Source organism: Pipra filicauda, unplaced genomic scaffold, assembly GCF_003945595.2.
Source record: "Pipra filicauda isolate LSUMZ 115617 unplaced genomic scaffold, ASM394559v2 scaffold201_size1378038_pilon, whole genome shotgun sequence".
In the NCBI taxonomy this organism is placed as follows: Eukaryota; Metazoa; Chordata; class Aves; order Passeriformes; family Pipridae; genus Pipra; species Pipra filicauda.
Window position 1 is genome coordinate 287,512 of NW_024104312.1, and position 576,716 is coordinate 864,227.

The 576,716-nt window shown below is 40.5% G+C and overlaps 4 protein-coding genes across 12 annotated transcripts in view; 2 read left to right on the forward strand and 2 right to left on the reverse strand.

Moving 5' to 3' along the window:
* Nucleotides 1–33,065: 33,065 nt before the first annotated feature.
* On the reverse strand, nucleotides 33,066–36,815 carry LOC120323163 (translation initiation factor IF-2-like). 3 transcript variants are annotated; one of them, XM_039380799.1, is made up of 2 exons: nucleotides 34,722–36,815; nucleotides 33,066–34,308 (listed from the first exon to the last, which is right to left on the reverse strand). In XM_039380799.1, the coding sequence occupies exon 1, from the start codon at nucleotides 35,973–35,975 to the stop codon at nucleotides 34,854–34,856; it is 1,122 nt and encodes a 373-aa protein (XP_039236733.1). In that variant the 5' UTR covers nucleotides 35,976–36,815; the 3' UTR covers nucleotides 33,066–34,308; nucleotides 34,722–34,853. The 3 variants fall into 3 exon arrangements, with proteins under 3 accessions (XP_039236733.1, XP_039236732.1, XP_039236731.1); XM_039380798.1 differs by having other exon boundaries at nucleotides 34,717–36,815; XM_039380797.1 differs by having other exon boundaries at nucleotides 34,458–36,815.
* Nucleotides 35,601–312,014, forward strand: LARGE1 (LARGE xylosyl- and glucuronyltransferase 1). Of its 6 annotated transcripts, XM_027715069.2 has the most exons (20): nucleotides 36,141–36,227; nucleotides 38,173–38,257; nucleotides 49,338–49,580; nucleotides 52,685–52,733; nucleotides 54,467–54,636; nucleotides 78,405–78,495; nucleotides 119,109–119,295; nucleotides 171,374–171,675; nucleotides 177,893–177,975; nucleotides 188,539–188,662; nucleotides 207,261–207,432; nucleotides 247,632–247,736; nucleotides 263,829–263,941; nucleotides 265,562–265,687; nucleotides 275,494–275,649; nucleotides 287,150–287,313; nucleotides 291,750–292,028; nucleotides 299,008–299,154; nucleotides 304,276–304,471; nucleotides 308,885–309,228. In XM_027715069.2, the coding sequence occupies exons 6-20, from the start codon at nucleotides 78,487–78,489 to the stop codon at nucleotides 309,080–309,082; spliced, it is 2,361 nt and encodes a 786-aa protein (XP_027570870.1). In that variant the 5' UTR covers nucleotides 36,141–36,227; nucleotides 38,173–38,257; nucleotides 49,338–49,580; nucleotides 52,685–52,733; nucleotides 54,467–54,636; nucleotides 78,405–78,486; the 3' UTR covers nucleotides 309,083–309,228. The 6 variants fall into 6 exon arrangements, with proteins under 6 accessions (XP_027570869.1, XP_027570870.1, XP_027570866.1 ...); XM_027715065.2 differs by lacking the exon at nucleotides 78,405–78,495; XM_027715067.2 differs by lacking the exons at nucleotides 38,173–38,257; nucleotides 78,405–78,495 and having other exon boundaries at nucleotides 36,142–36,227.
* A 64,688-nt stretch (nucleotides 312,015–376,702) lies between these two features.
* Nucleotides 376,703–576,716, forward strand: part of SYN3 (synapsin III) — a 206,236-nt gene continuing 6,222 nt past the window's right edge. Inside the window, exons 1-14 of one of the 2 annotated variants that reach the window (XM_027715078.2) lie at nucleotides 376,703–376,830; nucleotides 382,520–382,659; nucleotides 403,326–403,825; nucleotides 416,873–416,930; nucleotides 427,235–427,326; nucleotides 441,008–441,164; nucleotides 447,680–447,769; nucleotides 544,344–544,406; nucleotides 553,842–553,984; nucleotides 559,299–559,373; nucleotides 562,707–562,809; nucleotides 568,812–568,946; nucleotides 573,874–573,958; nucleotides 575,433–575,727. In XM_027715078.2, coding sequence (XP_027570879.1) covers nucleotides 403,509–403,825; nucleotides 416,873–416,930; nucleotides 427,235–427,326; nucleotides 441,008–441,164; nucleotides 447,680–447,769; nucleotides 544,344–544,406; nucleotides 553,842–553,984; nucleotides 559,299–559,373; nucleotides 562,707–562,809; nucleotides 568,812–568,946; nucleotides 573,874–573,958; nucleotides 575,433–575,727 — 1,613 coding nt within the window. In that variant the 5' untranslated portion in view covers nucleotides 376,703–376,830; nucleotides 382,520–382,659; nucleotides 403,326–403,508. Of the gene's footprint in view, nucleotides 376,831–382,114; nucleotides 382,186–382,519; nucleotides 382,660–403,325; nucleotides 403,826–416,872; nucleotides 416,931–427,234; nucleotides 427,327–441,007; nucleotides 441,165–447,679; nucleotides 447,770–544,343; nucleotides 544,407–553,841; nucleotides 553,985–559,298; nucleotides 559,374–562,706; nucleotides 562,810–568,811; nucleotides 568,947–573,873; nucleotides 573,959–575,432; nucleotides 575,728–576,716 lie in introns of those variants that run through there. The other variant, XM_027715080.2, reaches the window with a different exon arrangement.
* Nucleotides 450,704–488,961, reverse strand: TIMP3 (TIMP metallopeptidase inhibitor 3). Its single transcript, XM_027715091.2, has 5 exons — nucleotides 488,759–488,961; nucleotides 463,022–463,104; nucleotides 456,691–456,802; nucleotides 455,888–456,009; nucleotides 450,704–455,270 (listed from the first exon to the last, which is right to left on the reverse strand). The coding sequence occupies exons 1-5, from the start codon at nucleotides 488,880–488,882 to the stop codon at nucleotides 455,073–455,075; spliced, it is 639 nt and encodes a 212-aa protein (XP_027570892.1). The 5' UTR covers nucleotides 488,883–488,961; the 3' UTR covers nucleotides 450,704–455,072.

The following is a 576,716-nucleotide window of genomic DNA, read 5'->3' on the forward strand; positions in this document are numbered from 1 at the left end:
TGCATTCAGTGTGCTTGACCAGTCTTCATTAGCAATCCCTGCCCTGACTTTGCTGCTCCCCAAGTGGCACCAGCCTGTCTCTTCTCTTTGCCTGCGAGCAGCTCCCTCCATCACAGGAACCTTTTCCAACCAAGTTCTCTAGACTGTTGGTATTTCTGTATCCCAGTTTTTCCACTAAGACCCACAGGTATCATGATACTAGCATCAATCAGAACAGTCTCGGTTTACATATTATCTACTCTTTTCCAAATTGAAGGAAGTGAGTAAAGAATTGGAAATGCCTCATGTAAATTAGCCATCACAAAAGTTGCCGTGGGATCTGATCACCTGATCTTCTCCTTTCCCATCCTCCTGCTTTTTTGCACCTTCACTGCAAAATGAACCCATATGGGGCCAGATCCATAAATCTTTTCACAGAGAATTTTAGATGTCTCCACAAAAAAAGGTCTCCACTGACTTCAGTGAATCTACATGTGTAATAACATGTATGAGAGAATGTCAAATACCAGACCCAGGTAAAGAAGACATGGTTATTCTCCACATTTACAAAGAAATTACATAGGAAAGAAAGAAATGAAAACACCATTTCTTATTACTCTGTGTCATCTGCTCACAGCAACGCAGTGAAGAATTATTGACAACAAAGGGCTGCTATTTCTCTCTCCGTGCAAGCAAGTATAGATGGAAGTATAGATGGACGCTGTGTGGCAGGAAGCAATAAAATCTCTAAGCTTTCTGAGCCTCATGCAGAAGACACTATTGTGAGACAATGCCTGCTTCTGGTTACTTCCTTGCTACAAGCATCAACCAGGCTGTCACTTTCTGGGGTTGTATCTGTACAGCAAGACGAAGGAGGAGCCAAGAATGAACTGATCCCTTTGCACCATTTGCTTTCTGCCTATGATAATAGATTTTAGCTAAGGTTTCATAGGAGCTCAAAGGACCAACTCCGTATTCATGGATCTGGATCATACCTCATGCACATAAATCTGCTGCAGAAGAGCCTGGGCACACAGCAAGGGCTGAGCACACCTGAGGCTTCTCCTCTGCAAACTGTGGTGTCAGCCTCTTTGTGCAGGTCTGTAGGCGTGGATGATCAGCAGTGCTGGCCTGGAAAAAGGGCAGTGGTGACAGATTAGCCGACAGCATATACGTACCCTGGGATGTTGCCAAGCTCTCAGTTTGCACCTGCATACATCGCTCCTGAGTTGGCGTTTATGCCAAAGCTGTGACTGTGATGTAGTTCAGTCTAGGACACTTCAGAAGAAGGAAGATAATAATTTGAGAAGTAAAAGCAGACACAATAAAGGTATAGATAATTATAAATGACAAAAGGCAGGCCAGGAAAGCACTACTAGTCAGCCTTTTTGGTAATAAAAAATAAATCGGTGGCCATTGAATGAAATTACAAAGCAACGCATTGTGAGTGGATGGAAGGTGATGTTATTTATAAAATGTGTAATTAAACCATGATATTCACTGGTCTAGATATTGAGAGGGATTGCTCCCCATGTTCCAGTGAATCAGCATTTATATAAATAAAAAGAACATCTGCAAGGACACAAGCTAAATACAATTACAGGGACTATCAATCCTCATGCTTCAGGGTATGGTTACCTGCTGAGGTCAGGAAGAAATTTCTTCATGGTATAGCAGTAAAAAATAAAACGCATTATTGGTCATTGATGAGTATTGGATATCTTATTAGATGGTCCTTTAATCTGTTCCACTATGCAATTCTTTTGTTCCTCCATATCACAAATCAATGAAGCATTTAGGTGTGTGCTTAAATTCCATTTTGAAATCAATAGGACTTAAGTATGCATAAGTGTAAGTGCCCGATTAAGTACTTTCCAGAATAGATATATTAAGAAATTACTTAAATTTTTAGAAGTCTTGAAGCAGTTTTTGGGTTCTGGATTGAGGTTTTGGTGTCCCAATCACCAATGTAAAACCAGTAGAACTTATTGTATCTCATGTATTAGCAATTGACTTTGCAGATACTCCATACAAAATGTACTGTCAGTTCCAAAAAAATTCAACCTTTCATCTCAAAAACTCATGAATTTGTGACTTTAGCTCTACAATTCATTTGTACAGGTAATCCAATATGTGTACAAACATAATCACACTGGTCTAAAATAGTTTGTGTCTTCATCTTTGGATTTTCTTGGCTGGGAATGAAATGAACTTTGTCATCTGCTATAGTCTCCTCCCTCCTGTTTGTGTCCTACTGGTTTGTCTTGCGGTTCTAGGTAAGATATTAGCCAGGTATGGAAGATCTCATTGAAGATTTAAATTTCCCTTTGAACTTTGAAGCCCATCCATTTTTACCCTTGTTTCTTCTTAGAGGAGATATCATTCGATCCTGACAGTCTTTCAGAATCAGTGGCAAGGCCCTTAATAGAGAGGAAGCACAGTGCTGATTGGATTCTTCTACAAAGTCAGGATGTAGTAGGTACTCCCAGCGTCAAAAGGGGTTTAATCTGGAGAAGGTCATATGGAAGTATGAACAGAAGCTTGAGTGTTATTTGCAGTCCTTCTCAAATGTTGCTGACAGGTGGCTAAAGGGTTTGACAGATAAAGGAGACTGGAGAAACTGATGTGGTTGAAAGGCAGATGTTACCAAATACCCAGGTTCTTGGACCCTGTAGGTTTACTCAGTGAAAAGGCTGCTTAAATTATGGCCATAACTGTGGCAGAGGTTCCTAGCCTGTGGGTCTGTCTCCACTGTTTTCCTCAATGGACTAATTGCTCCTTTCGGAGAGGCTGCAGCAACTCACGAGGAGTGGCCGAGGGAGCATCAGCAATGTGCAGCAGGCAGTAATTCTTCCTTCCAGCAGCTGAATGTTCAGCCTGAACAGCACTCATAGGGACCTACACGCTGAGATCAAGGGAACATTTCCAATGACTTATGGAGGAGCTGGAACTAGGCCTTTATGGAATACTAAATAATTAAATCAGACCTCATGTAGAGGCAAAATAGACCTCTTACACTTAAAAATCAGCACTTAATAGCACACAGAAAGGCATAATTTTCAGATCTGTGCTAATAAGGAAAACCGTAAATTGAGGGATTTTTCTTAAACAGCTCTTTTCTTACCCTGATTGTTAAACATAAAAGTAAAGATGTTGTCTGCTGTAGTGAGGCATACATCTTCAATTGCTATTTGCTTCCAGCTTCATTTAAGATAAAATTTAAACTACTTAATTTAAATTCACAATCTTGGATGACTATAAAAGACTGACTTGCAGGAAGTATTAAGCAGATGCTTTCTGCAAATCTTAGGTCCTACTTAGGTCATTTCTGGTTCAGTGTTCAGAAGGTTTCCAACTCAGTGCCTGACCAACCTGATGAACTTCTATGATGAAATAATTGTCTTGGTAGATGCAGGGAGAGCAGTGGGTATTGTCTACCTGGACCTCATTAAGGCTTCCAAGGCTGATTCCGATCCTCACAGACAAGTTGTTGAAGTAGAAGCTGTATGAGCAGACAGTGAGGTGGATTGAAAAATGTCTGAACAGCTGAACCCAAAGGGTGGTGATCACTGGCACAAAGTCTACCATGAGGTCAGCAACCAGCAATGTACCCCAGGGGTCAATACTGGGTCTGATTCTGATTAACATCTTCATTAATGATCTGGATGACAAGGCCGAGTGTACCCTCAGTAAGTCTGCCAGAGACACAAAACTGGGAGTTTGTGTCACAGCCAGAGGGTTGTGCTCCTAACCAGAGGGACCTTGACAGGCTGGAGAAATGGGCTGACAGAAACTTCATAAAATTCTACAAAGGAACCCAGGCACCAGTAATGCTGACGATGACCTTGCTGGAAAGCAGCATGACAGAAAAGGACCTGGCACTCCCGGTAAACATCAAGTTTAACACAAGACAGCAGCGTGCCCTTGCAGCAAAGAAGGCTGCATTAGGAGCAATGTTGCCAGTAGGTCCAGGCGATTGATCCTTCCCCTCTCCAGCACTGGGGAAACAACATTTGGAGTTCTGAGTCCAATTACGGGCTCCTCTATACAAGAGAGGCATGGACACATCGGAGAGAGTCCAGTGAAGTCCACTAAGATGATGAAGGGACTGGAGCACCTCACATATGAAGAAAGGCTGAGAGAGCTGGGACAGTTCAGTGCAGAGAAGAAAAGGTATGGATGGGAACCTTAACAATGTATATAAATACCTGAAGGGAGGGTAAAAAGATGATGCAGCCAGGCACTTTTCAGTGGTGTCCGGTGACAGAGCAAGGGACATTGGGCACAAACTGCATCACAGCAAGTTCCCTCTAAACATCATAAAACACTTTTTTGCTGTGAGGGTGACCGAGCACTGGAACAGCTTGCCCAAGAAGATTGCAGAGTCTCTGTCATTGGAGATATTCAAAAGTCATCTGGGTACGGTCCTGAGGAACCTGCCATAGGTGGCCCTGCTTGAACCGGGGCATTGGACAAGATGACCTCCAGAGGCCACTTCTAATCTCACAAATTCTGTGATTCTGTGCTAACCAAAAGTCACAGGACCAATTGCATGTCAGCCTAGACTCTTCTGTTTAAGCTGACAAAGAGGGGGTTAAAAGCCTTCTAAAGAAATTTCCATGTACTAGCAGATTTCCTTTATACTTTGGAAAGCTCTAGTAATAGCATGTTGGGAACTCCTTTACACATGTAATGTTCCTGTAATCCTAGTAATGTGTCCTGGCACAGCATTTCCTGATACTCTAAACCATTAGCATTTCCCGTAGAATAGTATGTGCACTTATGATTTCCTTTTAACAAGGAATTTACAAGGACATTATCAAAATGTGTACTAAGCACTTTCTATGGAGTTCATGTTTCTGCATCTCCACTCTGCTGCCATCAGACAGAGCTCTACACCCCTTCCCTCTTTAGCTCTCATTTTGTGAGAGGGCTGCAGAAGTTCATCACTCTCTGGGCTAACACTCAACACAAGTGAAAATCTTTATCTCACAATGTGTGGGACAAATTGGATTTGAAACAACCACAGAGGGTCATCAATTCTTCAAATGGACATAGTGTGAGTATCCCATAAGCAAAAACACAGCCAGTGCTGCACAGATTCATATGGAGACGTTATTATTAGGGAACTGGAGGTGCTTTCAAATATATGGGTGTAATTTATCGTGACTAGTCTTGTTAGTAAGGAATTTAGACAGTTCTGATACTGCACCCAAATAAGTCATTTTATCAGCACATTTATTTCCTTAGCTGCTGATACTTCAACAACCTTTATCCCTTCTTAATATCACATAGCACGTAAACAACTGACAAATAAAGAGAAATCATTGGTTGTGAACTCACTGAAGTTGCATATATGATCTGGGAAACTTGGATAATGCAGTTCAGTAATAAAGTAGAGTTTGTTGAAGGTATACAGGTCTTTTGCTCTCTCTGTGTCTCATGTAGGAGGAAGAATCTGTAACTATGGGAATATGTCATTAAATCCTACCCAGCTGCCTAGCCATAGGGGAAACTAGCAGCTGTGTTTCTGGATACAGTACAGGCAAGGGTCCTAAGAAGAAGCCCAGGGTAAATGACAGCAGAGCTGGGCCTCCCTGCTTCACTTCCTCCCCAGATGTTGGAAGACTCACACAGATACCTATCTTACCCTAGTTAGACCTCTGGACCTCTGCATAACCAAGGGTCACAAAGAGGTGCTTGCTCCCCTTAGAAAAATCATTTCCAAATAGGTCTTGCAGGATCAATTTCTCCTGTTTTAGCTGATCTCTGCTATTGCTGAATAATTAAACACTTATTTGGCAAGTACTTTGCATGTTTTCCTGACCCTGTATCCCAAACCACACACACAAGAAGAAGGGCAATTGAAAGTTCATTTACCTCAGAGATTGCCACATCCTGTGAGACTCGACATATTTTGCTTCTATTAGAGTAGTAGAGAAGCAATTTCCAAGGTTTAAGACCATCAAGAAAAAGTAACATGCAGTCAGAACAACCAGATCTCCAATTTTGAGATTACATGGAGAAAAGCCCCAGCTTTTTTTCAATTTCTCTAATGAAAAAAACCAGTCTTAAGAAAGGAAACCACAGGCCACAGCTGGAAGGGCTTTCTAAATCAGAAATTTCTCAGAGTGTTTCTAATACCTATGACAAAACTGCACAAGCACAGAAGGGATTTTCCATTTCCTCTGACAACCACAACAGAGTTAGCAGGCAGCCACCATCAGTGGCACAGGATCTAGTTGGGGACCTGTCACTAGTGGTGCCCCCCAAGGTTCAGTATTGTTTAATTTACACATCAATGACTTGGATGAAGGAGTAGATGCCTCCTCAGCAAATTTGCTGATGACACAAAGATGGGAGGAGTGGCAATACCCCAGAGTGCTGTGCAGCCCTTCAGAAGGACCTCAACAGGTTGGAGAGATGGGCAGAGAAGAACTGTCTGAAATTCAACAAAGGCAAATGCTGGATCCTGCACCTGGAGAGGAATAACCCCAGGCACCTGTACAGACTGGGGCCTGACCTGCTGGAAAAGAGCTCTGTGGAAAAGGACCTGGGGGTCCTGGTGGACAACAATCTGTCCATGACTCAGCAGCGTGTCCTTGTGGCCAGAATAGCCAATGGTACCCAGGGATGCCTGAGGAGGAGCATTGCCAGCAGATCGAGGGAGGTGACCCTGCTCCTGTACTCAGCCCTGGCGAGGCCACATCTGGAGTCCTGTGTCCAGTTCTGGTCTCCTCAGTACAAGAGAGACGTGGAGCTCCTGGAGTGGGTCCAGTGGAGGGCAACAAAGATTATTAAGGGACTGGCACATCTCTCTGACAAGGAAAGGCTGAGGAAGCTGGGCCTGTTCCACCTTGAGAAGAGACGACTGAGAGGGAAGCTCATCAATGTCTATCAGTATCTGAAGGGAGGGTGCCAGGAGGATGGAGCCAGGCTCTTCTCGGTGGTGCCAAGCAACAGGACAAGAGGCAATGGGCAGAAACTGATGCACGGAAAGTTCCACCTGAATGTGAGGAAGAACTTCTTTACTGTGCAGGTGACCATGCCCTAGAACAGCCTGCCTAGAGAGGTTGTGGAGTCTCTCTCCCTGGAGATATTAGAGAATCATCTGGACACAATCCTGTGCAATGTGCTCTAGGACAACTCTGTTTGAACAGGGAGCTGAGACCAGATAACCCAGTGTGGTCCCTCCCAAACTTACCCATTCTGTGATTCTGTGATTCTGTGACTTCAGTAACTCTGAAGTTACTGCTGGTTTTACACCAGCAAAAGTGGAGTTGGAGGCAGTGTAAAAGAAATCAGCAATGAGAAGTGTCTTTTCAATCTGCCATTCTGTGGGCTTCTACCCACCGATGACAGTTGAGTGCAATGGAATGCTCTAATGTAGTTAACAAAACCATTTACTACTAATCATATAGTAATAGTTATGCTGTAATATTTAACTATTCATAAATGAGCAATTATTTCTTGCTGTATTTTGCAAAAAGCTTCTTGCTTTTCCTTCCAGGTTGAAAGTTTCTGGTCAGTTCTGGAAAGCTGACTGGTCAGAAATCCTTGTTTCTCATAATTAAGCTCTATCTGATAACCTTGGTGTCATTTCAGTTTTAAGCAAAGCACCTGTGCTGAGCTACACTGCTGGAGCGACAGCATAGTCAGAGAGAAGAGCAGAAAACAAGTGGAATGTGTAGGTTACATCCACCTGCCAATGTAAAAACTAACCCTGAGCCAACCCTATTTGTCTTTTCAAACCACTTCATGTCAGAGAGCAGGAGTTGTGTCAGAGCACAGGACCCCTGCAATGCACAAACAGGGGAATTAATGTTCTCTGTGAGGCAGGGATGGGAACGGGTGATGTGGCATTTGTGACAGCTTCCCTCATCCCTGGGAATTCACAGCACAGTTTTAAATCAGTTCAAAGTGAAAACTAAGAACAGTAGGAGAGGCAGAGCTAGAAGGAAGCCTTGGCTTTGGGTGCCCATATCTGAAGCCAGGATATTGTCGTTGTAGAATATTTACCATGTACATAATTAAACCCTTAAGTGCCAGCTGAACTGGGAATCATGCTGTGTGGTGCCTCTCCTACCATCTGAATGACTGTTAGACAGTTGGCTCTGTTTTGACACAAAAATGCAGTCCATCATAGGCCCATTCATCTGTCATCTGTTGCCTGCTTGTCTCTTTTCCCATTTAGTTGTGTGCAAGATGAAATGTTTTCCTCCTGCTGCTTGTCTGGTTTTTTTACACTTCATTTTCTTTGCAGTTTTTTTTACGTACCCTCAATGAAATAGCCACATGGAGTCACATTGCCAGCCACAATCATGGATTGAAGTCACATTGGCTTAAGAAATAAGCAGCCATCTTCATACTTTTCCTTTCTCTTTCTCATTACAAAGCTGAAATGAACAAATTATTAATTAGACATCAGTCTCTGCCACCCCTCCCTTCACTTTAAATAACTTGTAGACAAGCAGGGGAAAAGTTACCAGGCATTGTTATACACTCATTGGTGTAACATATTAAGCAGAGAGCCAAAATAATGATAGAGTAATGCAGCCAAAGAAAATTACCTGCATTATATTGTCATAGGCGATTGAGACACAGTCAGTTACATGTACACAAACAACAGGAATTGTTTAAAGAGAAAGTAGTTATGAGGCCAGGGGTCAAGGAGTTTAAGATAAATACTCTCATGAATTATTTACTGTAAGACTGTGAAAGATTTTTTTTCCAGAAAATAATTGCAGAAAGTAGAAACAAATCATGCTATTTGCTGAGCTGGTCTAAAGTATGTATATGATTCTGTGCTGAACTGTGTCAGAGCTGTCTGACCCATTCTGCCAATGGCAGAAGCTCTTATTTTGTCTATTTTTCCTCCACAGTGATGAAGAAAATAAAATAAATGTTTTTCCAGAGATTTAACCTCTATGTGACCCTCTTGATTTGCAAGGACAAAAATCTCCCAAACCTTGGAATATTGCCTCCTGCCCTCCTGGTGTGTTTTTACGTACCACATGGCAACTCCTGAAGCCCACTTGTTCCTACAAAGCTTTCTCCTTTTCAGTCAGTTAAAAAAGATGAAGAAACTTTTGAGATCTAGTGTACTCATGATTCATCATGAGTCATGGTGCCTCAATTTTGGAATACCCTAAACATAAAAGTTAAATTCATCTTTCATTTCTTTAGTGAAATAGCTGTGAATGGATTTGCAAATATTTTTGGCCATCAGAAGATTCAAGAAAATGCCTGAGAGCATCTTGATGGGCACCTTCTGCTCCCAGTGTTCACAGGTGGACATCATTTTGTGCCATGCTTATCATGACACGTACTCTCTTCCCTCCAGTCTCTCTGTGCCAGTGAAATCATACTTCTGCAAAATAATCAGAGTATCCTCTGGAAAAAATTAAATAACTCAGTAAAAAGGGAAATAATTTGGACTGGGCACAAGCAACTCCTGCATGCTCATTGTACTATGGGCACTGATTTTCTGAAGGAAATCTGTGTATAAAGGTGAAGATGCTATCTCTTAGACATACTCTGACACAAGGTTCATCAAAGCTTGAAAAGCCACTATATTGCTAGCAAAATTTATCAGACTGCATGCCAGACTCCCACTGGCTCTCACCCAGATTCCAAGCTACCCAAGGAATTATTAGCTTAAAAGCTTCCTTAGATCTTGTCAGCTGCATCTAGCTCACCGTGGATGTAGATAAGATTCACAGTTTCTGACAAAGGAGATGGGATCTGACTCCAGGGCTCCCTGTCCTATTTTAAGAATGCAAAATCTTAATGGCTGTAATGAGGGGCGGGGGGTGTTACTATTAAATATATTGAACTGATCATTTTCTGATTTTTTTTCTTTTTGTAACAAAAGGTACAAGTTAAAAAGCAATTTAAGAAGTTTTCAGTGAAGGGTCACAATACCAGGGCTACATAAGAGATAGGCAGTCAAAATCAAATAAAAATATTTTAAAATTATTAAAGTGAAATATTTTGCCTAGGTTACGAATAAATCTGAAATTTAAAAAAAAACATTGTGGGACTTGAAGTATCTCCCACTCAACATCATTAAAGACAAAAAAGTAGAACTGATTTACTCATTTTGAGCAATATAAACTTCAGATACCTCTTCCTGCCCTGAACAGGCTAGCAACACAGTGATTCTATCTATTCTATTTATTATCACACAGTTAAATTTACCCAAACTGGTATTTAACACTCTACATGGGCTCTTGCTAATGGTCTTGATTAACTGTCCTTTGAGAGTTCCTTACATTCACATTGGAACTACCAGTGATTTCAAGCAGTCAAAATATGCCTTTATGAAACAGTAAGAAGACAAATCTGTGACTGTGTGAAAGAACAACAAGCTTTTAACTTTCACAGATTATGAAAACGGGAAAAAAATAAAAAGCTCTCTAGGGTTTGCCTAACAAGCCTAATTCAACAACTAAAACAAGTGCTTTGCAAAGGGAGCTGTGTTCATCACTGTGTTAGTTCATTAGAGGTGAGGTGGCAATGCTTCTGCCACACAGAGCTGAATCACGCCCCACAGCCTCCACAGATATCAGGCAATTACTCACTCGTCTGTCTCTCCACTGCTGAAGCAAACATGCCGGCATTTCACAGAATCACAGAACAGCCTGAGCTGGAAGGGACCCACAAGGATCATCAAGCCCAACTCACAAGTGAACGGCCTATACGAGATCAAATCCATGACCTTGGCATTATTAGCACCATGGTCTACTGGAGACTGAGCATCTATTAACCCAAAGCAGGGCAGCTCTGCTCCACTCTGCAATGCTGCACCTCCCTGCAGATTGTCTCCTGTTGCCATCCCACTTCTCCCCTGCACAGCCCACGTGGCCATGTTGGGTTATCCAGCTCCCATGTTTCTATCCTAACTCAAACCCAATCCCCCCACTGTCCACATCCTCCTGGGCCCATCCATGGTACCTTACAAGGACTGACTGTACAATTGCACAGTTGTTGTTCTGGAACAACCCGGTGTTGTGCCGCTTCTCGTGCTCCTGACTGCTAACCTGTCACAGAGGATCTGAGCTGCTTAAGCACTATAATCCATTACAGAAGCTGGAAGCACGGGCTCACATTCCTGTTTCTTTCCCAGGTACTGATATTTTGCAAGCAGCTACAGAAATATCACTTACCAGGGTTCCCTGATGCTTCCCTTTATAAGTCTTTATTTTCAACTTTTACTCACTTCAACTGCACAGATGTGTCCCACATGGGATTTTAAACTCAGAATAAGCATATGCATTTTTAAAGTTTTAACAAAAATGCTTGAAAAGGTCCCTGGAATGAGACTAAGAGGAGAGACAGCATTATTTTGCCATGACAGCAAGTAGGTAAAACTTTATTTTACAAACTGTAGTGGCCCCATTCTTTGGAGGATGGACGCAGTGCCTAGTAGAGATGGCATTTCCACCTTTAACTGTCGCTGTGGAAAACTTCTTTTACTTGATGAGGTTGAGTATTTGAAACATTTAATTTGGGCTCATTACAGCCTTGTTATTGCTTGGATGCTAATTGCTTGAGACGGTTATGTGGCCATCTCTGTTCTGCAAGCATTGCCCTTGAGGAGGACCTGGGTGCACTTCCTCCAGGGCAGGAATGGTTGAGCAGCTCTCAAGGCAGATGAACAGGAAAGCAGAGGGATGGAAACCTTGTTTTCCTGCCTTTCCCAGCATGGAAGTTCCTCCAGCAAGGAGAAGGAGAGAGCAGTACGGCACAGTTTGCTGGTGGGAGAGGAGTTTATAGGGCTCTTAGGCAAATAAATGCACAGACAGAGCAGTCTGAAAGCCAAAAAGAGAGGAGAAAAAAGTGGAGAAAAAGAAAAGGAAAGGAGAAACCTCTCTGGCCCTGTTCTAGCTGCTGAGAATGCTGCTGTCTCTTCAAATTCACTTTTCTTTAGGTCGTGGAGGAAAAGTTCCAAAATAGCATAAGGTAAGGTCAAACACTTGCTCCAGAATAACAGTAATATCAAAAAACAGATGCTGTGTTGTGTTATCCAACCAATTAGCAATTGCTTCCACTGTTACAAATGGTCTTTCAATCACCATACGTCCAGGGTAAGGAACACACAGAGCAATTGTGAGTTGTGTACCTCTGAAGTGTTTATTTAAATGCTTATTGTTAATAATAACAACAACAATAAGGACAATAGAAAATTCCCTGGTTTGTATGGTTGTGGTTGCCCAGAACAGCTGTTTTAATGAGACATCTGCCAGTGAAACAATTTAGCCTGAGGATAATGAATAACTGTTACTTAACTGAGGCAGTATTAACATAAACTCTGCTTAATGGGGACACATTTGGCCAGTGAAGAGTGATTTCTTGGTACTTATCTAGGTGTTTAATAGTGAAAATTACAAGCTTGTGGCAAAAATAAATTAATTAATGAATAGTCATATAGAATATACTGTGATTTTTCTGGTTGCTTTAGTTTGAAATACCTTAAAGGGATCTTGTCAGAGAGTGAATTATTCAAAACTTACAGAACCTTTGTAATGGGTGCTTGGAAATGGTGGAACACTGATGATGACTGGAAATCTTAGTCTTCATCATCTTCTACTACAGAAATTATTAAATTATGAAGACATGATCATTTACATCCCTATTTTATGACATTATTTTCCCTCATCTAAATATTTCCATATATCCATTATACATATATCTATGTGCTTATGCATGTTTCACCCATCCGACTCTGGATTGTTTCAAAGTTGGGTAAACCAAATATCCCAAATGGCATTTCAGGGAAGGAATTCTGTTCTGGTAGTCCCTGCTGGACAGAATCCACAAATTTTTCTAGTTCCTATATAGATGTGCTTCAGAGTGCTGAGATAACGACATAAAAAGTTGATGGGCAAGAACAAGAGTGTGTTGAGATCAATGTCATAGACCTGATTTTTGTAGACTACTGATTGTCCATTTAAGAAGTAAAAACCTGCTTGTAAGTGATAATGTTATTTTCTTTCAAGGTAGATGGACTCTGCATGTGTGTGTTGGCTCTTAACCTCTGGGTTTAAAAAATGCTAGCAAAGACTGTGTTCTTTAGGAAATAAGCTAGAATAATGAGGTAGAATGAGAGACCAGTGTGGTGTGATTTGATTTATTTGGCCAGATCTATGAATGACAAGAATATGAACCATGGGACCTTAGAACATTGTGAAAAGCTATCTGTTATTTCTTTTGAGGAAACTAAACAAATCCTTTCTCTCATAAGAAACAGAGGCTGTTACCATATTAGTGAAAGAATTAGCCAGATTTAGAAGAATGCCAGATAGTCCTTCCTCTCATATTTATAGCTGTCTTTTCCTGGAAATAAAAAATGCATCTCCTGCCACAGTGAATCTGAAGGAAGAAGAGAGCCCTTAGGATCTGAAAGATGGAGAAGACTTTGTTGACCTGTAAGTGACTGATGTTTGGAGCTCTCCAGACAAATGCTCACCATTTGGTGGGTTAACCTAAGATCTACTTTCATTCTGGAACCCAGAAATCATGAAATTTCCATTTGGGTAATGTTCAGAAAAAAATTACAATTATTTTAAATGCATTGAAATATCTAATTTCATTAGATTGATTACTTGATATATTGATATAGCAACATATATGTACTATTCCTGTCATGGGTCAAGTGTTAGAACTGCCTGTGAGAAGGATTTGTAATAGAGACATATGTTTGAGCAAAGCAAGTAGACTCTCTTTTAAGCAGGAATTTTAGGCTCTGATTCATTTGACCTATTTTAGACACCTACACTGAGACAAGATGAATCTGGAGAAGTGAATCATACCCATCGTGTCTATGCTGCTCTGGACTCTCATTGAAACTGAAGCAGAGTTTCTGGAAACAGCTCTAATTTCTCAAATTAGAGCACCTTCAGGAAGGTTCTCCAACAAGTAATAAGAATCATAGCCACCTTTGGAGTTTCTAGGGTAGCTATGTAACTTAGAAATGAGAGTCTTGCTGCTGATGACTGTTCTGACAACGGTCCTAAACTCAGTTATAAAGGTGATTTGGTGGGACAGTGATACTGATTTTGGAAAGTAAGACAAGCCCTACAGTCAAAAGACTTCTCTCACAAGGACAACCTTTTCTTGTATACACTTAGTCCATCATGAGCAGGGATCTACTACTCCTTTCAGCACCTGAAGTGGGACTGAGGAAGCTTTGAAATCTACAGGATGGAGATGCTTTTGTCTGGCTGAATGTGGGTGACTGCTGTTTGCTGAAGAGCTGAGATCAGCACTGCAGAGGATAGTAGCCTCACTTCATAGCACCCCATCTCTCACCAAAAATTTGTGTGAGTAAGCTGGGATAACACCTGTTGGTGACCTGGTCACCTGTACCTAAACTCTAATGAATCAAGGTAGTCTGCTTTTAATTGCACTTTGCATCACGCTCATTGTCATGCCTGGCTTGGGAGAAACCACTGAACAGTTTAGATTGGAAAGAATCCCAGCAGGTCATCTGGTCCAACTCTCTTTCTCTTAACTAACTTCAAATTTCCATCAGGTTCCTTAAAGCTTTGTCTAGTCAAGTTTACAGTATATCTGTGGATGGAGAAGCTACAGTTCTATTCACTAGAGAGACTGCAAACTTTGCTTACCACTGTACAGCCACAAGCTGATTTTTGAATAAAGGTCTGCATCGTGGCCTGGTGTAAAATCACAGTTGAAATATGTCAACATAGATTTATCACATTACAAAGCACTAGCAAAATGATATCCAGCTAAAAGGTCCAAGGTCAAATGGAGAGAAGGTATTGCCCTGTACAGAGAAAGCACTAGGGGAACTTGAACAATATAGCAATTTGGGAAACTGGCACTGATTTGAATTCTTCCTCACTCCATCTTCACAGGCTTACTCTTGGCCAGATCCCTAAACCATTTGGCTCAATAACATTCCAGAAACAGTGACATTTTCAAAGTGAGGCAACAGGGAAATAAATTACCCTTACTATGTGACAAGCGATCGGTGTGCAATCTCTGAGAAAAAGGAATTTTGGGAGCAAGAGGCTGAATTTGTCTTGGAAAACTCAGATTCCAATAAATACATGTGATTGTGCATGACTAATTATACACACAGGCTTGCACACAAAGTTATATCCAGACCACATGAGCATTTTATTATGGCTTGAGGACTTCTTGAACAGCTTTGAATGTCTTGCTAGAATTTAAAAACTAGTTCTGTGGCTGTCTATCTCAAAGGGCAACAAGTCAAATTTAAGTTGTCAGTGTTGGTATGAAAAATTTCAGCCTCAGTTATTTTAAGAACTAACTAAAAACTTCATTTTATTGTTTCTTCTTTTGCCCAAAATGCCCCCCCCCCCCCCCACCCTGCTGGTCTTCTGCACCCTTCAGAAACACTGAAGAGAACTAATTTCATCCAGGATGTGTTTGTTCCTTTGTCATATCCCAAAGTACTTGAATCAGCTTTCACAATCCTTGCTCTTGGAAGAACATCAAACTTTTGTGTACAGTTGTGTACAGGAAGACTCTGCAAGGGAGGCTGTGTTCTCAGAACCAAGCTCCCACCCATAAAACTTTTGCTCCATTCACAGAAAGATCACACAGCCGGCAAAATTGCTTTAGCCCTCCCAACCTCTGGCTGACCATGAACACTACTGAAATCCATTAATGACCTGCTTTATTACATTTTTCCCATCCACAGAAGTAATTACCAGAGGCCTGTGCTTTCTCTGTGACTCTTCCCTCTTGAGCTCTGCCCAGAGGCAGAAGGACAGTGCATATTCATATTGAGGAATTAAGATAAATTCTTCATCCTCACATAGCATTTTCATAAGCATTTTTAGAAATAACAGGGAGGGGCCTTCTTCATAAATTTAAGAACCCCACCAAAAAACAACAACAAAAAAACCTAAACACACAAAAAAATCAAACCCACAAACAAAAAAAAAAAAAAAAAAAAAAAACAAAACCAAATCAACTAACCAACCAAAAAAACCCCACAAGGAAAAAACAACCAACCCCCCTCCCTGAAACAAACCCTTAGATGAGGTGTTTCTAGTTTCTTATGCTGTGTCCAATAAAGAGATATGCTTATTTAGTGATCCTCTTTGTAAATTCGAAACAGTTCTTTTTGGCTCAATAATTGCTCTATGTACTGTCCTGTATGCTCTCCTACTAGGGGGCAGTGTGGGATTATTTGTACAATTGCTAACAAAATGGGGTTCTGATTAAGGAGTGGGGTTCTCAAGTGTGCTCATGTTAATGCAAAAAAAAACCAAAAAGAAAAGCCATCTAGAAGGATTGCTGGAGGTGCCTTAAAGGACCTCTCTTCTGACACCTCTGTTTATGAGTAGAAAAGCTTCCTTTTTTAGATGTACACATACAATTTGGGGAGCATTTCCTCTCGTTTTTTGGTTTGTTTTTTTCCCTCTGATTGAAGTAACCTTTCCACCATGTGTGTATAAGTCAACAATCATTCCTCTAATACAGGAGCTCAATTCATTGCTTAAGGAAAGAATAAAAAAGAAATACATTCTGGGTCAAAAAGAACCGCAGGACTGAGCAAGACTTGCCCTTGGCATTTCCTCTTGGCCTGCTCCCACAGGCAAGCAAGGCTATAGGGGCCCTCTGTCAGTCTTATGGAAATGCATTTCATCTGAAATAAATGTTACCCTAGTCCACAGACGCCATAAAGAAAAATGTTGATCTAAAGTTTAAAGGAGTGATCTCAATTGTGGAAAGGGCAGTGGTAAATTTGGGGAGGCTTTGCTTTGACCTCTCTTGATCTGGACTTTGCTGATAAATGCGCACAAAGTGGCCCAACAAAGAATCCAATTATAAAGTGATTAAGAATGCTGAACCCAACAATCCCCATGACTGGCCAAATGTGTGTGCCCTGACTGTGTGAAACAGAAGGGCTGCTGCTCACGCTGTGTTGCGGGTGAATGTAAAACAAGATTTTGGGGACTTCAGTTTCTCTTTTGACAAACAAAAGGATTCTGTGGTCATCATAAAGCTAGTTTATCACTCAAAGGAATCCATTTCAGGGATGAGTTTTAAAAATGTCAACAAATTATAGCACCGACATGAATTTTTTTAACGTTGCTCATTAGTTTTTCCCATGCTATACATTGGAACTACAGAGTGTTTTGTGATAATAGCAAACCAGAATTGAGTGCACAGAGCTCTTTCTCCAGCAAGTCAGACTCCAACTCTCTGAGCTAACGGAAATCCTGTGTAAACTACCTGTGAGAGAAAACTTTAAAATACACATGATCTGCCCACTATCCAGGAAACTTATTGAAAGTTACCTGGTTTAACCCATTCAGTCTTTATGTGCAAAAGCAAATTGCTCACAATAAGTCCTCACGTTTAAGTTTACAATTTTGAAAGTATTTTTAATCCAAAACACTTTTTTTTGGCTTTTTTTTCCCATCAAAGTCATGTGTTCTGGCAGACAAGCATAATAAAATTCTCTCCTGAATCTTCTTGAGTACCTTAATCTGGGCATTATTGACACAGAATTCCTCAGGCCTGGGGTGCTGACACCTTGCAGATCTTTTGAAAGGACAAGAGACACATGGAGAATACGGAGAGCTCTCTTGGATATCTTTCCACTACTGAAACAGTGAAAATAAAAACTTCACAGCAAATATCTGTTGTCTTTCTTCCACTCTCCCTCCCACCAATCATCATCATATGGGAAGGCCCTCCTATTCCATAAGCAAATATCCCCAGAAGGGAAAATACTGCAGAAATTTCAAATTTTAATGGACAAGACTTCAGATTACCATGTCTTAGTCAGCAACAGCTCTGAAAATGCATAAAAGGTCACAAGGTAACTCCAAAGCTCTATGTTAGAGCAGCCAGGACACCAGTTATGTACCAAGTATCCCAACTTCTCTGTGTGGGCTAACCCTGCCCGTGCCCTGGTGCATGCGAGCTGACGGAACACTTGCCATGGATGCTCGGGGGGGCATGACTGTTGCATTCAGTTAATGAAAGAAACAGGCTTAAACTGATCCTGGGAAAGTATGTTCTGTTGATGTCCAAATCCTCAGTTATGAAACAAAAGATGCAATAAGCAAGAGATTCACCCCCGGGCTTCCATTGCACAGGAAGAGAAGAGGTAGCTCTGCTTGCCAGAGAGGCTTACAGAGCAAAAGAGGCTTGCAGGCTTCCAAGGAGACACTTAATGTAGTATCATCATCAATATCCTGGGGCAGGAGCACATCAGGAACTGCCAGCAAGATCTCTCCATAGGTAGAGGGATCATTGCATAAAAACAAATGATATTTCTCAAGAATGTCAGATTTCATTTGAAAAGCAATTTTATTTTTTTTCCAAAGTATTATTACTATTGCAGATAAAGGAAAGAATACTCTGAATTGATAGCATCCCATATATTAATTGATTGAGAGGAGTATCTGCCAGTGCAGAGAGAAACATCAGGCTTTTAGAGTAAAAACAAAATTACCTGCCCCTGCTACACTTTCCATGAGTAGATCTCAAAACACTTCACAAGTGGAAGCCAACTTATGCAGTTAATATTGCACTCTCTTTTGATGCCTCCATACACTAGGAAAGGATTTCATAACGGAACAAATCTTTTGTAATGGGTAAATCACTAGTATTTAATTAAGTTAACAATGGGTGATGCTCATCAGCAGTTTTAAAACATCCCTGACTCCACACCTTTGGGAATATCACTTTTACAGTCAAATAAGAAAATACACAAAACATAAGATTTGCATGGGAGGTTTATTATCTCTTTTATTTCCATAATTACCACTAAAGTCATTCCTCCTGGACAAGGAAGAATAAATATCTTCAATGCAGAAAGTTCAGTGAAGTGGCAGAATTATCTAATGGCTAATTTAGGGATGCACATAACCAGAGCAAAGAGGTGATAGTTCTTTATACCAGCTGAACTTGCATTTCCTGAATTCCTTTTCAGAAGCATGATGTGTGTCTTTGATCACAACACTTCTCTGAATCTCTGACTCTGTCGGGGCAATGATCTGTTAAATGTCTGACATTTTCAAGAACAGAAGAAAAGCGCCTTTTTGCTAGTATTCCAATCATTAGCAGCATTTGAGAACATAGGCTCAGTATTTTAGGTGTGCTTGATACTGTAAGGTATGCATGTGCACTCAGAGAATTTACTGATTCTGAAGTGCAATTTCTTGTTTTTCAGAGAGTACATTTACAAGGAGTATCTGGTATCTTGAATAGGTATCACTATTCCTGTAGGATGGCAGCAGCCTTCTCTTTCAGTTCATGCTGTTCAACATTAAAAACCAGCTAAACAAACCACACTGAAACCCCAAACAAATATCTACAGAAATCACCCCTGCTTTATTGTGAAATGCTCTCCTTTGATATTGCTAACATGTAAATCTTGTAATTAAGAAATCTCCTGACATATACTTTTACATAAACTGTAGGTAAAAGCATACTGAAGGTGATCCCACAAGTAGTCACAATGTAATTCACTGTTTTGCTGAGCAGGCTTCCCAGCATAGGATCTTGTGTTTTTTCCCTAATTCCCAGGATTAATTCAATATAACAAGGAAAAAATGGAAAAGTTTCCCACCTTAGTTCATAGCGTTATTAAATAAAGCATTTTAAACAATTAAAATTAAGTTTTCTCCTCTTTTGAATGCACTATTTCATCCACTTAGCACGATTTTAGCATGATTTAGCATGAGAGCATGATTTTTTCCACTGGATCGGTAGGATTTAATATAAACGTACCCATTCTAGCTTTGGACTCTACCTCTCTAATATCAGTGGCAATACAGAACTCAGCCCAGAATAAATATGTGAGCATGTGTTATCTCAGACGAGTTTCACTTTCTGCTCTAAACTTTGTGCTACTGTTGCTGTGCTGATACAAATTTCAATGGCTATATATGAGCTGTACTTAGAGTTATGACAATGGTTTTGAAAGGGTCATTTTTTTCCCCTCAAAACTCATTTTCATCCAGATATTTATTGATCAGGTTTTTAATATTTTTTTTCCTGAAATTTGGAGGCAGGAACAGAGCACAACTGCACTACAAACCCATATGATGCACTTTCTAGAAGACTGTGTTCTGTAATTGCTGGTGCTATCAGATCTTGCTGATTTCCTACCTGGGTAACTTAGTCATCGTTGACGCTGGGGAAGAAGGTTCAGAAGAGAGTAGTAGAGTAGTAATCAGGGAGAACAGAGCAAGTGGGGCTGTTTGGGCAGTGGGGTAACTTATCCCTCTACCATATCTGCTAAGTTAATGCCAGGAAACTAATTCCTTTGTCATAGACAGTAACCTCCCAAATCCCAAAAGAGCACACAGAAGCTGTTCTACAACACCCTGTGCCTGCCAGCCCAGAGAAATGTGTGATGGGATACAGGATCATGAGTCCAGGGTGAGAAATTGCAAAGATGTCTCATTCATTTAACACCACCCACAGCCTGCCTGCAGATGTGGGACCTGAGAACAGTGCTCATGTGGAGAATGTCAGGGTGCAGAAGCGTGGTAGGCTGTCTGTGTTGGCAAGCTCAAGATTACCTAACCCATGGTTAGCATGCAGTGTAGGCAGGTTCTATTAGCAAAGTTCAGACCATGATGTGCTAATTAAAGAAGAGGTTGTCCTAGTTACTAAGGAAATGAATGCTTTTTGTATTGCTGCTTCTACCTCAACAGAGCATGTCCCTTTGGTTGTGTTTGTTCGGTTAGAGGGGTCAGGAGTTAATATTGTTGCTTCTGTGATTACAGTGCTCCTGAGAGCTGACTTACAGGTCAAGAGTGATAGGTGAAAAGGATGCCAGGGAAAGGTGGTTTAAAACGCTCCTTTACCAGGCACCTATCTAGGGACAAGTTCCTCATAAAACTATGGGTTTAGGTTACATTGTTTTGTTGTTTAAGCACAGCTCTGCTTCTTTCGGGAAAGATGCAGACAAGAAGGGGAGATTTGTATGCTTTAAAATTGGTCTTACTGTCAGCTCTTCTGTAAGGCAGTGGCTGACTGAGTGTTGGAGCCAGTCCTAGAGTGATGGAGATGTAATGGTTTGAATTTTTTATTAGTAAAGATGCTGGCTACCGTCAGACAGGCATCTTGCTTAACTTAGTCTCACGAGAAAGCATTCTCTGATTCATTATTCTTCTACCATAATACATACTGTGCATAGGCAGCTGCTAGAAACATCAACAGGACTGAAAACTGCATATTGTGAAGTTAAGGTGTAAGTGAAAAACTGTCTTCATGGGGTGGTCCATTGCTGGCTGCCAGTCCCACTGCAACTCTGTCATCCTTCTTTCTCTGTGTGAGATTTACATCAGTTTCAGCTTAAAGTTTACATGATTGTGTACAACATCTTCAAAGCATTTTTTTTTCTTTCCTCTCTGCATCCTCCATGGAAACCCTGTCACCAGCACTACAAATATTTCTCCTCTGTCACTATCTGGGAAAATGGTTGTTTGGCTGTAACTTTGTGAGATCCCAGAGCCATTATCCTTCTGCATCATGGAGATGGGCAATGACAATAAAATTCTCATTAGGAGAATTTTGCCTGTCTTTGGGAGACAATAGAGATCTATATTCATCTCTAGTTTCCAGTATGCTGGATCACACTATTTTTTTTCTTATGTTTTTAATTCCCGAAGTAATATTCCTCTAGCTGCCTATTAGACTGGAGCACATTCTTTTCAACCTCATCTGCTCCCCTCCTACCTCAATGCAGACGTTGCAGCATCTGGCATCACCCCTTCCTACCAGCTGGTTCATTGCTGCATCCTCCAAGGAATAAGCTGCCATTTTCAAAAGTCCCTTGAAGCCATAGAATTCCACTTCCATCTTTCTGAGGACTCTAGCCCCAATGTGCCATTTACTTATCTTTCTCTTAAAAATGCTCCCTCTGCAATTTTATCTGGTCTAATTTTACATTGCAAACTCTGCAGTGTCCTTTTGCTAATTCAAATGTTTCATCTGCACTGCGTTCTTCAAAAAGGGGTTGTGAAACCCTCATAACACAAAAATCGTAGTTGAACCTCAAATCGTGCTTGACAAAAGAGAAGGAACCTCTTGCTGCCCCAGACTCGCAGCATAACTGGATCTGCCAGAATCTCCTGCTGCCTACTGGAGGCAGACATGGACTGTTAGACTTTGAATGTTTGGGAGAAAGTTCTGAGAGAAGGAGTTCTAGCCAGCAACAGCTGCTGAGAGGAGTTCTAGCCAGCAACAGCTGAGGCCTAAGTTCTTACCCTGAGTTACTTTGTTTTGGCAGTTGATGTGGTTAGGGGTTTTTTTCAAACAATTTTTCTGTTAAAGCTGGAAGCAGAAAGGATGAGACCTTGGTGCTATGATTAAAGCAACATTTTCATTTGCATTTTGGTGGGGGATTCATCAGTTTACAAAGAGAGACAAAAGCAGCTGTGAATATTCTCACAGCCTGCTGTGAGGAGAACTGTGAGTGCCCACATAGGAGAAATATTTGCCATAATTAGGTATTATTAGTCTCAGTGGTCAATGTTCATCAGAAGTTCACCCTGCCTCACACAGTTTTGGGTCTGTGATGAAGCCTAGTGTATCAGTCCTTGCCAAATTAACAGGAAACCAAGATAAACAGACATCACTAAAGATTTTTGCTGCAGATAAAATGTGCCAACCATTATAACATCTCTTGGAACAATCTACTTGAATAAGATGTTAATGCATTTATTGGATTTGGTGACATTTAACAGAGGATTTTACTTTAAACATGATCCATATTGGATACTAAAAGGGACATGAGTCCTTGAAAGATGCAAAGAACTCTTAAAAAATCAGAGATTGTCCTCTATAATGTGTTTATAAATCAAATATATCAGTCCTTGCTTACATTCTGAGTTTGTTTTTACTCAGATTGGATATTCATAAAATGTCCTCTTCTTTTTATAAGAGATCAGGTCAGGCTGCCATTTCTTCTTCCTGCCATACTCCTCTCTCCACTCTCTCCTTTTTTTTCCCCCTGCATGTGTTTTTCATGCTTATTTTCATTTACTCAGTTTTGGAGATTCATATTCGAAGACCATCTTCTTGCTCAGACATTCTCAGCCTCCTCTGGAGACCAGGTATCTGTTACCATTCCTTAATCCTCCAACAACCAGTCTCTGCTTATGGCTGGAGCACTGGCTTCTTGGCATAGCTGTAGAGGAGAGAGCAATAGTGACTTACTATTGGCAGCCATCCTTCTTTCCCTCTCATGTATTCCTTCTCATTTAGCAATTGCCATCAGTTCTGGACAACCCATGAAAAAGTCACCAGGTCGGTAATTTTACGTTTTCCAGCATGCCATTATTACCAGTGTGTTAGGAACTGAGTTTCTGAGTTAGATACCAAAGATACCAAATGTGTATCAAGATTATGTAATGTTCTCATCAGGTTGCGTCTTTTTGCTAAAGGAAAAGATCCTCTTATGGGCAATCCCTATGCTTTTTATAGAATAGCAGTGTTAAAAAAAGGGTTGCTAAATTTTAGTGCCTACAGCCGTGTGAGCATTTAAATGTGTCTATTCCCAGATGAGAACCAGCATTAACAATGAGCTAGCTTTTAGACTGTAAATTCCACCAACGCAAGCCATAAAAGAAAGAAAGAAAAGAAATCAAGAAATAAGCAGCAAAGTTCTTCAGTGCCTTGTCTGTGCTCCACACAATTGTTCTTTATTCTGGCTACCTTTTACTCCCTCCCACTGCCCAGATGTTTGCACTTGCAGCCATGAGTAACTGCTTTAAAAAAATCAAGGGAATCTGGAAATATGTAAAGTGAATGGATCAGAAATTTACAAAAGGGGTTCTTATAACCACAGAACTACAGAAGTCATGTTGATTTTTTCCCCTCTGAAGAAAACGTGTCAAACTGGAAAATTACCTCTGCATCATATACAGGTTACTACTTAAGAACTAATTTCCCAAATGTAGATTCCACCTAACCAGTTCTTCTTTACTACTGCACCTTTTTATTCTCTCTGAAACAATTTCTTATGTGATAATTGTTTCAGATTGTTTAATTATTTTCATCCTGACTGTTCTCTCAGTGGTGATAGCTGCAAGCACAGCAGCCAACCTGGTTTTTCACGGCTCTGACATAGACAAAGCAGCCTGCTGGACCACAGCTTACTTGATCCACACATGGTGCTGCTCTGCTGCAAATGTTTACATAATCCTGTAAGTCTCTTCTTGATTTCTCAGTGAAAACTGACAAAGTGCAGTGTTCAGTATGTCTGTATAGTTTTTCCTCAGTTGTGGTCTCAGCAGCCATAGCCTTTGGTGACTCTTTGAGTCACCGAAGAGATGGGATTTTCAGTTATGTCCCAAAGAACCTTAGACCTCCACTGAGACATGGCATTTGCAACAACTCTGGAAAACTTCTGAGCTCCTGTAGCTTGATATCACAAAATCATGTAAATATAAATAACCTATTTGAGATAATTTGCAGTGACTGCTAAAATTCACTTGTAAGTTCCTCTCCGAGTCCTGTTCATTTGGACTTTTGTTACACAGTGTGTTCAGAATCCTATTCCATTTGTTTGGGGCATAGTTTTTTACCATGCCTGCCAATTAAAAGCTATGCAATTTTTCTCATTAACAGCCTTAACCAGTCAAAAAGACCTTTGTGCCAACATTTCCACCAACTGGTGTACTGTTGTGTTCATTTTACCCTAACTTTTTAAGTGCATGATGCAGCTCTTTGATTTCTTCCTCATTGCTCATCACCCATTCCAAGTCCACATTACAGTGTTATTCCTGGTATCTAGTTTGCTTGGAAACTGTCATGCCACAGTCTTAAAAAGCCAATGTACTACTGATGTGGCTCATTAGGAACTAATGTCTAGGTCTCAGAAAAGCAATAGGTTTGAGCAGCAGTACTGGAGGCAGAGCTGGTAACAGTCATAGTAGCTATAGGAAGAGGCTAAGGAATGAATTGGACATTCTACCCATCTGCAAAATGGCTTGCCCTACTACCCAGCTTAGCCTTGTCAGGCTGTCGATATTGTGCAAGGACCCCAGGCAATTGTTGTGGTTGTTTGCCCTCAAGTACTGCTGAGAGTCATCTGGCATTTTGACACTGAAGTTGGCAGTCTGGTGTTGAAGAATGGATCCTTCAGAAACATGGTAAGGTTTCATCACTGTCAATTGACATCTGCCAGCTGAAGATCTGTTGCTCAGTACTCAGGAGACAGATGAAGTTTCAAAAGCTGAAGATGGAAATTTTCTCTTTTCTCTTACCTACTTAGAGGAGTAGGTGAGAATTTAAAGTCGTGGGGACAGGATATTTTTAGTATTGTATTTTAGTAATTTCTATTGACTACTTGTCCTCCTGCATTTGCTCTTCCCACTTCACCCATATCTTTCTGTCCCTGGTGCAATGACACACACCTGATGGAAGCATGCATCCTGCTTTCACACTCCCAGAGCCAGCAGCCTGCTAAGGAATTGACACAACGTTTTTTGAGACAAGCATCTTCAGTCTCCAGAGGAAGTTTGATGACCCAGGGCCTGCAAACATTCTCTTCTGAGTTTTGAACTTTTGTTTACAAAAGTAAGCAAAGAAGGAGAACATATCAAAAATAGAAAACTATCTACATGTTTGCACCAAAATTACCTGGCAAGAACAGAGTTGTGGGGCTACTGACTTTGTTGTGCAATCCTGTCATTCCAGGAATGTTAATCATTCTGAAATATGTTAAGATTCTAGGATAGAAAGTGTCACTTTCTCAGTAGACTTGGGGTGGAACTGCACAACTACCCTGTGGACAGGCTGGAGATTGGGTCTACTGAAATTTTCTTCAAAGGATGCCTCTGAAGTAGCATGTTAAGCACCAGTTATATCAGAGATGTACATTACGTTGAAACTCCATTGCAGTGCATATCTGAGGCATATTTGTGAAGTCTCAAGCTCTCTGGCCAACCTAAACACTTTGTGACAAATGACTTCAAGCATGTACTTTTTCTAGGGCTATTCTTTGCAGAAGAGGAAACTCAAAATTAGTATTTTCCCAAAGGCTAGGTCCTTTCCTAGCAAAAGGAAAAAAGTCTAGAAAATCAACTGGAACATAATATTAATTTAGCTGGCATAATTCCTCTTTCAAATCAACCTTCTGATGTCTTAAGACAGTGAGCTCTGCTTGTATGTTAGCTGGATTTCATATTTTGTCACCTGAAGTTAGTTATATAGAGGTTTTTCCAAACTAAATGATTCTGTGGTTGTGTGATATTGACATTCTGATACTAGTTACTGCAGGTAAAGTAGTCCACAACTTTCTTTGGTCTAAGGCTAAATCTGCTCAAGAGTAGTGAGAGAGATTATCGAATTAATCATTGTATGTACCTGATTACTAGTATATAACACAATTGATCTACTAAGGTAATGGGGCAGATGAATGATATCAAGCAATGACAGCTGTATCTTCTAGCATCCAATCTTTCATGTAGGTGTCATTTGCATCTAAGCCTTTACCATGTGAATACTGGTGCATAGGATTTTTGTCCTGTTCATGCCCTGTTACATCGATGCTGTCAAAATATTCTTTAAAAAATGTCATTTATTAGTGCCCTGGTTTCTTAAAAAGTGCTTAGAAGGGAGAATACCTGTTGTAAGTATTACTTCAGAGAACAAACCTCAAATCTGATGGCAGAATTCCATTCTAACTAGAACAAATACAATCAGTTTGGGCTATCATAACATTCTGAGACCTTCAATGACCTTCAATGACATCTAAGCATCTGACTCTTATTTGTGCCTATTTGTAGTTTGGGTTTTCTTTTTCTAAGAATATCATCACTAGAACGAAACTATGAAAAAAAGCTTCCTGTTCATACAGGCACTTGTGAGTAATGCAGGCAGTGCAAACTTGAAGCAACAAAACCCTATTAAGACTCTATCTTCTCTGTTCTTTTTGTGTAATATCCAGCCTTACACACCAAAACTACATTAAAAGGACATCACTGGGGTTGAATCCTCAAGTATACAAAATTAGGAAATGAAAACTACTCATATGCAAACAGAATTTGATACCTCTTTTTTCAGATTATAATACAATTATTAATCACATGATCACAGAGTGATTTCTACCAGACCCTTACTTTATTTGATGTGCAAAAAGGTCAGTGCAGACTTCACTGCACTCTTTAGTATCCTCATCTATGATCCTGGTTTTCATCTTGTATCCCAACACCCCAGCAAATCTCTTTTGTCTCTTTTTTTTCTCCTATTGAAGCAATAAACTCACCATTGTTAATTCCAGTATCCATTTGTACCTGGGCTTGATTAGATAAGAATAACCAGTTTAGAAAAACTCAGTTTTGTTCCTGCAGTAGTGAAGAGGAAAATAGTTTTTTTTTAAAAAATCATTTGCTGTCAGGGATGAGCAGATGCAAAGTCTGGTAATGATTCCAAGGAGAGTGAGCTTTCTTAGTTGCTTGTTAGTCAAGGAAGAGGCAGAGGTCTGAGCTTCCTTTATGGATATATATTCTTTAAGGATGCAGCTGTTCCTTTTTATCTAACCCTACTAAGCACATACGGATTTTTGAAGGCTCACTTAAGAAAAATCCTTTTTTTTTATGCTCCCACATAAAATGTCCCACTCTGTCAATGTTCCGTAGCAGAATTCTGAAAAGATTTATAAACCGTCACTAAATTTGAGGCCCCAGTTGCTGATCACCCAGTAGTAAGTGTCCCATCACCTCTCAAACTTATCACAGATTATACTGCAGAAAGAGAACTTGCAACTAGTCCTTCCTTCCAATGAGCTAATTGATAAAAACATGGTAAGACTCCTATATTTAAGCCAAGTGATTGTCATAACAAAGCTCCCAGTGTATTTGGCATAAAGCCCACTCTCAAGGAGCGGTACCTTTTTCACCTTGATCTGGGAGAAGGTAAGAAAATACAGAACCTCCTGCTGCTGATCATTTGTCTTGGCTGCATCTATTTTGCATTTGGTTATGCTGAGTGGAAGATGGTGGGAAAAAGTTTCAAAAAGCCATTGCCATCAAGTCTGATAATGGAAAAATCTCTTGAGTTATACCCCCTCACTGGAACTGTTGTAATATCATGGTGATATAGAAACAATGAAGTAAAACACTTGGAAATGTTTTCAAAATGGGCAAAGGGCCAGTATAATTTCTTATTCCAGCACTGAGATCTTGTGTGTTGGTTAGAGAAGTGTTTAAAATTATTTTCCCTCTCTGTAGATGAAACTCTTGCTTTAATCGACTTAAACACAAGCTGATTTCATTATAATTGGGTCATTTCTTTTGGGTGATGCAGGAACTGTGAATTCTTACACCATCCATGGTAGCAAAAGCTTATTCCTTTCCTCAGTACACAATCTGATATAGACTGTAATTTTAGAGAAAGTAGCAATGCTAGCACCTGTGTGGCTGCCAAGGTCTGAAATACAAGTACACACACAGCGTGTAAAATATCTATTGAATTTGTTGGGCATTTTTTGTGTCTGATGCTGGATTCCTTCAATGTCACCTTCAGACTTTGAAGGTCTGTCCTTTTCCTGGCTTTGTCTGCTTGGCCTCGAGTGTGTCTGACAGCTTTAGTTTCACCTAAATAAATGGAAAACCCCCCACCATGTCAGGATACAGTCTGAATCACAGAATAGTGAAGTGTTAAAATACTACTCTGAAGAAGAGGTGTTTAATGTTGACAGGTTCATTGGCACTAGTATTGGTCTTGCCTTGTTGCTTGACCTTAGCATCAACTTCCCTGTAACTGCTGTTGAGACTGAGGAGGATTATCCTTTTGTTACTGACAGTTTCACTGCTGAGATGGGGTGACCTTTCCTATTCTTTTGCCAGTGCAGCAAGTCCAGATCATAGCTCACAACTTCTGATATGTCAGCAAGAACACAGAAACTTTCTTTAGCATTGACAGTCTTGGACAGAGAGCTGGATGCTGCTCACGGTCACATCTCATCCCAGTAAAAGAACATTTTAGTTTATTCACAGTACACTTTAAGATATACAGCCACTTACGGCCACTAAATGAGTTCATGTTTATATGCTTAGCTGTTTAGACTCTGCTCCCTGTTTATATTCAGAAGCATGTACATATATTTCCATTGAGCTTTTGTCTGACATGGACATGTCAATTTTGTTCAACTGTCAGAAAAGATTCATAATGGGCATTCTTACTGTTGCAATGGCCTAAAGCAAATAAGCTTGAGTCATTAGACAGGATCTGGGGTTTATTTTACCCTCCCTTCATTTGACAGTAGCAGCTATAATGCATTTCTGCTTTCTAGAGAAACCCTCCTAGAAAATATTTTAAAAATAGCCCTCATTGGAAAAAATACAGAAGTTCTAGGATTTGAACGATAATTATTGTCTTTTATTTCTGGCCAAAAATTTTCCTCTTTGACTCATTAGGTAGTGATTCTCATAAATAAGTTTGGGGTAATTTCCTTTGCCATGGTACCTATTTTTAATCCAGGAACTTTTTTATACAGATTCTAAAGGCCTGACCATTGATATGAAACTTCAAGTGTTGATATCATGCATTAACTTGTAATAGCATCTATCCATTTTATTTTTGTTTACATTTTATATTTACACTTACTCTTTAGTCCTGTATTGGTTGTTTTTTTTTTTTTTATTCAGACTTACAAGACCTTTAATATAAAATCAGCATAAATGTGACAAAGGCCAGATGTGTTACTACTGACAATCTGGGTACCTAAGGAAGCAATCCAAGCATTCATATGGCACCCTCCAAACATGCCTAACCCACCGAGTCAGGGACATTAGAGCTGACAAACAATACTGGTCATAAAGGACATTGCTTGTACTGCATGGAACTTGCTGGACATCTTAACATTGTTTATGGAATCATTATTAGGCTTACTGTTGTTGATTGTCTGAAGAGGCTGTTTCAGTGTGGGAATAATTCATTTGCCACAGGTATTTTCTGAGTTCATATAACTGGCAGTCATTCCCACTTTCTGGCACAAACACTCTGTCAGTGATTGAATAATCCTTCCTGCTCTCTTAAAAAAAGACACCATTCTTCAAACTACTGTAAGGCCAGTTTTCTTTCTAATTAGCATCCTGGCTCTGGGGAGTGCTGTATTGGTAATACTTTCAGGAGTTAATGAAGCTGTTCTGGAAACAATTAAACCTTCCATGTATAAAACAGGTGCTTCTAATGGAAAAAAAAGGTCTTGTTTTGAACAGGTAGAGTATCCACTTTTTCACCAGATAGTGAAAGGTGTCCTTGGATGAATTAAAATCTAAATGTGTAAGGCTAAGACTGGAGCAGTAATACATTCTGTGCTTTAATACTTCCTGAAAGGCTGGCAGATATTAATTATACAGGTCTACAATTCATTTAAGATTTTTCGTAGTCTCAGCATTCATACTGGAGGGCAATAAATGGAGAAGTGTAACAAAAGAAACATTGTAACAAGAGAGAGACACTAAATCCACTGTTTGCTTGGGAGAGAGGCAGAGCAGTCAAACAGGAACAATTATTAAGAAAGAAGATCATAAAAGTCTGGGTATATAAATGTGCATATTTGTTTTCCCAGAACACTGACTGGGACATAAAGGATAGTTCAGCTTGGATACCACTGAAATCAGTGCAGCTGCTCCACTGACTTCGACTTGCCTTGATTTAGGCTTAGGAGCACCTGCGTCACTTTCACCTTCCTTGCCAGTGAAGTTTAAAATTGTTTTAAAGTTTGTCCAATGCTGTATTTCTTTCCCAGAAGATTTTGTAAAGGGAATGGTTCATGTTAACACAGAATAGTTATGCCACTGTTAATTATCCAGAATTTCACTGCAAACACCACAGGTGTGAAGATTCCTTTGTTCAAAAAACAAACAAACAAACAAACAAACCAAAACAGCATTCACCACTTTTTTTTTTAGGATGCAGGTATGCATTGTGAAGAGCTCTGGAAACACTGGCATTGATATTATCAAGTATGAAATTAGGTCTTTTCTAAGTTATATATGTCACGCTAGCAAAATAGAAATTAATTTTGTCTATAAGTAGAAATACAATATTGACTTGACCATGGTAGGCCCAAACTTAAAAAAGTACTATCAACCTGAAATCAGATTAACTTCATAAAATAAAGTTGCATCATATTTATTCTGCATATCTTCACTAGTTTTTATTGTCCAAATAAACAAACAACCCCCCCCAACTATTCTCTAAATGACTGAATCACAACAAATGGAAAGTAGTAAATAACAGCAATGAAAAAAAATCCACAGAGTTCTGTCAGAGATACAAAGTAAACAAACAGGAAAATACCCCTTTCGTTAACATTTTCCTTGTTATAGGGCATAATACTACCTAAGACTTTAGTATGGATGTTTACCTTTTTACAGCTAGAAGTAAACTGAACTCTGGGAGAAACCAATATGAAAATGAAAAAAGTCAACATAGGAAATCAGTCTATTGCCTGAAATCTATTTTGGTATAGAAGAGAAATAATTTCTGTAATAAAAACTATATTTCCTTTGCATTTGTAAAGTTTTAGGTTTTCATGATGTTTTCTACTTATTTAAAGGCACTCAGTTTACCAGTTTATTTTGTTTCCAGTTCCTATAACCCCACGGAATCTGAATCTTGCTCTGACTTTCTTGGGTTTTGTTGATTTTTCTTTTTTCTGATACATGCACAGGAAAATCTCCATTAAATTTTAATTTACTGCCCATTGTGGACAGCATATGTAACAGAGCTTCCACTCTGTGCTCAAGAACTGGGAATTTATTTTTCCAGAGTAGACTAAATTTTACTTATTTCTTGTTTGAAAGCCTTTTTCTACTGTCAGGCAGCCTGTTCTGCAGTAGTCCTGTATTTATTGTAAAGGCAGATGATAACAAGAATCTCAAGGGTTAGGGCTTGCTTCAGACTTTTAGTCTTGCTTTTTATGCTCTGATACTATTAACAGTTGAGCAATTTAGCATCTAGAAGAGCAGCAATTCATAAACAGTCACAACCTTCTGTGGATCAGTTAACACAATCCAGCCAGTCTGCTAAATCAGATTTGAATTTCTGTTCGCCGTGAGAACACCCTGAATGGTTGATTTTATGAAAAGTAGCTATTTCATCAACTCCACATGAAAGAAGGCAATGGAGAACTTAGCTTTGTCCATGTGTATCCCATGTGTATCTTGAGTGTGACACGGCAGCATCTACCTCACAAGGTATTTAAAATGCTGATTAACCACAGGACTGTGTGTGCAGGAACGGGGAGAGACCACTTCCCTGTTTTTCAGGAATGTTCTAGCTTCTATTTCAGCTGGCACATAACACACTATTAGAGTAGTAATGCACTTTTTGGTCACCTCCTGAACAAAGCACTGTCCTTTTTTCTTGAAAGACCTCATGGTGGTTGAATTCAGCTAGAAAAACGAAACAACTGTAAGAACATAAAAAGGACGTCACTGGTGTTTAACGTCAGATTAACTTCATGCAGTAGGTTTGAATCCTTGTGGGCCTTACACCTCCCTTTCATATCAAATGGTTGTATTAGAAGTAATTTTGTTCTTTTCAACAAAACCCACATAAATCTGCAAGTGTTTGGGATCTTGTAAACAGACTTAATACTATTTTACTTACTGATGTTCTGGGGTAGTGAAAATACCATAACCTGTTTGAAGTTGTGTACTGTTATGCCTTTATCTCTTGTTCCAGTAAGGAAAAAACGAGACCAAATATTTATGTGATAATTTTACATCAGTATAACTCTATCATGTAACAATATCTCAATATTGACATGTTTCTATTAAAAAATGAAGGGTCTGGTTTACAAAATTTTTAAATAGGACTGTTAAAACTTTAAGTTTTTTGACCTTATGAAATGATCTTTTTTTCAAAAAGAACCCTCTATATGCTTCACATTTCTATAGGCTTTGCTTTTTTGTTTTCTTTAAAATGCAAATAGACACCTCCCTCCAGAACCTGTGTAGTTTCTAGAGAAACCTTCCTCCTAGCTGAATGAAATCTGAAGTGCAAATATTTGCATCTAATTTCTTCTACCTGTCCTTGGCATAAGTATCCTTCTGCATTGCTTGTTTATGTCCAAAGCAATCGCCACTTCAGGATTTTCAAGGAGAAAGACTGATAGAGCAATTTTTATTATGGATATGAAAAAGATTACTTGCTTATAAACACAATTTCTGAGAAACTCTATCTTCAGAGGTAGTCACTCTTCCTGTCCTTGTTAGGTTTTATAATCTCGTGGTAACCATTCTCAGCTAGAGCCTCTGACAAACATTCTCTGGGTTTGGACAACTGTTGTCCATTTCTGAGCAGGTCCCCAACCTGAAGGATGCAGAGCAATTTTAAGCAAGACATTTTATTTCCACGTGAAGTTCCATCATTTGTCATGCACGGTGGCACATTAGGTAATCCTAATAATCCATGCTGCTCTTAAAACCTAAGACTTTTTGTGGGTGCTGAGAGTTCCCTGCTCGAACAGAAGATAAGAACATTAAGAACCTGAAGAAATTGTTCAATATTTTGTAGGATCAGACTTTGACAACTTATTAGTTTTCAAGATATAGCATGAAACTAAAGAATGTGGAACTGCAGAGAATTCCAATAACAGGCAGTAGATAATCGAGTTTTATTAATAATGAAGCTATATACACACAATCCTATTTCCTCCTCCATACTTCCCCAGCAATTTCTTCATTGTGACTGTCACCAAAGCAGTTGCAATCCTTCAACAGTGCAAGAAAACATTATTACTTGAAGGCTGATCCTATAGCTTCACTTAGGAGAAAGGAGAAAATTAGTTAGTTTAGTATAGCTCATTTCTGACTTTGATTTGCTCATGAAAAAAACAAGCACAATAGAGACCAATCTGTATGTTACTGCAGCTTCTCCAGAAAATTCTTCATATCAGAACTAAATTATTTTTACAGATAAGCAGAGTTATTTTTTTTCTGCAAAATGCTCTCCTAGTTGTCACAATATGTCAAAATTTGCAGTTAGTAACACTTACATTACATCACTGGCATGTTCAACTTTGTGATTTACTTCAGTTCATCCGATACCACTCTTGATTAAAGCATCAGGAAGTGGATGCTGCTGGCAGCAGAATACTAAGCTTGATGGTCCAACACTTTAATCAAGTCTAGCAAATACTACCATGCTTTGAACAACCTGTTCAACAGTTCACAACATTTTCATACAGTATATTGAAAAGCATAATTTCTGCCCACAAAAAAGCAACTTCTGCATGACTTATAGCATTTAAGCAGTTGATGTAATGGGAGAAATTAGCATCTGTGGTATCTTCTAAAGAACAACACTTTTCTCTTAAGCTATTCCCTTAGTCCCCTAGAAGAAGAAAACAGTAAATACTGATTACTAACCCTATTATTCATACTTCTGATTATTTACATTGTTACTCAAAGCACGTGTATACTTTGCTTCCTCTTCCATTCTAAGAACGGATCAGTGCATTTCTAGAGTCAGATTGTACGCACATTTGCTCATTTCTGTTCTCCTTGCACACTCCTCTCGGAATTTCATGCATCCTCTCCAAACATACGCACAGGTTATCATACGGTCCTCTTAGTATGCTAACATATTGCAACAATCCATTTTTACACCGCTAATGAAGTGAAAGAAAAATGATTAATAACAATAACGGGGAAAAAAAGCGCGCGTTGATGGTTGCTCAACATAAAAACAAAATAAAAAAAAATATAAAAAAGAAAAGCAAAAATAAGGTGCGCTTATCACTTCACTCTCAGCAGCTGCCAGCACGCAGGGACACATCGCAGGGACACGCTCCACCACACTTAAGCCAAAAGCCGTGATATTTATTCATTCCTGACGCGGTTTCGCCGGTCGGAGTCGGGTCTTCCCCCTCCGGGCGCTCACGCTGAAGGCCAGGCGCCGCCTCGCCCCCCCGACGGGCACCAGCGCCCGAGGCGGGGGCCGGGCCGGGCCGCCCCGCACTTCCCCGCGCCAGGCCGGTGCTCGGGACCGCTGGGCGGGCGGGGAGCGCCGGGTGCGGGGCGCGGCCCCCGTGCGGGGCCGGCTGTGCCCCCGCAGCCCCCCCGGCGGGACGGCTGTGAGAGCGCCGGGGTGCGGGCAGCCCGTCGCGGTCCCCTCCGCCCTACCCAGGTGTAGCGGCCCGGGGCGCCCCGCGGTGCGGGCGGGCGGTGCGCGCCGGCGGCCGCCGCTGGTTGGGCGCTCTGCGCCTGTCGCTGGGCGGCGTGTGAGCGGGATGGCCCCGCCTCGGCCCCGCGCCTCCGCCCGCCCAGGCACAGACATGACACAGACACACAGTCGCTGCAGCCGCCGCTGAGCCAGCCCGGGGCAGCGCGGCGGCAGCGGGCACACGGCTCCCGGCACTCGCGGACCGGCAGCGGCGGCCGCCCCCGCGCCCGGCTCCTCCTCGGCCCCGCCGGGCGTGTAGCCGCGGCCCCGGGACCCGCAGGGGGCAGCCTGGCACCGGGCGCCGGAGGGAGCCGGCGGGGGAAGGCTGGCAGCGGGGAAGGGGCGGGAGGCAAGGAAGGAAGGAAGGGGAAGGGGGCAGCCTGGCACTCAGAGTCGGAGGCGGCCGCCAGGCACGGGCACGGAGCGAGCCCGGGCGGAGCGCGGCACCCAGCGGTCGCTGATGTCGGGCCGGCAGCAGTAGCAACGACCGCGGCGGTGCCGGAGGGAGCCTCCGTGCTCGGCTCCACGGTGCCGGTGACCTTCCCGGAGCTGCTCGCCAGGCCGGGGCAGGGCCTCCTTTCCCCGCGGAGAGTGTGCACCAGGCCCCGGGGAGAGGACAGGAGGCTGGGCCGGAATCCCCCGTCGCCCACGGGTCCTCCTGGCCGCCGGCGGGGCCTGTGCGCCGCGCGGTTCGCCGCCGGCGAAAGGGGCGGGGGAAGGCGAGCGGGACGGACAGGCGGACGGGGCCGGGCTGCACCTCGGGACAGCGCGGAGCGGGCAGGCCCCGGAGAGAGCTGAGCTGGGCGGCGGAGGAGGCGGCCACCTCGGCGGCGCATCCCGGGAAGAGTCGGGACCTCCCCACCGCCCTCCTCCTCCTCCCACCGTCAGCAGCTCCTCGTCCCGCGGAGAGTGGAGCCGCCAGTGCCGGCCCGGCTGTGGTCCGCTGGCTGACACCTCCGGAGCGCGGGGTTGCGGGCACGGAGCTGGAGCTGCCCGCCTGGAGCGGAGGAGGGGGAAGGACCGCTTGCCTGCGCGGAGCAGCGGGCGCTGAGCGCCCGTCCCGGCGGCCCGGGAGCCACCCGGGGAAGGTAAGAGCCTTCTCGTTGAGCTTGTGCTGCTTTTAGAGGCGAGGGGCGGGGGAGGGCAAGGAACAATCGATGAGTGTCTCCCTTCCAGCAGCCCGTGAAGGGGAGAGGGCACCCAAGTCCAGAGGGCCAGGCTGGCAGCTTTATCTCCTGGATTTTAATCCTCATCAGATCTGGAGTTGAAGAGATGCTCGGGCGGAGGCGCGCGTGTCGCTTCCCGGCACAAAGGGGCACGTCCCCCTGCCGAGGGAGGTTACCCCGCCCGGCTCGGACCCCGCTCCCGTCGCCAGTCCGCTCGCTGGCCCCGCGCCGCACGCCGCTCTCCTCGGCCGGGATGTGCTCCCGCTCCGTGGGGGCTCCAGCCGTGGGGCAGCGGGGCCGGGCAAGGACGGCGGGCTGCGCTCCGGTGTCCGGGAGAGCCCGGGGCTGGTGTCCGCTGCCGGGCGGGTGGAAGGGAGTCGCGACGTGGGGTGTGAGCGCTCTGCCCGCGGCGAGCCTGCTCCGGGAGCCGGCCCGGCGGAACGGGACCCGCGGGGCAGAGCTGGAGTTTGGCTGGGACGCCGAGGCGAGCAGGGTGGCTTCCCCATCCCCCGCCAGCCTCCCCAGAAAGCCTTCTGCCCAGGAAGCTCCCCTTTGGGAAGGCTTCTGCTATCACCTCCTGTACAAGAACTGTGTCATTTAGATCATTAATCCCTGCGCACCGGGGGATGGGGGGAAAATAGCAACTTGCGGCCCTGTGGAGGTGACGTGAAGTTTGACAATGCCTTATGTAACACTTTTTGGAGAGATTCCTAGCTTTTCTGCTGTGCCCAGTTTTAGTTTTAGAAAGTAAGCGAATTTTGTTCTTTGCAGAGCATCAGATAAGCGATATTTATTTGCGTTTTCACCTAAGTACAGTGTCTTCTGCTTTGTTCAACTTAGAACTGGGGTACTGCTAAACAGCAAATTAAGCCTACTTTTTTTCCAACGTGCGTTTTTTTAAAACTGAAAATTAGCCAATGGAGGCATCTGAACAGTTGTTATAAGGTCTTACATTTTTCTGTATGTATTATACGTGTTTTTTATAGGACTCTTAACATGACTACAGGAAACATTTTCACAGCACTGACTGTTGTTTATGACTTCTGGAAGGTATGGATGCCAGGATGAAAATGACAACAAATCAAATGTCTTTTAAACATTATTAGGGGTTTTTTACACAATATCAGTGCTGAAAGGAACAGAAGGGCAGCAGGCTAAACAAAGTACTATGTTAACACCAGACCTGGCAATTGCCAACAGGTCAGCACATTTTATTTAATGATATCTTCTGGATATAGATTAATTTTCTTTGTACAAAATAATTTTTTAAGCTTGTTCAGAAATAGAAACAGCAGGAAATTTGATAAATGGATTGAAAGGTTGCCTAGTTTCCCTGCAGTTTCCTTAAAGGGTTATGCCTTCTGCTGTGGAATAAAAACCCCAAAATGTAGCCTCACACAGAAAGACAGGGTAGTGATTTGCTACTTACTCTTCAGACTGCCAACTGCGAAAGCACACTAGGGGCACTAGTGTGGGTGGGATTTTCCCCCTCATTCAGTGGTGAAAATGCACAGACTGTTCTAATAAGACCGATGAGATTAATTTTTTTTCTAACCTTCTAGATCTCCATCATTATACTATAAGCTTAGAGGAGAAATTGTATGTGTAAATTCAGGTGATGAGTTAAGGGCAGGGGGGATCTTTAACAAAGTCATTCTGCTTCCTGCTGCAAATGGAGATAGGTTATCAAGGTTAGTTTACTTATAAGAACAGGACAATTTAACAAAAAACCCTTACCCCAAATGTCTTCACTGTGTGTCAGTTTTTTAAAATGGAGAAATGTGGAATAAGTATCCCTAGTCTTCTTGAAAACTGCAAATTGCTGATAAGTATTCCAAGTTTGAAATGTGAAATTCTTACTGCTTAGGTGTCCTGTGACGGCCCTTGATCAGAAAGGCTGCAAGTCATGTAAAAGCCGCAGTAACTGCAGTCTCTGATGGATAATTGGATTGGTAGGTTGGTTTTGATTTTTTTTTTTTTTTTTTGCTTTTAATTGCCTGCTGTGGTAGCTGGTTCTTTTCCTCTGTCCTGTTGATGTTTAGTTCTCACAATTTTTATGTAGTGTGCAGCATCTTTCCTGTTCAAAGTACATCCCCCCTTGTCAGTTGCTGGTGAGGAAAGCACAACTTGGAGGTATTTGAATGGCAGTATGTAGCAAGATACTTTTTTTTTTTTTTAATATCCAAAATATGCATGACAACTTTTTTTCTTCTTTGTTTAGATGACATAAAAAGATTGTAAGTTTTCTCAGGTCTGGAAAAATATGTACTGGTTTTCTTTGAAGGAGCACTGAAAATAGTGTTACTTATATGTTGAATTCTCTGTGCCAGCTATTCAGTCTACAGGAATTCCAAAGTACAGTCCTCAGAAAGCCAAAGTGCAGAGCCGTGATGAATGACTGCATGTCTGTTGGCAACATTTAGATCTGTCAGACGTTTGATCTGAAATTTCAGTGTGTAGGACTCCAATATTAGTAAAAGTAGTATTCCTTCTGAATGAATTATTTTAGAAAACTAGTAAAACTAGGCATCTCCCATGTGCACTTAACTTGTGGAACTGAAGTAGTGTTAAAAATAATGATTTTGAAAGAACAATTCTCTGAACTCTTGGGAGACAGTTTCTTGCTCAAGTATGTGGTTTTTGTTTTTACCTGGGATAAACAATCAGTTGTCAATAGATCCTTACTGGGATACCGTTCTTTTATCTTCTGTCTCATTTCTTTTTTTTTTTTTTTTTTTTTTTTTAAATAGATGCTCTTATAAGAGCAAACTAAAAAAACCCAAACACATGTAAACACAAAACCAACAAAACTCAAGTGTTTTTTTTTTCCTGGTGTTTATAAGGGCAAATAATAGGTAAAATTCATAATTTGACTACAAAGTCTTTGCACTATATGCTAAACTCGATCTACATGCAAGCTCTTGACTATCTCAATGGGAGTGCTTGTCTAGATCCAGAAATGCAATTTTTTTTTTTAACATGTGTCTTTATTTCCTGTCTTGTATGAAAGCCCATGTTAATGAGCTCTTGTCACCTTTGAAGACCTTTCATCATCTGCATTACAATAAATTAACAAAATATCCATTTTAAGGATATGAGATTTCTGGTGTGTCTCTTTCTCCTATAACCTGTCTGTGCTGATAACATTATGATTTGTGTGAGAAGAGAACATAGTGGCCAATGCAAGCTTGTCTTCATTCTCTTCAGAGTTGGCTCTATTGGTTATTTGCCTAATGCTGTGGCTAAAGAACTTTCTGAAAAGTGATTTTGTGTAAGGAAACGTACACACATGTCCATGTGCACTATTTTTGGTCTGTTTTCTGGGTTTGGCTCATCTTCCTCTTTGTAGTGAATGCTAGCTTTAAAAAGCAACCATTGTTCATTAATGCTGGCTTTAAAAAACAGTCATTGTACATTATCCCACACTTGGCATAATTTAAGAGCTGGAGAGTCAGAAGTACCTCAAGGAAGGTGTTTTTACTTTTCCTTTTTGTTTCTCTTTTTCATTGGATCACTAATTTTTCTTTTCCTTGTGATACACCCACCTGAAGATAAGGGTTAAGAAATGAGCTTTGTACCTAGTAGGGATTCATGACTCTTTTGGTGTCACTTGGCTCAGTATTTGAAGGTCTGTCTTGTGTCCTGTCAAAGCTTGTTCAATGCATGGCTGTAGAAGGGGAACAGCAGATAACAAATTCTATTTTATACAGAAGTTGGTTGCTCAAAAATCAAGGAGAAAATTGCTAGAAAGGATTATCCTGGCCTTGGCACTGACTTTGAAGAAATCTGCCAAGGCTGGAATCCTTGTTTAAGTGCCATCTGTGTCAGAATTAGAAGCAAACTGTGTAAAATAGTTCCATTACCTGTTTTAATTTGCAGATCAGACCAGGTCTGATAATGTTTACTGTAGTAATCCACATCACTTTCTTTCTTGGATATAGCTACTATTTCCACAACAATGGAGTTAACCAGGCAGAAGCTACACTTAAATATCAAGAAGAACCCCAGCACTATCTGTCCGATGCTGTTGCAAAAAGCCATATGAGTCATGTAACCCTTATAGTGGAGGAAGCTGGAAGTCTCCAACCATGTAGGCAGAATGCAGCCTTCCTCACTAACCTCTACATAAGATAGCTATGCTTGAAAATAATAAAAATAGGTTGTTTTTCAAGGCTGCAGTTCCCTGTCCTTACGCCTCTGACCTCTTCACTAGTGAGTTCTATGAGGAGATGGGTGTCATCACCACTCTACTCTTCTCCCATGCATTTTTGAGTATTGATGAGTCATTTCTGTTACTCCATGTCTATACCAATTTTTTATCCTCAGGGAATAGTTGCACATGATGACCCAGACTATCCATGCTGCCTGAGGGGCAGCTTGTCAAGGGTAACATCTAACAGTGTCTTGCTTTACCATTTTTGCAGGAATCTATGAAAATTATAGAAATCATAAAAATTTCCGATCTGCTATTGTTTGGCAAAACCGCAATATCAGCGGTAACACCAGAACCACAGCTTTCTAAAATCAGAAGGATGATGCCCATATCAGCTTAAACCTGTTTTCACATTCTGGCATTGAATTTTACAAGAAAACTTATGTTCAACCAAAAAAAAAAATAATCTTTTTAAGCAGCTTCCTGATTCCTTCACAAGAAAGTTTCTGCTGCTTAGAACTTCCAGAGAAGTTGACTTGTCACTTTCATTTGCTCCTCTCAATATTTCCTCTTAAGTTTATCGCAGAATGTAATATTTACATACAGAGGGCCAACATTTTGGTTGTACTATTAGCTTTTAGATTTCTATCTCCTGGTAGGCATTTGACAGCTAAGATTTAGGACTAGAAGAAAACTGGACATTATTGTTACTGAGAAATCTTCATTTAAATTCAGAGAAGAGTGAAGGATTTTGTTTTAGGAGGAAACAAAGAGGAAGAGGAGGGAAAGGGCTGAGAAATGAAGGGAAGGAATTGTGGTATTTTATTTATTTATTTATTTAAAATATGAAATGCTTTGCTCATGATTTCTAGATGGACTTGGAAATGAATTTGTCTCTTTGTAGAAAGGAATGTTTCTCATTGTGGAATATAAAGTGTTACTGAGTGGTGAAATGGGATGAGCAAGAAGAATTGTGAATTGTTCAAATAAGATTAAGTTTTCAGCTGATATTGAGGCTTCTCAACCCAGCTGCTTCTGGCTAGGATTCACTTTCCTTCTCTCTGTGACTCCCCTGCTGTGACCCTGTACCTCAATACTAAATTCCCCTGGTGATTGTTTTCCCTTCTGTCTTCAATTAATGCTGCTGCTAATCAATACTTCAAATGGAACTTTATGTTTAAAAATTACTGGACTTCAATGTATGAATCTGCTTAATTCAATATTTTTCAGGCTGAAGGTACTAGAAGGGTGTATGCCACTGCATAGAAATAAGAAATGAAAACCAATCATTCTAGCATTATTAAATACCCAAATATATGTTCTTTAGATCATGTTGTTCTTAAGAATATTAGCTTTCATTGTTTAACAGGGGAGTATAAGCTTCCCAGTATTTTTATATAAGATGAACTGACATTAACCCTGAGGCTTTTGAAGCAGAAGTTAAGTTCTGTGTTTCTGTAGTCTCACCCTTTATTCAATTCTAAGACTGGTTCTAGAGTGTGACTCAGATTTAAGCATGGAGGCTCTCACTGATGTCAGACAAATCTTCCAAGATAAAATATTGGCTGGCATGCTTGGGAATTCTTAAATAAGGTAAAGGTGGTTCCTACCCCTTTAAAAGGGTGCAATTGTCTGTCTTTTTGGATTCTTCAGTCTTAAGTATACTGTACAATTAGATGCTGTTTTACTGAAGTAGAGAATTGGAACATTGAAGAATGAGGTCCCTGTAAGGGTGGATATTTTCTATTACTGGAATACGTTATAACTTATTATAACTTATATCCTTGATCTTGATCTTGCAGAACTCTTTAATGACTACATTTATGAGAAATCTGTTCCTCTTCGGTGACTCTTCCAAGTAGTGGAAAATCAGTTGAAATCAGTAGGTGATGATGTTGTAAACAATATTTAGTACTAGGAGAGTTGCATGTTGACACTTACTTCCACAAAGCAAAAATGATCAGTTTAAAGGAATGATAGAAGCATTTAGTTCAGGATGTCTTCTTCCTCACTGAGATTTATGTTGTCAAAATGGAGGATGCTACAAATGGAGACAGAAGGGGAAAAAATCATTACTGATATCGAGTCTATTGGAATAGAGGATCTGCTAGTGGCTAAGCCAAACCATCTGGTGATGGGCAGGTAAGAGGGAAACTTTTGTACTTGATGTTGTTAAATTTCAGACCGCTTTCCAAAATGCAACCAAAGCAATAATTTGGTCTGTACTATTACGTGAGAAAGCAACCATAAAATGTACAAGCTGAGAAGTTTGAGATGCAGCTGTTTTCAGCGCATTGTCCAGCAATCACCTTGCAGTTTTGATTACTTTGAGAAAGAAGCAATGTGTATGAGAATAAATTCACATCCTTCCATGGTTGCTCTCAGCTCTCAGGTGTGAAGAAGAGAGTATAGGCACAGTGGCCCAAGTTACTGCATTTGCTTCCAAACGTTGCAATCTGCCTCCCTTTTCTCTTGTTCTCCCTACAATGCTAGTACAGCCTAAGGTCTGCTAGATTAAAGTAGCTGCTTCTAACAAACGTCTGGGGTCCTTCAGATTCGCAGTGTTCTTGTTAGTGATGCAGGTCCTTCGTCATTGGAACACCTCCTTTCCATATGAAGTCATTCCTCCATGGTCAAAATCAGGTGCTTTCAAACTGGTTTGGACAGTGGAGAACCTTGCATGTACTGCCTTGCAATCTGGTTATCAATTTTGCAAGTCACATCTCTACTGTTGCTATCCAGACTCTTACCCCTTGCTTTTGTGTGCTCTGCTGGGGAAGTTGGATGTAAAATTTCAACCTGTTCGTGCTACCAGTTGTCACTACTCTGACACCAGTGCTCACGCCTGGTACCTGAGGAATACAGAAGTGCATGGTATAGTGGAAACATTTTAGTAAGCTAAGATATTGATTTATGTTACCGTTGCAATGTGAGTAACTGTGCACAGTTGGTGAACGAGTTGAGAAAAAAGATGTCCTAAACATTTTTTCTTCATTAAGATGAGCAAAAATAGTAATACTGTTCCATTAGTATGTTAGGAACTGAAACTGATGACAGTATTTTTCATATGTAGAATAACTTTGCTAATTTTCTGTTCTTAGACATGTTGTGGAAATAAATCCATAGCAAAGTTGCCCAAGTGGTTAGTCAAAAAGCAAGGAGCAGAACCCTGGTTTCCTGAAAGAGTCACTGTCCCGTGCCTTAAACAAATGGAAACACCACTGTCTTTAGCAAGAACTGTTGCTTAATATAGTTGTAGCTTAGATGATAAATCCAAGTCCCTGACGATACTCAGCATATAACAATTATCTTTATGTAAATATACAGAATATATGTGCATCTAAAACCAACTAAACAAAAGTTAATTGACAAATGGATAATTGACAAAATAAACTAATCATAGTGGAATTTACAGATACTCTGTTGATTTAGAGGTAGTGCTGCGATCAAGGGAAGAAAGGAGTGTGTTTTACTTCTCGAAAAATAGAAAATAGTACAATATTTCAAGAAGGCAGTAGGAAAATACTTGAAGGAGCAGATTAATATATCTTGATATTTAAAGGTTGTAGGTTATTGTTCTTTAAATACATGGAGTTTGTCTATGGTCAGGTAGTGCTAACAACCTGGAGAGGGTAACTGGCACAGGCCACTGCCATTTAGAAATCACCATAAATGAACAGTAAGGAAACCAGAGTTTCCACTCAATTATTGACATGTGCTCACTGGGTTAAAAATGCATTTATTGATTGCATCATTTTATATCAGTTTTGACTCATGATAAGCAGGGGCAGACACAGCATTTTTCTGAATAGAAGGCTACTGCCATGTTACTGGGCAAATTTGTTAAGAGGATTTTGAAGAGGTGGAGAGAATGAGAGAAACAGCACTAAGGTAAATCCATATTCAACAGGTATCTGAAGGTGATACAGTGTGATACAGAACAAATTTTTCAGATGTCCTTCTTTTTGTCCTAAAGCTCTTAAAATTTTTCATAGGCGAGTTTCTTCCCTTTCTGTTCTCAGTCTAAAAAATATTGTACTACACATCAACAATAAAGATTTCTGGACCTGAAGTTAGTATCAAGAATTCTTTGAAATAATTTAATTTTGCAGCATATTTTATTTTACATGTTCGGGTTTTGTTCCTCAGTTTCACCTGTCATGCAGCTGGACGCTGGTATATTAAGAAATGCCCGAGTTTGATTTTTTCAAGTTGCCTAGGGCTACATCCAGATGGCTTTTGAATATCTCCAAGGATAAAGACTCCACAACCTCTCTAGGCGATGTGTGTCAGGGCTCAGTCACCCTTACAGTAAAAAAGTGTTTCCTGATGTTCAGAGGGAACTTCCTATGTTTGTTTGTGCCCATTGCCCCTTTTCCTGTCACTGAACACCACTGAAAAGGATCTGGCTCCACCATCTTTATTACCCTCCCTTCAGATACTTATTCTTGATTTCTTTCACAAGTTTTAGCTCGAGGTGGGCTCTAACTTTCCTGACTGCATTTTTGCATGCTCAGACACTGTCTCTGTACTCCTTCCGGTCTACCCGTTCCTACTTCCTCTTGTATACAGTCCTTTTGTATACTTTCTGTGTTTGAGTTTTGCCAGAATCTCCTTTTTCATCTTTACTGGCCTCCTGGCATTTTTGCATGACTCCCTGCTCTTTGGAATGGACGGTTCTTGAGCTTGGAGGAGGTGATCCTTGAGCATCAACCAGCTTTCTTTGCATGAGACTGTTTTCAAGCAGGTCCCCAGAAAGACCCAGGTCTTCTATCCTGAATGGCAGGACTGTGATCTTGTTTTTCGCCCTTCTTCCTCCTCTTGTGATCCTGAATGCCACCCTGGTCACTGCAGCTTAAGGCTACCTTTGACATTCAAATCCCCGAGGAGTCCTTCCTTGTTCGTAAGTATAAGGTCCAGCACAGAACATCTCATTGTTGGCTCCTCTATCATTTGGATCAGGAATTTGTTATCAGTGATTTAAGCTCTGGATGCTTAGCCATGGGTCTCTTGTCCTTCCTGCAGATAACCAGAGTGGTTTAAGTCTCCCATGAGGACCAGGGCCTGTGAATGTGAGGTTGCTGCTACCTGTCTGTAGAGGGCCTCATACACTTGTTTTTCCTGGCCAGGTGACCTACAGCAGATGCTCACTACAGTGTCACCCAAACTGGTCTCTCTTCAGTCCTTACCCATAAGCTTTCACTTAGCTCATCATCCATTCCCAGGCAAGGCTCTGTGCATTCCAATGTCTCTCCCATAAAGGGTGTCTCCACCTTCTTCTTTCCAACATGTCCTTCCCGAAGAGCCTGTATCCCTTCGTTGCAGCACTCTAGTCATGCAAGCCATCGCACTGTCTCTCTGTTCATCCCAACAAGATTATAACCACAAAACTTCACAGATCTCTAGTTTCTTGTGTTTATAATATTTATGTTTATTCATGCAAAAATAAATTCCACAAATGATGGAAGCAATTCAGATAAAAGCACTGGTTTTGCTAATACAACTGTGGCTACTGTGGCAGCTTCTGCTAGCCAAGTTACATCAATCGGTAGTCATTCTTCATACTGTCAACCAACGTAGCTGGGGTGTCAGAAATTCCCAATGCAAGAAACCATTACTGCCCAAAAAAGCTTACAATATGCAGAAGTGTGTGCTTAAGTTTTGAAAACTGATACTTTGTACTTTCCCCCTTTTAAAATTTCTTCTCAGACTGTACTTTTAATCACAATAATTTTTCATTTGAGTAATACATGCTTACTTATTGGTGGCTTTGTTAAAATATCTTTTGGAAAAAAATAAAATCTGTATTCCTGTGTTGTGATCTACTGGGAGGAGCAACATGGGACAGTTCTGAAAAAAAATCACTGGGACACAACTGGTTTTCTCTGTTAGGTTGCATTTTTTTTTAATTAGTGTGCTGTTTTAAGTATATTTTTATATTCAATTTGTAAGTGCTAAAATAAAATCTTACAACAGTATTTAGCACCATTTTTTTGTACTATCTAAACAAAAACCTTTAGCAGGATTGAGACAGATCCCACTGCACCTGCCACGTGATGGTAATTTATAAAGATGAAATGCATCTAACATGGCAGAAACTGAGTCATTTATCGCAGGTAGCAAGAAAGATAAGTTTCCTGGGGTTTTTGTGTCTTTTTCTTTACCTATATTCACCATGCATCTCTGAGTTTGTGATAAAACTTTTTTGATCACCAAGAACTTGTTCTGTGTGGTCTGTTTTGAGTCAGGTACAGATATAATTTTTAAGACTTAGTATCTTTGATTAATCAGAACAGACTGGAATTTCTGGTGAAGTTTTAGTGGATTGAGCCCTGGTTTTCAGCAGGTCAGAGATAACACTATTAAGAGTGAGAAGCGCTTTCGGGACCTGTTTGTAGTGTTGACTTCAGTGTTTTTAGTGACAAATAGCTCTAATTGTTCAGATTGTCTCAGCTCCATTTTTGAATCCTCATTGCTTTTAACCGAGGAGATTATTATATGATACCCTTGGATGTTTTCAGTTAGATATTCCTGTCAAATGTTGACTAGTTCCATGCTTTTTCTGCTGGAAATTTTATCTGAGTTGACTGAGGTAACCCTGTGCAAATTTCCACTAGTAATCAAGTTTGTTAAACTAGGCTTAACAGCGGGAGGAGATGAGACCTGTGCCCTTTGCTCTTAACTAGCTTCTGTTTCTTTCTCAATATCAAGTTCAAGCCCCTAATTTTTCAAAGCCCTACTCGAAACTCAAGTGGGAATGTTTCTGCCAGGTTCACAGGGCTTCAAGCTGGGCCCTTAATGAGCTGAACATTAAATACCAAAGTGAAAAACTTTGCCGTTCTTGCTTTACTTTTCTTATGAACTGTCTTACTGAAATCAGTGCTGCTAATAGTGGAGTGAGGTGCTAACCAATATAGATGAGAATATGTCAGTCCTGTGCTTTGAGATAAGCTCACCACCCATCAGCTATCAGTGTTTTCTGTGAGGGAATACTGGCATGCATATAGCGATGTTTCTGGATAGCATGGAGTTCTCAGAAGACACCCAACATTGATCTATGTTAATATGAATATGAATGTAGCAAATAATGCTTTAGGAGGAATCTTTTTGCATAAGTCTTTCTTGTTAGCTGTGGCTAAAGAGCCGCAAAGCACCCTAAAAAAAGACAATGGAATTCAGAGAGCATGCAATGGGCAAACTTAAACAAATTACACCTCTGTATCTAGCATCTTGACTCTGCTGAGCATATGAGCCTTTGTAAAGGCAGTAATGGGAGCTGCAAAGGAAAAACACTTTATTCTCAATAAGAATATAAAAACTTTTCTTATGGTGGTATAGAATAATAAAAAAAAAGATGTTGCAGTTTTAATTTAAGAAAAGCAACAGGAATTTCAGTTGGAAAAGTGTTAGTGTTGAAAGTAAAACGGGTCTACCAGGATGTCTCAATACACAGTAATGTAGTATTGCTGTTCTAGTACTGCAGAACCTGTTTTGATGCGCCACTAAGATGAAAAATGAAACCACAGTGTACAAACTGAAATATCAACCAGCCACCTGTCCATTTTACTACCAAATTCTACTTCCTCTCCTCTCGTTTTCTTTCACTGAAACAATGGTTCTTTTATATCTTGGCGTGTTAATATTTGCAAAGTGTTTTTGAAAGCTGAAATGCATGAGAAAGGTGCTAAGTATTCTTGCTTTCATTTAGAACTAATTTTCATTCAAAATGTTCTTGTCATGGCTTATACTTGGTGTGAAAACTGGAGAGGATACAGTGATTTTAAGAATTTTGAGCTTACAGATATAGATATGAGAGCTTTTGCTCTAATTCTATGGCTCAGAAGTATCTTTTTGATGCAGGCAAAGATCTGTATTCTAGAAGGTGCTTTGCTAAGGGCTGGCATAGAAGTGTATCTGAGATTGTTATATCAGAATGCGGATTGGGATGGGCTCAGTGCATTTAATTAATCTCTCTAAGCACCACTGAATGTCCAAGGTGCTGTCATACTTAGTAGGGCTTTTTTTTTTCTCTCGCTGCATGTCTGTAGCTAACAGGTAGACTGAAGTCTTGGATCCATAGATACTTGTTTCTTTAAAAACACAAAATATTCAAATAAAGGAGAGCTTTTCTAACCAGACTTGGCACAGTTAATGCAAAATTTGTTGCCGTTGTGAATCTACAGATGGGAGAAAAAGTTCTGCAAGAACCGAATTAGAACACTGACATGTCTAACTGTCTGTCTCATGTTTATATATATATATTAAACTGAAGATTAGTGAATGCTCTGGATCTATTAGAAATATCTTCATTTGAGGTGAAAATCAGTATGGAATGTTACATAGTCAAAATTCTCATCTTTGAGGTCATTTACTCCTATGAAATTATTTAGAATGAATGATGTTCTGTAGACAGTTTTCAAGATTCTTCTTGATTGACTAGGACATGCAGACTTATACATGTTATTTTTATCTGCATGTGCATCTGTACAACATTCAGGGGTTCACAGACAGAAACCACTGATTTTAAATAAAGTATAAACTGATACAGGTCTACTTTCTGTAAATACAGCTTAGGAAATTGTATTAGGCATATTGCAAAGCCATCGAGGCTTGCTCCGACTATGGAGGAATGCCATGGCATGGTGGCTGTTGATTTGATTTTTGGAATAGGACTTGAATATATGATCCCAAAAAGTTCCAAGAATTGTTTTCTGTGGCTCTGAGTGGTATTCATTATCTCTTAAGTTTTGCCTTCAGTAGTTCTCTTTATTCAAGTGGTGTCATGGTTTAGGAATGGTATTCCTCAATTTAGTCTTCCCACTGAAAGACTCCAAACCTCGTACCACTCACTCACTTTCCCCTTTCCCTCCCCCCTGCAGCAGGATGGAGAGAAGAACTGGAGGTAGAAAAGGCGAAGAACATGGGTTGAGATAAGAACAATTTACTGGAAACAGCAGTGAAATAAGAAAACTGAACAATAACAGCAACAATGGTAATGACAGAGTGTACAAGAGAGAGGCGAACGATTCACCCGTGATTGTGCACTATGCAGAAAACCCCCGACAATACCCGACCGCTCCACGCCCTGGAAGGGACCCTTTCCCCCATCCCTGCAAAATGAGGTGAGGTGATACAGAATAACCCCTGGGTCCTACCCATGCCCTCACATGGCTACTGCAAAAATGAACCCTGTCCTGGCCGGAACCAGGAAAAAGTGCATATTTTCTTACCATAGGAAGTGATGGTTTACTTCATAGGACAAATGAAAGGCTCAGATGGTATTATATCTCCATGTCTTTTATGGGAAATGTCATGTCGTAAGAAGCACATTTCCCCCTGTACAAATGTGAAATTGTGTTGTAAATGAGATCTCTTAATTACTGCTCAGCTTTACTAAGCTTTTTACTATAGTCAGCAACTGCCTTGCTGAAAAGTACCATAATTTTGAAGCAGAAATTTAGGACTGAAGATTTCAAACCAATTTCTTTCTTTCTCATCATTAAGAGAACAGTGGCTTGGCAGTGAGGAAGAAGAGCATTCTGGTCTATAAACAGTATTCAAGTTTTTTTATATTAGTAGACTAGAACAGCATGTTCGTATTTCTCCTCCACCCCCTCACTGGCTCTCTCATGGTTTTGCTTCTAGTTTTTGGACCCCACCTTTCACTTTAGTGCTTCATGTTTATACTAGTCAAGTTTTGGTCCACATTTTGGATCAAACGTGTGTATTTGTCTCTAGGAAAGAGGGGTTGCCTTGATACCAAAAGTTTGCAGTTTCTTACTGGAAAAAAAGAAAGGTTGATTGTAAGATAGGGTTTTGGGGATGTTTTTATTTATATATTCTGGAAAGAGTACTTCGAAATTGAGAAGTGTGTGTGTCTGTAGTGAGGTATGTGATTTCAATGGGAGTGAGGTGGCATGATGACCTGTATAAGATTTGTGAACTACTTGGTGAAATCTTTTAATTGTCTGCTTAGAGTTGCACAGAGCAATGATTTCTCATTGTATCTGGAGTCCAGGGTAAAATCTGAATTTGTATGCTGTATAATTTGAGCAATTTTCCTTAACTCTAGTCTTCCTTTTGACATAGACTGTGAGAAGTTTACACACTGTAGCCTGTAATGAATATTCTGAATATTGTCAGTGAAAGTGTGGTCTTATTTGAGAGCAATCACTCCCTTGTTGCATCCCCAAATGTATAGTGACTGCTGATTGCGGTATTTGCCCTGTTTACTCTTCAGCTATATTTCCCTGTTTTAGCCACTTGTTTTCCTTAATCGTACCTTTGGATTGTGTGAGCACCTTTAACAAGCATAATTTCTTCATTAAATATTTGCACCATGCTTAGCACAACAAGAAACATGGGTCTTTGATGGAGCCTGGCAACCAAGTCCATAATGCTGAGCATAGTGCTCCGTAATTAAAGCATTGCACAGTTGGACAAGACTGGCAGGACTCATTAAAACCACATTTTTAGATTAAGGTTACTGAATGTACCTTTAAAGCTTACCCTAGATTCTCTATTAATGAGTGAGAGGGTTTTTTTGTTTGCCATTCATAACTATGGGGGACTCTAGTCTTCAGATAGCGCTGGTAATAATAGCCACAATATCAAAACAAAGAAGGAGATACTAAAAGCAAAGAGGAAAGATGCAAAAACCATTCTGTAATCCTCTGGGATAATGGTCTTAAGCCAGGTATTCTTGTGTTTTATGCACTTGCTTTTATTTGTCCTATTGGACAGAAAGCTTTGTCACTGAAGAGATTTGATAATAGCCTGCTCAGTATGATTGTAGTCTTTTGTATTCATGTAATAAACCAAATAATTTTGGACCATTAATGGGTTTAGTCATCCTTGCCATATGCATTTCACCTCTGATTTCACCTTCAACAGCTTAGATGGAGGTAGATAAGGACTTTCTGCTCACTTAGTTCTGTCCCATGGTGATACTACAGAAATGTCTTCCATTTTTGTGCTTTGATATATTGGAACTCTAGTAAGATACACATGTACTGTACCTGCAGTGTGCATATCTGTAGTTGGCTTATGTGAATATTGGTTGATAAAACTTTGTGTACTTTGGACAAACGCTGCAACCAGTAAAGGCCTATATTGTAATCTAAATCAGTGGAAAAAACTGAAAAAATTTCTTTAACTTTCTGACTTTACTGCAGCCTCAGTTTTACAGTAGTAAATGTTGCAGTAATAGAATCTATAAAGGATGGAAGTGAGTTTCAGATCTTAGACAACTAGCTTATTCCAAGAGATGTGCACTTGAGTAGCTGAAGAGAGGGTATGTGGAAGACAGGTAGTGTGTTGGAGCAGGAAACTAAGAGATTAAGCTGTTGCTGATCTGTTTTTCTACTTTTGAGGTGGAAAACCTTATCTAAGAGAAGTTTTTCTGGACAGGAATTTATTCTAGATAGAAATACAAATAGTGCTTTTAACTTGCTTCTTCTGTGACTGTGCATCTTCTCACCACATTAAAACATTGCCTTTGTTTTTTATCCTTAACCTTGTAATGAAAAAGGTTGTCCTAGTGTTAGTCTTTTATGTCCTCTAAACTGAGTTGGCTTCCCTGCTGTGACTTCAATAACGCATCATTTCATAAGTTCGGAGGATTTGATGTGTTTAGGGTGAATTTGTGACTTGCTGTTAGATGGTTAAAAGGAAAATAGCTATAATGGATTGGATGCAAAGCTGCTTCCCCAGCTTCTTTCCCATCCCGCCCACTAACATGCAGAAGCATCTGTCTCTCATCTCCTCTTTGCCTCGTGATATGTGTGAGTGCATTTTGACAAACATTTTATGAACAGAGATCTTTGAAAAACCTAGGAGACAAAATAACAGTGGTGAGAAATGCAAGTAGTTCTGTCTTACTAGATAGATACTTGTGCAATAGAGAGTGATGCTAGGGCAAATAAAAATATTTCTGTAGTAAATGTTACTACAGCAAAGGAACTTGTCTTCTTTAGCTCTACTGAAATACAGCATCTCTTAATTTATAACTGTTACTTATAACTTAAAAAACAATGCAGGGTATTTTGGCCTATATTCTTCATAGAAGTTAGAAGATAGTTTTCTTTTTATGAAGTTTCATGAATATATGTTCTGTCTTTTGAGTTATCTGAATGCCTTGTAAAGGAGGATGTTTTCCAGTTGAAGGTTATGACTGTGTTGTGCAAATGGCTTTGTTTTTAAAATGTCATACTTTTTATATTTGCAGGTAGAAATGATGACTGAAATATTTTCCATATCTGGAGGAAAGATCGATGGTAGGCAGAAATTCATAGTAACTTAAGAGTAGTTTTCTAAGTGTGCAGGATACATGTATTGCTTTACTATTTGGAATACATGTGTATGTGGTGCTTTCAACTTGGGAGGATAAGAGGTGTGTAAACCACTACTTTTTATTTTTTTATGTGAACTTGCTGCAATGATTTTACTTGTTATTACTCTGCTGGTGTAAGGAGGTTTTTTAGGTAATACGTGGAAAAAATGAAATAGCATGTTCTGAAAACACCCCAAGTCTTTTGCAACTAATGCTACAATTTATAGCATAGATGAGAAAAACAGTAAGAGAATGGCAGCTGTTTAAAACTAAACACTTTTTTTTTGTTCTTCAGTGAGTGTCCCTTTGCATCAATATGCCAGAAGTATGTTACTACTCAGTATTTTGAATCAACTCTTCGCTCACTTGCACTGTTGCACCTTGAGGTTGAAAAGAGGTGGTCTGTAAATTCACACTTAAAACCAACTAGACAAAAGTAGTTGATGGCAATAAAACTCATCCTTTGTCAGCTGCCTGACAGATCTCTTTATTGTGAGTACTTTGTTAACTTCTTGAGGAAGTTCTCTCTGCACCAGAACACCCCTTTCGGTGTGTTTCAATCACTACAGGCAGTAGAGCTTCCAGCCACATAGCTCCAAAAAAAGTGCTCCAAATAGACAGCTTATCTACTCAAAGCCCAAGAATTCCTGTGACTGGCTAGGAGATGTCACTTTCAAATTTAAAGGACTTGATTTACAAATCTGCCCAAACCCCCTGTAACTTAATAAAATACCTCTCCCTTGCTTCACTGACAGGCTTACGAGGTTCTTTAGGGCACAGGTGATTACTGATAAGAAGAAACATTGTCATCCTACTGAAACCTGAGGAGAACATTTTTTGGACTTCTCTAAAATACTGTAGTAGTGGTTTGGTTTAATTGACTTCATACTTCTGTGTTAAAAAAAAAAGTTGTCTGAAGGTTTGAACACATTAATGTGATTGATTATTTGAGTGGAAGAAATAGGTAGGCTTCCTCATTAATTTAGGATTTTTATTCTTTGCAAATGCACTTTACTATTGTGTTCCTGTAAGATGTTTTTATTCATTTATTTTGATACAGTTTTTGCATTCAGTGTTATTTCAAACTGGTCCATTTCTGTTTTTCTGCTTCTACAGTTTTAATACTGAAACTGACTGTTGTCCAGGATCTATTTCCCTTTGTATTGTCCATCCTTCAAAAAGACAGCCTGACAGTAAATTGTGTAGTGTTTTGTTTTCCCCCTAGGGGTAGTTGCAGAGATTAGCAGGACAATGAATAGTAGGGGAAAGCATCTGGAAGGAAAGACTTTCCAGATGGATATCCTGTTGAGATATAATAGGGGACATGCCTGATATTTTTGTTTTGTTTTGTTTTTCAGGAGCATGGGGTGTAAAAATTTTGCTCTGCATTTTTTAGTCTTTTCATTTTTCCTTTTTTTTTTTCATAATGAGATGTTTGCTAATGCCAGAGGAATCAATCTGATTATCTAGTGTCATGATTCAGACTGTAGAATTCCAACAGCTATTCCTTACTACAGGAACTAAGAGTCCATAAATAATGGTTAAGCTATATCTAATGCTGAGATTTTAATCTTTATTTTTAAGATTTTGAGTCAAAAAAAGTGAGTGCATTTCATGGTTTGACCCACTGATAGTTTTATCTTGTATTATCAGTTGTGTTTCTTGATTTTTTCCCAGGGTATTCCTGTAGGAAGCCAATTGATCAGTATGGACTAAAAGCACAGATCATTCAGAAAATCCAGTGCACAACTGCCCAACTGACCTTGAGAAAATATTTAAAGAGCACGAATCAAATGAAAAACTAAGGAAACTCAAAAGAATGGATGGATAGCTATACTTATACTGAGGTTAGTAGTAGCAAATATTGAATGGCACAAATGATACAGTTTTTCAAAGAAGCTTAAGAATATAGTAGCACATTTTATTAGTAGCTCTTTGAATAAAGTAGGTCAGTTGGAATAAGAAAAGACTTCACATTTCTCAACAAAACAAAAGGTAACTATATCCAACAGATGTTCAGAGAATGGGAGCCAGCTAAAAGTTTCAAATTAACTTCTATAGCAAGATTAAACTCTATATGCTACTTGGAATTCGTCTTCCCCCCTGTACTTCTAAAATTCCTTTGCTTTTTGGCTGTCCCAAGACTTGCTGTCCCACCTGATGAATTACAATTGAAGGAAGAGCACAGGTGATGTTTCAATAAGAGTTCTTAAAATGTCTTTATTGAGATTTAAACCAACGTGTCCTTTCTCTGGAAATAAGCAAATTCTTTTTCCCTGTAAGGTTAAGCCCTTTCTTTTCTAACTGAGCAAATAGCCTGATATTTTTCTGAACAAAGTAAAAATCAATAACTGAACTTGGACATTCTGCTCCCTTGATAACTACAAAGTCTACTGTTACTTTCCTGCAATAGGCAACATTCAGTTGCAACACAGGTCCTTTTCTGGTTATAATAGAAGATCCTTCATAATTTCACATGAGTTTTCAGGGAGATTTTATGATAATTGGTCATTTCATCTATATGGTTGCCTGAGTAATCTTTATAGGGGCATGAGATAAATGGGGAGAGGAGGAGAAAGAAGGAAAACTACAAGACTGGCTAAATCCCAAAGCATCTCAGACTTAAATGTTCTGGTTTTGGGGTAGGCATCTGACTAGAGCCGCCCCCAGCTGACATCTGGGGAGTGTGTGATCAGCTTTCAGCTATCCCTAACATTCACCACTGAAGCACGGATCACAGTCAGCATCAGTTTCAGAAGATCAGTACTAGTAATCCTTCACTCTCAAGAGATTTATTAGTAGGTAAAACTGCACTAAGGCACATTTGTGTGAAATTCTCTTTAGATCCACCGATGCCATTAACTACTTCTTAGCACTGTTAAAAACTTTAAAATGAGGTGGATTAAAAACTACACAAGTTCCTTCTTGAGTTTTTCATGGGATGGTTTATTATGCAAGTCCATCTTCCTGTCCATCTTCCAAGTACTCACACGACTTTTACTATTATTTGGAATTGGTTTTTTTTCTAGGAATGGCAGTGGGTGATACCCTCTAATGGAGATTTTTTTTTTTCCAAAACTGATCTCCTTATGATCTAAATAATTGCACTGTTCATGTTATAAAAATTTGTATTTACTTTCATCTGCACGTGAATGAAAAGCATTGAGCTGGTTTATGTTTTGTGTTTAAAACTTCAGAGGGCCAATGAAGGAATAAGTTTATTTCATAAAGGGAATAACTCCCGAACAAAGCCAAAATTAATATTCATATGTATTTTGTCTTCATACGTTGTCTGCTAGAGCCATTCCACGTATCACTTGTTATGAGAGATGGTTCACTAACTTACAGAATGAGGAATGGAGGGGGGTAGGTTAGTTGCTTCATCCTAATAGCCTAATTTTAAAAGAAGTTTAGATCCTCAGTGGCTGTAAATACTGTATTTTTTCCTTTTTTCCCCTTCTTTTCACCTGATACAAGCTTACCAAATAATTACTTAGTCCAGACTTATGAATTCGAGAACAGACTGCTACATTAGCATGTTTGGCCATGTTTTGCTTTCTCTTGCCAAGAATTGTTTTCTGTCTATTAATTGGAGCTGTCGCTGTCCATGCTGAAGTAATAGTGATTTTTACATGCAGAACCAGAATCCCAATCAGTAATTAGCCACAAGTTCAAAGTTCTACTCCCTAGTGTATTGGTAAAAGTTCATGACTAATGTACTGCCTTCATCTCATGGATTCTATTTCAAGTTGATATTAGAAGTGGAGGATAATTCATGACTGTAGATTCCCTTGCAAGTGGATATTAGACCCAAGTTAATAAGCACCATAGCTTAAAGGAAGGCGGTCTGCTAGGGTGGCAGCTGGTCTGAATATTGAGTGTGTAAATATTCCTTGTGTTCATGAGTGGGAACTTCTAAAGGATTCTTATAAAATACAAAAGAAAGGATACATTTAGTTAACTGTGAATTTTTCAACTACTGATAATATAAATTTCATAAAGTTGATACCTGGTGCTGTCAAATTGTAGGCTGAGTAAATTTTATGATCCTGCTTAGATAAGTGAAGTTTTGTCATCTTGGATAAACTATCCATACTCATTTACTCAAAATACCAGGATGGCTGCAGGGGAGAAGCAACAGTCGGCACATGTATTTATGCCCAGTGGAAACTGGAGGGCAGAGTGAAGTGGTTACTGCCATCTTATACTTAAAATTATATTATTTTAAAATCACGGCCAGATTGCCTTTATTATGATTTCAGGATTGTTAAAACCTGAGATGCCTTTGTCAAGATTGGTATCAGTGCATGTCAAGAAAGTGATAGCTAACAGCATCCTTAAACATGCTTGACCACTGACAGTGTAGAAATGTAGATTTGTAAAAGAAATACCAAGATTTTATGGATGTGGTGTGAGTGGTAATGCTCGTGTATGTTAAGCACCAGAAGAAACAGCGGGACAAAGCAAAGCAGTTAAAAGTATGGCCTGTATCAATAAGAAAAAACCACCATTCCCAGTGGTAAAATTGAGAGATGTGGTTTGCAGGACCAAAATACCTGTGCTTTGATAAAGCCACGGCACAGATGGCTTGTCAGCAGAAGACCCCCAACCTAGATAAAGGAAGGTGCAAAAAGGTTTTGTATGCCATTCCTCTTTTTGTTAAGTCATAAGGAAAACAACATATATTCCAAGTGAGAAAAAAAAAACAGAGTGGGTAGCAAGTGGCCCAAGATTTTTGGAAATTGAATTTAGCAAGACTTGGAGACTGAGAACAACCTCTTAACAGTTGATGATGCCTAAGTGGTGTAAAAGAGGCTGTCTGAAAGCTGGCTTGTAAGTGAAGGGGAACTCCAGAGGCATGGTATGGACTTGACAGCTACAATCTCTTGTCCTCTTTGTGCAGACTACTTGGGCACAATATCTTGGTACTTGTGAAAATGCAGGCTTGAGCATGTGAGTGGAATCTATGAGAGAATGAGTGTTAGTGGGTAAACCAAATTTATTTAGACACTTTGTATATAAATACCACCTTCCCTTTCCAGGATTTCTTGTATTTTACAGTAATTTTTCTATATAGAATATATGACTTACCATTTCTCAAAATTTCCATCACTATAGTGGTTGTTTCTTACTAGTTTATTAGCTAAAAGATGTTCTGATATTTTCCCAGAAGGCAGCCTGTGCCAATAACAGAAAAAAAATCTTAGAAACTTAATATTTGGAAAATGAGTGCTACATTTGATAAGACTGGCTTGTTATTTTTCAGACATAGAAACAATCTACTTCTATGGGTGCTATTATTTTCTTGGAATTTGCTTTGGAAGCTGTTGCTGATTTCATTAGAAAAATAAAAAAAACTTAATTACTTTCCTTTTAGAGAAATTTACATTTTTCTTTGTTTCCTTGTTCTTGATCTTTGTAATCAGTCCAACTGTTTGTGAACTCTTGACCATCCATAATAAGCAAACCAGAAAATCTGGCAGACAAGGCCTTGCTCCATTGAATAGCTCCCTTTTGTAAATTTTCACAGAATCACAGAATATGCTGAGTTGGAAGGGACCCACAAGGATCATTGAATCCAAGCCTTAGCCCTGCACAGGACCATCCTCAAGAGTCACACCATGTGCCCGAGAGTATCATCCAAACACTTGAACTCTCTCAGGTTTGGTGCTGTGACCATTTCCATGGGGAGCCTGTTCCAGCACCCAAACACCCTCTGGGTGAAGAACCTCTTTCTAGTATCCAAACTAAATCTCCCCTGACACAACTTCAGACCAGTCCCTTGGGTCCTGTCACTGGTCCCCACAGAGAAGAGATCAGTGTCTACCCCCCCTCTTCCTCTCACAAGGAAGTTTAGACTCAATCTTCTCTCCCCTCAGTCTTCCCTTCTTCAGACTGAACAGATCAAGTGCCTTCAACCACTCCTCATACGGCTTCCCCTCAAGGCCCTTCACCATCTTCATTGCCCTCCTTTGGACACTCTCTAACAGCTTTAGATCCTTCTTATATTGTGGTGCCCAAAACTGCACAAAATATTCAAGGTGAGGCCACACCAGTGCAGAGCAGAGCAGGACAATCCCCTCCCTCGACCGGCTGGCGATGCTTTGCCTGATGCCCCCCAGGACAGGGTTGGCCCTCCTGGCTGCCAGGGCTCTACTGACTCATGTTCAACTTGCCATCAACCAGGACCCCCAGGTCCCTTTCCATGGCACTGCTTTCCAGCATCTCATTCTCCAGTCTGTCCGAATGTCCAGGGTTGCCCCATCCCAGGTGCGGAATCCAGCACTTCCCCTGTTGAACTTCATATAGTTGGTGATTGCCCAGCCCTCTCATTTGTCAAGGTCTCTCTGCAGGGCCTCCCTGCCTTTGAGGGAGTCAACAGCTCCTCTGAGTTTTGTGTCATCTGCAAACTTGCTTAGAATCCCTTCCAGTCCTATGTCCAAGTCATTTATAAGATGTTGAAGAGCACAGAGCCCAAGATGGAGCCCTGTGGAACCCCACTAGTGACAGGTCACTGGTCTGATGTTACCCTATTCACTGTCACCCTCTGTGCTCGACTCGTGAGCCAAGTGCTCACTCACCACACGATGTGTTTATCCAGCTGTGTGCTGGACACTTTGTCCAGAAGGATCCTGGGAGAGACAGTATCAAAAGATTTACTGAAAAAAAATTACATAAACTGGCTTCCCTTGATCAACGAGGTGAGTTCCCATGTCATAAAAGGAAATCATGTTTGATAAGCAGGACTTTCCTCTCAAGAAGCCAGAGGCTGTGACCAATGACTGCATTGTCTTTCATGTGTTTTTCAGTACCTCCCAGAATAATCTTCTCCATAACTTTCCCAGGCACTGAAGTGAGACTGACCAGCCTGTAGTTTCTGGGGTCCTCCTTCTTGCCCTTCTTGCAAATCAGGACAACATTCACCAGCTTCCAGTCAGCTGGAAGCTCTCTGGATTCCCAAGATTGCTCAAAAATCATCAAGAGAGGTTTTGCAATGACATCAGCACCTCTTTGAGGAGTCTAGAATGAATCCTATCAGGCCCCATAAATTTGTAGGGATCCAGCTGGAGCAGCAGATCCCACAGAATTTCACGATTGACTGGGAGTTGATCATTCTCGCACTCATGGTCCTCTAGCTAAGGGTACTGAGACTCCCTTGGTCCATCATCCACGCTGAAGACAGAGGCAAGAAAGTGTTAAACACCTCTGACTTGTCTCTGTCCCTGTTTGTGAAGTGACTAACCTCATGCTGTAAGGGGCCAATGATATTTCTATATTGCCTATTGCCATTCATATATTTGAAAAATCTCTTTTTATTGTCCCCCCCATTTCTGACCAACTTCAACTCCAGCTAAGCTTTGGCTACGCACATTTTCTCCCTACAGTGGCAAGCAGCATCTCTGAATTCTTCTCATGTCACTTGACCTTGCTTCCACTGGGCATCCTTTTTTGCCTTATTTCCAAGAGAAGACCCCTGCTCAGCCAAGCTGGCCTTCTTCCTCGCCTACTTGACTTCCAACATTTGGGAATTGCCTGCTCCTGTGCCCTTGGGAGGTGATGTCTGAAAAGTGACCAGCACCAAGGGACCCCAGCACCTGCAAAAACATTTTCCCAGGGGACCTTACTAGTTCCCTTAGCAGCCTGAAGTCTGCTCTCCTCATGTCTAGAGTTGAGGTTTTGCTGGCACTTTTCCTTCTGTCAACAGAGATTTTAAACTCGATCACCTCATGGTTGATGTGGCCAAGAGGCCACCAATCTCCACTTTGCTCATGAGATCCACTCTGTTGACAGCAGATCAAGGAGGGCTGTCTTCCTGATTTGGCTCCCTTAGGACTTGTTCCATACAATTTTCATCCAGGTTTTTTAGGAATCTTCTGGCCTGGGTTATACCAGCTGTGTGATGCTCTCAGTTTCTGGCAAGTTAAAGTCCTCCATAAGGACAGGGACAGTTGGCTTAGAAGTGTCCCTTAATTCAGTTCCTCAAAGAATAATTCAACAGTGTCATTGTCCTGGCTGGGAGGTCTGTAGTAGACTTCTGCAATGACATCCTCATTATTTGTTTGTCCCTTGATTCTCACTCAGAGGCTCTCAGCTGAGCCATTGCCAACTTTATGTCACTCAACATTTTTATCTAATCTTTGGGCTTTTTGTACTGCCAGTCACTGTCATATGTAAACATTCTTGAGGGTGACACATCTGTGTAATAAGTCCTTGAGAATCTTTCTGGAATTTTGTGCCTTGATCCTTCCTTGTTTGGGTTTTTGTTGGGAGTTTTTTGGCTCTTGGGTGTGTGATTGTACATGTACAGTCCTTTTTTTTGGGCATCTTGGGAAGTGTTCTAAATGTTGTGGCTCCTAAAGATGTGGAATACAGGCAAAATCAGTGCAATCTCCTTTGGATGTCAAGTACAGAGCTAATTACCATTAACATATGTTTTATTCCTGACTGTTCTTATCTACAGTGGATTTTTTGAAATTTCCAGTGGCTGGGGGAAATTCTTTTCTTTTTTTTTTTTTTGGGTAGACCCTGACAACCTCAAGGACGGTGAAACAGTCACTGGTGGAACTGTGTTTGCCCAACTGACAGTCCTGCTGGGACCTGATGGCAGCAACAGAGATGGGTTTGGGGGACTCTGTGAGACACTCCCTTGCATCTGGGCTGTGAAGGGATAGTAGGCAAGTCTTTTGCAGGCAGGAAGGCTGCTGTGTTCTGCCAAACTGGAATAGAGATTTTGAGGAAATTGCTTCAATTCACTGACCTAATTGCAGTTAATTACAATAATTTTGCCTGGAAGTGACTGATGCAGGGATCAATGTGATGTGGTCATATTCTCACCTGGGAGAAAAAGCTGTTTCCTAGTAGGTTGGAGGATGTCTAAAAGGTTTCTGACTGCATGTGTGTTTGGCTGCTGTGTTCTCTAGAAATTCTTACCCTTTCAGAACATGATACCCTCTGCTCTAGATAATAAGGTTTTTTTTGCTAAATCTCTTTACACTTTACAGTAGTTCCAGCATGTATTTTCTCAGAGTTTTCTCAGTTTATTTCTTCAGAAATGTAGACAGAAATGGTGGAGAAATACACATATAGCAATTGTTATTTACTCTAGGCATTGCAAGAAAGGGCTCTGGTTGAGCCATGGGGCTAAATGCAGCTCCAGAATCTCTATTCCCTCACATTTCATGTTATGTGACAATTACCCACCCCCAAGTTGCAGGAGAAAATGTATGCTTCTCAGATTTGTATAGCAACTTGGATTCTCTCCACATTTCCACACAAAGGATACAGCTTCAGAGATAATGTGGGTCCGCGTTATGGACCTCTGAGATCCCAGGTCTCTGGCTGACAGTCTGAGGCAGAATTGTACTCTCCTGGTAAAAATTGCTGTTGAAAAAACAAAGCAGTGTCAATCTAAGGGAGAGGAAAAATCATTTAAGTGAAAGAGGGTAATCAGTGTTGAAATTTCTTGGATATTTTTCTCTGCTTTGTGGTTTTTTTTTCTTAATATATACTGAAATTTATACAAAACAGAGAGTAAAACTGGAAATCTCCTTTGCCCTGGAGTGTTTATGTTGAGTTTAGCATGGAGAAGTTCTCATCTTCTTTTTGGAATACTTTGATGCCACTAAAAGAAAATTAATGAATCAACAACTATACTTATTAAGGAATCCAGTAGCAATAGAGGTACTGCACCTTAACTGTTCAACTGTCAAGTTGCTCAAAGATGTTTCACACAGAAAACATGCAAGACAATAAAATTAAAACCAAAGCACTTTAAGAAATGTCAGAATTAAGGTTACCTATGTGGTTGCTAGTTAAACCTGTTGTGCAGGCATTTTCTGTAGGAGATAGTAAGCAGATTTACATTACAATATTGACTTGACAGCTTGGAATTTTAATGGAACATACCGTTCTAAAGAATGTTTTGACACAGAATCAATTTCTGTGGTACTTCTCGGTCTGAAACGTAATTTTCTATTTTACAGGCTGAAATGTTTCATTTGGGGTATTTGGGTGGCTGTGACCCTAATCCATGTCTTTTCTTAAAACATCCTGAGGCACCTGAAAGACTGGCATGTTGACTGACCTCATTGGTTAGACTGCATGTTATGTGATGCCAGGTGGTCATACAAACACTTGTTGCTCAGTGATTCATGACAGGAAATGTATAAATCTCAACCAGTAGTGGTGAAATTATACAAGCGATCTCCTTATGCCAGATTTAAAATTGCAAAGCATGATGTAGCAGTGTAAACAAAATTAGTCTGCAGGGAAACAGCTACCATAGAAAACCCCTCAGATTTAGGGTTTTGGCAGAGACATAAAGTAGCGGAAACAGGACCTTGTGTTAAAGGTTGTGTATTACTTTCCAACCTGAGTCACCACGTGTGCTCTCTATAATTAGGTAAGGAAGTCTTCATTGCTGTCTTTTGCAAAAAATGTTACTGTATTTATCACGCTTTCTCCTCTTTATTACTATTTTAAAAGCTGTTCGAATACAGAATTCGAGTAGTGGCTGGCCCTGACTGATCACTCCAGACCCAAGCCTTTTCATGGGTCTGGCATCTTAGGAGAGTTTCTCTTTCTGCTAATTATACTGAACTTTTTAAATAAACTGTAACAGTGTGCAGTATACATTAGTAACACTGGGAAAGAGCTAAGTACCCATCATGGTGATTCCTACATCAAAAATTTTTTCTTCTGTAAGAGATATATAACCCTTGTTCACAACTAGATTGAAATGATTTTTTCTTTGGTACTAGTGATGATAGGGTGAATGGGAAGAGAAGTAATGGAAGTGGTAAAGTAGCAAGGTAGCTGTTTCAGAAGGGCTGAAGTTTGTGATCGTCTTGATCTACAGGACTGCATTTGAGAGCTGAGCTGTTTTGCAGTATTAAATGCACTATAACATTTTGAATTGTCCTGGAGGAGACATAGTTAGGAGAGAAAAAGTTGATTCCACTTGCTCCCTGTGTTCATGCATTACAAAAGTTGGAATGTAAATGCTTTTAAGTCCCGCCTTCAAAATTCATTTTTCCATGTAAAGTATTTGCTTGACTTTCTTTTCGAGAAGTCTGGGATGATGTCTATTAATCTAGAGATATTTTTGAAGATTTTGTTTGTAGTTAGAGTCTGTAAAACTTTGGTGCACAGTTGGAAAAAATGGGCCCAGTACAGCTACAACAACTGAAGTTCGCGGCGTCTGCATACCAGGGATTTCTGTCAGCCGTGCCAGTATCTGAAATGCAGGATAGCAAAAAGTGAACTTTGCCAGCATTTGTACTTTTCCCATTCATAAGAATCAGTAGGCTTCACACCATCTTTTTTTCCTGGGCAGTCTTAACTGGAATTATTTGCAGCTCTTTACAGTGTTTCTTGTAATAAGAGAAAACACAAAATGTTTTAGCTGTACTTCCTGGAGTAGGCAGAAATGCTGCTTTCATCTCCAGCAGACTGTTAAGGAATTAGTGTCATCATTCTTGCCAGTTTGCCCATTTTCTGGTGGGTGATAACTGTGTTTCGTGAATAATGAACACTATAAGTTGTGGAGATTTTTTACTGCCCCTAGCTCTCCCAGTGGACAGCTGCCAACTTAATCTATCCTTAAAGTCAGCTAAGAGAATATGTAAGCTTTAAAATGAGCCTCTATGTAAGTGCTGTAAAAAAAGCTGTTTCCCTTAAAACAAGAAGTACAAAAGCCCATAGAATTGTAAAAAAATTGTGCTAGTGATAAACTTATTTTAGAGGATGACAAAATTGTTATTGTCTGAAACCCAAATACTGCCAACACTGACAATATGAAAGTTAATCTGACTTGACTGAGTTTCATTATCTATCCACCTTCAGAGAGGAGCAAAAAGCAAGAAACGGATTTTTGAGATATCTAAAAAAATGTCTTATCTTATTAATTGGCCCTATATTAATAAATTTGTAACAGATAAGTAAGTCAACCTCATCATTGTCAGGAGTGATGCTGATTCTTCTGTTCCTTTATGGCTTCCTGAATATAAACACAGAAATGCTGCTCTTAAAAAAGGGAGAAAGAAACTATATACCACAGTTTTGTATTGTATTTGAATATACTAACCATGATCCACATTTCTACTGTCTTTCCCAACAGCTGAGTTTCATAGTTTGAGGGGCATATGTACCTCTGTCCCCTTTCTTGTCTCAAAAATTCAGTCCAATGTCTTTACCGTAGGTGAAATTTCAAAATCCCAAGTCCTGGCTCTAGTGCCTCTGACCAACCACTGGGTTGAGCTAAGTTCTCATACTTTGATTATTGTTTTTCAGAAATACATGACCAGTGCTGTATATATTGTACTCTTATACAGTTTTAAGTGTAGAAGAACAGAACAGTAGAAGGCAAAAAGTATTTTTAGAGTAGTGAGTTGTCTGCAAGCTTATTTATTGTTCCTAAGCATCATGTCTAGATAGATACAACTTTATCTACTAAGCTGTATGTATCTTACTGTCAATCTGGTGAGACTCCTGGAAGAGCTTCCCCAAAACTATCTGGTCTTTCCTTCCTCCTGCAAAGCCATTTTAAAATCACTGTAGAAATGTTGAGTGTCTTGTACTCCCAGGTCCCTAGATGTCCAGTAGCAAATATATTACTCCCTTAATGTTCATCATGGATTAGTCAAATAACTTGGATTGGAAGAACCTCAGGAACTCATCTAGTCCCACCTCTTGCTCATGGTGCAGCTTACATTAAGCCAGTCAGAAAAACAGCTTTTTTTGCTAATTAACTGTTAAGTCAAGACTGTATTAGACTTTAGGAACATTTTTAACAGCAAAATCCCTGTAAACTTTCAAAACACATCTTAAAAATATTTCCCTCTTCCTCAGTTGTATTTTATGAGCCTCGTTCTCTTTCTTAATTTTATCTCCTTTCAAGGAGTGCTTTCTTGAGTGTTCTGCTTCTGTGATGGATTGTTCTGTTTGCAGCAATGGAAAGACATCCTTTTGCCTAATGACTTTTATTAAGTTGCAGGCAGCTGAAACCATGGCTTCCTTTCTCTGCCGATGTTGATAAACAGGGTGGCGGGGCGAGAGCCTCATTGTGGGAAATGAAACAGAGAAGGGAGACAGGAGATACTGAATTCCTGTAACATCTCTTTGCATTGCAGTGTGTTAGGTGCCTTTTCAAAATGTATTTGGGAGAATTGCACTCAATAGTGTTTGCTGGCAGAGTGCATAACGAGCCTGTAAGATTAGAGACTCAGACTTTCAGTACCATAGGTTGAAGAAGGTAACTTCAGCAGTGAGGGCAGGGGAAGTGCTGGCAGCTCTATAAGGAGGTGGATTTTTTCGTTTGTTGGGAAGTGAGAGTTATCTATAATTTTTTAAAGTGTCTGTGAGGAAGTTGGCCTGATCTCTTAGTGCACTTATTTTTTTTTCAGCTCTACTGCCTCTTTTGTAAGCACTAAAACTTGGTTGTGCTTTAGAGGAAACCAAGCAGGATGTTTTACTATTTCAGTTACTAGACAAAGCCAGTTTTCATTGACAAGAAACTGCTTCCACAGAAGCTTAAAAGTAAAAATAAGGAACTTGGCTGATCATATGTGCCACTGAAGTGATGTTTGTCAGTAAAATAGTTTTAAGATTTTCAGAATTTGATCAGCTAAGGTGAAGGGAAAAGCATTAACTGTGTATATGTAGCATTCTATGAAGCTTTATTCTATGAAACAAACAGAACAGAAATAATTGCTAGTCTTGGAGCAATATATGACACCTAAAGGGAGGATTTAAGTGGTACTGGTACTGTACGATTCATAACAGTGGCAAAAGATGGGAAACTAAGGCAGTAATTCTGGGAAGCTTCCTGATATATATGGATTCTTAAAGTAGTGTTCCATTTGTTTAAACAAAAAAAGAAAAAATGGGGGTTTTCCTCTTTTGGGGATGCTATGCAATCTCCCTTCTCTCTGGGGCCAGGAGACATGAAATATTGATACAGTGGGAGATACTTCTGTAGCATCTTTGACAGAGTACCGTGGGGTAGGTCCTTTCATTCCTTTTATGTATGATGTGGGTTCTGAAGTTTTATTCTTCAGCCAGCCAAGCTGAGTTCCCTTAGGAAGTGAAAACTTCATCAAGTACTGGTGGCCATTCAGTTGAATACTCTAATTCAGGAGATAAAAAGGGGAGCTGAAGCTCTGTGAAAATTGTAGGCCTGTATCTGATTCTGCAAAGGCAAAGCCAGGCTGCTTCAAAAAGCAAAAATCATCCCTCACACCTCTTTTTTGTTGTCTCAGGCCGCCTTTCAAGCTTCTGGGAGTGACAGTCTTACAGCAGGGCTTTGAGTATCTTTACACCCTTATGATGTATATAGATATGTATGTAAATGAAAATTTAAGATTTGCAGAAGGCAATAAATCTTGTGTCCATTTGCCTTGCAGTTTCTTATCCACAGTTGGTGAGTGGGAGAGTGTATTTGTTACTGGCAGAGCCTGTCAAATCTATAATACACAATTGTTTTAAAGAAAGTGATATTGTAATCCAACTTTCTAGAATGTTTCCCAGTACTAAAAGTTTTAAAAGAAATGCACTTAGCTTATACTGGAGATTTTGCCAAGATTGGTTTCCCTGTCTGGGAGTTGGCACAGTTATAGCTGTTATTAGATATTCATTATATTGATGGTGCAATACACTGTTCTTTCAGTCACTGAAACTATTTATCCTGATCTCTTTATGTGCAAAATTTTGATCTGCCTGTCTTAGCAGTACATAATGTAACCTTTTTATTCAGATCAAAGACAACTTTCTGCATCTTTTCTTTTTAGATATTTTTGTATATATGTATTTATTATTATTTTTCTATTCATTGTCAAATTAATTTTGGGAATGTGCAGTGATCCTTGTTTTTCAGGATGAGCTGTTATTCTTCCCTCCTACCTCACACCTCCAGTATGTATGACTTGTGAGTAAGCTTCCATTTCTGCCCTCTCTTCTTTGAAGCTGGCAACCTTATCTTTGCTTCGTCCTGTGCATATGTATGTAGCTGCAGTGTGCATGTGCTGCAGAAGCTGTTTGCCACAACTTCTTTCATGGGAAATTATTTACACAGATGGTTTTATAATACAAGGAATTGTCTCACAAAACAGAATATCCTATATTTTATACCTATCAAATATGATTGTCTGACGATGATCAGACACTCACACATATTGCAATTCTTTTTCATTAATGTGAAGATTTTGGGTTTATTCCCTGCTGCAGGAGAGCATCAGAGTATCTGCAGTTAACTCTCCCTTGTACAGACAGAAATGGTTAGGAATTATTTTAGTATGCCATTTTACTATGCCGTAGGCGTCAAAAGCAAAGGGGTATTTGATCTTCTGATCTGTGACAGCTTTGTTACATCTTGGTGAGTTTTATTATTTAGTCATATGAGTAGACATAGTAGTCAGCCTACCTTCCATACATGGAATATCTGTGTTTAAACTCAGGAGATACACTTGCTTCTCTCACTAATTGCTTAAGCACTGGATAGTGACTGCCTGAACCCTAACTGCTTTCTTCAGGGGAGATGCTGTGGCAGTAATGACAACTAAGTCACCAAGTGCAGTCAGTGATCCAGATATGACCCTCAGTGCTTAGACTAATGCTATCTGAACTAGAGTAGTGCTCAGACTAATGTTGTCCTAAGTTCTTGCTTAAACATCTTCACTGAAGATACAGGCCCTAGACAGTAGACTTATTTCCAGTGACTTTCAGTAGGAATTTAATTCCCGATTTATGTCTATGCATTTGAAAATTCCCCCTCTTCAGGTTTAAAAGTGCAGTGTTTCATGGATGAAGTTTTTTTAAACTACTAAATTTAATTGAAAAACAGGAAAAATCACTAAAATAGAAGTTCTTTAAGATAATGAAAGAGGATAATTAAGAATTACATAAACAACTGTCAATCTGGTGGTTGGAAATAAAGTACATTTGAAAGATATTCCTTGTCCTTTGTATTACCATAGAGGAAGAAAAAATCAAAGTTGTTGGAAGGCAAATTTAAATCCACTTTCTTGCCCTCTGCTCCAATACTGGGCATTGTATATGAGTCTTGAAGCCATAATTATATTTGAGAGAAATGCAGGGTTCATTTGTCATCTAGATGCCATATTGTGAAGCTTGAATTCTCTCTGGGAGAAAAAAAGATACAACTGAAGACGCCTTTAATTATGTGCATATGCTCACAAGCTTACATACATATATAAATAGATAAAACTGAACTCTGTACATGCTTTCCAGTCTTTCACATCCAAACCAACATGTGAGAACATAATTTGTATCTTCTGACTGCATATGGAAATTGCTGGGCAGAACCTTAAGAGAATCTGAAACCCATATAAGTAATTGCATGAGTGAAAATATGCAAAGCTATGGCAGATAAAAGCTACAGTTAGGAGGTGTGATCACAGCTTCCATGAATAAACAAAACCTAGATTTAGCAAGTGTAGGAACGAGCAGAGTGTAGTCTGTGGGTTTCAGCAATGATGGCACTGACTAGTCCAGGGTGCCTGATACTTGTGCACTTGGCCACTAAAACCTGAATGTGCATGTACCCAGTGCACGTCAGTCACTTTCTACAAGCATGTTGCATGTGTCCACAGGACAGTTAAGGACTGTTGCAGCTCTCATGGAGATTTTTTGGTGCTTTTTTTTTTTTCTTCTGGAGCTACAAGTCTTGCTGGTATATTCTAGCTAAGCACAGTGGCTGGATGCCACTTGTATGAGCAGGTGGCCCACCTAGTGGATGAGTGAAACGCTGTGGATTTTAACTACCTGGAGTTTGATACTGTCTCCCACAACATTCTCCTGGAGAAGCTGCCATCCCATGGCTTGGACAGGTGCACTCTTCGCTGGGTTAAAAACTAGGTGACCAGGTCTCGAGAGTGGTGGTGAATGGTACCACATCCAGTTGGTGGCTGGTCACTAGTGGGATGTGAATTTTGCTCCCATTCCAGGATTTCCAATTCCATGTCCTAAAGCAGAGAGCAATAATGGATAGGTAATCCTTGAGCCGAGGCTTCTATAAAAACTTCACGTGTGAAGTCAAGGATTACATACATGGAGACACTGGAAAACTGAGCTGTATTATTAAACGTCAATTTGAAAGAAGTTAGTTTAACTTGATTAAATCTATTCTGTGGGATACTTTCTTTGGCCCGTTGAATTGCGTCAAAACAAGCAGAGATCTCATGATTCTGAGTAAGTGTGTTCACACAGCCTCTAGTTAATATACTTGAATTCCACATGTGTAGTTAACATGGATTAATTTTTCTGAATGTCCCCAGGTAGACAAACCAGTCTCACTGACTCTCATCTGTTTACTTCTCACACTGATTCTTGAATGCCTGGCCGACATGTAGTGAGAAAAATTAGTGTTTCTTCTGTACTCTGTACCAGGGCTTGTCCACAGAAGTTAACCAAGTGAAAATGAGTTACCCTTTATCTTCTTACAGCTGTCAATTTTGTCTTTGATGTGGTGCTCAGCTGAGAATACCAAATTTGCTCCCATGCTCACTGACCTTTCCTCATCAGCTTACCAGGATAAAAATGGGAGGTGAAAGGCTAGATGGAAGATGCAAAGTAAAAATAACTCCAAAGTAAATGTACCTGTCAGGTACCTATCTTCTTAATGAACTTCGTTTAAGTGCAGGCACGTGCTTTAGACAATAAACATGAGTATGAGAGAATCTTTGAAACAGAAAGAGAAACAAGATCATGTTCATATATTTATGGAAGTACGAATTGCAGCCCACTCAATACTTGATTGCTCTGGGACTGAAGACATCCCATATGGAAAAAGAGGAGGAAAACCAGCCCAGACTATTTTTTGGAAATGCTTCATTTGTGGTTTTTTATTAAGTTACGCTTCTTTTATTCCCAGGATAGGCTTTTTCTTCTGCAGTAATTCTAAACTTCATGCTTCATTCTATACTTCGTCAAGGCATCTTTGCAGTTGTGTTCCTAATCTGGCAGTTGGTCTTATTTTTAAATAAAAAAATAGAGAATATTATTTCTCTTCATACAGTGAGGTCAAAATAGAAAGTTAGAATCAGAATTGCATGAAATTATAGAATGTGCACCCATTTATACGAAGTTTTCTAAAATAACAGTGATGAGATCTTGAAAGTCAGAACTGTACAGCAATGAATGTTGATTGTGTAGAATTGACAAGAGAACCATGAACAGTGGCAGTAACATGTAATTGAAACTGTCCTTACTGGGCTTCATCTGTAATGTCTTTTCAATAGTGTAAAATTTCCCCACTTTTTTTCAGTTCGTTTTTGTCTTTTCCCCATTCATTTGACTGTGTTTCTGTACCCTAGAGGTTTTATCAGGAATAGAACTTAATGTGGCATACAATGTGTTGATGTTTGTTTCTTCTGTTTGCACGTGATAATCACCAACTATCTCAGCAAAGATCTGGGAATAGTTTCTTAGTTGCAGCTGCAGAGGAAGTAAAAAAATAAACGTATTTGCGTGTGTCCTATGTAAACAGCCTTCTTTAAAAAATCCATTTCTCAGCATCTGTTATAACATAAGAGAATTATTTTATCTTAAAAGGAGTTTTCTCAAGTATGGAAAATTTTTCCTACTGTGACTTCTTTACAGCTATGCTTTGTGTCATTTAAAATGTGCTCTTTTAGCCAATGCTTGCTGTATTAATTGTAAAAGGGAAAACTTTATCAATGACCGCCATAACAAGCAGTGTTGTTAGATAAATGTACCTGAGCAAGTTCCCAGTGCTGCAAATTTGGAGCAGAATGACTTACAGACTTGCTGTGGTTGCAGCATTGGGCGTGCTTTAGTGTTCATCTTGGTTAGATTAGTGATGGAAATATAATTATCTTGTTTCTTTAAGAAAATACATGTTGATTATACAGTGGTTTGCTGTAGCAGATACTGTTCTTTGGGCTATTTCACGGTGTGAATTCTAAGCTAGGTTAGTAGAGGGTGCTACAGCAAGGCAACTGGATGCATTGATAAAAGTCCTATCCTCTATATACCACTAATTGAACCTGGAGTCTCTGTGGAGACTCTGTGGAGTATTGGAATTGCCTTGCTATGGAGTTTATTTCATCACAGGTAGATATTGATATCTGGCTTTATTGAAGAATTTGAAACATCCTTTGGAAGGTTAGAACTACTCTTGAAAGTGTAATAGAATACATCAACTTTTAGGTCTTTTAAGTATATAGTTGAATCAGAAACAGTAATATATATAGTAATGCATACAATATATAATATAAAACCATGATGATCTCAAGTCAGCTTGTGGAAACTGTAATAAGGAGTTTCTCTGAATGTTTTTGTTGAGGCAAGGGCTCTCTAACAAAATCCCATATAAGTAGTGCCATGCTATGTGCCGATCACCTTATTTTTAGACTCAGCTCTTCTGAAAATAGAACAGGAAGGAGGAGGTGAACAAAAAAAAAAAAGTAATAGCACAGGTTGCTTCTCAGCTCCCCGATTATAAGCAGTTTGTGGACAGGTGGTCACTGTGTTCTCTGTAACACAGGAAACTTACCAGTCAAAAGCAATTGTGACTATATGTGTTGTCACTTTTTCCTCTCAGTTCCACTTCTAAAGAGATTTAGATTACTGCAGTCACAGACTATTTTGGCTCATTAGGGCCACAGTAAATGCTGAAGTTTACTACCTGTCTTTTAACTGCAATTTTAACAAATTATAGCACATTTTGAGACCTGCTGATGATAACAGTCAGAAATCCCAGCCAAAAATCTGTACACTGTCCCTCTACAACCATGTCATAAAAACCGTTCTTGCCTGGAAGAGTTCATGACCTAATAAAAAGGAAAGTTGGACAGAGGATTAGGGGAAAGCTAGCATTATCTCATTATGTGGATGGGAAGTGGAAACAACTGTGGTATGACCAAATTGTATGACCCAGAGTTATAGATAGAGTTATAGATAGAACTTATCTCATGACTTACAGCCCATGGCTTTTTTCTAGAAAACTATTGTTGTTTTTAATCTTAATCTGTCAGTTAAGGACGTTGACAAGGAGTTTCTGTGCCACTGAAAATTGCACTGAGGTATAATTGTAAACACTATGGAAGATCAAACCAGAGGAGGAAGTGCTATTTTACAGCTCTTTTATTTGAATTCATTTCTTGATCATCATAGAAATTTCTATACTTCGGTGCCCAAAGCTGTGCTTGTTAAATCACCTGGTCAAGCAAGCATTTCCTATAATCATCATTGTCCTCTCTAAGTACCAGGTCAAACAGTAGCACTTTAAACCTTTTAATGTTATATTTGAAGAAAGACAAGATGAATTTCATGAGTAATCCCTCCTGATTGATTACACATTTCTGACTGTTTTAAAGCCATGTACTAACTTGTCTGTATAAATACTTCCCATTAGAAATGGCTTTAAAAGTTCTGAATTATGTTTGTTGCCATAGCAATACTCAGTTAAAGATTCATAGAATGTTTTTTTATTTTCTTCCCACCGTAGGGGAATTCACAAAGGAGATTCTAAATCTATCTCAAATACAGGGGATTCAACAGGGCTGTGTGCTTGGGAGATTGTGGGGAGAAAGGAAATGGAAAAAAACCAGTCCAAAGTTTAAATCAATTTCTGGAGCACTGACAGGATCTACAGTGATGGGAATGCTTATGGCTTTTGGTTGTATCCTGTATTTGCGTTTCAAGGGACCTTGTCTTAAAGCTAAAACTGATACGGAAAAGAAGTGCCTATAGAAGAAATCAGTGTTCTTTGTCTGTTCTTGTTTTCCCACCTAAACTATGATGTGCATTTGTATTTCTTCCTTTGAACTGCAAGAACTTGAAACGGTGCCATTCTTCTGTGCTTTGTGGATGTAGACTGGGGGAAAACTAGGCTCTGAAATTGTCATTCATTCCTAATATCTCATCAGCTGTCTTCAAAAATCTGTTTTGAGTAGTCCCTTGTCAATATTTAAATTTTTGTTGGAGCATCAGCAATTGCAACCTTATTAAACAACTGAAATCCCATATAATGCTAAATTTTGAATAGCTTAATAGATTAAATTTAATCTGAGTTCTCTTCCCAGTTTCAAGACTAGTAGGAGGCCTTGGAAAAGTTTGTCTTGAGTGTGTTCGCACTCTTTTGCTGACTTGACTTGGCTGGTCATAGAACACTGAACAAAATAAGTCTTGATTAACTCTGTGTGATACTTCATATTTTGTTATTTAATAATTAATTTAACAAGTGTGGTAATTTACAATGACATCTCAGTGTTTTTATTTCTTCTATGGAGGGTTCCACCTCTTGGAATCTAAAAGAGCTTGTTTGAATTTCATGTGGTCTCAAGAGCAGCTGTTGTTTCTACATGTCCAAAGAGCTGTAGGAGTGCAACAATGTGGGGACAGTATTGGATTTAGGGAGAAACAACGAAGTCAAGTTCAATATTTTGTCTGTATCAATTGATTACAGAAATGTAAAATAGTGTAATATGTATGTTTTCTTTTTTTTCTTTTTAATTGGAAGACATAAAGTTTAAACAAATACTGCTGTAAACCGTACTTGCTTTGCTCCTGTTCCAGCACTGTATCTATTTTCTTTTTTTTAACTGGAAAAAGAAACACAAGTTCCTATTGTGCTAGAAAATTCTATTTAAGGTTTTGCAATGTTTTGTTTATTTTAAGGGTTAATGGGAGTTGGGGAAATATTAAATGCTACACTTCGTGGAAGTTCCCCAGCTGCTATCAGAATCCAGTGCAAACTGAGAAATTAGATCAGTCCTTGCAAGCACACTCATGTAATTTTTAAAATCAGAAGGTTGCTAAAAAAAACATAGAATTTTTAAATAGATTCTTCTTATTTACATCTGGGTTTTTGAGCTGTTATGGTTCAATTCTTCAAGCTCTTAAAACTCTTGTGATTTGGAAGAAGAAAAACAAATACCAGGCAACTTGTAGTAACTGCAAGAGCTGCAACACTGAGATAACAAAATATTCAGAATGCAGTTCCTCTTCACTTAGACCATAGTTCTACAAATACATAAACCATGCATTCACTTTAGTAAAGCAAGCAATCTTGTAGAGAGTGGTCAACTCTTGATGATGACTAAGCATTTGAAAATGTTTTGCCAGGATCAAAGCTGTAACTATCTACCATTGGTTTCAAGGGCTTGTGGGTGTTTCTTTAAGAGACTGACAATTTAATATACTCTGAACTGATAGAAGACTTATTGTAACATAGGAAATGTGGAAAGTCTGATATTTGGGTTGTTTCCAGGAGAACTGTTAAACAATAATCTCATTAAAGAGTGTGCGAATCTAGAGCAAGAAATGTGAAGGATAAATGTTGCAAAGTGCAGAAAAATCCAGAAAATGACTGAGAAAGCAATACTTTTCCCCCAATGAGTTCTAGAAAAAGGACCAACTGTGCCCTAGGTTGCATCAGAAAAAGCATCGCCAGCCAGGTGAGGGATGTGATTTTCCCGTTCTGCTCTGCACTGGTGTGGCCTCACCTTGAATATTGTGTGCAGTTTGGGCACCGCAGTATAAGAAGGATCCAGAGCTGTTAGAGAGCATCCAAAGGAGGGCATTGAAGATGGTGAAGGGTCCAGAGGGGAAGCTGTATGAGGAGCAGCTGAGGTCACTTGATTTGCTCAGCCTAAATAAGAGGAGATTGAGGGGAGACCTCATAGTGGTTTATAGATTCCTCACAAGCGGAAGCAGAGGGGCAGGCACTGATCTCTTTTTTCTGGTGACCAGTGACAGGACCCGAGGGAACTGCATGAAACTGTGTCAGGGTAGGTTTAGGTTAGGCATTAGGAAAATGTTCTTCACCGAGAGGGTGGTTGGACACTGGAAGAGGCTCCCCAGGGAAGTGGTCACAGCACCAAGCCTTCCAGAGTTCAAGAAGCATTTGGACAACACTCTCGGGCACATGGTGTGATTCTTGGGGGTGTCCTAGGCAGGACCAGGAGTTGGACTTGGGAATCTTTGTAGATCCAGCTCAGGATATTCTATAATTCTAAATTTTTTTAGCTTGGAAGTTAGCCAGTGTAAAATACAGAAAATCACCAGGTGGGATCTCAAAGCTCAGGCTATGTTCTTCCTGGTTCATGTGTAACTGGGAATTCTTTTCAGGTTCCTAAAGTCATCAGTTGGAAACAAAGCTTCCATCCTACTATAAACTCTGAGTGGGCAATTCCACATTGCAGGAATGGAATTAAATTTACCTGTTTCTCTCTGCCTTGAGTTGAACAAGAATGCAGTTTGCTACAGAATAATTTTCCCCATCACCTAAGTCTGCAGACATAATTCTTACTGCAAGGCCCCAGTAATCTTGATGATTGTTTCTCTTTACAGTGTTACTGTCAATTCCAGAATTGCAGATCAGAATCACATCCCTGCTTTGTCTTCAGAAAACAAATATGGGGTTCGAACCTGTGGAAATAAGTACTAGGCCTTTATTATTTGCCTTCTTAATCTTTTGAGATTCTATTTTTCTGTGCTGTATTGAAACTAGAAGTTAATTCTCAATAAAAGTATAGATCTTCATTCAGCGGTTTTGTGCAGTGTCGTATGATTGCTAGAAACTGAGGGCCAGGGTTAAAAATCTCCACCACCTAGGAGACTTAGGAATAATAGAAATACTTCTCTAAGTGTAACACTGGTGATGTCAAGCAACAATGTGATCTTTGAAGTATAGGTACTTCCTTGTTTCTGTTGTAGACCATCCTTATGATACCAGGAAGGAGGCTTCTGATTCAGGGCCCATGTTTGAGCTCAAGAGAGGTTGAAGATAGGGAGGAAGGGAACAAAGACTCATCTGGATTCTTCATGTTTCTGAGCTGGTTAAAACCCTAGAAATAAGTTTTGACACTTCTCAGGAATGAGAAAGCACTGTTGCTTATTGAACACTTCTAGCAGGCTTGTGGATGTGATTTTGGAAGTACTGAGGTAGATCATAAGTAAAAAAAAAAAAGATGGGAGTAGGAAAGAAGTGGATGAAAAAGTGACTAGATTGGGCAGCAAATGAAAACAGGAAGGGAGAAGGATAGAGAGAGGCAAAGATAAGGCACTTTTAAGTTAGAAAATCACCATGCTTCTTTCTGCCATCTATAAATTATTTCTGAGAAAAATGTGTGATCTGCAGACCTCTTGTTCTTTATTCCTTTGGCACTTGGTGCAGCTCTCGTACGTTTTTCCTACCTTCAGCTAGGATAGAGGGAAAAGTGTTAGATTTTGCTAGGGTACGTGAATTTCTCATCAGCTGTTCTTTATGCAGGATCCTACATCACTAAATTGTAAGGGTGGAATTGGTAAAGAACCTGGTGAGTTGAAGACTGGCATATTCAAATTGTTTTAAGAAAATTTCTTCACTAACACAACTTGTGAGTTTCTGGTGTTGCTTTAAGGAGGTAAATACAACATGATACTGGAATGGAATAGATTTGTGAATCTTCTTGTTCTGAGCACTAAAGGGTTGTCCAGTCGTAGGTGCTCGGTAGTGTATAAATGCTGATCATAATAAAATATTACACAGAAATTAAATTGCATGAATATAAATAAAGTAACCATTTGTATCTTAAGAAATTGCTGAATTCAAACAGCATCATTCTAATAGAATGAAATGTGACATGGAATGTCATGAAATCTATTTCAAAAGTATAAGCAGAATAAGAAATATTTGTCAATTTTTAGAAAGTTTTAAAAGGCTGTTAAATATTGTCAGTAGCTACACTAACTAATTGTTATAAACTGAAGCAGAATGTTCTTTGGATTCCATATAGTACGTTCAGGTGCATGTTTGTGTGCATGTGTGTATATATATATATAATTTGTATATGTTTTTATTACAGATCAGTTGTTGCAAAATATTATTACTGAATCATGGAAAATAAAGATCGCTGTAGTATCCCCACAAAATTTATGCTTTTTCTGCTGGCATATTTAACAAATGTGAATTTTAGAGCGGTATCATTCATGGAAAGAGGTAGAAATTTATTGTTCTGTGTTTGATAGGATGATTTTGATAAAACATGAATGAGGAATGATATAAAATGGAGCTGTGTTAATTTTAGTTTTTATTACAACTACTAGGGAGAAAAATAACTTTGTCAAAAATAAAAGAATAAAAGAGGTAAGGGAAATAACCACTTCTGTTTGAGCCTTTAAACCTGATACATGAATAGTATTTCCGAAAATCTGGACTCTTCTATTCTTTAAGTTTGTCATAGTATCCTAGTAGATGATGGGTAAGTATGGAAAGGAGTTTTGACCTATTTGCCTTCATACTCAGTTGACTGAGGGTCAGCTTGCACAGTTGGTGACTGGGGCAGCAGTATGTTGGCAGTTGGTGGCAGCAACTTTGGGCACAGCTTTGTCAATCGAGTAGTGCTATTTTTCTCTGCCATGCCACTTCCTTTTGAGGTGCACTGTACAGTGAAACTCCCAGCTACAAGAGTTAATTCTCATCTTGGAGATCCAAGTGCCCTTGCAGATAGCGATAAGAGTTTCCAGTAAAAGAGGACAGGATACATGATAGACCAGTTGTCAGCCATCCTGTGTACAAAGCTGGGAGAATTATCAGCAATCCCAGAGGGAAATGCAAGCTAGCAAGTCAGTAACAATGTACTTTATTCTGCAGGACCAGAGGTGGAAAACTTTCTGTAGGGTAGGATTGAAGAGCCCAAGTGAACCTACAAAGAAGTTCAACAGGAACATAAGGAATGTTAAAGGTATCAGATTTCCCCAACATTAGTCATGACTACATGTGTCTTGTTCCTTAGATTAAAAATTCTCATTCTAGTCCCAAATTGTAGCCCTAATGTTTTTGTCTTTCTGTCTGATACACCTTGAAAGAGCAGATGCAGTAAGGGATGGTATTGAATTCAGTGATTGCTAGCACACAAGTGCCACTGACAAAACTATTAGGCCTGCTGGACCTTGCAGGCTATACCAGAGCCACTTGCTCTTACTCAAAAAAAAAAAAAATCCTTGAAAGTTTCTGTTGGCTGCAACTGTTCACTTTTGAACATAGGGAAACAATACTGAATGGCAGTGTATTAGTGTTTGTCTATTATAGGGGTCTGTGATTGAATATGCTCAAAAATTTGGGGCAGCTGGAGGTGTGGCAAGTAGTCCAGCTCATGGGGTGTCCAAGCTCTAATAACCTTTATCAGAAATGTGTTTCGTTTTCCATATTCTAACCCTGTATGATTCGTGACACTAGGAAGGAACTGATGGCAGTGTTGGATCAAGGGTTGGACTTGATGATCTCGGAGGTCTTTTCCAACTGGGTTGATTCTATGATTCTGTGACTCAGAACTTCAAAATATGCAAAAGCATTGTGAAAATATAACTTAGGGGGATTATTTAATTACCTAAAACTGTTCCTGTATTCCAACCCGAAGGAACTTCCATAGTTACGATTTTATAGTTGTGATAGAAAACAGGTGCATCACTATGTGTTGGTTCTTGCAGAACAAAACTGCCTGGAAGTTATTTCCTTACTTCACTGACATGACCTGTTCATTCCTATTTTATGCAGTGATCACATTCTCTTATTGCCTGTCATTCTCAAGGGAAAGTTTCTGGTTGACTAATTATGCCCAGGAGCGTATGGTAGCAGGGCAACTTCATGCCAGCTTCTAGTATCCTTGCCTTTGAAGAAGTTAAACAGCAACATTCGCATCTCCTCCTGAGGAGTGCATATTATTCTTCATTCAGCATGAGAATGTTTTGTGTGCTTGGGAGTGCCCTTGGTTAGTCAGGCGGCAGTCTGATTCTCCCATGGTAGCTATTTCTTATTTTTATTTTTTTTGATGGGGGGAAAAAAAGGAAGAGAATACTTCAACTTGTTCATTTTTTACACATACGAGAAAAATGTAATGTTGAGAGTGAGAGAGATGGATAACAAAATGAATATTTGTTCACCAAAGGCTTTCTGGAGAAGCTGGACAAATGAGCAAAAATCTAAGTTTTATCTTGTGCCTGGATGATTTTCCATTCGGAAAGTTATATTTCAGGATAGAGGTTGTTTCTGGGAAACTGCATGATTCTGGATAGCAAGGTGGGAAGATAATTGGATGAGCTATGTAAGGTCTTCGTTACTTAACTTGATATTTGGGTATAATACAGCTTGGCCCATTCAGTCCCTCCAGGATTCCTGGGGAAATTTGTCATTTCTCCTAATGCAGGTATCATTTGTATTTTAACCTTGGGAGAAGTAGCAATCTCTAGAAAGTCCTGCTGCAAAACTAAATAGTACAGGGCTATTGAAAGATACTGTTATGCACAACTTGAAGTGAGAAGCAGAATTATTCTGGAAAAAAATTTGTGGACAAGCAAAGGACTTGTCTCTGCTCATAAAATGGTAATCAACATAGTCAGTGAAGTGCAGTGTAAAGCACTGCGGGACATGCCTGCAGTACTTTGCTTTGCATTTGATAATTTGCAAAACAGAGCTTACTTATTTATCACCAATTCTGTCATACTGTATTTAGCAGGAGAAAGCAATTTGACATTCTCTTGTGGGTTGAGTTTCCCTGCCAGATTCTGGATCTAGGAGTCCTGCTTTCCTTTCAGGAGGATTTTCTGATATGCTCTTAATTTGTTTGAAACCATCCAACCAATTACTACTGTTGCTGTTTTTTAGATCTGCTGTTTGTGTTTTTAATGAGGATAGTCAATATAGCACATTATCCACATTTAGCATATTATCCAAATTCTTTTATAATGGGGATTGATTTTTAACCAAAAAACTAATCACAGGGATTTCTTGTTACTGCCGATTTATCTAGTACTACACTGTGATATTTAAGTTTATGTTGTACTAGTTTATAATTTGGTTTGCAAGTACTATTGAATCCATTATAGCACAATATTGCATAAGATAACAAGAGTAATTTACTCATACATTTTCAGGAAAACATGTTTTGTTTTTCATTGCTTTTATTTGGTTCTTAAAATGTTACAGTTATATGACTCTTTTAGTTAAGTGTTGGGACTGCAGAGGATGCTAGATAATCTCGTCTTTTTTGTGTGGGTAACAAAGAGATGGCAGACATAGGCATGAAGTTAGTCCTTGTGGAGGTCTGTGTATATAACCAAATTTGGAAAGATGGAGTATAATGAAAACAGATTTAAAAAGTTTTTACATGTTTGTAGGCTTTAGTTTCTGTTTTAGTAGTTTGAAGGACTTCACTTCTATGCCTCCTAGTAAGTAACATTTCATTCCCTGGACAGTTTGCATGAAAAAATGGAATGAATTTTCAAATAAAAAATAAATACATAATATTTCAGAAGTATCAATTTGAGGTTTAATGTCTTTTTTTTTTTTTTTTAATTCCATGAAGCATAACTACAGGCCATCCAAATCAAGTCAGTACCTTCCTCCAGCTCAAAATTGTCAAGGTATTGGGTTTAAGAGCCCAATTTAGCTAAGAAGTGTCTGCTCTCTGGGTTGTACACCAAGAATTTTAGAACAAAAGTAAGCTTTCCAGCAAATGTTGAACCATGAGATCTGGGGAAACAGGAAAAAAAATCCCAAAGGATGAGAAAGAAATCCCCGTAAGCGTGAACATCCTGCTCTTTAGAATAAGCAGAGTTTTGGTAGTCTAGAGCTGTTTTCCAACATCATTAGGCAGGAGAAATATGTTAAATATGCTCAGTGGTGAAATTTCCATCTCATCTATGAGTCTATTCTATATGATTTATAGCAGCTTGATCCAAGTGGCAGCTCATGGGCCAGCCTGGCCTATACCATGATTCCTTTCGTCCTCCCACCTTTTCCTCAGAGAAGATGGACAGTGACTCTTTTGGACTTGAAAGTCAAATGACTCTCTTTATATGTGGGCAGCTACTTGGAGCAAGACCTGCTACCACAGCAATACTGTATAAAAAGTGATGGGAATTAAACAGTGGCATACCTCTCATTATCCATATCTTCTGTGTTGCAGTCAGAGTTTCCCCACTGGCACAGCTGACAACTAGAGCATAGGAGTCTCATAGTTGTGATCTGGAAGTATAGCTACAGAAATGGAGTCAGGCAGATTTAAGTTATGATTCTGTAAAGCGTGACTTGTCCTCTAATCTGAAAGCAATAGTGGTATAGATAAGGGAAGGAAGACCTTTACCTGAATAAAGAATAACCATGTGGCTTTACACTGGAGACAGTTTGTGCAAGACTTTTGGCAGCTTCCTGCTTTGTCTTTGGGTGGGCAACAATTGAAGAATTACTTGTGATGTCTTCTGATTGGTTTCCACCTCATTCATATATAATTTATTTTATGCTTAACTCTACACCCATGAATAGTCCCTCTGAGGTAAAGAGAACAACTGTTGTGTGCCGAAGTACCTTGACTATTGAACTCATTTTTCCTCCATGCTCAGAGCTGCCCAAGAGTTATTAAGACATTTGACAGCAGTATGCCAGAATGCTGGCAAGCCTCTGCCTGTACCATTATTCTCCTGTCTTCTCTCTCTTCCTGCTTTACAGCCTTATTGTAGGTTCTTCTTGCTTATTATCATCTTTTCTCATGCTGACCCTTATGCTTAGAATTTCTCTCTGATTGCATCAGAAAGCTGTTCTTACTTTATATGTGTTTGCAAACAGTAACCTGTTTTTCTTGACTGAATTCCTCTTTAAAACACACATCCTGTGTGTTTTATGCACACATCACTATGTGCATAAAAGAAAAGAATAGTGTTATGTATATTAAACTAAAATGTATCATTTCACTGCCTGTTCTGTACTGAATAACTAATTCATGTTCTCTCTTTTTATTGCATATTTTAAGTTTATTTGGACAGAGGTCCCCTCTTTCAGTGGTTTGCCAAGTGCCATGTAAGTTAATTGTGCTTAGTAAATAGCAATAGGGTCATGTTAAATTTTAGCTTTTGCCTTTGATGCTATAACTGTCTCTGGGATCCAATACAGCAATATTCAACTCCAAGAGAGGCTCCAAGTGAAAGAGTTACTTGTTCTTGTCCTGTTGGACAACTTTTCTCAACTCTAATCTGTTGTGCTGTCTGGCATAACTGAGGACCCCTTTTCAGGGGAGATCTGTAACTAAAATGAAGAGTTACTGCAGATCAGGACAGAGGTGGCTTGGCAAAGCTGGATGAGATTAGCATACTGCAGGCTTTTTTCTTCAGCCAATGCTGCAGTTTCCTCATTTTGCGTCACTTGCAAATCAATTTAAGGATAAATAAATAAATAAAATCGTTAAGTCTTGGCAATTATAGCATTGTTCTTAGAATAATTTTTATGAGTATTTACTGGGAATTTTGTACTGTTTTCGGCCTGGTTTACTAAATATGTGGTATATTAGCACTGCTGTGTTCCTCGCTGACAGAACTTTTCCTTCCTAAATGAGTAATCTGAAACAAGCAAACTTAAGCCTGTAGACAGTGCATCCATTCTTGCCAGCTACCTTCTTTGAACTGCTTCAAATTAGTCCACATGTTCCTGGGGTGTCTGCCACAATTTTTTGGATGACAGTGTGAAAGACACAAGAATATTGCATAATGGTACTTTCTAGACTCTGAAAGATATTTAGGCAATGGGGAAAAAAGTTGTGTTATACTGATTTTATATAGGTTTTCTCTTGTGTTGTGGGATCCCCTGAGTAATTATCCTGATAAATAGGGCACCATTTTTTTATTTGCCAACTGTAGAGGTCTGAAGACTATACGATTAGTGTATAAAGCTATTATGTAAATCCTCTTTGCCCCAGTTTAAGTTAATGCTCTACATATGGCATGCCTGGTAGGGTGAAAATTCATGTTCCCCTTTACCCAAGCAATGCCTGGCAGTGCTGCTCTCGGTGTGTTGTTAGAATAGGAGAACTGGTCAAGGGGTTTGTAAGTAGTGAAGAAATTACTTTAGTTTTTCATGTATAGGATACAGATGACTCACTCCTTCTGTGTTTTAGCACTGACATGAGACTTCTGTAAATAGCACATGTTCAGAAATAGGACATCTCCCACCCCCATTAGCTATGATATCAAGGTAATGTAGCTATTTGATTTTAAAACAAAAAGCAGGAGCGAATTTCAGCACTAGTGGCAATCTAGAATTGCAATCTAGACAAGGGAAAAATTTACTTGCACTACCTGTCAATAGGACAGATTACTAGTTATCGTCTAGCTACTATCTATTAGATAAAGAGAAAATAAATGAGGGTGGCCAAGACGATTGATAGAAGATGGACAGAGGGTTTTCTTTTTTTCTTTCTCTCTTTCAGAACACTATTTCAAGATCTTGCAATAAAGTCTGAGAGTTTCTGAAAGGGAAAAAGTAAGATTGGTAAAAATATCAGCAGTGTGCTGATAGTTGAAGAGTTTGAAAGAAGTTTTGTTATGCTGTATGCATTTTTTTTTTTTAATATAGAACAGTCATGTTGTGACTAAGAATTCCTTGATTACAAAGTTGAGAAAGGAGAGAGTCATACCTCTCTCCTGGAAATTCTGGATTCCTACCATATTTAGCTATCTCACAACCTGGATGCAGAGAGGCAATAAGAAAGAACCCAAACCAAGAAAGAAATGAAGAAGGGAATGGAAGGTAAGTATGAAGTCCTGCACCTGGGATGGAATTAGCCCATGCAGTAACAACCGGATGGGGACAGACTGGGTAGAAAGGTCTGCAGAAAAAGGCCTGGGGACTCTGCTTGATGACAAATTGAACATCAGAAAACAGTTTGTCCTTGAAGCAAAGAAGGCCAATTACATACTGGGTTGTATTAGCAAAAGTGTAGCCAGCAGGGTGAGGTAGATGATTATTCCCTCTATTTGGTGTTTGTGAGACCAGGCGTGTAATACTGTGCTCCACAACACAAAAAAGCACAGAAAAGCCATGCTTGCATATGTGTAGTGGTAGACTACCAATAACCTTCTGGTAGGTTTAGAGGACTTAGACAGGTTAATATGAGTAGCAAGATTCTGTATGTTAGCTGCCTGTGTTGATTGTCCACACACTTGCCCTGACTCCACAACAACGTCTGTGTGGCAGCTTACTTCCTTTTCAGCTGAGAACTGAAGTAACTCTGTTTTAGCATAGGATACAAACGTGTATACTGGTTGTTTCTCAGCAGTTGGTACAAGTTAACTACTTGCCTCATGGTAACCTGTGCATACATCACACTTGAGAATTAGCCTTTTTATTTGTACCTTCCAGCAGCACAGCTGCTTTCTGAATCATTCAACTTCACATTATTGTTTTCCTTATATACTCACTGTCATGAAAGAATGACCAAAATCCCTTAAAAGCCAGTGATGTGAAGATACAGTCTTATGTATGAAAATATACAATATATTTAAAAGCTCCACAGCTGCTGCATGGACATCCTCTGTTACTTCTTTACACATATTTTTGCTAGATCTCCACAGCCCAGTTTTCAAGTTGAAGCGTGTGCCAGTTTCACAAGTTCTTAACTTCCATCTCTTTTTGGGATTAATTCAGTGATTCCCACAGGTGAACGAGATTGTTCCTATTTATAGAATAGCCTTCAACACACATTCAGCGCTGAAGTTTGTCACCAATGCAGAAAAGTAGATCTTTCTTTAAAGAAAGTCAAAACACATAGTAAACAACTCTGTAACTCTAAACGTTACAGAGGATGAGAAAGGAAACATGAAAAAACATACAGAAATGATTGGGTTGTGGATAAAGGTAATCTGCATCTGGCCTGAAAGCTAAATGAATGCTCTGCTGTTGTTTTCAGTCAAGATGATAATGTAGCGTGTGTAGGGAAGGCAGGTTAGCTCTTGGGAAGGGGTATATATAGAAATGGAAATTACCATTTCTGAGGTGAAAGCAAACTGCAAAGAATTTAATGTATTGAAACTGAACAGACCGGATAATCCCTACCTCAGAATATTGAAGTAACCAGCCCATGAAATTGTACATCTACTGGTTAGGATTTTTTTAGAATTTATAGATAGCAGGTTGTTTTATATGGCTGGAAAAGGGTAGCTGTGGTGTCTGTCTTTAAAAACAGAGCAGAGACATCTGCCTGACTACAAACTTGTTAGTTTGATCTCAGTGCATTATCTTAGAACACATTTTGAGGAAGGGAATGCTTACAGGCATGGAGGTGAACAGCAAATGAGATGAAATGTGCCCAGTTTACCAAGAGAGGTACTACTACTACACTAATCTGCTATCTAACATTATAACTAATTTTTAAAAAGGAGTTGGAGTGCTTATTTATCTGAATTTCAGCAAAATATCTGATGCATTGTTACATGGGGAAATACTAGTTAAAACAAAATGAAGTTTAGAATAAGGAGGGAAAGGGTGGGCAAGAGAATCAATGCAATTGTAATGAATCAGTAAGTAAAGCTGAAGAGTGCTAGATAGAGAAAATAATGCTGGAGTACCTCAAAGATGATATTTCAGAATATTTTAATGCTTTCTTTTTAAGGAAGTTGGCATGAAAAATAGGAAGGCTGAAAGTTGCTGGAATAGTGGTCAGAAGTGCTGGACAGAAAAAGAAGATGCATAATATGGATAGCATGCAATTGTAACAGTTCTTTTAATATCTTGGAAATGCTGTTGTTTGAAAATGACTAAAAGAGAAAGAATGGAATATGGCTGTCAGCTGCAAGGTGGTTATGAACTGTGTCTGTGAGGCAATCCTAAAGGAGAGCAAATGTGGTCATAAAAAGGTTCAGGCAGGAAAGGTGTTTTTGCCAAACTGGGAAATACTGAAACCATTATACTTCTGTAGTGCAGTTCTTACCTGCAATGCTACACATCCAGAACGCTAAATGATCTCTTTAGAATAGGTGATTGTAATTTGGAAAATAAGCAGAGGGGAGGAATTGCTTTGGCTTGTCAGGTTATTGAAGTAGCAGCAGAGGAGTGGAATGCTGCTTACTATGAATGCATTGTGGAGAGAACAGCACAGCACTGGGAAGAGCTATGTATGCTGAAAGGAAGTACAGTGCCATTCTTGGGGTCTATAACATGTTGCCCAAAATTCTTTTCTGGATTATGAGACATTTAAATATTGGATCTATTTAAAAAATGAATAAATGAATCTTTAAAAGATTCAAGATCTTATTTTTCAGGTCTGTTATGAAGACTGTTGTATTAGGGGATGCCCTGGTACATTTACCTGTTTTCCTAGAATGGATGAGCCTTGCTGCTCTTGGACAATAGGATGTTTCTACTCTTTCCCATTTGACCTGTTAGCAGGAAAAATTACAGTTACAAATGTAGGATGTTACTTGGCTAGAGATGTGCAAAGCAGATGTTTAGGGCATTATCTGGTTAGTTGGGTTATTTAATTGAGGGAATCTCTCTTAAACTCTGAACTATAAACAGTACTGAGAGAGTTCTTGAGTGCCTTCTTCCTGACATTCTAATTTGGCATTTATTCAGGATGGCGAGAAAGCTCAGATCTCCACTTTCATGATGACAACCCTGAACTAGTTGCTTTTCAGACTGCTGTCTGATACCTCTTTACAGATCTTCTGGGTTTTGATCAGTAAAGAGTTGTCATAACTCTGACTAAATTTCTCCCGCTTTTTTCGATGGTTCAGTTTTCAGTTTCTTCTAAAGTGAAAACACTATTTGTTCTGCTAACCACAGTGCTCAATAGTACACTGAGCATGGAATTTAAATGTAAAACAGTTTGCTTCATAAACAGCTGAACTAATGAGGACTGATTGTCTACTGAAATGTATCCTGTTATCCTCATCTACCTCTCTACAAAACATTCACAGATACCGCTTATATCATTTACTTAGTTGGAGAATTAACAACAGACAGAGTGGCTAGTGCAAACCCATTCACATGCTAAAGTTTTGGGTAAAGTCTGAGGTGTAATTACCTTCCTTCAGTGGGAACACTCACTTTGTTCTTCTTTCTGTGCTTCCTTAGTTGCCGATTTTCACAAAATTGGCAAGAATTTCATCTGTTGAAACTGCTGACACTCTGTCAAATTTAGATGAAATTAGCCAGAAGTCATGAATGGGAAATACCTAGAGAGACAAACATTCCTTTTCACAAGAAATGAAGTTAAAGACCTTCAGAGGAAACAAATCTGCAGTCACTTCAGATCTCAATCATACCTAATAGAAAAGGTGAAAGCCTCTGTGTGTCTTCCATCACAAATAATTTAAAAAATACAGCTCTGAAAAGTCTCATGAGGAAAGAAGGTGATGCAGAAAGCTGTGTGGTGCAGGAGAGACGAGTTCTTATTATGTCTCTCCATCTCGATCCTCTGTGCTAGATTCTTGCAGGCAGCAAAAGCATTTCTTTGGAGACATTCAAGTATCCATCTTATTTCAGACAATAGGAGTAAGTGACTGACAGACTTGTAGGTATTTCTAGACAACTGGAAAAAAACTGAGAAAAACTATGGGGATTTATAAAGGATTTGTTTTTTTTCTCAGAGTCTGAATTAAATAGCCAGGATCTGGATCTTTGCTTACTTACACTGTAGCTGTATAACACTGAATTGACTGATTCCACTGGATCTACGCTGTATTTAGTGAAAATTAAGATAAGAATCAGGTACCATTTTACCATTCTGATCAACAGACTCTCAACCAACTGATCCATCTTTCTCTAAGCTAATTGAATGATAACACTGAATGGAAGAGGACACATTTTGACATAATTGGGATCAGGAGACTTGCTTTCTCTTTTTTACCCCCTGAGTGGACAAGCTGTTGATGTTCTCTTAAAGGTGCTTATGATACATGAAATATTTAATGTCTTTTGGAATTACATTTCTTGCTCCTAAAAATACTACATGTATAGTATGTATATTTTAAAATGTCAAGCCATTTATTGACAGAAGTGTGAACACAGGAGACTTAAACAGGTTGTGTATGTTCTATTTTATTTGAATGAAAACAGAATATACAGAATATGAATAAGCAGTATATACAGAATATGAAGTGTGTATGTTTTTCTGTATCACCTCTGTGCATATTTCCATGATTCCACAGGTGGGATGGATGGCTTTGGAGGCACTGATACACAAACAAAATTTTAATTTGCCTTATGCTTCCAAATAAAGGGAGGCTGTTTAAAATGTTCATCTTTTTTGAAATTCTGGATTATTTGAAAATGAAAATATTTAAGATAAATTTTGGTTACTTGACTTTTGCAGATTGGATATATTTCCCATGTTAGTAAGAATCCAGTTATAACTGCAACTAAATCCTTCTTTTCCTACTTGTTTTGAATTTACTGAAATTACCAAGTGACTTGTACTGATTTAGAGAGTTTGGGTATTTTTTTTTCCTCAAATGTTTTTTGCAGCAAAAATCAGGAAGGCAGGAGGTGGGACAATGAGAATATGAATCCTTTCATCCTTTTGATTGGGTGGGAGCTGGATGTGAAACAGTTGAACAAGCAGGAGAATTCCTGGTAGTCTTCCTACACTTTCCTATATAGAGTTCATGTAGCTAATGTTGCTGGTATTGACCATCTTTTTGGCTATAAAGAGAATAGATGTGGTTTAGTACACTATTTGTAGGATATAATTCTTGTTCTCCTCCTAAATTCTCATTCCACCTCCTCTATAGATTTACCGATGATCCTAAGTGATCTCTCCTTGGGTTTCCCTTCTGTATGGTGGATGACATTGCTTTGAAAATGCAATGAGCAGCAGTCAGGGGAGGGTAGGCGAGGTGGATTTGGGGGTAAGCAGGGGAATTGAAGCTTAATTTTTGAAACAATGTGTATGTTGCAAGGGGAAGGAATCCATGTTCTGTAGTCTTAGGTAAGTATAGAACAGCTCTTGCAGAAAATATCTTCAAAAATTCACTTGCTCTGAAGGAGCAACTGTCAGTCTTGAATATGGGCAGCTGTAATACAGAACCATTGTGTAAAATCTAGACTTAGATTTTTCTTCTCTCGACTTTGCTGATACATAGAGAAAGGAGCAGACACAGACTGACTCAGGCCACTTTTCATTTGGAAGGCTTCATTTTCATGAAGGGCTTAAACTATATAAATATAAAGAATGTATACACACACATTGCACTGTGAATCTTACAAAATTTTTCATACTTTCCCTTTTCTCTGATTTCATAGACAGCTCTGTATGAATGATTCTAGGAAGAAGGACAGTGAAATGGTAAAGGTGCTTTTCTCTGTAGGAATGCTTAAAATAGTAATTGAACTATGATTCTACTTCATGCTTCTGATGAAAAACTTAAACTTGAAAATTAAGGTTGGAATTCAAATACCACTTAGAATAAAACTGAGAGCAAAATGCTGTTTTCAGAACAATAATTTTTAAGGGTGCTCATTATTGCTGTGTTTTCCTCTAGGCCAGTAGCAAAACTGCCATCCTTTTCAGTGAGAGGAAAACTAGGCTTGTACTGGGCATTTCTGGAGGTCGCACTTTAATATGTTGTCTAAAGAAATATTAGGGTGGAAATGGAAGATTTTCACAGAAGGGCAAAACAAACAAACCCTCTCTTCGTATGTTTGGGAAACTAGCCAAATACAATGAAGGTTACTTGGATAACCTTTACTCTGTAAGTGCAATGCTGCCAGCTTCTCACATCCCTCTTAGCTGATCCTGTGGACCTTGTTTTGGATAGCAATTCTTCAAGGAATGGGTTTACAAAGCCTCACATGAATTTTTGTAAGATTGCAGATGTCAAAAATCAGAAAAGTTGCTGTAGATTTTGTGCACTGTAAGCGAGGTTTTGTACAAAGTGTGTATTGGCCATATCCATGTTTTGTTTTCAGTGTTCTCCACTACCTCCTTTTAATTTAACCTCCACTACTGTTTAATCTGTGTACCCTGAGAAGTGCATGAAAATCACAGAGATAAAACACAAAACCTTTCCTTGTATCATCTTTTTAAAATCATAGGGTAGATGGTCCAAAAATTAGAAAAGAAATGGCCAACAGAAACCTTTCAACAGACAGTTTTGGAAGCGAGTAAGACCTCCTCTGTAGGGAGATGCATAAGATGTTCCTCCCTCTTGCTAGTTCTTGATTTCAAATGATACAAGAATGAATGAAAGATTTCAATTTGGTAGAAATTGCCCAACACATACAGAAGTTATTAGGGACAACAAAGAGTAATTGCACAAGCCTTGTTTCTTTAGGAAACTTAATTAAAAACACAGGTGAAATTCAGTTTTAACAAGGTAGTATTTTGTATTTTGCTCATGGCATTTTTTTTCTAAGAAGAATGAGAACATTGTAACAACATTGTAACAGCGCTATTCTAGTTCTCTTTTGTTTTCTGGAAGTATTTTTTGTCTGTTTGTTTATTGAACCTTACTCCACCAAAAAAAAACCCCTATTTTTTTCCTGAGGATTCCTTTAAATTCTTTACCGTTTTTGTAAATAGCTAAAATTGGCTGCGTTTGTGCTAGTTCATCTTTTACATTTCTTGTAGACTGGAATGTGTGTTGAGCTTGTAAACCCTTTGGATTACACAGAGACCTAATTGTTTATGCAATCAGACTTTTTCATCATGACACTCAGTTGGAGTGAATATTTAAAAATACACACCATATATAGTCTGATGCCAGAGGCAAGCTTATGCTCACATTGTAATGTGAGAGGTGATAAATACAAAAATTATATATGTGTAATTATGTATATAAAGGATTTTTCTCATACTTAATATTGATGCTTATTCTTTTGGGCTCTTAAACTGGTTAAAATTTTTATCTGCTGATAGACTAGAAGCATAAAGAAGAAATCCAGTGGATATGAAATTATTTTGCCTCAGAAATTGTCAGCAGAGACCTATTCTCTCATTAAACTGCGTATATCAATTTTCTTGCAAAACAGTATGATTTTTTTAGTTTTCTGATTGTTTTTCAAAATCTTGAGCACTGTTGCTGTGAAATATGAGATTTTAAGTTGGCATTGATTGTTTCACTTTGATGAGATGTAAATAGTATTATTGGATTTCCCATCAACTTCAGACTTCGTAGGCACATGTACATGATTCAGTAATGATCAGATAAATGCAAATAGCCTACTTGATTCCCTCTTTTTTTTTTTTTGAGAAAGGTAATAAGAATATAGATTGCATTCTCCCAACTCCTACAGTGGGAATTATTATACTATTGAATTTAGATGATTTTACCCCATTTATTTGTTTCTCCATTGTTTGAAATACCTGGAAAGAAGGATTAGGAGTTAAGTATGCAGCCCTTTCATTCTCCTCATAGGCCTTAATATTTGAGTCACAAGGGCAGAGGGCTTGGCTGGGAAGAGAGTAACTACACAGACTGACTTCTAAACCTTTCAGTGTCATCTTTGAAGTACAGCAGCATCTCAAAGGAATCCTGGTGCTCTTTATGCATGCATCAATTTGGCTGAACCTTACTTTATTACGGCTTTTTAAGTTAACAGTATTCAAACTACTGTGGTAGCAACTAGTAAGTGCTGTAATGAGCAATTTGTAGGAAGCATAGTAATACTGACAGGTTTGAAACCAGGTGACTGAAAGGGCAGTTGGATGATCATTTATCTGGTCTCCACATATGGTAAACAGTCTCTGTTAACTCCCAAAATAACTCTTGGGCAGCTGCTGCTCTTTCAGCTGTTCATTTAGCTGCTACAAGAGAAGTCCTGGGACTTTCAGGGAATGTTTCTCTAATCCGCAGCACCAGGTACCTCCTGCTAGGCCAAAGGCACTCTATGTTAATTCTGTCTTTGTATTTTCATGCCCCAAATCTGACTGCTGTGTAGAACGTGTGGAAATTAAAGCTCTCTGTAATTAGGAAAAGGTACAGAAGGGACAAGCATAGGAGTGAGCTGAAGATTGCTGTTTTACACCTCTTCTTCTGTTAAGAGTAGAATATCATTTGAGTCAGGAAAGTTGGGGTTTTTTCCTCCCCTGTCCTAGATGTTACCCTTTTGAAGGAGGTTGCTCCCCGCCTCCTAGTATTGTCCTGGCATTTGGATGTAAGGAATAACTGTTCTATTATGAACAAAAATACATGTATTAACTGTAAATTAAGATTAGTAAATTTCCATGTATATATTATACATATTTATTTTTAGAAAGTTTTTGTAGAAATAACTTTAATCAGGTAGATCACAGTCCTGAATGATTTTTTTTTGTCATGCAAATGATTTTATTAATATAAATCCATATTTTCTGACTGGAAAAAAGAAATCCTGAAAAGTAAACCTCAAAAAATGATCTTATTGTCGGAGTGGGCTTCCATTTTCCCACCTCTGGCAATTGTGCCTTACTAACTTCATAGTTTTGGGACCTTATGAAAACTGGTACCAAGCAAGTTGTGGTTTTCAGTCTTTCCAGACTGAATTCCCATATAAACATTTTTACAAAATAATTGACAATACCTTTTATCCTGTTTGATATGCTCTTTAGACAGGGAGATGACTGCAGCATTTAGTCATATGAATAGACTCTTGGCCAATCTTACCATAATTATGACACATAATTTCTATTCAGTAAATCAGTTTGGTCTTGGAGAGTGCATGATACTTCTTTCTACTTTCTTGAAGACTGAAACATCATCTCATGAACTCTAGGTGGATTATGTAAATGCTGATAACGTGATCAAGGCATCAGCAGTTTGCCTCTTTAGTTTCAGTGGATCAAAACTGGGATTTGAATTGTAATTTTATTCTAAAAGTTGTTTCTTAGTATCAGAACTGATAAGACACTGTAGAAAATGAAGAAAATAAAATTCTGGTACCCTCTGCAAATCCAAGATTCTGAAGGAAGGACCCAGCTCATTATCTCTACCTAACACTTAGAGATATTGGGTTGAGTGTACCTGCTCTTCTAACTGCTGTTCTAGAATTGACAACTGTGTAAGCAAGGCTGAGGTTGAGGTTTGCAATCCATAAGAAAAAAAATAAGTGCAAATTTCAAACTCTACTATAACATGGTTGTAAAAAAACATGTATAATGTCAAAGTGGTTTTGGGGTAAACCACGACATGATTTGTGTTTAGCAATGTCTTCTCCCCCAAGCTGTTCTCACACTTTCCTTCCCCACACCTCATTTTTTGCCTCCCCCTCTTTAACTTGGCTTTACTACAGGAGTGGAATTTTCTCAATGGTAAAAAAGCATTTTCTCAAGGACTGATCTCAATATGTAGTTGCACTGTTGGTAAGTACAGCTGTATAAAGCCAGATCTAGTGTATTTGCAGTCTTGTCTCGCTGATCCTTGGGAAGTTCTACTCTCCTCTTATTTCAGAAATACATAAAGGACTTCACTAAAGATAGGAAATACTGAGCCTTTTATTTAAGTAGGAGATGGAGAAAACACATACACAGTTTTATTTACAGGTTCAAGGCCAATGTGTGGACAAGGTCTGTGGGGTAGTCGCTTTTTCCCACTGAAAGGTAGAAATGACCATAGCAGACAAACTGCATCAATTTGAAAATGCAGGGTTATGGATCTCGTGCACTATTTAGTAAAATGGTGTGGTATTTCTCCAGGGCAAAGACTCCAAGTACAAATGTTACAGTGCCTACGTTCTTGCATGCTGTAATATCACCCCCGTTCAGCACACACCAGTGATGTAACAATATGCCCCACAGTATGCACTTCATGGTTCATACTCCTGGTCTCATTGTGGAATACAGAAACAGGGTTTTCCGGTTTGTTTCAAGTGCTCATCTATTCCCTTGACAAAGAAGGACAGACAGCTCCATCCATGCCTGAAGTACTTTGTTTAATATATCGTCTCTCCAAGACACATTTTGAAAGGGTGCAGCCTTAAATACGGTGCTGTCAAGGAGAGTTATGGCTACAACTTTTATTACTGCTACTTGCGAGAGCAAAGAGATAAAGCACAGGAAACATGCAATAATGATGGACGTGTTCTTCTGACACACACTACTGTAGCTGCAGCCACTGATTTTGTGTTAGCAGAAGATACTGCCCAGAATGTATAGGCATATCCTAGTCAAAATGCTCATGTGAGGAATTATGCCATTTGAAAGTTTTGTTAAAAAGAAAGGGGAAAAAAAAAGTCTTAACAGCTGTTGGAATTATGTCTTTCCAGTAGTTACTGAACTGGGCTGGAAATGAGCCAAAAAGTTGAGCTAAAAATATTTGTATGCAGTTACCAGCCTTTTTTTAATCACAGTGGTCTGACTTCAGTAGCCAAGGAAGTGGCATCAGTGCTTTGGTATTTCCACGATGGTTGTACTGTTTCAGCCATCTCACACAAAGCACCAGACAATATCTCCCTGAAGCTGCCAGTGGCAAAATGCACCATCTTCTCAGCACACAGAGCTCGTGTAGAGAAGAGGGACGTCAGGTCTTTTCTGCTCAATGCAGGAAGCTGCCTGGTGATCCCACTGCACTTGGCATAATGGGAGACGTGGTACTGCAGGTGCAAACAACTGCCTGTAGTACACATTTCTCTTCCCATCACTTAAAAATAGTTTGGAATGAATTAAAAATAACTGTCTGGAATTCTGTGATACTAGCTGGGACTGTTTTAATGTCCATGGTAAACATGATGCAGCCAACTTTCTAAAAATACAGATCTTGCAAGTTATCCCCATAATGTATAACTGCAATGGAGACTATTAGATGTGAATTTCCAAAATTTAATGTTGACTCTTGCCACCGCCATAAAACAGTTTTAAGTCTGCTCTTTGAGATTGTTACCATACAACCATCTTGCATAAATATCATACAAAGGCTGAACATCACTATGAGCACTGTGAAAGAGTATGATATTCCTTCCTTTCCTTAGGCTAGAAAGAATTGAAGTTTGAATAAGAAATGCAGGAGCTATATGTGGATGGCAGAACACAGAGAGATGTTGTTATACAATTTCTATAACATTAAAAGAGTCTTCTATGTGCCACTGTTGCCAAAGATTTCACCAGTGATATGAGGAATAGTTAATCCTTTAATTCAGTGTGTAAGAATAACAAATACACTGGTCTGTTCCAGTGTATTCTTCCACTGTGCAGTGCAACTATGTCTTATCACAGTGAAGGCAGCTAGAATGGGATCATTATGGCTCTGGTCTGTCAGTGCTTCTCCGTTCCCAGAGAGCTGAGCTGCCTTTGATAACAGTCTCTTATTTGCTGGGAGATCACAGAAGACTGACTGTTTGAAAAATCCCTCTGTCACTGCTCTATCTAGCTGCAGTGCTTATGTGTCATGTCTAGGATGTCCTTGCCCCTCAGTCTCTGTACCTAAGTGGAAGTCCTGGCAAAGGGCTTGAGTATCTATCAAGCCTCTTTCAGTATCCTACTCCTGTTCAGTTCCTTCTTCATTTTCCCTTATTGCTCTCTCACTTGTCTTTCCTTTCCTTGCACCACAGGAGTTAGGAGACTAAGAATGTTTGATTATGTTGAAAAAGGAGAAGGAAGAAAAAAAAAAGGTTGGGTATAAAGTTGTTCTCAAGCTTTTTCAGTAATTTTCTAACCTTTAAATTACCTAACTGCTTGCTAAGGTACCCAGTTTTCCTTTGAGTTTTCGTGCTGATTTCTCAGTGATGCTTTGTAAATAAACTTGAACAATGTTGTATTTTAATACTTACATGTATATGATTCTCTCCAATAAATTAAATTTTGATTCAAAAGAAAGTATGCGGAGGTCAAAGAAATACAAACTCAAAGTGATCATGGATAGGGCTTAGGCTCAACATTTCATGATGACAGTTCAGGTGTGGTGGCATAGCATGTTACAGGTGCCAGTTTTCTTCTGTCATCAGTGATGCATGAGTTTTCCTTTGCAGAAAGCTCTGATTTCTTGCACTTGTTTTTAACCTGTCAGGCATGTGAGTTTAACTAAAAAGGGGCCTGATTTTCATGGAATATTGAATTCTACTTTATGAAAGTGGGGCCTCCCACTGGGATGTCTCAAATTAGATGCTCACAAGCAATGATTCAAAAAGCTTTGTCACCTTAGGAACTGTGTATCACTCTATTATGGAATGAAGTAACGGAGAATATTGAAGGTTAAACAGAGGTATGCTAGTTGAGGTATAACACTTGAAGAAACACATACAATTCCTGCTTACAGAGAGTCTGTGCCATGCCATTCATCACTACACAGCCATTTTCACGGATGTTAAAAATCTAACCATTATTTGAGATGAAGACAAAATAAACAGGCTTAAAACCACAAGTAGCATGAATAGGTAGAAGTTTTAAAAAATGAACAGTATTTGAAATGGCTCAGTAAGTGCTATCAGGAGAACTCTGGAATAATCACAGCATAAGAAGCAAAAAGAAATTACTTGTATTCATAGGCACTGTTGCTGTGTAATTATCAAAAGGCTGAGTCAAAACTGAGCAAGTGTGTCAAAAATTCAGCATGTGTCAGGAAATATTTCCTAGCTAATAAATAACATGGCAAAAATCTTCCCCCGAAGAAATTAACAGCTCCTTTGCATATCTGGATGGTATGTAATGGGAATAAGTGAATACAGAGTCAGCAATTGTGTGAAGAAAGAAACCACATTACTCCTTTTATTTTTGGCTGTGCCTGAGGTCAGAAGTTCTTTTGTTCTTTCTTTACCTCCCATTAGAGCAAACATAGTCTGCTGCTTTTCTCTTAAGACTTTTTTTCCCTGTCCAACTTTTTTTTTGTTTAAATAAAATAAAAATGTCTGCCTGTATTGCAAACTGTGACTGTGTTGGCTCATTATTATTATTTTCAACACTTGCATGTTGATGAAATATTGCCTTATTCTACATCATAATACTTTTCAAAGGAAAAAACCCTCTTTAAAGAGGCAGAGTAGTGAGGCTGTAATTTACTGAGTTAAAACTTCAAATAGTAATGCTTAATGTGCGTGTTGTTAAAGCACTAACCGTGCATCGAGTGTTTACAGCATATAAGTCTACTTATGTAGTAACATGGTTTATTTATCAATGCTTCCACGACTTTGCATGCTAGAGCTGTGTGGAAAATTGACTCCCTTTGTTTTGCCTTTCAACTTTCAAGCTCTTTGAGACCAGTGTTATTGTTTGCTCAAAAGTTGTTACTGCTCCATGAAATGCAATGGAGAATTCATCCAGTCACTGTAGGTGCTTACAGCAGGAAAAAGTTAAATAATATCATTGAGTCCGTATGCAATGCCATGTTTGTAAGCGTGGTTCCTTCTGTGGAGTGTATGAACTGGAAGGGTGAGCAAAAATGTTTCTTGGATCACTGTTAACCAGTGTCTGAACTGTAACAAGTGAGTGGCTGCTTCATGGTTGTCACTGTCATTTACCATGACTGTATGGAATTTCACAGTGACAGCAGGGGTAGGACTTGGATCTACACGCATCACAGATCTCTGGCCTGTTGTGACTGGAGAAAGGACTCTGCCTGCTTTTGGTATTCATGTATGGGGCTCCACTAGTGGGAACTACCATATGTGAGAAAAGGGAATTGATTACTGCATTACTACCAATAATAACAATACCTTTTATTGGCCTTTGTTGACTGTACAACATTTAGTTGCTGTATCCTTTCCCAGTCATTGATTTTATAAAAGACATCAAGAAAAGGCTCACTTGACAGGGGTGTTTATACTTGAGTGACACATAGTTCATTTTCCCTGTTTATCAACAGATTTCTGTAATTAATAAAATCCCAGCATGTAAGATGCTTAGGGATAGTTATTTGATTGTGTGGCATATGTTTTCACATGAGACTGTGCAGTAAGCATGCATCTGTGAATGGGATCATAGGATTCAGCATTCCCAAGCATGTTGGCTTGTGCAGCAAGGGACAGTACTAAACTTATTGCTGTGAACTAAGCATCGTATGACTTTTTTCAGTGACTGTCCTGGGAGCACAAATGACCACAGGTTATCAACTAGTGTAACAAAATGTAATGTGGAAGGTCTGGAGAAGGGGAAGGTGATTTTACTTTAACAAAACACATTTTTCTTTCTCACATGTGCTTTTTCGCTGATTTCACTTTCTTATATCCAGAAGCACCAAGACGTGTCTTCAAGTGATGGTGCTAGGACTACTTACAGTGACAGGAAGGTAAAAGATGCCGGCAATTAAGTCCTCATCATATCTGCTGGGTTTTTTCTTGAGTGGTGATCACATGGGTTTTTTTGACTGTACCTTTTGTACTCTTTAGGAGTTGACAGTGATTGCAATCTTAGCCTTTTCTTTCCATATGATCACTGTAAGTCAACAGGCAACGTTTTACTGATTCCTCTCTCTACTTCTGCCACCTTGACTGGTTGGTTTATAAGCTCTAATCCTGTTCTTTATCTCCCTGTCACCTTCTCTTAGCTATTTAATTTTGTTCCTTATTTTACAGAACCAGACCTCTTGAGAAACCACATGCAGAAGTGCAGTTGATAACTGGTGTATTTGGGAGTGCCCATCAACATGTGATATCTCTTAACTGGTTCTTTGACTGTTTGTTTTAGTCCTTTCAAAACACATACATTTGCATTCATACTTCATTCAAACTATTCTTCATAGTCCTGTTATAGATCTCTACACATTTAGTTGATTGATAGGATGAAAAAACATCCTTTGCTGAAGTACAAGCGAGCTCTAAAATCTCTTTAATCTCTCTAGTCTTCAGAAGAAGAAATATATTGTAAAAGCTGAAGGTATATGCTCTGTTTTGTTCTATCACAGCCTAAGAAATCACTGGTCTTCCCCATCTTCCCCTTCTCCCCCATCTTTCCTCTGGTTAGAAAACGCTACATAATAGTGTGGAGCATCTAATGAACTGACAAGTCCGTGGTGCCTTATAGTAAGCACTGCACTTGAAGAAGTTCCTGTATTGTGCTTTCTGAGTTTATCTTAGAATTACAGAATGGTCTGGTTTGGAAGGGACCCTAAAGATGATCTGTTTCAAACCCCCCTGCCATGGGCAGCAATCCCTTTCACTAAACCAGGTTGCTCAAAGCCCCATCCAACCTGGCCTTGAACGCTTCCAGGGATGGGGCAGCCACAACTTCTCTGGGCAACCTTTTTCAGTGCCTCACCACCCTCACAGAAAAAAAAATGTCCTCATATTTAATCTAAACTTACTCTCTTTCAGTTTGAAGCCATTCCCCCTTGTCCTGTCACTCCATGCCTTTGTAAATAGTCTCTCTCCATCTTCCTTGTAGGCTCCCTTCAGGTACTGGAAGGCTGCAATTAGGTCACCCTGAAGCCTTCTCTTTTCCAGGCTGAATAGTTCCAGTTCTCTCAGCCTTTCCTCACTGGAGAGGTGCTCCATCCCTCTAATCAGTATGGTGGCCCTTCTCTGGACTCGCTCCAACAGGTCAATGTCCTTCCTGTGCTGGGGACCCCACAGCTGGATGCAGCACTGCAGGTGGGGTCTCACCAGAGCAGAGCAGAGGTGCAGAATCACCCTTCTTGCCCTGCTGTCCACGCTACTTTTGATGCAGCCCAGGATACAATTGGCTTTCTGGGCTTTTTCTGGCCCTTTATTAGTTGAAATCTTTGCCTGAAAAATGGGACTTCTATGCTCCTTATGAAAGTATCCTGAACTAAGAAAAAAACCAGAAGATACTGACTTCATTAGCTTACATTGTAAATAAGTGGTCTGAGAGACAGAGGAAGAGTGTGTGTATATTACATACCTAATAAGCAGAATAGATAATGTTTTATATAGGAAAAACGACTTTTTCTTGTGAAGAGGTTGGAGAATGTTTATTTTCCTAAGAGTCATTATCGGTGCTAGATATGTGAGTTGGAATACCTATTCTGCAATAACAGCTAATCTTTTATAGAGGATTTTTGTTTCTTGGTAATATATGGGAGTGATAGCAGATTTAGTTTCTGTTCTGTTTACAGAATCTTGTATATTATGATTAGCTTTTGCTTTTCCAGGGCTAAGATCACAGCTAGTGAGTGATGAAGCAACCTTTCTTTTATTTGAGCTTACATAGGGAAAAGGTCTTTCATTTCCTTTCCCAAAATCTTGGTATTTGCCAAACAATATGGAGATGATTCAAAGTGGTGTGTAAAAAAGCCACTAAAATTAAAATAAAATGGTAAAAGATATTTTTAATGCTTCTACAAGCCCTGTCTTCTTTTTACAGAGAAAAGGGGTGACTTGACCTTTCCCTTCTGGGGCCTATTTTTGCATTATAATGTAGGTCATAACTTCTTAAAACCTACATATTTGAAACTAGTTGCTAATTCTATCTGTATTAATTTTAATTCTGAATTCGAGACATTGTAAGACCTTGTTTTACAGAAGTCTTGAGTGCATATAATTTCTGTGAAGTTCTAAATCTAGAACTTGTGACCTTTAATATAAAACGGGCATTTTTATTCATAAAATCAGAGAATAGCCCAGGTTAGAGGGGGCTTAAAAGGTCATTTGGCCCAATCTTTTGTGGAAAAGGTAGCCTAGATGAGATTATCTAGTACTGTGTCCAGTTGTGTCTTGTGAAGTCTTCACAAAAGTGGGTTTATTAAAAGGTAGACATCCCAGAATGGTAACTCAGGTTTTTGAAAAGAAATATTTGATTTTGGACTTCAGACACTATTTGCCTCTAGATTGCAACCTAGAGGCAAAAAAAACCCTTTGTAAAAATAGTTTATTTTGCACCTAAACTATAATTTGTTTCTGCAAAGCCAAAGAATGACAAAAAAATGAATAGACCTTTTTTAAGGTATTGTATTTTAGGTATTTGATAAAGGATAATGAGAACACTGTCTTCAATAAATAACTAATAGTCTGTCTTACATAATTTGAATCTAGGTTTCCATCTTCTGTTTCTTTATTTTGCATTTTGATTTTCCTGCTGCCTTCCTAAAAAGCAATAGGGTATCTCTCAGCCACTGCATTGTATCTGTGGAGGATTTGGAATTGAATGATGCTCCCATAGATTCAGATGATAATTTCATGCTGCCTAAATGTGAGAATTATGAGGGTCTAAACTAATAATTGTAGTGTCAGACTTAAGTCTGTGAAAAGTATGAACTAAGTTAGAGTGTAAGGATGCCTCTCTGATTTGCAGTCGCCAGGTAACAAGGAAAGCAATGATTTTTAACAATGTGAGGGCATTACAGAAATTATTTTTTGACTTGGCAGCAGCTCATAAGGTCATTCATATCAGCTTTGTTAGTGTGCTTTTTCCTTTTGCCATCATCCTATTTGGGTATTGAAGATAGTGCTAACCTTTTTCTAGCGTTTTATTTACAAAACACCTATTCAGGCTGTAATCTCCCTTTTTCTAATTTTCTGCAGAGCAAAGTCAAATACTGTCTCAGGAAAAGCGATGTTAGCTTGAGTGTTTATGATTGTACACAGCTCCTGTATGAGACTGCTTTTTCCCTCTGTGACCACAATCAGGTGTCACAGCTCTGTTGCTGTGTCCTAAACACATGAGACTTTTAACCAAGTAAGATAATATATGTGTGTATTTTTCTAAGGCCTAGATTGTGAAAATCAGCTCCGTAACTCATAAAAAGGATCATTCTCTTCCATGTCTGTAAAGCAAAAATGTAAATCCAAATTGTTTTGTGTTAGTTCTCTAAATTCTTCATGCACATAAACATGAGACACCTGTTTGTGTTCCTATTCATTCACATAAGGTGACCATTGTTAAATGCAGCCACATTGAACTGGAAGGAAAGAACAGGATTATTATTGTAATATCAATTTTAAAATACTGCAAGAATGTGCATTGTCAGTGGAAAGGATATGAGTAGAGTAGGCAGGCAAAACCAAGGTCTGCATTGGCTTCTATGTAACACTGAGTAGGGATGGACAAGAAAAGATCAGACCTGAATGTTCCTTAGGGTAGAGGCTTTCTACCCAGTAGCCCTGAGCTGTCTGTCCCCCAGCACAGGAAGAACATATCTCTTTTGCTTTGTGAATGGCGTCATGCAGGGCTGTTTTGCAAGTGTTTTCTGTATTTTTTTTTTTTAGAATAGTTTTGGAGTTTTCTGTATGGGATGGATTTTGACCAGTTTGTTAAAAATTAAGTTTATCCCTCAATACATCTGTAAACCATTGTGAAAATTGTCATTTCTTTTGGAAATGATGTTTCATTTATTTGCCAGAGCTGTAATTCAGCACTAAATACTGGGCACGTGCCAGATTACAGGGCTGTAAAATAGACTTCTGAAAAAAGCCTTAGACCTTCCTATGTTTTAAAATGTTCGAGAGAAAAAAACTGTAGTGCCTCTTTCAGTCTGATGCTGAGAACTTCCTAAAAAAATCATCCAGACATTATCATCTCTTCAAAATAGTGACATGCAAACCCCCCCTGAAGACGTGTCTCCTCAATTGTTAATTTTTCAGTCTATGTGGTTTCCAATTTTGCTGCTAATAGTGTTGGTAGGTGAGAGAACCTGAGCCTGTAGGTTCTCTTTAAGTGTTGAGTTGGGAGGGAGCATCTGATCATGGCATGAAGGGTTCTGTGGTAATAATGCTTTTAAAGAGGAATAACTTGCAGTTAAGGTGGTGGAGTTGGTCTTCAGAATCCATTTTTAAGGTCACATTTCAGACTTAGCTAGATTATAGACAAGGCACATCAGTCTGCCTTGTTACTCTGTGCTATGGAAATACAGAGTTTTTCCTTTCTGGATACTTTGAGATCGAGGGTCCGTAGGCGCAAGAACTTCATCTGTTTGCACACCATTTATCAGATATGACCCTCCCATGCCAAGGCCCATAGGCATAGTGCACAAGAAAAAGAAGTTCCTGCGCTGTGAAGAGTTAAAAAAGTAGAAATCTGGCCATTTTGACAGCAAGTAAGTTTTTATTTGCATAGTATTACTGTTATTTGCACTACGTGCCAGCCACTCGCTTGTAGGATTCGGTGGGACATTTTTTCCACTGCCTGGCTACTGTATGTTTTTCTGCAACTGGCAAATGTTTGTCATTACATTTTATTGCCTGCCGTCGTCAGGGATTACTTCGTTTTCCCTCGCCTCCTTTTCCTTGAGGCACCAGGGACGAGCCTCCTCCCGCAGCCTTCGTGCTAAAGCGATGCGACACCTGCTGTCCCGCTGCGGCATTGCAGCGCCTCGCTGCGCGCCGCTGACAAATGCCAGCACTTTATGGAATTACACGGCTGACTTTCAAATGGAGCACCCTTTTAGTTGAAACTCATTTATTTTCTTGAAAGCGTTTAGGGCTGCAACATCAGGATGTGTAATTTCAGTCTGTCTGAGTTAAAAAATTTCTCTGAAGCGCTGAAAGTCGGAATGCATCTGATTCATCGCTACCTTTGAGGAATTAACTGCTTAGAATTTTAGATTTGAAGGAAAAAAGTGTTGATGTTAAACAAGTAATTTTTCTTTACCTCCTTTGCCTACTGTAAATGCAAACACAGGAAAATGCCCCAAATAAGCTACCCTTATCAAGTACCTAATTAGCTGAGCTGTTATGCTTCAACATAAGACAGGTTATGAATGGGATGATAAAAAAGGGAATTCTTTTATAGCCTAATTTTTAGATGAAGAAAAAACTTCCATTTGATCACAGCTGTTGATTTTCCTGACAGCACCACAGCCTTGTTCCTCATTAATACAGCTATACGAAACTGGATGGGTTTTTTTCACTTCACCTCATATTTTTTGTGGCTTCAGCTTTTTCTGCAGCTTGATGTGGTACAGCTTTGTCCATGCTAACAGATACTGAGGCCCAGCAGGAGTGAATTTGTAGAGTGAAATAGGCAGTACAGAGGACCAGATACACAGGCTGCATTCATTCAAGGTTTTTACAGTAGTGTAGTTAGAGTCTTGTCCCAGCAGCTGAGCATCCATAGCATCCTTTGGCATACACTCTGGAATGCATCTTCTGGTTTTGTTTCATCCTAAGGGTATCCAGTTTGTCCCCTCTCAGACTCCTCAATCATGTAGCTCACTGTAGAATAAGAAGGAATGCTTGGGGAGATTGTGTCAAAATTCCTCTTCTGAATTAAAATGCTGATGTAAACTCACTCAGTTGTAGCTGAAACTGCCTGTTTCCCTGCTTTTGTCTGCATTGATTCACCAAAAGGAATAGAGATTGAATTTCTGAGACATATGTCATGGTAGCTGTAGGGTTTCAATTGATAATGTTACTGCTATTAGCATGCTGATTGAACTTTTTTCCCCATAAACTTTAGAATTTTTATTTCTCCAAGTTGTTCGTATTACTCACACAGCAAAGCAATTTTAGATGTTCTTATCCAAAATCTCTTAACCTCACAGATGGCAATAAAACCTAAACAGAAAATCCAGCATGTCATTATGAAAAAAACAAACAAACAACCTGAAAGAACATACACAGAATGTGTAGATCTGATTCATTAATCTTTGTTATTGGCACTTAGACAATATTATTGAGCTACTGTGGTAAAATATTAATGAGGATTGCTTAGATGAGATTTTCATTGCAGTTAGGATTTTGGTTGCTTCTTGTAACTTTACCACTGACCTGCTGTGCAACCAAGTTTCCTTAAATTCTTAAATTTTTTAACTTAAAAAGGACTCCCAAAGACATGTAAATATTATGATATTTAATCAGTATTTGATCATATCATTGAACATAACTTTGAAGATGACAAAAAATACCTAAAGATGTATCGCACATTCAACATTATGTCTTCTGAACTGTTTTTAGATGCTAAGAAAACATGATTCAACCCTTAAAGTTTTGCTTTGGTTTATACTACTGGTTTATAATATTAATCTGAAAAAATCCTAATGTGGATTCTTACTTCCATGTGAATACTTGGTAAGGTCTTCTCAAAGGATTCTCTACTTGGATCAGTTACAAACTACTTCAGGCATCTGTTTATTAAAGTTTATAAACAGTTTGTCACCACAGGGTTTGTTTGGAAGACAGTGAGATATAGCAGAGAGTCTGCCTGAATCTCAGGCTGAAACTCAGAAATTGCAAAAGTTGCATGATAACAGCCTGAATTGTGATGAGTATCCAGTCATGGTTTGCACTCTCTTACAACAGGTACGTGCATTTCCAACAGTGCCTACAAACGTAGTGTTAACCCCTACGATTTTCTCAGAAACCATGAGAAGGTGACATTTTATGTCAAGTCCAGCTGAAGTTTTAGTATAACTTCAGCTTTCATTTTAAAAGAGGAAAAGTTCTAGGTTTTCATAGTTGCAAGTATAATTTGAGATAGAAACTTTCAAAGGCTTTCCAACCTGAAGGTGCTATTTAAGCAAATGAGAAGAGGAACCCCTTCTTACCCTCCTCTGATGGTGGGACCTCTCTTCGATTCTGAGACGCCTGAGGTTGTCAGGCTGATAACAGATGTTGCTAAAGTGGCGACTTAGGCAGAAATAAGACATATTACCATAGTTTAAGGGACATTTTACAGGAACACCGTTTTCTCTAGCAGATTTTTCACGGTACCATACTTTTTAATAGTCTTTAGCCCTGCTATCCAATTATCCAAAACTTCAATTTCTTGTTTAAAATGGTACTTTTTGTCGCTTTCAGTATAATTCACTGTCTCTCTGATTTAAAATCAGTTTGTGAAAGTCTTTACCTGTAGAGATGACATAATTTTAGGGTCAGCTGTAACAATATTAACGGATTTCTTTAACCTATTGAAGTCTGTTTAAAAGGTAAAATATTCTTCTAACTACTGTGTATGAGCTAGAAACTAATACATTTCACAAGTTTTCGAATGTGAAACATTACTTCATGTTCTTACACGATGCCAGAAGAGTACCTAAACTTTCCAAAATACAAACAGTTAACATCCATATTAGCATTTAATCAGGTTGAAATCTTTCAGGAGTAAATGTATTTTGTTTTTAAAAGGATATCTCATTTTAGAGAAATTGAATTCAGTGAAGATAATTTTGCTTGATGCCATTGAAATACAAAGTCCATGGTATGCATTTTAGAGCTAATGCATATTACTGACAGAAGTCCCTTCATATTTTTTTTCTGCTTTCAAAGGATTTTTTTAATGTTAGATAATAAAAAGCATCATGGTCAAAGAATCAGCCACTTAGGTAATAATTTACCCCATAACTACAGAATTATGTCTAAATATCAGCAAATGTAAGATCATGCTATTCTTGAGTACAACACATTTTTAGCATATTATAGAAATAGCCATACATCTCTCTATAAGTCTGTTCCTCATCTCCATCTTTGTCATTCTTAACACACTCAAAACATGCATTTGAACTGTCTTCACCTGATGTACCAGAGCACCTTCTAATAACAGAACACCTTTTAAGTTTCTTTTAATAGCACAGTATAAAAAATATTGTCACTACAAGACATTTCTGTAAAACAAGGCAGACAAAATAAGCAGACAATTTTGAAACTTTAGTGACAAATAAGGAAAAGTAATTGAAAGCTTAACTTCAGAACTTTCAAGATAAGATTCTAAGTTGCCTGTAAAATACATGTAGCATATATTTTCCCAGCAATTACTGGTGAAAAAATACTCTAATTTTCTGTTAACTTGTGTATCCCAAAGTTGACATTAGTACTGTGTTCCGCAAATGGTGACATATTATCAAAGTTCAAACCGTTTGATTTGTGCATGCTCTCTAAATTTTCAAATATTCTCAAAGGAGTTTCTTTGTTATATTGGAAATAAGGATTTAACTTTTCTTTCAGCTGTGCAATAATATATAATCACTGCATTTATTTTATATATCCATAGTTCTAATCCACATCAGCCAAAAACCCGCAAAGACACCCAAGCCCTTTTCAGTCTTTTTTAAAAAATCTTTTTTATCAATTGAAAGAGTAGTTAACATAATAAGCTTGGCAATAAACAAAAGTTGTCCTACCAAGCTGTATCCTCATAGCTCTGGGTGAATCTTGGAAAAACAATATTATGTAATTCGTTGTCAAAATCAACCTGTCTGTGTGAATCACTATAGCTAATAATAATAATAATGTGGTGCATTTTTCATAATACTATGGACTACTTTTTTGCCCTTCAAATAACTACATTGTTGTGTCCTATATTTTTATATCTCCTAGCAACAACAAAAAGTTTTAAAAAGTTTTATTTTTAGAAGTGTGCTAGAACTGTTTTTGCAGTCCTTATATTTTCATGCTGTCTCACTGACAGTTCCCCATGAGCAACTGAGAAAACTCTTCTGCATAAAGGGCAGTGATCTTTAGTGATTATTGCTATCTGTTGCAATACATATTGAGGTATATCTCATCTTGCTGGTGAAACATTGGCCTTGGGGTCAGTATCATGATCCCAGTCTCTGTACATTATAACTGAATTGACCTCATTTAGTTTATGATCATTATATCTGCTGTGTAATCTGCAGTTTACATGGCCCATGGATTCTAAATATTGTGTCCCATAGGGCTCATGATACAAGAACAGGGTAGACCATTTGTAGATAACAAAACAGACATTATAGCAATGACATTTATACTGCCAAAGGCATCGCCTCCAGAGAACACATCCTGATCTGCAGGCCAAAAGGTGGAGAATGGCTGTCATTGACAGCACTTGGCCCCTGCGGAGCAGACTGCCTGCATCTGTGTTGCATAATGTGCTCTGCTTATATCCCAAGACATTGATATTTTGCTTTCTTTGTATGAATCAACAAAACTGCCACAGTTCACCCAAGTCATAACATGATGCAGAGGGGTATATGTTGTATTTCTCGAGGCACTGCATGACGGCAGGGCCTGAAGGCAGCAAACCTGCTGAGGCAGTACTGGGAGATTGCGCAGGGAGCAATCTCATCCATGCTGTCTGTAGGGAATGGTCCCTGCAGGAAATCTTCTTCAAAACTTCTCCTGATTCTGTGTCAGAAGGACCTATCTGTCTCACCCTGAAAGAAAGCCCAGGAGCTAAGAGATGCATGGAAAACCATAGCAAATCACAGGTCTGGAACAAACAAGGGAGCAAAGTTATTGAAGTATTGGTACACATGGGGTTATTTTAACTGCAGCTCCCTTGCTTAGACTACCTTTTTAAAAAAATATGGTTAAAATGTATTATTTTGATTTTAGTATCAGTGGAAGTTACATTTATATATGTGTGTTTGTAAATTTTTTGTATAAAGACATATTTAAGGATTTTTTTGTTTTAAACTCTTAAGATCTAATATGCAGAATGTTTCAAAAATCGGTCTTCAGTATACAAAGCTCAGATGTCTTTCAGAATTTCCTTTGAAGGTATCAATATTCATAATAAAACTTTCAGTCGTTCCTGCTTGATTGTCTCACTCTGGCAAAATACTTTCATCCAGTAAACAGCCATCTCAAGAGTTGAGAGTGAGGATCTCCTTCACCTTAATTCTTCTCTGAGACCCTTACCCAGTCTTTGTCCTGCTCTCATAAGACTCGTTGTTGAAGTTATTAGAGGGTAGCTTTACTTCTACTCTGGATTTTTATTAATGATTGCCAGACACAGAAAGAGTTGAACTGTCTTAAAAGATACTAGAATATAGAAGCAGTTAAGATAAGAGCTGTTCGTCCGCTTTCTTTCTCTCCCCTCATCTCTGCCAGCCAGTGCAAAAGCATGGTCTTGTCTTATATAACATGACCATGACTGCACGGTCCTCTACATCCTTTGATGATCCTCAGCATCATCATTATCCTCTTTTCCTTTTGTTAGAAAAGATCTGGCAGCCTCCCCTCTGCCCTGAAAATTATGAATTATAATAAAATTTAAAGTGGAAGTGTTAATTATGTGCATTTGAATAAGGTCATTCTTTTCAGTATATTCATTTTCTTTACAAGAGACTTACTAAATATTTTATATTTGTTATTTCTGCACCTTCATCTAATTGTGAAATTATAGGAACTTTCGAGAACAATGATGAGATGATAATGAGATCAGTAAGAGATAACATGAGACTAAAGTTCTCATGCAGAGATACAATGAAATGCTCAGTGAAAATCACTGCAATTTGAGGAAATGGAGAGAACATAGGAACACATAGCCTCCTGCCCTTTTTCTCCAGGCAAACCACACTCCCTCAGATGATAGTTTTTAAATGAAGAGTAAAGAGCTATCCAAATTATAGGTTGGTTTGAAAGAGCAGTATTCAACCTGCATTGAGCAGAGGGTTGGACTAGATGACCTCCAGAGGTCCCTTCCAACCTGAACTAGGCTATGATTCTATTAAAATGCTAACTCCACACATGGAAAATTCAGATTCTTTAACAAGTGTTTTTTGCTAGTGTCTCCTCTTGAGGCTGGTTTCTACAGCTTTGCTGATCTTTGATAACACCTTTCGTACTGCTTTTGTAATTGCCTTAAAACTATATGCCATTCTTGTCATACCAGCACTAATCTGTGTAGTATAAGAAGCCATGAGAAATCTGTGTTTATAAATTCCAGTTTATCAAGCCCTTTTCCAGTGTTCCAGTGTTCAAGAATATGTCCTATGTGAAATAACCTAAATTGACAGCTGCCTTTCCTACTTATAAAAGTGTCTGGCACCAAATTATTCTGCAAGAGCTTTGCTTCTGTCAGGTAAAATGGAGTGTGGGGTGTAAGCACCTTTCCCATCAATTTGTATAGAACCCACTCAGCTTTGGGAAAACCTACAAAAATGAACAGTCCTTGTAGCCTGCTTCGGGGGTATAATATTTAAGAACAAGTAAATACTGAACTTTGAAACACAGGGATCTCAGCAGGACACTTACTAAAAAAAGAGTTGCTCACAGCTATTTGATGTTTGCTATTTGATGTTCTGTAGTGGCATCAAGGAACTATTGAGAATGTATAGTGTGCTTAGTAAAGTGGCACTGTAATCGTAGCGAAGGATTTGTCTTCTGCTTTTGATCATGATCACATATATAGCATTACACTTTATTTGCTGATTCCTTGATTATTCAAATCAGAAATTACTTGCAATTCTGGGAATTTTCATTGCAACATTTGTTTTATTTTTATATAAATCTGATATAAATATTTGTAGCTTTAATAATATTGAGGCAATATGTAGTAATGAGGTGAGAACTTCAGTGCTTATATAAAAAATTCAACTTCTTTTCATTAAGTATGAGAGACAGTCTGTATTTTTTGCGAATTGATGCAGGTTGAATTGATCTTGGAGAAGCTATATTGATTTATACTAGCTAAAAAGTTTAACCTGGGATTCTCTGTGTGTTTCATTATCATTCATGCATAGCGGAATAAATGTTAGTTTTGAACTTTTGAGGATTTAAATTGGATAACCGCTGTATATTTTATGACTGGGCACAAAATTGTAGAATCAGGAATCATGGAATTGCATTTGGAAGGGACCTTTGGAGATTGTCTAGTACAACACCTTGCTCAAAACAAGGTCAACTAAAGGAGGTTGCTCGAGGCCATGTCCAGTTGGGGTTTGAATGTCTCCAAGGATGAAGGCTCTGTAATCTCTCTGGCTGTGTCCTTTCACTGCGGAGCGCAGACCTGGACACAGCACTCCAGGCGTTTCTCACTACTGATAAATAGAGGGAAAAGATCCTAAGGAGACCCCCATGTATTTCTGCTGCTCTCACATACAGATTAATTCCTCTTCCTTGTCTTCTTGCCTAGTCCTTCCTAAAAAACCTGTATCCCTCCATTACCTGACTGCAGCAGACAGGTATCTCCTGTCCACATCACTCAACATTATTTGCTTGCCAGCCCATTCCAGTACTTTCTCACTTGCTTGTGTGTTTTCTTCTCCCTCCTCATTGCTCACAATTTAGTTCCTCAACAGTTTGGCCTCAGCCTATTAAAAAAGAAACTTTTGCCCCATGTGGTCAAATGGATCCTGTCTCTTGGTGACAGACCTCCATTCTCAGAGAGGGTCCCATGATTGTAAAATCAAAGTATCTCTTGCCAATACCAGCTGTGCAACTGATTTTTGACCAGCAGGATCTGTGCACTCCTCAGCTTCTTCCTTCTTACTTTTAGAGTTGAGGAGAGACCCACCTTGGCCCATTTATGTATCTTTTTAATTATTTATTTTTTATTTTTAAAGTTGTTCAATTTAATAAAAATATTTCTTAATGGACATTTTGTAAGTAAAATGCAAGCATCCGTTTCCATCTGACAAGCAAGTAGCTGCTGGAAACATGTTATAAATGCCCATGTAAAACTAATTTGTAATTTGAGATCTATGCAGTAAAATAAAAGTTGTGAGGTTTTTTTGTTGTGCTTTTTTTATTTTTTATAGTAGGACTTTGCTTCATAGAGAGATGTGGATTCTTTTGTCAGAGAGGAACATTTCATGCAATAATTGTTTTCTCCTGAGCAAAACTTTCTAATGAATCTTTAATCAATTTCCTCGTTAGAGCAGCTTTATACATAGAGGATTCTAATGAAGGTAAACACTGCTTTTGAGTAATCATCCAGGAACTTTAGCTGAGAAGCAAAGTATTAGCATCAAAATTCTGGAGAGGGGTTATATGTGTTGCAAATAGTGCCCTACTTCTGATTTAAAGACCATTTTGTTTTCTATGTGGTTGCATGTGCACAATACTTAAGAAAGGGAATAAGGCGGGGAGAGCAGTGATGCACCAACATACTGATGTTTTCTTCCAGCTGAGAACAGATAGCATGTTACTTTTTCTTTTTTCCTCCTGCCATTAGTTCAGGTGAAGAGGCCTGGACTTGGAAAGATATGGAGGTTTGTCCTTTTTATAAGTCTGAAATTCATATATGTAATAAGTCTGAATTTCATATGTGTAATATAGTGCTGTGATCTGAGCATAAACTGTGATTCTGAAGGAGAGCTGCTTTTCTATTGAAAGATTCTGTGTCACAGGTATGGGATACTGATGGTTGGCCATGGTCTCCAGTATGTTCATAATTCAGTGCTGCTGGGATCTCAAATTCTAAGGTATTCTTAGTATGTATATGTAGTGTCTTGTTAGACTTCTGCCATACACAAACCAAGTCAGGATCTGTTTCTCTATCTTCGAATCGTGCAGAGTCCTTAGATGAGTTGAGGAGTCAGGAAATACTGATGCTATATGCCCATATAGCTGAGAAAGTAGAGTGAAAGTAGAGTTTGGAGAACTAGAGAAAACAGGTCAGTAGCTGCTTTGAAAATAAGTATCATTTTTTGGTTTCAAATGAAATGTGACTAACAGGCAAGATTGATCTTTCTGTCATGATTGTGTTTTGCTGCTGCTCTCTTTTCTCAACTAATGGATTTTTTCCCCCTTCATATTAACAGTGACATTTTAGTGGAGGCTTAGGAAAAGATTCTTGTCCTATTAATCTTAAATTGTCTTATTCCTTAATAATAATTTGTGAAATTGTGGGCCTTCATTCTTTTGAATAGCCTAGGCTTGAAAGGAAAAGGGAATGCCTTTAGAAGTGTATATATAAATATATATATGTACATTCTTAAAGGAATACATGGAAGCAAAAAAGGAAAATGTGAAAGCATATAATTTATTTACTTCTCTCTGTCTGCGACTACTGTACCATCAGGATAGATTCCAATCCCGTGGTGGTGGTGGTGCTTACAGCTGGAACCTTCTAGAAAACTTTGATTAACAGGAGGATACTAATAGAATTTTCCTTGAGCCACAGCATGTACTGAGTAAAGATATAAAAGAATGTGTCAGTCCTGTGTGCCCTCAGAGCACTTAGCACAGTTCCAAGGCAGAACTCATTTGTGCTATCAACTTACTGGCTTTTTTCTCTCTTTTATATAGGACTATTTTCTTGTAACTAGTTGAGAAAGAGTAAATTTGGTAGCATTTGGAAACTCTGCTGTAACCTTTTCCTTTAAAGTGGCTTCACAGAACTTCTGAGGTAGATGCTGAGTTTGAGTTTACTCCAAATCTTTCTTTAAAGTCATGATACTATGGGATTAAGAAGTATAACTTTGTGGGGAACATCTTCCAATGACAAGAAAATTCAGAGTTTGGGAGCAAGAGGAGCATTAGATTTGTTTCTGTAGCATGTTCTTCTATGTGGGAGAAAAAAAAGAGGTTGATGAGAGAAGAGATGTAATTTTCCTTCAAAATGCTATTTTGTGAGGTGAAATATATTAACTATCCTGGTTTTCGGTGAAATAGTGTTAATTTTCTTTCTAGTATCTTGAACAGTACTGTGTTTTGGATTTAGCATGAGAATAATATTGATAACACACTGATGTTTTAGTTGTTACTAAGTTGTGCTTACTCAGAATCAAGAGCTTTTAAGTTTCATGCTCTGCCAATGAGGAGCTGCATGAGAAGCTGGGAGGGAGCATGGCCAGGACAGCTGACCCAAAGGCCAAGGAGATATTCCATACCTGATGGCATCATGCCCAGTATATAAACTAGGGCAGTTACCTGGAAAGGGCTGACTGCTACTTGGGAATGGGCTGGGCATTGGTCAGCAGGTGGTGAGCAGCTGTATTGTGCATCATTGTTTTTTCTTGGGTTTTAATCCTCTTTCTATCTCCTTTCCATGCAGTTACTGTTGTTTTAATAATGATGATGATAATAATAACATTTTATCTAATTTCAATTATCAAATTAATTATTGGTTTAATTAATTGATTACTGTTTAATTAACAATTAATTAAACTATTAAGTTATTTATTATTCTTCTCTCAACCCACGAATTTTACCTTTTTCCAGTCTCCTCCCCATCCCACTGGAAGGAGGTAGGGAGAGGGATCAAGTGGCTGTGTTGTACTTAATTGCTGGCTGGGGTTAAACCATGGAAATTAATAGAGAGATGTACCATTTAATTGTTTCATTTAATTGTTTCATATTTTATTTCACAATCTTGCGTTTATTCTACACCCTTCCTTTATGGTACCAAACTTTTCTTTAATATGACAAAAAGTGTTTTGTCACATGACAACCAACTTCCATAACGGGAAGACTGCAAAGCTGCAAGATAAAATCTGACTGTCAAGGAGTAAGCTCATTATAACCCCTCATAAGCAACATTTAAAGAAAACCAGAAAAATACTGACTAAGATACTGCTTTTTTACTTTATATTATTTATATTTTGAGTCTGGCAAAAAACTGTGAAAAATCTCTCATAAGGGACGAATGCTACATTGACACAGACCCAAGGGAAAAGCTTTACAGTAGAAATTGTTCATTAACTCTGTGACTGCAAGTGTGGAAGAGCAGAAAGAATTAGATAACATTAATTTAAGAAACAACAACAACAAAACCAAGGCACAGGATTGGTGTATAAACAGCTTTAACTGTATATATTCATTTCCAGTGGCTCTGAAAACAAATGGAAGATTACTGGGATAAGATTAACTGTAACAAATGCAAGGAAATGCATGAAGTGGTTAGAAAAGCTTTTTATAGTAGAGCAGTTAAATCTAGTTAATTGTGTTTGATTTTTGTTTTCATAATTACTTCCATTGTTTTACTGAACTCCTGCTGAATGTCTGACATAGTTTAGCTGTCGTGCCATAATTAAAAAAATAAACATATAGAAACTGAATACTAATGTGATTAGTGTTGTGTTACATGCTTTAATATATGTGCTGCTCATACTGGTTGAGAGCTGCTTCACGCTTAGCTGAGGAGATAATCCGTGATTTAAAAAAAAGAAACAGCTCTGATAAGTTAGTGTAGTTAATGGAAGCATTTGACTGTATGTGAAGGTAACAAAGGTCATTCTGTTCATATAAGGAGGTCATGAGCAAGGTCACATCATAAGAAGGTGAAGAGTAAGTCTTTACAATGAGAAATCCAAATTATTTTAATTCCCACTATGACCTGCACGTAGGTATTGTCCAAGCTAGTAGCCTTTTGTAGCACTGTGGGCAGTAGTCAGGGATGAGTTGGCTTGAGGTTGCAGCATAAATGTCTGTTGAACTGCTCCTGTGCAGTAGGTTTTATAAATCTTGAACTGGTGTATTGTAGAAGTGTAGAGCATCTGACATACTGACAGCAAGACATACATGCACGATGTACATTCAGGTAGCTTTTATGGGTACTAGTGAATCAGATTTCTAAAACAAAATTATATGATGCACTTGGAGCACAGTTGAAGGCCAAGGTAGAGCAATGTCCTGCAATGCATGCACTTTTCTGTATCTGTCGCATGGGCAGAAAATCTGATTGTATCTTGAGGAGTGTAACTGAGACCATGTTTTAAACTGCAAACACAACCCTTCCCTTTCACTCTGGGACTAATTTTGATCTCCCTTGCTTTGAGGTAAACCCAGTAAAGGTGGATAAAGTTGCAGATGCTCATTGGGGCTCAGTGAGATGTATCTGAAAATGCTAACACTGGCCAACAGATATAGAGGAAGCATGGACTATTTTTTGATCAGAGTATCACACCCAAGTCCTGTGCTTAAATGGGCCAGTTACTCTTTCATACTTTTTTTTCTTTCTGACATATTTCATGCTCTATTTCTGAGTATAAGTGCTCAGTTAGCACAGCTGTTGAGACCGAAAACTATCAGGAGGAACACTGCATGGGTTTGTGTAAATGAAGTGAACCATTTTGCAGTGTTTGCTGTAACTGAAAAAATGAATATGCCTAGCAGTGTCACACCCAAAGTAGCTTCATTTTTACCCTGTACCATGAAACTGCTTTCTAAAGCCTTTTAGGCAGGTGACAGTCTGATTCAGTAGGATTGTGGCTTGAAAAACAGTGGATACTGTAGGAGCAGTCTAAAAGGCAACGGCAACCTCTTATGTCAGAAATGTGCTACCCTGTTTTGTGCTCAGCCCTGGCTCCAGCCAGTGGTTGTCAATTACTTTCTTTTTGTGCCAGATGTCAGTCTGGCACCTGTTGAATTGAAAGGAAAACCAAGTCAAAGAACTGCAATGTCTTCTTTCAATTTATTTTACCATGGCATATTAGGTGAAATTCTTTCTGAGTAAAACCAGTAATGAATACATGATTGAGTCCAGCTCTTCCTTTAAGCTAAGAATCTTCATTACCATTCATGGACCTTTTATATAATTGCTTGTGTAGGGGCTGCGGATGATGCATCATCTAATTTGGAAAAAAGTACTCAGCAGGTGTGGTGATTTTATACACTAAAAATGAATATTTAAGACCCAAGGGAAGCTATTCAAAACTTTGGGGAGGTGGGGAGATAGTAGAAGCTTCATTTAAAATAATTTATGGCTCTTTTAAAGCACTATTAAAAGAAGTATCTCAACATTTCCTAGGGTGATTCATCACAAGCTGACTTATCTGTTTAGGATTTTCCCAAATGTCTTTCTAGTTAGATAAAAGATGCACATGAATGTGCAAAATGATTTGTCTGTTTTGTCTGAATGATGACAGTTTGTAGAAAACTGAATTTGCCACATTCCTAGCTTTCCTTCATAGCTGAATTGGGTGTTAAATGTTGTTCCTTATACCTTTTTGATTTTTTAGGGTACTTTACATTCATAGGGCAGAAAAGCTGGATTCCATCATCTGCATCAACCTTTTCAGAAACTTAACTTGCATGGATATTTAAAAGAATATATAGGAAAAATCAAATTATTTCTTAAATATGCCACCCCAGGATGAATTAATCCACTACCAGTGCTATAACCCCAGGCTTCAGAGTCTGGTTGTCATTACACCAAAAGCTTGTATCAGTGTACTCGTAGCAGCATGATTTCAGAAACATGTAGTGTTGACTCTTACTTTGTTAGCTGTGAGTTTTACAGTATCATTGATAGGAGCAGTATGCAGCCAGAGTATGTTGCATTACAAGATCTGGCTGTTGGCTAATGACCAACTTTGGTTGGTATTTTCAAAGGTTTATTTTTCCATGCAGAGACTGATGTCAGTGGTGCATACCATGTCACTAAAGGAAAAAAAAAATAAATAAAAGAATTCCTACCTAACGTAAGTGATTCTATGCACTTTATAATAGACATGCTTATAAACACAGAAGCCAGGGAAATTATCAGTGGTTTTCAAGTAGGCATGTAAAGGACTCTCTTCAGAGTAGTTGTACAAGATATGTGATATAAGGAAAAGAAATGAAATGTAATCATTATCCAAATACAGTGAATAAAGATAAGAGTTCTCCACAATTTATCTACCAAATGTGTGTCTCTGTCTAACACAGAGTAACTCTATTACCACAGTTGTTAATATTAAGTCTGTCCACATATTTTGCGCAAAATCTCTGTGGTGAGGCTTTCATTGCATTGAAAAGCTGACACAATGGAATGCTTTTTGTGCTGGCTCTGGACAAATTATAGTCCATTTTATCAGTTCCAAGGTCAGAGCACTATCATGCCTCTTTAACTGCAGAGTAGTAAAGTGGGCTCTATTGAATGTTCAAGCAACATCTGTAAGTTTGCCTGGTTACTGCGGCCAGGTATCTCTAGTATCAGAGGGTTTTGTCTGAACCTGTTTCTCTTGTCTCCAATTCTCATTTTTGCTGTAATTTAATCTCAGAATTGACTTTCACTGCAATGTATTTGGAGTTGTAGAGCTCAGACATACTTTCAAGACACACAGCAACCATTGTTAATATGTCACTGTAGAAATCCTTTCATTGCTTGTTTTGACTCTGGTGCTAGTGTAAGCGTAAGTCAAAGGCCACTGTTATTAAACACCTTGTACTGCCAGAATCTGTGGTTTTTTCCCTATAATTTTTGTCGACCAGTTCTGGTTTTAGAATTGAAAAACTTAAGCCCTTTCACACAAAACCTGAACTAGATTTTCATGGATTTAATATCTCTGTTTCCCTCTCCCACTTGTCTACTTCCTTTTCCTTCCCTTTCAAACAAAACTGCAATCAATATGAAACATTATTTTTACGCGCTGCATGCCTGCACTGATGTGGGAATGTTCATTTTCCTGTGAATAAAAATCATCATATTATTTTGTCGTTTTGGCCTCTCTGAAATGCAGAACAATTATTTCAAATTAAGATCAGAATTATTTTTTCCCTAATAAAAACAGTGTTACTCACTAGAATCCACTTCTTTTCTAATGGCATACAGTGTAAAGCTCCTGATATCCCCTTTGTGAACAATGAAGTTTCCTTGCCCATTTTGCACTTTCTCTTCTCTCCTTTAATATAGCAGTTCATCAGCCTTGTTTTTTGATGAGCAAAGTGGTTCATTTTAATAATGCCCCTCGACCCTCAAACTTTGTCTTTCCTTTTTTGGTTCACTCTCTTAAGCTCATGACCAGCTGTGCAGCCAGCTCATTGATTCAGTGGTGTGACTTTTGCTCTTTGGGAGCAGGTGAAGAAATATGGGTGCCTTTCTCTTATCTGCCCTGGAACCCCAGCACACATGGGCATCAAAGAAGCCATCATTTTCTTATAGAGTAAAATGAGGGCAAAACCACAAATAAAGGTGATGTCTCTTGGTAAGATGGAGCTTAGTGTGTATTTAGGTGAGATGATGTGTTTCATTGACTTACTGGCTTGGTCTGGCTTCTAAAACTTGCTTTATTATTAAGTAGTTGTGGATAATTTTGTGAAGGGTACTACCTTGCAATTGCAGTAACCCTATTTTTAGCCTTGTTCTTTAAACTCTTTTGGAACACTGGCATAGTCTATAACTTTCTGTAGAGAGATAAGCTGTTGAAATATTTTTCCTTTCCTTTTCAGGGAGTAATATGTGGGAGGCTGTGGACTATTTGCTTCCGACATAGGAACAACACTGGGCTTGGAATCTGCACTCCTGAGAGAATGCTGGGAATCTGCAGAGGGCGACGGAAATTCCTGGCTGCCTCTCTGACCGTCCTTTTTGTCCCAGCCATTACATGGATTTATCTGTTTGCTGGGAGTTTTGAAGGTAGGAGAGGAATAATGGCTGGGGAGGGGTGGTGGGCTGTTGAATGATTTGCATCTGGGCAGACAAATGCAGATCAGTCATCACTGATTTTATTTAAACAAATCTCGTTAGGCTTGTGTATGAAATAGTTCCCAAGGTGCAGGTCTCAACAAAGGGCCTTCCTTACCATGTTCTCACTGCTGAGGTTGAGTAAATTACTGGCCACAATTATTTCATTTTCCGCTCATCTCTGAACCTTGAAAAAGTACGACAAAACCCCTCCCACACTTTAATCATTTCTTTTCCGTATTATTTTCTAATTTTTAAAAGTTGATCTATCCTATGCCCTGTAAGTTTTTACTTTTAATTAAAGTTAACATCTCATTTCAGATGTGCCAAACACAGAAAATGAATAAATACCTATATGAAATTTCTTTATATAAAATTAGTTTTAATCTGCATCCATGTGAGTGGCAGTGGGTTTCTGTAGATGGAATATCTTTCTGTCCCTCTCTTTCTTGAGGTGGAAATCCTCCAGTTAATAGGTATATTGACTTGCAACTATATAATGAGCACTTTTTATAATGAGACTTGGAATAATCACTACTTTGCCTTTTAAATTTCCTATCTGATGAAGTTTTTTTTCTGGCCTTACTGAAGTTCAGCAGTAATATTTCAGTTAGGTGAGGATTGAAGATTCTGGCTCTCCTGGTTTTTGGTACTTTGTAGCTTTCTTTGTTTATTTGTTTTGTTTGTTGTGGAGATGGAGCATTTTATGTTTGGCAATAGTAACTGTGTTATTTTGGCAAGAGTAAAAAAAACCTGTTCAGCCCTTGTAGTTATCTTAGCACGAGGAAAGGTGTTTCAACCTTTCAGAAACTGTTCAGACGCTATTTTACAGTCAGATAATTTTAAAAAGGCATTGTTTAAAATGTCAAGCTTCTTTCATGTTACCTTGGCTGACAAATTTGTGCTTTGTTTCGAAACAAAATGGGTTTCCAAGTTAAATTACAAGTAAGAACATGTAAAGATTTTGAGTGTATATTACATACACTTCTGAATTAGTTACATGCCAGGTACAAATGTTGGTTTATGCAAATTTATTTGATTATTAAAATTCTACCTTAATGTGCAGTAACACTATGAGCTTATTCTAGAATGAAACACTTATGGAATTCATGTTAAATTGGAAATATAAGGAGTCCTGGATGCATACTTGAAAACTAATGATCTGGGAGGCAGAACAGTACTGACTTTGTTTGATTTTTAAAAGCTGAGCAAATGCAGGCCTCACCTTTTTGCTTTTAGAAGAATATTATGCTGCCTTGTGGTAATGACTATTTTAATTGTGTCCACAGTTGATAATGCCATGGTGTTTTAAATTCCTCTGTGTGCAGAATCCTTTGTTTTTACAGAGAACTCAATACAAATCTTGAAATTTGCTGCTACATGGTATTTGAAGTGACTTAAAGCTCTCAGTGTGAATTAATCTTAAATGCAAACCAGGGAGCAAAACCTATTACAAAGCCTTGCCTGGAAAAGGGCTGGAAATTATATAGTTAGTAACTCTTTCAATTACTTTTCTGTATCTGTTTTCTTTTTCTTTTTGGATGGGGCATTATTTAATCTTCATTGGTTGAGAGCTAAGGTCACTTAGATATTTATTTAACCTCCTAATAGCTAGCATTTTCCTTAACTTGTAGATATTATGGGCAACGAGTTAAACCCATTTTGTTATTTTATATAATTTCTTGTTTTGTTCTCCACAACGGTTCACACAATTTACTCGTATTTTGAGCTCTCCATGGAGGTTGTAGTGAGGTGGGGGTGGCTTTATTCTCCCAGGTGACAAGCAACAGAACAAGAGGAAATGGCTTCAAGTCACACCTGATGAAGTTTAGATTGGATATTAGGAAAAATTTCTTCGTGGAAAGGGTTGATGAGCACTGGAACACTCTGCCCAGGGAAGTGGTTGAGTCACTGTCCCTGGAGGTGTTTAAAAGAGGTGTAGATGTGGCACTTAGGGACATGGTTTAGTGGTGGACTTGGCAGTGCTAGGTGAATGGTTGGACTCGATGATCTTAGAGGTGTTTTCCAGTTGTATCATTCTGTGATTCTATATAGTTGAGAAAAAAATTGCCTCTCAACATCATTATTCCTTGATTTGAAACCAACAGAAGTGGAGAGTTCTCTCTGTCTTCTGGTATTAGTTTCTTTGGTTAATCACAGTGCTAGAATTTTTCTTTTCCATTCATCTGGTTTTAGGTTTGAATAAATGGTTCCTTTTAGACTTTTCTCCACTAAATTAAAGAAATCATCAATACCTGGTGTCTTCATAGACTCAGTTATTCAGTGTGTAAGAGGCCTCGGGAGTCCTCTCGTTAAACTGCTCAAATCAGTGTGGGTTTTGGGGTCAGGCAAGATTTCTTAGGCCTTTATTCATTTGTGTCTTCAAAATCTCCAAGGAGAAAGACTTCATGGCCTCCCTGAGCAACTTGGGCCACTGCTTGACTGCCCTCAGGTGGAAGAGTTTCTCCTCCTATATGTAGTTTGAACCTCCCTTGCTTCAATTTATGTCTGATGTCACAAATCCCCTTGCCACTTATCAATGTGAAGAGTCTGGTTCTGTCTTTTTGCAACTTGCTTGTAGGTACTAGGGGGCTGCTGATAAGACCCACAGAGCCTTCTCTTTTTCAAACTGAACAAGCCCAGGGCAAGAACTTCAGCCTTTGTACAACTTCATAGCTCTATTCTGAACTTCATCAATGTTGTTCTATTTGGGACCCCAACCTGGACACAATGTTCCAGATGTGGTCTAATGCGTATAAAGTAATGGGAAATGGTCTCTTTCCTCAGCCTACTTGCTGTGTTCCTGTTGATGATTTTTAATGTTCTCTACACCAGGACTGCAGATGTTTCCCAGGAGGACTAGTCCACAGCCTGTGCCATTATGAGAGAGTTAGTCTTTCCTAGGCACAGGGCTTTGCATTGTTCACTCTTTCAGTCTGTCTAGGTCCCCTGGGTGACACCCTTGCCTGTGAGTTTATTGACTGCAACCCCCAGACTTGATGCCATTTGCAATCTTGATATGGGTGAATTCTGCATGTCAGTGATGAAAAGACTGAAAAGGTCTAGTCGCAGAATAGACATGGAGGAACTCCACATGTAACTAACTTCCAAACAGAGCATGAACAAGTAACCATCACCCTTTGAGCCTAGCATTCCAGATAGTTTTTCACCCGTCTGGTAGACCACCCATTTAGACTGTAAAATCCCAAATTGGATACAGGGATACTGTGCTTACATTGAAGGGAGAGCGCATCAACTAGTCGTCTCCTCTTCATAGTTATTTCATCACAGAAGGCAGTCGAGTTGGTCAGGCATGATTTACCTTTGGCGAATCCATGCTAATTATTGCCCTGCCAGGCCTGGCTATGGTTCTGTTTGAAGATACATATAGTAGTCAAATCACCTCTTGGTCTAAGGAAAAAGGTTGACCTAGCTGAGTTGTCATAGCAAAAGTTTTAGTGGTTTTTTTTTCATTCCTGTGCAGGTTTTTTCTTTGTTTGTATGTTTCAGGGCTCTAGACTCAAAGGCCTCTCTTTGGTATGATATCTGCAGTGCTGTGTCTTGATGTAATTAGGAATTACATTACTCATCCATGTGTTTATGCCTAAGAACTTCAGTTATTCATTTGCCATAGCATGGTAGTGGGATCACATTTAGAAACCCTTTAAAAGCTTTGTTAGTGAATCTGTAATATAAAATATGCCTTAGTGCAGTCAATTTCCATGTTCTGCTTTTGAAATAGTTTGCAATTCCTTAAGACAGAATTTTGTTTTATTTTGTGTTTTCTTCTCTTGTCAGCAAGTACAGGTCAGCCTGCTACTTTACAGTTGTCACTCAGGCACTGCCAGTAAGACCATTCCCTTAGAATATTCATTGGAGGTGGTATTACCCAAGCTGTGACAGCAGCAGCTACTAAAAGCCTCATTAATCATGTATAAATGTCTATTAAGGTTATGAACTAGAATATTAAACATGGTATTGAATATTGTATAGCCTTTGAACATACCTGGTTACTGTTATTGTTTTTAATAATGCACAAGGACGGCATAATTTTAGTTATCAGTTACTTTGAATGGAAAAGCTAATTGTTCCAACACTCTTAGATTACATTCAAAAGACAAAGTAATAGAGTAGGAAGGGTGAAGTGCATTTAAAACAGGGAGAAGAAATAATCAAATAATACATGATGAATTTTTATTAGAAAGAAAATAGCAATTTCACTAACCAGCGGTAGCTTCATAAATAGCTTCATTTTCCAAGCTATATATGCAGCACTTTCCTATCCCCTTCATCATGAATGTCATGTAAAATGGAGATTTGGAACTGTAATTTGACTATGCTTTCTAGATTACTGATTCCTAAAAAAAAAAAAAAAAAAAGAGTCCACTGTGCCTTTGTGCCCTCAGCAGATTTCCAGTCACCTCTGTTTTGACAGGATGAAAATACACTTGAGTTACCAGTATCTGTGTGGTGGATCCACTTGAGGTTGAAAATCCTAGACTATGTGTGTGGGGCTCCTGTGGAGAACATATTTCACAGGAAAGGAAGAGCCAGTAATGTAGCTTTAAGATGAAAAATTGAAAAGTTGTGTGAGATCATGCGGGGAATCTGTGAGAGAGCAGTTGACTCTTTTTCTTTAACTGCCCAGGGTAACACTTTAAAAAATAGAGCCTGACTTCTATCCTGGGACTTGCTTTCCTTGATTGTCCTCTTTTCACTCCCGTGTTGGGTGACTGTGATTCTCTGGCAATTCATTTTAGTCAAAGTCATCTGTAGAGACACGATTGAAGCCAGAGTTGGGCAAACACCTCATCAAATACAATAAAATAAATTGAAGGAAGGCTGCAAATACTCATCTTAGTATTTAAATGGATTCACTTTGATGCTGTTCACACTCTTTTTGAGTATGTTTCCATAAATATTCTAGTGAATATGTTAATTGGGAAGACTGTCTACAGAAACAATGAATATCCAATTTTAATATTCATGGGAAGTAGATTTTGAAATCATATTTGTGAATACTTGAATCAGAAAACTGATTCTGGGAGTTCAGCTTTATCCAGTTAAGTGCCAAAAGTTTATCACATGGTCTATGTGCATGATGAAAACTGCCTGAATTTTTAATGCTTGCAATAAGTTAGTCATAGGAAGAGGCAAACAAATAATTAATTACTAAAATGTCTATCAGACACTTGCAACTGATGAACAAACATCAGAAAATAATCCTTTTACAGATAATGTAATCAGAAAGGAGCAAATACTAGAATTGCTTTTTTTTATTACGTTTCTTTCAGTGGGCCTGAATTTATCTGGTATGTGTCTCAGCAGGATTAAAGAAGAAAACTTAATCCAGTGTCTATTTAAAATAGAAGTTTCAACTTCTGTGTTGATCCTGTCTTTTTAATAAAGTTCTGAGAACAAAGCCCTGAAAAGGGTGCCTCTGTATATAGTTAGGTTGTTACTGTGATGGGTGCCTAGGCAGGTTTACAGGCGGTGTATTTTAGTTAAGACTGGCTATCTCTAGTTAAGATAGAAACCCCTTCATATCCATTCTGGAGTAAATGATAGTGGTCTACTCCTGTCTTGTTATTTTTTTTTTAAGGACATAGAAAATTGTCACTTAAGCACCTCTATGTCTACTGCAATCACTATACCTTCTTAAATACATTCGGAGATCTTACAAGAATAAAATCAATCATGATAGTAAAGACCTCAGACGTATGTGAAGTTTTGTTTGCTTTATCTTGGAAAACTTGTCCTATGAAACCGTTGTGATTTGGTTATACAGAATACTGCTGAAGTTTGGTTGAAGGATGCTGTTGACCAGAAGGTCCATGCTATGAAAGCTGAATCTTGTTCTCTGCTCATTATCTTTAACTTGCAATTCGGTGTTCCCACATTTATTTTGTTTTACAGACTTGAGAAGCCTTATCTGTCCATCATCTAACAAAATAAAATTAATAAGGGAATATGAAAAATACTTTTTCTCCCCATTATATAAATAGACAGTCTGCCTGTGAGCAGTGTCAGGAAATTTGAAGTAGTTTCTGTAGCAAAACGAGAATGGCCTTAAGCCAAGAATCTCAGCCAGAATACAACTTGTTCATGAGAAGCTTATGGAGGTCAAATTGTGGAGTTAATGAGTAGCATGGATTCTTTTTTTTTTTCTCCTCAACCACTCTTTCTATTAAACTAAATACTTACAATGCTGCAATACACTTTTGTCCTTAACTAATAAGGTCCACTATAGCTCAGCACTTAAATGCTGAAGTCAGTGCTGTTTCTTCTTCAGCTTGTCAGGAGTTTATATCCTTAAACCAAGATGCTATCATCTCAGGAAAAGCCATGAATCTTGCAATGGACACTTCTTTAGTCAGTGTGCTGTGCCAAATAAAAGCAAGTCCGCACTGGTTTTTTTGCATTCCAGTACAGGGGACACATGTTCTCTTTTGACACTCATCTTTTTAAGTACATGCTTATCCTTTCATAAAAGTAAAGGAAACTGTAGGGTTACCTGCTTGCCTCTCTATACAGTCTCTTGATTGGATGGAATATTTCTTTGTTTCTAAACACCAGTTTTCTCTTGGCTTTCTTTTTCTAGTCAGCTCTTAATTTTTCATTTCTGGCAGAAACATAAAGGTCAGAATGAAAAGGAATTCTTTGAGCAGGAATAAGGGGCCAGCTTCATTGGAACAGCAGCTTACTCTGAATATAATCTGTGGGATTTCTCGAGGTTTTGGTTTCATCTTTGTCTTCCTCAATCTTTGAACAAACTTTTTGGAAAAATGCTGTCTATAAAAGTTGCTTTACACAAAGGTGAAAAAAATTTCTACCAAGAAGAAGGGACATTGGATGCCCAAATTCTGTTAGGGCTGTGTGGAAGACTAACAGTAGGAGAGCTATTTCCTGATTATTCCTCCTTCTTTGTTACAAAGATAGGTACTTACTGACTTCATAGTCAAAACATATTTTTCTGTAGAAAAACAGAAAAGCAAGATGAGCTTAAATGTCTGTTTCTTAAAAAAAAAACCAAGAAGTACTGCTTGGCTTTTTGAAACAAAATGTGCAGTATAAGTAGACCAGAACTCCTTTGAGTGCTGAAACTAATGTAGCCTGACTTGATGTGATTGATGTCATGCAGCTGATTGATGTTGAAGTTGCTTTTCCTACAATTAGGGCATTTATAAAATGTAGCTCCCATATGGATCTCCTGGTACCTAAATAAATCTTGAGCTCATGCTGCAGTATATTTCTCAATGGTACAATGTATAGCATCTCTCATCTCTCTCTCTCTCTGTGTTCCTGGCAACTGTAGAAGCTTCATTACCACTAACTTCTTTCCCTCTAACAAAGTAATTTGAAATTAATCAATGAGCTTTGGGGGCAAACAGACAAGCTGGTCAACAAATGTATATGCATAGGATGAGAAAGTACCCAAAATAGAGATATTTTAAAAGACCAAAATGAAAATTTAGTGTTTGATTCTCAGAGCAATTGACTTAGGCTGTTTGATTTTTGTGGAGTTTTTGTTTTTTAAATGTGTGGGGTTTTTTTCAGATCAGGAAAAAGTTTAAAATCAAAATCTTTCCTGTTAGACAGCAAGTTGAATCTCTAGTGCTTTCCAGTACTTTTGAAACTTACATTTGGGACATTTATTTAAATGTGTATAATACCAGTAGGAGAAGGAGTCAAGTTAAAAATAGATTCAAAGAAGTAATTCAAATTCATCATGTATGGTCATTCTTATGTCCTGCAGATAATGCTCTGGCATGGATTAGGAAAAGCAACTGATTGGAAAGTTAATATTCTGTTATTGGATGGACATGATTTAGGTACGCTTGGCTTAAGAATACCACTATCTTCAACATATCTCTTTTATTCCCTCGTTACGCTTTTCAAACATTTTTTCAGACATGATAGCCATTAAATTGTTCAGCTGAGTAATTATTTCCTCCCCTTGTTGTTTTACCTCTCTTGTGTTGCTTTGTTATTCTTGTTTTTAGACTTGAAAGAGGGTTTTTTTTAAAGTATCTGGATATCCTTGGACAATTGAGTGAAATGCACAGCTGACTTCAAAAACGTGAGCTGACAGCAGTCATCCTCGTTCACTCAACTTTGTAAATACCAACGATAAGTGGAAAACTTGATGACCTGGAGACTGATATGTTTTTAGCCTGAGATTCTCTTTCAGTTTAACCATGTTCAAGCCATTTGAGCTATTTTGCTGTAATAATTTTTTCTTAACCTGTGGCATGACTGTCCTTCTCTATAGTTCTGTGAAACTGGCAAAGCTTAGGATGTAAACATCAAGGTTTTAAATCTCCTTTTTTTTCCCTTATAATTCTGTTTACCTTTGAAATTGCTAAATGCCAGAGTTTTCAGAGGTCAGTAAATAGGAGGGAAGAACTGAAAGTAGTGAAGTTAAAATTACAAAAAATATTACAGAATCATCACATTCTCCTAAGTTAAATTCATAGTCCAAAGGAGAATTTGCTTCTGTTTGGTATATTTACTTTAAAAAAAATTATAGACCTAGTTAAAATATTTTACTGTCTCAATAAAGTGTTTCCTAATGAGATACTTTTTCCACTAAACTTGTAATAATGGGTCTATACCTAAGTTAAAGAAGAGGTGTGTGATCTGCTCTCTGCATACTGCTTTCCAAATTCTCTAGATGCCCAGTGAAATCACCATCACCAGTGGATGCTTTCAAACACCTGGAGTAACTTACCAGCTTGGATTTATTCATCTTGAATTGAAAACCAAAAGTGTGTATCTACAAAATAAACTGAAGATGTGACTGTAGTACAGTCAGACCTGCATGTGTTGGCTGTAATTGAGCAAGGACAGGTACTATTAGGGGCAGAAGAAACGTGGGCAGTTTGTGTGCTGTTTTCTAGTCAGTGAAACCTGGACCCCTACTTCTTCAAAGTGATTATTGTTCTTCTTAAGCAGATTAAAAGCAGTGCAGTTATGGCTGTTGGTGCTACAATAGCATCTTCATTTGGCTCTCTAAACACAGGATTGAGGTTGTCATGGTGTAGTTTAATATCAAAGGATATTACATACCATTTATGTAATATATAGAGGATTATTTCTGGAGCTGAAATAAAGCCATAGCTAATAAGATAGAATTATTCTTATATGCTGGAAAGGTCTTGAAGAAATTGCTGGAATAAAAAATATGAAAGAGATATCTGTTTATTATGTGATTAAGTAGTTGAGTTTCTCTCCTCTATTTTCTTCCTTTCCAATTTTTCCTATTTTATTATTCATCTTTCATTGTTTAATGTCAGTAATTCTCTCCTAGAGTAGTTACAGCAGTCTTTTGTTTAATTTGTGTTTCAAAATGGACCTTGCAGACAAATTTGTCAATTCATCTCAAAATCACACAGAACAGTTACTGATTTTTTATCAGCTTCTGCAGATTTGTAGATTTTTACCATCAGATTGACTGTTAACAATCAATGTCTCTAACATCTTGCATAGTGCAGGCTGTGTTTTATTGTAGAGTTGATAGAATAATGCTGGCTGGTAATTCTTGCATCTGACCTATGCATTCTAGATACACCAAAGCTTTTCTTCCTGCCAGATTTCTGAACTTGATTTTAAAGCTGGTGGAGGATTCTAGCACATCTCTGAATAAATTATTCCACCTTGTTAAAAAATACATGCTTTAATCCTTGTTCAGATATTTCTAGCGTCAAGGTAGGAAGTGAAAGATGAGAAGTAGATGAGGAAAAAATAATAAAAAAGGGTCATTTTAACAGTTTCAGTTTCATGTAAAATAAGTGGCCATGATTATGAGATATTGCAGTACATAAAGTGCACTGCAAGAAATATCACCTTGAGAACCGTAGATGAGAGTGCTACAGTGCTACAGTTATGACGACATATAGCTGTTTAAAAAAAGAGATAAATTTATAGGATAATTTCTAACCTTCCCATAGCTAATAGAAGCTAGTTATCAGAATGATCAGTTGCCATCCTAGTCCAGAAAAACTAATTTCCCAAGCAAAATATTTGGTTTTGGCTCCAGGTTATTGTACCTTTTCAGTTGTGAAAAATAACCCTTCAGAAAGGATCAAATTACAGTTTCAGCTGCAGGTTAAGAATGTTTATTAAATTTAAGAAAAAAGACTTATTTGAGCACTAATTTGGCAACCAGTTATTCATGAGATCAATACTTACAGACTTATATTTTATCAATATTGTTATCTTGATTCTGCAGATGAAACATAAAATCAGTGTACAGTGTTTACAAGTTACCTTCACAGCATTAACAAATGGAAGATTTCTCATCCATTTTTTTCATAGCATTAAGACATTCAGCATTCTAGAATTGTATTGAAATCATACTGCCATGTTACGACCTGCCCCTAAAGGTGAGGGTAACTCAGGTTCTTGTTAATAGATGCCTTGGGGTGGATTTGAGTGAAACAATACTGACTGATGGGTGTTTATAGATATAAATATGTAGGGCTTATTTTAGAACAATTTGGTTGCAATGGAAAGGAAACGTAGCCATTTTTGTTATTATTATCCATAGTAATATAACAATATAAAAGTATGGAGATATCACTTAAGAAAATATATAAGGAAAAGAACAAAGATAGAAAGGATAAGAGTAGACAGTGGAGAAGAAAGATATCACCACCTATGGATCCAGCGATGAGACTTGATTGTTGCAGTTTTGGTGCAAGTGATGGTCACAGTCTTGATCCGTCAGGGGTGGGGGAAGCTCATGAAATACAAAGTCCAGTGGGTCAATATACCCTTAGGTTGAGATGGAATAAATACCCAGGCACCTCCCCTGACAGGGGCGTTTTACAGTGTGTGACGCAACACTGGATCTCTTGCAACACTGGATCATGTGCAGTCCTCTGGTGGAAGGCCCCAGAAATGAGTCTGGGTGCACTTTGGTGATCTTTCACGGTTTATGACACCTTCTGAGACATGGCAGCTGCCTCTCACATCAGTGTGGTTGAGCCAGCTATGCCCCATCAGAAGGGGCTTATGTTTGAATGTCTCGATATCTCCCCTGGGGGGGAGGGTGGAGTTTTCACACTTGAGCTGGTTGTGTAGGGGAGGACGTGAGTGTGATAAAAAGCACTATCCTGCCTCCCCTGGGTCTGCTTCTTACTGGCCCTCTCCCTTATCTCGCTCAAAACCCAGCTTGTAGCCTCTGGTGGTGGGTGTGCACCCCCTCTGTCTTATATGGATCAGAAGTTTCACCACCATACACAAAAAACTGTCCTTTTCCCCTTGTGTTGAGGGGCAGGGGGTGCAAACCTGGCCTCAGCAAAGCACCCTGCTGCTTTTGCAAATGATCCATTCTTTGAGTCATTAACCATTAACATTTCAGTCTCTCACACACTGTTTTAATATTCACAGTCAGTAAATTTTCTGCCTGCCATTGGATTTGATTTAACCTAACTCTCTGATTTTGCTTGTTAACTTTAGCAGGAATAATGTTTTCGGATGAATGGGTGCTATAAAAGTATGCTTTTCATTCTCTACTAATCAAACTATTATAATGTGTATCTCAAGGGATCTACACTGACTTTAACAGAGAATTCTTTTGGTCTGAGAATGTAATACATACAGAGTGTTTTCTAGGAGTATTAACTATAGTGGATTTAGCTATTTCACCTCTTGCTTCGTTGCATTACAACCCAAGGGTTGATGGTAAAAATCTCAACAGAGAGGTTTCATTTTGTAGAATATTCTTATAGGAACCGAGTTTAAAAATCCATCTGCACAGCTACACATAATTACTGGTTTCCAAGGAACCCCAGGTAACTCTCTTCAAAGCTTTGCCAATATACACAGAGGTAAGTAAGTCTGAAAATAACAATTATCTAACTTATTTGAGTTGGATGAAGGTATTAGTTGCTTGTTCATGTACACTTGAATGGAGATGTGATGAATTAAGTGGTTTTTCCTGTAGAATGCAAATGCCTTTAACCAAACAACTAAAACCTACTGTTTATCTCCTTTAAATTGTACAACTTTGTTTGCCCAAGAACTGCCTCATAGTAACCTGACTCCAGAGTTGCTGATGGTGACTCTCAGCTTCATTCTCAGTTTTTTGCTTTAGGAGATTTAAGAGCAAAATGTACCTCAGTTATTTTTGTCCTTTTTTTCCTCCCACAAATTTTAAACATTCACATATGCCCCCTTTCTCTTCAGCTACCATACTTGCACCTCTGTGATTTGATATTAATAGCAAAGATTAAGCAGTTTCAGCTCATCAGAGAAGAGATATTAATCATCATCAGGCCCAATGAGAAGTTTAATTTACCGCTTCTCTTTTTTCACTAAGCTCTGGTGGCTGTCAGTCGCACCGATGTCTGCGGGACATTTAATAATCTGCTTCCAAAGATGCATTTCAGTGGTTTCTCTCCTTTTATTTCCTCCGTCAGTCTCAGTGAGTTTCATCATTGCAGGCTTTAATTGAAGACCACTGTCAGGAGATGGAGAGAAGAACGTTATTTCTTGAACAAAGCTACTAAAGGGGCTCATGGTTTTTATTGTATTCAGGAGGGAGATGGGTTAAATCAAGATACTGTAAACTATGGGAATTGTTCTTTTGGTATGTGGCTCACTACCTGTTCCCATGAAAAATTCCATATCCTCCCTGTCCCCAGCTCCTGTATGTACACATTTATTTATTTTGCCTCAGAAGTGTGGTTAGATTTGCAGTGCAATATGGATGTAGAGCACACTGGAGCAGGGGAGGACAAGAAAGAATCCACACTGAAAACATCATAAATTACACCCATGCAGTTATACTGGTCATTGTCATAGATAAAATCATTGCAGCAGCACGGGAATGGCTTTTGCCAGCTCAGTTAAAACAGCTTCCAAAATGGCATATGTACCAATAAAAGCAGTCGTGAGATATTGTACTAGTTGGCATAGTAATAGCTGTTTAAAATAACATCTTAGACTGGTACAAACTTACCTTACAGAGAAGCCCTAGACTTCTTTTCTGAGATTATGCTGCTACTGTCACCTGTTAGCTACAGTCAGACAGTGAAGAACTGTCTATGTAGGTGCTAATGTGCAATCTGTATATATCACCTATTTCAGGGGGTTTATTGGCTTCTAAGTGGTTTTAAAAGCAGAAGCTCTCCATTAGGAGCAGCCGGAAGTTACAATTTTCTAAGAGAAGAACAGATCAGACTAAGACAAAGCAACACATGGAGCTCAGAAGAAAAATGGTTAGTCTTCTCTGTGTCAGATAGACTTCATGTAATAGATAGTGGATTTGTTGGTTGAACAGTGAGGTTGTTGATTAATTTGAACAGCATATGCTGTGAAAGCACTTCAGTAACATTTTAAGAGGTTCGTAATTGTGAATGCTGCCGTTCCTGCATTACTGGCCCTGAGTTACTGGGTTTCTCTCAGCATTTCTCCCATTTGAAAAACAGGCCCCTTCAAATTTGAAGAGGGTCCAGTTGAGCACCCAAGAACTTTACTCCAGAATCTCTCATTACTTTTTAAAGTCTCTGTAGAAAAGATGACTGCTCAGCCTGGTACTTCTCTGTACTGTTATTCCATCCTACCAGGAAGACTCATATATAATTGCATTTTCTTTAGCTTCCAAAAAGACCTTTATCTACATTACTCACTCGGGATGAGTCTTGGAACTGCAGCACGCCTCCAAGTTTTCTAGGTGCAGAAACTTCCTGAGCTATATTAGAAGTGGCCCTTTAAAAATAACTATTTTTTGCTATTAGTAGCCATTTTTCCACCTTGGCATCTAAAGCCACAATAGGCCAGTAAATCCAGACATTAGAAAAAGTTCAAAAGTGCAATTGCTAGTGCTCAAGAAAGGGCAGAACCTTTTGTGCCAACAAATCTACAGCAAATAGCGTTGGTTTTCTTCAGTTGGCACAATAATTTATTTTGCAGGTTGATTCAGGGGATCCAGATCTAGAATAATATTGTCAACTTGAAGCAAAGCATAGTGGCAATTTTTGTGTAAAAAAACCTGTTTACACCATACTGCAGTCTGTGAATGTATCTGATGTGCAGAGGAGGATGAGACATGTAATTTCCTGTATTTTTTTATTAGGGGTAAGGTATTGCCCATGGAAACAAATTGTTTGGAAAAACATTTGCATATTTAAATAGGCTTATATTTCTAATAACTAAATGGTTGTTTACCTTACATATCCAGCAGTACATTACAAGGATTAGGAAGATCTAAACAATATTTGAATATTGTTTATAAATATTCCACTAAGGTCCTGGCACGTCATAGTTTGACTGCACATAAATAATGGAAAAATCTGAGCCATTTCCAAAGAGGGGATGTTGTTGTACTGATTATTGTTTGATTGCACAAAAGTAACATACTTGTTATAGCAGCTATGGTGGAATTGAGACTCTGCTTAGAGGTATACAGGTAATGGAAAGCTCCAACTGACATAAGGATTACCCATGGTAATTTTATGTGGTGCTTGTTTGAAGAACCAGATTTTCAGCAATTGAGAGTAGGAATTGCAAAAAGAATTGGTGAGGGTTGGAAACTGTTTTTAGTGCATTTCACAGAAGAGATGTTCTAATGGTGTGGTGAAAACTGAGAATATGAGAGTTTAATTAGGGATGGAGAAGCTACTAAATGAGAGTGAAGAAAGAACAGTGCTCAGGTGTTATTGTCACTTGTCATAAACAATTTCTTGGTAGGAAGCTGAATGGAATACTTGTGAGTTGGCTTTTTTGTAATAATCCAGGCAGGGAGAAAAGACAAAGGAGAAGATATGCATGCATTGCAAGTAGTGGGATGTAGTAAAAAAAAGTGGATTCGTGTGGAAAAGAGAGGGTATTATCTTGAGGAGTCAGGAAGACACTGAGTTCCGTTAGTTCATTTGCAATATTACTAAAAGAAACCTCACTGTGGTGCATGCTAACCGTGTTGTATATGAGCATCAAGAATGTGTGAAAGGATTCAGCATCATGAAAATGGACATGTTATTGTCTTTTCCAAATTATCCTTTTGGATTTCAATCTTTTGAAATTATAGGGAATTCTTATGTGAAATTTATTCCAGACATGAAAGCTACCAATCAAACTTGCAAACTAATGATCGATATTGGTAGTCATGAAGTGTTTGTGGATGTAACTCAATCAGTGTTTTAAAGTTGTAGGAAAACCTACTTATTTGGTCCTCTCAAAAGTAAATATAACATAAAATGAGCAATATATTGAAGAGAAAGAGGAAAGTGACCCTGTAAGTGAGCCATTTTTGGTGATGGCTGATGGTGCAAGGATTATTTAAGGTTGTTTTTAGTCTCTCTAGACCTCCTAACACTTTTTATTGTCAGTCTAGCTGAAGAGCAGAGGCTTTACATCATCAACCCTCCATCAAGACAACTGGTGGTTATGTGGTTAAAAATAATATGAATAATAGAATAACTGAAAGGCAATGACTACAACTTGATAAGAAAGTTGTATTCTGTCTGTGTACTCTAATTAACAGTTTCAGTGTATCACAAAAACCTTAAGAAACAATCACAACATTTAAGTTTTGGTTAATTGTTTTCTATGCAAATATAAAAGGACAAGTGCACTTCTGAATACTGAAACAGAAGAAAAGGAAGAAAAGTTAAGAGGCTGAACTGAAAGAGTCAATATTGTTTCAAGATGGCTGGTTGAAAAAGAACATGAGATAATGGCTGTGAGATTCCAGAATATGGAAAAAATATATTCCTACTTAACACTTTTGATTACTTTTCTCCAAAGAAAACAGCAGAATGTTGTTACCAAGTTGATGTTGATGTCAGCTAAAGATATGTTAGATAAAAATAAACAAGAAGGTCTTTACTTCTTTAGGTAGCAAAAATAGGGTAAAACAGATCAGAACTTCACATAAGCAGTAACGCGAGATGTTTGAACTATTATTTCTGAAGATGTTTGTTGAGAAAGACGTGTATCTTAGTAGTGTCCTAAAGCATATGGAGGAAGGTCAAACCTCTTCCCTAGATGGTTCAAGAGAGAAAGGTTGATAGTGAAATTCTCAGGAAGACGAGCACTGCACATTTGTATTCAATACTTCAAGCTGACTCGACTTTTCATTGCATACAGAAGTGAATTTGATCAGAATATAACAAGTTACAGCCTGAAATTGCAGCAGTGGGAGATTTAGGTAGAGTTTGACTGGAGGAAAAGCAGCTCTAAAGAGAATAAGCATGAAGTGTCCTGATAGATTGTGAACAGGCGTTGTGGAATCTCCACCATAGATTTTTTTTAAAACTGGGCAGTACACAAGGGCAAATTAGTTCAGTGTTGTTAAGTGTAAAGTAAGGCACCTTGGGAAAGAATAATCCTAATACATTATAGTGGACTCCTAGGTGGCCATCACTGCTCTGGAACTAAATCTTGGACTTCCAATAGATGTTTTTAGGAAAGCTGAATTTGATACTGGAGGATAGTAGGTAATGTATATATGTCTATAGCTGTGGGCAAAACTTTATAGACCTTGCTAGTTATTAGAATGGAAGACTTACTTGTATTTTTCGTTTCCTTTACCAAATTGAGAGCTTTCTAAATACGCAAGACTGGACAGAGCTTTTCACATGAGCAGATACTGTTAATACCAAGACAAATGTTTTTTATCGGATCAACAATACATTTAGGATGGAAATGAGAGGAAAATATCTGTTCATCAGATCTGTATACTTCTGGCACTGTCTCTCAGTGGGATTAATGAAATGCGGAAAGCTCTCACTAGTTTTAATGCAAAACTCAAGCTGTTTAAGAAAGGGCTTATATGATATTTCAGCGTGGGGCAACTGGGCCTTAGCTCAATAACTGAAAAGGTCCCTTCTAATCCTATGTCGTATCTTTGCAAATATATTCCCTGTTTGCTTCATGGAGCTTTCTTGGGTTCCACTGAACAGTCAATAAAAAATCTCCTTTGCTAGAGAAGGTGTGTTACTTGGAGATTATGATTTAGATTCTTGGTGGTTTTAAAACACCATTTTTAAGGTTTAAAGCAGCAACAGAGCTGATTATTTAGTAGTTATTACTTGATGAGGTAATGACACTTGCCTTATTTCCCAAGTACTTTTTGATCTACTGATGAAAAACCCTCTATAGGCTAGGTAATATTATTGTTAACAATAATGGAGTGTTGGGGACTAATTAGTCACACAAGCCTTCTTTGGCAAAGGAAAAGAAGTGTTGATGGAGAAAAAGGAATGCTGTTAAGCTTTAGGAATGCTTATTTTGAGTGACAGCCTCACTGTGTAACATGAACTACTCAAAGCACTTGTGTGCTCTTGTGTGGGAAAGTGGATTTCTTTCAAAGTGGTTCAGGGTTTATTTGGGGTGTGTGGTCAGGTTTTGGTAGCAGGGGGGCTACAGGGGTGGCTTCTGTGAGAAGCTGCTAGAAACTTCCGTTATGTCCAACAGAGCCAATGCCAGCCGGCTCCAAGATGAACCTGTCGCTGGCCAAGGCCAAGTCCATCAGGGACAGTGGTAGCACCTCTGGGATAATAGAGTTAAGAAGGGGGAAAAAAATTGCAATAGAAACAGCAGCTGGAGAGATGACAGAGAATATGTGAGAGGAACAACTCTGCAGATACAGGTCAATGGAGAAGAAGGGGGTGGAGGTGCTCCAAGTGCCAGAGCAGAGATTCCTCTGCAGCCTATGGTGAGGCAGGCTGTCCCCCTGCAGCCCATGGAGGTCCTACATTCCAGAAGATCAACACTCCCACCCAACTTGGTGCTATCTGCAAATGGGCTGAGGGTGCCCTTGATCCTCTCATCCAGGGTGTCGATGAAAATATTAAACAGGACTGGCCCCAATTCTGAGCCCTGGGAAACACTACTTATAATCAGCTGCCAGGTGGATGCAACTGTTCACCACCACTCTCTGGGCTCGGCACCCAGATGATCTGCTCCATGACCTTCCCCAGCACCACAGTCAGGTTGACAGTCCTGTAGTTACCTGGATCCTCCTTCTGCCCCTTCTTGTGGATGGGTGTCACATTTACTAACCTCCAGTCCTCTGGGACCTCGGTGGGGAGCCAAGATGGCTGGTAAATGATTGAAAGTGGCTTGGCAAGCCCTTTGGCCAGCTCCCTCAGTACCCTTGTGTGAATCCCATCCATCAAGATGACAACAAAAGGTGTTAGTACAAATACATCTGCAACAAAGGAGGGCTAAGGAGTATCTCCATCCTTTGTGCATGCAGAAGGAAACATGGTGACAAAGGATGAGGAAAAGGCAGAGGTACTTAATGCCATCTATGTCTCAGTCTTTAATAGTAAGGCTAGTTGTTCTCAGAGCAAAGAAAGAAAAGAAAGAAAGAAAGAGGTGATTCATCAGTTTCCTGTTACTAGGAAAAGCAGAGTAATTTGAGCACCATAACTATTTATTATCCAGAGAAGTATTTGAATACTTCTGTTTCTTTCAAGTTTCTTTTATGTGAATGGAGAAATATTTCCTGGTTTCATATTTTTATGCAACTACAACTGTGTGATTGTGGTGGGTTGACCTTGATTGAATGCCAGGTGCGCACCAAAGTCATTCTCTCACTCTTCTCCTCAGCTAAAAAGGGGAGAGAAAATATAACAAAATGCTCATGGGTCGAGATAAGGACAAGGAGATATGACTTAGCAGTTACCATCACAGGCAAAACAGACTTGGCTTGCAAATCAGAGTAGGGTAATGATAAATATAACCGAATCTTAAGAACACCTTCCCCTGTCCCTTCCTTCTTCTGGGGTTTAGCTTTATCCTTGATTCTCTACCTGCTCCTGTCGAGCAGCACAGGGAATGGAGTAGTGGTCAGTTCATTATACGTTGTTTCTCCCTCCCATGGGAGACAGTCCTCCATGAATTTCTTTAGTGTGGGTCCCTTCCACAGGGTGCAGTCCTTCAGGAACAGACTGCTCCACCCTGAACCTCCATGAGGGACATCCTGCCTCACCATGGTCTTCACCATAGGCTGTGGTGGAATCTCTGCTCTGGCACCTGGAGCACCTTCCCCCCTCCTTCTTCACTGACCTGGATGCCTGCAAAGCTGTTTCTCTCATGTATTCTCACTCTTCAAACTGGCTGCAGTTTCTCCTGTGCAGTAACTTATTTTCCCTTCTTAACTCTGTTATCTCAGAGGTGCTACCAGCAACAGGTCCATCTTGGAGCCATCTGACATTGGCTCTCTAGGATATGGAGGAAGTGTCCAGCAGCTTCTCAGAGAAACCACCCCTGTAGATCCCTGCTACCAAATTCTTGTCATGCAAACCCAATACAGCAGAAGAACATTTCTACAAGTCTCTTACAGACAGTTGTGCCTAATGTCTGTAGTCCCTAATTTCTCTACACCTAATTCCTTACTTTTTATTGTGATACTCTACTTATGTTTGAGTTCACAGTAGACTGTGACAAGAACAGTTCATCACAGAAGGGAGAAAACATTCAAGTACTTTGTTGCACTTTTGAAGTTACTGGTTCCCCTTTGTTCCACTTTGCCGTTTTCCGAACAACACGCTGCTCAGTCATTCTGACCATCTCAGCTTTGGGGACAACATTGAAGGTAATTTCCCAATGTCTTGTTTATTGAGAATTCTTAGTGATTACTGTGGCTTTTGTGTCTTTCTTACATTGTTTGCTGGTCTGGTTTCGTGTAACACTTTCTCTTCTGATCAATGATGAAGGTAAAAGCAACAACAACAAAAAAGAAATTCACCACTGAAACTCTTTTCTCTCTGATTTTCCTACTTTTGCCATTTCTTACTGCACTACAGCCTGTCACTGCCATGCTCTATTGCTCACTTGCATGTTCATCCATACCCCTGTTTTTCCTTTCACATTTATGCTTGCTTACCCTCTACCATCTTCAGCCTCACTCATTCAAAATCCTGTAACTGTTTTCCTCTTGTACTTGCACTGGTTCACACATCCCTCTTTCCTCAGTGTTTTCACACCTTGAACCCTTTTAAACCTTTTATGTTGCACTTCTTTTTCGTGCTTCATTTCACTCTGTCTCTCTGTCACACATGTTCAATTTTCTCTGTTTTATTACTGAATTCCCAGGGACATATTTGCCATACTGCCTAGTGGGAATAAGGGCTGCTATTCTAGTATTTCTCTAATAGTGTTTATGTTCCTTGTTCAGCACCAATGATGATGTGATCAGAAAATTTCAACCACTGCTAGTTTCCCTTCACATGTACATCATTTATTTTCTTTCTTTCTCTTTAAAAACATATTCCCATTTGCTTCCTTTTTTAAAAATTGATTTTCACTAGAAAAAAAACAGGTTTATTTTGGAGATATAAGACCAAGCAACATTGTTCAGCAAAGTTATAATGTGTTCTGTGCGGAAGACCCAAGGAGCCTAGAAATGGAGCTAAAAGACAAGAGTGTTGCATCCTCCCAGTTATAACAGATAAGATTTAATATGGCTCAGATGTTCATTTCTATACAAAAATGACATTTCAGAATTGAGGTCATGCAGATCAGTTGGGCACAGTTCATCTGTCTATTGCTTTCCTATGCTTTGTATTCTGTTCTCTAAATACTTGCTTAGCTATACTTAACATAAAAAATCCCAACCAGCAGTTTATGTTACTGTGCTAGGACTCCTTTTTATATGATAATTAGTTATCCCCCTTTATGAGTAAACTTCTCCTAACCAACATAGCTTTCTGTTCTTTTTTTTTCTAACATACTCTTCAGCTGTATGGGTTTTTTGCATCTGTTTTATTTGCACAAACTTATATGCTGGTTAGGAGCATTTGTATTTAGGGCTTCCACTGAAGAAAATGTGATGAGAAGTCATACGGCCAGCCAAAATAAACTAGGAAACATTTTCAGATAGTTAAAAATTTCTCCCCAGATCCATGCACTGCTTCTCTCTACTTACTGTTGATCATTTTTTAGCATGTTTACAATGAGGCTCGTGAGATACTGGAACAGGTTGCCCAGAGAAGTTGTGTATTCTACATTATCAGAAGCATTCAAGGTCAGGTTGGACAGGGCTTTGAAGCAACCCGACCTAGTGCATGATGTCCCATTGCAGGGGCATTGGACTAGATGACCTTTAAAGGTCTTTTCTAGTCTTGGGTATCTTGAACTATTGGTGGTGTTGTGGAGGGTGTTTGTACCTAGAGTTAGCTAGTTGCTAGGTGGTTTTAGTGTTACTTCACTGCAACTAAGAATAAATAAGAGGTAGGACATTATTTTCCTTTACAAGAGGAGAAGCTCTGTCTGTTTTTTAGTCATTTATGATAAGAGGGCTGGTGGGGAAGGGGTGCTGGGAAGGAGATGTTCAGTACCTCTATATTGCATTTAAAAGTACAGTTGAAGCACTGCTGTTGCATGTCCAGTATCTCTGCTTCTGTTGGTAAGGTGGAGTGTGGATATTTTGGGATTCTGTATGCAGCCTGAGCTGATCCAGCCTTACTGGTGTCCGTGTCTGAACTAGTTAATGAAAACATCTCTGATGTGTCTGAACTTCAAAGCTGCCATGGCCCACCACCGAAAATACAGAGATAATGATGGTTAGTCTGATGGGAGTAGCAGGAAGAAGGGAACCTAAGAGTAGAGGGGCTGGAAAACCAGTGGAGATGACCAGAGACCTTTCAAAGTAATCTGAGCAGCTGATCCATCCAGTTATATCCTGTCTCTCAGCCAGCAGCTGCTTGCTTCCTGGGAAGGTTTGTGTCTGCTACCGGTAAGCACAGAGAGGGCAATTTATTCCCTACCTGCTAGTTCCCACTGTCAGAAATTTTCAAAGCCTTGGGTCAAAAGAATCAACAGAACTCCCAAGTTATTAATTAGTTATTACTGGGGTAATTACTGTTAGTAATTATGGGGCATTATTTTGATATCTGTTTGTAGTCCGAGTAAAACTTTCACTGTCTGAAAGGCAGTTTGATTTAGAAGATACTTAAAGAACTGTTATCAGTGGCAAAACTACAGGTATGTCCATTTTTCTACATTGACGACAGGACATATTTTTGAATGATGGAGGTTTAAATAGATCATTAAAGTTTGAAGTGCATTTTACTTTGGGAGCATGGGTTGAAAGGGGAAGAAATGTTATTCCCTGTCTCTAATGCTTTCCTTTGACTCTTGGGTTGTTTGAATTGCCAATAAGACCTGTGTGGCAAAAGTATATGTAGAGCAGAAGTACATGTTACCTGAAGAATAAAGTGCAATTTGGGCTTGATAAATGTCAAGCTAAACTGTGCTCATGTTTAGCCACAACTGCAAACAGGGAGATACTACGTGCAGGTAGGAAACAACCCTACCCTACCCTACCCTAAGTGTAATTGTCCTGGTTGTAGACAGAGGTGACCAATATCTGTATTTGCAACCAAGGTTTTCACAAGTCATGTCTGTCAAAATGGAGCTTTGTTTGTTGTTTATTTCCAAGTCTGTACCATCAAATGAGTGTAAAACTTACAGAAGGGAATGAGTTACCAGCTCAATGAGGGCAAGGAAGGGAGAACACTGAGATACGTCTTAGCACATAAATCAAAGTGGACCTCTCAATTTTCTTGAAATTTATCAGAAAAGAAAATTCAGTTGTTTTTTTTTTAACAGTTCCATTCATTTCTTAAATGAGTATTTGAAAATCTTTAACCTTCAAGAGTAATTATTCTCTAAGTCTTATCCATTCTTTCCATTTTGTAGATATTTTTCTTCCTTTAAAAAAAAGAAAAAACGGATTAATTATAAGAAGATGGATACTTAACTAAGCTTCAGGCTTCTTGGTGAGTCCTAGCCTGAAGCTGATAAATGTTATATCTGGCAATTTAAAGGGTTTTTTCTTTTAATTGAGTTTTTTTTAAAATGAGGATATGTTAAAAAAATTGCAAGACGACATGATATATAACTGTCAGGAATGAACTAAACTCACCCACAGGAAAGCATTGCATACTTATTTTCAATATCAGAATAATAAAAAAAAGATTGTATATGGCTATCTCTGTGGGAACAGAAATTCCTTCTCTTTTCTTAGTCTGTAAAATAAGAAAATGTCATAGTAAACTCACAGAAATAGATGGAAAGAGAAAAGAATGGATGTAATTCCTCAAACTTTAAAATATTTTAAACACTCTAAACTTCTACAGGTTTAATAGAATTTAATTTGACTGATGGTTTCTCTTTGGCTAGAAGAAACATTAGTTACAGTTTTGTCAATCCCAAATGTCCTAATATCCTGAGTTCTGGATCACAAAAATCATGACATTGAATTTTTAGGTTTTTTTCTAAAGCATCTCTGCATCTGTTCTCCTAAAAATAAAACTCCTCATTAGTTACCATTTGGGTTATGAATTATTAGATCAGAATTTATAACTAGATAACAATTTCAAGCTTTGCTTTGACATTACAAAGAACAAAAAATCTACTTGCTATAGAAAAGAAAACCAAGACTCTTTGAGTAACAGTTCACATGTACATACACATTAATTGAGACTGTAAAATTTAAGCTGTACTTGTAAGGCAGGTACATGGGATTGTCATCTGAATTAATACTGATTTTTTTTCTTTTGTCTGTCTTAAAGTTCTAAGGAAGATTTGTTGAAGAATTATGACATCCTAAGCAGTACTTGTGAAGTGCATCTTATTTTCTTGTTCTCTATCTTTACTACTTACAGCGTGAGAGTACCAAGTGCTGCATCTCTCTCTCTCTCTCAAACTTCAAAAGAGACATAGGAATCATTAGTTTTCAAATGAATGGTCCAGGAAATGGCAGCTTTTGGGAAATTCTGTGATAATCCACAGCAATTAGCACTGCAATGTGCAGCTACCAATGGTCAGGCTGACGTCTGGCAGCTCAGTAGGCTTTATGGGACTTGGCCACAGATGCTTGTGGCAATTGCTTGCATGTTTACTTAGGAAAGGGTTGTGAAATATCTGCTTCCTCTTTGATAGGATGCCTTCCAACTAAAATGTGGCAAGAGGAAAACTTGGGGATGAACAGCAGGGAATATAATAGTTTAGTCCTTGTATGCAGTGGTGGAGTGGGTAGTGTTGGGCCTGATCTTGTCAGCTGCAAAAACTTCAGTGAGGTTTGTCAGTGTGCAGTTCTCAGGACCAACTATAAACCTTGATGGAAGTCACATGTTCATTGAGTTAAAGGCCATCAGGGACATTCCAGTTGTCTGAGCTGGTGTTTGTGTCACATCATTTATGGGAGGCTTGTGCAATGACTAGTCATTTTCAATGACAAAAATGTGTACACTATTTCTCATTTGAAATTTAGCTTCCAGTTTCTGGTTCTTGCTTTATCATTCTCCAGTAGATTAAAGAGCTCCTTCATACCTGCTATTTTCTTCCTATGGGGGAACTTACACAGTTTATTCAACTCACTTCTCAGTTTTCTTTTTTCAGACTGAACAGTTTGATCTCTTTCAATTGTGGGGCATTATCTCTATTCTTAAGTTATTTTCTGGCTGTCCTCTGAACCCTGTCCAGATTTGCAACACATTTTTAAAAATGCATGTGACAGAAGTCATAATGGTATGAAATATCATTCTCATGAGTACTATATACAGAGGTACTATATATATATTTATCACCTCCTGCTCTTTACTCCCCCAGTTATACTTCCAAATAATGAGTGACTTACACTCCTAGTTCTTGAAACTCTTTTTCAATTCTTTGCTTATCTACGCTGATTTTTAAGTCCCTTCCATGATCACTGTTTTCCAAAATAAATGATTCTATTTTATAGATATGGTCTTCACTGTTTGTTCTCAAAAATATCCCTTTGCAATTGGACATAATGAACCGCATTTTGTTTGAGTGGGAAAAGATTGCTCTGTCTTTAGCATAATTTATGCTATTAACTTTGTGTTGTATGTGAAGTTGTTTTTTTTTTTATTTCCAGAGCATCATTAAATGTTAAATAGGAACCACCAGAGTATTGAGTCCTTTGAGGTCCTTGCAGATATTCCTGTTTCAGTAACTGACAGTTGTTGCTTGCAATCTGACTGGCCAGTTTTTAGTTCTTAAAATGGAATGTCCTGGTATTGTATCTTTCCAACATGAAAATTTGTTACTAAATCAGACACCTTGCAATGTCTTAATATGTTACATCTGTGCATAACCTTGCCAACTTTAAATAGGATGAAAAGATAAAATCAGATTTATCAAATTGATAGTAAAACCCCCCAAACTATTCCTATCAATTCCAATCAATTAAAAAAAATATATATTCCTATCAATTAATTTTCCATCTATCTACTGACTTCTGGATTAACTTTTTCATTACTTTAAGTGCACTTGCTGCATTTGGCATCAGTGCAACAGACCCAAGAGTCATCATTTTGCTTCCCCTTTTTGAGTACTAACACAGAATAGATGCTCAAGTCAATAAAACAGCCTGTCCTTTCTGGTGGGTATTATGTAGTGTTCTTGACAGTTCCCTGCACAAATTCCCTCCTTTGTTCTTGAGCACACTGTCTTCCCCTGTTAATTAGAATGGGCCACTGGATAGAAACTTTATGTTCCTGTTAACAAAAGTCAAGTGTTAGTATTGTCTACAATGCAACTATTTATATTACATAAAGTCACAATGCTTAGTGTGTTTAAAAATTACAGGTTCTCTAAAATTTCTAAAAAAGGAAAAAGGTCACATTCAGTTTGTCTTCAAGCACATTTATTTTGCCAAACATGCACTGCTTTCCAAGACTTCAATGTGTGATGAGTAAACGTATTTCTCATCTTTTCCCATCAGCATATTAGCTTCCTTAATTTTTTTACAGTTAAGTATCAAAAGCTTTTCTTGAGGGACTATCCCTCTAGCTTGAATCATCTGGCTCCAAGACACCTTTTGAAATTTTTTCTAAGCCTCATTTTATGGCTGTGTTAGAGCATCATGGGCTGAGTTTACACATTGCAGTACAAAGAACTGAATGGATATATCCTTGCACAATAATTCTACCTTAGTGTTACTACACTTCAACTATGCACCACAATGAGGCATCACAAGGGAAAAATTATGAACTCTTTTTAATCTGCTCTCTTTCTTTCCAGTTCTCTATTTGTCTGTTTTGTTAATGTGTACTTTCACAGTTATCATTGAGAACTCAATGGCTGATTTGTAATTTTCATAGCTCTTAAATAAACCACACAAATATAGAAAGGAAAACTGAAAAATCCTCAAGCTACCTTATACAAACTGTTCTTCCTTCTACAATATTGGTGTATAAGCACCTGACTCCTCTTTCTGAATGAAATACCTTTATAAGCAATAGCCGCTACTTACTGCAGTCATGTCACTCTTTCAACATCTCCAATAATAGGTCTTAGTTTTCCTTGGACTTTTTCCCTGGAATTTAACTTGTAAAGCCTCTTGTTCTTGTTCCCCACAGACAAACGCCATATGGACATTGTTATGTTGTAATTATGGAGAGCCTAATATTTTTGTTTGTTAGGATTATAGGATTAGTTTGGCTTTTAAATAAAGTGAAACAGACATCTTCTCATTACCATTTATATTGCTTCTTTCTTACTTTGGTTGCAGATGATAATATTTAAGTGTGAGGTTTGTGTGATTTCATAGATTTTTGGTTCCATGAGATATGGCAGCAGAGTAATGCAGTTTGGCTTTGGCTGGCTTCACAATGTAAGTGTGGTAGAACTTCATTAGTTCACATGCCCTAAATTGGAGAACTGGATTCTTACATTTCCAAATTACTCTTTGAAATTTCAGAAATGTGGTTCTCCAGGCAGGGCTAAGGTGCAGTGGAGATCATTGAGTCTGGGGTGCACACTCTTTAGCTCTGATAGTGCTCTCAGTCCTTCACCAAAATCGCTGACATAAAGGCCATTTCTAGTATACCAAGCAAAAAGACACACTTGGAGAGACAGAAAATGATTGGTGATTATTGCAGGTTGTTTCAATGCTTAGTTACTTTTTCTGCGCAAATTTGTACCTTTTTTCTATCTTTCATTTTTGAAAATTCAATTATCAATCACTTGTTCCTGTAACATTTTCTTAAAATTGGAAGTGTCTTCTTGAAATGAATTTTAGTATTTCTCACAGATACTAAAGGATAGGGGCAAATTGCTTATTAGTCATATTTTTGTTTATCTGAATAGATTTTGTGTCCTTCAGCAGTTCATTCTAAAATAGGTTTTCCAGCACTTGGGCCATTCTGTAGGTCTTCACATATTTCTTTTTATCAAGTTGCTTGTTTAATAAGGATCACCAGAACACAACAGGATTCCATATTCTTCATTTATTTTAGTTGTATAAATACACATAGCAAAATATTGAAGTGTCTTTATAAAGAATTGAGGTTGACAAAATGTTTCCATTCTACATGTCCTTTCTAAGAGGCATACAGTTTTTCAGACTGTGACTGCTCAGGATAAAATTTTGCATTTTTGATGCAGGCCCTATGCAAGATTTTTTAAATTATTTGAGAAAATTGCTTATTTTCCAGGAAAAAATAATTTACCTTGCAAATATGATTCAATCACAGTTTAACTGGAGCAGGAAATATTTTCATTCTTTGTCCCCATTTTTACCAGTTTAATAAAGTTACCCATTGAATGAGGTTTCTAGTACTTCTTTGCTTAGAAGTTTATTTCATGGTGAGGAGGGGACAGGTACAAAGGCATTGGCTTAAATGCTGTGCAGATTGACGAAGCATAGGGAATAAAACAATATGTCATCGGTCTTGTTCTTATATTTTTTTCTAAGAGTGGGTGATTTCAAAAAGACTTGGCTTGAAAACATCACATGTGCCATGAATAGGACCTTTCACAAGGGCAGGTGACCATGACATTGAAAAAAACAAAACCCAGTGCATTTGAGAAAATGTTAGGTATGAAGATCAGATGCTGTGCAGGAGCAGCAGTAAGTGACCTGCCACTGTTATTCCAGAACGTTCTGAGAAGGAGAGCTATTTCAGCAGGAGATCAGTATGAGAGTTTTGATTATATACTGTAAAAAAATTACCTAGAATCGAATTTCAAAGCGAGAAAAGGCTTTGGTGTATTGTTATGACTGTTAATTTAAATGCATGGAAGCCAGGAACTTTAGAGTTACAGCAGCTGTGGGGAACATAAGTTGGTAATGTTTTACACGCACTTCAGGGCATAAATTTCTTAGCATAAACAGCTATGCAAAACACTACATGTGTGCCAGTGGAGAGAGTAATGGATGCTGTGGGATCCATGTATGACTTTGAATTTCTGGACTTTAAATACAGAACCCCAAGACTGCACTCACTCACAGCTCTTTTCCCACTGAATATGTAAAGTACAGAATGAGTTATGTCCTTCTCTAAAATACAGGACTCTGATTCTGCATAAACTTAAGTGCTTGCATAAATTGAGCCATCTAAGTAACCACACTGCCTGCTATAACTTCTTCCTCACACAGTTAACATGCATGTAAGTTTTTCCTGGGCTTAGTTACTGGCATCCTAGAAACAAGATAAACCAAGAAATGAACACGTTGTGCAAAGTGCATTTTCTGATTCAGGGCAGCTAGATGAAGATTCTTGCTAGTTTGTCAGTTTGGCTTCAGCTTCCTGAACTCCCAGTCTTGAGGAACAGACGAGATCAAGAATTCTCTTTGACTGGATATTTTTGCTTTTAGGTAGTAGTTAATACTGGCTGAGAATCAACTTAATTCTCTTAATCTGTCTAAGAGTCTTTATGGCCTGTAAATCATCTAGTGCTGGTGTCTCTACTAGTAAGTGGTTATTGGCTGTAGTCATAGTAGTTTGTAATAAAAGGTAATAGGCTTTGTGCTTTTTACTCTCTCCCTAACCCACCATTCATCCCTTTGTTGCTCAGAGTTTGTGTATTATAAAATGTTTCCACTTGAGTGATTTATTCTCTGTTAAACATCTGGTCTACATATTCTCATGTTCATTTCTGACATGTTTAGTGTGCCAGTTTATAAATACACTGACTTCCATTTTCTTCTAATCCATCACATCAGCCTAACCAGTAAGAAATAATTTCTCTTTTTTAAAACAAGTTTGTTCTGATGACGTATCAGAATTTCATTGTGTATTTTCTGACCTCTTTTCTTCTTGATCTTAAACCTCTAAAAACACACCAGAGCAGCAAAATATAGGGAACTTTTTGTCTATATTTGCTAAACATGGTGATTTAAGAAGCAGCTGTGACTGCATGTTGCATTTTGGGGTTTTTTTAGTATCTGTTTTTGTGATTTAGCAAAGACCAAAAGGGACCATATCAGAAAACTGAAAGTTTCACCATTGGTATCAGCGGGTTAGGACTTCTTTCAGAAAATCTTGATGGGTGGTGAGGTGGAAGGTTTATTTACTCTTTCGTTTTCAAACCCTTAGGGAACTACTTTTCAGTTTTTCTCTACCATTAACAGGGCTAAATGTATTTTTGCTCTCATTTAGAACCTGAGATCCTATGTAAGTCCACTCTGGCAGTTGCAAGAGACTGGAGAGCATCACCAAGTATTTTGAAACTCATGATACGAGTTTCATGTCAGTGTTTAAAATGTCTAGATGCTTCACCATTTTTTCCTGTTACAACAGTTAATTAATATCTGGTTCTCCTGAATGATTGGCAGTGGTTGACACAAGGGCTGGGTATGTGTCTTTGCACTCTTGACTGCACTGCAAATTAAAATTTCATGGATTTGTTCTTAAAGAAGCTTTCAAGGTTCTTCTCAGCATGCTTCGAAAGATGTAATCAAAATCCTCCTTAAAAACATGACATAAGTTCACATGAGCTACCTAGCTGCCTAATTTGCAACCTCTAAGTTAGAATCTGAACAACTTAGATCATCTTCTGTCTGGGCAGCCTGACTTCAATTCCTATACAGCTTCTAGGAAGAGGAGGACACGCTACCTAAATTCAGCATACTGTCTTTGGCAGTCTGAAATAGCCCACAGCTACCAGCAGCCTTTTTAGCACATCACAAATGGTTAAGCATCAGAAGGGAGCTTGTATCTACTGGACATACCCACACGGTTTTTTCTCTACCTTCACAGTGGCCAAGAGGGATGGACAAAGCCAGGAGAGAGATGCTGCACTCTTGCCAGTATAGCCAGAATTCTGGATGAGGTCTCCTGCCTTTGACATGCTGGTGGTACTTTGGCCATGATCTAGCCTTCAGGGATTTGGGAGGAAGAAGCAATGGAGAGGAGTGATGAAGCTTGCTGTTTTATAGCAACTGTAACAGATGTATGGCAATGTGCTCTTCTTTGGCAGCAGCCAGCAGCAATGCTATTAGTTGCCAAGAAAATTGGCAGCAGATGGCTTTGTCCAATTCTGCCATGAAATTCATTTAAACTAAAAAGATAGAGTATTGTACTTGTAGCTGATTCATTACATGAAAATGAGATTCCTTGCACTGTGATTTTATGAGTAGTGAACTTCACAAGTACTGGTGAGAATCCAGGTACTATGTAGCCCCCTCCTCTGCAGCCCACCACCATGGCCATGCACAAGTGAGAAAAGGTCAATGGTATTTTTCAGTGATATCAAAGGAAGATTTTCTATATTTACTGCTATATTTATTTATAGCTGCTAAGATAACTTTTTAAGTGGATTATAGCAGAGGAAATTTTGGACCCACAATTCTTGATCTGGGTTTTTTTTTTGTATAATTACTTGTCCAAATCTTTATTTCAGCAGCTGACCCCATAATCAAAACAATACTACATTGCAGTAGTATATGCCATCTGAGATGACTTTTTAAATATATTTCTGCTGCAAAAAAACCAAGTGCTTAATGTAGTCCCTCTTCCAGCTTTTTTTCTATACCAATAACCAGTATTTTCATATCAGTTTGAACTACTGGTCTTCACAGAATTTCTTGAGAAAAAACAATAAAAGAAGGACAGTATGGAAGACATCCAATTTATACTCTTTTATGCTAATCTGAGTCTTACAGAATGTGATATCTCTACAGTGTTTATAGTTTTGTTTATTGAAATAGTTTCATTCAGGTAATAGCAATAAATTCCAGAAAGCCATGCTATTTTTCTGGCAAGAATGAACTTTGTCCCTACCAGTCATGCCACTGCCTAAAGCCAGATAGACTCTCAGTCTATACCCATTTCTTTCTTAAACACACCTTCACAAATTAATATGATTGGTGGCCAAATTCTTTTTAACATAGGTAAAAAATTGTTCTTATGCTTCCAAAAGCTTGAAAAATTTATAAAAACTCAACAAAATATTTTGAAAAATTTATAGTTGGAAGAACCAAAAACAAATCAATGATTTTAGGTATCCACTAGTTTTTGTAAGTGCTTAGGCTAAGTCTGTTAATACCAACAGTAAATTTACTATGTTTTAAAATGTTTAGAAAAGCTAGACCAGCTGCTCAATTTGGAATATCTTTTTAATTTGTGTCAAAATTTTAAGTATTTAAGTAAAAAGCAAAATCTTGGCCATGCCATTTTGAAAGTCTTGGAGACAATGTATTTTACCTAGGAATATGCTTTTCAATGGCACCTAAGTGATTCGGGAGCTAGGGAAATAGGCCTACATGACAGGCTCAAAAGTATCTGAGAGATTTAGAAAGATGAGCACAGCCTGTTTTTTCTTGTAACTAATGAATGCCATTCTAAAATCCCACTCCATCTTCCGAACTTTATTCATATGTTGAATTGCTGATGATTAAAAATGCTATTTATAGAAATCTAAAGGAAGGAAAGTGCGAATTACAGCATTGGCCTAACCAGTGTGTTTTCTCGGAGCACCTCACCAGTACACAATCATTTGTATATTTTACTGGTAAAGCATTTCTAGCATGGAGGCAACTGTACCGGTTAAAAAATACCCTCTGTATTGAAATAAAAAGCTGCTTCCCCACAATGAAATGTACTGCTGGTGAACATGAATTTTTTTCTGGTGTAATTGTATATATTCAGAGTGCTTCCACAAGGATAGCAGTTCAGTCAGGGATTAAACATTTTCGTACCCCATTTCATGGCTCAAGAAGTCTCTTCAGAGACTTAGGTGTACTGCCTGAAAGCCTGAAAAATCCTCTGAACAAGGATTTCGTTGTTAGCTTGTTACCAAAGGAAGAGGGCTTTTAATATAATAATATAAAATGATTACAGATTGTTGTTTTGTTTTGTTTTTAATTTTCCTGATCTCTGCTGGGAAAAAAGGTACTCTAAGGACCTCCTATTGTATTTGGAGCTAGCAAAGCAAACAGGGAATATTTTCACTTTAATTAATATTCTTACTTAAGAAGAAACTAATGAGCTGTTCTTCCCAAAATCACTTTGTTACTATTTCATATCCACAGTACACAACCACATAAAGATGTTTTACTAAGGCTTATTCTTCTTATTCTCTCAAATATGACTTAAATGCTGCATGGTGGTTTTGAATCAGTAGCACAAGAAATTCTGTTCTGATTCTGAAATTTCTGAGCACAAACAGCCTCAGAGTCACTGTGATGAAGGGAGCAGCCTAAAACTAGGCTACATTTGTCAAAACTCATACTTAAGAGCTGACTGAAATTCTTTGGTCTGTTACCTGCACAAAGCAAATCATCATGATGTAGGACAGGACCCTCTCTCATTTATTTAAACGGGAAAGAGTGTTCAAATTTCAATTTTGGCAGCATTTTCATTATCAATATAATAAATGTAAAGCAGAAGTTAACGTCTTCCAAGCCAAATTGTTGCAGTAGGCATCAAAAGAAAAAGCAGTTATGGTCAAACCCCTCAGTAGCAGCCACGGACATAAAGAGCATGTTTGAGATTTGTGGGTTTTCTCTCCCTTCCTTTAAACAGTCCTTGCATTTCCAGAGGCTTGTCTGTGTACAGAGCATTGGCAGGTTCCTGCCTGTCAGAATGGATTTATAATAAGTCTTGGGATAGCATCTTCAAAAGAATATTAAATCTCACTTTCAAAAGCAAACTGAGTCAGTTAGGACTTTCTTTTTAAAGCCACTTAAGCAATTTGAATAAGGATAGATGCCTAAAGGTGCACCTAACCTGCCTTGTAGACACGTGCTTTTCTTTGAAAATCTGCTCCTCTCAGGCTCCTCAGTGATTATTTCTTTTAATGGAATATGCTTCTGAACCATCTAAGTAATCTTTAAGACCTTATCTTTTTACAAAATGGTAGAAAGACATAGAAAAGAAATCTGGATAATAGAATTTCATTGTAAAGTACCAATATAGAAAATTTTAAAATTAAATAATGCTCATCTTCTCCATCACCTAAATGAAAACAAGAATTATGGGTGATTTTCTGTCTCATTATTCTTCCATCCCCCAGTCTACACTGGAATTAGGAATGAGAAACAAAAAAAAAAAAAGAAAATCAAAAAGTTTTTGATTGCTAGACTTTTCTTGACAGCTGGGGAATAAATTAATTGCAAATTAAGATAAAAATATAGGTTTGGCAGAGCAAGCTGTTCTGGAAAAGAGTTCTCAATCACTGTCTTAATAATTTTGGCCTACTAGATGCGTGGTAGGATTCCCCCTCATCTGAATTATAAAGGGAATCACCACTGCTTCTTTCACTGAAGTTAGTAATTTTCTTTTTCTTTCAAAGAGAGTGCTGATGGATGTGTCACTGCTTATGGAGAAGTGCTTTCTATAGATATATCCATTGGTTTAGATTTATTCCACATACCTGTGAGCAAGTTGACATTACTAAAACTTTGGGTACTAGGAAGTAGTTTACTAGTTCTCTAGTATTTCATTGTGCCCTGAAACTAGGATAGGTGAGTTTAGTAATATATATGCTCTTTAGATTTCCTTAAAATTGAGTAGTCTGAAGAATATGTGTGATCTCATTCTTTTGTCAACAAATTAACCAAAAGTCTACCAGATGTTTTTCCTCAATAACATTTAAATTAAGGTCAGTGTCTGCTATGCTTATCTTAAATTCAATAGGTATTTTTAACATCTTTGTCTTAACAGCTCCATTTATGGGGTTTCATTATGCTTTTTTTTTCTCGCTCATATATTCTGTAGTCTAAATTAGCTTTATGCCTCTCTCTTTTTTGCTATTTCCATTTTACAAAGCGAGATATGAAATGTGACCTCAAGTTACTGATTTTCCTGTTTCTTGGAGCAGTGCTTCACTGCTCTCTGCATACTCCATTGCACTAATAGTTTAAGCTCTTTTTCCTGAAGACATATATAAGCCCAGAATTGTACTGTGCCCTGGGTTCAAAATTTTCCAAGCACTGAAATTCAATCAGGATCATACACTCACTGTGATTTATTGGTAGCTTTAATTGATATGTTAAGAGTGGTCAAAAAGGGAACCATTTGCAGTCCGCCGTTTATGCTACCATCTGACATAGCGTGAAAGTGTTCATATACCACGTGAAAGTGCCGTTGCCTCAGCTGTCCTGACCTGCAATGGTCATGAAAATATCATGGGTTGTTACTGTATTTTCAGAAATGTTGCAACTAAACCCAGTAGCAATTCCATATGGGACTTCCCCCGCCCTCCTCCAAAGCCTTTAATAGACATGCATATATGTACATGCTCCAGTCTCATATGCACCCTAGCATCCCATATGTGAATGTAGTGGATCAATTCCCCAGAGATATATAAGTCTCCAGTAGGGAATTTTTCTCCATTTTCTCATTATCCATTTTTTTTGTGGTTCTCAGTGGCATATTTTTTAAGACTTCTGAGTGGTGGCTCTACTGTGACTGTACTCCACTAAAAACTCCTTCCTTTTTTTTCTTGAGCTGCAGAAATTTGAGGTTTTGGAATATATCTGCTTTTGGTCTCAGCATAGCCTTTGAGACCAGCCCTGCTCAGGAAAGATGTGTGCCACTGATGTTGAAAGGATGTAACTGAAGGCAGATTTCTCTGGGGCCCTGGCCCATCTGGTTTAGGCAGTTCATAGTCACTGTTTGTGTTCCTACTCTTTCTTCTAAGCAGCTACTGCATTTCCTTCCTGCATAAGTTTGAAACCTTTGCGAGAGTGTACTAAACCCAAAATTTAAGTGGTCTGCATTGAAAATAATCCTTTCCTTAGGGCGGTGGGGAAAAGAGCTTGGGATTTTCTTAACTATGTGTATCATGACACTGCAGATTGTCAGGGCATCCCCCTGCAAACTGGAACTATTGCTAGTGTTTGCATCTGACATGTTAGTATTTGCAGTAGTGCTTTGTCTTGTCCTGTACACACGTGAGGCAAACAAAGGCAGAAGTACTTCTGCTACTTCCTAAATTCTCAGTGCTTATACTTGAAAATCTTGTATTCTTTCCACACTGTACTTTTAGGTGTGGCATGGCACGGTATGGTATTGGTATGTTATGTTATGTGGGGGTGCAAGAGATGCATGCATTATTAAGATTCAATTTGTTCTCTTTCTGGCCAGAGATTTTGCACAAGCTACATCCCTGTTCTCTTAAGTGGTACGTATGTCTTTTCTTTCAGCCATCCAGCACCAATTCTGAGCATTTCAGAACATATTAGTATTTTCCTTACTGTCCTTCACCTATGCATACCTTGAGAATTTGGGTATATCTCCCTGTTAAAAAGAAAGTGAATGAACAACCTGCAGAACGCTAACAAATTATCCTGATAAGTTTTACCCATAAACATGATTCTTGTCAGTAGAAGCTATGCAGAAATGAGTGTTGATAAGCCAAAGAGATTTGTTTTCACTAGGTTTTCTTATATATTTTTCCTATAAGTAGACTGTCATTAGTAGATTAAAAAGTAATTCTTGGCTGCTTCACCTTAAAACCTGTAGCTGTAGTTCTTGGTTATACCTGTAACTCAGTGCCAACTTGTTTAGATTTACTTCACCAAAGGAAAAGCAAATAGAGAAAGAAAAAAGAAATGTGAAAGAAACTAAATGTAAACAGCACCTATGTGGTGTCTACTTTACAGGTTTTATGGTAAAAAGTATTTACTGTAATTGATTTTTGCTGTGGTGAATACAAAACAGCCATGATTAAGAAAGGAAACAAACATTCCTGAGGTGACACAACAGCCTAAAAAGCCATCCTACAACAAGTACAGGAACATTTTGAGCAATAACTATCTCAGAGTGTGTTTGGTGATGTCTAGTAATAGACTCTGCAGAACAAAAAAATTACTCCTACCTTCTACAGACCACTGTGTCACTGGGAATTGTGCCCACTTGAGCAAGTACTGAATTTTGCACAATGACTTAGAATATCTGAAAGTAAAGGTTCAAGCTGTTATGTTCTAGGCTGCATTAATAGATGAATTTTTATCTAATTTAGAGAGTCCTCACCTACATTAGGTCCTTTATATCTTGAATACTTCTGTCACTTCATCCCCTACTTAATTACTTTCATTCTTCTCTAATTGAGTTTAGGGTAATAACTTTGATAACTCAGACACCATCTGGCATGGGAATGTAGATTTCACAAGAAGAAAGCAGGAAAATTGCACTTGAAGTTCAGCAGTATTTCTTCCCTCTCTCTTTTTAACAGAAATAATCAAAAACAGGCATGAAAATATTGACATTTCACAATTTTCAAAGAAACTTGCACCATGCGAAATCCAGTGATGTATGACTGCAGAGTGTACCTTAGAATTCCTCACATATGCTCCTTGTGTTAAATACAATAAATAATAACATGGTTGTAGTTATGTGATTGAGGCTTGAAATGAGGCTTATTTTCACATCTCTTGTGTGCAGCTGATAAAAGCCAGTTGGTTAGATTAGACATACCTGGGCTGCTCGGGGCTGAGTTTGGAAGGTATGAAATCCTTACATAGGCATTTTACACTGGTTAATCCATAGAGCAGGATCAGCATCAGCCTATTATGAGGGATTACAGTCTGCACAGCCACACAGAGGATGAAGATTGAATTTGCACAAATTTCAAAATGAAGAAGAGAATTGGGAAATGCTGGGCTCTGAAATTAAAGCATTAAGGATCATCAGGACCTGATTATGAACCAGATCCAAATAGCTTGAACAAGAGAAGCAGAAAAAGATGGTGGTAGTGAATCAAAAAGGGAAAAGGCACAAGTGTGAAATTAAATACATAGTAATTGATATCTAACAGATTTGGAGGTTTATATGCTTGGCAGAGTAAAACTTCTGCTTTCTAAACACTATACTGTGACAGTAGAAATGATACCACTTTACCTTTATTTGGACATTTTTTCCTGAGATCTGGACACCTTTTGAGTGCCCAGTATGGAGAAGGAGAGAACCCTATTATGTGTACTGGGGAGATATCAGTGAAAATAATGTGTTTTTCAGTACAAAACTTTGCTTGCAGAGCTCTCTCAAGTATAATTCCAACAAAAACAAACAAAACCTCAATAATTCAAATGATTGATGAGAAATACTTGTTAATTTTGTGTATTTATTTATCTGGTGTAATTATGTTGTCTTGAAAGTTCTGCTGAAGATTAGCACAGGATATTTAGGCTCCTTTAAATGCCTGACCATTTTGGCTTGTCCTTAGGCTGAATTAGTGCCTGCACCATAGCTGTCACAAACTTGTCACAGGTGCTGGTCCTTCCATTTGCCCACCCTGGCTGACGTGTCTGCTGTTACAGAATGTACCCATCACAGTAAAGCACGAGTCATTTGAACAGTTCGAATAAAAAAATTTGTGTTGCTAGTTCAAAGTGTTCAAAAGGCATAATTTACTATATCTAAAATTATAAGCTTTTAAGGGCTTTGTCTTCTGATCTTTTCATCGCGACAGGTGATGGTTTTTTGCAGCTTTCTCCTGCAGGGATGAAAATGAGATTTTACCGCAAAGGAATTGAGAAAAAGGAATGATATTTTCTCATGTAACTCCAAGATTTGACTTTCCAGTAAATCTAAATTATTGCAAGACTTTAAATACAGTTTGAAGAACTGAAAATACTGAACACAGACAGCAATTTTTTCACTCACTCTTACATCCCATGTTCTTCTTAATGGCCCAAGATTTTAATGACTGACATGATAGATCTATGTGGTCTTTAGGCAAATCTGGAATTTTACTTTTCCTGTTGATTGGACTCAGTCAGATTATTCAGGAAAAGAAAGAAAAGCATTGTCTGTGATGGAATTCACAATAAATGTTTGTGCTCATCAAATAAGAAACTAAATCATTTCTGTAGAAGTTGCTAGTATAAGGTGCTAGTATGAAATTTAAATATGATCCTGAAGTTGCAGTTGTTCAAAAGAGGAGAGAGTGTCTCTCAAAAACATAAAAAATCACATTCAAATATCCTATCAATTGGAATTTTACCTTAGGGACATTGTTTTTTTCCATATTTTGTAGTTCTTTAGGCATAAGGTATGTTGATTTGGATTTTTTTACTATGAAACAATTTTGGCCAAGTCTCCATCTATTCTGCTTAGACGTTAAGATAACAAAAGATATTTCAAATGGTAGAAATTAATAAATCTATAATTACACTAACAAAGGAAGCTGGATAGATATTTTTAACGAAAATCTATCAATAGAAATACAGATCAATTGTAAGACTGTAATTGATCTCTACACACAACATAATACAGTAATTTTTGTAAGTGCCTCCATCTTCCTTTTACTCCAACACAAAAACTTGTCATACACATGGATTAGTTCATAGTTCACATCACTGTAGAAAGCCTACAGCCATTGGCCCTGCACCCAGTCTACCTAACAAAAACATCCTTACAAACTTCACATTGCCTGTATTTATTAAAGAGGTCTCACACAGTATGTTCTACTTTTGATAGAAATTCCTGGAGATAAGGAGAACTTAGAAAACAAGAGATCTATTTGAGGAAAGAAAAAGAGAAAGTCTTTACTTAAATACATGCAGATCCTGTGGATATTGAGCACTGCTGCTCTGAGTAAAGCAACTTTGTTTTAGAATAGTAAGTGAGGATGTCGGTGAGGCTTAGCCTCAGTTTTGTCATACACAAGAGTAGGCACATTCTTTAGAATTCATATTTAGGATCCTACACGTACATTAAGATGTTTCTGAGTGTCACATCAGAAATGTCAATTAGTCTCAAAGATACCCCTCATCTCTTACAAGACAAAACCTTAGTAAGTAGAACATCTAAATCTTGCTCCTAGTTTGTGATTTTTAACCTTAATAAACTTGGCTGCTCAAAAAGGAAAATTTTCATTTGCTTGCTTCACAGGAAGCTCAGCAGGTTTGTGATGGGGCACAGGGGACATGGCCCACATTCTGACCTAAAGCAGTGCAACACTGTGTACATTTAAGGAACAACCTAAAAATGACTAACACCACCATGCTGTTTGCATGGACATATGAAATATTAGACCTATGCTTGTTTTCATCAGTCGCTGAGTTTTGCCTTTGGCTTACTTGAAACAAGATTATATTTCTGATATGCTGTCTTTACTTTTGTAACAAATCAAGAGTATCATAAAGAAAAGTAATTTCCTCATGCTTTTTAGGAAACCTAGGTCACGAATAGAAATTAAATCTCAGTCTTCCTGATATATTTATCAAATATATCTGATATAATATCAGTTCTGTATAAACGTATTTTATCTTTGTAGAAGGAGCATCTCTAATATATTAAAGCTAAATATTTTTTAAAAAGTAAGTGTTGAGTAAGTTAATGCAAAAAAGAGATTCCATATTACATATCATTGAAGTCTAGTCACCAAAAATAGACTAACCCTGGCCACACTGAAGCTAATGCTGAAACCACTGTTGATTTCCATGGGATTTCAAGAGAATTAAGCATACATTTTCTAGTTTGTTTGTTTGTTTTAATTTTGTTACTCCCTCTTGTGTATACAATGGGGTTTGGAGATTTTAAGTAGAAAAGTATTATTTTGTCAAACACAATATGTTGGCCAGCTGTGGCTTTCTATTTGGAAAATGTGGGGAAATGAGAATTTAGAATTCCACTGAACTGTATGAGCATCTCATGTTTAATATAATTATAACTTTTGTAAATAGTCTAACTAATTGCCTTTAGCTAATTTGTGCACTGGTTTAGGGCTATTTTTTATATCATGACTTATTTTTATACGTCCTATTTTAAAATGATGTGTGTTTCATTTCTGATGTCACAGCCATGACATGTAACCTACCATCTGTATCACTGCTGAGATTTTTTTTTCCTCTGCAAAGTGTGTTAGAAATTCTGCTGTATATAGTACATGACGATCTGGTATGACACTTTTCTTCATGAGGAGGACAGGAAACTAACTTCTGAGTTATTTTATCTCTTGTCATAAGTGAAGATAAATGTCATAACACTGATCAGCCGTCATGTGTTCTGAATATGCAGTTATTTGCATTTTCCCTTCACTTTTCTTTGGGACTGAAGTGGCTGAAATGACAGGTGCAGCAAATGAAAAGCGCTGAGAATGTGTGAGGAGAAAAGAAGACTCAATACTGAAAGATATTAATAACTTTTGCGCTGCCATGTCATCAGAGAAATAACACTGATGTTATTTCATAACATTAAACTGGAAATTAAAACTTGTAATATTTCTGTCTGCATGTGTAATCTTCAGATACATTTAGAAAGAAGAAAAATAATTGATTTGAAAATTTGTTCTTTGCCACTTGCCTTTATATATGTGTGCTCATATCTGTTGTTGTTGGCTTGAGCTCCGTAAGATTTGAATGTTTTTAGAGATCTGGTTCCTGCTGAGGAAGAAATGGTGTGGTGCAGAATTTGGATTTTTTTTTTATTGACTTACTTATTTATCCTTGAACAATCCGTGATGCTCAGTCAGTATTCAGACAACCTCCTTTTCCAGCAGCCTCAGTCAAAATACCAGTGCATGGTTCTCTGATGGCATCTCTGTGCCAAGGGAGATTAAGGGATATAACAAGCTTTTGAGCAGGTTTCAGCATCAGCAACCAGCCTGAACTAATACTGCAGCATTTCTGTAGATGTGTTGAAAATCAACTTTTGAGATTCTGTGTAACAGTGCTACCAGGTGACTTCCAGCAACGCGCATAAATTTTGCCATAGCTAAATTTTAAACTCTCCTTTAAGAGCCCAAATGCTGGCTTTCATGGAGGCTGACCTAAGGCATTCCCTTAGACCTTCCTCTTTTAACCTGTCTCCCATGTTTAACTAAAGCCATACTTTTGCTTTATTTTTGCTTTACTTTTTTTATAATGATTGAATGAATAGATCTTTTGCTTTACTATTTTTTGCTGTCTGATAAAAAAAAATTCAGGTCCATTAATACTAAGCCTATGATGGACTCTTAAACCAAAGTGATATGATAGGTACAAGGAGGCAGGTAGTTGTGTTACGGATTACATAAAGATCTTCCCAATTCTTTCTCATGTTCCCTTATCCCTAAAGCGACTGTGCCTCTGAACTCCTTGGGTATTAAGCAGATCTGAGCGTGCCTTGTCTGTCATGTAATTAAGGAAACGTGGAAAACTTAATAGATAAACGTATACATTGTGTGTGTTTACCTGTGTTCTTGACCCTACAGTTAACCAAGGAGGCATGGCTATTACTGATGACCAAGAATAGCATTCAGGAAATGAAAATCTGATCTGGAGAAAGTGAGATGAGAAAAAGCTAAACCAAGAATCACATAATGATATTCAATTTTCCTCCAGATCTGGAGGTCACTAGGAACTGATGGACCAAATCTGTCCACTAGAATTTCTGCAGGTTTTTTAAGGTGACCGGGCTGCCTTGTCACGGACTAGTTGTTGCTCAGTTTTTAGGTTGTAAGGAAGCTTAGGTAAATACTTAGAGGAATATGCAAAAGTGTGTCTTATATTATTCCTATTAGAGATATTCTGGTTAAAATGAATGGTTGCATTTTTCCTCTTATGCAGGGTTAAGAATGTTTTTTGCTGTAGCTTGTAGATGTCAGTATGTGCAAGTGCATATCTTCTGAATGGTTGGTCTGATGAGGCTAAGGAAGGATATGCAAAGCAGACTCTCTTGCCCAGGTTCCCCAAATCCAAGAGCTGTACAATCAGGAAATGCATTATAGCATCCATTGTTGCTTCAGCAGGGAAAGCGTGCTTTACATATGCAAATACTGCTCAGAAGTTTAACTTAATAATTATCAGCTGGAGTCTCTATTGATGAGCAGCTGAGGCTAATCATCAGCAACAGACTCTGAATTAACTACTACTAGGCTTTGATTGAGCATGCTTGTCTCTTGCTTGTGGTTACTGTGGCAATTGTAGAAACCTGGAGGTATTTTTATAATCTTTTCTAAGCTTATAGATATTTACTTCTTGTACTTTCTGTACTTTTAAAAAATCACTGTAAAATGCTGTGTTTTAGACTTTTTACCTTCCTATCTCTTCCACATTTTATTACTGAGCGGGAGCCAGCACAGAATAGTTCTAGTCTTTTACATCCCACTGACATGAATGATAGTCACAGTACTGTGTACAGCTGCAGGGACACATTTGGGCACATGCTTTACCTTAGAGAGCTGTAATGGCTGCCTGCTGCTGATTATGTATTCTGCTATATCAGGGCCTCAGAAGTTATCCTAACACAAAACTCACATCTAAACAGAGAGAAATATCTGGGTGTAAGGTGTCCAAATGGTTAATGAAAAAAAAAAAAAAGAGGTGCTGCTTCTTCATAGGAAATGTTTAAATTAACAAATCCCATTGTTTTCCCTCCCACTCCTACTGTACACCAGGGAAATTCAGCTGGCTACAAATACTTACCCTGCAGATATCATTCATATGCCTTTTCCTAAGTGTGCTTTATTATTCACATCACACTCCTACAGGCCCTCCATAGCTTCCCTTCTAATTATTCCCTGCTTGCCCATTCCTGTGAATAACCAGTGGCATTCACCCACATTCTGCCATTTAAGGCAGTTAGTAGTCCATCCTACTATGAATTGGATTTCTTATTTTCCAGGAGGTGCCACAATTTATTTAAATTCATCCAGATTGAAACTGTGAAGATTTATAATTGAGTTGCAGGTTTCAGCTTCAGGGCACAGGCACCCACTAGACAGTGGTTTGTCTCTACCCCCTTAGTGGAGGTGGTAGAGGGGAATGTTTCAGGGCAGAGGCAATGGATGCTTTGCACTGCAGGAGATAAGAAGCATTGTGTGACCCTTTGGGTCAGCTTAAGCTGTGAGAATGGTAACCTCTAACTGAATGGTGATTATGTCTGCAGCCGATCTAAAAGGGGTCATTTATTTGTGCCCCAAGTGAATACTGCTAATTGTGATGAGGTTGTTAATGGCAAAAAGTCATTGCTAAGTGATGGCTAGTCCTCGCTTCTGTAGATAAGTGTTTTTGCCAAAAAACCTATGGGCAAAACCTCAGAGCCTGTGTAGTGTGGTCAAAGGACAGAAGGGACATTGACCCTCTTCTCCTGTTACAGGATTCTCTGCAGTGTACTTTCCAAGCATTGTAGGAGTTTTCCCTGCAATACCCACTCAGTATCTAAACATGTGAGTCTTCCAAGCTGTCACATTGGCAATCTTCACCTGCATGCAAAGCTTTTGAAAAGAAAGAGAATATCCCTCTAGCTTTGTGGAGAAGGAGCTTCCTTTTCTCCTCATTCTCCCCCGCTTCCCAACTGCTAAAGAAGTGGTTTGCCAAAAAATCAACATCTTTTACAGGAATGGGACTTGGAGAAAATAACAATTCGTCAAGAGCACAGATGGCTTATTTAGAATCTAATAGGTATTAAGACATTATTTTCCCCAAGCTTTACTCCTGATATTGATAACGTGTTATCTTTGCCAAGTTCCCCTCTTGATAACATGTTATCTTCGTCAAGCCAAGTCCCTGATAAAATCTTATTTTCCCTCAGTGCTTACTGATAAGATATTATTTTCTTACATCTCCACTCCCAGTGGAAAGGAGAGAAATGTTATTTTTAGTCCTTTTCTTGGAGAGGCATATATATTGCCAAGGCAATGCAAAACAGGGAAAGGAAGAATGAAAAAAAAGAACAACAAAAAAGTCATTGTATTCGAGACAAGGAAATGAGCAAATAATTTAAGACTTACGGGCTCTTGTTTTAAGTATGCTAATAAGCTAACATTCATAACTGGCTAATGAGATAATATTTCTTTTGGAAAAGCAAGCTATTAAGAAGAGCCACATCCAAATTCAAGAAAGATATATGTTTAGATTTTCTTTCCCTGTTTCTTCCTGCGTTCTGTTGCTACATGCTTTCTCTTTACCTAGAGTGTTTCACTGCTTACCATCCTTATTATCCCTATTAGAAGTATTGTATTCACTCAACCAACACATAAACAGCTCTCTGCAGCTATGCAGTGTGATGACCCTTTCTGAGACACAACCCCTTCCTTATTTTGTGTGAAGAGCAAATGCAGCAATTCAATGAGAGTGGTTCTTGAACCACTCCATTTACTTAATTCAAGAGACTAGAAATCATGTCATGAACAAGGCAGGGGAGTGTACAAAGAAAATGGACAACTTTGTAGTTTATAAAGTCGAATTTGCCCTGAAAAATTGTTTCTGTCTCTACTACTGAGTTCATTACATGATGTTCATAAAACAAAGCTATTGCAAGTGACTGCTAACTACTTTTCATCACATTTTCTGGGTTTCCAACTTTCAAGCTCTTGCATTACTGTTGCATATGCAGATAATGACGTCTGTCCTCTGAACAAATGTAGTGGAAGAAAAGGTGATTATTTCTTGAAAAACTGTATCAGAACCATCTCAATTGTACATCCAAAACTGGTATATTCTGTGAGTGTTAATGACTCCAAAACTTCTTTGTCTGACTGTAAAGAGGGACTGATAGTACCACCTTTCCCTTAAATAATTTCAAAAAATAAGTCAGTCATCCCTGTGCTGTATTGAAGTATTACAGCTATGAACATCATAGGCCAGTGAGGGAATAAATAAGTCTTGTTTTCATTGCAGGGTATGTATGTGTGGTCATAAGCAGAGTGATGAGCTGAAACAATCTGCTGGATAGCTGTGAGCACCATCCATCCACTGCACAGAGTGATGCCAATATTCTTTGGAAATAAAGTGGTGATCGTGCAATTAATGATCCTGTCATCAGGCATAAGGGAATGACAGCAAAGATTGAACAGGAGATCATCATTCTCACATTTCTAAACTTCTAAGTGTTAGACTTCAGTGGCCAGTTGACCCTGGCTGGACATCAAGTGCCTGCTAAAGCTGCTCTATCATTTTCCCTCCTCAGCTGCACAGGGGAGAGAAAATATAATGAAAAGCTCATGGGTCAAGACAAGAACAGAAGGAGGTCATTCACCAATTACTGTCACAGGCAAAACAGACTCAGGAAAATTAATTTAATTTATTACAAATCAAATCATAGAGTAGGCTTATGGGAAATAAAACCAAATCCAGAAAAAACACTGTATTTCCCACCCCTCACTTCTTCCCAACTGAACTTCACTCCCAATTTTCTCTCCCTTCTCCTTCATAATGGTGCAGGGGGATGGAGAATGGGGGTTCTGGTCAGTTTATCATACGTTGCCTCTGCAGCTCCTTCTTCCTCTCATTCTTCCCCTGCTCCAGCATGGTGTCCCTCCCACAGGAGACTGTCCTCCACAAGCTTCTCCATGGCTACAGTTCTTCACAGATTGCTCCAGCATGTGTCCCTCCTATGGGGTGCAGTCCTTCAGGAAGAGACTGCTCCACTGTGGGACCCCTACACAGGGATCACAAATCCTGCCAGGAAACCGACTCCAGTGTGGGCTTCCCCTCCGGGTCACAACCTCCCTTGGGCAAACACCTGCTGTGGTGTAAAGTCCTCCAGGGGCTGCAAGGGGAGCTCTACTCCACCATGGTGCCCCATGGGCTGCAGGGGCACAGCTGCCTCACCATGTTCTTCACCATAGGCTGTAGGGAAATCTCAGCTCTGCTGCCTGGAGCACCTCCTCCCCTTCCTTCTCCACTGACCTGGGTGCCTGCAAAATTGTTCCTCTCGTGTATTCTCACCCCTCTCCTCTCTGGCTACAATGGCTGCTATGTAGTAACTTCTTTCCCCTTCTTTATTCTGTTATCCCAGAAGTGTCCACCATTGCTGATGGGCTCAGCCTTGGCCAGAATCCGTCTTGGAGCCATCTGGCATTGGCTCTCTAGCCCAAGGGGAAAGCTTACAGCAGCCTCACACAGAAGACACCCCTGGAGCCCCTCCGCTGCCAAAAGCTGACCACACAAACCCGATGCATTTTGCAGTCCTGGTGTTCTGTGGTTGTAGGTTTTTTGTGTATGATTGGTTTAATTTCTGAATCCGCTGATTGTAGAGGGCTATTTTGTTCAAGGAAAGGACAGTGAGAAGGTTATCTCTGCATATGAGCAGCAGGCAATAATGTGATTCTTTAAGTAAGGCTGTCCTACAGTGGAATTGAATGGTTCAGGTTTGGGTTCAATAAAACATGTTAATGTGTTCTTAAGTACCATTAACAGCAGTGGAAGTGAAGGCAAATTTAGTACTTAAAGGGCATGCTGAAGTTCCTAAGTACAATTACTATTGCCTAAGTCCAAGGCTGGTAGTTGATTGGCATGTCCTGTGAAAACAGTCTCTCCTTACCAAATAACATGTAATTTAACACATATGTTGTACATATATGAGAAGGGTTTGTGCTTGATACTGATGAGAGCAGCTTTTCTGTCAGAGCTGAGGAAACTTGTTTGGGCTGCATGGAAAGGCTTGGCTTTTATTTTTGTGCTGTCTCTGTCTAGTGAACATCAGTCTTCAATGTTCTTTCACTGTTATAACTTTCTACCTCTGACACTTGAAAAGAATAAGCAAATAATTACCTTATGTCGTGTTAGAATGAAGAAGTTCCATGTTCACAGACCTGAAGTAAATTTCTTCGACTGTATTCCACTGTTAAGATGGTTGTTTGGGCAAGGTTTTCTACTTCTGGCTGAGATTACACTGCAGTGTTTCACAAAAAGTTGTTGGAGAAAATAATGTCTTGGTGAGTGTGAGAATAGGGACTTTGGGATGCCTTAGCACCTACTCGTGGAGCCATATATCTAAAAGTATCAAACTGTTAGCAGAAGACTTCATTCATAGCTACCAGTATAGCCACTACCTACCAGAGCATCCAGCTGAGCAGAAGTGCAAGGTGTTAGATGATTAAAGCTGAGCTAGATCTCCAAAATAAAAGGGATAATTTATCTGCTTACACCAGGCTCATGGCCTTAACGGGGGGAAATCATGAGAGTGGTTGCCTGCTACCTCACTTCTTTCTGTAAAATACTGACTTTTGGTTAAAATTGTTACACTGCTAGTCCTCAAAGAGTGCACAGATAATGTGAATTCTCAAATGTGAACAAATGTGAAATGAAGGAATGGCATTTTCTTGTATCTCTAGTCAGACAGACTGAAACAGTCTGTGGGCAGCATAACTTCCTCTTGTCTAAGAGGCAGCCTAGAGTTCATTGCCATGACTTAATTCATTATAAAGGCATTACACGCTATTAAGCAGGGGATGAATAATAGCTAAAACACAGAGAAACCTCTAGACCTTGTAAAGATGGCAAAAAAAACAAGTAGTTTGGCTTGATAGCATAAGAAATGTAAAAAATTTAAAAAAAACCCACCCAAAGTATGCTACATAAATCTACGTGCCTCAAATATTTCCTAGCACAATTGTAAGCATTTTAGTTCAGATTCATGTGAGAAACTCAGGATTCCTTCTTCTGCACTATTCTTATCCTCTGAATCAGAGCAAATTTTTCTTTCCTACGCTCTGCTTCTTTCCTCCTTATCCAGTTAACCTTTGGATAAGCTCTGTTTTCTCTATGGCTTTTTTCCCCAGCAAGCTTCCAATGCCAGTGGGTCCTTTTCAGGACTATCACCTCTCCAGTTTGATAACTAGAAAACAAGGAACTTGCTTATAATGCTTATCCTTTAGGTTTTGTATGCAAGAAAGAAAATTCCATTGCTTCAGTTCCTATCCTTTCAAATAAACTATGCTGGATTGCTTTCTGGAGGCTTTAATTCATCCAGTGTCCTAAGACACACTGCTTAAGTAGGTATTAATGCAATCTGTTGCCTGAAATGCAGGTGACTCCTTATATACAGAAGCATTCAATAATCCATATAATTCATAATTTACATATTGTCAAGTTTTCTGAATTGTTGAACCTAGTGTGATGATAAGTTACTGATTGCTGTCAACCATGAAATAATTGTTCAGGTTTGTGTTTGTGTTTTGTTCTGTGGACAGTGGAATTTTTTAGGTCTTTTTAGGTACAGTTGTATTAGCACAAAAAGTCTGAAGTAAAAGGCTTGACACAGAAAAAAAATCTGAAACTGCCAAGGTCCAAAAATAGAGCAGTAACCCTAATAGTAATAGTAGCTTTATTATTATTTATTACACCATTCAGAAGTGAACTACTTGCTTCAGAGCAGAGCAATGTTCCTTATAGTGTTCCATGGGAAATCTTTAGTCCCAAAGTTGCACAGACCTCATTATGTGTTGTGCTATTTTATTTTATTTTGATTTAGATGAGATAAAAAGTGTCTAGACATCAGCTCAGAACAGTCTGCCAGTTACTATAAACTATAAAATTCAAGTACAGTGTAATCAGTTTAACTCTTCTACCAGAGTCCATCAAATATGAGTGGTCCCTAACATTAGCCCACTTACTCCTTCTTCAAAGATGGGATGAAACACAACAATCCTTGCATTACCTTGGAAACTGGTAGGAAGAAAACCAGGGTAGCATGTGTTGCTGTTCGCCTACTAGACAATAGCTCCCAAGAGGCATTTTACCCTGTCTGTATATTCACTGAAGTAAAAATATCTTCACATGTCCAGTATGGTAAGAGAACTAAATCAAATAGTACCTTGCCCCCAGCCTTGCCAGCCTCAGATGTGCAAAAATTTTGAGTTACATGGTCTCAGAATTTATGAGGAAAAAAAAAATTGTATTTCTGAGTCTTAAGATCAAACTCTGTTTACCTTTGGTTTTATAATATTCTTTCAGATGGGTCCTGGAACTATCACATTATTATTTGCAGCACAGAATTGGGATGTATGAATATGCCAAATACATCAAGATACACGTGAGAATAGTGAACAGTGTTACTAACAAAACATTACTTGTCCAACTGTATAAAGCCTGAAGTGATCGTTCCAGAAAATATCTTGGATTTAGCACCTTCTAACATGGATAATTTCTATAACAAATCAATACATTTCAACTAGTTGTATATTTCAAATCAAGAAGTTAGCTAGTTGTTCAATTCCTGACAGGATTTCCTTACTGCCTTTTACATACTGGCAGAAATATTTACTACTGAGAAAACAGTACTGGAGTTTGCTGGCATTTAAAGCTAAGGCTGCATAAACACTGTGCTGGTCTCATTAATTGCTGCAACTTCCAGTCTGAGGTAGTGAGGTGATACTTTCTTTCAGTTCCTTTCTCAGACTATGCTGTTTCTTCTAAATATTGTGTAGAAACAGTTCAGCTTTCCTGATGAATATACCTGCAGTTGTTCAGATGTACAAAATGGTATCCTTTTTAAAAGACAGAAAACTTATAAAGTTTTAATTTTGGCAAAGTAACATTTATGACCTATTGATTTATGTCCATATAATAGCTAAAGAGACATTTAAATTTTTTCCATGCTTTGAAAACTTGATGAATGTCGTCCTGAGATTTACTGCCATACCTTGCTACCTTCTCTGGTAATTATTTGAGAAGGAAGCAGAATTCAGTGGCAAGGATAGGAAGCGATAAGGAACATCTGTGTCACTCTGGATATTCACTGAGGGGGAGTTATGATTGCCAGTGAAGTCTTTGGCTACATTTGCATTATAATAGTGTATCTGATGATAACACATTAGTTGTTGTATGGGTGAGTAGAGGTGGTGTTTTTATCTGAGAGTGTCTACACAATACGCTCTTGCTGTCCACTAATAGGAATGCAATGTAATCACACCCAAATGAGTTTCAGTCTTCCAACTTCAGTTCCATGCCTTCCAAGCTGGATGGAGAAAGATAACTCAGTATTCTATTGCATGTCTAATTCTAGCATGGCTCTGTCCTTTGTGTTGACATTTCTCTCTTGTTGCACCTATTATTTTCAGGCTTTTCAAATCTCTCATTTAATTTTTAATAATTATTTGCTGGAGCATTCAAATTTCAAAAACAGTGGTCAAACTTCAGAATCTGTCTTGAGACACTTTTCAAGCTCAGATTTATCCATAAACTTTACTAATGGTAAAAATAATAAATTAGAAAAATTTTGCAGGAGACTGTCTGCTAGAAAATGCAAGATATTCTATCCAAATTATGTATAAAAACCAGGATAGTGATTTATATACATAAGAGGAAGCATGTATACCTGTATAACTCTGCAATGTAAATTAGAATTGAGATTTTGATTTCTATAGCCGTTTTTCTTTTCATGAACTCGGTTTAGAGGACTGCTCACTGTTCATGTAAATGTGAAATAATAGAAGAGAACAAGCAACGAGTAGGTCTTTATAGCAGGGAGATAGTTTGGAGTTGGCAGGTGAGAAATGTACTTGTTAGGAGGAACTTCTAAACAATAACTGCATGATTTCCATCTTGTAAACCGCTCAAGCTGGTGTTCACTTGATAAAACCAAAGAGACTCTGCATTGGAAAAATCATTAAATAGCAAACACTCCCCTGTACTCGGCCCTGGTGAGGCCACACCTTGAATCCTGTGTTCATTTCTGGGCACTGAGGTATTGGAGCAAGTCCAGAGGGGGGCAACAGAGCTGGTGAAGGGTCTAGAGCACAAGTCCTAGGAGGAGCAGCTGAGAGAACTGGAGTTGTTTAGGATGGAGAAATGGAGGCTCAGGGGGGACCTTATTGTTCTCTATAACAACCTAAAAGGAGGTTGTAGCCAGGTGGGGGTCAGTCTTTTCTCACAAGTAACAAGTGACAGGATGAAATGAAATGGCTTAAGTTGTGCCATGGGAGATTTAGATTGGATACTTGGAAAAATGACTTAGTGGAAAAGGTGGTCAGGTGTTGGAATAGGCAGTCCAGGGAAGTGGTGAAATCACAGTCCCTGGAAGCATTCAAAAAACATGTGGATGTGGCACATGATGCTGGGTTGACAGTTGGATTCAATATTCTTAGAAAGCTTTTCCAACCTTAACAGTTCCACTATTCTATTATTTAATATGTGCAAGTAGAAAGTTGTGTCAGAGAAATACCTTATTATAAGATACTCACATATCTTCACTGAAAAGGAACATCTTGCTAATTATGACACTGTGGATAACTCTCATTGTCTTTTGTTTCAATTTTATTTCAATTGAACATTTCTGAACAGTGATTTAGCGTGAGGGTTTTCTACACGTTTTCAAACATTTGTACTCTCTGTGTAGGTAGTTATATCTTTATTAAAGTTATATGAGAACACATCAGCTGCATCCCTATTTGCTCTTTTGAAATTTGGTAGCAAAAATGTACTGAGAAGTGATGGTAGAATGTATTGCTTTATTTATGGACCCTAGTTTCAGATACCTTCTCTTTATTATACTTTAGCTCATTTTTAATGCTTATTTGAATAAAGAAAACACCAATTTCATATTTCTGGATTACAGCTTTTTAATTGAAGGTGTTGAATTGAACCATTTTACTTTTTTCAAAATTCCCTTGTGTCTTTTTCAGCCAAAATTTCTTCCAGAATTTGACCCACATGTGTATTCAACATTTTTGTCCTTCTGAACCTCTTATTTCTCAACAAGCACATAATACAATGTTGCTGAATAAAACCCATCTGCTCCTCACATGTGAATCAGCTGGGGCTGCTGTTTGGCAGAAAATGGTTGCCAAAATGCTGTCATTTGACTGTGGAGGAAATGGGGAGTAGGAAAATTATTTCATCTTGCATACATTTCTAAAATATATTTAACTGTATATTAATTGTCTTTGAATTAAATCCTCATGTTCTTGAGTGTCTTCCCAGACTAGAGATTGGCAGGCAGCCCTATGCAGAACAAATGAAACACATTCTTATCTTTTACTGTGGTTTTAAAATTAGTAGGACCTGTAGCTCATAGAACTTTAGCATTTGTCCAAGTTTACCACTCACTTAAGCATTGCCTTGAAGTGACAAGTGGCATCCCTGCCTCACGATGCCGGCATAAAAGGAAAACACAACTTCAAGTATATTCTGACAGAAGGGGTTTGTTTCCTTCTCTTGCAGATGGGAAGCCAGTGTCACTGTCTCCACTTGAATCCCAGCCCCACAGTCCTCGGTACACAGCGTCGAGCCAGCGGGAGCGCGAGAGCTTGGAAGTCCGCATGCGGGAGGTGGAGGAGGAGAACCGCGTGCTGCGCAAGCAGCTCAGCCTGGCACAGAGTCGCAGCCCCTCTCACCACCATGGCAATCACTCCAAAACCTACTCCATGGAAGAGGGGACAGGTGACAGCGAGAGCCTGCGGGCTGGCATTGTGGCAGGGAACAGCTCCGAGTGTGGGCAGCAACCAGCAGTGGAAAAGTGCGAGGTAAATAAACAGAAGGAACTTGCCAGAAACAAAGCTTGATAGATATGATCCGTTAAGGACACTCCAGATCTCCGTCTCCTTCACCCTGAAACTTTATTCTCGGAAACCAGCCTCTTAAAGATTTACTGACTGCAACGTTTTAGATAATTTTTAATTATTCTTTTTCTTTTAAACTTTAAAACATTTAATCATCGGAATATCTTCTGAGTTATTATTTCATCACAGTTTTTTGTCGTTTTCATTCTTGTGTCCCCAAACCTGGTATAAAAATCAAAGCCTTGTTCCAATCTGTAAAGCTGTGCTGATAAAGACCTGTGGCAAACTGACCCCATGTATTTTTAAGTTAAATGAAAGCTCCACGGTGCTTAGAAAAGCCTTATTCCTTTGTTTGTGTCTCTGTACTGGAACAGTTCAGGGTTTACGATTAATTAAATTGTGGCTTATGGAGCCAGCCTGTGCTTTTGACTCACTTTCAGGAGTGTATCTGGGTGTTACTGTGGGACCACCTGCTTTGCATGAGCTGTGCACAGTGTGATTGGCTGCAGGAAACAGGAGATCTCCTAAGAAGGTTTTGGAGTGGGCTTTTTTTTGGTTTGGTTTTCCCCATTTTATGCCAGTAGTTTTGTGGATGTCATCCAGATATTTAGTTGTCAGATGTCTGAATGGTGACAGGTCCAAATATGGATAGATACCAAACAGAAAGTCTTGCTTAAAGGCCTTGTGCCAATCTCAGCTGATGAAGGTATCAAAAGTAGCTTCCTCCATTTATTTCTACAAAGAAGGTAATACCTTATCACCTTTTATCTTGCTTTTTGCCACTCAAAGATAAAAGTTGAAAGACAATTAATGGGAGAGGAAAAAGAAGTCCTAATTATCTTTTGAGATAAATTCTATTCAATGGGAAAATATCAAATACAGCTTACGAATTAGTTACTGCTTCCCAGTTGGTTATCTTTGTCCTTCAGTGTGGAAAAAAGGAAGCAACATTATTGTAAGGAGAGGGAAAAAGAGAGGTTTGTTTTTCATTTTCCCTCCTCCAGATAATGAGGGTCGGATTTTCCTCACTGAGAGCATTTTGGCAGTTCTTTTAATCAGGGAAGGCTCAGGCCATCAATAAGCAAACCTCACTTCTCCCCTATTATTATGCCAAGGAGTGATGAGTTGAATCTCAGTTCAGTTGTTCAATGTACCAACCAATTTGGAACACAAAATAGCAGCTTAAAGTAGGAATAGTTTAAATGGCCTTGCAGTTCATAATGTGTTTTGCCAATAAGTTTACTTGCTCAGTGGGGTTTAGCATTGTGCTGGAGGCAATGGTTATATAAAATACAAAATCTGACATTATTTGCCATCCCCCTATCTCACTGCACACTATTTTGATAGCAAAATAGCTTTTTACTCTTTTTCCCAGGGAATTCACTCAGTAATTCAGTAACAGCAATGGAAGTTAAAATTAAACTTCCTTATTATCAGATTTGCCAAGGGTCTCATCATTTATCCTATTATTGTAGATGATATTGTTCTGTGTTTGTGTGAGGGGTTTCTTGACTCCAATCACTCTCTGTTTTCAGTGTTTCAGATGTACAAACTAAATCTTTTTTAGTTTCTGACCCTGGAATATATCACAGCAAGAGTCAGCAAGTTGGGTAGTAAAGAACCAGGGTTCTTGAGAAGACGACTGGGGCTCTGTGGGAGACTAAGAGAGCTAAGACTCATTTCATTGAGTCTGCTCTTAGAGATTTACTAAAGATAACATTTCAGAATCTAATTTGAGATGGTCTTTAATGATGATTAAAACATTTGAAAATGCAATTACAATGAATGAACATTAAATCTCTGATAAAGCATAATCTGTATGATAATAATTGTGATCTATATCAAATAGCTGTGGGTTTGTTGCATTCCAGCCACAGCTTCCTACTCTGTTGCATCACAGGAGAGCTCTTCTGATATTGTAAAACGGACTGTCATTACACTGCAAGAAAAGATCAGAGTCCCAACCAAGGGACTTCTCCCTGGAGGAAGCAGAAGTTTGTCATGCCTTCCCAGTAGTAGACAATTTAAAAACAAACCTTGAAAATAAGAGTACAAGTAACCCTTACACAGATGTCAGCACACACAACAGGCTTCAGAAGGAGAGCATAATGCCAACAGAAGCTAACACAGTTATATGCCTCTTTCTTACTATGTTATCACAGTATCTTTCCAGCTTGTGCCCCCATTATGGGGCATGTACTTGGAATTAAGTGTGCAATTATAAATATTTTAAAAAGTGATTTTATATTAGGAAATTGGTAATTAGTAGTATAGCATTTAGTGGATTAGCAAAATACTTCACATTTGAAGCATTTTTACAGGCAAATTTTTATTGTTACTGTTCTCAGCAGTGTTGTTCAATAGGGTTAAGTGTGTAGTGCTCCACAGCCACCAAAACCAGGCCCTCACCAACTTAAACAGTGTAACACAGGAAAAGCAGATGTTACCTACTTCTGAAAACTCTTTGTAGTATATTTACAAATATGCTACAAATACAAGCATTTTGTAACATACTTTTAATGTCTTTTAATCACATTCAACAATTATTTATGAAGGATTAAATATCTACTATGGAAGGCCTAGCTGTCACTACTGGAAAGTTATTGAAGTATGAAATGTTTTACCAAAGATTATTTTTAACTATAGGAACTAATTAGAGTTTGTAAAACTCATTATTTCATAATTCCAAAAGTAGCCCAAGGAGGAAAAAAATACCATCTGTTTATCTAGGCATCATATACTCCTCATCAATATGGGATCTAAGGCCCAGTTCTTCATGTGGTTTTGGGTATCTTCTTCCCATTAATGTTATCCCAGAATAGCCTTACATGAAATACTGCATTCAGAAGCAGACTTTCCTAGTCTGTAGTGGCTGAAGGATTTCTAAACTATGTTAGCATGCACCTTGGTATGACTTAAACTCCCTTTCCTAAAAAAGCTTAACTTCTTTAAGTGCCAAGTACTTTCTTAAGTACTTGGACCTGAGTGCTCCCTAAACTGTTTACAATTAAAAATAGTTCTGTTTGTGTCCCTGATCCTCAACTTGTGGGGAGAATTGTGTGAAGAACTTCCACAGTGTTTTGATTACCTACTCATATCTATATATATAAACAGAGTAAGAATTGATTGAGTCTGGAAAGCAAGATGTATCATCATTTCATCTGTTGCTGCAGTGAGTTACATTATCCAAAACCATCTCCAGTGAATGGCCTGAATCTAGACTTCTTGAAACAAGTGGTGAACATGTCTATCATTCACTTTAAAGTGGGCATTGTAGGAGGATGAACATTTCAAAGGAGCTCACTTTAGACCCACAGTGACTTCTGAATATCCCAGCTAGAATGTGACTAGAATTATCTAGAATTATCATGTAATGTCGTCATCAGTAAGGAACATGCAGAGCCTTGGTGTGAGAGGTTTGATGGGCCATGTTGAGCCAGTCAGGCAGGCTGATGCACTTTGTGGCAGTTGGAGCATTCTTTGCTTATGTGGCTTCACTCCTAGGTGTTGGCTGCAGTATTGAGTCCAGAGGTTGTGTAAATCACAGTGGCCAGTTCTGGTGGGATGGGAGATACAATCTTCTAGCCATCTGCAGATGGAAAAGAGGACTTTGAGAGAGAACTTTTTTGAAGTCTGGGAGCTGATGCTTACAGTAGTATACTCAGGAGGATGCAAATTCTTTGAAGTGCTTCCTTCTTCCAGCTACTGTTGTCCTATCTTGCTAGAATTTGGCTACAGCCAGCTGCTCGCTATCCAAATGTGCGTTTGGAACAAACGTGGAGAAAACTAGACATATTTTTTTTTCCCTTAGGATACAAGCATCTGCAGACAGTTCAGGTTGATGACTTCATTTTGGCTTATCTGTTTTCCCACTGACTTTGTTTAACAGTTAGACAATGAAGGAGAGGAAAGTGAATCAGGAAAAGGAAAGGAACAGACTGAGTCTTGCAGCATGCTGCAGGCAGAAACTTGGGAAAAAAGGTCTAGATTTCTGTTCTGTTTGAGGATTATGGCTCTTTTGTATAACTGATTGCAGGCAGGAGTAGAAGTGATATATAATATCAAACACTGCAGAGAGGCTGAGCAGAAGGTACATGGATGCCTGTGTCTCTGAACTGGAAAAGAACATTCAGAAGAGTAGCATGTACTGTGCCCTGGCTGAAACAGCATCCAAGGCAACATCAACTACTAGACGACAGTGAGGAAAGAATGCTTTCAATTCTGAAACAAACTGATTTAGTAAAAGGAGTACAGATGTGGGAAAGTCCTTGACAGAATAAACTGATTTTTAGGGGAGTTGTAAGGTGGAGAGAGAGGCTGTAAGGAGAGTGTTTTTGGCAAGTAGAGGTAGTATAAAATGATGTTGACAGTGATATGACAGTGCTGTTCTGTCAAACCCCCTAAAATGTTTGTGTTGGTCCAGTGTCTTCAGGTGAAATGTTTAAAGCAGGCATGATTCTCAATTAATTTGATTTTAACTGGCATTGAAGGGAAGGACCTTAGGTCTTCCAAAAGCCTGAGAAGGACCAGGTGGCAGAGAGGAGGCAGTGTGTGCAGTATCAGGAATGAGTACACCCATAGGAACCCATGCTCATGAGTACAGTACAAACTCCCACTGCAATAAAAGTCATTAATAAGCAGCCTCTGTTCTCCCCTCTTATCACAAGAGAGAAACACAGTTTTTGCAAAGTGTTGAGCATGCTCAACTCCCATTGACTTTAACATAAATTTAAAGTGGCAGTACCTCACAGAGCTGTTGCCAAAATATACTGCAATATCTTTTCTTTCTCACGCCTCTCTGGACAGACAGTTGTCTTATTAATGCAAGTCCTCTTAAAATCTCAGATCCTAAATGTGCCACAGCTTGTGAAACACACTCTAGGGCTGGAGGCAGCTGCAATGTTCATGTGGATGTTCCACAATGGCACAGCCACTAGGCAGTTTTATGATTCAAATTGTGCCCTATACCAGGTAATGTTATTGGATGGGGCTGTGGACTCTTTAGATTTACCCAACACATGCCACCTCTTGTGTAAATCTGCTTCTGTTATAAGCCAGGCTTTGGGAGCCTATGGCTGTGTGAAGAGACAGAATTCCTCATTTGTTCTCAGCATAGTGAGCATTCTGTGGAAAATGAGAGATGTGTGCGTGAGAAACCAGCTAACCAAGCTTCAAATGGAAGCCAAATGAGGCTTCCCTGCAGTTTCACAGCTGTGTCCCCAATGGCAGCTTTGTGCTGCCAGCGTGGTGAACTCTCCTTCATTTCTGTGATCACTAAGAAACTGAGTATTACAGAACTTGGAGTCAGAAGTTACTAGGGTTAATTTTCTTTTGTCCTTAGGGAATAAAAATGGCTGATTTTAAAACCAGAGCAGAGTAATGTAACACATTTTTCAGATTAGTACTTACTGCATAAATAATAATGATTCGTAGCCCCTTTTCAATTTTCCCTTTCCTCCTGAAGAGATGAGGAAACCTCTGCCTCATCCTAAAAGGGAGGTAAGATGGCACAGAATAAGTGATAATTTACCAGTGTCATGAGGTGGAGAGAATGTGTTTGTGGGGGTTGTATTTAACATCATATTAACACTGCCAGTGCAGCCCATACTGGTAGTCACAGTCAAGGATGTGGCTACCCGTCTTCACAGCTTGTGTCCCATCGTATCACTGGGATGCATCCAGCCCTGGCAAATTGTCCTAGTCATGCTCATCCACGAGAGCTTGCTCACCCTGTCCCTAGTGGCTGTGCATAAGGAAGAAATTGTACAAAATTTCTAAGAGCATATCTGCTTCTAATTATCGGTCATAATTTTAAACTTTAGTTGAGAAGATTAAAAATGTCTGCGTTTGCATACTCAGAATTGTGTGTGCTGCTTACTTGGGGAGGGCGTGTACATACTTACACACAGATGCTCTTAGCTAACAAATGCAATTCTGTTCAAACATATGATGTAATTTAGGGGTAGTAATGACTTTGGAATGATGATGGTGTTAAAATCGATTAAGATGTTTTTAACAAACTGCCTCAAGTGGGCTGCAAACAGCTGCAAAACACCCACTCAAATCTTTAACAATCGCTGCACTAAATAATAGCACTGTCATGTTTGTGCTCTCCTTAGTAAATGACAGAACACAGGAGCAGACTTTCATTTTTGTTCTTTTTGTTCTTTTTCTCCCACAGACTATCCACGTTGCCATTGTTTGTGCAGGGTACAATGCCAGTCGGGATGTTGTCACACTTGTCAAGTCTGTCTTATTTCACAGGTAAAGGTAGTTTTCTTTTCTTGTATATTGTGTATCTGATTACGGCTAAGTAAGCTCTTTTTATTTGGATTCCCTTCCCTGATTGCTTTTTCTTTGGAAGGAATGAAGCATGAAATTTGTGATCACCACAAATAATATTCACCTATGTGAAGATTTCTACAGTGAATTAGAGTGATCAGAGATCCACCTGCTACTCCTGTTGCATTGTGTGTTTAGAGACAGTATCTATCTTTACTGTAAAGCATCTGCACAGTCCTGAATGCTGTAACATAATAATAATAGTTATAACAGCATTGTATTCATTTAGCCTATTTCTGGCGTCGGTTTATGGCACAGGTGTAAATGATAAATTCACATTGGTTACTTGACTATCCCAGCTTCCAATTTAGACATTTGTTTTTGAAATAAGCCTGTTATTACAGTCAGTATATACTATTTCATTAAAGTCAGATTGGTTATTCTGGCTTTAGAACAGCTACTTGCAGCCGCTCAGAAGGTTTTGCAACCTGGTTTTAGCACATGGAGCACAGTTAGATCCCAAAATTGAGGGACATAAATGCACAATGAAGACAAAATAACCCTTAATAGACAACAGCCCTAGAAAAAGAGAATTCCCATTAAACTGTGTATATCCCTTGTCCAGTTTAGAAATGTCTCTCAGAGATGTTTTCCAGTAATGTTGTAGAAAGTGGATTAAAATAGGGAAGTGATCAGACTGTTTGACTCAAACAGGACAACTAGACTAATAAAATATGCTTACAGTATGAACAGGAGGTAGTTTCAATATGCTGCTTTATTTGAAAGATAATTTTATGCCAGAGGGATGACTCTTGTTCATGCCATGTGCTGATATCTTACAGCTAGTATGAGTGGGGCATTCCAGCCCCACATTTTGCTCCTTATATTTGCCTCCAGTCTTCTGCTGGAAGTCTTAGTAATCACTCCTTTACAATGGTTTTAGTACACTGTTTTATACCATTTGTGGTAAGTTTCGTAAAATAATATAAATTCTCACCTTATCCAATACGGAAGAAGACTTGGTAAATACCATTTAATCTCCAAAATATGACAGCAACTTCCACTATCAACACATAGCCTTTGCAAGTCTTTTGAGAAGTAGCATATTCATGTTAGATGAGGGCTAGAGGCAGAAAATCAGTGCTAAAATAGACATAACAAAAGCAAAACAACAGTAAAAATCTGTGTAGTTTTCTGTGGAGAATTTTTCTGAATGTTAAAATTCTGTTATATTTTAAAACTATATCTATTTCCAATTAGAGGTTTGAATTATTCAGTGTAAACTGACTTTATATTGCAGGGATGTGGGGAGGTTTTGTCTATTTTGATTGTTGTTTCTAAGCGATTTCATGGAAAATCGTATTTTTGTGGTGACACAAGTTATCCCAGTGGTTAGTTTCTGCTTGTTTTTCTCTCCTAGTACTTGCATCCATTTTGGGAAGACTTTAGTCAGTATGTTTCCAAATGTTCTGTAGATAATAGGAATCTCACAGCTCAAAGGTTTAAACTCCTTCTCTCTGTGTTACTTAAAGAAAATGTCCCTCTTTTACTTAAGCAACTCATCTGAGCAATTATCAAATTTATAAAAAATTCTGCTATATAATTAAATTTTTAAAAAATAATTAATTAAAATATGAAACCAAAAGAAAGGGAATTAGCATTGGTATTTTTAAGTCTGGATTCTGCTCTTATCAAGAGCATATTTGTTGTCTGGCTAGTACTACTACTCATCTGAAAGGATTTGACTAGCTCGGCAGAGGTGATCAAGATAAAGTCCAATGTAGCTAATGAAGCTTTAGTACAGTTAGTTACCTCTCTAAGATCTTGCTTTATGGTGAACTTGCCACTGGCTGCCACATGAGAGGAGCCCCGAAGAGAAGATACAAGGACTCCCTGAAACAACATCTCAGCCTCGGCCACATTGATCATCATAACTGGTCTACTCTGGCCTCCAACCGGGAGGCCTGGAGACACACCATCTATAACGCAGCTGTCTCCTTTGAGAACACACGCAGGATCACTCTCGAGGAGAAAAGGCAATGCAGAAAGAACCGTGTCTTGCAGAATACACCATCTAAGGAGTCTTTCTGCTGTGCCTTTTGCAATCGGGTATGTCTGTCACGTATTGGCCTCATAAGCCACCAGCGTGCCTGTAGCAAATGTGGATAGAGCCTTCCCAAATCTTCGTTCGCGAAGCCCAGCCATGACAGTTAGTTACATTCAAGATAACCTATCTCCCTTGTTTGCTCAAGACATACTTAAAGACAAACCTAAGTCCATTCCTGCCTAGAACTAGCATTTCTCACTAGGCATTAAATTGTTTGCTGGAAAAAGAATACTTTCTCAAAAAAGAGACAGAGCTTCTTACAGGCAATTCTTCTTATCTTCTAGAAAACACAGGCTTCTTAAGCATCAGTTGATGCTATGTCTACATGGCCATGCTTCAGTAGCAGTTCTTTCTTGGATCTTTATCTTTGGAGTGGCAGTTGTGAGAAAGGATGGAGAATAAACAACAAAGAAGCAACAAACTCAGCTGAACACTGATTTAGAACCAAGTTTCCTTGCGTTGGTTGCCATGTGCAAACAGTGTTATCTTGGAGACTTGTATGCACTTCTGAAATGATGATGATTGGAAAGAAGGCTTCTTGTAGTTGCTAGGATCTATTTAATTGTACATATGAAAGATGGAGACAGGTTACTGCATTAGGAGAATTGAGTTAGGAGAGTTGGAAGTGGTTGGTGCAGATAGTAAATGCTTCGTGATGTCAGCTGCAAGTTTACTGACTTAAGGTCATCAGTGAAAACAGGCATGGAGATGTCTCTTCTTCTAACCCCTAAATGTGCACCAGGGAGTGCATCCTAGCTGGCATTGTCCAATAAGCCAAGCAAAGCAGACATTTGAAAGTACTGTATGTTTCCAATGGAGAAGTTTGCTTAACAGGAAGTTTGCTATCCTAATCTCTAAAGTTAGGCTACTGGTCCTGCATTTGTAGGATCACCACATTCAATCTCAAATATAGTTTTGCAAGAACAGAACAAACATGCCTCCAAACATTGTCAAAGAGATTTTGTTTTTCCTTGAATATATCCTGAATACAATCTACTGGTTAAACAAGTGACCCCTCAGACCAGGCTTAATATCCTCACCTGTCCTCCTGCACCTCACTTGGTGTTTGTTGTAAGAGCACAGATTTCAGTGGATCTATCTGGAATTCATGTGATGTCATGTGATGTTTTTAGCATTTCCGTCTTGTTTAGTAATTAAAGCATGTTTTAGCAGTGCATTTTGATACAAAATGAGACCCTACTTCTGTACGAAATTCTTACTTTGCTATCAGGAAAGCTCTGAGAAAAGGAGGCCATGTCATTCTACTCCCAGGGTGTATGAACATATTTGTTAGACCCCCAACTTTGAGCTAGAGTGCTAGATAGAGACACAAAACAGCAGGAGTGCTGGGTCATTAAGGATAAAAGCCACAGGAGTTTCTATAGATGGAGTGTGCTGTCTCTTCTCTCTTGCATGAATGTACAGCAAATTCTGCATATTGAACATTTCAGCTTCCCACAGGTCTAAAAAAGCAAGTTTCTGATGGTAGTCATAGCATATATCACGAGAGTTAGGCAAGCTACTTGTTCAGACCATTTGAGAAACTATATCTGCCTTCAGGTTCCAGAGAGTGGGAAGAGGAGAGGAAAGGGGTAGTGTGGTTGATTCCACATAAGGACACCAGAGTTCAGAAATGCGTTTCATTCCCAGTGGTTAAGCAGCTTGATTCCAGTTTTGTCTTTAGAAAACGTATGCTCCAGCCACAAAATCCCAGCAGCTTTTAACACCCAGTTTGACATAACTGACAGTTTGTTCTCAGGAGGAGACTCAGCTGAGCTGGGATAGTGCAGGGTTTGCAGTCTGATAAATATGCATTGGCAACACTGCACAGAGGGAGGCTTGTAGAATGAGCACTCAGTCCTAGTCTGCAACTTTCCTGCTTTCCTTTCTTGCACATCTAGTTCCCAATTATGACAGATTTTATAAATCCATTGCAGGCTAAAAAAAATTATCTCTGAGCCAGCTTAACACAAGCCAAGCTCGTACCACTGCGTGCTAAGTACAACGTAATTTTAGTTTTCCCAAACCAAAAGACTAAACACTAAAAACTAAATATATTGGGTCAAATGGGCAAAATCAAATGCAAGTAGTTTTGTAAACAGTGCTTATAGTAGTATGCAAAAGGCACTTGCATTTCTTTTTAAAAACTGAAGCAGTTTCCTGTGGCTGATAACTATCCCTGAATCTTTTGCAACTATTGATCCAAGTTAATTGGTGACTTTCAGTGTTTTACTCCATTTCTGAAAATTGTAAAGCTTAGAGGGCCACAGAAACAGCCCACAATTATGTTTCATATTGCAAAGATCATTTCTTTCCCTGCTCAGGTAAATCTTAACTTGAGTAAGAGGTAAAATGGTTTTTAATGCACTCTTTTATTTTCCAAGGACATGCTAAACACTATGTTTCATTTGGGAACAAAGAAAGACCAAAATTACGCAGTTACAACATGTTGCTGGCTGTTGGGTCAACCTGACAATCTGTGAAAAATTAACTTCTCTTTTGTGCCAGCTAATACTGGCTTGGTTTTTTGTGCCCTTTTGTTTGTTTTTTCCCTACTATCTTAGTCCCTCTTCTTCAGAGAAGTCAGTGCACTTATTTCTTTAGCAGTGCCTCCATCGATGCTACAGCACTAGTGGCATAGTAATGGGGCTAGGGGGTGGTTTTGTAAGATATGTAAACAAAACCAGTCAACTAGACAAAAGCTTTTTAATATGAAGTAGCCTCTTTCCTTTAAGAAGGCTGTTTATAACCTCGAAGTTAAGCATATGTCTAAACATTTTTAAGATCAGAATGTAATACTATGTTACAAATTGCTGTATGAACAATGAACTTTTTTTTTCTTAGAACAAGTAGAATAAGGCAAACCAAGTGGAAATCTAAATTAAATAAAATGGATAACATGTAATTTCCAAGTAAGAGTCACAAGTCAACTCTGGCTGGTAATTAAAGCTTATGTCATCTAATGGCTATATTCCATGGAGACCACTTTGCCTTGATGGAATTAATTTGAGAATTTAAAACCTCTGCCATTGTTTCCAACTTTTCTAACATGTCAGTCTATTTTGTGGGAGATTCTTCTGGCAAAAACTATAAAGCATGACCTGGTTTCTCTGATCCATATTAATGCATCAATATGCACACTTCTTTTTGTGTTTTCTAGCTGTCCTAACAATAGAGGCAAAATGGAGAAAGCAATGTTTAAAAAAATCTGCCCGTGAAATCTCTTTTTACTTCCCAGAGAACTTCTTTAAACAAGAAGATCCATAAGTGATGTAGCAAGTGCATATTTAAGATCTCTCCAATAGTTTGGGGAGCATTTTAATCAATGCTGGATGTGAAGGGGTATGAAAAATCTTAATGATTTTCACATTAAAATTCTCCATGTATGAGAGAGGGATTGTCATATGGGCATTAGGAAAAAAAATTTCCCAAGCTGTCTTTTATAATTTCTGTTTGAAGTTCTTGTAACCATTTGTTACAGATATAAAAGGTATTACCTTGTTGTGCTTCCCTTAATAAAGTATAGGTTTTGGAAATAAGCCCCCTGGGCTACTGACCTTTTTATATTCTTAGAAAATAAAATTCCTCTGTTGCAGAGAGAACTGTGCAACCAAGCAGCCAAGCAGCTGCTTTTCAAATTACTAACAACTGAGCTATGGAATCAGACAGAAGGGAAGAGTGAGTCTTGGTTCCCTACTCCCTTTTTTGATTGTAGATTTTTGTATTTAACTCAGTGGCTGTGGCTATTTGAAAAGAAAGGGCCACAAATGCTTGAGCAAGCAGATCATAACTCTGATTAGGAATAAGTTTTGAAATGCAAAAATAAGATATCATGCTAAAAAAAGTAGAGAGGAATGGGTGCCTTGGAGTAGGATCCTTAATTCATGGCCTGACTTTTAAAATTACTGACATCTTTTCATTTTACTAACTTTGTAGGACCTCAGCAATTCTGAAAATGAGAGCATTCATTCAAGCTCCTATATTTAAGTCTAAGAGCCTACATTTAAGCATCCATGCTTGAAAATCTTGGCCAGAATCTCTATTCATTCACTTTTGAGGAAAGTAATTTAGGAAAATAAATGTGTGCTGTTTACACGTGGTTTACTTTGTCAGATAGTGTTCTGATCTTAAGACAAGTGGAAATAATTTAATATATGAAGATTTGCAGTTTTCTAAATAGAGTGTTTAAAACCTAGGGTTTCCACTTGATGGGAAATACCCATATTTTGAAATTACATTTTATCACATTAAGGCATTAGTGGATCATCATTTTCCATGAAGCAGAAACTGTGAAAAGTTGTAGTTGGTAAAAATTCATATATTCAAAATCTTTGAGGTAAATGAGATTAAGTATTTATGGACCTTGTGAGAAATTCTGTGGACATTTCAATACCTGTTTCTGTAGTGAGAAAAGTGGAAGACCTGGGGCTCAGAGTTCAAGGGCTGCCTGTTGTGACACCCAGAACACTAGAAACCTTGATTTCCAAACATGCTAATTCACATGAATACTGGAAATTTTCAAAAACCTATTAGTTTTGTAGGAGTTTATCACAATTACCATATATATTGACCCATATTACTCCATAGTTGCATGTATTGTCACCATTTACAGTATAGTGATTTCTAGCTGTGCAAGATATAATTAGCCTCTACCATGTGTGCTGTTTTAGCTCTCTTGATGTGTCCAGTGGAAAGTGATGTATATATGTTAAAAATAAGCAAACCAAACACGTGTGCTTTGAGTTAGTTGGAGAAGTTGAAGAAAGACCACCTTCCATTTGGAGTAAGAGAAGAGGTTTATGCTGGTCATCACTTTCTCCCAAGACTTGATTCCAGGTTCCCTTCAACCCAACAAGTGGGTTGCACTGGAGTCTTTAGGCTCAGGGTATTGGAAAGAACCTGTTGGGCCATCTCATTAACCATAGATTTGTCACTGCTTTTGCAGGAAACCACAGAATTAAAATCCTTTTCATAACTTGATCTGCCTTCCCAGCAGAAGGGAGTTGAGTTTTTCTTTAACCACAGCATCATATTTTTTCAGTCGCATGCCACTCAATTTCCAGTAGCAAACTTCTGTGTCTTCAGCTGCTCACTGAACTTCAAAGGCCGTGTCACCCTTCCTTGTTATACAGGTGAGGTACTCTCAAGCCTATCTCAGAAGACTCGAGTATCTCCCCCTGCCATACCCAATCTTTTTTAACTGTAGCTGCTAAATGCCTGTGAAGGATAGCTGTCTACATGCCTATCCTGTAACTGATCATAGGGGCAATACAGTTTCTATTCAGTTTTGTAAAGCTCATATCCCAAAATGTCTCTGTCCTGGAAGAAGACCAGTCTGAAGAAAGGGATAGCTTTCACTGATACCAAATGGTACGGCAAAATGTGCAAGTCTGATGAAGTACAGCTTTCAGTGGAATCCCTCACAATATCCTGATCATCACCCATGATTCTTAGAGCCAGTGATTCAATCATGTTGGCAAATAACTATGGCATCCCTTTCACATATCTCTTGAGAAAGATTTTTCATCTTACAGAATCTTCTGTATCTTTTACAATGTTGGTTAATCTTTAAGCTTTTAAACTTGTTTCATAAATCCTTTGAAGCAATCCATATCTTTTAGGCTTTGCATATTGCAGACACCAGAAGAGGTAAAAGATGTCATCTGTGTGTATGCTAGTACTGTTATCTTCAGAAGGTCTTCCAGCTTTGAGTCTGTGCTCTGTTGGCTTCTAGCACCATGCTAAACCTCACATTTCACAGAACTAAAAGATCATCTGGAGTAAAATTTTCTGTGGCTGATGCACATTTAGTTGTAGATGTCATCAGGTCACTATACTGTTTTGGGGATATATTTTTGTAAGTGATAATCTTCTGCCTAGCCTCTGACATACACTTTCCTTGCAGCTGAATCTTTACCACGAGGCTAACAACTTGAAAGAGATTTCTGTGTGGGAGTTCAGCTACTCCTTTTTTCTTTTTCCCAGTAGGAGACGAACTAAAGAAAATGTCACCCACTTGTTCCCATTTAAGTTTCATACACTCTGGGTCATTCAGATAAGTATAAACTGCTACTGAACATCTGAGTGTCTTTGAGTCAGATTTTTTCTTTTCAACTAGCGTGTTTCATCTTGATATTTTATATCAATTCCATTTAACTAAATGGGGGTTTGAAGGAAAACAGAGCTATCTTGGTTTGAACTGATTTTTTACTCCTCTTATTCTACTTTGCAATATATGGATAAATAACCCTGGGGAAAAAAAAAAGGAAAAGAAGTTACTGAAGAACACCAGCTGGGAAATAGTCCTACCAGAATCCAGACTCAGCCCTTGCTAAGCAGAGGGACCTATGTGGGATACGTATGTTAACATTCAACATCTATTTGTCTTGAGATACTGCTTTGCCTGTATGCAAGGCCACTGGTGTTGTACTTTGTTTCTCTTGGCCTTGTCTCTGCTAATGAGATGTATTTCCTGATCACTGCTATTTCCCGATTTTTTTTCTTGGCAAGGTGCCTGGTTACTGCGGAATCTGCATGAGCCAGGATGTCCTCTTCTGCTCTCCTGCTGGGCTAGTGAAGCAGATGTAATTGCTGTGATCCCTTTAGCTTGGTAATGGGACACTCTGCAGCTGGCAGCTTGCGCCTTTCCCTCTCCCCTCCTCCCTCCAGGGCAAGTTGGAGATTGAAAGACCTTTGCCTTTTTGGAGAGCATGTTGTGACTTATTGTTTTGGATATTGTTAAATGCAGATCAGCTGTGGGTTTATTCTTCCATCATGATTATCTCATATATAAGGCTTCTACCCACCCCTTTTCTGCTTTTCCTGTAAGCTCATAATGTGATACACAGTGTCCTTGAAGCCAATACAGCAGCTTCACTGGCAACCCTGCGTGTTGGGTTGGATCTTAGGTGCAGCATTTCTAACACTGCAAAATCCAACCATACATTACTTCTCACAACAATCTCCTGTTTCTGCTGAGAGGTCTGTTATGATTCTATGAAGCATTATATGTATTTTTACATTTTCTTGTGGACTTTGTTCACTGGGAAGCAGTATTACTTATCAAAGAAAGAAGAGAAACATTAAAAAGGAAGACACATATTGTTCATTATTGTAAGAAATGGAGAAAAAATAATCTTCATCTTTTGGGTTAAGCCCAAAAGTGTAATGGAAGTACATTGGCCTGAACTAACATAGATTTCCTCACTTCTTGTTCACACTGAAGAATATAGTAGCAGCAGTCATCTTTCACTTTAATCAACATCTGAAACATCTTTTTAGATGAAAAATATCAATTAAGAAGTACATCCATTTAGTTTTATAAATTTCATAGAAATGAGAGACCACTATTCCAACCTAGAGGTCAAAGAAAGATTGAGCCAATGCTTAAGCCTAAACAAACCATCTATCTTCTTACTGGCTTTTGCAAACTCTGTCCTTCTCTGCTAACAGGAAAAGTTGCTAAGCTAGGGATAAACACAGAAGACTACAAATTCATGACTAACTTCCACTGACAGGTTTTTGTACTCCTACCACAGAAGTTAAGATCAAATTTTACTGTTTATGGTCCCTCAAAGAGGGAGTGAGGTTAAGGGGTTTAAACAAGGTATTTGTAATGTCCAAGTTCACATTACTATAGAAAAATCCATACAGTCTGCAAATGGTGCCAGTCTTGCTGATACTGGCTTCACTCATCTTGTTTTGAAGCTTTTCAGTTAGCCCAAGTCCTGTAACTACCAAGGTGAACCCAATTCTGGTGTTTTGAAGTAAAATGTTTTCTTTCTTCCTGCCTTTAACTATCCCTCCCTCTTAGGAAAAGGATGTGGGAAGATGTGCAATCTCCATTCTATTCACTATGCTAGTGAATAGCGAGAAGGCACTCGCTTGAAACATCTAGCTTTGGGTTTCTGTAGGACAGCTGTTGATTCCCCACATTTGCTTTGTAGAAAAGAACTATGTAAACTCAATGGTCCCGGAATATCACCTAATTCAAATGATTATTTTTTAACCTTCCCTTGTACCTCCACTTCTCCACAGACTTCTTACCACAAAGATAAGTTGCCAGATTGACCTAGAAACTGAAAGCCAGCACATTCATAGCTCAAGTCCCCAAAGGGAGATTAACTTAGCCTTCTTTTAAGGAGCCAGTAGAAGGAACAAGATCCTTAGCTGTTATAAATCGTTGCATTCCACTGAAGTCAAAGGATCTCTATTTGTTTACAACCACCCAGAAACTGAATGAGTATTTCTGTTATTGTCATGCGTGTTCAATTGTGGCTCAGCATTTTGGCCACAGAGCAGGACTCCACTGAACATGCTGTACACTTTAAACTTGACATCTTAGACATAGATAAAGTTTTGTACGTTCTGATGTTGTCGTTTAACAAGAGGAATTAGGAACCCTTGAACTAATGGTTTTCTCTCCTTTCTCATACTAGGCGAAACCCACTCCACTTTCACCTCATCGCAGATGCAATTGCCAAACAGATCCTGGCAACTCTGTTCCAGACATGGATGGTCCCTGCTGTGCGCATAGACTTCTATGATGCAGATGAGCTCAAGGTAAAGACAGACATACAGAGGCATTAATCATATACTTCTGATTTCATGTCATCCCTTTTTTATTAATCTCTTTTGCCTGGTGACTTGCAGGGGAGCAGTTGGCTGAAACATTCTCCCTGACTGAGACTAATTCCAACTCACATGACTGGAACTTCAGTTACACTTAACTAAAAGATGCTAAATGGCTAAAATCAAGGCAGTTTCTCTGCTAATGGAATATGTTGTTTAGCAGCTTAGAATTTTACCTGCTGTTAAGAGGATTCTGGCTGTCCATCTAATCACATTCTGTTTTGCTAAGGAGACTTCTTGCTAGTAGCAATGGTGGAATCATAAGTATCTTATTCAATAAGCCCAAGTCTTTAGTGAAAACACTCAATTGCCTTGCGTTCCTTAAGCGTGGATGTGTAACACCATAAGTACATATCCTCGTATGTACACTCGTATACAAGGTATCAATACTTTAGTTCGAAACAGCTACCTTTTTTTATCTGGATGCCCTTTCAAAAGGAACAAATATGAAAAGAGTTCCAAGAAGGGGAAAAATTTACTTACTCAAAACATAAAGTAATTATCTTTTCATAGTTACAAAGTTTAAATTAGAACATGAAGGCACAGCACTGATTTTGAGCTGCATGTTTTTGAGCTGTGGAGGTAGAATGAAGTATTCAGATTTTAGCATTTGGAGTTGGTGGCAATAAGTATGACTTATCAGACTGTTCTGAACAGCACCCTGAAACAAGGAAAAAACAAGATTTAGCAAATTGCTGTACTAATTAAGGGGTAAGCTCCATATTGTAGAATCTTGAATACAAAAAGGTTTCAGAAGAGATGGAAAAGGGAAAAAATGATCCTTGAGAAAAATACTTTGTTTCTAACTGGTTTCATTTTTTTGTGGTTCTTCTACATGAAGCCATAAGCTGATATTAACCTAATTAGCCAGAGATCTCCCTTCTGTTCTTTATAGCTTCATAGCAAGGGGGAGGTTTGTTCTTATAAATCTTGTACATGTCTATGTTACATGTGCTTTTCTGCAAATTACAGGGCTTTTAATTAGCCTCTCAGCTGGGGAAGACAGACCTCTCAGTGTTTTCCTTCTTGTCATTTGGGTACCGTCCAATCTAGTTCAGTAAATAATAACCAAGAGAGCTTACTTCAGTTATCCCCAACTTGCTGATTTACGGGCAAAGCACTGTGCAAATAGGAGGCTAAAGAACAAACTCTTGTTTTGTCCCTCTGTCTTCACACAACCTTAATTTTTATACAATCGGTGACCTAAATTAACACTTGGCTGTTTTGCATGTAACCCATAGGATTTAGGTTGAGGACAGCTTTCACACTGGATGGAAGTACTGATGCATATATACATCTTTCCAGGTTTGCCACTCTTGTTCAGGGCTCATACTGCATACCAAGCAATTTCCCTTATTTCAGTAGCCAAAAAACACAATATGTAGTGCTCAGCATAGGTGAATGTGATAGACACTGCCAAAGGAGAGCAAAGAGCTGTAAATATAAATGGAGTTTTAAAAAGCCAGGTATGATGCTGGCTCATATCCAGATCATTCTGCAAGTTTTAGCAAAGAAGACAGAGGAGCTGTTTACAGACAGCTGTAGGAGCTCATCTCATTTGTTTCCTACATAGCCTCTAGAGAGGATTTAATGATTGGTTTGGGTTCAGGTATTTCACCTGTACTCTTGGGAGCTATATTATGCTGGCTGGTGTTAAGAAAACATAGAGCTGAGGCTAGAATGTTTACTAGGAAGTCTGTCTTTCTCTGAAGTCATCTATGAATCCACTGTTACAGTATATATTATGTTTCACTTTAAATGACCCTCCATAGTTCTTTTATAAACATGTAATCAATACCATTTCCTGACATTTAAAAGGATTTAGACTGAACAATAGCGTGAGAATTTTCTGCTTAGCTTCTGTTCACCAATGTTCAGTTGTTTTGGAACACATTTTAGTTGCTACAAAAAACATTTTATTTCATGTTTGTTTTTTTCTCATTGGATATGCATGAGCTTCCAGCCTCTTCCTTCTAATGCACCAGGAGCTGGCATGTTAGCTTAAGCCCTTAAGTCCTGGGAAAAATCCTGCTTCTACTCCTGTTTCCACTCAAACAGTGGAAGGGAGCACCTAATATTAGATCCTCCATAAATAGTATGGATGCTTTTTTGTTTTCAAGTAGCTATTTAGAATTGGGGCTACAGTTTCCACTAGTGTATTAGTTTTTTAAAAGGCAGAATTTGGAGACTAAAATGTTTGGCAACGTTTCTTAAAATATCCTGCAGTTCTTAAAAATGCATGCTGTTTAGCTTAGAGTTAGAGCAACCAGTGTCCTGAAAGGAGGTGTAGAAAATTAGGCTCAGCTGTGGCTGTTGTTTTCTCTCAAGTTATAGAGGAAAACTGGAGGCTTCACTGCAAGAAAGGGAAGACAAGGTACCTCTGATTATATCATAATTTCTAGGGCCAGCAAACCAAGATATCTACTTTACTGCTGTGAATTAAGCATGTCAGATGTTCCTTTTAAAATTTAGGAAAGACTTTTTTTTCCTTTTGCAAGGTGACACAGCTGTTCACGTTCATGTTGCACCAGGAAGAGCCTATGTTCATTCTCTCCCTAAAAGCAGGTGCTGCTGAACTAACAGCAGCCTGCTTGGAAGAGGGATGGAGCACAGAAAAGAATGGCAAAGGAAAGGTGTATCTTTGTTTGAGGCACGTGATAAGGGATGGGGTAGAAGGGGGAGAGACTTGACTTTGGAGCTGAGCCAAGATAACATTTCCAGGAAAAGGGTCAGACACAACTGAGATGGGAGCTTGCTGGATATATTTCTTTAAACCAATTAGTTTGAGGATTTTAGCAGCCAGTTCTACTAAGATGATCGTTAACCTCCCCCAACATAACTTGGCCTGTCTCCTTGCCAATAACCACAAGGGAGATAGGTTGGTGCTTAAAAGCTCTCCCTCAACTTCCAGGCTGTTCAGATTGTGAAGTCTCTCCCATTAACTAATCTTGCAACATGCAGTTAGTAGTCAGCAGTAAGCATCCTTGAAGTATGGGCAGCTAATAATGGTGCCAGTAATTGAGCTATTCCATAGCTACAGACTTCATTCTTGTTCTACTCAGTATGGCCCACTGTAGTGGGTTTGTGTAGTTAAATAACTCTTCCAAATTTATGTGGTCACATACGGCTGCGACTACAAACTAGATGGTTACTTGGCAATGTAGATTCACTTTATGGTGATCACTTTAGTCATGTTATTCAGCTTGGATCCTAATGCAGTAGATGTATCTATTACAGCAATGCGTCCCAAAAAATAACTGGAAACCGAAAATTGTCTTCTTTGAACATTAAAAGAGAAAAACATACCTGTGAAACATTTGTCTAAAAGACACATTACAGCTGTGACTTGCACATATCAGGCTGCAGGATATTGTGATTTTTTCAGTTCAGTCTTACATGAAGAAACTCTAAAACAAACTGTTGAAGATGTGCAGCACGAGAACTGGCTTCTGCACTTCATTATTTAACATGAAATCTCATGTCAGTTCACTCACAAGGAGGTATAAGCATTAAACCCATTGTGATCCGCATTGTACCAGAGCAGAAGGAACAGCTGATAAAGCAGTACTGTATGTGTGATGGGTGGAATACAGATGAGGTAGGTTTGCTTTCCCAGATGTTGCCTGACAGACTGATGACAACATGATGTGGGCTGAAGAAAGCATAAGGGAGAATGGGCAGTTGCCTGCTCTGCTGTGAGTAAATCTTGATGGCCCAGATAAACATAGTCTCTTCATCACTGATAAAGCAGAAAAGCCATCTCCTTTAAATAGTTTAGCCCACAAATGTGCTGCATTTGTTGATTTATGAACTTAAGGGGATGGTGAATGGGTTTTTGTAGTAGACAAGCATTTGACCTTAAAATGAAATGTGTGTAAAGCTCCATACTTTGCTGCATATGTGGACAATATTCCAGCTTTTGCTGTTCCTGGATACAGAAGTCCACAAATCTGACTACCAGTGCTACATTAGGTGATTTCATATCAGAAATGTTGTAGTCTGCACAGTCAGTCAAAAGCAGTGGTCTGATCCAGAGAGCAAAACCAAGCTGGGACAATGCATAGCATAACGATCACATAACTTTAGGCCTTTATTTAATTATGAGTCATTTCTTAGCCACTTCCATCTGAACTGTGAAGGCAGTTCACTAGGTCAGTTGTTGACATCATTTGGATAGATAGATGGGCAAGGGCTGTGAGATCTAAGCAGAAAAATAAAGTTTAATTCTTTATTTATAATCATAGTGTAGCTGAGTCTCAGAGCTGTGCTTGTGTGCACTCCCAATGTGCTTAAATTCCCAGAGTGGTCCAGGAACTCCCAGGCTTGTCGTCTGCATAGGTGAGATAAAGGGCTGGTTTGAGACAGCAGACCAAGTTGAAACTAGGTGATTGATTGGACTGCTGGCCATCTGCACAAGAAGTATTTGACAGCTTGTTACAAGAGCTATCCCAGTGGGAATTTCAGACAGTTCTTGAGATTTTCCAGGCAGACCCTGCTGTGCCTAGACCGATTTGTATGCTTAAGCATGTCGATTAACATCCTGGGTGAAGATTCTGGTTGTCCCAGATACTCACAGACAGTTCCTGCAGCAAAGGTAGTCAATTGTATAAGGGTAAGACAATCAATAGAAACAGTTCTTGCATGTGTAGAAATGATCATGTAGGACAATCTTTTGTACATGCTTAAGATAGGAAATGTTTTGTATATAGGTTAAGGTAATCTATATCAATGCATTGTGCATGTCTTGCAGTGGTCACGTAGGACCACATGCCAGCTGGATTACAAAACTTAGACAGAAACGTGTTTTAGGGAGTCTCACTCAATCCAACTGAGATGACCCTGCAAGGACCCTTACTACAGAGATTCTCTTTACCATCCAGACAGCAACCAAGTGTCCTTTCTAGCACATTGTCCTGCCAATACAAGAATTATTCTAAGTCAGTATCCTGTTAGCTGTTTTATAATATTCTCTATGTGTAAATGCCTTTGCAGCAAATAAAATTAAACGCATCTCAAATGCCATGAAATCATTGGCTTTTCCAATGAATGATAGCATAGATAGGGCTGTATGTATCGTACATTGCCATATACCAATTTTGGAACCATGGTCAAGCAAATACTTCCAACAGAATGGCAGATACCACCTGCTGAACATGGGAGAGAGGGACCTCACTGGCAGTTGGGAAGATGTGAGAGTGTATTTGATAAACAGATTATTAGCTTGTTGTTTTTCACACCAGCTGCATAGGGTGACAACAATAGCAGTGTTGATAAATCCTTGAACAACAAAACTGACCGGCATTCTCCTGCATTCCATCATCTTCCTGGTCAAGCAGTTGCACTGGATATTGCAGAAGTAGTCATCCATAACAATTTATTTCAGGATAATGGTGACTAACCCCTAACTATCACAGGTTTTAACAGTTAGACTCTATTTGTGTTGCACTGCATGCAGATTATATATTGCTTAAGGGCAGTGCATGTTTATTTATCTGTTAAGTAGTTCACTGTATGCCTCAGAGGCAAACATACAAAGTTATAAAGCAGAAGTACATTACTTTCCTTCCTTTCTTTTCCACTTCATATGCAAGATCTAATTGCTATTAATGCAATACAGAATGAGAAACACAGCATCTGTTAATGTTTACATTCATTTGCACGGTGGTAAGTATTCAATTAAAGTGTTTCTACAGCACTGAGGTGTTGATCAAATACTGTTACAAGTTACAGTGGGCTTGGAATGCTCCTGTATTTCATTGGTCTTCCTGTAAACTGGCCTAGTGCACATCAGTGAAATAATAGGCATACATTGCTGTTTCTTCCTGCCTTTTCCCTTTCTCTTTAATTTTTTTTTAATATGCAAATTTAAGATTTTGAAAACCAAAGTCTATAATCAAAATATTGTACAGATTTTTATAACTTGCATGGCTTAGTTTTAGATTTGAATTTCCACATTATAATTGAGACTTTGTGTATTTGCTAATGAACATACTGAATACCAGAGACATGAAGTTTCAGGTGATAAAATATGCTTGTGGTTGTGACACAATGATACCATGTTAAGAACAGGGTCTTTTATCCATAGTTTTAAATACACAACTGGACATTAACAGACCAGGTTTTGTAAGCCAAGATATTTTCCCTTAGACTGTTTGGAAGGAAATGAGTGTCTACCAAGAAACAGATAGCAATTCAAAGTCCCCAGCACAGTGGAACCTTTGTGAACTGGTCAGAATCTATCCGTGCAGAGTGAGTAGCCTAAGCCGAACTTCCTCTGCCCTCCCAGTCCCTCTTCTGCACAAAAAAGAAAAAAGCCATGCAACATTAACAGACTATTATTTAAATGTGTTTTCTGTTATTATTCAGACCTAGAATATGAAGAAAGCAATTTTACATAAAATCAAACTGGTTCTTAGAATTCTGCCTATTCTAAACAGGTAGTCATGAAAGAATGCTGTGGAAACCGGTGGGGCTGGTCAGAAATTGGTCATAGTGCCATTTCTGACTTCTAGCAGTTGTCATCTAGCTTTCATGAGCAGCATCACCTCTAACTTTGTGGAAGGAGGCAAGATACCAAATGTGGAGTAGCTTTTTGCAGATTTTTATGTCATTTCTCTTTGGATTTACAAATGTTATCAGTTAATTTGAAATTTGGAACTGTAAGAGTTTGGTATACTGGGATGAAGCCCGATGTGATGCAAGAAGGCGCAGTACTTCTGGGCCTCTTTCAAGGGTCCCAGTCTGCCTACTGTGTTGTGCAGTGCTTCTGCTATTCCAAAAGAAAGCCTCATGCCTACCTTTGTAAACCTCTTATATTTTCCTGCTGTTGCTGGTGCTTTGAAAAAACATTGAAGTTCTTGGTTAGTTTTATAACTTATTTCTAATTGTTGTAGGCTTCTCTGTAGCTCCACCTTTTTCTCGCTTCTGGGGAAAGGCAGTACAGTTGTTCTGTATTACCTCCACCAGGAAGCCAGCGTAGCTGCTCTTTGTAACATATGTGAAGTGACAAATAAGGAGCCAACTCTCTTCCACTTACATCACCCACATTTGTATCATAGTAGCTGACTGTGACATTTCAATAGCAAGGATTTCTGTTTGGCATTCAGCTTCTTAAACATTGCTCATTGCAGCAACATGTGCTGCACCTCCAGGGAAGGCAATTTTAGCAGAGAATGAGAAAAACATGAATAACTGCACATGAGATTTTGCAAAAATTATTCAGTTTGACAAAAATGAAAAAAGGTGCCTTGGAAAAAAAAGAAAAAAAGGCACAGTGTCTCGAACCAACTGCTGCAACTATTATTTGTCCTATGCATCCCCATTACATGAATATCCCTATTTTCTTAGAACGTTAGCATCCATCCATGAGAAATAAAAAAATTTTGCTGTCCTAACCTTGGACATGCAAAAATTGTTTTAGCACTTTGATCTGCATGAGGGGTGTGGGTTGTATATCCCTTGTACTTGCTGGAGAGAGTTTATGGTCATCCTGTGCTCCACCGCAATTTTTTTTCTTGGTACTAGAGATAAAAAGCTGGGAAGATATATAATGACTAGATCTTAGATGGTCTTAGATCTTAATGGCTTTTCACTTGCTCACAAGGACACCTCCCTGCCAAAGGGCATTCGATTACTGATAGAAGAATAGCAGTGACTGTTCAGGGCATTCCTAGTCAGGTTCAGTATTGACGTGAGAATCTTCCCAGAACATTTAGTGATTCTTGCTTTTAGATTTACGAAGAACTGACCTATATGTATTTCTGTGTCTGATTGAGAAGCTGAAAAAAGATAGCAGGCTAAAAGGACTCCAAGAATGTTCTTGATTCACCACCAGGGAGCTGAAAATATTAGAATTCATAATTTGTAAGGTACTTGGTGTTGTCTTGTTTCTGAGAAACAAGTGAGATTCAGGGAAGTGCTGCACGGAAGTTCAGATGTGAGCTACTTCCCATGGAGCGGTTCAGCAGGCAGTGTAGGCACAAAGTATTCTGAAGAACTAGGGCTGAAATAGTCATTCTTGTGGTGAAAAATGATGTTCATCTTATCTAGGCACACCTTCTTGTATGACCCTTTTTCTTAGCACTGGATGGAAATGACAAGCCATGCTGTGTGCCTGACATAGCACAAGAACACATTGAAGTCAGTCTTCTGATAGGTCTTCATAAACCATCTCAGTCTGGGTAAGGGTGTTCAGGCTGATTCAGGCTTTGAGTACTTGCTTCAAAGGGGAGATATATAATAACATTATTAATGAGATGCCATTGGTGGTACCTCTTCTTGAGTCAACTTGATGTGAGAACATTTAAATTTCTAAATTGGGAAATTTCCTTTCTCTCAGTGGAGATACCACTTTGCAGATCAAACTGACTTAATCCTGCAAAAGTTTCATTCTTTGCGTTTAAGTTGATGGTGTCTAGGTCTCACCCTTTCAGAAACAAAGATGAAAACTGAGTAGTGTTTTGATCACTGATAGTTTTTCCAAATACTCCTCCATTATTTCAGGTTTTACTACTTTCACAGCTGAGTGGATTCCACAGTTTTTAGCTGATACAGATGAAAGCCTATAAAATAGCTCCATCTGTATTGTTTTAAGCAGGCATTTAGGATCTGTATTCACCTGGAATTATGGTGACACTGATGGTCTTAGCCCTTACATCAGATGTTTCAAGAAGTGTAAGAGATACACGCCTGCTACATGGACACTTCCTCTAAACACTGCTCATGCAAATTAACTGTTTTCTGAAGTATTTGACAATATTTAACTAGAACCTAGGCAATAAGCTAGAGACATGTCATGATCTTAAAGTTCAGTATTTCTTGCTTTGAAGGAGCCCAGCTTTCCAAATAATGTCTTTGTTTTCTTCTGATTGTTTCTCTAGTTAGTGCTGCATTGTTTGAGAGACATCTTAGCTTTCTAATAACAAAGAAAAAGAACACTTCCCCCCACCAGTCACAATCACTGCTTCTTATACTAGGTTATTGTTAGTTTTGCTTGTTCGTAATTGTAATACATTTTATCCTTTATTATCCTTTTTATTCCAGATGTGTTCCTGGAGCTTTTTAGTCCCCAGGAGTTTTGATCTATTGTAATACTTACCATTGGAGAAAAGAACACTGCTTCGTGTAATTTTTGTTCTCTTGAAGAAATAATTGCGATATAAGAAATTCCATTCACCTGGCCTCCAACCCTGCAGGATGGAGGATGATTTATTTTCCTGCAAATTCTTTGCTTTTTCTGAAAATAAGAGAACTAATAGTTCTTTATGGGATATAGCATTTATTCCACTAGCTGGATGTGTGTTCCACCCACTAATGGCCTCTTTTTTGGTGCAGCATTTTCAGCTGTTGAAGTTTTACCATTCTTTCTTACTTTTAAGACAGAAAAAGTAAGAGCTTAGGTCTGGAGAGAGTTGATTTTACTGGTGAGGTGCTGGATTCTGGGTAGAGATTTTCTTCGGAATAGAAGAATTAATCCTTTTTCTCATATATATTTGCTGTGTTTTGACTTCTTGTTACTATGTCAGAGACCTAATGGAAGCTACGTTCCCCACATAGTTTCCACAAATCATGCTAGGACATCAGGAAAAGGTTTTTCACTGAGAGGGAAGTTAGTCACTGGAACCAACTTGGTGGCTCCCCAGGGTCACACCACCAAGATCTTGAACTCAGGTCATGAGACCAAGCCTGACAGAATTTAAGAAACATCTGGATGACCCTTTTGGTCGTATGGTTTAGTTTTAGATCGTCCTCTATGGAGCAGGGAGTTGGACTCGATGATCCTTATGGGTCATTCCAAATTGAGGTATCCTATGGTTCTTTCTTATGCAACTGTGGCTGTTGCACTGAAGTACATATGGTTTTGTATGGATACAAACAGGACAAGATGTTTCAGTCTTAAACAGGTGAGAAGTCATTCCGTCAGTATTTTTGGGGTTTCGTTGGGGATTTTTGTGCACATGATAACTGATATTTTAGACCTTCAGTTTCCTACCAGGCTTTACTCAGTTAGCAACAGGCACCATAACTATTCTGCAGCCTTCTTTCATCATCCTTAAAAAAACGACTCTTGCACAAATTTTCCAGTAGGGAAAAAAATCCCACTTCAGATAAATTTTCATCACTGAGCTGAGGCTGTTTCTGTTCAGCATAATGTGTTTATGCACGATATGGTGTTGCTTTTTATTCTGAACAGTGAGTCTTGATGACACCTGTTTAATATCCTGACATCATGCAAAATACAGATTGGATGCCTCTGGACTTTGATCCCAAGAGCTGCATGGAAATTTGCTAGAACATATAATGGCTGCAGCTAATGTGCATGTATTTGCATAGTTAATAAAGTTAAAAAGCTGACAATGATAGTATTTTCATGGATTTGTATCTTCCCTGATGGATTAGTACAAAAAGCTTGTTGATTGAGTTCACTAGCAATTAAAGTGGGCAATTGATCTTTCTTATCTTTCCAAACAGATGAAGTGAGAAGGGCAGCCACAAGTTACTTTTCACCACTGGGCAAATTCTGGCTGGATCTACCTGTCAGTCAGCTTTTAGCAGAAAGCTCTGGCTTCCTGCCATTTTATCTAGACCAGCCTGTGTGTGTGTTTTCACTCATTCACTGACAGGAAGGAAAAAAGAAAAAGCTTTATCTTATTTTCTAGGGAAGGCTTGAGCTTTTGCCTCTTCTAGAGAGGTAGGACTGGGAGGCTGGTGTCTGCCTGGTTATCACTGACCTCTCTTAGGATGGTCTGACTCTTGTAGGTCCTCCACCCTTGACCACCGCACTGGAAACAGTGTAGTTGAGGCCAAAGACCCCAAAGTAACAAGAAACAGCACTGACTGAGACTGGCCACACTCTTGTGTTCTGCAGTCTCGTCTTGCAAAAAACAAGAGGGCATTCAGCATTTTGGAGATAGCAAGAAACAGTGGAGAAAATTTAGAATTTCTCAAATCAGAGAGTAAAGAAAAAGACTCAAATGGGAACTGGCTGTTTGAGTTTGATGGGGCTAAGCAAGGTGGGAGGAAAGCCAGCCAAATACCTAAGGGAAGGGAGATCATCCTCAAAGATCCCAGTAAGTGAATTATCTTTTAGCTATTCCTTTTCCAAAAAAAAAAAGGTTTGGCTGAATGTCTTGTTACTTAAATGGCAGAAACAAAAAAAAAAAACACATCAATTTTACTTTATATAACAGTCTGCAGTTTCATCCATATAAAGCACGTTGGTTCCAAACATGGAGCATGGATGAGCTCTTGGCACCCTCAGTTAATTTTGTTATTAAGGAAGTTGTTTTGAAGAAGCATCCTTAAATCAGGTTTTTCCCACTTGTCTGCCCTTTTTGTGCATGTGTGTATTAGTGAAAGACTTGGAAAGAAAGGAAAAAAAAAGAAGAAAAACAATACTCAGCATCAGTCAGACTGTGTTATGGACTTTGCTACAGAGATGAGAATTAATTTGCAGTTATTCTCCTTTGCTGATGCTGATGCTGATTTGGGAGGTTTTGTTTGTTCTGCATTTTTAATATCTAATCTTCCTTTCCAGTTGTGGCTTGCTCCATGGTTTCTGCATTTGGTCTACATTATCAAGGAACCAGAGGTTCAGATAATCATCCATTTCTATCTCAACCTTTTTGCTCACTGGTATTTGTATCCAAACTTGTTGCATGTATGTGTGGAAGATACCATCTGTTTCTTAAAGTGAAAGATGAGGCAGAATTCTATTAAAGTCACCAGTGCTTCTGTGATGAGTAAGAACAACAGCAGCAAAGGCCAGCAGAAACAGAAAAATAATTTTAGCAAAAATGTATAAATTCCCGTCTCCTTACAGTTGTTTCTTATTGTGAGTTATTATTATTTCCTAAAATACTCAGGCACCAGAAATTCTGAATCTAGAAAACTTAACCAGCTTTGCTGGATTTCTGGTTTCCTTGACAACCATTCATATAAATAGTAAGAACTTGTTATGGGGGGGAATATCAGTATAATTGAAACCTGTGAATCACCCGGGAAAAAGCTAAATTCAAAGTTGAAGTTACAAGTTATGCAGCAAACATTAACAGAAGAGACTGTTTTCATTTAAATAAAGCACTTCTGTTAATGTTTGCTGGATACCTGCTAGGATGGAGCAAAGGCAATGATTTTCCCAAGGTGAGATGCCAGAAGATTCCTTTAGGCTCTCCTCCTGAGGAAGCTATTACAGGTGACAGTCACCTTCTTCTTCTCTTTGGTGACTTGGAATTTCTCTCGCTTCAGATTTTTCTTTTATTATTATTATCTTTAAAAAAAAAAAAAAAACCAGCTAGAGACAAGCATGAATGTTATACCCGTATTTAAAAGTTAACTTGCTATTCCCCTCCTTTTAACCTGCTATTTCCCTCTTTTCTCAATGATTCAGTTAACCCAGCCTCAGCAACAATATATTGATATTGCTCTCCTGGAAGCAAGATAGTGAGAAAGTCCCTGCCTGGAGTTTAAACACTGGGGGAGGTATAGTCAATGTGAAATGGGGAGGACTATCCTAGAACTAATCCTGATCTATGCTAGTGCTGCTAGAATTGTGACTCGGGTTTCAGGAATGTGGTGAAAGGTGTGGCAAATATTTACAGCAGATGCAGATTCACACAGATGAATCTGTGAAAAACAGTGATGAGAAAAACTGTCCATCAAGAAAACTGCCTTGTGCCAGCAAATCGATATTGTTTGTTTACCCCCTCTTTTTGGGCTTTGTGTTGCAAAAAAACCCTTAGTTATATGATAGCCATTAAAGTGGTGGCAGTATTTTCCTCCAGTTTAGAAACAAAATGAAAGACTTAAATAAAGGTCTTATGATTTAAAAAAACAATATCTTGCTACTTCTGGTGTTTGTAGTAGCAGCAAAGCACTAAGCAAGTAATGAAAAAGCTGTGAGAACAAGTTATCAGCTGTGTCTAGAAAGTTATTTATCCAATCTGAGGAAATAACAGTCTTTATTGTTATCTGATTCACACATCAGAATTTCCAGGGTTGTTTCCCACGCCTGGGACATGAATTTGGCTGGTTTTCCTTCACAGAGATCCCTCCTGCTCTATGTTCTTTCATCATGTAGATTGCACTGGTTTTCAGATCAGGGTCAGATACAATTCAGAACAATTCAGCTACAATTTGTGCAGATTTACAACATTCTTCATGATTTTGCTGTGGCCTGGAAGTTTTGGTTTGTTTGCCTTTTTTTAAGATTTTGAAGTTAGTTTATCACCTGACTAATATAATCTTCAGGAAGATAGTGCCTATGTTGAAGAAAATAGATGATGAATACTTTTGGATACTCGCATTTCCATCAAGTCATTCATTAGAAAGCCTAATTCACATTTTTGTCTATTTTAATCAGTATATTCTAGATGCCAGATACTTTTAATGGCAAAACCTGGCATGTCAGCTCTCAGGAGGCAAAATCTACAGACTGCCTTTTCAACATCCTCCAGGCTCTTCTGTTTTCTGGCTTCTATTTGCTGCTGGCTGTTACCTTCCCCAGCACAGGGAATCTGCAGTTTGGGTGGTGGTGGGTTTGGTTCTACTTGATCCCATTTATTAACCCATCTCTGAGAGGGGTGGGGGTGCATGCAAGTGGCACCTTCTGCCTTCAGGCTTGCTGTTTCCCAGCCTGGTGCTTCAACCCAGCCGTCTGACCTACAGGCTCTTGCAAGATACTGGCCTTAGTGGTGCTTTTGTAAAGTTAGCTGAGCAACAAGGCTGTCTTTTATTTGGAGTGGGGATGGGGATACTATGTCATAGCTGTGGATTATTTTGATTGATTTTTTTCCCAAGCATATCTAGGAAGATACAGTGAATGCAGTGACAAAACCAATATATTTTTGAAGGTTGCATATTTCCAGAGTAAAGTGTTTAAGGACATGCTGCCAAGCAAAACGTTTCATCGGCCAAAATTCCATCTTACCACACTGAGCAAATGTGACCCAAATTAAACTGGTAGATAGCCGGGTCCAAAGAAACAGAAGTCATAAAGAAGCTGTGACACTCTGCAGCAGGATGTTGCTGAAAACTTATAGGACTTCAAAAACCAACCTAATTCACGAATGAAAAATCCACCAAAAGTTATTAATCAAAAAAATGCCACCTATTGCTCCAAAATCTGTTGCAAATTGCTGCAGGGTGGGAGTATATATGGGGGCAGTATTGCTGTAGAATTTCCCTGGGTTTATATTCTTCAGTAGGCACCTGCCACCAGCCACTATCAGATGCCAGCTACTGAGCTCAATGGACTCTTGATCTGATAGGATACGGGCACCTTAAGTTGTTTGTCCTTCCATGTTGGTCACTGTCATTCTGCTTTCTGCTAAGTCTACAAGTCTCTATCCCTTTCAATGAGGCTCAAGTGGCCTTCCCTTGTATAGTTATTTAACTTACTATGGAGAGTCAGTACTCACCTGGGAAGCCTGGGCAAGTTTCCTCATCATTTATTTGTGGGGGAAAAAAGCATATTAAAATTTAAAAAAGAATAATCACACAATTCCCTAAAGAAGTACAGTATGACAGTTAAAGTCTGGCTGAATATATTTGTCATTACTTACTATAAGAGTTGTGCGTTGTGATCAAATGTGGAGGCAGCCAAACTCAAGTGTTTTTAAAAATAGAAATACCTAAATACGTAGTCACTATACAATTTGTTCACAAGCAGGGAAAGAGCCACCATTTTCCCTTCTCTCAATCACAGAAACAGGGAAACAATTTAAAGCTGTATGTCTATATCAGACTTCTCTCTTAAAAATGGCACTTCTGCTAACTCTATTGAAAATGTATACAGTGGTAGCAACTGTGAGAAAGCTGAGTTAGGTTGTGTACAACAAGTTTTAGTCAGTGTTTTAGTCAGCTTTTCCCAGTGATAGAGCCCAGTTAGGGAAGACAACTTGCTGGTAAAGCATCCCTGAACATCAAGGCTGTTGCTTCCATTTCTCTGGCATTTACCAGAGTGATCAGTTATGTACTGCATGCAGACTCATGGGCATGTAATTTTTATATTAAAATAATTTAGATAATTTAGTGTATTTTCAGGCTTCAATTAGAGAAAGAATAAAGATGGTTCTGATGAAAGACCTTTAGTAAGTAGATGCTATTTCACTTAACTTACTTAAAAGAATCACTGTGAGCACCAGCTAAATGCCATTCTTTACTCTTCTGTCATGAACAAAAATCCAGACCTTGAGAGCTAGAGATCCAAGGTGTGCTGTTTCTGCTGAACTGAGAATTGTGGCAAAGTATGTCACACTATTTTGTTTCTCTTTCTTCTTTTACTAACTCTATTTTTTTTCTCTTCCTGATGTATCTTCTAGGAATATTTGTTCTCTGAAGGCAACTCTGATCTAGCTTGTAAAGCAGATGATTCACAAACATGGCATATATGGGCCATTTTAACTATGCCAGAGAAAAAATATATATTAAGATTTACAGAAAGTATTTAGACAATATTGAGAAAAGTGACTAAACGTTACCAATTATGTCAGAGTGGACAGCTTAAAGGTTGCAGAATTTTCCAAGAGTTTTGCAATTATTTTTTTAAGAGTTAGGCCGCCATAATTATCTTAAACTGGCACTTCTTAACAACTGTTGTGGTTTAGGAATGGTGCTCCCCTATTTAATGCCCCCACCAAGACTCTACCAAACCACTCATCGCTTGCTCACTCCCCTCTTCCCCTCTCTCTTCCCACTCTGGCGGGATGGAGTTGAGAATTGGAGGAACTAAAAGTAAAGATCATGGTTGAGGTAAGAACAGTTTACTACAAACAGCAATGAGATAAGAAAATTAATAATAACAGTAACAATACTAATAACAAAGGTATACAAAAGAGAGTGATTCATGTGCAAAATCCCCAGACCCTGAGACAATGAACAATGGCCGACAAAGCCTCCATGTTTTTCAACTGGAAGCCACACCCTTCTTCTCAGAAGTGGGAAAAGTCCTTTTCCCCCACCCCTGGCAATGACATGAGGTGGTATAGAATACACTCCAGGTCCTGGCCTAAACTAGGACAATGACCTGTTCAAACACTGCGCTCTTGTATTTCTTCTCTACTGTATGTACAGAAGACTGTATGTAGTACCCAGAGAGAGTGAGCCTTCACAGTGCTGTTGTGGAGTGTAAGGAGTTTTCCCCAGCATGAATTGGGAACTGTTACATTATTCATGAATAGCAAAGCCATGAAGAAATTATGCTGGGGACTAATTAGGATTTCTGTTTGTGTCTTAGTCAACTCGGCATCACAGGAGAGAAAACTTTAGATAAATTGAACTAATTGACAATCCAAGGTTCAATATATGCTCAAATCAAGCACGTGCTATCCAGCTGTTTTAGACCATGTGGAATAGGGACTGCTTTCTTCATTTTTAAAAGTGATCCTTTCAGACGTCAGGCTTCAGGATGGCAGGCTTTTGGCTTCTGTGTGCCAGAACAGAAGGAACTGCCTGGCGAGGATCTCTTCCATTCAGTGATACATGGCAGTGGTATTGGGAATCCTGAGAGCAAAGAAGGGAACTGCACCTTGAAGGTGACTATCTTTTCCAGCCACCTTTTACCTTCCCTGCTTGTCTCAGGCTATTCATGCAATATCTGAACCCCTGCCTTACTAGGCTTATTTGCATAAGCATATTAAGTGTTGTTTTGGAGAAATATTGTATTTGGAGTAATAAAATGAAGGCTATGCCACCCAAAATTAATAACATAGGGATGGGTAAAAGCGAACATGAGTCTGTAAAATGACTAGCTCTTTTAACGTGTGAGGTATGACTGGTCTAGCACAAGGATGTCAAGTGGCAGATTCAAATCAATATAGTTTGTGAAAGCAAGGTAGATACTGCTTTCTGACACCTTGATGTGATGGTCCATTCCTGAAGCCCTCCTGTGGGAGAGCTAAGACCACAAATAACTAGAGTTTTGAGGGTGCAGATTTGAAAGTATCTCTCTTACACACACAGAAGACATTTCTGGGGAGCATTGAGGTTTCAAAAAACCAAACAAAACTTCACACTTCAGTTTGCACTTTCTGGTTTTGCTTTGTTTTATGGTAACCTGCTTTTTCTGCCTTCCCCCTTAAAATTTTTTCTTTCTCCTTCAAGGTTTGCTCTACTTCTTTCAGTCCTTTTAATGAACTTAGTAGTGGGGAAAAACTCTGCCCTGGTACAGGAATCCTGAGAATACAGAGGAAAGTTGCATGCCCTTATAAGGGGAATAGAGCAGGTCAGCTTACATCATCAGAGGCCTTGTGACTTTATATTCAAAAAGAAGTGTGCTCTAAGCACCTATTATTAGTCTTTCTTCAACCACGCTTCCAACTTCAAATAAATTTTAGGAACTCATTCTCTTACAGGAAGGTTTCCTTTAAGATTTTGGAAGCAATGAGTTTTTCTGTGCAAATGCTGTTTCATATAATAAACTTTACAGTGCCAGTGAATAGATATGAAATAGTTAAATAACAGAATAAATCTCCTCAGTTTTATGAATGCACTTAGTTTCTGCCTACTTTCTCCAAAATATGCTAGGACAAATTCTGAAATCTGTAACACTCAGGTCCTCTCTAGACAAAATACTAATTGAAATTAATAAGAGCATGACTCAAGGGAAAACTTAAAATCTGGGAATTATAATGCATGCCCTTTAAAACATTAAACAATAGGAGTTTCAGACAGGGAAATAGGAACTTTTCAAAAACTTCTATATCACACTTTTAGAAGTGACTTTTCGTACTTGAGAACTTGAGTCCCACAGAAAGAAAATTAAACACAGTTCATGGAACATCCTAATGCCAGCTATGGAGCTTGGTTTCCCAACTTATTTTAGAAGCTGTAGAAATGTTTTGTTTAGCCTGTACTGAAGAAATGAAAATGTTTGAGTTTGCCACTTCAATATGTAACCAACAAATAATGTGGCTAAAAGTGTTCTGTCACTTTCTCTACTTTTGAGCAAGTCTGTGTGATCTCAGTAGTTTTAAGTTACAGATGTAAGGCTTAAAGAAACATTTGAGTGTGTAAGAAACATTTTTCTTACAATTTTCTGTCCTATTATACCAAACGACTGGCCTTTTGAAATTTTGACCTCCGAATCTATAAAAAATATAAGGAAAAAAATTATGTTTGTTACTTCTACCTCAAGAGTCAGAAAATTCTGTGAATGGCAAACACAACATTTTTTATTTTGGTTGAAAATGAAAGTAAGGTACAATATACCTGCAGTTTTAGATTAAAAATATATTTCAATTTTATCAGGATACATGAATGCCTCAGAACAAGTTGTACCGGACCGGAAAAGCTCAACTAATTTAAGTTTTATTGTGTAAAGCAGTTGCCTCAGAGAACTTTTCTTTTCCCAAGGTTTCAGAAACTTTTGCGTGTTTCAGAGCTTCTGAAGTAAATTTGAAAGCAGGATTTTAGATGACTTTCCACCTCAGAGATCTTCCACTATTACAAGAGACTAGTGTCCAGGAAAAGTTTCTCTCTCTAATGAAGATTATTTTTTCTTCTTCTTTCCCACTTCCCATTTCCTATCAAGTCGGAAGTGTCTTGGATCCCCAACAAACACTACTCTGGGATTTACGGGCTGATGAAGTTGGTTCTGACTAAGACTCTACCTTCTAATCTTGAGCGAGTCATTGTCCTCGACACAGACATTACATTTGCCACTGACATTGCTGAGCTATGGGCCGTCTTTCACAAGTTCAAAGGTATTTTAATGATTTTTTTGCTGTCCTTGTTTGAAGGGGGAGGGAGAATGTTAAAGCAAACAATACAGTGGGGGTGAAAGGGCTATCTAAGATTTGTTAAATGTTTTCACTCTTTTAGTTTTTGGTGTTTCAATATAATTGTTCTCTTTGTGAGCTCTTTTCTCAATGATGTTCAGTATAGAATGATTGACAACACTGATTATCTATGTAGTTGGTTTTATTGGTCTGATTATTTGGGACAGGTGAGAGCTTGACAATACAGTAGGTGATAAAGAATTATGAGCATGCTCTAGTGATGTGCTATTCAAATACCTCTTGGTATTTGAATTTCCAAGTATTCTATACTTGGAAGAGCTTGGGGTTTATTATTTTTTTATTAATAAAAAATATTTATTGCTTTCAGTAGAACTTTTCCATATTACCTCTGAAAGTGAATGAAGTTCGGGTCATTCTTGAACCAGGGAGGAGGATGAAGGGAGCAGAGTAACACATGTGAATAAAAATGAATTCCTACCTGCTCCTCTTAATGCGTTGATAAAGGGCTCTGGATTCTAAGTATCCACCTAAAATAGTTTTCTTCACCTATCTCCATGTCCCACAGCTCCTTGGAAATGCACCTCATACTTTTACCAAGAAAGGAGACTTTCAGAGTAACTCTGTAAGGAGGTGATCACAAAAAAGTTCCCCACTACCCTGTCACAAACCAAAGCACTTTCCTAGGTGGCACACTGCTAAAACCATATAATTCTCACAGATCCCAGTGTTGCAAGCTGTTCAGAGTCAGAGAGATACCTTACTGTTTCTTCTTGCCCTCAAAATATGTACTGCATGGTACGCACAGAGGCATTCCAGCATGCTGGTTTGAAGGTTTACAACGCAGTAAAATTTTAACCTTGATGCATTTTGTCAGCTCTCTCAAAATCATCTCAAGAAAAGTCATCCTAAGCAAATGGGAGTATTCATTTACATAAGCCATTTACTGTACTTATCCCCTCCTAAAATCCACAAGGCCTCTTTACCTTTCCCAGTACCCAGCTAAGGGGCAAGACCTATTATCTTCAGCTCTACAGTCAAGGACAGGGTTCTAGTGCTTATTCCTCCATGCATTTGTTTCCTTTCCCTTCTGTGGATACACTGATGTCCTTTCAGCAGGCCAGAAGCACCTTTTTACTTAACTGAATTATTCACAAGCTTTCTTCATTAAGGAATATTAGGTTTTTCCTCCTCTTCAGGTACTGTTCAGACCTCTTCACCAAACCTTTCCGTCCACTGAACCTTGAGTCTCATGTAAACATATACCTTAACAACCATAAGTAACATCAATTTATGCTTAAGAAGTAATGCTGTGCTATTGTACTGTCTCACTGTGTGCTGCGGTCCCATTAATAGCAATATTTTACTGAATATAGTGTATGAGCATGATGCACCATGTAAAGAAATGTGTATAAACTGAACTTGGGCATAGAGGACTGCATGGTCGAAGAGAGCAAAATCTGAATTGAGACAGTGAGAGGGATCATCTTGCTTATGTTTTCTGCCATAATTTCAATTAAGATCCCTTTGCTTTTTTACTGGGTGAATGAAACCAAGCATAAAGTCCACTTATAAGGAGAGAAACGTGGAGCAGAAGCAGACATAAGATTGCAAGAAAATACAGACAGAAAATACGGAAACATGGAGAAGAATAGTTAATGGAAACAAAAAAGTAAGTGTAAGTCAGGCTCCATAGAGCTAGGCAAGAAGGGTCATCTGTTTAGTGAAAAGCTCTAATGTACACACAGAGACAGAATTCCTGTGCTACTGCCAGCTCTCATACATAGCACAACTCCCAAATGTATGATTTCGTAAATCACCAGTGTGTCCTTTTAATTCCAGCTGACTACCTGCTCCTCCACAATTTTCTAATCCTGGCAATAAATTGGTCAGTGACTACATCTGCTCATCTCCCAGACACAAAGAAAGAATTGATGGGACAATCCCATAGCACTAGGTGTTGAGCCAGGGTGGGAGAGGACTTTGGATCCTAAATGTTGAGGAGAAGAGAGAAATTAAAGTGTCCAAGCACAGGCTTGTTCTCCAGCCTGTGTCATAGGCTGCAGTTCTATTACCAAAGATGACCTTGATGACAATGACAGTGGAGTTGAGTGTTTGTAGGTAAGAATCAGAGGGAAAGCCAACAAGGCAGATATCATGGTGGGAGTCTGTTATAGACCACCCAACCAGAATGAAGAGGCAGAAGAAATATTTTATAAGCAGCTGGGAGAAGTCTCACAATCACTAGCTCTTGTTCTCATGGGGGACTTGGAACTTACCAGATGTTTGCTGGAAATTCAACAGAGGGGATAGGAAACAGTCCAGGAAGTTCCTGGAGTGTGTGGAAGATAATTTCCTGACACAGCTGGTGAAGGAGGCAGTCAGGGGAGGTGCCCTTTTGAATCAGTCAGCAGTCCTGGCTAATCAGGGAGGTCCCAGTGGACTGGAGGTTAACAAATGTGATGCCTGTCTACAGGAAAGGCCTAGAAGGAGTATCCAAGGAATTACAGGACTCTCAGCCTGACCTCAGTGCCAGGGAAGGTCATGGAGCAGCTCACCTTGAGTGCTATCATGTGGCACGTGCAGGACAACCAGGGGATTAGCCCCATCAGCATAAGTTTGTGAAAAGCAGATCCTGCTTGACCAACCTGATTTCCTTCTATGATAAGGTGACCTGCTTAGTGGATGAGGGAAAGGCTGTGATTGTTGTCTACCTAAACTTTAGTAAAGTCTTTGACACTGTCTCCCACAGTAATCTCCTGGAGAAACTGGCTTCTCATGGCTTGGACAGGTGCACTGTTCTCTGGGTAAAAAAGAGGCTGGATGGCCGGGCCCAGTGAGTGGTGGGGAGTGGAGCTAAATACATCTGGCAGCCAATGACTAGTGGTGTCTCTCAGGGCTCAGTGTTGGGGCCAATTTGGTTTAATATCTTTACAATTATCTGGATGAAAGGATCAAGTGAGCACTCAGTTTGCAGAGGACATCAAGATGAGTGGGAGTGTTGATCTGCTGGAGAGCAGGAGAGTTCTGCAGAAGGATCTGGACAGGCTGTATTGATGAGCAGAGACCAGTTGTGTGAGTTTCAACAAGGCAAAGCACCGGGTCCTTCACTTGGGTCACAGCAACCCTTTGCAGTGCTACAGGCTTGGGGCAGAGTGGTTGGAAAACTGCCAAGTGTAAAAGGACCTGGGGGTGCTGGTTGACAGCAGCAGAACATGAGCCAGCCGTGTGCCTAGGTGGCCAAGAAGGCCAATGACATCCTGACCTGTGTCAGAAATAGCATGGCTAACAAGACTAGGGAAGTGATTTTCCCACTGTATGTGGCACTGGTGAGGCTGCAACTCAAGTGCTTTGTTCAGTTTTGGACCCCTCACTACAAGAAGGACATTGAGGTGCTGGAATGTGTCCACAGAAGGGCAACAGAGCTGATGAAGGGTCTAGAGCCCAAGTCCTATGAGGAGCAGCTGAGGAAGGTGGGGTTGTTTAACCTGGAGAAAAGGAGCTCAGGGGAGTCCTTATCATTGTCTACAACTACCTGAAAGGAGGCTGTAGCCAGGTAGGGGTCAGTCTGTTCTCCCAAGTAACAAGCAATAGGATAAGAATGGTCTCAACTTTCACCAGGGGAGGTTTAGATTGAGTATTAGGAAAAATTTCTTCATGGAAAGGGTTGTCAAGCATTGGAAGAGGCTGCCCAGGAAGTGGGTGTCACATCCCTGGGGCTATTTGAAAGTTGTGTAGATATGGCACCTGGGTATAGCGGTATACTTGTGTAAGTTGGACATAAAGGTCCTTTTCAGTGTAAATGATTGTATCATTCTGTGATTCAGTGGAAATGAAAGCAAGGGACAAGTAAGTTGGAGAGATACTGATACCCTTTTACTGCTTGTAAAAGTTTGTTGTAAATTATATGGTGATTCCCAATTTTTCCTAGGTTCTCTTTATTTCTCCTTCCAGCGTTACAAAAGATGCAAAAATTGTCTCAAGTCACTAGCCCAAATTATTCCTCTGAAGGATTTTTTTTCTAAACTAATGTTTTAATCTCTTCCTTGTTTCTATCTCAGAAGTCCTAGGTAAGTTTATGAAAATTTCTTTAGGACAATCTAGTATGTTTGTTGAAACATTGCATAAACAGAAGAGTAATAAGACTCCTATGAAGGGAAAGGCTATTCTCCAAAGGAACCTGACACTGTGCCCAGCCCCAGCTTGGAGGGCAGCTTTAGACTCACTGGGTCTCCTTCTAGAAATGTTCAAAAACCCAGTTGATACCTAGAAGCTGCCATTATAAACCCGCTTACACCAGGATGCTTTTTGAGCAAACAGAAGAATTTTTCACATCAGTGCAGAAAAGGCAATAGCTTCTGTCTGTGGGTTGCTGCAGGATAACTGATGAGGCAGTCCAGCACAGCCTTTTCCAAATTGCAGCCACACATATAGAAAAGGTCCTAGAGTGTGTGATTCTTTCTGTCCCCAGGAAGACTTTTCTTCCCAACAAAAATAGTGACAAAGGGAGACCAAGAGCTCAGATTCCTTTTTTCTAGGACACTGTGCTTGGAAGAAACTCAGATTCAGGACTGTCTTGAAGTTTAACCAGGTCCAATTTGCTGTGTAGAAAACCCTACAATATGTTTTAAATAGCACCTGCAATGCCCAGAATCCTTGTTTTGCAAAGATTCTTCTTCCAGTCATCTTAAGGGTTGCTGAAAAGATCAGACCCTTACACAGCAACATAATATTTTTGGTGATAAAGGTACTACTACCTTTGCTCTGTAGATGGAAAAAAGGAAGTAGGATTTCTTTGTAAATTATTGCTCTTCTGCCATTTTCTGATACGCTCTTGCATACATCCTTACAATATATGATCTAACTGTTCTGTAGCTGAGTGAAAAAATTTGAAAATCTCTTCTTTGAAGTGGCAACCTTAGGCTTTGGGAGAAATTCACACCTCTCTTTGGTAGTCTGAAACAGTGTCTCAAACAATATAACATTTAACAATTTCTCTTAGCAGTCAACTGGGATTGTATAATTATTATTCCTTTTATATGCAAGCTTCAATCTCTATGCATAAATATGTCTTTGGGAACCAGTAACTTAAATTTCAAGAGTCATATCCAGCTTTTCAGCTGGGATTTGGACATTTCTGCTTTAGAATCATTCTCTATTGCACTATAGATAGGTAGTCTGTTTCTCTTGGACTGATATATATCTCCAAAATATTGACTTCAAAGGTTGAGTGTGCAGCCAGTCTGGTGAAGATAACCTGTCATGCATGTTTTCTCTGACTTAGCTGACACTGATTATGTTTTCTATTCATCTTTCACTGGATTTTGACAGTTCTAAACTTGAGAAACCACCTAGCCTAAGGGCAAAAGAGGGGGACTGTAGATCATAGTACATTCTTGGATGAAGTGCTGCAGAGGGTTTCAGACAGCAGGGATTAGTGTAACCAATATGCTTTTATTGCAGAAACTGGGCAAATTCTTCTGAGAAAACAATGGGTCCAAAGCTATGTTCTGTGCTATCAATCTTAAAATTCTTTTAAAGGCCACGTCTGCTAAATGTTTTATTATTCTTGCTCACCCAAACTCATAGTACTGAAATGTGTGTTCTTTTTTCTAAAAATCTGATTTTTAATCTAACTCTGTGTTAGATATGGATACTCGAGAGTATTCATCGTAGATGGTATTGTGAATTTATTTGGCACCTGACTATAACAGTGTTACAGATTGCAGTTTCAGTCAGGATCACAACCTCTTTGTGCTGGGTGCTGTACACATAAAGGGACTGTCTTGGTGCTTTATCTAGTGTCAGGTGACAATTCTTGTGTCTGCCTGGTCCCTTTAGGCCATTGCTATGTATGAGTCACAGCTGAGACTCACAAATGAGACCTGAATAATCCCAGTAGAGATTAGTGTTGAGGAGCTCTGTGTTAAATTGAATGTTACATCAAAGGGCATTATGGTATTTCTAAGTACATGTCAAAACTCACAGGCTATACTGAACAGTGATGTCTTACTACTACTACTACATTAGTTTTACAATCCAGCTATATGATATGATGAATATTTTAAGTACTTTTAAACAATAGAGACTGAATAGTACATAACTAGTGCATTTCAAATAACTCTACTTGTATGCTAAGACACCCAGAGAATATAAGCTACAATTAGTGTTCAAGTAAGTCTTGTCTAGAACAAGGTAATAAGGAAGAGTCACCTACCTCCATTAACAGAGCGTGCAAGAAGGAGAAATGGCAAGCTTGAGAGGAAGAATGATATTCACAGATTCATACTTTGCATGAATAAAAACATGCTATAGAAGCTGTTTGCTTTGTGTCAGGAGCTCAAACAATGATAAAAATCCATACTGACATCATAAATACCAGAAAAGGTCAACAGAGATTTTGGTGCAGGATCAAGTGCCCACAGCTGAAGAGGGACTGGCACGTAGTCAATCCCAAACTTAAAATTTGCAAACACTCGGTATGTGGGTGCTTTGGCATATTGCTCTGCAGAACGCCTGAGGTAACAACCTAGGTTTGTACTATTTTTTCAGCTTCTTCAGGAAAAAGAGGAAGAAAAAAAGGGGGGGGGGAAGTCACAACCATCACAAAATGAAGCATTTTGTTTAGGGGATTTAGTAATTATATTCCTACAAGAGCTATTATGCATAAGGTTGTAATGTCAAATGCATGCATTCCTTTTTATTTGCGTGTGAATTTAGTGTGCCAGAAAGTGAGATGCTGATGGCACTGGTGAGAGTCAGACAGAGTCAGCAGGTGCTGTATAAATTTCCCTGAATTTGGCTCTATCAGTGAAGCCCCGTTTTAATAAACTATACCTGTCATAGCCCTTGACTCTCCTTCTGCAAAGACTGTGCTTTTTATAGGTATCTCTCCTTGTGATGATGTAAAATATTCAGTTGTTGCCAAGATTAAAATTTAAAATTCATTGTCATCTATGGCTCAGGCCAGGATTTGATCCACAGAATTGATTCTGGGTAGGTTCTGTAGTTCAGTCTGTCAGTTTACACTGAGTAAATCATTAAAGCTGCCAGATGATTTTGAGACAGGATCTCTGCAGGCTGATACACTGCTTGTGTTAAATCCTACAGAGATCTTTCTGTTTCTTCTGGTCAGTACTATAGACTTTCTTTTCTTACTAATTAAGAGGAAGGCATTAGCAACATGCACCTTAGTGTGTATAAAAATCCATGGTATGAGTCTTTTTGTGAAGGCAACAGGATCACATTATAGCAGAGTGCATTAATGAAATTGTCAGGCAGGTATTAAAATGGCTTAAAATTATCTGAATTTTTATAAGTGTCTAAAAAGGCCGAATGGCACTTGTCTTTCCTCAGAAAAGAAACATCTGTTAGTTTCTGAAAGATTTGTGTAAGTGTTTAATGGTTAGACTACAGTACATAGCTCATCCTAGGGTTATTACACAAATGAAACACATTTTCCCTTTGAAAAGGTCCCTGTGGAGACTCTATCTGCTGAAGATTTTCTATTCCTGATTGTTATATCATGGTGTTTTCTTCTTTTCTGCTACAGAACCTTTAAAGCTTCATTGATAAAGAATCCTATTTGTTAGCTATAACTGATAGAAATGTTGGGGGGTGTCATGCTCCCTTGTCTCATGATGCTGTTGTTGTGTGTGAAACTACAGGAGAACACTGGTGTAGAGCCAAAGAAAGTCAGGGTTTAGGATATTCGGGGTAAAAAAAGACAAGTTTCTAACTGTGATTGGGGGTTAATTTTGCTGACTTTAATTAGAAGGGGATCAAACAAAGAGATGGAACCTGCTGATTCTCTGGGTCTAGGGAAAAACATTTCTGTTTCTCCATGCTTGTTGGATAAGCTGACTGGCTAGTTCTTTTTCTTTTTTTCCTAATTGCAGTTTGCTTTGCTGTGATATTCCTTTATTGAGAAGGCAGTATGTGAGAAGGTTGACCTCAGTAAATGAGCTCCAAGGGAGGGAGTTTATTATATGGATCAGCATGTGCACATTCTAGTTTATGGATTTTAATGTGACAAGGGACATAATCAGAAAATTCTGATTATGAATTGCTGCCAAAATAGAATGGCTGCAGTTTCTGAAACATCTGTAGTTCTATTTTAGCTGAATGGCCCTTTGTCTGTTTCTGCCATCAGGCAGAAATATTTAGAGGTGAAAGGCCAAGACTGCATAGAAATTGGGGATAACTCATGGTGTGGTAAATTCTAAAATAAAATAAAAGATTTGGGTTCTTTATTTTTCTGTTTTTATTTCCAAGGGATACCCTTTGGTCATGTTTTCAAGCTTTTTCCTGTTGGGGGCTAGGGGTGTTTTAGTTATAAATGAAAGCTGATATTCTTTTGTTATCTTTTGATACCACAACCAGAGTTTTTAGAATAAAAACCCACCACATACTACAAGATTTGTAATAAAATCTTGTTGGCAACACTGAAATTTTGAGGACTTTCTTCTACCCTCTCAACGTCAATCTAGTGCTTTTTCAACATTATTGTTCTCCACTCTTTGTTAAACTGCCACTCATTCTGCAGCTGTCTTTTTGGCTTAGATGCTATGATGTATCCAACACCCAAACTAAACATTGTATGACTCACACAGCGATAAAGCAAAAAAACAGTTTGTCTCTCCTCTGAGCTCTTTCTTCAGAATTTAAAGATGCTTTAATTTTGTTAATCTCCAGTACTCCAGACGTGGAGAATGGACCTAGAGCTTTTTGAATTGCCTTGCAAATATTTAGTGAGAGAAATCTGGGCAGAGCACGGCATCAAAGGACCAAAGTGCATATCCCTATCTCCCTTGACTAGCAAAAGCTGTGCCTTTTCAGAAGCTAGAAAATCCAGCTCCCATGGGGTGCAGACTAGGAGAAGAAGCATTTCTGCTTTGCATGTTTGTTATTGGCAGAGGAAAAATATATTTCTGGGAATGAGATGCCAGTAGACTGTGCTAAAGTGAAAACATATAAGAACTGGGTGGGAAGAAACCAAGGAGAAAAATAATAAGAACACCCCCCAATCCAAACAAAGTAGGGGAAATCAGTCAGGAGTTGCTGTCCACCAATATATGTTCTAGGTTTATCATTTTCTCCTATAATGTGTTTATCTTCTTGTGCAATTGTAGACATGCTTCCTCTCAGATACATTCAGTACCCTTGCCCTGTCAACTTACAACTTGTTTAATTATGTTTTTTTTAAAGGGCTGTTAAAAAAACCCCAAACCCAAATGTCTGCCAGTCTTCTTGGGTGGAGCACACAAATTAAGCCCATGTACTAATCCCTCTGGCCAGTCAACCTGCATTTCCTAGATGACAGTAAAGTAGAGCAACTGCATAAGCAGGCAGTGAATATGGAGAGAGTGGCAACCTGTTCACCAATTAATAATGTGTAATGATAAGTAACCTCTGCATGTGTGAAAAAGCCAAGCAAAAGAGACACATGGGTCGTTCACCTAATAAATGAAGTTTACTCTAAGGTTTAATAGTTATATTAGTAGGACTAAAGAAAGAATGATATTTAATAGCTAGATTTCCATTCCTAAGGCCCTCATTCTAATCACATGCAATCTATCAAGTACAAACACTTCTCACAGTTCTCTGTGACATGCATTGTAATAACTTGATATTCTGTTTTCTCCTTCTCTGAGCCAGGTTTATTCTCTGAACCTACCTTGTTCTGCATTAACAATCCATATTTTTAAGGACCTAAGGCCCCATTTCCAATTACAAAGCTCTCATTCGAGGTTTTACCTTTTTGGTTTTATGCTGCAAATTATGTCTGTAATATTGTCCTTGGCAGCACATGGATTTGCATAGGGTAAAGTGGCGTAGGGAATATCTGTCTCACAGGTTCAAGCTGCAAGGTAGAACATATGGTCCAGAGGTCAATGGTACGATTATCCCATCAGCAGGGTGAGTGCATGGTATTGCTCTCCATACAACCATGTAAGAGGGAAATGTGTTTACAAAATTAAACCAATTTATTACATAACAGCACTAACACTGTGTACAAATGCACCATGAGCAAAACCCAGGGACAGTTACATGAACTAAAAGTTAGACACTGAAGTGAAATCAGTAATCAGTCCAATTTTGTGGAAATAGTAGAACCCTCACAGGCTTCCATTTCCACTTAACCTAGAGAATCAGGGATGTTTGAACCCCTTATTTTAACCCTAACAAGCTAAAAGAAAGAACTAACTATGTCTGTAATGGGCCACTTCACTCCGCATCTCCCAAGTGATTTTTTTTTACTTTATTTGACTTAAATTTCAAGCTGACTCCACTCCATCTTCCTTGCAGTAATATCTAGATGCATTCAGCATGGGCCAAGCAGTTCAATTAAACAAAGAATTTCTCCCTCTAACTCCTCAAGGTAAATGTTTTTTGCCCTTTGAGACACTGCTAACAACAAAAAGAATATTGTCCTAGTCCTTCTAGATACATAACAGAAGGTGACTGATGAACACATGGTACAACTCAGCGATGAAATATGTCCACAACTCTTCTGTATTCTTACTTTATTTCCTGTATTTAGTCACAGTGAAATTCATAGTCCTGAAAAGAATTTGGACCTGAAGTGCGAAATCTGTAGCTGCAGTAAGTTGTGTGTGAGTTCGTGTCAGTAGAAAGATGCACATTAGACATCTTCTGGTGAAAAGCTAGGCCAATTTATGTTTCCTCTGCACTGCCTAAATACTTAGAAGGGTCTCAAGATCTAAGCTGGTGGTGTTCTTGCTTTGGTGTAACACAAACCCTGTGTCAGCTGCTTCCGGTCTGTGCGGTTCTGGGATTCATTTTGGAAGTGGGACTGAACATGTCAGCAGTACAGATTCTTGAAAGCCGTTAACTACTAGCACAACTAAGTGACATCCTGAAGAAACTTATGTCTTCATATGAGGATGTGATGTTTTTTACCTTTCTGCTTAGGGAGTGGGGGAGCTCTCAAGGAAGTGCTATTGTGACACAACAAGAGAATTTGCCTGGTTGGAACAGAAGTGGGGGTGTATAGCAAAGAAGGTGTTATAGCATTCAGTGGTGCTTTTGACAAATAGGCCAAACCATGAACCATCTGAAGACTTAGCACATGCTTATTCTGTCCTTTTGAGATAAGTAGCTTTGGGCAGGACCAAAGTGCTACAGCAAAGTGAGCCATCATACTTTTTCTTATTTAAAATTGTCCTTGGCTGACTCAATGCTACTACTCTTCTGTCATCAACACTAAATGTCTGCCAGTTTATGCTCACAGCAACTTACTGAAATGCACATCACCTCTGAAATTGGCACAGGATCTCCTGAACTTCATTAATTCATTGCATTGCCATGTCTTCCTGCACGTGTTATGCTTAATAGACAGCAATAATATTTCATTTCTGTGTGCTTCAGGATATCATTATTGCAGGTGTGAAGTGACATTCTGTAGGGCTTTGCCAAGCTGCTTCAGAGTCATATTGGCACCAATTTTTAAGGTTCCAATACTAAGAAATGATGATCTAAATGTTGTTACACTGGTTTCCTAAAATCCTGAAAGAGTACCTCTCAGCTGATATAAACTATCTTTATAAAGCATTGGAGTGAACAGGATGGTGCTGACTTACATCAGTAAAGAAGTCTGGCCCCTGTACTCCTTTATTTACATAAACATTCCTGCTTTGAACTTACATCTTCTCTTTTTGGCTAACTAAAAAAAGATGTGAATAGTTGGAGGAGCAATCTTTAAATATACTCTCCTTTCAGTTCTAGACCCCTGTTAGGGGTCGTGAGTAAAAAGAGTTGGGTGACCTCAGCCAAGTCTGAGGTGCACAAAGACTGAAATGCATAAGCAGGGCAGCAAAGGTATGCACTTGTGGAGTATGAGTTTTGAGGTACCTCAGCAGAATTAGAAGAGAATGTTTGCACACTGCCAGTTGCACTCTCATGATCATGTAATTCTTTCAAACATAATAATAGGAAGTGGATATAACTGTTAGATAAATGAAAAAGCAATCTGGAGATGAAACGTTTGAGTGAACATACAGGATACCGAGCAGGAAAGAAAGAAAAGGAAAAGGGAGAAGTGACAACACATCCCCAGTCAGTTGAGATGGTTTATCTTGAAACCTGAGATTATCTTAAAACACCATAAATCACAGTAAATTTCTGTGAAGCTATATAGAGGCAAGTGCATGTATCTAGAAAATTTTTGCGTTTTCTTGGCAGTGATATCTGACTACATGAAAAAACTTGTCAAGGAAGTAATTAAATACATGGTAGAATTAAGGAGCTAACACATCATTTAATTTAATGGAATTTTGGCCTGTCCGTCCTACAGGTTGGTAGTACAGATACCATCCCCACTAGCTGCAGTCAGCAATTAGTCCTACTGTCACTGTTATCACCTTATTTGTTTTGCTCTATGGTGCAGGAGCTCTGCTTATGGCCAAGCACTTCTAGTCATTGTTTCTAAGAGAGTGGTAAGAGGCTCTACACACCCATTGCTGTGAAGCCAGGTGGTTTTCTTTCTCTTCCTAAAGAGTTTTGATCACTGTAACACCCAATCTAGTCTTTGTGTGGGCTAGGAGGGCTAGAATTATTTATAAAATTGAGAAGAACAGTGATGAAGCTCCATTTTTGTGCTTTTTTTTTTGCTTTGGTTTTATGCTATTGCTTTTAAAGGTTTAGTTGCCATAACAACCCAAAGCAGTCCTGTATTACCATAGAAACGTGCTGTTGTGGGTGACAGTTTTTATGAGAATCCTTTTTTATTTTTTCCTCTTCTCATAGTGTCTTTAACACTGGGCTTTTTGCAGGTATATCACAATACACTACAGGGGTTCCATAAAGTGTCAGAATGACATAATAAGCAACAAAAATGAAGCATATACTTAAATCCAGGAAGAAAATCTGGTGTCATGGTTGACTGAGAACAGAAAAGAGTAAAAATAAACTCCTGTTGCTTAATGTGGAGGTCAGAAGTATTGAGCTTAAAGCAGGGCTGGCTAATCAGTCCATGTCAGCAAATACTCAAAGCCACAGCAAAACAGGAGTTAGGGCTTAGACTATATACCAGGGAGTTAGTATAAAAACAACTTGTCATGATAGTGTAGTTATCAAAAGAGGGGACTACTTTAAAGTTCTCTGCATGGGGCTGCTCCTTGAGACTGTTCCCAGGCTGAAGTGAGAATTGCGGAATGAGGCAGCCCTCTCACAAAGCTGAGAGGGCTTCATGCTGAGAGCTGGTTCCAGCTGCATATTGATAGCCTGCAAGCTTCAGGGTGTTGGTCACGACCTGGCAAACCCTAAATTGTTTGTGATCTGTCTATACTGAGGACTTTCCCTCATCCTGTGTGATATCTTTAAAAGCTGTGCTCTGCAAAGCCTTTTGGCTTCATAAAGAATGGTAATAGAGCCTTTCCTTCCACAAATCTGCATCTCCATCTACTCATTACATAACTGTCCTGGAGCAGTGGACCACTGGAGCATATCAGCTCTCCTAATGCCTGATAGATTACTGTGCATCTTCACTATCAAACTTCAAATTGAAGTTATGACCTGTCACAGACCATTTACTCTGTCCCAACAAACCATTGTAGTACAGAGTACACTGTTACAGGTCCATAATTATATGACAAGTCGCGCAACTTATTTGGAAAGAGGATAGACAAGCATAGCCAGACAGCTGTGGAGATTGTTACTGATCAGTATTTTTATGGAGAGGCACAGGTCCGTCAGTTTCCTGTAATCAGTTGCATGAATGATGAAAAAACTTTGCATTCCTGATATGCGTGCTTTAAAAAACATAAAAGCTTCCAGCTAGGATCTTGCAAGAGTTTCCCTTGCCAAGGTCAAGCAGGCAGCAAGAAATGCTTTATAGTTATGCTTTATGGTTACTGACCTCTTTGCAAGCCTAGACAAGTCTACTATTACTTGCTCTCATTTGGCCCTCAATTCTCCAGATTCCATTCTGGATTTCTCAGCCCTACCTGGGAGTCATGATTAGTAGGAAAGAGGATGTCCTTCCTGCTTTCTGAATGTCTCCCTCTAACATGTTCAGAGAAATTACATCCTAGGGTGTTCCTTATCCTTCATTATCATGGTTTTGGAAATCCCCTCCATGATCTTGAAGTTTCACCTATTTCATCTAATCTAATCAGGATTTGCTGGACATGATTTCCTCCTTGCTCTTCTTTCCAGTCAAGTTTCAAATTAGTAAGTCAAAGATTAAAGTTAAATGTTGTTAGCACTTGCTTCTCCTTTACCTCCTGATAACATTGATGTTGACTTCTACTCCATGAAAAAAATGTAGCCAAACTTCAGAGGGACTTTTATATCACCTTGAAATTAGTACCTGTTTCAATTAAGTTACTGAAGACTGACCACCATGCAATATGATTTCTACTCATTAATCTTACTAACTAGCTACATTCAGTACAAACCCATTATCTGAACAGTCTTCCATCTCAAATGCAGAACAGGCTGCCATAGCCTCTTCTTTTTGCCAATCATACTGTAAGCTCTGTGGTTCATAGTTTGGGTTCATGGCTGGATTAGAACCAAATAATAGACATACATTAAGCTTTTTAAAACTGCTTCCACCTTACCCACTGCTAATGCTAAGGCAGCTGTTACCCCTTGCTATATGAGATAAGCTCAGGTAAAGAAGCAAGATTTTAGTGCCAGGGACCATGGCAGGGGAGGATCTAGATCTGGAATATGTACCTGTGCAGAGTGAGAATTTGTGAAAATTTCCTTTTAAAGTGAAGCAAACGTAAGGAAGAGCTGCAGGTTGCAATACACTCTTTGAGAACCCTGTAACAAAACAGAAGTTACCCTGACCCACTGTATTCCCCTGGGAGTGTCAGGATGTTGGCAATACAGAACATATAATCAGCATTACCATAACCTAGACAGTGCAGACAATACCATGTTAGCATGGGCAGCAAAAATGACACTTGAATATCAGTGTGTTTCAGTGACAATTGTTCTTCATGTGCTTCAGAGCTATTTTGTCACCAAAGATGTGACACCAATGCTTGAGCTGCCTTGTTTTTCACTTTTCTCATCGTTTACAGCAAACCTTTGGTGATCTTCCCATCACCATGTGTTTTCAATGGAGCACTGAAAATATTACCAGCCTACAACTGAGGTCCATCTGCAGTTTCTTGCTGGAGCACACTTGCTCTGAAATGGCGAGGCGCTTATCACCAGATAGCCAGTCCTGTACTTAATCTTCCCCTAAAAGGCAGAAAACTGCAGACTTATTGATGAAGGCCAGTGTTTAGTGATACAGTAAATAAAAAACTACAGATAGAAATGTCATAGCCACCTAACACCAAGTGGTAATCTGGTATAAATTCACTGATTCATTTCTGTTCTAAAATATTAACAGATTAGCTATTCTGAGAAACCTCACCCTGGATCAGATACCATCTGTCTTTCCATAGTAAGCTTAAAGTCAGCACAAACTCCAAATCATGCGTTCTGGTTAATGCAATAGAAATGCCATTCTGTGCCCACATTTGACTGTGTATCAGGTTTGCTTCGCTGGGTGGTTCAGTCATGAACAGCTCCTGTGTACTAATGAACATAGAGCCATTGCTGGAGTGAGACTTGGACTAACTTGGTTGAAATATATTGCTCTAGGGTACCTTGCTATGTAACTCTGACTTTCACATTGAAGGCAGATGGGAATGCTAATTTCTTAGAATGAAGTTTGGAAAGCAGAATCTAAAGAAGAGGGAATTTGATTTCCATGATCCCAAGCTGTGATTAGTCTTAATTTATCCCTTGGTAGAAGAGGAAGACATTTAATAATTTCTCTGACAATATGTAAGTTCTCCAGGTTGTCAAAATTAAGAACTAAAGATTAGGTTAGTAATTTCTGGAAAGTGTGTTGAGACCTAGAGAGCACCTTTCATTATATTTGTCCGCTTGTGACCAGTGCTTGAAAAAGCAATGATAAACTCTGAAGGAAGTTGCAACTAGAGTTGAAAGCAGAGACAGGAGAGCTGTAATTTAAGGCTGAGGGCTTTGGGGGGGAGGAGGGGGGAAGTCATGCTTACATGTCCACCTCTGCAAAAATGCACTGAGGATATGCTTCTTAATAAATCCAAAATAGCTAGTACTTTTTGTTCTCTCCAAAGACTGCCTCTGTCTGGCCCAGCTGTCAGGCAAAACATAAGCTTGTTCCTAGGAACTTTGTAGCTCTTGTGTCTTGTTCATAGTGGGTCCTTTGTCAACAGGCAAAAAGGAGGCAAACTTTTCCGGATGAATCAAGATAAAGTGTTATCACAACTGTTTTATTAGCCTGAAAGCTTGAAGCACCTTTACCAATTCCAGTATCCATTACCTGCCTTGTAAGTGGGATTAGTATCTCTTAGCAATATATTGAAAGCAATCAAATATATCTAGTGAATGCCATGAGTGAAATTGTGAGCAATTAGTACTAATGATACTTAAGAAAGAAAACAGGTGTGGTTGAATCATGGTTTTCCCTTATAGGCTTAGAATGCAAGAATGTGCATTTTTCTCTGAAAAAAACAGTGTTACTAATGGAGATCTCAAAGGGGACATTTATGACATTAGGCCCAGATCCTTGTGTCATTTACCATAGACTGGATCCAGAGCAATTTCATTACTTTCATTTAAGCTGTCCTTTATATTGGTGAAAGTTAGATAACAATCCAGCTTTTAATTAGAAAACAGTGCATATGTGAGATGTATGTTTAGGGGTTTTTTCCTAAAATGGGAGACTTCAGTAAGCAGCAGAGGTCTTTTAGAGGTAGTCTTAGCATCCATGCTCAACTTAAAACCAGGAAAACAGTTGATCCAGATTATTTTTTCTGAAAAAATAAAAATATGTGAAACTGTTAAAATTCAAGAAAAAAATTAAGGAACCAAAATTTTGGAAACTGTGAAATGTGGATAAATTTGGTCATCATGAAAGAGAAGTTGCAATAGCTTTGACTTAGCTTGGAATAGCTCGGGATTTGTCTGCTTATGTCTGAGCTGTAGTTTAAGGGTCTCCTTGATTTATTCCATATATTATAGCCCATGTTATGATGGCACAGTCCTGTTCCTAAAATGCCATTGTAGTATCAGTGGCAGGCTGATAATTACTCACTTGCCAAACTGATGTGATTTCTTGTGAAGAATCACAAGAAGATTTAGCAATGGGGTGCAAGAGAAACAGCTAAATTTTTCTGACTGTACAGTGCTCTTAAAAGGGCATTTTAGAAAGCTGGTGCTACATAGATGCTGTGCTGTGCCTATCTACTGTCAGCAAGGACCAGCACTTTTTATTTCCACATTGCTTAAAGTTCAGACAAGACTCAGCATTAGAGGCGGGAGGATCTAACTGAAGCAGGGGCTGAGTGCCAGGGAGCCTCAAAAGTGAGACAAGAAACAAGCAGTTCCTGTCTTTCAGTTCCTCTGAAAAGCACAACAGATCATAGTTCTCTCTCTTTATTGTCTAATATACTGCTTTTCACCAATTTTCACCCCATTCACTGTTTCTCTCTGCTTGGATTTCTATTTCTCAAGCTTAGCAACTTGTATCTTTTTGATGATGATTTTTTTTTTATTTCCTCATCCTCACTGTTATCCCTCTAGATCTCTCTAACATTTCTGGTCTGGTGGTGTCTGCCATAGCTCTCAATTTAATGACACAGTGGAAATCAGAGTGACTTTTACCCTACATTCAGTACTGTTAACATTTAATTGGGTAACCTCAGCTGAAGAGAGTAGAGGCATTTTAGCAGCCTAGTGTATCACAGGTCAGGTTTTATGGACCTGACCAGTGGTCAAAATGAGGAGTGTGTATGGCATCAGCACACACTTTTTGTAGCTGTGAAATAACTACAGAATTCTCTTTTTATTTGACATGCCATTCCCTCCTTCCCTCTCTTATTATTTTTGGGTTTAATCCTCTCTTTAAAATTTTCCTAAGTAATGGTCTATTATTTTCATAGCCAGTTCATCCATTCCATTATGAGTGCTTCTCCTTTTATGCTGAGTGTCAGTGGAAAGGATGTATCTGACCCACCTCCACTGCTCACGAAGTCAGCTGCCTTTGAAGTACATGTAATAAACTTTCTCTGATGGTAAAAAGAAAAGCCATATTAGTTCTAGCCCATATTTGGAATGCACCTCTAATCCACACTTGTTCAGTTTCATTCTTTTTAGTGTTTAATTATTGATACACCTTACGTGACTCATGCAGTCTTAGACTAGTAAGATATTTTCCTGCATTTTCCCACCCCCTTTAACATTTTCACTCCCTCACTGGAGTGAGGGAATGAACCTCACTCAAAACCTGGTTCACGTTTACCCGAGGGTCTGTGAAGTGTCTGGTAAAAGTAGTGAAAGAAACTCATGTGCAGTAGGTTGTGATGGCTGAACAGGGCAGTAATTTCTCCTTTTCTCTAGTAGATTCTGCAGACAGAGAAAGGTGACAGAGCTTCAAAGAAGGGCAGCTGCTTGCGAGGAGATGTTGTGTCCACGTAACACTGGCAGGTCTCCTGAAGAGGTCATACTGCAGCAAAACCCAAATAGAGACATGATGTCCAGGAGACGGTAGTTCTGCTGCTCTCACCTGTTTTCTCTTTGGATACTCTCCTATCTAAAATGTTTAGCATGGTGTGGGACCCCTTTGTATACCAGCCTCACTTATTCTGATCTGTGTATGTGAGTAACAGGGAAGTTAAGGAAAAGTCTGGTCATCGATACTTGATACCTGTCTGTAGTCAAAATAAGGTGAACTGCAACTTGCATTTGCATGAAGCCAGAGAGCTGTTTCAAATGATGCCAGGTTTCCTTTGTGTAGCAGAGCATTTTTCATTGGTGACAGCTACACTGGTGACTGGAATTTGGGGAAATCCTTACAGCATGCGAGTACCTTTAATGGAGAAAACAAAAATGCTATTTACAGGTAGTTATCTTATATATACTCTTGCAGCACTTGATACTTCCACTTTTTATTAGACAGGAGGTAGCAGGAATTGGTTTGAGTTGTGTGGTGCTGGGTTTTTTTATGTATCAGGTTGTACTGGGCCTGGCCGGAATAATTTTCTTCCTAGCAACTCATGTGGTGCTGGGGTTCATATTTTGTGACCAAAGCAGTACTGGTAGCACACTCATGTTCTGGCTTTTGCTGAGCAGTGGTTGCACAGCATCAAGGCCTTCCCTGTTTCTCACTCTGCCCTCCAGGGAATAGATCTGTGGGTGCACAATAGGCTGGGAAGACACAAGCAGGCAGATGGCCTGCACTACCAAAAGAGTTATTCCATGCCATATAGAGTCATGCTCAGCAGTAAAAGGCAAAAGAGGGAGCTTTAGGGGACTGGCCATCTTTTGACTGGGAACCGGCTGGGCATCACTCTACCCACAGGAGTGGCCTTGACATCACTTGTTTGGTTTTGTTGTCTTCCCTTCCCTCTTCTTCTACTTCACTTATTAAACAATTGCATGGTTGTTTGGTTGGGTTTTTTTATCTGGATCCCCAAATTTTCTTGTTTTTATTCTTCCTTTCCTCTTCCTCAGTCCCACTGAGGGAGAGGGAAAGTGAGTGACGGACTGTGTGGTGCTTATCTGCCCACTGGAGTTAACACACAACACAGGTATAAGAAGTGCTGACAGTTAACAATCAGTATAGGACTAGTATCTCTTCGTCTCTGTTGTATCCTGGTTGGCTGCATGAGTGTTTGATGGCTACCAAGGTAATACCACTTCTGTCGCAAAACCCTGGCATTGAAAAATATACATACAGCTGTGTCAATGAAACTAAAGGTATCATCATAGCCTTCTGCACACAGGAGGAAAAATTCCTTTATAAGAAGGAATACATGGACCTGAATTACTGACTTTGAGAGGTTAGTTCCTGAGACCCGCCTTAAAGGGGATAGGCGACCATAGTAAAATCCTCAAAGATCAGGAGACCTACTTAAAGAGGATGATGTCAAAAAAAAAGGAAGTGTGTCATTCTTGTTTGTTATCTGGCTCATTAATGTTACATTTCCTTGCTTTTCATAGCAATCATAAAAGCAAAAAGCTTACTCTTTAAAAAGAGCAGAAAAAACCACAACTTTTTCCTGTTATTATATACTTCTAGAATATGCAATACTAATAAAAACCCCCAGGATATTTGTGGGGCTCCTGCTGCCTAGCCCCATAGAGGAAGGAAGATACTGGACTATAGAAACATAATTAATTGTCAGGAATTTAATTCTTCAAATGCTTAGGAATGTTTCCAACCCCTACCATAAAGCACAGTGTGTTCAAGAAATTTCACAGTAGGGTCAAAATTCTTTGGCATATATTACAGGGATGGTCTGAATCCTCTAAACCCATCTCCATTTAGCAGGGCACAAGTAGGAACAGTAGATGCTGCAGATTTAAAATATTAGGCAAGATTAAATGACAAAAGCAACAGTAATATTATAATACCAATCTTTCTCCAAAAAATAACAGGAATCAGTGGATTATTAACATATGAAAGTATTTTGGTCTTTTAGTTGTTAGTGATCCAGAATCCTACCCTAAACCCACATCATTGGAATAGGAACTGTGTCATTGTAGTATATGGGAATTATGTGATGCCGTATCAAATACATACCTCTGAAACAAAATGAGTTCCAAAGCAGAGTAATGGATATCTGGTGTAATCAAGCCCCTGCTACTGTGTTTTTGAAAGCTCTTGTTCTGCATTCAACACTTCTTTCCCATTTTTTAACATTGATAGAAAAACCCATCCAACAATGTCAGCAACTGATCTCTACTCATTTGAAAGAGTCTTTTTTAAAGCTAAACCAGGGAGTTTAGCATGACCACAATGAGGTGAAACTAAGGTAAAGAAGCTTGCCCCTCCTCACAAGGCAAGTTGATTAATGAAGTTGGTTGATTCAAATCCTCCACTAGGATTAAACTTAAACCACATTAGGTCCTTTTAGTTCTGGCATGTTTTCTCTTCCCAACTAATTACTAAAGTCTTTTATTGATAGTGTCCCACCTTGAAGCTAGTATACAGAGGCATGTGGCATGACTGGGGTTAAACAGCCAGATGTGCTTGGCAGGTAGCTCTTGTTGACCTGGCAGTTGCCTAGCAGGAAATGAATAAGCTGCTGACTTTCCCTGGAAAAGCCTTGGGAAGCTACTGAGAAAAACCAGAGATGTACCAATAAGAAGTGGTGCAAAGGGGGCAAATACTTTTTTACAGTATTTCCTTTAAAATTTACCTGCTATGATTTTGTACTGGTAGAATCAACATTGCTATGGTCCCCTGAGAAGAAAAATCCTCTTTCTGGTATCCTGTGAAATCCCTAAATAAAGACCCCTTGCCAGGAAGAGGGAGCCAGTTTGGCCAGTTTTTCTGAAGCACTGTTACTAAAATTTGTGTGAGTTATGGGTGTTTTGGCTCCTTTGAGAATCCAAGCTCTCTGAACAACATTCAAAATCTTTCTTCTTAGCAGGTCTCTTATTTTTATTCTTTATCATCTCACTCTTTTCCCAGCAGTGTAACCCTCATAGGTTGTGTACACCAGAGGAAGAGGAGAAAGGGCAGAAGGTTTAAGGCAACCAGCCCAGGAGCTGTTCTCCCTTTCCTAGTCTCTAGGAACGGGTAGAAAGAAGCCTTCCATTACTGACCTGCCAAATCTGTAGCTCTTGGTTCAAGACTAGATTGTGCTATGATTAATGAAACATGTTTAGTAGTCTCATTTGAGCTTTTAATGGTCTGTTATCTGCATTATGGCTTTAGCATACACTTCATCATGATTGATAGCCTGTTTGGGAGTAGGAGGCAGGGTAGAAGTAGGGCTTTGAAGTGCACGCACTGAACAGAGAGAAGTGAAAGTAGCTTGCTAGTACTAGTCTGGAAGTGCTGTGTTAATCCTTTAGGATATGTCTCTGTGAGGGCCAACCCTGATATGTCTCTGTGAGGGCACATGTACCTGAGCTAGCTAACTGCACTGGCAAAGTACTGTGTTGTGCTGATTATTCCTGCTGAGAAATGGCAAAAATATATATAGTGGCAAAATGGTGCAATAACACAGTCATAAGGGTTCCACTACTTAAACAAAGATACCTTTGCCAGACACTGCAGTATGCCAGGTTCATTCACCTTTCCTTTTCTGTGTGTCTTTTCTGAACGCGGTGACATGCTACCCTTCTTCCCTACATCAGCAGTAGGGTAAACACAGCTCCCTCCTGAATTAATCAATTTCCCATGTCTTAAGTTTAGTGGGAGGATTGCTGACATGCAGATTTGGATGTTATTTAGCCACTTGTTTTGCCAGCCATGATCCTGAAGGGATTATGTTGCAGGTGAGAGAACAACCTTCAGGAGTACCTAGCAAGCATCTACAATTTAAATTTAATGACCTTATTTAGTGAAGTACTTAATCATAGGCTGAAGTGTAAAAGCTCATGAGTAGTCTCATTGACTTCAGCAAGATTGAAAATGATGATGCACTGAGATACAGCATTGAGTTAGGGCTGATAACATCAGAGCCTGTCCTGGCTAATAGATTCAGGGCCAAGTGTTGCTCTCCACCAGCATTCTCTATTATCCCCCTCATTGAACAGTATCTGCCAAATGTGGTCTTTCCAAGTGCAGAGGATGTGTAATGTACTAACTTCCTGTTAGGCCTTGGATGATGAAATTTAAGCTGAAGTTTAAGATCATTGAGTTTAGCATTGGGAACAAGATGGAGCAGTCAGCAAAATGTCGCAGTTGACCATGATGAACTGCTGCTGCTCCCCACTGGCACGTGCTATGGCAGATGATGCATGCCTGAGGCTACAGAGCTCAATGATCCCTAGAAATAAAAGCTCTTGCCCACAACTCATAAATTCCTAATACTAAAATAGTTTTGTAACTAAACTTCAGCAGGTTAAAAGTGTTTGTGGCAAGTGAGGGAAGCTAACTGGAAGTCTCCAGCTTCTGTAGAAAATGAGTTTTAATCTGGCCTCTTTTGCTCCAGTTTCTGAGCTCTCATATGTCATACACTGTTAGTTTAATCATTTTGATGACTTTTTTATGAATGTCAGGAATATGTGATTCTGTGAATATATCACCTCTGTGTCCATCTGAACATGCACCTATCAGTTATCTTGTCACTGGCCTTGCTGTTGTGTGGCATAGAAGATGTGAGTTTTGTCATCCATTTCTTCTTCTTCCTGGGAATGTTCATGAATTATTCTGGTCATTTAATGCATCCTAGCTCTGCATTTTGTGGGTATCCATTCTTGGTAGCAGCAAATCTGTCAATTTAATTGCTTTCTCTTTAGCCTCAAACTTTTTCTCATTAAGTTGGTGTTATTGAGGATACTAGGATTGAAAAGTCGTTACTGGTTCTCTTTAAATTCTTTTATTTAATAAAATGAACTATCTAAATAAAAATCCCTCCCCACTGTTTCCTAAATGCTATTACTTCCTGTTTGGCACATGGGAGCTTCAGCCTGCTTACTTTTTAATTAAAAGTAAGTTTTCAGCTGCATCTTTCATCATCAGAATTTTCTGTCACCTTGAAATGAAGGCTCTGGCATTGTCTTTTAAATTATTGAGCACTGGCCGACTAGGGGAGTTCAGTTTAGAGTATAATTAATCTTCTTAACTACTCTCATCAACCTGACTGTCCAGTCTGCTATGGTTTCAGCACTCCTGTTTGCTGTCCCTCCTTTGTTTTTCTACCCACCAATACATTTAAACACGAATATAATCTTTCTGCATGCTTGCTAATTACTGAATTCTGTATTCTTTGTGTTCTGACACGTTACAAAACATTTCCCAAGGTTGTGTCTGACATGAATAAGTTGGTGTAGAGAGCTTTTCCTTTGTCTTTTTTTTAGCAGAACTTGGAGTTGAAAGCAGCTTTGCTGGGGGAGTGACTTTAGACCCTCTGGGAAAACGTTATGTATCTTTTTTTTTCTTTCAATTTCACTGATTTGCAAAAGATCTAAAAAATTAATCCTTTAAGCAGAGTTGAACTAATTTGAAATCCTAACAACTATTTAGACTCTTCTGTTGAAATGGGAAAAAAGGTTAGTGATTTATACAAATTAATGTTGTCACAGTGTATTGGCAAACTTTGTTGCTCATGAAATAAGTTGTTAAAAAATCCATAGCAGGATTGAGAAGGAGAAGAGCAGTTCCACCGAGTGGAACAGCAGGGATCTGAGCTCTGCTTCCTAGCTCTGCCGCAGACATACGCGAGCACTTTACTGCCTCTGCAGTCCTGGGTCCTCTTTGTGGTTTCCTTTCCCCTTCCCATTTTGTCTTGCCTAGTTATTACAGCGTTAGGGGCTGTGTGTTTGTACAGCCTCTAACGCTGGGTAAGCACCCCCTGTACAAATAAATTGTCCACATAAATAAATATTTTCTTCACTGAGCCCTTTTTACACTGGGAATTCACAGTTCCCTCTGATTTATCTCACGTTTAGTCTCAGAGGAATAATTGCGCAAGATTTACTGTGAATACCTGAAGTTGTAGCTGTCTGTTCTCATTGTGCTTTCTCAGATGCTATTGTCTGTATACCTGAATCATAGCTGTCATACACTTTAGAGGGCAAGTACCATTTTCTGTGAATTTTAGCATCTAGGGCCACACATGATTCTGGTGCTTTCTACCTTCAGAGTTTCTCCCTATGAAAACATCAGCTTAGATGTACTCTTGCAGCTATCAAGCAGCAATTTACACATCCTGCTATGCCATTCTGGTATAATTTCAAAAATAGTGTTTGGATTCCTTTTCACTTGGGAAAGTTGTTAGTTTCAATTTAGCTTGCTCTTCTAAGGAACAAAACTTCAGCTGTTATGGATTAGAATTCATGAAGCCCAGTTTCCCAAATGGCGAATCCTCTCCTACACAGCCCTGTGCTCCGTGGAGCATGCCTTGGCCAGAGGATGGCCTGCCAGCAAACCTGTTCTTGGTCTGACAGCTTTCCTCACCAACTTGCCCAGAATGGGAAAGTGGAAGGTTGGTAATCAGCAGCAAAGCCAACAGTCAGTGTTTTTATGAGTAAATGTATGAAAAACAGAAAATTTATGAAAAGCGCTTCGTTCTTCTGTAGTATAAATTTACTGAGCCAAATTCTAACCTGCTACAAGTTGGAATGGCTCCATTTGATATAAAAGAAATCATATCTGCTTGCTGTGTCTCAGTATTGACTCCTTCAAGTCAATGTGTGTAAATGGAGGGTCTTCATTCCCTGTTACATGGTCTCACATCACCAAATCCACTTTATCAGGAATCACAGCAGTTACTATTGCTGACATCTAAGACCACCATGTTATTTTATTCATCTGCTCTTCAAAGCCAGAAGTGCTGACAACTTTCAAGCACTTGATAGTGGTGGTTTTCACTGGAGCACCCTTGACAGGTATCATCCAAGGACACACATGCCCATGCAGCAGAACACATGAAATTTTAATCCAGACCCAGAGACAAATTTCATTGCTCAAGTATGGTCCACAGTACAAATTGAAGTTCATAAATGGAAATAAATCTGAGAAGAGACCAAATTCCTTGTGCAAAGGGACAGGTACCAGGGATTTTGTAGTGTCAAATCTAGACTGAACTTAATGCTCAAAGCTGCTGCAACATGGCTATAAAGTGGCATATTCTACAGAACAGTCTGCTAAAAAAAAAAATAAAAAACCCTCTTAAACTAAGTGGTGCTCTGAATTGAGTCCTAAGTTATTCATCAAATTTGTTAGTCTTCAAAAAAAAGTGATTGACATATTCTGAAAATCTCCATTACCTACAATAACCTTAAAAACTTTTTCACAAGCCTGTGTGGCTATCAACTCCCCAGCAAATTCACTATACCACACTGTCTTCCCGTAGTTGCCAATTAGCCTGATCAAAGCAGGCCAATATAAAGGAGGGTTGGATTTTTTCTCCCCTTTCCAGTCAAATATGACCCACTTACCACTGTTATGCAGGAATATGTCTCAATCTGTCACCATGGAAATCATTTGATGTCACAAATGTGAGATTGTTGAATCAGTTAATATGTCAGGCAGGTAGACCAAGACTAATTACAAAGGAGAAAAATTAAATTTAACACACACGCATTTATTGACAGTAAGTAATGATGGGAAAGAAAATTAAGCAGCAGCTTATGATTGTTAAGTGGTCCAGAAGAAATACATTGAACTTCTTATGAAAGCTGCTATAAGTGTTTAAATGACTTTTGGATTATACTGTGGAAACAGTATGTACAGTGTCATACACCTTATAGCTTACTACAGACCTGCACTCTATAATTCTTATTTAGAATTCGTTTCCATTAGCAGTTCCATATGCTTGTTTCAGATTTTTTTCCCTCACTGGTACGTTTTACAGTTACAGACATATTTATAGCATTAGTTTCTCTTTCATTCGCAGTGACTTACTGATAGAGTATATCCACAAATTATTAGAATTATTGAAAGAAACTATTTTCTTTACTGTATTGTTCAGCAGTGTTAACCTAGTTTGAGCTAGGTATGCATCTGTGCAAATGAATAGTTGTGTGAACAAAAACTCACCAAAATTACTGAATGTTATGTCTTAGTTTTTATTGCACATATATTCACATAGACTCTTCATTTAGTGTCTGTTCACACAGATCATTTGTTACTGTTTTTTGCTGGTTTTGAGGAGAAAGAATACATATCTGTTTCTCAAACACTACAGTTGGAAAGAAATTATAATAAAAATTTATAATATTTGTTTTATCTAACTTTCCTTCCTTTCCCCTTCAGAAGATTATTTACTTTACCTTCCATACAGCAGAGGGAATAATAAATTTTAACTGGAGGTAGATTTTTCATCTTAGTTGTCATTTAAAGGGATTCTGACAAGGTTTGTTAGACCTAAAAATCAATTCACAGTACTTTGTTCTTTGATGCATCTGTAATGGTTTTGTAAAAATGATTATTTCTTTCTTTTTTGTTATGGCTTACAATTAATAGAAGAAACAAAAACTCGAAAAGGATTGATTTGCTTTCTGCAATAACTAGACATCCACCATGAAACATGGCAACACCCTTATCTTCTGAAGGGAGATAGTAAGGATTTGCATTAATAAGCACCACAGTTCTTCCCCACTGGGCTTTCTTCCAGCCAAGATACTAGTCCAAATAAAAAGAAATAGCTTGAAGTCATTCCATCCTAGTTGACAGTGGCTAGAGAATTAAGTCCAAATCCTTGTATTTTATCCACCAATAGATTATTTCATTCCATTCTGCAGCCAAATGGAGTCAAACCAAGCTCAGATGTTCTTTTCTCAGAACAGTTTGCTAAATGTGACTTTAAAAAACATTTTCATGGAAGCAACAAAATTTCACTCTGCTGCAGCTCAACCACAGCTTCAGATGTTCTTCAGTGCAGTCTGTAAAAACTCTAGGTAAATGTCTCTCAGCTTTCCTTTCCTAGGTTAGCTGTGTCTCATAGTTGCTGATGTGGGCAGGGAGAGGCAGAGAATGTTTTGGACCTACTGACCTTAACTCAGCAAATCTTTGCAATGTTGGTTCTCCCTTCTGGTACTGCAGAAAATAAATCTCAGGTGGAAGAGCTGTGTCTTAAATGTGGGTTTTGCCCTTGTTCTCAGGGGTCAAAAAATCGTTTGTTCTACATACACTATCTTTTTCTTAAGTAGCCAGGTTTTCCTTGCTTCCACCGTTGTTTTTGTAAAACAAAAATGTGACAATCCCTTTTCTCTCTCTGAGTCCTCTAGCAGACTGCTAATGTTTAGTCAGAGTTCGCTGAAGTGACTGTCAGCTTTACATTAAGAAGAATCCCTGTATGTAAACCTCTCAGACCATGGAGGGACACTACCTTTCTGTCCTGGAAGCTGTCCTTTTTCTGGTAATGCATTTGCATAATATTACAGTCATCTTGGTTGGAGGAGAAAAGTATGCAAGGAGATAACTTTCAAGGTACTTCGATTTTTCCTAATGCTCTTGCCAGTGAGTCACTGCTGTTTTGATCATTTTGTTTTTTGAACTACAGACTCAAAAGATTGAGAGAAGCAAATGAGGGGAAGTGTTCTTCTCTCTTGCAGCAATTTAGAAAATGATTTTCATGTTTCATCTACACAAAGATGATTTAATTAAACACTTTAATCCTGACCACAAATAATTTATGTAGGGGTTCAGTGAGAGAAGCCCAGCATTGTCTCGTCATAGAGCATTTACTTAATCCTGTAGTACCTGCTTGATAATTACTCCCTCAGATCTGTCCTTGCATTAGCTGCAAAATTAGCTTAGAGGACTTGGAGGAAAAGAGGAGGGGAAAAGTCCTTCAAATTAGTTAATAATTTATGATTGCTCTTGAGTCAGCCCTGATTCAGTCTTTCTGAGGGGTGAACCTTCCCATCTGTTGTGAAATGAAATAACATTAGTACTTTTCAGTTTCTAGAGCTGCTCAGAATCTGATAATGATATATAGAAGGTCTTTTCTCCACCTCCAAAACAGATAATGATCTCTTTTTAATGCCTTTGTGTCTTAAGTCACAATCTCACATAAATCTTCCTTTCCTTCAGTGCAGACATACTCACACATTTCTCTTCTTGCAGGATTGATCTTATAAGCTTAAATGGTAAATTGTTTATTTTCCTTTCATGGAAAGACAGGAGCTGAGTTCCTCTTCATGTGGTGATAACAAATGGAAGGCTGTCCCAGAATTTGATCTATGCCTTGGTATTTGTTTCCTCATGCAATTAGTGTGCTGAGCCTAAGTGACAGAATAAGAGCTTTAAATTTAGTCAGAAGGTCACATCTTATTCTAGAAGGAATAAAAAAACTGGCATCTCACATGTTGTAGAGGGGGGTTTTGTGTTCTTTTACTCTTTTTTGTTGTTTTGAGTATGTAAGTACCATTGAAAATGTTCCCTACATTTCTTACACCATTTTACAATCCACAATTGACAGTCCATATTTTACAGCATTGAACACAGAGATAATCACACAAACTAGAAAGACGATAGTCTTGTGAAGAAGAAGTTCATTTCTGAAAGCCCTTAGGGCATGATAGGGAACAAGTGTAGGACCAAGCTGAAAGTAATGCTAATGAAGTGGGGAGTTAAGAAATTCCCCAAGGGGGAACGCTTATGTCACTGTAATGGAAGGAGGCTGAAACTGGATGGGTTAAAATAAGAGTTAATTAAGATACATTTGAAAAAAGATATGTGCACAGATGATTTTGCAAGAGTTATTCTGAGCCACTTACATTACCTTTTCTTAGTGAAGAGTAAATCCTAGGCAGGTCTGTCTGGGACTACACAGTTGGATTTTATGAGTACGATGTTTGTGCACCTCCAGGAAAGAATCATGGAGAAAGAAGATCAGTTTTGCCTTTTAAAAGGGCAGAGGTGGAAGCTAAAGTGAGATACTGAAAGGAGACTTTCACAAATCTGTCAGGTTATTGAATCTGTCCTCAGTGCTAACAAAGGATTTACTTTTTCTAGAGATTAGAACAGATTAACTGTAAATGTCCCATTTACTGGATGCTTTTGGAGCCATAAACCGATGTCCTGACAATTTTGCTTGGAGTGATTTAAGAAATTATTGCCATCATCTCTCCAGTACTTTTCCATGAGCTGTATTAATAGATTTTATGGGGACTCATTGTCCCTCTCACTCTCCATATAGCCATTATAGAGGGCCAGTGAAGAGGGCTGCAGCTAACCCTGATGGCTGTACATGGAGATGAACTAGGTAGGCAGTAACTCCTGCCGTGGGGTGGTAATTTCTCAAATTAGTGTGCTTGCTTCTACAGCACTTATATGACTGAGGTCTGAATTAATTCTCACAGTGTTAAATCAAATGGAATCAAAGATTTCATCACTACATTTAACTGGGTCTTACTGATCTTCTCAATACACAGCCAAATTGTTATCTACATCACCCTTTTTTTTACTTACTGCCTTTCTGATCTGCACATACATATTAATTTGTTGCTATTTTTCAGTACTTGAAAGGCAATCCATTTTTAATTTGCTAAAGTATTAAATGTGTTTCTGTTATAATTTATATTTCTTATGGTGCTTAATGGATCTGCAGCATGAGTGACAAAAAGGCAACATCAGTTTCCACCACATGGAACCAGCCAGTGAGGGGTCTGGTCTGTCATGTGATTATCTGGTGGATAAGGGATTTCTTTTTTCTTCCCCAAGGAAGACAAAGAGGGAAACCCTTTGTTTTGTAATTTTTTTTTTTTAATGCACAAGAGGCTTATGGTACAGATAGGTTGTGGATAATTATCTTACTAGTACATTTTTCCCTTTTTAAGAGCAAGCAATATGTGTCATCTAATATCTGTGGTTATGAGGGAGTAAGTTAGCCAAGTCCCTTTTACAGATTTCAATTTCTATGTTGTTTTCCATCTTGTCCTTAAACAGATGAAGAGGAAAATAAGTAAAGAGAAATTGATTCATATATGACTTCCTGTTCTTACCCTTTTGATTACAGAATTCACTGAGATGCAAAATAGATTCAAAATTCATAACAGCATTTTACTATTTCATAGAAGAAATGTTGCTTACACTCCATGCGTTAGTAGAGATTAAGGGGGGATTAGCAGACACCGTAACTTCCTGCCCTTTGCATGCTCTCCTGCAGTGGTTGCACAGCTGGTTTCCTGCTTCTTGATGTCCTCAGAATTCTTAATACTTTCATGCCTCTCTCTCATTTTATTGTGGAAATATGGTTTATCATATCTAGACATTTTCGGTATTTGAGCTGATTATTCTGATTCTTTAGTATTTTTGAATGAAAGCTTGCATGCTAAACCTTTCTATAAAAATCACTTTAAAAAAGCAGTTAAATTAGGCTCAGATTAACAAAGGGACACTGTTGTTTAAATTTAAATCTAGGTGGAGTTCATACATGCAATTAATAAAGCAGTTCACAGAAGTTTTTCCAAGCTGCTGATAGACACCTTGTTTTTAACCACAGCACACGGGCATTTTAAGTTCTGCTGCTGTGCTTGCCTACAGATGCTATTGTTTTGGTGAAGCCAGACAAACACTAGCTATTTTCAGCCTAAAGCCATTTTACATCTTTCCTCTCCTGCACATAACCTTTTAGAAGGTCCAAACAAGTTGGCCTCATTACAGGGGAAGAGGTTGTGGGGTGCTAGTGCGACATCTTACATACTAATGTAGGGGAAGGAGGACACGGCCAGAAAAAGGGAGGGCCTGTGTGAAAAGTTTGAGTGATGCTTTTTCGCAGATGCAGATGACATGTGAGGCAGTCTGCAGTCTGACCGGATATAAAGCCCTTCAGCGTCCAGGAAGAGAAACAAAAAGACTTTTCTAACATTAGGACTGGTAGACTTCTGCACTCTTTTTGCTTTTTATCTATATAATGTCAACTTTATCCAGCGAGTGAACTCCCAGTAATGAACTCTGGGTCTCTCCCCATCTGTCTCACTAAATGCCACTTGGAACAAGCACCTTTTCATTTGACAATAAAATCAATGAATGAAATATTAGAGGCTTGAACGATATGATGTGCAGAATACATTATGGGAGTTGTTGTGTTTCAGTAGACAGCAAGTCTTGCCCTTTCTTCTCGTTATCATCAACAGATCTACTTAATGAAACTGGCACCTTCTGCAAATCTCTCACCTCTTCGCTTTTGGACTTTAACTCTTTTGTTACACTTTAAAGACTCTCTGACTCAGAACTCTGTGATAAAATTCTGTACTTTCTGTGTACTATTGGGCTCATATTTTTCAGCTGTTTGTCTCAGTTAAAGCCACTAACTAATTAAACAACAGAGAGGGAGAGGGAGCTTAAGCTGATTTTCATAACACTTGTTTTTATCCCTTTACTCAGATGAGACAGCCTTCTTCCTCTTTGCTTAGAGATTCTTCAGAACAGCAGGAATCTCTCAATACTAAGCCAATAAGCAGTGGAAAAAGGGAAATGTCAGTGCTGAGGTGCACTTGTGTTAAACATTCTAAAACCTCTGGAACTATCCGCAAAGACTGATCTGCAAAAGACTAAAAAATGGGGGGGGTTATTGCTTTTTCCAAGCCTTCCTGGATTCTCCATCAGGAATACAAACTGCTTCATTGTTATGCTAGCAAAATGTGTCATACATGTAGTAAACAATCATAAACTAAGTTAATGAACTAATGCTTGCTAGCAATCCATATGACATACTGTACTATTTAATTGTGGAGCTCAAGGTACTGAGCTCAACCTCAAGGTGGCTTCATAACTTTATCTTTGTGTCAGTCTTGACTCTGTAGGTATTGGACAGGGTTATTACATGATGGCAAACCTAAGTCAATGCTATATATGGTTTCAAGTTGAGTTTAGAAGTAGACACGTATTCAGCAAGAGAACATCTCATCCACTTTACCCTATAAATCTAGATGTCTCCAGGGTACAAGTTAAAAGACAGAGAAGGACATAGAGAAAGAATGGTTGTGTTAAAATTTAGGAGCAATTCTCTCCACCTTTATTAGGTGTTTGCAGTCCTTTGACAAAACAACTTGCAACACTGTCAGGATAAAATTTTCCATTTTGTTCTCCAGGTTATTCTTTTTTTCTTATATGCACATCCGCTGTTTAACCTGACTGCAGAATTGTCCCCTATTTCAAGAGTCTCCTGCTCAACAAAGAGGTGACCCATCTGTCATTTCAGGGAAAAAGGAACAGATCCCAAGACTCTTGAGCTTGTCACTAGCTCACGAGGCTTCTGGTACAGCTACTGTTTTGTAGTATCAGGCAGAAATATCTCTTATTCTGTAAGCTCAAAATGCAAAACAGTAGGTTATTGTTTGGTATCAGAGCTCTATCATATTTCCTGATACATGTTTAATTGTGCTTAATCATTAGGTGTGAACAAATGTTTGCTGATACTGCTGATACATAAATAATTCTTAGTGGTAGTGTTTGTGAGCTCTAACCTGTCTTGAAGCCCATAATTAAGAGGATAAAGTGAGCTGTTTACACAAGCCAGTTGTCAGTATAGTAAGTGCCATTAATAGCATTGGCAAGAAGTGCTAGGTAGGTAGCAGCATCTTACTGCAATCTCTGTCTACTGAAGAGACAACTCCTGAATTTTCATCTGGAAAAATTTGCAGAGGCTGGTTAAAGCCACATAGCCAAAGGGAAATGCAGAGCTTGTTTATTTGTTTAACAGAACTGAACCCAACAAGGAGGGAAAGCAATGTCAACATAGTTGGATTTAAACACCACATACAATAACTTGGCAACCTTTTTCACATTAAGTGGGTGATACAGCCCTTTTCTACTAAATATGGCCCTATTTTTTTCTGATTTGGTTTGTTTTTGTTTTTTTAAAACTTGTCCCTAGAAAACCAATCCTTTTCATTTTGTTCTTCTCGGAGTTTTTTTCTGCCACTGTTTCTACATTCTTGGATTTCTCTTAATACTTTCTCAGGGAAGTACTTATGATACATACCTACTGATTTCTTGCTTACAAACATTCCTGGTGTGTCCATCAATTTAAAAGATTTGTTTCTTTTAAATAAAAAAGAAAGGGGGTTTAATATCTTGCTGTTTACATATGATAACTGTCCAAAAGGATGAACAGTCTTTGAAATATTAGAAAAGTTTTATTCTCTGTATCTAATTCATTGCTAGTAAACAAGTTTACAGTTCCAACAACCTCAGACAACAATCACTGGAACCTGATGAAGTGTCGTGATGCAGTGGTGTTGCCCTCCTTTTACAGAACAAAAATGAGGGATGAACAGCCAGCTTCTAAACTCTATTACCAGGTTTGAATCTGAGTTGAGAATGTTCAGTTAACAGAGGCAGCTTAAGGTTTACATTGCTACAGCTGAAATATGCAGCTGCCTGAACATCAAGAGGAAAGTGATGAGACATGCCTGGAATCCCAAGGGATGTACCCAAAGTAAATCTATGGCAGGGCAGAACATAGCATTCAGAGATGTGGCAAGGAAAAACTCAGCCATCAGTGGACCCAGTAAGCTGACAGCTGCTCGGAAGGCTAGCTGAATGGGAATTTTGAAATGATGACTGGCAGTGACAGTTCAGGCACTAGGCTATCACAAAGAACATAGTCTGTCAGTGTCTAAAATCGGTGCTTTGGGTCTCACAAGTCCTGGCACCTGTTCTTGGATCATCACTCACCTTCCTGGTGACCTTGGAAATGTTACTCCATCACCATGTGCCTCAGTTTCTCCTGCTTTAAGGATGTCTCTCCTTAACAAAGTACTACTACCGAAAGGCATAAGAGATTTATTGATTACACATTGCAGCCTGCTGCTTGGCTCCCCATTACTGAGATGTGTTTCATAGATGGGTTTGTGCCAACAAAAATGTGCATATCAGGACCTTATCCTCTTTATAAAATTGATGCACTTAGGAAAGGCAGAGTCATAGTGTATGGATAGTTATTTTCATGGTCTTCACACACTCCTCCAAGACAGTTTTATTGCATTATCTTTGGCAGCAAAAAAGAAAGCATTTTTTGTTCAGTACTCACTTATTCCTTCATAGCCCAAATTCAAGCAGTGCTTTTAATAGCTCGTATGTTCCTGAAACTCTAGGCCCTTTCTCTCGGTCCAATGCCTAAATAATAGAAGTAGTGGATTTGAATTGACTTTGTTCACAAGGATGTTTTGCTGCCTTTAAAGAAAGAAGTTTTCAATTTTATAAGAGTGTGGGGTTTTATATTGAGTAGATTAAAAATTAAAAAGGACATCACAATAAGGGAAAGGAACTGTTGTTGCATGTGATCTTTACACTGCCATTGGTGTGAATAAAAAAGTGAGGTGTGTAGTCAGAGCAGTGAGTACATCTCACTGACCTCCTGCAGCCTCTTTAGAAAGAACACTTACCAGCTAAGAAGGGTTCATGTCAAGTCTCCTACTGCTGCTAATTAGATGTCAGTTCTTCTGCTGGGACAATTTGTGCTATAAACAGTGACATAAAAACTGAGGTAAGGATGGGCTGGCTCAGCAACACGTGAAGCTGATGAAGCCTCTCTTCTAGTCTAGCTTACAGTTCCACAACCATTTCAGTGGTCAGGCTCATTCTTCCCCAGACTCCATGCTAGAGCACATTTCATGGCAATTTGTTGGGCATGTCACATAATCATAGAATGAATCAGGTTGGGAGGGACAACAGTGGGTCATCTGGTCCAACCTCTCTGCTGAAGCAGGGTTATCCTAGAGCACGTTGCACAGAATTGCATCCAGACAGTCCTTGAAATGTCTCCAGTGAGGAAGACTCCACAACCTCTCAGGGCAACCTGTTGCAGTGTGCAGGCACCCACACACTGTAGAAATTCTTCTTCATCTTATATAAAGTACTGAGGTCCCCTCTCAGTCGTCTCTTCTTGAGGCTGAAAAGGCCCAACTCTCTGAGCCTGGCCTCATAGGCTGCCAGGTAGAAAACCAACAGAAACTTCTCCGTGTGTCCAGTCTCTGAATTCTTAAGTTACTGGCAGCACAGGAATCTTGTCATCAACCCTGCACAAAGCCTTGCCATTGTCACAGAAAACCTCAAAAAGTTTTGTTTCAAAGTAAAAGTTTTTTTCTACAGTTACTCTTGTGCTCAGCTGCTAAGAGTCCATTTCCCTGAAATTCTGCAGATGAAAGTGCTGCAAATATTAATGATAGATTTACTAGCTTTGCTGTGGTTTGCTGGACTCCTCACTGTCCTCTTAATTTTTCTAACAAGCCTCCTTGGAGGACACTGGAAGATGCATGCAAACCCAATATATTTTCTTCTCTTGATTGATTTAATTCTTTCATCTTTTCTTATGAAGATGAATCAGATTTAGGTCTTTACCCCAACCTTTCTCAATCTAGTTCTGTATACTTCATCCTCATGATCACCTTTTATGTATGCCTTTTGAATCCTCCCTCCTACCACATACAAAACACTTATGTTTCTCTCTGTACAGACCCTTGATGAGTTACTCTCTTGTCTGGTCCATTGCTGTAATGTCTTTTCCCCTTGTCACATCCCCATCTCTGAGTACATCCCGAAGTCATCTGATACCATTGCTTTACATCCTTGTTTCAGCATTGCCAGAGTCTTCCTTTATTCCTTTCACTAGCTCCTTTCTCTTTCACTGAGTCAGCCTGGCTCATCTTGACTATCTCTACTTGATATACTATATTTTTCTCTGCTTTGTTTATCTACCATCCTTTCTTATCAGGTATTCGCTGCTGGTATCTTTTCTGTTTCTCCTGGCACCAATGTGCTATCCAACACGATGCTCCCGTGGAGCCATCCTCTCCTCTCCCAAGACAATCCCGCAGTACCTTCAGTGAGCTACTCTTTGGCTTCCTCATCCAAGCTGCTCCTTAATAACTGTCCATGTAGCTTCTCTCCATGAGTATTTAGTCCACTAAGAAGGAATAGTGGTTACTGGGAAACAGCAATGTACTTAATGCAAATGAGATATCAAATAAAAAAGTTTAACTTGTGTGGGAGGCATTTTTCCCTGAAACTTTACATTTCCCCATGTAAAAGAGAAGTCTTTCACAGCAGACGGCCTTTTCCTATACTTGCTTATATATATTTGCACACATGTATCTGTATATATTCATGCATGTATATATGTATGTGCATGTATATATGTGTATATATATACAAATATAATGCATATATCTGGTACACGTATGCAAACCTGTGAAATAAATGCACAATAGAGGTTAAAGTATTCAATTCTGTTGAACACAGTGTATCCTATGCTATACAGGCATGTGAGATGATGTCATAATCTGTTTCTGGGTCCTGGCACACTTGTGCTACAGTGCACACACAAGATTTCATGTATGTATTTTACATTGGATTCATGGTAAAATTTATAGAGGAAATAAACTGCTGAGGAGTTTTGTGCTTGAAACATATTTTCAGGGTATTTGTTGCATGGGAAGACAGAGTCACTTTTGGGAATGAGAGAGGACATGGCAGTAGAAGAGAGGAATAAGCTTGGGAGCAGGAAGAAACATTAATTTATATAGACAGTGCAAGAATTGCAATGGGCAACAATAGTGAGGATGGAAATCTTGAGCTTGACAGTGATCTGAAGAGGTGGAAGTAGTTAGAAGTACTACTTCTAACTTAAAGTAATTAGGTACTTAATGTAGTTAGAAGTAGCAAGACAGAGTTCTATTCTGTTCTCCTTTAATAACCTTTGCTTACCTATTATGTTTTTAAAGGGTAACAAAAATATATTCTTCTTTGGCAGAGACAGCAATGCTATTCCAGCCTAGAGAAAACAGAAATAAAATTAGAGAAGATGCAAAGCATATCTCCATAATTTTCTCCAAGGTGGCTTGGGAGACAAGTCATCACATCTGCCTAGTAGGCTTTTATGCACCAGTAAGAGTTACAACAGCCTGACAAGTTGCATAATGCTGTACCCTAGGACAGTACATGAACATGTACATATTCCCAGGCCATTGCAAAGGCAAACTAAAGCATGTTAGCTAACACATTTTTCTTTGTATTTGTGACAAGCTAAAAGGACATGTACAGGCAGTTATTCCAGCTCAGTTGATACACAGTAAGTCACATTATCTGATCCATGTATCTAAGCCCTAAAGCTTACGTGATGTTAATTTCTGCCTTCATCCATGTCCCGTATCAAACGTCAAGGAACACTGGTGAAAGCATGATTTGTTATGGTGTCTTCAAAAATAAAGGGAAAAAGGAGAAGGAAATTATACAGCTACAGTAAATACAGGCAAACATAATTTCCTGAACCTTTTCAGTTTATCTTGGCATGAGAAATAATAACTGAGAAATAAGCGTTTGGGAGGTACATTATTAGAACTGAGATTTTACACTGATAGGTGGGAAAGGAAAACCATTAACAAGTAGCAAGGTTTGTTCTTTTTTTATTATTCATCAACTTAAAGCCTGAACTCTGTGGCATGATGGGCAATTCATGGGGCTAAAATAATTAAAGCAGAGTGATGTTCCATGGTAAGGAAGTTCAGTATCTGCTTCTTGCAAATGGAATTCTAACATTTCTTTTGATGTTAGCAGTACTATCCTGAGAAGGATCTGTGGACTGCTGAGTTGTGAAATGTGCTGTTAGATTATGGGCAGGGACACTCACTTCCTACCAGCTGTGCCAATCCATTCCAGCCCAGCTGCACCTGCATTTTTTATTGTTTTTTTCTTTCTTTTCATCCTTTACTAGCCATGGCAGTTTCTTATTTTGATTTATTCTACCTCAGCTGTAAGGGAGTGGTTATAAAGAACAAGCAGACTTCCAGGATGGAGTCAACAAGTGTTGGTTTAAATTTTGTCCTTCGGCATCTTTTTGCCTAAGACTTCTTTCAACCAGTTGAGATCCCTTTCGTATTTCCTCGCAGTATAGCTTGTGGTGTCTCATGCTCTCTAGTGTGTTCCATGTGTGTCACAGGTTGAGAGATGCTATAGTTTATTTGTATGAACAAAGCATCAGTTGCTTAGGGATACATTTGCCTCTAACTTGTAATTTCCTTCATTTACTTGTGCATTGCACTCTGTTAATATTACCAGTTTTCGGTAGCACCCATGGGAAGATAAATCTTTGATGGTCTTTTATATGATCCTTTTGCTCTCCCCCAGATTTTCCACCTTCTTGAAAAATGGCTTATGGAGTATAATGTGAAAAATTAAATATATATATATATAAAATATATGATATATGATATATAATATATAATATATTATATTATATATTGTATATTATATATTATATATTATATATTATATATTATATATTATATATTATATATTATATATTATATATTATATATTATAGTAAAGAGGAGACAACATTAGAAAGTTAGAGGAGTACCGTGTTGTCATTAGGGTAGAGTAGGATGATCCTGAAGTAGTGTGGAGTGGACTTGGTAATCTCTTAAGGTTATTTTTAGATTGATTTCCATTCACTCCTTGAATGCTTTCATAGCGTTCTGGTTTATTTGTTATATGCATTGGCCAATCTCTGCTGCTCACCCTCTTTGAAACAGCATTTGATATACATGTGGAGGTTTCTGACGTTCACCTGAATTACAGATACCACAGGGGAGTATCACAATCAGTTTTCAAGCCAACTATAAAATTGAATTAATCACTTCTGTCTTTATGTCTTGCTTCTCAGCCCAGTCTTGTCGTGGGCCATACTGAAATTTTAGTAATACAGCTGTGGTCTTACATAAGCAACGTATAATGATCATTTAATGCTTTCAGTGCCCTGCTGTGACCATACACCAAATTTTATGAGCATAGCTGGGATTTTAAAATGGCCTTCAAAGAGTGCTTTCTCAAAAGGTTGCAAAATAATTTCCAGTAGCAGTCTCAGTGCCCTCACTGAGCATGTCCCTCTGTCAAAACACCATTCACTTTCCTTTCTCTGACTGGCTCCAAATGCAGTTTTCCCTCCATCCGCTGTCACCAGAGCATCATTTCAGTCACTTCTCTTATTTAAATTTTATACAGCACATTTCAGGATAGATAATTAAGTCCTTATCTATACAAACATTCACTTTTCAGTTGATTTTTAAGCAGTGCAAACCTTCTAGACACATTTGATTTAAAACACATTTTACTCTAGCTGCAACCAGCTGCTAATCAATGTAAGATAAACTGAAATAAAACTGAAATCATAATTTCTATGCAGCATTCTACACAGGCTTACCTAAATGACTTTTAAATTGCTCTCTTAAATTAAAACAGCGCAACATTCTTATGTAGGTAAACTCATGGAATCAAATATTTTTCTGAGGAAAAGGGATTTCCTTTGTGACTGAGAAAAAAATCCCTGAAACTAGTAGCAGGGAGCATGGGAAGAGAATAATTTGTTATACTGAGCCTTGTTCTTCAATTACATTATCTCCATCAGAGTATGAACAGATCTTCATATTAGATGATCATTTTACCAACACTTACTTCTCACTAGGAGGATTCTCCATCATTGTATTCCAAAATCAAGCATTCAGATTTGTCTGGGTAATATATTTCTGTCAGCATGACAAGGGTTCCCACAGTGTTTATTTACCCAGACTAGCCAGGGGAGAAGGAAGAAATGAGCTGTGCTAGGCTTGCTGTCTGTTACATAAGCAGGCTCCTTCCCAGTGTATGGAAGGAGCCAGCACCAGACCTTCCGTATTTCTCTTTTGTTTTCCATTGATTGACTGTCTTCTGTCTCCTAATCTGCTTGCAATTTGCTCATTTCCAGGGCAGCAAGTTCTTGGCTTAGTAGAGAACCAGAGTGATTGGTATTTGGGCAACCTTTGGAAGAATCATCGGCCCTGGCCAGCACTTGGGAGGGGCTACAACACAGGTAGGACCCGAGGGTTTTCTTCAAATTAGCGTTTGCATTGAACATGCAATCTGTTTCCTGGTATGAGAGTATACAGAGAGAAAGATGTGGTAATTTACTCCTCCCTCCCTAAGCTGTGGCTAAATTTGTCTTTTAAAACAGCAAAAATTATGCAGTGTCATGCATTTTGGAGTTTCCTGTCTTCTTTAAATGGTGTTAGAAAAGATTGTGTAGTGTCCTTTAGGGAAAAACAGAGCTTTTCAGCAATCTGACAGATCCTCAGCACATGTCCTTCGAGATTTCTGTCCGTGATGACACGTATGTAGGCCCAGCAAGTGGGAATGAATAGGAATTGCGGCTCGTTTTCTGTAGAGAGGTAAATGGTATCACAAAATGTCAGCCCAATAAAGATATAACTCCTGCAGGACAGCAACAGGGTCATAATTGTCCTAATAAAATGCAAGCTACTGGCAATCAATTTCTGCTGCCATGAGAAAGGAATAAAGGCGCTAGATCAGAGAATTTATTAGGTTACAAAAGACAGGTCTTCCCACTGATTTGTGTTTGGTGTGTGTGAAAACATACCAGGTGCATAAAGAACACACACATACATCTAAATCGTTTCTGTGGTAGGCTTTACATGCTGATGCAGTGAGTTAAATTCCTTCTCTATTTGTAATAAAAGGACAGAACAGATGGTAAAGCCTCCATTTGGAACAGATGAGTCCATTTAAATATCCCTGCACTATCAGAAAATTATTCACCATAGTAGTGGTTTTGCTTTACAGAAATATATTGGTTTGAATTAAACAGACTAACTAGAAAAAGAGTTGCACAAGTTGTGGTTGGGTCATCCATATTTCTATATTCCTTTGTATGTTTGCGGGAATCCCACTAATTTTGGTGAATTTTTATTTCAGTCCCTGCAAAGCACCTCTAGTCTGTGAAAAGCTTCAAAAGAATAGCCTAACAGAATATGGATATGGATACAAGATTTTGGCAGAATAGGTTTGTTTCATGGTTCTCCACTTGCCAGAATTGCAAATAGAAAGGCTGGGTCTGCTCACTGCTGTTCCCAGCCCCGCAAAAACATGAGACAGAGATAAGTTTCATGGATTTGTCCTGAAACCTGAAAGCTTACATTACACACAGCTGAACTTGTTGATGTCAATTCTGTTTGCAGTTACACCACAAAATATTATCTTTTGTTCTGCTGAGAGATGACCACCTCATATAGTTACCTTCTTTCTACTACAGTTTTGCTTTTTCCTTTCTGCCATTTTAATGCTGATAGGGAGAAATGTGGCACAACCACATAACGGTAGAATAACCCAGAAATGTATGGTGGGTAATATCTAAAATGCAATTATGTTAAAAAAAGTGCCATAAGGATTTAATTTATATCGTCTTAACTTACTGTTCCAAATGGTTTATAGGGATACCACATGCCAGTGTATCACATAAATCTTCCACTGAAAACAAAAATAACTGAATATCTGCAGTCCTTCACATAGATTGCGTGTGTTTATTCTTGTATTAATACATACCTACCAGGCCATGCATGATCCCATAATCCTGCCCATGATTTTAGTCTCCTCACAATTGCAACTCACCTGTAGTTATAAAAACTTTTTTTTTAGAAAGAAAAACAGAAGGTAAATAAAGTGTGGGAGATTGACAAGTGATCATAAGAAGTGGAATGTTGTTTTTTCAAGTATGTGGAACAAGAGGTCACTGAGTGAAACAGTGCAACCTCTGAGAAGTAGGAAATTACGTTGACAGAATCAGCACCCTTTACTATAATTTCTTGATTGAATTCATTGTTTGCCTCAGTAATCTAGGAGAGATTGGAGCTGTAAATTTCTCAAGGAAGATGAAACTGGAGCTTGTTTGATGCGTTCACTGAATTGAAATAATTGACACTGAATGCAACACTGTGGCTAAGGAGGATTCAGAAAGCTAAAAGGCAGGGGCAACAGGGGGCACAGAAAAGAGAGGCAATATCTCTAAGCAAAACACTCATGAAAGACAGTGGGCCAGAAATGGGAAGACATAGAAATTCAGGTGCCTAGAGCTGTACTTAAGAAGAGTAAAAGGGCCCCCAAACCCCTGAAACTTTAATGAGCTAAACAGAGCTGGATCAGGGAGAAGCTCTGAGACAGACTTTGCTTTTGCTCTTGGGAGAGTGTTTACTACAGACCTAGGATACCATCCTAAGAAAAGAGATTTTTATGTGAGCCTCTTCAGCCAGACCTAACCCTGGCAGATTTGATGCAGAAGCATCCCTCAAAGTCAAAATTCCTCCACTACTTCCTCCCAGTTTCTGAAGGAAATAATTGCTGTTTCACTCATATCTTTCTCTTGTCTGAGCCACTCTGGACAACATATATGTTGGGGGAGTCTCAGAAGGCAGATATATTAAAAGCAAAGGTGTGTTTATTCCTTCTCTGCTAGTTCTTTAAACCCAATAAGCATGTGTAGTCTCCTATTCCTGTGTGCCCAAGCCAAATCTCCTGACAGCCAATACAGATTTTCAAGGAAAGATTTTGTTTGTTTTTTATTCTTCTTCCTCATTTGCATAGGCAGATAATCCAAGTCATGCTTTAGTCCATGATAATGTAATTGTAGGACAACCAGACCAAACTCAAAGTCATTAAGTGACAATTTAATTAGTGTTTAAAATGTTCTTAGTTAGAACCATTCTTTATTTGTGATAACACTCTCTTCCTCAAGCCATTTTAATCACAGTTCCTTCTGTACCACAAAAGTAACCAAGTTTTTTCTGTACTTCACTGGCCAACACTCAGTAAGCTGCTTAATCAAATACTCTTTATATATCATCCACTCCATGTTGCTTGTCTGCACTGAGTTTAACTCTTACAGATTCCTTATACTTTAGTTAAAGCACACTTTTCTTGCTATACAACCTATATTATCTTTCACTGACTAAACTGTGCTTTTGAAAGTATTGCCTGAGCCACACTATGATTTTTCTCTTTAAAGGTGTTAAACTGACAAGTCCAGAATTGCACTGTGTGGTTTGATGTTCATTTCTGGAGTAACAGTCATCTTAGTCCTCAGAAAAGTACATTGTCAAAGAAATTCTGAACATAAAAGCTTTTAGTACTTTGTCTGCCTTATACTTTCCATCATAGTGAAGAACAGCTTTTAAAAGCAGTTTCTGGTGACTATTAAGACTTCAGGCCACTTCTTCAGTTGGTGTGAATCACCCCTGGCTTCTCTGGCTTTAGTGCAGCAGAGCCAACTTCCACCAGCTGAGAATGGACTCCATGCCTGTTAAATGGAGCTTTAGGATGAATATGTGACTGCAATTTGGGTGCCAGGGGAACATTTCCAAAAGCTTTGACCCCAGGGATTTCAGAATCCTAGACTACAGAAGCACATCCTAAGGATTTGAGGCTCATCTGAAATGCACTGGCTCAGTGCATCTGATACCAGATACCGTAAGGAGGTGTTTCAACAGCTTGAGCTGAGGATTCATACTCCCACACTGAGAAATGTGACGTTACCAGACTTGTGGATTGAGAACAGAAGGGAATGGCTAGCACCTAACAATTACTAGGCTACATGTATACCATGCCTTATTAGTCCCATGTTTGTAATGACTGGAACAACGCTAGAATGAACCTCTTTCCTTCATTGTTTCCCTGAAAAAAAGGACTCGTGGAAGTCGAATTGGAAGTTGGAAGTGTATGTTATATCATTTCTGCACAATATTTAACAATTTTGAATGATAAAAGACAAGCATAGAGTAGACTTTATGTGGAGTAAGTCTGGATCAAATCTTCTGCTTCTTCATGATGGTACTGTGCATCTTCAGTGCAGAAAATAAATGACTAATGAAGCAGTGCAAAATGGGATGGTGGTAGACACGGAACTGCCTGTGGTCCAGTTCCAGAAGCCTGATAAAAGCTTTCAGCTGAGCTCTACAGGCTTCTGCTCATGACATTATGATAATTGTTCTCATGTATATTGGTTGCTTGAGAGTGGAGATTTTTTTCATGTTGTCTCAGTGAATGAAGAAGTCAGAAAACTCATGGTTTATAGAACCTTTAGATATCCACCACAGGGGCCTGACCAAGCTTAGCCATGCCCTTTCTAAATGCCATTGCAATATTCCTGTCTCCCATTACATAAAACATTAGTCATATTTGGTATAGGAACTGGTATCATTAAGCTTGGTTGAAAGGACAGGAGCAAACAGATGAAAAATGCTTTTCAATGATTAAAAAAATATGTCCAACACCAATGTCAAGTCAAAAAATAGCACTTTCTTCATCTACTCAGGTTCACACTCTACCAGTTTTTTGATTAGCTTTTTCTTAGAGTTTTAGAGTTGTACTCGATGATCCTTGTGGATCCCTTCCAACTCAGAATATTCTGTAGTTGTGTGGTTTTTTCCTTTAAGACACCGTGACTTTATTCAGTAAATATTGTTATTAGTGCAAAGCATACTGATACACATATGCTTTACAAAATGCAAAGATGCATTTGAAGTACAAGTATCATGTACACTGTACAGGTAGCAGCTTAGGAAGTGCCTGCATATGGTTGCTTTTAGGCTCAACAGGAAATGTTAGTCTGTTTGTGTCAAAGGTGGGTAGCTAAACTGATAGTTCTCCTTTTGATAACTACATCCTTACCTTTGTTGACCATAATCTGTTGCTCGCACTTAAAATAAACTAGCTTAAAGCTGACTACCCTCAAAGAATAGCCTCCTTTCCAGTCTTTCTTATGCACTTTCTAAAGCATGTGACGTACTGAGGACTTGTTTACAGCACCCTTGATATTTCTAATATGAGTGTCAATATGTATCGGATTGTGAAAATGGTGCCTCTAGTTTGAGAGGCCTATCCACGTAGTAATGGCATTGCTGTGGCTGAATTAAGTTTGCTGTTCATTGCATTCTCTGAGGTACATCCTCTACTCTTTAGCAATTGAATCTATCACCCCCTGTAATAGCTGTCTTTTTTCAAAAAACACCGCCTGACTCTTTGAAACACTGAAAACATTCATCTCTTAAGAAACCTGTGATAAAAAAAAAATTCAGACAGGGTCTAGTTTCCATAGTATTGGAGTAAATAAAATGTATCTCTTTTAGCTGATTAAATTATCCCAGTTTGGGGGGTTTTACTGGTCTGACCTGAGTTCAGAATGTAAAGTTCTCCATCTAATGTACATAAATCAGGCATATAGATGTAACATTCCAATGTAATGATATAAAAAATCATTCTGCAATGTGTTATTTTTAGCTTGATCAAGACAGTTCTTTAGGTGAACATACATACCTTGATCAGTAATTATGTTGTCCAGCACTCTCAGATGCCCCCTCTTTATTGTAGTGGGACAATCATTAGCAGATTAAATTTAGATGAAAGACTTGCACATAAAAGCTTAATAGAGGCATCCAGGTGCCTAAACTGAGAACAAAACCTTCTATTATGTGACAGGAGAACCCCAGACAAATGCATAGCAATAGTAAAACCAGTACTTTTGAAGTGCAAGTTCACTTTCCACTTTCTCATTGTGCTCATAAAAGTGGTTGTGTAAAGACAGTTCCTTTTTGTAGAGACAAAGACAGAGGTTTTAGCCATAGTCCCAAAGCAAAGAAAGAGGCATCACAGTTGGACTCCATCTTTGGGCTCTTAATAAGTAGCTTGGTGCCCGTCACAGAAAGTAGCAGAGTAACTAAGATGTCTTTCCACACCCTTGTGTAACAGCTGTTCCCACTAAGTGGATGCCAACAAAACCAGTTGAATTTCAAAACACTCAGGTACTATTTTCTACAGAAATCAACTTCTTCTGGAAAGCTCCTTTCTATCCGCTTGTCCTCCAGCCTGTACTCTCCATTCAGGAATAGTCCCATTCAGGACTTTTCGTTGAACTTAAGGAGCTTTCTCTGAATAGCAGCCCATCCCCAGGATACTTGGCCACAGACTCCATTTTGTTGTCATGTGTGACACTGCTGAGGATACATTCTATCTCATTTTCAGCTCATTAATCAGAATGCTAAACACTATCAGTCCCAGTATCAACTCATGTGGGATGCCCCTTGTAACTGACCACCATCTGAATGTTTTATTGCTGAACACAACCCTTTGAGCTTGGCAGGCCAACTTTGGAGACACTTTGTAGTCCACTTATCCAAACTCTGTATCAGTTTGGTTACATGAGCACGATAAACAGCTCCTTAGGCAAACTCTGTGTTTCTGTTGTGAACCTAATCCTTCGAAAAGGATTTACTAGAAAAGAAATGGTTGTGGAGGAAAGATTGTGTCTCCTGCTTTTTTGAAAATGCTATAGTTAATTTCCAGGCTTGTTCATTCAGTGCTGCTGCTTTCGTTCCCCTAATCCATTTCTTAGAATGTTCTTTTCCTCCTGAATCTCATGCAGTAAATAAACTGCCAATTAAGGGAGGAAAGTGGGGGGGTAAGTTTTCTGGTCGTTTCTGAATACAAAACCCCAAACCTCTTTGTCATCCAAACAGAAAGAAATACCTTGGAGGCTGTTCAGCCCCTGAGCCACATTTCCTTCTTTGTTGCCAGGGCATTGAGTGAACACCAAACCCAGAAAAGCTATGACAGGTTCTTACTTATTGTGCCCACAATTAGTCTTGTGGGCTACTGTTAATGTTAGAAACTGCTTTTAAAAAACTGTTCTCCACTATGATGGAAAGTATAAGGCAGACACTGTCAATATTAGAGGCCAGTCAAAATAATTAGCACCTGTGCAGAGTGCATTTTCTTCTTCACATAGTCCAAAGTGGAAACCTTGTAAAATTTTTCAGATTTTGACCCCTATTAAATATGATGCCTTTGAAAGGATCAAAACCAAAAAAAACCCCACATAATTTAAAGCAATGGTGTCTGTTACCTTTCACTTTTTGCTGCTTTTTGAGGAAGAAAAAAAAATAGATAAGCATCATGGATAAGGTCCAGATCTGATATAAATGCCTGACGCTTGCATTAAATAGATTTAAGGTGATTTACAAGAGCTGAGGATCATGAAACAGGGGTTTTTTTTCTTTTATAGGTGGGTGGTTCTTTGGTGGAGAGTCCAAGATAGATTACTTTTGGAAGACGTCCTTGGGAGGGCAAATAATTGGCAAATTTCAGCAAACCTCCTCAGTTTTTATCCATAAAAACAAGCTTTGTGTGAACCCTTTTTCCAAACACTCCTGCACACACAGATGCAATGACTGGACCTCCTACATAGTAACCCTGTACAGGCTGTATTATTCTGTGATTCCTCTTAAGGACAGCTCATCCAAAGTCCAGTTCCTCTGGCTTTATGTAGAGTTGTGAAACTCACTCAACAGTCTGTGTTTTGAGGCACTGACATATAGAATTGCATATTCAGGAAGAATTAAGAGGTGCATGACAATCCATCCAGGATGGATAATCACATGAACATGAACTCTAGGTTTAATGTGTTTGACAAAATACTGTGTGTGATCATTGGATATGTAAACAGGGTAATTTCAAGTATGAGTACAGGAGATGCATTTCTTTGTATGGGGTGTAGACCTTTGACTCCTGTCATATCTGATGTCTGCATTGCCAGATCACTTAGCTCCCTAGTTCATTCTTTGCTCTTAGCTTCTTGATTATCCACAGGGCACAGAAGTGAGTTGGTGCCCTGTCTTTCTCAGGGACCAAACTGTCCTTTTTAAATAAATAAATAAATAAATAAATAAATTTAATGCAATTTGTTGGTAGTTCACTCCAGGAAGTATTTCTGGAAGGTAGTATGGACAAGACTATACTCTTTTTGGCACCTCTTTCTAGTCCTTAAATGCAGCATCAGAAGATTCATATTCCCACATGCCCTGATGACATTCTCCAGTGCACACAACATAGACTCTCAGTTCCTTGCTAAAAACTCTCCAATGTGGGAAACTGTGACATGGATCTCTCATAATGTAGCAGATACTGAGAAATACAAACAAAATAATTCTTATGTCTAAAAACTGAAGGAATGCAAATGAGACCCTCAGAGAAAAGTATTATGTAGTATGAGACAAGTACTACCTATCATGAATGTGGCCAGCCTGCTCAGTGAAGAGCTAGACCCTGAGCAGTGTGTGTAGAGCCACTCTGTAGTTGTGCACATACAACTGTGTGTATGGTGATCTGGGTGCTAGGGATCACTTCTTGGAGTGGATATATTTTAAAATGTAGGTTTAGCTACTTCTCCAAGTCTAATCTCCACAGGTCAAAAATGAGTACTTACGAATTTGCAAAGTTCAGGGATAATACTGGAAAATTTCCCATAAAGTTGGGGAAAAGGACTCCAGGAGCTTATCTGGGAGCAAGTCAAAGGATAGCTTGATCTTAGCTTATTAGGATCTGCAGGAGAAAATAACATTTCTTTATTAAGAAAGAGGGCTTGCCAATTTAGCAAAGGTTCAACAAGATCAAGTGACTGGAAGTTCAAAGAGATGTCCAGATTAAATAAGGGTAGTATCCTTCATCAGGGTTCCAATTATGCATTGGAATAACTTATCAAAGTTCGTGATAGATTATCCATTATTGTAAATTTTTAAATCAAGACTGAATGTTTCTCTAAAAGTTATGCACTAATAGAGCACAATTTGATTTTGCAAAATCCTATGGCCTCTTTTATGCAAGAGCTAAAAATTATCCTTTCTGACTGTATCATTTTAATAAGTGTTTAACTAGGACTTTGTTTTCCTCTCAACTGAAGCCACCTAAGCTCCCAGGCAAATGAAATCACACATAATCTGCATGTAACAACTCATTGCAATTTTAATATTGAAGAGAGGAAAAGTTCTTTGAAACTTTGTAGAAGTTTTCCAAATTCCCTCCCGTATCACTTTTCTTTCTAAATCTCTCATTTCAAAATGCTTTATAATAAGATATATACCTGACCATCTTTTTGCTAGTGTCAGTTTTTGGCACTTCCGTCTTGACTTTCAGACATATGCAGAGATGCAGACTGAGTAGCTGTTGGGTGATACTTTTGCATGGCAGTGATGTGAGATGTCTTTGAGACAGCTCTCCTCTGCTTTATTTAGATTGGTCATTGCCATTGTGCTTCTGCATGTAGAGGCTGAGACCTCCTTCCTCTCTCCCTTTGCTGATTTGAAGTTAGAATGTGTTATCTGAGATTTAAAAGTTCTCAGCAAAAACTTTCCCAGTCTTTTGAATTTCAAGAGATTTTAATGATATGCCTCTCGTAGGGTTTTTTCTCTTCTTGCAAGACATCTCTCTAATTTACCAACTGAGAAGTCCCTGGATTATTTCCTTTTTGCCTCTAAAATGTAATCTCAGTACCTTATGTGCTCACAAGGGTCATGGAGTGCAAAGGCTATAAGAAAACTGAGGAGCTTTTTAAAAACCGTATAAGGAGCTTCTTCACAGGTGTTTTTCATCTCCAACAACTCTTTGCACAGGGTTCAGGAAATGCAGAGTGTATTGAGAAAGGTGATTATCCTTACTGGTTTTCTTGATACCCAAAGCAAGTACAGCAGCTGGGAAAAACCCCAGCTTCCCTTTCTGATTTTTTTAATATTTGTCTTTTTGCCAGTCACGTTATTTTCCATTATAGGATTTAGGCAAACATTTTCAGCAATTTGGGCTGGAAAGTCTGTGATTTTATACCGCTTGGGATCTATGTAAGAAAAGACCAATTTCTTCAGGTCTAGGGATGGTTTTTCTTTGCTGACCTCTGAAAGGCCTGTGGAATTGTTGCTTCACAAGACTCTGGAATATAGAAGTGGAGAGCATTACTTAGCAGGATGGCCTTTAAGTAGCAGAGGTTTTCCTTCTTAGACTTGCTAAAAGCCTTATGGCTCATCATTCTTCCCCTGTAGACTGTATAGGCTCCGGAATCAAGGAAATTCTTCTTGTAGCAGCTTTGGGGCTTTAAGAAATTCCCCCAGAAATTAAAGTTATTAAAGAGAAAATACAAAGTTTGTGTATCTTTTTTCCAAATTACTCAGGAAGAAAAGCATGTAAACAGTAAAGAAACAGAAACTAGGAAATTCTGAGCTACAGTCAGCAGCTCTGTAATAAGAAGTTAGAATCATGCTTAAATATAACATCTTAATTTTGCCTAAGGAGAAACAGCATACTTCAGAAGAGGAGAATGAAGAAAATAAAAGTATTGCATTTCATTAAATGGTCATCAGGAATTGTAAAGAAAATGTTTATAATGCTTCAGGAGGAACCAGCCTCCCAACAGGGTGACTGCACTACATTTCAAAATGCACTCTATGACAGCTTCATTTTTAATACAAGTGCAGAGAAAACAAGGGCTATTGCATTCTCTCACCATGCCTAGAGGGACACAGACTTTCTGTTTCAAAACTGCTTCTCATCCCTGTCCAGTTTTCTTAGAGAAAAGTTCAAATGTGGAATCATGATCATTTATTCTCAATTAATTCACAATTTATTCACAATTAATACATTGTGCATCCCTGCAAGTTTTTATTAGTTTAATTTTTTTACATTGTGAATAGGTTTTTTAGAGAAAAAGGCCGGTTCATGTAAGTTCATAGTTAAATAATGTTTCAGAATACTCCAAAAATGTGCTAGAATGACAGTCCTTTGGTCATATCATGTTAAAAGCTGTAGACATAAGTTATGGTTTTATTACACTAATGATATGGCTAGTCAAATTATGAGCAACAGTCAGATAGATGGTTTATAAATCAAGTGAAATAAGTGCAGTGAATTTAATCCACACAAAGACTTAAAATGAAGATTTTAAATTGTGTGCAGTGGCTTGTTGTGGAATTATAGCTTTAATTTAATTTTTTAATCCCCAACAACCATATACTTGTGTTTTTCTATTTGCTGTTGATACTATGTGTGGAGAGCAGCAGCCACAGTCAGTGGTGTGGGGATGTGGCTCAGTGGATTCTAAATGCAGTCCTTAACAAAACTGGTCACTAGGGCCCTGATCCAACAAAGACATAGCACATTTCTAGCATTACACACTGTGACCATTTCCATTGATTTCAGATACAATAAATCAGAATTAAAAGAAGATGTGTAAGTATTTGGTAGAGTACTAAGCAGTCAACACTATCATGGAGCTTCTCCTGGGACAGCAGAGCTACAAGCCCCTTCCATAGTGCCTAAAACTGAACTCAGATTTTTGATGCCAAATCTATTTCACAAAACATGGTAGCTTACTGCCTTAGATCTCTGGGTCAGTTATTTATGGCAGCAAATCTCCATAATGTCAGCCATGCTTAACATTATTTCTTACAGCATCTAAGGCTCGGTGTTTTGGTGTATGGTCTTTGGTATGCTGCTTAGCTATTGTAAAATCCCACTCATTTTTTTAAAACTCACTATTGCTTTATGATATATTTTGAAGTGTGTCTTCCTGTCTCTTTTAGATACTGCAGTGGTATCTACTTGCTATTTGTCTAGATGGTTCGCTGTTGCAGGCTTAATTCCAGGAAGAATTTTTAAAAACCTGACAAGCACAGGCTTTGAAGTACTGCTCACATAAAATGGCATTGCCTCAACAGCTCACAAAAGCATCCTGTTCCACCCAAAAGGAACAGGCAAGATAGTGCTGGCAGAAAATGATCTCTTAGTAGTTATATTTTCTTCCCCTACAGCGCTGAGTATTTTTTCAGCCACCCTAAGAGGCCCATTGTAATAAATTGATTGAGTTTGAAAGCTTGTCCAGTTTCACTATAAATTCTGTAAGTGATTCTCTTCCATCTTAAAATATTGTTTATTACTTCTAGCTCTACTATATGTTCCTCTGAATTTCAGGAAAAGCCATAGTCTGTGTTCCTGAAGCAAGAAGTGGAGATGCTTGGTAGCATTCCAAAGGAAATTGCAGATGTTTCTGCAGACTTTCAATTTACTATTCAGGAAAATTAAATGAAATATTTTGTTTTGGAGCAGATTAAAAAAAAAAAAACCAAAAGCCAAAACCAACCAATGAAACAAACAAACAAACCCCACCAGATTATTTTCCTGTGATGACTTGAAGCATCAACTGAAACCATTGCTTAGTGAAAACATTGAAAGGACAAAAGAATTCTTTTAGATTGAATCAAAAAATGGGAAAAGAACAAAAAAGTCAGGTGACTCCCACAGTTGGTTAGACCTAGAATGAAACATTTACTTTCCTTTTCAGGCTTTGTAACAATTTTCAATAAGATTTGTAATTTGTATCAATTTTGAGGTGAAAATTATTTTAGAGTAAGTTGGGTTTTAAAATGTACCAAAAAAAATTCCAGTGTTTCTTAACTGGAATAATTTAGTCCAAATATGTTAATTCAGATTTTTGGCCAGTTTTATCCAACCTATTCACCAAATTACTTTTTTCGGTTTTTTGGAGGAAGTTTTTTTGTTTTGCTTTTTGGAGGGAGTTTTTTTGTTTTGCTTTTGGAGATGGGTTTTTTGTGTATGTCCTCAAATCACATTTTTAAGAAACTGCTTTGTTTGTTTGTTTACTTTCTTGTTTGTTTGCCTGTTTGAGCAATTCATAATCTGTCAGATTTTGGTAGTTCAAGCAAAATCTCATCAAGCTGGAGGAGAAAAATGCCATTCAAGTAAAAACTATATTAGAATGTGTTCCACAGATTTAGTAATAAAGCATTCTTTTTTCTAAGAGGTCTTTGAGATATTTGCATCTCTGGATATGTCTCAACTATTTCCTCAGGACAACAAAAATAGGGTGTTTTGTGGCTGATCATAATTTGTTTAATGCTCATGAGATGTTTGGGTTGCAGCTTTCCTCTTTTTGTTTATTTGCTGCCAAGCTTTTCCTTTGTTTTTCTCAGGTAGGTCAGGGCAGAAAGATGCTGCACTTCTCAAAAGATCAGAAGTCCCACTGCCTGGGGCCAGATGTTAATAAAATATTCCTTTGATTTCTTTTTTTTCCTCCAGTCTCTTCCTCCCCTAGCACAGCAGATGAGAGTGAGTCCCTTTTCCCCTTACATTCAGCTATATGTCATCTTGAATTTAGTCTGAGATTTCAGTCAATTTGACTCTGAGGGAAGGGGTTCCTGAGGCAAATATTTCCCTTTCTTTATTTCAAACACTTGCCTGAAAATTAATTGTGCAGATTGAAGTTAGTTCATTTCTCATGTTTGCATTGGCAACACAACAATATGGAAGTAAACCTGAAGTTCACTGCTCTGAACAAAACGTAATTTTTTCTTCTGCATGAACTATTTAAAAGTTCCCAAAACACATGCTTTTGCACTAAATAACACTAACTAGGTGATAGTATTAAATTCTCCTCTTAGTAGAAATCTCTTATTCTCATTAATACTAATGATAAATATTTAAACTCACTATAAATATTCTCCAATAGTTATTTTTATAGCACCAGTAAGTTAGAACCCTAAACGGAGACTGTACAAAGGTGTTAAACCCAAGCTTGTAGGTGAATTAAAATAAAAATCACGTTGAAATTAATTTTGATGGTGGAACATTAAAAGCTTGTGAATATTTTCAATAGCCATGATGGCATCATAATTTAGTACATCCTTTCTCACATATATTCTAGTTTTTCTACCCCATCTGCCTCTTTTATTCTCAGCTGCTACCATGATAGCCCCTCAGGACAGCATAATCTTGTTAGTTGCAATGCCATAATCTGCTGCTAATGTGAGAGTGGAAGGCAAAAAAAAAAAGAATCTGTGTATACTACGCATATTAAAACATTTCCCCTTCTCCTTCTCAGACTGGAGGCTTAGAGAAATTAAGAAAAATTGTTTTATTGTCTATAAATCATATAAACTATTCTATTACAGTTAAGTGAATCTTACCATTATTCTTCATTTTTCTTAATAAAGAACCTTCTGCATTGCATTTCACTACAGTTCTTGCCAGCTGGAAAAATCCTCTGCCCAAGAGATTTCCGACCCAGTTTATTGCTGCAGCACAAGGAACCTGCTTCACATTGATCTAGAATTTCAGACAATGCATAATGCCTTTCTTAGAAGCTAATGCATGCACACTACATGCTCCAAATAGGCTTCTGTTATGCTGGAGAGAAGACAAACACACTGGCGTAAATAAATTGTACATGTCGTGACAATAGTTCCCTTTCCAATCCAACAGCTGGAAGCAGAAAGGTTGACTGAAGATGAAAGGGGATCCCTCCAGTACAGGTTCCAGCGTTCTTGGGAAACAGATGGACTGAAATGGAAAATGGAACTAAAACAGGCCACAAAATTCACTGCCAGAAGAGATTTTCTTTTTATCCATGGCAGTGCCAGGTTTTACTAGAAAGAAGTGTGCCATGTCATAGAAACTAAAGATAGTAATGAACTGGAATCACCTTTGTTCTCTCCCAACCAGTGCAGGATTGTTCCACGTATATTTTCTAACTTTGTGTAGTCTGATTTGTAAAAACTTGTGAAGTAAAGCATTTATCTGCCATTTTTAGGTTATTTCACCCCAGCGGTTTTAGGAGAATTTTTCTTAAGCTTTCAGACTACATTTCCTTTCTTTTTCCCATTACTTTTAGTTTTATCATCTTGGACTCCCTCAGGCAGCTTTTCCCAGTGCCTGCTTTTTGTCATTTCATATTCTTCTGTGTATCTGCTATGTTTCTCTGCAGTTGCCATGATATTTTTTTGTAAGACCTCTTGTTAAATGTCATTTGCAGATGTCATTACTGTTCTGTTTACTTCCTTCTTCCACTAATGAAGATGTGAAATAACACAGAACCCATCATTGCCCTTACTAGGTGCTTTCTGTCAGCCTGAGAGGCTGCTGTTAATCGGTACTCTTCCTTTGTGGTCCTTCAGTTTGCATTCATTCCCCATGACAGTGCTCTTATCTAAGTCTTTCTGAATTAATTTTTCAAGCAGATTTTTCTGAGACACTGTAGGAAAGGTTTTGCTGATATTTCAATCCAGCTTCATTGCTTCTGCTGTTTTCCCTTGTACATTAGGGATTTTGGCCAGACAAAAAGCAAATGAGGAATAACAATGCATGCTGAGGTACCTCTTTTCCCACTTACAGTGTAACTTTCTGATCTGAGGGTCCTATTCCATGAACATTTTCTGCATTAATCACAGACCCTCTTAAAGGCTAGGTTGTAACCAGCACTGATGATTCCTCAGAAAAGTTTCAAGGATTGCAATCAGATGTGTCAGGTGATTAACTTCTTACTAGGTGGAGTAAGGCCTGCAATTTCACCTTTGCTATATATATATATATATATATATATATATGTATATATATATATGTATATATATATATGTATATATATATATGTATATATATATATACACATATATACATATATATATATATGCAGTAAGTATTAAGGGCTAGATTTCATATCACACACATTGAGTAAAATGTTTTATAGTGGTGACAAAATTCTCTTTGTCTCAGCATAATCTTGATTTCAGGTCAGATAGAAATTCATTTAAACAGTGGGATTACAGAATAAGCAGATCTCAATTCTGTGTGAAGATGGCAGAAATTGAGTCATACTAGATAAATCAGGATTGTCTCTACTTTTTCCCTAGTAAACAATGACTGGACAGATTATCCCCTTGGAGCCTGTAGCTTTTCAGAATAAGGAGTGGGAAAGGTAATTTCTGAGTGTTAAGAGGTTCCTTCTTTTTTTTTTTTGTAGGATATTGTCTAATTCTCTTCTGAATTATAATGAACTTTGGATGGAGCTAACCTCCATCATGTGAATCACCTGTGTTGGTACATTTTGTAAGGAATAATTCTAATGCTAATCATGTCATAATGAAGTCAAGCTTTATCAGTTAAGGAGACTACTAAAAATACAAGATCCTTCTTTTGATTCTCTTCTTTCTAGTTTCACTACTCTTTGGCCGCTTTAGCCTTATTGCAAACCTATATAACCTAGCAGTTGTCTGTATGCCATCTCTGCATTTCTTCTCTGCAGCCTCAGGGGCTCAGGGAAATTTTTGCTTGGTGGCATCTTGAAACCTGAAGCTTTTTTTAGTCAACCTCCTGTGTTAGCACAGGGTAAGGACTGTAGTTTCCACTGATAGATCTCAATTGTTTTAACTGCAGGATCAGCACATAGACAGGATGGGCATTGACTGGCATGTGACGTGGGTTGTCTTGTTCTCTGCCTTGTGTTTTCCTTCAGGGGTTATCTTGCTGCTTCTCGATAAGTTACGGAAGATGAAATGGGAGCAGATGTGGAGACTCACAGCAGAGCGGGAGTTAATGAGCATGTTATCCACCTCACTGGCTGACCAGGTGAGTAGGACATTGCAGGAGTGTGGTAGAACCGCTAGTCCATGGATTGAGGAAAGAAAGAAAGGGAGAGGGGATGAGATGTGGGAAAAGGCAGGGGAAAGATGTTGTGCCTGTAGTCACCGTTTGTTGAATCATTCTGGGGAAAATGTGAAAGAGAGGAATGGAGGTTTCTCTTTCTCCACTGATATTTTTACCATCTCTGCTCAGATAATTCATAAGAGAGGCAAAGTGGGGTTTTCATGCTTTAATTTTCTTTAACATAGAACTCTCCAGACACTAGAAGTCCAAATATACTGTCTTTTCCCACTGGTTATTGTCTAATCAGACTTTAGTTTGAAGAGTCTCCAGACATTTCATTACTGTTTCTGGCATATGAGTCCCAGATGTCTTTGAATGTACTTCTTGCCACAACACCCCTGTAAAGACAAAAGCGCTGATGTCTCCCTGCCACAGATGGGAAACTGAGGCCAAGAGAAGAAATAGTGTGTCTATACACAGAAATGTGTAGTTACTCAATTTGTGCTTCCTGACAGCTCTCATTTTAAACCCAGAAACCCTGTTAATGTAATACTAGACCTGAACCAATAATTGTCACTCAACAGCTTGAGCAAGTGTTAGCACAATACAGTATCTTATTTAGATGTTTCTTCTGATCTTGAACTACATCTGGTTTATGACCAGTCACCACAAAGGAAGCATGCTGCTTACTGTGCCCGTAGAGATGTGCACTTTGTACAGCATCTTTGCAGGTTGATCCAAAAGCTACTGAAGTTCATTAAAATGATTCTTGCAACTTCACTGTGTTTTCAATCAGGTCCTGAGTTGCTGCCTAATACTTGCAGAGGGCAGAATTTTGCAGAGTGGAGAAAGGTTGTCTAACCATAATAACTTAACCACAGACTGTTCTTGTAACTTACTTCTCCAACTGAATGGCTGCTTAGAGACAGAACACTTTCAGTCCCTCATAGAATCATAGAATCAAGTGGGTTGGAAAAGACCTCTGAGATCATCAAGTCCAACCCTTGATATGCTACCACTGTGGTTACTAGACCATGACACTAAGTGCCACATCCAGTCTCATCTTAAAAACCTCATGCTGTAGGCTGTTCTGCAGATCTGTCCTACATGCCTTTTCCATGAAATATCTAGAGAACTTGGTTGCAACAATAAAGTGCTAGCTAGAATCCCACCTAGTAATTCACCTTGAAACAACATATCTGCCAGAGTCACATTCATCCCCTTTATTGAAAACTGATGCAGTACTTACTAACAGCAGGTATTTTGACATTTAGTGCCTATTACTCTCTCTGGTGACTAGAGGAGGAACCACACTTCATGCCAACAGTACAAGATAAACGTTTGAACACTTTGCTGGAGTCTCTTAGCTCTATATGTCAAGAGAGCCTGTTCCTCTTGTCCAGAGGAACGTATCGTCCCTTAGAGTAATAGCACCCTCCGTGGAAACAAAATTACAAAGCAAGGTTTGCAAACTTCACCTGGCATCACCATCTGAATTTCTACCTGTGAGGGGGAGAAGGACAGTCAGCTTGGGGAGGTGTTGAGATCACCTCACTATAGAAACAACATACCCAACTGTTTCTCTGGGTTTTTTTCTGCTAGGATATCTTCAATGCAGTCATCAAACAAAATCCCTTCCTTGTCTACCAGCTCCCATGTTTCTGGAATGTGCAGCTTTCTGATCACACCCGTTCCGAGCAGTGCTACAGAGATGTGTCTGACCTGAAGGTAGGTTTCACAGGAGGTTGGGTGGGTGGTGTCATTTGGGACAGAGAATGCAAGACTCCACAGTCTGAGAAGGATGGAGTGCCTTAAGTAGGGGGGAAATGAACACATACAGTTCATAGGGACACCCAAGCAGGGGAAAGAAATGTGACTTTGACTTTGTGCATTTTGACTAATAGAAAAGTCGAAGATAGATGCTGTTTTGGGGTTTTGCAAGGTATTAAAGAAGTACTTCACCTTTTTAAATTCTGTATCTGTCACGCCACTGCACCTTACTGCTGAGTCCATATTGCTCTCCCAGTTCTTAGCTCTTCCTAGATAAAGAATACAAACATCATTTAATAGAGTGAAATTCACAGAGAGGGTTGGGTGGACCCTAGTTAGAAGTACATTAGCAGAAATGTAAAGACCTTGCACGCTTCATATTTAGCCTTTGTATACACTTAACCCAGTCACATTGACACTCATTTTCCAGGATTCGCCCTGAAAAAAAAGGCTGAGTAGAAACCTATTAATTTAATAAAATGAAGCTATAGTGTCAGTTTAATAGCACATTTTTCTCTATTAACAAGTAGAATATAAAAGCAGGATGGATTTCAACAGATATGGGTAAATGAACATCAGTTGTACTGTGGTCATTTTGAAAGACCGGACTCAAATGTAGCATGCAGAGAGTTCAGAATTGAAGCTTAATTGAGCTTTTTCCATGTGTAGAAATCTATTGCTATGCAGCAATAGATTCCATCAGAGCAGACACTAGTGGCATCAGAATGTTAGTAAACAATAGGTAGTTTTTGGTGATTCATTTTAAAATTCAATTAAAGTTTGCATACTTAATTTATGTTTTGAGAATGCTGTAGTAAATGAGGTTTAAAAAAAAAAAAAAGAGAAAGAAAGAAAACCACAAAACCATGGAAGAGGTTGCAAGGGATGTCTGGAGACCACCCAAACCCCACTGAGAGCAGGACCAACTTAATTGAGGTTGCTCAGTGCCTCAGAGAGTTGACGCTCTCCAAACACTGAGATTCCACAAGCTCCCTGGCCCCATGTTCCAGAGTTTGACCACCCTCATGGTACGATATATTTCCTAAATCCAACCAAGTTTTCCTTTGGAGCAGTTTGTAGAGTAGCAGCGGGAATGTTCAATATGAACAGCAGATACTGGATGAATGTAGAAAATCAATCACTCTCAACACACTGATTTCAAAAGCTGCGCTTCCAAGAGACAGAAGTTCTACTACATGGGTTAACTGACCATCAGAACTGGCCAGCATTGCTTGAATTTCATACATAAAATATTCACAACTGATTATTCAGGTGTGATCCATAGACAACAGCTTTTAAAGTTAAATCAGTAGACTTGTCAGTATACTAATCACTAAATGGTTTATGATCTGTGTTTAGGACAGGACCAGCAAGGCACTTAAAAGCATCATGGTTTTATGCCTTATAACAAAATGCTTAGTAGATTTTAGTTCTTTGTTCATGCTGAGAATCACATATGGCAGCAGTTGCAGGGCCTGAAACAAACAGAAAGATGTAGTGGCAGGGAAAATATTTCCTAAAAGATTAACTTCAGAAAAATATACCTTCTATATACCAGTATTTTTCTGTGAATTAGAGGCTGAGATTAATTCATATAATCGTTGAGACAGTCAGATTGTGCTCAGCGCAAGGTTAGACACATACATTTACATGAGGAAAAGATATTTAAGCTAATAACTGAGGATCTAGGGATTGGTTCTGTTGCCTGAACACAGTCTGAGTTACCGTAGATGCTCTCCGATATCCATGTAGGACTGGCAGATAAAACACAGATCTACAAGAGAGGATACCCTTTTGGCAAGGCAGCTGATGGGCAGGCAGGATAACCATAAGGTGCTTTCAGTGTTGATGTACATCTATATTTAGAGAGCCAAACTGGGATCCCCGTGAGTGGGTTTGGAGACTGGTGAAGCTCACCTCAAAATAGTCGTCAGATGACTAATCAGGCAAATCACTGTTCAGACTCCAATGACTATATTAACTAATCTGCTTCAGGTGTGGGACATCGAGCTCGTATGTAACACCTATGAGTAAGCATCTGATAGAAGTATCTTCAAAATAAATTATATCCCTTCTTCATTGTCGATTAACAAATTTGTGTTTACAACTATAATTTAGGCTTGGGCGTTTATTACTGTATATTGTGTCACACTGTCAGTTCCATTAGAGCATAAGCAGTGAAGTCTAAGATGTGTAATATTCTCCACTGATTTTCTGGTCTGAGGTATTTGACTCAACGAGGGGTGCAGACACATAAGCAATTTCTTCAACTGAACTGGACTTATTCACATTGCTAAAATTATCCCCTAAATACTTAATCGGGGCTGAAATTCTTTGCTTTGAAAGAGAGGCCAGAGCCTTATCTAGTGCACATAAGCCCCACGGTTTCAATAAAGCTCTTCCCATACGGAGCAGTTAAAGAACTTGCCCTCAGGCAGCACTGTTTAAAATTCTTCATATAATTTAAAAAATGAAAAAGCACAAACCAATTAAAGTTGTGAATTTACATTATGAAATTTATCAAAATTCTAGTTCTGTAAAGAAACTGGCTGATTTGGTATATGAGCCTCCCAAAAAAACTTCAACAAATGTCATTAGCCCAAGTTAGAAAATATACTCTTAAAATCACCAAAGTTAGTCAGTTCCATGACATTTAATATAAATGGTATGACACAACATATTTGGCACATTCCGTCTTTCATGGTAAGACTGGAATAGGAAACGAGGTAAAAGAAACCTCCAGGGTAAGAGGGAGAGAAAGACAGATTGTGAAGTTTGTACAGAAGGATCAAGAAGGATAGCATAGGAAAGAAGGAAATGCATGGAGAGATTTAAATTCCAAGGTAAAGCTGGCCCAGTCAAGTATTCCTCAGCCAAATCAGAGTCCATTCCTACTATCAAACTGAAAGGGCATTGATTTAATAACATCTGGCCTCACAGTCCATGGGAGTTGAGGATTTGTCATCTCTTACACAAAACATTGTGTCAAGTGAACTTGGACGCCCAGGACTGACTGATGCTCATAGATGGTGGGGTGGGGGGGGATGTATAAACACTTCTTTGCTGCTTTGTTCACATTCATGCAAATGTAAGATGACCAGCACACCTTTTACAGGCTTAGGGAGCAGTTGAATATTTCATATTGCCTGAAGAGGATTCTAATCACTTTTTTTTCTCTGTTTAGTCCTCATTAAGTTTCATCTCTATCATTTTTATTGATTTTTTTTTTGATACTGTCTTATGTTAGAGAAGGTCAAATGTTTGACTGCTGCTGAACTCTACTTCCTTGCTGCAGCTGAGCAGCATCTACCAATTTGAAATGACTTGTATATGGGATTCTTTCAGAAGAGGTATAAGAATAGAAATATTGATAACCAAGTTCTACATTGTTAGTGACCACTAATTTTATATCTATCTTAAATAACATCATAATAAGACTAATTTATTATTTTTATTCATCTAAATGGTTACTTACCTCCTGTGTCAGACTCCTGTCTCTAGCATACTCAGTGTGCTAGAGACCACACTGCACAACCAGCCTGAAGTCTGTGGGCTTTGTTCTGCTGTCTATGGAATATGGCACCAAAACTTAAGTTAACAGTCACATTTATAGAAATTTTCCTTTCCTCACCCCAAGGGTACCTATATTTAAGGATGCTTAGATCGGTCAAGAATGTCTTAAAATGAACAGTTCCAATAGAAAACAAAGAGTGGGCTAAGAGGAAGCAGATGCTCTTTAATTATTTTGCCAAGTGAGTCAACTGCAGTCTCTAAAGGCCAGAGATGTTTATTTCTGCATGGCATTTGTTACACCTTGGAAAAACACTCAGGAGTTGCTATTGAAGACTGGCCAAAAGATAAGGAAGTGCTAATAGTCATTCTGTGTAGACATCCAATTTCTATCTTGCTTATCTCATCTCCTCACACAGTCCCCAGTAGCCCCCACTGTCAGTAGAGAAGCATGTGTGCTGCAGACTATGCCTTGCTGGGCTTCAGAGCCTGTGGGGAATCTGCCTGGAACTGACCTTCATTTATGTTATGCTTTTGCTTGGTTAGGCCCTGTGTTTGCTTCCTTTTTGGTAAATAGTTTGTTCCTGTCTGTGAGGAAATCTCAGTTACTATGATTTGGCACAAACCAAATGGCAGAAAAAATCCTATGAAAGAAGGTAATGAATTGTGATGCCTCTGACAATGAATCATGACCTTATTGAATGGGTCAGTCAGGAAATCTGGTTGTCAAGAATACAGATGCTATTTATACACAGTGAATCTGTTAATTCACAAACACGAAAATCAGATACTGAACTCTTAAATGGGAACGTATCGAATTACTAGAATTTTCCCCCCACACGCACACTCCAACATAGAAAAATGCTTTAAAACCTATTGATGGCTTTGAACTAATTTTGGATACAGCTTATACTAAATCAGCAGATAGATAAATAATGACCCTCATAAATTCCCCATTGGGAAATTGTGTTCTGTGATTCACCGTGTCCTCCCTGGGAATGTCCTCCACACCAGGATGACTTTGCAATATTGCTTACAAAAGTTTAAACTGCTTCTTGTCCATAACTATAATACATCATTTCAGATCTGCCTCAAACGTGACCTATTGCACCACTTTCTGTTCCAGTCCCTGAGCTACCCCATGCTGTTCAAGCACCTCAGCACTGATCTGCAGCAGTTCTGGCATTCTGCAGCCTTGCACCTTTTAATGCCAGTGAAGGAAGACCTACTCTGAGAGGAGTAAAGGCTCAAGAGGGTTAAACATACCCCTCCTTTAAATGAGCATTGGAGTCAGTAAGGTGCTTCCACCCTGCCAAACAAGGAGCATCATGGTTTTATTAGTGGTGTTTTTGCAGGCAAGAGGCCTCCTTAAACATTAGTACAGGAGTTGAAGGAAGAGAAGTTGAAGAATCCTTTTGAGAACAAAGTGAGAACTTTGAAAAGTGCAAGGCAGGGACAGTCTGTCAGCTTACAACAGTGGCAGTAAGTTGGGGAGTAAAGTAATCCCTGGGACCATGGGCACCAAATCAGGCAGGGCAGGGATTTGAATCCCTCATCCAAAAAGCAATGTCTGGACTTCTGAGTTGCTGGCTACTCCAACCTGAGTCTCTTCCACTCATGTAGTTCAGAAATGTCACTCTGAAACCTCCCTGATAACTTTTTTATGAAGAATACAAACCTTTCTGAGGAAATTGGTTCTTTTATTAAACCATTCATTTCTGATAAAACACAGTTTAAAAATAAAGTTTCCAGACAAGTCTAATCGAGGCATAAGTTACACATGTGGTGCATGCTTGCAGGGTGATTTGGGGCATATTTAAACTTTTCAATAATATGTGCCTGTAAAAAAGCCTATTGAGATGGCATTAAAGTGATATATATAGGTGGCTTTACTGTGCATACTTGCTGAATATTTGACTCCTGTTGATTTCAGTGGAAAGTGTCTGGTTGCCTAAGCAAGGAATCTTAAGTTTTTAAGCAGGAAATCTCCCTGTTTACAAAATACCACTTATTTACCTAAATTGTGAAGTGCTCATGGGCTTAATTAAGCATATCTATTCAGTGCTTTGCAAAATTAAACTTCTCTAGGCTGAAATTTAGCCTTAATTTATTCTTATTTCTTACCCTTCAGTCTGGGAAGAAGGTATATAGTTATATAGGATATCCAGTGCTCTCTGATTTTGTAAGGGCCGAAGCAAAGTGAGAAATTACCAAGATGCGTCTTTGGGTAAAAAAATGTCAGAGATTGTGGTTAAGGAAACATTTGGCCACATACTTCTTTTTGAGAGAGAAAATGCTTCAGGGGAAAAAAAGATGGTTAAAGGTACTTACAGAAATAATGTTGTATTCAAGTGTATGTAATGTTGTATTCACTTATTGTTTAGCGATTTGAACATCAGGTTTGAAATATTTAATCTCTCTAGAGAGGACAGTGCAGATGGTAAAGTAAGGAGCTTTAGGATTTTTGTTTTCAGTGTATTTCCGTTCAGATAACTGACCTTAGAGCCCTCCTAGACTCCACCAGCGTGTAACATTCTCTCTTACCTTCCATGTCAGACCCCACTGCCAGTCCATGAGGCTCCAACTGTGTCAGTGTTTAAGTGCTTTGGGTCAGAACCTGGTGAATAAATGGGAACTATTGGCACAGTTAGCTTGTTTCACCAGGCCACAAACGTATGGAAGTGTTCCAGGAGGATGGCTGTGTGTAATCAGTGAGTGGTAACGGTTGCTGATTAACTAGGATGGTATTAACAGAAATGTAGATAGTGCCAAGTTGTTTAATGACAACTAACCAAGTGTTAAATAGATGTGGAATTTTAAGTTCTGATCTTTCAGTACTTAAATTGCTAAATGAAGATTAAGGAAGTGTATTTTTTTATTAGCTCTCAGGAGGCTGTGATCAAGAGTGGGAAGGATCCGTAGGTCAGCCTGAAGGCTAGCATTTTTCCTAAGGAGTCTATCCAGCTAATGGCACTGGAATTTTATATTTCTAGCTGCAGTTTTCTCTGTAAGCCTACAGAACTCTGGAATAGCTTAGAAACTAGGAGGGAAAATAGAAGAAGAAATAAATGCAGCATTATGGTGCTATTCAGCCTTGGAAAAGGGATGTTGCAATAATGAGATTTTTAGTTTCTAGATTGACTTTCTCTTTTTAATGTGGAGATAACACTGAGAGTCTGCTAATAAAGTAACTTTTTTTTTCTTTCTGATTTCCCTGTAGTCTTTTGCCAACTGATCATTTTTTTCCCCAATCAGTTTACTGTTGTGCACAATAAAGTTTCAAATGCAGTGGCCATAGCTTTACCTGTGCAGCCCATTGCCTTTTTTATGTACCTCACTCATGCCTGTGACAGGCTATACAAGAATGTCTTGGCCTGCACAATTTCTACTGTAGCTGGTGGTGCAATAGACCATATCAGACAGTCAGAACTGAAGGTGAGTTTGTGGGCTGACTGCATAAAAAGAATATGGTCTTTGGATGTAGTGTTGTATATCAGTGCTTAAGGGTCTTGTTGCTTTTTGTAACCTGCTGTTCTTTTTTATGCTTTCATATCTCACATAGTATTTCTCTAATTGTGTTACATTTGAAAAGCAGCCTGGTTTTTTGCCTGAGTTGCTTTGTGGTTTTCCTACCTCAGGTCATCCAGATGGTTGCATAGTTCCTTGGTGTTCTTTAGTACATCGTCTTTAGGATGCATTGGCATGTGCTGTCTTTCTTGATCAAAAAATCAGCTTTTTTGGATGGTCATCAGCTTCATTCAGATTTCTACAGTTCACTTCAGGTTTCCCTGACATCCGTATACATGCAGCATCCTGACATCTTCAAATCTGATCAGATCTGAACCACCAACTAAGCCTTTGACACTTAACCAGCTTCTACACACAACAGATTTTGAAGCACGGCAGCAAAGAGCCTCTGCACTGACAACTGCAGTTGTCTGGGTTTGAAATCATCTCCCACACAACTGGGTAGAGACCAACAACTGCCTGGCTGTGATGTGACACAGTGTATGTTGATGGGAAATTCCTGCAGCATGGGGGAGCCTGTCCTATAAGAGTTACTGAGGTTATCATCATTCATTAGCCATGTCTGTGCTCACTGTCCCCAGATCTCAGGGTAGTCAGGGTGCTCAGCAGTGTGAAGACATTCAGAAGGAAACTCACATGTGTAGTAGCAATACAGAGAGCACACAAAAGATTTTTCTTAACAAGTTTTGTCCCATTTGCCATCTTCTTAGCTTTCTTTGATCTACTCTTAAATAAGTACAAGTTACCAGCAGACAGTTTCCATTCTAGACCTGCTTGTAAATATGCATACTGGTACCCTGTAAAACTGCTAAGCAGCCCTTTAGGATCCTTCAGCCCTATACTTCTGTTACACGTGCCCATTTCCCTGAGGCAAGATTCAGTTGTTGAGGGTTTTTTCCGAGCATTAATGCCTTTTGCTGGAGTTAAATACAATGGATGAAAAAGGAGATTTTGAAGATCCATTTTTCAGAGGAGAAAATCTGTCATTTTAAGTTTATGCCCTTGCCTAACTAAAGCTCCTTTCATTTTTGTGGTGTTCTGTATTTTCACCATGCATTGCAGCAACATGTTACCTCACAGTTATGCTACACTTCTGAACATATGGACAAATGTAAAACCAACAAAGAATGTAGCATTACTGGGAACAAATACCTACAGAAAGTATTTTTGTCCCGATAATTTCCCAAATTTATGCAGCATGTAGATATGTCTTAATCTTGATTTAAAGTGTTCCTATAACCAGAAAAAGCAATTTGCCAATTTCTGACATTATCATTTTTCTCTACAGTTAATTTCCTTTAACTGTGTGTATATTTTCTGACATCCTAATGGCCTCAGCAGTGAAATCTCAGGAAGGAATAAAGTTTTTCTTTTCAAGAGATATTTTCACTGGTGTTGGGTATGTAGAAAAGAGTGCCATAGCTTTTATGGCAGTGTAAATATTCAGTGGAGAGACTATGTTGTTTGCTGAAGTCAGTACAGGAAAGTTCAGGCTGCATCCTGCTCTTTCCTCCTCCAGTTCACTCACTGGGCAACAAATACCATGACTTTAGAGAGTTCCCTGTTCCTGTGGAATTGTGTTGCTGACACCAGGAGCGTTCATCTTCTCTGGGCTGCTTCTGTTCTACATGCTGCACTTCAGCTCTGTGTGTTCCCTCCCACAAATGTGATGTTCAGAGCAAAGCTGGCCGGCTCGGCAGCTGGCACTGCAGCTCTGTGGCTCTGCGTGACACAGTGCCTTCACACAATTAACTTAATGCATTCAGAGAACCTCCAGAACTCCTAACTTGGAAATACTCCCAAGGGAGACTTTTTTTTAATCTCTTTAGAAGTCATAGGAATAGAAGTGAATACAAAGTATTTGGTGATTTTTTTTCTTATGTCTAAAATATAGCCCCTATAAAATGAAATCATTTCTGCAAGCCCCTTCTGACTCCCTCTTAGTTTTTCCTTAGGGCCCCATTCTTGTTCACACTGGCACCAGTGCAAAGTTGCCTCAATGTAAATGCGGACCAGGCCCTTTATGTCAGCATTACAGTTTAAATCTAGACCAGTGTGAGCATCTCCCATTAGGAAAGGATAAATACGTGCTAGAAATTGGAATTCAAAGGGTGAAGCATTGTACTGCATCCCTGTGTTGTCTTAACGCAACAGAGATCAGTCTTGTTTAAATGAAGCAATGGCAGAAAGGAAGCCAGATTAGATTCAGTCCTTTTTGAACTATTTAAACGGGCATAGGAATTAATTTCAAGCTTTTTCTTCTCAATAACTAACCAGAGAAGAGTCTGCCTGGCCTGAAATAGTGAATCAATTTCATTAGCAGAAACAGTCATGTGGAAATTTGAGATTAATGCTTAATACCTACATCCCTATGTCCCTTGTCCTTCCATCTTGTTCAGCAGAGTCCATAACCCAGCAGCTCCGTGATTAGAGTTGTGGAAGCATTTATGAGGTGTTGCTTCACAAACTAGAGCAACACCCTCACTCAAATGTGCAGGTGATACTGTGAAGGAGTTTCAAAAGCACATCACCTCTAGAGTATGCAGTTACTTGTGAAAGACATGGCAAAGCCTGCCTTGTAAAAAGACAGAAGGAAGTTTGTGTAGTTTGTGGGTTGTTTTTCTTCTGTTTTTAGGAGGGCAGCAAAATGAACACACATAAAAAAAGCATGTAAAGCAAATCTGTATTCTAACAGCAGGATGTCTTTTCTCTTTTCTCCCTCTGAGGTGATTCACTGGAACTCACCAAAGAAGCTGCGAGTGAAAAACAAACATGTGGAGTTTTTCCGCAACCTCTACCTGACATTCCTGGAATATGATGGGAATTTGCTGAGACGGGAACTCTTTGGCTGCCCCAGTGAGGCAGACATTAACAGTGAAAATGTAAGTAGGGTGTCTAGGGCTTGACTGTTTAAAGGGTGGTTCAAACAAGGCACAAGCTGTGTGAAGGCTTGGAGTTTGTGGTGTGCGTCTTGCAGGACGGAGGAACTCAGGAGAACTGAAGGCAGTGCTCATATTCCAGGAGTGACACTGTGCAAATCATTTAATCTCTCTGTGCCTCAGTTTCTCCCCTGTGAAACTGTTGTACTAATCTCATCTTTACCCTGGTTTTTGATGCTTCTTTTGGTCTACTTTGCCCTTTAAAAATCTCCAACAAAGGTAACATCACAAGCTGAAAATGAGTGTTTGGGCTCTTATTCCATTAGGCAATTCTGCAGATCTTACCCTTAGACCTCGTCCTGGTTTCAACTGTGGTAGAGTTCATTTTTTATCTTAGTAGCTGGTATGGTGATTCAGTGGGACAAACCTAAAACTTTCCAGGAGAAGGTCTTGTTTCTTGCTGTGTATTTGTTCAGTATACAGTGATGTCAGTTTTGGGTAGTAGATACTAATGCACAAATAATGAAGAAGAAATGAACATATCAAGACTGCTGGATTTAGGTCTATGAGTTCTTGCCATGCTGCAGACTACAGAATGTGTGAATATTTCAAGGTACACATAGGGTCTGAGACTGCAGGTTTTTTCTGTATTTCCCTAAACTAAACAAAGTGGTATTTATGTATATCTGCATAAAATTTGCAATCAGAACCTTTCAGACGAAGCAAATCCTTTGAAAATGGTTGAAATCAAGGATGTTTAGACACAGATGTTGTGTGTGTATGCCTTAGTACATATAATTCCAAAGTAAAAAACTGTTCACCGAAATGTTTATACACAGATGTATATGAACTCCTTGTGTATAATGTGGTCTCTGGAGATTTCTAGACCAAGTACCAATTTTGACTACATAGTCTGAAAGGGAATAAAAAGGAATCTGTAACATTTTATTCAGGAAAAAAATATTTCTAAAATATACAACATTGTCTATATATAAATCAATTAAGCAAAGCCAGTATCATGTCCACATTAGCAGTTGAGGTAATTGACAATCAATATCATCATTGGGGCTGGTAGCGTTTCCATTTAGCCTGTGAATCAAATGACCACAGGAGATGCCATTCCCATATTTTTAAATAAAGCACTCAGAGATTGGATAGATATATTTTAGCCCAAAGCACAGCTTTCCAGATACATATTTTACCACACCACTGTCTTCTGAAAGAAGTGAGGCTTAAGTGGGACAGACAAGAAGAGGGTGGAGAATGAGAGAGAGGGAAAGCAAGCACACCACAAGAGCAAAAGCACATGGAGGAAGAAAATCCTCTGCAAGAGTGAGAGGCTTTTAGACAATCAAGTGAACTGAATGAGATAAAAGACCATCAGAGCCATCAAGATACAAGAGACAGAGTAGAGGGTAGAATAAGAGGAGAAAAGGTGAGTGAGACATTAAAAAAAGACAACAGAACAACACATACCTTCATCACACTTAAGAATTCAGGTTAAAATTATACTGAATTCACAATGTGTTTTGTGAGTTCGAAGAGTATGAATGCAGTCACAGATTTCTTGCTATATTTTCCAGAGCTCTGTAAATCCTTAATAAACAGATTTATTCCAGATGACAAGTTGCTGGGGAGCAGTGCACAGCAAATGCAAGTTCTTCCTGTAAATGGCAGTCCTTAAAGTTTTAAATGTCTCATTTTACTGAACTTGTATCTGGTTGACAGACACTGGAAATGACTAACTGTTTCTTATTCAAGACAAGTAGAACGCAATATGGTATATGGTATAGCTTGTGTCTGAAAAAGAAATGTAACTCATTCCTCCATTTATAAATTATAAAAAAAAAAATTGAAAAGAATGAACTAGACATATAAAAATACATGAGTCCTAACTTGCCAAGAGACACTAAAAATTAATAGCCTTCTATCAAAACAATTGGATATAGAAAAAAATCTAACTTCAGAAAGATTAAGACTAGTCACTTAGGAGAAGGCATTGGTTTTTATTAGTTCCCCGTGATGTAAGCTCCTGTTTAAACTTGATTATGTCCTTTTTATTGTAGAATACAGACATCAAGTTTCAACATTGAAGTTATGGGACCCTAAGAATAGGATTATCATGAAAACTACTCTTTCTTTCACTCTGTCTGCCGTAGCATATACAGTGTCACAGGTGTGCTATTAAATACAGCGCATTCCCATGGTCTATTGCAAGATAATCTTCAGAAGCAGAGCAAGGTGAGCAGGGAGCCACTGTCATTCCTCCCAGTACAAGAAATAGGGGACATGAAGTGGAAATAGCAAGTAGCAGGTTCAAAACAAAGATAGACATTTCACGCACAATGTGATGAAGCTTTGAGCAGGAGGTAATGTTTCTAAAAGTATACATATGCTCAAAAATTACTCTTCATGGAAAGAAAATCAGTCAGGAGCTTCTAGCTTTGGTGCAGAAAGTCCTTGAACCACAAGTTCAGGTCTAGGGAAGTGTTTTGAGAAAGCCTTGCTGTACACTTGCCGTGCTTTTATGCTCCTCTATAGGCAGCCAGCTCACAACTGGACACAAGGTGCTTGGCTGGATGAACTGACAAGATGTAGCTATACATTTCTGTTACGATTTATAAGCATGTATGTTACATAAAACACTATAATTTCTATTAATTCAGATATATATGAGGTAGGAATTGCTGTTTGCATTATCTTTTTTTTCCCTATTATTTTTCCTTTCTTCTCTGAATTGAGACTTGAGACTGGCATCCCCAAAATACAGCTGTGCTTTATGATGTTAGGCAGTGAACATAGGTAAAACTTGCTCCTTCAGCTGCCTTTGCTTCTCTGCCAGTGCCTGTGCTTCTTCTAACCAGTGGACAAAATGTTAGAACAGTTCTGCTGGTTTTATAATTGGAGAGAATTATTTTAGCACTAAATGCACTGAGCCCTGTAGTGGAAGAAGCAGTGGCTTGGTGTGAGTCTCACTCACAGTCTGGCTGCATCAGAAGCTACCTTTAAGGTCTTGTTCCAATATACCACCCAATGCTTCTCTACAGTTTAATATTTGCAGTGATGTTTTATTTAAAATTCAACCTGTAATTAAGACATCTCATTTGTAGTGCAAATATCTGTAAAACATGAAAAGGAAGTGTGGCAGTGGGTACTACTGGGCTGATTCTGTTTCTCTGAGGCTCCTTTACACTTCTCATCAGTACTGAGATGGCCTTAAAATGAATGTAAATTATGTGTCTTCCCTTTTTAAGGACTCTTTACAGTGCTAGAGAGATGTAAAGGGGCAGTAGTTTAATTGGACCTCACTTTAATCTCTCTCTTCCTCTGTGTGCGCATGTGAATGCGTGTATCCTTAAATACATACTTTATCTATATGCATGTGGAGGTATTAGTACTTTTTTTTTCTAATAGTTGCTAAAAAAGTATAATACCACAGAGTGAATTTCAAGAGGTCTGAAGGCAGTCTTTGGGTATTGTGCTGCACAGTCCTAGTCTAGTCAGATGTTGATCTTCAGCTGCACCAAACAGGACTGTTATTAGGTTCCAAAGCATTGCAAATGGGAATGAATAGAACAAATAGGGCTCTGAAACTGAAATACTGAAGGCAAAAAAATACAGACTGAGGTAATTTCTCTGTTTATGTAAAAATGCTTATATATATGTCTATGTGTACATGCATGCTTCATCTTTTCCTTGAAATATTCAAGCTAAAAGACCCTATGGGTTGCAGGGACAGGCTGTGAGCAGGAGCCTGCCATGTGCTCCTTGCCATAGAGCAGTAGTGTAAGTCCCTGTTATTCAATATATGCTAAAATGAGATTACACGGAGCAGACTCTTCTGTGCAAGTTGGTATTACAATCATCCCTTTGTCTTTTGTGCAGATTCTGGGTGGAAAATTCAGAATATGAACCAAATCCTCCTGTAAACACGATCATTGACTCAAGAGGCCCTTGGAGCATGTCCTTAGTCACTCCATCCTACTTATTCCATGCTGTTGCCCCATTCTCACTTCTTCTTTCTTATTTTGATGCAATGCAGAAGATTTTTGGGAAATCCACAAAGACAAAGCTTACAATAATCTCAAATTTGAACATTTTCTTTGGCTTTTAGTGCTTATATCCAGCATTTTATTCTAAAGGACATACTGCAAAGCCTAAAATATTTCAACAGGATCTTCCAGCCTATCTCTATAATTACACTCTGAGATAGATATCATAAGCCTGATTTTAGCACAGAGGCACACACTCAACCTTTTAGCATTCTCATAAAACTTCTTTCCTGCAGACAGCTTCTCACCAGCTACTTCTGCCAAAGCATTAAATCTGAAGGTTGAATGGGGTGTCCCCTATTAGTGAAACCTGTGTCCTGATCCAAAGCCCAGAGCAAGCTAAGTGGGAAGTGTATCACTGATTTCACTTAGTTTAAGAAAAAGACAGTAAATTCCCATTAGAGAAGACTTTCACAAAACACATGAGAAAAAAAGCGCCTGCAGGTTTTTCTTTTCAAATTTTCAAATCAACAATACAAAGAAACAGTGTAAAAAAATGAAGTTGTCCCTGAACACGCTTGCTTACATGTGTACTTACATACTAAATATGTTTTTACTTAGTTACTTTTTTTCCTGCAAAACCAGAGATTCTTAATATTTGCAAAAGGCTGTGCGTGCCAACTTACAGTGTCCACCAGAACAGCAGGAGATTCCAGCAATGTACCACACAGTATAAACTCTACTAACAAATTTAGCAGTTTTTTCAGTGACCAAAAATAGCATGCAAAGGGAGCTTTCAAGTCAGTAACACAGCTTTGAACTTGCAGACTGATGCTTTGAATACCCTTTGCTCCTGTTGTATTTCAGAATACTGCCTCATTTGTAGAATTTAAAGTTGCTATTTTGTGATGCCATAGTCTTTCTCTAGTAAAACAGATGGGATATGGCAGTTTTGAGGTGAAATCCTGACTTCCCTAGGTGTGTTGTTTCTATTATTATAACTTGTTATTAAATGCTGAGCTGGTAGCCCATCCTGTTACTTGCCTGAAAATTGCCATTATACTGCTTTCAATTGTTTATAGTATTGCTAAATGGGGGATCACATGGACTGGGATTTTTTCTGTCATGCTGTTGCTCCTTTTTTTCCTTTTCTCACATTAAAAAACACTTTAAAAAAATGTTAAAGTGAAACACAGGGAAAAGCTTGGAGGTTTGCCCACACCACAACTTCTGATGACCTCTTCACGGTTTACACATTGCCAGTAGTGTTTTCTTTAAGGAGACTCAAACTCTGGAGACTCTTAGAAGTGTGCATGGATACATCAGACCAGATTACATATATCCCAGTGACACAGCAGGGTTGAGCATGCTGTGGGGAGGGCACCTGGACAATGACTGATGTTTTCTGTGACTGTTTCTTCTGAATGCTCCATGACAGGTTCTGACTGGACAGTAGAGCTGAGAGCAGGAACCTGCATTTGGTCTGTTCTGAGGGGCATCCATTGCCCTCAGTGATGTCCAGACAGTAGTGAGGAGAAAAAAATCCAGATTCACATATAAAAGAGATGAAACGTAGATCAAAGGAAAAAAGTAAAGAGTTGAGACAAGTTCTGGAGAGAGTATGTGGACCAGGAAGAGGAAAGGACTAATGGGTGGGTGCCTGTAGATCTCCTAGTGAGTAGACCCACCTGTCAAGACACTGTGCTGCAAGGGAGGTCTGGGAACAGCTGAGCCAAGAAGGTTTGTCAGGGACCTGGGGAAAGGAGATGCAGAGGACTGCCAAGATCTGACATCTGCAGCTAAGATCAAAGAAAGTTGTACTTCATACGTACAGAACTGTCTAAGATGTTACACATGCCTAAAAATTGGGTTCTCAGTTGTATTGAGTATTTGCAGTCAGGATAAGCCATCACTTCCATTTAGCAAGAGTATTAGCGGTTTTTACATGCTGCAGCAAAAAATTCCTCTTGCCAGGTAGGCTTGCTCAGGCACAATCCTCTTTGTCCTTAGCACAGCTTTGTTTCACAGAAGGCTCAATTTGACCCATAGCAAATGTACAAAATTTTATGGTGTGAGAGGAATAAAAGTTTAATTGACATGGGATTAGTCTGGCTTTTATTACTAATCATTGGAGAAGCCAGAAGTACTTTATGTAGGTCATCCAAAACAAGACTCAATGAATGCTTTTTCCTCTCTTCATCATCATCTGCTTTGTTTATGCCATGCTAAAGGCAACTGTTAATTCACACACTATGAAAGTGCTAAATGTTGCAATCCAAATTGCCTACTGGTGGGAACTGGGACAGCCACACAGGAGAAATGAAACTGCTGCAGTTTATAACCAGATTATAGTTACATCCTGGGCTGGTGTTAGTTTTCATTTCAGTGGCTGAGTTGATTTTATGCAATGAAACTTTACTGCGCACACCTGGGAAAAGGAAAGATGATTTGAAAGGTCAAAGTTTTCATCTAAGCTGCTCAGTTCCTGTTGTTAGTTGATATTGAGTGACTTAACCCTAGTGTCACCTCACCTCACCTTAAACACTTGAGGAGAGCGAGATGCCTAGGGGTTTTGTCCCCTTACCCAAGATCTAAATAGCCTCTAGACACATAACATTGTTTGTTGATGGGCTTTGATCTTTTTTTAGTATCTAATCCTTACAAAAATACTTCTGATCCTGGGTTTTTAATTGATCTCATCTGAGACGAAGTCCTGCAGATTTTGGTGGGAAGTAAATTGTTTTTGTGACACAGCAGTTTAGAGAAAAAATTAAGCCAATCACAAATTTGCTTACACTAGAAACAGCCTTAGGAAGGAATTTCTGTGAGCAGACTAACCAGTTTGCCAGTGAGAGGTACATGTTGTATTGGCAGGTATCATATGGGGCTACCATCTGTCGTATGGATAGAAAACACCTCATCTCATAGAAATGTGTTAGACAAGTAGACCTGGAATATCATGGCAATCTCTGGCCTGCCACACCTCTCTGGCCAGCCTAGCTTCAAAGACTACTTTTCCTGAGACGAAGCCTGATCCCCTGCAACAGCTCCTTGCCCAGAGAAGTAATTTAGCCTATATTTCTTTATGTATTTGTCTCTTTGTTTTAGCACTATGCATGTCATGGCTGCTGTTTTTATTTCTGAAACACGTAGCATCATGATGCTAATGAAAGCATGTGTTATTTCCCACTACAGTATTTCCTAAGAGAACATCTACCATACACAGTCTGAAAATAATACATTTTTCAACTTTGAGAGTGTTTCCTAGAGGTAACATTTCCCACATGCTCAGTGGCAAGTAGCCTTAGCATTGAAACTCTTGTAGAAACAGAGAATCTTATGCTAAGCAGGTACTTGCTTATGAGAATACTTGCTGTCACTCTAGGGTTGAGAAGTCTTTGCTATAGTAGGCATACCATTATAAATATAATGGAGGGGTCCATAGTGGGGATGTCATCTTTTTGTCGAATCCAGCTGATATTAAGGTCTTTATTTTGGTGGTGCACTGTGTTTAAGTAAGCATCTGTCAGTGTTGCCATTATAAACACATCTTTTCAAGAAGACATAATTTGGGAGCAAACTTTAAACAAAGCCACAAGTTCTTTGACTCTAAATAATGGATCCACTTAATATACATGCTGTAGAAAAGATTATGTCATTAAAGAAATCTTATGTGATGATGTGACAAAAAAAAATATGAGGCAACTCAGAGATAAATGTAAGGGTATATGTGTGTCTGTCTTAAAAGATTCCCTGTCTTTTGAATGTTTTGCATCTTTAACATTCTTCATTTCAAATCTGTGTGTAAAAAATGGTATATGACTGTGTGCAATATATTATTATAGGTGGCATGTGTCCCATCACAGTAGAGAGAAAGCAGCCTTTATATGTGATACTGGTGCATGGTTATCTGAATGTATATATGAATGAGTGAGAGAGGGAAAAGGGCTCTTAAACTGCATAAAACTGTGCAGCACTGAGCTGTTGGTCCTAATAATTTCTCCTTGTCATACTGTTAGCTTCAGTGAAATAACTTCTGATCTTACGGGTTTTGCTGGACCGAATCCAGAGTGCCTCGTATTTCCAGCATTGCTTCCAGTAGAAAAGGAATTTTCATATGGATAATCACATGCTATTGTATTCCACTGCTCTTGCCTCACCATTGCAGGATAGGCCCATCCATCCTTAAGGCACACTGCATATAGGCAGTGACAATGCTACAGGGCAAACCACAGCCCATCCTGTGCTGATTGTCCTGCCTGAACGGGCACACCCTACTGCATTTGCCCAGCAGGGTGTGGCTCCTGAGGCTCATGGTATGAACCAGCAAGGATTGCACAAGCATTCCTGCAAAGTGATGATGGAGCCGTGTGTCTGATCCTGCCAAGTGATGCCTGCATATTATCCAGGGCTCTCAGACAGCTTGTGCTGGAGGTTCCCCCTGGCAGCCTGCCTGCACTCAATGGAAGGGTACTGGGGGCAGAGGCTGGGGAGAGGAGAGCACATCATGGCCACAGTCCTTCTGGGAACCACTCTCTCCAAGGGTATGGACACAGTCATCTCACCTCTTCTCTTGGGGAAGATACATACAGTACATACAGTACTGAGCATGTGTCATGGGAAGTGACAGGGAAAACCTCTCAGACTATGAGCATAGCTTCAGCCTTAGAAGAGGTCTGACAGGATAGAATCACAGAATATTCAAGGTTGGAAGAGACCTTCAAGATCATCTAGTTTGAATGTCAACCCAGCACCAGCATGATCATCCCTAAACCATATCCCTGGGTGCCACATCCAGACACCTCTTGGACACTTCCAGAAATGCTGGCTCCACTGCCTCCCTGGCCAACTTATTCCAATGACTAACCACTTTTTCAGTGATAAAAACTTTTCTAATATCTAATTTGAACCTCCCCTGGCACAACTTAAGGCCATTTCCTCTCATCCTTTCACTTGAGACATGGCAGAAGAGACCAACCCCCACCTCACTACAACCTCCTTTCAAGTAGTTTTAGAGAGCAATGAGGTCCCCCCAGAACATCCTTTTCTCCAGAGTAAACAACCCCAGTTCCCTCAGCCACTAACATGTTTTCTAGACCCTTCACCAGCTTTGTTGCCCTTCTTTGGACATGAAGAGGGACAGAAACAAAACCCTGACGCTACAAAACGTAGTGGAAAGAGCAGGATTTCCTTTTCCCTGTAGCAGAAGGGATCTTCTGCTGTTTGCTGCTCTCCTTCACCTCCATCACCAACTTGGTGACTTGGTGAGCTTCGCCAACAAAATGATGGGGCCTCTAAGAAGTTGTCTCTCCTCTTCTCCCCCAACCCAGGGCTCAGTAGTGCACAAAGCCATAATTTAGCTCCAAAGGTTACTCTTGAACTCATATTCAAGTATTTATAGCCTCTTGAATTTCAACCCAAATGCAATCTGATAATTACTCAGTGACTGCCTGGTTAATAACTGCTGTGCAATTAGGATCTTGTAGCCTGGTCATTTGTACATACAACAGAATAATAAGATACCCTTAAAATGTGGGTTGCTGTTGTTTTAGCCATTTAAATTTCATTCATCTCCTTGATAATTCTGTTAAAGGTGTACTAAGGTCCCTTTTCAAGAAAGAAACAGAAAGATATATGCTTTGTAGTCATTATTGTAAATATTGAATTTATTCAAATATTGTTTGAATGTGATTTAGAAAATAAAATGCAGGCTCAGCTGAATGATGGTTTGTAAAGCAGAAAGAATGAAACTCCAAGGATATGTAAAAGAACTCCTGATTTCTATTCCACTTAAAGACGTCTTGATTTCAATAGAAATTTTGCAGGAGTAAAGATTTGGCAAGATTCGGACTCTCATCTTTCTAAAAGGTGTCCCTCTTGAGGGATGTTTTAAGATCTGTGCAGAACAATAGCACAGAAGACTGACAGTCTGATCCAAAACTCACTGAAATCAAAGTTTGTATTTCCATTATTCAGAAGAAGATTATATAGTGATGTACAGGAAAATACCAGGAATTATTCCATCAACCTTCACAGGAAAACATTCAATTGTAAACATAATGGCAACCATTATGTTTATAGTTCCAAGAACAACAGCTCTTTGTCTTAACACAGTATTAGAACAAAAAATATCTACATTTTTCATTTTTTTTCTTGAAGATGGTGAAACTATTACTTTAAATCATTCTGAGCAGGACAAAAAGATGTCTATAATTCAATAATCTTTTGCATGAAGCAGTTTTGAGGTACATTGTGATTTTTATCAAAACTTGTAAAATTCCTATATGAGTATTTTTCACGTTTCCTGATGAATATTTTGCTCATTTACTGTTCTCCTTATAGGATGCTTTTAAGAAATTAATTATAAAAATTATATCTTTATTAGTACCCTACAGTCTAGAGCAACAGAAATAGAACTCAATTTCACATGTTAAGACCATATAAAATTTTTATCTTCATTACATTTTCAGTAGGTATGACTGTTTTTTTCTTTTACGTGAATGCATTTTAAATAGCCTAGCCAGATGTTTGGCTTTAAAATCATAGAATCTTAGAATCATAGAATCTTAGAATCATAGAATAGTTTGAGTTGGAAGAGACCTTTTAATGATCATGTAGTCCAACCCCCAAATAATTAGTTCGGGAATGGAATTGGTCAGCTACATAAACTTTTGGTCTATTTTTCACTTTCACCTTTCCCCAGAGCTAAACTTTTATTCTCTTAAAGCTGTGTGTCTAAGAGACTTGGATTTAGATTGCTTTGAGATGCCCATTTTGGCTTTGAAGGGACTTGGTTTTCAAGGGAGCCTAAAAGTTACCTGTTCTCTGCCAATCCACCATCCACCAGATTTCTCAGACTAGGTATCCAGAAGCATAAATCCCATTAAAGGTATAGGCTTAATTCTGGCACTTCTGCAGTTGAAAGAATATTTTCGTTGCAAAATTGAACTACTGCAGAAACATAAATCTCAAGAGATGGAGTAATTATCAGTTAAAGATGTTACTTTTCCAACTGTCTGTCCATGCTGCTTGCATCAGTTACCGTTCTCCAGCAGAGGCATCAGAATGGGAATTGCTCAGTGCAGCACGTGCAGTATTAATCTGCTGTGGAGTGTTGTCTAGTGGAGTATGTCTATGAGTAGTTTGAAACACTGCTTCTAGTAAGGATGAAATTATGCATCACATTGGAACATTAACTCTGAAACTTTGCAATTATTCAACCTGTTCACTGTTTCATTGCTAGTCTGGATATTGAAAGTATGTAATAGAGGTGATATATACAATATATAGACCATAATACAATGGTCTGTCTGTATTATGAATTTACTTGCGAGTCGTTTTTTCTAATCTCTTGTCCACTGACTTGCAAGGCTTGGGAAAACCCTTCTACTTTGTGTGTTCTGCTTCCATTCCCCATTGCATCAGGCTGCAAGTTCCCAACCTTGTTGTTCTCTCTGATTTGCTGAAATAATTACAAAGAACTTATCTTTATGTCCACTCTTTCTTTACAGCTCCAGAAACAGCTATCTGAGCTGGACGAGGATGACTTGTGCTATGAGTTTCGTCGAGAACGTTTCACCGTCCATCGCACTCATTTGTATTTTCTACATTACGAATACGAGCCTGCTTCAGACAACACCGATGTAACACTGGTGGCACAACTTTCAATGGACAGGTAGGGAAAATCTCTTGTTCATCAGGAAATGTGAGACAATTAATGTTTTCTTACAGAGCAGTCTAACTATGTAATGCTTTGGTGCGAGAAAAAACACGCTTTCGTAGAAACTTGGATGTTGTATTGTAAAGACCTTTCTTGAATTAGGAGTAGCGCAGGTAGATATGTATTCAGACATGTATCCAGACATGTGTCCAGACTTCAGCTCTGCAGTGCACACATGAGTGTGAGTAGAGTTCATGAGTCTGAGTACTGGAACTGCAGGGGTTGTTACTTGTCAGGATTGTCAGGCATTACTAGTGTATGGAGTTTTGCAGCAACTTATTAAAAACAGAGGATGTTTATAGTAGAATTTTCCAAGCAGTTTTAACTGCCCAAGTTTTTACACATGGTATTTCCTCATTAGAGAATATTAGTTTTGCTTTCACTGGCATTTTCCTTGCAGAAAATTTCAGTTAGTGATTTTTCTTATAATGAGAGTCAGAACTAAACATTTTAGTTTCAAATTAGGAAGTCAAAAATTATACTTTTTTTTTTTTAATGTGCTAGTGTGAAATGAAAAATCTCTATTTTGGCAAAATCATTGCATCTTTATACAAATGTTGATTTTCAGAAGTGCATTTTAACTTTTAGTTCTGATATAAAGTGGAATTTAATTGGTATTTCATTTGGGGGGAAAAATTCCATTTCATGACAAGTTCCACCTGCATCTTTCTGATTCCCACCATTGCAATTAGTTGTCATTTTTCGAGTCTGAATCAGCTAGCTTTGTGAAATTTTGGAATTGTCAGTTTCTTTTTTTTTCTCCAGCTTCTCAGTTCAAATTTAGTCCAAACTTTGTAGTTACTGCTATCAGAGTGTGTTACAAAACAAATCAGAGCTCCTTGAATATCAGCCAGAAACCGATTATTTCCTTTAGTGTAGCACATACAGAATACAACGTGACCTGTGAATAATAGCACTGCTACAATGGTAGAAGGTCAACAGTATTCCAGGAGGATTATAAGAATTGAGATTAACAAAACATTTACAGTCTGTTTTAAAAATAAACAGAAATGAATGAGGAGTATTCTGTTCCACAGGTGCCTCAGTGCTGCATCCTGCACATTGTGTTATGATTTGCTGTGCGCATCAGTGTCTGTTCTATTGATTTTTAATGGAGGAAACATTTCTTAAGTGTTCACAAACCTTTGAGTAAAAAACTGAAATAAATTAAGCCAGACCCTGAGCGAGTGCCATAGTAAATTAGTAAAGCTGGTGTGTGCACATGGTATATTTTCCCCCCAGAATTTAATTCAAAAGAATGAGCTGGGGCTTAGTGCTGATTCACTGGCACTGATGCAAAGTCTGAGCATCTGTTTCCCTTTCTGGATCCTCACTGGGGCACATGTTTTTATTGATAGACAGAACCACACATTTTTATGCAGGAAGAACAACCATCCTGATACTATGCAGGAAAAATCTTCCCTACTTCGCTGGTGTGTTGCTATAAATTATTGATTTGAGTTGGAAATACTTTCTTTCAGCTAAAATCAATAAATAATATCATACCAAAGAACTGTTTAGCTGCTTTGTTTTCTTTCACATCTTTCAGTTACTGCCTTACTTTTTTTTTGTCTTCTTTAAACCACTTTTATTAAACTCCTCCGGCACAGCTGTAGACATTTAAGAATAGTGTCTCAGATGTAAGATGACATGTACATAAACAATGTGCTGTACACTACATTCTGCACCGTTCTTTGAAATGATTATCTGAGATGAGAAAAAGCAAAAAAAGAACTCCCAGCATCTCCAGTTGTAGTCCTGTCAGAGATGAGACTGACATGACTATCGTGACAGACCTATGTTTACCTGTCCTATAGGCTTGGGGAATGGAAGAGAGGGACGCAGTTTAGGAGCTAACATTGTCTTTAGATGGAAGCTTTGAGACAGACTTCATTCAGTGTTGTTCGTTATTGGTTACTTGTCATCTTTTACACTGATGTGGCAGAGTTGCATCACTATGGTTTACGTGTTCTGGCTAGGCAGCCTTTTTAAAGGCTTGTTATGTACCTGGGGTTCAGAAATCAGAGTAGGAGTTACCAAAATGTGAGGTCAGGAAGGGGAAAAAACGTGATTAGCAATACACTGCTTGAAATCTGGGTGAGAATGAGTTGGAAATCAGTTGAGTATTCTTCAGAAGAAAAATAAAAACAATGTCAAAAAACAATTGAATTCCAGCAAAATTAGCTGAAACAGACCTTTAAAAAAATTACCAACTAAATTGTGATCTCATTATTATGCAGTACAGCAGTACATTTGTTTTATCTCAAGTTCTTAAGGGAATGCATTCCTAAAGACTGCTAAAAAAACCCCAAAAAACCAAAATAAGTTAGTCATGTTGTGTTTAGAAACTCATAATTCTAGGGTTTATGTTCAAATGAGACTACTATAACAACCTAAAGAGAGCAGATTATGGAGCATCACCTAGCATATAGCCCCTGTATCAAATTCATGGAAGTGGAGCCTGTCAATGAGAACGACACAGCAAAATGGAGTATTCTGAAGGGTACTAAGCTGTCCAGCTGGAAATTTATACCAGCAAAACCCAGTTTCCGCTTAGCTGTCACGAAAAAATTTGCAGGCATTATCAGGTGTGCTGTTTAAATAAGTTATGTATACCATTTGTCCACCACGTGGAGTCCTTAAAAGGCAATTTGCTGCATTTTTTACTAGGCAAGTATTCTATTTTTAAAACAATTCCCTAAATCTGAGTGCTGATGATTGGAGTCTCCTGTTTAATAGGTTTTCACTATGTTGGAAAAAGACAAAAAAAAAGAAAAAGTATTTTTTTCTATTTATTATTTGTGTAATTAAAAGTCTAAAGCCTTCATATACTTTTTAGATTTTTTTTTATTGATTTGTGTTTCAAATTTGTCTGTATGTTTCAGGTTGATAATAGCCTTTGTTTCAATAATAAATAAAAAGAGAGTAATGTACCAAGTGTAGACTAGTAGAGGCAGTATCTCATATTTAAGAAAAAATTATTATATCACCTTAGATGTCATCACAATCATCCAGAAATGCAGGAAAAAGCTACTAATGTTAAGTCAGACTGTGTGTTTACTGGTATGAGTATATCATTTCTTTCTCCTGTAAAGCTTAGGAAGATAGTAGAAAGAGGAAATTATTTTCTCTGATTATGATGATGCAGAAAACTTTTCTTGTGATTTATATAAATATTAATAGGAAAAATCGAGTCATGCATTTCGAACAGAGAGAAGATAATTTTGCATGGTCTACTCTTCCTAATTTTTAATAGAATGTTTGGCTAGGCTGCATAGGTTCATTTCCCTTTGTATTAACTCAAGAGGCTTTGTAATCAGTCCTTGCTGTATTTTTGGGTGGCACATCTCAATCCCTAGGTAATTCTCTATAAATTACCCAAAGTGCTTAAACAATTTGGACCGGGCCAGGTTTGATTTATGTTTGCATATTAAATCTTTTGTTTCATTTTCATCAATAGTGTTGTAAGTGCTGGAATGTTTTTTAAATATACATCAATACAACCTGTTTTAAAAATAATTTAATGAAATTTGAGATACTGTTAAAACATATACAAGTTAGTAGTTTTAATCATGTTTTTGTCTAAAATGTTCTTTTGATATTCCACAGCAATGCCATGTCTCTCATTCCTTCCCTCCTTACTCCCTATTAAAAAGTAAATCCCATTTTTATCAATGTGCCATCCTTTTGCCCTCTCCCTGATAGTGAGTCTTCTAGTTAGTGTAAATGTTCACATAAGTCCGTATTCCCTTGACCTGTCACTTTTAACAGCTTTTAGGATATGACTAACTGCCTTACAAAAATTTGGGGAATGTTTTCCTAAAATGATCTGTGGATCTGTACGCCTCTATCTTCCACAAGCTTGTTGTAGAACGATGTATTATATTACTGTGTGAGAATAGGTTGACCCAAGATGTGAATTGGGCACTGGACACTGTTGAAGATTACAAAAGCCCTATTCTGTAAGTAGATCCAGGTGGACAGATCCCTGCAACTGCTCAAAGCTCCCATCAGATATCTGGGTATACCATCATCCATGTGGGTTTTCCCTCAGCATCAAAGCTTTAGGCAGAAAACAACGGTGTTGATTTCACCAAGCTTTAGGTATCTGAGTTGTAGATGTGTGCATCTGAGCTAGGGCCATCTTAGGTTCCCTTGGATTCGGTGAAATAGGCATATCTGGGGTGCAGTCCATCTGTCCAGGAGACATCAACTTGTCATCTTAGATGAGATGACTTGTGCTGTGGAAATATTTATTGCTTTGCACAGCATATAGTATGTCCCCAGTCTTTCTCACTTAGAGAAGGATATCTGCATTTGATCAGGTGAACCCAGGGAAAGATTCCCAGACAGGGAAATAGTTTTTCTCATTCTCTCCCTTCCTCTTTCAGGCTCCAGATGCTTGAAGCCATCTGCAAACACTGGGAAGGTCCAATCAGCCTGGCACTCTATCTTTCTGATGCAGAAGCCCAGCAATTTCTGCGCTACGCTCAGGGCTCGGAAGTACTGATGAGCCGCCACAATGTTGGCTACCATATCGTGTACAAGGAGGGCCAGTTCTATCCTGTGAATCTGCTAAGGAATGTGGCCATGAAACATATCAGCACACCATACATGTTTCTGTCCGACATTGACTTCTTGCCCATGTATGGACTCTACGAGTACCTCAGGTAAATGGACAGTGGAGCAATTACCACTGTCACCTGCAATTTCAGCCTTTCCACACCCCACCCTTCTCACATACTCTCAAAACAAAACAGTCTGAGCAGATCTGAAAGAAGCAGCTTGTAGAGGTTTGAGGTGTGAGAATGCCCATCAACGCACAAGAATTTTTAGAGCAAAGGAAGAGGGCTGTCACTGGAAGTCAAGCAATATCGTTATGAAAGAAAAAACTCGGGTCTAAATGTGATCCCTGTTAGCCATTAGAATAATTCCCTCAGAGCTGCAGAAGAATCAATTTGAAAATTGAACTGGATTAAGTATTATTAAATGTCCAAGAGCATCATGTATTAGCAGAGATGTGAACCAGGCGATTTCTCTAAACATCCCTCGTTCTTAAAGTCAGTGACAGAAAAAACATGCAAAGCATAACTGAACTTTTTGTCTGTGACACACTCTTAATCCAGTTCCTTATCTTGAAAAGAGGTTGTGAGTCTAACCAACTCAAAAATATGACTGCAATACCAGCACCTGCCAACGCAAAATAATGGGCATAATAAGGGAACTGGGAGGAGTAACGTCAGTGTACATTGTATGATAATGCATGTGAGCAGGTTCGGCTGAGCAAACTACAGACCTCCGATCCATTAACTGAGGGGTTTTTTTAACAAAGACCTTTTTCCCCTGCAGAGGCTGGTCATCTGAGGCCAAAGCATAGAGCAAGGAGGACACCCTGTGGCCAGACAGGAGGATGTCAGTTCCTTAGTCCTGAACTATTTTGCTTTTCGTCTCTGTTCTAATTTGGTGAAAGTTGGTCGAAGTGTTCCAGTGAGGGCTTGCCTGTAGGTGTTCCCTTTCAGTTCATAAGCCCGGGGTTTTGGAGTGTAAAGGAAAATACACCTTCTGGTATCATAAACTTATGGAGGAATTTCCTTGTTTTAGGCTTAACAAGTTAACAAGACATGTATGGGGCCAAATTCACTATTCACAGGAAGGGAGCACCTCTTCTGTGAGGAAAGGATGAGAGAGTTGAGGCTGTTCAGCCTGGAGAAATGAAGGCTCTGGGGAGACCTTATTACAGCCTTCCAGTACATAAGAAGATGGGGACGAACATTTTAGCAGGACCTGTTGAGATAGGACAAGGGGAATGGTTTTAAACTAAAAGAGGGTAGATTTAGACAAGATATAAGGAAAAAGTTTTTTGCAATGAGGATGGCAAAACACTGGAAGAGGTTACCCAGAGAGGTGGTAGATGCCCTATCCCTGGAAACATTCAAGGTCAGGTGGGATGGGACTCTGAGCAACCTGATCTAGTTGAAGATGTTCCTGCTCACTGCAGGGATGTTGGACTACATGGTCTTTAAAGGTGCCTTCCAATCCAAACCATTCTATGTCTTTTAAGGCTCTGGATATCAATCGTACTGTTGAAGTATTATCACAGTGTGTTACCTTGTTTCCTTCTTAGTTTAGGGACATTTCATTTCAGCTTGTGCTATGAGGACTCCAAAATAATTATTTCCCTTGCACACATTATTTATCTCTAGATACACATATGGAGAGTTGTTGTTCTCTGTCTTCTTCAATGTTAGTGTTGCACACTGTTATATCTCTTCAGATCAATGCAGGACACAATAAGGGTAGCAGCTGTTGATACTGATATTTAGTGATAAAAAAGGAACTTGCTCTTCCGTGCTGCTTCACAGTGTACTGATGGGAGCCAGCAAAGAAAGGAAGAAGATAGAAGGATGTACGACAGAATAATTGAGTTACTAGAACCATAGAAATAATTCTCGTACGGTGATAAATGTGTTACAGAACTAAATGCACAGTGATGCCACCCATGGGTGATGTTTCAGAAAAAAAAACAGATTCTCTCTGAGACCTATTGCACCTGAGACTTTGTGTTACTCTGACAGCTTTTTATGAGGCTTATATCACCTTAACTCTGACAGTGACTCTCCATTACCTGGGAATATTGGAATTGCTAATCTGCTACTACCAGCTCTTTAAAAAGGAAGTGGAATTTTTTTGTGTGCGGACTAGAGACTTTTATTGCTTTTTCAATAATGATTTTTCTAAACAAAGTAGCGGGGAGGTGCAGTGAGATTATTTTAAATATGGATGCCCTGTGTCTTTCTGCATTGACTGTTCCCACTGCCTCTGCAAGTAGCACTGATTAGCGCTATCTGTCTGAATGGCAGCGACTGTTTTTTAGAGAGATGTGCAAACATTTTCATCTTCATTTGCTCAGATAGAACAACCATAAACAACTAGAAATAGTGTGGTATTTCAGGCATCACTTTGGACAGCATGAGCCAAAGTCCCTCTCCCTGCGAGTTTGCTGATTTACATATATTGCATATTGTATCTCTGCAGATAATATATTCCCAGAAAGAAAGGAATTTTGAAAAACATTTTCAGCGTACTTTGAATGTGTCTATGTGAAAGCTTACAGCCAGTTTTGAAGGAGAAGCTGATGGAGCTGATGGACCTGTCCTTTTGTGTATCTGTTGCTAGCACTAGGATTTGTGCTATTCGAGCTTTTTCACAGCTGCTAAGACCATTTCAATGTTTTTTATCTCCATCAAACAGCCTTTTAGTCCTGCCTTACTCTTCTGTGAAGTACAAAAGGAAAGAAATGTATCATTTAAAGGTTTCCTGTTTACAGAACTCAGACACTTTCATGGTCTGTGCTGAGTCAACATCTTTTGTTGCCTTCCCTCATTAGTTACTGAGGTCATCTTGTCATTGCCCCAGAGGTAAAGGCTCCTTCTAGTTGCTACAAGTAAGGTGTTAGGGTCATGCTACAGTGACTTCTAACGTAAAATTACTAGACAGGCTGCTTATCTACAGTTGTCACAGCTAACACTGAAGTTCTTTCCTGACACATTCATGTAAAATATGCCCTTTGCTTCCAGTGACACATTTTGCATGAATTGGGACCTGGCATCCAATCTCTATCTGCAGGTTTTATACCTGTCCTCTGCAACATGAGTTGTGAAGTATTTCTGGCTGTTTTTCAGCATCTCAGCAAGAGACATAGTTCAGGTTGTGCCTATTGGTTTTTATTTGCTGATAGCCTTTGTAGGCTATGCGTTCATTGCTTTTGCAGAGAGGAAAAGCATTCTAATGAATTTAACAGTGGATTGACAACTCTTACCACAAGCTCTGTGACTGCCGTGTTTGTTATCTCCAACCAACCACTTACTGAGTCCTGATGGTGGAAGCTAATTTTAATTAATGGACTCTTTTTTTCCTTTTTTTTTTTCATGAGTTCAGTGCTTTAGGATTAGGTTGCTGCTCTTCCTGTGTCTGAGCTTCTCTATCCTCCAGAAATAGGAATGATATTACAATCTGTCTCCATGAGGATGAGAATTCTGTATTAATTTTTGAAAATAAGTACAAAGATGAGAAGATTGATATCAACGTGCTGCAGTTCATTCAACCCGTGAGGAAACTCTTGTGATTTAAGATTCATTTCTTCACTGCTTTGCGAAAAATACAGTTGACTCATAGATTTAAAATTTAACCCAACCTTCACTGTGTCAGAATGACATACACCAGGTCTGAACACAAAGATACTTGGGAAATGGTTTCTCGGGCAAGAGAGCTCTTCATAAAATCATAGATCATTATTTTGGGGTTTGGGAGGAAAAGGACAGATAAAGGAAAATGAATACTGAATCAATATTACTAAATCCAAAAGACACCCCTTATAAGGATAGTTCAGGAATTACATGGAATTACAATGCTAGTTTGCAAAACAACCAAATCTAATTCCCTACATTATATTCCACATACCTGGCAACACCCAACAGTGAAAATTTTCCTATTCGAAGTATCTCAAAACCAGTCAACCAATAAATGGCACCTCCACTCAAAACAGGAAAAAAAGTCACCCCACAGAAAATGAAAAGTTAGATTTGCTTCCAGTAGGAAGAGAGTTTCAGCTGGTTGTCCAAGAAGCAAACCACCAACCAAGTTATCAGAAGAAAACTGAAGGTGTTTCTTTCTCTACCACATCCTCCCCATTGAAATCACAGTTTAAATGTCCTTTGTTGTCCTTTGTCACTGAGGTTCAACACCTGGATGTCAGCACTGATTGCTTCTTCCCTTTATATGTCACCTAGTGCACATCAAAGGCAGGTTATTCCACTCAGAAGTCAGTGCTACTGGACTTCTTGTCTGAGCATGTCTCAACTCCCAGCTCAGTTTTGGAGAGCCCTTCCACTTTGACCTTACCACCTGTAATGGGTCTAGCTGAGATGGAGTTCTTTTCCCCATAGCAGCCCTCACAGTGCTGTGCTTGTCTTTGGTAGCTAGAAGGGTGTTTATAACACACCAGTATTTTGGAGACTAGAGCACTGGCACAGCATCAGTGCTGTCTCTCCAGCATTCTGCCCTCCATCTGGAGGTGGGCAAGATCTTGGGAGGGGACACAACCAAGACAGATGAGCCAAATTGACCAAAGGTATGTTCCATACCAGATGACATCAGCTCAGACATAAAAGCTAAGAAAAGGAGCAGGGAGGTGGAGCATTCATTATTTACAAGGTTTGCCTTCTGGAGAAACTGCTACACATGCTGGAGCCCTGCTTCCTGGGAAATGACTGAACATCACTTGCTGATGGCAAGTAGAGAATAAATATTTTTTTCTTTGTTTGTGCACTCACAACCTTTCACTTTTACTTTAGTAAACTGCCTTATCTCAACTTCTGAGTTGTTTTCCATCTTATTTTCTCTCCCCTGTCCAGGGGATTTTCTTCATGAAGTTACTGTCATCTATTCTTTCAAACAGTTTGGCCATTCACGCCTATATGAAATTTGCAGGTGACAAGAGCAGGGGAGTGTGCAGAAAAGATTGTTGCTATCTACAAAATTTTTGTGGTTGAATCCCATACCTTAGAGAATAAGTCACATTCAGTACTAGTTTCAAGACAGCTTGCTTTGTCTGACAGTTTCTGCTGTTAGCTGTGCTTGATACCCGTGCCTGCTTCAGCTTTGGTCACCTTCAAACTGTAAACTTTTGTGGGCAGGGTTGTATCCTGCTCTTTGGCAGTACCAAGCACAGCAAGGCCTTGAATTTTGCCTGAGACTTTCGAGCTCTCCATAAAACAAACGTATAGTAACAGCCATAAATGGAAACTGCTGTTTCCTCGCAGAGCCCAAAGGGTTCTGCAAATGTTACCTGCTCCTTCCTAGAACTGAATCTCCAAAACTGTGCTGCTTAAGTCTCGTAGATTGCATAGAGACCAGAAAGCCTCAGATTTTGGAAGAGAAACTATATCAGTATCCCCTGCTCTCAGAGAAGGTGTGAAAGGGAAGAAACATTTAAAAGCATCATAAAGGCTGTATACTGGCAATGTTCAACAATTCTGGAAGGTCATAAAGGCTGATTGTAAAGGAGTCATCTATTTACATGCATATATTGTGGTCATTAGTGATAGTGAGGGAGAAGCTAGTGAAGAAAGTACAAAACCAGTTACAATAAGATGCTGTTAACATCCTTGAATTGTGAAGTTAACTGGAATGTGTCAGAGGCTCTTTAAACAATGCAAACTTTGCAGTAAGAAGCTGAGAACATGTTGCTTTTTATAGAGCAGACCTATAGGGTGTTATGAATTCTCTAAAATTCAGATTTTATTAAATAGTTGTGCTCTTCTTCTTTTTCTCTGACAGCAATATAAATGAATTCTAGGTATTCTGGACCTAGAAAAATGGTTTATTTGGTCCTTCTGTTATTAGGACAGTGATCCCAATTCCTTCAAATTAGAATGCTGTAGAGAGAGTTTGCTGCTAGTCAACATTGTCCTTGATTGCCTGTTGCAGTAACGTGAAAGTCAGGACAGTGAATCCTGTTAAGGGGAACTGATTTTGACAGGGAGACAGAGGCATATTTCTTGTATGAACTATGGAGATAATGAAAGGAAAATTGAAACAGAGTTATTTCTGATGACAAGCATAGTAAGATTCAGTTGGGGGATGGAAAAGTAACTTTCTTTTCTTTGAGTTTTAGTTTGTTAGGAAAGAATAGACCGAACACCTCTGGCAGGCAGGGTGAGAGGTTGCTAAGCTGCTCCTCTCCTGTGACAGTCATCCTAAGGCCTCTGTCTGGAAAAGAGCCCCACTGTGTGAAATGCATATGTGCACACACATACTCATACACCAAAACAGTCTCTGCACTGAACAACTTTCAGCAAAAGAAAGGAAAAAGTAGCATATCTCAGTCTATCCAGTGTACAGCTTTTCTCTGCTGGCAGCAGTCTCTTTGCCCTGTGCACAGAGCCAAGCATAAATGAGCTCTGATCTCCAGGCACTGCCATGTGCACCATTGATAATACTCAACAAAACACTGCTGAAGTACAGTTTTGCTGATTGGTGCTGTGTCCTGTTGCAGTAGATCTGTGCCTTGAACAGTGACTGATCATCATGGCGACAGTGTTCTCGAGAGCAAGTATCTGGTCCATAGTGGTGTTAAGGTAACACTCACTTTGCAGGACATACAGAGATAAAAAGCAAGGATGATGGCACAGCGTAGCACAGAGAAGAGCTAGGCTGAAGTGCAACCAACCTTTCCAGCTTCTCCTTTTGTAAAGTCCCACTGAGTCCTGGATAAATCCCAGTTTTTTAGAACTACCATTGGCTGTGCAGCTCTTTCCCATATCTGTAGTAACATTCAAGTATATTTCTCTTAAAGTGGTGGTCAGTTGGCCATGCTTTGAGTGCTGTTTCCGATCTATGCACCCATGGACATGCAGGGCAGCATTGATCAGTCAAACACACAAGCCCATTTGGAACTGTGTTCTTCTCCCTGCTTTTAGAGCAGCGAACCAAAAGCAGAAGAAATATGAAGTACCCCTGGGGAAAATTATGGGACATAGTTACATTTACAGTATCAATCTGCCCATTCTCTGCACTTTATTTTGAAAAGCCAAGTGATTTGCTCAATTTAACATTTTCCTGCTTTTATTTGTTGTTTCTCTTTGCCAGGAAGTCTGTCATCCAGCTAGACCTAGCTAACACCAAGAAAGCTCTGATTGTACCTGCTTTTGAGACCCTACGCTACCGCCTCTCCTTCCCCAAGTCAAAAGCAGAGTTGCTGTCTATGTTGGACATGGGAACCCTCTTCACATTCAGGTAATGAAAAGTACTTTTGAACCTGTGATCATTATCTCTTTTTTCTGTTCTTGTGAATGTTTGATTCTTTTCTCTCACTGTCAGCTCCATTAAGAAACCTATTGGAATTTTTTCTGTTCTCATAGAGAGGTAGTGAACAGAATCATATGTGGATATATTCCATCTGTAAGGTCAGAATTTTATCTAGTATTATAGTCCTCTACTGAAGGACTTCAGTTGTTAAATTGAATTTGTTCTTTTTCATCATATTTTATTGCACTACAAAATCAAGTGTGACCATTACACTCAAGGGCGTGTAATTTACTTTTTGGCTGCCAAATACTGTCTGGATAGCTGTGTCTTCTTATGTGACCAAAAGTTCTGTATCTCTGCTCGTTGGTTCTCTTCCTTACTGACTACTGGAAAAACAAATGCAAGCTTGCCATATGCTCTTTTAAAGTGTGAAACAGCTGCTTAAATACCTAGAGTTTCTCTATGCAGAGGTAAAAGAGTACTCTGACTAGAAGTTAAGAAGCGAAGAACACCTAAATTTGGAGCTCCTCTCTGAAGCAGACTCCTTTTGTGGCTGTGAACAAGTCAATTCTATTATCTGCCAGACTCTTCAGTTTCAAAATGCAGCTACCAGGGGTTAACTGTCTCTTGGGGGTGTGTGGTAAGGTCTGATTAGCAGAGATTTGTAAAGCATCTCAGTGATGGGAAGAGTACAATGTGGCCTTATGATGTTGCACAGAGAGGGGGCTTAGGAGACCTGTGTTCTCTTCTCAGTTCCACTACTGCCCTGCTGGGAGGTGGTACACGAATCACTTTACTTTCTTACATCTCTGTTCTCCGTCTCTGAAATGCAGGTAACAATGTTCACCTCTCCTTTTTACAGTATTTTGAGATCTAGAGATAAAAGCTATGAAAAAGCTAGGTATTATCCATGGCTGGTGGAGCTCTATATCACCTCTCCCATCCTTCTCTTACTTTAGAGCTTTCCTCACACTTTTTCCATTCCTTATATTACACACCTCTCTTGTTGCAGCAACCACCCTTCCCCCATGTGGTTGCATGCACGTCATAGCAGACAGCTTGTGTGAGTCTGGAAAACATAATTCTGATGCCTTGAAACTGAAAGTCATACCAGTGACTGCCTTGAAATAGAAAGTTGATGCGACTGAGTGAGGCATGCCTCTGGAAAATTACTTAAGGATACTGATAGAGCAAGTACTTTCACTCTGCCATCATTCTTTACAGTCAAAAGATGTAAAAATTAACAAGAGATCTGTTGATAGAAAATAATTGTCTCTCCTGTAGTTGAAAGAAAAAATCCTTCCAGTGGAAAATAACTCCCTGAGGATTTTCAGATGTTACATTCCACCAACAGTCAATTTTTCAGCTTGCACAGCAGTGGCCTTCCACTACAGATTTCATCTTCAAACTATACAGCATGCTGGTGTGTTACGTACACAGCCAGATTTCCAAATCCTTTCTGAAGTCTCACTCAGGCAAAAATGTCTTTAACATCAGTGGGAGTTTTGCCAGAACAAGGTTGGTTAAATAAGAATTGAAGGACATGCAGCTGGTGTACATATTAAAGTAGGACACATTTTACAAATGCTTCCCCAGTTTGTTTTGGCTCATTTCATTGCTCAAATCCATCAACAACCACAAAGCAACTGTGATCTGGGCTGAGAATTTCCACCTCCACCTTCAAGGTGCTTTAATAATGCTGCAATTCGTGGCTGAGCGGGTGGGAGTGAACTGGGGAGGACTGCTGTGACAGTGATTGCTGAGAGTGCCTGCAGCATCCCAGTCCCTCACACCACACGGTAGATTACAATCTTTCCCTTGCTGAAATTGCTTTTGTCACCTCTTTTCCAAATAGTGACCTTTTCTACCTCTGGGCAGCTAAGAAGTACAAAATGGCTCTCAATTACATCCCTTAGTCACCACCAGAAGAGATGTGAGCATCTGCAGTGGGCAAGGTGTGCTGTGTAGAAACCCTCTTGTGACAGCAGGATGCTCTGTGCCAGCTTGCTGGCTTCATTTGCAGGTGCTGGCTGTGAGTGTGCCTCATGAGGATGTGCCTGCTCAGTGCCTGGGTCATAGCTGATGAACCACAGATGTATCATCGACACACTTTCAGGCGCAAGGGAAACCACAGCTGGTAGAAGACACATCATCGTATTGAGAAAACATAAAAAGCAACAACTGATTAGCCAATTAACTGATTGCATCCACAATCCAGCAAAATTTAAGTTTAAGCATCTGAGTACAGGACTCGGGAAGTTTTTCTTTCACCAAGTCATCTTTCTCGTTGTAACAGGAAGCTCAGAGGGACAATGCAGGGAGGAATAACACTCTGAGAAGAGTAATTACTTCATTTTGCTAACTTTAGCAAAGTTTGCTATAGTTTTCACATTTTATTTTAAATTAAGCAATCAATAATGCAAGGAAAATGAAACATTTGGTGCAAAGTGGAGGAGGAAGGGGTGTGGTGGTTTCCAGTTGTTTTCTATGAACCGTGGGAAAGAAACTCATAATCATTTTACGGATATAGAATGATTTGGTTTGGATTTGTCAAAACTGCCAGCATAGTGAAAAATACATTGTTCACGATTTCACAGAGTTCCTTAGGGACTCAGTGAGTTTGAGTGTGGCCTTAAAATTCAGTGTGTATTTAAGTCTTGAGTGAGAAGGGCCTGAGCAGGAAAATTGCATTTATTCAATTGTCCTGTGAGATGGAAGACAAATATAGACAGGTAACCACTTCTCACAACTGCTTCACTGATAGTAAAGTCTGTTGAAAACAACTCATCCTTCAATGGCAGCTTCCTCTATATGGACATCCAGGTAATGGTGTCTGCTTATCTTGCCTTGCAGTACCTTTCATGCAGTGATCAGCCATCGGCCAAGTCCTAGTTCCAGCAAGTTATCTGTGTATGTGTGTGTGTATATGTATATATAAACCCATGTATATTGTATGTACAGATACATATGTATCTCACAATTCTTGTTTTCAGTTTAATTACTCCTTTATAGCTAGTGTGTGCCCAGCTGATTTGAGCATCCTGTACTCATTTTCCTTTTTGTCCTAACCTTAGCCATCCTTTTGCCTTCCTCTTTCCCTTCATTCATATCAGTTACTCTGCAGAGGCAAGTAAATAATCTCTGTTGTTGTTTTGTACAGTCAGGTCTGTTCCTTCCTTTCTGCTTTGTTTTCTCTGTGCAATCCCAATTCCATATTTTCCCTTCATTGTTTTTTCACAATTACTTATTTTTCCCTGCTAGTTAGCTCTCTTGGCTCACAGAGATTATACTTGAGCTGCTGTAAGTGCTTACACTGATATCTCCAAAAAGGGTGGAAAGAAATTGAAGTTTCTTTTGTGGTTAGTGTACTGTTACCCCCCTGTTTAAATCAGTGGGAGAGTGTTACTAGAATAACAGCAGCATTTGGCTGCTTCTCTGCAGAAATCTCTCAATTAACCAAAGTTTGTGTGGGGTTTTGAAGATACAAATCACTTCATAAGTGTTTAGTAGTCATTATTATTATTATTATCATAATTAGTTTCAAAATGCCGGAGGTAGGATTTTAGAAGATAGAGCACCCTCCACAGTGCTATATCATTTTAAACCCCATGTTGTGATTGTATTTTTTTTCCGCATAGATATCTGCACATATCTGACTGGGTAGGTTACCCACTCATTTCCAAAAGAGGGCAAGAGAAGGATTGAGTTTTTGGAGATGATTCCAAAGGACATTAAGGGTTGTAAGCATCTTTGTGAATCTGGCACTGCTTTCTAGTAGTATCTGGAGAATTAATTCTCTGTCAGTTTTTTTAATACAGAAGGGTTTTGTTTTTCCGGGTCCCCAAGGCAGATACCTAAAAGCAATGAAACCTGTTTACAGTTTAGAAATGCAGCCTACAAAGGACCATATGTTACTTGGGACCCCAGTGCTATCCTAATAATTCTGTCCTCCTGCACTGCCCTGAACATGGACAGTGGGCAGAGCTGAACCACCTTTCTGTTTATGTTACTAACCATATGAATATACAGTTCAAGTGCAAACTCCTAAGCGGTGATTTTACATCCCTGGTTTTAGCAATGGCTAAACTGCTAAATTGCTAACAATGTTACAAGAATTTCTGGGATTGAAACATTACCTCAGGTCATAACCTTGCAATATTTAATGCTCAGATACCTTCACTTTTGGCATATGAGTCATCCCTGTGAATTCAATGTACCTTGCTTTACAAACTGGCAGGATATTTGTTTTGTCCCTTCTGTTGCATATCTCTCAGTATTATAATACAGATAACTGCTATGCCTTTGTTTCTTCATTTAATCTATGAATCTGCAGAAAGAGCTTGTCTAGTTGGTTTTTGGAAAGTGTTTAAATAAGTGGGCGAGAGTCATTGACCCTAGCACTAATGGTGTGGATTCAAGCTGTGCTAGGAAGAGACGTGCTGTGACCTGAACAAGATTAATGAATTATAATAGGATCTTTTTCTGTAAATCAAATTGATTACCTTACTGAGGATCACATGAGTACTCCCCACAATGTAGAATGTACAGCAGAAAGCCTTTATGTGATATTTTACTTATTAATTTAATTATGCATCTTGGTTCCTGCCATAATAATGGCAGTAATTAATAAAACAGAACATCTATCCAGAGCTCCAGGTGTCTCTCATGCAAATTATAAAATGGCATATAAAACAGATCATGAATGTCACTGCGGTGTAGAAATTTTAGGGACCTTATCTGAGCTACAGATTTTCACAGTGATTTTAGAGCACCGACCGATACAGCCACTTGGTTGCCAGGAACAAGACACAGCACTTTGTAGTGCAGATGAATGTCAGTGTACTTTGTAATTGTTTCTCACATTAGCATGAGGTAGTGTTTTCACACTATCCTTCACTGACTAGAGGTGTTTAAGCGCTGAGCTCTGGGAAGCGTGCTGGAAATAGTCCTAGAAATTGCCTCCGATTTGTCCTGAAAATGATGATGTGAACTGGAAGCTAATGTCCTTATTTTTGAGCATTTCATCTAACGAGTAACATTTTGTTACCTTGCCAAGATGTGTTCTATGTAATTACCTCCCCACATCCCTGCCATTTCTGTCTGTTTAAGGTACCACGTCTGGACGAAAGGGCACGCGCCAACCAATTTTGCCAAGTGGCGAACAGCCACCACCCCCTACCGCGTTGAGTGGGAAGCAGACTTTGAGCCATACGTCGTCGTGAGGAAGGACTGCCCGGAGTATGACAGGCGGTTTGTTGGATTTGGCTGGAACAAAGTAGCTCACATCATGGAGCTGGATGCACAGGTGAGGAGATGACACCTGCGTATCTCACCCAGGGCTGTGCAGCAGGGTTGTTAAAGTGAAATCTGTGCCCTGTAGAAAGACTTTAGGCTTTGCATCACCAGTACGGCTCACCTGGCCATACTTGAGCTCCTTAATGAGTGGTTCTTGAATTGGGAACACTCAGTTTAATCCTTGTCAAGTATTAAATGGAGAACTAAGTCTAATTTATTTATCAGTGCTGAGAAAGTCGTTTTGCGGTGACACAACCCCTGCAGTGCCCTCCTCCTGACTGAAACATTGCAGCACTTGTTGCCAGTCCCATCGCTTGGTAGGGAATCTGCAGACACAGCTGGATCTTTTTCAGTTAGACAGAGGTTGGTGAGTCCCAAATGCTAATGTAGAATTCAAAAAGTAATCTTCAATTGAATCCAAGGCAAGCATCTTCAGTCTCTGGCTGGGATTTACAGCATGTATCTGAATAGCCAAAGTCTTTACATTTCCAAAGTCTGGGGCTGTGGAGCAGACTTTAAAGGATCCAGGTACTTAAGCCTTGGGCTACCTGCCTCTTGGATCTGTGACTTGGGATGAAGCTGCAGGGCAGAATTTATAAGAATACAGATGGAGAGAAAGGTCAGGAGTCCCAGACTGGCACCAGAGCTCTCAGAGCTGCCAAGGTCTGTGCCACCAACCTGGATCTTAGAGGCTGGCAGTGACTACGGCTCCATGGGATCCCAGTGCTGCTGCTCACTGAAATAGCAGGGTTTGCATCGCCTTGCTGTTCTTGGATTTGAAGCTAACCACTGTGCTAATCAGCAAGGTCTGGGTCATGGCATTCCTTTTTAGTTTGGGTTTGTGGTGGGTTTTTTCAGTTTGGTTTCAATCCCAATGCTTGAACTTGTAGAATTTCATGCTAATTAAAAAAATAGGTTTTGGCCATCTGTATCCTCCTGTGATACCTTCTGCTATGAATCTGGAATATAGCTGATCTTTCTCTGCTCAATTCTTACTAGTTTACGTGAAGCAGAACAGCACAGGGCATGCACCAACTTAGTGGGAGATTGCGTCTCTGGGGTGTGGGCTACAGTGTATTTGTGCGCAGGCACATATGTGGGACAGATATTTTCTACTTCTGCTTACAAAACTACATGGTCACCTTGGGCTGGCAGCCACTCACCCTCTGTTTGCAGAAGGGTATTCCCAACAAATTTATACCTACTTATCTTGAGAAAAAAAATTGTCCCTTACATTAATGTTAATAATAATTTGCTATAGCAGTGTAATTTTCCAGTGCACTTTCCAAACACTAATCAATTAACCATCAGTTGTGGAGAGTGCCAGGGTAGTTTTTATTATTTGTTAATCTGTGTAACAAGGCTTATGTTCTCACTGGCAGCTCTCACGTGGCACTCAGGATTTAACTCTTCTGTGCAGAGAGATCTACCCAGCAGAGATTCACACATGGGAGATTGAAACATTTTTCATAGTTGATCATAGCACAGATACTTTAAATGGTCATTGGGTTGGAACTAACTCTGGGAAATTGTTTTTCTCACTCTTCCAGCCTTGAACACATAACATTCAAAAAAAGTTTCATTTTCCTCTGTACCAACATGGGTATCTACCTATTCTCCCTCAAGATCACCCTAGAGGAGACATGGGATTGCACAGCTACCTTCCCCTGTGGTATTCCTCTGCTTTAGGGTGTCCACAGACACAGCTGCCAGCTGCTTGGCTGGCTTTATTACCAGTGGGCAGAGCAGCTTCTCAATTAAGTTATTTCACTGCTTCTCGCTGCTGGAGTGTCTGTCAAAAGGTCTGTTCCAGACCCCTTACCAAGGGCCTGTGCCACCGCTGTCCCTCAGAGCAGCACACCACATGGAGACAATCGTCATTGTTATTCTGGGAGCGTGCAGGTGCCCACTGAGCTGGATTTTGCTGTACAAATACAGCATCCAAATACAAATATATGAGTCTCCATCTAAAGAATTTATAATCTGTGAGCTAGGTTATTGCATTGCCTTCTCAACAGGGGTTTCCACATAGTAGGGATGGGTCATTAGGAAACCTTTCTCTGCTCTTCCAGTCACTGTGGAACTAGACTGAGCATCCCATTTTCCAGGACCCCAGCCCAGCGTATTTCAAAGGGGATTATTAGCAGCAGACTCATCATTTCTTGGAAGGCTTTATGTGCCTGAAGACCTTTCAGAGGGATGGGAACACCGCTGTGAACAGTTTGCACTGCAGAGCATAGACACTCCCTGACCTGCAGTATTACAGACTTGAAATGCAAGCAGAGAACAAAGAAAAGGTTGTATGAGGGGGATGCATCTTCCTCTGCAGCTTTGACTCTTAGTTTTAAGGTCCCTTAGAGACATAGTTTGTGGTTTATCAGCTCTCCTCACTCCATGGTACCAACCTTTGTTGTTGGGATTAATTCCCCATTAGTTTTAAGCGTCTTCCAACTAAATAAATTCTGCCTGTGAGCATGAGATTATTTTGCTCTTGCTATACAGAAGCTCAGTGCCCCATTTCCATTTATGACAACATTGTAAATTGGCACAAAGACTTACCTCTTTAGCACTGTCTGTCAGGTAACGGGCATTCTCATAAGGAGAAAGGAGCACCCATATAGCATCTGCTCCTAGCTGTCCAACACATGCTACTGCTTCATAGGTGACTCTGGGAAGGCACTGCAGCCTTAGCTATACTTTGGGCTCACCAATACCACTGCCTGAGTTGGGAAATGGATCCACGTTGTGTTCTGTTCACTTTTTTCCTGTCTTAATTTAGCTTCATTTTTTGGCTGTATTGCTCAAACACTTGGTTTCTGGTAGCATTGTAATGCAGCAGCTTTCAGTCTTCTCTGCCTTGATCACAGTTTGTTAGGTGAAGAAAGACTGACAGGTGAAACACTAAAGTTTATTAGCACAAGTTGTTGTCTCCCAACAATCTCTTTTCCTACTAAAGCATTTTGGAGTACTCTGCCTCGGTACTGTAGATGCTCTGTGTCTCTGCACAGACTCCTAAATCAACAAGTGACTGGGCATTGCAAACCAGGGGAAGTTGTGCACCACTTGTTTTGAAGCCAGCGTGCTCTGTGGCTGTTCTCTCTCTGACCAGTGTCTTATGTAGAGATGGTTAATGAGTCAATCCAGCAACAGCTGTAGATAGAAACTGTGTGAAAACAAAAGTAAATTTGCCTGTGGGGAATTCAAAGTTTCTTTGTTATTTGCATCACATACAACTTGGATTTCTTGAAGTTCCATATGAAAAAAGAGGTAGCATCCTGGCGGTTAGAGTGTTTTGCTTGGCTACAGAGTAATGAGGTTCACATTCCTTTTCTACCCAGTTTCTTGCAGGAGATACCTGCCTGTTGCACATCATAGGATGTGAACTAGTGAACTTTCAGCTTGTCTAAGGATCAGCCTTTTTCTAGCTTTACTCTAATAATTTAACTATAAAAATAGAAAGATTCTGACAGGAGTAGTTGAGACTTAAATGAACCATTGTTTTCTAGCAACAAAAATTGTCAAAGAACTTGGTCGGATATAAATAAAGAGAATTAGTAAAGTAGTTTTACAGGAGAAGGAGAAGTAGCACAGTATCTCAGACTTTGTGAAAAACTTAATTTACATAAAAACATCTCAAAGCATATGGAATTAGCAGGTTCATTTTCGCACGTCGCCTATAAATGATACTATCTTCTCCCCTTATTTCAGGTTTATAAATAGTTTTGGACAGTTTTGTCTCTGTAAGTATCTTAGTATATAGGCAAAGCAACATATGTTGTGCAGTTTTGCCTTTGTAAATATAGCTTATTCCAGCTTCCCAAGCAAGATAATTTGTAGGGACAAGGCCAGGTTTTTGCATGGACGCTTGAGACCCATGCCGTGTAGTCACAGTTGTGTTGGTTACAAGCACACTACTGCAAAGTGTGTGCTGCAGACATGGCTTCAGGTGTGCCTTTGGTACTATTTCCCCATTATTTGGCTTATATGAAGTAAAATGTTTTAAAACAGTTGGGTTTTTTTACGAGGCTGGTAAAACGTTGAAAGAGGTTACTCAGAGATATGGTGGATGCCCCATCTCTGGAAACATTCAAGGTCAGATTGAATAGGGCTTTAGGCAACCTGATCTAGTTGAAGATGTCCCTGCTCATTTCAGGGGAGTTGGACTAGATGACCCTTAAAGTTGCCTTCCAACCCAAACCATCTTAAGATTTTACAAAAAGAAAAAGTAGATCTTTCATCAAACAAAGAAAAAGCTACTTGGAAAAAAAAAAAGGCTTATTTGAGATACCTGCATGGGTTTGGTTTTTTTGAGACCCACACTGCACTGTTACTTACTGGAGCATGTTTGACTGTGGAGGTACAGGAGAGATGCATTGCAGGAGGGCTGGGGAACACCCTCACAGTCAGTGTCTTTCTCCCCCAGGAGTACGAGTTCACAGTGCTGCCCAACGCCTACATGATCCACATGCCGCACGCCCCCAGCTTCGACATCACCAAGTTTCGCTCCAACAAGCAATACCGCATCTGTCTCAAGACCCTGAAGGAGGAGTTCCAGCAGGACATGTCACGCCACTACGGCTTTGCAGCCCTCAAATATCTCACGGCAGAGAACAACAGCTAGCACCACAGAGCCCGTGTACGGGAAACAGGGACACCGGAGGGAAGAGCCACTCAGCGTGTGGGGCCCAGTCATCAAATTTTGAACTGAGAAATACTTTCTGTTTTTATATCATACTTGGCAGTTCTAACAGTAGAAATTTGAAGTGACATGTCTTCGGACTGTGCTCATTTGTCCCTTCCCCAATTACCCCAGGCCTTTTGGCTTTAGCATTCATGAGGTGTCTGCGAGTAGGGCCGGCCAGGCGCCCTCCATGCCACTGAAGGTGGGGACTGGGCAGGGACTGGGAATGCACTCCGCTCTCTTAACTGCAGAGCAAAGACAGACCTTCAGAACATAGAATTTCATGTTGCTATTTAATAATTTGACATGCTTTTTATCTGTAAAGGAAGATCTTCGGGTCGCTGTCCTGTGAATTTCAAATCTGCACTACTCTAAAAGGGAACTTTCACCTGTGAACTTTCACAGGGGCCCTGTTAACATGGATGACCTTGCTAATGCAGGATGAGCCAAAGGTCTGAATTAGCCTTGAAAACACAGGGGACACTTATACAATACTGCACTCCCGAGAAGCTGTGTTACTGGTTTAGGTGTATACATGATATCGGTTGGTCTTTTATTCTCAAATTAGTTGTTTTATCAGGAAAATCCCCTATACCCCACCCTGCCTTTGCCCCACTCCTAAATGCTGCTCCTTTCCTTGCCAAGGAAATGTCTCCCTTGTGTTTCTTCCCCATCTTCAATTTTGGTGGACCAGTAAAGAAGATCAGTAGCTCTGTTAGAAAGTGAACAAAACTTGTCACTGTAAGGTCTGTTTTCACCAGAGCAACTTGTTCACATGTGTCTACTAAGATAAAGGGTCTGACTTTAACTCTTTATCTTTTTCAGGCAAGAATTGGATTTTACCTATAAGGCACATTGTACCAGGGGAATATTGATTTGTAGGCTCATTTCAGTGCTGCCCAAACGTGAAGGCTCTGGGCCTTAGGCTTTAAATGGACTTCTTTGCTGAACAGGGAATAAAAACTAGTAAAAAGGCAACTAGTAGCCTTGGTGCTCTCCTGCTGCCTGCTGCAAGGTCTCAGAACTACTTCGTTAAAGGAGTTTATAATTAAAAGGAGCAGAACTGTTAGGAATAAACTCCCCATTCGAGGGGGAGAAAAGAATATGTTGGGAATCTGAGTGAGTGTTTGCTTGAACGTGGACTGGTCAAGTTCACACCATCGGTACACACAGGAGTACGCTGGAGGGCGAACAGGAAACCTAACAAGCAAAATGCAGAAAACAAGACACTGGACTTTTTGCCATTTTCTTTATCTTCAGTATTAATGTTGTGTTTACATGGGATGAAGAGATGAGGTTTAATGCACTACCCCTTGCAGGGCTATTTGTAATTTCTGTTGCAATGTTAATAGAGAAAGCAGAAACAACTCAGTGAGAAATGTGTTCTGTCTCCCTACCCCAGATCCCCATACAACCACACATACCAATACTACTGCCTGAGTTGGAAAATGAATCTACATTGCATTATGCTCATTTTTTTTCCATTTTGTTTTTCAGCCACTGGATCTTCTACTTTCCTCCCCACCTCATCCCTCTAGAGCTTGGTTTTATTTCTAACCTGACATTTTGTGAGAGCTTTCTGTTACGGTGGAAACCACGCAGTTTAAACCAGACATTTAAACTACAAATACCAGTTCATCATTCTCTGTATATATAAGAAAATCCAAAAAAGGCAACATCTTTGAGAAGAAATAAAAAGGGGCGGGAGTCCATGTGTAGTTTTCACTTTTTCTCCTGGGAGTGTTGGCTGTGTAAGAATATATCACTGCATAATTTTCCAAAGAGCTTTTTTTCTCTTCTTAATAGCTTCATGTAAAGATTTACATAAAATGCTAGAAAGGGCAGGGAAGAAGTGAGTGCTCAGTTCTGGCTAAGATATATTCTTTTAAAAAACCCAAAATCTTAACTCCCCAGATCCCGTATTATTCACCATTAAGGGTTCGGGTCACTGTGCTTATTGAGAATGAGAAGAACCCTGCAGCACAGAGTCCTGTTGATTAGCTAATGTGCAGAAAGATACCAAAAGCTGGCCTGAGAGAGTCTGACACTGGTTATACCTACATAAAATCTCCAATCAGAGCTTCAGTGTGGCCACCATTATGTTTCATGTGTATTAAAAACTTTCATTACCAGATGTACATGTCTCCTTGCCCTGCAGCAGCACAACCTGTAGCACAGACCTGTGTATTATTTGGATGTACCATTATCAACATTCTTCTCATTATTCTCTTCTCACTGGTCATGTGATGAGGATGGGGGGAGCGGGGAGGTAATAATTTGCTACTTACCTGACTGTACAGTGAGTTCTGGGACCTCCAGGGTAGGCTTAGGTGTGCTGGCTGGTGTAACCAGCTCAAAGATTGGTAGTAGGTACAAAGAGTCCCTTTTTTTTCCTTATAGACGCTGTACTGTTTTGTATCTGTCATGTCATGTTTGTGCTTCATAATTTGAGAGGTGTGGGGATTAGGTTTTTTTAGTACATTTCATCCAATTTACCTAATAGCAAGTTAGGATTACATGTGTGACTGTAACTGCCAGGGCTCCTCCAACACCATGAAAGAAAACACCACTGACAACAACAAAAATCCCCAACTTAGTTATAACTGACTGTCTTCCAGTCCTCTGCCGTAGTATTTGCTAGCAATTTTGTTACTTAATTATCAGTTTTCTCCTGAAATCTTCTAGAAATAGCAGAAAAAGCTGGTGACTTAATGCCTTTGTTTTATTGCTTTGTTCCACCAACTTCTCTCTTGAGTCTTCAGTCTATGACCTCTCCTTATCTCTGATATTTGGAAAGTGTGAGTCTCTCATTTAGGTATCACTCCAGCACCCTCTCAGTGAAGACTGATGCAAATAAATCATTTAGATTCTTGGCATTGTCCTTATTGTCTTTAATTGTTTCTTCTACTTATTGTTTGGGGTGGCCTACCAGATATCTCCACTTTTCTGCTTTTGCGTAGTGAGCAAATGTGCATTTTCAGCTTTAAGTTCCTACTGTTTGCTCTTCAGACTCTCTCTTAGCTTCCTCAAACTCCATCTTAACGATTACATACCTTCCTTTCAGCTTTACAGTGTTTTATTTCCATTCTCTGAAGGTTTTCTATTTGGCCCGAATAACTTCTAAAATTTCCAATTGAGTCATATCAGCATTTCCTTGTCTTCCATTCATCTAAGGGATACAATACTCCATGGTTATTTATAAGGCCCTTTCCATTTTTAATCTGAGGATTTCAGTTTTTCTGTTCTTTATAATTAGGGTCACCAATTCTTCCTTTAAAAAGATAAAGAGGGCTTTGTTTTTAAATTTATATTGAATTTCACCTTACTAAGTTCTGAGACTTTGTATTTTCCTCTTTAACCTTTCTAAATGCTAACCTTTTCCTAATCAAGGGATCAGAAAAATTCTTTTGTTCCTCTAATTTGGGCTCTTATCTTGACACATTTTGTTCTGCATCTCCCTTTTCCCTTTCCACTACAAAACATTGAAACACAGGAGTCACTCGAAACTTTTCAAGTCCGAAAGCCTGAACTGTGTATTTCCCAGCACCTTTTGACATCCCACCACATTTCAGGCTTAATTATTATTCCAAATAATAATCTGATGCCTGGCACACAGTCCTCCTGGTTTTGTTTTCATGCTTCTCCCTTTGATATAACAGGCTTTCCAAGTTTAAGTTTTGGGCAAAGCACTTATCTTTATTTAATACCTTATTGTAACCCTCTAATAGGTTTCCATGATTTTTCTCTGTCGTCACAGCATATATATATAACACCTTCAAAAGTTTGTCTGTAGTTTCCATCCTATCAATTTCTAGTTAAGGGTCATCTACCATTTGCCTATCTGGCAGACCTAGAAAATGTCTTTGTTTATCCTGGGTAGTCAGATTTTTTTTCCCAAATCCTTACTTTTAGTAATTCCTTCCAGGCTTGATAGTTTCCTGTGTGAGCAATCTGGTTCCACTTCACAATTTTCGGGTTTTTTCCATTTATAATCATTGTCTTGGACTCTGTGATTTATCAGGATTTAGCAGGTGTACCTGCAGTTCCATCACTTTTGTTAGACTGAATATGACATATACTCACTAAAGTACTGGTAGACTTCATGTTGTTTGTTGGTAAATCATAAACTGCATTTTCCTTTTACTGCAACAAGCAGAGACACTTCATAGTGTTATTTGCAGTAGCTGTTGCAGCAGAGTAAGCTCTGTGTTAGAGGGAGAAGCACAAAAACCTTGTTGGGGTTGTAGCTACTGTTTCTCTCCGCAGGGAAAAATAAGGCCCTAGCACAGCTGAACAGTTTTATAAATGCCCTGCACAAAGCACACTGCACATTATTTTCTGGTAGGTATAATCGTACATAGTCCAATTAAATATGAAAAATACATTTTTAATGTTCTCATTTTTATGTGCAATTTTATCCAGAAGATAATGCATTTCCTTCTCTATCTTGCCAGTTTCCCCCATTACTCCAGCCTGCCTAATAGCCCCATCTGTTTTCAGCTGAGGAAGATTAATGACCAGAAGCACTGGGAGTCCTGGCAAATCAGCAGAGATATTACTCTTAGGCATTGCTCAGGACATTTGTTCCTACTCTGCCAGATACTGTATGGGTGTTCCTCAGGTTTCAGGGCAGCAACAGCAGAACACAGCAAGCTCAGCAAGTGGGGTGAGTGTCATTATTTATGAACTTCAACCAAGTCTAATACGTTCAATGGTGGGAGTGTTAAAAAGAGAATGTATCATTGTTAGCTCAAAAAATATTTCAATTTTAGGAAAAAAAAAAAGCATCTAAGTTTCTTCAACTCCAGTGAGTGAGACTGGAACAAATAAGTCACTAGTAGACAATGCCAGCCAATAATCTAGTATTTCCACTGCAGTATTGAAAATGCAGAAGAATTGATAGCTAAATTAAGTTATTTTTACAGTAGTAATTCATAATGTCTATTTAGATGATGTGTTTACATCCAAACACTTCAGCATACTGGGGATTGTTTGAAGACTGCTACTTTGTTTCACAACAGTTAATTGCTTGGAAAAGCTATTTATTTGTGTTGTCGATCATATGAACATATTTGTTCAGACATGTTAGTGGATACTCCAGTGGAAGTGTTAGCTCATTGAGGGTGTCAGGATGCAAAAGATCTGAAGTCCAGGGTAAGAGCTTAGTATCTTTTCATTCATTCTGTATAGTTTACCCTCATATGAGGAGAATAGTTTCCTTGCTCCCAGCAAATTACTATTTTTGTAGGGTTAAAATGTCCTAAAATTCTGCAATATGGGTCCGTGGAAGTCACTGTGCAGGTAGCAAAGGCTGCATTTGAGAGCTCCATGGTCCATTGCCATGAGACACAAGATTTCATTCCAGAAGAAATAGTTCTGATCTGGGGGTAATTCTCTGACAAGGGATTTAGGCACCCTACCCTCACCAGATATATTCAGGAAGAAGTCCCCAGATACATAAGGCCAAGTAATTCAAGCCAAGCTAAGCCTGTTTCTCAGTATTACAGCAACATAATTCTCAGTCAGCTGGATGTGTGAATTTTCAGCTTTAGCCATTATATCACAAGACTCGTGCAAAGGCTGCAGAGTCAGCAGAGTTGGAGGATCTGAAATTTCAAGTTGCTGGTGGACTTAATGATTTGCTCATATGACTTCTTGCTGTCCCTTGGCACATATGTAATAGGACATAGTCTACACAATTATTTGCTCGAGGTTTTTTTAGAGGATTTCTCTTTCATTCTATGCACAGAGTGAATAATATTCAGGTGAATGAAGCAGCTAGGTGATATTTCTTTTTACTTTTGCTTTCATTGAGCTTTTCATAATATGATAGCAGCCTTGATTCTGAGCAAAGTGAGACTTTTTTTTCAGAGGATAGGTATAAACTGTGATTTAGGAAAGTCAATTATCCCCCATGCTCTCAGGCTTTCTAAGCAGAACACCTGCAGTTCTGTTCTACAAGCTTTTCTTATTTGGAGGGATCCTGTGGAGCTGATGGAAATTATACATTCAGAGGCCTTGTAGCATTCACCCCTAGCTTATGAATGCTAACATCTGAACTTGCAAGAGTGATGAATCCCAGCTCTGTCCAAGCATGTCTGCTCCATCACTGGGAGCGCTCTAGAGGCTATCAGCAGTCTTGTCAGGTAAGCACTGAAAAACGGAGTAAATAATTGGAGGTATGAGGGGTTTGTTTTAAGTAGCCAGATTTCCAGAGGAATGAGGAAGACATAAGCATTCTGAAGTCCCTCTGAAGATCTGTTCATAGGATCTGTGGGTTGGACTAAGCTCATTCTTGGATTTGAGGCATTTCTTACCCAACACTGGCCAATGTGGCCCACCTGGAGTAAATTCTCTGGATTGTAAAATTCATGAAATTCAGCACTGAGATTAAATCATTCTCAGCTCAAAGATCTTTAATTTGTTTCATTTCTTTGGATCCCCACACTGATCTCTTGGTGCTTGGGAAAAAGGAAAAGAAGAAAAAAGATAATAAAGATAACAGTAGAGTTCTGACTACCCAAACTTTCTTAAATTGTCAGCACTGAGGTCAATGGTTGGGGCAAAGCTAGTTAGTGAGGTTCTTAAATTTCTCCTTTTGATCTGCCTGTGGAACTGTTGTTCCAGCAGAACTCTCCAGTTTCTCCTATAAGGAAAGGAAAAGCTCTCCAATGCTGATTGATCCATGAACTCTTCATCCAGTCAGAACTAACCACCAGCAGCAGGAAAGAAGCGGCACCACTGTCTGCTTTTGAGGTTTTTTTAGAAGGCAATAGTGAGTTCAGTCTGAAATCTATTATTCTGATGATAAACTTTTCTCAGCTTTTCTGCATTTTACATGTATACTTGCTGTGAGTGACAGAGGCCCCTTGGGGTTAGGAAAAGATGGGACTCAGCAGTTTGCTGGTTCAGAATGAGAACAAGATATGTGTATATTCTCCCTTGACACCTTGCACAGTGCTCACTAATTATATTAGCACCAAATAATCCAGCTGACCTGAGACTCAGTGTTTGGGCTGGACAGTAAGCTTCTGCTGTGTTGATAAGAGAACAGACGGATAAGCAAAATTATGCTTTCTGTCCGTTACATCAATGAATATTTCTATATGGGTTCAAATGGCTCATGGAAAGTTTACATCTTGTGTTTTTCACCGTTAAGGTTTATTCAAAGAATAGCAAAGTCAATTAAAAAATAAAAGCAAACAAACAAACAAACCCCTCTGAGTTCCATAAGGATCCACAAGGATTAGCATTCACAGAGAGTCACCAGTGCAAAATATTTTTCAAGTTCACCTGCCAACTTTTGTCATGAATGCAGAGAATAGAGGCACCACTGTCTTCTTTCTGCTTATACTTCATAGAGCAAAACAAATGCATGTACTACAAGCAACTCTCTGAATCAGATCACCCAAGACACAAATATTTTCTGTTTTGTTGCTTTGATTTACATTTTCATATGTGAAATTGAAAGTTTGCAAAAACTTTTTTATTCATATTGTTCAATTTAAATATTTATATTCACTGTTGAATATGAGTTAGCAGAGCCCTGGCAGCCAGAAGGGCCAACTGTGTCTTGGAGGGCATCAGGCAAAGCATCGCCAGCTGGTTGAGGGAGGGGATTGTCCCACTCTGCTCTGCACTGGTGTGGCCTGACCTTGAATGTTTTGTGAAGTTTTGGGTGCAACAATATAAGAAGGATCTAAAGCTGTTAGAGAGTGTCCACAAAGATGCTGAAGGGTCTACAGGGGAAGCCATACAAGGGGTGACTGACATCACTTGACTTCTTCAGCCTGGAGAAGAAAAAACTTGAGGGGAGGCCTCACAGCAGCCCACAGCTTCCTTACAAGGGGAAGCAGAGGAGCAGGCACCCATCTCTTAACCAGTGACAGGACTCAAGGGAGTGGCATGAAGCTATGTCAGGTTTAGATTGGTTATTAGGAGAAGGTTCTTCACCCAGAGGTGGTTGGGCACTGGAACAGGCTCCCCAGGTCACAGCACCAAGCCTGACAGAGTTGAAGTGCTTGGACAACACTCTCAGGCTCATGGTGTTGTTCTTGGGGCTGGCCTGGGTAGGGCCAGGAGTTGGACTTGATGATTCTTATCCCTTCCAACTCAGGATATTCTATGATTCTATTCTGTTTATTTTCTTAATATGTTATAGCTTTCTTCTGCATCTGTCAGGCTTGAAAACATTACAGCATTGTCTGTGGTGAAGATAGAATTGAGGGATTGCTGAGGTGTCCTCAGCACCATGTTAGTGCAGAAACAGCCTTTCCTGTAGCTTGTGGGATTTTTTTCTTTCTTTGTGCTATCACAGGTTTTAGTTCTACCTTAGCAGTATCTCCTCCAGTAAGTGTGAAAGTCTACTGGCTTATTCTAGACCACTGCATGAGTTCATTACTAGAGCAATGTTTCTGGCATCGCACCTGAGCCTCCACACAAATTTATTCTGCAGGGTTTTTTTCAATTTTAATCTTCAAGACTACACCTGGGAGAAAATTCACCAATTTGAAGCTCTAACAATGGGTTCACTATGTTTTGTTTTCTTTTTAACATATTTTGTTCTGACTACTGTCCATGACACCAATAGATCTTCCAGAAAAATATCATTTTGAGAGGAAGAGAGTCATTGTAAATAGTCCAATGGGACTTAAATCAGCAGCATTTATGAGGGTAAGTAATCTTCTCAAGCCAGAAATTTTAGCACATATTTCTACTATGTACTGATTTCCTGCTATTTCTGTAGGGCTCCATTTCATGATCCTTCTTCAGCCAGCCCATTCTTGGGTTTTCCACTTTTTCTCTATATTCCTATCTGCTACACCCCTAAATCCACGTTTATATCAGCCTTAGGTAGGTGTTGACAGGTATTTTAAAGATATTATAGACAGCTTTCACAGTGCTGAGATCTGATTATAACTGTTACATAGAAAACAGACTCTCTTAAACCAGCAAGAACATGTTTAAAAAATAAGAGAAAAAAATACTTGGGCTTCTGGGAGAGAGAAGAGGAAAGACTTAGGCCTTTAATACTAGTAATACCAAAGCAAGATCGGGTTGCTTAGGTCCTGACACATTACTAAGAGTTGGTAGCCATGCATAAGATGACAATGGTGATTATGTGTGGCTCTGGAAGAAACAACGACTTCAGAAGACTTGGCAGAGGTCATTTAGTCTGAACCATTGGTTTCACTTTTTCTATCCAAAAAGCATTTGGATTGTCCAATGCAAAAAGCATTTGGATTGCCTTTCACAAAGCTGTCTCCCAGTAGAATGGTTTCAAAGCATGGACAGGCACTAACCAAGTCTGTAAACACTCCCTTTCTTTCCAAATGCACTGTAGGTCATGTTGGCATCACTTACTCTGTTTCTCCTCCTTACAGCAGAGTACCTGAAGAAAGGTAGTGCCAAAGTGTTCTAAATACCAAATGTACCTTGCAATGCTGGAATCCTTAGGTTTTTAGATGCACAGCTGGAACCATTCATGCCCAGATTAAGCCCATGCAACTTGGCAGATGTCTGAGACCCACAGAGTGGGAGTTTGTCACAGAGTCATAGAATCATTTAGGTTGGAAGAGACCTCTCAGATCATCAAGTCCAACCATAAACCTGACACTGCCAAGTCTGCCACTAAACCATGTCCCAAAATGCCACATCTACATATCCTTAAGTGCCTCCAGGGATGGTGACTCCATCACTTACCTGGGGAGTCTGTTCCAGTGCTTGACAACCCTTTCAGACCCTGTAGTTCCCTTTGATAGTCAATGTAGTGAGAAGGATTTCTGAAGGGGGCATTTCGGTTCACTTAAGCCCCACATCACCCTTTGCTCTGTGACTATCAGAAAAGGTTACAGTGCTGACGGTCCCCATGCAAGATGCCTCAGGTGTGTACCTGCCCAAAGTAACACAGGATAAATCTGGGCCAGTGAGCATCAGTTTTAAGAGTTACCACCTACTCATTTAAGATTGCAGGTGTCAAAATCCCCTGGAAACTAAGCAGTAAGTGCTACAAGGCTTTATACTCAATATTAGCTGACAAACTTGAGAACAACAATCTCCATGATGGAAAATGTGTGGGCGGATCAGCCATGGGAGGGGAGTGATTTGTGGACTCCAGAGACTGTGCTACACATTGTGACAGACAGCTTGTGCTAACAGCCAGGAAAGCACTCATTTTCAGCACAAAGTTGTGGGCTTCATTATGGTGGTTAGAATATTACCCTTGTCATTGCTGTCCAGGCTGTGCGAGGTTTTGCACTATATTATGCAGAGAGCAGGGGCACCATTTTCAATGTGTCAGCCAGCAGATTTCCAAAAATGCAGGTAAGAAAGCTGTGAGAATGAAGGGGTAAAAAACCTCACCAATGTCTTTTCATGTGTTTTTCATTCTTAAGACTCAAACTTCATTCCTTTTCTGTCATGACCAAGGCGATTCTACATTCTCCAGGGGAAAACTGGAGTGTCGTGACCTTTAGGGTGAACCAGGCATGAAGCAAGACTTGTTATTTTCTCGCAAGGTTTGTGGCACTGAAGGGTTTTGAATGTTCAACTCACCACCCTGTCAGTATATTACCTGGCTGGCTGTCCTTCTGCTTCAACTGATACCAAACTCTTTTGTTTCTCTTCCCAGCTTGGGGAAATATTTCAGGAAAGAAAACAGAAAAGTGTGTCTTCTTTCCTTCTGCTGCCCCATCTCCCAAGCACCTCCGTCCTCCACGATCAGACTGAGGCAACTTGCATTTAACACAAAACACTTAATTTACACATATGCTTCAGTCCACGTGTAAGTTTTCTAGATGACAACTCTATCGGGGAAAATGCTGTTTAGATTCTGTGTGCAAAGTAAATGGCTTGTAAATACTTGAAAAAAAAAAAGGTTAATTTTCAGTTGTGCAATAAACTTGTGAAATAATCCTCTCAATTCCTTTCCGGTGTCTGACTTGACACGTGCTGGTTTCAGGAGCATACCAACTGTTGTTTCTTCAGACAGGATCAAAAAGAGAGAAGTCATGGACTGTTTGGCTTTCATCTTTAAGCTTTTTATTGCTTTTAATTTTGCATTGTCATCCCCTTTAAGTTGGTTTATTCCTCCAACCCTGGTTCAATCAGACACATTAGTACAAGGCTGTTCCCACTGAAGGCAGGTGAGTCATCATCTCCTCGGAGTTAATCATATGTTTATCTGCTTTACTTGACCTTGACCTTCTTCCTGCTGTTGTCTTTCTGTAATCAAAGACAAGACTTCGGCAGATGGGGGCAGTTTATTCAGTTCATACATAAGCATGACAACAAGCAGATGAATACTCTACAATAAATGACAGCTCACCACCACCATGGGAGCAAATCCATCCAACAGGTTAGTATTGCAAAAGCTTTATCTGCTGTGTGGCAGCATGGATTTTCCATTTTATAGGAGTCCTTCTCTTGCTAATAGAAAAAAACTATGCAAAACACAGAAGCCTTCACTTTTTCATTACTTAACCCTTGCTGATAGGTTTTTCAGGTGCTCAGAGCTGCAACTGCATCTCTCCTAACTTACAGCTGGTATATCCTTTAGCACTAATAAGCAGAACTGGGGGACTATAACTCTCTCCTTTCCTGCTTCCTTTCTACTTGGTGGCCCAAGGCCTCTCTGCAGAACTTTGTTATCAAGAAAGGAGATGGGGGCACAAATGGGAAGACAGGTCAGCTGCATAATCTTTTGTGGTTTGTTTTGGTCTTTTTAAACAAAATTCAAAGTAGATTCTACTATAAAAGTGTGCTTGCTGAGAATGACAACACAGAATTTACATTCATAGGGACATCATAAAGAATAGGATGTCCCTGGATGTAGGATATGGAGCCTTTCTCAAAAATTGAATAGAATATGAACAAAAACTAATATAAGTTGGGAAACAAACTGAATTTCTTGGGTGTTTTTAGGCAATTACAGAATCAAATAGATTTTTTCTGGTGCAGGAACAGGCTGGAAGTCCAACAAGAGTTGGAAAGAAAAGGTTTTAGATACATTATCAGAAATATAAATACTTGGAAAAGTATATATACATAAAAATGGGTAGAAAAAGAATTCACAGAAAAGGAAGATGAAGGGCTGGAAATGTGCAAGTGGAAGTTTTATAAGCTGAACTTCACAATCATTGCAGAGAAAGAGAGAATCTGCAGGTGTAACTCCCTTATATTCCCTGACTTTGCAGCAAGGCAAAGCTGGCTTGCTCTGGGAAATGAATGATTGAGCAGGTGCAAGAATTGAATGACATTAACTGTGTAAATAGCAGTCGCTTTTCAATAATCAGACTCCCAGAAGGGATCCTCTGCCTATGCCATTTCCATATTACCCACAACCCCTCCTATCCATCCACCTCTGACAAATCAGTAGTAAAGAGCAGTGCTTCCTTTAGGATTTATGTTAAATATTAATACTCCAGGACAGATGCAGTAGGGCAGATTACAATGTGTTTAGCCTGGGGTCAGGAATTATGTTTCATCAAAAGGGGGTATGTTGAGCTCCCAAGACTGAAGCAGTGAAGGGGCATTAACCCATTTCTGTACCAACTCTCCCCAAAGCTCTCTCTTTCTCTCTCTCTTTCTCTCTCTCTTTCTCTCTCTCTTTCTCTCTCTCTTTCTCTCTCTCTCTCTCTTTCTCTCTCTCTTTCTCTCTCTCTTTCTCTCTCTCTTTCTCTCTCTCTTTCTCTCTCTCTTTCTCTCTCTCTTTCTCTCTCTCTCTCTCTCTTTCTCTCTCTCTTTCTCTCTCTCTTTCTCTCTCTCTTTCTCTCTCTCTTTCTCTCTCTCTTTCTCTCTGTGATTCCTGGTGTAACTACATTAATCCTCCAACTGCTTTAAAAGAGGAGTTAGCTAGTGACTGGATTGGATGGACAGATGTGGGATGTGTGCGTGTTTGCTGCCTTGGGGTATTTTACACTGCTCAAAAGCCAGGTGTTAGGCTGGAGATGTTGATGAGAATTCTGCCACACATTTAGCCATTAAAATAGCATGAAAGAGGGTTATGTATATCCCTAGTCTACCTCTTGAGTTTCCATCTCAGGTTTTCACAGACCAAATCTGGCTACCATTTCTTCATTTTCCTGTCACACAGCAGCACAGCCTATTGTGTGTGCTATTCCCTTACCCAGATTATACCTCAAGAATAACTCTTGCATGATGGTAATATGAATCACAGGCCGAACCTTGACCTGTATGGTCAAGATAGCTTTAAAGTATCCAGAATCTTTGTAGAAAAGAAAAATCGAAACCTAATTCACATGTCAAAATTTGGATTGCATAAGCCAAAGGCTGAGATATCCTGAAAACTTTAATCTCGGTAATTTTGTGTTTGAACATAAGTAAAAGCATACCTCATTCATAGCAAAGCCAAAAAGGGGATGTCAGTTGTACTAACCCAAATATTGCCTGTGGTGAAACTTGTAGCATCAGCTGTTCACTGAATAGCCTTTGTAAACCAGGCCGGGATTTTGCTGACATTCACACCACTGGCTCCAGAGCTGGCAATTTCAGATGGTAAATGGCAACAGCCTCTCGGAGCTCTTGTTTCAGGCTTTTGCTGATACAGCATCTTCAGTTATGTTGGGTTCTGATTTTGAAGGTTAATTTTTGCAATTATCAGTGCAGTACACATTTTCTTAAACAAAAGCCACAGTTTTGAAGTGGCCACCAGAGAGAAGACTGAACAACTCTGATGGGTTCAATTCATCCTCTGCTTCAGGGCATAACAACAGTTCTTAAAAGCAATCGTTCCTCTTTCCTGAACTGCATAGGCAAGTGTGAGAATCCATACTCAGTTGCCTTTCCTTTATCATGCCCTTGGATTATTCTTGCACTTGAGGATTCCCATGCATTTCTTGCTGAGAAGAGCTCTTTCATGTTGTTTCCAGGGAGCAGCCCACCTGTTACCACCCTGTTAGTTTCAGCACTGCTTCTAGAGAGACCCAAATCCTTGTCCTTTCTTCAGCTGATTACTCTTTCTTGTTTCTGGGGGAGCACATGTGCCCACCCTCACATCTGCTCATTATCTGCTCAACTTGAGCAATATTTGCAGCGAGTGGGAAAATTTTACTTAGGTTTGTGGTGAAGAAATTGGGAGATCTGTACTACTACTATATCTTACTGATGTGTTGTTTTGCAGTAATCCAGGGGAAGTTTGTCAGTTTAGGCTTGTCTATCAGGATTACCTGGACAAACCATTAGGGAAGCTTTAAGGAACAAAGCCATATCCAGAGATTCAAAGGCAAACCACCGATTCAGATTGCAGGCTCACCATAGGTGTCACTTAATTACCCAGAATGTTGTTTGTCTTACATATTTGATAATAGCACCTCAGCCAGGTTAATATCTTGTAACTGATTCTTTGGTTAATGCCATATTTCCCTAAATAGGGAATTTGCCTCCTGGCATACATGAAACATTAGCTGCAAGGACTACAGGAGTTGTCCGTGTTAAGGCAGTTACGGCTTTTTAGCAGCACTTGTCAGGCTGCTCAGGGTGGCTGAATCTTGGGGGGCAGGGGTGGGGATGTATGATGGTCTCCTGTGAGGGCACATAGGCCCCAGCCACAACATGTATGTCACCTGGGTCACAGGGCACCCAGCCTTTACATTTGTTTTCCTGTGGCATAAATCTGCAAGCTTCCATCTTCATGGCAATCTTTTGTTGATAAATCCTTTGTGGCTCAAGAAGTTTCATTCATTTTGTCTCTTTGGGAATGGTATTATATGGACGTCTTCAGAGTCTTCTGCAAAGAAACTCCGTCCCGAAAGGAAATAAACATGAGATGTTCACCTAACACATATCAGTCAGCTCAATTCCAAAATTACTTTAATAGGGGAATAAGCATCACAACTCAGAAGGCTGCCACACTGCTCCATCGAACAGCAGAGATAGCTCCCAAGCACCAGAAATGTCACTTTATAATGACATCATTTATTTATTCATCTATTAATTTTTTTTTAAACCTAACACTGCCTGTTCTCAAGCCTTAAGTAATGTTTCTCCTTGGAGATCAGTTCTTGTTTTAGAGAAACTGCTTTCAACCTTTCTTCACTTCTCTTTGTATTTTTCCATTATGCAGTGGCTCTTCATGTAGTGAGGCTGTGTGCTTTTATATGGGTAAGCTGGAAGCCTACAAACCACAGGACATTTCAAGAGTGGGGAGAAGAACTGCCATGGCCAATTTCTTCTTGCTCTCTGTGTGCTACTGCACTCACAGAGATGATTTTTGCACAATGTCCCTCTGAGGTGCTGCAGGCTGGCAGAGGGTGTGGGAAATCTCAAGTTATTTCAGTGAGGTTCCATGGTTTCCTTAGGATTACTCAGAAGGGAGAAAGCAGAGGCACAAATCTGTGTCACTATGTCCCCATGCAGTGAACCCATTAACACAGCACCATCATGCTTTTGCTTTCCAGCATAGCAGGGAGGTTGGTACCATACATTGTAGCAATTCATGGATCAGAGCTTTCTTCTCTGACTGGGAATTGCCTTGCTATAGGAAAGTCCACCTATTTATTCATGGTCTGGCTTAATTTTATTGTATTCCCCCTGCTAAGAGGGCAAGTTTATTCTGAGCAACAGAAACATTCTACCAGTTCTGTTCATTCCAGTTAAGCGTGAAGCATAGGACCTTCACTTCCAATATCCTTTAAAATAACAACAGGATGTTTAATTTTCAGCTGAAGCCTATAAAAGTCCTTCTGCTGCAGTGCTACAGCTACTCCTCTCAGCTACAACAAAACACATCAGAGGCTGAACAATTTATTTTCCCTTCCCCAACACACTGAAGAGCAGCCACAGCCTTGACCCTGAGCTGGGTGACTGTTCCCTTCAAGTTTCTGGCTGTCAGAAAAGGCAGGAACCAGGAGCTGGGGACCTCTTTCAGCTTGGTGTCTCAAGTTTGGTAGTTACTTATCACACCTGAATCTTTGTGAAATGTCTGTTTGATGAGAAACAGATTTAAATAGGATGGTTCATTGATTTGATTAACAAAAGTGATTAGTATGGCAGTGAAAACTTGTTAGTCAAAGATTTTTAACCCAGCTGTTTCTGTGGAAAAAAAAATCAGCTGGGATTCTACTGCTGATTCCAGCACTCAGTGCAGTTTGCTTTACAAGCTGTTGAAAAGCTAAGGGCACAGGAGCTGGAGCATTTGGTTATTGACAAGGAAAATATTTCAGCCTGTGTCACATCTCTGCTTCCCTTTGACTAGAAGAGAAAGGCACAGAACTGTGTATGTACATGTGTTGTGACAAGGTGAGAAATGTTTGACTGGATCCATCCTTTTGGGGCAGAGATGCCATGCCATATTTTCCAGGAAGGAGCAGTTTGCTGACTACTAGGATGGCAGTGCTGTGGCGTGGCCTTTGTAGGTACTTTCATTCCTGTACCTATCCCAACTGCAGAGTTCAGGAGATGGGATCAAGATGAGAAGCAAATACTGAAACCCTGCACTAAAGGCTGTAATATTCAGTGTCCTCTGAACATACATACTCTGTGTACATGGAATCCTGTGATGTAGGAAAGAGGGCTTAGCCCATTTTAGAACTGAGTTATCTGAAGCAGCAGGTTGAGGTTAAGTGACTTTTAAATGCGTCCGTAATAGAAAAGTAAAAACACAACTAGCTGAAGTGCCTCAGTTATACTAAAAATCCATCTTTGACATGGGTGAAGTGTTACTAAATGCTATCTCCAGGCTGTTCTACATTTTAAAAAAACAGGTTTTGACAATGGGTTATTAAGTTTCTTCAGTGTGGTTGCTTTCTTTTTACTCTACAAAAGAGACTGAGGGGGGAAAGAAAGGAAATGAGAAGGAGGAAACTGGTAAGGGGCTTGTCCCGCATCCTCACCAGACATCTGAGGGTAGGAAGTCCCTGTTCCTATACACCAGCCTTTGCTGAGAGGTTGGTGCAATGAAGTGATTAATAGATCATAATTCACCTGGAGGCCAGAAACAAGTGGAGTAATGCAGGGGTCTTTCCTGGCCCTGTCCCTTTTAACAACTTTACCAGTGACTTGGAGGAGGTGACAAGGTACATATTCACCATGTTCACAGGTGACACAAAGCTGGTGATGGCAGCTGGGCAGGTCAATACGATGGTGGGCTGGGTGGTTGTCCAGAAGGACCTAGACAGGCTGAAGGCATGGGCTTACAGAAATCTTAGGAAATTCAATATGAGCAAGTGCCACAACTAGGAAGGAAGAGCCCAGTGCAGCAGCCCAGGCTGGGAATTGCCTACCTGGAAGGCAGTTCTGCTGAAAAACCCTGGGGGTCCCGGTGGGAGTGAGCTGAGCGTGAACCAGCAGCAACCCTGGCAGTAGGGATGGCTGCCAGCCTCCTGGGCTGTGTCAACAGCACCACAGCCAACAAGGTCAAGGGACAGGATTGTCTCACTCATTAAGCTACATCTGAAATGCTGCATCCAGTTTTGGGCCCAGACACTCATAAACTGGAGTGAGTTCAGGGGAGGGTCTACAAACTGATTAGGGACTGGAGCTCTTTGTGAGAAGCAAATGAGAAAACTCGGCTTGCTCAGTCTGGAAAAGGGACTTAACCACAGACCCCTTGTGTCTAGAAGAAGGTTATGAAGAAGAAGGAGCCAAACTCTTCACAGTAGTGCATAGCCTCTATCAAGGCTGTGCAAGCTGTGAGGGTGGTGAGGCACTGGAACAGGCTGCACAGTGTGTTGGTGGATGCCTCATCATTGGAAGTGTTCAAGGCCAGGCTGGACAGAGCCTTGAGCAACCTGGTCTAGTGGAAGGTGTCCCTGCCCATGGCAGGGGTGTTGAAAATAGATATTCTTTAAGATCCCTCTCAAGTTAAGTGATTCTTTGATTCACTGAAACTCATCCAACCCACAGAGAAATTCCTGCAGCTCTCACCCATCACAGCCCTGCTCTCCCCAAGCACCTGGCCGAACTGCTTCCTTGTTGGCACCCCAATCCCAGCTCTTTCTGGGAGTCCAGCAGGCCCAGGCATTCTCCTGCTCTTTCAGGTGTTCTCCATGCACACCAAACATTCATTCCCATGTATCTCTAAGCTGTGCTCTGTTCCTGTCACTATCTAAAGCAGTCTGTAATGCCATGACCTGAAGTTTTTAGTCACAGACAGGCAATATTTTATTATCATATTATGCATGAAAACTTTTGCAACAGTTCAAAACTTGACTGCTTTACTTTTGGGGACAACTGATGGGAGAGGCAATAGGCTGAGAGAATGACCCAGGGCTGTAGCTTCTAGGTGGGTAAGTTCACATCCACCTCTATTCTGTGCCCTGCTAGTTGAGACTGCAGTTCTGCTTGGCACCTTTCTGAAGGCATTAAGGATGTCAAGCTGCACAGCCCGGTGTTTAAAGACTCAACCAGGCATACTCTAAAAGTACGGAGAAATTATGCAGCACAAAACTGCTTATCATCTACCTGCCTCATAGCTGAAAGACAGCAGATAATAACTCAGAGCACTGTGTTTATAGCATTGTGTTATAGCAACTGGTTCAGGAAAGCCAATTGCACCGGCTGTGAGGCTGATTAAAAATAGAAAGTGTTTGTATTGAATAGGCCAAACAGGCAATTTCAGGTCCCTGTTTCCCAGTGCCATGGCACACAGAGATGTTCAGGGTTGCATCAGTGAAAGAGCAAGCACAGTCAGGGCTGGAGTGTCACAGGTCTGCAAAGGGGAAATATCCTATTTAATTCACAGTTTTCAGGCAATGTGGGAACACTGACTGGTAAACAGGGCCACCCTGTTTGCTTTTGCAAGTGGAGTGATGTGTTCATGGGCTGGCATTGCCCTCTGCTGGCTGCTGCTCCAAGTGGGTGATGATGGGCACATGGAGGGGCTTTGCCAGCCTTCTTGTCCTGCTCTTCACAGTCTCTCCTTCCCTCGTGGTACATTACCCAACAGTGGTTCTGCTTTCCTGCTCCTCTGGTGGCAGCTGGGCAGAGTCTGACTTCACCCTTCTGTATATGACACCTTGTCTCACATGTTTTTCTCCTGTGGGTGTAGTTGTGGCCTTGTCTTCCTCTTCTCTCAGCACAAAAGTTATTGCCTCTCTATGTAAAGGACTTCTTTGCCTACTGTGCTAGCAACTGTATGCAAATGCTAGCTAGTGTTTTTAACAAGTCAGCTAGCAAATTTTAACTGTTGCAGTGTAAAATGCTGGATAAACAGAGCAGCATCCCTTCAGAGGAAGGGAATCAGGAAGCTGAAAGAACTTTCTCTTAGTTTTATTTACTTTCAGTGTACCGGTTAATGACTTTTTCTGCTCTTTTTGAAGTTTTGGGGACATTATTCCCTGATGGGCACAGGCCCATTGCATTCAGTGGCATTGCATTAAAAAAAAACAAAGCTCACGGCCCCAACAACTGTAAGAAGAGTCTTTAGTGCTCTTCCCATATTGCATAACAGACATTGCATTTTGTAGTTTAGGCCTTGAAGAGCTGGTACCTTCCCAGGAGAATATGGATCTCTGGAACAAGAAGAAGCGAAGTGTAAGCCAAATTTCGGGGGTGCAGAATGGAAATGGACTTGCTTTTTTTATGAGTTGTTCCCATCTAACAGAGCATTAGCAGTCAAAATAATCCCAGGGACTTTTTATTCTGCCCATGCCCAGCATCATGTCCCTGCACCAGAAGGGCTTATGCTGCTTTCTGATGAGTTGCACAAGATTTTTTTGCTAGAGCTATGAAGTTAAGAAAGAGCATAGAGAAAAAGCTTGTTGGAAGTTATTTCCTGACATATTAATAGCTCACACTCAGAGCCAGATAAAACTACTGGCTGCTGCATTCCTTATTCAATGTGACTTCCAATGTTTCCCCAATGAAACACTGTAGACACCTCTGGCTGGCCAAGCAACCAAGCACTGGGAGAAGGCAAGAGTAGCCATGAAAACAGAGCAGGCATGACTCGTCAAATGCAACCAATAGACAATGTTCCTCACACAGTGTTGCAGGAACCACTGCAATAGACATAGCAATTATCACCAAAATAAACACCCATACTGGTGTCAGCCTGCAAAACTGGGCCAAGAAGCAAAAACCTAGCAGAAGAGCAAGGGATGAAAAGAGGATGAAAAACATCTCAAGACACTACTGGCAAAAAGATTGTGAAAGATGTTCAACAGGGAAAGAACCACTGTAGGTGAAGGTCCTTGCTATCTGGGCCGAGGACCTAGTTCTCATCCAGATGGAGCCTACTGGCAGGTGACCTGTAGCACCATGTCCAGGGATAATGGAGTTGGACAAATACAGAGACAAAGTCACTTTTAAGTATCTCATATTCAGAGAACTATCATGAAGCCCTGAAGTGAGACACAGGTCAGTCACCTTAAATGAGCTGGAAGTGCCCCCTGAAGCTTACAATTGTAAGGAAAATCCTGGAAAGAGAGGCAGCATATCCTAAGATGGGCCTGAAACCATCCACATCTGGCACTGCAGTAGCCTCAGATAATCTATGATACCCCTCAGTGTCTATGCTTAGCTATACAGAAAATCAAGACACTCTTGCAATCGCTTTGCAATCTGATAACAAGTTGTTTGTTACAGAGATACATTATTTTGTGATTGATGGTGGCGTTCCTGTGGTGGATCAAACTTCCAAACTAGTGTCGTGAAGTAGAGGCTACATTGGGGCTTTATTTTATACAGTAATATTTCTTGTTAGTGGTTTGGATCCTGCTCCTGCCAGCCGAGCAGAAGAGACAGGATCAGTTGATCTCTATCCCTGAGTATTATCCTCTGTGGGACATAACAGAGAACATGGTCTGTAGTCCCAAATTCCCCAAGTTAAGATGCACTGCTCTCAGCTTAGCATCTCTCTTTGATGGTTGTGTGACCTGGAGAATCAGATGGGAGATCTTACGTTGAGCGGGAATCCATGGTTTGCTCAGTGTTATTTTGCACTCAAGATGATTGGCAACAACAACAGAAATATAGATGGTAAATCATGTAGAACTTGAGAAGCTGCTGCCCTGAAACTTTACTCTGAAGGGTCAGCCAGCAGAGTGATGCTAATCTAGTCTGAAAACAGCTGTTCCTTGGGGAACAGAAAATAATGCTGTTGGGGAAATCATGAGTATAACAACTTTTTCTTTTTATCTGGCTCTTTCCTGTTGCATTTTGGGCTGGGTTTTGTTTTTGTTTTCAGCAAAGACAGCAGCTTCTTTTGGAGTCACACTTCAGTGCACACTTATGATATGCATTGTTGCGTGCACTGAGAGTGACAGCAAGGGGGAGAAGGAGGAAATACAGGTTATAGTTAATTATAGCCACTGTTCTGCCACTGGAGACTCCTGGAAAGTATCAATCACCTTCCTGAGTACATCATAGCAGTTACAGCAGGTTTAACAAACCAAACAAGGTGAAAGTCTATCAGATAGTGAAATCTCTGAGGACGAATTGGAAACACTTGAAGGAGTAATGTGTCAGACTGACATTATGGTTGGGGATAAGGTGAACCAAGAGAAATTCTTAGCAGAGGACCCAAGGACTGAACAGCTTTTCCTCTGGGAGTGTGGGCCTGCCTTCTCTCAAATAACTGGTAACTTGGGAAGCCCAGCCTGGAGCATGTTCGTGGTAAAATGAACTTCAGAACTTGTATGCTTATGCACGACAGTACATAGAGCATAATGCTTCATTCACTTCCCATATACTCAGGCCAGAGGATAAAAGTGCTGATAAGGTCTCTGAGAGTTGTAACCATTAGGGGCTGGCAGTCCCATATCTGTCATCTTTGGACAGTTCTGTGCCAGAATGAGGAGGATGTTTCTGGGATGAGGTACCCAGATGAATTTGTGCTTCTGCTCTTGTGCTGGAAGCAAAGGGAGAAGACTGAGTTTTGTCAGCCAAGTCCTTTAAGAACAACTAGACTGGAACCTTTTCTTGTGGGAATAAGGGGCAGTTTAGATCAGGGTTCAGGATGTGCTGACCTGGGAATTCTTTGCAGAGCCTTGTCTCAGTTTCCTCTCTCTGAAAAAGAAAAGGGAAACAGGTTCAATCCCTCTGCCTGTCTGTCTCTATTACATGCATCAGTGCACAGGGACAGCACACCTCTTTAGATCAGCTCTTTATATCATTTGCACCTCAAATGATTGGGTTATCTACAGACAACATAAAGTCACAAGTACTTTAAGCAGCGATTGCAACATGTTTTACACAGGTTATTGTGGTCATGTTTGGGGGGAAACTGAACCAATCAGGAATTAGTTCATTTAGCTCATTGAAAATCCCATCTCCACAACCAGCCCAAAGAAAACTATAACACAGCTGGGTTAGCTGGTACAATTGACAGAAACTTTGCTCATGTTTGAAAAAAAAAGTGAGGAGTTCTGCAATGGGCTTGGCTGAAGGGCATATAAGCCTGGAAATGTAAATATGCTTTGTGATGCTTTCTAGTGACTTGCATGCCTAGAGTAAGCTAAGACAGACTGTGAATCTAAATTGCATTTGTTGTTCCTGGATAATTCTGTGGCCCAATGTAATCAATGTTTTACCTCAGACCCACTATGATTTCCCTGCCTGCACAAAAGCCAGTATTCTTCTAAAAAAAAGAAATGTTTAATTCTATGTGAAACAACCTGATGTTTTTAACTGAGGTTTCCACTTCGTTTATCGCAGTGGGCTCTATCCCTCTGTCCTGGGAATGCCCATCATTTCTGGCAGTCGAAGAAAAAGTTGTCTTAGGAAAGCCAGTCCTTTTGCTCCAAATGCTGTAGTTAGCTAAATGTCATCTTTGGAAACATTGTAATTCAAGTTAGTGAGCTATATGGGAATATTTGTGAGAATTTGATTTGCTTAAATCTGTCTTTGTGCCCATAATCTCAGATCCTAGCATTGCCCTTTCAAAATGCCAAATGCAACAGCTTGGATCATTAGCACACTTTGAATCCTGTTACTTGGGTCGTGCAAATGTGACTCTTGTCCTTTAGATAGACACTTTCATGCTGCAGGGAGAGCAGCATGGGGAAGGAGGGATAATATTTAAAATACCATAGGACAGTTCTGATGTCGTGTACAGTGTTGTAACTCCAGTGAAACCTATTAGACCTACCCCAAACTTAATTGACATGAAAAATTTGCTCAGGTGTGAGAGGTTTATCACTAACCCATTTCTCTCTTTGAAATTTCATTTCCCCTGCAATATTTCTTATCAAGCTTGCTCACTGCACACTCGACTTTGAATTGTATTTCCTCTCTAAAAGCCTAACTTTCCTGTGGGTAATTCCATACAGAAATCCTACTGAGGAGGAAGAAGAGGCAGAGCTCTGGGCACCCTCCTTCCAGTTTGCACAGGCTGCCACACAACCAGTCAGGCTACACGACTGCCAGGACTTCAGGGAGATGCTTCATTGAGATCTGTAATATTTGCAAACCCTCTCGGCCTCTTCTATCTTGTTTTTCTCTCTTAGTTTGGATCTCTTCTCAATTCCACAGTGCAGTTTGTAATCAAACTTATGCTAATCTGTTCTGCAGTTCTTTCCAGATAAATTGGTTTTTAACTGAAGGCATAGGGCTGGGGAAGTGGAAGGGCATTAATGGGGTTCTTGCAGAGATGGCAGTAAGATAATGCAGTAAGATTAAATGCAAGTGAGGAAAAGAGAGGAGAAATACTGGGTTTTGAGAAAGAACTGGAAGTGTGTGTGAGGAAAAAGCATAGAGGAAAAGGAAGAAGGACAATCAGAAAAGATGAAGGGAGATGAATAAAAGAAGAAATACAGAAACTGAAAAGCAACACTATAGGATGCCACAAATATAACAAAAGAAGTGATAAATAGAAGGAAAAGCAACACTAGAATGAGTTAGTAAAAACCAATTTCTAACAAAAAATTGAGTTCCAAAGTGCTACTAGTCACTGTATATAACACTACTGTATGTTGTGTTGTTTTCCATTGGTGTAACATATACACAACAGGATGGATCTTGCCAGCATTATGTTTTATCACACACCATTAAATACTTAATTCTTTGTTTATAGAAAACTCTTGGGTTTGTGGCTATTTAGGCTTTTGGCCAGTTTTGCTCACATCTCCACAAGTGAGCCTGTCACCTTTGTATGTACATGATGCCTTCTATGTATATGTTGATAGAGGGAGAGCATTTGCTCTGCTGCTGCCATGTACTCTCCTGAAATGACACGTCATGTTTGCAATATACCCTGTAATTCACTGATCAAACCCAGAGAGCTGTGAGTGGGTGTAAATCCAGCTGGCAGCCAGTCACAAGTGGTGTTCCCCAGGGTTCAGTTTTGGGGCCAGTCCTGTTTAATATCTTCATCAATGATCTGGATAAGGGGATCAAGTGTACCCTCAGTCAGTTTGAAGATGACACTAGGTTGGGTGGGAGTGTTGTCTGATGGAGTACAGAAGGGCCCTGCAGAGGGATCTGGATAGGCTGGATTGATGAACTCAGGCCAGTTGTATGAGGTTCAATGAGGTGAAGTGCCAGGTCCTGCACTTGAGTCACAGCAACCCCATACAGAGCTACAGACTGAGGGAAGAGTGACTGGAAATCTGCCCAGTGGTAAAGGACTTGGGAGTGCTGGTTGACAGCAGCTGAACAGAGCCAACAGTGTGCCCAGGTGGCCAAGAAGATCAGTGGCATTCTGGCCTGTATGAGAAATAGTGTGGCCAGCAGAACCAGATTGTCCCCCTGTAGTCAGCACTGGTGAGGCCGCACCTTGAATCGTGTTCAGTTTTGGGCCATTCACTGAAGCCAAGGACATTGAGGTGCTGAAGCATGTCCAGAGAAGGGAAATGGAGCTGGTGAAGAGTCTGGAGCACAAGTCCTATGAGAAGCATCTGAGGGAGCTGGGGTTGTTTAGCTTGGAGAAAAGGAGACTCAGAGGAGACCTTACTCTACAAACACCTGAAAGGAGGTTGTAGCCAGGTGGGGGTTGACCTCTTCTCCCAGACAAGTAGAGACAGGACAAGGGGAAATGGCCTCAAGATGAGGTGGGGAGATTCAATTTGGATATCAGGAAAAATTTCTGCACTGAAAAAGTGGTTTAACATTGGAACAGGCCCCCAAGGAAAATGGCAGGGTCACCATCCCCAGAAGTGTTCAAAAACTGAGTAGACACATCGATATGTTTTAGTTGGCATGATCTTGGAGGTTTTTACAACCGTAATGATTCTATGATTGTACATGCAAACAGAGAAGCTAAACTAAGATTTTAATGATACCCTTCATTTTGGAATTTTCCAGCTTTCAAATGCTTGAGTTTGCAACCTTGATATTTTTAACATAGTTTATTTCCTCTGTGATTGTAAACAATACTTTGCATTTCTCTCATGTATTCTGCCCAAGAACTTGATAGTGTTCTATAAACATTTTTTGTGATTAGTGACCTTTTGAATTAAGTAACTATTACCATTATTTCAGCTTTTGAAATGAATACATGCAGAGATCGTACTTTACTGAGTGTTGGATAGGATGTTGGTAGATCAGCACTGACAGTCTCTTAACTTCTACATCCTGACCTGCATTTTGACCTTCATCTACAGTTTGTTTTTATCTGAAAAAGTCCTTTTTAAGATCACAGAATTGCTTTTGTGACTCTGCCTGAGGCCACTTCTCATCCACAATAAGTCTGAACAGGATGTTCATTAATCGGTAGCATCCCCGGTCAGCCTGGGGTTCACTGCAAAGGGCCAGATGAATACTTTATGAATAATAAAATGGATTGGAAAAGTTTGGATAATGCAGGTGATGTCTTTTATAAGAGCTATCTAAATTACTAATGACAGACCATCACTAAATTCTTGTTAGCTGAGTTTAAATTTGATCTCCTTGAAATAGTTTCTTATGTGTCCATCAGTAAATGTCTTCCATGCATCATGTTGCCTTTTGATTGAGCAGTCTCTGTCTGTTAGTAAGCTAATTACTTATGTTTTCATCCTGCCTGGTAAACAGATCTCCCCTTGTTCTTATTGCAGTTCACGCCTCCCTTGTTTTCTGGTAGACTGCTTTATTTCTTCTGTCAAGCTATAAAGGCCTCTTCTTTCGAGGCAAGAAATAATAAGCGTTAAAAACAAGTGCAGACTGAAACTTTATACTCCTCTGGCTCTGTACAGGCAAAATACTTCATTAATTTAGAGCAAACAAGTCTTCACTCTGCCTGCGCTCCCTCACCTTTTCACTCTGTTCCTCTCCCTATGGCCTTACATCTTGCTTTTACTGGTTCCAGTTTCCTAAGAGGTATCTGTTGTCCTTCCATCTCTAAACGCTTTCACAGAGCTTTTTCAGACCGCCTTCCTTTGGCTGTCTCCCAGAATAGATCCTTCTCCTCTCTAGACCCAGCCAGCTTGGTTGGATACCATCCCTGGAACGCAGGGCAGCATTTGAAGCCACTCTGAGGAGCCAGTGGTAGTAGCAGCAGCGGCAAAAGGCTGGGCTCCATGTCCTATGCTTTTGGTTGACATGAATAATTGGAGTGTGTTTCACCTTAGTCCCCACCTGACAGCAGCCCTGCACCACAGTTACAAACCAGTTTGTGAAAACTACTCCTCCCTCACACCTCCTCAGAAACAGAGCTTTGTTGACATCCCATCTCTTCCCTCCTCTTTGCACCCTCTATGATGTGAACTGGACTGATGCATAGGCTGATATTGTAAAGCAGCCTTTGCTGAAATAAGGGGCAGATTGAAGTGTAAAACTGGTGTCAGGATCATATTTCTACCTCTGTGCTTTGGAGCCTCTGACTTCTCTTTGCTTTGTGATGAATGGCAGGAGGAGGGACTGGGAGGTGTGGGAAGCCCCGCTGCTTTCATTAGGGGAAGAATGCTTAGTGTGCAGTAAATTTCTCATATTTCCAACTCATTCTGGAGCACGTTTGCCAAGATTTAAGAGTTATAGGCCCATAAGTCAAATACTTTGTGAAATAGGTGTCATTATTCTCCCATTTTTCACATGAGCTTGTAAGTATGCCCCCATATATCTTTTGGTCACTCTGCAGCACGGATTTCTTCCGTGTTCTGTTCCTTATGTCAATTAAACTCCAGCAAGGAGGTGATGTATGAATGTTATGCATCAAAATAATGACAACCAGAGCCTGGCAACGGTGGTCCAACAACAGCTGTGTGACAGATACAGCATGCCAGGAGGTGTCACCAGAACTCATTCTGGCTGTACCCAGGGGCTCCCACGGGCAGCACCACAACTGCTTCATCACAGCATCTATCATGTTAGACACATGGCCCACACTCTGCCATTGCTCCAGTGTCTGGGTGCTTCACAGCATGACTCCTCCTTTTCAGCCACACTCAGAAGAAGAAAAACATTCCTACCCCTGTTTTGTGGCGGGAGAACTGGTCCAGGCTAATTCATTTATCTAGTGGACTCTTTTTGAGGATTACAGATGACTATGAAGAGAAGGGATCCACCTGACAGTGATGAAGAGGTGTGAGACATTCAGTACGCACTTTTCCCCCCCCTCAGTCTTTAGTAATACTAATAGACTTTGGACTGCCCAGTCCTTTGAGTTGGCTGTAGGAACAATGACATTAACAAACATTTATTTTTCAAGATGGTAGTAAAACATTGAAACAGCCCTCCTAGAAAGATGATCAGTGCCCAAGGCCTGTCAGTGTTTAAGATACATTTGGACAACGCTTTAATTTTATCAGCCCTTAGTTGGTCAGGTAGTTGGACTAGATGATTGTTGACATTTGTCCGTTCCAAATGACCCTGAGCAGCTTTGGTGCTCTAGGTGACTACAGTCTGAGCAGGAAGGCTGAACAAGGCTGTCTGCAGAGGTGCCTTCCAAACTCAACAGCTCTGCTATTCTGTGCCTCTTATGGGTCATGCAGAGCTCTTGGGCTGGGGTCTGGCTGCAGATTTCTTCCATCAAATGTCGGTGGTAAAGTGACCTTAAAACTGCTTTCATATTTTTAGAAATTGGAGACAGCAGTGTAGTCCCTCAGCACAGACTTTGCTTGTTTTAGGTATTTTTGGGTTTTAACATTAGATGAAAGCTTATGGCCCAGTGTATGCACAAATCTACTGATTTTTAGTAAAGGTGCTGGTGGTTTTTTCTGTACTGTTATGGCTGGTGGTGAAATACCCATCTTTACTGACATGGTTTGCTTCTCTGAAGTTTGTAGCTGACATCAGGTCACATAAAGAGGGAGAATGCTCAATCAGATCTTCTACATGTTCACTGTTTTTTTAGTAGGTTGTGAACTGAATATTAAGTTAGTTCCTGCTGTACTCTCTGCTTCTACCCCAAAACAGCACCAGTTTTTATTAGGTGCAATGACTTTTTCAGGTGCCTTTTAGCACTTTTACTCTGAGAGACCCAACAGAGGTGAAATGGCTTCATAACTCAGACACTTGAAAAAGAAGTACTCACATTACCATAGGACTGTATCATCTTGTCTCATCTGATAGCCTTCAGCCAACAAGTAATATCACTTTATCAGTTGGTTAAATTCTCTCTTTCAAGTCTACACTTCCCTAAGTGAGTTGTTAAAAGATGGAAGAAGAAAGAAGAAAGAGCCTGATGACTGCTGTCTTGGGGGTTGGGGCAGAGTGGGGCACATTTCCCCCAGCCTGCTCGTCACCCATACACATTCCATCTCAGGATCAGCCCTGTCCCACACTTACCCTGCAGAGTCATCACTGCTGGTTCCTGCAGCCCCAAGGAGAAGGAGAAGCCAGCCAAAGGCTCGCTGTATCCAGGGCCTATAGGCACAGAGGCTGCAACTAAGAAGACCTGGGTGATTTCCACCAGGACACAAAAGATCTTGTCAGCAGCAGGGATATATGTGCAGTGCACTGCCTTCCCCAGCAGCGGGGAAGAGGGTGATATTGCAGCAAACGCTGAATGAAGGTAGTACCCGGTCTGATACATGTGCTCAAGCTCCACCATCAGCTAATTAGGGGAGATCACAGAACCTCATCACGTGGCTCTCCCACCTCAGCAGGTGCAATACTTGCACCTCTTTGGGCAACCAGGGGATAATGGGGACCTTGCCTCTGATGGGATGTTTGGCCACATGATGCATCCTCAGCAGAGGCAGCAGTCAACCCAGCAGTGGTTAAAGAGGGAGATAGAAGTGTTACAAGACATCCAGGCCATCTTAGCCTTTTGTGGGATAGTTGGGCATTTTGGAGTTCTCTTTTTGCATGTTTAACTTCTTTTCCATTTTTGGCATATTTGAGGTGAGGATTCTTGTCTATGTTGTATTATGGCCATCTCAGAAGGCACAGTACCATCTACCCAGGCCCTTTCTTTCAGTGGGTTTTCATCTACTCAGTTTGTGTCGATCTTTTGTGGGAGACAGTAAGAGAGCATGCAAGTAATACAAAGTCACCTTTCTGTGCAGGGACATGGAATAGAGAGAAAGGTGATGGGACCTGAGTCCTGGATCGGGGTTGTGATGGACAGAAGAGATCAGCTGGGAATTTATTCTTAGGGTAAATCTTGGGGTTTGAGATGTTTCTGTATCCATCTCCTGCTTTACATTCTGCAAGGTGCTTAACAAACCTGCATTTACTACTACCTTCTAACCTACCCCACTATGGATGTAAAACATGGCTGCAGCATGATGATTAGAGGAAGCCTAGGCGGGGATGACAAGCTAAAGTGTATGCACAGATGTGTCAAGAGCTTACAGAGGATCCTGTTCCTCCTAGCACAGACCCTTATGGGGAAATCTTCCGATCACAATACAGATTATGTACCTAGAAGGGGGTTTTGCTAATGAATTTTCCAAGTAGTGTGTGGAGGAAAGTTACTAACACTCCCATTGTAGAAGATAAATGAAGTGCCTAAAAAAGCCCAAGTGTGTGGATTTGTTTTTTTCCCCTCTCAAATGGAGGATGGTGACCTCCAGTATGGGCTGGTCAGAGTGGTTAAACTGCTGCTTCCTGTTATATGGCAGTAGAGAGAGCAGCCATCTACCTGCAGAGAGTGGGAGAGAGGAAAGAAAAAAATCACTTGAAGGAGGAACGATCTTGTTGTTGGCAATTGAAGGTAAGCACCAGGGGATGCAAGTAGGCACCCTCAGTGCCAATGTTATATGGCAAGAAGACAAAACACTCTTGTCCTGTATGGTGTTTACAGCAGAGCTCTTAAGGCGGTAAAATTCCTGCACATCACCATCTAGAGCATCCGTGTAGGAGTGCTGCAGGGGCAGGTGGGGAGCTAGGTCATCCCATGACTGGTGGAGGTGCCATAGGCACTTTCATAGGGACAGTACTCAGGACTGTCCAAAGAGGACAATGCAGTTACTTACTTACACCCCTGTAACTTCTCCTCAGCATGCAGAATATTCATCTTTGATTGGAAATGTCCCCAAGAAAGGGCTAACTACAGTGTCAGCACTACAAGCTACTAATTAACAATATTTCTCATCCTTCACCCAAATTAAATCCTGGAAAATAGAAACCAATATTACAAAAAAATTACTAAAGGAAGTACAATTGCAAATACATTAAGGATTTTGTGTGAGGAGAATAAGAAACTTTTATTAACACATACAGAAAGTTCATTAGAATAAAGCAGCAGGAAATAACAGGCCAACGTTTCAGGCCTTTCTAACTCTTTCATTCCCCATTCAACTAAAACCTGTAGTAGACATTCAAATGAGTTTATTTTTTTTTCTTTCAAAGGAGTATGAACTCCTATATTTTTTCCATTCTGTGATACTTCACAAGTACCTGGATTAAGTTCCACTCTTAAGTTAGCTTTGTGCAGTAGTTATAGAAATCAAAGTAATGTTATATGTGTGTTGCTGGTAGGGACGTTTTAATAGTTAACTGAAATTTTTGGTTTAATATCTCCAGAAACTGAAGATATCTAAAGAAACAACAGAACTTTTGCTAGGGAGGCTGACAGTGAGATGAAAAGGCAGCTCACGGCTTTGCCTCGTGACTGTTATCTGTTAAGTGTAGCTGGAGATAACAAACTCATCTTTTATCAGAGCCTTGAATGACAGATTAAATCCATCCCTGGTTTGTTTGATAGTTGAAAGCCAGTACTTTGCCACACACAAGCAAATTCAAGGAGGGTAGGTTAGTGCCCTGTCAGCAGCCATAGCAGGAGATGCAAGCTTGCACTGCAATTAAAGTGGTTTTGGTCATGGTAACAAAACCAAATTTAGTGCTGGAGCTGGGCAGAAGTTTTCGTTTGGAAATGGCATTACGACCCTGTATCTCAGCCTGCATTAAATAACTCATAGGAGTGGACTTGTCCCAAAGCTCACCTTGCCACCACAGCTTTTCCTCTGCTGTCCCAAGTGGTTGTCTGTGAATCTTGGTGCCATTTTGCTCTCACTAACCTTGTAATATGTCACTTCTTGTATGGACTACCCAAGGCACTTTCAGGCCAGCATCCCAGCTGGGCAGGGACAAGCATGTTTCAGTCAGATTCTTCCTTTGCCCTTATGTGCAAATGCAGTCCCAAGGCAAGTATGGGGTGTGCACCGAAGCTGCCTTTGCTGACACACAATTTCTGGGCCTTCCCTATTGAGGGTTTAAAGAGCGGGACTGAAAATGTGTCCTGAAACAGTGGCTGTGTTTCTTGACATCCAAAAAAAGCCATAGTCATCACTCAGACATAAGAGTCTGAGGAGCTCTTTGCTAGGGCCATGTTACCCAAAAATGGCTGCCTAAAGTCAAGTTTCTTGGAGTGTGCTTAAGCATCTAAAAAAGACAGTTTTTTTAAAAAAACAAATGTAGAATACTCAACTTGGTGTTTTTCCAAGTCAGGCACCAGAATGAAAAATAAGTGTTGAAATGACACTATGGTTTGTAAAGCTCTCTTACAGGCTGAGGTGAAAAAATAAATTGAGGTTAACAAGAGAAGTCAGCAAAGTGGGAAGGCAGGAAATTAAACCTTACTGTTCTCGGCACTTATTTGGAGAAAAAAATTAATAGCATTTTGTTTTTGAAGCAAACATTTTTCACAATGGTTCCTATCAACTATCAGCCACAGACATATTGCTTTGTCAGGAAGCTGGCAAGCAACAACACAAAGAGCAGAGGTGGGAATGCAGAGATGGGAAAATAAGCAAAATGTATTCTGGCTTGTATCTTAAAATATGTATAAGGTACTACCTTGGTATCTAATTATAGGCTTCTCAGGAAGTAACAGCTGTAGTTAAGGTTTCTTGACGTTATTCTCTACGTGTCTTCTGTTGCTTTCAATGTCAATAGATTGTTTAAGCTGCTGATTTCCATGGTGGGTACCTGCCTCTGCCTGAACATAGTCCACACAGAATCAGCCCAACTATTTCAACTCTCTTGCAGGAACAGATCTGGGGAGGCAATCCTGGACCTTTACTTTAGCCATCCTAAAGAAACATGTGCAGCTTTTTTTTCCCCTGCAATATGAATTTAAACATACACCCCATAACCTTTTTATTATTTTTGACACCCACAGGTCCTGAAGTGGTCCTGCTTTTGACCACAGTTTAATACTAGAAGAAGGCTCCCAGTATAACCATGGTCCAGACACATGATCCCTGTTAGTGCTGAAATGAAAGCCGTATTAGTGCCTATCAAGAAGCCCAGGATGGAGTCATAAGCTCCCACTCCATCCTCTGTCTTCCTCCTGTCTTTAATTTGGACCCAGCCACTGGGCTTAGCTCTCACACTGGCACCACCCAGCATCTCTGTGCTCCTCCTGCTCCGACTGTGCTGTGATCCTCCACTTGCTGACCACAACAGCTACCACTGAAGGGCTCCTTACTCTAGTAGAGGCATCAGTCTGACTCAAAGCAGGCCAAAGTGTAGCTGTAATATTAGTGTCAGTTGATTTTCAAAGGTTTCTGGACAAAAACTGGATTAACCTGAGAGTGCTTCTAGTGCAGTATCTGCAGAGGACACTGGAAAGGAAAAAGTTGTATTCATAGTTGCAGGTGATAAAATGCCAATTATTTTTATATCCCTTTAAAGAATATCTACGGGATGTAAACGGGTTTTGGAGAGATAGTATAAACAATAAAGGAGCTGTTCTCTTCTTTGTATGGAGAGTAAGGGCCAGAGTAACTGTGCTGGTAGCTAACTGTGCCAGAAAGGGGTAAACTCCTGATAAGGGAAAAGTGACAGAACACTCAGAGACATATGCAAAACCAGCTCAGCCCTCCACTGAGAGACAAAGTGAGGCAAATGCCTACAAGAAAACTCTTAACCCTTTTCTTGACTCAAGCATTACCGAAAGAAGCTGGGCATTGTTGTCCCTGAATGATATGAGAACAGCACAAGTAAACAAGTAAGTGTGGAAAACTTCATTTCCAGTATTGTGCAGTGTCATATAATTATAGAGCAGTATGTTTTCTTCTGTTAAAGGAGGCTTATGTGTAAAATACTCACAGCTGGATAAGGCAAATGCAAGGGCGACTAAAAAGCCAGTTGTGTGGAGTGCTTTGGATAGCATTAAAAAAAAGCAATTTTTCCTGGTAAAATTAGGATAAGGTCTACTTTATCTTGTATGGAAAATAGCCTGATAGAGCTAGTTTTAGGCTTATTATAAGCAGAGTTCTGCAAAAAATGATTGGGCTACAGATGATCTTGCCTCCAGACAATTCCCAGCCTCCCGTTCTCCACAGGACTCTCAAGAGACATTTAAAAAAACACAACAGCCATCTCTCAGTATCCCCTAGGGTCTGGATCAGCTTACCCTTTGAAAACTGGAAAACTGGAGGAGATGCCAAGAGATACTTTGCCCATGATGTTTATCTGACTGAGCCACTCATGAGTGGCTCCTCAGTCCTGAATAACCTGTGGCCAGTGTTTTACTCATGCAAAACTGGCTCTGGAGACATAGAAATGGATATCTTCTGACCAAAGCAGCGGAGACTTTATTCAGCACCCACAAAGTCCCACAAGGTGAAAAGGTGGCATCGTCCCTGCTCATTTATGGGGAACTGAGGCACAGACAACTTCTGATCAAAAACATCTGTTTGTTTGGATGCTGCATTGTCATCAATGAGGATACAGTGTTCAGGTTTCAGTTGGTTTTGGGGTGGATTTTTTTTTCTGAATATGGAGCTTACAGCTGCATTGCAGAGGTTCAAAAGACAGATATCACTGTCTGGCACATGTAGAAAAAAAGGCAGTCTTTTTTTTGCCCAATATCACTATGAATACAGACTTTTGACAGGACAAAATTTCACCTGGACTCCCTTGTCAACATGGAGGATTTAATAATCTGTCCTTACCTTTGACCTTTGAGGGTCAATTTTTTCTGGCCAGAGCTGATTTATTCTAATATATAAATTCAAAGCAATTTTGGATTACCCATCCCCCAGTATTGGGCACAGAGAGATCCTTCTACATGTCATGGTTTCTTCCAGGGGTACACAGAGTTAAGCCTGATGTACCACTTATTTTCAGGGTCAATATGTCTCTCTGACTAGTCTTACGGTGGTGAGATTCTGATGACAACAAAAGTTGGTCCAGATTTCCAGAGAGAGTGGGGAGCCCCAGCCAGGTCTAAGAGTTCCAGACCACCTAAAAGTGGTGTGACATGGCTGAGTTTTCTGGCTTTCTCCTGCTGTTCCTGGAGGCAGGAACAAGCCCACTCAGTAACCTCTCTGCAGGTGGTGTGGCTTCTCCCCACTGCCCTCGCACACTACAGTAGCCCCATGGGCACTGAGGAACATGAGCTTCCTTTTCTAATCAGTGCTTCTTACCAAGCTGACTACAACAATCCTGCCTTTCCCTGGACCCACTGCCTTTCTATAGCCAATAAACTATTTTGCCAGCTCCCTCTCGCCTCAATTTATCCAAACAGATTCTTCCAAAACACCTTTGTTTCTCTCCATTGTTAGCCTTACCTCTTAAGGATAAAAAGGATAACAGCTACAACAAAAAGTTCACTGTAATTACTGTATATGGGTACTAGGCCAAATGCTGCCCTGGCGAACTTGTATTGAAATTAATGCAGCTGTGCTAAGGATGCATGTGTTCCTTTTCCTTCATTTCCCTGTCGGCAACTGTTGTATAATAAAATAAACTTTGGTACATGGAAGATATCTGGAAAAAAAAAAAAAGTGGCATCATCAGCTGAGGAACAGGTTATTGCTTGGGAATGTACAGATCTATGTCCGTCTGATCATTTTATTTCTGTGCATAGTCCTGCTCGACCTCTTAGCTTTCTTCCAAAAAAAAAACAACACACAGAAGTGAAATACAAGAAAAATTGTTGAACTCTTATTCTATCACTTTGCACTGAGGTTCTTTGTGTTGTTTGCCTTTTAAGAATTCTGAGTTATTTCTTCTGTGTCATTACCAGACCACAGACCAAACACCAGTTCATAATTTTACCACGACTACTATCACATATCTTTTGTAGTCTTTTTTCACATATAGTTCTTACGATGTTTGGATAGGGAGTCAGTAGGAGTACATGAGAGACAATAGCAAAGTCAAAAAGCCATTCCTGCTTTGGAGACTACCCACAGGTTCATGATCCCCTTGGTTGATGTGTTGGCAGCTGCAGCCCAGCAACAGATCTGATTTCAGTTAGGGTTTGGTAATGCATCTTTCAAATACTTTATTTTTGACAGCTGAGGGCTTTCTGCTCCTTTAAGAAGCCCAGGGAGTGGTTGGGTAAGTGATGCCTCCTATGTTACAGGTCCTCAGTTGGTGAGCCATCTTCCTTAAGTCGGGTGAGATATAATTTGGACTGCAAAGTGCTTGTAGGATATAAAACTCTTTGAAAGATGTAGTAGTTTCTATTCACAGGCCTGTGACAAAGGAATTAACCTCATCCACATCCAAACTCTGGGATACTGATTCTTTTGCTTTTAAATATGCCTCAAGAGAACTGAACCTCAATGTTGCCCCGCAATGGGATTTTCCCAATTTAAGACCCAACTGCTACCCAGCATTGTTAGTGGCCCCTGAGCACAGCCTTGACTGTGTTGTGTGACCTGGGTAATCCATCAGCTGACTCACACTGATGTGTGTGGTGGATGTCTCTAAAAGTACAAGAGGGACCTGTTCCTGTTGGGTCAGAGGTTGTGTTTGTTTAGCAAAAGTAATGAAGGAGCTTACATTACTGTAAGCGTTTATGAGGCTCTTGGGGAAGGGCTGACTTGATGATTGGAAAGGTATGTCAAAAACTGAGCAAATGCCTACTGAGGGCTTTGACCTACAGCAACTTTGCAGGGAAGCTGCCCTGTTGGTAATTCCCTCTGAGACGGGAGAAATGAAGTGAACATGAAGGATGGACATGATAATATGCTTCTAGAAGGCAAGAAAGGTTGAAAACTTCCACAGTGCCATATAACTGTAGCAAATGCTGTGCATGGACTGCTAGCCAAAAGCTCGTGAAGTTAGCTCATTACTCTCTTCCTGAACACAAAAAATTCTTATGTTTATCATGGAACAAGAACCTATATGGGTTATCACAGAGTAAGTGGAAGTCATTAAGTTCACAGCATACTTATTTCCTAGTAACTTGTTTGAGTGCCTGTAACTAAAGGGAAACAGCAAACACTAATTACTGGGTGAGCTTTGGTTTCTAAGTTTGTATCAGCATCTGCTTTCCAGTCTCTCTTGAAGAGGAATAGGACAAGAAATACAAGTATCTGTCAAAGGGCAAAGCTGAGGTTTTTAAAAGTATGGGAGTCATATTGTCCTCATACTGAGTTCTGCATTAAATGGCCACATTATCTAAATGAAGCTGCTCCTTTTAGCAAAGCTACCTGGTTTTTGGTGTCAGGATTTGGTATGAGTATCCCATTTTTTTTCAAGTGCTTGTCTTGACAGGGAGATCTTGAGTCTGGGAGCACCATTTGTGGCTCTGGAAGCCAGGGGAGAGTCTGGTAGTAACACCCCTGTGCTCTGCTCTTCTCTTCCAGCTGAACACCTAGTTCAGTCTTTTTATGCAGCTTAGTTTAGTCTAGAGCACGTCCATGACTCTGGTGAGTAATTGCTTGTCCTACCTCTTTCTGCAGGTCTGTTCTGTCCACTCTGTGTTAGGTTTGATTCCCTGTCTGGAAGGAGGTGGAAGTTGTACACTCGACATATGACACAAACTGTTTCAGTAGGTCTCAGAATCTGTAACTAAATGAAAAACTGGGTTTTCTAGGCACCACTAGGTGGTGCCTCTGGATTGCTATTGCTGGGGAAACAGTGGCGTTAATCCAGGAAAACAAACAGCTCTGTGGCAAGCAGGTCAGGGAAGGGAATTCTGTCCCTCTATTCCACTCTCGTGAGATCCCACCTGGAGTGCTGGGTCCAGCTATGGGGCCACCAACATAAGAAGGACGTGGTCCTGTTGGAGTGGGTCCAGAGGAGAGTGATATGAAGATAATCAGAGGGCTGGAGCACCTCTCCTATGAGGAAAGGCTGAAAGTTTGGATTGTTTGGACTGGAAGAGAGGAGGAACCAGGGAGATCTTGTAGCAGCCTTTCAGTACTCATAGGGGACTTGTGAAAAAGATGGGGACAAACTTTTTAGGAGGTCCTGTTGCAATAGGACAAGGGACAATAGTTATAACCTAAAATAGGGTAGATTTACACAAGATGTAAGGAATTTTTTTTTTTTTTTTTTTTTTTACAATGAAGGTGCTAAAACACTGGAACAGGTTGCTCAAAGAGGTGGATGGATGCCCCATCCCTGGAAACTTTCAAGGTCAGGTTGGATGGGACTCTGAGCAACCTGATCTATTTAAAGATGTCCCTGTTCATTGCAGGGGAGAGTTGAATTTGATTACTTTTAAAAGTGCCTTCCAACCCCAACCATTCTGTCATTTTATGAAGGTGAGCTGCGTGGATTGCACAGTCTCTGCCTCCCCTCAGACTAGGCTGCATGGGCAGGCACTGAGTGCATATCTGGGCAGGCAAAGCTGTACAGCAGAAATGCCGGTGGAAACTGGTTTGTTTTCTTCTTTAAAAGACACTGAACTATGGAGTCATTAACCTCTGTTAAGTGAGCTCTCTCCAATAAGAAAAGATACTTTAGAGAGAAGAGAGAACTTTTAATTCTGTGTAAAATGTGGTTTCTTTTATTTCAGCAAAGATGGAAATTTAGTAGCTTATACTTGCAAGAAGCCTGTGCAATTAGGTGAATCACAGGTGCAGAAGTGATCCCTGATCCTGTGGCCTGTTAATGATCTGAGGGACTTATGTTATTCCATTAATAAGCCAAACGTAGAGGGAAGCATATACAAAGAAGTTGGGATTCAGATATGTAGCAATATTAGCTAAAACAAAGCAAGCAAAAAAACTGGGAGTATCCCCTCCAGCAGGAAAAAAAATTACTTCTGAGCATCTTGAACATCACCATACATGTCTTTACATTTTAAAAAAATATTTTTATTTCCTGCACTCATAACCTTCTGTCAGAGCATTGGTTTTGTTCTTAAAAAATTCAAGGCTTGGAAACTTTTTTTGTCAACATAAACAATAAAACTGGGGTAAGGGTAGCCCAGACTTGTGGCTTGGGTGCCTATTACAAGTCTGAGCTTCTGGCTGTGGGGCCATAATGACTTTACTTTTCTACTGTCGCCATCCCCTGGTCCTCTGTGGCAACATTGGCAGCTCACGTTGTCTTCGGTTATGGAGGAACCAGGGAGTGGATGAGGGCACAGGAGGGGAAAAGCTGCATTGCCCTCTGCTTCGCTGTTCACATCAGGTCTGTGTCTGGCTGAGGACTGATGTATTGTCAGATATACCTCTCAAATGCTTGACCACAATTTTGGCTTGCATTAGTCTGGAGTTACCTACATCAATGAATATATTCAAAGACTATGAATAAAACCAGACTGGTGTCTGTCAGTTGTCTAAATGATAAGTACATCTGAAAAACAGATATGTGTTTGACCATATTCTCACTGTACCAGGGTTCAGCTCTGTTCTTGATCTTGACTTACGTTTTCCTCCCCCTTTTCCTCTTTTCCCAGTGCTTACTCTTCTGCTATTATAATCATGCTGCTAAAACAAGTGTACTTTCTGCCAGTGGATGAAAGCCTTGGTTCCAGGACACGTCATGCTCTACCACCATGTTCCAGTGCTGTGGTTTATGCCAAGGCTGGTGGGGAGGAGAAGCCAGGTCTAGAAGCTCTCGAGGGAAGGGTGTGCGCTTTCCTGTGGTACACATGCAAAGACAGGATGTTGCTATGTTTAGCTTGTGTTCCTCTTGGCAATAAAACATTTTCCATAAAATATCTTCCATAAACTTCAGGTGGAACTTTGAAAATTCATCCAGAATACTGTGATTCCAGTAAAAAGGAGAGTGAAAAATCAAGCTACTGTGTAGCATGTTGGGAACATATGATGTGAAAACACATTAAGTTCTGAAAATCAGTTGGTTTGGGTAGTGAGAGGCAACCCTGCAATTATCAAGTCAGTAAACCTGTAAAACAGTAATGCTGTCACCTCTTATTAAGTCTCTGAATGTTTTTATTTCATCAGTTTATGGTGCCTACATTTCAAAAAGGGGTAATTGGTGGTGGAAGAGGTCTGGAAAGATGTAGAAAATATTTATGAGGTTAATTCAGAAAAATGTATGTAGCAAAGTCCATGCTGAGTTGGCTTATATGTAAAAAGATTAATGTGCTATTGGAGTCTACAAAGTGATGAGTCCGCTGCTAGATGGCTCTCTAACCCAAGAGAAAATTCTGATGCACAGTGGTTGGCACCTGAAGTGAGACAAAGTCTGGCTAAAAATTGAGTTCCAGCTCCCAGCAGTGAGGATAATTGGTTAATGGGGTGACTAATTGCAGGGAGCATGAGGTCTGTGACTTAAATCTTGATTAAAAACCTGGCTCTCACTCTCAAAATGCTTTGCATCAGAAAGATGGGGTTTGGACTGGATGCAGAAATTTCCGCTAAAGTTTTAGGTCTGCTCTGCAGAGGGCGAACTTCAGCCTCTGAAATAAAGTAATTCTAAAAGAACAACTTTGGAGTTGGTAAGAAGTATGGTTATGCAGACACCTTAGTAGGAATAAGGGATTTTGTTACATGATATGTATGAGGCTGATATGGGATAAATGAACTTTGCACAGTGAGACCAGTCACTCGAAAGCATGTGCACGGCAGTGTTCACTGGAGGTGAGTAATGCAGAGGAGGCAGTGCAAGACTTCTGCTGTGCCTTGTGGGTTTTACACTGGCATACACTGGCTGCAAGAGGTCAGCTAAAGATCCCTGGTGTGGATTACAGGGCTGCACTATCTCTGGCTCTGGTCTTTCATGAAACATGAAGTACTAAAAGGAGCTGTTGTCATCTGTTGTCTTACAGGTTGGTACTATACTCTCTCCATTGCAGTGGCAAGTATTATCTTGTGAGCTCACTGATTCAGATATCTATCTATAGTAGGACACAGATTTCTCCACTGCATCTCGAGGTTAGTCAGTGGTCTGTTTTCTCCCCATTTGCTTCCTTTTTGGAATTCAGAGCTCTTTGCTTGCCTCAGATACATATTTGTAGCTGAGTTTGCACAACTGTGGTTATAAATAAATGTAATGGCATAGTCCAGTGACTGTATTGGCTTGCAGATAATGGTGGGATTTACTGATCAGACTTTATTGTATAGCTGCTTTCCTCAGACTAAAAATGGAGGCAGGGTTTCTCATGCAGAGTTGTGATGATGTTCAGAAAAATAAGCTGGAATGAAAGGAAACCACCTCAGTCTACACCACTTTGAGGGCCATCTGAGGTTCCCTGAAAAACTGTCTCCTCTGCTGTGCTGACAGCACTTCAGAGCATATCTGCCTGCAGAACAGGGCTCAGTCTGGCTTGCTTGAGGTCCTACTATGTTTCTCTGTTACACTCTGGATAAAGCAGTCAACTTTTGCAGGGAGCTCTGGGGTCTAATGAATGCATCCATGCAGGATGTTACTCTGAAGAACACCAGGTTCAGAGAAGAATGGAAGGGATGACTGATAGGTGCAGGTCCTACTTTCAGTGAACTTATGATGGCACAGTGCTTCCACGGAACAGGACTATAATTGTTGCAGGAGAGCCCTGCTCTGCAGTCATAAGCAAGTGATACGATGCCAAAACATGCTTACAGACTTCTTTAAAAGTCATACTCACAAAATAGCCTCTGAAATATTTCTTTTGCAGGTGTACAACTGCTGATGGCTAGAAGAGCTCAGCTGTTAGAGTTCCTTGAGAGTCATAGCAAAGATACGCAGCTGTCTGCTGAAGCTGGTCTGAAGACTAGCTGGGGTCTTAGGAGAAACTGAGATTCCTTGGCCCTTCAGTTAAACATAAATGAGCACAAAAGGCCTGTTGTGATACAATAACCACTACAGTAAATGGATTTTCTCGTTCAAGGGATTTTCTCTGCTGTGTCCTGCAGAATAACAGATACAATGACCAGATACCTGAGAGGTAAACTTCACTACTTCCTCCTGATGGTACCCGGGCTGCATCAAAAGAAGTGCACCAGCAGGGTGAGGGAGGTGTTTATGCCTCTCTGCTCTGCTCTGGTGAGACCCCACCTGGAGTGCTGCATCCAGCTCTGGGACACCAGCTTAAGAAGGACATGAACCTGCTCAAGTAAGTCCGGAGAAGGGCCATGAAGAAGATCAGAGGGCTGGAGCACCTTTCCTATGAGGAAAGGCTCAGAGAATTGGGGTTGTTCAGCATGAAGAAGAGAAGGCTCCAGGGAGACCCTATAGCACCTTCCAATATCTGAAGGGGGCTACAAGATAGCTGAAGAGGGACTTTTTACTAAGGCATGTAGTGATAAGACAAGGGGAGATGCCTCTGAACTTAGAGGGTAGGTTTAGAATAGATATTACAAAGAAAATCTTTACTGTGATGGTAGTAAGGCACAGGAACAAGTTGTGCAGAGAAGCTGTGGATGTCCCATCCCTGGAAGTCTTCAAGGCCAGGTTGTATGGAACTCTGAGCAATCTGGGCTAGTGGAAGGTGTTCCAGCTCATGGCAGAGGGCTTGAAACTAGATGATCACTGAGGTCCCTTCCAACCCAAACCATTCAATGATTCTCTGATAATTGAAAATTTGCCTCAATAGTGTTTCTAAGTCTCTATAACTTCCAGATGATCTAAGCCATATCTATTTGCTCACAGAATACTCCATGGATTTTTTTATATTTAAATCAAACACACACATACACACACTCTCCATTGAGTTTATGAACAAGCCCAGCTTCTTAACCATTTGTAGGCTTCGTTGATCTGCAAAAATACCTTATTGCAGAGACTCTGCTCTCTCTGTGATATGAATAATGCAGAAGAATTGCTCTGTTGAAGCTGGCTTCATTGTCAGTTTAAGCTGAACATGAATAATTGAACACATTTTCTTTTCAGGGACAAGAACAGCTGCTATCTAAGCTGTTTAACCCCATTTGCCTTCTCACGTTTCTCCTTAAGCTTGCTAAAGCCTCTGTGCCTAGCCATGCCATATAGGAATGCATCAAATTCATTTGGGGTTTTTCACTTGCTTGAGGTTGTGTCACAAATAATCTGCTATGCTTGTTAAGCAGGCCTAAATAAGGGCTAGTTACAATTACCGTGTGTGTGCACCACTTGACTTCAGCTTTAACTCTTTGGTTGCTGGATTCCCACAGGACTCTACTTGGACTTAACAGCAGGGTGCTGGGCAGCTAGTAAGTGCCTTCAGAAAGCTAAACCTTCAGCAGTGAGCAATATCATTAAGTGTCAAGAGATTAAATATTTAAGCAGCTAATGTGGAAACTATGGAATTAATAGCCTGTCAGTTAAGTCTTCAAAGCTACAACTGACCTCCCCACAGATCTTGGGCATCATGGTCCCATTAGGTGAAGGAAGAAAGCCTCTGATGTCTCTTTCCAGTGTTTTGTTTTTTTTTTTATAATGGAACATGTCCCTTTGAAATCATGGGAGCTGGCCTGCCAAACTGAACTTCTCTGTTCATTGAGAAATGCAGTATTTGTAATTATCTATTCTTAAACAGTTTTTTTTATGCAAGGAGAGGATGATATTCTAATTAGATGTGAGGTCCATGATGGGGAAACCTGAAGGGAGGAGGACCTGTAAAATGTTCATTCTAAGAACAGTGCAAGAGCATTCAGAGTAACAATGTCATAGAAATTCACTCCTTCAAAATGGTGATACTTGTGATTGCCCAATTATATTACTTTTGGTATAGTAATTTCCTCTCACTTGCTAATGTCGTATATTACAAGTGCCTATAACCTTGGGAGTATACTGTGCATTTTAATAAGCACATATGTTCATATTTCTTAACTTTTTTCTCAGAAATCATTTTCCTTCCTGGTTAGTAAATCTCTCTTTACATGCTGTTTGTGAAGCATGTGAGTACAAATTCCTTTTTATTTTTTTTTAAAAAGCCAACACTGACTCTTTTTTTTCTACTTCCAACATATTTCCTTCCGTTGCAGAGGCTTTGTCCAGCAAGAAATGCACTACATTATGAGTGGGTAAGTAAATTCATTAAAAAAATGTGATATGCGTAATAAAAATTTTACCTAGTGTTAATGATGGTGCTGTTCTGCATGTTATATGACTTAATTATACCCTATTTTTCACATACTTAAAGCAATAGAGCTTGATAAGCAAGTAGTTATTAGAGATACTTAAGCTGTCTCTGAAAATAGTTTTCTTGAAGGGAGCAAGGGAAGCGTGGTGTGGGAGGGTCTTCATCCTTAAAGAAGTATACTTCTAGAAATAAAATGTTTTTTATACCATAATGTTTTTTGTACCATAAGTTGCATGAATTCTGTGGAACTGCTGGCTTATGTCATGGTAGGAGGCAGATTGTTGAGTGATGTTACAGGGAGCAGAAAGTTCTGTGAAACTGACTGTACAGTGGTTGTTGGAGGAAAGCTGTAATGATTCACAACCTGCCTGTTCCTCATATCTTATGGTACTCTTCAAAATTGCAGAGTCTTTCGGCAAAATTTCCTTTCCCTGCAGCTGTGAAGTTGGCTCTCACCTTCCAACTTCCAGATTGGATATGTTTTACTGGTGTCATGGTTTTGACCCTGTGAAATTACTAATACAGCATGAGATTTCTGCTTAAAAAAAAAAAAAAAAAAAAAAAAAAAAAAAAAAAAAAAAAAAAAAAAAAAAAAAAAAAAAAACAAAAAACAACTTGAATTGCTGAACAGATGTGCTTCAGAATAGGAACTGGGAGAAAGGAGCAGGGCACCTGGGATGATCTGGGACCCAGTCACTGTTACTCCACCAAAACAGCTGGGGATTCAACCTTCTGCATTTGACCTGTGCCTTGCTGGTGGCCTGGCCATGGTACATGGAGATACTGCTGATTTACCGAGTTACTGAGGCTGGCAAAACTGTGCAGGAAAGACCCCGCATGTTATGTTACTTTATGTTGAGCAGGGCTCTGGTGAGAACAGCCAAGCTCACAAGTTTCTTCCTAACAGGCTCCAAAGGACTGTGGCTCCTACCAGTAACATTTTTGAGAGTAATCTGAAAAAAGACTCACTTTCCCACATAAATATAGGGGTTTTTTTTCCTTTTCCCCCAATGAGGAAGCATCACAAAAACCTTGAAAACTGATTGAACCAATAGCTGAACATATTGGTTTAAAGCCTTTCAAAAAAGACATCTGCCCAAAACCTTTTCTGTGAAGATGCCTTAGCCTTATTCTGACTTAAAAATTTCAGCTAGTTTCAAATAGCCCATTTACTGAAAGTCGTAAATTGGCTGAGCAAAGGCACTTAGGAATTTAGTGAAAAAGATAAAACTTAAATATGAGCACTTTGGTCCTAACTTCTAAATAGTAAACACTCCATAGAGACCAGGGCAATTTTCTTCTTCAGCACCGTGCCACTGAGGTGGAGAGATAAGTGTAATTCAGCTGGGCATGTTGCGGGTCCAAAAGTTATTTGCAGCCCACACAGGCTGAACTGTCTCCCCAGCTCTTGCTGAAAGGTCCCTCTTACTTATTTTCTCTGCCTTTTTTTTTTTATAGTAGTAGGCTATACAAAAATGTGTTTTTCCTGACTTCAGAAAGTGCTCAATTTGTTTCTTTCTAGTCAGTACATTGGTGGGAAGTGAATGAAACAGAAGAATTAATCTCACATAATATAAAAAAATGGGCTCCCAAAGCACTAGAGATGCAGTAATTGCCACAAGGCAGGATATGAGTAAAGTTCTTCTCATGGCTGTTTCTTTCCTTTCTCTTTAATATGAGGTTATGCTTTTTTGATATATCATGTCTGTTTCTACTCTTCAGCTTTCATTTGTGTTTAACAGACTCAGTTCAGTTCAGCTTGGGGGAAGACAGCATTGCTGTTGCTGCATGTTGGATAATGTAGGATGCCCTTCACAGTTCATCTCTTTTCTACTAGATGGTAAAAATCTCAGAAGGCCTGATCTGATAAAAGGACCAGAGGTAACAGTTGGGCTGTTCAGTGAGGGAAATTCTGGAGTTTTGAATGTGGTCTTTCAAACAAAGTAGTAGTAAAAATGGCACATTCATTTTTCACAGCCTGCGTGTAGCTTAGTGTCTGGTTGCCTGTCCTTGGCTGTACAGCAGATCTGGAGGTGTGACCAGTGCTAATATGTGGTAGCTACAACTGCTAGAAGGAGATGTCACAACTTGCAAGGATAAATCTCCACTGATATTCTGAAGGTGTTCAAGTCCTCTCTAATCTTTCTGATTGGATGAGAACACTGTTTAACAGAAAGAAAACTTAAGTATTTCCTACAACAAGCCTTTGTTCTTCTTTTCTTTTGCATCCTTCTAGGTTGAGCTCTGCTCTAGCAAGGATGCAGCAGTATGCAGTGAAACTCATTAATGCCATGTTTTTAGGCCAAGTGAAATCATCTGTTTGCAGCTGAGTTTATTCCTTTTAAAATAAAGTCCTACTGAGACTCATCAGTGCAGTACCAGAGTATCTCACTTCTCAGGCCTCTCAGGTATGTAGGGTGGGCTCTGAGTCGCAATGTAGAAAGCAAACTGGACACTAACATGGGATATGGCGTGAACAGGTTTCTATCTCCAGAGCTGCCTTTTAAAGCTCTCTGTGGTATACTTTGGTATGCTTGGAAGGGAACACAAAGTGAGAAGCAGGGAGGGCCCACAGATCCGCTGCACTGAGAGCTGCACCAAACTGCTTGTTTTCAACTGCAGAGCTGTCACATACTGTTCTGACGCTGTTCTCCCATGGTAGGCTCCGTCTCTGGAGTGGATAATGATGCTAATCAGCCCCTCCACCCTCATACTGCCTGTCCTACCATTTGAAGCGTGGACATTTGTCCAGGAAGAGTTTGATAAGAGCTCATCTTAAACTCTTAAGGCCAGCAATAATCCTTGCATCACTTAGTCTGAAATCCTCTTCCTTACAGGCTGTTCAGCTACATCACTCTAAGCTCAGACTACCCATTGAATGGCAACTAGTGAAAACATTTTTGTCTGCTACTTTGCACTACTCAGTCCCATAAACAATAGGTTTTACGCTTGGATTTGGATACAGGAAACTGCTTTACCTTATCCTTGCTGTCAGTAACTGTTCATGAGGCTATTTTCCTTTTATTTGGAAAGATTGGCTTGCAAAGATGAGCATCTTTTTGAAAGCTACACAATTGGAGGAATAAAGTCTGCAGATGTATTTAAATATGTGCCTTAATGCAAAATGTGTGGGTACTCTTGCAAGAGGCAGGCTTTGCTAATGAAGTTTTTCACACTGACCCAAGTCTAATTCAAAGAGTTTTCATGTGCCCAGTTTTTCTCAAAGTTAATGGAAGTCATCTGGAACCAGAAGTAGCAAGCCAGGCTGCTGAAACCAAACTGAGAACATTATCTCTTTCTTATTCATAAAGAGAGGGAGGCAGAGAAATTTGGTACTGAAATTATTGACCTAATTGTGTGTCTTCTAATTACAGCTACTCTAGCTGCAGCAAAAGTCTATGTTTTTGTGATATTCAGCAGCTCATTCCTCACAGCAACAGCAAGCTCTGACTATCGTGGTGTTAGAAAGGAAGCAGCTCTGTGAAGTCTGCTCAGTGCTAATTTAATGAGGTGCAGCTCAGTAGTGTGGTACAGGCCTTCAATCATAGTGAAAGGTGAGGAATTCCCTGCAGGCAAGCTGGAGGAGTTTGGCTCTGACAACAGCTTGCTTCCAGCTAGGAGATTAATTTTCTCTGATGGGTTCCATGGAGACAAATGAACCAAAATAAGTAAATAGATTTGTGTTTGGCAACATTTATCAATAGTTGCCATTTCCATTACAAATCCAATGAAAGAAAGACTAGAATCTGTTTTCCATCCTGCTCCCTTTTTCTTGACAGTGATGCCAAAATATCTTGTCCAGGGTGGGAAGAGAGAGGAGTTACGAATTTCTTTCTTGTCATTCTTTTGAAAAGTCAGGTACAGATAGACCTTGATAGTTATACTTAGACTGTTGCTTTGGTTGAAGTATGTAGGTTGCCCATTTTTAGCTACTCTCTCTGAGTTCATCTGTAGAACAATAATCTCTTCCACTCTCTCTGGTCTAGTAGCATCCCTGGATGTAGGCATGCTCTTATCTTCCCCTGCCCAGCAAGTCCTAGTCCTCCACACACCTTGTTCCTCCATGGCTAGCTTGACTCTGGTGTACATGAACTAGGCTGCAGCTCTACCTATTCTGCTATGCTGGCAAGTTTGCAGTGCTGTCCCATCCTGGCTTGTCCCAGCAGTGGTCAGCAAAATGCACTCAAGCTGCAAATAGCATCTAAAAATTTGGTACTGTGCAACATGCAATATTAACCCTTGTCATCAATAGTTTATATTTGTATTCCCGTAGTACTAAATTACCACCCAGAACAGTAAATGTGCAGTCAATGTGACAGGGCAGCACAAGCTGAGCAGAGGTGCTGATGCACCTCTGGCCTCCAAGGGTGAAGCTTAGGTGCAGAACTCAACTGCCCAAAGCCAAAGCGGTATCCCAAAGCCTGTTACTCTGTAAAGTGCTGTAGCAAACTAAAAGTCGCTTCTCAGGCAGGCAGCCATGTGTGTTCTGCTGTCTTATTGTGCTGAGCAGGGTTCTCACTGCCTGAAGATGTGTACTTCAGGTGAGTCTGCTGGTGTTTGATTTCCCCTCCAGGAACTCAGTGTGGGTACTGATGAAGGGGGAAAAGAAAGGACATTGTGCCCTGCAAATGAGGAGTCAGATTCTCAGAAATGTACAGTGACTAAGAAGCACCAGTAGAAAATAAGTCTAGCTAAAGTAAAGATGAAGTTCAGCATTTAATTTCTATGTCTAATGTATTTGAGATCCATGAAAATGTAGCTTAGCGTCTGACACTTGGAGAGTGAGGTTTTTAAGCAACTTTTCAAAAACTGAGAAATACATTTTCTTTTTTTGTTTTTACCCATTCTGTTTATCTGATTTTCACATCTCTTTCAAGTAAGTTGATCTGAAGCTTTATATTAAGTATCTAAAGCTCAGAGCAAAGGAGGTACCTGGTATTGATATGCTCTGTAACTCCCTCTGAAAAGGAAGTTTCTAAACTGCATCTTCTGGGGGAGCTTTGATTTAAGGAAAAGGTATTGCATATCATTTTGATTTGTAGAAACAGCAGTAGGGAAAATAGCTAATCACAGTGTCAAAACTTTCTACTGCCCTCAAAAACTTTCTACTTCATTTTATTACAGCAGATTTTGCACTCACGTCAAATAGCCTGGATATAGCTCACATCTAGCTGTTGTATCTTAAACCAAGTTAAACTGATCTGTATTATCTAGTTGATGGTACTGATCTAGAGTTTCAGTTACTCGTTTGAAGGTCACTTTGGTTCAATATTTTTTAGTCCTTGCTCTAGATTTTTAAGTTTTGGTTAATATATCGTTTCAGAGAGATCATGCTTTAGGTAATGTTTTCTCACCTAGCTCTGGGAATTGAGTATGGAGATCTCAGTCTATTGGACAATTTTGCATACCCCCTTTAACAAGAGAGAGTAATTAAATTCCTCATACTAATTAAGACAGGCCAGGATTCGGACTTCTAGTCAAACTAGTACCCTACCCATGCCCACAGAGTCCATCAGAATGCTCTAATGTGGTATGTTCTTCAGCTTCTTCATCATTAATAACAATATCAAACATATGCTGAAGCATTTCTGTCCCCTGTCATCTTTCAGAACAATAACAGAAGTTTAGAAAATATTGCATGAAAATATAGAAAATATTCCAGCCTTCACCCTATGGGAATAATTGTCTAGTCTGTGGAATTGATTTTTCTACTTAAAATTGAAATGTAACCACTTTTCTACAGGTGTTTTGCAATTTAAATTTGTGTGTGTGTGCATGTGTGTGAAGCCCCACATAAGATCTATTTGTCTGTCTTCTGGGTAGCTTACTATTGAAGCCTCTGCAAAGATAACATTAGTCTCTCTACATATAACTCTGAAATAGAACGCCAACACATTCTGCTGCAACAGTAACTTTATTTACCCTCTTAGGGAAGGTAAAGATGTATTTGCCTGAATTCGAAATTCAATGTGTATTTTATTAGATCTCCTTCTGACACAAAATTCCTCAGGGTTTTGTATGCAACTGTAGCTAATCTTCTGCAAAAGTCTTGCAAATAAACAGATATGGAAATTTTTTTTCAAACTCCCCCGATTGTGGCATAACACTGTTGGCAAGAGCTGCTCTAAGACAAGACAAAAAGAAAAAATCAGTCTAAGCCTTCTAAAAACATTCACATCAGCAGCATGAAGTGATTCCTGAATGACAAAAATGCCTTCACTGATGGTAGTCCCTGCAGTACGTATAACTCTTGCCAAGTTTGGTGAAGTCCTTTTGGAAATGCCCTGACTAGCTGTGCTGATGAAAATCCAACCTGGACTCTAGATATTAGCTAAACTCTCCATGTTTCTTGCCAAGTAAGTTACAGTAAACTGCCATGGGACTGAAGGCATTTGTCAGATCTCTGATCCCATTTGCTTAATTATGCTATTTGACCATATTGCTTTACAGGTTAATAGAAAGGAATGTAGTCTGAAAGCAGGTCTCCAGAAAAGTTACATCTTTTAGAAGTATTTTGTATTGCAGTTGTCTATCTCACTGGATGCCAGCTTATTGTGCTATATTACAATACATAATGAGGAGGCTATTCTTGTGGCTAGACTGGTACAATCAGTTCAGCGGGCTCTCTCAGTGAATGTCTTTCTATACTAGTAATTACCTTCATTATTCTATTCAAGAGCTTAAAACCTATGTGTGGTCTAATTTCAGACTGCACATCACTCATTCATTGCAATTTCTTAAGTATATGAATTGGTACTTGTGCTGGAAGGTTAATTGTTCCTCTCTAGTGAATAAGCTGAGGTTTAAAAATAAGGGCCAGACTGTCAAAACAATTGAGTCTTTGGTTTTCTTGAAGCGTGTTATCAAAAAAAGAAAGAGATTGAGACACCTAGGAAATTCTAGAACATTTCAATGTACTCTTTAGCTGTTCTGAGAATTCATTGAATCTGAAGACCTTTTATGGTTTAGATATCTCCAATCCATTGAGTTTATAATATTAATTGCTTTCCTTTCTTTTTTTAAAGCTCACATTATCACCATGTACTATCATGTTGCAGAAGTAGTAACTCTATGACTACACATGCCTTAATTTTCCTCTCCTTTTTTTTTTCATATTGCTTATGCTTGAGTGGACTTAAAGTGTTGGCAACAGTTTACAGCTGTGGTGGTTAAGAAATATTCTTCACCTCACTGCCTGTACATTGCAGCTACTGCAGCATCTTACTAAACCTGGCAATTTTGTTCATATTTCATTCACTTTTGCTCTCTATACTTATTCCCTAACATCCTTATTGCTAGTGTCAAAACTCTTGAAGTTTTGACAAGGACTTCTTGGAGTCTTCCTTACCAAGAAAACCTCACAGGCTTCTCTCTTTTGGGAAGAAGCACCACTCAGTTCATGTGTGTGTTCATATGTGGGAAGGCAGCTGCTTGCTTAGGGCCATTGACTCACTCACCTTTGTTCCCCTGCCCAAAGTCAGGAAGCTGCTTTATGGATTGTTACCTAAAATGAAGCCAAATCCTCACTTTGTTTCCCTCAAATCTGGGTCTCCTCTGCCCTACCCTGCTTTATAATTATGCATGGATGTTTAAGATATTGAAAGAAGGGTATCAAAGGTCTCAGTAAAATTCCAGGTTTTTCTAGCATGAGCTTCTCTCAGGGGTAAAACAGCTGGATTTAAGGTTTGGTGCCATGGGTAACTTCAGCTAATGATTTTCTAAACCTGTTGCAGAAAAGTTTGCTCATTGGTAGGATGAGCAAGATAAGATGGAGTGTCCCTTTAAGTTAACTACATTTTTATGATATTCAATATGGAGGAAGCTCTGCCATATGAAATAATCACTATGTAAGTTTTGAAGGTAGATTTAATAATAGAGTAGAGGGTTTCAGAGACAACTTCAATAAAATGGATAAAAAGCTCCTTTTATACTTTTTGCTTGACATTTCATCATATCCAATGCTCTTGTCCATTGAAATCTTGAACAAGAAAAACACTTATTTAACGTCAAATTGATCCAAAAGAAAATGTTGGTATTTTAATGGAAATCTTTTCCTTCAGGGCTTCTGAATTTATCTGAAATCCAGAGTTGGCTTATGGGAGTAGCAAAAGGGGTGTTTCTTGTCAACATACCTCTTCAGTGGATTTAGTGTCTTGGTCAAATTTATCCAGTGAGGCACAGTAAAGAGGTCCTACCCTGAAAAAGTATTGAAGTTGTTCCTTTTGACAGGCCATATATCAGGGGTAGATCCTGAATCAATTATCTTGGATTTCTTTATTGGCCACCCAGTCTATACAATCGGAAGAACTCTTAGAATTAGTTGAGCAAAACTCTTTAATGTCTTTGAGGTTATTCTGATCCAGGAAAAGAAAGTACAATATATGTCATATTAAAACTGACTTAATGCAAATTTTTTAGATCTGTCACTTCTGATCTCAGCCTACAGAATTAGTCAGGCATTTAGCATCAGTCAAAAGGAATTTGCTGTAGAACATATCTATATATTTTAATGACAAATTAGGAAACATAGCCAAGCTATGATTTTCCTCTTCCCTGAATATTGTGGATAAGGGGGGTGGAGGCAATATCCTTTATTCTTCTAGCCAAACTGTTTTGATTTTACAGTTGAGACTGCATCACATATCTTGTGCCAACTTCATGCTGTGCTAATATAATTTACCAAGCACACAATGCTAAGAAAGAACAATACAATCCAGAGGAAAATCAGCTCATTCTAGTTTCTGCAAAAGAAGTTGTAAAGAACAGTTTATTTCAAAATAAAATTAAAAATCATTTAGTTTTGTTCCTTCAAGCAACAAATTAATTACAGGAGAAGGAGGTAATTGCACAAGAGGATTACCCTTTGCTTCTGTAGATAAAAGAGCAGCAAATCAGGGTGACAGAAATGCTGTGAAGAAAATGGTAGGGGAGTCAGCAGATGACCATTTTTTCTACTGGTGTATTTGCATTAGAGTAATCTCATAATTCTCTATTGTTGGCTGGAATTATATCACACAGAGTGTTGGCCCGGGGTATGCTCACTGCTTCTCTCTGTTAAAGAGGTGGGGAATTGGCTCAGACACATAACAGAGTAAGAACTAACTTCCTGCAGGAACTGCATAGCCCTTCTTACTTGGTTATGAGACCTGAACACCTCAAAGGCAGGCATGCAATTTATATGGTTTATTTAATACACTATACTTCAAGCTAAGCTATCTTAGCCTAGTTCTAGACGGTGGGTCATTTTCTTAAGTAAAGAATGAAAAATAATAGCTGCTGGAATTTTATCCTTCCTAGTGTTATGATGATTGTCTTGTCAGTGGTAGTGCTTGAACCATGGCCATGGGAATCCTGCAGTCTAGTTTTGCCATAAGACCTTTAAGGTGTAGCAAGCGACCTATTCAACCTAATACTTTTCTCACAGCAGGGAACTACATGAGTTAATCATGGGTTTATATGGATTTATTTTTTTTTTAATTAACTGTAAAACAGTCTGGTCAATGAGGTCTTGTTTCGAGTCTGTTAATTACCCACACATCCTATATTCACAGTACAAATGGCACACAACAACTGTTGAGGAATATTTAATCTACCTCATCTCTGGTGCCCGGCTAACACTGCATATTGTCTTCTAGTACACTATGGACTGCTTTTCTGTTGCAGTACTTTAGAATTGATGTATCCAGATGGCTCAGAACAGTAGGGATCAGCCTCATGAAGGCTTTCTGAGGGTAAGAGTTGGAGAGTTATCTGTACACATGCCCAAAGAACCAACAGCCAAGACATTGCTTCCTGAGGGATGTTTTTTCTCCATGGGAGAGGGATCCAGTGACCTACTAAGGGCAATGCTGCCTTCTTGAGGCAACAAGATGGTCAGGGAGGGTGTGATTGCTGTTTAGACAGGCTGCATTCTCTTCTAGCTACAACCTGCTAACCAAGTGTCAGTGTGTACCAGAGCACTTCGCTGACAGGGCTGAAACAAGCCTTCACTTCAGGCACAATGATGTGGCTTTGGTTTAACATTTAGGAGACCTTAGCCAAAACTATAGGCTTCTGTAAGGATAGTCACCCTGCCCAGTTTTGCCGTTTAATGAGAAACCTTCTTTACTGTTTCCCCACCTGCAAAGGGGAAAAAGGGCAGAAAATTACCATACTCCTTTTTTATAACATTGCCTTTCAGTTTCCAAACCTAAATGTGTTAAATGTTTTACATTAACTGAAGTATCCAAAGCACTTGTTGTCCGGTGGAGGTGCCTGAATGCTTACCTCTTGTCAGTGTATATGTGAGATTAAATCCTAGCTGAATCTCAGCATTTTCAGCTAATGGCTAGGCATATTTTATCATCTTAAAAGGACTGTTAGAAAAATCACCATGCTGCAGAAATACCAGCTTGTTATATGTGTATCAGCTGCTAGTCCACCTTCCAGTTCTTTCCTGAGCTGTGGATTAGACATTTGGTACACAGCAACAGGGACTCTCCGAATAGCATGTCAGAATTGATGACTGCCTGGCAGCCTGCTCTAATCTCTCCTCTGGAAAAATTACCAACTGTTCCATTCTGTTGACATGAAAAATACATCCTTTCAGCTTTAACAGCTATAAACTGGGGCTGTCCCAGTGTCAGGCAGCTTCAGATTCAAGAGCTGGTGACAGGACAGGGTTGATAGTGGTGGCAACCATCTTGCCATCTGTCATTTCTGATGTAAACCCTCTCAGTTTGGTGTCAACCCTATGTTATGCTAAACACTACAACCAAAGAGCAGAATTCTGGTGCCTTTATTCTGTGTATCTAAAAGATGTTTTCAAAGCTCTTTCCTGGCATAAAGATCAAGTGGCACACAACGTATTCAGTAGAGCTGGTCCAGAAACAGCTTTCATCCCTGGAAAGCTTAAACATTTAAAAGTTAGTTTCTCCTTTGGTCCACAGAGGCAGAAATTTACGGAGAGAAAACGCTTTCTGAAAGCCTTCAAATTAGAGATGCTGAATTCTTTTGATCAGAAATTACATCTTTCCTTCTGACAAAGGACAAATAAAGGGTTGACACTCCAAATCTTCTCAAATACAAGACTGAAAAACTGTACTTTCAAACTCTTCTGAGAATTGGCTCTAATTTTAATGCAAGACTGTTGCTTCTATCCAGACTTCAACCTAAATTTCAGTTCTTAAAAATACCCAAGTTCCTGATGTTTTAACGTAATTCATGTGAAAATTCAGAAACAATTTAGGATCAAGATTAAGACTGTTGCCGAGAAGAAGTAGAAAGCCTTTAATTGTCCCTTCCAACCCAAACTGTTCTATGATTCTAAGATTTTTCTATTATTGGTGGGTTTTTTTTGGTTTATGCTCTGTGAAATGGGTTGGGGGAAAAAGGGGATTTTTTTTGGTATATGCTGTAATGATGATTATAAAGAGACAACTAGAGAGTCACTGTGGATTAAGTTCTGGGCTAACTGTGTGTTTTCATAATATCATTTCTAACTTAATTACTCCAGAATTGCCACTTATTTACTATAGCTAATAATATCAGATCCAGAAAAGTTGTTTGATAATTCCAGGGGTTAGCATTCTTTTTTTTCAGGGCTGCAGTGTGATTTTAAAAGTTCATAGGAGCCCCTGAGCTAGAATACCAATAACAAGATCAAGATTTTCTGATGTTCCAGAAAATGCCTGCATTGATTACAAATAGGGATTAAAAACTCTTCCTGGAGTGAGATAGAAAACTGCCAGATCCTGTGCTGTAAATCCAAGTAAGCTGTGGAAGATAACAGGAAAGGAAAAAGAAACAAAGGTGAAAATCTGACCCTTGCAGCCTGGAAAGCCTGAACTGGTCAGTGTGCTGCAGCCCAGTGTCATGGAAACAAACCTTGCCACTGTCTCCAGTCTCCACACCAGAGAAGTTGCAGGCAAGAATGGCAATTGCAATTGTTCTAACTGTTGTCTGATCTTATCTGTTAGCTTTCCTACAACACTACATTCAAAATCCAACATAATACAGAAAAGCCTCATTATTACAGTTTAAAATTTAATGTAGAAAAGTGTATGTGTGTGAGAGTGGAAGGGTGTAATGAGCAGCCAGAGTCCTGAGGCTTTCTGCAGACGGGCTGTGCTGATTATTGTGGGTATTTACTCCTCTCTTTTTGCTTGTACATGCATGATGTTGATAGCCATTTCTTCCTTAGTCTTAGGCTGCTGTTTGGACTGTTTTTCACACTTAATCACTCTACTTCCATGCTATCTTTTAATTGTTATCTCTAAATCTGCTCTTACCAGAACAATAGGAAGTCCTCCATCCCAGTGTGGGTGGAATGATCCAGCAGCTGCCTGGGGTCAAGCCACACACTGGATTAGTTGCAAGCCCTGCCTGGCTAATGCTTTAGGATCTCTATGTTATTATTACTACCTTGATTGGCTGTCCATGTTCTTCACTGCTACTTTATAGTGCCTTTTGCTCACAAGCAGAAGTGTATGCCATGCAAACATACCTGCCTCCAGCCTCTGAGAAGATAGAATGAAATGGCCATGGCACAATCTACAGCAATTCTACTTCTCAAGGTACCCAGCAGGCCCCTTTCTCCCATGTCTTAGCCTGTCTAGCCAGGCTGGAAAGTACAGTTGGTGCAGAAACTGCTACACCTTGTGTCTCCTTACCAGGTTGTTGGCCTTGCCCTGTATATAGGCAGCACTGGTCATCAACTGCAGGGACACAGGCAGCCCAGAGAGCTTTACACTGAGTTATTCCTATCCCCTTTGGGCAGCAGTAGTTCTGTCTCTGCTAGAGGCGGCCACCTTCTCAAGGATGAGGGGCTGGGATGACAACAGGCTGTCATGTACCCAGTCAGACTAAGCTGCTAAATTCTGGGGACTGGATGCAGGAAAACCTGAGGAACATTCTACATTGCCAGTGGCTCTTCAAAAGGGAAAGGGAACCATGCTCTTGGTTTAGCAGAAATCCAGAGGTTGCTGGTCACAGACAGACATCTAACACTGTATATAACTGTGCAGAGTTATTTGGGTTGTTCTTGCTTGTTTAAATAGAGTCATATGTTTTGCATTGTAGTCTTGGTGCCGAAACAACCGGGTTCAAGTTGCAAAAGCCTTTTGATGTCAGAGCAAGATGACAGCCCAAGTGCTACCAGCACTCTATTTCAGCTGTGTTGCTACCTGAAAATGGCTTCAGGCCAGGAGATATTTAGAGGGGTCTGAATAAAATAAACTGAGCATTGAGGCGTTTGTATTAAAGGAGGTAAATTAGGCAGCCAGGGGGAAGGAGCTGCTCACCCAATATATTGTTAGTAATAAACCTACTGAGTATTGTGTGTTGCAGGTAGCAAAGTGCAACTGCAACGCTTGCCAGCAGGAGTGGCAAGGGAAGCAGAGCTATGCTCCTGTTTGGAGCAAAGGTGGAACCTCAAGGGTTGCATGGTCATCTGCTGAGAATGTCTATACACCAACAAGCTTCTTTGCTTTCCCTGCTTCACGTCCCGTTACTTTGCACACTGGAGGACATTGTGGTAAGTAGCACAGTGCCGTGCCTCTTACTTCTTAGCAAGTCTTGCACAGGAAACCTTAGGAAAGCAGATTACTGATAGCACAGAGGTGGGGAAAGGTGCAAATGACACAGCAGTCTATGTAGAAAAAACTATTTGTTACTACTCTAAAGTGAGAATAAAACAGAAATAAGTAACAGTTGGTTTCCTTGTTGCTAGAATATCCTAAAATAAACTCACACTGGGACAAGTCCAGACAATTCCTGAGACCCTGTGCTGTTACCTCAATATAAGGTCTTCAGCCTCTAAGTCACAATAAGAAAAATCAAATTTATTGGGTGTTATAACAAATCTTAGTGTCATGGGGGGTGAAAAATCCCCTGTGATGTGAGTGTACTGTTCAATGCCAACATTGCTCTCTAATAGGAGCATGTCTGTAATCTAGTCAAACAGGCTTAGTGTTTCTTTTATGTTAACTTATTTATTGCTGTAGATTGTACCTCCTTATTTCTGCTCATAAAAATCTTTCAAGCTAGAACATAAAAGTGTCTTCTATGTTTGCACACCCCGTTAGCAATTGCCTTATTACACCCACTCATCTATTCCTTTTCTTCTAATACTGACTGCAATGCAGATTACATGGCCAGAAATGAATGTCTTGCCAAAGCTTAGGTGCACATCAAAATTGCCTTCTGAACCACCACAGACTTCAAATTCTATCAAATCTCTCTTCTTGTATGCTGTGAGCACTGCCAATCACAGAACTAATCCATTTTCACAAACAACTCTTACACTGAATGGCAAAATGACATCACAGGAACTGTTAATGTAAGCGATTTGTGCAATACAAAGGGAAGCAGGTACTTGGTGTGTTCTGCTGGGCCCAGCTTTAACTGCATTCACACAACAAAGCTAGCCCAGAGATTTGTGGAGTTTGAAGTGCTGTCACCTTCATGGCTGGAAGGTTGGCTAGGGAAACCTCAGCATCTGACATCAGGCAGGAGGCTGGTTGGGTGAACCATGTGAGTTGATTAGTGACAAACAGAATATCTGTTTCATTAACAAGTTATGAAATTTCTAAAGATCCTTGGTCATTGCCATGAGCCAGTATAAACATATGGTAACCTTCAAACTATCAATATTTGAGGAAACAGTGGGTGAAAGCCGATGTGGCTGTGCTCAGGGCTGTGCTGCCTGAAGACAGTATGTTTAAAATGCTTCTGTCAGGTTATGTAAAGTGTAGTGATGGTGGTGCTGCTGCAGGAAAAATGGTGTTCAGTAAAAAGGAATTGAGATTTGGCCCAACACCTCTGTCCATCTGATTCCCCCATGCCTGCTTGCCAGGAGGTAGAGACCTGTGGCCTCAGAGCTGTCAAGAAATTCCCCCACTTACACATCCTTGACAGATCAAGAGGGCCTCAGCATAAAGCAATTACAGCAAACTGGAAGAAAAACCCTGACAGTGAGTCAACAACAGTTGGGAGTGGGGGTGGAGGAAATCCAAGTTATAAAAGTGTAGCAAGGGGGTGGCATGGGGTTGCCTGCAGCTATTACAAATAGCAAATGATGATAGGACTGGAAAGCTGTTTTGGGTACTAATGTGACTGGGCTTGAATGCTTGGAATAACCCTAAGCGAGTGTCTCAGAATGGTTTCTCAAGACTCTGCTCTGTAAATATAACTTAAAACTGCTCAGAGGAACCTCCTAGTTGACTCCGAAAACTGTTGATGTTCTTCCATGTCTTTATTGCAGTAAACAGCTTTACACAAGGCCAGGTTTTATGTTTACAACAGTACTGGACAAAAAACTTCTTTTCATAATCCCGTGGCTAAATTCCCAATTCAACAAAACAGTTATACTGTGAAGTGTTCGGCCAAGTCTCAACTTAAACTGGACTGGAAGGCATGAGTCCAAAGCAGTTAAGAAGTCCATCATGCATTTGGGCTCAGGGGACTGAATGTCTCATTGATGGATTGATTGATTATTGTATGACTGATAAACCATAAATATGGCTGAGCTGAGTCCATGCTTCCCTGTTGAATCATGAAGGATTATTCAGTCTGCCTTTCTTACAGTTACCTTCTTTGAATGCACTTCATCTACTGTAGTGTGAAAAAAAGATTTATTAACTGGCTTCACGGCAAAAGTCACACCTCGATTACTCATGGCGGGGACCCAATTAAAGAGAAGTTGATTAGTAAGTACATTTATGAGTCCCTCCCAACTTGAGATATGCTGCAATTGCAGCCACAGTAATCTAAGTTTTATAGTGATGAAGAAACCATCCTAGAAGGGAGGTACATGTACTGCATATTACATATGATGAAACCAGAGAATGTTCTAATTCCTCCTATTTCTGCTCAAACTGCCAAAGCTTTTGTCTGTGAGACATGTAACGAAAACACATTTCTTAAGTTTCCTTTGTCTGTGTTACCTTGAAAGTCTAGCATCACTGATGACAAACAGAAGCAAAATGGTATTTGCATTAGTAAGAGATTTAATTATATTTTTTCTAATGTCTGAAGACAATATCTTAAATTACTTTGTCACGGGGGGCTTTTTTCCCCTCATGTCTCTTTGCTGTCTTTTTTTCTACAAGACTTGCCTTGATAAACTGGTACATTTGCTGTTTGGAAGCCCATTGACTCCTGCTGCTCATTCTCCTGACATAAAATTGAAATAGAGATTTCACTTTAGTGTGATAAACATCAGGCATGTCCTCTCTCACCAGCTTTCCCCCACTGCAGCTCTGTTGATTTACACCTCAGTAGTTACCTTAATTTAGAGCATGAGAGAAACTTTTGAAACTACAGATTAAAATCTGGACTTGCTTGACTTGTCCATTCTTTCTGAATAGCTGTTTTCAGTTGCATATAGTTTTCAGCAAGGTCATTTCAGTTCAGGCTTTCTGAAAACCAGCAAAAACTCTGAAAGTCTGGCAGTACTTCTGTAGCAATCAAAGACAGCATTGTTGCTTCAATTAAAAAAGCACAGACCCCAGTGGCCTTTACCAATGACTTCTCTGTCCTGTTCTTGGGGTACCCATGGAATGGCTCTATAAATCAAAAGGTGACTGCACTTTGTTATTGCTACAGAACCTACCAGGCAAAATTTTCAGTGAAAGACTTCATGTAAGCATTGCTGTTCTTTATCCGTGAAGCTACAACAGTAACTTTGCTGGGAAGTCTCTAATAGTGGTTTGTCAGCTAGAGCTGGTCAGGCTGCAAGAGCTGGGTAAGTATATGTATATTCTCGTCTGCATTTTATTTTGATCATGGTAGTAGCTGCAACAGAAGCTGTATCAATGATAGTTGCAGCTGCATTCCAGTGGCAACAATTTGGCACTCAGATAAAAAGGTCACTTGGGCCAGCAAACCTGAGAGAGTTGTGTAGGTATTTGTAGCAGAGTTACATCCAGTCTAATAAATTATACACGTCCAGGACTTTCCCTGGATACTGAGGCCAACTGGCATGGAGTGGCCTAATTCTGTGACTGTAAATACTGCTGGACGACAAAACAGCATGGCTTGTACAGTCTGCCTATTGGGAACACTTCCAGCAATGCCTTCATCACTGAACCAGGTGTAGGGATGGTTGGTGAGTACCTCAGTGCAGTTTGCAAGCAAGATGTACATAGGAATGTCCTCCCCTCAGGTCAGAAAGATCCTGCCTGTGTCCCACTTACCTCATCACAACTGACCTGCATGGTCTGATTATGGAACCTTTGCAGAGGGCTACTGATGCGTCCACTGCAGACTTGAAAACAGTGCTCTCAAATGTTTGTGATTATTGAATTACTGCTATTTCTTGAGGTGAAAAATCTGTGCTCATTTTGAGAAATGATACACTGTGAATTGTTTTCTCAGCTTAATTAAAATTTTAAAACAAGAAAGAAAAAGCATGATGTGATGTAACTGACATAAATGCATACTGAGAACTGAATGGTGTTTCCCAAAATATATCGTGCTTGAACGAAGAACAAAGAGTAGGGAGGATGCTAGGAACCAGGCTCTGGAATATCTTGCTTTCTTCTGCAGCTGGCATTATTCCCCCTTTGTGTGACAAAACCTCCTGTCTGTACGAGCTAGCGAATGAGAGATCCACTCCCCCTGCCATCTGCTCTCCTGCGTGAATAATTAGGAGGAGGAAACAGGACCAGCTCGGGAAAAGAGGGAAACAGAGAGCAGGCTAATGTGGGGAGAAAAATATCCCATCAAAACTAGCAGCAGGCTGGGAGGAGGGAGAAGGGGGGGAAATGGATTTCCAGCCTTAGGCAAGTGCAACCTGCAGTGAATGATGCTGTTCACAAAACAACCTGCAGTGCTTTGAGTGGGAGAGCTGCGAGGGAAGGGAGCAGCATTTCAGTTCCAGGAAACGCTGTCCTCACAAACACGCTTGGGTGAGCACTGCCGAGGATGCTGGAGTTCTTAAGGCTGTCTCTGCAGCTTGTGATTTGTGTTGTGTGATCATTAAGATGTTCTGCACTGCCCAAGCAGCAGGAGAGGAGATGTGATCACCTTCAGAGCAAACCTGCTCCCTGTTTGTATCTTCTGAGTATCTCAGTCTTGCATTCAGTTGATCCATTTCTTTTTGCTGTTAACAGTCTCATGTCGTCCTTTATTTCTCAGAGCAAGAGATTTGTACTCCATGTTACCATGTGGGATATCCAGAAACAAGTGCCAAAGACATCCTTCACAACAGGACTCTATCTAATGTTGACTCTTCATACAGAGGGCAATGTTAGTAGCATTGCAGCACATGAGAGCTTCCACCTGTAGCTCTGGTTTATGTTCTGTGGGTTCACAGTCTTTATCACCCACAACTCTTAATGTAAAGTCGTGGTTCTTTTGAGGAAATCTAGAAGCACAGACATACAAGTAAGAACACAAATATTCATCTCGTGTGTCCAGTGAAAAGATTTGCAGACCACCTTACAGGTAACTAAAGCAGTCAGTCGCTATCCCAACACTCAGTATTGTGGCTTTTTCCCAGTGAACCTTTAAATGAAAATGTGAAAAGTAGTACTGAGTGACTTCTTCCTGGTCATCAGCCAGGACAGAGCACCAGTACAGCTACAAAGACTTGTGACTGCCATTGTATGCAGTACATCATATGCAAAGTACATACCATGCAATACTGTTTTCTGGTCTCAGAACTGTGGCAACAGGCAGTAAATGCAAGACTGAAAATGTTGAGCTCTGGGCAAGATTGTTGTTATCCCCTGTTTAAGTGGAGACTTTTGATTTAACTGGGGATAACAGTGATGAACATTGGGATGCTTGGATGTGTAGGATGCAGTTCTCTGCTGCTTTGCCTCTGGGAGGTATTCCAATATGCACTGCAAGAGAAGAACCTCAACTCCACTTGTGCATACACAAGCACACAAATGCTTGTGTTCTCTTTTCATTCTGTAGTAACGACATTTTCACCACTTCCTTCAGTTGTGTACCTTCTGTATTTAAACACACATACCTCCTGCTCACACATGCACACACATTTTTGCAACATACCATTTGAAAGCCTTGTTTCAGAGGGCAAGGTTTCCTTGGTTTTTTGTGTATTTTTTTAATTCACTCCCCTTTATGGCAAGTCTCCAACTGACCTTTTGATGTGTGATATACCTGTCTCAGAACAAGATGTGCAATTCTGTATACCTATCCACTCGCTCTTGTTAGCCATGGTTATTCAACTTTGCTTTTGCTCCCTTTGTATAAGGTTGGAATAGGTTTCTTTATCAAAAGGAAAAGTCTTCTAGAAGTTCCCTCAATATAATTCCTTTCTTCTGCAATAACAAACTCCAGCTGCATTTCTTACATTTTTGTTTGGTACTAATGGACCCATTTTGGCCACTACCAAAGCAGAATGTGCATATTTTATCTTCTCTCACCTTTACCTCACCCTTGTGGTTTCTACTGATTGTTTGAACTTTTATTTCATTCAGTAATTAATGTGTTGTAATAAATTAATTCTTGGCTTTCTTTCTTCCTTTATTAATGCAGGAAATGCTTTGTAGTTCAAAGGGGTTATGTGTCTGCCAGATTTCACACAACTCATTAAAAAGGAACTTTAAATACTGCAAACAAATCCACCCTCAACTCAAACATGGAAGGGAATATGGGAAAGCATAGTGGTTCTACTTGCATATGAATCTCTCCCTTTTGCACAGGTAAGCTTATTTTTTCCTAACTGACATTCCTGATACTTGACTTTTTCTTTATTTCTATCTTGCGATTTATATATTAGAACCAGAGAGCTTCAATTCAGAGTGAGGGCTGCTCTGCCCTCACTTTCATAATTTCTAAAAAAAAAAAAAAGAAAGAGAAAAAAGGTGTTGTATTTTTTTCTCTCTTCTTCGTTGAAGCAGAAGATGTTTTGTTTTGGTTTTCTCCTTCTTAGAACTGGCAGTCCATAATCTGGGACAGTATCTATCTGTTTAGTGACCACAGTGAACTTCCTTGTATTGTAGTGATCTAAAAGCCTGGAGGACTTAAAGACATGTCATAATTCATTAAAATGTAGAGGCTTCATCAACCCACAGTCGTTACTGTTGATCCTTTTAACTTTTGCTGCAGTAAAGAATCCTTGTGTGTTTTCCTTCTCTCTTTAATTAGAGCAGACAGAAGACTTCTCTGAGGTTCTGTGTCTGTTGAATTTCGCACATTGCTTTATTTGAGTAAACAGACCCCACAAATATGTATGGAGAAGAAGTCCCAACACATATAAATTGTTGCAGCTCTTTTCTGAAAATATAAACCTCCCTGAGTGTTTTACTGGTAATGCTTACTATGTAGTTGCACTGGCAGTATATTGCAAAGTGGTTTTAAACTTCTGCTCTAAGTCCTATGTGGAATAACAGAACAGGCAGTGATTGCCTGGCAATGTACACAAAGAAAGGGCAGGTGCTATAGCTACAGCATTTGGGGTTCTTGGTGTTGTATTTCCTTCTCTGTGGGGTCCCTTAGAACCTACTGACTGGAGAAGATAAAAGCTTATGTGGAAAACAGCATTTGACTGAGATGTCTAAGGATATCTGGCCAAGAGTCCTGGGTCTGGAAGGTATAGAAATCTTTAATCTGTCCAGATACACTCAATCAAAAAACATAAGAAGCTGGAGAGATAATTATATCTTAAATATAAATTTAAAACTCATGAATATGAAAAGACATCCATCTTTTTGTCATTGTGTCATTTAGGCAGGAGCAGAAGTAGAAACAGTTAAGAAACAGGGAAGAACTCATGGTAGAGACCTGCGCGAAGTCTGTCTGTGCTGTAGACAGGGAAGTGTTCTCCTGTTCAGGAGGCGGGATTACTGCGTGGTTTTGCTTAAGTCTACTTGTGGGGTAGTACTGGTGAAAACCAGCAAAAATTTATGAGGTATCATTACCCCTCACTTAAATGCTTTATAGACATAACATATAGCCCATTTTTTACTGCTAAGGTTGTAGACAGTCTTAATCTGTGCCACAGTCCCTAAAGCCAGAGCTGCTGCCTTATGAGAACTTGGAATTGTACTTGCATGGCACGGAGCACCATGCTGTGGATACCAGGACTGGGGCTACAGCAGCAGCATCAGCTGGACCAGGAACACCTGAGCTAAGGGGGCTGACCCTGCCACTCACACAACAAGGCAGCTGGAATAGTGCATAGACCTGAAGGTATTCTCACATGGAGCTGGGTGCTTCAAAGACATAGCCTAAGAAATGTTAGGGATTACTCTGATTTATGCAATCCCAGAAAAATTATCCTCAAAGAAGAGCAGGCTAGTTCCAAAATTACTGTGAAGGCACATTTTTTTATAATACTCCGGAGGAGATACCAAAGGTACTGAGTGGAAATAGTGGTCAAGGCCTGCACTGGCTGTGCCATTTGGTCTTAGCAATTCTGTCAGGTGCTGTAGCATACATCCAGTTTTCTCAAATTCATTCCAGCCTTCTGCTGCTGTCTCCTTCTCTTTTAACATGCTTAGAGAAAAGCATTTAGCCATCAGTGTTAAGGAACATGTTCGTATTTTGACCCTCTTTATCACTCAGTGAGTAATTCTAAATTAAAACATGACTTTTCTGTTAACATTTTATGTGGTTTAATTTTAAAGCCTTAAGAGTATTTGATTCCTGTACCCCTGCTAAGTGAGCTGTATTTAAATGTTTCTTGCCCACTGCAGACTGCTATTTGAAACATTTCTCTAGGATGTTTGCATTCATGAAAGAATTTATTCCCTCACCTTTCTTCCACACAGAACAAGACTTCAACCACTTCAAGCAAGAGAAACCTGCATGGCTATACCAGATTCCTTCCACATCACCTGCCTGCCACTCTACTTGTTCACCGCTCCCCTCCCTTCACAATTTCCCCCCCTATCCCCTTGTATACTCCCTCCTCATTCCTCTTCCCTCAGCCTGTCCTTTGCAATGCCCTGTGTTTTGTGATAATGTCAAATATGCCTCTGTCCAGAGCCCAGCTAGGCCACACTGGCTAATGTTGCTGCAGAAGAGCGTGTAGCTGAAGTCTTTGTGTCATGCAGAAAAATATTTCCATCCATCCTGCCAATCCATTTCTTTCAAGGAAATAATTTCATACCACACTTACTTATTTTAAGACCTTCCTCTCTACAACCAGTAAAAGGATAGACCATTTTAAAAAAACAGCAAGGTTTAGTTGCCCATATTCATAATCCCATCCATACCTTTCTCATAGTATTTTTAACCTTGATGTTAAAAAGCTGAAATGAACCTTAATCAGAACATCTGTTTTGTTTTCTAATACATTTAAAAGTTTTTTTAAAGGAGAAAATGAACAATTCAGAAAAAAAAATTCCTAAATCCTAGTTTCCTTTTTTTAATAACTGTAACTTCAATTTTCTACTCCCAAAACTGCAGAAGTATTATTGAGATTTTGTAACAGTACTGCTTTAGACTTCAAACCTCAGCAAAAAAGACAACAAGCCAAAATGTGAGCTTGTATGTGCCAGGAAAAAAAGCAAAGCAAATAAACCAACAAAAACAACAACAACAACAAAAAATAACTACCTGTATTGCACTGCTAGAGAACTGAAGGAGAAACCTCCTCTTATGCTGATATGAGGGATAAACTTGAAGGCTGGATGCAGTTGTTTATGAAAAGGCTCAAACAGGAACTGTAGGACCCAGGGTAGGACCCTTGCAGTTGTGAAATTATGACATTGCTAGTAAAACTCAACCTTGGTTGAGGTGTATGGGGGAAAGAAAAAGCACTTTTCCTTTCCACTGGAGCAATATGTGGGTCTAGTTATGACTAGGTCACTTAGTAATAATTAATTTTCTGTGGGCTGTACAGAAATAGCAAGCGGCTACTCTGAAGGTCAGGGAGGGAAGAAGAGTTCTTGGGAAAAATGTGAAAATTTCCGAGATATTTGGGATATAGGGGTAAGAAGATATGGTCCTAAACCGTGACTTCAGAGTCTGCAGTGAATACTGTTAGGTTGAATACCCTCAGGGTACAACCTTTATTGTTTTAGGCAGAACAATAGGTAATAGAAATGGAAAACTTTGCTTAGAAAAGATGGCTTTCCTGCCATGATATATGGAGGTGGGTGATAAACCAGATTTTGTTGTGTCATAATATGTCTCAAAAATGTGCCTGAAATACTGAAAAGCATTGAGAATTCAATGTGATTACAGAAAACAAAAAGTAATATTAAAGTTTCTGAAAGAGTCTCTTTTCTTCTCTTCCTTGTTAGATTCAGTCCTAGACAAGATAAGACTTTGCAAATGAAACCTGTTTTGAAAGTAAAGTCATGGGTATGTCTAATCTTCCAGGTATTTTTTTACCTGACTTTATACATGTGTTTAGTTGATGCCACCATTTTTTTAACCTAAATTGTATTTTGAATTACTGATGATGTAATTTCAGGGCATAGGTATTCTTTTTTGCAGCTCAAACCATCAGAGCCCAGTGGGGGTTTATTCATATACTTGAGGTTTATCCCTCAGTCATAAACCTTGTTATAAACCTTCTAGCTAGGAAGATAGATAGACCTGGGAGAATGAGACAGCCCCTCCCACACCAAGGGGCTGCATGGAATCCAGTACAGGGCTTTCCATTTCACTGTCTAGTGGCTGATTTCACTTACTCCTCATCCAAAAGTCCCTGAGCTTTTATAAGCAAGCACATTTCTTGTCAAAAATGTTGCATTTCTCTTGCGTTAACCCCACGGGACACAGTGCTAAGTCAGTGCTGTAAAGGTGGTCAGTTAGAGCAGTGATCCTCAGAGACAGTGCAACAACCGTATGGGGTATCTGGGATTGGGAAATCTGCTGTACAAGCTGATAACTCCTACCTTGAGCTCTTTAGACTATTGATCTGAGGGATTGATGGAGAGCAGCTGAGCCACGGAAAACAATCAGAAGCAAGACTGGAGTCTCTGAAGGCATTTATTTTGGTTATTATGGATATACATCACTTGCCCCACAACCCATGTTCATGCAAAGCAATGTTTCACAGTGAGATGTCGCCTCTAAAGCTAAGGCCACTTTGCCCTTGAGCATTTCCTAGGGAAAAAAAACCTGAAATGAACCCATGCAGTGTCCTATAAGGTGGTTTCCTCCAGCATGCTCTCTGGTCCTTTTTGTAGTTGCTTGGCAACCAGGGGAGGGAGGAGGAGGAGGAGGCGGAGAAGAATGTGAGAACATGGAGGCATCTGAAGAAGCAGATTTTCTGTAGCAAGCCGATTGGCCAAATCAGATCTTGATTCTCTTGAGCTACTCAATCGCAATAGGTCATCTGCATTGGCCCTTTTTAGATGATTGTCTGCCAAAGGTAAGAATCATGGTTCTGCTTTAATTTTACATGAGTTTCACTCTAAAATGAATCCTTCGGCAGTGACAGAACTATTCTTCTCCAGACAGAACAAGTCAGGTAAGAAAAGAGATTTGATCAGTGCACAAAGCTGACCTGTGTTGTGTTAGCTACCCTGTGTGATTGACCAGTGCCCCTTGGCTTAAAGGAAGCCAAAGAAATGTTCAGCTCAGCTGTCCCTTCTGACCATGATGTTTAGCCTCAGATTTTGTACACGATGTTTTCCCCAATTGTCAAATGGCTAGAAACTCTGGAAGATGATGTAGGTTGTTCTAATTCAAGAAAGGAAAGAAACAAAAATGTGGAAGTTTCCATCTCCAGTTAAATATGTACAGTGTAGGATTTGTTGTTTGGATGAAAATAGTCTCAGAGGCAACGGGGATGTGAGAGAAAGAAGTCAAAGCTGTGCTTTGTGAGTTACAAACTACCAAAATGAGTCTTACTTTCTGATGAGCATCTTGGCCATTGCTCATCCATTCAGCTTATGGCCCAATGTTGCAGGAGTCTCTGTACAGTAAAATAACTTCTGTAGGAGATATAACAATAGTCTCTCTTCTAAATAGCTGATAAAATCTTGGTGTCATTACTCTCTGCCCTGGGGAGGACCCAGAGGTGAGTATCCTGTTTGCTTTGTTCAGGTTTGGGCCCTCGATTTCCTGCATCCTAAATCGGTGCCGTAACCATTGGGATATTGTCTATGCTGACATGGACTTAAGGCAGGTCTCTCTTTTTTCTAGTCTTTGGGAGGAAGAAACCTGTCCTATTGATAAACAAGAGCACTATTTTTGCCTTGGAAACTTCCAGAGCCTTGAAACAGTGCCATGCAAAACATGGCATGGGATCTGGTGAAAAAGCAATGTACTTGTATTTTAAAAGTTTATTGCTATTACATAGGTTGTAATAGCACGCAAGGAGCCTCGTGGGAAAAAATGATATTTGCATTTTCTTCTGTTAGAATGGCATAGTGGGATAAAACAAGGCTTCTTAAGGCCTCATATTTCTATTGTGTTTGAGATAGCTCAAAGTCACTGCAACAAACAAACTAATTATAGAAAAGTGTTACTGAACTGTAGAATCATAGAGTCATTTGGGTTGGAAAAGACCTCTAAGATTGATTTCAAACATTAACCTAACACTGCCAAGTCCACCACTAGAATATATCCCTAAGCACCATATACACATTTCTTGTAAGTACCTCGAGGAAAGGTTACTTGATCACTTTCTTAGGCAACCTGTTCCAATGCATGACAACCCTTTCAATGAAGAAATTTTTTTCCTAATATTCAATCTAAACCTCCCCTACCCAATTTTCTCCTGTCACTTGTTACATGAGAAGAGACCATACCCCTCCTTGCTACAACCTCCTTTTAAGTAGCGGTAGAGCTATAAGGTCTTCCCTGAGCATTCTTTTCTCCAGGATAAACAACCCCAGCTCCCTCAGCCACTCCTCACTTTTACTTACTGAAGTTAAGTAAAGAATACCAGTAGAAAAAAATGTTTTTCTTTCCCTGGGTTAGGATATGATAGCTAGAAGGTCTTGAAAAGTTTATTTAAATAAGTCACTATTGTTGAAGAATTAAAAATTATTTTAATTAAGAACATGTTTGGGACACAAAAACATGTTTTCAGTGGGATGGTAATATGCTGTTCATAGAGACCACCACACACATATGCAGTAGCATTGAAGACTCAGGATAATGCCTCAATCTGACTAGGTAAAATGCAGCTTGTCCCAAATGCAGTCCACTTCAGAAAATAGCATCCCAGATACTTCTAAAGAGCTCATTCCTGTTCTGCTATGCATTGTTCTATTCTTCATCTCTCTATCACCCCGTTCTTTATTCCTCAAATTCCTCAGACTTATTTCTGTCGAACCTGACCCTTGAATGCCTCTCCTGCTGTTACGCCATCTCCGGAGCGTGTTTGCCAAACTGACAGCTGTTAAAGAGGGTGTCATAATATGAAAAAAACAGCTCACTTCAATCTCTTGTCTCTGCCATGTATTGTGGGTCCAAAATAAGCCTACTTGGTTGTGTGCAGCCTAATCTACTCCTGCTGCTACAATGTGATTAGCTAACAAGTGTTTTTTGAAAGGCTCTGGCAAAATTGCAGGGAGGGGGCATGAAAAGAAATAACCAGTCTCATTTGCAAGTAGATAACAAATTAAAGCCTTATTTTATGTTCAGTTACAATCAACCTGATGTTGGACACTATTAGCAACCTATAAATATGGTACTCAGGCACAAGGAGAAAAACTACATCAAAAGGTCAACATTTACAACTCAAGGTATTGAAACATTGCCACAGCATCCCAAGTAAAGCAAACTGACAATCAGTCTTGGGACTTAAAAGATGAACAGGACAACAGATATGAGAGTTTTAGTTATGAGACTACGTATATCTTGAAAATGCATAGTTTTTATTAGCAGGGGTTTTTTCATGATTTCTTGAACTTTTGGATCCCTATCATATGTACCCTTTTGCCTTGGCAAGTATCCTACTTGGAATACAACACTCACGACAATACAATCATTTATCTCTCCTTAAGTTTCTCAATTGCTTCTTGTTTTCATTACTAACCACAGTTCCTCTCACTTGGGGATGCAGAGGGAGGGGGAGAAATTTTCACAGTTTATTTCATTTACCTGGGTGCTTAATTTTCCCTAATTTTGGATATGCTCCCACTTATTGTTCCTACCATCCAAAAGGGTTTTGTGCTTTCATTTCAAAGGAGAACACCAAAGCTTCCACTGGCAACAAATTATCTGATCAAAAATAATTATGAGGAAGGAGAGATCTTCTATGAAATCTACAAAACTTTCTGGAATTTTTCCAAAGAAACATTCTTTGTTTTCAGCCAAAAATACCTCAGCTAATGCAATTGAGAACCAAAAGACTTGACTGAGAAATTTCTATTAAAATAGAGATTTTCTTAGAAGGCTTTCAACAGAAAAGATGTTCAGCTAAAAAAAAATAAAATTACACAAAAAACCAGCTCTGATGCAAAATATTCAACAATCCTACCAAGGGTTTGATTCCTGCAGAAGAACTGTAGAAGCCTGTCTTCCATTTGCTTGGTTCATCAGCTTCTTCTGACACCACTGATTCCGCCTTTTGTGTTGCCATTTTGTTCTCTTATTTGCTTTAATTCATTTCTTGTGGTTGACAGAAGACTTTGCTCAGCTTATTCCAACTTCCAGAGGGTTTCTACCAGCAGTGGCTAGGGCTCTGCTTCCTTCTCTCCCTCTACTCTGTGGAAATTGTCATTCATCTTTACTGTAGCACAGAGCCGGGATCTACCTCTCCATTCAGTGCCTGCCTACAGTGAAGCCCCTGCCACTTCTTCCGCCCTGCCTCGTGTGTGTTCATGTACTACTGCTGCCATCTCTGTGACTGCTCTGTGGACCTCTCAGCTCAGCAACTCTCACCAGAGTGAAATTCACGTTAGAGCTGGCAGAGCTGGTTTGTGCCTTCTTTATCCAAGCTTTACTCCTGATTATTAAAGCCTTTGTTAGGGAGGCTTTGATGCTAGGAATTAACTTGAAAGGGATTTGATAACCAAGGGCCATATTCATGATGTGAAGATCTCCACTGAAGAGCTCTCCCCCCTCCCCAGCATCTTCAGAATTTTGAGCAGATTCTCAAGTTGTCATGGCAACAGCCTAATTTGCTCTCTTTTTGTGATTTAAGTAAGCATCATGTAAAAGCTCCTCAATAAATGATGCTAAAACATCCTGAGCTTTGGTAGTGACATTGGGCAACTTGCCACACGGCTTAATTTAATTGCTCTGAAGCTATCACCAAGTGCATAATTCAGGGTTTCCTTTAACACAAAAGCTCTTAAAAGTTTAGATGGCTGCAAGGGAAAGAGGAGGAGGAAAAGAGCAGCTGCCATTCTTCAAAAGTGAAGCATCTTCAGGAGCAAGAGGGCAGTTTTTTCCCTTTCTATGGCAAAGAAATACATAACAAAGACAAAAACTTGGTCAAGGCTCTCACTTTTTCTCCCCTTAGCACCTTGAACTTGGTGAGGAGGGCAAAAGCATCCACTGTTCCTGTGCCCTATTCTCCCAGAGAAGGCAGCATGGCTCCATTCTATATTGGGGCTGAGTTATTTAGAGATTGAGCAATTTAGAATGTGGCAATCCCTGTGCATTGTCCCAGCTTTCTACCAGTATTTCAATATGAAGGCAGTGCCTAAAGAAAGACATTGCCTTTAGGAAAACTTCTGATCCATCACCAGTGGTCTGCCTTTGTAGCTTTGCTGGTTCTTGGACTTGACTTCAACCTGGTGTCCCCACTGCCTCTAGAGGCAGATTGAGGCTACTCAGCCCACCAGGCCTGGGAGATGAGAGCTGGTATAGGAGCTGCTTGAAGGAGTTTGGGCTTTAGTACAAATTTGAACCTCTCTTCATTACGATAGTAGGTGCATTGGCTCTACTGAGTAAATATTAGCACAGCAGAAGCAGAGGGCAAAGGGTGTTCTTGGACTCTAGGGGGCACAGGCTCCTATAAGGGAGGAAGAACAGCAGCTCATACTGCTTATTTATTTTTTAGTTACAATGGAATGATACGGTTGTTAGTCAATACTGTGTACACAGACATGTATTAGCAATAGCTCTCAATATTGCTGTGAATGGTCATTAAAAAGATTTGACTTCTTGGTCTATTTGGGGCTGGGATGGGTTGTCCCACTGAGCTCCTCCACTTCCAATATTGGTCCCATAACAGTAAAACTCTTCAGGCAAATGAAGTGGCCAGAGGCTTGACTTAGATAGAAGTGACCTTGTTAAGGGAATCTTCAATGCTTTGTAACTCTTAAACCAAGCATCACCTGAGGAAAAAGAGCAGTGTTCATTTTGGGAAAACTAATTCTTAGGAAATATATGTGTGGGTACTTGTCACTACAGGTTTCTGGTCAGAAAAAAAAGAAAAGCCAGAACGGTTCAGTCATTTGGTCTGGGGGGAAATTGCTGCTTTGATGCATTTTTTTTGATGTGAGGATTCAAACTCCCACAGCAAGCATGTGAAATCACAGTCCCTGGGCAGTGCATCTATGAACCTTTCTCCTTCAGGAACCATGTGCTTGCATCCTGTGGGTGTCTGAACTGATGGACTGACAGCGCACTTGCTGAACAGAAGACATTGTGACATACAAGGCAGACTCTGCCTTTTCCTTATGATCTGCTTGTCTCGTCACTCCTTTCTGCAAAACAGTTTCATTCTTTTCTCATAGATTGCATTCAGGGAACAGGCAAAGTGTTTGATGCGCTGCAGTATTGCTTCACCTGGGGAGAAATCTCTGCATCCACTGAGATGGTAATGACCATTCACCAGGGAAATACTGTGTTGTGGGATGGGAATGGACGTACAACGATATAAAGGGAATGCCATGGCTAAGGGGGAGGATGACAAGAAGGATGGAATGGGAAATACAAGTGGGTAATCTAAGGTCTCCTTTTCAGGAGTGACAGACAGATTCTGGTTTCTTTATCTGCCTCTATTTGATAAAATCCTGACAGTCGGGGTGAAGTCTGTGACACCAGAGCCTGCACACCCTTGTTGTTTTACTAAATTATTCATTCCTGTTCCTGTGATAATATAGTTATAAGGAGGAGCCTAATTGAATTTACTGTCTGGCTTTGGCCAATAGGGCGATAAGGATCCAGCAGAATGGGATGATGGTGAATCCTGCTGGTGTGCTGTGAATGTGAAGCAGGAGAGACTGGCAGCTTGTGTGCAGGAGGGAAAGCGGATCGGTCCAGAGCCCCTGGATTAGCAGAATAAGGAAAGGTAAGGCTGGTTTTGTTTATAGGAAAGCACTCTGCAGGCAATTTTTTCCTGTAAGGTTTGGAGGGAACAGGAATGCGTGTGGTGGCACTTGCTTAGTGTGTGTAGCGTGTGCCTTTGTCTTTATGTGTGCTGCAGGGGTATATAACATTGCATGTTCACTGTGAGTGTCTGTACTGAGATGCCTGGGGTTTATGTGGATCCAGCAGCAATGTATGAAGCCTAAGCAGTATAAATGTAATGAGAGGAGACAAAAGGGAGAAATCACCTCATGAGTAGAACGGGGAAAACCGTAGTGCTTTCTGGTTTGATTGGAAATGAAGATGCCGAGGCTCTTAGTAAGCTGTTTGCAAACAAAACAGAGCAAGTGTGTGTGCATCTGTCTGTGTATGTATAGGATCTGCAGTGAGATGTTAAAATGGGAAAGAGGAGGTCAGACTGGAGCATTAGTCATCACAGGTGGAGATAAATTGCAGGCAATCTGTGTAATCAGATTCTCTAACATGGAGAGTGCAAGTGAGTACGAAAGTGGATTAATCCTATCTGCTGCGCCAACTACACCTGGAAAGCAAAGGGGGGTGGATTTGTGGTGGAATTGGGACAGGTTATCTGACTGGTTAGAGAAATCGATGCTCAAACTGTCCTGTGTACCTGCTGCTAGAGTGATAGTTGTTTCCATAGACTTGCTATTTCCCATTTAATGATGAAAAGAAAAGGTGAGCATCTCCGAGGATAAGGTTAGAGCCCACTAATTAATGTTATCTGGAAGAAAAGGACCACATCAAGCAAATTAGCCTCTGCCCTTCCTTTTGGTTCATCGCCTCTGCTCTGATAACAAGTGACTGCTGAACAGACAGGGCAGGTGGGGGAAGATGAATTACAAATGTGGTAAGTGGCATTAAGCCATGTAGACAGGGAATGTTGTTTGAAGCAATGATGTTATAATCACACTTCTTCAGCTTACATCTTTGCAAGCCTTTAAGACAGGGCTGTCCTGAAGCAGGTAATCTTAGTCCGGTCATTAACTGGAGCAGGGATCACAGCTCACTATAAGGCATTAACAGCTTTAGCTGCTTCTCATATGTTTTTACAACCTCATTGTTTTCAAGCCAGGATCCAGAGGAAAGTATTGTTGAGAAAAAGATATTGCTCACCTGTGGAATGCTGTGATGCTCCTCATCTCTGTTGGAAACTAATTCTTATGATGAGTGTTGAGGGAGATATGCTTTTTCTGCTTGCTCAGAAAGCAATAATCAGAGGCTCCCTCCAAAAAGAGCAGTAAAAGAGAAAGCCCCACAGGGAGAAGCAAAAAAATGGATTATCTTGGATTAACCAAACCTGTTTGCCAAAAAATGTTCTTCTTCCTCCCTGACATGAAATTTCTTTCATCAGAGGTCAACTTTTTTCTACCCAAAGTTCTTTCTTTTCTGTGGTTTTCCTTCATGGCCTGAAGGTGGGGAGAATGACTACTATTCCCATCAGAGAGCAACTCCATGCTCATGTCTACACCCTGCCCATGAAATCCCCTGAAGTCTCTGGGATGTGCTGAAGGGGGTGGCATACTGAGTCTGACCCCCTCTGTCTCACAGCTTGTACACATGCCCCAACTGAGATTGCAGGGACACTCACCTGGTACAGATACAAAAATGCTCCACCTTATAGAGGATATTTGTATTTGGTGATAAAAAAGGGAACATGCTGCAGATTCCTGTAAGATAGATGCAGGCTTTCCTCGTGCCGCCTGGAATAACTGACTGAAAAACAGATCTAAGACAGGGCACATACTGTAAGCTAGGAGGGTTTTGTCTCTTGATTTCTCATGCCTTTCTAATCCTTCGGGTCCTTTAAGATAGAAAAAACATGATCACAGTTGAGTTTGACTCCAGCTTTCAAAGCACTAACAGCAACAGAGTGAGCTAAGAAACAAAGCAAAGCAAGTCTGGCTGTCTGAAAATAAACTCCCCAGCATAATAAGCTTCTTTCCCTCTGCCCCAGCAACATAGGAATACTTAAATAACTTGCTTATTCACACACTCCAAAAGGCTGCAGAGCTCCCAGGTGGCAAAGCGGGAGGTTCTCCCTTCTAAAAAGTGGGCAGATACACAGCACACCTGGAGAGTCCGTCTCTCTGCACAACAGAGGAAGTCGTTTGCACTTGCTGGTTTTGGGGTATGCATCTTCCTTGGGAGATGTACCCAGGGAGTTGGAAGGACAAGCATCCCTCCGACTTTGCAGCAGCAGTAGGCTGGTGTTCGCTTGCAGCGGTTATTGCCGGTTGGGTGACTACATTGTTTGCTTCTGCCCTCAGAGTCAACAGTGAGGCTCAGGAATGGGCAAAACGCCAGCGTATTCCCAGGGAAGGTTACGTCATTGCCAATTCACTGGTGCCAGACACTGTGCTGGAAACCTGAGGTCGCTTTTTGCCATTAATTGTCCAGATGATTTATTCATTCAATGATATCATTTTCTTGGGTGGAGGTTAGGAGGTTATGTACTCTAGTAATGAGAGGCACGATGGGATGGAAAACTCGTGCTCCTTATTGATGTTAACACTAATTACAACAAACAACAAACTAGCCACTGCATCCTCTGGATCACCCTTCCTTCCCTAGAAAGGGTACCATTTTTTTCTTTTTTTTTTTTTGGAGGGGGGAGATGGTGACATGTCATGTGCAAGCAAGTGCTCTTATGGGATTTGAGTGCCCTTAACTTTCATAACTATTCTGTAATAAGGATTTTTACTTTCATTATTTTAAAATAATTGTTTTATTTATGTCATTTACATTGCACTTTCCAGCAATCCCCCCTAAAAAAAAAAAAAAAAGGAAAGAAGAAGTGAGTTTGTTTTTTATTGCACGGTGGCTGGTGTGTTGTATTGTGGTGTTCTCCCCTCAAAGGATGCTGCTCTGTCTATATGAGTGTAGGATCACTTCTCAGTCAGTCTGGAAATTCTCCAGTGTCAGGTTTTTCAGTAGATACTCTAGGATATTTCATTCTTTTTTGACATTTTTAGGCTAAAAATCGCATTCCTACCTCTTTAATAGCTAAGCAAATAAGCCTAGAATTCCCAGATGGGCATAACAAAAAGCTTCCCTGGCCCAGATGCAATTAATAGCTGATAAAGTTGCAGCAACTTGATCTGATAATCTATTGGTAGGTGAAACTGGTAACTCCAAATGTTGAACAAACCACCCAGGGCATTTTCAGAGCTGTTGTAAGAGCATTTTCTGTCAAACAACGTCACTTCTTTGCCCTCCCCCTCACTCACCCCAGGTTGTTCTTCTCCCCTCAGGCCTCTGTGGTTTTGGCTGGCTTGTGTCCCCAGAGGTGTACAAAGCCCTGGATCATAAGTTTTCAAACAGCCTGGTGAGATGAATTGGAAACCTTCCAGTTTTAGATGTGCCTTGTATTTATGGGATGAAATGGTTTCCTTTCTGTTTAAGCAGTGGGGAAGCCATACCCTCTCTCCATTCTGGATAATTTTTCACTTCTTCTCATCCTTTGTGGTCTGCTGTGGTATTCTCCTACCTCATCTAGAGATTTGAAAATGTCAAGGAGCTTTTTTGAATGCTGACAAATAGCAGAGATTTGATTAGCAATTGTAGCAGATCATTTACCAGTCCAGCACTGTAGACTCATATATATTTATAATACAGATATCAAGGAAAATTAAGTGATTATGCAGAACTAATGATGTCTGTATTAATGGCTATCATGTTCCAGACACTCATCTATTGTCTGTTTAATGAGGAATAATCCTACTGTGTCTGGGCAGATCAAATGCTGAAGCAAGGGTGCTGAATGACTTTGATGCCCTTAGCAGATTATACTAGCCACAGGAAAGGGTGCCTAGGGCATGTGCTTGTAATCTAGACCTTGCTCATAAAGGGGAAAAAAATAATGAGATGGCCTTGGAAAAGCAGGAGGAAGGATCTGTGATGTGGCCTTTCAGTGGAAATGATCTTTTGTCCTGATGGCAGCTCTCCATTGCAAAGGGGTGAATCCTACATTGCCACCAGAGTGACATGAAGGGCAGAAAAAGATTGTCTCCTTCCCAGGATAGCCTGTGATGGGCTGGCATGGCAGGCAGTGGGAGAAAAAAGTGGATTGGATGGGGTAGGAAAGACCCCTTTTCTAGGCTTCCTGAAACTGGGAATATTGCCTTCAAATAACTTCCGAGAGAGTAACTGCAGTAGTTTTTAAAGGCACATTAAATTTTGCTGTAAACTATCAGACTGGGCTATGACCAAGGCAGACAACTGCTGTGCTGTACCTTACTCCAGTCTGAAGAACACCAACAATGTTATTTTCCTATGCCTTGGAAAAAGACATCAGAGTGCATGTTATAGAGAGGAAAATGGTAGGACTGGAGAGAATGGTGAAGAGCTGTACAAAGTAAGAGAGAGGGGTTCACCTACTGTTTTGAAGAAGAAAGTTTTGGTTTTGCCGAACTTTATGAGGTTTGGCCAATTCATTTCCCGCACTCAGCACGTGCCAGAGCCAGCTCTTCTTCCCTGTATATTTCAACTGGGAACCATGGAAAAGCATTGGCTTCCTTATTTTGTCTCATATAAAGGAGCAAGCACACACATACCAACTTCTTTTAAAATATGGCAACCAGTGTCTTCAGCAAGGCCTTCATGGTTTAAAATGGTTATTTGTTGAGCTCCCTTGAATGTAAAATTGTTCTATCCCAAGCCCTACATTTTAGTTTACAATTTCATTTTAATTGACAATGGCACAAACACAGAAGGATATAGTTTTTTAACTTGCTGGTTCTAGACCTTGGGAACCACAGAGCCATTTAAGAAAGGATACTGATAAGTCACTTTGTAGTAAAAGTGATAGCTAAAGCTGTTCAACATTATTTGGAGTCAAATTGGCAGTTAACTGATTGCCTTCCAAGTGAATGGAGAAAGTCCCACTTGTATGCAACTCAGGACTTCCAAACTTGGCGGAAAAAAACAGCCAGAAATGTTTACATCATATCTCTTGTGTAGCCAATGCAAAATACTTTAAATCTAGAAGTACTGATAGGCTTTCACCACCACTAAATTAAGTTCATAAACACAAGCATATTAACACAGAGCTATTAGAAAAGCAAAATCAAAAAAGCAGCAGATGATTCAGACGTTTAAAATCTGTTGTTTAAAATATAGTAACACTCCCTTTTTAGGTAAAAGGTGTTATTTTTTAATATAGTGTATCTTGGCCCTGTGTGATTGTCTTCTTTTGTATAATACAATGAATATATCCATTATGCTGTCATCTTTCTCCCCCACTTTTATCTGTACTTTGCTGAGTTTAGAGTAAGGCTGAACAGCCCTGTAGTGCATCGTAGCCCAGGAACATACCAAAGACCTTCTTGGCTGCAGAAACACTTTTTCTTGATTCTGCAGAACAAGCTGACAAACTCCAGAGGAATCTACTAGAAAATACAGATTCTTCTCAGAGAAAGGAGTCAAGAAAACCAGGAGTTTTCTCACTCAACTTACCAGCACAGCACAGTTGTTTAGAGCCACCGCTCTAGAGCAGTGAAAAATAAAATGGAAATTCAACATAAAGAATGATCACATGCTTCCAGAGGCGATGGGACTGTGTGTTTCTGTCCCTGAGTCACCACACACACCTCTCATGCGCTGTGCCCGTCACAGTTAGCTGCCAGAGGCTGTGGACTCAGCATGTGGGCAGGGAAACACCCTTGGCACGTGGCTGTTCTCTGAAGTGGGCTTGACAAAACCAAATAATGTGACAAGTTAGGAAGCATTTATTCCTTTTTTAGCCCCAAAGATTTTGTTTTGCTGCTTAAAGATGAGACTCAGTGCCTGTATTTCCCTTTCTAGTAGCTAAAACATTGATTGCACTTTGGCAAGTCGGGTTGGATGAAACACTGCGCTCTCTCCAGCAGCTCAAGGCTGCTGTATTTAGCTTGATGCTTCTATCTAAAATAGGCCTGGGTGTATTTAGTTAATCTTTTGGGCAGGCTTTCTTACTCCGGCAGCCTTGTGAAGTTTCTTTTGACAGAAAAGAGAGGAGTAGGCGAGGTAGGGAGGGTGCTGCTTTATAATAAAACTGAAAGAAGTTGACAGGAATTCATATTAGTTTACCTTGGTTTACTCTGGGCAACCTTAATAATTCAGCATAGCCTTTCAGTCAGGGCTTCCCACGCTGTTCCCCACAGGGCCAGTTTAGTGTATGAGAGTTTCTTGAGGCCATTCAAGGCACCAGCTCCTAAGAAACACAAGGCAGAGGATGGTGCCTGTCAAGAGCTAGAGCTGACAATTCCTATTAATGTACAGGAAGGCTTTTCCTGGGAAGATTCTTTGATGTCTCTGACTCTTGGTCACAGTTCATGGGCCTCTGGCTTTATGTGTCATGCCTCTATGTTGAAAGAAAGTGCCACCTCTTTTGCTGAGCCCCAGGGTCAGACTGTCCCTCCTTAGGTGTGACCCACAGAAAGAGCAGGACAGTGCCTTTAGTCAGCCAGGGCAGACACAGACCTTGTGCAGTCTGATATCTCCTGCAAAAGTCATGCCAGCTGTCCAAGATCATCTGCCTTCCACTGAAGTCAGACAGAGAGAGGGATTATCTAACCCCCAAACTTCTTTTATTTCAGTAAGAATCCCTTTGGAGTTGATGAGAATTTTGATTGAGTTAGAAGGGAAGGAATTGACTACCTGCTTTCTGAGGTAGTTGCCAGTTTAAAAAGTAGCATTGTGAGTTTTTATTATCTGTTCTGCTAACTTGCAAGCAATATTGCTGTTTGGTAAATGTTCCATTAAAAATAATGCAACAATCAGAGGAGGATATAAAACGTGTTTCAGCATTGCTGAGGCATTTCATCTTTTGGACAGAAAAGTTCTGTGGCTATCTTTGCTTGACTGGAATAAATAATAACAGCAACATGCTGTGCACTTGTGACAGTAGGACCTCATAATGCTCCTTCAACTCGACTGTTAGAAGTAGTCAACCAGCAATATATCAGTGCAGCATCTCTCATCAGGTGTAAGACAGGCTCTGGAAATGCCATCTTTGAAAATTTGTTTGAAAAAGAAAGCCTGTGAATGAATGGGATATTTGAAACAAAATTTACAAGAAATTTTGGAATACTTATTGTGCTGTTTTGGAGAAAAAAATTGAAGTTGCCAGATTTCTTTGAAATGAACAGTCTGGTCTTCAATCTACTCTTATAGGCATAAAAATGCTTACTTCAGCTCCATATGTCTTCCTGCACTGTAATTCCTCCCATTCCTCCCATATGGCTATGGCTGAAAAGATCTTGGTGCTTCTGTTAAGAAGAACCTACACCTTCAGCTCCTCCTCTGTTAGTCTGCCCTTCTCTCCATCTGGTTGTTGGATGGTCGGGATCTGCTGAAAAGCCTGAGGTAGTTTTGAGGTAGTTGTCCTCTGGCTTCAAAACACGAAGAACACCAACAGAGTTAAATTCTCAGTGAGGCACCTACAACTGCAACTTTCTCCAGAGCCTCCCGTACCCTGGACGAATAGAAGCAATAGCTGGTTACCTTCATACAATACTGCAAGACCAGTATATTTTCCAAGAGCAGAATAGGTGGTGAAAAATGAATAGACTCTTTAGTTGTCTAATCTCCTAAATGCATGTTTTTATGCCTAGTGATAGAGCATCAAAGGCTATGGGCAGGTAAGGAAAACTCTGATTTTTTAAAGACAGCATAGCACATGCCTGTTTCATGGTAGGGTCAGGGTTAGCAGCTGATGAGGGAGGTGAAATAATAATAGAATCATAGAATGGGTTAAGTTGGAAAGGACTTTAAAGATTATCTATTTCCACCCCCACTTCCCAACCCTGCCATAGGAAGGGACACCTTCCACTAGGTCAGATTGCTCAGGTCCCTATCCAATAATCATCAGCAATAAATCTTTGTGAGCCTCTAAAGAGCATTTCTGAAGTTCAAAATACAACCAGGGTGTCCATGTAAACTAACAACAGGTTCTGCATTTCCTCTTGGCAAAACTCACTTGCCTTTGCTAACACAGAGCAGCTGTTATACTTACTAGCTGGGAATACTCAGTTTCTAACTAGGTTTTCCAGCAGTTTCTCTTGCCAAAAGGTTCCTGTTGCTCCTTCATTAGTATTAAGGAGCATCGAACAGCTGCTATGATTGCATGGAGATGCCAGCAAGACCAACATTTTGATCAGCAACCACACTGCTGCTTGCTAGCAAAGAAAGCTTAGTGGGCCAAGGCTGGCAGAAACCCTAGGGGATGAGCTCTACCATGAAGGGCAGTGATGAACAGGCAGAGGGAGGGCAGGGCCAAGACTGACAAACCAGATGCCATCCCTTGCATCACTTGGCAATGTTTCTTGTTCAACTTTCAGGGCAGCACAAACTGAAAAATCAGCTCAGGTAGGGACTGCTGCCAGACACTGACTAGCTCTGCAGATGATGCACTGTCAGCAGCTGCTGCTCAAGATCTAGCTGCCCAGGAGAGAGCTTCTGGTTTACAGATGAACATCTGAGCTCTCCTGGGATGTTTAAGCAAGTGTCTTTGGATCAGGGTATCATATGCTCATGGAGTCCTTGCTGAAGTTGGGAGGAATCACTGTTTTCTTCACTCAGGCTTTTGGGGAGCTGCTGCTTTGCTCTTGCTGCAGTGGCTATGGCTTAGATCCAGACTGGTTTGGATCAGCTGGTGAGTATTTACAAATTAACCTTGGAGTTGTTTTTTCCAGCAGAAATGATAAACTCATGACAGGAGGAGTTGGAAGAAACTACAGAAGCTGCACTAGTGGGAGGCCAAGCTCAATGATCCTAGTCTTCAAATCCATTTGATTTTTTAGAAGTGCTCTGCAGTGCTTCAGTACTAATTGAAGAGATCCAAAGCAATTATCCTCTTTCAGAAATGAGATACTAATGATGGAGAGCTGAAGTGAGACAAGAGCAAGTGATTAAGCTGATAATAGTGAAGGACTTCTATATATTTGTTATCATGCTGTGTACAATATTCATGCTCACAAAACGATCCTCTCTTGCCCTGGTTTTACGTTTGGATTCCCATATGAAGTGATTTAACTAGGGTTGTTCCTGCACCTCTTAGGAAAATACATGTGGATTTGCAGGGCCTATCACCAAAATGTGAATGTGATTCAATACTTTGATGAAGTACAGTGATGATACCAGATATTCTCAACCCATCACTGCATCATGTATGGTTACTGCTTTTGAATTGAAGTAGATAGGAAAGGGGACAGAGGCTGTTGTGTCTAACGTAGTTTATTTATAAAAGACCATTCATACACTACTTTCTTACATAATTAACACCTTCTGTGTATCAATATCAGTTTCTTCAGTGATCAGCTCTGAAACAGGAGTCCAGTGACATTAGCAGTACTCAGTTGAGCTGAAAACTCTCTATATTCTTCCATATTAAAAAGTAATATGGTTCTCAGGTAGACAATTTAAAATTTTTGTGGTTGCTGTACTTACTTTGTATATTATTGAACATCTCTGCAATCTGCATTTATATCACTGCACATCTCAGTCTCTCTCGGACTTGACCCAATTTACCTTTTTCATGCTTTATTTATGTAGTTAGTGACTTGTTCAAAGTTAAAAGTCCGTAAGAAAAAAAAACATAGAGAAAGGAACCACTCTTTCTATCCACAAAACCCATAAGATCGATTTTGTTTTGTGTACAGTCTTGAAATAAAGAAGAATGTTCTGTGTGTTTTAGTGAAGTGACTGCTGTACTGCAACATGCAGGAACATCAGCTCTGCCCTTCAGCTCCAGCCTGTGGAAAAGATGTGCAAGTGTAAGCACAGGCAGAATTTGGCTCATCATCTGAACAGGGGGAGGCCAGGGTGAGTGTATAGCTTTCTGCAAAGCTGCAGGGAATAAACACACTCCGTCAGCCAGCTGTAGTTAACACCTTGTCATCCATGCCGGTCTCTGAAATATTGAAGCTAAGAATTGTGCTCTGGGGTTTGTTCTTTGGTTTGATTTGGTTTGGTTTCTTAACCAGTTCTGTGCCTGCATAGTGATGACAAAGCAATGCAGTTGTTATCAGGTGGCCAGAAAGTTTTAAATCTTCTGGCCTTTATGATCCTGGGGCACAGGCACTCAGACTGGGCAAGATCTGAAAATAAACCTAGCAAAGCAAGGCAGCACTCTAGCTGTTACTCAGAGCTCTGAGGAGTCTGTTTTGGATTCTTCAGCTACTCTTGCAGTCTACTCTTTTTTTTTCTGTAAATACATATCCACAGTTAAAGTGGCCTTTTTCGGTAAGCTTCGGTCATGTGGGACAGCACCACTTAGCTCTGAAAAATGCAGATGGCCCAGAGTGGAATAGAAATACTTCACAATGCTGCTTTTATCATTAGTTGTATCATCATATAATTATACATAAATAGCTACAATCTACCTCTCCTGCTAGTCAGGACAAAGTAGAAAGGGAGGCCCCAGTGTGGCTCTCAGATAACTTCAGTGTGTGGTTTGTAGGATGTTCCTGTTTCTGTTCTGCCTGCTGCAATGCTCGCACTCTTTGTAACCGGTTAGTCACACCATATTTGTGTGGGTACCGTGAAGGAGCTCACGTCGATGTGTGTGGCTTGAGTTCCTCCCACAGTGTCCTGCTTGGGCTGTCCAGCTGCAGAGCTGCTACATGCTCTCTCTTCCCCTTGTCATGGTTTGAGAACCCCAAAAATCCAATTCCCTAGTCCAAGCCCCCTCCCACATCTCAACCCAATGTGAGATGGGTTTTCCAGACACCACACAAGACTCAGAAGGGGGGAAAGGGAATATATTACAATGACTGTACAAAGTAAATACTACAATACATTATATACAATCTTAGCTATCTCTACCATGACATAAAAGTATTTACAATGGATCAAATCTCTTCTCCCCTCCAAATAAAAGTCCAGGAGGGAAGAAGGAACAGATCTTTTCTACTTTCAGAGCAGCAGTGTCTAAGGCAGCAGACTCTCTTCTTCTCATGCAGCAGCTGTAGCTGGATCTCTGCCAGTACACAGGAGGGGGTATCCAAGCCCCCTGGGCCACTCATCTTCAAGCCAGGGTCTCCTTCCATGGGCTGCGTTCACCCAGACAACGGTTGCTTCACCACGTCGTACCACGAAGCACGGGGGTCTTCGTGACAGTCTGTATCTTCAGGGGATTCAAGCCCCTTTTGCAGAACTCACCCTCTCTGCATTTCTTCTCTGAGCTTTTCAGCTCCTTCCTGCAGTGCATGCTGCACTTCATCCCTCCCTTCTAGGAGGTGAGGGGTCTCCAAGGAGTTTGGGATCTTTTGGTTCAGTTCTTACCCCAAAAACTCTGTCTGTAGAGCTTAGGTCTGCTCTCTCTGCTGCTGACTCTCTTTCTCTTCAGACAACTCTGTGTCTTCCTTGGCTGCATGCTGTTTGCTGCTCCTCCAGTTCAGTTCTTATCTGTTGGCTTTCAGCCATAGCCTCTGTTCACTGTTGTCTCTGCCACTGCTCCTGTAGCCCACTCAAGGTGGAGAAAACTCCTTCAGCTTTCTAGCTACAGGCACTTAGCTCAGTCTAACACTGTTCCAAGTCCCTGCAGCCCCCAGCCAGGGCTGGGGGGGGGAGTAGAGCCCCCCCCCCAGGGGGCTCCTGCCCTCACTCCTCGTGGCTTTACAACATGGCTACTTCCTCAACAACAACTACAACTACCTTCTCTTCCGTTCTGCTTGTGATATGTTTATATTTTGCAAAAGTGCTCATTGGGTAAAAACCTCAAGGGTCACCACCTCCTGGGGTTTTACCATTTTATAACTTCAGGGGAAAAACTGTTTCCCCCTACCACACCCTCTTCCCCTTCCTTCCCTTCTTTCCTTGTGAAAGAAGTTCAGAAAGCATAGGAGAAGGAGAACCCACAATAACTGTGCAGATTCGTCCTTCATGTTCCCTGTTGCAAAACAGTTCTAAGCGACACATTCTTTTCCTTCAAGAAACCTTATTTCCCCCCCAGTCATGGTGGCTACATATTTGCCAGCCCTTGAAAGATTTGGTGGTTGGGTTCTTAAATAAGGCTGACCAATTTTGTAACCCTTAAAAGCTTTGTAATTCAGCTGTTGATCAACAGGGGAACCAGAGCTCTTGAAGCTGCTCATGCTGGGCAGCATAGAGGTGTGTGAGCAGAGCCTTGCAATTTCCCTGCACTCTGCGAAAGAAAGCTTGTCTTCTTAAGTGAGGAAACCAAGGCACTGACAGTGAGTGACCGTCCCCCAAGCTGATAACAGAAGACTTTGTTAAAATCATATTGTGCTTTATTTCCATCCCTGGGCCCAGCCCATTAGCCTGATCTCTCAGGACTTTGTCTGGGTCCAGAGCCTAATCTGGTTTCCACACTCATATTTTCTGGTACTTTTTGCCTAAACATAGTTTCTGGTGTCTGAAGCCAGTTATGGAGAGCTTGTACACCATCCAGCTTCAGTACAAAGAATGGATAGGCAAACAGGCAGAAAATTATGCAAGAGGGAGACCAGAAGCGGGTGCAAATGGCAGCAAAACTTCAGATGTTTGAAGACTTCAGATGTTTGAAGGAAAACTTTCTAGCCTCCAGAAGCATAAAAAATCTAGGAAAGAAATGGAATTTTTGTGACATCTTAAAATGAATTAGAAGCATTGAAGCATTGCAGGAATTATGAAGTTGTGTTTGAAGATTTATTATTTGGAATTATGCAATCGATTTTTTTCTTATAAACATATCAAAAGTCATACAATTTGCGTTCCAAACAGAAAATCCTTCTTATAGTCATCAGTTAATTGATAATTATCTATTTTATGTATATTATAATTTCTTAGTGAATTGTTTCTTCCCTTTCACAGCCCATAGCACTTTTTTCCCACAACATGTCTAGTTCACTCTGTAGTAATGAAATATTTTGTTTACCTGCATTTTGAATAACCAGTCTATTGTGGCAGAAGTGAAATACAGTAGAAGGAAAATGGCATAGCAATGAAGAAGAGTATGTGATCATAATCAAGACAGGAGCTCCATTAGCACTGGGCAAGCTGCTGTAGTTTCCTCTGAGATCCTGTGAGTTGTCAGTCCCTCAGGCATCTCATCTGGATGAACCCTAATGCATATTGGCAGGCCCTACATATTAAATACGCCCAGCTTCTTGATTTTATTCAGATCAGCACTCTTCAAAGCAGTATATCTCTCAGCTGAAGGAAATCCCTGCTCTATTAATGGCCTGTCTGGTGCCAGTTTCACTCTTATCACCATGAAATCAGGACTTGTACAGTTGCTGCAGGAAACTCGAAGTATGTCTTATAGCACACAACATGAACTGCATCAAATCCAAGCTTGGGAAGGAAAGAGACGGGGGCTTTAGAGCCTTCCTTCTTACAACTTCATCTACTTAATATGCAAAGCATTTATCTCTACGAATTCTCAGGTTTGTACTACTGTCTGCTGCTTTTCTCTACTATAATGGTGAGGAGTAAGTGTAAGTGTGCAAGTATTAGCCTTAATGGAAGCATTAGTGTCACTATTGCTTGCGGTGGGAATGACCACAATACTCTTGGGAAATAAGAGATGGAGACAGTATGCCAACTCAACTGACTTTCAGATGGAGATGGCTCTATAGTATTCAAGGATTAGCACAGGATTTCTTTCCTCATACTGCCTGCTCCAGTTGAGCTGGGTCTGGCTTTGCTGATAAGCAAGCATTGATACTGAACAGAGGCAGGCTACAAAAAGCCTCCATAAGCTCATTGGCAAGGGGATATTACCACTGAGAGAACATCACAGCTATTAGGTGTCAACAGGATTTCCAAAGCGAGAATAAAATGAGGAAATAATATATTGTTTCCAAGAAGTAGCACATAAAAATTTGTTCTGGGAGATATTAAAGCCAGAGAGTATTATCATAATATTCAGATTTATTTTTCACTAGAAAATTTTTCACTATTTTTCATGGCTTTAATCATTATCCTTCGCAATCTACTTGAAAGTCTGATCATCTTACAGTGATATTTTGTTATTTTAGATTTTTTTTTACCCCATCTTCTTTTCCTCACTTGTCATGACAAAATAATAGGCAACAGAGGAAACAGACTGACTCATTTTCTGTGCAGGGTGTAGCTCTTGGGAAATGGTTCCATTTGCACTCAATTTGGTATGTGCACACCCATTATCTTCAGGAGATAAAGCAAACCACCTATCATGAAACTGCTATATAGAAAGCACTGACAGCTTTGCAAACTGAAAATACAAATAAGATTTGTGAAGCCTAGACTTCCGGTTAAATAGCCACCCAAGCAAGATGAGAGGATTTTTTTTAATAGGTTTACAGGAATGCGGCAATAAGACAATGGAATCGTTGCACCTTTATATGAATCAGGGGCCTAATGAAGCATGTTGAACATTGTGAAGTGATTTGCTTCTGACAAAGAAACATCCTGCCATCTCTGACAATCTCTCTAAATAGAGAAATTGAACGCACAAGACACTGACTTCTTGGAAAAATCCTTAAAGAACACAGTTCCAAAGGAAATCGCTGCTGCTGTGAAAGGTAATAAAGAATTTAGGAAGTAAATGAAATTCTGAAAGAGCACATGTTTAGAAAAACTAAAAGACAGTAGGTTTAGATTGGATATTAGGAAAAAACTCTTTACTGTGAGGTTAGTGACACACTGAAACAGGCTGCTCAGAGAAGCTGGTGATGTCCCACCCCTGGAAGTGTTCAAGGCCAGACTAGGTGGAGCTCTGAGCAATCTGGTCTAGTGAAAGGTGTCCCTGTGCACAGGGAAGTTGGAACTAGATGATCTTCAAGGTCCTCTCCAACCCAGGCAATTCTGTGATTCTACGATTCTGGCAAGAAACCGTCTAACACATAGCAGGAGACTCAGGCCCTGGATAGCATCATTGTCCTGATGGCATGCTGTTTCTGCTCCCCTGCCCTGGCACCTCCTCCAGCTGCAGGGTCCTGACTTCTGGTAACCAGCTCAAAAGATACAGTATGACTCTGCTGGTGTCAGTCACAGTAGATACGCGACTTTCAGAAGTGTATGTGGCACTGGGATGCATAAACCCCTCTGATTTTAGGTGGAATTTGCATGTAGTTTTACGTGGTCTGGAAAATTTAAACCAGTGTCTACACTGGAGCTGTATTGTGTTGCTGATGCTTGGGAAAGCTCCCAGCAAACTGAATACCAGCATAGAAACTCTGTTTTCCTCTGTTCTTTTGGATGACTTACAGTCTTTCTGACTCTTATGCTTTTTGTATATGCTTCAGGTTTAAAAAATAGTATTTGGTGGGGCATCCTTTTCCTTTTCTATTTTCTAACCCATGTTGTTGTAATTTCCCAATTTATGGAATTTCAGCTGATGCTGAAAAATACCAAGAAATGTTTAAACACGTGAACCTCTTGAGTCCAGAACTCTGGCAAATGAGGTAAATATCTTGTTTTCTTCTACTTTCAGTTCTTCCCAAGAAATGCTAAGCTATGGCAAGCTTGGAAATGCTGAAGCCATTCAAAGTGAAACACTGAAAGCTTGACAATAATAAATAATCTCTTCCTTTCCCCTTTTTTAAAATATACTAGAAATGTGGAAAATACACTTTATAAAAATGAACTGTAAGAGGAAAGCCATCCAGCTGGATTTAGAGCTCCCTAATACTGCTGTCCCTCCACAGAAGTTGACTCCCCATATTGTGTCAATATGCCTGAAGGCAGAAAGGGACCCATGGGAATGTCTTAAAACTTGAAGGTATGCTGAAGACTATTCACAAAATGTATGTGAGAGGTATCAGTCAATGGCTGTTGCCAGGTGAGGAGCATCCCCTCACCTTACCATCCACCATGGGGCAGAAATAAGTGTGAAGTCCCTTATGGTGAGGCGGGAGGATAATCTTCCCATGTTGGTTTTCCATCTTGCCACCCCCAGCATTGCTCTGTTGAGGCTGTCAAGAGCAGTAATCAGACACCAGCTGGTATGGTCGTGTCAGTTCATTACCTAACAGCATAAGATAACAAGCTCGGGGGAAATCTAAGCGTGGTTAACAGCTATCAGCTATGAGCCAGTTGAGTTTGATTCCCTCTGGATGCTACCGCACATCAGAAAGTAACCCGACAAGAGGTTTAAGTGAACATTTTGTTCTTGTTTTCCAACACATGTCAACAGGTTTTCTGAGATAAGTTGTATCTCCATGTACTATATCCTTGAGAGAAAGCAGGTAGGTGCCTGGCTGCTGTCAATGTGCTAAGTGAGTAGATTGCATATCCTCCCTTGCTCTTCCAAAAATATCAGCCAGGAAGTTTAACTGAGTGGAAGTGGCTGATGGTGCCAGCCTCTTTGCTGTTGTTTTCAAGGTCAACTCTAATTGACCTTACTCTTGCTTCATTTAGTTGCTGACATTGTTTCCTTTTGATTCCTGGTGGTGCTCACATTTTTAGGATTTCTGTGTTCCTGCACTGTCTCCTGGTTAAGCTGATTCCTGCTTAATTCCTCCCTTTCTGCTTATGCCTTCTCCTCCTCTCCTCCTCTCACTCTCTTTCTTGCCTGCTCCCTTTCCTTGGGACTCACTCATTGTGCTATGCCTCGTTTATTATTTCCCAATTCTGAAGTATAGCCCAGATCCCCATCCTGCAGCTTCACAGCCCAGATGCCCTGTTTTCCCAGCTAGCTTTCAGGAGCATCTGTTTCACACAGCAGCAGATTACTCCTGCAGGGTGAGAAGCAGCTGCTTGTATTGCAACTAGAGGAACTCCCCAAGAACTGTTGCCTTGCCTGGAATCAGGCCATGGTCTGTATTTCAGCTGTGCAGGGGGCTACCTTCCTGTGGGTAAGTTTGTGCCTGGCACAGCCATTACGTAGGTGATGGATAGGAAGACACTGGTGTACACAAGCAAGGTACAACTTGATGGTGTAGAGCCAGCACCTCTCCTACCTGTGGCTCTGGAGTGATAAAATACAACTTAGCAGATCTGTCTTGTTTCTGATGGAGATGCAGGCTCCTGGCTTTGTTGAAGTTACAGCCCCACTCACTTGCTAGGGTAGGTTCTCTATGTGCACTAGGTGGATGCAGTGCTGCATGAGAGCTGCACAGAGCCAGATTTGGCCTGACGTGCTGAGCCTTCAGGAAGTCCAAAGGGAGTTTCAAGCAGTAGGAAAACTAGGTCCTAACCCACTCAGCCTGTGCCTGTATGAAAATGCCTACTGCTGAAAGTTAAATAACAGCAAGTGTGCAGGATGCAGAAGCAGGCCGTGAGGTTTTCCAGTAATCAGAGCAGCGTAAACTGCTGGGAGGTTACACTGCTCCCATTGCAGAAAAGATCTCCTCCGTGGCAGTACTAATAGCAATTGACAAATCAATACAGCAAAGCCACCAATAACCTCATTTAAAAAAAATAAAATCTCTTTTAATTACATTACTCAGATCATTAGAAAAATGTATGTAATGAGAGGAGGACAGCCTGTGCCATCACTCTAAGATACCTAAAGCTGAAGATCCTGACAGGAACCCCGGAGTGGAGCCAGGCGTTACTCTCTGCTGCAGCACTGTCATGCTGTTTGAATTTAGCCTCTGCATACTTTGCCAGAGGGAGATTTCCTCATGACATCAGTTGCTTAGGTTTTCTCTCCTTCCTTCCCAAGCCAACAGCATGCAGCCCAGTCTTAGCAGCTAGTGGAGACAGTGCCAGCCGGCAGAGGGAAAGGCCAGACTAAGTGCAATGTCCCAAATTCTCTAGACAAGAGAATTTTGCCAGCTCCCAGTGTCTCTCGGGCAACATCTTCCACTACTAAATCCCTATTGGAAAAAAATGATGGGTCACTGTAAATATTGCTGTTTGAAAGGGTCCAAGAAGAGAGTGATCATAGCCTTGCAATAAGTATGATATATTGTTTAGTGTGAGCACTAGTCACAATTTGGGAAGCCTGGTTGCAGAGGAAACCTGTGTGTCTTCCAGGCACATCACGGAGTACTCTGACCCTACCCAGCCTTGGTACACCCTATGCCACATGCCTCCGTGCCCTTCTTCCCTCAGTGCAGGGCAGAGCAGAGATACTTGCCCTTAGCTTTACTGGCTGATGCTTTGCAAGATACCCCTGTTCATTTGGAGAGCGCAAGTCTCACAGAGGAGAAAGCAGCCATGCAAGCACTTGGCAGTGTGGGATACGCACCTTCACAAGCGTGCAAGTCCTGATGGACCCTGTCCCAAGGCTTGTGAAAAGAGCCCAGTCCAGCCTGTATGGCTGGGGCTAGGTTCCCTCCCGTGGCTGAGAGCTGCCACAGCAGGAACCAGCAGCTCTGCAATGCAGTGCAAAGCGTGCAAGGGGCAGGCATCTTGTGTAAAGATGCTTCTCCCAAGACCAGTATTGAACTTATATCCCACTTCTGGCCAGTTAACACCAAAGTCCTAGAAGAGAGCATACGTAATTGCTGTACACAGTAATGGGATACTCATTTGGATCCCTTCTGACAGTAAACAGATCCCTGCGATGTTCCTCTTAACCCAGACTGGACCTACTCTTAAGTGGACTGTCATTCAAGTGAGGGGATTTTGCTTATTTGTGTCAAGCAAGGTAGAACACACAGTTTCCTGAGCAAAGAACAGCACAGCATATTTTTACCCAGTCTGTAGTGTATAAATCCCCCAAAACCCCTGTAGGCTCTACCACTAGGATCATCCTGGACAGGAAACAGCGGACGGCTCTGTGCTGGCACTTGCAGTTACTGCGGTAGGACAGGAGTAGGCCAAGTGCTGTGTGGGTGTATATATGAGGTGAGCAGGTAGCTCATAACTCATGGATACTATCTGTTACCTTCTTTTTGGAACGAGTGCTGCAAAAACAAGTCAGTGCTACCAAAGTGCTCACTGGTGTGTGTGTTCACTGATGTTGTGCAGTCACCGGGCGTGCCAGGACCAGGCGGGAAGTCAGCACAATGCCTCAAGATACGTTATCGACTGTAAATGTGGCAGGAAGTCATTAAAGATTTCCTGAGCTATGCCCTGGGAAAAGACTACCTCCAGGCTCCAGCAAAGTCAGAGGACTTGCACTGCCAGGGTTGAGAAATCAAAAGAAAAATTGCTCTAATAAGCCAATGTCAGCAGCTTCAGCAGGGAGCCCTCTGCTCCAGATGAATCCTATGCCCATGGGGTAGGGGTGGTGACGGATGACGAGATTTGGGGCACATGTGCCAAGGGGCTCTTTGCAGCTTGATTATTTGCATGTAGGCTCATCTGAGCTTCCCTAAAGATTTGGGGGCTATGAGGGGGACAGACATGGGTAGGTTCGAATCCTCCATCTGTAAAGCTTTGTAAATCCCTATACATGACAATAAATGAGAGCTTATTATAAGACAGCTATTTGGTTGCTCCATGAGCTCTTACCCACAGCTCCAGGATGGAGATTCACAGACATTGAGCTCTCTTGGGCCAGCTGGAAAAGACAGTTTTCTGCCATGAGAAGGCAAAGAGAGTTTGGGACAAGAGCATGAACAGTAAGGGAGACCAAACTGCGTGAAGGCAAGGAGCTCCAGTATTTGTAGGAGGTCATTCAAAAAGACTTGACGTAGTTAGGGAATGATTTAAACAATGATATGAAGAGCGCATGTGACTCATTTCACTTAATGTGTGGGAGAACTCTTATTTTCTTTACTGCAGATATGTATGTCTTGAAAAACATATCTTTTTTACCAGCAATAATTTTATTTTGTTTTTCCCCTAAATCTCATCAAACAAGACTCAAAAGCTGTCTCAGCAGATAAAAATTTCTTGGGAAATTACTGTGGAAATCTGTTTTCTGGGATGTGCCTAAAGGTGAAAAATTCTTCAAACTATGAGATTATTTAACTGCTGAAATACTTAGTATTCGGAGTAAAAACAAAGACATCATACTGTGGTCAAGGGAGAAGAGTCAAATACTTACATTTCACAATGTTCATTTTCTCACTTGAAGTGATGAGTGGAATGAGAGATCTTTCTTCCTAAAAAAAGACAAGAGAGGGAAAAAAAATATGTGAAGATTAGACAGCCAAACTTCTAGTTTTGAGTACCTGCAAAAATCCTACAAGTGAACTTGCAAAATCAGATAGCCTGCTAGTATCTAGCAACCAACCACCAGCATGCACATGGCTCAGAGTCAAATTTTAAGTGCAGAGAGCAGAAGGGACCGAAACGAGTAGTTTGAAGCTGCCACTGCACTTGACCAAAAGGTGTATAGGGGTTTTTCTACTATTTATTGTTTACACGCTATATGAATTTAGGATTCCTTAAGTTCAGAGCCCTGCTTACAAACCTGCCAAAGATAATACAACTTCATTCATTTGCATCATTTGCTGATTATTCTATAACAAGCATGTGTTGTTTTTAACACACAAAATACCAGAAATTAATGTCTCTCTTTTTAAAATTAACGTTTATGATCAGAATAATTTTTTCTCTCTCCACACTGAATAGCTATAGAATTGTTAGCCCCTAAGGTAGTGCAAGCTGGTAGTACTGACCAGAAAATGCTGGGGGATGAGAGTTGTGAAACATATTTTGTCCTACCTGTTTGACTGTACCAGTGTAGCATACTGCATAGCAACCAGTAGTCCTTTCTTCTCTTGTTGATTAAGGTACCCATCTAAGAAGCCAACAGGGTTTTTCTTATCTCAGTCTCACAGTATGTATCTCACATATATGTCTTTGATTCTCTTCCCATAGGAAAGAAAGAAAATACAACTGAAAACATAAGGTATATTTCTCCATCAGGATTTCAACGGAGAAAGCCTGTCTACCTGGACTGTAAGGAGGTACCCACACAGACACAAAGACATCCCCCAGGACTGGTGACACCATTGTTCAGCCTTGCTCTTGCTGAAAAAGTTTCCATACAACGCTGCAACAATGAATTTCCTCCGGCGGCGTCTCTCAGACAGTAGCTTTGTGGCAAATTTGCCCAATGGCTACATGATGGACTTGCAGCGCCCTGACAGCTCCATGAGCTCCCCAGTTTCTCCTGCCACGGAGAGAAAGCATCCACAGCCACCTCAACCCTCACACTCCTCCTCCACTGGCACCAGCATCTTCAGCTCCATCTCCAGTGCCATGAAGCAAACCACACAAGCGGCTGCAGGACTGATCGATCACTCGGTCAGCCCCACACCACCTGTGGCCCAGAAACCCAAGATCCTCCTGGTGATTGATGATGCACACACGGACTGGTAAGGCATCAGCAGTCCTCCTACTGAATTCAGTTTCCTAATGTTTGGGGAATAGAGGGATCTGGGAATCACAGATAATCTGCAGTGGGGTACACCGTTGCCTTCACGTCTAGGTCACCAGCTCTGGCCCCAGGTTGGTTCCTGTCAGATGACTTGCGTAAATGGCAGAGTAGGCTTTTTTCATATCTTTCTTGAAAGAAATGTTCATTTGGTATTCATTGATCAGCTTCCTCGTAGCCTCAATATATGAGTGCACATAGGGCATTCTCTACCCAGCAGGCTTAGCCAAGCTGTCACATCTAGCAATGGTCCTAAGAGGTGTGTTAGTGTTGTGGTTCAGGACCTTAACCCACTGTTTGTACTGGCTCTGAACACTAAAAGGGACCCACTCTCCAGCTCTCAATCTCTCTTGAGCTTTCCTCTGTCTAAAAATTTGTACATAAATTATGAAAAGATAAGCAAGCTTACTGCTGCCTGGTCAAGATTCCTTCACCCACTAAGCATAGCAATAACTATTGGCAAAAGACTCTCAAGCTCAGCTAGGCCTCAAATATGTCTTGTTTATGCAGGTCTCTTTTCAAACAAAAGCATAGAAGTTTGTTTCCTATGATATTGGCTAGCAAAGGACCATCTCCAAAGGGTAGGACAACTGAAGTCTGAAATCTTAGAGAAATTACTTACTGCTTGCTTTTGTTTCATCTGCCAGCTTGTCACAATACAGAAAAAAGGTAAGAGTAGCACAGGTAAGGAGGCAACATTGAAGACTTCAAAATTAAAGAAGTTGGGTTACAAGGTCTTGGCCAAGGGAGGTTTATTTTATTGTTCTTTTCATCCCACACCACTCTTCAGTACAGTTTTCACCTTTGGTCTTCTCTACTTAACCAGAAGAGTGGAGACAAGGTGACACCTGCCTCCCTGGGTGTATCTTCACAAGTCAAGAGCTTTACTCTTACTGAAAAAGGGACCATGACTAAGTACAACTAGGTCAGCTGTCTTCAGCCAACTTGAAGTAAGAGAGGGAAAACAGTGGGATTTTTCTCAAAGGAAGAACAACTTTTTAACTGAGTGGGAAAATCCCTGATAAGGTGATTGTCATATCATATGTTCCACTGACCTCGTGTTTGTCACGGTAACAGCCCCTTAACGCCAGACAGTTCACTCGCCAGCACCAATCTGGCTCAACCAGATCTGATCTCTCTTTCCTGGGTGAACCCACAAGTCTCACTAACCTCAGCCTCTGTGAAGTGTTTTTGCAGTTCCTTGAGGACGCTGCCAGGTGGCAGTCCCTTAACATAGCATCCTCCATCTGGGAATGAGAGTGCCTTTGATGCACAACTCTAGCATCTGGGGCTTAGCTGGCACCGTGTAGTCCAAACACCGTAATCAGAGAGGAAAGCCCAAGCTCAAAGGCCAATCTAGTTTTAACTTGAAATTAATGGTGCTGAAGGTAGTCAGAGGAAAGGACAAGGAGGGGTTGGACTCTGCTGCAGTGTTTTCATGTTTTAAAATACACACTACATTCAAATCTCTGCCTTTATATCTCCCAGCTGCTGTTCTGTCATACAGACTTCGTGGTCTGTGAGCTGAGCTTGCCAAGGAAACAGCAGCTGGGATATATAAAGAGAACCTATGGCTACCCACACTGTCTTCACTCCTCCCCTCATGTAAGTACTCCACGCATCCTGCTGTCTTGGCTGTCCCTCTGCTGTCTATAACTTAGCAGTTTCTAGACATGATACCCCTTTCATTTATCCTTGCTCTGTGCCCATATCTACAAGTCTGCAGGTGTCAAATCTGCTTGCCAAGGCTCCCTGCCTTTATTCTCTTTACTAAGCCTGTGAGGGCACTGCATAAAATTAGTGTATGAATTCATTACTATGCCCTGATATGTGTATGATGTGGAAACCAAGGAAAGAACATTGCTAACCCTTGCCTGCCATGGCTCTTTGTAGCATGAGCAGAAATACATGCTTGGAAACTTTCCCAGCCTAAAGGCAGCAGCACGCGGTCCTTTCTAAGAGAGCGTACCAATGCAACCACTCCAGTGGGCCAGGAGTGCTACTTGGCAGTTGATTTTTGTGTCTCCAGGAAACTCAGCAAGCCCTTGAGAGCAGCACTGAAGTGAAGTGGCTCCATGGCTCCGTGGATGTTTATTTTTGGTAAGGTACTTCTGAGCAATGCAAGTCATCTTCTTGGTCTCAGCCAGGGTGTTATGTGAGTTCAGGCTGAGCAGCCTGAGAAAGCAGAGTTTGCCTTGTGAGAGCACAGCTGATGAAGCTGGTTATCTAGGGATTCTGTCTGTCTACTCTTTATCATGTACAGAGACAGTCCCAGACTTTGGAAGCTGAATAACAGTGTTTTTTTGGTTCTGTGTTGGTGATTTTGTGTTTAGAAGAAGCATCATGTTTGCAATGCATTTCACTTCTGCCTGCTCTGGTTCTTGCTACCTGTGAAACTTTTGCATTTGGTTTTCAAGAAACCCATTCCTTCTCCCTTTGAAACAGTTTACTAGAAAAAATCCTCAAGAAATAACTGCCTTTATTTTAAGGGTGGGGGTGTTTCTATAGTGCCTCCTCCCCCAGAGCAAGTTACACAGGGTTTACAACAAGGACTAGCTTGTTCACGGACAGGAAGGGTGAGAGACAGTGGAATCTGCCATTTGATTTCTCTTCTCCAAATGAAAGCACTTTCTCAGAATTGGAGACTGTAGCAGTATTGCCAAGCCAGACATTAATTTATCATCACTTTGTATTACAGCAAAGAGCTGCAGTTGTGGATTAGGATGAGGTGCTGCACAAGTGCATGACAAAATGCTCTAACAACTCAAATAGGCAAGTGCATGTTGAATGCACTTTAAAGTGATAAAGGACAATCCTTTCTATTTTCAGGGAGCTACTGTGTCTCTGATGGTACAGTATAGCAATCAACTTCTCTCAGAGGCCTGGAGGAAGGAAACAGCACCCATGGTAATCCATGGTTTGTCTTCCGCCGTAAAACCCTTGCGGTTCTTGACATGCAATATGTCTCTGGTTTATTCCAAAGACAAAGTACTATAAAAATAATGTGAGTCCCATAGAATATGATCAGCTGCTTTCTGCATTAGCAGCAGTAAAAGAAAGGTACATTCTATTAAAAGCAAGGGAACTCACCAAGCTTTCTGCTAAAGTGGCAACATTTTGACAAATTTTCCATTCTTCTCCAAGATACAGCTCTAGCACACTGCAAGGAAGCACGCAGTGAATCACCATGTGGAAGATGTGCACAAGAGGAAAATACTGTCACTATAGCTACCTTGTGCTCTTGGCTTTGACAGGCAGCCCTCAGAAGCATGCACATCAGTGAATGTACCTGTGCATCAACACACTAGGGAAAAGCTTGGCTTCTCTTCAGTCATTAATGGTACATTTCTCAGCTGGGAACCTCCACCTGGAGAATGAGGCTCCTTCTTGTGGGCTGGGAGTATCTGTGCCTTGGGAGACTTCCAAAAATGCATCCACAACTCACCTACTCATCTACAACAGCTGCCAGAAAATAAGAAGCTCACACATGAATAAATGTGCCTGTATTAAACACACTGCAAAAGGGAGCAGGACCATGAGGAAGGGGGACAGCAGAACTCCATGCAGTGGCATACAGGCCAGCTCTGGCAGCCCAATCTCAGCCAGGAGGAAAACATCCCACGTCTGGCAACCTCCCCTCCCAACGTGCTATTAAGTAAAATTGTGCTCTTGCTGGATTGAATTTCTCAGCAGATCAAACAGGATTTAGTGCTGAGAATTGTTAACCCCCATCCTCTGTGAAAGTGCTCAGCTTTCTAGCCTAATGCCTCATGTTTAAACAGCTTATTGGGGAAGTGATCAAGCACAGCTAAGGCTCCTATTAAGCACAAATGCTAAAAGCATTGCTTCCTGGACTAGTCAGCATAACAAAGTTGTTCTTGTCGTGTTTTTTTAGATATCTTAGGTACATTTGTGAAGTAGCTCATGCCGCTTTTCAAAGTCATTGGTGTGTTTTGTCCATATTTCAGTCCATTCCAAGAGCTAACAGAGCTTCGTGCTGTCTTGCACAAAACACATGTAACCCTATGTACAGCAGTTCTACGTGAGAGGATTGTGACATGCATATTTCACCAAAAAAATAAGTCACAGAGGACATGTTAGGAGTCACAAAATTGCATTGTTTTTTCTCCCATTTACTTGACAGCCAAATCTGCCTGAACATCCTGTCTCCAAAAATTTTAAGATGAAGAAAGAGAAAAACTGTGGTTAATACTGAATGGAATCCTCTTAATACATCTGAAATGGTTCTTTGTATAACAGTAATGTCATTATTCAGGTCTAATTATGGACTGATTTGACAGGATTACTGTTTTATACTGTTCAGAGGAAATTATCAACTTTTTTTTAAATAAAATCAATTTTTACTTCTGATAATACAGGACAATACTGAGCTTTAAGCACGTCATTTGCCTAAAAATAAGATTGGTCAAATAATAACACTCTAATACTGATTTTTAGTAACATGGGAGTTCTTAAATCATAATTTCTTTTTTCAAGGAATTCCTTTTCAAAAATATTCAACAAGTGTCATGAGTCATTTCATGTTTTCAGTAGGCTGAAGGTGATATGTTAAGGCTCCCACTAAGAGAAGTATTTCTGTACCCAACTCATTTAAATATAATGGGAAGTTTTGGACTTCAATTGAACTTAGGAATTTGCTGGTTAAATTGCAAATTTTGTCTATGTTTCCTGCTAAGAAGTCCCAGATCTTTTAACATAGTGGTAACGGGCAATAAGTTATTATGAATTAGCTTTTTTTACACAGTGGTGACCTTTTAAGATTTCACAAGTTCTGTGCAGCAATGCAGCTATAATTTAAAAAAACCTAGGGATAAAAATTCACGTTTTCACAAATCTGGATGAAAAACCCTTTTATGTTCATCATTTAGCCACATATACCCAGTACTGAAGATTTCTGTTCCTATAATTATTGTCAAATTCTGCTTCTTGAGAAAGGGAAAGGGGAAAGAGGAGGTAAGTTTGTGGTAAACGGGTGTACGTGTGTTTGTGCACATGTGCACACTTGAAAGCAGCCTGAAGAGTTTCTGTAGTCCCTAGTATACAGGCACAGGGGTGAAAAGGAGGCAAGACTGTCAAAAGTATTCAAGACATTGCATTTATCACATCGCTTTCCAGTCTGTTTTAGGTATATCACCGTCCTGTCTGTCTGTATTTTTGTCCTGCATATGTAAAGCAGCTTGGGATCTAGCCCCCGTAATGAAAAGTGATACAGAAATGTAAAGGATTAGTATCATTACAAAAATAGACACAAGGAGTATGGAAAACATTCCCCACCAGGTTATAACTATGCTAATGCAAGTCAAATCTCGGACCTTAATTGCTTTACCAGAGTTCCTATAAATGCATAGAATTTAACCTCAGAATGTCCTACCTAGTTTTTTTAAAAAACCAAACCAACCCTCAGATAGATTTCTCAAGATTTGTGAGACAGAGTTCTTCTGGCTGAAAGTCCGCAGTCCTGCCCCAGCGTTGGTTCAAGTTAGACCAGTTCTCCTGCTCCTCAAGTTCAGGGAGAACAGAAGTGGGCTGGAAAAAAATATTGCCAAATCCTCAACAAAAATGATACCCCTTGAAAACGGCTCCAGGCCATACCATGTAAATTTAGCAACATGGAAATATTCCAGAAATGCATTATTTTGATAATACACAAAATAAAATTGCTGCCTCATTTTGTACTTAAAGCAGTACCCCACCTCCACTGCCTAACCCCCTGCCCTGCTCCCCTGGCCCCAGCTCTTTGTGGCCAGAAGGAATGTGACCACAGTATAGCCTGGGTGGGGGACCAGACCTACAACAAAGTGTCTTTCCTATTCTGACAGCTCATAGAAGCCCAAAAAGCTGTGCCCAAAAGCAATAGTGCTGCACTAACTAGTGCTTCTTCTCTTGGATGAGGGGGGATGGCTTTGATTACCCCTTTTTGACGAGCAGGAGGTGGCACAGGAAGATGCTGGGAGGTCAGTATTGTGTGGGACTCCATAATTCCTTGAATAGAAAGAGTGGCCTGAATGGTTGTGTCTGCGATCGTTAAAGTGCTGGTGGCTTGCCAACCCAGGTCTCCTCGAAAACAGGCCTTCAGTTCCCTCAGAGAAAGAGAAGACTCACAAAAGACTTTTAAAACCCTTCTCCCTTCCTGCCCCAGAGCTTCCCTTTCTGTGTGTGTTCAAGCCAAGAAAATCCTCCCAGCCCTGTAGGGTGGGACCATCAAGGACCTCATCACGAGGACTTCCTTTATCCAAAAAAAAACCTAACCCATACCACCATCAGAGCCCAATACAAACCCCTTTGGAGAGTCATTTCTTCCCTTGGTGTGATCCCATAATAATAATGCCTTAGAGATGGTTTTACAGTAACCAGAGTGGGCTGGGTTTTATGGTTCTTCCCAGAAGGCAACAAAAGAAGTCTGTTCCCACGGCCTGACCTTGGACACAGAGGACATACCTGCGGTGCTGCAGAACTGGCTCTCCATTTGGTGGCTACAGTAAGCCAAGTGATGACAACACCGAGAGCAAGGTGACCTTGCCCTGAGGAGGCACAGAGCTGATCACAGCAGTATTGTGTCCTGGGGATGGAGCGGAAACTTTTATGGAGCTCCTGGAAAAGTATCAGTGTATTTAGGGTTACCTTTTGACCCAACCCAAACCTGAAATTTACCTCTTGGTCCCTCACTGTCTGTATGTACAGTGTGAATACCCTTTTTATCTTTCTGCACTAGCCTGTGGTCCATTTAACCTTTAATTCCAACCTTGTTTTCTGAGGTGTCAAAGCACACATCCATCACACTTATCCATCTTTAATATTCTGACACTCTCCAGCCCTGGCCCAAGGCAGTACTACAAATTAAATATAAACTGCCAACCATTCCATCCCACAGGTGAACAGTGCATAAAGGACTCTGGGCCAGAGCAGATGTGGACAAAAGCTCCAGCAGCTTATAGACCTTAGCATTTGTAGTGATTTTTCTCATTCCTATACCCTGGGCAGTCAGGACTTGTCAATCTCAAAATTCCTTATCATGTACAGCTGAGAATTGTTAAAGTGGGGAAAAGCGGTGAAGGAGTTGAGAACTGGCTCCTCAAAGGAAAACCTCCCTTGTTTTTACCCCTGAAATAAAAAGGGCACAAATGCATTTCTCCTCCCCCCAGTGTGTGGGGGCTGGGGGGGTCGGGGCATTCCAGCAGCTGCTGGCCAGTATCCTGGAAACTGTCTCCTTTTTCCCAGTCCCAGCCCCTTTTATGAAGGAGACAATGCGGACATACAGTGAGTGCCTTGTGCATCACTTGGGCCCCCAGGCGCTTTGACACAGGGATTTCATACGGTGCCTAACCCCCTCCCCACCCTTCCTGAGGTGCCCCCACACCCAATCCAGGGGGGGCTTCAGCCTTGCCTTTTCCAGGATGATCCAGAAAGAAATTGCATGTCTTATTTTCCCAAGGGGCTTGAGAGAAATATGTGTAATGTGATACCAAGGAAATAATTCAGATAGTTCCAGAATTTACCCATGGATGTTTTTTAGTTTGTTTACCCAAGTCTCTTCTTCATCATTTGTCTCCTTCTTTTTTACACTCGGTCCCTTGCCCACCTGCCCCAAGGGTCCCATAGGACCTGCTCTTCTTCCTGTTCCAGATAGGAAGCCATCTCCATCCAAAGTGTGGCTTGGCTTTCTTTGCTTGTTATGTCTTGATCCAGAGACACAAGCTCAGCCAGAGGATTTGGAGGAATTTGCCATTACAATATCCTAGTGTCTTTCTTTGGCATGCTGTCAGTGATACTGAGCCCATTTTTGGGTTGAGGGTAAAAGCCAGCTCCCAGGTTTGTAGCTCAAGGCCTCTCTTGAACAGTGATACCCAAAAAAGTACCTGGGTTCACTCATATCACAGGGCATTTGGGCTCAGGCATATTTGTTCATCTGAAGGATGGCTTCCTGGTTTCCAAGACATTCTACCAGCATTACAATATTTGCTAAATCAGCTCCACTGAGGTCTCTCACAGGAAGATCTGAGCTGAATTTCTTTGATTTCTTCCTATCCTAGAAAATTGCTCCATACAGGAGCCATTTTGCAGGATAGCCTGAAGAAGTCCCATGAATTTAATGTGAAATACTAGCCTGTCTGCAAAACTGCATAATGTGTCATAACTTCTGCTTCACCTAGATAATGGACCTGCAGGAACAGTTTTAAACTTTGAATCATGGCACTCCTTCAGACCATCCCAATCATTTCAAATCCCTTACCTGTCCCGGCTAATGCCTTCTCCATGCTCAGGCCACTGTTCTGCACCTTTTCTTCCAGGGGCTGCAGGCTAGTGTCACCTGTACCCAGGGAAGAGCTCCTTGGGCTTGATAACTGAGCATCTTTTCCTATTCCTCCCCTGTGCAGATCATTTTCCAGCCTGACAGAAGTTGTGCAGCCCCCTGCTGTACCTCTGATGCCTCCTTCACAGAAATCCAGAGGAAAACACCGAAGAATTCCTCTGAAGCAGCTTGGATTTATTCCTTTGCACCAAGAGAGAAAAGTAGACAAAAGAAAGAAGAAAGTTGTCTCCAGAAGAGACAACACAAGCTCTTCACAAATAGCTTCTTCCGGACCAGCAAGCTGGTCTAGCGGAAGGTGTCCCTGCCCATGGCAGTGGGGTTGGAACTGGATGATCTTTAAGGTCCCTTCCAATGCAAACCATTCTATGATTCCATGATTTCTGTGCTGAGCATGTATATTGGCTGACGGGTTGAGTACTCATTACACCAACTTTTGTTTTAAAGAAGAAAGAGGACAGGGCTGATGAAACCAGTTATTTATCATACAGAGAAGAAAGACAAGAGAATCTGTGCTCTCCTAATAGAAGTAGCTTGTCAGTTGGGGTCTTTTGTTGATGATCCTGGTAGCCCCTACTCCATGCGTGGAAGTTGCTTCTCTTGTGCCATGTGTCCCCATGACACGAGAGCAGCACAGCAGTGCAGGCTTGCCCTGGCTACCATACCCACAGCCCACTGGCCCAGCTCTACCTCCCCTGGGCCTGGTGACATGTGAGGAGAGGGGATGTCATGCCCCATGAGCACTGACTCTCTGTGTTTGCAGTCCACGAGCATTAGCACAAAGGTGCAGGGGAGCACATGGATTAAGGCAGCCCTCGCATGGGTACTGTGCAAGCTCTTGGTGATGCCAGAGGGATAATTCAAGTGTCTCACAGGTGTGTTTGCAGACTTGGTTCAGTGCTAGCATCCCTTGCTCAAACAGATGCTTTCCAAACACCTAAGGGCATGAATGTTATACATGGACTTTCTGTGAATTAGCCTTATGGAGGTAACTGGAGGTGAATAGAACATCAATTTTTTCCTTGCTGCTGTTAGGGATACACTCCATATATAACAGAATATTGTGCATATACTTCCTGCAGTCATGATCATTGAGGCAGACTGGGGCTGGTTTAAAGAATGTCTCTGGAAATTAAGCTTCTATTATTTCCAGATTATTGTATAAGAAGTATTGGGATTCTTATGTCCCTGTAATCATGCCAGAGCTGAGGCAGAAAGCAGAACTTTTGTTTGTCTGATGTCTTTGCACCCAGAAAATATGTTCTTCTCCAGAGCATGCAGCTTCTTCATCAGAAAAAGAGAGGAGTTCAAGACAGGCTTTCTCCCTGGAAGCCAGACCTTTTATGTTTATTATGATGCTTCTTCCCTCCCAGTCAGTGTGGCCACATCTAGATGGATTGCCTAGCACCCTAAATGCCACTCAGGAACTTCTCCTGAGCATGGCTCTGCAGTTTTTTTTCAGTCAAAACATGTTTACATACTAATTTACCAACATCACAGCAAGCGCACCAACCCATCTGCGCCCTGCTTAGCCAAATTATAACTCTGTGTTCTGGCGGGCTGAACATTTGACATTCTTTAAAATAAATGGGTGGCCAGCCAAGTGGTGGTCAGTGCTGAAAGCTGCCTGGGAGAGGTGGTGGGTTTGTGTGGCCAGTGCCTTGCCCAGTGTCCCAAGCTGGGGGGTGCCAGACAGCCCCCCTCCTGGGGCGATGAGCTGCTCCCCTCGTCACTGGCTGTTGGCTGTGCTGGAGATGAGTTGGAATGTTTCTGAGGCTTTCCAGGAAGGTTTTTAACTCGTCTTCTGGGCACCACTCCTTTGCTGCACTACAAGCAGCCTAAATAACTCTGCAGCAGTCAAGTCCCAGGCAGAGGTCTGGAAGAGACTTGCTCGGGTGGTTTGGAGGCAGCATCTACAAAAGTCTTGTACTGTCATGAGACTGCCAGAAACTTCCACCTATCTTTCTCATGCATCCCCACCAGAGCAGTGTGGTCTTCCTTTTCTCCATCTCATGTCCACTGTAAGGACCAGAAGCCATTTCATGAATTGTGCAGAACTAACCGAATGACAGACTCTCTCTTTTACGAGATACGTATGATGTTTCCACAGCATCTGCAATGATTCCAGCTTGCTTAAAATTTCAGGGGCTCCAGGGTGATGCTAAGGCCATTTTTCATTTCAACACGCTCACCTCTACTTCCCAGGGGCTCCAAAACCCCAGGTGTGAATTGAAAGCATCACTCCATCCATTTCAGAGATGTTCCAGTAAAAAACATTTTATTCTTACCCTGGGCTGTGTCAAAATGATGGGCAGACCAAAATATTTGGCTGCAAATTACTTAGCACCTGTAGTCTCCAGAGACACTAGGAGCAGGTTAAGCCTCTTGGGGAAAGTGATACAAAGTCTTGGAATTAAAGTGATACATTGTGCTGTTAAAGGAAAGTTACCTCAGACATTGGATGAGACAACCTGTATGGAAAGAGGAATAAGATGGAGATGTCACGCAGTGTCTAAGTTGTGGTCCCTTGCTCTACTCCAGTGATTCCTAACACTGGATGTGCCCGCAATGTGACTATCCATGAGCACAGCCAGTACTGTAGAGATGAGAAAGAGGATTTTTTTTAACTGCGTGAAGGCTCGTTTCCTGGACCAGGCAGTGGAAGCCTCTTTGCTCCACCTGTACCGGGCTGAAGCCTGTGGTTAATCGCACTTCATTACAAGCTGAAACAAAGCAGCACCAAGGAGTTTGTAACCAGCTGGTCGGCAAAGAGGAGAGGCCATAGAGGGAGGAAGTGTGTTTCATAAATGTGGGTAAGGAGTATATATTATGAGCATGCTGGGAATAAAAACCAGTGAATAGTGTGCCTCAAATTTCAGACCAGTTCCTGTGGGCCCTCTTAAAGCTTATTTCAGTTTTTAAGGAGTCACTGGTTACAGTAATATCCCCAATGTTTAGGAGTGAGGAATGTTGCCAGACCCTCTAGAGTCATGCATCCAGAAATTTAATGGAATTATTAAGTGCATTTAGAGTTCCTGTTTATTGTTAGAGGCGTGATGTCTTAGCTTGTCTGCTGAGTTGCTTTTTTTCCTGCAACACTCATAAATTCAAAAAAAAAAAAAAAGAGGAAAAACGGCCAGAGCTCGCTTTTTATACTGGACAGGGGTTGTCCAAGTCACTTGGTCTTGGTCACACCTGGCTGCTACATTGTCCCTCACTGACACTTATGCAGAAGTCTTATTGGCACATTATGCTGATGGATGGGCTGCCTGAGAAGGGAAGCCTTCAGATATCCCCATTAGAATGAAGTGGAAAACTTTTGACAATTTTTATGTCTTTTTCTACTAAAATGAAAAGTTTTTATTTGGTTTTGAGCCAGAATGACAAAACAAAACAACCTCTTTATTTACATACATTTCACATTTCTGGGGGAGGGGAGCATTCAGCTAGAAAATTATGTGTGTTTCAGCCATGGGGAAAATTGCCTTCCTACTGTCTCTCCTTTTTTTATAGGAACAAATAGACACAGTGAAAATGTGAGCCAGCTTTTTTTTTTTTTTTTTTTTTTGCTAATACTATAAAATAGGGAGCAAAGCCGGCTTCTCCTCATTTTCCTTTACTTCTTTATTCTATCCTGTCTTTGCCAACTGGAAACAGAACCTGGAGTTACTTTGTCTCTGGAAACAGCTCTTGCAGGGCTAAACTGTTTTCAGCGTTTTCCAAGTAGAAGAGCCTTTTGGAGCCCACATGGCCTTCTTAAAGTTTATAGGGGAGGAGGTCTGAGAAAATAAATTCATATTTTCTTCTGTCCAACTTGTTTGGTGAGAGAAAGAATTGGGGAGAAATATTTATAGGCAAAATTATATTAGCAATTTCCCCCATGACTAATCAATATAAGGGGCATTATACACAAATATGAATCCAAAAAGCCTAAACTGCCTGGTTTTTTCTTATGTTTTCTTCTCCAACACTACTGTCAGCCTCCCCCTCTCATGAACAACTGATGCTTCTGAAAGTGCTTTGTTGTCTGCACAGCATAGGGAGCTAGGAGCAGAGGTGGTGGGAAGTGTATGTCCTTCTCACAACAGTGTTCAACTCCAGAGCAAACACAGTTTCTCAGTTCAGGAGAAGAAATCCCTCATTAGTGACACTGCAGATGCAGTTACAATTTCTCTAAATCAGTAGCAGAAAAAAACAAAACTGAAAAGCAGCTCTGTAGCGAGAGAGCATAAGAATAGGCTTCACAAATACTTCAGCTGTGATGACAAAGATCCTTGCTCAACATCAGAAGAAGCTTCTGATGCCATGCCATGTGTTGGTCTCCTTTAACAGAATAAAGACTGAGTATTAAATGAAATATAGCAAGGAATCATTGATTAGAGTTGTTCTCTGGAAAAGATTAAGAGAGCATTTGGATTTCAGTTTGAAAATAAAATGAAAAACTAACAAGCCTTGAAGGAACTTTCCAATGTGGTTTTCATCTGGCTTGGCAGGTTTCTCCTGGAGAACAGAAAGCTGAAAGAAGATAGGAATTAGGGAAACATGCTGTGACCCAAATAGAAATTCTTCATCAAAAAGGGAAATGCAGAAGCAAAGCAGTATATAATGAAAGCCAAAAATCTTATTTAACCATGTTTGTCTCTCTTGTTTCTTCTGTAGGGCCAAGTATTTCCAGGGGAAGAAGGTGAATGGAGAATTTGATATCCGAGTGGAACAGGTCTGTGACAACTAAATTTCCCTCTAAGAAATGTGTGCACAGGGCTGAGGTCTTAAGAGAGATAATCTGTCAGTATTAATTCTCTTGAAAAAAGGAACTAATGAGGAATTTTAAGATATGTCCATTTTATAGAATTGCAGAAGCTGTAAATGAAAATATCTTATCCTTTGCAAAATCAGTTGCTGTTTCACCTTAAAATTACATTTGTTGTTCTGGTGATAGGATTATAATTTTTTCCATTGGAAGACTACTTCATAGCTCCATATATATACTTGCCTGAAAAGATGCAAAGCTGGTATGCCACAGTACATGCTGTTGCCAAAGTAGTAATTATTACTAATAACCATCTGTTGGGACCTAACTTGAAAGCAGGAGTAAGAAGAGAGAAGATGTAGGGATGAGATGGTGATCCTGAAGGAATCATATGCTTGTTTTATACTAATTGGGGCTATAAAACTGCTAGGGTGGATAAAGAAAGCTGGTGAATGTTGTTTGAATGACCTGATATTTTTTGTTTTTATAAAGCTGTTGATTCGGTATCAGGTGTGTACAGATTATTAACGCAGTGGTTTCAAAGACATTCTCAGGACTCATTGCCCTTGTAAAGGTGTTTCTGCTCTTGTCAAAGGCGTCCTGTCCAGTTGCCTCTAAACTGTACATAAGCACGTATGTTCTGATCAAATTGTGTCTGGGACAGAAAAGTTAAAAAGTCATTTTTTGCAACTATGATACTTCAAATACTTAATTTTTTTCTTTTTATTGATGTCACACTTGTCAGTACTCGGTGGTATTAGCAAGAATAATTCTTTCTTACACTTCCTTATCAAAGTCTTTATTTTGCTGGCTGCCTTAGGAATTACCCGAAGAGAATAGGAAAAATAAAAAATAAAAAAATCATGCTTCTCACTTAGAAACATGAAATCAAATAATTTAAGTTTGCCCTTCAAGCCTCTGATCCAATCCTCTCCATCATTCAGAGCAGGATTAGCTTCAAAGGTCGACCTGATACTCTGCAAAATGACCTGTTAATTCTTTCCAAAACCTCTTCTCTTCCTTTTCCCTCATAGTCCTTCTCCTCAAATGTTATTGCACTTGAGGTCCTTATAAAAGAACTCTCTTCAAATGGTTGATGAGTGCAGGATAGAAGGGGACTCTTGACTGCTGATGGGCTAAACCCAGTTGTGACCCTTTTCATTGTCACAAGGTAGCTTATTGCACTTCCCCAAGGACTCTTTCAGGGAGACTTTCCTGTCTATGTCTTGAAAGCCTACACGTAGGCAGAATATCCATGTTTGAGAGGAGGCAACAATTTGCTCCAACAAAACCCCATAAGGCTGGTGTGATTCTGCTGGTGAGAACCATGGCCAGGCCCCCTGCAGCTTTCTTTAAATACCCAACACAGTGACTGCAGCTCTGCCCAAGGGAATGAAGCCTGCAGTGGGTAGCAAGTGACAGCTGAGGAACTGAGAACAAGGATCCTGGCTGTTTCCCCTTGTCCCCTCCCTGCCCCTCAGATCAGGCAGCTCAGCCTCCACTTAGCAGGCAGGGAACTGCTCTTGACTCCTCCAGACCTCAAAAGGAGAAAGGACAACCACTTTTCCCAGCTGGATCACTATCTGTCAAGGGAAACACAGAAGCTGCATTGTAATGCGCAGTCCTTGAATCTGACCTCAGGCCTCTCTGCTTATCATTGAGGCCAAGAGAGGGTCACTGCTTTCTTCAGGTTTGGGCTTTCTGTCCCCTTCTGATTTTGCCCGTTCATCCTTGCTCGGTATTTTTTGATATTTAATTTTCATTCATTGCTCTTACCATGATTATCTGGAGCCTTCCTAGCTTCTTCACTCTCTTCCTCAAGCACAGTCCAGGAACCTTAACTCTTGTGAAAACAGGTCCCCTGAGGCTGAATGCTGATCCTCTTTACCTGAAAAATTAATATTCTTCCACAGTCTTCTTATGGGAGAAAAAAAAAAAGGCAGGGAATACCTGTGTGTTTACCAACCTGGTCTACACCTTTCTCTTTGAGTTCCCAGTCACCAGTCTTCACTACTATAACTCCCCTATGAATGGCACACAGAGAGTGCCATGACGCACAAACCCTAACCTTGCTCTTCAGTTCTGAAAAAACTCCGCATCAGATCAAGGTTTGACTCTCAGGCACCTCCTGAATCATTTGGTCTGCTCGGTAAGTTCATTTAGTTTTTCAGTTTTCCATTTGATCCTGTTTCAGATAACCACACATTATTGTCTGAGCCAGAAATACAGTTTGCCTTGGGTATTTTTTTTTGTATTTTATAGGAAAAAAAAAACCCTTTGATCTGAAAAGCTAAATAATAAAGAAGTTTGAATGGCAGAAAGCAAAGAAAGGAAATATCCAAATGTTAAATAGTCTTGAAAAACCACATTGGGAAAAAAGAACTGCCCTATTTTTTCTGACCCTGCTAATTCTTTTGCCATTCTTCCAGGATGCTCTGTACTTGGTTTAGACTTTTTCTCCTCTTTCATATGCATCTCCATTCCATCTTGATTCTTTCCTAGCAAGCCATTTTAGCAATCTTTGGGGGAAGCAGAGCAGGATAGTAGGTGCTATTTTTTTGAAGTCATGACATCACTTATTTGTAGTAGAGCAGTATTGCTGAAAGCAGCATTGTCTCTCCCTCTCTCAACAGCGGGAAGTCAGTTATCTAATCTGGTTATACACCCCTACCAGCTCTCTGAGCTGCCTCTCCCCCTTGGCTGTCGTTTGAGGAATGCAAGACATATGTGATCATGCTGTCTCGTCCTGCATATCTCCCACACCCAACACTGTGGAAAGCATTGGCTGATTTCAGCCGAATTGGAGAAACAGGCAGAAGTTTCAAGATACGGAGTTTCTGCAAGAGGTGAATTCAGTTCATATTGGGCACTGAATAATACACAAGGATGAGACTGTTCAATGCCATCCTGCTGCTCAGGGAGCTACTTCTGCGAGTCTCAGCTTTAGTGAAAATAGGTTTTATGGACTCTCAGAGAAGTTTTTCTGGTTCTTTAGCAGATAAATGAATTGCATAACCTTGATAGCCACCCCAGACCCTTGTTCTTCACATCCATTACCCCTAGCAAGAGACAGGAGTTGCTGTGGGCATCACCTGGTGACAGTGAATAGAAGAGAGAGCTGTCAGGATCACTGTGATGGGTACACCCCTCTCCTGTAATTCGTTCAAATGAATCACAGAATATGCTGAGTTGGAAAGGACCCACAAGGATCATTGAGTCCAACTCTTAGCCCTGCATAGGACAATTCCCAAGTGTCACACCATGTGCCTGAGACTATCATCCAAACTATTCTTGAACTCTATCAGGCTTGGTGCCGTGACCATTTCCCTGGGGAGCCTATTCCAGCGCCCAACTACAAAAGTGAAGCCTGAATTCTGCCTTTGTTTATTCTCTTCTAATCTTCAGTGTAACACCAAAATCATATTTATGAACATGTTTTAGAGGCTGTAGGATTTGTTACTGTCCACCATCGAGTGAAACCCAGGCATGCAACACCATTGCCTGTTTCCTGCTGACTGCAGGGAGAGAGATGCAAGGCTGGGGAGGTGGAAAGTAAACGCAAGTGCTCTCCTGAGTCAAGGCCCCTTTTCTTTGGAGGCAGTTTGGATTATATTTTGGTTATTTGGATATTTTTCCATTACAAGTCCTTCTGTAGCAATGATGAGACTGAATGAAATGCTCACCCAAAACTGAAAATCTGTTTGACCTATTCCCACTAAAACCCTCATGGTTTGAGTTTTACTCAGTGTGGGTAAACCTCTAAGCTTTAAGGAGCAGCTGAGTCTAAAAATACTATCTCTATTTTATGCCAAAAATAAGCTGCTTAGATTTTGATCCATTTGTTGCTTTTACTTGCCTTGTGATTTCTAGCTTTCAGAACTGCAGTGTAAGCATCTCCATCCATGTACCCAGAAATACAAATGCTAAAAAATTGTTTTAGAAATGAAAAGCTAAATGTCTCTGAGGCTAAGTTGAACTTAAAGAAGAATCTTAAAGTGCCACAGGACTGGGCCACGTTGCTTTTAGTCTCCCATGAAAATAATTTTGTTTTTATCTTCTCAGTCCTCTATCAACTGGAGGATAGGAGACATTAGGAACCACAGTATATCGAGGAAGAGAAGTTATACCATAAGCCTTGTGCTCTGACAAAGGTTTTCCCTCACTAGAGGCAACTGGTAATAATTCAGCACCTCCTTCCCCACCTCTCTGTCTTGTCCGGAGAAAACTAGATCTTGCATGCTCTAAGGAGTTCATACATCTCTGGGGTTTCCCATATAGATTGTAACATACCTCCTGTGGGGGTCTCCTTGGGCATTAGATATGCCCCGTGCAAGAAGAGAATGCTGCTTGGCCATATGTCCCCAGCACAACCACATACGAGCAGAAGAGGGCAAGAGAGATGGGGCTGAGACCTGGACAACCACAAACCCATGGGACAGACCATGACACTGTGGGGGGGGGCCAGATGAGTGGGACACTTGACACCTGTCTGGGACAAAGATGTCTACAAAGCAGGAGATGTGCAGAGTAGGGTCACTGGGATGTCCATGGAGATCTGGCTTATGAGAGGAGACTGGAAGTGTTGAGTTTGTTTATCCTGCCAAAACAGAGGCTAAAGGAGACATCACTGCTTTTAGTAAATACCCTGATGTAAGAGAGGGTTTCATGACATGATGCCTGCAGTAGCAAGGCATTAGACCTTATGGCTCTGATGGGCTTTTCCAGTCCTGTGCTCTACATGGAGCACAGATCTAGCAGGCAAGAACAAGCAATACCTCTTGAGAGAGTCCACAACCTTCAGGGTACTTTTCTTCAGATATTTCCAAAAGCATCTTAATATGTTCAGAGACATCTTTCCTGGCATTGGCTAATTGATAGTGGAGTGGGGTGAAACGTGTGGAGGGGAAGTGATGAGGCCAAAAGGTTCATCTACATTTTTATTCCTGTTGTTTGTTCACCACCTCCTTCCCACCATTTCCTGCTGTGACGAGGTGGGTCTGTCTGTCTGTCTGATCTGCATTCTTCTAGTACAGCTCATTCACTTGTTCCCACTGTTTAGTTTATTTTCAGGCAATGATTATTCAGTGAACTCCTATGTACATGCTTCTGGAAAAGTCTTGTGGTATAGATTATGACTCCATTGGCAGCATTGTCAGGAAAAAAGTTGTACTTGGCACTCACAGAAGATAATTGTAATACAGATCATGAATTCCAGCTCCACTGTACTTCCCGCCCTAAAGAGGTATTTTCATGTGTGGCATAAAGTGGCCATTTCAAAAGGTAGAGTCCTGATAGGTTCACGTGTGATGAAAGGAAAATTTCCCTCTTGTCAAACAACTGTATAATTTCTCTTCATTATATGTTTAGGTTTGGGGTTTTTTCCAACTGAATGCCAGCAAACTGTTAAAGAACAGCAACAGCAGTTCTCATAGCTTCACCACATACAAGCATTCAAAACCCATGAATAAAGAGACCTGGACAACTAACAAGAATGACTCAAAAATAATGGATTTCTTAAATAAATAGTGTCTTCAAATTTTTTTTTTTTTAATTTTCATTGGCTTTTGGAGGTTTACAGAGTTCATGGTTTTGAGCCATTTCCTGGGATCAAAAGGTTTACAAATGTGCTTTTCTAGACCTCAGATTTTCAGGCAGCCACATAACTTCTGCAGTGAAAACTCAAGACAATTCTGAATGCCATCCGAGTTGATGTACCAAAATTGCTCACACAGGTGAAGGCATGTGGATCTTCAGCATCAGCAGTGCCTATAGCCTAGGAGCATGCATCCTAGCTTCAGGACTTGTCAAGAGCAGTTGTGGAAGATCCTCTTAGAGCCACACAGCAGCATTCATAACCCAGCTGGACCCTCTCTATCCTTTTCTTCCAGAGATCAATCCCAGTACTGAGGGCAGCTGGGGAGGAGAGTGCCTCCCCAAGGGAAAATGTCTCAGGAAAGAGACACAGGGAATCAGGATGTGTAATGTCTAATTCTGCATGCGTATGCACACCAAGCATGCATAGCCCCATCCCTCATCCTATTGAGATCCATACTGTCTGTCCACCCCTTCTCCCTGTGCAGGATTTAGGGATTGCTGATTTTCCCCTTGAAGTGCTTGCAATGATTATAGTGTTTCAGGAACGCAGTCTTATGTCTGCCAAAGTCTTCCTTCCCTTGTACATATTGGAAGATCCACCAAAAAATAAAGCATAAAGTCCATTGAGAAAAGTATGTGATTTGACTATACAGTAGTAATTCCTCATTCCAAATGCCTAAGCATGGACTGGGCTAGTCAGTAGCCTAGACAAAGCAGTGCAAGGATTACAGCAGATCTCAGCCAGGATATGAGTTAAAAAATGGTCACATCGCTGCACATATGACAAATCCATACTCAAACATATAATTGGCCTTACATCTTACTCAACAATGGTCGGGTCTGTGCTGAAGGACGGTGAGTCTAAACCATTACAAGTCAAGGAGGTTGCAAACCTGTCAGAGAGAATGCCAGTGACAGCAACAACACTGACCACTGTGCTGAAAAACATCACCTACAAAAAAATCTTATAAGAATGGGGACTGCTTTTCTCTAGGGAGAAAAGGGAAAAATGAAGGGCAAGTCTTCAAGCAGTAAGTCTTTAGTTTCCTGCAGGAAGAAGTAATGGCCCCTCAAAAAAAAAATTGCAGTCTTAAAAAGTAAGGCAAGAGATTTAGGTTGGGCATTGGGAAAACTTTCCAGGGTCGTTAAGGGACAAATTGCCTGAGAAAGTTCCTCATCTGTGGGTTATGTATATCTGCACACAATGTCAGAGGCAGAGCTGATCCTGCCTTAGGAAAGAGAGGTGGACTATGTAATGCCTTGAAGTCCTTCCAACACAACTATTCTATGAAAAATGCTTAAAATTCACCTTGAAAACATGCTTCCCTTGAACCATTAACAGATATAGCTTCCAAGCCAGGCATTTCTACTATTGCATGATTTAAAATGACAAAATCTTCCTTGTTGTAATATCAGAAAACAGAAACTCCAAAAGATCTCCAGCACCTAGAAAACTGATGGAAACTGATAGTAGCTTCAGGTTTAGTCCAAATGATCTGGAGCGCTTTCTGAATCACTACCTGAAGTAGGCATCTTTAACAGAACTATCCTCAAAATAGCTGTGGGCATTGTCTCAAATCTGGGCCTCACAGAGGTATGAAATATTTCTACTCCCACAGTATGTATTACGTTATTTTTCAAGGCAGATTGTGTCACGTTTATCGCACATGGCTCGTTCTTGCCTTGAATGTTTTTGCAGCCACTGGCACCATTGCAAAGCCAGGATAAAACACCATCAGGCTAATGTAATGCCTTCTTCTGTTTGATGATTCCTAATGCAAATGACTCTGCAAGGCCACAGGGAGCTGGACTCTCCTGTTTTATGCATAGTTACCTGTCACTCTATCTGCACGGGCTGCTTTCAAAGACCCCTTTGTCTGCAAGGTAAACTCAGGCTGGAGATGATCTCAGAGTTGAAATCCCAGCCAAGGGAAGTCATCAGGCTACAAAACCCACAAAGTTAAAAATACAGGGAGCACTGGAAAATCAACAGGAAACAATTTCTGCTGACTGAAGTTTTCAGCCTTCTTCCAAACACCAACTAGCAGTAGCCTTTTGGACGGGACAAAGAAGCTACGTGAAAGCAGCAGTGCTCCTTCACTTAGTCTATGAAAACGGGATTGAGTGCCAGGAAAAGGTCTGGATTGTTCCTCAGCTCTGATTGTAGATCTGGACATTGTGGGGGCAAGATAGCTGAGTCCCTCAGACCCTCTCTCCACTCCTCCCTTCTTGTCAGGGTTCCCTGGACAATGGTTGCCAAAGGGAATTTTTTCTTTTCTTCTGGCTCTTGACATTAGCAGGCCTGAAATTGGTCCTGGCAGTTCGGTATGAAGTACTCACCAGCTCAGGAGATTCCCAGGCCTGTTTGGATGTCAGGTGTCTAAGCACAGCTTTGTCTGGCTTGCCTGTCTCAAGGGAATGCCTGTCAGACCAACTTAGATTGTAAGTACCAGTCATCAAATGAAGATTGTCCATTTTCACCCCCAGCAAAAAAAGTCTTAAGCTTTTTACTATAAGTCATTATGAAAAGAATTATGGAGGAAAAGCACAAACACCATGAAAACACAGAACTAAAACTTCCTTTTCTTGTTCTAGTGTTCACATCAGATGATGCATTCTTCAGCAACAGAAGCTGAAGGTTCAGCTTGGTAACACTATGCTTTCAGAGTGGGACATCTCTGAGACATATGCAGACACGGAGCTGGGAAAACCTTTCATCTCCCCAGCCCATAGAACCTCTTGAGCTTATATGTAAACTAGCAAGCTTGCCTTGACCCACTGAGGAGATCACTGATGGTACCCAAAGCATCTGATTTTACTGAATTTGTCCAAGGTGAACTCTTCCCTCCCTACATCTACTGAGATTTTATATATATATTAAATGCAGGTGCCTTTTAGAGGTACGTATTTTCTTATCTCTGCTCTGATATGATGCCTGAGGAAGCGTGGCTGTGGCCGAGGCAACACACTGTAATCTCGTAAGTAAAACCCAGGCAGTCACCTCTGTCATTGCCAATCCCTCCCTGTGAGTGTGTCTGTGTGTATGTGTATGTGTTTGAAGTAGAATTTATTTCTTGGCAACAGGAATTTTCCTCCTTTTTTCATTGTAACTGGGAGTTACAGTGATGTAAGATCATGTAAGGCTGTTGCTTTAAAAAGTTTACATAGGCCCACAGACATGAAATCTCATTACATCATCAGGTCACCAGCCCACAGTCATTGCTTTAAAATTATGTGGATTTAAAAAAAAGAAAGTTGGAAATTATTTTTTCATTTGTCGTCTGGCCTCTGAGCCTTTACAGGTGCACTAGTTCTCCATTGGCAAGTTTTTTCCATGAGTTCATGAGGACAAAACACACTTTTTTCTTTTTTTTCTTTCTTTTTCTTTTCTTTCTTTTTTTTTTTTCTGTATAAAAGTTGTTCTTGGCACTATCTTTTGGTTCCAGCTAATAGAAGTAGCAGAAGAACATTAAATAGTAGAAGGATCTCAATAAAATCACAAGTATTAGCAACACCATCTGAGTGCTCTGGTATTACACAGCTACTAGTTAGAAGATGATTTTACTGCTGCCTAATCTTGATCATAATTTGGTCTGAAAGAGATGCTTTAATATGAAGGGGAAAAAACTCTTCAAAGAGAGAAGACTAAATTTTCTGCATCAAAAAATGAAACCTTTTTATTTATATTTATATCACAGGTACTAATTTTATATAAGACTTTGAGCCTTTATGGGTGTATTTGCACCATGCTGGAAAGGAAAGACTCACAAGGCCAAATAATAGGATATTCTAGTTCAAGGTTTACTCATTTGCTTATAAAGAACAGAGTTAGGATTTGGAGATCAAGACAAATGCTTATCAGCTAATCCTGCCGTCCTCCTACATCCAGTGGTCTGTTGGCACTCCTGTCTGAGGGGCAGCAGAGCCACGCAGGAGGATTATCACACCTCTCACCCAGCTAGTCTGATCTGTCTCTTAACCTTCACTGACATCCACTGCAGTCATAATCACCTCTGTGCCTTTTGCTCCCCATAGCTGAAATATTCCTTGCCAACCTTTCCGGCCTTGTAAGTCCCACCTCTTTTAAAATATAAAGTGTTTTAATAATTGAGCAGCACTGTTCATAGCCTACCCAGCTTCGCTAATCCTTTAATAGTTAAAATCTTAATAAGTAAATCACATCAGGTGGCCTTCACTGCTTATCACCTTCCTGCAGCATAATGAGGTTTTTTAGCTGTTTAGCTAAAAGGTTTAAATCTTTTGTATTAGGCTTGTAGTTGGCCAGTGGCACGACAGCCGACTCAGACATAATTCTAAATGGATGTTTCCAAGTGGAAACTTGGAATTTGAATTCAAATGACCTTACCTCTTTTTATTATTATTATTCTTTCCTGTATGCATTTTTCAGCTTGCTCATTCTTAATTCCTTCAGTACTTATTGCTGCAATAAGCCTAATCCTGTGTACTTTTACACCCCAAGTCTGGGAGCCATAAAGTTTTTTTGCAGTCTCTCCAGGGCAGACCAGCTGTAATTGGACCTCCAGTTGCCTCACAGAAAAAAAAATAAGGAAAAGAAGGAAAAGCACATTACAGCTGAAGACAATTCTACATCTGTGTCCGTGTGTTTGTGTCTCTGCTACCCTTGAGTAACACTTTATCCTTTTGCTCCACTCCAGGCTGAGTTCTCCGAGTTGAACCTGGCTGCTTACGTCATGGGTGGCTGCATGGTGGACATGCAGGTCATGAGGAATGGCACTAAGGTGGTAAGGTGAGGATCACCAGTTTGTCTTGAAAATTGGGTTTTCTGGACCAATGCTGGGGCAAGCAGGATTACCTCAGGGTCTGACCATCAGGGCAGCACAGTCCTGATGACATCAGGGTTTCTTGGAAGCGGTGAAAAGAGCAGCCTGGCTCTGGTGGTTTTGTATCAGGTCTCAGGTGTGCAGTATCCCATACAGCCATTGTTTCCAGCCCAGACCCTTCATGCAACAACAAACGCCTCCTTTTCAGGTTCTTTTTATCTTCAGAACTCCCAGTAAAAGAGAAAATGGATCTTTCTTTCCCTTTATTTTTCTCTCCTTCTGCGTTGAATAATCTTCATTATAAACAGTGGCTGGAATTCATTAGTCTACCTGTTTTAGGTCTGATCCCAGTGGACTACCCTTGCAGTAGCCAAAAAGCCCTTCCAAGCATGACCAAGCTTGTGGTGTAGTCAACACACTGGAGGGTTTCAGAGGTGGGCCCATGTGATCCTCAAGTTCAACAAGGCCAATTGCAAGGTCCTACACCTAGGCTGGAGTAGTCTCAAGCACAAATACAGGCTGGGGAATGACCAGATCGAGAGCAGCTCTGACAAGAACGACTTGGGGGTGTTGGTTGGACAAGAAGATTGACATAAGCCAGCAACATGCTCTCTCAACCCAGAAAGCCAACCATATCCTGGACTGTATCAAAAGCAGTGTGGCCAGCAGGACTGGGGAGGATTGTTTCTGCCCCTCTACTTTGCTCTGGTCAAACCCCATCTGAAGTACTGCATCCAGCTCTGGGGTACCCAACATAAAAAAGATGTGGACCTGTTAGAATAAGTCCAAAGGAGGGCCATAACAATGATCAGAGGGCTGAAGCACCTCTCCTGTGAAGACAGGCTGAGAGAGTTGTTCAGTGTGGAGATGAGAAGGCTCCAGGGAGAGGTTATAGGACCTTCAAGTACCTAAAGAGGACTACAAGAGAGTTGGAAAGGGACTTCTGACAAGGGAATGTAGTAATGGAACAAGGAGGAATGGCTTCAAATTGAATAAGGGTAGATTTAGTCTACACACTAGGACGAAATTCTTTACTGTGAGGGTGATGAGACACTGGAACAGGTTGTCCAGAGAAGTTGTGGATGTCCCATCCCTGCAGTGTTCAAGGTCAGATTATGTGGGGCTTTGAGCAACCTGTTCTAGTGGAAGGTGTCCCTGTCCAAGCAATTCTTCTTCAATCATGCATCCAATTCACTTTCCAAAAGCATTGCTCCCCTTCTTTCAGACATCAGAGTGCCTGTAATTTGCAGTTAATGTTACAGGCATTCTCTCTAGTGCTATGTAAAGAACAGTATAAGTTGTCACATCTGTGTATGATGCCTCTGTTTGCATAGCACTGATATTAGCTTTCAGCCTATTATTCCCAAGCCTTCATCTTTATGAATTTTTGTCAATACAAGTCACAACAGTACATTTCATCTTTGATACAATAGCTTTTCTTTGTTTGTGTTGAAATCTCATTGCTATTCCAAATTAATTTTTCTTGCCACTCCACTTCTGTTTGTATAATTCCTTTGCACTTTTTGGTGTATTCAGCATCTTGAGTTTAATATGGTTCACACATTTAATCAATCCTTTTGTCTGTTTGCTCCTAGTTCAAAATTAGAGATAGAGACACATAATACAGCATGCAGTGATGTTTTTGAAAGGGATTATTAGAACAGCTGAAAAACAGTTATTCTGAGCGTGCTGACCTAAGTTTAATTTTTCAAGATGTCATTTCCAGTCCAAACAGTGCAAAGCAAAACTTGTCACTGTCAATTAGCTATGACTGTGGTCTCCATTCGTTCTTTGGTTTAATTTCATGAGCCTCTGCTAAAAACTTTTAAAGTTGTGTCTGTTACATACATTTGCTTTCTCTTGTCCCACAAATGTCTGCTTCTGTCTCATGAACCAGCTGCTGGAGCATTCATCACACAATGTGCTGTGCTAATGCACTCCTGTGTTCACTTGCTCATGATGCTGGAAGGTTTCCCAAGAACCATTTCCTAGGTTGATCACATCTTCATTTTCCTTCCCGCGTCTTTCCTCCCAAAGACATTCGTACATCTGGCAGAAAGATCTTGGGCTATTAAACTGAAACTGAAGACAAAATTTATTTCACAAGAGTGTCTGGGGCATGGTGTTCGTTTTTCTGCTCGCAGTGAATATACAAGTAGCCCAGCTAGCATTTTCGAGTGTATATTTATATATGAAATGCATCTTTTTATCAATGGCATTAGTTCAGGTTTTTTTGTTTTCATCTCTGCGTGTGTAAAGACATATTTGTGTTGTGGGAAGTGGATTTGGTAAATACATACTTAGATACAGGATTTATATGGCGTATGTGTGTTACACACCATAGTCCTTACAAGCAGCAGATGTTTGTTTACAGACTGTGCTGATGTGCCCTTGGCATGCCCAGTTCAACAAGTTTAAGAGCTCAGGCCAGCCAACTTCCACAGCCATTCCTAGCAATACTTTAGAAGGTACAGAAATAAAAACTCTTCTTCACTTTAGAAAGTGAATTGTGGAGCAAACGGCTACTGAGCTGTGTGGAGCCCCCTCAGCCCATCCACGTGGGTGCAGCTGCTTCTCACTCCCTTCAAGTCCCCCGATTCCACCCACAGACATGTCCTGCCTGGCCACAGACACCCTTCAGAGTGTCCAGCTACGGGGAGATGCCACGGGGGACACCTTCAACTCAAGTATGCACCAACCCTGCTGCTGCTGACATCTTTTTTCCATCACTTATTAAACGTCTGTTAATTATTAAGCAAAATATTCAGTCACAAGTCATAATGTTTCTAGATGATGAAATATAATAATCATGTTTTTTGAACCCCCAAAGTCCTTGCAAATCCCACTGAAAAGCTATAGGAAGGTAAATATGACAGCATCTTGCTAACAAGCACATTTGGGATCCCCCCCATAGGAGCCCTGCCTGCTTCACTCTCCTCTTCACAGGGAGGGCAACAGAACATGTAAGTTTAGTGGAAAGGCATTGAATGTACTACAAACCAGTAGATTTGAAATCAATTAAATAATAAATATTTTTTAAAAGAACAATTATTAATATTAATATAAAGCAACCACTGGGCCATTCTCTCCAGTTTGACGTTACATTATCTGATAAGCTATCTAACAATTTAGTAGCCTATTAAATGCTGTCATTTTGGAGCAGGTCTCCTAATTCCTTCTTTGAACTGGAAACGGTGTATTGCACATTTAAAACAAAGCTCTCTCTCTCTGCTGATCCCTTGATGCTTTCTGACACCCTGGAGTTATGGCACTCTTTTAGACCCCATGCCAACTGACTTGAATGTGCACCAGGAAAGACTTGTGGTTCTTTTACCTGGAAGATAAATCCCCTAATAAGAAGGTATAACAGTCCTTAAAGCTCTACATTTACCACTTGCCTCAGGCAAATTTATTAAAAAAAACCCCAAACCCACAACGAAAAAACAACCCAACAAAAAACCCACAATCTCTGACAATTAAAGTGGAAAAAAAAGAAAGTGGAAGTGTACAGACCTCCATGACTACTAGCCTGTGTATCTTGAAACAAGTAGCAATAAATAAGTTATCAAACAAAATAACTGAAACCAGGCATTACTCTGCTTGCCTGATTTTTAAAACAAGTGTGGCTCCAAGAATTTAGTTTTACAGTAACAATATTCTGAGTCTCCAGCTCCTTTTTTTTTAGCTTCTAAATTCTGCACATCTGGAGGGGGGGGCGATTTGAAATAGTATCAGCAAAATGTGCTACTGTAGACAAAGGCTATCATCTAACAAACCTAAAAAACTGCATGTGTGGTTTCTGTTCTGAGTTCCACCATGTTATGCAAAGGCTCTATCAGCCTATTCAGCACATTTTCTTCAGAGTTAGAAGACAAAGAGCTGGCCATGTAGTACCTACTACAGTCTTTAGCAAGCACTTTCCTGTTTCAGTGCCCTGTAACACGTGCCCTGACTGAGGACACTGTGGTGGAATGAGCTGGGCACCAGGAGCGGTGTTAGGCTCAGCCAGGACGTTGTTCCTTATTACCCCAGCATTTATTTAGGTAAAATTGGTAGCAGACCCTTCCCCAGTGAAAAATCAAATATGGGAAGCAGGAGGTGGCGCTTATTCATCCCAGAGGATCCCTCACCAACTTAAAGATAGCAACTCTTTCAGCGGAGAAATGGAGTTATTTCTGGGTGCAATGGCTGGACTACTAAAGAACGTGAAAAAACAAATGCGGGCTTATGCCTGCTTTTAAAACCCTAATTTACTCTTTCAAGCTTTTGGGCTGTGTCACCTCTACTGGCATTAGGTGTAAGGAATGGGATTTGAAGACTCATTTCTCTGAAGGGTCCTTCATATCAATATTTTCTCAGCGTGAAGAGGCTGTCAGTGCTGGCTCTGTACCCACTCTGAGGTGCATTTATGCTTTCAGGATATTTTAAAAGTGTCTTAGTATATAAATGAGAATTTGGGCTCTCTCTGCTTCTGACAACAACACTTAGACTCCCAAACTATGATCTTAGGTTCTGTATTAATGATTAAATCCAGTCACATGTTTGAATTTTGGGCTTTACAATCCTTCAGCTATTAATTCCAGTAGACATGGAAATAAGACAGGGATATGTTGAAAATCTGGACAACTTTCTTACCTGGGGAATACTAATATCTTTGGGAGCATTTCAGACTTTTAAGGATATAAATTAATCACGCACCAGACTGCTCTCATCTCCTGTCTCCCTGTAGAGCTGCCTCTTTTGCTATTGGGGCTGATCATCCAAGGGAGAAAACACACTTTCATGTCTGCATGGGACCTACCACAGTGGTGGCCATACCACTCACAGTGTGGTATGCAGCCTCACCACAACATCATGGTGCAGACAACAGCTGACAGACTAGGATCTGAAATGGGGAGGAACCTGAGTGGAGAAATGACCCTGGCAAAAGGAAAGGCATGTCCAAAACAACAGCAAAGGAGCGCTGAGGACAAAGTCTTGCTCTGGGGAAGTCCCTCTGTCATAGAGTGATGTTTAGCCCTACAGGCCTTGCCTGAATTTGGCCCATGTGTGTAATGTGTATGTCTCACCCTGCTTGCCCTGAGTGATATGCCCTTGCAACTCACAGCCGTTCTGGGGTCAGTGAATTCTCCAGTTCGCCCATACAAGCCCATTCATTCCTGCAGTTAACACTGACTTTCCCGCTGGTTCCAGCTGATTCAGTGCTTCTACGATGCTCTGTGCGCTGATAACAGGGCAGTAGCCTGTTGAATAACCACGCAAAAAATCCCTGAAAGTGCTTTTTTTCCCCAAGCATATTTTTATACTGCAAGCTGCCATACAACCTCAGCATGAGGAAGCAAATCCTCTTCCGTGGGAGAAGTGGAGAAGAAACTAGACAGCCCACAGGTGTTTTCCTGCTATTCCTGCAGACCCCAGGAGATGAATACTCTGGCTAAAAAGATTTGTCTGCCCTAGAATGAAAGACTGTTTAAAGTCCAGTGAGGACACTGTCCACTGCCCACTGCACCTTTTCCCATCCCAGTAGGCTCACTCACTCACAGGTCCATTAACAAGCAGTTCCCTGAAAAGGGCAGGTAGGTTTTCTAACCTACAGAGGCCATGCTTTCTCATCACACAGTAGTGGCACATTCCTAGAAGGATGTTTTCTTGTCTCTCAAGGACTATTTGCTCACAAGAGTTGGTGGTTTCTTGCAATTCTTCTACAGGGAGAACATCCAGGAAAGTCACTGGAGTAGCTACTGTCCCTGGACACTGATATAGGAAGTATTGATAGGCAGTAGGTAACTTTCCAGCTTCTCAAGTTCCAGGAAGCTTGTGCCAAAGAGGAACTCCAAGCTCTCTCTAGTCCCTGTCTTCTTTAATTTAATTCTTGACCTAACTAGGCTCTTTTTTAGAATGTCTTTTTTCTATTTTTTTTTAATTTTTTTATTACTTCCAAAGCAAATTTCTACAATTTTCTGTGAAGATGCTGATGGGAGAAAGAAATGGCAGAAACTGATTGGGAGAGTCTAGGTTTCTAGAAGCCAGATGGAAAAATATGTTGAACTCATGGTTCTCCCCAGTTTCACAGAAAGTGCCATGTGGTAGAGTAAAATATGTGCCATGTATTCAACACTGAGAAACACTTGGGCAGTATTTTTTGTACTGATGGCATGGCAATCTGTAAATGTAATGGAGAAGTGTGTGTAACAACCTGTAAGCTTTTGAAATTTCAGATTAGGCAAAAGACCAATATGCCAAATGACCACTTCCCTCACCAAAATACCCTGCAGAGTCAATGAGCTGGGGCAAGGTACCTAACAGGGTTAACCCTGGCAAGCTGCAGTTACATATGAAGAAATTTAACACCTCCAGTAAACATTTATAAACTGAGATATTATTCCCACATGGGGGATGATCTAACTTTGTTTTTAACTAATATCTCCCCTCTCTTCACCTATCTGTCCCTGTGGCTCATATTTTTTTGAGCAGAAACTACAAAAGAGTTGGGGTGTGACTATTTATGTATTTATTCTCAGTTACTTCCACCTCAGCTCCTGCTGCTAAACAGCTGCTTGGAGGCCTGCTTCTCCCTTTGGGGTTTCCTGATCTCCCAGATGAATAATGTCCCCCTTCACCTCCCCAGCAGCTGGCGCCCAGCCGACGTGCGGGCAGGATGCTGACAGTTATGGGGAAAACATTTGGTGTGCAGGCAGCTGCCAGAAAGCAAAAGTCACTCTGAGCAGACCAGGGTGGGGAGCATCTCAGAGACTAAACTTCTCCCTTAACCTTTTTGCATTTACAGTAATTCATTCCAATAAGGAATGTGCTGTCAGGGTCTAGAGCACTCACTAATTAATTAATCCTGGACTGAATGCAAGAATGATTAAAGACTGTTGTAGATTGTTTCAGTCTTGATCAACTCTCTTTTTTTTTTCCAACTGTACTGTAATTTGCCACCTTTCCACATGGCTTTTTATTAAGGCTTCTTCCAGGGAATGGCAAACAGAGAAGCAAAGGGACAATTCCTGCTGCACCTGCACTGTACTGATCAAGATGGATCTTTGTTAATGACATTATATTGGGGCAGAGTGGAGCCTCAGCAAACAAGTTGCGGGAGGGGGACAATGACAGATGTGTCAGAGGGTAGAGCTGCTATTCAGAGGGACCTCAGTAACTGGGGAAATGAGCCATGGTTCATGGCTCATGATGTTCAGTAAGGACAATTGCAAAGTCTTGAGGGGAGGAAGAAATAACCCCAGTACTGGTGGGGAATAACAGAAGAGAAAACAGCTCTGTACAAAAGGACGTGGAGATCCTGTGTGCTCATGCAGGGAGGAAATCCTATGGCTCACTGGGTGGCATTAGCAAGCATGTAGCTAATGAGATACTGTTCACATCTGGAGTACTGTGTCCAGCTGTGAGCTCACTAGTACAAGAAAGGCATTGACAGATTGGACTGAGTTGTGTGAAAGGCCTCCAAGCTCCTTGAACTGGACTAAAGACACCCAAGGAGAGACTGAGGTGGCTTTGTTCAGTCTGTAAGAGAAGGCTGAGAAGGATCCACCTATAGCCATCAGGCAACTTAAATTATTCTATGACCTTATTCTGTGATGTCAGAAAGTATTTGGATCGCCTTCTGTAAAAGCTTTGGGTCACAGAAATTTTGAAGGCAAGTTGCCATTGGCAGGTATGGTTGTTACTACATTCAGGCATTGTCCAAGTCCACATGCTTTTCCTTGTAAATGTTGATCAGTTTAGAAGTAAAATATATTGCAGACTTTTTAGACTGCCACAGGACAGTTCAGAGAGTATGTGACATGATTTCATGGTTAGTTGAGCATTGATCTGTGGCTGAGAAGGAAATCAGAGCATCTTCCAGGTTGTCCCTGTCTGCATATAGTGGTATTGGTCCTACTGCAACCGTGATTCCTGGTTCCTGCTGCATTTGCTAAACTGATCTCTCACACACGCCATGTTTTTTCCCCAACCGTTATCTATTACAATGTCCTGAAAGACATCCTGTTTCTCTCCTCCAACCTGGTAAAGAGAGATCATTCTTTATTCTATGTGGCTTTTTTGTTTCTGTAAAGCAAGTTCCATTTCATCTTATTCATATAAGTAGTCACATTCATTCCTTCTTCGAATAACTTCATCAGGTTTTGTTTCTTTCTGTGGAAAATATGACATGAGGTTTTGACTGAAGTGACTTTTTGTTCTTAGGAAATTTCCCACTTTACTACAACATCCAAGATAATGTTAGATCTAACATCATGATAAGTGAAAATGTCATAGATTTCATATTAATTTTCAGTAATGTGATAACAATACTTTTAACACCCAATTAAAGCACAAAAAGAACTTGTTCCTATTTGTAAATGCCATTTTCTATTACCTATCAGACACCTGAGGCACTGCACAGTTCGAGGGATTATTGTGCTTCTCATGTAGTTGTAGCCACTTATGGCTTGGAATTGTGCCTCAGAAGCTTCCCTGAAGGCTCCATTAATTGCCAATAATGCAAAGATTGTTGTATCATATTGCTTAATTATGTACTTTTCTTCCTCTCTGTGTCATGCCAACCAGATAGAGAAGGATTTGGAACGGAACTTAGTCAAAATGTGTTGATCACTGGGAAGTGTCTGAAAGCTGAATTAAGCCTCTTGAATAATGGAGGGTAGATAGAACCTGAAGTGAGCATATGTGTCTTCAATGTCCTGGGAAGATATTTTTGTACTGATTTGAAGGACAAGGTGTCTTGTAAGACTGGCAGTCTTTAAGAAAGAAAACAGGAGAGTCCCTCCTTTTCCCACAACATTGGCAAAAAGCTCTCTAAACCCATCACGGTGCTAAAGCATAAAGCAAGTCTACTCTTTGGCTACAAGTGATTATTCACAGTGGAGGGGTCATTAAAAGGTATTTTGGCAATAAAAGAATCATAGAATTCTTAAGGTTGAAAAAGACCTCTAAGACGGTTGAGTCCCACTGTTAACCCAACACTGCCATGTTCACCACTAAACCATGTCCCTAAGTGCCACATCCATGCACATTTTGAATGCTTCAAGGGAAGGTGACTCAACCACTTCCCTGGCAGCCTGTTCCAATGCTTGACAACTCATTCCATGAAGAAATTTTTTCTAATATCCACTAAGCCTCCCCTGGCACAACTTGAGGCCATTTCCTCTTGTTCTCTCACTTGTTGTCTGTGGAAGAGACCAACCCCCACCTCAGTACAACCTTCAGTGGCTTTGTTCTCCTCTCTGGACACACTCCAGCACCTCAATGTCTTTCTTTTAGTGAGGGCCCGAAGACTAAACACAGTATCTGAGGTGTAGCCCCAGCAGTGCTGAGTACAGTGGGATGACCTAGTGTGCTGATCACACTAGTTCTGATACAAATAATCTATTCTTGTGTGTTCCTTCTTCATGGTCGTGAATCTATTTGCATTTCAGTGAGGAAAGCTGAAGGACCAAGAAGCAAGCCAGACTTATGGTTATACACAGAAAAAAGAAATAGGAGATCTCTTTAAGGCATGAAACCTCCCAGCAGGATTTGCTGTCATCATCTTCTCTCCCACAAAGCAGGCCAGGGCTCTGCTTTCTGCACAGAAATGTTATTGATGATCTTTTCAGAGCTAATCCTCTTCTCATAATGAAAGAAGTTAGACACATGGTCACCAGAACAGCTACTGCTGCTTCTGAGATATTTGACTTCCATATTTAACATCAGAATCCCTTAAATTGTTTTATATTTCCCCATTTCTGACAAAACTATTTCCAAGACAGCTAATACTGTCACAGATTTAAGGGTAGATGGGTCCAACCTAGGAAATTATATTCTACAGTTGGATCTCTTCCTATTAGACATTTTGGGTCCAGGCTTTATAATTTGGTTTGTCTCTGAAAATATAGTTTTACCGCTAAGAAAGAAAAAAGACTGCTAAAAGACATTGGAACAAGTTGAAAAAGAGTTAGTTAAATGCAGATGAGCATCCTGCACTGCAGTATCCAATCCAGGCTCAGGACTGGCAGCACTAGCAGCTTCCCAGCCAGACACTAGGCAGAGACAGGCTGAGCAAATACCATGGGCCTTGGTTGGCACCTGGGAGAAGGAGGCAACTTACTGCAAAGGGAGGAAAGCCACAGGGACCTGTGGGGGGCTGCTTCACTCTGGGGGTGTCTGGTTCATTTATTCACCACTCGGAGCACTGAAAGGCTCATGCCATGTTTGGCAGAGGCCACCGCTTGTGGCAACATGAGCTGAAGTAAAAGTACCTTTTCATTCCAGAGGAAAATGAAATCTCACTGGCTATTTCAATCTGAAAATTATTTTTTTCCAGCATCCTGGCTTTTTCTCTGTTTGTTTGTTTCTTTTAAACGAAGGATTCTTCTGTCTGTAAGCCACTCTGAGAAGGTACTACGTACATTTTAGCGGTCTTCATTTTCCTGGGTAGTGCCGGAAGCCAAACTCAAATGATAACTGAGCTCTTGAGGTCTGAAAAGGGCTTCTTTTTTGTTTGTGGTCAAAGATGGGCTCCAGCTTTCTCCCAGGAGTATCATCCATCTGGCGGCTATGCTCAGGAAGATTCAAGACTTCAGGCAGGTTCTACACAGCCCAGGAACAGCACTGCACCAACATGCAGAGCACAGATTACTAGTGATATGTTTTAAACCTGTGGTTTACTTTTAGTTCTATTTACCTATCCCATCTCCCTGCCCACTTGATGTTTGAATGGAGTCTCATGTATTCCTTTTCTGACCAAACCAATTCCCATGATATGCCTTTAGTAAGGAATAGGTACAGTTTTATTCAAGACCACTCATGGTCATCTGAACATCGGTTTGAAGGTTTAGATGGAGTGAGGGAAGCCATGGAGGCAGTGGAGAGCAAAGGTACCTGCTCCTGCCATAGTTCCCCTAGTCCTACTAGACAGGTGCTTAGAGACCTCAGCACAGTAGGTGCTACTGAGTTTGGCTCATCCAAAGGTTTTAGCAATGGTGTTTCAAATGTGTGACTTCTGCCTAACCCATGTGTCTGCCAGGGATTTCAACTTTCTGACATGGGAGATGTTATTGGCTTGAACCAGCAAAGAAAACATCTATGCTACTAGCTGTTCCAAATCCAAGGCTTGCTCTGTTAGCTTAAGCTTTACACTTGGAGAATGAGCAGTAGCTTGCAAAAGTAATCTTCTACCAAAAAAACAAGAATCCTCATGTGAAGCAAATAAGCTCTTTTCTCACCAGATCACTAGTATCTCTAGTTAGTCAGTTTTCATGCCACCACTCCTACCATGATTATTCATTTCCCTTTTACTACCTGCTATCCTTCCTAGCCCCTCGCCTCTCATTTTGCCACCGATTTCTGTTTCTGCATTACAGGATCTGGGGCTCTCCAGCTGATGTTTATTCGTAGTCAGTCCCAGGTCTGGCACTACACTGCCTTGTTCTCCATGGGAATATTCACAGATCAAAACAGGAATTCAGTGTCCACTTTCACTTTAGAGAATCACTCCTCATCTGCTGCACGAGAGAGTGCCCTGTCTTCCTACAGGACACAGAGTTTGAGAATAGGCTTTTCCATGTTAGTTCTCTATTCTTATGTCCATCTTCTAAGTGGAGAAACTCTGCCAGGACCTGAAAAGACAAGAGCTTTTTTTCCTGAGTTTTTGGCTGGCAGAAATAAAGGCACTGAAGGCAGTTACCCAGCCACTGTGTGTCTTCCCCACAAAGCTGGCCATACTCATTGCATCCTTCCTCCCCACCACAGCACCACATCCCCATCCAGGGTGTTGGAAAGGAGGTTCAGGGGCAAGTAGTGCTGCTTCCTCTGAGGAGGCCAGACCAATGGTCTGAAGCACTCTGGTGAAAACTCAGTACATGCTGTTCCACAAGTCAAGTCTGGGGAAAGACTTGACCTGTAACAGGGACCGTTTTTTCCTCATACACTCAGAAAGCTGGATGAGGAAACGCGAGCTCCCAGTCCTCCAGGTACCACAACTGCTCAGTAACTCAGCACAGATATTGAACCATGATTATAGGAAGCTGGTTAATCCTTCCTGAGGACCCTTGCCTGCCTCCAGGATACTTTCTACACAGCAAGTCCAGCAGAATGGAGCAGCTCAAGCTTTCCAAAATTTGTATTCTCTTGCTGTTTCTCAGCAGGGGATCACCGCTTCCCTCATCCCCATTGACACCAGGGAGGTCCATAAATCAGCTGCACAGCGATAGCACAGGCCTCCTGATGCTCATTATTCATCTCACTGCTGGAGGAAAGCACCACCTTTGGTGCCAAGTACATTAGGGAACATGCTCGCGTTTAAAAAAACTCCACGGGAGGGAATCACAACATTTCCAAAGCTTGGCCTCTTGCATCACAAAAGCTGAGCATGCTCTTCACCATGTCTCAGGTGGGCAATAACAAAAGTCCAAGGCCAACAAACAAAATGAACAGCTTTGAAACAACAAAACTGGCAACAACACTGTTTGTTGCCACAATCTGGCCCAGAATCACCATCTCAGATTTCCCTGCCTGAATGATGGAAATATAAATAGGGGCTATAAATCCAAAGTATTTCCAGCTCATACATCCAAAGGATAGAAATTATAGTCTCTTAGCAAGGAAAATGTTCAAGGATAGTGAGGTAATGGAACCTGGTTACAGAGTTCATTTCTCAGAAAATCTTTAATACAACATGGAAATTTTTCTGATGTCCTTGACACAACCTCTGTTAATGTATAAAATAATCCCATTTCAGTGGAAAAGCCCCTTCCATGCCTTTGAGAATGAACTGCTGAGCACCATTTTGGGAACAGCTTCTTTCCAGGGACTATTTCCAGAGATTTTTGAATGGCTCCAAAGACACAGCGTCAGCAAGGAATCAAATCTGCCTGCTTGAAAGATAATCTGTTGCCTGTTGGCTTACCTGGAAAGGGCCTCACTTTTCTGTGCATTTGCTGAGAGCTGCTGCTGTTGAACCATAGGAGTCCCAGCTCTAATCTTGCTAAATAATATTCTGGAAGTCCCTGCCATGAGTCACAGCACTGTATGAGGGGCTCTGCTCATTTGATTAATTATAGTACCATGCCTACCCTTCGCTTGTTGACTCATATCCATAAGAGCTTGAGATGTGCTGCGTACGTACTAAACTGATTAAAGGGGGAATGTATGTCAATGATGGTAGGATAGCTTTTTGAAATCCTTTATGATCTTCCCACCCACTGGGCATTGCTTCAATATCGAGTTCAATCATCAGGAAACAAACTTGCTCTCTCATCTGCTTTGCACATTGCAATGAGCTTGCCAACTATGGCCAAGCTTTTAGAAAGAAAAGAGAATCCCCCCATCAGTGAATTTATGACCCTTGGCTCCAGTTGGGGCTCATTCCTATGCACGTCTGAGTGACAAGAAAACTGCAGAAAATCTGTTTGGCCTGTTTCTATGCTCTCACACTTGCAGCTATGTTGGATTTTTCTTTTTTTTAATGGCTAGGAGTTTGGTTTGGTTTTGTTTGTTACCTTCTAACACAAGCAACCCATGAGGAGAGGCCCAGAGAAAAACAACATGTGTTAGTGAAAAGAAAGGGGAAGGATTGAAAAGAAACAAGGAGAGGCTGGAAGTGTTGCTGAGCATTTCAAAGCAAAACATCACTCCCCTCATTTCTTCCAGGTCCTTCAAGCCGGACTTCGTCCTGATTCGGCAGCATGCCTACAGCATGGCACTGGGAGAAGACTTCCGCAGCCTCATCATCGGCCTCCAGTATGGTGGCATCCACACAGTCAACTCCCTCTACTCCATCTACAACTTCTGCAGCAAGCCCTGGGTGGTAAGTGACGATCCAGCTCTACTGCACGTCAACACTGCAAAGAAGATATCCTGTGTCGATAAAGCACCAAACTCAGCTGCGTCTCTTTCATAGGAATTTGTCTCTTTAGGTTAAAACCACCATCTAAACAACCTTAGGAGTCCAGCTGGGAATTCTTGGGGAAAAAAAACTACTAGCATTACTTCTTTATCAGCCTCTAATTGTATCAAGGTGTTATTTCTTCACCCTAAGACATTTCACTTGTCCCAACTCTAAAGGGTCACAAACAGCTAACAGTACACCAACACCTAGATGTCTTGTAAGACAGAGTAGATTAATAGATTAATAATATCAGATCAATAACAACATATTCTTGTCCTGACTAAAAAAAAAGATAAAGCTACCTTAAAAAAAAATTTATCATTTACTGGTTTAGAAGGCATCTGAACTACACTATTTCTAGCATCTTTTGTTAGATGCATACTTGTGGTACCCAGGTGCCCCAGCCTTAGACCATGCACTCCTTGCAGGAGTGCACCTTGCACTTGTCTTCTCTTCCCGCTTTTTCTGGGTGCTGTTTCATTGTGAGGAAATTAGCTGAAAATAAAGACAAGAAAGTTAGAGAGGCTAATCTTTCAACTAGGTCTAAGAAAGAAAAGGGAATATAGAATAACAAAGACCTGAGAAAGAGGCAGAAGGAAGGGGAAAACATGTTGGCTTGGGCTTGCATTGTCATGTTAGTAGCAGAGAGGCTACAGGGGTGGCTTCTGTGAGCTTCTGGAAGCTTCTGCCATGTCTGACAGAGCCAATGTCAGCCAGCTCCAAGATGGACCAAGGCTGAGTCCATCAGCAACCTTGGGAGCACCTCTGGGAGAACAGAGTTAAAGGGGGAAAAATATGCTGCAGAAAGAGTAGCAGAGAGAGGAGTAAAAATATGTGAAAGAAACGACTCTGCAGACAGAAAGGTCAGTGCAGAAGGACGGTGAGGAGGTGCTCCAGGTGCCAGACCAGAGGTTCCTCTGCAGCCCATGGTAAAGACCATGGTGAAGCAGCTGCCCCCCTGCAGCCCATGGAGGTCCATGGTGGAGCAGATACTCACCTACAGACCATGAAAGACCCCATACTGGAGCAGGTGGATGTCTGAAGGAGGATGCATCCTAGGTTTGAAGCAGGGAACTACAGCTATATGGATGTGAGAAGGAGATGGGACTTTCCACTATGCCCCCATGGAAAACTTTTAGATGCATTTTCAGGAATTCTCTTATTGCATAAATTTAACTTGGGGTGAGATGGAATGTTTATAGGAAGTCATAACTATCATCCTCATCACCTAATTAAGTGTTTTGTTATTGTTGTTTTCTCCTTGAAATAAATATCCTGTTAGTCTTCAGTGTGTTCACTGGTAGCCCAAACCCAGGTGAGGTCTGTAATGACTCAGAATTTTATTTCCATGACTGAGCAGTGTTGGATTTAACTAATTTCTTACTAAAATGATACCAGTGTAATGGACAGAGTCTTCTCAGTTTTCATCCCTTTTATAACATTTGTGGGGTTTGTTGAGACCAAAAGCAAGATCCCGTCTTTTCCAAAGATGTTCCAGTGCAGTAATAAGAGTAGTGAGAGCAATCTCACTTTGCCATCACCGTATAGGTGGATTATACACACTTGACCTCAGTTCTCATTTGAATGATAAGGGTTGCTGGGAGCGGAAAGAGGAGGAGAGAGAAATCACCTCCAGACTCAGTTCAATACCTTCATGTTGTTTCTGACAGTGGGTCCTAAACACACAAGTGCATTGACCCTGGTAACCAGACAAAAAGCCTCCACATTTACACTGCCTTTTGCTGACAATCATGTGGTCCAATCCATCTGACTTTGGGGTTGAGTCAATGAGGGCTTAGTTGACATATTTCAACTCATGCCTTTTAATTACATTTTTGATGGTGTGCAGAAACCTCAAGATGTGAAAGGCCTATTTTTAGGAATCTAAAATAAAAGAACACAAACAAACTAAGCACATTAAAAAAGACAAATAAATAAAGAAAGAAAAAAGAGAGAGAGAGAAAGAAAGAAAGAGAGAGAGAGAGAGAAAGAAAGAAAGAGAGAGAGAGAGAAAGAAAGAAAGAAAGAAAGAAAGAAAGAAAGAAAGAGAGAAAGAAAGAAAGAAAGAAAGAAAGAAAGAAAGAAAAAGAAAGAAAGAAAGAAAGAAAGAAAGAAAGAAAGAAAGAAAGAAAGAAAGAAAAAGAAAAAGAAAGAAAGGCAGTGTGGGAGAACTTGGCTCTGCCAGCAACTTGGCTCTGGCTACTCTGGGTCTGGTAGTGCCATGCTTTCCTTACAGGGAATACAGCTGGCTCAGAAAACCTTCCCAGAAGAGTCAAGGAAACCACTTGTAAACAATTAAAACAAGTTTTCAGAATGCCTCCTTTCCCTACTGCCCCTACATACACATCACCCTCCAAACCAGTGACTGTAACGCACTAAGTAATCTAAGAGCTCAGATGGCATTTGGCACCACTGAAATTTTATCAGGTTGAACCTCAGGTAGAGATTACAGTAGGGCATTTGAGGGCAAAAAGCTTCACCTACAGCAGATTCAGAAAATTTGGGGTTTGCAATAGTTGGGAAGTGAGAGATAGGGACACTTCGGTGCACGTTCCACTCTGATTGCAAAACAGGCATCTTGAAATAAGGAATCTGCTTAACAAAGATTACTGGAAACTTTTTGAACCTAGAAAACAGTTGAGATACAAGAAGAAATGAAACTAAATACCTCTGGGAAATGTGCTTTTCACTCTCGCTTTTTATTTTTTCCAAAAATGGTTCCATTTCATAGAAATGTTTATGATTTTGTGGAGGGGGATGGAAGTGAGACTGTTCTTCCTTGGCAATTTGCAACCATGTTTTATTCTCAGCAACTCTAATTACAATCAGCTGAGTTTGGGTTTGAGTTTACTCAAACATACAGCCCCATTTTTAATGACATTTGCCAGGTTTCCAGTACTGCAATACACAAATTTCTTCAAACGTTAAAATTTGCATTAAACACAGGCACAGTTTGAATTAGATGTTTCTGGGAGAAAAAAAAAAAAAAGAGTCTTCTAGGGGTTTCACACACACAGAGAAACATCTAACAAATCTAAGTTTTATGATGCTTCCAGAACTATTGAGAAATAATGCTACTAGCACACTAAGCACAATGCTTCAACCACTAATAACAATTTTTGTGTTACAAAAGTTACAACCCAAAATATGGTGGGAAGAATGTTCTGAGCAGTATTCACATTACGTGCAGGTAATGTCTGCAATTGCAAAGCAACCTTGTATCTGTAAAGCTGCAGGAAACATGAAATTTTGAAGACAGTCACCTCCAGAGTCCAGGGAATCCCAGCCAAACTGTTGTTGACCGTCAAGGGATATAGACTCCCCAATGACCTAGGCACTTTCAAAATATACAAAAGGTCTTGAGATCTTAATGGATCTTTTTATTTATGTAAAGACTCCCTGCACGTAACTCTAGATGTCCAACCAGTTAGGCCAAGACATTTCACTTGCCTACCTGTTCCAGGTACCTAAACCCAGGCTGTGCCACATTGCCTTGCCCCATGTCTTGCTCTGTGGTCTGGATGGAATATCACTAAAACCAGTGGAATCATAGAAAGTAAGAACTGATGCCAAAGTGTGGAAGGGGCAGTTATATCTAGCTGAGCTGCTCACAGTAACATTCCTACCCATCTGCATTGGTAGATGTTACTTGAGCCCTGTTATCAGGTATCTAAGAGGCTGCTGTACCATGTAACATGGGTGTCTCTTTGTCAATATCTGTCCCTAAAAACTGGTAAAAAAAGAGAAAATGGGAGGGAGTTGTCCCATGAGGGTCAATACCAAGGTCAAACCTTTCTGTAGGCTTGGTCCTCTGACAAGGCTCACAGATGTCTGAGTCTCTCATCTGCAACACTGGTTACTTCAGCAACAGCCAAGAGCTGCATGCTTCAACAGGAAGCCCAAGGAACAAGTCAGACTGCTGTCTATCAGCTACACAGTTATTTTGTTTGAGCTGTTTTCCTAGGATAAACGTACATCGCCTCAACATCACAGTGTCCATGGTTCACCAGGATTGCGTGCATGCGCAGCAAGGGGCATGGGCTGCTCTCAGCCAGGGTGTTTTTCCTTCTCTCCCTGTCTCTGTCTCATTTTGTTTAATTTTTAAGCCCTGTTTGCTCACCTTGCTAGTCAAAACAGGTCTTTATTATTCTTTTCAACGATGTGCAGGGCTAGTGCAAGTGGTTAAGAGAAGCAAGCTGTCTTCCTTCCCCAACATCAATACCCTCCTTGCCAACAATAATTATTCTACATGGGGAGTTTTTCTCTTATCTGCTGATGCATGTGAGGGGGGTGGTGGTGTTGGTGATGGGATATGCCGCCTCTTGATGTTTTGCGGATTTTCTTAAATGCCACGTTTTGATCTGTGAGATTAGGAAAAAGATTCTTTGCATTTGTCTGCAAATCTGCTGGCAGTTACCCCTTCAGCATGTGGCCTGTGTCTGGCACACACCTTGCAGCCTAATTTTTTTGCACAGTAACTGCATTTTGTTCTACACTCATACCAAGCTTGAACTCTCAAAGACGTATTTCTTCTCCACCACCAAGTGAAGTTTTAACTTCTTATATAGAAATGCTTTTGCTTAGACTAGCCAAGTAAAAAGGACAGGAGCCCTCATACGGCTACTCAGCAGAAAACATGCTCAGTAGCTCTGTCTGTCTGCAATGTAACCTTGGAGTTGTGATTTGGTGCATTTAATGGCTCCAACCATTGCCCAGAAGTGCTCAGAACACAAAAGATTAAGTAACTGATGCTATTGGGAAGAAAGAGAGCTTGCTTTTCTTTCCCTTCTTCACTAGATATCGGTTTCCTTCCCTTAATCCACGTGTTAGCTCCCTCAGGTGACTCAGAGATTTCCTTCAAGATTAATACATCTCTAGCTTTGATGGGGAACTTGAAGAAACTCATGTAAAGGGCTTACAATCCATCCTTACTTGGCCCAGACTGGAAACCTTTATTAATGAACTTTATTTTACAAAATTCTGGGGGTCTTGGAAACCAAATTCAGTTTCTAAACTACTTTGCGAATAGGACTCAATGGGGAATTCAGTCCCATTTACCAGCTCAGCAGAAAACAATCCCCGGCCATTTTATTCTCTTACCACCCATGAAAATAATCAAGCGCCCTTATTCAACTTTACTCCCCCTTTAAAAAGGTTGACAGTCTCACCACTTCACCAACAGCACTGCCAGTTCAGCATTCCCCGTGGTAACAGGGCTGCCTCTTCAGAGAGTAAGCAGGATGGCTAGATGCCTGACGGTAAAGACTCTAAGTTTCTACTGAGATCTGGAAGGTTTCTGGGATATATAACACCTCTTATTCTCTTTGGTATATGAACTCTGCCTCAGCAACATTTTCTGTCATGGTTATTAAGTTTCTCTCTTATAATTGTGAGTTTTTCTTCAAGTGATCAATGATGGATTGAACAGGGAGGCTGCAGACAACATATAGAATAGTCTGCTTGCTTCACAGATGGCTGAAGCAAAACAGGAGTTTGTTGTGCTTATACTTCTGTAGGGGTTTTGGAACCTGAACAGAAATCAAAACTCAGCCCTACCATGGGAAGCTTTGTGTCCGGTTGGGCACAATCCTGAATGTTTATAACGCTGATGATAGTGGTGATAATGGTGCAGTTCATGCTGACAGGTGGGGACAATGACAATTGTTCACCTTTATATGTGAAATGCCAGCACTATTGCTTTCCCCATTTATGTTACATACTGCTTTCTCTGGATATCATCCTCACAGACTGGTGCCTCACTCAGACCTCACTGGTAGATGGGACAGGGGTTGCAGGTGAACTCCTCTTTCTCCTGTTATTCATGAAGGGCTGTTGGGAAACCATTGGCTCATAATAAATGCCAGTTATGATTAACAGTGGGCTCCTGTTTCCTTGGTCTAACACTCAAACCAGGTAGCACTGGCAATTTCCTCTAGTAATTGCTGTCCCTTGGCAATTCTCTTTCCCTTCAGCACAATGTGCTTTGCTTTGATTTGGCTGTGGGGCAGAGATCCAAGGGAGAGTTTTGTTTTGTCTCTGATGGGAAGTGGTGGCACTGATTTCCTGCCTCTATCCTCTACCAAGAAAGGCCCCCCAACCCTCTCCCCACTGCATTTGGAAAGCAAATCTTGTTCATAGCATATCTGTAAGTAAACCCAAACTGATCCTCTTCTGGCTCTTGAATCCCTTCTCTGCTCTCTTAGTCCAAGGTTTGTGCATATAGGCTGGCTTGCCCTTGGGTAAATACAGCAGCTTCATATTTTCTAGCTGCTCTCAAGAGCAAAGGTCAAGAAAGCAAGGTGGGAAAGGCATAATAACATGTTTCTCTCACCTCCTTCACCACTATCAGAACATTTTGCAAGCACTTGCCTGTTACACAATAAGCCACTGACATCCACTGTGTCTGGTTTTTGTTTCCCCTCCCTCACCCCAAGTTCTCTCAGCTCATTAAAATCTTCAACTCGCTGGGTCCTGAGAAGTTCCCCCTCGTGGAGCAAACGTTCTTCCCAAGCCATAAGCAGATGGTGAGTAACTTTGCTTTCTTCTGATGCCAGTATGGAGATGGAAGAAGCAACAAATGTGAGTTGGGCACAAAAGATGGTGGTGGGAATGATGGGAAGAGTCTCAATTTTACTTACAGAGAAACACAAGCTAAAAAAGTTATAAGCAAAAGGCACCGCTTGGGAATCTCCTTTTTTGCCCAGCCCTTCCCCAGGTCATGTATGGACCCCTAATGAAGCAAACAAGAGAGCAGGCTCAAAACTAGACCAGAAATCCACTGTAAAACCTAGTCAACAAAAAGTTCATCCCTTAGTGCAAGGCATCACTCTATTCAGATAAAGCAATTTTCCCCGCTCCTGGAATTGCTTAAAATATGCTGATGATTTGGGACATGGTTCATAAGAGGTGTTTATTTCGCCATGTTAGTTTGCTTGGTCTACCACGTGGTTGCCATGCATGAAACATTTATCAGCTTGAAGGTAGTCAGAGTAACTTGGAGTTCTTGAAAGGGTTTTTTTCAGCTTCTAATGTTTTCTTTGCACGGTGGCTCTGAAGTCTAGTCTTTCTGTCAGCAACTAAACACTCAGTGCCCTGGGGGCTGCTGGGCACTGTACCAAACTCTTAGGGCACCTTTCAAAGAGATCTGCGTAGGTGCCCTTAGTCCTAGAGAACATGGCAAAGAGAGGGGCTTTGTTTAAAACTGATCATGTCTCTTGTTTTCTCTGGTTAAAAGGAAGACTAGACCTTTGTGAATTTTTGCTCCTAACTTACATCCACAAGTTAGTGGCTCTTCACACCTGGTTGAGACTCTGTATGAACCATGACCCCTTATGTGAGCCACTGGCTGGCTGAGCTAATTTCCGAGACTTGATTGTGAACTGAAGCAGAATTAGCAGCCTAAAGATGAGGGTTGTTGAGGTGTTAAACTAAGGCTCAGAAATATTAAACCCCCCTCTTTTCTCACACACTTATTGCAATACTGTGGGCCAACCACAATACACAACAGGGTGTAGGTACCTGACAGTGGACGTAGGCACCTGGTGGGAGCTTCAAAATTGCAAAGGAAATTTCATTTAGTTTCTTGTGAAAAATCCCACCGGTGCTCGTTAGGTACCCAAATACCTTGAAATGCCAGTCCTTCACCGCTCTGTTCCCAAAACTCTGTTCTCTACCTGTGCTGTGTTGACTACAGCACTTCTGTACAGGCACATCATGGAGGTAAGTACAGTCATGACTGTAATGCAGTGGTGAGAGTTGTATTATCATTTAAGACATAAAGAAATGGATGGTCCTTAAACAATATGTGACGTTTTGTTGCAAACTTTTAAGATAAATTAGTTGATAATACCTGTTGAATTTAATTCCTGATGATTTATGAAGAAGGATTTGTGACATATGTAATGCTTCAGGACAGTTGTGACTTCGTCTGACCATCACTTCAGGAATGCTATTTTTGGAAGGCTTGATAAAGGTGATCATTGCAAATAAGTTAGCTAGCATTTTTAGCAATATTTTCTTGTCTGGAAATTTGACTTTCATTTCCTCAGACATAAATGTATTTGGTACCAGGATAGTAGTTTTGTTTAGCAGAACACTGATCTTAATTTCACTTTTTTGTCATCTTTACAACAAATCACCTACTTGGAGATGCTATTACTTACTTACAAAAGAGTACAGGAAGTCTTTTAAACTTTAGATAATCTCATATGAACACAAACACTACTGCTGACATGCAAGCTTGAGTAATCTGGTTTAAAACAGTCACTTTCCAATCATTTACAGAAGCAACAATGCACTTGGGCAAATTCAGGCCAGCCCTTTCCAGGTGGGGAGTCTGCCTCACAGAATGAATCCAGACAACTTCTAAATATCTTTCTGGGTGCATCTTCACAGCATCCCGGGCTGTGAGAGCCTGAGAGGTCAAGTGCTTACACCAAGTAAGCTCCCTTGCAGTCACCACTCCACCAAATACCTGTGAAAAGTTGCTTCCCACTGTGCATCAGCTTCTCCATCTGTCTGATAAGAGAATGTAAAGATCCCCATTTCCCACTCTTTTTCTTCCCTTTCCTGGAGGCATTTTCAAGCTTTACCAGTTAGCACTCATAAAATACACTGTGGTCCTTTGATGGCTGATCCCCTGGAAGTGTTTATAACTAGTGTTATGGTTTTACCTCTCTGCAATGTGATATACTTCAAGCACTTCAGGTCTCACGTAAGAGATCCTCATCCTTCTACATCCAAAATTTTCCCAAGCTTACCCTCTAAACCTTTGGATTAAACACAGAACAGATTCAAAAACCCGTTTCATTCTTTCACACATGTAAAGAATATTTTCCTACAGTAAAAGTGGGATAAAGGAAATTTCTCACAGCAAGCCCATTTTTGTGAGCATTTCAGTTTAGCTGAAAATGCTTTTTCTGAAGCTTCTTTCCCAAGACAACAGGACAATTTTAACCAGCCTTAAACAGTAAGCCTAAAGAGAGGACACAAGATTCTGACATTACACATCAAAAAGGATGAACCCCTCTTCCCTTTGTCATGGGCATGTACCTTTCAGGCCTCCCCCCAGTGATCAGTTTTCTGGAAACAAGAGCAACCTGGCAACTGTTCTTCCAAGGCCCTACTGGTGCTAGAGCCAGCCCTAGTGACTGCCTTGCTCTGTACTGACCTCCTATGGCCAGTTAACAACTGGGAGTCATTAACTTCAAAAGGGATTTTTCGCCCCTTCTGGGCTTATGACCACAGTAACAGTTCTTAGAGAGACCAACATCTTAAAAAGAGGGAGGGACTCATGGAGGAATCTTTGCCAAAGTGCAAGAATTGCCAGAGGTGGAATATCTGCTCTGGGACCAATAAAACAGGATCAAGAAAGGGAAGGAAATTAATCAATCCATTTGCAAATCCATTTGTGTACATTTGAAGTGGACAGAAACTAATGTAAGTGAAGCAGAGACAGATTGTCTGTGATAGAAATAAAACCACTTTACTGTTTAGAATAAAAGGACACTATAAAAAGTGAACATTATGCAACATTACCTTAAAAGACAATATACATTCACTGAATATAAAATTTATAAATAACATGGAGGAAAACTGTAAACAGTGCTAGAAAATTTAGCAACAAATACATTCCTTCTGGACAAGATTTTTCACACGGGTTTGGTTCCTTCCCCAAGTTTCCATAACTATCAGGAACAGCAGAGTGGCTCTATGAAGGAAGGACAGTGCCAGAGGGAAGGAGAAGCCAGTACAAGCAAAGCAGCAGCAAATGTTTAGTGGATTTTCACGTTTTTTTTCTCAAGACCAGTAGCCCCAAAAGTCACTTATTCTAAAAATAGACAGATAATTTTTGCAGTTCCCTAAATTTTGTTATGCCCTTCTAAGCTAAAAAATACGTTCTGATTGAGCAGTACTTTCAGAGACATCTGGAAGAATGGAAACTTGTTCCCATGGAGGCCCTTACTTCAAATAGTCTTTACTGTAAAAAGCACAACAGTATGTTTCCCATCACTGTGAGGAAGCATTTCACTCTGACCAAGTATGAATGGGATACAGTGATATATTTAGGTTTTAGAATAGTCCTACCTAAAGGGTCATTAACTCTTCAAAACGTGGGAAATTTAGACCTAAAATGGCAGTTTTGTCCCATACAGGGGAGGGGGAAGCCTCCCACGGGAGGACTTTATCCAAGTTACTCCATGCACAGATCTCCTGCTCTCTCCCCACTCCATTTTGGAAAAGGAAAATAGAATCCAATCTTTCTCAAACGTTCAATATATATTTTTATAATTCTAAAGGGGAAAACACTTTCAAGAAATAAGGAAAAATATTTATAAATAAGAAAGTGAACAGCAACAGTGTAGAAATCAGCTATGCATTTTAAAAAGTACTGTTAATAATGCTGGTGTACCTAAAGCATGGTGGCAGGGAGTGTGTGTGTGTAATCCTGTACGTGTCCAAAGGTCGTGCTCACGTGAGCTGTGCCATTGACAGTTCTCTGACCTTAGGGTACTGGCTGAAGTGAGGAGCATGCCAGAGGTGACAGGAAGGTATTGGTGCTACTGCAAGACATTGTATGCTCCACACACTGAGGCATACTCTTCACACCTGCCTTCTCCCATCTCCACACCTGGTGTTCCCACATATCACAAGGCCTGCTGTAATGAGGGAGTGAGTTTTGTCCACTGGCAGGCAGAAGTGACTTAGTAAGGCAGAATAAAGAAGAGCAGATAGAAAGGAAGAAGTCTTTGAGTCTGATTTAGAGCCTCTTCAATCCATGTAATGGCTTCTTTCCCACTTCAAGAGTGCCTTTAGTCAGGTTCTTAATGCAAGCAACAAGCTGAAGCTTAGCCCAAGAAATATGTCCCTGATAGCATGCACAGAAACAAAATTAAGAAGCTTCCCAAAAGAAATGTATTTTCACTGGATTCTTCCCCCTCCTTTCAGCTCCACACTTTGAAAAGCCTTAACAATTGTTTCTTTACACAGCAAGGGTAAAGATTTACCAAACCTCCACTCCTGCTGATCTACCTGTCTGTATCTCAGATATTTTACCGTCTGCAATATAAAGTGGGAATATGCTTCATTTTCTGGTAATGCATCTGCTGTTTTGTTGTTTACAAAGCACATAGCTACACTATATCCTACTTAGGGACATAAGTCCTCATAGTATTAGAATGCAAATATTTTCACAATAATTTGAGTGCAATACTGTGATGTCTCAGCTAGCTAAATGAATCAGTGACAAGTAAAACATGCAGAGCTGCAGTTTAATGAAAATCCAAATCAACACTTCACTGCACTGAGGGGCATTTTCATTTAGGCTTCCAAAGCTGTGAAAAGTGGCTGCAGCTCAAAGAGACGTCAGCTTTGCAAAGTCGCCTTGAGCTTGAGGTGGGCCATAACCAGCAATGCCGACTCCACTCGATGCAAACAGGGAGGGTGGCTCCACGCTGTCTTCAGCGACCCTCATAGATTTTGTCAGCCACACTCAGCTCAAACAGAGCTTGCTCCACTGGGCCCAAAGCCCAACTCCATATTTTGCCAAAAGGGACAACGTTCTGAACCACCACCTGATCCTGTGACGGGTGTCATGAAGCACCCTACTCTCCCTCTCATCTCCAACCCATAAATTAGGAGTAGTCACAGGGAAGAGGACTTCTGAGAAGTGTCCAAAGTCTGAATCACAGGAAAATCCAAGACTTTCAATGTGTTTTGTGCTGCATTGCCACTCAGAGCTGCTGGGAAAAAAAACATATACAGCAAACTCTGTGAAAATGCCCTTTAAAATTCATGCTAAAAATGAAGCTTTTTGCTGCAACAATTCATGTAGCAAATGGGGCATTTCAGAGAATGTACATCTGGCAGAGCTCTGTTAGCACGCAAGGAACATAAAAACACATCAGTGCCCATCTCAAACAACCTTTCTTTTCAATTTGGCAAAGAGGTTCCAAACAATTCTCCAGTAATTGAGGTCACTGACTGTAAAATGCTGTATTGCCCCAAGCTGGAATAACTGCAACTCTTTTCCTGCTGGTGGCAGCTCTGATTTCTAAGTGGAATGAATGGAAGATATATGGAAACTTAAGATAAATAATCATAATAATACAAAAATGAAGTTAAGCACAATCTTCTCCCTGCCCAAGCCCTCCCCATCCAAAACTTAGTCACCCATTTTGTCAGCACCCCTTCTTCACCATCATTAAAACTTAAAATACTTTTATTTGATAAGAAAAATTATATTATAGTTTTCTTAATAAAAAACCAAAATAGAACGAAAAAAACTTCTCCAGTCAACAGCAAAGCACAAGACAGTAAGGCTCCTCCTCCCACATCACTGCAGGACATGGCATGAGCACATGCACAGGGCTATGCTTAACAGTGCCTAGAGGGAAACACAGCACTTAACACAGAAGGAACCCTCTGGCAGCTGAAATTTTACAATCCCAGACAACACTTATTAGGAGACCACTTTTTCTTGCCTAGCCCACACACACACTTCCTTTCACTATATAAACAAATGCAGCTAGTGTAGCTGCAGGGGAGGAACCATGGTGCAAGGAGGTACAGAGGAAACAATGACTGTAGCCACTACTGCAAATACACTGGAGCTTCAATACCTTAAAAGCAACTCACCGACTCGGAATGTCAATATTTCTGTCTTTAAAACACAATCAAACCATTCTTTTGTTTATAACACCAAAAAAATTCCACATCCTGTCAAAAATAGCTTATATCATTATGTGTATATACATCTTAGTTCAGCAAAACACTATTTTGGCAATACATTTTTTTTATAGTAAAAGTTCTAGCAAGTCTCCCCTTTCCCTCTTCCACGTGATTGATTTACAGTTGGTATTTTTGCATCTGTTTGGTTTAAGGTGTTCACAAGCTGGTTTTGCTGTTGAAGCTAAGCTGCAAAAATTTCAGGGGCCAATGCTGCTCAAAACAGGATGGCACAACACTTCATCTGCTCTGCTGTGGGTGGATTTACCTCCCTGAAAATAGGGGATGGGGCTTTTGTTTTTGAAAGAACAACAACAAAAATACAAAATACTCTTTCTTTTGTTCCAGGGAAAACCAGAACTTCAAATGTGCTGTTGCACTCACACTGTGACTTAATTAGCTAGGATAATCAGTCAACAATGCTTTTACCAGACGATGTGGTCAGACACACCAGGTGAATTCTCCCACTGCTGGAGTCAATCACACTGTCAATCTCTCCCATAGAGGAGGATTTCTTTTGGATGTAATTTTTTCCAGAGTTTAGGCTGGGTTTCTTTTCATTTTGCTTCATTTGCCAATCTGATTAATGAAACCTGTTTCCCTTAAAATAGATTTGTCTATGTACTGTCAGCACTTAGTGCATGAGGAGGGGTGATGGGAAGCCAGCGCACAGAAGAATACATTGCCTAATTGGCATAGTTTTTAGATTTTTGTTTTCCTAAAAAAATAGAGATTATATTGCTACAGCTAATGATATAAGTAAGAGAGCAAGAGCTCCATCTTTTTCTTTTTTTTTTCTTTTTTTCCCTCCCATTTTTCCCTCTGGTGTGCAAAAGTAAGCTCCCAAATGTTGTCCGATCAAAATGAGTGGTATCAAAAAATGGAAAAGGTGACTACAAATTCAGTAAGGTAGCATAGACTTTTTTTCTTTCTTTTCCATTTGTTTTTTTTCCTTTTCTTTTTAAGTGTTCGAAGTGCTAAAATTTGCATGAAAATAGGCACTAATTTCATTGTCATCATCATGATCTGGTAGGAGTTAGTGTCCAAAAGAAGATCAGCCACAAGTAAGGGAGAGGGGAGATAAGGACATAGACAGCGTGCTCAGGGATCTGTGGCATTGATTATCGTTTTGTCTGGAGGCGCCCATCCTCTATACCAGCTGCAGTAACCTTCCACCCTCTGGATGCAGGCATAGTGCTTTGCTTGATATCCTGAGTGGCCAAAGTTGGAGAGCATGTCTGTCCAAATACACTCATTCTTGGAGGTGGCAAAGCAGGGCAAATAGTAGCAAGGCCTAATCTGCAATTGGAAAGGGAAATCAGGTAAGGCTATATGTAAAAACAACATTATATAAAATGCCTTTTTAACAGAGACAAGTGATTCAAAATTCCACTCCCCCAAAACTTTGCTTACTAATCCAAAATTTAGCCTCAGTTCCGTAAGCACGTAAGCATGTGCTTAGCTTCACATACACAGCTAATCCGTAGTCAAAAGGGCTTTTCAGGTGCAGAAAAGTTGAGCTTATGTCTATGTTTTTGCAGGCCTGAGGCCATGTGCAAAAATCTTAGTACCAGTGCCAGGCTGTGAGGTTTTAAGCACTCAAAATGTTTACACAGGAAGAAAGCTGGACATACCTTGCCAAGCCTCTGGTACCTGATTTCATTCACCTGCAAATGATTCTGCATGGATTCTGAAAGCCTTCCCCAACCCCAATTAACTCCAACAGGGCATTAAAAAGGAATAGACTCTGCACTTTTATTTGATTGTCTCTTCTCTGGTCTCAACACTAAAACTGAGCTTTACATTTTCTCTGTAAAAATTGTTGTCCTCCATTTCTCTTCCTGGCTGTTCTCCAACACCATTGGGTATTACCAAGCCAGGGGAAACAGATGCCATCTAATCAAAGACACACATACCTTGCATCCGCAGCCCAGGTGATAACGATGATTCAGTCCTTTACGCTGGGACAGAGTCAGCCGGTCCCATTTCTCATACCAGTTGCACAGGCCAGTGTAAACCTTCCCTTCATACACCCGGCCTTGAAAACAGAGACATGGTCACAAGTTAGCACTTCTCAGCTCAAGCACTTCTCTCGTTTCCCAAGATTGCTAATGCTCTCAATATGCTTAGCTTCAGTCACTGCTCAGCAAATGCTTTCTTTTTATTAAATGGTTCAGGAATCTCTGGTCAGCAAGATAACAGCACCTCTGCAAGTCAGGAGTGTTGTGCCAGCTGTAAGCACTACCAGCAAAATGCAGGTTAGTAATGCTGTCAAGCTCCTCTTAAAAACAGAGAAAGTGAATTGACATCTTCACTAGAAACAAGACTTGACAACTGCCACACATCTCTATCTCCTTGCACCCCCATCTCAGCAGCCTGCATTTCTCCAGCTCATTCCAAAATTTCTGGCACGGCCAAGTAGCAAGGAGTTCCCTGTGACAGACATGCCAGCTCAGGTATAAATTGACAGCCATGGACTGTCATACAATATATTTGTCACAACATGCCTGGGTGTAAGATATGTTTTAGGAAAGAGAGGGAAATCTAGAGTGTGAAATGACTCTCAGCGTTGAAGAGTACTGAACACCAGAATACTGCTGGCCATCTTAACACTTGAGAAGTTGCATGCAGAGCTGCCTACACAGTCACTCATATCCTTAGCACACGTATGTGTAGAGCAGAAGAGGTTTTGCTAATGAACAAGTACACTGCCCTTTACCTGTAATCAGATATTGGTACTTGTTGACCTCCAGCTTGACTCCGCAGAGACTCTCAGAGGCTTCTGTGTAGATGTACTGAACGTGTGGCATTATCTGGAAGCCCCTGTACATCTAGAGAAAGAATAAAAAACTTTAAATCATCTTAAGATGCCAACTTTCACTTAAGACTCTTTACAGTCTACATTCCTAGACTGGGGTGGTAAGCAATAAGCTTCGTTTTGTACAAGGGTGAATGAATAATGGCACTAGCTGGACTCCTGGAAGTCTCCCCACCAGATCTGCCGGTAAAGCAGAAAAACCACCTGCTAATGAGCCATTGCAATTCTGCACAGGGACCACTTTTCCCCATTCATATTAGTTCCAGTGGCATTGAGTGAGCAAAGCGCCAACACTGCAAGCTCTGCCAACATCCTGAACTATTTTTTCCCTTATATAGCTCATAATTAGAGAGAAATAAAATTAGTTCAAGTTTGGAATCTTTATCCTCCGTGTGATTTAAACAATTTCTTCCAAACTAGGGGATTTTTCTTTTAAACAATTACCCTATTTTCCAGTGTTGCTGTTGTAAGAGTTTCAAACCTTTGGCGCTTGATCTAAGTCATCAAGCCAGACACCTCCTTCTCAAACGCCCAGCATATGCTACTCCTGCTGACCTCAGCAAAGACTTAATGTTTCTCTAACTAAATGAATGCAGACATAGAATTCTACATCACCTTCTAAAATTAGTCCTGTACTGATGGATACCATAAAGAAAATATCATGTATACATTAGTTCCTCCACACTCCTCCTCCTTTTCCATAATCTTTCTTACAGCTCAGTTAAATTGAAATAGGAACCCACAGATATACTGGCAGTTGGATTCAGTCAGAAATTAGCATGTGTCCCCATCTGACCTGACCTTACCACTGCAACTTAGGGAAACTCATGCCTACTTGTTTGTAGCATCACAAAGCCTTTGCATGGCAATGAAACAACTACTCCATGTCTACATTGGACCCAATAAAACATATCCTATTTTTGAAAAATAGAGGATGGTTTCCCTGAAAATTTCATCCTTAAAATTTGATTGTCCTTTCAAAGCACTCAGTCTCTCTTTTTTCCCCTCCAACTCTATGAATGGCCAATATTTAAAAGTTAAAGAAGAAAACAATAGAATTCAGAATTAGAATTTCATAGCATTTCCCAGCCTATCCTTTCCTCTGTGAGCTTTATAGATAGAGAGCACATTCACATTCAGTTTAGCAGTAAATATTAATGTGAGGCAAAAGAGGACCAAATAATCCCAAACAAGCCCAGAGCTATAGATCCTTGCTGCTGTGTCACCTAAGCTGTGGTATCCTTCTCCAGGCTGCACTCTATTTTTTGAAGTCCCCTATTATCCCAGGGTATTTGACCATTCCCCCACCTCCTTTAAAAACAACAAACTTTTTTCTTTCTGAGAGAACATCTGTTAAATTAACAGATTTTCTGCAAGGTCCAGATACTTCATATAAACCCATAAAAAACTACTAATAATTCTTCTATGCTGAGAAGCCAAATTATATTTGGGACACGTATGGAATGTCAGTCAGGTGGGTTTTTTTCTCCTTAGAAAAAAATCCCCTAATCAACATGATCTTGTACCAGTATCACATCTCAGAAACAGCACTGCTGTGTACAGTACATGCTAGAGAGTTTGCATTTTCCAGCCTGCCTTCTATACCCAGCAAATACACAAAGAAAGATTTTTTAAAATTAATCATACTGTATCAACACAAGCTTATAGATCATGTTTCATATACACAATTTTGTCCATAATTGAGCAAAATCTTTCAATTAATATGGAAGAACTGAACTTTACCTAATCTCTACTTTATCCCTGCAATTTTCTTGGTATCAGATGACCTACTCAGATTTTCTAATCATGGTCAAGATAGCTGGAGATCTAAGTTCTGGCATAAGCATCCTGTTTGTCCTTGGATGAATTATTTTGCCCTCAGCACACTTTTGTTCCTCATCCGTAGAAGAGCTCTGCTTTGTCTCCCAAGAGTACTGTGAGGAAAGGCACATAGAATGAAGATCACGTGTTCAGACCCCAATCTAGTGGGTGTCACACCAAGAAGCTATGATAACAGTATCAAAGCAGATAAGACTAGCCAAGATAACAGTTGGGGCTGCCCAGTCCCTCCAGGCAGTGCATTATCTACTCTGCAGAGAGCTGCACACTGTGCATGTGCAGTACAAGGGATCTGACACTCATGGTGCTAAGCTCAAAGTCGTGTTGGACTAATTAAGTGTCCAAGCAGGCTTTGAGCCCGTTCTCCCTCTTGCAGAAAGGGCCACAAGCTAGACTAATCCTTCCTCTGAGAAGCCGCTCAGGTCCTTCCTACAGGACCCTTACAGTCACACCTTTACCCATCTTCAGTGCCATCAAGCTACACGTGACTGCCTATGAAGTAGCTAGTATGCTGAACTGGGGCTTGGTTTCCAAGTCCTGGACCTAATTTCCTGTTCACATCACCATCAGGGACACCACTGTCAGGGCTGCTAAAGGAAGCATGCTCAGCCTCTCCAAAGGCACTCAATTCACCCCTCAGTGACCGTCATCGATGCCAGACTGCCACGTTAACTGAACCAACGCTGGGGCAGACAGGGCCTGCCTCACCCTCTGATAACTAAACAAAATTCACCATGACTTCGGTTCTCAGGGAAGGAAAAAGACAATTTGGCAAGGGGGAATCTTCTAGAGATTCCCACTGTCAAAACAAATAAAACAATACCTTAAGCATTATTTCTGGATACACAAAATGTCCTAAAAGTGCTGTTAGACCAGTCAGAAGAAAACCAACCCTAAAGCTAACCTCTCTCCTAACTGCTACCCTTGGAGTCCTCCTGTCACCACAAATGTGCATTTTTGGAAGCATAATAACAGGGAACAAAGTATTAGCAAGCATCACATGGTGATGTCTGCTAGTGCTGCTTTATTTCCATCTGTGTCAGCATTCCCCTTAGCAGCCCCCATATTGCCTCAGAAATGCACATGCAAATACTGTGGTGGTTCCTGCTGCAAGAACAACTTGACCCTGTGAAGCTGTTCACGATGTTCCTCCCTCTATCCCTCCCATGTTAGGTTGCACTAGATATCAAGGGCTTGGAGTCATCTTGCCCAACCTTCAGCTACCTAAAACTTAGGCAATTCACATGAATTAGGCATCCTCTCTAGTCAAATGCCAAGAACATGCACCTCCAGAACAACTCAGCCCATCCTAAAATAGCTGTCTACAACTAGTGGGCTGAACTACACTATGATGGTTCCAGTCTCTATCCATTGACAATCAAGAGAGCAGGAAAGACTCAATGCCTCATTTTAGTCTGTCTAAAATTAAACTAAATTAATCCTACCCCACTTCTTTCCTCTTGGGACTATCACATTTCCCCTTGTAGACTCATTTTACAGATTAACACAAACTAAGTAAAGCCTCCTTGCTTCTGGCAGCCTGTGCGAAGTGTTGCCATGGTCAACTAGAACTGTTTGTGCACATGGAAGAGAAATATCTTATCTCCTTGTTTCCTTTGCAGTTTCCTGAAATAGGTTCGGGCCATTCTCAGAATGCACTAAAGGATCACTGAACACGTAGGGGTTAGATCAGTCCTGTGCAGATTTATGACACGTGATCTTGAAGTATTCTTATATTATTTGAGAAAGCAGTGGGGGAAGGCAGAGGCTGCTTGAAAAAGCACAAGGCCTTTTCAGACAACAAACCTGAACACTAGAAAGCCTGGCACTGTTCTGTCACTGTGGGCTGACCCTGTGCTCCAGTCCAGGCCCCAAGCTGGTTTGGTTGTGAAATGCAGCAACAAGTTCAGGAGTGTTAGTGAGATCAACAGTCAATCTCGGCAAACTCCAAGGAGCCCATGAAAGAAATACAGAGATTGTTTGTTGTCCTTTAAGGCTTCCAATGCTTTCCACAGGCAATTCAGTACACACCGATAGGCTAAATGGCTTGTTTATTTTTCATCTGCAGGTGCAGAAGGGTTTATGCAGACTGACATGCTAGTTTTATCTTTAGAGTTGTTCCCATGCAGCTGTGCAGAGCCATAGGCCTCCTTAGTTTTCTTTTCAGCAGGAGGACAGTCAGCTTTCTTTGGGGCAAGCAAGGGAGAGATTTGCTGCATCATTCTGAACTCCCCCACTGCACAGACCTAAATCCCTCCTTATACTGAAGTCTTTAAGCTCAGCAGAAAGACAGCAGGGCTTCAAAGAAGACACTTGGTTTGTTTGCTTGTTTATCAAGAACTATGTCCTCCGGACATTCCAGTTCTACTGAGGACTTTGACTGCTTCGTGTTCCCTCATGCCAAAGGTTACAGCTAAATGTCCAATGCAACATCCCACCAGCCCAACATCTAAGCAGCAAACACAGGGGCAGTCTGACCAACGCATGATTTCCCCTTCAAAAATTATTCTTGCTTTTGTTGGGACACACAGTTTCCTAACAAAACACTGTGGAACTGCTCCTGCAAAAAGACCCTGTGCTGCAAAATAACCCAATGAAAACAGCCAGGACAGGCTCAGGCATCTTGTTTCAAGATTGACAGGATGGTGTCTATTGACAGTAGAGTGGCTGCTGCTCCACTCAACATGCTGGCCTTGCCTGGGCTAACACTCCTCCCCATGCCAGTGGACACATCAAAGCCTTTTCTATTCATAGCAGGACACTGCTGCAGGCTCCTAGGTCAAAGGAGGAATGCTTAATGCTGCCCCAGAGACCTCTGACACTGCAATTCACTGGCTGACCATGAGGCAGGCTGCATCACTAGATAGGAGAGAGGCCAGTGTTATAGTGGGTAAAGGGTAGTGATTCATTTCAGGGACTACCACTATTCTAGATCACTGCTGCACCTTGTTCATGGTCATACATTTAACAGGAAGCACCAAACTGTGGGAATTGAGAGGGACAGAAAGTAGTGGCACTGGACAGACCAGGATGAAATCAGAAAAAGCTGATGAAGCCACTACAGCATGTGGACATTGAGCACTCCTGTGAAGTGGGGTACTCTTGCTGAGCTGAAGAGTGACAGAACTGGAGAAGAACAGCACAGAGTGCTGCAAGCCTGATGAGGCCAAGGATAGTCATCAAAAAAAAAAAAAAAAAGGAAAAGAAAAAGTGGTAGCATTGTCTCGTTGTTGCCAGCATAACCAGTTTCTTTTTCTACAAACACAAGTTAATCAACAGATATGTTGATATTTCCTTTGGAGTCTTTAAAAGAAATTTTTAAGGTGAAGGAAACCAATAAGCCCAGCATCTCACATCCTCTTATTTGAAGTGCAAGCATTCCACTCTTGTGGAAGAGCCATGCCAGGACCAGATTTGGCTACGTGCAGGGTTTTGCGACAGCTTATGAAACAGGCTTTGCATCTTCTCCTCCCCACTTTCGTGCTTAGTTATAAACTGCCTTATAAAGAGAGTTACTGTTACAAGGCAGGCAAGTGACTGTTTTTTTCTGAACCTTTACTTTGCCTAATATGTTTCAGATTTCTGCAGTCTCTGCCAAGCTTTTCCATTCCCTTTTTTTTTTTTTTTCTGAAGATATAAACCAGTCTTATGACTGGAATGGCATTGCCAAAAAAAACAATCTAGGGCTGATTTTTAGCATTACATAACAACAGGGCAGTTTAAAAAGAAATACTAAGTCCAAAGCAGCAGGTTGAGTGCAGTTTGTGCAGCAAAGAATTAGAGCTCTGAAAAAAGGAACTAAAGAAATCAAGTAACTGGTGTAGGAGATCTACCTCTTTTCATCTCTCAGTCAATAATTTACGGCTCTTCTGAGCTGACGAGCTTCTGAGCTTTATGAAAAGACTTCATTATATGATTTTCATTTGTTCTGTATATGGAAAAAAATGCTATCACCCTAACTGGTGGTCACAAAGAATGCAAGGAAACAAGAACACTCTACCAAGGCTCGCAGACCCCCTGCTATAATTTCCTTATTGGATTTAATGAAAGTGCTGCATGGAAAAGCTTGCATTTCCACAGTCTAACACTGTGCACGTTGAACACAGAATAGGACTTCAGTATCTACAGAAAAACATGTGGCACCTTTTACTACCAAAATTTTTACAAATAATGGAAGAATTCAGGCATTCAGCACTGTATGCCAGGAATGATCTCTTCCTTCTCCTTTCCCCTCTTCAGGCAAATTTCTATCAAGTGCTGGTTTTCTTCCATTCTGGCTGGCCAATACAAAAATGTTGAGGTGCTGATAAGTATGCAAACTCTGTTTGTTATTACATGTTAATTAGAGTCATTATCATATCTACAAGCTTGTATGAAATGTCTGCAAACATACCTTCATCTGCTTGACAGTGTATCGCATCGTTCCAAATGGTCCATCTTTCATGAGCTTCTTCCCCACCACTTTAGCTCGGATCACTGTCATAAGGGAGGAGAAATACAACAAATTATAAACAACCTTATACAACATTTACGCTGTACCCTCCACTTCAAAAAAAACCCAAAAAAACTACTTAGATAAATTATTCTGCAAAATAAAACAAAACTCCAGGCCAACCTTCCTCTTAATTTATTCTAAATCTCACACACGGCAATGGCATCTAAAATGGGATGCCAAAGCAAGTGTTTACTTAGAGGAAATTCAGTTCTGTGCAAAGAATAAGAACAAGCATTATTTATGGTTAAATCTCACTGAAATCTGCAAGGCAGACTATAGCTGGGGCCAAGACAGATTAAACTCTTTGCACCAAGCCACTGGGATGAAGTTTATATTTAATGTCTTTAACTCTCAACATACAGGATGATATTCAATAAGATACTACTTTTAAATTGTTCTTTCAGTTTCAATGCAGCTTCTGTTTCCCAATAACCACAACAATACAGAACAGTGCAAAAAGCTTATCCCAGCTTTTTGAATAATCCAAAGAACAGATTTAAAGGAAGAGATAGGTTTAGTTATACACACCAGTTCCTGGACATTGTTCCATGAGGGTGGTGTCAAATGAAGACAAACTCAATCTGCTCTGATTTATATCCTGTGCTTCAGCCAGACTTGTCAAAGAAATTTTAAACTAGCTAAGACAGTCCTGCTGGCTTTGATTCAAAGGGCCAACAAAACCTTCATTCATTGAGTGTAAAACCTAAATATTTTTACTTTTCCTAAACTTCTATTACCCAATGTCAGTAAAAGCCAGTACAATTTTATTGACTCTTCTATTTAACAAGTTGTTCAGACTTCAATTTACTCTCATCTTCAAATATATTTTAAGGACTAGCTTCCTCCATTTGTTGTCCCCAACCACCACAACCACCAGCAAAGCTACAGAAACCAGACTGTCTAAGGGTCAATGAGAAAGAACACAATTCCTTTAATTTCTTTGTGAATTCCAGGATAGTTCACTAATGCTGGAATCCATAGCAAGGAGTGCCAAATGTCTTATCTTCATCTATTGCATATGTGATACACTGAAATTGAAAAATTTGGTGTTTGCCAACATGTCTGAAACCAACAAAGAAATCCTATTGACAATGATAAGAAATATACTAAAAGGCAGTATTACAAAATGCTAGTTTCCAAACCACAACACAGTTAGCATGTAAGATGACAAACACATTCTCAGTTGTTGACGAAATACCTAAAACCTCATTTTCTTCATGTACTTCACTGCTAGCTTGGCAGTCCTTTAACTTCTAGTTAGAGTAGCACAGTCACTAAGACAGAAACTTTGATTTACGGACTAATCAAGAGCTTCATCAAAGGACCAAAAATTCAAAATGCACATCTACACTAGCACATTACAGCATCCCAATTTCAACTAATGATACCCTTGCAAGCATATGGAAGGGGCTGTATTTTCGTATTATTGTTCCCCAGTAAAGCTGGAGAAGAACAACAACCATCCAAGCAAATTCACCTAGAAGAGCCATGACAAACTTTAGTGTGGGCTGTCACTTCAGGCCTTTTGTAAATGGGTCAAGCCCTCTGTTTCTCTGAGAAGTTGCCTTTATCACCACAATGGTGACTTTTCTAGTTAAGTTCTTTTCTTTACTGAAAAGCTAGAAATGAACAAAGAACCCACACTGCCTCATTTTTTCCATATTGAAGGAAAAGTCAAGCTGATAGCCAAGAAGCAGAGGATACTCTAACTTAAGTCTATGCCCTGTATCCTGTGAGGCTAAATTCCCACCCCCTGAGGATTAGATGCGTCTGAGTAACTGGAGAGAAATGCTGGATGGACAGCACTGCTCGGAAGTTGCTCTTGCACATGTAGCTTCAACACCCTAAGCGTCCACGCATGAGAGCCACTTGTAAATCTGCCCAGAACAGAGCTCCGAGCTGCACATCTGCAGCCACACGTTTCCAAGTTCCCCTCTTTGCTCCTTCAAACCACCACTCCCCAGTTGTACGGCTAGACCACTCTACAGTCCTGGTCAGAAAATAAAGAACACTGCTCCTGAGGAGGGGCCATGCATACTTGCCAAAGGAACTTTTCACGCTCTGCAAATTATCAGAAATTTACAGTATTCCTGTTGCAAATTCAGTCCATGTTATGTTTACTGTTTACTTCTGCGGACTCCTGCTACTTGAGCAGAATGAGGCAAAAGGTATTGTCACTGCTCTCCTGAACTCCTCCCTTCTCCTTGAAGCTCTATTACAGTACTACTATTACTGATGGGAAACTTTATCCCACACAAGTGGTCACCAAAATAGCTGCATATTTTTAAACCACAATTCCTTTGAAGTACTGCCTATGAAAATACTCCAAGATGAATGTTTCTCAGTACCTTAGGGTTTCAGGTCAAGTCACTTTGTGGGACTGGAGCAGTTGGCAAAGTCTCATGAGTGATTTGTAATTATTTATGAAAAGCTAAATTAGATAGGGATATAAATCTTGATAAGATAAGCATGGTATTAATGGTATCATGGTAAGCCATGATACAAAGAGGAGAAAACATACGTGCTGCTTCTCAACCTTTGACGTGATTTAAAAAAAGAGGGAGAAAACAGAGAAAGAAAACCAAGTAGTTAGTTAATATTTTAAAAAAATACTATTATGAAAATAATAAACTGGTATGTTTGAGGATTCAAGAAATGCACCTAAAAATTTATCACAAATTATTAATGTACTTATATATTTTCCCTTGCCTTTTTGTGAGTTTTGTAAAGGCAAACAAATCAGAATGGGCATAGGAGAAAAAGGACCTATATGACCTTTTATTTGCCCATATGCACACATATCTAACTCAAGTACTCTTTAACTTATCACTTACTCTGTGGTCATTTTCTCAAAGATTCATAGGAAGAATAAGCCTGAAGGTAAGATATGAACCAGAAGAGGACATTGACTTTACAGTTGAGATAGCAGAAGGCATTCTTTTCATGAGTCAAGGAGTAGATAAACAAGCAATACCTGATGTAAAGGAAGTGGATATGCTAGATTAAGACAAGCATTCGCCAAGCTGTGGAACCAACACAATGGAAAGACTTGTAGCTACCAAGTAATTTCATCCAGGCACACACTAGCTACTACATCCTGAAAGACAACGCAGTCACTGGTCACAGCCAGCACGGCTTCATGAAAGTCTAGCTTATCAAACCTGATTTTCTTTTATGACAAGGGAACCCACCTAATTGATCAAGGAAAGCCAGTTGATGTAATCTTTTTGGATTTCAGTAAAGCTTTTGATACTCTCTCACACAGTATCCTTCTGGACAAAGCACATCATGTGGTGGGTGAGCAGTTGGCTCACGGCGGTGAGCCAACTATCACAGAGGGTGATAGTGAATGGGGTGACATCAGACCAGTGACCTGTCACTAGTGGGGTTCCATAGGGCTCCATCTTGTGCCCTGTGCTCTTCAACATCTTCATAAATGACTTGGATGCAGGATTGGAAGGGATACTAAGCAAATTTGCAGATGACACAAAACTCAGAGGAGCTGTTGACTCCCTCGAAGCCAGGGAGGCCCCGCAGAGAGACCTCGACAAATTAGAGGGCTGGGCAATCACCAACCATATGAAGTCCAACGATGGAAAGTGTCAGATTCTGCACCTGGGATAGGGCAACCCTGGACATTTGTACAGACTGGGGAATGAGATGCTGAAAAGCAATGCCATGGAAAGGGACCTGGGGGTCCTGTTCGATGGCAAGTTGAACATGAGTCAGCAGAGCCCTGGCAGCCAGGAGGGCCAACCCTGTCCTGGGGGGCATCAGGCAAAGCATCTCCAGCCAGTTGAGGGAGGGGATTGTCCTGCTCTGCTCTGCACTGGGATGGCCTCATCTTGAATATTGTGGCAGTTTTGGGCACCACAACATAAGAAAGATATTAAGCTGTTAGAGAGTGTCCAAAGGAGGGCAGTGAAGACGGTGAAGGGCCTTGAGGGGAAGCCGTATGAGGAGTGGTCAAGGTCATTTGGTCCGTTCAGCTTGGAGGAGACTGAGGGGAGACCTCATTGCAGTCTACAACTTCCTCATGAGGGGAAGAAGAGGGGTAGACACTGATCTCTTCTCTGTGGTGACCAGTGAGAGGACACAAGGGAATGGCCTGAAGTTGTGCCAGGGGAGGTTTAGGTTGGATATTAGAAAAAAGTTCTTCACCCAGAGGGTGGTTGGGCACTGGAACAGGCTCCCCAGGGAAGTGGTCACAGCACCAAGCCTCATAGAGTTCAAGAAGCATTTGGACGATACTCTCAGGCACATGGTGTGACTCTTGAGGATGGTCCTGTGCAGAGCAAAGGGTTGGACTCCATGATCTTTGTGGGTCCCTTACAAATTAGCATATTCTGTGATTCTGTGATACATAAAGTGGTAGCTCTTTTTCCCAACTGAAAAGCAAAGGCATCAACTGTCCTGGTTCAATCTAGCCTGTGTTTTTTATTGGGGTCAGCCACTAGATGGTGACCCTGTCCCAAATCTCACCTTCCTCTGACAAGCGGGCAGCAGTACAGGCACAGGCTAACACCACAGATCCCAGTTGCTTGCTCAATTGCACCATGAGAACCAGATGCTTTCACGCACGTGGGCTGGTCATCATGCATTAACAGCATTTTAAGTGAAGGCACACCCTTTAGAGACCAGGATTTGCTCCAAAACCATTTCCCTTGTGACCAATTACCGTGAATGGCTCAGGAGAGTAACAACTGCTACACTTCTCATTATTCTTTCAGGGATTTATTTTATTGGTGTGCAATATGAGTATTTTAAAGTGAGAGCTTTGGTTGAGATGCATGCTCACTGCATTGAAGTGAAGGATGTGGAAGACTCATGTTGTTTACTAATGGAGACACAGGGGACAAGTTATTCTCCCATTGCATTCTCTGACATCCAAATAGTGGCAAAATAAAATATATGGGGAGCAGCAACATGACTGGGAGGCTGAAAAAAAAGCTCCTTCTATCCGGAGGCCACTGTCTACACCAGAAAGTGGACAACACTTAGAAATGCTGCTTTAACACCAGACACGGGACATGCCAAAGAGGATGGCTGCCATTTTATTCATTCAAGGACTATACAAGGGCTCACTTCCAAGTGCAATTTACTGAGACCTTTTCACCAGCTTTACTAGCAGCTCCCTCATTGTCTGCCTCACAAAAACTCCTTACTGTGCTGGTACATGCTGGAGGGCTCACATCATGCAGGACTAAGGCAGCTGGTATGTTTTAGACCCCTGAGTATACCTAGCACACTGCTGAGATATTAGTGGCATTTATGAGGGTGTCTCCTAATGTGGTCAAGGCAGGATTCTTTTACCCACAGATTTTCTAGCACTGGTGTTGATGGTGCTTCTAAGATAGAATTGCTGTCTACCTTGCTCACTCATCTCACAAGATGCATTCCTTTTCCCACTCCCCTGGCTGATCTGTTAGCAATTACTACCAACACTCTTGACTGCCCTAAATACTGAGGACCATAACTAGAAGTGGACTGTGTCCTTTGGGCTGGAAGTATGGCCCAACCACATGCAGCCTCTTGGGAGGCTCTCTTAAATTGCCTGGTGGCTGTAGACTTCTATGAGCAGCAAGTAGCTGGTGCCTGCTCTAGTAGGGGGACAAGAAAGCAGGCCTTTACCCATTCCTCCACTTCCACAGCAAAGCAGAATGGAGAGGGAAATACTGATGACAGCAGGAGATTCATGAAGAGGGAAAAAAACCAGAAGCCTCCAGTCTGTTTGATGATCTGTTTGTACTGAAAGTCACCTCTTCCTCCATAACCAAAATAGAATTCTTTTACAAATCAGAGTACTGAATTTGAAGGCTTCTTCCAAAGCACAGGAAGGCTGAAAAAATACAATAGTTTTCTCTTGCCTCACTCCATCACGGCCTTCAGCCAAAGCCACAAAGGCAAACCTCTTTTGCTTTGTCTTGGAAGAAGTCAAATCTAGCTGTAATGGTACACAGCATCACCAGAGAACTTCATCAAGAAAGTAAAAACAGGTAGTGAAGTTAAGAGGCTCACTGCTGGTTACCTTCCTCTCATACCCCTCAACCAACAAACAAGTTCCCATTACTGGCAGTCCAAATCTTGACTTCTTGTCATTTCAAAGTGCTCTTATGAACACTCACTGAGAAAGAGCACCTTCTTGGCACCAATCACCTCTACCAGCCAGTTGCCACTTAAACATCACATTGTAAAGGACTTGTGTGTACTTCAGCAAGTGCTGATGACTAACAATAGAAGTCTAAATAGAAACAGGAGAAAGCAAGACACACAGACAACTTTCCTTCCCATGTTCTAACCAGAACTATGACATTTACTTTTGGCCTTTGTTTTACAGATCCAGAAAACTTTCCCTGTCTGTGGCGTGGTAAGGCTGTTTGAAGGTCACCCCAAAAAAGTGGAAGACAATTAAATAGCTTCACCCAAGCCCACGCTCTGTAGAAAACAACTGATTACAATTGCACTTGCTAAATATTAACCACGTTTCCCATCCCTGCAGATTTTCTTGCCACTGAAAGTCTGTTTGCAGGGTATGCTGTGCTGCTTGATTTCCAACACTGCAAAATAAGGAGTAATACAACTCTTTTACACAAGACTGTGTTTGCATCAGACCTCTCATCACTTCAAAAAGTATAAACTGCTCTAGAAGGGCTTTACCTGGGAGGAAGTTAATCCTCTCAGCAAGATCATAAATTAAAGAGTCAAGGTTGCATAAAACAGGCAGAACTTGGTTTGTGCTTGGCATTTCACCTGTAGCTTATTAACTAGATACAGTCTTTCTGATAGCAGCAGTATCAAGCTTTTTCTCCCTCCCCATATAGTGTATCTCACACTATGGAAGTCCAAGCTCCCTCTGAAATACATTAGAATCAGAGAGAAACTAGAGGTCTCTGTTAGATTAGAATCTGTAAATTCTCTTCTGGAAAAGAGAACATTTCATTCACGTTCCTCTATGCAATTTGGTTGAAGACTCTTCAGCTGCCCAGCATTGCCCCTGCATCTAACTCCTGATATTAGCTCCCTTGCTTCCCAATCATACACAGATATTCTGTCAGAAAGATAGAGGAAAGACTAAAAGGAGGAGGAAGAAAGGAGGAATCTAAAATGCATTTATATCCATTTACAAGTAGAATCTCTTAGATGCATATGTAGTAGATGTTAGTACATGTAAAAACTAGCTACACAAAATACCCCATGAAAAACACAGAGAAGCTAAAGGAAGAAAAGAGGAAAAAACCCCAGTGTCTGTTGTTACTAGCTATTACACCTACTTAACTCAGGGAAGCCAGGTAGACCTAAGAGATCAGCTAGAACAGGCACAGAGTGAGTTGAGTCACAGAAGTTACACACATCACTAGGTTAATCTCACTGCTTACACCAACAAAATGTTCTAGGTTTGCTCCAGACCCAAGCAGAGACACCGCAGACTATGTAATGAGCGTGCCTACAGTTTTGAGAACCCTCTGGTGAAATAAACAGAGAAACCAATGTCATTCCTGCCAACTAGACATTTCTCTGCCTCCTTTTTGGTAGGCTGGTTTTTTTTTAACCTTCCATCTAAATATTTTTAACTAGTCCCTGGAAGCTGAATTCAAGCTAGAGGCAAAAGGCAGCAGGCAAGTACCAGAGTAAAGGAAGGAAAAATGATACAAGTGGAGGGAGGGGAAGGGAGTGCCTCATGTACAGAGCACAGAAGAGGCATCTCGCATCTCTTTCCAAGGAGTGTTTTCAGCAGAGTGCATTTTGTCTCGTCTTGTGCCTCTGACAACTGCCAAAGACAGAAATACTTTCAGCCAAGGTTAGCAGTGTTGGAAAGATGGTTGTCAAAACCAACACACAAAAGCACTTCCAAAGCCAGCTTACAACAGTGGATAAAAATAACAGGCATATGACTCAAAGCAATGGTCAGCTCAAAACACCTTTTCCATCTCCTTTTGGTCAACATAAGATCAGTGCAATAGAACTAGATTTAGGTCAGTCCTCTCTTCCAGATCAAGTATTCTGGACACATTACGTACAGGACGAGGGGAAGGCAGGCTGAGACAGACAAGGCTCTGGTTTCTCATAGCTCTTTGGAATTGTTCAGTGGAGCCACAGGCCTAAGCTTTCCACCCAGAGAATATGGCAGAGCTGATGTGAGACCAATTAGGGACAAATGGAAACCATATGCGATTTTAATGAAACAAGAAGCTGGTGCACATAACTTACTGCTGCAGGAGCATTTACTGCCTGAAAGGAATGCGCATCTGGCATTGATCGTTTCCCAACCCATCAAGTGAGCAGTAACATGGAAAGCAAATTGGAGCATATGATGAGAGATGAATTACCGAAAGAGTACAGTTCAGGGAGCAGCCTCCGCGAGGAGAAAACATGCCCTTTGCCTGTGATCTAGTGATATAAAGCTGCAAGTGAAGTTGATCTTCCATTTCCACAGATCATGATGATAAACTACAAGAACAAGTGCTACAGTGATTAAAATGGTTCGAGTGGTATTTTAAAGAACCTACTACAGTCTCAGAAATCCCATTCTGAGTCACATGGGGCAGACTTTTACTCTCTTGAGGTCATGAGCACTTCTTAAAGAACAAAGTACAGTTGATCCTAAACAAGGGTAATACACAGTCCCCAAATTACATTACTTTCAGGTGTACATCAAAATGGGTACACCATGAGGAGATTTCAGATTGAAGAGGCAGTGCAGACATATCCTTTTGATCCATTTTTTTTTTGTTCTTTTTGGCTGCAAATTTCCCATGAAGCTTTACTTCTGCTGAGAACAAAAAGTCCTTAGCCTGCAAAGCTGTAGATAAGTTGCTCTACTGGGCTATGGTTATTTCTTCTGTAGGCTGTTGTGTTGCAGGTGGATACCCGGTTTTCAGAACAAACCCACTGCCTTCACCAAGCAGGAAAGAGACTGCTTGCATACATCACAAGAGGAGGGGAGGCAAGATGCTCTAATCCAGCACTTGACCAGTGAATGTCCAGGGTTGAACCTGGTAGATGCCACTTCACGTTTCAGGTAACAGCAAGACGTCTGCAAAACGAGACGCATAGAACTTTGCTCCTTACTGCTAGATTTCCCCTGGGGTATATCCAGAGTTAACAAGTATCATAAATTCATCACTGTATTTTTTGAGGATGCAACAGAAAAATTCTTGAGCCAAATCTGCCTATTTATTAGTCTTCCTTAACCCACTGTGCAATCCATGAACACACTGGGTGTCAGATCCAAACAGTCCAAGAGGAGGAACAGGAAGGACAGACTTGCTAAAGAGAACATCTGAAGGCAGTTTTCATCTGCGCATTAGAAATAGGGCAGCTCTGACAGTCCATATAAACCTTTAAAAACAGGGATTATCAAAAGCCACAGGCCTGGACACTCCCTGCTTCATCAGCTTACTTCAGAGGACTCTCCTTGCTTCAGCACCTTGCCCAACTGGGACGGGTGCCAGCATTCTCTGAGGAGGCTGCACTCCGCTGATCACATGGTTTACGCTCAATTTTGCACGTAGGAGCTAGAGAGGAAGAACTGTTTGTGAACATGTATAGATTTCAAGGGTACTGGGTGGGCCTGCAAATTCCTTCCTGCATTAGAAAACTTGCACTAAACTGACAGGCTAAGCAGCTGTCCACACCAAAGAGGTATACATATTTAACCAGGTCAGGCCTATATGTGCTGCTCTTCTGTTCCTACTTGACTGGATGCGACAGGACCTAGTATTAGGACAAATGCTGGAATTAAACCCATGTTCAAACAATTTCTCCCATGAGAAATTTGCCCACCATTCTCAAGACATTATCAGTTGTTCTGCTGACAGCATCTGCAGACTGTTTACATACACTGGACATGTCCATGACAGACTTCTGGTTTGTCATAATGCTTAAGGAATTTACTAATTGTCTATTTTATTAATGTCTGTTGTGTAACCACAGTAATTAATACTATGTAGCTGAGCTTAGCTACATGAAGAATTTTATCTGGGAGTCTTGAGTGCCACGTAAAGACTTAGGTGTAATACTTGGATCTCAATTCAGCGTTCATTAAAGCAAGTGGAAAACCTCTCTGAGTCCTGAATGAGCCTCACATATCACAATTCCCAGCAGACTACAGGTCAAGGTCAAGATAATATCAGAGCAATTTGACCAATTTGCCCACCTATCCAGAACTTTCCAGAATCCCATGTAGTGCCCTGTTATAACTATATTCCAAAGCATCATCCTTAATTTTTGACCGTTGAAGGCCTGAAGAACTTGGCGTTGATTTGTCGTACACAATTACTGCACAATGTACTTCCTCTGGCTCTGAAGATATCAAATTTTCCCTGTGCAATGACACAGATAATTGACAGCAGAAAGGGTAGGTAGACACTGGCCAGTTACCTTTCTTCTTCAAACAGTTTCCTCAAACTCCCTGACTCGCCTACTGACAGTCAAAGTTGTTTCATGGAAATTGCAGTAGAGAGAGAAACAGTATAACCCTCTCATTCTTTTACTACCCAAACTTCCCTCATACATACTTTTCATCAAAATTTCATGTCCCTGAACAATCCAATAGACCATAATCAGAATGGATTTCGAGATGTTGTGCTTATATGCATCCTTGGTACTCCCAATGAAATATTAACGAGATATGACTCTTAGCTAGACTTCTGTAAGCACAGAGAATACACTGAATGATTACAGTGCCTGTCTAACACCAGTTGTTGACTTCTTTATTTGCATGACAAATATTTATACAAATTCAAGACTAACCCGTGTTGTTCTATTCTTAGCCATTATTGATAAATAATGGGTTTTAAATGTAAATTCTCAAGTCTGACCATATGAATCTGATGGAGATTTACTTCAAGTGAATGTACCAGTCACTGAGCTCATCTGTGCTATTCAAGTTCGAGAGCTTCCAAAAGTATTCTTACTGAAAACTTTCATAAATTTCCAATCTGGGGGAGGTAAGCTTACATTCTGGTATCACTTCTTAAGCGTCCCTGTAACTTTTTTAAAAAACAAAACAAAACAAAACAAACTAAAGGTCACAAGATATGGTTGGATAATCATTTCACAGCTGCCCTGGCAAAGTGATGGCTATTTCTGAATGCTCTAAGGCCCATTAACTGTTTGGGAGGCAGAAGTTCTCTGAATACTGCACTGCTGAATGTTTACAGATTAGGGTAATCATTTCCAGGGTATACACCAAGCCTGACTGCTTCCTGCCTGTCTAGGTCTCCTGAGACACTGCTATAACAGGACTATTTGGCAATGTAATGAACCACCCTCCCAAGAGCCAGCTTTTCAGGGCTCCAGTTAAGCTCGCACCTGGAACACAGGTGTAAGCTTGTTTCAACATTGACAGGGAGGGAACTAACAGAAATACAAGGGGAAATACCTCGTCTCAGTCCACTGGCAGCAACACAACCACAAAGCAAACTCGTTTGTTCATTAATGCAGCAAACCCCAGGAGAACTGCCCATTGACAAGGATTGGAGCAAGCAAAGGGTATCTAGCTTTGTGTTTTAAAGGGAATTCTCAGCATTCAGAAAAAGCTAACTATAAACCCTGAAGGACTAATGAACTGGAATCTTTCTCAGCTTGAGAGGTAGCATGTAACCTGATCAAAATCAGCACTTCCAGAAGGGGAGGCTGTTACTGTTAAACCATCAGGGATGTTTCTGAAAAGACTTTTTCCCGTCAGGAAATGTGGCTTTACTTAAGTCACAAATTTCTAAGGAAAGTATCAACTTCAGCGAAACTGTTTTTCAGGTTTCCTTTCAGAAAAACTGAGACCTATTTTGATCCTGAATCAGCAATGCTCTTCAACTGCACTTGAAGTCTTAATGTTGATATGAAATGAAACCTTCATTCAAAATGGACATCTGAAATTAACCCTTCAAAACATTATATTCAGATGCTTCTGAATCACTTTTCTCAGAAAATTCCATGCTGAAAACTCTGATATTTTCATTTTCCCTCACATTTCAGATGGAATAAATTTCCACCATTTCAAAATTCTCTATGGAACAGAAATTCTGACTCTCTCCAGCAAGTTTTTAGACTTCTCTTTCACTGTATAAATCAGAGGTGACAACAACAATCTCTAAGGACAGAAGCAAGAGTAAATTCCATTTTTCTCCTCATTTTTCAGAAGTGGCAAGTAAATTCATACCAATGAGAGTTGTAGGTGCTGAGAGCTAGCATAATTTCAAAAAGTAAGCCACTATCCTCCATGATCGCAGAGTATCTAAACTGAAATCAGCATTCAGTATCAAAGATCAGTCCTTTAAGTCACTGTGCCAATAAAAGTCTGTCAACACTGCAGACTGTAAATGAACATAGACATACTAGAGCTATTTTTTAAAAGCAACTTAGGATACCACAAACACTAATTCAACCTGTTCCTCACGTAAAAACACTGGTCTGCTGAGTGCTTGTACTTTGAGACTGCAGGCAAGTCAGAAAGTCAATTCTGTGATAAATGCCTTCCTACTCTCTTTTTTCTTTCTAGCTGCTTCCAACATTTTGAAGCAGTATTGTTTGATTGCAGGCTGCTTCCTGAAGCTGCTTCCTTCAACTGCCTGCTGAATCCAGTGGGAATCTTTCCACTGATTTTAACTGGAGTGGGATCAGGCCCTAAATAAGTAGCGGAGGAATCCCTAGACTTAAAAACTAAGCAGCTGTCTCTCGCTTTCCAAAAGAAAAGTTATTCCTGCAGCTGTTTTCCCCTAAGTGCCATCGCTCCAAACTGTAACAGGACTGGAGGGAGGGGGAGAAGGTGGAATCTTAATAACCCATTAAAAAGGAGTATGGGCCATTGCGCAGCAGCTCTTTCAGTTCTACTCAAGCAGGGTCACTGCTGCCAGGCTCAGACAGCCCTAAGGGCACGGGAAAAGTCGTCTCCTTGTTTTCACATCTCATTCACGGAATGGATAACGAGGGGGAGGGAGGAATCAGCTTTTGGGTTAATTAGCACCATGAACAGACAGCTGCATTGTCATTAAAAGTTCAAGAAGTCATCAGGGTCATCATCGAACTGCAAGATGTACACACAGGCACACGAGGCACACGTCTAAGCCTGGGGTTTTAGCAGCCTTGCTTGGCTCTGATTTTCCCCTACCCCAAGGGGTACACTTTTGAGTCAAGAACACTAGACTGTTGTAGGCTCTGAGGAGAAGACAAGCGTAAAGGCACTCCCTCTGAATAGCAGTTGTTCATCTCCTTGGAACTGCTTAATTTCACACTTAATATACCAACTAAGAATAGTTAAATAGTTACACAGGGGGTTTTTTTCCCCCTGAGAAAAACCAGAGGTGGGGCTTACCGATGCAGAGTTACATGTTCACTGCTAATATTCTGTAGGATAAGCAGAACCCCAGTTAATGAAACCAGGCTGTTGGTGTACCCTGTTTCCTTCCACTGTTTCCTTCCACGAGCAAGGCAGCTGAGGAAGCGCAAGTGCACATTAGCAAATTCAAAAATGAGCATGTATGAATCATAATGAAAAGATAAAACCTCTAAAATGTCAAGGACTGCTATTAATAAGATTTGGAGCAGTGCTAGCCTCAGAGAGTCACCAATTGGCTTAAAAACAAAACCAACAAATTATCCAACTATGCAAAACAGCCACAGATTACATTCTCATTGCCACAGATTGCAGTAACATTTTCTGGTATGGGATTTTAGAGAAAACGCACCAAGACAAGTAAGGAATTCCCTGCCACCTTCCAAACAGGGCAGGGAAGAAATATAATCCTGAATAGCTGAAACATTACTGCTTCTGCAGAAAGCAGACTGGCACTGCATGGTTCTGTCCGTTTTAGCTTTGCTGGCAATACACTCTATAACCAAAATGGATCTGAAACTGCTATCACTACACTGAAATCTCACCAAAACATAGTTTTCTTGTTCCGGGTAAAAGGATTACAGATCCTCTTGCTCTTGCTATTAAATTGGCAGGCAAACATGCAGCTAGCTCATGAGTGTATAGTTCCATTTAATGCTTGGTCTTTGCCAAGGGAAATTACTTTGGGAATATAAAAAGAAGATTTTTTTTTATTATTATTATTTTAACCATTACAGCTCTGTTGATCCCTGTGCACACTGACTGTCCACATCACTAAATATCAGTATGTTTATGACAATACAGCATGTTGCAGCAACTCTAGCAGAGATGTTCACATGAGGAAAAAAGTAGAAAAAAAGAGATATAGTCTAAAATTCAGTGGGGAAACAACATACATCACCATTTTGATTCTAAATGCCCAAGTTAAGAGAAGTGCTGCAAGCTCTGATGGATTTCAACAGAGAAGGGAGCCACGTGGGCTAAGCAACTCCTCTTAGAAAATTCCTCTGAATTCTTTCTCTCCCGTTCAAGACCTGGGCATTTTTTTAAACAAAAACTGCCTTTCCCATATTTTTCAATGGTGCAACCTAGTGATGCTGCCTCCAAGCTCCACCACGTTATTTCAGTAACAGCTTTGGTTGATCTTTCCTTGTTGGTCCACACATATATTGAGGAGTATGTGCTGGAAGGAACCCTGTTATGTGCTGAACTTACGATGGTTTGATGAACAAACATAGAACCTGCACAAAAATGTGAACCCCTGTGTGTGCCAAGACAACTACCACCCTAGAATCCTGTCTCAAAGACTGCCTAGGCAGGATGTGTGTATGGAATGTCAACTTCAGAAGACGAGAGCTTTGAACATCACAAAGGACAAAGTTTACGTCAATGGACCAAGATGCCATACTGCATAAGAGACAAACAGGAAAGCAGTTTGAGACAGGAGAGAAAGACAGACCTTGTGCTTTCCTTTACCCAGCTCTTCCAACAGCCATTAGTACTGGAGGAAATCAGTCTGAGAGAAGGGCATTCAGAAACAAACATGAGATCTTGCACTGACAGGAAGGAACCTATTGGCTTGAAAACTTTCCGGTACTAGTGAAAGCTTTGTTTCCCATACAGCCAAATACACCAGACAGGTGCTGTCTGTTGCTCTCAACCTACACCATTTCTTCAATCAATTTAAACATGGCATTAGAATAAAGGCCAGTAAGGACCTTCTTCCCACTTTGCTTGCTGTTTTTTCAAAAGTGTCGGTCTGTTGGAAAGGACAAATCTCCTTGGGATCAAGCTGGCAGTGCTACTCCAGCAGGCTCCTGCTGAGCTGCACAACACAGTGATGTAGGGCTCTGAAGCATAAGTATTTATTAGTCCTAGCCTTAGAGTCTTGTAATTATTTGGCATCAGGAGAATTCTCAGAACAAAATATGAGTAAATACATGATTGTCATCCTGTTGGCCTCCCAGTCAAACAGAAAAAGAGCAAAACAGAATACTCTGGGAAACTCAAGAGATAGCTATAATTTAGAATGCATGTGGGAGACAGGTTAGACATTCGTCCTGATAAGAAAAATAGACTCCAGAATTGAAGTAACAAATGACTCTAGTTTTAGAAGGAATTTAAAACTGCAGGGTTTGAATTCATCTCTAATTACAAGCAATTAAGATGAGAGCCTCAGAAGGGGGAAAAATCAGAGTATCCCCCATGAGGTATATTTTATCAGCATCAGAACTCCAGCCTAGCTGGATGATGTATAAGACTCACTATCACAAGTTCTGCCTCAGGGTGCTTGTTCCAAAGTAAAGGTATTAAAGGTAACATATTGATAACGGTCATTGGCTATTTGCCACCAGATCTAGTCAAGCTTCTCTCTGAATGAATAATATTCCACTAAAACCTTCCTGTGATAATTTGGAGTCTCTTAAAGTACCACCTAGGAGTTCTGCCTGATATTGTAGAATCCTCTATTTCTGTGCTTCTCTGTAAAGCTGCAAACTGTTACGCAGTGGGGGAAAGCAAGACAGCTGCTTAATTCTATTGAAAATATACTGCCTGTAGAGAAGATAGAAACAGACTTATTGAAGTCTCCTTTTTATCTTGATCCTTTAAGGAAATAACCAACTAAATCCTTAATCCCCACCCCCTTGAGGATAAAAAAAAAAAAAAAAGGAAAAAAGGGACAGGTGCTGCTCTTCATATTTAGAGAAGTAAAACAAAGGGCTTAAGAACTCATCCTGCCCTCACCCCAGCACAATCATTTGCAATACTGAAGTTCTTGCGCAGGAACTGCAGCCCTTATCTTCCCACACTCCTCTGGGTTTGTGATTTTTGCCCTGCGGGATGCTGAGGGAGGGCTGGGTACTTTGTGGCTATTGAAGTACTGTACATGATGGCTACTTAAGTGCCCCAGGGATCGCTTTGCTGTTTTATTTCCTCTTGGACTGATCCACTTCACCAAAGCATTTAAGATATTCATTACTGCAAGTGCTATACTTCTGCATGCAGTGTGGTCTCGCAACTAGTGTCTCCTGTTCCTTCTTTTCCCCACCCTACATTCTCCCAAATACCAGAAATTTTTTCAGCTTTTAGTCCTGCACCATATGTAGCATATTATTTAGTGGAGGAAATAATTTACTTAGAAACAGACCCATGTATCCCAATCCAGAGGTGAGTATGATAAGCAAGGAGGATGTTTCACTCTTAAAAACATTTAAAGCAGGGGACCCAGCAATCTCACACTTCACAAGAGCTGATCTAAAAGCTCTTTCATACTGTCACCTCACTTCCCTTTAATCTGCAATGTGTGTTTCTCTGGACCTATGCAAGGCAGGCAGGATATTTATAGCAGTGTCAGAAGAGGCAGGAAGTAGGGAACTGGGGTGGGTGCTTGGAAAGTGTATAAAGGGCTTGGAACATGGGGGCCAGCCTGGAACTCCATTCCCCAAAAGAATACAAAGCTGAAGGAGAAGTGTCTGGGGAATAGCTGGTTTTCTACAGATATCCTCTGGCTCACTCCTCCTCTACCTGTTCCCTTTCCAACACCAGCCATTTCCTGTCTTTCAAAGTTAAGCGGAAGTTTTCCATTCTGTGGTTTTCCTGTCTTGGTACAAGCAAGCACATTTTTTCCCTTATATTTTAACTGTTTGGAGACCAACAACAAAACCTGCTCACTAGAGGGGGAGCTTCCTATTTACATCTGATCCGTGAAATTTGAGAGGGCTGATTAAACATCAGAAGAGCAAGATCTTTGCTAGTTCATGTACTCACTGAACATGAGAGATTCAACTTGTCTGAAAAAATGCTCCAGTGCTCTTCTATAGAAAATTAACAGACTAACATAATGCCAGCAGGCCTCCCTGCAGACTGCGCTGCAGAAACACCCAATACTGAGGAAAACATGGAGAAAAGGAAACAGATGTTGAGTTCCCATACTGTAATTACAATGCAGCATGAGGGAGTTAAAATTCAAGTCCTTCATTCTAGGCCAGCAGGAGCTTTGGTCACTGAATACAGCCCTGTGGAATAGCAGTACTCCTGTTTCCTACGTGCTGTTGTGCAACTTCCTTTTTTTTTAATGAATCAGTAGAAAGTAAGAGATGTGTTACCTTCGTGCTGTTGCACCTGGTGTAGCCATTACTACCCATGTAACCATTGTGCAAGTTTGGTAGAATTTAGAGCTGCTTTGCTGAAGTACCAGTGATTATGCAGGCCAGCAGAAAGCTGGGCCTTTTCACGTCAAAGTCAAGGAATTAAGAAGTGAAAAACTATAGGGTCTCTTTTTCCTCCTTGGGCCCTTTAACATAACTTTTTTACCTCCCCAATAAACTAGTTCTAAACTCTTAAGAACCAACAGAATTGTGCTCTGACATTTTAAAAACAGATGGGCATCTAGAGAAGATTGTAGATTTTTTATCAGAATGTGTATTTTTCCCCAGAACCAATAACAAGTATATGTTGAACAATGATGGCTCTGCCATTTGCACACTCTCCTTTTATTTCCTGACTGCAGTGGGGCACGTTACTACATCATATATATCAGAAGTACCTCCAGACACGTTATACCTGGCCTAATTTCATTTGCTTCTGCTGCTGCACAATCTACATCATTTTCCAGATAAGCAGTATTTTCCTTATAACTCACCTGGCAAAAATAAAAGAAGGCCAAGCCCTCGCACACACACTCATGCAACTTGCATTTCTTGAAGGGCTATTTGAAGGAACTTGGCATTTACCTGAATGGAGGAAGGCAACAGCTTGGCTAGAGTCCAGTTAGAGTAAAGTGCGTGTGCTCTGACCATGGCCAGTCCATACAACCAGGGTTTTTCAAAGCCAGTCAGAAATGAACCTGCTACAGGCTGTTAGAGATCTATCAGTAGAGTATCAGACTGTTTTGTGTAGATTCTCTTCCTTATGTGTTCCCTGAAGCCCAAGTATACATTCATCCTCCTGGATGGTTAGGATCCACCTTAGGCATGCCCAGTCTAGTTCACATAGTTCCAGATGGGGTGGCCTACCATGTGTCACAGCTAGTGACTCTTCCGATCTTGACCAGCCTGCATCTAGTTCTTCATCAGTGCTTCCATACTGCATTTCTAACTTCCACAGTAATCCTTCTCTCCTCCTTATACTCTGAGAGTAATCTCTGGAGGGCCTTTGTCACTCCTACATCTCCTAAATACCTTATCCCATTACGACTTTCCCATTGAACCTATTGCTGTGGTCATTCTCTTCCCCCATCCGTAACAAAGACAGAAGTTTTTCAACCTGAGCCTGCTGACACAGACCTCTAGTTCCCCACTACCACAACCCAAGTTGCGTCCCTAAGTTGACAATGGCCTCCCTGACATTCTCCCCAGCCACTGCTCTCTCTGCTGGTTCCTGGTGCATTTCAGTCTCAAGAGGGACACCCCAAATCACCTCCTTTCTTCCTAATAAAATAAGTGAGATTCTGCATCTCAAGCAAACCACAGCTGATGTTTGATGAGGTTTGCTGTTATTTTTTGCATATGCATCTCTCTGCTATTGGAGTTTTATTGTCTGTATACTGTTTCTAAGGTCTGAAACTGCCCTTTGGAGAGGTCTTATAAAAACATTAGCAGGAATTTAGACTATTCATAGTCAACACTAATTTTTCTAGCACGCAACTCAAGAGACTTCTACCTTGTTTCCAGAAGACTCCCAGAATCTTTTCTAGCTGGCAGGAGTTTTAAATAAATAAATTAATCAGGGTTATGTAAAACTACTTACATTTTTATGTTATTAGACACTGCCAGTTAGTGCACTACATCTTCACTCTGGTCACCCAAGAGAACTACTTCACATTACAGTAGAAAGTTAACTTTGGTTTTGGCAATAGTTTTTAAGTTCTCTAGTGTTTGTAACATTCCTCTCAGAAACCCGAAATGATCGAGTCAAATCCAACTCTGATAAAAGACGGTGAAATACTGGTGAGACAAGTGGCAATGCACCTGCTTTACACAAGTTACAAGGCTGGTTCAGTATTTCCTCTCCATATTGATAAGATTTTAGATCATGTATAAGAGGGTCAAATTCATTTAACCCACCTTGGTCTCATTTACCTCAGGTCCAGCACCAGCCTAATACTTTCAAATTGCAGAAGTTTGAAATTCACCAGTTAACATTCTTTTCTCAAGCTATTCCAAAGCAAATCCAGTTTAGCCCTAGTTTTAAATAGGGACTTAGCCCACTTTGGGCAAATAACATTGGCAGCAGAGCAGTGGCAAAAGCCCCAGCAGTGTCCATCCCTCCCACGTACCCTGAGTACTTCTACACAGAGTGTTACCAGAAAGGTTGACCTTCAGCTCTGCAATCTGCAAGGAGTGTTTAGTGCCACAAAGCTGCAGAGAAGTTGAAACAGTCTTGCAACAATTCCAAATGTAGTCAACTGCTCTGATCAACCCTGTGCCAGAGGAGTCTATGAAAGGTGTACCTAGCTTATAGAGTAGTAAGAGTCCAATAAAGTTATACCAGTAAAATTTCAAGTGTCACATGTGGAGGTTCTTCATAGGTTTAGATGAGCTACAATAGGCCTTTAAGTTTAATGAACTCTGCATTTGCTTAACTAATTGGTGCTTCAAGGCACAATTTTCCTCTCATCTTGTATACTACTTCATTTCACCAGTATAATTTGCTTCCACTTTATATCATTATATGAAAGACCGATTCATACTCTGAAAGTCTAGAGCAATAAGCAGCACATTAGAGTAAAAGCCTCTTCATCTTGAGCTGAAAAAAATAAATATCATCATTAAAAGGAAACTCAAACACAGGCACTGCAGACATTATTGGGACCAAAAATAAGTTCCTTAGCTTAATCTGTTTCAGAGTTGGCAAACACAGCTTGCCTGGTCTTGCCTGCTAGCTCAAACCAAGCTGTCCTTTCAGGTTTACTAGCTCTTACAAACTTCCAGAAAGCATCTGGTGGAAGTTTCATTTAATGACAAGACCCCCTGCCCAGACCAAAGGGGCTCCTTTCTTCAGTGATACATGCTTGGTTGGGCTTCATAAGAGCACCACATGGTTTTGGAGCTGTGAGGAAAAAGAAATATGACCTTAGACAACACTGTTACACCTTAAAACTAAGATTTCATCTTAATAGTTTTAACATCCAGTTAAGGCCAAGGTGACTCACCGAGTGCTCCTACTAAAAATTCTTGGTCCCACCCACCACGGCCAGGATTGCGCTTGAGTACAGAGACCCATTTCATCACATGCAAATTCAATTGCCATATCTAAGAAACTCTGAAAGTGCAGGACTAACGGCATTTAGTGTCTCAGAAAATGGGAAGTGCACTGATGAAGCTGAGAATTAACTTGTCACCTTGTGCCACTTCTCTTGTGGTCAAACAATCAAATCTGCTCATCCTGAAAAACAGACATGAATAAAGCAGGTCCTTCCCAAACCCATATGAAAACTTTTTCTAAGCTAAAAGATACTAGTACTGCATATGGCTGTATATAACTATGTTCCCACCAGCCCACTTCTTTCCAGAAATATTAGAAGAGCAATTGGCAGGTGGAGAGTTCTAAAGATCATGTGGGAAATCAATGAAAATTACAAGGAAAGAAATGTCTACATAAAGCAAAGAGCTCCAAGGCTTAATGTTAGAACATCTGGCTCTCCGCTGGCTCAGAGTTCTTGCTGGAGATACTTCCTGCAAGAAATAAGGAGTAAGCATATGCAATAGTAAGAAGATATAACATTCTGCACTACATCTTCCAAACAGTACTTTCCACCACTTTTACTTTTTAATACATACATCTGGAGAAGTGACTTACTCCAGACCCTACAAGGTGATCTTCTTCTTCTCATATGGACTTAAAATTGCAAATATCCAAAAAAAAAAAAAAAAAAAACCAAACACAAAGAAACAACTTCTATCTCCACTTCTGCTAAATAGGACAATTCAGTTGAGAATGGCCATCTTTCTGCCAGAAGACATGACTAGGCACAAGAAATACTCTCTTTCACCACAGCTTTTACCAGGGACTTTGGAATTTCATAAAAGTTAAATAAATCTCCTCAATTTCTTCCCACGTAAAATGAAATTTGCAGTACTTTATTTTTTTAATTTTGTTAAGCTTTACAGGACACTTCTCAGATTTCCTGCTTCTAAAATGCCTCAAAGGGAAATCCAGTCTAAAAATAAAACCACATCATTGCTTCCTCAAGAAACATCTGATTCCAAAGTGGACAGAACACTTTTGCAACCATTACCACAACAGGTAGCTCAAAAAAATTGTTTTACATTCAGCTCAATTCAAAAGATTGGTATAATTAATTGGAGCTGGTTTATTTTAACTTTTAAACTAACTTGGCAGACCTTACCTGTCTGCCTTAAAAGCTAAGACAGCACATGTGACCTCACTACAGAGTCTATGTCAAAGTAAAGAACCCATGTTCAAAATCTCATTTATGATCAAGTTGTTCTGCATATCACTTTCAGCTTTTTAGTGAGAAGGTAGAATGATCAATTCAAGGAAACCAGGGAAAGGGCAGGTTTTCAATTAGGTGCTTAGACTCTGGGCCAAGCAAATTCCATAGCTTTCTCCTTCTCTGCTCTTTCTTTCTTCCTCTTCTCCTATCACGTTCTCAGTTCAAAGGATGGGAGCCACTGCAGGTGTTGTGAACTCAGTGCTATGGGCATAGGAGGATAGAGTGAAGAATGGCTTCTACTAAGGGACTCTTAAGAGCTCACCTTCACCTCCCCCAAAGCTTGTCAACCTCAACTCATCCAAACAGGCTTTTTAGAACAGACAGGAGCACTACCCACTGGTACCCTTGCTGAAACAGGTATTTCTTCCCCCAACACAAACCATACAAAGGAATTTTGAGCTCCTTTGAACTTAGGTAAGAGACAGCTAATAGTGCCACAGCTCTTTTCTAAAGTATATGCACAAGATGAAAGTAAGATAGCTGTGGAGTGGACAAAGTACTTTATCGCTTGCAGACCCATTTGTCAAATCGCAATATCACATACTTTCCCCTCTTTTTGTTTTTTTTTTGAAAGGGGATGTGGGGCAGAGGGTGCCAGGCAGGAGGTGTTTTCCAAACCTATGAATTCAACATACAGCAGCCAAATTCAAAAGTTCCTGCTGCTCCTGCAAAAAAAAGGACAAACAAGTCCCTTTCATGTCAGCTATGTCCAGCTGGAAATGTCACGGCTTTGTCACAAAGGAACAAAGCATGCCTGGTGTCTGTTCTTTCAAAAGATCCCTTAATTCAAACAAAAGAAAAATATTCACATCTGGAAGGGGTCGTAGGCAGAGGGTGGGAGTGGAGGAAGTAAAGTTCAGATGGCAAGTCATAGCAGTTGCAGTTTGTCTAATTATTGTACTGCCTGTTCTGGCACTTATTGATCCAGTTAAGAAAGAAAGCCAAGAGTTAAAGCAGCAATTTTACTATTTATTGACCTCTGAGGGCCAGATAAGACACACCTCTTCACTTTTGCTCCATTCATCATGCTGGAACACTCAGGCTGAGTGAAAAGACCCCTTATGACCAGTCTGGCAGTAGCGCCTCTTTTTTTTTTTTTTTTTAACGTCCCCTCCTTTTTTTAATTAAAAAAAAAATTATTATGTATGAAGTCCAAGCTTCCTTTAGAAGACCACAGCCTTCACTTTCAAAGGATGTACATACAGAAATCCTGCCCTTTCCAATGAGTTTATTTGACCATCTGTTTCTGTAAAGATTAAAACCTTCTAATGACTGCAGGGTTGGGAGGCAGCACCAGAACGGAGCCACTGGAAGATGAAAAATTAAAGGAAGAAGAGAATAAACCTGACAGTAAGACTTCACTGGCTGGGCACGCAACACCAACAGTAAAAGTTTGCATTACAATCCTAAACTAAAAGTTTTTTCCTTCTTCAAAATTCAGTGCTTCTGAAGATGAAAAGCCTCTCCAAGGCTGCCACCTAGCTAGTTAATTTCTTGTATTGTTTTAGGAGCTATTTTAAAAGCCTCTTTTGCTCCAGCTCTTACTGCACTGACTCCTCCCTTCAGAGCTGGTATTTTGTCAGGAGTTTCAAGAGCGATAAAAACTTGCTGCCAAGTCCCTTTCTTCCCCACAATGTGTTTTATAACCCAGCGTGTAGTTTAGTCTGTCTAAACACTGCACTAGTACACTGCCATCAGTTTCCATGGAGATGATTAACTCCTCCAGAGCCAGAAAGCTTTAGTGGGCTTTTTTCCCTTTCCACATATGAAGAACATGACAGCATTTACTAAAATCAGCCTACAGAAACATCACATTTTCCAGACAGTTCTAGCAAACATAAGGATTTACTGTTGCTTCAACCCATCACCAAGCTGCAGTCTTAACCAAACTTGCATTCAAATCATCTACTGGAACAAGTTGCTTTTTCCCCTCATGCTTCTCCTCCTTTGCATTGCTCTGATGTCTGAAGGGATGCAAGCCCCACAGACATCAACTTTTTGAATTATTATGTCTTAGAGCAAAGCCAGGGCTTGAGATGTAATTAAGAGTCCAGAAGAGAGAAAGGAAAGATGAAGGAGATGACTCTGAACTCAATCAGAAATCAGAGTAGAAAACAGAAAGACTTTGTGCCCTAAAGCTTAGGAGCAATGTTACATGAAACTTCATAGTTTACTATACTCCTAGTCACTTACGCATCTAGTAAAAATACACTGTGTGTATTCATCACAAAAATTTATTTAACATCATTTTAAGAAGTTGAATTAAACTGAAAACTGCTCTTAATCTAGTATAACATGACCTAATCAGTGCAAGAAAGTAGACCTTCTCCCAAAATGCAGCTAATGAAGGCCATGTGCTGCTATCAGCTTTAGCTGTAGAAAAAATGGTTTCTCGGTCTCCCTTTCACAGAAAGGACAATATCTCTGGCAGTTGCCACTTAGGTGTCACACTTGTTGATCCCAACTATGAAAATGGCAACAGAACTTTGAATACTGCAGTTTTCTGGAAGAATTTGCCAGTATAAAACTGTTTTATAAATGTTCTTCAGGCTATCATCACTGAAGCAAACTGTAACCTTCCCAGCACTTTTAACATGTAATGGGTTTTTTGGCATTCAAGAGCAGACACACTATATAAACTAGACATGAATAACCAGGCATAACTACAGTTTCTGTAGAAGAACTAAAGACAAGAGACAGCCAAGCTTACTGGCAAAAAAATCTAACTTGAAAGAGCCACTGGCAGGGTTCATAGCTATGGATGTTCTGCTGCAGTAACAATTATTTTCTATTTGACTTTCATAGCAGTTGCCAGAAGGACTTCTTTGCAGACTCCACTTGGAGTCAGGACCGTGTGGGTACCAGCAGTGCAAAGTCCCCCAAGCCCCTTTTATGTTGTGCTACTAAGGCAACCTACAGAGAAGGTAAGAGGCTTCACTTGTGCCATCCACTCACGACTGCTGAAGTGACAGCCTGGATTTACCATTACATGGACATGTGTCCGGTATTAACTCAAAGGATAGCACTATTTGATTTCATATACTTCGCCACAGAACACTTACCAAGCAGTAACCATATTTTGTTAATCATCCTTGTCTACAGACAAACCAAAGAACTTGAGATCAGAGTCTCTATTACCACCTCCTCAGATATTTTTGGTGTTGTCCTGGTCTCCTACCTAAAGTTAGTGTAGCGAACCCCTAAGGATCCTAAAACCCATAGTGGAGAACGTCAGTCAGGATTCAATAAAAGTGTTTTAACTTTCCCAAAAGCTCCAAAGATGACAGCAGAAAGCGTGGAGACACTTGTTATCTGCTTCTCCAGCCCTTCCCCAAAGTTACAGGCGCAGCACCACAAGCCTATGTGAGCCGCACCTCCCAATACCAGCCGCCGGTTTCCCGGCTTGGGAGAACCCATCCTAATCCTGCCTCCTACTTTTTGTCACCAAGTTGTGGAGGAAATTTTGTCAGCCCACACCTCCAGTTGCGTTTTTGTCCTGCTGTGGGAAACATGCCACTTCAACAACTACTGATTTCTTTAAAGGACTTCTGGGAGAGGCTGCCGCGGGACGGAGCTTGGGAGTGCCGGGCGGGGGTCCGCCGCTACACGCCTCTCCTCTTACCAACCCAGGCGTCTGCGGCAGCGATGGAGCCAAACCCGGTCTTCAAAAGTCGGGTCCTCCCTGACCAGTTTAACCCGCCGCACCTCTGTTTTCACTGGGCGACTCGCGGGACGAGGATTTCCTTGCGGTGACAGCCCGACTGCCGCCCTCACCCCCTCGGAGTCCCGGGAACTCTCCAGCCGCCCCCAGCCCGGGAGCCCTCCTGGCGCGGGCGGCACTTACCGATGTCGGAGTTGCAGAACGCGTCCTGCGGGTGGATGGGGACGCAAGTGCAAGCCTCCACCACCAAGTCCCGCAGGCTCCAGCTGCAGAGGAACACGGCGAGGAAGCTCAGCCACGCCGTCATGTTGCCCCCCGAGGTGCTGCCTCCTCACTTCTGCGGAGCGGGAGGCGGCCGCTGTTGCGCTCGCCTGACTTTACTCTCGCTCCCTAAACAGCCCGTGCGCCGTTGCTGCCTGCCCGTCCGCAGCCTGCACTGCGCCTCTCTCACTCTCTGTCTGTCTCTGTCTCTGCCTCTGGCCGGGACGCGCAGGGCTGAGGCGCGGCGGGTGCGGGCGGTGCGGGCCGGGGCCGGCGCGCGCGGTTATAGCCCGGATCGCGCCCGCTCGGGCTCCGGGGGCGCCGCCGCGCGCGGCCAATGGCAGCGGCGCATGAGCTCATCGGCGGGAGCGGCCGGGGCGGGGCCGCCGCCACAGCGCCTTATACGGAATCGTGCGGCGGCGGCGCCGCGGGTCCCGCTCGCAGGGGGAGGCTCCGGCCGCGACCCGCGGTCCCCGGGTGCAGCGGGGGGTTGAAACTCTTACATCAGTAGTGGCGGTAGCTCTGCGTGTCCGTCCCCAGGCCGTCAGTGCCCCGGCGGTCCCGGCCCCGCGGAGCTCCCCCCGCCAACCCCGGTCAGGACCTGCCGCCCCGCGCCGCTCCTCAGGGCGCGGAGGGGCTCCTGGAAAACACACGCGGGGTTTGTGGTTCTCTCGGAAAGCCTGGGCTGTTTCCCTTGAAAACCTTCTGTGCTGTCTTGCAAGCTGAGTTTAGGCTGAAGGCGGCGGTGACACTGTGTTCCAAGGGGCTTTACAGGCAGCGGTCAGAAAACGCAGAAGTGCGGCGTGCTGCTTCTTTTCCTCTTTCAACAGGCAGTGGAAAGGGGACGTAGGAAAAGAAGGACAAGACCTAGCTGAACTGTAAACTAGTATGTCGCCCTGCGTGTTTTTAATCCTCCTTCTTCTGTCACCTCACCACCATCACCCATCGCTTGCTCTTTTCAGGGCTTTCGGACAGAAAAGGGTCATACACTGCTAACATCGAGCTGGAAAAAGCAGTGTCGTATCTATTCAGGCATTCCCAACATTTAATCTCAACGTATATTTTAGCAGAGCAGCTTTATAGAATTTACGGAAATGTTTGTTTTGTTTTGCCTTATCCCCTTTCGGAGCCTTAAATTTCTGTCAGCTGTAGAAATGTAAATGTTATAGGAGAGCTGGGACTCTAAGGAAGGAGATTGCCAGCTGCAAGATAGAGACAGCCTTATTATCCTGCAAAGGGGACTGAGGGGTGATTAATCACAGTATCAAACCAGTATATATAATGTCAGAGTACTTTCCACGGGGTTTACAAGACTTAAGCATGTCTAGTTATAAATTATGCTGGTATTAAAGGCCAGGGACCAGCTGTCCTAAATTTCTAAATAGTCAGCCAAGTCTTTAGATTTACAATTCTGCTCCATCTGGGTGAAGCACAGCCTGCCTACACCTTTTCTTTAATCATACTATGCATATAAAATTAAAATCTCCCATTTTATGGAAGCATAGGCTTTTATTTGGAGCATCAATAGACAAAAGCTTCAAGATGGGTGTTGTCAGTAGGGATCGAGGTTACAATGCCAACAATGGGAAACACAAGTTGCTATCCTTGCTGTGACACAGACAACCTGTGTAACAACTTTGCCACACTGTGCTTCAAATCCCTGTGTAATGGGATAATAGTGATGGGAGCTGCTCAGGAATGTGTATTAGTGAACACACTGAAAAAATTAGATGGTATGGAGATGCTAACGGGTCATATAAGTATGTATGAGATAGGGTATTAAATAGGTCATTCAATTTATACACATCAGAGGCTGAATCACTGGGCCCAAGTTGCAATATGAGAAACCCTGTGCAAAAAACAGTTTAGGTATTTGGACTATCTGTTCAAGGTACTACAACTGAAGTTGAGTCCATCAGACTGGATGGACTGTCGTTTCAGTCTCACTGGGTGTAAACAAGGAACAACTCCACCAACTTCAGCAGAGTAACACGGAAGAAAAATTAGGTGTGTCTGGCACTCTCGTTTTTTCTTTGTTGTTGTAAAAAGTTTGATATCAGCAACATCATGATACACCTGGTCTATCAACAATCTCAGATCAATATCTGAGAGAAGTGGAGTTATTCCAGAACCTGACGCTGGTGTAAATAAGGGAGAGTTTGGCCCACACACAACTAGATTATAATCACAGCTCCAGCATCACCTCCCTTCTCTCTCTGGCCAAGTAACTCCTCTGAGTATGTTTCTTCATTTCTATAATAACACCTTTCCAGTGTCTTCCGAGGACTTACAAGCTAAATGCTTTGTAATAAGCTTTTAAGTTGTTGGGTGCTATGTAAATGCTGTGTGTCTATGGTATGCAGATGCAGGACACATTCAGAGAAAAGAAACCCTTCAGTCACCTTCTCAATTTCTGAAATGTGAGAGGAAGAAGACTAGAAATTACTGACGTTCCACAGGGCTCTCCAAGGCATGGAAGTAGCTTGTTTACAGTGAGGCTGACCAAGCTTGTTAAAATTACACCAAGTTTGTGCTGATTGCAGGAACTAGTTCACTTTTCAGATATAATCCAGGGAAGTAATAGGATGAAAAGAAGTGACACAGCTTGATCCAGAGGTAGGGCACATTTGTTTGGAAGGGGTGGTGTGCAGACTGTCTGTATGGCAAGGCTTGCTGTTATTCTCTATATTACTGTTTGGGAGTTGATCCAGAAATTTTTGTAATGCCTATATTATTATTGCCTGGAGTAGCAGTGTCTGTACTTGGTCAGGACTTAGCTGATTCACCTGCTTTTTTGACACTTAAATATTCTTTTTCAAGGAGATTAACTTCTTTACCATAGTAGAGATGCAGTTTTTTCAACCAGGACTGAATACTGTACAATAAGAATAATATTTATTTTCCATCTAAAGAGTACATTTCACGCACAGAAGCCAGAGTGCCTTATTTTTGTAAATTACAGATAAATAATATTCAGGAAAGCTCAGTCTGGCCAGTGGCCTGCTCGAGGCCTTTGTTAAATCATTTAACCTCCCTGTATATTCATTTTATCATCTGTAAATAGATGTTATCCTCTGTATGTAATCCTCTGATAATAGCGATTAAATATTGATATTTGCCTCTCCTCTTTAAGACCTACCAGTAAAGTGAAGTCTGGAAGGGACGGGCAAGGATTCTGAGTGTTTATTTACATGAGAAATATTGATAATGTTGTCAGAGTAACATAGAAAGTTGATGAAGGAACTGAAAGGAGAATTCTCTCTGAATTCCTGCTCTATGCCCTATCTGCATGGGAGAAACTGCAAAGGGAAAAAAGTAAAATAAAAACTATCATTCTGCTCTTTTGCTCAGGTAAAACTTTAAGCCTTATATGGCCATAAAAAAATGTAGCGGAGAAAGAAGGAGAAAATAAAGACCTTGATCTTCATATGAGAAAATTAGAGTTCACGTTTGGTTAATGTCACCAAATAAAGAAATCTATGTTATTCCAGTCCTCCATCAAGAAACACACTGTTGAACACAATTAAGGATCTCTCTGCTTTACTGGGCAGCCACACAACTTCATGCTGTGATCTTGTCGGATCCCACAAGCTAAGCATGACTGGGCTGGGTCAATAGTTGGTGTGAAAATTCCCGGGGAAAGCCATGTCCCGCAGGTGTTGTTGACTGAGCAAAGTGGCCTTCTTCCCTCCATCCTGCATGAATGTGTGCAGGCAGTGCTAGGGGGCACTGTGCTGCAAGAGATGATTGCATCCTTCACGGATGAAGCCAGGTTCTTTGCAATATCTAAGTAATCAATTATGAGGAAAAGGAAAAACTTTAAGCTGTGTGTTTAGTTAAATTTCAGGAAAGAGAACTACTTTCTGCTTCCACAGATACTCACAGCTGTTTACATCACGAGCAGAATAAGGACGTCATTTTCCTTCCACAAGTCCTGCTTGTGGCTAGAAAGAACCATCCTGGAACTAGGGGCAGAGACTGAGATAAAAGCACTCTGGGATATTCCTTCAAGATGCGTAAGATGTTACTGTAAATGAAGTAAAGTCGTGTTCACTTGCCTTCTGATCGCATTTCATTGTGAGGGATGCCATCTGCTTCAATACAGAAGGGCTTCATCAAACTATAGCAAGTCCTGGTCAAAAAAAAAAAAAGGGGGGGGGGGGGGGGAGAGAGACCTACTCCCCACTACCACCCCAGAAAAATACCCTGACACATGTAGTGGCTGAAAACGCTCCATCTCATCACCAGATCTCAGGTAGCTAAAACTGAGTATGGCACAAATGAAGTCAGGACACTTCAGCCTGCGGATCAACAGTCTTGACACCTCCTTAACAATATATTAATTTTAAAGGCTTCTAAGTATGGTCATTTTTCTATTTGATTTTTTCAACAGTAAATTGACTTGATTCATGAGCGTGGAGTCTTGCCATTAGCATTCTGAATTGTTCAGCTGACAAGTTGCTCAAAAGCATCCTCTCGTCTGAAAAACTTTTCTTGAAGTCAATGATCTTCATATCTTTTACACCAGCTCAGCATCACTCCGTCTAGAAGGCCTCGTTGTTTTTCTGATTTTATGCAGCAGGTGGGAAAGGATAGGTGTTTTCAAAGCTACCTGATGTCCTTTTTTACAGCACACTCATGCCATCTCGTAGGACGGTACAGAATGGTCATGCATTACATTAGCAAAAGATTCTTGTATTTCTTGACTATCTGTTTCTTTCTCAGTACACTGTTTCTTTTCTAACACTGTCCTTTGATACAATGGTTTTGTTTAAAATGTTTGTATTTGCTATGATTTATAAGTGTGAAAAAGTTGGAAAAAGTCCTCTTCTAATAATTCCACCATTGTATCAGTGAACTTTATATGCTATTTAAAACGAGAAGACTCTTTCTTCAAAAATGTCTTTGATTCTATAAATACATACAAAAAATTCATTTGATCTCTTTCTCTGAGGTTGCAAAGGAATTATGTCACCTTCCTGTCTGCAAGCCAGACATAGGTAACACTCCATCCCATTCCCAAGCTTTTCATTTGAGGTGCACCATTAAATCTTCATCAGCTCTAATGGTTCTATACTGTGTTCAGTCTTCAAGGATCCTTTACAGATTGTGCCCACTGAGAGTGCTCCACCTGGGAGCAGACTGTAGGTACCATGTGTCACCAGGAACGTTACATTATAAAGGGTTGTGGAATATGAAATCACCCTTTCTGTAGTGCAGGGATCTCCAGTCAGGCTGTGATGTGGCATCAGCTGCAGAAGAGTAACAAGGAAATATCTTTTAACAGCCTTATCAAGCTGAAAATGTTTCCTGCACATGACTGTGCTCTTTGGCCCAAATCCAGCAAAACACTAAGGCACATGTTCAACTTTAAGCACACAAGATGCTCTACTGAAGTCAACAGAACCATTTACATGCACAAAGTTAAATATAAGCTTAAGTGCATTTCTGGACCAGGGCCAAAGGGCTCAGTACCATGCAGGGTTCAAGCCAGGAGGCTGTGATTAGATGGTCTGACAGAATCCGGGAGGGAAGGACACAATGTGATTTGCTTTGTTCTACCTGCCTCTGTCTCATTCCAAGCAATTAATTTTCTCTCATTTTTGTTTATAAGTTTTTCCATTTCTCTTTTTTTGCTTTCTTGCTGCTGTAGCCATTTCCAAATCGAAGTTTTGTTTTTCTTTTCTAAACCCTTCTAAACTGCATCCATAGCTCCAAGTGACTGAACAAAGAGATTTCAAATAGATGAAGTACTTCAAATGGTAATAAGAGCTGGTGTTCCCAGAGCTTTGGAGGCTCTGCACTAAGCACAGAAGAGAGTGAGAGCAATTGAAAATCACTTTTCTGTTGTTCCTTTGTATGAACTGGTTTCTGGCTTATGCAATGCGCAGTAATTAAAATTACTGGAATGCCTCACATTTTTAAGAGAGCTTTAAGGCAGCTCTGTGGCATTGTGGCCAGCAGAGTTCATGAGCAGATTCATGGCTCCAATCGACATCTGACGTTTCTATCCACGTAACTTGAAGATGATATCTTTGTGGAGGCCTTGGAGAGGAGTTGGAGAAAGAAGGGGTAGACACGGAAAAGCAGTAACATCTGCTCCCTGCATCAGCTCCATGAGCAGCTATGGGGCAAGTCTTCCTTTTGGTGAGACAAGAGCCTAAAGGCTGGTGCAGTTGTCAGAGACCTCGTTTCTTTCTCTCACTGTAGCTTTAGTGTCCTGCTCAAATTCAAGTGTGGGACAGCACTTATACATTCTCTATCTGCCACTGTAATATCAGATACTCACAGTGTCTCCTCCCAGGGACAGTACAGGAATTGTCTCTTTCTGTGAGTGAGGGTTTGCATCTGAGTGCTGGCCACTGAAGTTGCTGTGTGTATTTGTGGGGTTCCAAACAGCCCCCCAGTGTTTAGCAGACAGAGAGCCTGGCAGACTGGCATGTTGCTCTGCTCACAACAGGTTGCCCTCCCCGTGATGAGGTTTGCTCTGCTTGGCAGTGGTAAGGGAGTATCTTGGTGCTTTTTCATTCGCGGCACAGTCCAGAATTTCATTTTCTTATTTTCCAGTTTTGTCACTGAAGGTGGCTGACTGCTACATCCCTGGCCTTCTCTCAAGAGCTGCCCTGGCTTCTCACAGTGACGACTGGCCACAGAGGAGCAGGAGAGCTGAATACAGCCTTATGTGGGAGGGGAGCAGAGTGAGAATATGGCCTTTTTGGCATGTTGAGCAACTAGATACTTCTTCACTCACCTCTCTGCCTCTCACCAGCCTTCTGAAGGCATGGGCTGAGTGTGCTCCCTCATCTCTCAGCATAATCTTTCTCCCCTTCTCCTACACATCAAAGGGCACTGTCAGGATACAGCAGCCTCCACAACCTGGTGTGAGTGTAGGGAGGTAGAGAAAGATCCCAGGCAGGAGGCAATAGTCCTGTATCTCTTAGACTAACCTGAGGCTAGCAGAACTGCAGTCTCTCCATATGGAGTAGGCCACTCAGTCCTTAGGATGAGGAGGTTTCAAAGCATGTTGATCTCTGATCCTCTGAAATCACCATACTTGGGAAAAGCAGAAAGAGCAGAAGCAGGGGGCTGGACTTCCTTTTTTTGTTTCTTTAATGAGCTTGGAGATAGTGTCAGGCTGTCAGGTCTGAAGAAAGGGCCTTTTTCTTTACCTGCAGAACAGGTACAACTGCAGGAAAAGTTGATGTCTCTTGCTTCTCCCTGCACAACCTGAAAAAACTTCCTGTAAGAACAAGCCAGTGTCTTGATCTCCATAATCCAGGTGTTACTAGTTTCCCACCTGAAACTGCAAATAAAGGTGTTGGTTACAAGGACAGTCTCTAATGACAAAGACAGTGTCCCAACAGGGAATGAACTCAGTGATTCCTGTTGTGTGTGCCAGCACACGAGCGTCAAAAGTAAGAAACAGTTCCTTTGTGTGGAAACCCCAACAGAGGTCATTGCCTTGGCATAGTACTTTTTTTATAAATCCAAATTGACTATTTCAATGCTTTTCTTCCTGTGTTCCCAAATCAGTACTGTATTCCAAACAGTAGCTGACTGCTCAGTTATGGCAGAGCCTTTCCACAGGCTCACGGTTCCAGCCAATAGAAGCTGGGGAATTTCCGACGTGAGATTTCAAGGGCAGATCTCTTTCTTCTCTAGAGCAAAAGGCAGCACTTCTGTTTCCTCACTCTTTTGGAATTTTTCTCCATAAATCTTGGCATACGGTGTGAGACAAAAGATGAGGAGATGGTAGATCTGCAGTCTAGAGTGAGGACTCTCATTTGTTTATTGTCTTGCTCTTCCCAAGTGAAGAGTAATACTTTCCTCAAAGGACCTTTTCAGGTCAGCAGTGTGAGTTCCACACCTAATGTATTAATGTCAGGAGTCAAAAAATCAGTGTTTGATCTCGCACAGATGTGCAAAACCAGTATTCTTTCTCCACTAAATACAGATGTAACAATCTACAGCCCCTCTTCACCTTTCCTTTAATCTGACGGCCCTGATTTCCTTTAATCTGACAGCCTCCATCCCTTAGTTGCGCCTTTCTGTGTGCTTCTGAGGGTTGTTTCAATGGGGGATACAGAAGTATGGAAAAACTTCACAGTGTAATTGCAGAACTCTTCTGTTGCTTTAGCAAAGTAGACCTGGTTTCCTTTCATTGCAAGTGGTAACAGGTATTGTGCGTCAAGAGTTAATCTGTAACCAGATACAGCATGGCGGGAGACGAAGCCAAGCAAGAGGTACAGAGCAAACTTCCTCTATTTTTCCTTTGCACTGAATGACAGTATCTTTACCAGGGACTGTAGGGCTAGGATTATAATCACATGCATTGTTAGCAGAAGCTTAAAAAACAATGTCTTATATTGACAAAGTTCAATTCCTTTTAACTTGTAGCAAGAGCAACATGGCAAGTCAAAGTTGGTGTGCTCTTCTGATGGGGAGACACACGGTGTGTATATTTGTGCTTGCACCCCACTGGTTCTACCCAGAAAGAAGGACTTCCAATGAAAGCAGAAGAGTCAGTGAAACTACACATTGCTGGCAAGAACCAGGAAGGTGTAGCATGTATGTCCAGATTATGTATGTACTAGGAGTTGAGCTATGAAGGTACCAAAGCTGAACGTGTGGTTTGAGCAAGAAAACACCCCTTTGTATCTTTGTTCTTAGTAACTCTGCCACCAAATCTCACACAGAGTATTGACCAGAGGGGTTAGCATTATCCCAAGTGCCCTTCTGTGGGATCCTGGACTGCTCCAAGGCAGTGGTTCATCTCAGACTCTAAGAGGTTTGAGAGCTATTAAACATTTGTAACAGTAGCTTAGTACAGCACATCCTCTTCCTCTCCCTCTTCTCTCCCCATCTTCTCCCTCTCCCTATCCTGTCCTGTCCTGTCCTGTCCTGTCCTGTCCTGTCCTGTCCTCTCCTCTCCTCTGGTCACTGTTTGCCCATGGCTGACACCCAGCTGAGGAGCTGCTGCACAACACAGCTCCCATTCTTGCCATCTGCCTATATCTGCAGCAGGGATTTTAAGCAATGATTAAAGGTAACTGCAAAAAGAGATTGATTTCTCACCACACAAGCCAGGGAGGTCAGTGAGGAAAGTGCTCTCAGTGTAGAAGTTATGCAACGCATGAGAGGAATCTACAGTTTTAATCATGGGATAATTAGTGGAAAACAACAAACAAAGAGCTGAGCAACAGCAGTTTCTACCAACAGAGACATGGTTCTCCAGCAGACTTTCCTCAGCACCTGACAGTACAAAAAACAGTAGATAGACAAGCATCATCTATATATTGTATTTTTATTTAAGCCACATCTTTATGTTCCCTGGATTACAACCAAGCATTATTTAACCAAAATCTTGCTTCCTTTTCTCTCAGTTCAAGTTCAGCGAGACCACCACAACCTCAGTGATTGGAATGGTAAGGGAGGAATGGAGGCCTTCTCAATGCTGGCAAATCCTTGGTGCAGCTAGAATAGAAGGCACTAATCTGGTCTCCATTTTCTCACAGGACAGCTATGGGTATACCTTCTGAAAGCATTTCAATTCTCTCTCCCACTGTTGAGACTGAATGAACTATTGCTGGAGAAAAGCTTTTCCCACTGATACTTACATAAAGTCACTTTTGTTTCAGAGAATTTATTGTGCCAAAGAATCAGGATCATCAAGAAGAGCACTGTCTGCCTCATGGAAAGAGGGGGAGCAGGCTAGGAAGGGAATTTTTTACTTCATTTGAAATTGGTTTCCCCATCTGGAATAAACTTTCACCTCTGAACATAATATATAATGGCAATTTAGCCTAGAGAGGCTAGTATAGCATAATTCTGTGCATGGCTGTAGGCAAATAGCGCTACAGAGAGCTGCCTGGAGGAAGCCAAAACTTATTCCCAGTGAATGCAAGTGTTTCCTTCTCCTCCTTGTGGAGACAGAACCTAACTCCTTAGCTTAGGCAATGTCTCCAACTCCCCTAAGGTGTTGCAATTACTTTTAATGATTTGGTTTTTTTTCTGGCATTATAATCTGAAGGATAATCATAGCCATTCAGTTTTATTTTGAGAAAAGGCTTTTGAGAATAGGAAGGAGAAAAGAGGAGAACCTGATGCTGGAAAAAAAACCCAACCTTATTCCATCAGGCATTTCTGGGAAGAGGGAAGAGGGAGGGAGGGCAGATTTTAAAGCCATGGCTATGGCTGCATGTAAGGGATAGTTCTCAAAGGATTCCCTTAATCAGATTCTGAAGAAGATAGGCTGTCTCTTTGTAATTCACTCCATGTCTTATTCTAAGGCCGTATGCTCTGGTCACATGAAGATTTACAGTCTCAAATTTACTGGCCTCAGAGAATCTGAAAGAATTACGCAAGAAATCATGTTCCATGATAACTGAGGCCTCACACAGCTATGCTTCCTAAAGACTCCTTCTAACTCGATATATGGCCCCTCTAGGGCTTTGTAAGCCCTTATGGGGAAAAGAGAAGGGGAGGAAAAGGGGGAGCTGCTGATCATTGCCATATGTGAGAAGCATCCCTGTCTGCACGTGGGTATGACGTCCTTGTTGTCGTGGAGGCTGAGCTCTGCATAGCCCCCCTGTTTCCTGTTTCCAGTCAGCATCTTGCTGCTGGAGCAGGAATCCCATATCACTCTGTACTGCAGTTATAGAAGAGGAAAATGATGACCAATGGAGGGGGAAGGGGTGGGGGAAATCCTCTTAAATAGCCATGTAGGATGTCTGGGCAGGGATGTCAGCCAAGAGTCCTCAGAGGCAGTAGAGTAAGTGGGAGTTCAGCAAACAACCATTTTCTTCCTTTGACTAGTGTTCCTCAGAGACCTCAGCACTCCAGTTCTCATAGCTAATTTTAGCTATTTGTGGTTGGCCTGTTCCTAATGTTCCTTTCCTATCTCTCTCACACACACTGAACCTTGGGATACTCTCTGTGGGCTGACAGATGATGTGAAAACCTCTAATCTGCAGGTCAGATATCAAAAATTAAGTGGGATCATGAAACTGGAAGCACAATTTGCTTTTTTTCCAAATAAGGGAGATATATTCATATTAGAAGTTCTTAGCATACCAACTTTGTGAGGTTTTTATAAAGTATATGAGGGGAATGACTGATTCTTGAAAATATTATGGTAACCACCAAAGATGTTATCATCCCATGGACACTGCCTTTCCTATGCAGACTATGACTGATATTCTTTCATTACTTATTGGCACTACTCTTAGTTAGGAAAACCAAAACCACATTGTCCCAAACACTCTACTGATATATAACAGGCAGAGTCAGTCCCTGCCAAAGGGCACAGAGTACACGTTCGAGAGAGTTTAAAATTAACATAGTGACAATAAATGTGCCGTGCCAGGAGCGAAGGAGCTTGCAGCATGTGGCATTCGTACTGCAGATATCACATTCATGGAACTCTGAGTCTTACATGATTTGTGCTCCTGTGATGAATTGATGTGTTGATATCTTCCACAAAATTTGCTATACAGTGATGAATCTGATGTCCAGAGACACCACAGAGTACAAAAGAAAGGAAAAAGGTTCAGGATGACTCCTATTTCAACCAAATTTTCCCAGAGACATGAGCAACAGGTGGCACTTCTTCTTCCCCTGCTCTCCACATACAAACCTGTTGGAGAATGCTCTGCAGGCACAAAGTGTATGCTCTTAGTGATGTATGTGTGAGACCGTGGACAGTAAAGGCCATATGGGCCCTTAAGGAATCTGGAAGAGATGCTGGCTCTGCTATGTAAGAAAATTTAGTCCAGGGCCTGGGAATCAGGTCAGTAACCTTATTTTCAGTCTATTGATTTAAAAGGTCTTTGAGTCGGGTGAGGAATCCTGGGAAGCTGTTTAGGCGGAGAAAAAGGTAGTTATTATGTCTCTCAAGGGCAGGAGAGGACTATTCCTTCAGCTGACAGAGGCCAGATTTATGTTATTAATTGGGCAGACACCCTTGGTTTTGTATTAGACCAGAAATAAAAGACTGACTAGCGTATGTTGGACAAGACTGCCTGTAGCACCCTGCTCTGGCTGGCAGGAAGCAGTCAGTCTGCATATAAAACAAACCTCACGAGTTGCCCATGGTATTCGTTGTGCCCTGCACTAGTTTCCAGGTGAGGCCGTGCTGCACAAGGAGCTATTTTCCACTCTACAGAAGCCCAGCCAGGACACTGTAGTCAGCATCATGGTTAGCAGAAGCGTAGACAGCTGCTGATTGCAGCAGGGAGAAGCCCAGGAATGAGCAGAGCACACTGCTGGCCCTCAGAGTACAAGGGCCATTTCATGTTGTCTCTGGCTTTCCACAGATTTCTGGGAGCTCTGCTGATTGCTGAAGGTGCCCTTCATTTTTAAGAATTTTTAAGTGTTGGAAGCTTGTTTCACTTTCAGACAGAGATAAATCCTGCCTAAACTGAAGTGAGGGGAACCTCCCCCACGCACCATCTACAGATTTTCCTAATAGTCCCTGGACAGATGGACATGGTCATGTGAGTCCTTGAAACTCTATCTGTTTTGAAGGAGTAGCGGGTGTGGTGCTGTGGACATGGGCAGATATATGTGTTGCCCTTCACAGAGAAGCTCACTGTCCTCCAAAGACTGAATATCAACAAAATCCTTCCTGTGGGGACTTCCAGCTCTGCCCGAGCCAGCTGTAAATTCCTTTGAGGCTATGACTAGGAAAACTGGAATCTTGGGAGGACTTGGTACAGTCCCAAAACCATTTCCACTAAACCTTCCCAAAAATATGGTTTCTCTGACCCAGGAATGTGAGCTCTGTAACAATGCAAAGCTGAAGTCCTAGACCACTGGAATTAACTCGTATTAGCTCATAACATCTTTGCGCTGAGTCTGTCTCATCCAATATGAAAATCACTGTCCCTCTGGGAGACAGACTCTTTGTTCCAGTTTTGTGTAGCACCTGGCACAATGGGGATGTTAGTATTTGAGTGAAGTGCTACCTGAATACAAACAAATAAAAAAAAATTAGCGGGACCCCTAGTTTCTCTGTTTACTCCTTTTGAGTTGATTATTTTGTAGTGAATAATAATAAAGCATCTGAGTAAGCACAGCAAAGCTAAAGGCTGCTTCAGCCAGGAAAAGGCTGAGAAGCAGGGAAAACAGAGACTGGCATATAAATATCTGTAGCACAGTGGAACAGAAGCCATGAGTGGCTGAAGCAGAAGGTATAAGAAAAGTAGTTATATACACACAGAGCTCCTCAGCTGGCCTCAATGAAGCTGGAACAAAACTACATTTGCTCTACAGCAGGTGAAGGTATAGTCCTTCAAACCCAGGACAGCTGGCCATCCTGACCACCAGACCTACCAGCTGCTTCCTCACTTGCTGGACCTTCTGTTTGTGCATTGTGTACCTCACCATCTGTTTGTCCTTTTTATGGGAGAGGTCCCTACCAGTTGTCACCTTCTGCATGAACCAGCTGAAAAGTTCGCCTTCCCTACTGTGACAAGTTTCCTGCACATTTTTTTTTTGCTTCCTTGCACGATAAAATTTCTTTTCTGAACAAACATTTGCAGTATTCCCCTCTTAAACACAGAGGTTCTTGAGGGACGTAACACCTCTTGGAGTGAATGCATTCCCTAAAAGCCTTCCCCAGGATTTTGTGACCCCAATTGTCAGCACTCTTTTCTCCAAGGATAGAGAATGCAATCCAGGCCTCTCTCCCTTGCCTGTGGACTCTCCAGTGAGCAAACAGCCAGAATAGCCACCAGCTATTCACCAGCCACCAGGAAGGGCATGTCAAGGATGGGAAGGAAAAGTGGATGCACCACATTGTGTTCCAGGAATGTTTAGTTGGCAGATGGTCCCTAAGGAACTGCTGGATGCTGGAGTATATTTAGGGCACCTTCTGGGCTACTTGTGCTCACATTGATAGAGGTAAGGCAAAATCATGCAACTGCAGCCAGTTCCTAAGGACTGTCTTGCTTCCCACGACTTGTGAGCAAAGTCTGAGCTGAGCAGAGAACCCAGTCCCCCATCACACTACTTGTACACACCAATTTCTCTGGCTCTTCCTATCTGCCAAAGTAGGAGGGTGGGTGTTTCAGTGAAAACTTCCCTCCAGGGTGAGGAAAAAGGCAGATAAAGAACAGCCAAGTGGTTTGCATCTGAAACTAGACCTACAGACTGACATGAATGATCTTATTAACTTGTACTCACATGAAATACACATAAACACAGATGTGGGGAAGGCTGTCAGGGCTCTTCCCAGCTCTAAAGCAGCCCTTTGACAGGACTAGACTGTTGGGTTTTTTCTCCCCAAATGAGAAGCTGGTCAACACCACCCCTAAACTCACCTCCACCCCCAAACATCTGTTTTGCCAAAGGGTGGAGAAGCAGACCTCCTGATTGAGGGTGGAGCAGTTTAAAGGGGAGGAAAGCAGTGACTTCACTTTTTATTAAGTAATAGCAGAGCAGGGTGTGCGTCACTGAAAAACAAGACTTTGGGTGGGGACAAAGGCTCTCTGCAGCATCATATGCATGGAACCTTCCCCATTGTGGGAAATCAGCTGAACACACCATTCTGAAGAGGGAATTCAGAAAGTCAAAGATGGAGTAGGTTAAGCACCTTGTATTCTTATTTAAGGGGATCCAAGAAGACCATCAAGGTGAAAGGGCTGGTAATGGTGAAGGCCATTTGGGTTAGACTTTGGGAAGCACTTTCCTCCAGCAAGGATAGGGAAGCATGGGAATAGACCAAATCCATGTGAATGGAATAGCATGGGAATAGATCAAGTCCATGAGAAAAAAGCAGCATGTGGGGGTCAGCTTTCCTGGGAGCAGATAGCACTATAGTCCATGTACAAATACCGTGTGGGATGATGGCAGAATAGACAAAGGTGTCGTTTGATCACACGGAGTTAGCTGCGAAGGGACTGCTGTGCTTAGGTTGGAGGCAGCCTCTTCTCAGTCCAGTAATAGTGAAAAAGTATCATAAGATTTGGATCTCTCTCCCCAAATAATCCTTTCCCTGCGGCTGACTCCTTCAGGGCTGTATGGACAAACTCAGGACAGCCTGTAGCATTCTCTTCTGCCTGATTCAATTGGCTCCTGCAAGACTTGGCTCCTGCCGAAAGAGTCTCTCAGGCTCGAGAGCAGTCTGGTATGTTAGAGATCATTCCAGGCTGTTCTGACCAGGAGAGTAAAAAGCAGTTTTAGACTCCAGAGGCTGCAAAAGTAACAAATATTTTCATATGCTTATACTGTTCACAGTGCTCTGAAAGTGCCATCACCAGGATGGCCATGTGAACAGAAGCTGTTTCACAGATGGCTGTGGGCCAGCTGTATAAAGCCTTCCCAATGGCTCTGTGCAATGCTGATGGCATCATCACAGTGTACTTCCAGCCCCACTTACGGTGAAGACATGACCAAAGCCACTAATTTCCTCTCCTAGGCCTCCCAGGTGAAACTTGGAATACCTTTACACCATCCTTCAGAGACATGGCAGTGTGGGGGCACACCTACCTAGCGTTCCGCTACCTAGCTACCTAGGTATTGGAGTGCTGGTGTGTGCATCACTTGTTGGATATTTACCCAGGATCTTGCCTGGGCATGTTTGACCTGTGTTGAAGTTCAGGTTGTTGGGTTTAGATGTGTGCTACCACTCAAATGAGTTTTTTTATATCTAGTTTCTACACATTTTCACATACTGCAACCGCACACAGTGCAAAGAACTCAAACACAAGCAATAAACCACTTTCCCCACACCTGCCTCAAGTATATGAGAGGGTAAAGATAAAAAATTAAGGAAGCAATAAATGTTCCCCTTCTGCCAGGCTGATTGACAGTGGCAAGGGCAGTTCAATTTCTAAGGGTCATTAATAAATAGAATTTTGTGTTCCAACTCCCAACCTGAGAAAATTAAATTGAGTGTTCAGAGAGCTCTACTTCCTTGCTCACAAATCATAAATGGCTTAGAAGAACAGCACTGTTTTGGAGGTGAAGAAAAAAGGGACAAAAGAACATAAACAAAATAACAGGCATCCACCAACTCCCCTAGTGATACTTGCCAAAGCCCTTTTTCATTTCTCGATGACAGAGCTCCTAGAGCAGACCATTCCTCCCCCCTGCTCTAGGAACACTGCACTCACAGCTCACAGTTCAGGTGGACTGCCACACACCTGTTGGGTAGCAAAGGCTCCTCAAGCTTTAGCTGAGACAGGGTAGGAACCTCTGACCAGTCCCTCTGGCTTTCTGCTTCTTGCAGCCTTTCTAACCGTGTTAGCAGCTCCTCTTAAGTGGCTCCAGCTAAGCATCCCCCATCACCTGCAGGTCCTGTTAGCCACTCCTAATCCTCACTGGATCCTGACTTTTTGTTGCTCAAAGACAACTTCTTCAACAGATTTTCCTGGTCCTCCAGTTTGGTGTATTTTTATCTCTCAAGATTGCTAACTATTACATGAAGCTAAGGGTGGTCATCTACTATGGCACAGCTTGTCCCAGCTTTTCACATTCGCTCATCCTCATTATCCTCATTTTCATGATGATGATGCTGTTGTTTTCTTACACAAATCCTCCCATATGTAAATCAGTATTAGGCCCACCTCTAGGCTTTTTCAGCTCCTTTTCTGTCCAACTGAGGTCAGTAGAGCAGTCCTGCCCTTCTAGCTCTCCATCCCTCTGGGCCTTCTTGCTGGCAAGACAATAAAGCAGAAAGAAAAACAGTGTCCAAGTTAGTTCCTTGTATCTTGCAGTCAGCCTGAGCATCTCATCAGGATTCACCAAAAAATAGTAATTGTCCTATATAAGCCTCAGGAAAATCCTCTGTTTATAACAATTTAAGATCCTGTCATATCTTTGCCACAAATGAATGAACTCAGAAAGGCTAAGAGGTGCTGGTGAGTTTGTGAGTTCAAAGCTTTTCCACCTCTTCCCTATTTTCTTAGAGTAGGTACCATTCCCTTCTCACACCAGGGAATTAGCAACACTAATGACAGAATGTATCACCCTTGCATGCTGAGCGTGACTCACAAAGTCAATATGGCCCAGCAGCTGAGGGGAACAATGCACTGTGTTCTCAGTTACGCTTTTTTTGGCCACGCCATCACTGGAGCCCAGAACAAGGCCAATGATGTCATGGCCATAGGCTTAATGTGTAAGTAACATATACAACACTACGAACTCTCTGTGATATATTACTTCCACATTAACGTAACTCTTAGGGCATATATATACACAATTGGTTGCCAGAGCCAAGAATAAGTCATTTGGAACAGATTATTTTATTTCAGGCTTTTAACAAGAATACTTGTCAGTCCCCATAGGCTCATTCTGGAGAGGTAGTACCTAGCTCTGCATTGAGCTACATAATTTAGTCAAGACCTCAGCTATAAAGACAGAAGTTTGGAATGTAGAAATGGGCAGACAAGAATCCCGCTTAGAAATAGCTTACATTTTTTCTTACAATTAGCCATTGTTGCAAGTATTTATATTAAAAAAAAAAAAAAAAAAGAGTAAGAAAAACCTCAGAGGCAAAGAAATTATTCCCAATCATTTTCAAGAAAATTTTCAAGAAAATTACTTTGAAGCCTTTTGCGCACTTGTATTTGAACAAGGCTTTTCTCCATTAGCCTCCGAGTGGGGGCGGGGGGCGGTGCTCAATCCCTTCAAAAATGTGTTATGTGTATTAAGTGGTCTGTCAAAGGAGCCAGCGCAGGAGGGGGGTAGAGGCCAAGCATACAGTGACATTGTAACCAGGGCCCAGCCAGTGGGTCCCGCAGGCAACCTCGTACTGGCTTTGAACTGCCTGGCGTGTGTGCTGATAACAGCAGCCATGGAGTTCATGGAACCGATACTACCAGGCGCGCTCGCCCAGGGAACTGGGCAGGATTTGCAGCCCACACTGAGCTCTGAGCAGCCTATACTGCTGCTGGTACCCAGCTGAGGTAGCCTGAACTTCATATAGATGGGGCTACACAAGCTACTGTCTGCTTTCTGCATGGATAGCTGTGCCAAGAGTGACAGTTCCCTGATTTAACTCTTCCCTACTGTACTGCCAGGTAGCTTGTGGGTGCTTCAGTTGACAAGGCCTGCCTGTGTCCCATTTATGGGCTCCTTTCATCATTTGCTGGGTTAAGCCAGGATCCTTCTGCCCAGCAAAACAGGGGAAGCCCTGAGAATTCATAACACAAAATCTTATCTCAAGGGAAAGAAACAGAGGCATGTGTGTAGAGACTTGTTGAACTACGCATTCCTGTAATAGTTTCCCAACACTGAGTACCAGTGGGACAGTCACACACTTTGCTGCATGTTCCCAACAGGCTGAAACCTTTATCTGCTGGGCAGGCTGGGTCTGGAGTGCTGCCAGTCTCCCTGGAGACCAGCTGTGGCCCCCTCGGTTCCTGTGCCTCTGCACTGGGCAGCAGATTGGCGGAAGCTGGTGCAAAGCTGCCTGTCCGATTAAATTTGTTATTTTCCAAAAGGATTTAGCTTTGTTTGTTGGTTATTACTAAAGAAAAATCCTAAGCTGGTGCTTTAACCTGTGTTAAACCTTTCACGGGGTGAAAGAATCTGGTTCCTTTGCTTCCAACTTGTAAACAAGGAGCAGAAAGCTAAGAGAAGGCAGAGAAAACAAAAAAGTTTTAAAATACTATTTTTCTTACATTGTTTATATTTTCCAATCAAAAAATATTTTTAAATTTTCTGTACTAAAAGGCTGCCGTATCAGAAGGGTTGCTGAACTCTGCTTCTGAGAAAAATCTGACAACAGGTCATCAGCCACCATCTCAGACACGCTCCAGCTCCCACACAAACCTGTTGTCTCTCCAGGGATGTGCTAGTCAGCCCGTCCAGAAGGGTTTGTAGAATATAAAGATGATGAGACGTTCATGTATTTCATAATTTTTCCTGTACAAAAAAAAAGTCAAAGGAAGCCAAATCAAATAAACCACTTGTTCCAAAACAATCTTTCTATACACAGGATTGGCTTAATTGAACTTTGTGGCTGACTATTACTTAAAAAATAAAATATTTTCAGTTGAGAAGGTTTTAGGTCAGCAGGAACTGGTAGGCTACAAAAGATGACTGTAAATGTATAGTTTGAGCACAAAAACTACATTCAAATACTATTGTAGTTGCCAAGCCAGGAAGTGCCTATGGGAAGTGCCCTTACAAGGGTTGACACTGAAGTTTTAATTTCCCTTCTTTGAGCCATGCAACGTAGATCATTTCTGTCACAGAATTCCTGTCACAGAATTTCTGCAATTAAAAAAATAAACACTTCATGCTTAGCTTTGTTTTCTGCTCAGTGGTGAACCTAGATCTTCTCTGGTACACAGGATTTAAACAGTCCTCTGAGAGCAGAATGACTAAAACCCCTTTTGAGCTCATGGCATTCAGCAAGATATCATATCTAAGTGCTTCAGAAACAGCAAATTTGTTTTCACAGCACTAGAGTAGATAGTAAGTATTTTGTAAATGAGCGGCTGCCTGCTGAAAGTGCAAAGTCAAAAAAGTTGTGTATTTGATACATAATGGCAAGGGCTTGGATATTCACAGTTTCTAGCACGCTGCAGCACTTTACATTCAAAGCACGAAGTTCAGATGCATTTGCAAGTGCTCATTCCCTTTTGCAAGTCCGCTGTGGCTCCACAATTCAGGGGCTCTGGCTGCAATGCCAGCTTCAATAGCTTGCATCCCTGTCACCAGAGCCCTTGCCTTCCCACCCTAGCCCTACAGTGAATCCCACCCACAGACACATTTGTTTGTGGACCTGTTCTGCAAATAGGATCAGGGAATCGATTCATAATACAAATAATCCTTCTGGACTTCAGAGCACAGTCTGGGACTGGAGGGTATGTCAAGCATCCAGAAAGCAATGGATAACCTTGTCACAAGCACCCATGGGAAATCTGGCTAACTTGCCCAGAATTACACTGAGGCTCTGTGGCAGTGACAGGAACACTGGCCAGCTCTGCAGGGCAGCAGTCTGTCTCTTCAGTCCCATGATGATTCTTGCTTCTTCTGCAGTCCCCTGTTTAATCTGGTGACCACTGCCATCTACTTTCCACAACACATGAGGCAGGGGGGTACTGCAAAGAACTGTTGTGAGGCTTTCACAGCCATGAGTAGCCATCAGCACACTTCCCTCCTGCCTCTGGAGCAAAGGAGTATCTGGAAAAACAATAATCTGTGTGCTTTGAAATGAAGAGAGCATCATAACTCAGATGATGCTTAAATATTGCCCAGGTAACTTTAATCCTGGATTTCCTAGCTTTTTAAGCACTTGACTCCATAACCAGTACTAAGTTTTTATGCAGGCTGTTTGTGTGAAATATGTGGCATATGTAAATGTGGTGCTTAGGGACATGGTTTAGTGGTCAACTTGGCAGTGTTAGGTTAATGGTTGGACTTGATCTTAGAGGTCTTTACTGAACTAAACAATCGCATGATCCTATATAGAGTACAAGAAAATGAGTAAGGGAGATGGGTATCTGGACAATGCCAAAGACTGGAACAAATGCTTTATCCTTGCATTTTATGGTAGATTATTTGGAGATAAAGGAATTTGAAGTGATTGCCAGCAAAGGCCCCCCACTCTCTGAACCTGATTGTTGCTGTAAAGTGCAGAAGTGAACTAGCTGTTGGTTACTCACAGAAAAGCTTCCCCATGCAAAGTGCTGTTTTCTATTGGAAGTAAGATGGTTGCTGTGGTGTTCAGCACAGGCTCCTTCCTAACCCCTGACCACAGCAAATATGGGAATCAGTGCCTCCGTTGGACAGACAGGGTATGCACGACAGGCTTTGCTCCATGCCATTGCCTAGCAAAATCTCTTTTTTTCTCTCTTGTAAGCAGAAACACATAAAAGAACTGACAGTTCCTCTTCAGTACTGCCATCATTAGGATTGTTTGAGAGATGCTGTTACTGACCTCTACAGAGGTCTGTCTAGCTCCCACCAGAAGCATCCAGTCCCAGACATAAGCTGAAGAAGTCTCAAGGCTTTTCTGACATCTGCATGATACATGGGATATCCTCGTGTCTCCTGTTTCCTTTCCTCCTACCATTTCATCAGAGGAATACTTTGCTTATATTCCTGTGCACTGAGATAACTCTTCACCAGCTCATTATATCAGCTTTAGTGAAGACCTGTGTAACTAGAGTGGCACAGAGCCAATTACCAGAGGGGCCAAAACCTGGCACAGAAAGACCAGCTGTTGTGAAGTTCACTAAAATAGCAGACTCAAACTTCAGCTGGGTCATCCTTATGAGCATCTTTTCTGTTTCTTTCATTGCATCTTACCCAAGCACTTCATTCTCAATTTTTAGGCTCAGAATATCTCTGTCTTCCTGCTCCCAGTACTACCCTGTCTACCTTTGTTTTAAGTACCTTCCAAGGCTTACACTTTTCTCTTTATGCTTTGCTGCTTCCTTCTCTCTCATTCCAGAATCTATGGGACAGACTCGGGCACAGCCAACTAGCTATCCTAAGGGTCTTATGCAGCACAAGGTCATTGTACTGAGGCAAAGGGACAGCAACCCACTTGCTGGAAGATTATCAGCAGTTAGCAGAGAGGGTGCACATCCAAGATAATCCAGGAATATACCAATCTCACTTATTCTGAGCCATGCCACTCCTTCAAAAAAATAATCTTAGTGGATGGCAGCTGCATCATTAAAGATTATTATCATACATAGAAGATTTTTCATACTTTTTCTACCTGAAACAGGCAGCTCTTATTTCCCATACAAATTTCCCAGTCTTCTCATTCTCTTTTCAGAGGCTCCTTAAAAGCCCTGGCCAGAAGTTTTCCACAGTTTGATATGCCATGCCCTTAACTCAGATTTTCTTGTTATTATGTCTGTCATTACAGTCTGCAAGATACTGAAAAGCAAGCCTGATACTTGAGTTTTCTGTAATGACCTCTCCATAGATATTTTGGTGTTAATAACCATAAAGATAATAATGCAAATAGCAGGATAATGATAACTATAAGGTGAGTGGTAAAATTACTTTTGAAATCAGCCTTAAATTTGAACAAAATGTGGTAATATCCCTTCTGGAGAAGCCAGAAGCACTCTCCTCTTGCAGGATGAAAGGAGCTAAGGAATGTGCTGGCTGGCACTGAATCCCTGTCCTCTTGGGCCTTTAATGGGTTTCCTGCTCCTGAAGGTTCAAAGAGCAATTACAGTCTCCAGCAAAAGTACAGCAAATGGAAAACAGATTCTCTGGCTCTCACTAAAATGCCAAGAAAATAAGTAACCAAAAGATGGAGGACTCAAAGTCACTTCATTGCAGCAGTTTACTGAGCTGAAAGAAAGTTTCCCTCTGTTCATCTCCAAGGCCAGAGGAAGTCCCTATCAGGGGAGGTGGGTGGTGGGAACCCAGTTCCAAAGCTGTATGCACACCCTAGGGAGGCTTATGTTAGAGGAGAGAGATGATACCAGGCAGCTGAAAACTGCCTTTGAGATCCAGCTCCTTCACCTCTTTGCTGGGGTGTAATTTCTGTGCCTTTGTATTGGCTGTCAGAGAGGAACAAAACCAAGGTCTGGGGAGACGTCAGGGCAGCAAAGGCAGGGCAAATTCGTTCACTGCAGCAAGTCATATATATGGAGGTATATATCCAGTACAAGGCAGCTGGATAGGCAGAGATAGGGACTAACAGAGGAAACCAGCCTTGGCTATCGCCAGCCTTGGTTATCACCAGCCTAACACTTGTTAGCTCATCCAGGCCAAACAACCACCTGCCTGGTGCAGAGGAGGAGAGTTGTGAAGACAAGTGATGGAATACAGAGAAAAAAAGCCCTCAGACCCAGGATAATCCTTCCTGAATGCTGCTGGATGCGTGTAGCACAGCAGGTTAATACATCAAGAGAGATTAGAGACATGAGTTCTGTGACCTGTATACTCATCTCCTGTGAAGACCAGCACAACCACACAAGATGGGCTCCAACAGGGCAAATCCACCCAGGCATATCCTCAGGGGGGTATGCAGCCAAGCACTGAAGGTGAAAATGAAATCTACAGGTCCAGCAGGACTGGATTTAGGACCAGAAGAGCACATGTTGTTTTTACAGATCAGGGCTTTGATATAATAAAAAATATGTACAGTCCAGGGTTAATTAATGGAAGTTAGTACAAGTTCATGTTCTATATAAAAGGCAGCCTTGCATAGTTCCCTCTCACGCCCTGGCTCTAGGAAAAGCATTTGCATGATCAGTAACTCCTGCAGCATGAACACACCATGGGCACTGGTGTGTTGTGAGATAGGGCTCTTTTCCCTTTCTGAGAAGAGCTATTGCTTTACCAGTAGGTTTCTTATTTGGTATTATATAACCAATGCCATACAGGGGAAAATGAATAAGCCTGTTTGAAGTGAAAAGCCCTTCAAGTTGCTTTGCATCATGTTTCACTTCCACCTCAGATTACTTGAGATTAAATGCTATCGTGGATGGCAGGGAGAAATGACTAACACCTCTGAGCATTGGCAATAATACTAACTTTGTGCTCAAACAAGGATGTTCAGTATCCAGTGACAGTAGAAGTGGGTCACCCAGCCAGCTTAGCAACTGGAGGAACTTCTCCTTTAGAACTTACTCCTGGCACTGTTCCGTTGTACCGCACATGTCTGGGGTGTAGCTCAACCCTGCAGTTTCTCAGGTGTGGAAACTGTATCCTCGTAATTAGACAGTTGTGAGGAAATAATTGCTAGGGATTTCTTTGGTCATCTTATATTACAAATTGATGCTTCCTCTAGTTTTCCTTACTGTCTGCAGAGGAAGAAGGAATCCATTCTCTCCTAACCATATGGATGTGTAATTCCCCTTAACCTAACAGGAACCAAAGAGAAATTGAATGCTAAAGACGACTGGCGAGGAATGGATGAATGAACAAAAGGCCTCCTTATAAAAGCTCTGCATGTGTGAGGTGGTTTTAATCTCTAACCTTCTGCTAACAAATATGGACTACAGGCAGAGAGTTTGGATGTGAAATATCCAAATCCAGACCCAGACACATTCAGACAGGGATTATTTTTTGTTTGGTTCCACCTTTTCACACCAGAATGAAGGACTTGCAGTCAAAGAAAAATTAAAGATTAATTGATTTAATTTGTTCACCTTTTGACTTAACATGTTTGGACAACATAAGGTGAAAGTGGCCTTTTCCCACTGCAGTTTGTTTAGGTCTGTAGACATTAGCTACCAGTATCAGATCACTATTTCTCTATCCCAGGCCTCATTCCTTCTCCTTAAAGTGCATGATCAATCCAAATTTCAATTTCTGTAGGTAATGAGAGAAGCAAAGGCCAAATGCGAAGGGAAAAGTAACAGTTTTGGAGCTTCCAGTACAACATAGCCACACTGTCTTCCATAAATGACTAATTCCTCTTTGAACATGCTCTTTCTTTTATCAACACCATAATATTACATACAGTCTTTTTGATGATTCCTTGTGAACAAATTTAGGAAACAATACTCCCAGTGCTGCTTTAGAAATGTCTAGAAAAGGTAAAGCTCTGATATCTTCTGGCCTCTTCAGTGCTAAGGTTGGAGCAAAGGACCTCTAGGTGGGTTAAAAATCAGCTCGACCATGAGACTGAAAAGGTAGTGATGGTCAAAGGCTCTGCATCTGCTCACAGCCAGTAATAAATGGTGCACAGGAGAGGTTGATTCTGTGGTCCATATACCTCAGTCTTCAACAACAACCTGGAACAGAAGTGGACCCTCACCATATCATTGGAAGATGCAAAAATTACAACTGACTGACACAACAAATGACACCTTCAACTGAGAGGAACCTCAAACACCTCATGAAGTCCAGTAGAGAGAAATGCAAAGTTCTCCATCTCAGCTGGAATGACTCCCTGCATCCCTACATGCTGGGAACAAGCTGGCTGAGATACTGAAATCAGGAGATTACAGTGAATTTCAGACTGAATGAGTTGCTAGTGCATTGTCACCATAAGGCAGCTGTGTTCTGCACTACATTAGGAGGAGCATGGCTGGCAGATCTAGAAAAGTTATATTCCATGGTGCCTGACACTGGTGAGCCTGCATACGACACACTGTCCAGTCTGGAAACTGTCCGTGGGAAGAAAGTGGAGTGTGTCCAGCAGAAGTCTACCACAATGGTCAGAGGACAGGAGCACATGATCAGCAAGGGTATGTTGCGACATCTTGGCTTGTTTAGGCAGGTGAAGGGAAGGCTAATCTAATAGCCTGCGACTGCCTGAAGAGTAATTACAAACATAACAGATCTATATTTTCCTCAGTAGCATCAGATGATACAACATGGAACAAGAGCCACAAATTGTGGCCTGGCACATTGAGCTGGACAATAAGAAAAGAATTCCTGTAAAGGTGGGGCAGCAGTGGAACAGATAGGCCACAGAAGTCATAGAATATCCAATTTAGGCAATTTTCAGGACTCGGCTATTCAGAGTTAGGGCTGACCTGATGATGTGCTGGCAATTGCATTTCTGTGAAAAAGTGGGTGGACTAGATGACTTCTACAGCTGTTCCAGTGACAATATCTATTGTTCTGTGATTCTTTACAGTCACTAGTCAGTGAATTTGACAAGGGGATTTCCCAAAGTTCACTACCCAGATAGATTTATTTCCTAGCACAGACTTAAATCACTGCATGTCTGACAGCTATTTTTTCTCTAAAATAAGGTGAGCAGTGTTTCATGCTCATGCCCAACAACATGATTCTCATTTACTTTTTTGGCTGTAAGTTGGCCACTGATCACTCCTACATATAACTGGAGTTTGAGATCTGTGTTTGTTGGGACTAATATTGGACTCAGCTGCACAATCAACCTCTTCTCTAATCAGTCCTTAGTCCCTGACTACAGGGAGCACCTCACCAGGTACTAACATGGGATTTTAAAAGCTTAAGCCAGGTCTTGAGACCAAGCTCAGACCATTCTTGATGGTCAGAGATATCTTTGGGATTTTCTCCTTGGTTCTGAGAAGCCATAAAGACATTTTCAGAGGTACAGCCACAATAAGGAGATGTTGCCCCAAAAATTCTGAAGCAAAAAGTCAGTTGGCTTCAAATAATATATTGGCATCTAAAAATACTCTGAAAGCCCCTGCCCAGGTCCCAGACATACATACATATATATATATACACATATATATATATACACACACATATATATATGTGTATATATATATACACACACATACATATATATATACACACCATACCTATGCAACGAAAGGCACTTACTCAGGTGACAGTAATACAAGAATCATTCCTTTCCTCTGACAGTTAATGCTAGGTCCTCTTTTCACCAGTCTAATCTCTTCATCACAGACTAGCATCCTGTGAGAATCCTGGCTACATACGCAGAACAACAATGCATATCCAAACAGTCTCTAAATCTGGTTACAGCACCCCTCATTTTGGTCAAGGACCCTTTAGCTAAAGTACCAAGGAAAAACCCAAACTCAGAATGTTGCACTTTTATAAAGAATGCAATAATTTTACTCCACTGTTTACGGCTAATGAATCACAAGGACTCAGAGAACTGCTAGTTAATTTGTGAATCAGAAGAGGGACAGTCTTGTGGTTATGGCTGGACTGACATTCAGGATGTCTGGGTCCAATTCCTAGTCTAGCATAGATTTTCCTTTGTAAACTTTGGCAAGCTGCTTAATATCTCATCCTCAGTTCATTGCCTACAAATTTTTTCCTTTCTTTGACTTCTTGGCTGTCTGATCTGTTTTAGTTCTGAAGTATTTCTGTAGTTTCTAACATCCAGGAAAGTACAGAGTAACGTGTATGATGTAACAAATTATGCTTTGAGCTGCAAATATCTCTAAAACAGCCTAGAGGCTGAATGTGTTTGCTTCCAACAGCTAACAAACATATATTTGAAGAAACCAGCCTGGACAAGTGAATGGGTAGCAAACACAGAAACTACATTCAAAAGTAATTGTTTATAATGAATTCAGTTAAATGACTTCTGCTACTATTACCTTTGAAACCAGTACCAGCACAGACATATTTAGTACTATTTCAAGCAAACCCATTTTAAATGATGGTACAGGTTTCCACTGGTAATTCTATCCCCTGGACTGTAGTAAAAACCCAAATATTTCAGTTTTTTCTGATCGTCAAATGTGAAGTAGGAATTTTATGTTTGACGTTTTAAAATATTCTTTACAAATTGCAACATTCAAGTGCTTATCAGTAATGCCTCTCATGGCTGATACCTCTAACTTTCAACATAGAAAATAGTTTTAAAATTGAGCCCACTGCCAATTAGGTTGTTTTTCAGCCTGAAATTTTCAGAGGTTGATTGAAATGTCAAGAAGATACAAAACCAAATGTGGACATAATTATCTCTACCTTACTGCCTCATTTCAGAAGAATGCTCTTGGCACCAGTAGGTCTAGATTTAAAGAAATAAAATCAAGAATAAGCAGGTAACATTTTAGTCATTTGGCTTTTTGGACCCTGACTGGAAACACACAGATCCCAGGGTATTAGAACTAAAGCTTATTTTTATTCTACCAGCGAAGTTCTACATCCTTACAGACATGTTAAAAGCTGTCCATCAAAAAGAGTAAAGTACAACTATAAATACACAATGGGGATTTAATTCATAGAATCATAGAATCAGCCAGGTTGGAAAGGACCTCTGAGATCATCAAGTCCAACCCTCGATCCACTACCACCGCAGTTACCAGACCATGGCACTAAGTTCCACATCCAGTCTCATTTTAAAAACCCCCAGGGATGGAGAATCCACCACTTCCCTGGGCAGCCCATTCCAATAACTGATTACCCTCTCTCTAAAGAATTTCTTCCTAATATTCAACCTAAACCTCCCCTGGCAGAGCTTAAGACCATGCCCTCTTGTCTTGCTGATAGTTGCCTGGGAGAAGAGACCAACCCCCACCTGGCTACAGCCTCCTTTCAGGTAGTTGTAGAGAGTAATGAGGTCTCCCCTGAGCCTCCTCTTTTCCAGGCTAAACAACCCCAGCTCCCTCAGCCTCTCCTCACAGGACTTGTGCTCAAGAAATAAATAACATCAATAATGCTGGACTCGCACACGTGCCTGGAATCAAAGAGAGAAGGTGGATATCTACAGAAGTGGATACAAAGATGTTGAGAGAAAAACTGACAAAGTAAAGCTTCTGGTTTCCTATCAGAAATGCAATAATGAGGGTAAAATCCATGATACAGGGCAAATGAGTTTTTCATACTAAGCACGAAAAGACAGTGTCCACAAAGTCCAGCAATGCAATCAGGTGAACCCTCACTGAAAACAATCTTTGTGCACATCAGGCATCTTTCATTCTGAACTGGGTGAAGTCGTAGTTTGGAGTTAGTGGGACAGTGTCTGTTCTGGAAAACAGCATGAGCTGGAAAGTGCTTCAACAGTACTAAAGGACAGCAAAACCAGAGAATACAGTGGAGCTTTGCCCTCTACGGAAGATAATAGTGACTGAGTGAAAAACAGCTGTGTATGCATTAGCACTGCCTGCAACACAGAGAAGGATACTGTGCTGTGCACTTGTCCTAACAGTGGTCACCATGCCCTGCAAATTGTGGCTTTTCATTATATACAACTCTGAATGCAGTAGTGCCTCTGTAGTCATAACCACAAATTCTGAGGGACAAAGGAATAAGCCACTAAGGAATTTTTTCAAAATTAGTGGTAGGAAATGATAGACTCAATGAGTTCCCTAAGATTTGCTGTAGCAGGGTGAAGAAGGCTTACAGAGCTGTTGGTCAAGCATGCTGACCTCCAAAAAAAGTCTGGGGATAAGAGGGCTTCTACAATTTTCCAAAATTTACGAGAATCTTTGAGGTCATATCAGTTGACCACTCTTCTACATCATATGAGCTGGTGAGGACTTTTTTCCCTGAAACCTCTGAAAACCATTAAGTAAGTATTCCTTGAAAGTACCATTCCACCATTTGCTCAGTTATATTCCAAAATGAAGCAGATTCTCATAGCAAAGAATCAGTTTGAGGAGAAGTTAAGGTTGTATAATCCTCCTGCGTGATAAATACAGCTCAAAATGGTACAGCTCAGTTTCTAAGGCTCTAACAAACACCAGCTGAATCTCCCACTTCAAAACATGGGAAAACAAGAACTGATGGGCTTGTCTGAGAGCTCAGCCTCCCTGCTGCCATATGTTGCATCTAATGACTTATCAAAACAGTACATTGTTGAAGAAAGGGAAGACAGTAAAAATAAACAAAATAATGTACTGTAAGAACAATGAGGTGTTAGGGCTAGATTAATCAATTAGATGTTTCCTATAACACAGCCATAATTTCAAGCCCTCTCAGTTTCTGGTGAAGCAGCTGCTAGTGCTGATTTACAGACAAACACTTGCACTTTCTGCTGGCCTGTGCCTGAGACTGCCACAGCTGGATAGCAAGGCCTGACCCCTGTTTCATCAGACCACACAGCATGTCCAGTCCACTAACACCAGTCACTCTTAGCCCATTAACCATCTCTACAGGTTACTGCATCTGGCCACCTGCATTGACTTTGACAGCCACTGTTATTCTTCAGCAACACCTGTGTTTTAGCAAGAACATGCACAGCTTAGACATACACACAGTCCATTCTGTCCAAAGGAAGGTTTTTTAAACAATATATTCTAACCTATCTTTTAGACTAGATCTTCACTTCCCAAAAGTGCCAGCTATTGCCTAAGATGAGGATGTTCAAACTCTTCCTGAGCACATTTAGGTACCACTGATTTTCCCAGCTTATCACATGTGACTAAAACTACAATATCCCTCCCCTTTATATAATAACTTTTTTTTTTAAACTTAACTACTGTCATGATAAAACCTAATGTGCCAGCTAAACAGACTCGAGCCCACCCAGTAGTCTCTTTCAGTTGCTTCCCAAGATGGTGAGAGGGGACGCTTTCCTGGCCAGACACCTCTCTTCTCAGCAGATGGATCACCATGCCCTTCAAACCTGAGCTATTCAGCTCACAAGTGAAACCCTGCTTCAGGAGTTAAAAGCTGGACAGTGTTGGCATTATTTACAATGTCTATCAAACAAAGTAAACTTCTTCCTGTTAGTCTCCATCATGGACAGTAATGACAGTGGTTACATTACGTGACATTTACTTACTGGGAAGCAGGCAGAGGACACGCACGTACAAGCTTTTCACAAAGCTCACACACAGCTACTGTGCTCGTGCCAGCTTTCCAAAGCCACTCACCAAGGCCAGCTTCACACGTAAGACCTTACTTCCATCATTCACCGGATGACCATTTTTGTTCCCCACTTGATTTCTCACATATTGGAATGTCATGGATGATAAACAGATAAAGGAGATGGCCAAGATGGGGAATACCCTCCCCCAGCTCCTGATGAGCCCCCGGAAATTAGTCTTTGTCAAAGAGGCATTGTTTTGATTCAGACTCTGAAATACACTGTGACAGTCTGGTCAGGGCCAGGCCTTCATCCTGCCTTGAATGTAAACATGTATGAGGCTTCTTTTACCACGTATTTTGGGAAGCATCAACAGCTCTTGGCAAGCAATAGGAAAGAGATGACTGAGAGGCTGCTGGCATGCTCCTTAAACTGATGTCATCTTACAGTCAGACTAGAGCTCTGGGTACCACACACTTAGTCACACACACACACACAGCTACCAGTCACCAAACTTTTGTTATGGCTAAAAAATTAAACTAGTTATTTTTGGCTAGAGAGTTCTCCCTTCCTCTCAGAATTGTTACATTGCTTTCTTGCTCCAATTGGCAAGCCAACTGCTCCCTCTGGAGCACCCAGCATTCAAACACCAGGATAAATCTGTCAGGGAGCAGCAAGAGCAGGGCTGCTCCTTAAAGGGTGGTGAGCCAGGAGCCAAGGGGGAGCCTTGATAGCCAGGTCTCAGTCCCACAGTGCCAGAGGAAGATGAGCAGGACAGACCCAGAGATGATGGCCAGGTCCAGCCAAAAGTTCAGTTCAAAATGCAGTATAATGGTGATGAGACAGGTCTGAGGTCAAGCCAGGAAGTCAATCAGCAGGCCAAGAATAGGATTAGGTCCAGTGATCACCAGGCAGGTCCATAGTGGCAAAAATCAAGGCAGGAAGCCAATCCATGTTAAGGTCCAGCTCAATAGGCTTCCTAATCAGACAGGAACAGGGCTGTGGCTGCACAGAAGACCAGCTCTCCTCCAGTATAGTACAAACAAGGAATTAATGCCCAGGGCTGAGCTTAAATAGAGCTCCTGGGCCCGTGGGTGTATGTCCCAGGTGAGGTGTCTCAGGGTCATTAGGGCCATTAGTGGGCTCAGGGCTCTAACAAAACCAGAGGCTCCATGTAGTCTGAGATCAATTTGTATTTACATGCTACCTTCCAGCTGTTACCTCCTTACCCACATGATGACTGACATCTCTCCTTCAAAACAATACACCCTTCTTCTAATCATACCTTCATCCCATCACATTCCTCTCTGGGATGCTTTTTCCTCTGCAAACTTGGTCTTAGAGATCCCACCGGCTTCACTCTCCACTATTTTCCAGTCTTTCTCTGTGACTCACATTAGACTCACATTTCTCTGTGACTTGCAAATGCTTAGGAATAAGTTGCTGATTTATGTAATTTCTCAATAGCACAGGCTCAAAGGACAGCCACTTGAATTTATGTCATGCTGCAGTCACATATTTTACTATATTACATTTTATTTTGTGTGTCTTGTGGAGGACGTATCAGCTAATAAAGTGAGGAACATAATCAGGCTGAAAACTTTATCAGCTTCTTAGGAAATACCAGTCAGGGTTGATTGTACAACTTTATTTGCTTCCCTTATGCTTATGAATCTGTGTTCTAGTCCTTGATTACTGGATCACATACTGACTTTTTTTCCACGAGTTTTCTGCATCATTTAACACCCAGCTCTGACTGAATGAGCTGTTACCTCCTCATAAGTTTTGGTCCACTGTTCTGACACTATTCAAATGCTGTCCTGGGGTGAGAATTATTCTTTTACCCAGGGGCATTTCAGTGGTTCTCATGGCTGAAGTTTCACAAACAGTAATCAGTACACATTCAAAACATCTCTGCCAGCTAAGGGGAGATTATCAGACTCGTCATATAGATGTAAATTTGAGCTAGTAAGAGATTAAGTTCAAAAGTATGATATTTGAGTGTCTTAAGCGAGATATCTTAGATTTTAGTTTTTTCTGTCTGTGTAGAAAAATTTAGGATTTTATATAATCGCAGAGAAGACTTCAGCTGCAACCATGACTGCCTGGCACTTGGATTAGTAAATATAAGGGCTGTTAGGTCACAGAGTCTGACTTCCTGTATTTTATAGACCTATATGTACACTTCATTAAGTTAGCCCTATAATTAGTCAAATAATTCAGGATTATCCAAAAGATAAAGCAAGTAGCTAGGAAGGCAGCTAGTCCCAATTTGAAGACCTGAAGAGATAAAGAGCTGATGATTTCCTTGGGTTGATTTTTGAGGAGTGATTAATTACTCTCACTGTTAAAGCTTTACACCAAATTCCTTATCTGAATCTGCCTAGGTCAACTCACAGACGCAGATTCTTACTTTACTTTTCTCCACTGAATTCTTTTTACATCTGGTAAGTTTATTCCTCAGGAACATATTTGTAACCTGTTCCCAGTCAAATTTCAATAAGTTGGGTAGGCAACTCACTGACAAACATGTTCTTCATCTCCTAAATAATGTCAGTTGCTCTTTTCCCTGCCAATTTTTAAGACTTTCTTCTTTTTTGTATATGTAAACAAGAGTCCAAGATATCACTCCCCAGAGTTAATTGCAGCAGAACTGAAAAATTTTCAAGTTAGTTTCCAGTGTCCAAAACCAAGAAGGCCAAAAATCGAGGGACAGAACATTAATTCCTACAGAGAACTGTGATTTAAAGGATTTTCTCAGAATTTCATTTGAAGTTTTTGGCATAGTTAGGGGCAGAATCCAATTCCGTAAGATGCCTTTCAGCTGCCTTAATCATCAGAGTGCCCTTCCTTTTTCTGCTACTCCCTGACTCATAATTTATGCATTTTCCAGCTTTTGGAAGAAATGAAGCAGGAGTTCCACAAGCAGCCTCTTCTTTAAGTCCGTATTTAGCCTCAGAACAGGTCTACCTGGTGGACCCTTCTAAAGGGGATCTGTGGAAAAAATAACTCACAGTCATATAATTAAATACTGATTCATAATGCTTGTGTACAAGGAAGGAAAATGAAGTTTGTGTTTCCTAAAGTTTGTGTGCTTAACTTTTTGACCTTAATAAGGTTCTTTTCACATGATATAAGGGCATGGTGATTCCTAGGCTTACCACAAATCAAACTGGAACACAAAATTCCCTCTGGCAGCCCTATATTGGCACACACATGACTCACCAAGGTTGGCACTTTGACCTGCACTTCGTGAAGAGCAGGCATGTGTTTGCATTCATCACCTGTGACCGTACGGAGATCTTTGCAAATATTTTCTGTTAGGAGAGAACTGGTAACAATCAGGACATTTAAAATCCATTCTGGACTCTGAAGGGAAAAGGTCACAGTGGAGACAGCTTTCCCATTCCCTGCAGTTCATCTGTATATTCATGCTGGGTCTGTCCTATCCTGGCTCCTTAGGCAAGTCCCATTCTCCTCTTGTAGTTGGTTTTAATATCTGTCCTATTCTTCCCTGTCATAAATGTCTTGCCCATTGAGTCCTGATGTCTGTCACCAGTGCCACTGGCCTTGGCTGACCCATCCAGTGCCTTTTTCCCTGGCTCTCTGTCTGTGCTCTCTCCCCTCCCTGGCAATACTCTGCCTACCTGCTTATTTCTTCTCTCAGACTGCCTCCCCAGACACCTGTTCAATCACAATGCATCCCTTTATTTCAGACTTGCCCTCCAGTCCATCCCAGTTTTCTGTTTGCACCTTGATCTCTGTGAGATACCTGCCTTCCATGAGATACTTGCCGACACCCTGCTCTTCCTTGGTCCATATCTTCTTGCCCGGACGCTCTTTGCCTTCCTCATCGCTGCCATCAGATCACATCTCTACTGTCTTTACGCGTAGACTTTTTGTCCCACTGGTCTCCATGTACTCTGGTCTTGTCTTCCATCCTTATTCTTACTCAGCCAGAGTTTACTTCTAGTTTCCTCGTCCATAGCAGTCTTCAATCCCAGTGTTAGCGACTGGTTTTCCATTGCTCCCTGTAAAAATTCAGTCCTTCCCAGGGTTAGTTCTTATTTTTACTGCGTTTGAACCATGGCTTTTACAGGCAGTGCTGTAGCCCTGATGTTGGCCCAGCACAGGGAGTGTGGTAGACACAAAGAAAGGGACAGATATGCAAAAAACATCACCATGCAGTAGCACATCCCATCAGCTTTTAGTGACCATAAACAGGTGTCTGTCTGCATGACAACTCTTGCCATGCTGTAAATGTAGGGCAATTTACTTGCTTTTTATTGAAGGCTAGATTGCTGCAAATTACCCCATTTATGCAGAGTAAGAATGAACAGGAATAATTGCTCTGTATCAGTTCACACAAAGTAATATGCTTCCCTATATTTGTTTATTCATGTTTCCACACCCACAGACTCACTTGCTTCAGTTCAGTACCTATAGCACCTGAGACTTACAATTGCCGGGGAAAATCTCAGAGAGCCTCTGTACTTCAGCAACCTGCTTAGCACAGACAGATATTTTGATAGGCTTGGGATAGATCTTAGGCAAGACTATGCTTAGCAGGTGCTAACTGCTGGTACCAGAAGTGTAAAACTTGACTATATTTGGCCAAATTTTTATAATGATGAAGAAATTCAGGGACTGTTACACTTCATTGGCTTTTTTTGTAGCTGGAGTTGTCAGTTTCCCAAAGAAGCAGTCATGGATATTCTTCACTATAGGCAAATCAACAACTCTTCCGTTGCTTGTGTGTCTGAGTTTACGTATGTAAGTGTATTTAGCCTCCTGGTTTACCTGAAATTCTCTACATATTCTTCTTAAAGGAGGCACTCAGGGTGGAATATTCCAGCCTGAATTGTCATCAGAAGGCAAATTTTTAAAAGTGTGTTACAATAAGTTATAGGCAGCTTGAATATCACCCCTCCTCTGACAATGCTGCAGGTGTTACAGGCCATCATTATCAGCCACAGAGCCATCAGGTGATGGCATGTCTACATGGAACCTGCTCACAGAAGACATTGTTAAACATATGTATCATTCAAAATATATGTACCCATGTAGTGCAGTCTGCTGGAAACAAAGAACAAATTGTAATTGCATACATACAAATTTCAACAGAAATACATGTGATCTAAATAACAGTAGTAACATCATCATCATCATCATAATATGCTGAGCATGAAACATTCTACACATATGTAAGCCCAAGACTGTTTTCAAATATGCACTTAGAGAGATTAATATATATTGGTCTAGCATAAAGCTGGGCTGAGTGATAGGAAACACATGTTTCTTGGTACTTGTGCTTGCACAATGGTATAAAAAGAGTCCTGACATTCTATAGGTCTCTGGACAATTCTGCTATTGATGTGTTGTGAGTCACTGCAAACAGACCATCGCATGTTTCTGAATCACTTCCTGCTCAAGGGGTTCCTCCACTTCTTCCAGAGATTGTATACTGGGGAGGAATTCAGTGGGCTAAAGCCCTGGAGACCCATTCTAAATGCTTTCCCTTCCTTTCTGTGCAGCTGAATGACTCAGAGATGGGATGACACCTTCGACCAGTGTCGCTATTCCCTTGCTGGGACGGGAGAACCCTATGGGGAGTCCAGAAGGAAATTTAGTTCCACGTTTTATTTCAAGAAGATCCCTTCTGTTTCACTTTATTTTTGCTGTTGGCATTTTAAGGTTTATAGGATTGGGGGGGGCAGGGGTGTGCAGTGGGTTTGGGAGTTAGAAAATGATGCTGTGATAACCTAAATGATGTTTCAGCTGTTTTCAATGCGGTTGCAATCCTTTGCCCCTCTACCTCAAAAGTATTAAGGCCCAGAACACAGAAATGGTGATTAAATATATAAGTACCTCAGAGGCCCAATTAACTTTAGAATTGTTAATACTTGTAACTAGCTTCTTTGAGATTCCTGGAACATTCTCAGTAGCTTCTCTTAGATCTGTGTTGTTGATTTGTTGGTGTTCTGATAACTCAAGAAACCACAGTCCTAGCAGAATATAGCAGGTAGACCATTACAGAGTTATAGGTCTTGTGTGATTTGCAATGTCGCAATAGTCCTGCTTTGCATAAAAAGTAATGTCAATAAATTGTTTTAATGCATTTTCATAAGGAAAAAAATCTGCATTTAAGGGAAATGTAATCTTCTCCCACTATTTAAAATGCTCCTGCTTTCATTTGACATTTTCACTAGAAAATACTGTCTTGATGACATTTTTTCACAAAGAGGTAAGAGATTGTGAATTGCAGAAACCTTGCATTTCAAGTGCTTTTTAATTTGCTTTTCCCAAGTTGTACTGGACTGATATGGGATCTTTTGGCAAATGAGTATTGTGACAAAAGTACAATCAGTTTCTAAGTAATTGCAAAATTATTTTGACTTCAAGAGATGCTTATCCTGAATGCCAGCTGATACAGTACTTCCTCACTCAATGGCTGTAAACAGTATTCCTGAATGAGCTGCGACCGTTGTTCAGAAATTATTTAGAACTATCATATCTGAAGGACGTGCATTTCACTGGGGCCTGATTTTCAATCCATCAGTGCACAACATGGGCCTGCGCTTTTCAGCTTTTGGAAAGCCTCATAAAAGTACAATCCTCCATATGCATCTTTACAAACAAAACCATAGAATGCCAGATACATGTATACAGCACAGTAAGTAATATTTTGTGTTTCTGAGGTACCCATTAAAGTTGTGTGGACCTTCTCAAAATGCCCATCAGTGCAAAAATGCAAGCACAGTTACTGATGAGCACCTCCGAGTTTGTTCGTTCTTACTGTGCTATAATCTAGGACAGAGCTGCCCCAGCCAGCTCCGATCATCCCCTGCCTGAGACCTTCCTGAGCAACATAGCTGACCCTGTGATCTTCATCCTTCTGTCACTTCCAAAAATTGGATAAGTAACCTATGTTTTTAGAGACAAAATGTCCATTTGTTATGACAACCTCAGGAATTCAAAGCTACAATTTCAGATCTCGCTACTGCTTACAACTTCTTTGCTTTTATGTAGGAGTGGATGGTTCCAGGACTTCAGTTCTTAAAGGTTTATTTTACCTCATCTGTTTCTTTGCAGATATGCCAAGCTTTGGTGTCATCAGCTTCTAACACTTAAGGCATTCTTACTTCTTCAGATTTTTGCTGAAGGAAATCTTTGTAGCTGACAAACCACCGATCTTCTGTACAATCCTGTAATTTAACAATGCTAAATGCACATCACATTAACTTCCTTACTTTTTTCCAGTGGGTGGTTTCTCATTTTGATGATGCTTCCTACCAACCTGTTGTATGGAGTGTAAATTTGGACTAGTAATAAAATGTCTCATACTGTGTTCATCACAGACTCAGATCCACTAAAATGGCAGCGCTGTGATAGCAATTAGCTATGCCAGTGGACTAGGTCTAGCAAAAATGGCTATCATCACCTTTATAGCTATCTAGTAAGGCTGCCTGTGAAATAAATACCTCATTTCTCCAACATAAAGGAATTTATGCCAGACTGCATCAGCTGACCAACTGTTCCCATGCCATAGGAGTTTTCACTTGACTAACCTGTGCTTTCAGTGTATGTGACAAGCCTTAACAGGTTCCCTTTCCCTTGGAAGATATCCTCAAACTCTTTTTCAGTTGTTTTGATCTTCTGCCTGTTTGGTGAGTTACCTCTTTAATGAAATTAAGGGAGTGGCATGTTTTTATTCGTGGCTAATTTTTTTCTCTTGGTATGATTATAAACTGTGCTTCTTCCAATTTGCTAATTGCCCATGAGTTTAGTCACAACTCTAATAGGAATTAGCTCACTGCACTAAGTCCTGATCTTCACTTGTTTATGGTCAATTGCCTATAATTTTACTTTCTATGCTAACATGACCATTCCTGGCAACACTTCAGCTTGCACCAGCACCGTGTTCAAGGCACAGGCATCTCATTTGCTTTCTAGATGATAGTGCTTTAATCTTCCGCAGCACTGCTCACTAGTCCCACGAAGTGTTATCTAAGGAAGTGCTGCTATTGTCCTCTTTATCCATGCTGGGCAATGTCTTGGAAAGTGATAGAAATTACTGTGGTCCTTGAAGGTTTTTCCAAATACAAGCCATTGTCATGACTTGTGCTGTTTGCAGAGCTGTGTGCAGGATGGCAGCTCCATGCTCAATGCACTATTCTGCTGCCAGTCCCTTGTCTTGTAATGACCTACATCCTCTGTGGTGTCATAGCACTGTCTGTCTTACGTAGGCTTTAGTCTGAATTACGTAACTTTCTTTGGGTGGCAAATTTCAATGGCATTTCCAAAAAATAACTCTGGCTCCCGCAGTAGATTTTGACTGTTTTCCTTAGGTTCCAGCCATGTTTGCTATTTTCCTAGAGACTCAGCTCCTCAAAATCAAGGAGCTTGACTCCTCAAACCGCTGACAATCCCAAACTCTGTTGCACTTTTCCCTGGTTATCTTACTGTTTAATTGCATATAGTTCACATGTTTTATTTTTATTTGGAAGTCAGTATTCTTTGAATTCCTGTGATACAGCATCCTGGTGAGCCTCAGATGTCAGGGTTAATTCAGAACTATTGGAAACATCCAGTACTTCAGCACCAGCTATTGTCAAAAATAAAGCTACCTCTGACTGCCATAGAAGCATTCAGCTGAAGAGTCACCTAGCATAATTTCCCACAATCACTGAGGGCCACGTACTAGCAGGGGAGGTCAGCAGGACACAGTGTCCACAGTTCCACGCACAGTCACTACAGACCACTGCCCAGCACCTCAGATCAAACCAGGCTGCAGCTTTTCCATGGCCCCCAATATCTGCCACTAGACAACAAGCCCTGTTTAAATTTTCTCCAGTTACCCTCCATACTGCCAGAGACCATCAGCCCCAGTAAGATGAGGGTTTCAATGACTCCACTCTTCCATTCAGACAATTTTCTTAGCTTTTTTTATTTTTTTACCTATGGGCATCACAGTGTTGCTCAAAATCAATTTCATTCAACCAAATGCAGACATGTATCCTGCAGATGTGTATTATGTAGGTGTATATTTGACCTGGTCACCAGCACATCTTTGTCATCAGTGGGGAGAAATACAGGCATTACTGTAGAGCAGCTATTCTCAACCTGAGGTATGTGTCTCAAATAGTTTGGACAAATCAGGCTCCAAAACCTCCAATTTATCTCTGCTGATACTAGAGTTTGTCCAGACTGGCTGCTGTAGATGATAGTCATAGGTGTCTAATGTTGGGGGAGAAGTAACTCATTGAAGGAGTGTGACAGAAGCCTGCTTTATTCAGTCTCTCATTCCCATCTCTTCAGACATGAGTAACATAAATGTGAGCACAAGAATGGGATCTATCTAGAACTTATAAATGTCTTTAAGCTTTGATCATGGAAGAAAAGTGGAGTGCAACAGGAGCAGTTTCTCCTGGGAGGGATGCAGTGGCTGGGAGGATGCAGCCACCAGGTTCCATTTTGCCACGTTTCTGCTTCAAAGTGCAATCTTAGACATAAAGCTGAGGGCATCAAATATTACTCACATTTTCCTGACATTCCTTACAGACAAAAAAGTGTGTAAAATAGCCCCAGTGAAAATCAAAGCAGGGTTTGTGTCATATTGGCAGCAATGTCACAGGAAGAGAGTGTTGTGCCTTCTTGGCTTGGTAGACAAAAGCTGGGGGTCTGCCAAAGGTTCTAGTTTCACTTTAACTGTGGGAAAAAAGTTGAAGAAGAGACCCCAAGACAGTAAAGGCTGATCTACATATGAAACATGCAGTTGTATAGCATGTACTGTAGGCTGGTGGGGAGATACATGAGCCTTCTAGCACAGCACCGAGCTCCAGCCGATACATCCTCATCGGAAGGGGCAGTTGCCTCAGGCTCAGTACTCATTGTCAGGAATGGTGATGTGCTTCGATCTGTGAGGGGTGTAGCTGCAGTCATTAGGTTGTGCTTGCATCATGTGTTGCAAGAGTGGTTACCACAAGAGCTGTTGCCTTCTGACTTTCCCCATGAAATCTATGCTGACCAGGGCTACGTGGCACTAGACTGGTAGGCAGCCCCTGCAAAAAGATTTCTTGTTTGCCTGTGAATGCAATCCCCCATTGATCACTTTCCAGCTGGTTTATATTGATTTAGCTTAATTCAATGCAAGTGTTTTGCATGTAGAAAAAGCTACGTGAACGTTCTCATGAGGTCTAAATCAGTTCTGCTGTCTCTCTTGCTCTTTAAATCCTATTGTCACTCATGTGTAGCTTTCCTACACTCAGTACATGCCTATTCTTGGGGGGAGCAATTGCCAGGGGCTTAATTTTAGAGAGGAATGCTCACCCTGCTGTCTGGGAATGAAGCCTGGTGTAGCCAACTTCAAAGACTAGACAGATTTGTTGCTGAGTTTAAAAGACATCTTCCCCTTGACTGGGATTTGCTATTGTATCCTTTTTGCTCTCATCTTCCCGTTCAGCATAGAGGAGGGCTCAGGTGCTTTCCAGGCTGTTTCCATCTTTGGACCTTTTCAAATGTATGTGTTAGGTGCTAGCAAATTCTCAGCTCTGCCTCTTACTCACTGAACATCACTGAGCTGACTGAGGATGTGGTGGATTTGACAGGATCTGTGCTTAAAGAATCCATTGTTTGGCTCTGTTTACACAGAGCCCTGGCACTCAGACAGCACAGACCTAAAAGAAGGGTTATTTTTAATCCTAATAAACTAGCACAGAAGGAGAGGGTTCTTTGCCTTCTTCCTTCGCTTCACATAACAATTTTAGTCCTAATGAAGGACTTCACACCAAATATAATAAAAGAATGAATTATTTTTCCTGTGTGCCTGTTGTTTTTCTAACAAACATATGTGTTTGTTTATTTTTAGATTATAAAATGCAATTATTGTGTTCTCTGAAGTACACATATAAAATTAAAAACATGTTGAGTCAACTAGCTGCTTAATTTATGTTAATTAAACTATTCAATGGGAAGGATGTTCCTGGTTAGGTCGCTTCAGTGGGATCTGGATTTTATTCTTGGCTCTGCCACAGATTGCCTGTTTGATTCACGGCAAGTCGCTTAATCTCCCAGTGTTTCAGTTCTTCATTCCCAAAATGACAAAAATTCTCCTTCAGCTTCTTTGTTTTTCAGTGGGATCTGGATTTTATTCTTGGCTCTGCCACAGATTGCCTGTTTGATTCACGGCAAGTCGCTTAATCTCCCAGTGTTTCAGTTCTTCATTCCCAAAATGACAAAAATTCTCCTTCAGCTTCTTTGTTTTGGCTATAAATGCTTGAAGTGGGATATGTTTTGCACAGCATTTAGCATAGTATACTCTAAGTTTAATTTATAATTGTATATATTGATAATAGGTCATCTTGTCTCCAAGGAAAAAACACCTCTGCAAGTCCTTCCCAATGCATGGATTTGCAAACAAATATACTTTCCACCACACCCAGACAGACAATGTCAGAGCTCTGTCAGATCATGCTCAAAACTGAGTTTTCTTCAGTGTAAATATGCTGATCTCAGGTTGTCAAACCCTAGGCTTTTATTCTGGAAGAACTCACCTTCAAGAAGAGCTTAGTTCTTTCATTGCATCCTTAAACTTCATCTAAGCTAAGGAGCATATGAAATCTCATCAGAAGTTTTACTACAGATCAGGTCCAGGCCTGTGAGTTAGGTAAGACAGAAACTCTGGCTTGAGCACACTTGGCTGGCACTCCTGGGAAAACTCAGTGCCATGTGAATGGCTGAAGGACCAGCTTCACTGTGATGGTTTCTCACATCTCCATTTGTCAAATAATCAGTCTCCAAATAGGCTACAGTGGGCTAGCAGGATCTACCCCTTACTAGCCTGATAACTACTTAGAAGCAGTGACTATTTTCTATCACAACTTGATATATATGCGTTTGTGCTGACCAGCTTCCCACCACGCACGTGCACCTTTATTCCTGTTTATTCACTGGTTGTGTTTTGCCTGGATGTTTGCATTATGGTTTTGTACAATGCCTAGTGCCTTGACAGTGGCAGTGAGGTCCCCAGGATGTAGGTTTGTTTAGAGTGACCTTCTCTTAGGTGGATTGCTTTGCTCGGCCCCGGCAGATGAACCTCAGGACTAAAGGGTGGGCTCAGTTCAGCGCACACTGTGTCTCACCTAAAAATCCACTGCGCAGGCTGGAAGGGTTAATGACCTCTCCCAAATCTTCGCTCGCGAAGACTGGCCATTATTATTAAAAATAGTGCCTTGAAGACCTCAGCCCTAAGCTGGCAGTACTAGAGTAGCAGTTACCAGAGGAGCTGCCCTCTGTTTTCAGTCAGTGCTGGCTTTAGCTGAATCATTTTCTCAAGCTGAGCAACTCCACTGAACCCTAGATCTAAACCTTTATTTCTCCAAATCTGGGAACTTGGGCTACATTTGCAATAAAGAGAGTGAGCAGGAGCTAATGCATGATGGGATTACACTGTTACTTAACTCTGAGAGCACTCAGAGTGCTTTTCAATGACATCTAACACGAGGTTCACCATGTGAGCTCAGGGTGCCAATGCTTTGACTGCCTGGCTAGGTGGGCTTGGGCTGCTATCTCACAGAAAAGGAAGAGTCCTGCCTTGCACTATTGCCAAACACATGCCAGTTTTTGGCCCCACACTCCAAATGGACTTCCACTAAATGACACACTTCCCATAGCCAACCTGGCAGAAAGGCCCATGTCCCAGGCATGACCCAAAGAGACAAAGTACCCATTCTTTACTGGCTTGTCTGATCATGTTCACAGAGAGGAACTGGTGAGGATAGCAGTAGCACTAAGGCTTCCTAATGTCATCTAAAGTCAGTATAAACCCTATTCATGATAAATTTTTCCTGCACAGTTTAAATCTGCCCTCCTCATTGCTAGATATATTTGCCCAAAAGCATTGTAAGCCACATGATGCAACTCACCATGCTTATGAAAAACATGATCATGCAATAGACCTCTCTTGCTGGCTATCCCCTGGGAGAAAAGTTCTGGCCACCAGCTGACTCTACTAGGACAGATCAAACTAATGAGGCTGAAATAAAGGTCACCGAAGTTCGGAGCTGGTTCAGTTTGCACCTGGGTATTTAATTCTTTATGTCTGTAGTTCCCATCAATAAACTATAAGCAAAGGAGAGCAGGAGGAACCAAGGATCAGGATGTACATGGACATCTGCCTCCCATAACCCTCACACTGAATTAAAGCAAGTAGCCTCTGCTTCACCCCATTTAGCCAGCTCCCTAACAATTCACATCTATTCCATACAGCCATTTCTGTCTTCCTCCTGATTCACTGAAAAATTCTCCCTCACTCTTTCCATAAACTCAGCATCCTGTCTTCTGTTGAAGTTACAAGCCAGATGTTAGCTTAGCCAGTGATTAATACCTTGCAAAGGTCAGCTTTAAATCTCACTGCCAAGTTCACTCACCTCTCTGGGCAACTCCTTATACATTTTCTCTTTCCTTCATAACAATTTGCAGTTGAAAAATATTAAACCTGATATACAACTTTATATCTTGAAAGCACATTAAAGATAACCTTGGGTGCTGGGAAATGTTTTGAGGCTGTGCTTCTAGAAGAAGGACCCGTTTAATTCCCTTCTACACGGATTGCTTGTAGCTCTGAAAGTCTGATCCCTGGTCTGTCTAGTCCTGTGTACCACCTAACTGCCTCTTGAAACAGCCCAGTGGATCTAAGGAATTCAATGTAATTAATGTCATCTATTGATGAGGACACAGAAGGTTCACATCAAATTTTACAAACTGAAGGGTCCTCATTCTCTCTCAGTCCCAAGCCAGACTTTGTGAGCTTGGACAAGTAGTCTCACCATGTTGAAGATTAAAGCTGTCTTTGTCACATAATTCACAGCTTAGCTTGTCCCAGTTCTGTCTGGGCTTCTATGTGTGCAGCCTCACCAAAGAAGAAGCTCTGCTCTGCATCAGCGAATGTGAAGTAACCCTTTTGATAGGTAATATTTTATGGAATTTGATCTTGGAGCCTCTCACATGGAGAAATACAGTTAAGAGCAGGAAGACTTTGCCTGAGAGTGTTTTTGTTTTCTTGTTTCTTTTGAAGTAAAAGAGGAAATGTGGGAACCATTTCTAAATTGCCCATGCTTCAGAGTGACAGAAGAAACCCAGAAACAGATAAAGACCGACAGCTGGAACATATTGTGGTACAAGGAAGCAATTAGCTTATGGCATAAAAGAATGAAATCACATATAGAAGCGATTTGTGTCTCCTAACATTACCTTGGCAACCTGGAAACTTTAGGGTAAATGAGGCCCATGGTCCCTGGCCAGTGCTGGTGTGGCACAGAGATGTGCCACCCCAGAGAGAAGAGTCCCAGCCTTTTCTTAGTGGTCTCATCTGAGACCTCACAGATGTGTCGGAAGAGATGAGAGGAAGGGGTCAGCAGCTTCTCCCTCTCTCTGAGCTTTCCCAACACTGCTCCAAATTGCTGGAAAAGCTTGCTTCTCCCTGCTGCAAGGACACTTCAAGACAGCTTTGGTCCATGTCCCCCTGGGACTTTGCATCATAAGCTGGGTGACTGGCTGCAGCCTCTCAGTTGTACTCCTACTCTCAGTAAGCCTCAGCTTTGGGCATTAAAGGACATCCTCACAGGATTGCTTAAAAGTTACATCATCAAACAGTAAAACAGTGAAAATACCTCAGGGTAGGAGAGGAATTTGAGATAAACATTCTTTACCAGATATTGCAAAAGAAACCATAGCCTCATCAAAATGGATGAGCTAACTACGATTGCCTTCAGTGCATCCAGAGCTTCAGTCCTTACGTGTGCGATGCCGTGCCGCCACAGTGATGAGCTCAGGACAGCATTAGCCACATGAAGTCAGATGGCTGGATTGATGGACGCAATCAAATTTCCTGCCCCGGTTACAGTTTTACCATCCAAAGCCTCAATTTAATCAGTGGTTGTACTCACAGTGGGATTTGTTTCAGGAGGGATCCCATTTACCACACCCAGTTTCCGAGAGCTGGTTAATCCTTTCACGGGGCAGGGTTCGCATATCATGCCTCATAAACTCCCTATGTGAGGGTTTAGGAAGAAAGGACAGGATTTGTCGTAAGTGCTCTTGCAAGCATGTCTTCACAGCAGGCACAGAGATACCCAACCAGATGGCTTCACTCCATTAACTTCTCACAGGTGGAGACCAAGGTCCAAAAATACACAGTGGCCAGATTCACGTAGCCTAACCTCATTCTCCCTCCCTAGAAAGGTCTGGGAACAGAAACACCCAAATGGTCCCTGCGTAAGCCATCTACGTGCGGCTTTTTCACCACATTCATCCAGGCCTACATTTTCCAGCTTCATATTGGTGAGCTTGCATCATGATATGCTTCATGACCCTATCAGCCCAGAGGATCTCCACACAGTGTCCCACTGTGTGGAGTGGACGTGCTCGCTCCCGTCCCACTGAGGTTACGGAAAAATTCACTGCATGCAAAGGGTCACAGCAGCATTTGTGCTTTTGGGAACCCCTCCCACCAAGGACTATCGCTAGTCCTGTGTGGTGCAGGATCAGTTTAAAATAACTTCGCTTAGAGCACTCCATGGAAATCCCCTGCCAGTCACCCTCCTCACGTGCTTTTTGTTCTGAGAATCAACAGGCCTCAAAGAGCAGTCTCAGAAGAGGCCACATCTGTATAGAGTTTGCTTTCATCCCCACAAGGGTCCCCAAACAATGCCAGTGCCAGCCGGAGGTTTGCTGAATGGTATGAGAACCAAAGGCTTTCTTTGCTTTTTGTTCATCCATTAAAACTTTGTGAGTCAAAATTAAGAGGACAGGAGTGGGAGCTTTAGGAGGCTGTGGTTTCTCACAAATGCCTAAAGCTAAGTACTAATGAGAAAGTTAAAAAAAAAAAAGAAATCTGCAACCCATCACCACAGCAATGCCACAATTAGAGACCAATCCAGTGTGCGCTGCTTTACATTTATGATGCAGACAAACTAATTTAGCTAATTAGGGCTGTCTACAAAATGCATATGAAATACTAGGCCTCTGTCCTCAAGGCCTAGTATCAGAGATTCTTGCTACTGAAGTCCAAAAGCGCACAGACACATAGCATGGACACCTGCTACTCTCCGAGCATGGAATTAGCCAAAACACCCCTGCATGGGAAATTTTGAGTATTTTCTTCATTGTCCCACCCACAACTGATGGGTGAAAACCAATCAGTTGAGAAGCCCACAAGGACAAATGTATACAAAACTGTCTTTGATTTCAGAATTTAAGAAACAAAAACAAGAGAAAATGGAAAGCCCATTTGGTTTCTCACATTTGAGATTAGGATTTACTTTGCAGATTTTGAGTAATCCTAAACAGATTAAGGTATGATCTAGCTTCTTTGAGAGACAAACTTTTTTTCTTTGTTGTCCAAAGATTTGTTGTTGTTGTTGTTCTTGTTGTTCTTGTTGTTGTTTAAGAGGTGTTCCCGTGCCCCTGAAGTTCAGTCTGTGTATTTTGATAGCAACTGTTTGTGCAGCACAGAATCTCAACAGAGAAGTTCAGTAGCTGCATTACTGAGGTGCTGGCACTATCTCCATGAGAATTAAAACCAGGACCACAATAAAAGACTTCAGCAACTAGTTTTGAAAAATAATTTAATGTTGTGAAGTTTGATGGGAAGAAAAGAGGTAGAATTATATTTAAGAAACTAGTCTTTAAAGAAACCCATCTTTCCGGACTGGTTTCAGACTTTGACTGTGCGTGGTATTCCCCCAGCCAGAATACCCAGCACGAGCTCCTCAGTGAACCCAGTGCCCTTCTTTCAGGTACATGCCCAGTTACTTCCATGTGGGTTCATTCCCACATTCCAAAATCCTACCTGGATCCCACAACAGTCTCAGTACTGTCCCTGGGAAGAAAAACAAATACCTTCCTTTACTGGGCGTGGACCAACTCACATTTGCCTCATTTATCCCAGAGAAGTGAAGATATTGCCTCACAGATGAAATCAGCTCAAGTCTCCACCTCTTTTTCCAGTAAAAGGCAAACCCTTTCTCTCCAGACAAAACAGGAGTGGGCTCACAGAGACCACAGCATCCTTTGCCACTCCAGGCTTGCCCAAAGTAAAGAAGAGGGTCTATGTGTTACTCCAAAAGGAATTTCTCTGCTTCCTGCTTCTCACCATTCCTGGCTGTTGCAGCCTGCGGTACATCAGTGTGTGTGCTCAGCAGGGGAAAAATGCCACTGACCAAGGTGGTGGTTGTGAGATGAAAAAGGCTGATTTACACAGTGGTTTCTTCTGTCTTCCTCTGAATGCTTTCACTTCAGGAGCCCCTTCCTCGTTACAGCTGGAAAAGACGTAAATAGAAGTCAGTCCCAGCTGAAAATAACTCTGCCTGTGTCCTTTGTGGAGCTTGTTCGATTTCCCTACTGGTTTTGACTCCTAATATCAAACTAGGTTGTCTCTCAGCACTGAGGTCACAGACGAACAGGAGCACAGGTCACCCACAGTTTCTTCCACTTCGTTGGAAGCTCTAGTGGCTTTAGCAAACAGGTGGAGCAGGATTGTATCTTATCCCATGGAATGAGCCACAAGAGGGAGACAAATACCCATGGGGTGCCCTTGAAGCCTAGGTGGGAAAAGGTATTTTTCAGTTCTTGAGAGGTTTCAAGGTTTTTAACTAACCCAAAGTTGAAATCTCAACAACCCTCAAGAATGAAACACAGAGAAATAAAATGCATGTCAGAAAAACTTCCCTTTTGCAGTTCGAAAGCATTCCATGTCCAATTTGGATTTAGGAAAAAAAAAAAAGTTAATTATTGCTCATTTAATTATTGTTCATTCACAGAATCATTGAAACATGACACTTCAACCTTTGAAAATATAAAATTTGCACCTTGGGGCCTTATTTTCTTCTCCAAGCAAATGCTGGATTTGGAGAGATGGTGAAATACAGCCCTTCCTACAGCTTCTGACTCCTACCAAAACCATGTAATTTGAAAGTTCCTAAGAAATCTCAAGAGACACAGAGCTAATTCAAACATAGGATACAATGGCTGCCTTTCATGTCCTCAATGTCTCTGACATGAGCCAAAAATTAGTCTGGATAAACAGAGAAGATTTTTATGTGGAGAAAGAAGCTTGAAACTGTGAAGCACAAGAATGAGCATGTAGGAAGAACAGAGCTTATACTTGGCCCCCACCTGCTCTAGGCACCTGCAAAATATGCCACAACAAATTTAGGGTTCAGAAGAACTGCTGCCAGTGTTCAACTCCATGTGTAGCCAGCCCATGGAGGATGTAAATCCATGGAATAGGACCCTGGAGACACTCCCTGCATTTATGTCCCAGAGCACAAAAAGTAGGGGCCGTGTATCTCGCTGCCAGGTCACATTAGCAAAGTATTTGAATTCCTGCATGAGCCTAAGGGCTCAGAATGCTGAAAATAAGATCTGGCTGTAAAATAGAACAAACTGAGCCCATAGCACAAACATTTCCCATGTGAGATAATACTTGACTTTCCAGGTCAGCGGACAAAAGAAATGTGGTGTAAATATCTCTGGCTGTAGGCCAAAAAAGCACCCACTATGAATTCAGTCTGAAAAAGGTAGTCAGTGGAAATTATCATCTGGGAATGGTATGACATATGGCTGCATGTGATAGACCATTTATCTGTGCAACCTAAATGAAACACTAATGTGAGAGCATATAAAGATAGGGCATAATGTGAGATAAGAACTACTATACTGCTCAACCCTGTGAGACAGATTGAGGCTACATTAACAGCAGCAAACCATACAATTCCAGGCTCATTCTCTGGCAACTCTGGAATGATCCAACAACAGCCATGATATCAAACTCTTCTAGCCTCCAGAGTATCCTGTAGGCATGTCTGCAGACTTATGCTGGTTCCATATTGTGCTTGGGAATTGTTTGGGAGAAGGTTCTTCATCTTGAGCCAGAATATGCCAGAGATTGATCTAAAAATTTAACAGTATAAGCAAACCAGGGCCATTGTCCTTGCTCTGTCATTGTTCTATTTACTAGTATAGACATAGCCTGAGATGCCAGCTGCAGGGTGACACTTTCCAAGCTGCTCATTCTTCTTTATGTCCAAAGTCCCTCTTGAAGCATTATCAAGATTATTAGCTGTGCTTTTAAAGAAGAATAAAAATAAAATGGATCTTTCAAAGAAGTCCAACAGTGACTGCCTGCTTCTCTGTGCTGCTATTTCTATAGCCTTCAGTGCTGAAGAATGTCAAGAAGGAAGGAGACAGAAATCTATTGCCAGCTTTCAGGAGTCCAGAGAGTACTTCAAATATTCCAGTATCCCATTCCCTGTACCAGGCAGCATCCATGGCTCATTGTTTGTGGCCCTCTTCCTGCCAGCATCTGACATGGTGATGCCAGCCAAGTCCATGCAGGGTCATTGGCAGTTACAACAGCATGAATTTTACAAGACAATTCAGAGCCGTTTCTGTGTCAGGAGGATATTTCTCAATGAATGTGCTAATAAGCCCAGGACCTGCTTCTCATTTTACGCTGACATAAGTGTACCACTCTCAAATGTACTGCAGAAGGTTGTGAAATCACAGCTGAGCACTTGGAGTCATGTGCGAGCCTCCCAGCTTTGTAGTCAGGGTACATGGCTAAACATTGTATAAAAGCTGGGGGGAGAACTGTATTCACTTCATCCTTTGGTGACAGGAAAGTACCTCCAGCAGAGCGCACAGAGAGATTAGAGACCAGGAGTAACAGGGGAATGATTGGCTTCGGTGAGACCTAATTACTCCCATAGTGCCTGTTGCTGAAGGTTGTTTTCCACTGCGAAGTTTAGGGAAGTTTTCTCTCCAAAGAAACCCCGTGCTGCTCATTTTGAAATTAGTGAGAATTCAGAGTTTTCCCAAAAAAAGGGACAGTCAAGCTTGCCAAGTGAAGAGAGATCTGTCGGCCTTCGTCTTGTGAACCTTAGGGATTCTTGGAAGAGCGATGATTTTGAAGACTTCAGCATAAATTCATAAAGCATTTTATTTCCCATCTATCTCCTTCTTATATATTTTACCATAGCTTAAGTGCTACAGTTTTTCCAAAGGTAACCTATCAAAAGAATATTCATAGAGATTTCTCCACCCTCTTAACAATTAGTGTTCATCATGTCTTCCTTTGCAATGTGTTTACGTGGGGAATGGAATTTTGTAAGCAGAGAAAAATACAGCAAAAGGCACACAGTTCAGGTCAAGAGGAAGAGGAAACTCAAGAGTTTCTTATTGTCTTTCACTGAATCTCATAAAATATATTTAGACAGTTTTTCAATATAAGGAGTTGAGAAAACTTATTCACTCTCCTAGCAAACAAGGAAAGCCAAGAGGCTTCCTTAAAGGCACCACTGCAAAATACCAGCTAAGTGAACACCATACATTAAAAAATTAAAGAACTTTTCCATGCAGTCACAACAACCTTTAAAAAACTTGCCTGTGATTTAAGGTGCAGTAATGGGGATTTATTGACCAGGACTGCTAGATGTGTGTGTGAATACAAACATGCATATGTGCGTACACATACACTGTATTTTTGGTTTGTTCTTTTTTTGCTGAGCATCTGCTTGCCTGGATATGTTCATATAATTTTCACACTTGAAGCTCCAAACGAATGAGAATAATATCAAATGCTCACATTCTTATTCTCCACTATGGGAACCCAATTACATCCTGTCTCAAATAAAGGAGAAGTTAAGCAACATTAGAGGTGGAATTAATGACAAAATGTTCCGGTTTGTGCTTAACCTTTTTCACTCACTTCCATGACCCATTCTAACCACAGCAAGTGTTAGTAGCCCTGAAACATTGGTTTGTGGTTTGTTTACTCAAGGATGTGGGGATTAAGTGATGCTACTGTTGGGTTTTCTTTTTTTTTCTTTTGTGTTGTGATTTTTAAAGCAATGATAGAATCAAAGGATACTTTTTTACCACTCTGAAGGATCTTCATCCTCTAAGGCACTGCTGACTTCACTTACTAGCACAAATTGATTTATGCAATATCTCCATCTAGTCACTATGTTCATTGCTATCTGCAGCTCCAGCGCTGAATAAAATGAAGGGCCCATCCATCTGAAGCATCTTAAATCTAAGTTTGCTTTACACACATTCCTTGTTCTCAATTGCTCTCAATGCAGCATTGAGACCCACTTCAAATTAGAATGTTTTGTCTCCCCTAAAACCTTGTAATCATCAGTCTCACTTGTGCCTCTTCTTTATGCCACTTCCCAAACTTGCTTGCTGCCTAAAATTTTGGCCTCTGCCTTCACAGTACTTTGCATCAAGTGTGTTAGTTTATCCCCATCTGATGTTGCAAATCTTGGGATTTCAGTAAGATAGTTCCATAAACACAATGACATCGTGTCATGACATCAATATTTTCCTGTAGTTTTGAATCAGCTTGCTTGCTTTCACAGGAAGTTATATGTTCACTGCTCCTCCAACTTAACTGACACCAGGGAAGTGCCACACACATTACTTTCAACATTAGCTCACAAGTGCACGAACAACATTCCCATCATTCATAAAGTACCCACCCAGAACAGACTTTGTCATCATACAAGGCAGCTAAATAAACAGAAAGATCAGGTTTAGAGTATAAAAGCTTGAAAAATTCATAACGTTACTTCTGGGGGAAGGGTGGAGCAAAAATTACAATACATTGTCCTATTGGGCCTTCTGGCCCAGTTCAAAACCCTAGATGCTATGGAAATACAACATTGATGCCAAGAGACCAAAGTTTTAATGACTCTGTCTCCCACCTCCCCAGATCCTTCCTAATATTATCCACGATGTAATTGTAGCCAGAACTATCCATTTTAGCGTTGATTGGAAGGGGTTTGCAGAAGAAAGAATAGTGGAAACTGAAAGTTCATTGTATAAAATGAGGTAGATAGTGTGAACTAATGCATAAAACTAAACATAGCAGATGGAAATCAAGAGATCTTCTGCATTGTTCATGGACTACAGGACAGTACACAAAATCACAGACTTAAGATCAGCATCTCCCTTGAGGGCCTCAGTGAAACAAAAGAGTGGAAAGTATTGTGTTTATGGGTTAGATCAGGTTTCACAGAATCATAGAATGTTAAGGGGTTGGAATGGACCTTAAAGGTCAACTAGTCCCACCCCCCCCTGCCATGGGCAGGGACCCCTCCCACTAGACCATGTTGATCAAGGCCTTGTCCAACCTGGCTTTGAACATTGCCTTTCTAAGATTCCTACCTTCAGATCAATTTAGCTACAGCTCTGTTCTACTGCTCCACCAGCAATAAGTAGAGAAAATACTAACAAATTTACGAGAAGTATTGAAAACTGCATTACTTGTTGGAAAGAACGGTCAGAGGGTAAAGTGTCATAGTTTACAGCCACATGTTTTCAAATAAAGGCTAATGTATGCATACCAGCACCCACTTTTACACACCAGTGCCAAAACTGATAAACTGCCAAGTGATCTTTGCAGTGACACTACGCAAAGAGCAGAGCCCTAAAAATCAGGGGCTAAAATTATATACTTTGGGCCATTAATGTAAGCTGGAAATAACTTCATGACTCTGCCTTCTCTGCTACCAAAGATGGTTTTGACGACTTCCTAGTTCGGGATTCAAATTCCTGTTTGGCTCTTAACAGGCCTCTACATACACCAAGCTCTAGACACATGTGTAAACCTTGGCATCTCAAAGGTTTTGTGTGATAACATTTATAAGATTTTAATTCCAGGGGTTAAATTACACATATGATCTAACATCCTGCATCTGATCACTGAGCTAGCTGCAGCACTATAGTCCCATCCCAAAATCTGCAGGCATCATCTATAACAATTCTGTCAAGAGTTCATGCACATTTTAAAATCATCAAAATGTTTTTCACTATTTTTCCAGGAGAAAAGAGCCCTTACAACACATAAAAAAGCACAAAGGCACAGACATATTTCTTTGCATGATTTCAGTAAAAACATGCTTTTTTTAAATTAAAATGTGGTGCTATCCTGTGATTATAATAATCTTCTTTCACAGGAAATTGATGACTAAGTATGTATAAATACTCTTCTCAGGGTTCTGCCCTTGTGGTGGCTTCAGTCACCCTCAGAACTTCTCACCACATGTGTGTGTGAAGTCATAGTTGTGTGTATAATACATTCTCCCTTCCTTCGGCTTCCTTATCCATCTAGGTGCTTGCCAAGTATGCTGGCTGGCCTTATTAGCAACAAAAATGGGACTCGAGTCTCAGCAAGACTGGTGGAAGCTGGAAGTATCCCCATTGACTGCAGTGGAGTTCAGCCCACTTCCACCACTTCAGCAAGGGCTTCCCAGCTCCATTATTGGGTGGTTGTGGACACTGGTCGCTTTAGTCCTGTGGACTATAGAGAGCTTTTGATTACACAACTTCAGCACAGGCTAAGGGCACTCCACTGTCACCAGATAAGCCCATTATATAATGCAGCTCACTGTATGTGCCATGGCCTCTCATTGATTCTTCCATAAGCCAGGTTCATGTACGTGGAAATTTGGTGGGGTTTCAGTGGCAGAGGCAGATTCTGCCACTCTGAAACCACAGCTTTCCCAGTGAGGCTATCTCATGTTCAGAGTCTGGATCTGTGTCTCACCCCAAGCCCCACACACTATGCCTAGGCCAAGCCGTGTGTGACCCCAACCCGCTCTGGCGCCAGCTGGTCACCCCTACGTGGGATGAGACCCAGCATTACTAAGAAAGCTGAGCTCATGTTTCCAAGAAGCAAAGAGAAAGGGAGAAGTTTGAGCTGCATGTTGTCATTGCTGGTGGTATTTTGCAGACTAATAGTAAACTTGGGTTGTTTATTGGATCCCAAACTTTCTTTGCATGTATACAGGAAAACAGATGCTTCCCACTCCCAGACCTCATGCCCAAGCCAAGCTCCCTCAGCAACACTCGTACATAGGGTACACAAACAGGGCAGAAGAGACATTGCTTCCTGCCTCTGTCTGCTTTGAGCTGGTGATAGAACATTATCTATGCTGCACACTTCTTTGGCCTCCTTGCCAGGGTGTCAGGCGGGCTCACAGCATGCAGTTTGTTTTTCCTGTGCGGTAGGAACAGCTGCTGCCTCTGCTCACAAACAGGGAACAGAGGCCAGGGCTTGCAAACGCTCAAACAAGTGGCATGGGGTATGGATGAGAGAGCTGGGAAGCGAGCCACGTCTCCCAAAGCCTGAGCAGGTGTGTGCCCTAACTACTAGGTTACCTTTCATCTTTCAGCATTAAAGGCCTGGCATGGTCCACCCCTAGACCTATCTTCAGTAAGCCTCAGGTGCTGTCCTTCATTTAATTCATTTATGCCAGCAGCAAATTAAGTTTCAGGCTCTTACAATGAATTAGAGAGGTAAAGGGGAAATAGAGCACAAACTCGTGTGCCTGGACATACGCTTAACTATTTGGCTTCGGGATGGCCATCTATCAGTCTCTTGCCTCTTCTTCTAAAGCAGTGGTGCTGGTCCCTGCCTGTAACAGGACTGTGATTTATTGCAGCTGTGTGCCCTTCTGTGGTCTGAAGACAATCCTTAAGCTTTCTGCCTGAAGAAAGTCCTCACAAGTGACACAGGCTGCTTGAGAACGTCATGCACTCGCTGTTCCCCTCTCCTGTGACATTTCTTTATATAAGCAGCTGAATAGCAAAACATATCAGTGTTCATTACTAATTTTGTTATTTTTAGTGATCTGCCACAGATGGAGACAGCAGCACCATTCTATCTTTAGGGCGTAGTGCCTGCCTGTCCATACAGACAATTGGTAATTAGCACAAGAACAATTTGTTTACCTATTCTCAAACTTCAATAAATAGGAGACCCACTTATCCGCCAAAATGCAATTCCCTCCCTTTGCCAGACCTCCAGGGAAGAGAGAAGGAAGCTTTATGACAGATGGACTTTGTGAGTTTCACCTAAGGGTTGGCCTCAGTTCACTCCCTCCTTATATCCCCCACCTCCCCTCTGACAGGAGGGGGACATTCACTATTAAGGCCAAAGCAGTCTGTGTGGTAAAGAACAAAGAAACCGTGTCTTTCTCACAATTCAGATGTTTTCAGCATCTGAAAGTGTCCAGTTACTCAAGCTTGCAAATGTGACTGTGTTTTACAGGCATATGAGAGTGCACACATCCATATGTACAGGGTGGGAAAACTGCTATCACACAGTAGAAGATGTAAGGAATTCTGTCTGGCTTCCATTTCCAATCATGTGGAACCCAGTAAAGAACCATTTGCTTATTGCCCTACTACCTAGACAAACTTTATTTGTTCTTTTTATTTTCCTATCAGCATCCATGAAGGGGATAGAACCTACTAAATAGAAGAAAAATATTTAAAGCACCATGGCTGGAAAGAAATAACTAATGAGGAGCTTATTCTTTTGTCTTTCAGCTCACAACTCCGAATTTCCCTGTAGTGGTCAAGCTAGGACATGCTCATGCTGGAATGGGGAAGGTAAGTAAAAGAAAAAATATATATCACTTCGGAAATGAATACATATGTGGCACAACCTTGCTGCGATCATACGTGGCACATGGCCAGCCAGCAAAGGAGTTAAACCTCCCCACAGCCTATCTGGGTCGCACTAGCTGTTCCTGTGGGAGAAAAGGCCTTTTTCTGCTGTCACGCACTTGGAGACAGGCCGTGGTATGGGGTTGGAGGCTGTCTGGGGTGTGGGAAGGGGGGTTGTGAAGAGTGGGGGAAAAGCTGGCTCAGCTGAAGTCATTAGGCTTGTCTATTATATATTTTCTCCTCTTCTGAAAGTGGTAATGTTGTTTATTCAAGCACCTGTAATGTGCAGCTACACCCCATAGCTCTCACAATGAGAAGCAGTGGCGCTGGGCTTCTTGAGTGCATTATGATGACCTTATTCAAGAAACGGGAGCCCTTCAAGTTATTTTTTTTCCTCCTTGCAAGGAAGAACAAGACCTTACAAAGCAGAGTGGCTGGTTGCCTGCCAAAGAATCCTGAAAAATAGTTCACTACCCAGAAGGACCTGTTTGTTTTTCCCAGGCTCTCTGGGATCTTTATTTCCCCAGTGAATTAGCAGGCCCTGTTTCTTGGGGTAACTGAGCTCCCCTTTCAGTAAGACATCACCAGCACATTCCTGCTACACTTTAGTCTCCTCTTTCTTGCATATATCTTTTAAAAGGGCATTCCCTATCTGTCTAAAACTTGATTTGTTCAGAAGTAGGAAATTCTGATGTATCATCTCTGAATCCAATGCGTAGTAGATGAACTTCATAACTGATACGCCTGTCACAGTGCTTCCCTAGAGCAGACAGACCTTCTCCTGGCCTGAAAATTATATATACTTACACCGAACTTAAACTTGGTACAGCCTGTTTGCTTGTGCTCTGGAAACAGAAGCCCTTTCTGGCTTGCTGGATTGCACATGGAAGCTCTCATAATCTTTCTTGCTTTGGTTGCAATATTCCCCTGTCCAGATGGCAGCTGCCAGAGAGGAAGTGGGCGCAGATCCCTGTGCCAGTGGTAGGGTTGGCTTTCAGCATCAAGGAACAAACATTTAAAATAAGCAGGAAATGTTGGTTAAAATGTTGGTGCTACGTCTGTTAAGCAGGCAAAGGGATCATTGAATTAGAGTGCATGCAGACAGCCCAGAGGTGCTTGTAGAGAGCCACTAACATGTCCCTAGGATGGATTTCATTAGCAAAATCCAACCAGGAAAAACCAGGAGGAAGAAACCTCTCCCTCTCTCTTGAGACCCCACAAGCCTGGATCTCTCTGACTGCTCTGCCATTTCACCTGTAATGTGGGGAGAGCTTCATGTCTCATGCACCAAGGACCCTCAGTGGCTACAGAAATGAGGGCAGAATCAGAGATAAGTACCCCAATCTTAACAACGCTTCCAGACAAAGCTCTCAGCGGAACATTTAGCTATTGTCTTCTGCACCACACACCAGATCTTCTTCTACATCTCACTTTCTCTTGCATTTTATTCTTTAATGATGTGGATTTTTGCTGTCACAAGTTAAGGAGGAAGAGAGTTTCTATTCAAATTCCAGGCACAATTGTATTCAGCAGTACAGGGGGGGTACGTAGGAAGTCATTCCAGATGAAGATAGGCTAACAGCCAGCATCTTAGAAGAAAGAATTGGTCTGAGGCCAAGTTTACTTTAGTCCATTATGAAATTAGTGACTACTAGCAAGGCCTGGATGTGGATTTGGGCACAGAGTTTCAACACTGCTCTGTTCAGTAGATGGGGAAGGTACAGGAAGCAAGAGTTGTTGACCTTACAGTTTTAGTTTGGGCCCTTCTCCAGCCACAAGCAGCCTGAAGGAAAGTTGGGACGAATTAAATTTTCTTGAAGTCCCACTGCATTTCATTACACAGAGCAAAAAGAGAAGAAAGAGAAAATAAAATAAAGAATAAGTCAGTTGGTTTAAAAGACGAGTAACAAGAATTTGTTTCATGTTGTTTTTAAAACAATAGGGTTCAAGCCCAAGTGGAATGGACAAAAGAAAACCACAGAAAACATCATGAGAAATACAGAGAAGCAGAACTATGGGTATACTAGAAAAGTAACACCTATAGGTTAAAAAAAAAATCAAACCTACAATCAAGTAATTCAGAAGAGGAAAGTTTCCGGGAGACATTATTGTGGTTTTAACCATCATAATGTAAAAGCAATAACCAGTGATGATAAGGAGATTACAGAGAGCTAAAGGATTCCTTTGCATTGGTCTTCAGAAGTAGAGATGATAGCAGGAAAGATCAGATCTTTAGCTGTAAAACATACGTAATATGAAAAGAGAGAGGTTTGCTTTTGATTTGATGAATGTAACAAAGTAAATGTTAATACAGCACCTGAATCAGGTCATCTTTTGTATTAAAGCAGTGACTGGAGAAACACAGGATAAAATAACCAATCTATTAGCCAAAGTACACATGTGAGTATTAAAAATAGTACTTACTGCAACAAATGTTGCCAAGATAGCGAACCATGTATTTGTACCTGCAGTGAGTGCTTCAAAGGATGTGAGCATTCAGATTACAATCTTATTACCAACAGAAATTGTCAAGGAAGTACTTACATTTTTTATGTTATTAATGATAAAATCACATGTAATGGGAGGCACCAAGACTTAGAAGAATGAGCAAAGATGGGAAGTCCAAGCACTGTTATTCTTTATTTGTACCGAGGCAGTGGCCAGGAGCCAGAAAAATTCTGGACGCAGAAAATGCCTCTTCCCCAAAGAGCTCCTCCATCAGCTTGCAGGGAGATTGGTGTCATTTCACAGTTTTTCTTCAGTTTCTCTGTGTTACAGACCAGAGGGATTATAATGATTACCTGATACTTACTGCTAATTCACGTTCATAAGGCTCTTGGCAGTATAAGAAGTGCTGAGTGTTTATTATTTTGCAAGAATTGCTAGAAAGAGCATAATTATAATAGACTTTCATTTTCACATATTGTTTGTTTTCACATAATTTTCACAAAATTCACTCACCACATTTTTTAGTCAGAGGGTTGAACAAAGAATCCTCAAAGCTAAAATAAAAATAACGATGTTAGGACTTGTACAAAACAGGCTCTATTGACTGCCTTCCCCTTAAGGGTGGGTCATCACAACTGTCTTTAGCTTGAAAGAGAAATAGTTAGTATTCAAGGTCAGAACCAGAAGGGGTAACAGTATACCGTTAGTGAAAGAAATGTTCTTGCCAAGTGATGTGTGCGTGTGAGGTGCCTGTGGAGATGAAGAAAACAAATTTGCAATAAAAGGCATCTTTTGAAATTTCCATTGAGAAATGCGGAAACAACAGCCTCTCTATTGACTTGAACAGAGACACCAGTAATAGCCTTTACCCAGAGACAGACAATCTTCTAATCTAAAAACAGAACATATCCCCCTTAGCCCCTCCCATGACCATCATTATCCTCCTTCCAAAATTTGGGGTCACTTCATATTTCAGTGGCACTGGAAGATCATAACAAGTGCTCTCTGTGTTGCTGGTCCTATCCAGTATCGATACACATAAAATATCTGCAGAAATACTGCTTAGACAACAGCTTAAAATGGAGTTGGCAGAGAAGGACCTTTCTCATGTACTTAAGTTGCTCAGGTTCATGGGATCAACAGTACTCAAGCAATCTTCCAGGGAAGCCATGAATGGACACTGAGAGGAGGCATCCTTCCTTGTGCAGACAGAACTGTTGCTTACCCGGCAGTTCCTTAGAGGTCAAGGCATTTTTAAGCATTGTGCCATTCGAGCCTACCCACCCCAGAAGTGATTGAGGTTCTCTGTTGTATAGGGTGAGCACTACAGTGAGAAAGGAATATCACTTCTTCCCAGCTCTGGACCTCATCATGCCAGAGCCCACGGAAAAGAATAAAGCTCTGAGTGTGTTATTATCTGCCATTTGTGTGCTAACGTGACCCTAAAGTGCCCTAGGAACAGAGCCCAGAACTGCAAATGCACTCAAAGAGCCCCTTCACCTCTTCCTGATCAGATCATGAGAAGGAAACAACTGCCAGATCTGCAAAGAGAGGAAAAACAGTATCTGTTCATGTGATTTTATATATATTTATATTAATCTAATTTTTTTTTTTTTTTTTGCTCGACTTCTTTATTTTTAGACATCTCTAATTAGGTCAGCTTAAGAGTCACCTCGTGTCCCATCCTGCCCCATAATTATGAAAATACCTTCCCAGTACAAATCCTGGCTCAGATAAATTTATTACATTGTAGAAGAAAAACTTGTTGTTCATAATAATATGGTCAGAGTTATTTTTCTCTCTTACTGGATGGGAAAGACTTCTCTGCTTCTTTTTTTTTTCCATGGTATAAATATAGCACAAACTAAACAGAGCCACTCTGTAATGTAAAAATACTGCAAGGTTTTTATCAGGAAGGACAGCTCGTCACCTTGTCTCTCTCGAGACTGGAAATAGAATGTTCCAAAAGCGAGAGCTTTGAAAATCCAGTGTGCTAAAGAGGAAAGGAAGGGGAAAGGGCTGCCTCGGTTTGTCAAGGAACAAATATTTTCTTTTATAGAGGACAAATAATGACTTGACATGTAACATTCATTTACAACAGAGCAGCCCAATCACTGCGTTCCCACTGACTCATGAGTGAGGAGGTTCCAACTGTCTTGAAAACAGCAAAAACATCCCCATTTCTTGCACATCAGTCTGAAAGGTTTTGCTGGACACAGAAAACAGTGACTGATCCAGGGCACTGGGCACCAAAGCTGCCAAGACCTGGCCTCTTTACTAGGAAGGTTTAATGCATTAAAGGCATCATCTTTAATGTGTGAGGGAATTTCAATTTGAGGATAATAAGGAAATGCAGACTCCATTGTGTCTTTATAATTTTGAGGTGGGTCAAAGTTGGGCTTAAACTGTGTGTCAGTTGGATCAGGTATTTTCTGAGAACTGGAGTATAATCCGGGGTAAAGAAGAGACTCAGAAAACCCTCTGTGCAGAACCATTCCTGAAGACCCACTATCCCAAAATGGTAAGGTCAATACAGAAAGGCTGAGTTCAAGTTGAGATGGACAAAAAACCACAATCTTTGTGTGGCTGCACCAGTTCCTCTGGAGGAAAACACTCAGACAGTGCATTTGCACAAGCCAACCAAGGATCAGTTGCACACCACATTGCCAAGCTCAGCCTTGGACACTTAACCTTCCAGCTGAACCTCTCTCTAACCTCAGTTTGGACACAGAAAGTGCTTATGCAAGTCATCTCCAAAGTGGTGTGTGTTTAACCTGTAAGGCAGAGTTAACACTGGATGATGCTCAGAGAGATAAGGCTAGGGCAGCCCTTGCAGATCTTAGTGTTTAAGATAACTATGGCACTTTGGCTAACTGATTATTTTTTCACATGGCCACATAACTAATGAAAACAAAAGGGGACTTTTGTGAAGGAATACTTTGCAGTGCCTAGGCTAAAGATGAGAGAGAAGTGCTGTACCCCTGGGACCCTGGTGTCCAGGAACATCTGGGATGTACAAGATGCAGTAGATTAGGGAACCTTGGGACAGAGGAAGCAGAAGTTTCTACCCACATCCCTCCCTGAAGGAACCTGTGCTCACTCAAATCTCAGGTGTGGCTCAGAAAGTCCAGGAAATATCCATGGTGCATTTTTACCACATACGAAATCCTGCCTTACAGAAAGGCTTCAAAAGAAGGTCTGATGTTTCTTCCTGACCTACACTTGGACTGCTCTCCAGCCAAGGGCAGAAAGGTCAGTGTTTCTTGGGCAGGCTGAGGATGGGAACAGGCACCAGCAGGTCATGTAGTATCAGCTTCCAAGATGCCACCACGGGGCAAAGGGATGATCACCTCTGTGTGAGCTTGTCCCCAGAGATCCAGCCAGATTCCCCTTTGCAGTGCAGCAACAGGAAACATGCTAGGGTTTGGCCAGTGTCTGGGTTAGAGAAGAGAGCCAGAAGGGAAGCAGGAACTATCCCAGGGAGCTTTCTTACTCAGAAAAGGCATTTGTCAACACACTGGCCCAAACTCTTCACAACAGGTCACTAAAACACTACAGCAAACAGCAACTTATGGCTCCAGAATGAGTCTATTGCTGCTCAAACAGCCAGCACAGCTAAGCAAACAGGCTGCCAGGGCAGGGGCTGTGTTTGCACTTGCTGTTTGCACTCCTCTATGCAGCTAATGGGATATAGCATTTATCCTAAGAAGATTGCAAAGTAAAAGAGAGAGAGAGAGAGAGAGAGAGAGAAATGCCTTCGTGCTGATCTCTTTCCAACTTTTTTTATCAGTTTCATGTATTGGCCAACCTGCCATTTTAAAAGACAGATTTGTCTCTTATTAGCTAAATTGGTAACTTTGCTCTGGAATGATTTTTAATAGCCTCTTCTTAAATAATGCCCTCTGGTGTCACACTGTGTACACACTGGCTTTGGTTATGTCTGGGATTTTTTCTCCTGTTAAGAGAATGGATATTTTATTGACATCTAAAAGGGTTACAAGGCAGGAGGAAATGAATTATACAAAATTTAAAAGTAGAAAGCTAATAAAATGGTGGACTTGATAGATAAGGCAAGAAAATAAATCTAATTTGACTGTAACTTGAGTGCTTCCTGTTTATGAAGTAATAACCGTACCCTGGACTAAACCAGCGTTAACCCAGGACACGGCTGTTATTTTGTCAAATTTGGCTGGTTCTAACAATTAACAAATGGTGGCTCAGATTTCAGCTTTGGTGTGGTGATTATTTTGATGCCTGGTGGGAAGTAAGACTGTATCTCCTAAAAGGGGACCACTGTGAGTTTCTTTCTCTGAAAACTCCATGGGAATTGCTCTGGCACAGGCCAGGGAAGATGTCAGAGCTGTTTCCTGAGGACTGCGCAGTGGTATAGTACTGTGGGAGCCGTCTTCTTTGTTTTTAATTTTTTATTTTGTGTCCTTGGTGAGTCCCCCCCTCTTTGTTAACCCAGTCAAAAATCCTCAGGCCCATTCAAGAAAACACTTTCAAGTGCTCTTCCTCTCTCCCCATAAGGAAGGGGTGATGGAGAGAAGGAAGAAAGGGACCCTTCCTTTCTTTAGCTGCTGTATTTTTGAGGAAAAATTCCATTTAACAAGATGAGCTCCTTTCTAGAAATAATATCATCTAATTCCAGTTTGGAGAGGGAAGTTGCATCCCTTCCTCTGCCTCTGGGACAAATGTTCCTGGGCTGAGGATGCAAACATTTCAGTTGAGGCCCAAAGACATCTGTTGTACAAGCATAACACTTTGTTTTAGATCCCAAAAGTGTCCTTGTTCCAAGTAGGTCATTATATAATTGCTTTTGTATTTTCTCATTGCCAAAAGGGTCCGGGAGAATATGTTGTAACACCGTGTCAGTGCCTCCTGCCCATGCAGTCCCTCCTGCAATCATCTCATCTGGGTGGGACTTCTACTTGATGTCATTCAGCCCAGGGCAGCTCTTATCTGTGCTACAAAAATAACCAGCTCCAACACAGCCTGGTATTTTGCAAGCCCAGGCTGTGGGTTCCCTCTTCCCACTGCCTCTGGGGGATTCCTGCCACCTCACCCTGCCCTGCCACACCACCAACATCCCCACTCAGATAGAGAAGGCAAAACAGCCTAGAGCAAGGCTGCTCGTTCTGGATGCCTTATGATGGTTGCTTTTACATATCCCCTTTGTGTTTGGTGGTGGGGGTTTTTTTGGTACCCTCCCACCCCTTACATGACTGTCATATTCCTCTACTCCTTTCCTAGGCAGTTCCTGAATAGTGAGAGCACAGCCCTCACCACAGCAAGAGGGAGGAGGACTCAGGGTATTGCAGTTAGCATAAGGAGAAGCAAAGACCAGGTCTTTTTTTTTATTCAGGCATCTAGAAATGGTTATTGGTCAAACTAGTTGTACTTTTTACCTTCCCCAAAACTGTTCAGTTTTTAAGAGTTTTTCTGCACCAAGATGTGACTGAATCCTTGGCCTATGTGTAAGCTGGCATTTACAAAACTTTCTAAACAGAGTAAAACAGGTTAGCAACAGGCTTGTCCTCTGTTCTCTAGTGAGGATGGCTCCTGCCCTCTCATGGTTGAAGGCAGATACGTAAAATCACTTGTTTGTTCTTTGCGAAGAAACACCAAATACCACTGCACATGTTTCCTTCAGCTGTATCCACACAGTCTGGCATCACCCTCCTTTAACACACACTGACACAACTGGGAAACTCATCTAGGGCAGAGACTGATTCATTGTCATGAGTGAATGGACACTTAGCAAAGCAGGGTTGCAGTCCCCAGCTGCAGTCTCAAAGCATTACCAAAATACAAAGTATATGTAATAATGTAAAGAAAGTCACTCATTGCTAACCCTTTTTTACCCAGTCTTGGTCTTTTTGCAAAAATTATTCCATCCTTTCTGCATCTGTCCAGCCCTAAGGAGCAAGAACTTGTGTAGATTTTACTGATGCACCAAACAAATTTTTGCCAATACACTAAAGTCCAGGGTTAAAGATATGAGTGAGGTGAAGTTATCCATTATGTTTTTGTTACCTGCTTGTTCAGTTTTGCTTTCCCAAATCAATGAGCTTCTGTAGAGATTTGATCATATAATTAGAATTTCTAATGTTTTGGTCCTTCTTCCTTTCCTTTTTTTGTTTTTTTTTGGGGGGTTATTATTTTTTTGGGGTCAGATACAGAGCATTTCTCATAACTGAATACAGATCTGTGAAAAGCCATCTTCTCAGAAAAACTCCAGCTCATAGGCAACTACCCTCTCATTTCCTAGTCTAAATCAAGTCTAGCATCCAACCAGCTGTCCCACACACATGCCCATGGCCTCACACTCACACAAATCTCCCCAAGTGTCACAAGCTTTCCCAGAGACATCCTTTTTCCTTCAGAGCTTGTGTCCAGTTTGGAGACCTGCACCACTTCTTAAAGAAAGCCTAGAGGGGGATAATGTGAAATGCCAGGGACCTGGTGCCTCAGGCTGGCAGACAATCAGCTTTCATGTTGATTTCCTGGCATTGATTTCTATTTCCTGACCACCTAAAATACTCCATTTTCATCCATCCCAACATGGGAAATAGCAGTTTCAACATTTGAAGGAAGTAATGCCCCTTAAGAGATCAAATATTTTTCTGAAGCAACATGGAAGCAATGTGCATTAACAAGAGCCATTTGGGTAAAGCTCTAGCTGCCTCCCTATTACCGGGTTTACCAGGGCTGGTGCACGAGGAAGGAGAATGGGATTGATTTGCTCTGGGTTTGGTTGGTCTGGGGAACTTCTCTCTTTAAATCACAGGGTCCCTGCTCTGTCCTCAGCTCTGTCTGTGCGGGGTTAAGCTGACATTGTGCTATTCAGGTGTGGAGATGACTTCTGCTCACAAAGTATTCCTGTTCTTTTTGCTCTTGTCTCTTTTTCACTGGATTTTGATAATCAAGGTCAAAGTTGAGAACCAGCACGACTTCCGGGACATGGCCAGCATAGTAGCCATGGCAAAAACCTATGCCACCACCGAGCCATTCATTGACTCCAAGTATGACATCCGAATCCAGAAAATTGGCAGCAACTACAAGGCTTACATGTGAGTGCATGGCTGCGCCAGAGCGAGACGGGGAGGAGACAGCGCTGTGGATGTGGCTGAGTCAGTGTCTGCTCTGGGCAGGAGTAGGAAGCTGACTTAATGTCCTTGAAGAATAGCCCTGCTGTTCTCTTCACACCTCTGAACCCAGATTCCTCATCCCCTGATCATCTTCTCCCTTACTCACCATCAGCTCATTGTATCTGGAATGTAATTCTCTGCCTACCTGTTTCTAAGACTCAGTTAGTTCCCAATATAATGACTATGTTCTGCCATTACCTCTCCATCCTGTTGTTGAAGGGCTCCTCTTTCCCAGCAAAATCCTCCAGCTCCAAATACCCTCTAGTGGGACCTGAACCCACCCTCTTCCCACTTGGAGGGGAGGGAATAAAAAAGATTTAGCCAGCTGCAACTCATGGAGTCCTATAGTGTCCAACCCATAGCAACACCCCATCCTCCAGCCCATAGCAACACCCCACCCTCTGCCCAGCTGGAGATCACAGTCCCACAATCACATGAGGACCTGAGGAGCTCACGGCACTGGGTACGAACGGCCTCAGACGGGCTAGCATGTGGGGTTTATTTGGGAGTGTTGCATGTGTACTCCTTGAGGCATGCAAAGGAGGGAAAGGAGGTGAGACATTTCTGTGGGTGCCCCAAAGCTCCTCCCTGCCCTGTGGGGTAGTGAGGTGGGTGGCAGGAAGGCAATCCTCAATGCTGGTATGCTTAAAAGTATTAAAAAGCATTTAACCAAACTTCAGTAGTCACCAAGCTGACTTAGAGATGTAACCACATGAGTCAGTAAGACACCTGTTTCTTCTTACTGCAAACCAGTAGATAAGAAAAGCCACATAGCACGGCTTCTCCAGAAGCTCCTTATCCAGCCACAAAATTCTGGACAAGTAGTCATCTCCAGCAATACATTCTTCAGGTTGCCAGATAAATTGCATATGTTACCTAACACCCACAACACTGTGAATTTTGGGTCCATGTTTACAAACCTCCAGGCCATAGTTCTGCTGAAATGTAGTTAAACAAGATCATCAAATGTACATAATCACATATTTTTCAGCTATAACTGCCTAAGATTCCCAATTGGATTCCTAGCACAGAGGTATTTAAGAAAACTAGATAATGACTGAGTCACATTCTTCATGGGAAGGACTTGTAGGACACTCACCTACTTCATGTGATCTCAATGAGAGAAAATTTATTTTTAATCTGATCAGGTCAACAATAGCACAGTTGCCTAATATTACATTAACATCTCAGGGAGTCCAGTTCAAACTGGCTAAAGGAAAGAAGGTTTAAAATATCAATTAAAATTCCCTATTCCTGCCAACACACCCAGCCTTGGCTCCAGAGCCCGCTCCCCAGCTGCCTCTAGCTGAAACAAAGGCCCAGTTAGCCTGACCATATTCTCTCCTCACTTATTATTCACTCATCATGCACTCCTCCATACAGGGATCAGAAATAATACCAGATGATTGAGGAAAGAAAGCAGTCACACTAAGAGCTAATCCCACTTGGGAGTATAGCTGTGCAAACAATTGTTTGCTAAAGGGAAAACATTTTCATATGAAAACAGTCATGAACAGAAAACACCTTAATGAGAAATGAAGCTTATTAGCAAAGAAAGCAAACAGCAAAATTCATCCAGTGACTTGTTAACCCAGAAGGTTGACTTGCACTGAGAGAGCCGTTTATGGATGTGAGCTTGGGAGAGGGGTACAGTCAGTCCCATCAGGGACTGTTCCTTCTATCCCAGCATCAGACAAAATAGAAGGTTGTTTCTATGGTATAAATAAGTCCATACTATGTCCAAGGACAGAGGTGAAAGCATCCAAAATACCAGAGCTCTCACTGGTGTCCCAAATAGAAGACTCAAAATCATTAGTCATGCTAGCAAATCTCAGCCTTAAAGGCAATTTCAGCATCTGCAGTAGCGTCATACTAAGTTACTTTCTTTGATCTGTGAGCCATGGAATCTATCCAATATTTTGATACCTTCACCCACACATATAGACTTTAAAAGCCCCTTTCCTTCTGAGAAAAGACTGTACTGAAATTCTCCAGAATATGTTTACTTTTGCACCAAGCATCTGCCAGAGGGAGGATGCTGCAGGGTGACTCATGCATTCCTCTCTGCCCCAGATGTCCAATGCACTTCCTTCCAGCCCATGACCCAAGGCTTCAGTTCAGTTTCCCATTGACTTCAGTGCAGTGACTCCAGATTTACACTGCTAACAAACACCTACTTAGCCCATGCCTTGGGCCAGTCTCAAAACAGCAGATAAGCAGCATGTGATACATGTCTAAAATTCCACCAGATGTATTTGACTGCCATCATAATATGGGTGAAGAGACAACATGAATATGGCTCACGTTGCAGGGGAAACTGGGGCAGAAATTATGCTTCCACTCTCACTTGAACTGGGGAAAAACAGGGGGTCGTTTCCAGTTAAGACTCATGAAATGTTGTTCACTTTGAATTAAGCAAGCAGCTGCTGACTTGAAGGTATGGGATAATCTTGCCACCAGCTCTTAGTAAAAGGGTAACACCCTTCCTTTCTAGTTTCATGAGTGTGACTTCTGACCTTGTCACCTACAATTCAGTTCAGTGTGCTCTGCAGGAGATACCACATCAACTGTGCCTAAACTAGAGCTACTTACAGACTGAAGTGGCCCAGGTTAGACATGGCGAGTATAGGACACCAACAGCTCTTGATCTGCTAGTTTATCCACTTATCCTAAACAATGCTGAAGGTGTCTTGGTCACAAATCTGTTTGATCAACAGATCTCTAAGAGCCTAGAGTCCTCTCCTTTAGGATACCGTACACTGTGTGGCCCCCTGATGTTTAGGATGGTTGGAAGCACTTTGACTTTCATTCCCTGAGAAAAATGGGGTTTGAAGCAGGACATTCTGAGGGAAAGATTTTTGTCTTCAGTCTCCTTTTTCACTTCATACAATAGAAAAAGGGAAATAGAAAAGAAGCCATATGAAAAGAAGCTGAGGTCACTTGGTCTGTTCAGCTTGGAGGAGACTGAGGGGAGACCTCATTGCAGTCCAGAGCTTCCTCGTGAGAGGAACTGGAGGGGCAGACACTGATCTCTTCTCTGTGGTGACCAGTGACAGGACCTAAAGGAATGGCCTGAAGTTGTTTCAGGGGAGGTTTAGGCTGGATATTAGAAAAAATGCTCTTAACCCAGAGGGTGGTTGGGCACAGGAACAGGCTCCCCAGGGAACCCTGGGAAGCACCCCTCGGTCACAGCACCAAGCCTGACAGAGTTCAAGAAGCATTTGGACAATGCTCTCAGGCACGTGGTGTGACTCTTGGGGATGGTCCTGTACAGGGCTAAGAGTTGGACTTGATGATCCTTGTGGGTCCTTTCCAACTCAGAATATTCTGTGATTCTTTCAGTTTGGGGGCACAGTTGACACCTGAACTGCTCAGACATGCTTGGAAGGGAATGATCTTGACAGAGGTTGTGGTGTAGGAATTTGGTGACTGATTCAGTGGGCTTCAAATAAAACTTTTCAGTTTCAAAATGGCACAGTTCCCTTACAAGAAAGTTAGGAATACAGCAGAGAGATATATTTTATGTCTTATGCCCAATATTGACTGGGGATCAGAAGGCATAAACAAATCAAACAAATCAGCCCAATGGCTAGAGCAGAGTTCTTATTTTGGGAGCTTTGCAATGTCAAATTTCCTTGTAAAACTGTCTAGCTGTGATTTCATTTTCTTAGGGACAACACAGCTGCTTACATTTGGTATCCCAGGTACATTTTCTAAACACTGATGTCAAATTATCTTATTGCTAATCAGACTCCAGGAGTTCCCGTCAGTACTAATGGGATTCTGGATGCCATCTGCTACTGCAGGGCAATTTTCAGTTAAAAATAAATGTTAGCAAAGAGTGGTCCTTCCCATTGCAGAGCTGAAAAACATAATCCTAAAAATCCCATGTCAGAAGAGAAAGAGTCTGAGGGTTGAACACTGATCTTACAGGCCATCAAAGGGCTCATAACATTCAAAGCTTGAGAAGAAATCCATTCTTCTGCTTAGAAAGTAGGACAGCAAAACGGATGTTGAGTGAAGACAACAAGGCAACAAGGGGCAAGAGATATGGAAACACATAGTTATGCAACACAGTAATCAACACAGTAAATGCTCCTTTGCCACCCCCTCCACTCCTTCAAATATGGTTAAAAAGAAAATTTAAATTTCACAGCAACTATACATACCCCTTTAGAAGAGAAATAGAAAAAAGCACTCCAGGGTGTCTCTCATCAGAGTAAAGGGGAATCTTAGGTAGTTGGCGATAATGATCCAAGTTTATAGTCTATGAGGACATCAGTATTCCCACTGTGAACATAGTTTTGCAAGTTCAGAGTCTCTTTTGCACATCATGTTGAAAAGGTGAGAGAATTGGAAGCAAGGGCTCCCACAATCTCACATTGAAATGTTGGATCAAACCTTGTATTCCCATCATAAATCTCTACCTAAATCTTATGCATGGAGATGCTCCCTGAATGTGTCCTGTCAGCTTGTTCATTTGTCCTAGTTTGTACACTAAGGAAGGGTTATCTGTACAGTGTTGTCGCAGCAGGCTGTTCAAGGTCTGCCTTGGGCCTAAGGTCAGGAAAAGAAAAATTTTCACCCCAATGGATGATGGTGAAACCCAGGACTTGCCAGAAACAGTACCTTTTTTGGAAATTAGCCATCGGCTGAAACTAATGAAACTCCGGCAATTTTACAAGTAGAAATTCTCTAAGCCCAAACACAGTGAGCCACAGACAGGTCAGTGAAAAGTCAGTGAAAAGACAGCATGATCATATATTCTGCAACATCGGTGCAATTGAAATCAAATTTGCATAGACATAGAATATCAGAGCTGACATTTGTGAAGCTGCTCAGGCAAATATTTGCCTGGAGAGTTGGTCTTCCATGGATGGAGGATGCTACCCATTGCTGAACACAAGGGTGATTATCTGGAGATCTTCTACACACATTTCAGCTCCCCCTAGGTTTGATTTATAAAGAAAGAAAGTACTCACAGAGCCTGATGTGTGCTCAGGATTCCTTGGAGGTTTCCCTGTCTAACTCCTCATTCAGCTTTTCATGAGTTTGAACAACGTATCCTGTATGGAGTGTTGTTCAGGAAGGATTTGGAAAGGCTTCTGGGAGGAAGAACCTCACCTCATCCCCTCCTGTACAAGCACAGAGTCAAGAATGAGGACTACAGTATGCGTGAGGATGGGGCAGGAGTCTATTTTCATGTTCAGGTTATGTTTTTGGTTTGTTTTCCTAGGAGGACGTCCATCTCTGGAAACTGGAAGGCAAACACAGGTTCTGCGATGCTAGAACAGATTGCAATGACAGAGAGGTAAGGAAGAGGGTTTCAAGACAGTCTTAGCTATTCTTGGGTTAGAAGGGAGGAATTGTATTTCAGACTCTGGTTAATTGAGAGAACTGGCAAGTGAGGTCTCCTGGGAGGCTGGATAAAGGAGTTTAAAAGACCGAGTGTTTCCTTAAAAAATACTAAGGACACAAAGGCAAACTGTCCTATTTTGAAGAACAGACTGAAAGTACAGCTAGAAACCAACATTGCTAAATCATTAGATCTTTGGTGAATGTAGCCACAGGAAACAAGACCAGCATGCTGAGGTCAAGCACACCAGCACAAACATGTAGGGATAAAATCAGAAAGGTTAAAGCAGAAAACAAGAAGTAACAAGAAGTTATTCTAAGTACATTACTAGTGAGAGACAGACTCAGAAAAGTGTTTTTCTTCTGCTTAACAGAGGAAAAAACTGTCAGCTGAAGTGCTGAAAGCACTTTTTTGCTGTAGTCTCCCAAAAGTGGACGCTGTTTTAGCTGAGGTCTTCTCACTGCTGAACAGAGCAGAAGGAATTCCCTCATGCATCTTACAGATATTTGCAGATGGTACTTACTTCCATATCTTCAAATCACTGTAATATTTGCTAACACTGCAAACCCATGACACTGTGGACTCATAATGTGCTTTGTTGTAACTCCCAACCCTATTCTGCAGAACTGCCATCAAGTCACTTGTTCTCATCACTTATTCTCCATCCTATTTAAGTAGAGTATTCATAAATTTATAGACTCCATAGATGACATGTAGGCACTCATCTCTCATGAATCTAAGATTTTTTTCAGATTACACCTCCAATTTGTCAGGATCATGGTTAATTCTAACTCTGTCCAGGCTTGGGCACTGCATTTGAAGAAAAATAGCAAGGAGCTGGAGAGAGTCCAAAGAAAAATAAAAGGAACATTCAGAGAAAACATAATCAACTGATGAGAAAAACATGCAACAATTGCTTATGTGGTTTTCCACCTTTTTCAGTTAGAAGAGCATTGATATTTTTCCAGTAGAGGTGTAGACTCATGCATAATGAATCCATGCCTGCAGTACAGAGGTTCACTTTCATTCATTAGCTGTTACACAGCTGGAAGAAGTTGCCTACAAGCTGAACACCATTTTGTCTTAAAGTTGAAGAAGCTGAAAAAGCACAATCTCTTTAAATATATGAAAGGCTGCTAATAGGCATTTCTCACTAATATTATTAGTACAATACTGTAAGAAATAATGGGCTTAAATTATAGCAGAAAAGGTTCCTTTGAAAATTTCCTATATTTTCTAACAGTAAGGATGGCATACCACAAAAATTTCCCAGAGATGGGAAATCTCTGTACTCTTTCAGAGCAGACTAAAGAAATGTCTCCTCTTTGGGGTGTGAGACTTGTGCAGGTGATCATCTGAGGTCCCTTCTGCACCTTTAGTTCTGTGAAAGAGGGAAGCCAAGCCAAGCCCCAGATCAGACGCTGAAGGTGACTTGGCGAGACCCTAATAGTACTGTGGGAGCTGGACATTATAATGCATCCTGGTTGTTTATAACACAGCTGAAGCTAGAGAGAAGGGTAGACATTACCTAATCCAGTGTTGTAAGACTAAAACCCAGATTCCTGCCAACCTGCCACACTGCATTTTGAAGGTTCATTTTATAGATGTAGTACCACAATTTACTACTCTAGCCTTATCCAGCCATAAATGCAAAAAATCTCATTGAAATCTGTGAGTCATCAGTGCGTGCAACAAGGCAGGAGTGTGCTGAAATGCTGTGATGAGTAAGAGCAATCTGAAGTACTTACTGTAGTGAACAGTAATCCAATGGATCTACATGCTAAGGTAACATAAAAAATGGCAGTAAATCCTCTGAAAATGCAACCCCTCGTGCATGTGCATAAATACACTCTTCTTCCTCACAGCACTACTATTACACCTCAGCAGCCCTGATGCTTCCCAGTGCTCACCTATGGCCAGCAAACATTAAAGACATACAGCTATCAGGATCTCTGGCATGAGAAACAATTCTCTAAACCTGGCTGCTGAATCTGGGCACCTAGAGATGTCCCTCAGGAACAGAGGTGGTTCTCACAATAGTGCCCCTGGATGTGGGGACACAGCATTACCTCCTGCCTGGCTCACAGGGTCCGTAGTTCTCCTACTCCTTATGCTGCTGACTCCTCCTCAGACACTGTCTTCCTTGAAGATCTGGGGTGATTATACTTGGTCTCCTCATTAGGGATCAAAGAGCACCGGTAGTCATATAAGTCATAATCTTGCTTCTTCCCAGAGACATTGTGTTCACACAAATTGATCATTATATTGTCAAGCTATGGGGACTCTGGCTGGCTTCAAGGACGTAAACTTGTTCTTTGGCCAGAACAGTTCTTTCCCCAGTCCCTGTAGGGTCTGCAAAATGTCAGTGTTTTCATGAGACTGTGGCCTTCCCTCCCCTCTCTGCATCTTGTCATAGTCCTGCTTACAGATCTGCTGTTCTGAGATGATTATTTTTATTTAAATGGCCAGGACTGCAGCACAGCTGCACAGGAAATAAAACCAAGCTGCCTCATTCCCTCCTCATTTCCACAGTGGGGGGATGCAGTCCCCCTGTAATACGCCTCTTGTCATTCTCTCTTCTCTTCTGACACCAGGGTAGCTAAGGGGGCACCAGCTCACTTTCCCATCCTGGGATGGCTAAAGAAAAGGACTGCAGCCTTTAACTGTCCCTCTAACAAAAGAGTGCCTGGTCCATGTGATGAGACCACCTGAGTAGGAGCAACACCCAGGGGATAGAAGAGAGACAGGAGACTGTAAAAAGATAAAATTGAAAGTAAATTGCAAAATGCAGGAGCCACTGAGTTAGAGATGAGGGATGGGATGGCTATTAGCTAAATTCAACACTCACTTTCCAATCCTATTCCAGTCCCAATGTGCAGGACATCTTATCAGGAGAAAGCTGCCTGCATAATGGAGGGCTTTCAGGCAAAGCCAATACAAACGCTGAGGGACCAACACTACTGGGAGATTAAATGAGCTAAATATTTATAGCTTGGCTGAATGACAACCAACCGGAGATCTGATGTAAATACTAAGGAGGGAAAGAAACATTTTAAGGTGGCTTTGAGGGTAGGATTGAATCAATCTGAAATGAAGGGAAACTTTAGGCAAGATTTTTTTCTTTGCTCCATCTCCTGCGCAAGAGAGGGAGGCAATGACCCAGCAAAGTATGAAGGATGCCTTGTAGTGAGGGCTCCCATATCTCTTTGTGTTGCTATGGGCAGCAGGGTGGGTGCCTGTATTTGGTGGACTACCCAATGACAGGCCATGCTTTTGCGCTTTCTGCAGGTACAGACTCTGGGCAGACGCCTGTGCAGAAATGTTTGGAGGTCTTGACATCTGCGCTGTCAAAGCTGTCCACAGCAAAGACGGAAAAGACTATATCATTGAGGTGAGAGTATGAGGAACCTGAGTGCAAGTCTGCTTTGGGAAGTGTATCTGCAAACATGCTGCATTGGAGCTCACAAGCACCAACGTGCTTTACTTACCCCTACACTGCCCTGCAGTCTCTGCTCCTCCGTGCCAGCCTGTATCCTCAAGCCATGGCCCACTGATATGTAAGGAACTGATTTAGAGTTCCAGGCAAACTGGTAGCAAGGTGTCAGGGTTGAAGTGCCTTCATTTCTCAGTGAAGACTGTGAAAGAAAATGGAGAGCCACAGAGTGCTTGGCCACACCAGCTTTCCAGCCTGATAAATCCCTACAGAGTAGAATCTTATCTGCGTGGGTGCAGATGTGAAGCTGCCTTCTTATCAAGCACATAACAGCCTGTGAGTGTTGCTGGCAGCATCCAAACTTTGGTGCGTCTCAGTGCACCACTAACCAAGTTCCATCCTTCCCAGCTAAGCACTCACAAAGCCAGTACCTCTCTCATAACTGCTGGTAGGGATCAACAGCATTATCAACAAACACTCTCATATTCAACGCAACCTGAATATAAGCACTAGATGATGTTATAATAGTGGCCATGTTAACCTCCCCCTGTTAACCAGACAGAGGTCCAGCAGGTGATTTAGTCCATTAAAAATCTAAGTTTCTCTCTAAATGAACCTTTTATTCAATCACTTTAAAGGAAACCTACTACTAAAAATCCTAGCTGCATCTAATTTGAAAGAGGAAAATAAATGGTGTAGCAAAAATTCCATAAGCAACAGGAGCAACCTGATTTAAAAAAGAAAACAAAACAGGTGTACTTTCTGAAATCTTTTGCCCAGATAGCATTCACTACAATAACAGGCCATTAAGACAAAGCACCACAGAGTAACTACGGGTAGTGCGTATTGTAAAATTTTGTGTTCAGAGCTGGACAGACTTCAACTCTGAGAGTTGAAGTTCAATGTGCTCCTTACCAGGCCAGGAGGCAGACATGGAAGTGGGGTAAATAGCACACTCAGGTTATCTTAACAGGGCAGAGATCGAAGAGCTGGCCAGAAAATCAAAGTGGAAACTGAAGAGGTGCTCTGGGGGAGAGAAAATCTGGCAAGTAAGCAAGTGCCTCTGTCACTATGTGACCGAAGGAGGCACAGCATCTGACCTGCTGTAAACTCCACCAACACAGAACAGCTGAGGAAGATGAGCAGAGCCAGCCTATGGCTTCATGCAGGGGTGCTGACACACTGGAAAGCTATGTGTGGGAGAGCAGTCCCACCCGCTGAGGATTGGGATGCTGATGAGAACCACATGAGCTCTCCAGTGACTGCGCATTCCTGCATTATGTATCTGCTCTCCCCAGGGAGGGGAGCAGTGACCTGTCAAAGGCCATGTGATATAAGCGTGTTGCCAGCAACTGAATGCTGCCGAGCCTCTGTCTTTCCTGAATTGATGGGGCTGGGGCTGATGGGTCTGCTCCCGTATGCAATTCATCAGCACCTAGAGGAGCATCCCCCAGAGCAGTCTGTCTCCCTGCTGTGCTCTTTTAAACCTCTATGCCTGTGTAGCTGGGAAAGGAAGAGCAAGAAAGTAGTCTCACTAGAGACAACTGTAAGGACATTTGGACTGTGTCCATACATGGTCAGATGTGAGATGTGGTTTTCATATCCCCGCATTTATTCTTGCACATAAGCCTATGTACGTGCACACATGGCTAATTCTGAGCTTAAAGATTATATGCCTCCATCTGGGTATGCCTCTGGGTTTTCACATCTGCCACCGTGTGTGACTGACTGGGTGAAAGGCACATCCATACACTAACAGCCATCATCAGCTTGCACACGGAGAAATGCACGCTAATACTTCTCTCTTTGAGACCAAGGTAAACAGTAATGGAGCTAATATGACACAAATCAGAAGAAACACAATAGTTTCAGATGGGTCATACTGAATTATCTCAGTGGAGAATCTGATTGAGTGGGCCTGATGTATCAACATCCAAGAGGCATTCAGATGCCAGGCTGATGGACATTGTTGGGAAAGGAGCAGACTAGTGCAACATAAAGAGCAGAGCAAAGCCAAACGGGCACCTTTTCTACTTTATGCAGATCTGAGGGAGATGTTGACAAGTAATTAATTGCCTCCAGCCAACTTCCTGGAGTACTTTTGTTGGTCTGAAACTGAGCCCTTGTTTCGCTTTGTTCTTTTGACACTGGGAGAAAAAAGTTATTTGACGGTGTGACGGCTGTATTTCATTGGTAAGAAGGAACAGTGTGCTGTGACATTTTACAAGAAAGCACATCTAAATGGGCTGAACAAATAAGGAATTTGCACAATACAATCACTGGCAGTAATTAATTTTCATAGTGCAACGTAATTCTTCGGGAAAGATTCGCAGAGGTAGCGATGGGCAGTTCTATGAACTGAGATTTATCACAGTGGTTTGTTGCAAACAGAATCAGATTAAGACAGATGAGCTATCAACATAGCACAGAAGTAATCTTGAAGTCATGGTATTTGCTCTCTCTTAAATTTCACCTTCTTCTTTTTTTCCCATGGCAAACAGAGAATCTGTTACGTTACTGGCCTTCAAAATATTAGCACACTTAAGTACCATTTTCATGTCTCATATTGAAACAGATTATGGATTTATCAGTAAATGCCGGTAATTCTTTTTTTCTCTGCTTTAAAGAACTTTGTCACTTTGAGGGAATATTCAACATAAGTAGTCAGCACTTGATCAGAAGGCCAGATCATCAAAACAGTGCAAATTCTGTACCAGTGTTAGCAGCTAGATTCTCAAAAGAGCTCAGCAATATGTATGGCTTAATAATCTCCCTATTTTTTGGGTAATCTAATCTATTTCCACATCTCTGCTATGCTGGAAAATATGAAGCAAATAGAGGGCAAGTGAAATGGTCCATGTGATTTATTCTTCTTCCTGGAAGAATAAGCTAAACCTTACCCACCATACAGCTAAACTGTGTTACTAGACATGCTCCTTGCTGCCCTGCAAGGAGCCCTGCCCACCCCTCCAGCACTGCCTATTGTTTCTTTTGATATGTCTAATCATCAGTTTCCTTCCTTCCTTCCCTAGAAATCACCTAACACTCCACTCTTGCACATCAGAGAGTGGAATAACAAGCCCAGCCTTCAGGCTTCAGCATCAGAGAGGCACAGTGGGAGAACCACGATGGTGTTTTTCTGAGTCTCTTCTCTGACTAGCCACTTCCCATCACCCCTCATACACCTCATCAGGCAACAGCAGCTGCATCAGGAGCAGCCACAGACCTTGGGCAGCTGCAAGGACGGGTCCATATGTGCCAACATCATCTTGTCTTGCCCAGCTGTTCTGTGATTGCCCAGGAAGAGATGAGTGCAGTCTATCTGTGATTCATGTATTCCTCTCAGCCTTTGATTTCAGTATTAGCTTTTGTACCTGCCCAGTTCCAGACCAATTCCCCCTTTCCAGAGGACAGGCAAGGTGACATCTCGTGATTTTTTCAGTTCAGTGGCAACCAGCTGTGTCATTTTGCCCAAAGAAACCACTGCCATTTTCAAAGGCCTTCCCTTGTGCATTTGACTGTTCAATCCTCTATTTTCTGTCTCCCACATCTCACATTCCCCTGCCAGACACTATACAGCAGGACAGCAGATAGCATCATACCTGGTGCACCTTCACTGGTTCAGGTGGGACCAGTTCATTCCCCCTGGTGCGTTGGTTTATAAAGCACCATCTTGCCTTCCTCTCCAGACAATTTAGCCACAGAAAAAGGGGAAAGAAGTCCTTAAGGTGGGAAAATCAGCTCTGAGGGCCTCAACACAGTAAAGAAATGGACCTGTTGGAGCAGATCTGGAGGAGGGCCATGAAGATGATCTGAGGGCTGGAGCATCTCTCCAGGCTGAGAGAGTTGGAGTTGTTCAGCCTGGAGAAGAGAAGGAACTGGGGAGATCTTACAGCACCTTGCAGTACATAAAAGGGGCCCATAAGAGAGACAAGGACAAACTTTTGAGCAGGGCCTGTTGCAATAGGAAAAATGGCAATGATTTTAAACTAAAAGAGAGTACATCTAGATTGAATACAAGGAATATATCTTTTTACAACGTGGGTGGTGAAGCACTGGCACAGGTTGCTCAGAGGGGTGGTGGATGCCCCATCCCTAGAAACATTCAAGGTCGGGCTGGATGGGGCTCAGAGTAATCTGATCTATTTGAAGATGTCTCTGCTCATTGCAGGGCTATTGGACTAGATGGCCTTTAAAGCTTTCTTCCAGCCCAAACCATTCTATGACTCCATGAGATGCGGGGTTTGGGGTGTTTTGAGCAGAGCCGTGTCTCAGTGAGTCCCAGGGCGGGTGGGAGCAGGGAGCTCGGCTCGCCTGACTCTTCGCAGGGTAACGGCATCATCTAGTGGCCACATGGGTCCCTCGCACGGCACGCTGCAGGGAGATGGGAGACCTCTCTTCTCACTCGGGAACAGGGATTGCCAAATTTTCCTTTAAGACAGGATTGGACAGGAGGGAAAACTGCGCAGCAGCCTGCTGGAGGGCCTCCCGGAGCCCTTGGCTAGTGAGACTCAGGCCATTCCCTGACACTGCTAGGAAACTGCACATTACCCACCTGATTTCTTAACAAAAAAACAGCTAAGTGAATATTGGAAGGAAAAACCACAGTGTGTATTTAGCTGAACACTGCCATATAATTTTCTAAGCTCCTTCTTTCACCCCGCGGGCCAAGTAGGCCATGGATATAAACATTGACCCACTCTTCATGTGTACCCCAGTTAAAAATTCCTAGGTAGCTTCTCCAATGTTCAAAAAAGACACATATAGAAATTAATCAAAACTATTATTCTGCAAGAAAAGAGCAGAATACAAACTCAGTGAACTAACCTCACTGATTTCCTCTTCTTTAAATCTAAAAAAATGAGGGAGCAAAACTTTCTGTTTCCCTCCAAGAGTGGACTCTTGCAGCTTTGCTAGGGTGGAGTCCATTTCTGTGGACTGTTATCTGAGTGTGAGTCAGTGCTTTCCTTAAGCAATGCATCCTTTAACTCTGCATTTTCAGGGGTTTTAATGTTTGCTTTAAAAATAAAAGCAAAATAAAATAAACTCTTCCAACCCTGATATTTTGGTACTATTATATTTACTCCAGCTGAACCTTAACTTCATCACAGTACAGTTCTTCCTGTGGGATTTAGCTAATGCTTGCAAAGCACTTGATTTATGATGAACTGCTGAAAATTATGTTCAGGGCTGCAATACAGCTGAGGGTCTGCTCTGCTTTCATTATTATTGTTGTCAGGCCATTTCTTACCTCAAAGACCCTTTGACAGTTTTCCTTCCCCCATCCCCACAGTCTTGCTTCCCACTTTCCCCAGCACAGTTGTAGAACTTGCTTGGTAAGCAGTTGTATTGCAGCAATATCAAGAGAACAAGCAGAGAAAAAGTTTACTTTCCTGCACTGGGTGTGTTTTGGTGACATCCTATTCATTACACATCTGTGGTGTTTATTTCCCCTCTCAGGGTGCAGTGCTTTGTGTTGATTAACCCCAAATGTTTCCTGGTTTCCTCCAGTCCCTGTTGCTCTCATCTCCCCAGGCTTCAGCACATGTTGGTTCCCTTCTCCTGTGGCCCTTTCAGCTGCAATGTCACCCCCAAACACTGTGGGAAAATACCAGAGAGACCTCATCCATCAGAGACATCTCCCCAGGACATGTGAAGGGAAAAGTTTGTATTTAGTTGATTTAGAAAGCCTCCAGCCATCAGAAGTCTTGGCTTGGCTTCCAAGTTGTAAAGGGAAGGAAGATGGAGAGCTGGGGGAAGTACATGCTATTTTCAAAAAACCCTAAGTGAAATTCCATGCCTGGAGAAGTCAAGCATGTTTCAGCATGAAGAGAGGGGTGACTATAGGTGTTGACAAGGATGTGGAGACACGAAAAAGGTTAATGTGAGAGGTGAGTTGAAACAAGCATCTGCCAGCAGGAAACCTCCTTACTAACTGTTGTTTTTATCTTCTGTGGCAGGTGATGGACAGCTCAATGCCCCTGATTGGGGAGCATGTAGAAGAAGACAGACAGCTTATAGCTGATCTGGTTGTTTCCAGAATGACTCAGCTTGTCATCTCTGCTGGATCTACACCGTCACCGCTGAGGCCTTGGGTATGAGTGAATAGAGACCTTGTGGCCAAGTTATTTCCCGAACTTTTTTTTCTCTCTCTCTCTCTCCTCGCTGAGGGTGTCAGGCAGTCAGACATCTCAGAGAGTTGAACAATCCCATATGGGAGTGTATTGGACAGACTGACTCCTGCTCTTCCACAGAAGTCTCTCATACACTCTTTGAAGTGGGTGCCCCTAAGGAATACAACTCTCTCCCTTCCTCTCCTTCCATATAAGTGTGACATCACATCAGTAGCATGTCCATACATCGAGACATTTGGACTTGCTAAATTCATGGGTTCATACTGAGATCAGACATTTTTAGAGGTTCTTCTAACACTCAACTTCATTTCCATCTAACACCATCCCTGGGGATAGGTTTCATTCCAGTTTTTGCACCCCTGATGAAAATCTGTGCTTTCAAGAATAGAAAGTGAGGATCTCCACCAAGACTTGTTCTACTACTTACTGCAGACTTTCTTCAGGAGGAGGCTTAACTAAGGCTGAATTCGTATAAGACCCTGTCACTTTTGCATTTAAACTGACCCCTTAGTGCTTCTCGTGTGCACACATTTTGAGTTTCAAATGCATCTAATTTTAGTGCTGCATTTGCCAGTGGCAGTTCCACGCAAATGAAACACGCCAGAACATAACCTGTGTATCCAGGTGTATGTGCAATGCCTCTTTCAGTATCTAGCAGGGGGACAAGCATGAAGGTTTGAGGACAACGAATCTGTACAATAGAAAAGACAAGAGAGTAAAAAGGTTGAGGGATAAAACTGACTGCAACTGGTACAATTTTTATTTCCACTTGAGACAAAAAAAAATAGGAGAAAGCACTTTATGGCACTCTGCCTTTGTCAGATGACAGTCCACTCCTGCTAAACCAGGTCCCCACGTGAAGGGTATTCGAGGTGACTCCAGGTTTTAGCTAGAGTGCAGGAGTAGACATTTAATAGACATTAAAAATGCTTTGAGACAGGGAAAGTGATACAGAAGGGATAGCATTTACTCTGGCCAAAGAGGAATCAAGAACTGCCATCTGAAATAGCCAAGATATAGAGTGTATGAACTAAGAGTATGGGGAAACCAAGAGAAACTGAGAACACGGACAGATACATCTGTTTTCTATGTCCTTAATATACTGGTACAGTATTGGATTGGATTACAACAAACCTAAAATAGGGCCAAAATAAGAACAAAACAAATGGTCTTGGAGAGATAGGATGTCAAATAGAAGAGTCAAATAAGAAAAGTGTTTTCATCGGGAATACAACCTAAAAATATCTGTATATATAATCAAGAAAATCAAACCCACAAGCATGTTAACTAGAGTGTTTTGCTACAGAGAAAGAGCTTGGTGCCACAAACATTGCAGAAACTGCACACAACGCAATAATTAACATAATGTTATAACAGTTAGAAATGTGCAGGGAGAAATAATTAAATATGAGGCCAGTGAGATGCAGAACTAGAGATACAGGTGAAAACTTCCACAGAATGAAGATAAATAGCAATTCTGAAAATAAGGACGGCAGTACTGAATACATAGAAATATGAATTCTTGGACATCCTATGGGTATGAATAGAATACCTATACAATTTGACCTCTCTATACTAGTCTCTGGATCAAGAAAACCTGAGAAATTATGAAATAGAGTGCACGGCTTTGACAGAGATGGAAGAAGGAACAAGTCATAACAATGTGAGACTACAGCTATCAAGAAGCAAGCCAAATAGCACAGTGGGACAGCAATCCAGAGGGAGGAAAGAAAACTTTGACTTTGCCTTAAGAAACACCCAAGTACAAATTCAGAAAGTTAATATGTACCCTTAGGTTTGATGTCCAAGGGACAGATGCAATATCAGAAAGAGTATGACACAAGCAGTTAGAAAAGAAAATTAATCAACTCCCTAGCATTAAAACTGTATGGATGCTATTTGAGAGACCATTGTTTTCCATCATACATATATACATTTCTGATCTGCTCCTGATCCAAGAATGGAGGAAATAAACTTGAAGAGATAAGTGACAAAGAGGACATTCAAGACAAACAGGGGGGAAAATAATCTTTCAAATCTGGAAATTTGACATTTAAGAAGACCTTTATGCAGCATCATACAAGTAATAAAAGGAAATGTAAAAAGGATAGAAATTGATTTTGAAGAGCAGATAGGGGGAAGAATGAAACAAGAGTTCAACAGAAAATGGAAACCTATCAAAGAATTGGTGGGCTCTGTGGATCATCCAAAGTTAGGGGAGAAAAGGAAGGCATCAGGGACAGTGTTGTGACTCTAGTAAATTTAAATGCTGAAAGCAGGGAACTTCTTTACCTAGTTATAGCTTTTCCTGATGAGAATGACAGGGGAGAGAACAAAAACAGTTATTAAATCAGTGATGACTAATATTTTTAAAAATTCTTAAGCCCCTAGCCCCAAATGGCTATGTCCAATGAACTGAAATTAGGAAGTGACTAAGCTGCCAAAAAAAACTATGCAATATCATTAGAAACAGTTAGTGCTCCAGAGGATTGGTGTCCCACAAATACAAAATATGTGTTTTAAAAGTTTTAAGAGTAATTTAGAAAAATTTAGACAAGTCATAGACCTTATGAATTATCTCAAATGATAATTTAAAGAAGAATACAGAAGACTAATAAACCAACAGAACCACAGCTTAATACCTACACATATCTACATTAGTTTTACAAAGAAAAAATGTCTCATTAATTTCCTTTTGATTCTTTTCCTCTCAGTTCTTTGAGAACTCTTTCATAAAGTTGTAGATAACAAGCAATCAGTCAAAATAATGTAGCTAGTCAAAAAAAAAGCCTTGGGCAAGGTAATAGACAAGAGCTATTAAAGAAAGAAAGCAGAGGGGGGTAAAAGGCAAAGTTTTATTGTGAAGCGGAAGCTGACCTCAAGTATGGGAGATTTTAATTCTTGCAAAGAGTCAGCAGAGGGGATTCTTCAGGGATACTAAGCCTGGCCATGTTGATAAATGGGTTGGTTGAGCTCACAACAAATTTGTTTTCATGCCTACAACTTGAAACCTGGTTTCACGTTACAGCTACGGTTCTTCCCTTGCCTCTCTGATCCACCACCAGCCTTTCCCCTCATGGTTTCTCTTCCAAAGGCAGAAGACCTTGTGCTGGTTCTCACCCCTTCACCACTGAGCTTCAAAAGCCTGTTTTGCCTTCATCTCTGAGATGCCTTGACTGGCTGTAGGGAAAGGCTGTAGAGGTAAATGTGAGATCTAATTCCCTTTCTTCAGCTGGTCTAATCAGGATGTGTCATAGCATTAGGATGTCTCACAGCATTAAGACAGTAAATTTCCACCAACACCAAGGCAAGGTCTAGTGTTCCAAGCTATGTAGGACTAGGGGCCATGGAAAGTTTTCAGATTTTCCTCCCCCATCTCTTTGCAAGTCCCAGATAAAGAGTGTAAAAGATGGGCTGGCAACCTCATCACATTTATGTTAGTCCGTTGAAACTAATTTCAATGTTTCCAACTACGAAACCTTTCTTCCTATTTCCAGAATCACTTAGCTCATTCTCCTGACCTTCCAGGAGCCTTGAAGACCCTTTTATTATGATGTTCTCCACGTAAATAATCCGGCATGTACCAGCCTATCTGTCTCCAGCTTCCCCTGCTTTCATAAACAGTTTTGTGCAATAGGATTACTCAGACTTTTGTTAACTTTGGACTGGCCCGCTGTGCAGCTTTTCTGTGTTGCTTAATGTGTTTATTAAAATATCTGTCAAAAAGACTAAACAGTGAGAGAGAAGAAAGAGCAGATGGCACCGAATTATTTTCGTTAGTCAGAACCAGGAATGGCAGTGAAGAACATCTGACAGAGCCATGTATGTTAAGCCACAACAACAGCAAATGAAACTCCATATGGAAGACTGAATGGTAAGCTAAACTGGGGGTAGAGAGAGGGAGAGCATAAACAATCTGCAGATCTTTCAAGTGGCACTAGCCATTCCCTTGAGAAAGTCTTTGTCGCATACAGGCTAATGAAAACCATTGCTCAGCCTCTGCTTGCGTTGACAAGGGAAAAGCAGAAAATTAGGATGCAGGAGAAACGAACAAGCAATGTATACAGACAACCCAGATATTGCTTCATCTGGAAAAATGTAAGCAGACCCACCTCTGGCATCTGCAGAAGGAATCACAAAGCTGGGAAAGAGAAGTTGGTGATGAAAACAATTAGGGGCTTGGAAACATTCCCATGGAGGGACTGAAGGGATTCAGTCTCTTAGCTTTAGAAAGGAGGTGAAAGAGAAAGAGGGCAGTGAAGGTTTGCAAAATAATGAATAGCCTAGCAGGGGCAGGTTGTGAGAACTAGTCTCAAAACACAGAACAAGAAATGGAGACAAGAAATGGGAAAGACAGAGAGGCTGAGAGCTGAGCAAGATTCAAAGGGTCTGGGTATAAATATCAAAACAAAATATCTGGAACTGTTGCAAAGATTTTGCAGAGCAGATAATAAGCTTCATGTTTCAGGGTTGAAGCTGGCCCTTGCTTATTAGCAATCAAGAGGAGACCCCTTAGGGTAAAGAGATGATTACTCCATAGACATTTCCATGGTTCATCCCTCCTTTCTTTGGAACATCTGGTGCTGGCAACTGTCCAAAATGGGAGATGGGACTGAGAGACCCCCTCTGGCTAGATACATTTGGTAATTCCTGATTGTCTAAAAAACATTCTAAACTGTAACTTCATTGTTATTCCCTGTGAGCAAACAACTTCTATGTTCTTTATTATTCACCTCTCCATTTTAGTCCCATGAGATTTTACCAGCCAGATGCTGCATGTGTGTATGTGTGTATTTAAGGAACACTTCATGACTCTACAGTTCCTGTATTACCTCAGGGCTTCTCTTTGGGGACTCCGTATTAACTGGAATGGCTTTTTTTCCTCTAGCCTCCACAAGTTCAGCCGGTGTCAATGAAATCTCAGACTGGACCTCAGCTTGGACAGCTGTCACAACCACGGCCTCCTCCCCAAGGTACAAGTTCTTTGATTCCCAGGACAGTGATGACTGTGAGTCCTGTCAGTTTGCCTTCTAAACAAAAGCTATCAGGACAAAGGTTTCACTCATTTTCCAATTCACTGTCAAACAGGCAGCAAATTCAGTGTGCTGCTAAAGCAGATATTGTCATATTCCACAGCAGCTCGAAAAGTGGGATGAAAATTGGATACCAGATCCACTTGATATCCCTGGTAGGACTTAGCTCAGCAAAACGAGGCCACTTGAACTGGCACTGGAGTAGGATTCTGGGCATGGAGTATATTTGTGTTTGCACAAAGCTGTAGTAGCTACAAGTGTTAAGAAGTGACGGGGAGATGCTAGTGTTGTCAGGCCTAGAACAGACACCAATGTGGTGATGTCAGGATCCTTGATCCATCTATTCAGGTGTTCCCATGTCAACAAGAGTATACTCCCAGCTCCTTCTGACAGCAGTAGCAGGTTTGACTTCTGTGGCTTGGTGAGAACAACAGGTTTGGCTTATTGTCCTGATTTACTCTGAGGTGATGAAGCACAGGGCTGCCCTGTGGGTACCTAGGCCATACCAACCACTCAATTCACATAACTGATTAGACCCTCATTTTTGCCACCTTTATCCCTTCCTTTCTCCACTCCAACCTCCTACCAGATTAACACCCACCTCTAATTATCTTTTCCTCATTGGTCACAGTTTTACTGCATCCAAAATCCAGTATTTCTGATACGAAATGCATCTACGTAATCTTGGCATTACATACTATGACTGATATGAGCTGTTGGCCTTGCAGGATACTGCTCCCCATCTGTCTCCCGTACTCCCCTTCAATTCTCTGTAAAGTTTTTTCTCACATAACTCCCCATTCCACCTGTGAAACCCGGCCAGCCCTCACAACACTATCTGTAACTTTTGTCAGGCTCTCACAGTGTTATCTGTCATGTCCAGCAATTTCTCATGTCACATCCAATTGTTTTCCACTTCCTCTTCAGAGAGTCTGCTACCAGTGCAGCTGAAGCCACCTGGAACAGATAGTTTCAGCATGGATGGTGATAGGATGGAGTGTCTCACATCAAACTGCTGGGCCCATGAAGGGATTGGTGACCCAAACCAGCCCAGTTAGCTTTCATTTCCCACAGAGTTGGTTCTCCAGTGACTCTTCCTTCCCCAAGCAGGATGTGCTTACCAAGAAAAAGAAATACCAGACACATGGAAGAGTAAAACAGGTTGAAGTGACTCCCTTCAGGGAGAGTGGAGGGTCTTCTTTAGTGCTGAAGGAGGTAGAAAAATGGACAACTCTACAGAAGAGAGCATGACACCAATTTTAGGCCTATAAGAGAGGTTTTTCCTCATTCTTCCCAATGAAGCTAAACTGAAGAGTCTCTCCCGTTAGCAAGACCTGTTCTTCCATATAGATGTTTCATGCTTGTTGTCCATCACATGCACTTCCTCACATTTATGTCTACATGTCCCTTTCAGGTGGACCACGCCAGCCACAAGGATCTCAGCCTACGCGAACAAACGTACCTCCGCAGCAGCGGCTCTCTCCTCAAGGACAGCAGCCCCAGAGTCCTCTGTCTACTTCCCCTCAACAAAGGTCACCTGGATCTCCACAGCAAGTCCGATCAGCAACTGGGTCCTCTCCAGTCCAGGCTTCCAAGGCGGGCGCATTCCCTCCACAGCAGCCTAGACCTCCTGCCCAAGGCCGGGCTCCAAGCCAGCCAAGCCCGACGGAAACATCCAAACAGCAAGTTGCCCCACACCCACACCTGAAGTAAGTGCTCTGATAACCTGCTACTATCTGTAGATACCCTGAGCTGACATGAAGAACATATCACCTGTTGTCAGGCAGAAGTCCCCAGGGACAAAGACCTGCATAACTGTGAGTGACTTCAGAGGTATATATAAATATCCCTGGGCACAACGGGCACCATTGACCTGTTGTCAGGAGGAACAAGTTGTATTTGACATCACTAAGAATTCACATTCTTCCTCTTGTTCTTGTGCTCATTGTTAATCATGTGCTCTACCCTGGCCATATCAACACAGCCACTGCCTTCCCAGTAGGGTGTACACACCTTACAGGCTGTAAACAACACAATATGGCCCAGAAAGCTCAACAGGAGTCATTCCTTCACTATTCCCTGAACGCAGGAGCCACACAGCTTCTTTTCTGGGTAATTTTTTGCAACTGGTAGCAAAAAGGGAGGGGGGGGGGGTAAGGGGAAGTGGCCCTACTCATATATATGAAACTCCAGATGGTGACTGTATGTTGAAGTGCTCTTCTGGAGCAGAGCACGCCAATGAATTATTGTTGATCTCTGATAGCAGCCTTGGCTGTCACCCTTCATGGAGCATATCTGGCTGGCACCATGGCAGGAAAGATTGGCAAAAAAAAGTCTGATGCTGACAAAAAGTTAACACGAGCAAATTGGTATGAACTGGCCAGAACAAAATATAGGCTAGGAATGAGAAGACAATTTCTAGGAATCAGAGGAGTGATATTCTGGAATAGGCTTTCAGTGATGATGTTTACATTAGCAAGACAAACCAAAAAAAGTGTACTTAAGGATCAAAATGTTGGTGTTAAGGATGCAGTCACCACACTATACATATTTCAGGTACTTGGTTTTCAGAGTCTGGTCTTGTGGTGGATACCTATTACTGACCAGAAGAAACCACTCAGTGACTAAGCACAGTAGCAGAGAAAATTGGGAGATTTACTTTAAAAACACAGTCCTGAAGTTAAACACTAGCAGGTAC

Excerpts from the sequence above, each read along its gene's own strand:
- LARGE1 (XM_027715065.2), top strand. The coding sequence starts at position 54,613 with ATGGATAGCTATACTTATACTGAG. Across the intron at positions 207,433-247,631 it reads CGTCTTTCACAAGTTCAAAG|GGCAGCAAGTTCTTGGCTTA; the intron begins GTATTTTAATGA and ends GCTCATTTCCAG. Across the intron at positions 292,029-299,007 it reads GGACTCTACGAGTACCTCAG|GAAGTCTGTCATCCAGCTAG; the intron begins GTAAATGGACAG and ends TCTCTTTGCCAG.
- LOC120323163 (XM_039380799.1), bottom strand. The coding sequence starts at position 35,975 with ATGCGCCGCCGAGGTGGCCGCCTCCTCCGCCGCCCAGCTCAGCTCTCT.
- TIMP3 (XM_027715091.2), bottom strand. The coding sequence starts at position 488,882 with ATGACGGCGTGGCTGAGCTTCCTCGCCGTGTTCCTCTGCAGCTGGAGC. Across the intron at positions 463,105-488,758 it reads GTTCTGCAACTCCGACATCG|TGATCCGAGCTAAAGTGGTG; the intron begins GTAAGTGCCGCC and ends CCCTTATGACAG. Across the intron at positions 456,010-456,690 it reads GTACCAATATCTGATTACAG|GCCGGGTGTATGAAGGGAAG; the intron begins GTAAAGGGCAGT and ends TCTGTTTTCAAG.